The following is a 474,533-nucleotide window of genomic DNA, read 5'->3' on the forward strand; positions in this document are numbered from 1 at the left end:
ACCGCAAAGCTTGCGGTTCACCTCTTGCTTCCCTGGCTGAAAACATCATCCCTGCCAAACAACTATCAGAGGTGTAAACAAATTTTCAGGCCCAGAGCTAAAAAGAATATTATGGCCCATAGATAACTCTTCTAGCTCTTGACTCCAAATATTCAATGCTTCATTTTGCTCATGGAGTGAATTTGTTGTGAAATGAACCACACGTTTACATCTCTACATTCTGACTGAGATCTTATTGGTAGCACTATGCATCAGATGTTAAATACAATATCTACAATGGCATAAAAAGAGAATCCATTGTATGTATTGAGGTTCATGAATCCTTAATTTCGGTCCTACATAGGACCGAAAGACCGAAAGGTCTAAAACGAAACCTAAAGTAATGCCAAAAAGTTAAAGGGAATACCAGAATGTGTTTGGATACCTAAGATCAGGAGTGTCTTATGTCTTAGAAGTGTCTTATGTAAACGGTCCCTTGGAAGAAATTCTGAGAATTTGGAGAAGAATCACAATTTCTTAATAGCTTATTGGTGACTTAGTAGCTTTTCTTGGCAGTACAAGTCATGGATGCAAACCAAATTCCTCAGTGACTAATGTCTTTTAGGTCTCATTTAAAATTATCAAGTGGTTATTACATGATTGCCTGTTGGAAGAACATTATGGGTGAAGTTTTGACCCTTTTACTTTCCTTAGGTTCTTTTTCCTATCAAGAGTTTGTATAAACATTGGGCAGGTTGTTTACTTTTGTATAAACTTTTACTTTGGTATAAACTAGTGGAGCATGGCTCTTGATATTTTAACTTTTAAACAAGTCTTGTTGTAAAGCTGGTGCTTTAGTTGCTCTTTAGAAGCTCTCACTTCAGCTTTTTTTTTGATGTGTATTCCAATATATGTGTGTGTATATATACACTTACCTCTCACCATTATAACAGATAAATGAAAAGCCAACTGTGACTTGGCTGTTTAGAATTTAGTTTTAGTTGTGTAAGACAAAGTGGAAAGCAGAGATAATTGCCATTCTGTGGGTTGTTTTCCCTGACGTGATCTATGTCAGTGAGAAAAGGAACCAGCTGTTTGTTCTGCCCTGTACCCTCCTCACTGTCACGCCAGCAAAGTGTCTGTGCAGCCATACAGTGAAGCAAATCCAGCAGCTGAGCACAACTACAGCTAATCCACAAACAACAGAAGTTAGTTTTAACCTTGATCAATTCCCCATCCCAGGTCCTGGCACGGCTGATGAACACAAGCCGCTACTCAGTAGTAGAGGTCAGCCAGGAAAGATAAAAAAAACCTGTCAGAGCTTATTAGTAGAAGATAAATTTCTGGGTAGAGAATCTTTCTTCAGTGACATTATATATTATAGCATTATTTTAACTTCTGTTTCCCAAAGTGTACAACACCTTTCGTTCTTTAAAAAAAAAAAAAAGCATCTAGTTAGATTTGTATAGTGGGTGTTTTTATTGTTTTGGTTTTTTTTTTGTAAAAGGTTTTTTTTTCCCCATCTCTTAGAGTATTTACAATAAAGAGCAACGAAGTTGCAGTCTTCGTAAAAACTGTAATAGAAACAGGAATAGTCAAAGCTAGATGTCCTACCTTGCTAACACCAATTTCATTTAATCAAATGTCGACCTACAGGAAGCTCTGGTGTGGTGTTTCACTGGAGATTGTCGTGTTGCTGTCATGGTACATTTGTCCAATGTAGATGAGGCTTGAGACAAAGCGTAGCTGCTGATTCACACAGTCCAATATCAGTAAGAATTTTAAAGTAAAATTTTGTGTGAAAGTAGAAACAAAACCATTAGAATTTAAATTCTGACAATGTTTTCAGCTTGTTCCTACTCTATAAGCAGCCTGCTGTTGGAAGGAAGTTTGCTGAGATTCTTAAGCTGAATATGGGATGTTTTGCTATGCAGCTTGGGTAAATGTATTTGAGGTAGGTAAAGATAGCTAGCCTGGATCCTGCTGGCTGTGAAGCCATGGTCTGCGCAGTAAAACCTGATCAAGGAGCTAGGTGAGAGCTTCAGTGTTTTGCTGTGCTGAACTCTATGCTACTGTAGCTGTCAATACTGAGTTAGCTACATCAAGGCTAACTTGGAGATGTCTGCTGGAGTCCTTGCGGTTCAGGTAAACACGCTCGTTGTGTACTTGCAGCAAATATGGGAGAAATGATAATGCAAAGTACTCATTAGAATATAAACAATTATTCAGGTTGTAGCGTCAGCAAAACTTAATGGAATTCATGGGGGTTAGAGAAAGCATTGCAATTTGAGATGACAGTGTGCTAGCCAAAGTAGAGACTGTGGGCGGGAAGTTGTGCTTGGCTCTTTCCCTTGATTATGTCCAAGGGGAAAAATAGAAACAAAGATCTAATAAGCCCAAAAAGCAAGGTAGTCAGGGCTTGATTTTACTTCATCCATACCAATGCAAAACACTTGAGAGTGACATTCAGACACTATAGATCTCACGGACGAACTTGAATTTCTGCCCTTGATTTGCTGTGCAAAGATGTTGTCCTGACTGCTTAGGAGGGGAAGACTGAAGTTTTTGTGAAAAAAGGTCCACTTTTCTTTGTTTTCTTAAAAGGGAAAAACTTCCTGGGATACCTGGAAAATCAATGCCCTTTCACTTTACAGTCTTCAGCTATATCTTGAGCAAACTTGTCAGGCTGCTACAGAAAACAGACATATGTTTTATTAATATCTGTCATTACATATTTATGTATTCTGTATATGGGGCCTTGCAGGAGAAAAATGTTCTGTACCAACAATATCTGCATCTTGTTTTATATAATCCCTGTAATATTAATGGGATAATATTAGAGATGTCTTTAAAAATAAGTGATATATCATTTCATGTTTGTGTTCATTGCTTTCAAGCTCTGTATTTAGAAACAAGCATGTAAACCTCTTCTGCTTGGGCCAGCAGAGATGAAAACACAAGAAAATTATAAATGTAGGGTTGCATGTGTCCTGGTTTCCCATGCAGACCTGAAATAATGCCAATTATAGAGCCAGCTCTGGTTATAGGTGTTGACAAACAGGTAGGGAGTTTCCTCTGTCTCTAATGACAATTCTTTCCGTTCCTTGTTCCTGAGAGCAGGAACCTGTTGGCATAAACTCATTAGCAATAATAGAGTTGTTATCGTCAGTATTTTATTTTCCTCCCCAGGAATCTAAATGTATTTTATTCATCAAAGAAAAGATCATGAATGAGAGCGACTGCTTTCTAAAACAAGACATTATAGAAGGAAAGGAATCGTATTTGAATGCCTAAGCTTTCTGCAGGCAAGCCCAATTAGCAATAAAGGAGCTTTGACTTTATGGGAAAACTATGATGGTAACTCTATTAGAATGAAAAAAAGACAGACTATTTTCAGTCTTTATCCCTTTAAAAATCTTATGGCCATTTGCATTTTTTTACTATTGAATTTCTAACCTATTCATCAAGAGACAGGCACTTTACACATTAAATTATGCTTTTGTGTGTGTATATTCAATAGGTCTTTTCACTCCTGTAAATCCACTATTAGTCCTATTACAATGTTTGCTTACATCTGCTTTGTGTCAGGAAGCTTCTTTCTTTTCAACTCTGCGTGAAGTAACAACATTTCCTAATTTCATAGAGCCCTAGTATATCAGAGCAACCCACTGAGCAGTTGTTCAGCTGGTGAATTAGCTGTATGAATTTGCTGGTCCTTCGCCCATTGTACGTGCGTGGGCATTTAGTGTGGGAGAAGTCCCAACTTTCCCATCACAGCAATCCTGTTAGGTGCCCCCCTCCCCCTTCGGCTCAGCAAACAGGCACATACTTAAAATATCTTTGGTGATGATGAAGACTCCCTGTCTTAATTTTAAACCACCCGGTGTAGTGGTGTAATTCAGGCTTTGTCTATCACACATCCCATGTTCTGGGAAACAGGAGGGCAAAACTTTTAAACAGAGTTGAGTTCTTCTTCTCCCTTCTCCTTCACCATCCCAGCAAGTAAGTGCCATTTACTCAGAAATCATTTATGTATGTGTGGGTTTTTTTTTTTTTTTTTTTTTTTACAGTTAAGCTATGGCCACCAAGAACTTGGAAATGCATACATTTAAATATATTTAAATAATTGAATAATTGACATAACATATACAAAGTCTCTTGAGAGGTACTGAGTGAGGTTCCCTCTCTGAGAGAGACTGCAGTTTAATAAAAGCACTAGGCCTCCATAATAGATTTTATGTCTAAAATGTGAGGTTTCAAACTTACTGTGCATCCCCTGAGCAACCTTATATCATCATTAAAACTAGGCAGATAGTGAGAAATTATTTGTAAACATGAACTTAATTGGATGCACACTACTGAGCCATTATTTTCTTTTAAAGTTTTGGTGAGAAGCAGGCAGCAAAGAGGAGACTGAATGAGCTTCAAAACCTTAATTCTGTCAGCCAGGCTTTCTCAAATGGAGAGAAAAGAATGAACAGTCTGTGCCTTTGCAAACTGGAAACATGGCATCGTAATTCCTTCAATTAAAATCCTCCACTCTGATATTCACCTTATATATAGAAGGGGAGTCTGGCCAAAGTTAGAATCCCTTGTCCTGCTGTCAGCAGCAGCATTTTGTGTTGTATCGGATAAAGTTAGTTCAACATAACTCTTTGCCGGCCTTGGAGCTCAGGCAGCAGTTGGAATGCTCGAACAGCTTTTAGGGGCAGTGGAAAGTTTACAGACCACTCTAAAAGTGCAGCCTTGAGTCCTGTGCAGTTTGGAAGGCTGATGTGAGGCATAGTATATGAATCACAAAGACCTCTAAACCCTTTTGCAGGAGGATGAAGCTTTTGAGAGATGTTTTAGACAGCAGGGAGGAAATACTGGCCTGAATTTAAATTTTGTCAAAATAATTTTCAATAGGTCTAGAAGGGCAGCATGCTTTAGTAGGATATTGGAACCATTATAACAACAATGCATTTTTAGAGACAGCTATAATAGAGTCTGTAGAGTAAATAAGGATAGGAGATACCATAGCAATCTGAGATTTGATGCTGCAGCTCACTCCAGGGGAACAAAATTTGCTTATGTTCCGAAAGCTTCAGAACCAGGCACAATCGAATGTAGAGAGCATTAAGAAAGAATAAACACCAAATTCTGTTACTGATTTCTTTATTTTGCTAGCCAGTGCTTTTGACTTATGGCTAAAACATTAGTATTCCAGGAACAGAAGAGGAGGCCTTTTCTGGACAGGTGTTTCCATAGCTTCTGCCTCAGTGTATCCTCTTTTGATAGTAAATGGAGAAGGCTTTTGAAAGTGTGATAATTGCCACACTAGCTTAAACATGACAAAATAATAATAATGAATTTATTTTCAGGCAATTGGATAATTAAAGCAGTACTATGTGATTGTCAGGTATCAGGTTTCACAATGTGAAAAGGACCAACTACATTATAATGAAAACAGACAAAATTGCTGTATCAGCTCCTGGAAAGCAAAATCACACTGAGGTTGTCACCTCAATGTTACAACTCTGACTCGTGTTCTGCTTGATCAGTGTGCACTAATAAGCAAATATCTGTTTTATTTTGTCACTTTGATCCATCAGGCAGCAGAGAAGCAAAGGTTTCTTTTCTCACATGGCTAGCATATAGTGGAAAAAGATGAGTGTACATAATAAAGTGTGTTAGTAATATTACTCTTACAATTCTCTTCCTCATTCTTTTGCAATGAGGTTTAGCCTGTGGTCACCGTAGGGTGATATTTTGTTGTGACAAAGCCATTGGAAACAGAATGTGAGGAAGGTGCCATAATTACTAGGCTGTGCTGCAGAAAATCAAGTTCAACTCTGATATCAACATTACAACTTTAAATTATAATATTAATTACATTCACCTGACAAGTGTTTTAAACAAATATAGTGGACTTTGGGTCCATTATGTAAAATTGATTACTCTATTATTAAGTAGCACTTAGCATTTTTGTACGTTCTTAGTGTTTTGTATCTATCAATTAGTCAATACAAAATCCTTATGAGGCAGATGGGCAGACTGTAGTACTCTTTTTCAGCAGATAAAATGAGTCAAAAGGCCTCGCAATGAGAGAGTTGCAGAATTGGAATCAAAGCTGTGAGGAATTGATGAGAATGCTGCTTTGTGGTGGCACTTGTTCTACAAAGATGGCCAATAAGCTAAGAGGAATGCAAAGTTCCCTGTTGATAGAGAGATGAACTGCAGATTTTTCTAAAGAGCAAAATATCTTCAGTGGAACTCTAAATGCTTTATTTAAATATTTTCTAAAAGCCACTCTCTAGACTGCATTACTTTGCCAGCTCAATGTAAAACAAAACAGATATAGAAGGAACAGCATCTAGGTCATGAACCAAAGTAGACAGGTTAGTAAAAAATTCATTCATGGAGCTCCCAGTTGACTGGAGGTTAGCAAATGTGATGCTCATCTACAAGAAGGGCCAGAAGGGGGATCCGGGGAACTACAGGCCTATCAGTCTGACCTCGCTGCTGAGGAAGGTTACGGAGCAGATCATCTGGAGTGCTATCATATGGCACATACAGGACAGCCAGGTAATCAGGCCCAATCAGCATGGGTTTGTGAAAGGCAAGTCCTGCTTGACTAACCTTATCTCCTTCTATGACAAGATAATCCACATAGTGGATGAGGGAAAAGTTGTGGATGTTGTCTACCTAGACTTTAGTAAAGCCTTTGACATAATTTCCAACGGCATTGTCCTGGAGAAGCTGGCTGCTTATGGCTTGGATGGGCGTACTCTTCACTGGGTAAAAAACTGGCTGGATGGCCAGGCCCAAAGAGTTACGGTGAATCGATTTAAATCCAGTTGGTGGCCAGTCACAAGTGGTGTTCCCCAGGGCTCAGTATTGGGGTCAGTTCTGCTTACTATCTTTCTTGACGATCTGGACAAGGGGATCGAGTGCACTCTCAATAAGTTTGCAGATGACACCAAGTTGGCCAGGAGTGCTGATCTGCTTGAGGGTAGGAAGACTCTACAGAGGGATTTGGACAGGCTGAGATCAATTGTATAAGGTTCCACAAGGCCACATGCTGGGTCCTGCACTTGGGTCACAACAATCCCATGCAACACTACAGGCTTGGGGAAGAGTGGCTGGAAAGCTGCCTGGCAGAAAAGGACCTGGGGATGTTGGTCAACAGCCAGCTGCATATGAGCCAGCAATGTGCCCAGGTGGCCAAGAGGGCCAATAGCATCCTGGCTTTTATCAGAAATAGTGTGGCCAGCAGGGCTAGGGAAGTGATCGTGCCCCTGTACTTGGCACTGGTGAGGCCACACCTCAAATACTGTGTTCAGTTTTTGACCCCTCACTACAAGAAAGACATGGAGGTGCTGGATTGTGTCCAAAGAAAAGCAATGAAGCTGGTGAAGGGCCTAGAGCACAAGTCTTATGAGGAGCGGCTGAGGGAACTAGGGTTGCAGAGAAGTAGTTGAGTCACCATCCTTGGAGGTCTTTAAAAGATGTGTAGATGTGGTGCTTAGGGACATGGTTTAGTGGTGGACTTGGCAGTGCTGGGTTAATGATTGGACTTGATGATCTTTTCCAACCTAAATTAGTCTATGATTCTGTGATTCTATTCTATGAATTGTTGCAAAACTGACTTAGGTAAGTTGGACATGAGGCTCTGTTTTCTGAAAGAGAGAAGGGAATAAAGTTCATTTTACTTCAGTTTAGGACTTGATTCAGGTGCTTACACACAGCTCACATGCCCTGAGGTTTCCCACCTGGCCTCCAGCTGCCAGTGCAGTGGGGCATGAGTCTCTCTTAGATCCTCTGTCTTATCTACAGCCCTAAATAAATAAACTGTGCCTTAGGAATCAGCCATGCGGATGTCAGCTTCAGCTGAGTTGATCACCATGAGGCTCTCTTTATAGTTAATGCAAGGAGCAGAGTTGTAGGGTGAGATTTGTCTGCCTGTTTTAAATGTCTACCTTAGGATGAGAAGAATTGCACCCTGGAGCCTACTGAGCATTAACTTGTTCTCCATTGACTGAGGCAGGCTGGGAAGGCCAGCTCTGGTGTGTTTACACTGGAGATGTGTCGTTAATCATATGGATCTCATCGAGTGTGACTGAGCACAGAGCAGCCTGGAGCAGTTTGGGGCAGCTGATCTATCACTGTGTTGTTGGTTTCTTGGGACAGCACTTTGCATTATGTCTAAATTAAGCTGCAGAATCCCTTCTGTGGCCAAGCTGGTGTGCAAGGAGGAGAGTTGCCACAAGATTCCCCAGGTACAGTATATTCAGCTGCTCTGTAGGAAATTTTGATTCCTTTTCTGGCCATTGTAGAACCAGAGGAATTTTTAAGTGTAAAATTCAAAATTGAGGTAGTTCTCCTGCATAAAGTTGGCAAGAACTTATAATCAGTTTAGCTGCTGTTTTCAGTCAGAATTTATCCATCCATACCACTGATTGAGATTGGTGCTGACTTAACTGATATTAACAGGCCTTGCTGAAGAGATATTACATTAGAAGTGATTAAAGATATATTCCAAGAAGCAATGATTCTCAGAACCGTACCTGTTATTGAAATGTTGACAATATTGATATCAGGATTTTAATATCCTGCTTGATAATTAAACTTCTGCCTGGCAAAGATTTCCTCTGGGTCTGCTGTATGGGAACCAGATGTTACTTCTGAGTTACTGAAGAGAATTATGTTCATGTACCGGTCAGCGAAAGATTGCCACTAGTGCTTTTGTCTTGGTAATGTTTCACAAAAATGAGCCTAAAGTTACAAAGAGCAGCTGTCAACTGAGGAGAAAAATTTAGGCTCTCTAGTCTTTGAATCTTCCAGCTTGTCTTCAGTTTCAGGCGAACATGCTTTAGGGTGCTCTGTGCTGTCAGATTTTCATTTGACATGGCGGGGGTGGTTAGGCTAAGGAAAAGAGAGAAGCTTTATAAAAGAAAACAACATCAAAGAATGATGAGCTCCTTGCAGATGTCGGTGTTGTATGGCATGTTTTACATGAATTATTGGTGGTGTCGACTCTTCTGCTGGAGTGCAGAGAAGGATGGGCTCTGCTTCAGTTCACTGCTCAATTCTTGATTTCCCTTAAAATAAATGAGACAATAGACAGCTTATTAAGGAGGAGGTGTTGTTTGGAGGCTGCCATAGAATGATAACAGCTATTTTCCTGTTTTTCAAATGGATTTATTACTTTTTCAGACTTTTTAATTAAAATATCTTTAGTGTGACTTCCTAAGGGAAGAAGGTTTGTAGTAACACGCTGCATGTCTTTGCATAGCTTTCCAAATCCTCTTCTGGATAAGTCTGTTGACTAATATCAATCCAATGTAACAAAAAGGGGAAGTGCTCTGAATAATCATAATTTCCTATATGCTTTAAGAAAACATACAGCCAGATTGAAAAGACAGGCTCTGCTGTATCCTTATTGAAAGAAAGATTGCAGAGAGAATTCAGACACCAGATAATCCACATGCAACAGAGAAAGGAGTGTTTTCTGAAAACACGTAATTTGTTGCTCACACTTTGTTAGATAGCGGAGGTAAAATTCATATAAGCTAACATTAAACATCTACAGTGTGGACAGCTACACCTGAGCTGTTCACTCTGGAGTTCCTTTACAGTCAATGGAGACAAATACGCAAATTGTGGCTTGTTTTGCACGGCTTTTTTTAGGATAAGAAGAGTGATTTTTAATAAGGTCTCATCAAGAGTTTCTAGGAAGCTGATGCCTCCAGCAGTCGGACTGAAAGGACACAGTTACGTTGCAGGCATTGTCATATCTGCCAGGGATATCTCATATATTCTAGGGCACACCACATGGGACTAAATTCCTAGGCTTGAGCATCCTAAGTCGAGCCCTTAGGCTCAACTAAGGACTGTCGACTGTTAAGTCCTAAACTGTTTGTACTTCCTGGGATTGTTTATATCCTCTTATATCAGTTTCCCAATGCTATGACTGGGTTCAAAATGCTTCCCCTAAACCATTGTTTTACTTCATGTGCTTCTGGGTGCTACCCAGACTCTCTTGGCTGAGCATTTCTCCAGCCTCCCATGCCACAGTACAGCCCTTCTCTTGGCAGCAGCACAAGCCAAACTCAGTTATAGGCCAAACTGTTGTGATAGAACAAGGGGTAATGGTTTTAAAATAGAGGGAGGTAGATTCAGACTGGATATAAGGAAGAAATTTTTTACACTGAGAGTGGTGGAACACTGGAACAGGTTGCCCAGAGAAGTGGTGGATGCCCCATCCCTGGAAACAGTCAAGGCCAGGTCGGACAGGGCTTGAGATACCTGATCTAGTTGAAGATGTCCCGGATTCTTGCAGGGGGGTTGAACTAGATGACCTTTAAAGTCCCTTTCAACCCAAACTATTCTATGATTCTATGATCTAAAACTTTTAAACCCTACCAACTCAAGTCATATCCAGAATCCTTTTGAAGCACAATGAGCAAGGTATTGAATTACTGTCTCTAACAGAACTTTGTTGGAGAAGAGAGAAAAGGAAAATAAGATCAACTATAATGATGGGAATCTGAATGGTCCATGACAGATAAGTTTACCAGAGTCTTTTTCCTTTTCCCTCACGGTGCTGGACAGCCGTGCTGTTTGTTGTCCTCAGTGCTAACTGGGTTCACCCTTACTTGTGCCACCTAATGCTCCTCACCAGCTTCTTCTGCCTGAGTTCGCTGTTATCTGCACTGCAGATAGTGGAGCACTGACAAGCCTATGGCATGTCAGCAGTGGAAGAAAGGAGCAACTCGCTGAACGGAATCATTCTCTTCCGTTATAGACCCTCCTATCTATATACTGTCCTATCCCAGTGTCATTCACCTGGAGGCCAAGCTGTACCTTCCACCGTACAAGGGCACACTAACACTGGTTAGGTGGGTATTCTTTCCCTAACTTTATTGTAACTACTATATATACATGTGCATGTGTGTGTATTTATACATATTAGAGCCAGCAAAATCTGTCAGCGTAGCTCTTCTGCCACCAGGCAAGACAAAAAAAAAGTCGTTTTCTGTCTCCTTACTGAAACTTGCACAGGATATGAATGTTCTATTCTTTCTCAAAAATCAGTTCACACCCAGAAATGAGACTAGATACCTAGTTCCCATTGATTTTCAATTGGTTTCAGTGCAAGTTGGACACCTGGACAGAAATTAGATTCTCAGATACCTTCATTAATGTGGATCTCACTTTCTGTTTTCGCAAGACCAAGTTGAGGGGAATGGAAAATGAAAACGAATAATAAGTTAAGATTTTATTTTTGTAACATCAACTTATTTCCTTAGCTGTTTTTCAGATTATTTTGAAATTTATTTTGAGGCATTTCAGTCTGGGCATACAGAAGATGTCATTCTAAAAGTGACTACTGTGAATTGTATTATTCTAGTCACAGATGGGAAAGGCAGTACACAAAAAACTCTGCCATTATTTAAATCTTAATGTCAGGTTTCTAGGGATTTATGAGTGGCTGGGTTTAATCTTGAAATGGGAAAATCTAATGTTCTGTACGTAGATGTTACAGGTAATTTATAAAGATATATTTTCTTAATGGCTTGACAGATTGGAGCTTTATAGAACAGTTTTGCCATTATTGTTCAGAGTAATATTGCACAATTATATAATTTTGAATTCAGAAGGACAAAGTCTTATTTTTCCTTTGATAATAGCTTATTTAACAGGTGTATTGCAGACTATTAATTCTTCCACAAAAATGCCTTATAGCTTGATCCAGTAGTTTTTATGTTAAGCTAAAAATGAATGGATAAAACTTGAAAGGAGTAAAGGACAATGATCACAATTACGCAAATACAACTTTGCCATGAAAGGAGAAGTCTTTGCTCTCTAGTGGGGTCTGGCAAGATTTTATGTAGCAGAGGTTTGGAAGATTGTGTAGATAAATGGTAATGATCTCCACACTTCAGTGTTTAAATCTGCAGCTCATCCATTTTAACAGGATTCTTTGGACAGAGGACTCTTTTAAATCTTTTGTTTAGAGTTCAGAAAGTTGAACATCTGACTGACCCAAGGTGTCCCACTGAGCTACAGAAAGGCCAGTATTCTGCAGCTGACAGCACACAGAAACCAGTATGGCTATCACCACATCCAACTGCTTTTGATGCCTGAAGTCTATTAACTTTGTATTATTCATAGCTTCAAAGAGCAGGAGTTTGCTTCATCATGAGTCTGAAAGGAGGCCTGAACTCTTGCCTCTTGTTCTGTAATAAAAATAATTGTTTTGTCACAATATCTTCTTGCTCTGGGGTTAGTGTGTAAGTATATGTGTGTTATGCGTAAATAAAATTATCAATGTACGCATTTATGATTTTATGTATCCCAGTCTTGCTTGAATTGACCATGCATCATGATGTAGGCAGCCTGGAAGGTTTTATGTTTACTATGTTATCATAAAATTAAAAATGATTGTTGTCAATGAGGGCAGATTTTAATTTTTCAGTTGTTGATATATATGAATGTAAGTTATTGCAAGAAGTTCAATGGCAGAGAGGACACATTCAATGTTTTGAGGGAGACTGACAGAAATTATGTCTCTAGGGAAGAGTTAGTGAACTCAGCTTAATGCGGTCAGTGTTTAAGATCCTCCCAGTGGACTTTATTAAATATTTTGACAGGATTCAAAATTGGGGTTAGCACTTCCACTTTTTGCAAAAAGAATGCAGAGGATCAGATTCCTTGGGCTGTTCTAGCAGCTTTGCACTGTGTCAGCAACACAAAGCCATAATAAAGCCGGTTTAACTGGCTTGTTAAACCTGGTTTACAGCTTCTTTGCATCATTGGCATGGTACAAAGCAGCCGGCAACCACCGGTGAGGCTGGCTTTACATGTTTAGTAGTCTGCTGCTGGTGCGGGTAACGGCAAGATGGTTGTGAATGACCCCAGAGTGAACTGCGTGAGTGATGCTTGGTAATGTAAGGGTTGGACTGCTGGCAAGGAAAAGTTGCTAAATTTTATTCTCTAACGAGTTCATGGCTAAGAGCCCTTTCTGAATGGCTGTTTCTCATTTGTTTCCCTTTGAAGCAAAGAAAGGTATCAAAAGGCAGAGAAAAGCTTTTCTGGGGCTAGGGCTGAACTAACTTGCAGTGAAACTTAAGGTCACCTTCTCTCCTAATATTTCTTATGTCCTGCCCAGCGTTTCTCTCCTTCACAGAGCTCTTTGCTGGGAATCGCTTTGCACCAAGTTTCTCTTAAGATTTTTCAACTGAAGGGGAAAGCCTCTGTCTCTAGTGCCTCTGCCTTCTTTTCATGGCTTCTCTAGTCTGAAATAGCTGACACAGCACTACTGTGTTCATCAACTCTTACCAAAGGGCTGTTTTGTTCTCCCGTGGCATTTCCATGACCTGAAATCACAGGCACCCTGAAGCTGTGCGTGACTTGGGGGAAAACCCCTGGGTTTGACTTGTGACAAGGACAGGTTGCCTTGTATGCCTTCCCTGGAGATTTTTTCCTGGAAATATTTGCTTCCTAATACAAAATGATGTGGTCTGTGTTTGTGAATTCTTCTGCGGTGAACATGTCCTCCTTATAGGCAGGGTTGTAGGTGAAACCTTTAAGGTCATGATGCTAAACTTCTCTCCTGCCCTTGTTAAATTGCTGCTTTGTGAGCTGAGGAGGCAATATTAACTAGTGGCTTCAATAGGCTTCCTCTGAGTGGATGCTGATGGCTGGAGGCCATGCCCCAGGCTGGAAGCTGGTAACACCTCCTTTGTGCCTCCTTTGTGCATTGATTTGTTTAGAGATTAGATGAAATGCAATGAACTTAACATCCAGAAATGCTGTCAACATTCAGCTCTTTGTCTATCCACTAATGAGGCAGCTAAAAAGTCACTTCGGCTCTAAGAAATCATCTTTTGGGTGAGCAGTGACCACTTTAACTAAACTGAACTAAAAGGGAGAGAGAAGGCACGGGAAAACTATGTTGGACCTGGTTTCTCTTCCTCTGAAGGTCATTGTGCGCATCAAAGTGCACAATATCTTGCTGGCCTTCTCGCTAAACTAGAGTAACTGGGAAACATCAGTGTTTAAAATTGCCTTTTCTCACCACCAACTTCTGAAGAAACAGCCCTTCTTTTCAAGCCAAGAGCTATCCACAGCAAATACTGAATGAGCACATTTGTCACAGCGAGCCATTTGTCAGGTCCAATTGGGGTGACTGCGTAATGCTCTTCCTGCTGGTACACAATATGGCTCAGGCTACCACACACTTCAGTTCCCATAGTGACTGCTGGACTCGTGGTGACTGTTCCGTGTCCTGGTTCACTCTTCAGAGCTATCAGTGCAGCAAACCTCGCTTATTTTAAGGGCTCTTTTCCAGTTTGAGTCTTTAACTGCTATAGGAGATGAAGAAATAAGGACAAAGTTTGTAAGTACCTGGATAAAAGTTTTCTCATTTGAAAAATAAAATAGCTATGAAACTAAATTTTAGAGTAGAATAGATGAATCAGTGTCCTACTGTTTTCTAGAGGTGGCTGCATACTCTTCCTCTCTCTAACATAGTGAGAATTATGCTCTCAACCTATCAGTGAAACAAGAGAGGAAAGCAAAAAAAAAAAAAAAAGAACCAAACCAACACAGAAAACCTCATACAATGATATTCTTAACAGCATTTCGACAATGGAAATGGAAAAAGTGTTGCATACTGCACAAAGTCAGTTGTTTTTTTTTTTTCTGTCTAGGTTACCTAGATGTAGATAAAGAGTGTGAAATAATTAGACATGGTGGTGACAGGCAGAAGTACAACACAATGGGTTAATAATTCTGGTACCTCTTTTGTAACTGTGTTGTAATGCTCTCTCCTGCCTGTTAGGTGGGATGTTTGTGGGGGTGTATACATGTGTAAGAAAGAGAGAGAAACAGAGTAGTGAGGGACCAAATCTCTCATGTTAAAACAAGTTTGCTGACAAGGCAAAGAAATGTATGAAAAGCCCCGCAGCAAACAGTCAGTGTACTCCGGTTTACACCAGAGGACAGCTGCTACACAGATGGTCTAGGATCAGAGGAGTACAAAGCTGCTTTAAGCCACACGTGCTTTCCCTCATCCGTCGTCGCTGTATGCACATCATAGCTGTAAGCAAAGTTTTCTTCTGCCAGCCCACAGGGGTAGAACAAGGCAGACCATGAGGAAGAGGTTGCGTTGTTGCCTAATGGTTGTCTTGACCCTCTTGGTTAATTATATTGGGTTTTGGAATACGATATTGTCTTGGAAAGCTGGCTTAGGCTATCAGCATTTTGGAAGCGCTTTGTCTTCTGCACGCAGTGTTTTTGAAGTAGGTTGGAATGCAAATATTTTTGTGTACTATATTTTTTTCCTAAAAATCAAAAATAGAAATGAATACTTCAGATGAAGAGTCCTAGCTGAATAAAGCTGGCACCAGTCTGAGTCTTCAAAAAGAAAAGGACTGTGCTGATTTTCCTTGTCTGTAAGTGTTGCACAGGAGACTTTGTGTATTGAAATTCTCAGTAGAGACCACTAATCCTGAGAGACTGCAACGAGAAGGAGCAGATTTCCACATCCTATTTATGTACCAAGGATGGATAATGCAAAATAGTTCTCTCTATGTCTTAGGTTTTCCTGCAGGGACTTAATTACTTGTCACGTAGTAAAATTTGTAGGGCAGTGTGTCCTGTTCAGTTCTAACCTTACCTGAGAATAAATGGCCTGCCTGATTCTTTGTGCTTTCTTGATATCATCTTTGCACATTTAGGGAATTTCTCTTCTTTTAATGGTTAGAGGCAGTGGAGAGTGGGAGGATGGACTGTCAATAGTCAAAAAGGTGCTCGGAGCAGGGGTCATTGGCTCAGTGTGGTAACAGGCTCTCACACCTAGGTGTTAAAAGGCTCATGAGTTTTGCAGAGGAAAGATAGTAATGGCCAATGATGCAATCCAGATTCCCATCATAAAATGCCAAACTCTGTGTTTCTGATTTTGCATCATCTGTTGCTTTCTACTGGCCTCTCTATTCCAAGAAATATGTACAGGCAATCCTGGCTCTAAATACAAAAGAGATGAAGTGTCGTTTTCCACATACTTAAAAAATATGAATGCAATGCCACTTGCAGTGGATAACTGCTGATTTTTATCAAATAATCTTATATTATTGAACAGCATGTTAGAGACATACAAGGAACTCTGAAAAAACCCAAACCTTAATCTGAAATTCATCTTTTGTTGCAAAACAGGTACAGCTACTGCTGTGGAAAACAGATTATCTAGGATATGTTTCACAGGCTAATTATCCAAGCCACAAAAGAACAGTTTTTCACGTTGTTGGTTTTTCATTTGTTTCTTTTTTATTTTTTCCTGATGATTTGTAATTTGTGTTTGCTAAGCAAAAAAGTCTCTCTGATCTTAATTACGTTTGTTTATAGAGAGTCAGACACCACCCCGGAAAGTCACAATTATTCCAACAGAAAATTTGTGGAGAGTGCATATCAGTTGTGAATGCATCTCTCTAAATTAATGAAAACAATAATATTCTCATATTTGTGCTTCTGTCTTTCATTTTAAAGAATTCAATAATTTTGCTCTTATTATTCCTAGCAGCCAAAGTGTACTGGAGTGACAATTCACTTTACAGGTGTCTCTTAGTGAGTGTACTGGAGCAGACTTTGGAGTGATTAATATCAACTGCTTTGTATTTTGGAACAGCCTTTTTGGTTCATATGTCTATACGGTATCTCTGAGGTCATAAACCACTTGATATTTAGACAGCTAAGTACATATTTGCATGCAGTTTAATGACAATTATGTGTGAAATTACAGTAAATATATTTGCCTTTGTAGGCAGAAGTAGTATGTCTTAAGAACAGAGGCCTAGTCATACCTGAAGTAATGTATCTGTGTAATATTATTTTGAATAACATATCTCTACCACATGTTTGTTTTTTACAGTGTATAGTACAGTATAGTACAACAGGAGACTCTTGGCTGGTTAGAGTAATTGTGGTGATTGAAACATAAAGAAATGAAAATGGAGCAGCTATTCTTACCTTGAAAAAATTTAACCAACCCAAAATAATCTATCAGACTGCAGATAGAGAAGATGTGGCTATAAATTATGAAAATCATAACAAGCTTTGTTTCCCTGCTGCCTGGGATGAACTTGTAAATGGAAGTAGTTTACATCTTCATTTTGTGCCCCATGAATTTTAAAAGAATCTGCAGTCTTTAATTTATAGTTCACCTTCCCTAACTGAAGACAGAAGCCTTTCTCTTACTTTTGTTCTCTGCTTCTAAAGCTATAAAAATCATCTATGGATACGAGATACTAGAAATGTTCCCATCACTAATTAATTCAGTCACTTTTTCTCTGCCAGAATTTTGCAAATAAAAAGAGGAGTGGGGGTATGAGGTTACTTTAAAGTAACATTGGAGAAACGGAAGTGTTAAACTTGAATTGCAGTAAGTGTTTGAATGTTTGGAGTGGACTTGCTCTCCCCTAAGTTTAGATGGCTAGTAGAGATGTATGTCTGTGCTAGTGGTCAATGGAGAGTAATGAGCATTTCTGGAATGCGTTTCAACTGATCTGTTTTAGCTTTCTTAGGTCTTAGATCTTCAGGTGTGATTAATTTCAATCTAAATGTCGTTCCTCATTGACGTGAAAAGGTGTCTGACCTGCATGTTTGGAAGTGAACGCCAAACATTTGCATTGAACACATTTATTTTTGGGGGCATGAGTCCCACTGTGCTCCACTTATTTTCCTTCCATTCTGAATTCCCATCCTGTTGCATACTTCTGTGTTATATTGTGCTAACTATGACTTTTATCTTTAATCCAGATAGGTACTGGGAATACTTCTCATGTTTTAGGTAAGGCTGAACATGAAGCTAAAATACCAGGGTTGATTGTCCAGAGTGGTGTACAGCCTTTCAAAAAACACTGTCATGGAAAAGATATTTCCTCAACGGGATTTCTTCAGAAATACAGCTGCAAGTGTAAAATTGGCATTTAAACATTTGGGAAGCAAAATGTAAAGCTGTGGTTGTTTATACCCATGGGCTATTAACCTTTGAATCAATAACACTGATTTCTCACGGGGTCTGCAAAACAAACTCACTGCAGCAGTTTCCAAAGAAGTGTGCATTAAAAAAAAGCCTTAGCCTGTAGGCTGCAATATAATAACTGACTTCCAGAGAGTGGTAATCAGATACGGACATTTTAATGTAGAATATTCCTTTCACTGTGACATCGCTTGAGATGTTCGCATTAGCTTCATTAAACCCAGCAGACACTGTTGGCTGCAACGGCTTAATGAGCCAATGAGTATTTAATTGTGGTCTACTGTCAAAGCATGTCTGATGAAGTCCACACAAATTAATGGCCATATACAGTCTCTGAATCAGTGCAATAGAAAATATCTGTGATAAGCAGAATATTAAAGATTAATACAAAAGCTTTGGTAAGGGCAAATATGGCAAAACCTGACTTCATTTTAGATGGGTCTGAAAGTGAAATTCCTTATGTGTTCCCTCCCTCATAAACAACACATGCTTTTAATTTCTCTGCCACATTTCAAAATCAAATGCTCAGAAAAAAGTTACCTAGATGCACCACTAATATCTTTCATTTCTGACAACACTGAATCCTATGGAAGCAATTCCTACATTGTTGTAACATGTCTGGTATGTAAAAGAACTCAGCTGTCTTTTGTCAAGAAGGAACATAGTATTCTTGCAAAATAATCCTTAAAGTTTTGCTTTCTCGAGAAAATGACAAAAGTTATGTTCAACAAATTAGAAGGGCTGTTTACTTTTTTATACTTTCCTACTTGTAGAGGATAAATGCTCCTTCAGCAGAAAAAGGAGGGATGTGCTGCTTAAGTAAGACAAATGAAGTGCACATGGAATAGAAAGCAGAAAGTTAGAAATAATTCAAAATGTTAAACAATCTATCTAGAAAACAAAGGAACAAAATAAACGTAAGAAAATGAGTAACAAACATGAGCAAACTGGAAAAAAAATTATTTAGTGAAAAATTACATGACATAAAAATTTGTTGACCAAGCTACAGAAGGCTGAGCTGACATGAGAAACAAGTTCATAAGTGGCTGAGCCACAGGTTTACAACATTAACCAGCCTATAGATTTCTTGTTCATGTTCTTAAACGTGAAACTGATGTCCAAGTTAATGTTAAGTTATTCCAAGTTGTTTCATTAATTGAACTCTGATAATGCTTATATCATTATAACTTCAACTTGAATGTACAGATTCCCCAGGAATGGTAATTTATTTGATTGAAATGCAAATCCTACCAGAAAAAAAGACTACTAAGCAACTATGTATTAAATGATAGCTTGAGCTGAGAAGAATAAATGTGATTGTGCATGCTTTTTTTAAACCTGAGTCTCTGTTTTTGACTGTCACTAATGAATCCTGGTTTTGAAAGAGAGGTGCTGCCTTTAATATGGGGCAATAAATAATAAATGGTAATTTCTCTTGTAAGGAGTATCGACTTTACTTTCTTCTTGATTTTAATTCAGTGATAATATTTAATCGATAGAAGAATTTGGATTAATGTAAAAAAGTTCAGGTATAAAAATGCAGAATATGGATGATGACAAAGTAGTGGATTTCTGCAAGACATTTATGGGGTCTAAATGTAACCAAGTCTAATTGACCCTTTCTTTTCAATGCCTGTATAGAAAATACCATAGAGTAACAGAGCAATTTGGGTTGGAAGAATCCTCTCAAGGTGGTGAAGCTCAATCATCTCTCAAAGCAGGGCTAACTTTAAATCTAGATCAGGATGCTCAGGACCCAATCCAGTAGAGGCTTGAAGATCTCCAGGAATGGTGGTTCCACAGTCTTTCTGAGCATCCTGTTCCAGTGGATTAGCCACTCACATGGTGTCCTGGTTTCGGCAGGGATGGAGTTAATTTTCCTCTCAGTAGCCAGTGTGTTTTGGATTTCGTGTGTGAAGAATGTTGATAAAAACACTCTGATGATACGAGTTGTTGTTAATGAGACCAAGGACACTGTCTGGCTTTTCAAGTCTTGTTAAAGTTTCGTTAACGTGCAGATGCAGGAAGCTGGGGAAAAGACAGACAGAATAATTGATCCAAACTGGCCAAAGAGAGTATTCCATGTTATAAACGTCATGCTCAGTATATAAGTGGGGGTGGCCCATGGGAAGGGGCATCCATTCCATTCTGGCATTCCATTTGGGCATCCCTTCTGGCATGAACCCTTCGCATCCTTTTCTTCTCTCTTGCTTGCTGGCATCATTCCCTCTACCTTGCTAGCTTGCTCTCCCCCCTTTGCTTGCTGCTTAGTGTCATTTCCATGATTGCTGCTTGGGATGGGCTGCGTCGGTCATTCGGACATTGGGTGGTGAGAAATCGTACATTGTTCATTTTGTATATTTTGTATATATTAATATCCTTACATTCTATTCTTTTTGTAGTTTTTAGTATTTTAGTAAACTGTTTTTATCTCAACTCATGAGTTTTCCTTTCTTCCCAATTTCTCTCCCCCGTCCCGCTGGGTAGGGGGAGGGTGAGTGAGAAACTATGTGGTGATCCGAACTAAGCCACCACACATGGTAAATAATATTTTCCTATGTATAATTAGAATTTCCCTTATTGCAGCTTGTAACAATTGCCTCTTGTCCTTTGGCTGTGCACCAGGTAGAAGTCTAGATGTCTTCTCTCTAACACTTTTTCACGTTGTATGTAACAGCAACTGGATTCCTTTTTTTTAGCCTTCTTTTCACAAGGCTTAACAAAATCTGATTTTATAGAGGATTTCCAGTAATTTTGCTAATATTTACATACAAAACCAGGATCCAATACAGGACATTAAACGGAATTCAGTTTAAAATAAAGTACCTTCAGAAAAATATGAGCAGTGACCACCTGAGCCCGTGGGAGTGTAGTTTTGCAGCAGATGTCCTCGTTTGGCCCCAGACCTGTGCCTATTTGCCCCATGGCACAGGTTGTACCCAGCTGTCTCATCCTGGGAATCAGGTCATTCACTGAGTGCTCTTGTGAAGGAGGATTTCTGTGGGGGTAATGCAGTATCTTTGACTGAAGAGGCTGATATAAGACTTCAATCCACTGAATAATCTCTAAGCACACGTAGCACTCATTTATAAGTCAGTAACTCCGAGAAAATGTAGCTGTGTCATAGTATCACAGAGTAATCTAGTTTGGAAGGGTCCTCTGTGGTTGTCTAGTCCAGTGCCCTGCATAATGCAGGCCACACTATCCTGTTAAAACTAGGCCTGATGAAGGCACGTTGGCTTTGCTTGACAGCCTTGGGATTAGGGCATTCTGGAGACTGGAGAGTTCAGATCTGTCCCCTCCTGCATCCCCAGGGGGCTCAGGCCCACAAACCTCCTCCCTGTGGACAGGTTTGTGATGGCCAGGCTACAGGATAAAGAGGCATAGGGGCACCCTCTCGTGTGGAAACTATGCTGCTGGCAAAGAGGGATCCAGATCCATGTTCTGTACAAGAGGATTAAACAGCTCCAGGGAATGCTGCCAGGTGTTGGAAAATCAGTGTTTACTCTTAAATCGTCTAAAATGGCAACTGTGTGGCTTTGGCCTCCTATTTTCCCAAACAGTTCTCCTACCAAGTTTGGGAGCTAGGGCAGGCCAGGGACCTTTCCCAGCTAGCAGTTTGCATGTGGCCATCTTGTTTTGGCAATTAAGAAAGAAAGTTTGAAGGCATGGATGTGAGTTGTTCCATGCCACCTGACTACAGGGCCAGGCGATGGTCATGAATACATCTAGTCTACCGACAGAGACATCACTACTGGCTTAGAGAAAGATGGTGTGCGTGAGAAGAAGTGTGAATTCAGTCCTGCGGCTCACAGATGAGATAATCCTGGATTCTCATCCCTCTTTCCTGAATGGTTTCTGCACTTTTGCATTAAACAGTTTGTAGTTAAACTATAGCAGTAGAAACCATGACCACAAATAAAGATATGCCAGTCCTGAATAAATGACAAACTCTAGGTTACGAAGTCAAACCCTTACTTGCCATTGCTGCTTCTTTCTCTGATCCTGTAAATTTTCATTTTCAGCTGCACATACCCAATAGGATCTGCATTCTCATTCATAAATGTTTAGAGCTGACAGTTTAGGTGGTTTCCTGGAGGAGTGGTGATTGCCCGTATAGCATGAAATGTGGGTTCTTACCTCTTTAGGCAGAGAAGCTTATTGAACTCTTGCTTCCCACTGCCAAGACGAGCACAGGAGCAAGTAAGAGCTTATATGAAAGCAACAAGTGGCATATCCTACTCTATGGCATTTTAAAGGAAAGTAGAGGACCTATTGCAGTTTTGTGATACCGATTTATTTTTGTGTGGAGGGAGTGTGCTCTGAAAATATCTGTTAGATCACTTAGCAAAGGAACTTAAATAGGGAGATGACTGTTGTCTGAATCAAACCAGGTTTAGGTAATCAAGGTACCTGTTGAGCTCTACAGGTTTGCTGGTCTACACAAAGTTACAAGTCCAGCCTAGATGGCAGGGGGTCTATTTTGTCATCTGAATGCAGTTTTTAGGATGACAGTTTGGGCACAGACACTTATGCCACTCATGTCTCTGTCTTTCTGTTATCTTACTTTCCCAACCCACTCCTGCCAAAGAAAGAGCAGTAGCCCACATGTGTACCTTCTACGACCAAGATGGCATGGTCTCTGTTTTGCACATGACACAGCCTGCAGTGTCTAATGTCATGGCTGGAAGACTGTATGGTAATGCTGTAAGCCATGAAGCTAGCCAGGATTTCAAATATCAGGATCTTAAAAAGATCCATATCCATATCGAGTAATCAACACAATCAGTTAGATTTTAAAGCATCTTCTTAGGCCCTTGCATATGGAAATGGTTGCTTAACTCTTTTTAGAATTTTACCTTTCAAAATCTTGGCTGGAGTCCCAAATGCATGTGAAAGAACAAACTGAGCCTTCTAAACGTGGCAATCAGCCATTACCAGTTGCTGAAAGCCCATGCAGCAAAAATGGTGCCAAGGAGCAGAGCTGTGAAACAGTTCAGCTCAGTAGCAGTCATCACCTGCAGCTGCTTATCAACTTGTTGATTCTAATGTGATAATGAGAAGTGCATTGGTCTTGACATTAAATACTTGTGGAGGCATCCAGACAGAGGATGTTTAGGGATCAGAAAACAGAGATGAGGGATGGAAGGTTGTGTTCTTTCTGCTCACAGCAAACTTCAATGAAATGTAAGGAACTGACAAGGTAATGACTGAGTAACAAATGATAATGAGTCCGTTTGGTATTACTGAGCTGTATGGTCTAACAAATGTAACATTTTCTTTTGGGAGGGATGTAGCTTCTAAAGACTGTTGAAAAGTATCACTCTTTGACATGCAGACCGAGTTGTGTTGTTGAGATGGAAGTTTTTATAATCCAGATCTAGCATACTGTCCCTAGAAAAATGTGAAGCACAAGGGAACCCGTTTAAGTCCTTTTGATTTAAATCACTACTTGATCAACTAAGATGAAATAATAGAACAACGTGGACACAAGGTACCCAATGCAAATTTTGCCTCCAACAGAACATTTTTCTGAATTTTGCATTTCTTTAAGTCACACCACTATATAGTTAAGTTTTCTTTGTGAATTAATAAAATAGTTGAAATAAATTCTGTCAAGGTAGGGTGATCACCATGAAAATGAATGAACATGATACTTATGGTCAGAAGGCTCAGATTTGTTATAGGACAATTAAAGTGTAGCATCAAATCTTCAGCTATAAATGCACTTTTAATACTTCTGGGTTTAGTTTAAAAGGATTTGGAAAATATAACAATTTTTCAAGTTTAATTTTTAATGTTATTACGGTCAGGAAAAACCAGCTGGTACTGCACTATTTATTCTCTTCAGGATGGTGAAAATCTTTCAAAATTTTTATTGTAAGATTTCCAAAGATAACGCCACAAAGACCAAGAAATCTTATAAGAATTATGAAAGAGATTTCAAGAACAGATATTATGGGCTGAATTCACTCTCACACAAATAGAAAATTGCACACGTGGCTAGAATTAACACACACTTATCTCTGAACTCACACCTATGCAGCTGATGCCTACTTCTGGTAAAATTCCTGGTAAGAAGACTGACATCTACATTCCAAAACTTTTAAAAATACTGTATCTCTAGACACTCATATACACATGTTTTTAGTCTTTATTGAGCACCAAATAGCTTTTTTTTTTTTTTTTAAATCTTCAAGCCATTTCTTCTCCAAAAGCTACAGCTGTAGCTTGTTAACAGCATCTTGAAAGGACATGGTTAATAAACACTATTTACTCTGTCTAGTCTATCCTAATTGTATTGAATTTAATTGCTTTGGGTTTATACTATGTAATTAAGCAAGAATTAAAATGATTAAAAATTTTGTGCATTTTATGGATGTTCTATGAATTTGGAAAACTATTAATAGATACTGCATATAGTGTAGATACTAGGTTTTAGATGTTTTATAGCTGGATTATTAGTAACAATGATTATAAAAAAACATAATTATTACTATATAGTTTCTGGAGGTGTTCACAATATGCTGGTAGTTTGCAAGCAGAGTAAGAAATGCAGCAGTTTCAGCTACTGCCCTTGAAAATCTCTTGGGCTCAGGATGTTGCTAACAAGCTACAATCCTGGCTGGCAGAAGAAAAAAAGCATGCTTGGTATTTCGTGTGAGAGAGAGAATCCAAAGCTAACAGAAAATTTATTGACTTCTGTTCACATAGGTTCATACTCCAGCATTTCTGAATGCGCTTGGGATTTAAACAAATCTCCACATGCAAAGTAAAATTCCATTGGATCCATAGAGTTGTTTTTTTTAAATGTGTTTTCAGGTCCTTGAAGCTTTTGATCTGCATTCATGTGAAATTTGAGCCAACTTTGACATGTGGCTTCCAAACTCTTGGGTGAACCTGAGCTTACATTCTGGAAATTGATAGTAGAGCTGCAGCACTACGAAAACTGGCTTAGGACTATTCACAGCATGTAAAGTTAAGCATGGCTTGAAGCCAAGGTATGCTGGGCTTGATTTCATAAACAAATGGTTCTACTTCTTTTTTTTTGTTTGTTTGTTTTGTTTTTTTTGTTTTAAATTCTGTTTAGACACAGGAGAACAGCAAAACTTTGGGCTAAATGAGGTGTCTTAAAATAACCAAACTGGTCAGTTGTCTGAAACAGGAGTCAAATAGTCAGTGTTTGATCTGCACCAGGTTGGGACTGGGTAATGTTTTTGTTCATATGCACTGATTGCTACAAATAGACAAGAAATATAAAAAAAAATTACATTACAAGAAACTAAAAGGGAGATTTAAATGTAAGAAAGTGTGAAGGAAAGCAGTTTCTTAGTTGCACTGTAGATATTCAGTCTACCTCTAACCTCTGTTAATTCACCCTAAATCTAGCACTAAACATATGGTATGTGCAGATGGCTCATGCAGCTGCTCATGCCTAGAATCCAGGTGGGTGTTTCTCTGCAGCTTTATCATGTTTTTTTTCAAAATTGTGTTCCAATTTTTAATGCAGAAGCTTGTGAGAATGCAGTAATAAAAAACATCTTGGGTTAAGAATGCTGGGCAATAGACAGTATCCTCATTTGGGGCTAACTTACATCATTATTAGCTGTCAGGCCCTTGATCTGAAATAAGGATTCTTAGGGCATTTTTCTCAATAGGTATTTCAACATATCATTCAGGCTCTTACACATTTGCTTACTTTACCCATCCTGTACACAGGTGCTGAGACTCCTGTACCAGCTCCCCACCATATATACTGTGTAAAGATACCTACATGAGGAGCAATACCAGATATATTTTCTCAGAAGATACCAGTGATGAAGTACTCCCAACAGGACAGGTGGCCAGTGGGAGTTCTTTGAATTAGAGAAAGTTATTTAGAGATTTTGTAAATGCTAAGTGTTTGTCCCAAGACTAACAGTGATGCCTCTGAACAGCGTATTTTTTCCCTTTGCAGAGCAAAAGACTGAATCAAGCAGTCTTAAGAAACACCTGGTCATACAGGGTCATTTGTCCTTCTTCTGTTTATAAGTCTGTTCTGTTCTCAGCCAGTAAATTACTCAATGTAAATCACGGCTGTTAGACTTCAGTACTGATGCTTCCTGCATCATCACTCTAACTTGATTCCTGTCTTTTCTGCAGCTCTCTTTCCTATTTAGAAGTGTAACGGAAGAGGGTCTGTAATTGTTCTCTCTCTAGATACTTGTATCTTGTTCACTATGTTGGTATTGTCTCTTTTATTATGTGGGTTACCTGAAAAAGTCATTAGTGCCATGCTGCCTTAAAAATCAAAGTCTCACAGAGCTGGAACCAAGCTGCCCTGCTTACGGTGGGCTGCAATGGATCTGCCCGGAGGGATGCTGCATCCCAGTTCCCTGAAGCACTGTGGTCTTAGAGTGGTGGCTGGCTAGAGGCCTCAAAAACACAATTAGATTAAATACAATGTCTGATATTATTGTCATGGAAATAAAGTTGTAATTTTTACCATCAGACTATGTCTTGCTCAGATACTGCTCTTAAGATTAAAAAAATTGAAGTCCAAAATTGCAGTCCTCAGGATCTTGCCGAGCAGCTCCCTAATCCTAGAGCTATCTAAAGTTTGGGGTTTGAATAAAATACATGGTGAAATTCACTAGTCAAAATGCGTAACAGGACTAGCCAAACACCCATTTTCACCTCACTCTGTGGACTTGAGAGTTCAGGGCTTTGAATCGTGATCAATGGAAAGTTTCTTCGTGAAGTTCAGAAAAAGATGAGCCAAGCAGTGTTGATCTAATCATTTGGGTCTGTGAAAGGGGTCATCCTGCTTCCTGTCCCCTCTCCTCTCTGTTTGCACACTCCCAACCTGTACCTTGCACTGGTTCTGGAGGTCGTCAGAGCATTGACCCATTTCGCTGAATTTGACAGAAAACTAACAAAGCAGTAAACTGAGTATTTTACTGAATTCAGCTGATCATTGGGGGACCAGGTAATTGTAAAAACTGGAAAAAGGGAGAAGAGGAAGGGGAGGAGGGGCAGGACTCTCATTCATGGGAGCAGTTGGCAATTAAATCTGAAGTCGGCTCAGCTGTCTCACTAAAGATCATCTTATGCAAATAATTCCTCAGAGATGGTTGGGACTGAGGACCTGTGCCTTAGTTTAATGTTGCTATGTTAGCTAACTTGGATTACTTTATGCTTTGGTTTTGAAAATTTGATTCTGAGGTGCTTTTCTCCTTCTACTTGTTGATTGTGTATAGGAAGTCTATCATGTAAGTCAGTGTTACGCAATGTGTTGCTGATCACTGCAGTCCCTAATGCCATCCCAGATCCGTGCCTACCTTCTCTGTGGGGTGGACGTTGAAATCTTCTTTGCTTTTTTCTAGGCAAAATTCATGTAGACTAAAATTCAATTCATGTTTTTACTGGATCTGCAGGGGATTAGTAGAAAGAGGACAAAGAAAACAGAGAGGAGATTGCTTGGTATAAATAAAAAAACATTAGCTAAAAGCAATGGAGTTATCCACCAGCTGAGGATCTTGTCTTTTATATTTCATCTTTGGCTCAGACCATTCAGATTGTGATTTTGTTTACCTGTGTTTAAATAGGCTCATCTCCTCTGCAATTTTAAACATTTGTTTGATTGAAAACTAAAGAAGGACCTCAAGATCTGGGCTTTTGTTAATTTAATATAAGTCCTTTTAGATTAAATTGATTCAAGATATGGTTCCTTTCTGCTCTTCACTATAATTTAATTAAGTGGCTCAATTTAAAATATTGGATGTATTTCTTTTGGAATAAACATTTTGTTTATCCCCTTCAAAATAAAACAGTTTTCTAAGGAAAAGATTAAAAGATTACTTTCTACTGATCCTGTTACAGTGTAATAATAATAATAGAGGTGGTTCCTGCATTCTTTGTAAGGCATGGCATTTTTCTGCCTGGAAGATTTCATGTAAATCCATTATCATTGCCTGTAAAAGAAAGCCTCCCCGGTCGAACCTAGTTCAGTTCCGTCAGGAGCCAGGGGAATACGCGTTACAGGAAATCTTCCAAACCTTCCAAATCTTCTTGTTAGTTATGAAGGAAGTGAAAAGTAAAGAGAAGCACTTAGGTTAAATGTTTTGCTGCAGAATAATAGAATCCGGGCTCCGTTGAGAATATAAGACTACAGATCATAAACAGTCTTTTTAAATTAGAAAATAGCAGGTTTGTTGATTATTTTAAAGTAATGTAGTAATGTGCCTTGGTGCAATATTAATCACTAAATTTTATCTCAAATAAATATTGTCATTATTGGTTTACTTCTATTCACATAATGTTTTTTCTTAAGTTGAACTGTTTTTCAGGAATTTGGCTATAAAAATGTGATCCAGGCTAGGAATCTGCAGTGTGTAGGAGGCATTAGGGGCATGTAGGGTAGGTACTAAGCATTTTGTGTATCCATGGTAAGATGAAAGGATACTAAAGTTATTTAGAATGTTATAGCTCAATAATTATTTTTTATTCTTGCTTGCTCAACTTGTAATTCACATTTTAGGATTATTAAAGAGGTAACTTTCACTACAAGCTTTATATATAGATATACTTCAGTGTCTAACATGGCATCTGAAATACATTTGGATTTTTCATCAACTCTGTACAGATTTGAGGAGAAAAAAAACGTAAGAGTGTTATGTCAAAGGATCATAAATATATCCATGTGATAGTGCTTTAAGTGTGTGTTGACGAAGCACCTGTGCATACTGAGTTTCAGGACAAAATATCTCAAAACATACCAATACTGAACAAGAAATTAAAGCCTTCATCTAGAAAATAAGTTCAATTATTTTTGAGTTTTTGAGAGAGCTTGTCTGACTTCTCCTCGTTACATTTGCCTTTCTGTGTATCTGCTCTTGGGCTATTTACAATCAACTGGAAGCATAAAATACAAGAATACCTTGTTTCCTGAGATTTTCAGCCTAAATTTACGCACTTTAGAGCACAACAGGGCTGTGACTTGATTTTTAAGATGAATAATAATTTAGATGAGCAAATATTTTTGTGTGCCTGTACAAACTGAATTTCAGCTTATTTTAGGACTCTAAACACATTTATTCATATAGAGTATGGACAGAATATAAAGTGGTGATTGTACAAAAGCCTCAGGAATCAGTGATTCTAGGCATACCAGCTTTTTAGTCTCTCTGCTCTGATTTAAAAATGAAATGCAAAGAAACAATTGTATATTAGTTTTTAATTTTCTCTATGCTACCTAATTATGTTCTTTCAGTTAATGGTGGCTTAAAAACAGTGTGCAAACCTGTAGACCTTTTGGATTTACTCCCCAGAAATCTTCAGTTTCTTCAGTGGCAATGAATGGCTCAGCATTTTATTTTTTACGGTCAGTGAATGAAGTCTGATGAAACTTTGCAAATAGGAGTACACGACAAGAGGGTGCAAAGGGACTATGAGCATTGGTGCCAAAGCTTGAATGCTGTCATATGCTTGCCTAAAAGGAATTCTTGTAAGTGCTGCTGTTGGCTGCAGAGGAATTTCTAATCCCATCTGAAGTTCATTCTACAATCTTACAGTTGAATAGCAAAGTAACTTTCTAGCAAAAGAGCTAATCACCTTTGGGAGGACAAAATGTAAACAAAGAAATGCTCTTAAAAATTATGATTGAAGCCTGTAACGTTTTAACGACTTGGCAGCTAGCACAGCATTGCTTTACAAACAAACAGAAACCAATACCAATGTGTCTCTTGGGCTTGGAAGTAAATGTATAATTACTCCGATTAAGCCCTTTGCTTTTAATACAAATCTCAAGGCTGCATAAAAAGGTATACTTAGGCTCAAGCTGCAGTGGGAACTGGTGGAGCAATTTGTTGGGTCACTTTGACATGGAATTAATGAGCAGAGAGGATGTCCTCCATGCAGAAAAACCGTTGTGTTCTCTATCTCACTAGCTGCTTCAGATCCTTTGATGGCTGAAAAAGTATTAGGAAACGAGTAGAGACATATTAAACAGGGGCATACACTGGAGTGAAAGATAATACTGTTGAATTCCTTATTCCTATCATGAGAGAGATATAGATTGGGTGATTCTACAAAATTTGAGGTTGCTTCCTATAAAATACACATGAGCAAATAAGAATACCTTTTGATGGAGTAGACTATCAAGTCTGATTGCTTCATGTACATGTCTGTTGATTTCCTCAGTGGAGTTAATTTTAGATCCTGTGACTGGATGATGAGGGAAGAGAGAAAGAATTCCAGCTGAGTGCAGAGGGAAGGGTTTATGCCTGGCATCAAATGCCAAATCCCTCATCCTGGGTTTGAATCAGACATGCCTTGCACCAAGGCAGGAGCTGTAGTGTGGTAGATTTCTAAGGACAAGAGGGCTCAGGAAAGGGCATTGGGGTAAGACGGAAGGGAAAACACAGAAAAGCTAGGTTAGTGTGTGTATTAAAAGAGAAGAAAATAATTCCCTGGGGATATGTCCTCTGGCAAATTTGTTTGGCATTGAAGATGAATGAGCCAATAGTGTTTTCCAGGCATCTAATAGAGACCTTAAGGAATTACACAAAATAATTAACTGAATGATTTCTCTCTTCTACAGACTTTCAAGCCTTTCATAGAATTCATTAGCAGTGACATCAGACCAAGATCTATCAAGTTAATGTGGTTAAGGTGTGCTTATTTCCGAATAATGTGTTAAAGAATGATACAGGATGATGTCTGGCCACCTTTGATTCCCTAGCTAAGCAAGGCAGTGCACCCTTAATAGCTTGCTTGCTTGGAGGCAGCCCTCAGCAGGATTTCAGAGCAGGGCTTAGACATGTGCTGCAGGTTCTTAGTGAGACCTTTTGACCATCCTACTGCACCAATTACCTGATTTTTGAACACATAAATATAGAAAAATACATAGAAATACATGGATTCCAAAGATGCATGCATGTATGCACATATAATCATACCATGCACATATACACAGAGTTAATCCTTTCCTCCAAAATTCTAGAGGATGTCTCTGTAAAAGGGCAGCTATTTCAACCTGGCTGTCACAGTGGGTTTCAGAAAGCAGCAAAACAAATGGAGGATGTACTGCATACAGGGTAATCTGGACCTCTGCTGCATGGAAACACTAAGCATAACATGAGCAATTAGTTATTATTAAACTCCTGTCCAGTCTAATGATCAGGTTTAGAACAGAATAATACATGGCAGGGACCTGCTGCATTTGGGAGGGAAACAGGCAATAGAGCAGCAGACAGCCTTCATTTTTCAGAACGCTGTAGAGAGCAATGCTAAAACAATGTTCTGTATAAGTGACTTTGGAAAAATTGCTTTTAAAGTCAAGTCATAAACATTTTTAATGCATGAAATAAGATGGGAGTTTGTGACCTGTTTCCTGAAGTGACTTAAATGTAATTTATACTAAGGAAATACAAGTTACATGCAGAATTGTAGCATTTTTGGTTTGCATCATTAAGTGGCTAAAATTCCTTAGGGAGATGCTTGCATCATTAGGAAGGTATGAGTGTGACCACTTTCATATGAGCATAGCTGCATTTCTGAGTGGGAGGTGTTGGCATTGCTAGGGTAATTATGGTAATGTAGATAAAGGAGAACAAAGTTTTAAGGTAGGCATGAGGACCTACTTTCACCCGACAGATGTAATAACACTCAAAAAGTTGAACTGTGATAACTTGTTTTCAAAGGGTAATTTAGCTCTTAGATGAGGCAAATCATCCTGAGAGTTCCCATGATGTCCAGATGCGCTATACATCTAACAGAGGCACTACAGGTAAATGCCTAAACCAAGATACTTTCTATCCAGACTTTCTTCACAGTAAGGTCCAGCCCTAGCATTTCTCTGTAGGCTGGATAACTTTTTGGTTAACATTCCTCCATAAACAGCTCCAGCTTATCATGGACCACTCTACCAGGCTACAGAAAGACAGAGATATTGTATAAATATTTCACACAGAAGGTAAATGACCCATGGAGCATGCAAAAGTTTGAGTTCTATTACACTTATCTTGCTATAACTGACACAAGCTGCCTGTTCCTTGTATCCCCAGTGATTCTTTTCTATCATGTTGGACTTTCAAGGATTGCTACAAAAGATTAATTTTTAGAAATTGACTTCTATTAAAAGGAAATCTAGACTTTATACATTTGCCACATCCCCAGTGGTTATACATTGTGGAACTCAAATCCCAACTCTGCCCATCTCGGCTTGCTTGCACATCCAGCACTTAGAAACGTGGCATTATGTGGGACAAAACCTCCATAGTTAGAGCTGAGGAAGCCATTTGTTTCATTTTATTTGAGCTGATGATCTCATAAAAGTTCTTAAAAGCTTTTCCACTTGAGGAAACTGACTGATAGACTAGTAGTTTTTAATAAAGCTATTGTTTAATAAAATCAGTTTAAACTGGAATCATATCCACATGGAGTAGGTAAACTGGGATAGTTAAGGGAAGGAAGGAGAATACATTATTCTGTTAAATTACGCTGTCATTATGCCAATCAATTTCCCTAAGTAAGTATACTCTAATGGCCTGATTCTATGAGACTGGAAACATATCCTGCAAATCTTATTTGCAGCCGTTCATATGGCTTTTTGTTATTTTTGTAATTGCTTTTCTAATTATTTATTTCGTTGCCTGCCAAATGATAGACATTCCTGGACATGGATAGTAATGTTCTGTGTCTGCACCTCTAATTCCTGTGTTCTACTCTGAAAAGCAAGTTGTCCAGATAATAAAATACCATACAAAAATTACTCTATCTGGACCTACATTTTTTAAGCTGAATGCAGCTTAGTTAAGTTATAAACCTTTCTATATATGCCACGATAATGGAAATGAAAGCATAGTCTTAAATTAGAAAGAACTTTGATGACAGGTGTGATGGCAGTGAATTATGGATCCCTTTAGAAAGGCATGAAAAATCTTCATTTTCCTGTTATGATTAGCTAAGTGTGTGTTCCTTTGTTCTGATTGTTGCTGGATTTTTTCCCGTTAAGAAGGAAAAGGAACATCTGCCTCAGTTCTTTATGAGCCACAAGTCCAGAGGATATGTTAGTGCAGAGGCAGCCACGTCCTCAATTATTTGACCTGGTACTTCCCTCTCCGTACCCCTTGTGTTAGCTACAGGAGATCAGAGGCACTGAGGGATGCTGGTGTTTGAAGCCACCGTTGTTCTGGCTCGGAAAGCTGATGTCAAATTACCTGGGAGGTGTAGTCTCCTTGTCCCAGATAGTTGGGACTCACTGTCTTCTGTCAAGTGCAGCTGGAATTGCCCAACATTTCAAAAGCTGTGAGAGGAAGATGAGGAGGATAGGGTCTGACAGATGGGCAGAGTGACCGACAGGTGCCCACACACAGCCTTTGTGCTCCCTTCTCACCAGAAAGCAGGATAATGAATGTTTCCCCCCACCAATTGGGAGTGGGGAGGAGGCACTTGGTGGGGTTACAGCAGCTCTATATACTGTTTAAAAGAAAATCTTCAAAAGGAATAATGGTTTCTTTCTTGTAGGCTTGATGTCAGTCACTGAACCACAGTGCTGCCTCAGACCTGTGGTACATACCCCCTCCTCTCCCGGAACCGGCAGTGGTCGGTTCAAGGTGCTTCGGGCCCTGAGGGAAGGCAAATATTAAATGCTAAGCTTTATGGAGACTTCTATCAATATCTGACACAAAAATTTTTCTTTCCCCTACAGTTTTCCATAAAATTAATTACTGGCACTGCGAATGTGCCCTTTATTCACATCCATGTCCTGCCTATCTCTGGATCTTGGCTAATAAACTGCTGGCTTCTCAGCAAAAGTCTTCTCAAACCTCTCTCCAAGATGGATTTTCACACTGTTTCTTGTCTCTAGAGTATCTGCTCAGCCTCCATGAAAAAATAATTATAGTGAAGTTAATTGCGTTACTATAGATTTATACACTCATGTAGAAAATACAGTCACCTTTTGTTTCCCAGGTTTCACTTTTTATATTCCGGTGGGGGATTATCTTGAATTTTAGTCACTAATCCAAAGCACATTCATTCTGTCTCTGGCTTTGCTTTTCTTAGGTGATTTTCCTTAAAAGAAATATTTTGCTATCCAAACAGAGACAATTTAAAAAATTGTGGGAATGAGATATGAAAAAAGTCACAATCAGTAGAAAAGATGTGTGCTGTAAGTGGCATTGGAGTCACTAGGAGAAGTTTTGTTTGTTACTGTATTTGTAAAACATCTCTGTAAGTGGCTGTGATCCCCTAGCTCCTGGTAATGGGGTAGCGTGCAGAAAAGAGCAGTTTGGGATTATAAAGAGAATATGCTTGTTCAGGGTTTTGTTGGGGTTTTTTACCCCTTTTGTATTAGCCAACTTTATTGGGCCCCATTCTATGTGCAAGAATTTGAAGTTCTTTTGCCAGAACTCCTGAGTCTGTGATGTCCTGAGTTGGAACATCCTCAGGTTCTAAAGAGTCTGATGGGAACTGGAGGTCTCTTCAGGCCAGCAACTATACCATGGGTTTATATCCTGTATTTCCATTTTTCTCTCCCAACAGCAGTGAAGAAACCATCTGAAGCAGCTGCAGATTTGCTGTTGCAGGCAATACGATGTCTCTAGAAGCTTCTGAAAGCACAAGAGTAAACATGATAGCTTCTGGGTATATTCCAAGACTGAAAAACAAACCCTTCTGCATCTCCTCAATCTCCTTCTGTTTGGAGACATGAACACTGTCAACAGCACTTGTTTCACTCAGGGGAGCATATGCATTGCAATATGGCCTTTAATTACTCAGTTGTAAACTAGTCCTCAAGTAATACGGAATTGTATCTGTAATACTTTGCAACCTCAGAATACCGTTTGCTGCTCTGCATGTGTCAGGTAAACACAGGCCTGGAGGCCCTTGTGAGAGAAGTACGCAGAATTACGTAGTAACATGTAATAAAATATTTGCACATTTTTGAACGCTGTCTGCAGACCACGTTAATTTTCAGCTGAAGGGTCACTGTTGCAAGGCTTCTGTTTGCAGTGTATTTTTCTGCCTACCAGCCCAGTACAGCTTTGGTGTGCGTGGTTGGAGGACAGATCCTCCCTGAGCTCTCAAGAGCTGCAGCAGGTACTGTGTGATCTGACAAAGGTTTTGGGGAGCAGTAGCGAATATGAATGCATTTCTCAATTGTGATGAACGTATACCTCGTTGTGGGTTTACGTTAAGAAATTGAAAATGTTAGCTTGTGGTTGACTCCTTCTGGAATTCCTAACGACTGAAGTTTCTATTGGACTGTTGATTTTAGTGATATTATTGAAACACAGGCCTTAATTCTTCCATCTAGACATGCTTGCACAGACCTACTTAGGCCAGGTTGGACGGGGCTCTGAGCAACCTGATCTAGTTGAAGAAGTCCCTGCTCCTTGCAGGGGGGTTGGACTAGATGACCTTTGAAGGTCCCTTCCAGCCCTAACCATTCTATGATTCTGTGATTCTATGTGGAATTCTACAGGGCTCAATTGTTACACTGGAATAGGCTGGGTTTTTTTTGGTTTTTTTTTTTTTTTTTTTTTTTTGACGACCCTGTACGTTAAGAGCAGACACATTTAAAATATTTGAGAATCGAATTCATGACCTAAGATGTCTTGTGCAGAGTGTAAAGCCATTGCAGCATGTAATTTTAGGGATGAAAATGGGTAGTGGTAAAAGGAAATGCTGATGTATCCAAAACTCTGCAGTCCCAAAGGATCCTGCTGTAATGTAATTTGCTAGAGATTAAAGCAAGAGGGGAAGGGTCTCTACTGCCTGTCATACTGCACTAACAACAAACACTACATTTAAAAATGATTAATGATGAGAGGATATAAAAATATTAATTTTAACAGATGTTAATAAGCAGTATTTAATAGGATGAAGGCTGTGAAAAGTGTCTGATATTTATTTATGTCTACTCAGCGGTACAAAAAGAGAAGAGTATAAATTATTCCTGACATCTCAATTCTCAATAGAATTCTGTTGCACGTAGAAAAGCTATGCAATGTCTTTAGTTTATTATAAGCTATGTGACCTGTGCGTGTGGTTATGAAATAAAGTGTTGACAAATGCTTTCCTCTAAGCAGAAAACAGTGCTATCAGCCTGGAAATGTGGAATTGCTGTGCTTCAGCTAGCACTAAGTCTTAGTGACTGGCTCTGTTCAGTCATTTTGAGGTGATGGCTGTAATGCAAAAAATGCAGGCTTAAAGAGAAGTGTTTTTATCAAACTTGGGAGTAGGGTACTGGAAGCTGTGTGCATGGCTGAGGATAAACAAATAGGGTAAGAAAGGCAGGAAGGGGGTGGTGATGATTTTGTCTTCCCTTCAGAACCTTTTTGCTTGTATGGAAAAGGTTTAGAAGTGATGTCCCAAGATAAAAGACAGTTAAATATAAAACCTAAAAGCATGCAGAGTCTGTTATACATGGACAAAGGAGGAAAGCTGCAAATGAATTGTGGTGTGGGAAAGGAGGAGAAAACAGATCCTTAGTGGTATAAGTCAACACAGCACCATGTGAATCAATGAAAATTTAGGGAGGAAGGTGCCAGGTTGCTCAGCACGCACCCAGAATCATAGGACAGGGAAGATACTGCATGTGCAGAGGGTGCGGGCGCAAGTGTGGAAAGATGGGAAAGAACCAAACAAAAGCAGTTAACATTATGAAATACCCCCTGTCCCTTGCCCTGTGTGTACAAAACACTCACTGCCAGGCATTGGGAGCAGATCTGACTGGTGTCCAGCCTGTTGACTGCACAGAGCCAGGTACCACTCAGCAGCAATCTGGCACCAAATAGTTTAATTTTAGATTCACTAAAATTGATAGATAGATTCATTCTCACCATCCTCCATGGTTGCTATAGAAGGAAGCTTTGTTTTTCTTAGCTTGCGTGTCTCCTGCCAATTGACTTCTTTGTGTATTGAATCTATTTGCAATAAATGTCCCACTTGCAATAAATATGCAATCCTTGTCTAACAACTGCCGTGCTCTGTGTAAAGACATGGTGCTAATATTAATGAAACGAAGAGAATAGTATGTTCAGTTGTATTATTAACACCAGAAATTGCTGTGAGCAGTAATATATTTTAAGTAGCAAAAGCAGGAAGAAATTGAGATAGGAACCAAAGGAATCCTGGGGAGAAGTCCTATCTAAAACCAGAAGGGCTAGTGGAAGTGTATTTCCCTAGTACAAAAGTTGTTCCTGGGAATAAGCACCTAAGGATGAAGATGCTTTATGTTATTTCCCACTCTTTGATTACAAAACCTTCAGCATTTCCTAGTGTAGACAGAGCCCCAAGTTGTCATCCTTGCTGTCTCAAAGATCAAGTCTAGTTTTCACTAGTCTCACCACCACAACTCTTACACAAGATCCTCTCAAACTTGCTACTCTCTTAAATCCAGAACTACCCTCTTTTCCTCAATTATCTCAGAGCACCTTGTTTCCTCCTGATTCTTCCCAGTTCTCTACGGTGCTCCCATTCCCCCCAGACATCCTCCTACTGAAGCCCTTTTATCCTTCTTCCCTCACAGTCACAGCCTTCTCATCTCAGGCACTCTGTCACTGCCCATTCTGTTATTTGAATCCATTTTGGTGGCTGCCACCTCCTGCTGCCATACCTCTAGCTGATTTTGTGCTTGTTTTTGGGGAAAAGGAAGAAGGAAGGACTTAAATTCACCTTCTCCTTCCAACCTAGAAGCAGCCAGAAATTATTAAAAAAAAAAAGAAATCCATGTAGAAGAGACCTTGGAGATACATCTAGGGAGGAGTAGACATATGGCAATCCCAGCTGCAGCTGTGATGCAAAGCATATTGAAGCCCCAGAGCAAAACAGCTGTTGGAATGAGAGGGGTGAGAGCAGGAAGGTAACTGATGTGGGACCACCTTCTTACCCATCTCACTCATCTCTCACTGTTAGTAATTGAGCTTGCTAGAGTGAATCATAGTCCAAATTCTTAAGAGTGTAAACCTTGGCTTGCTTATTTTTAACTGCATTTGTCAGGAAACAGAAATCTTAGACTCTCTGAAGTCCAGCACTCATTCAAAGGAACACCACAGAACACTTGATTTGGCTTGCTCATGCAGTCTTACAAAGTTCATTTAAGTTCCAGAAGAAGCCTTTTATTTATTTATTTATTTTTTTTTTTTTTTTTTTTTTTTTGCCTTGCCTTCTCCTCCCTCACAGAGCCAAGCCCTGGGAGCATATACAATGCAGCTGACCTATTGCATGACACAGTCAATCTCAGTTGTCCCTCAGTTGTCCCTGGGAAGGAAAACAGTTGGGACCAGACTGCAACTGCCCAAAGTAGGTAGCAGGTCAGCTTGTTCTGGTAGGCTGGAAGTCAACCTCAGGCTAGATAGACAAGAAATTGATCAATATTTACACTTAGGTTTTATTTCCTGTGGTATAGGCTTTCAGTCCTTGGTGTTGGCTCAGCCACTTCAGCTTACAGCCTGGCTGGGTTTGTGCTGTTGCAGCACTAAGAGGGCCTGGAGAGCATGACTGTGGTGTTTGCAGATCCAGGCTGATACATTTATGCAGCCTGATGCTCTGCTATACATACTTCCCAAAGCATTTTTTTTTTTTTATGCAGGTTTGGAGACCTCTGTGCCAAGTTCGCTGATACGAGTGCTCCTGAGGAATAATAGAAACACTCTGAGAACAGCAAGAAACAGGCAATCACTACTAGCCTGGGGTCAGAAAGAAACTTCCTCTCAAGGGCATGTCATTATATGTTTGTCTTGTATTTTCTTCTGAAGCAGGTGGCGCTACCATTGTTAGAGTGGGATGTCAGATTTGACAGCCCCAGGGCAAAGCATGATGCTTTGTTCCCCTTCTTTCTGCCTCTGAGGCAGCTGGAGGTGGAATACCTGATTTCTGTTCTCTCCTAGAGTCCAGGAAAGGCCTGTCATATGTAGAGTATTACTTTTCAGTGTAGAAGAGTTCCTTATTTCTGTTGCACACTGATCTTGAATTCAGTTGTCGAAAACATTGGATGGGATTGTAGTGTAAGGTGACCACCTAAACAGGGAGATTTTAAAGCTGTGGGACATTTCTTTTCTCAATGCCCTTGCATTGCAGAATGCAGGGAAGAGCGGCCGTGCACAGGAAAGTGGTTGAGATGCAGAACATTTGGGATAGAGGGAAAGTGTTTTAATAGGAAGAGGAAAGGCACAGTGGTCTCCTAGGTGGGAAGGGCAGGCAGCAGGGAGGAAGGGACTGTGCTTCTGCACAAAGTTTGACTTAAAGGCTTTCATCTTCATGCATGTCTGAACATGTGGATGGTCTTCCAACTGAATACATGAACCTCCCATCTGCCAGAACTTGTGTGGCCATCCTCAGAGAGGCCAGGGCTGGGGCTCTGCATGCCATGTCACTGGGGTCCTGTACAGAACAAGCCCATCAGACCTGAGGCCACACACAAGTTTTGTCCAGAATTCCCTATGGAGTGCAAACTTGCATTACTGAGCCTTAATTCTATTTTCACTTATCATCCCCAGCTGTTTCAGCCTGCAGTACTAGCTCTTTTATTAGTAACAGCTGCACCAAATTTCAAAGGCAATGCTCTTGTTAATTTTGCCTGAAGCAGATTCTGAATGGCTTGAAATGTTGCTAATGTATTTATGTGCATTTAATATTTGTGTTACTGTTCAACAGCAAAAGTGAAGACCAGAATCATAGTGAAATACAGAAAAAGAAGAAAATATTATTAAGTAAGTGAGCTACCTTTAGCTTTTGTCTTTCTGCTACTGTATTTGTTTTGGGGCTTATGAACATAATAAATTTCAGGGACTAAGTGGAGTCTATTCAGTCTATTAAGGTTCATTTTCTTTTAATACTCTAATCCCCTCAGGATGCCATTTGCAGTAATTGTTTCTTGAATGATCCTCCAGTGTTTAAGCTTCAGCCTCTGACTCATAACCTATTCTGCATACACTTGTGGCTCTGTGCAAAGAAAAATGGGACACGACATCTGTCTCAAATTTGTTTTTCTTTACTTTGCAATTATGCCCCTTGTCCTCATATCTGTCTCCCAACAAAAAAATAGTAAGTGCCTTTGGCATTAACTATACTGTTTTAGATTTTATATGCCAAAATTAAATCTCCTCAGACTGTGGTTTTATAGTCTATAAATTCAGATTTTATGGTCTCTTCTCATACTTTTTTTTGTCCTTGGATCAATAGTACTGCCCTTCTTTTGAACTTTACAAACATTACAAACATTAGGCAGGCCGATGAAGTTGTGTTGGCCAGAACGATAGACTGCATTGAAGGGAGAGTGCAACCAGACTGCATTTTTTCCGTTCACAACTGCTTTTGATTTGTGGCTTAAATTCTACATATACTTTCACACTCAGTTCTTTTAAAATTCCTTTGCATTGTTCAGATTAATCTAGTTCATAAGAAAGTATTATTTTTAACTGTTACGTATTTTTAGACTAATATCTGTTATTCTCAACACTACAATTTTATTTCCTTGGAAGTCTTACTGAAAAGTTACAAAAGATCTTTTTAAAAAATCCAGTCTGTGTTACTGATAAAGCACCTTATTTCTCTGCATTTTCTGTATTTTGTCAAGCCTGACTTGAAAAGTCTCCAAGTTTCTCCGTATTTCTTTGGAAACTATTTTGGTCTTACAGAACTTACTATCAGGAAGAATACTTGTCTAACATTCGGTCTGAATTTCACTTTCTTAAATTCATGTCATTGCTGATCTCTGTATTTTCACGTATCGTACTAAAGGATGCCTCACAACTCTTAGCAAAACCCTCTCCCCTTGCCCTTTAACAGTATCCTTAGCCAAGCTACACATACTCAGCTCTTTTAATTTCCTCATAATTCAGTCCCGCTGCGCCCAGAACATTCTTGTTTCTGCTTTCTGTGGCTCCCCCAGTCTCCCCTGGAGGTGACAAGGCAGCCCAGCTGAGTGGAGTATGGCCTTGCAATAGCAACAGAGCCTGTCCTGCAGCTGTGCCAGCTGTCAGCTGTGAAAAAGGCGATGGAGCCATCATGTTTTACACCAGCTACAGATTTGCTCCCATGCAACTCACGCATCCCAACTATTGTACTGCAATATGATGCCTTCATTTAGGCACTCTAAAACTGCTCAAGTGTTTTCTGTAGTTGCATCTCCTTGCAAGTATGTCTACCACTCAAACTTCTGTTACTTCTCACTTATATTGGCTATTTAATGTATAAGATTAAGTTCTACTTGTGGGATTTTTCTAATGCATTTTTATAATTTCCAGATCTGTTCTGTGGTTTTTCTTTACCACAACCAGTTTTTGCTGCACTTTCCAAGATGCTATATGCAAATGTTATACTATACAATTCTGTGCTGTACTACATATGTTAAATATGTATCATATTTATACTTTACATTTATATATAATACTATGTCTCAACCTTTGCATTTCCTTAACTTACATTTCTTTCCTTTTCTAGATGATTGATAGAAAATGAAATAATCTATATGTGCAGAATTTTATCGAAAGAGTATTTCACCTGGTTAGGAATTGTTGTTGTTATCGCTAGTTTGCATTTTTTTTTGGCAAAAATCTTAGCTTACAGTAGTGCTTTTATTCAAGCTGTTGATTTTAATCAAGGCGGATAAGCCTTAGTGAGACATAGTATTTACAGAGGGCAAATACAGAATGGAAACTTTAAAAAGTAATTCACATGAGGCCATTTTTCTTAAGCAACTTTTTAACAAGAACTTTTCTACAATGATATGAAAATTCCTATGGTGTGATTTTATACTCATGTTTTTTTCCACTGAAAGAAAGGAAGAGAGACAGAAAAGCATTAAGTGGTGAGTACTGGAGAAAACAGTCTTTCTGTCATCAATTTATGTTTTCTTACTCAGGAAAGGTAGAAAAATGTGAAAAATAGAGACAATTTAGAAAATGTGTATCTCTTCTCTTATTTCATCTTCTCCTCACTCTTGAGAAAAGTGAGGAGAATATTAGAACAGTTTACTTTTTTTAAAAAAAAAGTGCTTCCAATTTTTCATATTAAAATAGGAGAATTTTAAAATGGAGTTTGTTCTTACTGATGGTGTTTTGAGGACAGTGTGAAAACTACTCATGAATTTTCAATAGGTCTTACTGAAGTCATATGGCAAATGCTATTTAAGATCTGGGGGTATTTCTGTGAAGTGTATCTGTATGGCTGAGGTGTCCCTTTCTCAGGCTCTTCTCTACTCCCCACTCTCCTGTTTTCCTAAAATGTTAGTGTGACTGTTGATGCCCGTAATCCTTCATTGACATAGCTACCGATGAATGAAAGGGAGCTGTGCCTGCTTGCACAGTGAGGGCTCGTCAAATGCAGTTTATTGGACTGCGAGCGGTGCAACAGTTGTGGATGTATCATTAATGAAACACGCAGCAGAGAGGAAAATATGGTGATAGGGGCATTGCTTTTGCAGCCACACACCTTAGTCTTGAATTGTTCAGTTTACTTGAGTCTGTGGGGAGGTTTCCAGCTTCTGGACATGTACTTTTCTCCTTGCTGCTTTCAGTTGACAAATTTCTCTGGTGGTAGGTGTATGAAACCTGATAGACTGGTTGGCCTTAATGGGGATGCTCTGCTGCCTGGAGACTGCTCCTGGGCTTTCCAGCAACTGCAGCTGCATGCTTCGACTGAGCACTGTACTTGGCTGTCTGTACTTCACTCGTCCAAAGTGCAGGATTCAACCAAAGCTTATGTCTCAGCATCCCTGAGCCTTTTTCTTTATTACGCTAGAGAAAATCGATTGTTGCAGCATAAAAATGTGGGTCATGAATGTATGTCCTCTTTCCTTCTCCTTGAAATGACAAATTTAGATGATTAATATTTCCAGCTTTGGCTTTGAAGCAGAGAATGTCAGAGAAAGTGGTATATATATTCTTTAAACAAAGTGGCATGAGGCAGCAGCCGGAAAAATAAACGTCTTCCACATTTAGAGCTCTAAGTAACAACTACAGTATTACAATGAGAGGTATGTGAGCTCACATGGATTAAACTGTAGTGAGTAAATACACATCAGCTGCTGGGAAAGCTTTGTGGATAATGGGAAGAGCTTGCCTAGCTGGCTCTACAAAATGAACAGCAACCCTTTGGGGAGTGTGTGATACCTTTGTTACGGAGGGCTGTGGGTGAACACAGGTAGAGAAAATAAGAGTACACCTAAGTGACAGGGAAAGGTGGTTTGCAAGCACTATGCTGAAGGCAAACTTGTGAAAGAAGACCAGAGAGCTGAAAAAAACCTTTTTGTCATCAAAAGGCAGTGCTCAATGAAGGAAAACAGCTGGTAAGGGAAAGGGAGAGCAATATCACTGGTGATCAATTGTCTCTACAAAAGAGAGGTCAGCCATCACATAGTGGGGTGTTTAGTATATGAGGGGAGGACAGCTGGTGGGTGAAAACACCTCATATGTATCTGGCATTTTATCCCAGCTGCTGTACAGCTTAAAAAAAACCCCTCTGACTGTTCAGTTATGCAGGGAACTTGAAACTCAAGTCCACTCAGGAATCTTCAGAATACTCCTTTGAAACTCAATGAGAGCATAAAAGTTTCTTTTCAGAAGCAGCTTTTCCAAGACACTAATGGGATTAAATGCTCAGCTCCTATTGACTTTTAATGTGAGTTAGGCATCTAACATTCCCTTTACGCCTTTGAAAAACTCCTTGTTAATCTTCACAGTTTACAATTTTCCCTCTGAGATTTCTGTCCCTTAAAATAAGTAAACTCTGATCCTCCTGAGAGTTTGAAGGGCTGCACATCTTGCAAAATCCTCCTAGGAATGCAGTATATGCGGTATGGGAGAATTCTTGTTCACTGTCGTCGTAGTTCAGCCCCGACGGGGACCAGACTACGCAGTCTCTCTCTCACTCCCCCCACTCTCTGACAGAATAGGAGGAGATTTGGCAAACAAAAGAAAACCAGAAGAAAAAAGAACCAAACACGTGGGTTAAGATTGAACAAAAAGTAAATTTAACAGTAATGACAGAAGAAAACAAAACAGTGATGGAACACAAATACAGTATAATAGCTCACAACAGATCTCCACATCCAGTCTCTTCCAAATAGCAGGGGGGCCTCCCTTCAGCACCCTCCTCACTTATATACTGAGCATGATGTCAGATGGGATGGAATAGCCCTTTGGCTAATTTGGGTAAATTAACCCCAGCTGTTAGCTAATTAGTTAACTATCCCAGCCATAGGGGCTACCAGCTTCAGTTCTCCACCCAGCTGAGGTAAATATTAACTCTATCCTGGCCAGAACCAGGACAACTGTTTTGCTCAGGGTCTCTTACGCAGTTTCATGCGTGAATCAGAGAGCCTGAAGATCCATCAGTTCAACTAATAACTGAAAATAAAGGTGCAGAGCAAAGTATCTCAGTCTTGTTGTCCACTGTGGGAAGAGCAAAGCTAAATACCACTATGGTGGTATTTGACACATCATTAATAGTCTGATGTTATTTAATGGTACTACCCAGATAGAAAATCTCCGCCAAGTCCCACACACTGAACACCTGCTTGTAACTCTTGCTTAAAGAGAAGCTAAGCAGAGAGATGCCCTTGCCCAAAGGTCCCATATTATGAACATCCACTTCTATTGCCTCTTTCCAGACTTTTAAAGCCACAAAGGCCTCTATAGTTTCAAAATAAGCTGCATTGCTTGAGCTAAAGCCCTGAGGGTCTCATCTGCAAACATCTTTGCTGCTTCAATAACTCACGTTATTTTATGTTCTCCAAGGTATATTACTCATAACTTGATTAGTGGCCATATCACACACTGAACTACAATCATCCTTCACTAAACCATTAACAGATGTGTGCTCCACACCCACTTAATAGAGATTTCTCTGCTCATGTAACAGATAAGAGCAAGAGCAGGTTAGAGAGGCAGCTTATGGAAGCAGAACAAAGAACAGAAAAGCACCAAGGGAGGAAAAGATCCCGTAAAGTAAATGTATATTCCCTGTGTCAATCAAATACCAGCAGAACCAAAGGTAATTCAAACTGCTAAACTTAATGATCTCCAAAGCCAGTAAAGCAAGCTTGCATACATAACCTCCATGAAGTATGAGTGGTAACAAAAATCAGTAAAGCTGCAAACATTCCAAATTCAGTGAAAGAGAGTCAACTTGATTGTCTTCAGATATGCCAAACCTGACACAGCCAGACCAACTCTGAGATGAGATTAAGGGTGCCATTTTACAAAACATAGAGAAACCAGTAACTGAACAGAAAGAGCAGGTGCACCTTGGAGCAAAAGAGCAATGCCTTTTCCCACAGACAGCAGACAATTAGATTCTCAGCAAGAAATGAATTCAAGTCCTCACATTTTATTAAAAAAATTAAACATTTACATTTCTATCTTTCTGAATTTAGAAACAGAAAATATTTTACAGATACTGCCATTGTATCAGTCACTTAGACTTATGCAGGCTTTGTGTGGGAAGGTAACTTAAGAGACAGTCCTCTTGCTGGGCGGCGAGAAATGTCAGCCTCTCATGGCCTGGAGTTTTTGTTGGCACCTGAGAAGTGAGTGATTCGATGGAAGCCAAATTTAGATTTGTAAGTTGCTTTGATTTCCATAGAAATCTGGACTAAACTGATTTTGCACAATTTGCATAAATATTTAGCAAGATTCCTTAACTCTGATTATTATTCTGGATGTCATATCAAGGAAAATAACTTCACAAACAGTGATCAATTTACGTCATAATTTCTGTTTCTGATTAGTTTGTCCATAACAAAGGCGAGGTTCTCTTTGCATACTTCTGAAGTTATGAATCTGTCTGAGCAGTCAGTGCTGTTTTGTTTTCAAGCGTGAGGCTGAGCCCCTGGGGTGATGGTTTCTGTCTTGTATGTCTCCCAGCTTACCAACAAAAGCAGTTGTCCTCAGAAGAAGAAGAAACTCTGCATGTGACATTTAGCTATATTTAGCACAATTATAGCATTTTTATGCCTTTTCATTACTTGTTAAATAACCATTCCTATGTCACCACTCATACTTTAAAGGCTGTTTTTGGCAAACTAGATTAAAAGCATATAGCAATATGCAGAATAGTTTAGAAGCACTGCAATAAAAAAAAAGCATAGCTAATTTTACAAGTAGTGAAGATTCTCACTTGAAATGTATGTACATCTGCTAATTTTTTTTTCATGCTAAACCAGAATAAAAAATCAGAGCAATAATTATACCTTTGCACTGATGGCAGAAAATGCTGGTAAGTCCCATTCCAGGACACCTGAGAAATCAAGTAAGTACCTTATTAGACTTCTTTGGAATTAATAGATTAAAACATTGAGTAGATGTTTAACATTGCTGATTTGTAGTTTTCCTTTTTTTTTCTGTATAACTGACTGTACATATATGCAGCACAGTGCCAAGATACTTGAGTTTGCTCTGAACTTGTTACTGCAAGTTGTGTAGGTACTTCAGAACTCTGCTTTGCATGGGTTTTTTGGTAAATCTACCTAGGTATGCTCACACCTATGCGGCTTTTGGCAGCACAGTAGCTCTGTGTATACTGGGTGGATAAGTATCCTTCTACTCCTGCACAGCTCGAGTTGGTGAGCTAAGTTTACTTACCCTTTTAAAACAGCACTGGTATGGCAATATTTCTGACATGGATGTTGTATTCTCAGTGGTAGCTGGTTGCCACTGCTGAGGCTACAATTGCTCTGCATGAGATTTCGAAAATATACAAGGATAATGGGTCCTTTCTACAGTGGTTGCTGTTGAAAAATCATCATCTATTAGCAACTACCAAAGAGGAAGAAGAATAGGGTGCCTGACTTGCTGGGCTATAGCAATAGTGACTGTAATAGTGAATGTGATCTCAAGCACTGAATACATCTGAATAGCTGTAAAGTTGTAGCAACTTTGCAAAAGTGAAGAAGTAGAGGAGAGTAAAGAAATATTTTGCTGCAGTGGCATACAAAAGGACAATATATGTCAGTGGAACATCTTTCCAGTAATTATTCTTACCTTTGCTGGTTAATTTTAGCCCTTCAAGAAAACTGTTACTGATGCATTTATTTTTGCTTTAAAGGTTACTAGGAAGTGTTAGGCTGGCTGCTCAGAGTGCCTACAGCTGCAGTTAGAGCTGAGATTGAAAATCCTTTCAGTGAGAGGAGGGAAGGATCTTTCTTTTGCTTTCTGAGATATATGCTGAGTGTATGGTTACTAGCTTTCTGCAGTTTGGGTTTCATATAACAGCTGGAACCAGATATTGTACACTCTGCCAATAGCTGTTTTCATACAGGGTGGGGTTCAGATCACCACAGAGGCTTTATTGTACCTTTAAATTTGCACACTTACAACCTCATTTTACTCCTTAGCAAGGAAGACTTTATTTTGGATTAGGGTCCCTGGTAATGTCTCAGAATAGTGTTTAAGGATGATTGATTCCTTATATTTATCTTCTCCTGAAAATAAGTTTCAGCTTAGAATTATTTTGCACCCCTCTTGCACCTGCATTGCAGCCTCCAAGCTTGGGGTTCTGGGTTACACAAAGAACAAAAAATAATGCTGATGGGGAGTGGGAATGTAGTGAAATTATCAAACATCCATTACTACCCAGTTTACATAAAATATATTTTACCAAATGAAATACTTTCATTGTTAAAACAATTCTCCTGAAATGGGGCGTATCTTTTATGGCTCTCTTGCAAACTTTTAAGAAAATGCATGTGTGCTATCGGCCTCAGTCTAGGTGCTTTGTTAACTTTTGTATTTCATTGTGTACTAATAGAACCAATGAGGGCCATTGTATCTGTGTTTAAGGACAAGCAGAGTAAAAGGATGAACTAAATTTTTATCGGAGGACATGTTATAATCTGTTTTACAAAATACTGTACGCAACCAGAAAATACTAGAAAACACAGTGTTGAGTGGAGTACCATAACTGCCCTGACTGTAAGTAGTTTCCTGCAATATTTTTTGTGGAAAATCAATCTGATGGTGTATAAAGCTCCAGAATTTTCTGTAAATTGATTGTAGCAGGGCTGGTGCCAAAAAATATGACTCTTAAAAGAAAGATTGCCTAATGTAACTCAGAATTCAGCCTTAATGGCTCTTCCATGAACTGCAAGTAACATAGCACTTTCCATTATAATTTCAGTTTCAAGGCTGGTAGTCCAGAGATAGATGTTTCCCTATACTAAATACAAACTATTTCCTCCACTGGTGGGCACTTACAGAGAACAATGGGGCTGAAATTCTCATTGTTCCCCTCACCCAATCTACACTTCTGTCTAAAACTTTCATATTTTTTTTCAGATTTGCTTCAGAAAGAAGCAAAGATTTCCTTCTGTCAGAAGGAAAAGAGCAACAAATGGTGTCACATGCTCTGACAGTAAATACGTGACAATGGGGTAATTCAGGAGGAAATACTATCACAAGCTGATAAGGCACTGCTGTACCTACTGATTTCAACAAGACTGGCTCATAGAAAAATATACAACCCTAAGACAGAACTACTGCAAATCTTCAATCTAGATAATATTTCCACTTCAAGATATGGATGTGAAAGTTGAAAATACCAAAGGGATAAACACATCTGAATGGTTTGAAAGTGAAAGTCTCAGGGAAGAACTAAGTAGTAAATTGAAAGAATCTAAAACAAATGCTCAGATTTATTAGAAATTTCAGCAATCCTTTAACACTGTCCAGAAAGGAAAATGGAAATATTTAGAATATATTAAGGGTGAAGCCAATGGCAATCTACCATCAGGCATCTGGGAAATGGGGAGGATCCAATGCAAAGAATCTGCTAAAAATCTTCAGGAAAGAAAAACTTTCAGGAAGATCAGGAGAGAGCAGCAGAGAGTACACAGAGATGGGACAATACAAATTTGTACAATGTGAGATTTGGTGATGGGAAAAGGACTTGCTCAGAAATCTGAGTAACAGCGGTCCTGCTTACCACTGCCTATTTGTGTGTTTGAGTGCTTTAGAAATCTAAAGTAAGCAAGCAAAACTATTTGTCTGGATAATGACTGTATGAAAATGAAACTTCAAAAGTGAATACGCTTGACTGCTGTCTTTTAGCTGCCTGTTTGTCCTGTTCCTCAGTACAGTCCTGCTTCCAGTTCTTTTTTTTTTTTTTTGAAGAATACATAGAAAAATTATCCTCACAGCATCTTTGTAGATGACTTAGAATCAAATATGTGAGTGTAAATATTTTTTTCTCTCAACTAAATAGAGTGAATCAAGGGAAAACATCTCATATTATCATTCGCATATAAGAGTGGAGAAAAACTTTCTGAGTTTAATAGTCTGAGAGATCTTGTTTCGTAGTTTAAAAATCACCCCACAGAGATGTTGTATGCATGTCCTGGAAGGATCTCCCTAGGCAGTGAACGGCAATTTCAGGTTTTATACACTTGAAATATCTTATCTGAATTATTGAGGTGTGCATTTTTGATGGTTTGGCTAAGCTTTGGATCAGGTGCTCTGTCTTTGGCCAGTCAATCCCATTTTCAGGGAATAAGTCATATTCTTTTGCAATGTGAGCATGTGGAGTCATCATCATTACTTCCGACCTCAGAGGTCTGCAGTGTACTTATCTATATGCAAGCAGCTCTCCTAAGGATCCATTTATACCTGATGAAGGGAAATAGGCACTTTTTGGATACAATTCTTCTTATCTATTCTATGTATGTACTTCGCATAAGATGAATCATGTCTCTGCTACACTGACTAGACAGATTTCCATTGACTGTAGAGAAAGCCTTGGTGATTAGCTTGTATGGATGTCTGCATTAGGCAGATGAATGCCACCTCTTAGTCTTCAAAGCTGACCCTGATAATTTCAAACAAGCTGCAAAGTACAATAGATAATCATTACTGATACAGGATTAAATTCAAATAGTTACCTAAAGGCTTGAAGATAACTTGATAACTTTCAGTAACTTGAATCTGTCAGTATTCCTAATTGTTTGTTTTGGTAGGTACATCAGAATCTTTCATGCTAATCACATTACTCTACTTTAAACATCTTTAAAATATTCTTAATTCTTCTCTGGAGCACTGTCCTATTTAATGACAAGTGGCTCTTCCTGTATATAAAAATTTATTGCTGACACTCTGTGTTTTATTACGTAATTTCTTTTTCCTTTTCTCGACCCTGAGCTGCTGACTGACTTCCTGGCTTGACTTGGGACCCACCTCAGAGCTGGGGACGTGCCTGGCGAACACTGGGTTGTGTCTGACCTGGTCATGCGTGCTGGTCCAGCTCTGTTCGCCCCACTTGCGTACTAGGGGACCTTGCCGGTGAGGCCCCTGCCTGGCTGGTATCCACCTCCCATCCCTGTGGGACAGGCTCCGCTTGCTGCTCCTTGACACTCAGGATAGAGAAGAAAAAAATATTCTTTACAAGAAAGTTTCTTTACTTGCTTCTCTACAAGTGCAGGTAAAGTGTCTGAAGAAAAACCTGCTGTCTCAGAAACACTGTGTATGTGTCTCAACCCTCAACAAGAATAACACTAAAGATTTCTTAGGTAAGTAAAGGGGTGCATGCTTTGTTGCACTCATGCAGTATGTGTGCTTTCATTTCTCAGCTGACACTGTCCTCACATCCCATTTCAGAACCTGTCTGCAGTCCTGTCCTCACCAAGAGCTATGCGTATACCTTGATTTTCACAGTTACTATACTGTAAGTATTTTCTCATCACTGAGGCCTGTCTCCCTTCAAAGCACAGGTGGCACATATACCCTGTGCTGGAAGAAGGTGTCTGAAGAGTGAATATCTGTTTCCAAACCTATGCACAAACTGTATGTTGAAAACGTGCCTAAAATTAATGCATAAATTAATCTTTCTTTAGGCAGACTTAATTTATATGCTGGCACCTTATAAGAAATTGCTTCCCCTTTACAGTTAGTATGTTTTGCATGTTCACTTGGGAAACATCTCCTATCTCACTGACTCTGATTTGGCTGTGCTTTGTTCCTTCCTGGGTTTAGTTGTTACAAGTTGCCAATGAGTTTGTTTCTGAGGAAGAAGGCTTAATGAAGTTCCAGCCTTTATAGTATGTTTGTGACGTCTTGTTTGTGACTGAAAAAGAGGTGAGGTGGGAGAAAACCTCCACTTTGGCAGACCTTACACTAGCTCTTCAAGGTTTCAAGCAGCCAAATACGTGTTGCTTATGCAAGGATCATACAAATGGGACGTCTATGTTGACCTCTTATAAAGCAAGTGTGTTTGTATGAATAGTTTGGTAGTTGACAGGAACTCAATGAATAAACTACTTGAAGAACATCTATTTCTTGACCTCTTCTTTGAATACCTTACATCAACATCCTGTTTTACTTCTGGTAAAGCTTCGATTTCTGAGAGGATATTTGTCAAAGCTTCATTTTTATATCAATGATAAACTTATTGCTCGGTGTGGCTGTGTCTGGCAGTCTGAGGCACCTTTGAAGAAGAAGGGATAATAGCAATTTTGGTGAAACTGCATCCCTAGAAGCAGAAGCGAGAGATTTTTGAGGAATAGTTTTTTTTTTTCCTCCCTAACTGTGACTATGCACACACTGTGAAAGTAAGCCATAAGCTTTGTTTTCTGTTTCGTTCTCAAATTCACTTCCCCCCCCCCCCCCGCCCCCCTTTGTCAGCAGGAGTTTGAAATCTCCCTGGACTGGGGGACTTGAGTTATAGATCATATTTTTTCTACTGAATTGCCATGTCAACCTGAAGAAATATCATGAACTGCTGCCACATGAGTACCGATTTTCTACTAATCTTTTCGTGTATCATGTTCCGTATATTTTGAGACTTTAATTGGAAAAAAAATTACATTTTGTTATTGTTGTTACAGTAACCACGACTTCTCCCTCCCACAGATCAGTGTGAGATGCAGTTCCTCCCCCATGGTTGCCTCAGCAAGCCTTAGTTCCTTCTGTGTGCTTTTGTCCCTCGCAGCAGTGGGAGCGGTAACCAAAGCCCAGGGATCAGCATGGGGTAAACTAGAAGGAAGATATTCCAGCTCAGCGGTAGCCGGTCTCTGAAGCTGTCCTACACCTGAGCTCAGCAGGCTTTGGAAGTCACTCCAGCTCTATGGCAATACCCACAATCAGGAAATTAGTCTAGATTATTTTGGATAAGGAATGAACTTCTGAAATTAGTCTCCTGCTGAGCCCTCTGAGGCTCCCATGGAAACAGCTTCCTGTAGGCTGTGAGACTGTGCAGCTGCAAGTGCATGGGCCCAATGTGTCCTGAGAGGGTTGAAGGCTGGATGATCAGGCGATGCATGGAGGCAAGATTTTGTCCCCTTCTGGGTGTTGTGGCTTCTGTAAACTCAGAATTGTCACAGGAGAACTCACACTAGGCTCCAGGAAACATTTCTAATAGAGTCTTTATTCCTCTAAAGCTGATCTGTGTATGTCTTAAAGCAAACGACTGAGCAAACAGACTTTAAAAAAATGAAAAAAAGTAAAAGCGTAATATTCTTATCTATGTCTTTGCACTTCAAGTGCTACCAGTGACACATAGCCTTTTTAAAGCAAAGTATTGTTTATTTAGAACAAAAGACTGGCTGAGAAATCGTATCATAGGCCACTAAACTATCTATATGATTTTTGCCTCCTTCCAAGTCTTGCTTTTTTTTTAGTTCAGAGAAAGACTGATCCTCACTGTTCTTGTCACTCCTGTCAGCACTCATTTTGTTTTATTTCACCATCCCTATCTTTTGAGCACCATTTTAAGTATTTTTAAAGTCTCTTTCTTACCAGGATAGTCTCTAGAGATTAGGAATGGGATAGGATGCTTATAGACAAGAGCTTTAGCTATCATCTTTCAGATTTGATCATGATTATTTGTATTGCATTACCTTTTTTTTTTTTTGGTTATTTCTATAGCTGTTGTTGAAGTAAACAATACTAAGGCATATAGCAAACAGTGCACTATAAATAATACCTAATCAGAATTCTTAATTTATTGAATAGTAGGTAGTCCTATCTGGTACAGCATTATCCTATGAAATATTGATTAAACATTTGAAAAAGGAAAAATAACAGATGTATAATGTTTAGCTATGCTATTCCATTTTTAGCTTCTTTGTTTAAAGATGTTGGATTTTTATTCCACAGACAATTTGAAATGTGGATTTAATCAGTCATTTTATAGTAATTGTAGATTGATAGTAATGGAACTTTTGTTGAATTTGCTGCAGCACAAAGCAAAGACACTGTATAGAAAAGAGGATGCACAGTGTTCTCTTATTAGGATCCATCATTTGTTATTCTTAACTGTATTTCCTGAGTTAACTGCACATAGTCTGTGTAGCATAAGGCATTATTTGTCTTGATATTCCTTGTTTTTTTTTATTGAAAATTTTGGTATTTAGGGATACTTTGAGGCCAAGGCTCTGTGGACATGACGCTGGAGGTGAGGCACCTGTTTTCTTATATTACGTTCCCAGAACAGGCGCATCTCGCACAAGTGTCATGTGGTGGTTATAGAGACTTGAGTCATTCCCAGGACCATGTAGCAGACAGAGACTTCCTCTTCTCCAAGATTTTTATTGAAACCACATTTAGGAAAATGCCAACAATGCAATAAGGATGCATCCCAGTGAGATGACATCCTGTAGGTAAGATAATTCAGAAAAATTTGTAAGTACTCCCAGGATATCCAAATTTTATCTATCCTAAGTCTGCTTTCTGTAACCTAAACCTGTTGAGATATATTTAAGCAATGTATGAAAATCTTGAAATCCGTGCTGTGTAGCATGTTTTACTTATCTGTTTGTATGCAAAGCCCTGGTGTTTTAACATTGTCTTGAAATCTGGAGGTCTCAATTCAGTTGCAGAAACACAGGTGTCTCTAGTGTGTCCTTGAGATGTGCCAGGAATCTGAAATCTCTGTTTGTGATAAGGATGTACTGTGACTTTGGATGACTTTCAGTGCCTGTATTTGGGCAATAGGATTGAGATCAGAGTGTGTCTTGCTAAGTTACCTGGTCTCAAAGTGTAGCACTTGTGGAGTCTTCTCAAAACAGCGCAAACAAGCCTAGGTGGAACTACTTAGGAATTCTGAATTTTATGTCATCAAACTACGATAAAAGAATTATTACTTCCAAAAAACTTATCTCCTCAAATTCTTAATCTTAGTACAGGAGAAGGCCAGAAGTAGAGTCAATGACATAAGGATAATGAACATCTATTGCCCATTTAAATTCTTGCATCAACATTATGCTTTTAACTTTCTCTTTCATGTAAGGAGATGTATCTCAGCAGCTCAGCTAGAATAGTCTGGCTCTATTCATATCACAAATAGCTGACAGAAAAAGACACATAATAAGGAACTTTACAGCTCTGTAGATTCCAGGATATAATTACATGTATTGATAAATTAAACAGTAGCAGGCAGTGCTCTGAGGCACCAGGAATCTATTGTCTATACTAGTAAGCTGTTAGCATGGTCTTATGTATGGTTGTGGTGAATCCCAAAGGTGATTTGGATGAGAATGCTCTTCTATAGGAGACTTTACCTACGTCTCTAAAGCCATTCTGTTTTGGCTGGCCTTGGTGCCAGAGAGTAATTCTGGCGCTGTCTAATTTACTGATACAGACATAGCTGAAGAGTTGGCAAAACACCAAGTTCCAGCCCATTTTCTTGATATTATCCATACAGCAAAAGAGATGATCCCATGTTAAGTGGTAAAAATTCTTCACAGAAACCTTAAAAACATCAACAAAAACCTCTCTTTCATCCAGGAAAAAAAATCTAGTAGAGTTTCACTCTGGAAATTCTTTGTTAAATCCCCAGTTTTTTACAATGGTTGGTTTTGTTAGGTTTGTTCCACAAAAATTTATTGCATGAAGTTGTATTTTTATTATGGAGAAAAACAAGAAGAGAGATGATCTTTATTGTTAACATGAAACTCAGTTGCAAAAAAAATCAATCTTTTTCAGCAGTCTTGGAGTGTTGGAAATTAAATGAACGACAGGCCTTGTGGAAATCTTGTAGAAAAGAGCTGAAGTTTGTTTTTAATATCATTTTCACTTCAAATCAACTTAATTGTAGAGTCGTCAATATGGTTGATTAAATATCTATAATACTCCTGACCCAACGTATGAAATATTTCATTGGATATCTTCATTTGTGAAACATGACATTATAAATTAAATTACAGCATCATCTATACTTAACCTTGTGTATGCACACACGCACAAACATGCACACATTTTTTCAACTAAAATAGTTTGTCTCATGAAATATCTTTTATAATTATGAAAATGATTTTTATTTCTAGTTAGTAAAAAGATTTGATTTTACCAAATTGATGCATCACAACAACGTTAAATTCTAATTTATTAAAAAAGACCCATGCTTGATGTCAATACTAAATTATGTTTCCCTCTATTCATTATCGGCTTATGGTTCGTTAGGCCATTATATTTTTAAACCCCAGTCCTTCCCTTGCTAGTTTGAACAAAGCTACTGAATTTAAATCTTTACATATTGCCACAGCTCTCCCCTTTGTGATTAGTAATATAATTATGAATCGTCATTACCTGGTTATTTCCATTACCTGCTTGATTTCCATTACATAAAATCTTTGCATTTCATTAGTGGTCTAAGCTGTAAATTTAGCAATAAGTTTGTTTTTAAAATTCAAGGGTAATTGCTTCAAGCAAAGCTTAGTAGTTAGGATAGCCTGTAACAATTTTTAAACTCAGAAAAAGGGAAAATGTTTACATGACAGCTTTACAGGAAATAAAATAAAAAGAAAGTGGCCTAATTCCAGCCATGGTAAAATGTTACAATTCTAGTACTGACATGGTAGTGAACGTTTCTGCTGGCTATAACCTTGCTGTTGGGATCTATTGAGCTGTGTTGTGACCTTCACTGCACGTGTTACATGAGAAGGCAACCAGGATTGTGGTTGATGTCTCTGCAAAAACTTATGTATGTTTTTGCTGAGCTTAGACATGTGGGTACAGTATTTGGTACCTTTAGCTCAAGCATCTTAGCAGTCTTACAGAAAGCAAGTATTGATGGAAAGTCTTCAACGTTTTAGGTCAAAGGTTTTATTCTTCAAAAATTATTAAGTCGCTTCCTGTCAGGCAAGAGACTTTCCCAGGTTTTAGCTAAATTATAATCTCAAGAAAAACAGCTTTTGTAGTGGAAGTGCTGACGAAAGCTTAACATTATTATGCAGCCATGCATAGCTAATAAATGACACCACCTTTCCTAGTAGCTTTTTTTTTGTTTGCATGTAGTAGGTAATTATTAAAGCTGTCTGATCTTATTCCAATCAGAAATTCCTTAATGCCTTGAGCTCTGTTTTCTTGTTGTGTCAAAGGAGCACTGAATGATTTGCTGTGGTCTCAGGAGGTATACCGTATCCCAGGCTGATGAAATTCTGTCTGGGATTTTATAAAGGAGCCAAAGATGAAGCAGGTAACCAGCTCCTTGGTTTGCCACCCATAGGCACTACAGAATATCCCAGACACTGGAGATTGCCTGCCAGTGTGCTCAGATTAGTGAGTAGACTTCAGCGAGAATTTTGGCATGGTCACAAATCCAGTTCAGAGAAGTGGCAAAAACAATGGTTTACTGTGTATTATAAAAACGACCTAAAATACTATTGTGACAAAACATGAAAGGTGAATTTCTTTAGCTAGGGATGAATAGTATTGGCCTACCTGCTAAGTATAAATGGACCAGTCATAAAAATCTTTGGGATTCCTGGCAAAAGACAGAAGTACATTTTGGCATGATGCTTGTACAATACTCCTTCTAATCTTTCCTGTGAAAAGGACATCTCTGCTTACATTGTACTTCATATCTAGCTTTAGAACTCGTATTTTTAAGCAAAATAAAAAGGATGAGCACAATGAGAAAGGGAATAAATATCACATTTGTTTTTAATCCAAGGTCATACTTGTTTTATTCTGTGCCCTCTTTCATTCTTTTATTTAGTTCAAACATTAGCAGGATTATGGCTCTAGTTCTCATTTTCATTATAGATACTTTTGAGGCACTGTCTCATCCCAGCCCAGAGCTTTGACCACCTGTACGCACAAATACGCCAGGCTTGGCCAGCTACCTGGAGTACAGCATTTGATTTTGTTCTGCTCTCTTTCTGTTTTCCCCCTGCATTACCATGCAGGACAAGACAACAGATAGTAGGCACAGGTTGATCAGGTGGTACAGGGAGACCTGGGATGTACAGACTGGCATTTCTTAAACAGGAGAGCATTTGGGCTCCATGTCACAGAGGCAGCACGTGCTCCAAAGGACACCAGGGAACATAGGGGGATGGTGTACTCAAGTCTCATTCTAAAAGGCAGAGAGAATATGGCAGGACATGTGGCGAGAACAAGGATATAAATATGGTGCAGTTCAGACACAACTCATATTTTTTATATACTCACATGATATCGCCACTGCTAAAGAGCAATTGCTGCACAGGTTAACCGGTTCTTCTGCTGTAGACTCTTAGATAGAGAAGAGTATCAAGTGGGCTATACCCACAGCTGGAGAAGAATATATGATGTTTGTGGAAATAGCTTCCCATGAGGCAGTGAATAAATAGTGCAGAGAAGCAGGATTATTTGCAATAGGGAGAATCAGTGCAATTTTAAGACCTTGTCCCACTGAACTTGAATCCTGGTGTTTCAGGTAGAACAGGCCTCTCAAAATATATTAGACAGTGCATGCACAAGGATGCAATGCCAGATGGCCCAGATTTATCTGTCTATCCAGTTTATGTTACCTGAAGGAGTTTTATGCCTCACATGGTGCATCCTGTTTCCTTGATCATGCAGTGTAAAATCATTCTGTTTTGGTGATCAAGTCTAACATTTTTACTTGATGCATAGGCCTAGGCAAAAACTGTCCAGTGTGCCTAAAACAGAAGACCAAAAGACTGGACAATCTACCTCCACCAAGCTCCTGGGACACCTGGGAGTGTAATTCCCTGCAGCCACTGAGAATGCTGGATCCTGGATCAAGGGGTAGAGCTCCAAAATGTGTGCTGCCTTTGCAGAGGAGAGGTGGACAGCTGTTTTTCCAGACAAACTAGGAGACAGAGGGTAACCAGAGGAGTGAAAGAGTAGTTCTGAAGTGTACTATCATCTTGTGCTGTCCTTACCCCTTCCTCATTATAATGTAATCTGTGAGGAAAGTTAGGCCCAGGCAGTTGTGGGTTTTTTTTTTTTTTTTGTAGTAACTAAACTATAAGTAACTTGAAAAAAGTGTGAGCCTGTCTTTTGTACATTAGAAAACAGTAAGAAACTTCGTGACAAGGTCATGCAAAACAAATTGCTTAAGAAAGTGAAGAAGTGGTGAAAGACTAGTTGTTACTAAAAAAGAATAAAAATAGCAACAGTGGAAAGGACACATGAAAGCATGGAAGATTTTCAATTTAGTGAGAATGGTAAGAATATGAAACACAAGTTCAGGATGTGCAGTAATATTTTTATACACGTGTTTTCAGAGACAGTAGTAAGGGCAAATCTTTGCCTGAATTCTAGTGGGAAAAGTGAAATTTATATTACGAAGAGATTTACATTTTCTACAGACACTGGGTGAATTTCACTCTGAAGATTTAGCAAAAGTCTTATAGGTGAAAGACTGGTTTTATTTAAAGATAAAGCTGAGAGAAAAATGAGACTTTCTAGCCATCTTTAACAAATCCCAAGATATCCTTTCCCTGTTGAACTGGTTTCTCTGCAAAAAGTGAGAAAATGTTTTGCTTTATGATACAAGAGAGCCTGAGAGGAGAGAGCTAGTCAACCAAGGAACAAGTTACAGTATTTGATTTGAAAAAAGCCCACCCTTCACATTTTGAAAAAGTTTCCTTCACCTTTCAGTATATAGGAAGAAAGACTATCTGTAAGTAAAGAAGAGATAATAATTAATAAATTATGAAAGGTAAATATTTCCGTTATTTAGGGACTTTGTGTTTACATGCTGTTCAATAAGCTTCAGTCCAAAAATGATAACAAGAGGGTCTGTTGACTGTAGTAATGCTGAGAAAAAAATACTACTTTAAACATGGAGATTAGACGACTTATTTAACTTTAAGGGAACCTTTCTCCATCTAAGACAAACATGACAGGTGAACAGATTGTACCTTTTATTTAAAGACTGTCTCTTAAATTGGCACATTATACTTTCTTCTCATCATCATATTAAGCAGCAAAGGAGATTCTTTACTACGGTTACATGAATTTTAATGTAAGACAGATATGCATGTTAAGATGCTGGTTGAGTTAGAGGCAATACTTAGTACTTTGGAAACAAACAAAAAAATCCTATAATTTTTTTTTAGCAGAATACTGACCATAGTAAATTGGCTGTATTTACAGAGATATCTTGACCATAATTGAATGAATTATTTAGGAGCCATCAGACACGTTAGAGCCTGTTCCTCCTCACCTGTAACTGAATTGTATCCTGAAAAGTGTAAGCAACAGCCTAATTGGGTTGGGGTAGCCAAACACAATTCACAAGATTAGTACTTCAGCTGCTGAGGTGAGCTGAGACATTGCCTTTTGCTGCTTATGGGTTACTTGAAGAGATTATTTCAGATAAAGGTCGTCAGCCTGTTCCTGAAGAGTTTCAAATACTCCTAAGGAGAAATTCAGTAAAGCACACTCCATCTATTGCTTATCAGCTAACAGTCTCAGATAGGTTAGCAGAATGCTTTTGCAGACACTTTCAAAGGGTCCTAGGGAAAAAAAAAAAATCAATAGTCTGCTATACAGAAAATTCCAGCAAAGTTATTCCTCAAATGTCAGATATGAATTAGGTTTGATTTATTGGATTGTGTTTTAGCAAAACAACTAAGAAAACAGTAGAGTAGATGTATTTTTAAAACCTGAGCACACATGCCTTGACTAAGGAGTAAGTTCAGGGAAGGATATTTTGGGGCAGGGGGCGAGGTGTGGTGCAGTCTGTGTTTTCTGTAGCAGGATTAAAATGACACAGAAGGAAGAAATGTGACGGCCATTTGCTCCAATGTAAAAACTTCCAGAAAGGGAACAGATTTGCCAGTACTGAGGATGTTTTTAGAAAGGGAAGAATGAGATGCATATGTTGCCACAGATACATGAAGGCACATATTCAGATTTTGATCTAAGGGACAGCAAAGATACTTCTGGACTAGGCATTTATGGCCATAATGAAATATAATGCTTTACAAGTACAATTATACAAAGATTTAAAAAATTAGTTGTATATAGCTACTTCAGTGCTATTCCACTGTGACTATACACAGTATAAGTAATTCGTATCTGCATAGTGGGTAAATACAATATACAGAAAACATACAACTGCAGTTGTTTTAGTTTTCACACATCACCTGCGTCTTTATATGACATTCTGTAAGGACACTCTGTTACAGTGAGCATCAGAGGAGAAACACCCTGCTGCCTCCAAGGGCCTGACATTTGTTCTTTCTCACCTGGCTATTTTGCTTAATCTAGAGTGAATGTTATTATGCCTTGTGGTGTATGACATTCCCTCTGTATATGAACTGCAGCCACTCCCATTACCAATCTGATACGTTAACTAGCCATTGCTTTACTCCTGAGAATTTTCTGAACCTATAAACCCATTTTGCTTTGTGAAATAGCTGAGTTTTTATTTTTCTTTAAAAGACAGTCACAAAGGAAACTGGAGGCATCAGTATGTCACCTCCAGTTTTAAAAAGTGCTGAGCAGACAACATTTGATATTTATTAACCTTAGATTAAAAAAAAGCAGTATCTTAAACTGGAAGCCTTAAATGTCATCCTTTTGGTTTTTACCTTGAAGTGGTAGGAATTATAGCTTCCAAATAATAACTAGCAGTTTGCAGCAGGCAAATGAGTGAGGTAGACTGCAAGGAGTCTTTTGTCATCGTTATTAATAGCACCTTACATTTTCTGTAACATCTTTTATCAGTCTCCAAGACTGATCTGTGCTATTTACCAGACATGGTTTATTTTTTTTTAAATTCTGTTTTTGTGAAGCTTGCTGGAATATTAAGCCATGACAAACATAAATTACATTTAATAATTATGCTAAACATGCATTCAAATCTGTCACACAACAAGCAGAAGTGTCTAAGAAGCATTTTAAAACACTACATTAATTTATTCTAAAACGTGATAATGTCTTACATTACATTAAAAATGCTTTGTTGAGTGACCCTGAAAGGCTTGCTGAACAAAGGCAGAAAGGTTTTTAAAATTATGAGAGTTTGAAATAAAAGTAAATTATAGCTTTGCGCACCAGATTGTTGTGTATGACATCCTTTGTAACAGAGAGGTATGAACACCAAATCATTTGATGCACCTAGCTGAAGGAATGAGCAGTGTGTTCAAATTAAAGTCTGGAAAAATAAATATGAATATTTATGAGAGATCTGGAAGTAGGAAATAGCCTTGTGATGAAAAATATCATTACTTCCTAGCTTGGTGGAGTAGGTTTTGTAGGTTGCTGTCACTTTGGTAGGTATCTACTTCTCTGTTGAGTTGTCTGGACAGGACAGATCCTCCCTGGCACAAGAACAGGAGGATCTGATGTCTTTGCAGAGATGTTTGTCACAGATGAATTCTGCAAAACCCACATTGACATGTGTGGTGGTTTAGCCCGGATCACCACACAGTTTTCTTATTCACCCTCCCCCTACCCAGTGGGACGGGGGAGAGAAATTGGGAAGAAAGGAAAACTCATGGGTTGAGATAAAAACAGTTTACTAAAAATACTAAAAACTACAAAGCTAACAGGATATAAGGATATTAATATCTACAAAATATACAAAATGAACAATGTACAATTTCTCACCACCCGATGTCCGAATGACCGACGCAGCCCGTCCCGAGCAGTGATCACAGGAACAACACCGAGCAGCAAGCAAAGGGGGGAGAGCAAGCTAGCAAGGTAGAGGGAACGATGCCAGCAAGCAAGAGAGAAGAAAAGAATGCCAAGGGTGCCCGAACGGATACCCGACAAGAAAAGGAATAACTGAAAATGATGCCCCCTCCTATGGGCAACCCCCACTTATATACTGAGCATGACGTTTATGGCATGGAATACTCTCTTTGGCCAGTTTGGATAAATTATTCTGTCTGTCTTTTGCCCAGCTTCCTGCATCTACACATTAACAAGACTTAGAAAGCCAGACAGTGTCCTTGGTCTCATTAACAACAACTCGTATCATCAGAATGTTTTTATCAACATTCTTCACACATGAAATCCAAAACACACCAGCTACTAAGAAGAAAATTAACTCCATCCCTGCTGAAACCAGGACAACATGCTTTATGGCCACAGCAATAAGAAGCAGCGAAAATTTACAGGACAACACAAGAAGGGACTGGGGAGTAGAAAGAAATGCGTTCTCTCTCATATGACACCATCAAGACTGTGTCAGAAAGTAAGTAAAAATAATACATAAAGAATTATTTCTAGAAATAGTTAATCCTTGACAAGGGTAACTACAGCCTGGGAGTTTTTTGTCTTTCTAACATCATAGAAATCGCTGTTGTAGAACTGGAGTCCTGCCTGCAAATATTCCTCTCTGTGACAGATCTCAGGTTTGTTGTTCTCTGGGATAGCATTTCTCTAACCGCCACTGCAGAGAATAGTGTGTCTTGAAAGGCTCTTGGAAGAGTATATTTTACCAAAATTTTGATGTGTCCAATCTCCCTTTTCACCTTTCACACAAGAGGCACTCCCTGGCACAGCAGAGGTCTGACATGGGGGCATTAAGACTGTTGAGAAGCAAGCAGGGGACAGATTTTTTCAATATTTAGGTATATTATTTTGGTATTAATAGACATTACAACTGTTTCCATTTTAGTCTATCAGTGTATTAAACCAGGGTCTCAGTCGTCAAAAATGTTGATCACTAGTACTGAAAATTAAATATTTAAAAAATACTTTGAATTTGGGAAACAAGTCTTGAGCAGTGAGATACTCCAAAAAGCAATGTTTACACTGGAAGTCTTGGATCTGCGATTTCCCCTCAAAGTTTGCAAGGACTCATTGGAACTTTATGTAAGGTATTTGCTTTAGAAATCTGCTGTGGGATACTTGATACTGTGGCCTGAAGCTGATAGTTTAGAGTGGATAAGTGAAGAGCTCTATAGTTTTGACTGTGCTTATAATTTACTCATAGCCTCATCTCAGGCCTTCTTCACAAGCCATTATAGCATTGCCCCACAGCAGTGACCCATTACTCTCCTGGAGGTGATAAAAATTTCCAAAATTTCCATGTATTTGTGTGATCTATGGCTTTACAAAGGATAATCTGATCCCTACTGTAACAATAATAAAATTTCCTCACTGACAAATTTTGCCTATCATGCCATTTAAGTTTCATTTTTATAGCTGGGAGTTCAAGTGAATACCACAAAGCAAGACACTGAAGTAGAACATTGTTTAAATTTCCTCTGCCTGTTTAGATATGTAGGTACGAGCAAGGAGTAATCGCATTTTGTTTGCAATACGGACAGAAAACTTAAGAGGATAATACGGAATTTCTAGATTAACAAATTGTGGCAGCAGGTTTAATGCTTCACTGACAAAACTATTCATAGTGCCACTTCATGGATAGGTTCATTGTAGGAATCCACATGGTTAGTCATAAAGTTGAGCTTAGTGTTAAGAAACTCCACTCCAGACCAGACTTTATTGCCGTCTGCACTGCCGTGTTAAATTAGGGTTCCAGTTTGCACTTGCATCCACACATCTGACTGCCTACACCGCCTGCTTATTGATTTATACTGCGACTAATGTCTGGAGCAAACCAGACAATTTACCAGGTGGAGAAAACATAGGCACAGAAAATTGAATCCTGCCTTTTTAGGCTGGGGCAGCTCCAGTCTCTCAAATCACAGTGTGTAAAACTTGGATTATTCTTTGTCATAATTAGCTACTTAGTATAGATTAGAACAGCATAGCAAATCCCTCCTCAAATCCTCACCAAGTGAGTCTGGTATTGTGATTTCTCCTGGGGCTGTATCTGAACAATATGCATTTTTCTTTTCATTCTTTCTCTCGGCACACCAGTGCTTCTGATTTTTACCAAGACAGCAAAGAGTGAAAGAACAGAAAAGAAATAAGGCTGAAACATTGCCTTATTTTACTGCTTTAGAGTGTTCAGGATTACGCAGGAAGAGAAAAAACAACCCTCAAGAACACTCAAACCAGTGTTGATTTCTTTCCAGATGTTTCTAACATCATAGCATTTCACTCTGGACAGAGTCTGAGGTCAGCCGTGTTTTTTTTCATTTCAGCTAATTTCCTGTATTTCAGTAAATTTGCTTCTGATTCCAGTTAATGGCCGAAAATACATTTATGCAATTTGAAACATGAATTTTGTTTTCTAACCCAACAATACAGTTTATCAGTCAAGCTCATGAATGTTTGTCAGACAGGTCGATAGGCCACCCAGACGATTTTGTCCATCTCTCACTGAAAATTTTCCCTTCTTTTTTTTTTGTTTGTCGCTTTACTGCCTGCTACTGACAAAATATTTCTCAAAAAAAAATAGGTAATTTCTATGTAATCAGCCATCTAGCCATCAGAACTTGCATCTCCAAAGTAATCAATGCCTTTTATTCCAGATTGCCACGGAATTATTGAATTTCTGGTGCACATCCTCCTATTAAACTCATTATACCTTCACTTTTGCAAAAACCTGGGGATTATGAACTGCTGGAAGTGCAGTCCCATTTCCAAACAATTGCTTGGTTGGCGATGTTGTTAGCAATGCAGGGTGGCAAATTGCTCAGACTACCCAGATTACGTATCATTCATACTCCGAAACAGCTAAGGATTGAGATGACTTCCACTTGCATAGTTACTAAAAAAGTTTTCTACAAAGATATTTGTAAGAAATTCTCTGTATGCCAACAATAAAAATATTTTCAGGCATTATGCTTTATTTTTTTGTGTATATCCTCTGTAATAAGGGACTGATTATGTCCCTGGATGTATGTAAAATGAAACAAGCTCTGTGCATGTGTAAGGTGTGATTAGAGATTTCTGGTTTTTAATTTAAAGTCTGTTCTCCCTGACCTTTCAACAGAAATGAGTTACTCATAATGCCTATGTGGCTCCAGAGTCTAAAAATACACCTGCAATATAGATCTGAGTTGCAGAATATATGGTGTCAAATGAATATTATTGTCCCCTTAAGACTTCATTCTGTGAATAAAAACAGGGTAATAGCTCTTTAACATGCTTGCTAGAAATCTCTGTCCTGATCAAAACTTTTTTTTTTTCCTATGAATAAGGGTTTCACAATGGAAAAGGGGGAGTATGATTCAGTGTTCTTTAAAAAAAATCACTACTTCTAAATATTTAAAAAGTGAAATTCAGAAAAATCCTGATGCATTCCTGCATTTATGGAAATCTTTGGCCTGAGAGTGAGAGTATTATCTGTTTAGACCTTCTCATCTCCTGAGAAAATGAGGAAGAGAGAAAGTAACTTCCATTTCTTAAAATTATACCTTTCACAAAGTAAGTTTCTCTTTAATTAGGAGAAAGCTACATGTATATTTCCTATCTGAAAAATATCTAGATAATGGAAAAATAAACATGGGGAATTTAATCTGAATTCTTTCTCCCTTCCTACTACTGGAACTCAGATTTTTTTTTGAAAATTAGATGAGAAAACACCAAAAATTGTCAAAATGCTTGAATTTTTTGCAATGATGTTATAATTTATTAGGACTAAAAAGATTTAGGGAATATTTCTATATGTAAAATTGCCAATTTCCATTCAATTTTTAAATGTGTATTTTTACATTATGACTTTAGAACTATTTTAGAAGTCACTGAACTCTGAAAAAAATATTCTTTCAAAATGACCAGATTCAGATGGGTTAAGTTCAACCAGATTTCCTCTTTTCAATGTCTCTTCTCCTTTGAAAAGCAGCTGAAGGTTAGTGTCAGGCAGTAGCAAGCACCAGGAATAACATACTTGTGTTGATATAAATTAGCTGCTGTGGATTCAAAAGTCTTCTTAGGATAATGGAGGAGGTGGTAATGATCTGGGCAAAATCTCTCTTGGATCTGATTGGGAGACTGAGCTTATCAAGGAAGAGAGGTTTTTATCTCATCAGGTAAAAAAACTGGTATTTATTATTATTTTTTAAAAAGGGTCATATTAAGATCACATGTGAAATTTTAAAAAATATTTTTATAACTTGAAAAGTTTGGTTTTCTGAGGCTCTATCTTATTTTGAAAATTGCATGTTTTCAAGTTTTTACAAGTACTGAAAAGATTTATGAAGTGTTTAACAAAAACTGTGTCAGTTTGTGTTCCAGACTCTGAAGTTGTGTGAATATTTAATCTTTCTATGGATGATGTATTCCAATGTTCTAAGTTTCATTTAAACAACAGTCTTTCATGCAAATGGTCTCCTTTTGTCATCATACCCAAAAATAAAGTGCAGCAAGTGACTCTTGACTTCTTGCCAGTTGGTCCATTATGACTAATATACTTTATATTCCAGATCTATTGAGCTGTTCTTGTCTGTGAGTATGGTAAGTTACCCTAAAATTGTGCTTCTGTTTGTGGATATTGATTTATTTAAATGTATTTAGCCAGAAGCATCCAAAAAGATAAACTGCCTCATTTTGTTATTATTTTTAAAACTGGAGTTGAAAGTGCGTCATATAGCAAACACATGGTGACCAGGAGGCAAGCGAGAGGAGATTGATTCTGTAGTCTGAGCTGTGGTCCTTGTACCAAAGGTTTTTATGGCTGTTACAGTTTGCTTTTTTTTTCCCCTGGCTGTCTAGTCTCAACGCTTAGGTGAGATGAAATACATAAATGGTGTTTCCTGTAGAAGCAACACAGTCTCCTGAGCCAGCCCTGAGTGGGGTTTCTGAGCTCTGAAGAGGAGTCAGAGCTCAGATAAGTGCTGGTGGCTAGTGAACTGGGTTTTGGTTATCCCTCACATGGCATCTACTTTTCTCTGGGAATCTATAGAAACCTCATCTTGTGGCTTTGGGTTTTGGCTTCTCACCCATAAACCCAGGTATAAAAAAAAAAAAAAACACATGAAAAAAAAGAATTACACTGCCTAAAGGCCAGATTGAGAGCTCAACAAACTCCTGGACTTTGAATTCAGGATGTCTTGAATCTATATTCAAACTACCCAGACTGTTGACATGGAATAGCTAAGCTGTTAAAGGGTTACACGGCAAATATAACTTTACTGTGAGCTACTATGGGTATAAATCACAATGACAGAAACAGTTTAAAAAAAAATGAAAGGGATAAAAGAAAACTTCAGAAAGAGTTGGTGATTGGATTAATATTGGATTAATATCTTTAGGGGGAATGGGGAGAATCCCTGCCACATCAGCACTGGAGAAGTCTACCAAGACACCTTGATTAATAGGAAATATACCCAAATGTGTAAGCGCAGAGATAATTTTTATAATTTGTAAATTTGTAAATAAATAAAAATTATTATAATTTTAATTAATTATAATTATATTTTTTATAATTCTGAAGTTTTAGAAAATATCTGCTGAAATCATAGAATAGTTTGGGTTTTGGTCATCTAGTCCAACTCCCTACAAGGAGCGGGGACATCCCCGACTAGATCAGGTTGCTCAGAGCACCATTCAACCTGGCCTGGAATGTTTCCAGGGATGGGGCATCCGCCACCGATCTGGGCAACCTGTTCCAGTGTTCCACCACCCTCAGTGTAAAAAATTTCTTCCTTATATCCAGTTTGAATCTACCTCCTTCTGTTTTAAAACCATTACCCCTTGTCCTATCAGAACAGACAACAGGCCCTGCTGAAGAGTTTCTCCCCATCTTTCCCATAAGCTTCCTTTAGGTACTGGAAGACCCCTGTAAGGGGTTCCTGGAGCCTTGTCTTCTCCAGACTGACACAGAAGACTAGGAAGATATGGTATTAGTTTATTTTAAAAATTCTGTACAAGGAAGATTCACAGTAAGTCAGTTCAATTCTGAGTAACAGTAAAAATACGAGACAGTCATATGATATTAGATTTGGGAAATATAAAGTTTTTGAACATTCATACAACATCTTAAACATTATGTAAGTTTGTATGTAATTCAACAGGACTTACTTATAAATTACCTTGTTTGATCAAATATATCTTCTGTGACTATGATAAATTATTATGTTTGACTCATTACTTCCTGCTTAGAGAGACCATATTAAATAGCAAAAAATATAGAACGCATAGCCTATCAAGAACTTTTCGCATGCATTTAAATGGCAAAACCTTTCTACTGGATTTTGTGGCATATCTGGCTTTGTTTGTTAAAGAATAAAAAGTAATTTTCATTAGCTAAGCTTATAAGATTGTGGGGCTCATCTGAATTTACTTCTTTGAACAATTGTTCAAGTTGGAAATGAAATAATTCATGGTGTTTCAAGGTGGATAATTTCTGTTCTCGGCATAAAAAGTTTTACAACAGAACAATTAATTTTGCTTATAGTTAAATAAAGAAAATATAGTTACTTAGAAGCTAACTACTTTAAGTATCACCATATTCCTAAAGCTGTGCAATATCAGTCTATGATCAGATAATGAAGCATGACATGATGCTGAGTACTTAGCTCCCACATCTGTTCACTGGTACCACGGACTGCACGCCACCTGCATATTTAGTGATTTCCAGCTCCTAAACATAGCTTCAGTATGAGATGAGGCACAAATAGACACATGTGCACTGTCAGTAGCAACAGAGACAGATGGAAAAGCTGCACATCAAATGCTGTAAAGTGCATGTATAAGTTGGTGTGCGTGTAATATTTTGGGGGAAAATAAACAAATTTATTAACTCTCTTGAGAAGCTCATCAATAAGCTGGTCAATGCACCTGGAGAAGACTAATTGGCTAGCACCCGCTCCTTCTGCTGGTTATCTGAAATGAGTCTGTTTATAGGAATCCTAAACCTGTTAAAACGTTACCTGTCATGGATCTGGCTTGACTCTTATAGCTGTTGCTACAGATCTTGCTTTCCTGTCCCACAGCCATTAAGGCTACTCCAGGTGTGAACCTGCTGTGACCAGAGGTTGCCTTTCTTGGTATACTTCATGGTATAACTATAATCCTGCTGTGGCCTGGCATTTAGCACCAACACCCTGCCCCTGTCCCCCAGCTAGGCACATGTAGTCTGTGCTTGAAAGGCTCTGCACAGATACTGCTGCGATAGTACAAGCTCTTGAGGAATACCAATAAATATTCAAATTTGAGTTTAGAAATTTAAGTTGTATGCACCAAAATGAACTGGCTGGATAATTTATGATGTACGCTGCATAGCCAATACTTTTATTTACTTAGCAGTCTGTATTTGTCTAGATTGTTTTGGCACAAGATGGACTGTCAGGTTTAATAACCTAGAAAATTTCAGGAAGAAATTTTCAAGAATTCAAGAATTTTAGGGTAATATGTACAAAAAATTAGTGTCTTAAGCGGAAGGAATTTTTTTTAGGCTTGCATACTGTGTCTAAAAATGGGTGGTTGGAGTTAAATTTGTAGGATGCTTTGTTCAACAGTCCAAATCTCCAAGTCCAAAGCAGTCATAATTACTTGCAAGAAGGATATGAATATAAAAAACCCCTCTGTTTATGCTAATTTCACCTCCCTAAATTGCTTTCATCTGCTGCGTGGCACCTGGGGTAGATTTTTTTCTACCATGGCCCTACTTGCTTTTGACATAGCTATGAAAGGCATGACAGATATTTCAGAAGTATGGTGTATTTTTTTTATATAACTGAAAGCATTTTTATGTACCTCTGATTTTGGGTGGAGAGGGCATATGGTAGAGGGGTTAGCAGTGGTAAACAGCCTGAGAATGCAGTCTATGAGCGAAGTTCAGATTTAAGCCAACAAGAGGTCCCCAGTGAAGAAAAGCACAACTGGAAAGCAAGTGAGGAACGCAAAACGGTTGCAACCTCTTGCTCTTTTGGGAGATGTGTGTGTGTGTCTAAACCCACAGTTTGGTCTGCTGTTTGAAAAGGTTGCTCGGGGTTAAATTCTGCCATAAGATTTTGGCATCTGGCTCTGATTGGAGTCCATGGGAGTCCTCTGAGTGCATCTGAGGGCACAGTATGACCCTCCCTGCTTGTTTTCACTCACTATATTTTTTAAGCTATGGCACCCCTGAGCAGGGACAATCTTAACTACTTTAAATTTGCTTTAAAAGCCATCTGTAAGGAAAACTATTCTTGTGTTTCCTTTCATTCTCTGAGCAGTCCTTAGCCTTCTTTCATGACTTCCTTTCTTGTTGATTTATTAAGCTACTAATGCTCAGATCACAGTCTATAAAAATTAAAACTCCAATCTGAAAGAAGGAATAACCAAGTAGATAACATAAGCACAATATAATACCACAAGCAGCTACAGACAGACATAGCATATTTTATTTTCAGCCCTTTTCTCAAAAATAAAGAACAGTTCAATCAAATTCAAAATGTAGAGACATTTTCTTTCAAGCCACATTGAGTAATCAAGTCTAAAAAACTAGCCATAGTGTGCTCCTGAAGCAGATAATAGTATCAGCAATGAGGTATTACTATTAGAAGTAAATGGCTCCTGTAAAATAATAAACTGTTTTAATGGGCCAAATGATGATAAGGTACTTTCCATGGATGTGCCAGAGGCAGAAATTATTTTGTCAGTATTAGAGTCCTCACTTAACATTCCTACTGCAAAACTCCTGAAGGCTTGAGGCTCATGGCAGTCTTGTGATTACCATGATGGAAACTGAAGTGGGACTCTGAAAGCTGAATGCTCCACAGCCTGTTTAATTATTCTTCAGGGTGGGCAATGCTTAAAGTTCGTACTGGCTCACAGCAAAACTGTGATTTAGTGCAATGTCTTCTGTTAAATGTGTTCAGTGCTTACGAATTAAAGCAGGAGAATGAGCATCCTTGCGAGGAAGGCTGCTTTTTGTCTAGGCTGTAAATTGGATACTGTTTCACTTCTTTTGGTCTTTGGGGGTTTGACTGCCCTGGGCAGAGTTTCAAATTTTCTAAAACTTATGAGAGTTGATGAAGTTTGCAGTTTTTGTAGATTGTCTGGACTCTTGCAGCACTTAATCCTGGAGATGTATTCTGTACAACAAAAAGGGGCAATGTCTTAGTTAGGAGCTTCCCTTAGGACATTAAAGTTGCATGTTACGTGTAAGCAGATCCCTTCTTGTAATCTGTTCACTGTCTAATATGGACCTTATTTTAGTATCATGAAATATGTATTTCAAAAAATATAACGCTTCCTCTACTTCCATAGAAATGTTTCTTCTTTTAATCACTGATTTTAAGTTTACTGTTCTTTGAGTACAATCTTCCCTGTTACTTCAGATTTTGAACCAGCTACACCAATCCAATCTTTGCTCCTTTCCAAAACTTCTTTTTTTTTTTTCTTTAATGCTTCATGCTTACCTTAACGTATAATACTGTAACTTTTGCAAACTAAAATCAATGCTATTGCCTGAAATTGACACATCTCTCTGCATTTTCTCATTCCCTTGATCTCTTGGAAACAGTGTTGAGACCATTTCTCTTCTAACATTCAACTTAAAGTAATTTTTTGGTAGAATTTGTTTTAAGCCTTCAATCTCTTGAACTGGTATCTTGCTTTTGTTTGGAGTTCATGACCTTTTTCCTGGAGATAAACAGAGCATAAGACCTTTTCTCCCTTCCTTCCCATAGAGCCAATTACCTTCTCTGGAGCCTGATTTGAAGGTGCCTCCATCTGATATCTTTGCTGAAGCTCTAGTTTTCTGTCCTGTTGCCTGAATTTGTTAACGTATGCTTAAACTACCTTATCTTGTTTTAAAGCTTTCTGAAGGGTCCTCAGCTTCAGGAGTCATAGCTACTCAGAAATTAAATTACAGAACACTCTGTAATATTACTGGTATATTTAAATGTGCTGTAGCACGATCCTAGTATGATACCAGGATTTGTTGCAAAAGAGAGGAAGAACTAGGCACCTCGAAAAAATTATATCTATAGGCAACATGTTGCTGTCTGCAAGTAGCAGACTAGGAGACAGGGGGCTATCTGCTCTGAAGAATTCCCCATGTTTTCTCCAAAATCCTGTGATTTCTCCTCAATTGTACTGCTTGCAGTCTGGAAACTGGCCTACAGCCCTTCTCTCCAAAGAGCAAGCGTCACATCAAAGTGAGACACACAGTGCTCTTTTATCAGGATATTACCAAAGGATTTGTTGTGTCAATGCTTGCACTACAGATGTCTGGATGGTGATCCCCGACTCTGCATCATGGAGTGGCAAGGCAGAGCAACTGCAGGATTTTCTTATCATTCTGCCCAAGTGGAAAATGCTCTGAATTATCTGACTTTTAACACTTTGATGACCTGCTGAACAGGGACACAGGAAGAAGACTTTGTAGAGGGAAGAGCTGAGCAACCTGGTCTGACTTCGTAGCAGATCCTGTTTTGAACAGGAGGTTAGACAACAGACCTCTTGGGGGTCCATTCCAACTTCAACTTTCTGGTGATCCTACAGACTCCAAATGACTCATCCAAAAAGCTCATCTAAATGAGCATTCAGGCAGTTTCCAGGAAAATTCAGTTTGTGAATGTTTAGACACTTGATTTTTCTAAAGAGAGCTCAGACTTAGGTTTTGTGTTGTTTTTGTTTCTCTCTTTTTTTTTTTTTTTGGTTTCCCAGTTGTGGCGAGATTTTAAAACAGTTGCTAGAGCCTTGATGAATATAAGGAAAGAAAAATGAACATGTTTCTTTGGAGGAAATGCAAATATTGTAGTTGCAAAATGTTTAGTTTATGCAGAGATGTCACCAAGTTCAACTGTAATTAAAACAAAATGTTTTAATGTACTAGGAAGTGGGAATCAAAGATTTTTCTGAAACTTTTTTTTTTAAATGGCCTCCTATATCTTTCTTACTATAAAAGTAATGAATTTAGGGATGAATAGAAACAGGTGAAAAAATACTGTGGAAGGAGTTTGGAGGGTTCCAAATAGATATGATGGATAAACCTGTCCTCCATGTATTGGTAAGACAAAGAGAAGAACAAACTGATTTACTCACAGTTTTCAAAACATGAGACCCAAAGCATAAAACCACAGAGAACCCAAGGAAGTATCATCTCATCTTTTAACCTTGAGCTTGGTTTTATCAGAATGGCATTTTGTCACTAAAAAATTGCTCATGAGATCGATAAAAAGTGGTTTCTGACACTTATTCTAACAACTTATTATCTCATGGGGGATGCACTATATATTTGCTATGAAGTTGTCTTCCTCAGCTCCTCATATATATTTTTTTTTGTTTAGGTATATATATGTGAACAGCTTTCCTCGGTTTTCTGTTTTATATATTAAAAAGTGTTTTGACATTTCTGGCTTTTTGTTTAGGGAAACGTGTCACAGGGATACATATGCTCCCACAAGGATAGTAAAAGTGCTGGCTGAAAAAGCTTCATTATCAATAACATTCAGGAAGTATTATGTAATCTAAGAATACATGATGAGCGGCTTTTTTGGGTTCACTTTTCTGGTCTGTTTCCATCAAAATTTCCTGAATGTTTTATGAAGGTTTGTGGATTTTCTGTGACACTGGCCATGCACAATCTATTTTCCTTGTGAATCAGCTTCAAAAATCTTATCACCGCTTAGCACTTTTGTGATGGGCTCAATTATGTCTTGCTGGCAGTGTTAAGTGTGTGTATAACATAATGTTATATTTTATCAGTAAACGCTATCTCTTTAGGTAAAGGTGCTAGGGAACCTTCAGGAACCATATTCTGACAAACAAGTATCAGTCTAAATGGCTTATATCCCAGCAGCTGTTTGGAGTATTATATGGAGGGCTAAGGCCCCCCCTAAGGAGGAGGATACAGCCTCTGCTCGGTTAATCATTGCTTGGAGGAAGAGAGACTTACTCTTTAGAGAATGCAGTGTCTGAAGGTTATGTTAATTGTTTAACCTGTTTTGACAAAAATATGACTAAGTAATGGAACAAGAAAGAAAATGTACATTTGGGGAATTGTTATTAAACTGAGTATAGATTTCGCTGGATCTCTAGTCTGGTAGAAACACTCCATCTGCTTTTCTCTGCATAATTGGAATACTTGATCAGTGATTGGGCTGAACTTTTAGATCAGTAGAAAGATAGCACGTCCCCTTGGTGCAGAGAAACACACTCTACCTTTAAGTCTGATACTTCAGAAGAATCCTTGGATTCAGCATGTTCACATGTGGTTGGTGGTGATTTTTCTCCCTATACATCATATGTCTGAGGTCTTCTGGGGAACTGATGAAGATAGATGATCTGTTATGTGCTTTCATCAAATAGTTTTTTTTTAATTTCTATAAAGGATTTCCTTGCCTAGACTACCTGAAAAGAAAAAAAAAATAATCCTAATAATGTTTTCTCTAGACGCATTGCCCCAACAGCAAGTATATATTTTAGTGCTGTCAGTGCTTTTCCATTGATCAGTACATCTGACAGCATAACAATGTAACTTTCTTTACATGCTTGCATTTTTTTTCTTGTTCTGTTAGCACTGATAATAGTTATCTGTGCATAGATTGATGGAATTCCATACCCCTAATTAGTATGTAATTCATACAAATGGTATATACATTTATAACTTAACATTATGTGAAGAAAAAAATACATTTATCATTCAAAGATCTACTTAAACATCTTTCTATGATAATTTTCCCCATTGTTTAATCTCTACTATATATTTTGAATAATACAACTTGAAAGCTTCTACTTGGAAGGCATAACTGTATTGTGATATTTGTAGCAAACTGCTACCACTCATAAACTAATATAAAGGAAATTTTTAGATATTTTTAGATACCAGTGCAATGCAGTTAATCTTGATTCTTGACACAATTGGTGGGTTTCTTTTATTACCCCTGCCCCCAGTAATTCTACAGGTAGAAAAGCATTCAATTACTTCATTGTTTAAGAGATTTGAAAAGGATCCATCTGACTTTTCTGAACTCTAGCTCTTCAGTCTTAGCAGTGATATCATCTATTTGTTGATCTTAATAAGAAAGGATGCAGTCTTGTACAGAAGAGTTTCATCCCAGCACGTTGAAGTTAAAGGGAACTCATTCGTGAACAGAAATGGGAGCAGCAGCAAGGTTGCACAACACTGCATACAAATTACCTGACTTTGAAAAAAGAAGAGGACAGGAAATAATCAAAATCAGAAATGGCAGTAAGGAATAACATTTTTATTATTAATGAAAGTTACTTCCAGGTTCCTTTCTTGGATTTGGAGACAAAGAAAAAAGTTTCCTTGCATTCTGCTGTGTTTATGGCAGAGATGGAAGTCCTGATCTACCTGACATTGTACAATTCTCTTTTATGAGACAATTAACAAATACTTAGAAATTCTGCCAAAACATTACTCATTTAGGTTGATATATTCCATGTCAGATGTCTGCCTAAGCAAAAACACCTCTGTGTCAAGAAGCAGGGCTGAGGAAGTACATTGTTTTGCCACATTGTCCTTGAAGTGCTCTAGCTCCATATCCAAAACAGAACAGGAATCTAAATTCACTCTTTGTCATTATCCCCATACCTTTGTATGGGAAGTAAGAAGGAGAATATGTTTCTACTATAGATCATCCAAAGAAAGTCGATACTTTTTTCCCCTGACTTACTGCAGTGTAGCTTGATTATGATTTTGCTTTTATTGATATAAATAGTGGATTTTCTGTGCTTCAGCCAATAACCTGGTAGTATATGTTCTGGTTCCAGCTAGGATAGAGTTTATTTTCACCTGGGCTATAAGAGAACAGGAGCTGGTGGCACCTGTGGCTGGGGGACAGAGCTGGGATAGTTTACTCATTAGCCAACAGCTGGGATAGTTTACCCAAATTAGCCAAAAGGCTATTCCATCCCATGTGACTTTATGCTCAGTATATAAGTGAGGATGGTGCTGAAGGGAGGCTCCTGTTACTTGAGAGGAAGTGGGGTTTCAGGGTCTGCTGTGAGCTATTGTATTGTAAATTATGTGCTTCAGTATTTTCTATTACTGGTGGGTACTTACCTGTTGACGTGATCTGCACTTGAAAGGTAGAGACTGGAGAATTTCAGCTTGTGATTATCTTTGGGCAATCTCACAGGAAGAGATCCTTTTTGCTTTGGGGAATACTTAATTATACACCTTCATATTGCCTTCAGGCTCTTTCCTGATTTGTTCAAAAGTAAATTAAAGAAAGAGTTAATCTTGCAGAGATCCCTAAAAATGGGAGAGTTGTCAAGACACACAACTGTAACTATTGATTTCTTTTTTTTTTTTTTAGGTGTATTTTTTCTTTTGATTTCAAAGAAGTACACTGATATGAGAGCAGAATGTATCAGACTTGTCATGATGATCCAGAGTTGAGTTTGCAGAAATGTCCTGTGTTTTTGAAATAATTTGTAGTTCTTTTCTGAAAAGAAACATTTTAAAAGAATTTTAATCCCATTTAATCCTGTAAGTGTATGTAATTTCTTAAATATGCTCTTTTGTTCCCCAGCTTGTGTCTTTGTTGCACTTTGGAAGCCCTGTTGACATGCCAATGGTTTTAATTTTTTCTCTTCCAATGGCTGAAAAAATTGCAACTCTTGTCACTGAGTTAATGCCATGAGACTGGCTGTGTAGGGAAGTTTTGTCTCTGAGGCCCACCAGATGAAGAAGGGGCAGGATGTCAGGGTCCTCATTTTCAGAGTTCAAGGGCTTTGGCTCAGTATGTTGTCAGAGAGTTAAGTTGGTGGGATGGTAGGGAACTGGAAGTTTCAAAACATTATTAAAAAAATCTATCCAAACTGATTTCCCTCCCTGCTCCCCCCCCCCCCCCCCCCCTTAATTTCCCTCCCTTTTGTTTTCAACAAAAGAGCAAATTCTAAAGGAAAATGTTTTGGTGGATTCCTCCTCCCTCCCCCATGAGCTCTACAATGTGAAATTACATTGTGAAAATCAGATTCAAGATGATTCAATAATGAAGTGGCCTTATTTATGTTTTAGAGGAAAGAATTAAGCCTTAAATAATGGAAATTATTTAAGACATTATTGGCAATCTTCTGGTATGCAGATCCCAGTTAGCATTGCCCAGAAAGTTAACTACTTGTTCAGCATCTGTAGATCCACAGACATGAATGAATTGGTGTCATGGTTGCTCAACGGGTTTTACAAAATTAATATGTAATACATTCAGCATGATTGATGCTGTGGCACAAAGAAGGATGAGGAATGTATGGAGTAATTTGCTCTCATTTGAAGAAAAATAGAGCTGCATTGAAAATCTATGAGGAGAAAATTAAAGAAAGTCTGAAATAAGCAGCCACATTAGACGTCCTCAGTAGCAGTGCTGAAACTGAAAAAGTAATGGCTTTGAAAATTTGAAATGCTGATGAATAATGAGAAAGAATAGCCAGTTTAATTTAATTTTGATACTGTATATAAAATGATGTCCTATCTTAATAGAATAGACCATGTGACACAGTTTCTCTTTTCATTTGTATAGCAAGATTGCTTCCTTCTATTTTACAAGAGAGTGCTGTTTTGTTACACCTTAGCAACTATCCTTACTGAGATGCAAGCATTGATCTCTATCCCACTTCATATATATTTTAGAGAATATCAGAGATTTTGCATTCAGGTCTTAATTACATTCACATGAAATATTCTACATGCAAGAAGGGGGGAAATCTGAATCTATTGGCTCAGTGATTTTACTGCATAGATCTGCTACCATAGAAGATCTAAATAGGTTGCATTTTTAATTTGCCATGAAGCAAAGATGGAAACTAAGTATGAAAATACTTAGCCTAAAAAATAGAGGCTTTCATTTCTCATTAAAAGGCAGTGATGGCTGTTTTCAATATGAAAATGAATAGCAAATTGTTCTTCATCAGTTTAATTACTTTTATTTAAAATTATATAAATTAACAGGCTTTATCAAGCACATGGCAGTCTGCCTATTTCCTCCCTAAAGAAAATGTGTATTTAAATATGAGAGCACACTGCTGAATTTCTGACGAACAGGGACCAGATCGAGTAAACTGCTTGAACTGGATGTGCAGAGATGGGAGTGTAACAAGGCTGAGGCTGCTTAACCTGCTGTTTAGGCACCAGCTCTGGAAGAGAACTGCATTTTGTTCCCAGGCTCCCTTTTTCAACAGTCAGAAGAACATGTGGCCTCAGAAGAAAATGCAAACCCATCACCCTGTTGGATGAGAAGGTGCTGAAATGTGTGCAAAGTGCTTCAAGCCAGCCAAATGGAAACACTAAGCACAGAGGTGTTTCTGCAATGTCGTCCCCTTCAATGATGTGGATGCCTCTGGTGGCTTTGAATCCAAAAGCCAGACATCCACTTGAAGATTAATATCTGTGATCTTTCTTCCAAAGGAGTGAGTTCTCTCCTTACAGGAAGGAAAGTTAGTTATTTCTACAGCTGCATATTTCTTCTAGCCTAGCCTCCTAGTTAGAGCAGTTACTCTGAAAGTGCTTCAGCTTATCGAGATTTGAACCCACAGCCCTTGCTTCTAGACTCTTTTGGCAGGTGAAGACAGTTCAAGACGCCTTAGAAGAAGGAAAATGAGGAGAAAATAAATATAGACCTGTAAAGTAGTGGTGATCACACTCATCTCAAAGAACAGTGTCTCGATTTTTAAACTGTTACCTGACATTAATCACTCATGGTAAGGAAAAGCCCTGGGCTTAAGTGCCGTTAAGTGTTAGGATACTTGCAGAAGAGAAATATATTTGGATCTCCATAGGCAAAACAAAGAACCATCTAGTTCGTCCATGAGTGCCACAATGATTAATTAGCTGCGTAAAAGAGAACAACTACAAGCTGTAGAGAGCCAGCCCTAATAGTTTATCTTCTGTGTGTCTTTTCACAACATCTAGAGGTCAAGCCTCCTGAAAGACACAGGTGGAGGAGCATCTAGTCTACGCAGACATTGGACATGCCTCATTCCAGTTCTGAAAACAAAATCTTAAGACTGAGTTTGTATTTTTCATGCTTTTTCCATTCCGGGAGAACCTGTAAGATTTTATACTGGGACACGGGGAATTTGGTACAAATTCTAGGTAATGCAATAGCTAGTTTATAAATAAAATGTGTATTATACAAAATGTAGTAGCAAAGAAGGATTAGATTAGGCCAAAACCTGGACATGTATAGAGTTTGTGTCATGGCCTCTTTATGCAGTATTTATTTATTCCTATACATATCCATATAGCCACACAAGCTAGCCCACTTGATTCATTTTATATATAGTCTTATAATTATTGTAACACATTAATTCTTTTAGAAGTTTCTGGATGTACTGACAGTATGAAATGTAAAGAAAGTAGTAGAAACTGTACAAAAGTGTCTTTCAAAGCAAGTTTGCTATAAGCAAGACTGCAGTTCTGATCTCTGCTGCTTCTTATTACAAAGTAGTTGCTAATCCTGCAAATCATTATCCTTGGAATTAAATTTGCATGAATGTGTTGTCCCATTGACATTAATGAGACAGCTTATGCACATAAAACCAAGCCCAGGTATGAGTATGTGCAGAATCAGTGCTCTATATAATTGCCTTTGGTCACTTGATAATAGTGATGAAGATTATAAATTCACATACAAGAGAGTTGGGTACAGCACAGCAGTGAAACTGCAGAACAGGTCTTTATTTCATGGGTGTTGTGGCATTTACCTAAGGTGTGTCTTTATTAATTGTAAATTTACAAGTGGTATGGATTGTGCTTTAATTGATAGTGATGGATTTCCTTTTTCCTGCGTTTGCTTTTTTTTTTTCCTTTTTGCTGTGTATGAACTGAACACCTTATGCTTTCAGCATGTCCCTTAGCGGTACAGCAGATATTTTGGAAAAAGCAGGGAAAAACTTGTAGAAAAAAGTTCAAGTTCAATAATAGAACTCTTGTTAAAAGAAATTCTTGTCCCCTGGCCATCAGATTAAGGTATTTGCATAAAACAGATCGGCCTTTGCAACAAAACTTACTGGGAATGCGCTCTTTCTTCTAATTACCTTATAGGCAGTGACTCTTAGCTCATTGTTGTTCATTTCTACTGTTTAACACAAAAAGTTAACTTCTCAGTTGTTGAAGTTGCTGATCTCGACCTGTAGTGCCAACTAGCAAAAACCTTAACTGTACCGATTTGGAAATAGACAAAAAAGAAGCGGTCCTACCTCTTGTAGGAGACTTGAAAAACTTTCTCAAAGATGTCGTGCCAGGAAGAAACTCAGGAGTGTCTTCAACTCAAGGCCTCCAGTGGAGAGGTGAGAGACTGCTTTCAAGGCTTCTTGTATTCATGTTATTTTGGGAGTTTGGGAGCAGTAATTTGTTTATGAGAGCCAGGGAAATTTCAGTAATAGGCATACCAAAGACTTATGTGAATCAAATGAAGTTTGGACAACCATCCAAATGACAGAGACGATTTGGTCCCAAAGGCTAACTGATATGGCACAGCTTACATCCATAGAGATGAATTATTTTACCCTTAACTCACCTATTTTTGTATTACCTTGGAGTTCATGTCTGGGAGTTTTTTTGAAAGAGTACTAATTGGTAGGAGCTAAAAGGACTACGCTAAAATTAAATGGTGAGGATGATGATAGGATGGTGGCTGCAAGTTTGCTTTGACAATTTTTTTTTGCTGTAGAGCACAAAAGGTATTGAATAGAAACTTAAAGCTTCAGTTGAACACTACACCATGGGCAAGTTTCTTTGTTCCCTTATCTCTCTCCTAACCTGATCCATGGTATATGACAGAATAGTAGGTAGACAGATTGTATGGGTCAGGCTGATTTATAGCATTATTAACCACTCATTCTCTGCTTAGAAGAAAGTTTCTATCTAACTTGTGCAGTGAATTCTCTTGTATTTGAGCAGAACCTGTGCAATTCTGCTTGACTGACATTTAATAGTTTGGAGGACTGTGTCCTAAACTCTGAAATCCTGAAATAATTGTTCTTTAATGCCTAGAGCTCTAAACTTTCACCCTCACTCAAGAGCAAACCCCAAAGTTACCCTTGATCATTTCCAGTCTTACCCTCCAAGAAGCATGAAACATTTACCACTGCAAACACTGTCAGTCCTATTAACTCACCACATCTTGCAGATTTTAGCAATAAACTGAATTCCACAGCAACTTCCATCTGTAGCATTACCCTAATCCTAGCCATTTCTTTTCCCTAATTAGTATTCATGTCACAGTGTTAAGTTTCCCAGTCCAAATCAGTTAATCAGCCTGCCTGATAGCTCATTATGAAGCCCTGTAGACCCTACTATCTGAAGTAGTAGTATAAAGACATTTCTATCCAGATTCAAGAAGCATGTTCTGCCAGAGGTGAAACTTGTATATTAAGTCAGGCATGGGTCACAGTGCTGGTGTAATGCTTAATCTTAGAGTTAGCTTAATCTTAGGGTGTGGGGAAGAGTAACTACAGTTTGGCTTACTGATGTGTTCTTTAATGATTGTTTAATCTAGGAAGACTGGTGATCAGTCAGAATAGCTGGGTATAAAATGAGAGGCAGAGCGGGTGTTTGGAGGAGAAGGACTGTAGAACATTGTTAATCCTGAAGTTCTTAAAATCTGTTGATATCAGGAAAAGGGTTGTTGCTGCCAGAATCTTAAGATCTCCTTGTACTGATGGGATTGGAAAGTCTTACGTAACGAGAATGCGATGCTGACAGAAATTCATGAACAGAAATCTTCTGTTTAACTTCAGATAATGATGCTTTTGTAATGATTAAGACCAGTTTTAGGATTGGCAAGAGAGTTAGGATTCAGAAAAACAGCGTCTGAGCAATTGGCTCATTGCTGTTTTCTGCAAAGTTCACCATGTTGAGGTAAGTGTGGTAGGGGCACATGTTGTCATGAACAAGGTGGTGTACTGGGATCACTGGGTCATGCTTAAATTGCAGGTTGATCAGGAAAATATGAGCATAGGGACTTTTTTTTTCTTTCCAGTTCAAGGACTCTAGCCTTTGTGAAGTTGTCTGGCTCTGTCCTGAATGCATTTTAGCAGAAGAGATATGCCACTTGGAAGTCCTCTGCAGGCTGCTGTTCTTTGTAAACTCTCCCAAGAGGGAATATTCCCATGCAAAAGTTTGCTGTTTAAAAGTTGGCCGTGGCTTAACAGGCATTGCTTTATCAGAAAATTTACTCCTAAGGTGGAAAGAGGCAAATAACTAGTGAAAATTGTCCTGTTGCAGGATTATTTTCCATTTCAGTGGGAACTGGAGGCACTTAATGTCTTGCAGGATTGGTAGTTTAATATCTGTAAATGGGTCAGATAGTGAGCCAGGTAAAGTGTATCCTGTTAGTCAGGGGAATTTCAGCGACATTAAGCACTGCTAGGCTAAGAACTGTGTTTTTCTAGGGGAATGAAGTCAGTCCCATCACTGAGACATTTTACACAAGGCTGGGCAAGACCTTCCTGAGAGCAAGAATCTTGCAATGTAGGAAATGGAAAAACATTTATTAACTTTTGTCCTGCCTCCCGTGGAGTGAAATACTATCTACAGGGTAAATGGCATTTCTGGGGTATTAGCATATGAAATCTGTAAAGAAAACAAGTACAAAAATGAAAATTGGCAAAGTTCTTCAGCCTGATCCTGCTGTTTGTGTACAAGAAAGATTCCCAGAGTAGTATGAGTGCATGTCTTTCGACTGAAAACTCCACAGACGCATAAATTTTTCTGCACAGATTTAATAGTATCTGCTTATTTAAGTGGTTTTATTTGTAAGTCAAAAGTTGATAATACATTCATAAAGAGATTAGTAATTTCATTTTTAATAAATTATTTGGGATGTTTTATTTTGGAACAAATGTGTTTCACATGAGGTCCAGAAAGTATCAAATGGGAGCTACACTATCACTAGGTTTGCACTCTTCCAAGCTGTGTAATTCTGAAGTGTGAAGAGGTTAATCTGATATGCATTCTAGTTATTTTTAATGCATAAGTCTCTTGATATTGGAGCATTACAAATCTCTCAGAGGGAAGCCATTATCCAATATTTATGCAAAGCTACGTGAATACTCTGTTATCCCTCTGCAAGCTTTGCTTCCTCTGGTTGGACATTGTGCAGTGACAATAACCAGGCAGCACCCACTTGTGGAATTTACAGAGAGATTATGTATTCCCTGAATTGAGTGGATCACAGGCAGGGCTACGATGCTGCTAGGGAAGTAAAGACAAAGAGTGCTTTCTCTTTTGTTCTCTCACTAGTTGTTTAATATAAAATGCATTACTTTTGGTATTTAAATAAATTAACTGGCAGCTGTAAGAGGTCAGTTTTGTAACATTCAGCAAGATGTTTGATATTTGCAAACATAAAGGTCTTACTAGAATATCCAGTAAAAACCTGAAAAAATGAATGTGATACTTCACAATCCAGGTTAAGCAAGGTTTGTGGAAAGAGCTAAAACCTTTTACTTGATCAGCTGATATAATTAGAAAAGACAGATAGGTTTAAAGGCATGAAAACCTTTCTACACTTTTGAAATATAAGGCATCAACCTTCAAAGCTAAGTGCTAGTGGAGAATAATTGCTCAGAATTTAACTTGCTTGTGTTCAATTCAAGACTCGGAGAAAAAAAGCTGGTTAGCATTAATAGAGCAAGGTGCTCCAAGGGAATATCTTAGCAAGGGAAGAGCCTGGGTGGTGCTGAGAGAGGAAGAAAAGGGAATTATTTTGTGATGGATACTCAATGGTTAGTTTGAAGTTGAATGGGGAAAAAAGAAAATCACAGCCTGCCACAAAAGCAGAATATTTTTTTGTCTTTGATTTTTAATGTTCAGGGTGGCTATGAATTTGAGCTTCTGTACAGTACAACCACACTATAATACAGGTTACCTTTTCTTTGGAACAATATATATAGTGTTTGTACATAGCTAAAGAGGTATTTTTAAACAGAAAAAGCTGTCATCTTTGATAGAGTTAAAAAAACAAGCTAAGTACATGTCACATTATGTTCTCCCAGAGGCTATGCCCTTTTAGCATAGACATTTCTACAGGCTAGAAGAATCAATGATATAGAGGATCACAGGGTTAAGAAAATAATTGTCCATCAATTTTATTAAAGAGCTGAGCACTGGATGCATGCCAGATAAAATGTAGCTTTCCCTAGAGCCACTGAAGAAGAGTTTTTGCAAACTGTGGGTGCTATCTAAAAATTTTAGAGACTTTGGAAGGATATTTTTTTTTTGGGGGGGTAGTAACTCATTAATGAACCATTACATCAGGGTTTCTATGTGAGAAATATAATAATCCTCTAAACAGAAAACACTTTTGGTTTTATAATTTCCACCCAAAACAATTTTACCTGAACTGAACTTTGAACAGTTTTGTGTGACACCAGGTAAAGAACCAACAGCTCAGACAGAACACTAGGTCAAAAAGATCAGACTAGATGTGGTTTGTTGTTTATTTTGTGTATTTACAGTTATGTAGACCAACAAAAGACAGTTTTACTGCCCACTCCCTCCCTAGCATATTTTTCCCGAGTCTTACAAGTTAAACAAAAGTTAGCTCATGGGTATATATTATTGCCTGTTGTAGTATCACAAAGCTGTTTGGTATCTGTGTGTGCATGCAAGAAAAGTGAGATATTATTTCATGTGGGAGTGGAAGAGGGTTCAGCAGAAAACTGTGTATTTAAAGGAAGAAAGGATCCATCCTGAGAGACTGGCTCGGGGAGGAAGGATTTAAGCCTTAATCATGCCCAAGCTCGCCTCCTACAGAACTAATCTTTTTTTCTGATATATTGGAGTTAGCGTTTTCAGGAGAAAGGAGCAATAGCTAAGAACTGTTTGAATTTTCAGCTCAGCCTGAAAAATTCTCTCCAAGTGTCTAGGGAATGAATGCTAAGCACAGATGGAGTGGTGATGTAGTGGGCTGGGGGAGCTGCTCAGACTGTTTGTTGTTCTGAGTATTTGATTTTGTGAATAGCAATAAAGTCTTTTTCATTGACCTCTGAAGGATTAATTTATTAATTTAGCACTCACTGGCAAAGAAGCCTGTAGGAAAAAAAAATTAGTTCTATATATAATGAATTGCAGTGTTTATAGTTTGTATAAAGCATGGACCTCATAATCTGCTGATTAGAGTTGAATTTGAAAAGCGCTAATTCATGAGCTTTGACAGTCCAATTATTTTGTTATTAATATGTTCTGCATCCACCTGTACTGCTGTCTTAGCATCATTTTAATAGCCCTGCTAAACAACACTAAAAACAGACAATGGGAAATCCCATATCACTGTGCATTTTTCTAAAGGAGAGTGCGGGAAATTTAATGAGACTTTTATTTGATTTAAGGTGCTGCTTTTCAAAGCAGAAATACAAGGTGTTGTTAAATTCTGCTGACAAAGGAAGGTAGACAGTGAACCAAAACTCAATTCCATTGAAATTTTAGACTTGTACAACCAATAATTTTTCTGCTTGGCATATTTATTCGTGGCCTGCTGCAAATAGCTTAATATTTCTTAAAAGTGTTGCATTTATTTTTAGTTATAAATTTTCCTTTTTCTTTCTGCTAGATGGATTGAGCCACAAAGATAATTATTCAAGCTATGTTGCCCTATAATTAAAGCATGTAAGAAGGGAACCAAATATAAAGGAATACAGACGATTATCTGAAAGTGCTTTTCAAGGAGTAAGTTTTTCCTGGTTAGAGTGAAATTATTACAGAAATAAAACTGTGATATGACTTTAACGTTGTGATGTGCAGATTGTGTAATGTGATAATTCCAGACCACCTTTCTTTGAGTGACTGAAAAAGCCAATGCATTTAAAACCAAACTGGTGTTAAGACCACACAACTGCATATAGTGGGGCTATAGAGAAAGAGAATACCTAAACTCTCTTATGCGAAACTGGTGATGCGATTCAGACAACCCGCCTGTTATGTTGGAGACCTGATGCTCCCAGGCCCTGGGATGCCACTTCAGGGTATTGCAGTGTACCAGGAGCAGAGCTGCAACACATGACCCTCTTCTAATAGGCCTACAATCCCCTTGTGCAGGATTTATTTCAATTCTGAATATGATTTCATTAAATCTAAGTTTTGTTTTCTCTGCTAGACAAACCTAGGAAGAAGGAAGATGGTTTTTAAACCACCTCTATCTTGCCCTGTTTCGCTGTATGGCACATGAAAAAAGAAATGGGAAACCAACATGATAGATCTTAATGGCAACACTGGAGCCCCTGGAGATCCAACTTTTCCTCTCTGACCAAAAGCTGTTTTGACAACAAAGGATATAATTTTTTTTTTAGTGCTGTTGATAATTCCCCTTGGTGGCATTAAAGATGCACTCTTTGTGGAAATTTCTATTCTATTCAGAGTACATTTCTTCAAGGTAAATACACTAACTAGCCAAGTGATAATAAGCTAGAGCATGTGTTTTTATTTTCTTCGTAATCATTCAAAGCAATTTAGTGGCACTTTTTTGGGTTGTTATAAGTAAGGAAACAGGATGCCTACTTTATCATAGAATCATAGAATTGTTTGGGTTGGAAGGGACCTTTAAAGATCATCTAGTCCAACCCCCCTGCAAGAAGAAGGGACACCTCCAACCAGATCAGGTTGCTCAGAGGCCTGTCCAACCTGGCTTTGAATATTTTCAGGGATGGAACATCTACCACTTCTCTGGTAGATGCACTTCTCTTCCCTGTTCCAGTGTTCCACTACCCTCAGTGTAAATATTTTTTCCTTATATCCAGTCTGAATTTACTTCCCTCTGTTTTAAAGCCATTACCCCTTGTCCTATCACAACAGGCCTTGCTAAAGGCTTTCTCCCCATCTTTCTTATAAGCCCTCTTTAAGTATGGAAAGGTGCAGTAAGGTCTCCCAGGAGCTATGGGGCCCTGCAAGGCAGCAACAAGGCTACGAGCGGGGCTGCACGTACACAGGAAGGGTGGTCCGCAACGATTCTTGCGCTTGCTGATGCGATGCCTCATGCTAGGCGCAGATAGGCACATGGGTGGAGGGGGCGGGTGCGTTCGCGTGCGTAGCGGGTGTACGGGCTTGCATAGCGGCATACGGGTATATATTGCAATGTGACGCAGCAGTAAATTGAGAGCTGACTGTGTCTGTGTCTCTCTCCCCGGGATGGGATCCCAGTAGGGTAGGTCAGTCAGGGTGGGTCAGTCCGTTGTCGTGCGGCAACAAGGCTGAACAACCCCAACTCTCTCCTCTGTCTTCACAGAAGAGATGTTCCATCCCTCTGATCATCTTCATGGCCCTCTTCTGGACTCGCTCCAACAGGTTCATTGTCTTTCTTGTGCTGAGGGCTCCAGATCTGGATGCAGTACTCCAGGTGAGGTCTGACCAGAGCAGAGTAGAGGGGCAGAATCACCTCCCTCAACCTGCTGATCGTACTTCTTTTGAAGAAGCTCAGGATGCAGTTGGCCTTCTGGGCTGTGAGCGTGCACTGTCGGCTTGTGTCCAGCTTTTCATCCACCAGTACCTCCAAGCCCTTGTTGGCAGGGCTGCCCTCAATCCCTTCATCCCCTAGCCTGTATTGATACTGGGAGTTGCCCTGACCCATGTGCATGACCTTGCATTTGGCCTTGTTGAACATCATGAGGTTCTCATGGGCCCACTTCTCAAGCTTGCCCAGGTCCCTCTGGATGGTATCTCATCCCTCAGGTGTATCAGCTGCACCACTCAGCTTGGTATCGTCTGCAAACTTGCTGGGAGTGTACTCGATCCCACTGTCTATGTCACTGATGAAGACACTAAACAGTATTTGTACCAATACAGACCCCTGAGGGTCTTTTTCTTAGTGCATGCAATGGTTACACAGTCTTTCTGGAGCTACTTCTCAAGAAAGTTATTTGTCTTTTCTTCCATGGTCAAGGCATACATAAAGATAATTTCTTTCTAGTGATGAAGAAATGTTCATATGGACAAATATTTTAATTAACAGGGGCTAAAAAGGACTTTTAAAAGTAAATAATGACACAGAAAGCTTCAACAATTTTTTTGTTTATTTTTTCCACAAACAAACAAACTTCTTTTAGAGACCTTCACAGTTTTTAGTGCATAGATAAGTGTCTCACTTTAGTGGAAGGAAATAACTTTTTGTCTCTGGACATAATAACGCAGTAGGATTTGAATCATTAATATCAACATTCATGCATCTGTTACCAACATATCCTGCCAGTGTGTGAGTGACTGTAAAAACCTCTTCTCTGACATTTATGTGAATATTACATCAGAACCACATTTTGGAATTCATTTGACTTCTTCAAGAACTGGAGGTGGGGAAAGCAATTTTCACAGCTCTCTGAAAACCATCCTTTGTCTGCAACTGCTGAGCTTGGGAATACTTCTCAAGTTAACTACAGTTTTAGCCCTAGTCTGAAAAAAAATCAAAGTCTTACAACTAGCCAGAAATAATGCCTAATATAAAATGTGTTGGGAAAATGTCATTTACAGACATTTTCTAGTCACAAAAAAAAAAAATAAAATTCCTGAAATAGGTTTAATTATGAGTTGTGAGCTTCTGTGACATTTTAAAATAAATAGAATTATTAATATTTCCTGACTATAGGGAAATTATGTATTATTAAATACAAGGGATTAACAATTGTCTGCTCTCAATATTAATTATTATCAAGTTGTACTACTTTTCATAAGCACCACCCAAAATGAAAAAAATAATGGAACCACTCATGCCCTGAAGAGCTTACAATCAATAGCAGAGGATAAGTTGATACAAATGATGAAAAATCAATAGTAAAGAGATGTTTGTGTATTGATGATACGCTTTAGAAAATTATTAACCATCTTGTGGTTTAGCCAGCTGAGTTACACTGCACTCTGTGTTAGCCAGCTTAAGTACTCCATGCTCTCTATCAACTGCAAAGCACTCAGCAGGAGCACGTTTTACTGCACAGCCCAGGCACACCACACTGCACTGGGGTCTGATGCAATCACAGTTGCGGAAGCAGAATTGTGAATTGGTACCACTTGTTCCCCAACATGTGAAACTGAAGTCACTTGACATTGACCATTATTTCTTGGGTGAGAATGTAGCATCATCCCTGCTCCTCTGTTTCCATTCCCCAGCACTTGAGGAAAAAGTGAGCCCTTCCTAAGAAGGTGGAGTTTCTTTCAGATTTCCAGAGGACTGCATCTTAAGTTTAGCACATTTTTGACATAGTAAAGTTAGGAATGTGACAATTTAAAAATCTTGCTGTAGTCAATGATGAGAAATAGATATACCTGTGATAGCAGTTTTCACCTTTGGGGGCTGAATTGTCTTCTCCCCTGAATAGAAGAGCTTCACTTTAGAAACACTAGGAGAAATGGGAACTGAAGGGTTTAGTTGTGTTTTATTCTGACTTTCCAGAATGATACATGAGTTTAGCGTTCAAGGCATAGAGAATTATTATTCACACAGATGGATATCAGTCTTTGTTGTTGTCTCTTTTACTTTATGGCAGAATTGCACAAGCTAACTAGTTAGGGAAGTTTTTAAGCTCTCTTAATAGATATGCCTTTAGCTAGGCCTGAAAACAGACTTATGTACCTATGAGGACAGAGGTGTGTCTGATTTCTATTGTATGGCTATGTCTATGTGGAAACACATTTGTCAGTTTATACTTTGTCTTAGGATGGTAATAAGAGTTTTGATGTGAAAGCAAAATGCATGTTCCTGTCTTGATCCACAGAGTTCGGAACGCTGCTGGGCATGGGGTGGCCTCCTCTCTTCACATGGGAAGGACTGCTGGTCCCCACTCATCCTGGGTGCTCAGGGGAAGTCTGACAATGCTGCCGTTTATGGAAAAAGGAAAAGATCAGGGATTTGTGTGCAGTGATCATGAAGAGGATTTATCCCTTGTAAATTTGAGCAGCACTTGAAGCCAAAAGTGTGAAATGAAGGAACAGAGCAGCACAATGAAATGACTGGTGATAAACCTGGAATATTTTTGATGCTATCACACATAGCTTTTTCAGCCATTTCAAATCCACAGAGGAAGCTAGATCTGATTCTCATATTGGCAGAGTAAATCTATGTGCTCTAGACTATGGCTCTGAGACCACGCTGCCCACAGGGAACAGTTCCAGCTTTGTGACAGAAAATCAGTAAAAGATCAACCAGACATTACTGTCCATTCTGGACCTGACTATAAACTCTCAAAATAATTCAAAAGCTTAAGCATTTCTCAACTGGCTGTAAGGAGCTTTAAGTTACTCTGCATGTAGAACCAGAAGTGATAAAGAAGTAGCCTGGAGTACTGAGAAAGTAGAGAAGATGATATGTGTTTCATGAATGGGAATAATAATAATCATAAGAAAAGACTCCAAAAACATAACTGCAAAAGGTTTTTTTTTTGGAAGAGAAGTTAAACACTTTCTTACACATGGCAGAGAAGATGAGTTTAAAATCTCCACTTAGAGGTGGAGCTGAGGCTAAGGCTGGAGGAAAAATGCTTTAACTGAGGAGTAATTAAGAAAAACTTTTAATTAATTTTGTTAGTTCTCAGGCATGTTAAATACAGCTTAGAGGACGAAATAAAATGTTAGCTGTTAATGTTAAAATGAAAACATGAAGTCTGTTAAAAGAAAGACTTAGAATTAAAAATCATAGTAGAAAAGATAATATGGTTTTGTAAATTTAAAAAGATAACTTGAAAAATGTTGTCCGTATTCCAATCAACCTAATCCTTAGATAGAACAAGATGTGTATGTATCTTTTTATTCTAAAAATTAAGAATGCATTTTTATGGAAATGAAATAATTTTAGGAAAACTAATATATCTTTGAATCAAATCAGTTTCCTCTGTGGATTATGCTGTTAATTATGAATACGAATCTCAAAGCAGATAGATATAAAAATGCCTTTGCAAGCTGTGGATTTACTATACACTTGGTAAACGGCAGGCCTACAATCATCAAAAGGAAAAGAGATTTTTTCTGGGAAAATTTTGCATTTGTTCGGTAGATAAGGACATACAGCCTTAAGACCTTGAGCTTGGCTGATGTTCAATGGATCCCAGTTCTTCAAAGAGATTTGCCCTGTAGGAAATTCCCCTGATGTCTGCAAGTCTCCTCACGTGGTAAAAGCTGTACTTCAGCCTAGAGATACTCAGGATAAAGTCCTAGTTTTCTGAAAGTCAATGGTAAAGTTTCTATTGGCTATCATGTGACTTGGATTTCACCCAAGTCTCATTAATAAATCCAATTTTCTTCAGAAAGCTTCACCACCAAATATGTATGAAGAATGGGAATTTTAGCAGAAAACAAAGAATGAGAAGTTGTTGTGTCTCCAGGAGAATGAAAGATAAAGTCACCTACAACTTTAATATCGTTGGACAGAAGGACAGACCGTGTTTCAAGCCATAGTAAGACTGAGGTTTTTTTTTCTGTATTTTGTTCTTGAGGGAGGACAATTTGATTTTTACTTCTGATTTAATGGAATCAAGATCTTCTGCATGTTCATATGTATTCTTCTCTCTACTAGAGTACCAATTAGAGGCCCGTGAGATTCATGTTGAGCTACACACAGTAGAAACACAACCTCCTTGTTTGTTAACTTATTGAAAAAGGAGGTATCTAGTATGTAAAGGATGGGCAGAAAAAAACCCTAGAAGCATAAAGAAATGAAGAGACCACACATAACACAGCAGTTGTCCCTTGTCCACTGAACTGGTAGGTTTCTGGGCAATCAGTTGCAGTTCTTTTCAAACAGGACTTTTTCCTTTTGGAAGTGTAGTCCAGAGATGGCTACTGTGAATATACAGATAAGAATCAGAGCTTGAGGTACTGATTTTTTCTGTGACTTGAGATCTATTTGGAGAAAACTCTTGCACAAAAAGCCCTTTGTTTGGTGCCATGCTATCTTTTACTGAGACTCACAAACGGAGATAAATAAGGAAACAGAGATTGACAGTGTTTGCTACCAGCAGACTTGAGCCAACTCCCAGTGTCTGGAAAAGAAAATCAATCTGAGGATCTGGAAGAGAAAATGAAGAAATTAACAGGTAAATTGATTCCAACTGATCTACTTAGAAAAGGGACTATCTCTTCTCAAGACCTGGGAAGAGCTTGTTATTGCCCAAAATATATGTTGCCTGATGCCATCTATTTACTGTATTTACAGGTAATGAAAGTGTATAAATCTGATATGAAAGAAGCAGAAAGTAATTCTGATTTATTTTTGTTATTTCTTGTGGGTTTTTTTCTTAAATGATAGTTTATTTTCTTCCACCTATCAGTGGTGCAAAAGTGTCTATGCATTTCCTTTAAAAAGAGACTTACTGTATTTGTATTCTGCACTGATATCAAAACTCACAGAAATAGCATATGATCAGCTCGATAAGGAACAACTCAGTCGGACCCCCTTTTCCAACTATTTTTTTTTAAAGACATATTTTTGACAATTTGGGATCTAATCTCAAATTCATTTAGTATTGGTGCCCCTCTGATAGCAGGGGTTTATTTTCTGTGCTGAACTGTTGTTTCACTAAAAAAAATAAACAAGCCTGATTATTTCCTGCAACTCCACTTACATGGAGTTTAAAGTACTTTTATGTAAACGTACTATGAGTCTGAACTGCAAATTCCTCAGAAAAAAAAATGAATTTCTTGCCAGCTTATCTTCGTTTGTGAATGCTAGTCTTGAGATCCAAATCAGTTTCAAACTCTTTGGAATCCATAATTAAAATAAAACATAGCCTGATTATGCTTCAATAGTGCTAGATTAGCCCCCCATAGCTCATATGAGTTATGGTACCATTGAATCTACGTGTTCACAACAAAGATCCTACTTCATCTGCATGAAAAAATGAACAAGAAAGCTTTATAGTTGAAAGCAAATTCATTAATCTTGCCTGCCATATATGAAAATCTGCTGAATTAAGCAGTGGTAGATTTAGAAGTGAAAGTATAGAAATTATGGCTGTAATAATCATATATTTCATATCATGGTTAGTTATGAGTCTGCAATGAGGGAAAGGAATATCTTCACTGAGCCTGTCAAACATGTTCCAAAGTGTGATGTTTTGTTTTTTGTGTTTTTGTTTTTTTTTTTTAGAATTTGTGATACAGAAGGTCATTGTCTTCACATCTTCAAGGCTGTAAGAAGGCCCTCTATGTATTCTGATAGCAGATCTGCAGTAAGGGCTAGACCCACTGACAAAGGCTGTCATGTTTGCTTGTGTACTCTTCCATGTATTTATTTACTTATTTTATTTTCCCCCGGAGCAGAATCATAGTTGTGGTCATTCCACCTGGTGCTGTCCTTGTTAATGTAGGACTACACGCACCATGAGGGTGTAGGCTTACTGGTCTCACTGATCCTGTGACATTATGGGTTGAGTCTGGTGCAGATGAGAAGTGATGTAAATTACAGGAATGACCTATTATGAGAAGGAAAAAGCCTGTCATGCCCATGAGTGTCCTGTTGATGTGCTAAACAGATGTACATCGTTGGCTGTGCAACATCCTAAGCACCTGCAGTGTGGATGTAGATGGTGCTCCAGACTGGATGCCCACACTGGAATGACCTAAGCAAGCAATGAAGAGGCATGTAACCCTTTGAGTAAAGGCCCTAGATGAAAATAAAAGGAAGTGGGACCTGAACCTGACACAGCCCTGGAGAAAGAAGAAGTCACACTGTATACACTGAAGATATATCTGGTGAGAAAATTGTTCTTTGGTGAAGGGCTGCCCTTTTATGAGCCTTTTCAAGGCTGCAAAAGTAGAAATGGGAGTAACTTGTAAGAGATATTTTTTTTTTCTGTGGATTATTTTTAACCAAGATCATTTAGTGAGCGTCTTTACTGTGTGACCACTGCTAACTGCTCTGTTTGTCCATCTGCAAGGATGTGATAAATGTCAACAGAGGAGGAAAAATGTTAGGGGAATGGGAAGGCAAAAATCCCTTAAGCGCTCCCTAAGCCAGATTTGCTATAAAGTCAGTACATCACAAAATTAGTCTTATATTGTTGTAAATTTCAGTAAGTTAAAAATGAAAAGAATTTTGAAAATGTATAAATTCCATTTATAAACTGGACCTGATTGATAAGCTGAATTATTTTCTTCTGTTGTTGATAGGTCCAGAATATGGTGTCCTTGTCTGAAGTGAGTCAAGTACTGGGAATGAAAGTTTATTGTACACAGACATGCATGGCATCATCCAAATTTGCAAGGTGCTGAGAGACTGCCATTGGAAGCTGTTTTGATGACTTTTCTGATTTGTATTCCCATGTTGCCTTTCATCCAGCAAGAGGGATCTTTTCTACTTTCAAACAGCTGATGGAGTGTGCAGGGTTGGAGTGTCTAAACTTAGTCGACATGCTTTTCACCTGGTTTAGGGAATATCTAAGGCTGCTAGTTGTCTGCCTGAAGTTCAAAGAGTAAGGAAGATATTTTCATGAGGGAAGAGACATCCATACTTAATTTTGAAAGGTTAACAACTCTGGTGGAGCAAGAAAATGACCTGGCACTACATATGGTGAAGATTACCCTTTTCAAAACCCATCTGTGAGAATAAACCAAGTGTGACATGCTGAACTCAATCCTATCTGCCTCAGGGATTAAGGTGGGAAGAAGTGAAATACACCCATACACTTGTCTTGCTTGTGGGTGCACAGTGAGTTTATGTGTCTGGCTCACACCAGTCCTGTTCCACACACACTGCATAGGGTGATGACCAGGGTGGTGATGACCTTTGCTTTAGCACGTGCATAGTAAGTCTGAGACATTGCACAATGACTAACTCACTGTCTAGCCATTGTTTTTGCACATATATTTCAGTCTTGGAAATCCCAGACAGAAATATGAACCCCCGAGGCTGTAAATCAGCATTTTCTCACTGAACTCTGAGGCTGATGAAGCTTGGGTGGGCTTCAAGCCTGTACATGAACAATGGAGATATTTGGGCTGCAGAAAGTCTGTAGGTCTTAAACAAATTTCTGAAGTCTTCGAACTGTGGAGATTTCAGGTGAAGAGGACATGAACAAAGAGACCTGAACTGATGATAGATTTTAATTTTTAAAATATTTTTGGTATTAATTTTTCCTGAATCTAGTACCAATTGCCAGATCTCGGTGTAGAGATTAAATTCTGAACTGCTAGTATTGCTAGGTAGTCAATCCCTTTCCCATCTCATTTTATCTTGGTAAATTGGGAGACTTTTTTTATTTCATCTTTTTTATTTCCAAATCACAAGTATCATGGTTTAGTCCTAGTCACCAGACAGTTGCTCACTCTACCTCCCCCTCCGCAGCGGGATGGGGGACAGAATTGGGAAGAAAGGAAAACTCATGGGTTGAGATTAGGTAGTTTACTAGAATAGCAAAGGAAAACTACAATAATAACAAAATATAAGAATGCTAAAATATACAAAATGAATGATGCACAATTTTTCACCACCTGGCATCCCAATGACCAATACAGCCCATCCTGAGCAGCAATCATGGAAATGAAACCGAGCAGCAAGCAAAGGAGCGAGAGAGAGCGAGCTGCCTGCAGACCGACCCCCACATATATACTGAGCATCACATTTATGGAATAGAATTCTCTGTTTGGTCAGTTTGGGTCAACTGTACTGGCTATATCCCTCCTAGCTTCTTGCACTTGCACATTAGCGAGACCTGGAAAGCTGGACAGTGTCCTTGGTCTCATTAGCAACAACTCGTAATGTCAGTGTGTTTATCAACTTTCTTCACATCCGAAATCCAAAACACAGCAAATACTGATGAGAAAAAAAAACTCTATCCCTGCCAAAACCAGGGCAAATCTTCTTGATTAAGTGTTTTTTCAAGCAGACAAATTCCCATATCCACATTTTTGTGTTTCCAAATGTAGTGCCTTTCAGTCCACAAAAAAGAATAAGCTAACAATTCCTTTCCACCTCAGAGCACTTTACCTTCATTCAAAGTGCTTACTGCATACTTATACTGACAAAAGATGGATGAAGAGTGTTTAGGTTGGTCTGTTTTGTTTGCTGCAGAACAGTTGTACTGTCAACAACTTATTTTTCTAATATATTTTTTTTCCCCTGTGAATGTGTATTTTTCATTTTAGGGAAATAATTTTTGCTCACTATTCAGAAGCATTGGGACTGAATACAAAACTGTAGGTTTACGTCCAAGATTGGCATGAAAATATATGCTGTGTTAAATTTTATTTTATCTTTCATGCTTCTCAGAGAAACAGTTCATACTATTTGAAGGGAATCAAAGAAAACAGCCATAAGTGGAATTTCACTAGAACTTTTGTTCCATGAACAAAAGCCAGGTGGGGAAAAAACACAATCAAGTTCAATACCCAGGATGCTCTCCCTTCCACCGCAGCATCACTCACCACCTCTGCCTGTGTATGGTGCTTCCCTAATGTTTATTAATATTACATGAGCTCTTCAAAACTACTCTGCATGAACTAGAGCTGAGTGCTTTCATGGGAGGGAATGATACTGGGAAAAGTATTCATAATCTACAAAGTTATGGATCCAAAAAGAGTGCTTCAGTGCTGTATTTTGCTCTACCCAAGTAGCCACCCCTGCCCCACAGCTGAGGAAATCTGCATAGGAGTCCTCTGGACCAGAAAACATCATTAGAAGAAGGTAAGAAAAAGCGGTAAGTGAAGTTCTTCATCTCAGCACATTTGAATGCGTTTCCTGTGATCATTGTATTCAGCTACCACAGCTCTTTGACTTCTGTCCATTAAGAGCTTTAGGAGCATACCTGAAACATCTTAGCAGTTGCAAATCAAAAATGAGATTTTCTTGCAATACTTTTCTTTTCAGATTAAAGTTGCCATGTGTACTCTTGAAGAAGAGATTTTTCCTGGTGCTGAGGAGACAGATACACAGGCTGATGCAAGTCAGCTATACACTAACCACTCATGCTCAGGACTCGGATGCCTTCCTGCAGAACAGAGACCGTCAGGATGGGACACATACAAAGGGAAGAGGAGCCCAAGCCATCCGACAGGCAGAGCAAAGACTGCGCTGCCCCACACTCATAAAACCAGCTGGCTGTGATTTCCAGCCTTAATCAAGCCGTGAGACTTTGGTTTTATTATGTATAATGGGCTGGCAGAACAATTTGCTTAGTAATTTAAACGAGACCTCTAACTAAGGCTTAAAGCTATAAGGCAAGAGAATTGGCCTTTCTGTTGTTTGTTAAATGTCACAATCATCCATAGCTTTAAAAGAAAAATATTTATTTTTGTTCCTCTTGTTTGGCTCTAGCCATTGTGCCTTCTACAGATTGTGTGACACTCTCCAGAGTTACTTGTTCTGCCTCTAGTTAAGATTCACAATGCCACTTGCCATTGTAAGATTCAGTTTTTGGTTTCAGTTATGCGTCTGTAAGTCTACACTCAGGGATATATCACACAGTCAGGTTTTCCTTACAGTGTGAAAGATTAATCAAAACCAATCCAACCATTTTAGAAAAAAAAAAAAGTTGGAAAATACTGTTTGCTTATATTAAAAGTGTTTTAATGAGAAGCATTTATTATCTGCATCCTCTGAGGGAGAAGCTGGAAGAGCGGTTCATGATTGTTTCTCTGCCAGGTGAAACTGCTGAAATATGCAAAATCCGGGTATTTAAATTTAAAATTTCTAGTAGAAATATTTGCCACATATGAGACAAAAAGATCAATATTTCTCAAGTCATGGTCTGTACCACAAAGATAGTCATTAAACAACTGTAACTGTTCTTTTACAATATGTACACATCCACTCATAGAAGAGAGGAAATAAACAAAATGTAAACAATGTCCCATGTTAGTTAGCTTCTTTTGTTTTGTTGTTGGTGGTTTTTTTTTTGTTTGTTTGTTTGTTTTTCCTTCCCCCCTCAGAAACAATGGATCAGACTTGGTTTTGTTTCACAATGATTGTGAAGTTCTGATTTAAGAAGAGAAAAAAAGAAAGAAAGCAAGCTTGGAAAACACTGCTACCGACAATGGTTGTATTCACGGCATTTATTCCTAGGATGCTTCTCCTGTGCACAGAACAAGACAGATATCCCTCAGAAGAGCATGGAAGCTTGTATTTAAAGGCAAGATTGTATCTGAGGACTGAATCCCAGCATGTAAGCACAAATGTGCTGTGAAAAGCTGTGTGTTTCAATACTTGATTTCTTCATTATAAGAAACTTGAAGAGATAGTAAAACCAAGTATGCTTCTATATATTGTCCATCATTCTACTTGGTATTCACTTTTGGAGTACATGCTAAATTCTTCTAGAAAACATAGAGAAAGTCATAGTGTCATTCACTCAGCTCATATTAAATATACAATTTCCCATTAATATTGCATACACAGATGATTCTGCTCCACTCCTGCTTCTTTTTTTCTTTTTTGTTCAGCTTGAAATCAGTGTAACTTTAAATATTCTACCTGTCAAATGAGATGTATTATATTATTCATAAGACACAGTAAAGCAGTTAAGCTTTTTTTATTGTTCCATAAAAATATCCCAGCATAACAATGAATTTAATAACATTAGGTTTGGGCAGGAAGGATTAAATAACATGAAATCATTTGTATTTCATAGCCCCAAGTATCAAGCAAATAATATGTCGTACTCAATTTCCCTATTGCCAATATGACTTTTTTAGGAATAACAAATTAGAACATTAAAAATATCCTCTTCTCTCATTTTAATATATTTTACTGACATGAAATTTAATCACATTGGATCAGTCTTCAGGAATGGAAAAAGAAAGATAAAAAGCGATAGCTTGGAGACAAGCAGGAAGAGCAAGTAGGCTATTTAGTGTAGCAATACTTTGTCTAATGGTTTTCTGCTGATCGTACAACTTCATCTGGAGAACATTAATGAAACAGCAGTGTGAAATATATGTCTGGTGAGACTAAGGCAATGTAATAAGCAACTTTGTAGGTAGCGTTTTGTGACTTTTAAAGAGTGGGTTTTTTTGTTTATTATTGCCTTAAGCTTGTTCAATATGCTCAATTTACATTTGACTTTTTTCTCAGATGTGCCTTCTGTGATGTGGGTTCTTTCAAACAGAAAATAGCAAAGATGCCAACCCTTATAATAAAGGGTGGTTTAGAAACAAAGTTTTAATCTGAGGCAGATAGATTAAGGTAATGACTTTTTCCAGCACTGAATACCAAATGGTTCCTGCTGATTTAAAGGTTTAACAATAACAGTAAATTGTTCCTCTGCCATGGGGTAGTTACAGTTTTGTGCTATACCTGACCTGGCTGTCTGTACCTGGGAGGACAGCTGGACTGCAAGCGCTGGCAGTCTGCTGACTTGGAGGGTGGTGTCACTACAACAGGACAAGAGAACTCGCCAGTACTAAACACAAGCTTTACTTTTGAATGCATTTATTTTTGCTGCTACTCCTTAAAACCAGGTCTCTCCACTATATTCCTATTGATTCTCAGTCCTTCTCCTGCCGTACCCCGCAAGCTGAGGCAGGGTTCAGGTATGCAGGGCTGGTGCCTGCCATGTCTTCATCACCTGGCTCGGCACCGGCCTCCTGCCTTGCTCTGTGGGGGGGCAGAGAGGGTGAAAAAGAGGGGACAAGTTCCTTGCTGCACTCACTCCCAGCAAGACCACTCAAGATCCTCACGCGTAGTTTCTAATGTGGGGGAAGGAGTATTCTCATTCATAAAACTTTCCTCAGCTTTTTTTTCCAGGAAACATCATACAGCACAGTGCTGGATGGAGCTCATTTTAGCAGCCTGTTGTATATCTGCACTTAAACATCTTGCCCACGCCCTTACAGCTCTATTCCACTAAGCACATTTCCTCTAGCGGGAAGACCTGTGGAATTTTGTTTGCACTTTGTCAGTGGGGAAATTGCATGAGAGTCAAACATTCCTCACTTCTGGGCTTGAATTACACTGTTATCCTGCTGGCTGCTGTGAAGAGCTTTTAAGTGGAGTGTTTGCCATTAGAGCCTCTCCATGTGAATTATTTACTATTGACAGTGGTAGCTAGTAGGGAACATTTCTATGGGATATGGATTTATAATTACACTGTTAGTTTAAGGATTAAAGCTTTTTTTGGTGGCTCAGAGAGAGGGATTTTTTTTTGGTTTTGAAACCATAGGAGATGTATGAGAAATCTGACCCATCATGTTGTCTCTGGCTCAGGAGAGAGAATATGGAATGAATAAGAATAATAATAAAAATAAGGCAAAGAATTATTTTCTCTAAAAGCACTTTAATCTGATTCCATGGACAGATGGCCAAAGCAGAAACTGTTGTGTTATTCTGAAAGGTTTGTGCGGCTGCCTGGAAGCTATTGTCCCTGCAGCAGGGCAAGCAGAATGAGCTGAGCAAATTCTCCTGGTGAGCTTCTGTGAGAAGGCAGCCAGATTTAATCGGGAGCCAAAGAACAATAACTCAAAAGTGCAGTGAAAATTACGTCAGCGTATATGTTTACAGGCCACCTTGGATTTACTGTGTATGTAGCGATGGTACGTTTGCACATACTCTGGACCAGGAGCAGAAGGACGGCTGCCATGTGAAAGGCCCGACTGTGCAGGGTTTGCGTGTAGTGTGTCTGTCGGAGCTGGGCCAGCACAAAGGACGCTGCTGGTGCAGAGGTTTGGCTGCTGGGCTGTGGAGCGCTGCTGCTGAGATGCTGTGCCCAGCTGCTTCACCAGAAAAGCTTTGCGTTCAGCTGCCTCAGGATATGGTCAGAGAAGCGTTTGCGTAAAGTGCATGTCATTGTAGATACATCCACATTAAACTTTTATGAAGAGCTTTGACTCTAAACTTGGGTGTTAGTATCCAAATGAAGACTATGACTAGGGAGGGTCTTATTTAGTGACTGTAGAGGGAAGATTTAAAAAACACAACTCCATTAGGTCCTCCTAACTTTATTCCCTCTGTAAAGTGTAATGCTTTTAAAGTGTAGGGTTTTTTTTAAATTCATTTGATAAATTATAACAATTCAAAATAACCTTAGAAAGACAGCCTAAGAATACCATCCATCACAAGGTGGATATGCTTCTCTAAACAACCAGTCTGAAAGTGATTGGCTTCTCATAGTGAAAAAAAATTGGCTACTCTCTCAATCAAAGTACAAATCTTAATGAAATTCTAGTTTACTTCCTAACTGAAATAGCAAAGGGTAATGAGCACAAATGTAGTTTTCCAATAAGACAATTACAATTGTCCTTGGTTTTGGAAGACAGTGCAATTGTCATAAAACAAATTTCAGAAAACCATAGTCCAGAAAACGTAAAATTGCCTCAGGAGGAGGGCAGTGTGCCAGAAATGCATTACATTGACTTACAAACAAGTTGCTAGTGATTTTAATGGAAACCATTGACTGTCCCTAGCCACGTTACAGATGGGTGTGATGCAGCCGCTGCTGATGCACCCTGGCAGTGATGGTGTGCCGGAGTGAGTGAGGCACTGCTCAAGGCTCAGGTGAAGCACCTGCTGGAACAGCTGCCACATGACGATTGATAAATTATAGCTAAAACAGCTGTTAACTTTTCCAATCTATAGTATTTTTCCCAGTTAAAGTAAAACAGTTCTGAAAAATGCCAGATTGATATATCAGAAAAATTCTATTTTTCTGCAAGTTTTAATCTTCAAAGTGACATAAAATAATGGAGTTCCTCTGTCTTTGTATAAATGACTAAAGCATGTGTCATCAAACTGTTGAGTAGATTTTAAGTACATCCGTTTTTAATATTGTATTTATTTTACAGTGGCTTTCACAGTGAGCTGACTGGCAAAACCATATGAAATGTGTGGTTTTGTTTAAATATTCAGATAAATCAAAAAGCCATTTTCCTAGGATGTTGTCTCAGGGCAGAAAGAAATGTGGCGACTGAATTATAAACCCTTGACAGTCATTTACAGTAAAAATGCTAATACAGAAGGAACTTAATGCTGTGATCAATATTTCTATAATACAAATATTCTACTTGCCTTTTTTGTTTTGTTTTTTCTCTTCAACATCTTGTTGTGAGCTTTAACTAATGCATTTGAAAAAAGCCACAAGCATCTCTTGCTCTTCCTCTTCCTGAAGGAGAATTTCACACACACAATGAAACCTTACTAACTAAAATAAAGTTGCAAACTGAGAAAATAATATAAAGATTTTCACAAACACTGCTTAACTCTGTTCTGCCAAGGTTATGGCTGATTTTAAACTTGAGCCTTCATTGGGTCTAAACCTTGTTTCATTGAGACCTTCACAGTCTAAAAGCCTGATTTTTTTCAGCATGTATTAGTAATAACTATATCAATACATAAAATTACATAAAATCTATAAGTGATATGACTTCATCGAATTAAAATACAATGTTCAGAATAGTTATAGTTACATGATAGTGAGAATCTGTGTCCGGAAGAAAAAACTCATAGAAGAGAGGACCAGATTTGGTTATTCCTAATTTACCACAGTTGTTTTTGCTTTGAGAAGGCCCCAAGGCACACTGGATGTTCTAGAAATATGGCTGAAAGGGACATGGGACCTCTGCTTTTGTTGGGCTCTGGGGGTGCACATGTGAGAGGCAGGCCATAGGCAGAAGGAATAAGCATAAGGAATCCAACAACTGAGTCTTAATATGTGAGATCTGAAAGTGGGCTGCAGAGATGTTATATCACTTAATTCTGGCCAAAGTAATACCTCTGCTTTCATCTCTGTATATTAGAAAGATGGAGTAGTTGTTTGTCATCCTAAAATAAATTAGTGCAGTTACAGAAACAAGTCTTCCAGTTTCCAGATTACACAAAAATGTGATCTTGAATGTGTTCTCACAAGAAATGTACTTGTTAGACAAATGAGGCTGAAGTCACAACATGAACAAGAAGTCACACAAAACCAGTAAGTTTGGCTGTTTTAGAGGCCCATGTGGCCTTTCATCTGGATTTACTGGGTATTCACAGCATGTTGTAGACATATGAGGAGTCTACTTATAAAAAGATACCGGAGAAAACAGGCTGATGAGCAAGTTTGTGTTTATAATATGCCATGAACAAGAAAGGCAGAGTGGATGCTGTTTGCAGGGTGGTAATCCGTAATGAGGATTACAATATCTACATAGCATATTGACAACATCACACTAGAGCAGTGCCAGGATCCTGGGTTGCCTTTTGCATGTAGCTAGATTTACCAATGGACTGAGTAGGTTTTCTACAGTTCAGGGGAAATTCTTGTTTGAACTGGTTATAGGTGATCAAGGTCGCTGACACTGCCTTGCCAGCAAATATACAGAGAAATAATTCTGTAGGGTCTTTATGCTAATATGGCACCCAGCTACCATTATGTACAGCGCCCTTTCCTGTTGCAAATGCTACAATATGGAAAATGCTAGAACGGACAACTGCCTCTTGTGGAAAAAACCTCAGAATGTCTTGATGAACAAAGTCCTTGAAGTTCCTGCAGCTTGTCTCAAAAAACCTATAATCTGATACTCCAGGCTGGAAATCACTGTCTGCAGGATCGACAGCATGTTCTCAGAGGATGAGATACTGCAGATACCGGGATAAAACAATGGAGAAAATTGTGGCTGTGCTGATGAAACTTGGAATACTACAGTTCATCCAAACTGCCTCTGCAGAGACCTAGGGACTGTTAACGAGGATCTGCTGAGCCACTCACCAGGATGCTGGACAGCCCACCTATTCTACAGCTACTGGGGAAGAGAGTAGAAAGTGCCGAGGGCTCCGTGAATGGAGCATTAATCAGTGAAAAAGGGATGCAGGGAAACTTCATCTTTGTATATAATTAGCCGGCATGCAAGTTACTGTCTCTCTGGGATTAGTTTCTGACTCCATTGATGCAGCTGAGCCGGGCATGTTAATTCAGCACAGTTGCATCTGCAGATAGTAGCTCTTAGATGCTGGCTTGAGTCCAGAAATCCGTACCACAGTGTTGGCTATAAATAATACAGCAGGGAATATGCAGGCATTGCTGTTTTCAATACTTATGTTAATCTATTACAAGTTTGCTTTGGTATCTCTCCCTGACACAACGTTATGCTGCTTAGAGTCACCCTTCATGTGCAAGCAGTGAAGCTCCCTGGTTTTCCTGAGCTTAGGCAATGTGTAGCTCTGCAGGCACAGCTGTACTCTGAGAGGGGGAAGAACAGATGGGCTGAAAGTGAGCGTGCCATCTTCAAAATGTCTGTTAAAGGAAAATTTTATGCTTCTTGTTGAGAGATAAAAATCCAAAGGAGGCAAATCCTCTATTTATATTGATTCAGATGATCCTGTAAAAATGAAGACTGGGGCATGATTTCACTGAAAGACCATGAAAGGAGAATGCTAGCAATGGACAGCAGAGAGGCACAGAGAACTTTGAAGTACTGCAAAAACATTTTGTCCTGATGATATTGGAGAAAGAATGGCCAGTCTTCAGGTTACAGGCACATTGTGTTCATTCAGACATCTGCCCGTGGACTGGAGGAGCCTTGTCTGTGCTTGGAGACACAAGCCCCGCAGGCAACAGTTTTCTACCTCCAATGGCGGGTGAGATGTGAATGACCGAACAGGGCTAGCAAACATCTACACTGTGCCCCTTATAATTACTACAATAAAAAAACCTTGCTACTGCTATCGGTTTTCTGATAAACTACAAACAAGAAGATCACAGTGATGCCAACACAGAATGTTTCTAAATATCTTTATTTTATTGTCTGTTTTATATTATGTTGTGTCTGATTTGTAGAACTCAAAGTGAGGTGAGTTACAGGTAAGTACATGCATACCTGTGTGCCCACATATATTGAAGTTGTTCCTTACAGTTTGTCAAAAAAATCCTCTGTTTACTATAAAAGGTACTGTGATAAAATGTAACAATATAAAAAAAGACAATGTCTTGGCCTAATTTTGTATGCAGTGCAAGAAGAGATAAAGGTGACAACACTAATGTATGAGGAAGGATGAAACTTGAAAGAATAAGATTGTTATACAAATTAGTTTGAACAGGCATATGTATTTCACTAGAATTTTCAAATTAATTTTTTCCCTTCTCAGCCATGTGCTCAAAATAACTTATTCCTCCTCAGAAGCCTCTTTGCAGTCAATAACATCTTATAGGAATCGGTGTACTGTCAGGGAAGTTTGACTTTTGAAGAAAAGGGATGGCACAAGTAGACAGGTCTGCGGGTTTCCAGGTTGCTTATCAGCTTTGCTGGGAGCAGAGGGAATGCTCCACAGCTTGGAGGAAATCACAGCGTTGTGTCCTAAGGCTATAGGGTCAGTAACTCTGTGTAGGCTTCTTTCTTAATCCATCTGCATAATAAGCTTTTCCTTTTTCATATGAATGTTTTTGAAAGTGTTTCTGATCTATATATGCATAGGGATGCCAGATGATGATGTGCTAAGTCCTCAAGCTGAACTGAACATAAAAACATGCTCAAATGAAGCAGGGAAATATTGCTGTGTCAAAGTCATGGATAATATTCCAGATGCAAAATTTACCCAGCAAGTTGCTGGAAAAGACCTGTCTCTTGAGTCTTGCAGCAATAGAATTAGCATTTAACTAAACAGCAACATTTTTCATTTACAAGGCGTATATAAGAAAGTAATAGGCTAGATCTTTAAAAGGACCTAAAACATATCTAGCACCGGAAATCAGATATGCAATGGATTTTGACTAAAACCAAGTTATGTTTGTAATCTAATAAGTCCATTTAGAAAAAAAAATGCTTGAGCATGTAATTCACATTGCTTCTCAAGTCACCTGAGACTTAAAAATTAGGAGTATGCTATGCATACCTTCTGATGATAATGTAGTACGTGTGATGTGCCACATTTGACTCTGCTCTTTCTGGCCATGATTGAAGAGCTTTTTCTAAGGTGTGTTTTATCACTTCCAGAACACAGCATGCACTTAGGACAGATGTAAAAACATGAGATATCCCAGAAGAACATACATCAGGCACATCTAGATAGGTATGTTCTTGAAAAGCAAAACATTACAACAGCACCTTCTTCAAATACTACTTTAATTGAAACTTCATGTGAAGAAGGCCTTTGGCATTGACATTTGATTATTCAAATGAGTGTTGAAACAAAGTGCATTAAAAGTTGCAGGTAAGTCCAGAGCCTTAGGTTTTGCTCATATTTTCTTCATACATCACCCAGTTTTCTTCCCCTTGGAAAGACCTCAGGAATCACCGCCTGATCTCCTTGGAGCGGCATTAGGCATCACTGGACAGAATAACGCTTTGAAATGAACCTGGAAGAAGATTTATTGATCATCTGTACAAATGTGATGTCACTCCTAGAGTTTATTCTGGAGTGAGCCTACCAGTCAGCTTCCTCCAGAGCAATGTTCAGGATGGTTGCAAGGACCCTTTTTTCTAGGCAGGATGAGTGACATCATGCCAATCTGGGGTCAAAGGTACCCTGCACAGCTGCCCAGTGCTAACACAGCTAACTTTCCCCCTTTGCATACGTGTCTTCATGCTACACAATCTGTCAGGACCCAAAAAAGTCTTTAATATTTTACTATAGAACGATCAATTCCTCCTTTGCAACATCACCCAGTAAATGCTAGTGACTGTATCTTACCACTAAAGGCAACTTCTCCCTGGTCTGAAAAAAACAGGACATTAGTCTCCATATACACGGAAATGCTCCAAAGATAGAAATGTTTTGCCTCTGTCTGGACCAGATGCCATCCAGTGCTTCTGAGCTGATAGAGAGCTGACCGTGAATGCCCACCCATCTGCCTTGTAGTCTTTAAAAATACTACGTCTCTATGGGATAGGCAAAAGAACATGCAAACTTTTCTTTTATTCCCTCCTCTGTCCCCAGTTTTTCAGCCAGTCTTTATGACAGAAAGGATATAAAGCAGAATGGTTTTCTTTTTTCTTTGAATTCTGTGTTGGCGGTGCTGGTCTTAAAGCACTACGAATTTAACCTTGCCTGGATATCTTTTTAAAATTAAGTTTCTTATAACACACTGGAATGTTCCAGTTGTTTCAGTGTTTCTGTACATGTATCTCACAAAAACTTTTGAGTTATAGAGGACTGCAGAGACATCCAGAGGCTTCAATTTAGAAGAGCATTTAATGCATGCAGGAAGTCAACAGAGGAAGTGTTTTAGTTCCACTGAAGCTAAGGCACTTGATGTATATCCTTAAATAAACTCTAGCTTTTAAAATAAAGAATACTTCAAATTACAGATGAGAGCTGCTAAATTGTCTTGATAAATCTTTAGTCTCAGAATTATTCAATGTTCTTCAGGAAAAACAGTCTCAAATTGAGCAGTGCTTTAATGTAGTGTATGTGCAAGATTTTAGGGTGATAGTATTTTTTTGCTAGAAGAATTAGCCTAGTTCAGAGCTTGATAGCCCCAAAACATAGCTGTTTTCTCCAACTTTATCAGCCGGGCTGAAAAAAAGACACCATTTGTTCCTCGAAGCACTGCTTGTTTCAGCATAGTCATTTTTGGGTAGGAAATCATAGTTTTTGCAACTTTCTCCTTTGCCATTTAGACAAGACACTCTCTGATATTACAGCAGAAATATACACAGAGAGAGACCTTGGCATTTACAGAACCAGGAAAATCCCCAGATGGAGAGAACATGAAGATCATCCAAGTGTTCCCTGGCTCTCTTAAATCCCCTGATAAGAAGAGATGGAGCACCACAGAACAATTACACAAAAGACTGGAGAAAAAAACTAATAAATTATCTAACTGTATGGAAACGTGTTTGTTAGATAAGCACCTCTAGTTTCCTGACCATCAGAGCCTACTTTTCCCTGACGTCTCAATTCCTTATTCCTGGGTGTGTTCTCTCACAGAGGCAGTCTCTTTGGGCTGTATTTTAAGTATGACAGTGAATGGTGCCTTCATATTAGCAGGGAGAGATATTTAAGACCAGAAGTTACCCGAGCTGTCACCTAGATAAAGTAATCTTTAAAGTATATGGGCATATGTTTTCATTGGTGGGAAGAGGGTGTAATGCAGAAATGGTAGAATAATATAGCACAGAGAATAGATACTGTGTTTATGCTGTTATCAGAAGACTGTTAAGTGAAAAGTCAGAAAATATGTACAAATTTTCTTGGCCTTGCTGCTCTGAGGATCATGAGATATATGATGGAAAAAGAAATATGAACTAAATGGAAAAATAGTTTTCCAACAATTTATGCAGTCAGAATACTATGTTAATTGTGTATTATTGTTTATTTACCGTTTAAATTTCTAAATATCAGATATTGTGCTGCCTTCTTTTATGATATGGAGATACTGTATCTAGACTGTATCTAGACAACACATAAATTGGGAAGATTATAACTTTAGTTAGGAACAAAAGAGCTCTGTTATTCTTCCTCTGCCTTCAGACAGCAATTGTATAAGGAAATACAGCTTACATGAAAGAAATGGAAAGTAGTGTTTGAGGCAGGTTAATGACTGGTTAAAAAGCAGTTAAAGAAATTGCAGTGAGGTGCCTGTGAACTGGAGTGCTTAGTTTTCCAAATTTGCAAAAGACATTTTAAGTGTCTTCCAATAACTTTTCAAAAATGCACCTCTTTCTTACTACTTTAAATTTAAGTGAGAAAACAGAAATTCTGTCTATTGGAATGACTCAGAACAAACTCTTGTGTTTCCAATTGGGGGAACTGATCGGAATAATAATGTTAGCCTTCGTGCCACTTTCTCTTCAGAAGGAAGGAAAAGAAACATTTTACTAGTGGGTTATACTGAATTTTAGTTGTAAGAAGAGGGATGAGCCCCAGAAATTTTGAATCCAGTGGCAGGCTCTGAAGGAAAGTATGCTGCTACCACCTGACTCCTTCTCCTGTTTCTGCCTTGCTCTTCCAAATGATCTCTTAGCCTGTTTTTCCACTCTACTTTTTTTTTTTATCAACATAGTTTTGATGTTTTTTCATCTCTCTTTTTCTTCCTTGTACTACAAAACTCTTTCTTTTCATCTCCTCTTCTTTTCCTACAGTCTTTTAAGTCTCATCTTGATCTTTTTCCTTCATACTACTTGCACTGGACCTAGAACTACAGTGCCTGGGAGGGTAGGAGGAGGAATGAGGGAAGTGTGGGTAGGGAAAAGAGGCAGGAAAGGCATCAGGGGCTGACTGAAGGAGGCAAGGCAGGGTTGGAGAGTGAGGATAAAAATCCTGGAGATCAACTCTTGCTTCTAGCAGGGCAGAGGGATGGGGATGGAAGGGGAAAAAATGTGCAAAGGTAGGCTGAGAATCTGCAGTTTGAGAGATGTTTGCTGCTGTAACAGGTGAGACCTCTCTTCTTCTGCTTAAGCGAAGGGCCTGCAGCCCTAGCAGCCAGCCTGTGACCCCAGGCAGGCTTTTCTTTTTCTAAAGCTGTTTGTGCCACTCTTGGTCACATTTTATTTCACAGGAACTTCTGCTTCTCATTTTCCGCCAAACCTGGGTGCTGGCCAAAGGATCACTTAGCTACTACAGCTGGGAGTCTCTGCCATTGCTCGCTGCTCAACACCTGGGTGTTGAAGGGTTGTGACCACAGAGCTAGAGATGTTCTGTCAGAGTGTGAATGTTCAGTGGTGGTGTGATCTCCAGACAATTTAGTGGGTAGCTAATATCTCCTTTTTGATTTACCATACATGTATTTTTAGAGAAGTTTGATTACACAGTGGTTAAGTCATGTCCCTGAGATGAGGATAACCAAACTCCTTGACCTAAATCTCTGATCAAGAGCATTTAAATGATTCTACAAAGTCCTCAAAATATAGTCAAACATCAGTGTTTTTCAGTCTATAGTAGTTTCTTCTTTTCCAATTCCATAGGAAATAATGTATCACTGTCAATTTTGTATCACCTTTTTATCTGTCTGAAAAAGGAATCCACAGCCTATTTCTTTGTTCTTGTTCATTGATGAACTACCTCCACTACTTCAGTTTTTCCAGGATGCCTGAAATATTTTACATTTTTTTCCTTTCCTATGAATTTTGTTTGTTGTCTAGATTTTTGTTCATGTGTAGTGTTTAAAAATAGAGGCGTTCCTCTGTGTGTGTAGTAGACATACAGTTCCAGATATAGTAAATTGACTAAGTTATAAAAGCACATTTAGTACATGCTAGGAAGAGATTTGCCTTTTGTGAAGCAGCATTGTCATTTACAGTATACTTCTAATCCTTTCCTAAAGTTGTTCTTAATCTTTTATTCCATATTTTGCTTTTATGTGTTCAATCTTTTCCCTTCTCATGTGGTGTATCTCATACATAGCACATCGTATATCAACTCCTTTCCTTCAGATGATCTCTCAAAGTTAAGATCATTTAAAATTTTAAGTCTTTTATCAAGAGAGCTTTCTATTTGGTGTCATCTGTTAATTTTGCCAATATATTATCTATATAATTTTTCACCTTAATGAAAATCCTGAAGAATTTAAGATGTAGGACGTATCTCTGTGATAATCTATTTAATCTCATTTCAATCGAAAACAGACTTTAAACTATTATTTATTCAACCTTCTGTATAACAGTTTTATCTAGAATATATTTCTCTAATTTGATCATGAGGGTGGCATGTTGGTCTGTATCAAAAGCCATACTAAAGACAAGATATGTCACATTTCATGCTTCCTACTCATCCACTCAGCCAATTATTTTGTCAAAGAAGGAAATTGTATTTCATGAGCACAATTTGTTTTTGACAAATACATGTTAAATTGCTCTTATTACCCTCTTGGTGTTCTGAAGTAAGATTAAATAGCCACAAATTCCTTAGATACATCTTTTTCCTCTTTAAGAAGTATTTTCTTTTTGCCCTTCTCCAGTCCTTTGGGCTCTCACTGTCTTCTAAGCATCCTCAGAAATCGGTGCTAATAGTTCTGAGACTGCTCTGGCTACTGCTGTGAGTACTCAGGGGACGCTTTGTCAGGCCCTGCCGACTTCATTATCCTTAATACCTAAATAATCTTCCATGCTTCTAGTTTATCTCCCTCTCCCTTGTTACTAATTACACAATAATTTTGGTATGATTTACTAAGTGCTTGCACTAGTAGGTACTTTGCTTTGAAATAGCTGCTATTCATTGAGTGATTCCCCATAAAGCCTAAGTGCTCACGAGGGAGCCACATCCTACTCTGCTGTCCTGGGAAGAGACATGTCAAGCTTTCCTCTGACGTCCACAGTTATCTGAGGCTTTGGCAGCACTGAGCTGAGCACAAGGCCTGATCTACAGCTGTTCTCACTTACATGCAGTAGCAGTTGTCCTTATGCTTCCACCCAGCTCTTGAATAACAGGCATGTGGCTAAAACATTCACCGAGAGAAGGTTCAGTTCTTTCCTGTGGTTCAAATCCTGTCTTATCTCTCAGGAGAATCATGGAGGTTTTAGTTTTCCTTTAAACCAAAATTAATCTAACAGCTGGCACCCAGAGGTGAAGTCCCAGTGTCCATGGTCTCCCTGGCCCTGTGGCCCCTGTCGTGCCCTTACGAGAGCCAGTGCCATGCCAAGGATGTACTGGGAGTGCATGGGAAGGAGGCAGAAAGGAAGGGCCAGAGCAAGAAGGAGAAAGCCCCATGCTGTTCTACCGGTTTGTACAATGAGCTAGGAAGAGAAGAGGTTTAGCTGTGATCTTTGCTCCAATGCTTATTCCTGCTTCCTTTGAATATAGGTCTGTTAAAGTTTAGAAAAATTCTTTGTGGTAGAAAACATTAGCAAATTTAATGACAAATTCATTTTGCAAAGAAGATGTGTTACATTGTAAAATAATGTTTTAAATAAAATTACTTGGCTATCCTATAGCAAGTACTCATTGTGTCATATTTGTCATGCCTTCTGGCATTACAAATTTAGCATTTACTGCAAAACACATTGGCTGCTGTCATGGGAGGTAACAAAATTGATTTAAAAAAGAGACAGCATATGGAAAAAATATAACTTTGGTAAAGTACATCATGGTACATTAATTAATAAAAGAAGAAAATAGTCTTCTTGTATAGAAAAAATCTAATACATTTAAAGTACATCCCTGGAGCAGTTTGCTGTGCTTCCAAGCCTAGGTGAATTCTCCTAGATGCAGTAAAACTTACAGGGTAATTTACTGTATCAAGACTATGCCAAGCAGAACACATAGAATAAATAGCATAGAATATGTAATAAGCTAGAAACTTCCCCTCCCTCTGAAATCCAACATTTTGACTCAATGAACTTTTATATAAAAGACTTTCGTCGTCGAAAAAGAAAGCAGTATATATACTTGAGCTGAACTGTCAGACTTCTTCCTTGCTGCTGCATCATAGTGAAATATTTTTTTTTTTAATTTCAAGACTGAACTGAATCTAATGGCATGTGTTGACTTATCTGAATTCTGTCCTGCCTAGAAGTAGAGCTGAAGTGGGGATGTCACTGAAATATTACTGCTCTTTGATCAGGGAAGGGGAAAAAACCCCAATGTGTGTTGATTCAATAAAAAAGCAACTAAAATGTCTGCTCTAGAAGGCCGCGTGGCTGTTGCAAGTCCACTTAGATGGTTATTCCAAAAGTTATAGTATATGAAAGCACAAAACAAAGACTCCTAAAGACATGCATATCTCTTATTTTTCCAGAAGTTGAGGAGAGGTTAATTCAGTTCTAGAAAAGAAAGAAGTTGATCTACTAGGTCCTTGCAATTGTTCTTAAAGACTTTTACATTATAGAGAACAAGGAAAGTGGGATAGGCTAGGAGCAGATATTTCACTTTGTAAGGGTTTGGCATATTGCAAACAAGTGAAGCTGGAGCTGTTTGCTGGCAGGCAAGGAGTATTTCTCAGGTAGTAAACAGAGTTTGTTAGAGTGGCTCAAATACTGTAATCTGAGCTGATTTCCAAGGACAAGCTGCAGTGAGTCTTTCAGAAACCTTTAGGTTTGTGCAAGGTCATGCCATGCACACCACGTCAGCTGCAGGTGCACAGAACAAAATGCACCTACAAAGTCATACAGCCTGAGGAGCATAGAAAAGGTCATCCACAAAAGCTATGAAAGTCACCTGTAGTGCCTCAGCTTCACACCAGAGATCTCTCTTGAGATTGTTCATAGGGCAGGGAAAGGAAAGGTGATTAAAAAAAAAAACAAACTCAAACCAAAAAGCAACTAAAAGTCCCTTCTGAGAAGTTAGTAACATGGTAAACTTTTTTAAAAAGGAACACACTATCTAAGGGATGTGATGTTTTACTGATATGGTCAGACTACCTGCGGATTTTCTCCTAAAAAACCTGTAGAAATGAGGGGCACAGAACTGGTGGCAACTTACATCTTCCTGATGCAGATCTCCTCTTAGTTTTCCAAGCACCCAGTTTTTCAACAATTTCTCTAAAATTCTGATAAGATTTTTAAGAAGAGATTGGGGGAGTGGAGAATGAATGGTAACTGTATGAAAATGTATTTTCTTCCTGCTGCATAGAAAATAGTATAAAGCAAGGTAAGATAATTCTTGTTTATTAGACTGTAATAATAAGAATCTAGTCTCTCAGTTTATTGTTAATCATGTTCTGGCCAGCCTGATAAATAGACTTACAATGTCTGAACTTTATGCATAGTACTCAGCTGAATGAAAATTTAATTTATTTTCCTTTATAACATTCATATGAAATACTATTTTTTTGAGATTTGAAAACCTGCTAGAATTGTAAAGTGGTTTTATTTATAGTGTTGTTTTGCTTGTTTCCTACTTTGTAATAACAGAAAGAATAGTGACTTCATCCTCCAACAATATTTCTTTTATCTTAGTCCTTTTTAGGAACAAAGATCTCGCAAAACTTCTTGCAATAACAAATAAGCCATCAGGAGTTCAGGAGAACCTACTTGTTTCTAGCAGCTCAGTAGTACACCTTCAGAGCAAAACCCACAGAGACAGCCCTGTTCTGCATAGCAAACACTCAGTCTAGCAGGAAGAACCACTAACAAATATGTAAGAGCACAAAGAAGGACCCAGTATAATGGGAGTGAAGGCATTTTCATACGTGTCTGCTAAAACATCCATATTGCTTTGTACCAATCATATCTCATTGGCACCTGAAAGCACAAACTGGCAATAGAGAATGGAATCAAGTTTGTAAAGACTTGGTAGTTACATTTTGTTGCCTTTCAAGAGGGAGATGCAACATAGAGCTGGGCATGAACAAAAGAATGACTGGCCTCTTTTGTATATATTCTCCTTAAATGTCTCCTACAGGAATAAGACAAATCTGGGTGATCTCTCACCAGAACGAAGACACCAAATCACTATCAGGGAGCCTTAATAATGACATATTTTTCTCATAATTAATAATTATTTTTTTTTTTTCCTCAGACTCAAAAGATCAGAATGAGAGACCACAGGTGCTCTTTAAAGCATCTCTCAGAGGACCATTTCCACACTGGTCAGTTGATGCAGTCTGTTCAAGGGTGCTGTACCTAGAGACATGACAGTGTTACAGCTCAAAGTTGCTCCCTAACTTCCCACTGCTACAAACTGCCAGAGCATCCAGGGCAAGGAGAAGATTGCTGAGGGGTTACCGGGGCCATGTAGGAACATAGCTGAACAGAAAGAGTGAGAAAGACCTTTGGTTTGATCCACAAACATTGCTCTCTTAGTAGGTATGCAATTTGAGGGAGGCGGGGGAGGAGGACGGACAGTAAATAATGCAAAAGTGTATTTCATAGAGGAACTAATCCACGTAGCCACAGCTAACTTTCAAGCTTGAAGACAACGGAGAAGCACACACTGTTAGGAAGGCGTGGAAATAATGCATTTATGTTCGTTCCTTTGGCAGAGAGTTCAGATTCATTTTTTGTATCTGGGTTTGGATGGAGTGTTCCTGCCATTTGTGCAGCCCAGCGATAACTGCAAAGCATTCTGAATATTTGGCTATGTACAGCAATATTTTGTGTCATAAATCATGGATCATATTAGCCAGGCCATCCATAAACTCAGTAAGTAATGACAAATGAAAAGCCAGATTTGGCTGGTGTAAATCTATAGCAGCTTTGAAATCTACAGAACACTCAGTTTTAGAATAAACTCTTTATTTTCAATATTCCCAGAAGACCTGAAAATTAAAGGGCCACTTTGAAAGCACTATGAACAGCACATCATTTAAGATAAAAGTTTAAGAAATCCAGAGATTTTGTGAAAAAGAAATCTGTTTTCTAAATTTACATGTTCCAAAAATTGCAGTCATAATTAAACAAATGGTGGCAAACATTCTGATTAGCAAATCTTAAATCTGAAGAGGCCACAGAAGGCAATAAACTGAAGCAGCATAGGAATTACATTGTTTTGGACACATTCTGAGATCAGTTTACGTGGATGTCCTCATTCCTCTGCTCAGTGCTGGCAGGAAGGCTCTGGTTCATTTTTTAGCTGTGTTGTATCCTGTGAGTAAAAAAAAGTCTTCCTGACCTCAGCTTGGAGGATGCTGTAGCTGATGCTCCAAAATCTACCTGGAGACCCAGTTCTTGGTAAGTGTTTCTCCTTGCTTTCCTATAGCAATAGGTCTGGTTATTGCTCTTCGGTTAATGGAGACCTGATTGTTATGCTTCTAATTGGCAGTTGCAGATGGTGGGAAGACTAAGGATAACTAAAATGAGATGGAGAAGAAGGTGGTATAATTCTGTGTAAACAGGAAAGAAAACAAGGCCAAGATGTCATTCATCTCTTGGCCCTGGGATGTCCAATTTATGGCAGTTTTTGCCATTGTGCCCTGTGAGCAGGGCAGGGGACAAGAACTCTGTCCGGTATTTCTCCAGGCACAGGTCTAAGCTGACAGGATCTGGGGTTTTAAGAATGACGTCTTAGGCTATATCTCCATTGACAGATGTTTCCTTGTGAGGGTCTGTACACATGGGTCTTGGAGGACTTTGTGCATGGAAATGCATATGCTCAGAGGAATAATTTGAAGTGTCCCCTCATTGCGATGCACCAGAAGCACAGCTGGTAAACCACCAGTGGGAGAGAAAAGGAGTAGCTGTCGGATGACGAATGTATCAGATGTTACTTTGATGTAAAACAAGTTTGTGCAGAGATATGTATGAAGAGTTTGTAGAGCTTTTGGGATGAACGCAGAATATGAATGTCTAAACTCCCTTTAAATGTGGGTTAGTGTCGCTGCTGCCTAATTCATGGGGGACTGGCAGCATCAAGCTGCAGGTGCCTATAACTAGCTCTTGGCTAAGAGTTCTAACAAGGTCTGCTCTAATGCTGAGCAGTTTTGAGTGAAGAGGAGACATTGGATTATCCTGATTTAACACATCTTCTAAGCTCATGCACACGCTTCCTTTGGTGTATGAATAGCTATGAGAGGCAGTGCCTCTATATTGCTGTGTGCAGTAAGTAGGGATGAAGTTGTTAAAATCCAGGTGTAAGCAGCGAAGCTGAAGACCTGCAGTGAAGCAGGTCTGCTTCAGGGATACTTGGCTCCGGAGCAGAGCAGAAGTGGAGAGGTATTTGAGTTATGCCTACTGCTAATCTGTATTAACAAAGAAGCATTGCAAGCTATTTTCATTATCCCTTGCTTGCTTTTTGCTAATCCTTTGCTAGTCAGAAAAAAAGCAGCAATATTTTGAAGGCTTAAATTTATTCACATCTGTTCTGCAGATTCGCAAGTAGTGAGGAGCACATACTTAGAATATTATCAGTCCAAGTGTTGAGTACATTCATCTAATTGAAGACCACCTTATTGCCTGAATGCGTTCCTATTAACTAGAGTTGGCTGAACTCTTACCTCTGTTCGTTTGCTCTCCTGCCACTAGATTATATGGAAAAAGAACAATTTTTCAGATAGTCAGTCAGCCAGAACTTTTTATATTGGAATTCAGCAGCAATGCAGCCTTTCCCTTGTTGCCAAATTCCATGTGTGAACTGGTAGCAATAATTTAAAAAAAGATACTTAACATTTGTTCTTCTTAACACTTGCCCTCTACAGAGCCCAAACCAACTATCACCTCCGGTTTGCTCAGCTGAAATGAAAGGTAATCATTTGCTCAAGACAACATGAATAATCACATAGTTTTGGTCCCTGAATTTTCAGCATTACAATTAATCATCTGAAATATTGCCTTTTTTAGAAGATACCAAAAGTCTATTCAATTTTATTCTAGCATGGTGTTAAAAGGTAATATTTGGCTAAAATTTTCAAGTTCAAAGCAAAAGTGGCAAACTTTCAGACATATCTACATTGTGTATCCTGACTGTAAATAACAGGAACATCAGAGATGTTTTTGATAATGTGCGGGGAGCAAGCTGAGCAGGCACATTCAAGAGAAAAACTGAAAGACTTCACAAAACTGAAAGAGTACGTGAAATTTAGAAAACATGTATCAGATACCTACATTTGAACAAAATGTTTTGATCCTGCAGAATTTGAACTCCGCTGGCAGTACTCTCAGAGCCTTATAAAAAACCATACTGTCATATCAGAAATGTATCTGACCTGAATAGCTGAATTTATAGGTGTTTATTAAATCAGAACCAGAGAAACATTCTTACTGAACCACATGGTGACAGTTATTTGCAGCAGAAAAGGAAAATGAGTTGAAATACACAGAAAAAAAGAAAGCTGAGCCAGAAAGAGAAATAGAGAAATGAAATAGTAGAACAATAATGGCTGACTGTGACACAGATGGGTTATGAGCTCAGCTCTGACTGATCTTACAAGGTCCAAAAAATGTCCTTTCCTCCAGCTTTCTCCTGTTCAAGCAGATTCATCACACTATTTCTATTTTTCTGGTCTCAGATAAATTTCATCTAAAGACTGCTTCAAAACATTTGGAGGAATCCCCTCAGGTGAGGTCTTGAAACACTTATTTATTTTTTTCCTGGAAAAGGCTATTCTGCCCCGCTGACAGGCCTGCCTTCTTTCCTCAGGCTCTGTTTCTATAGAACAAGAACCTTTTTTGCTAGAAATTATCAAGTTTCTGCAATGGCTAAGATGGCCTGCTTTTACCTGCCAAGAAAGCCTTTTTACTCCATGGGCTAATGTGGGTCCATTCCAAAAGGGTAGGCAATACATTATCATAGAATCATAGAATCACATGGTTGGATGGGACCTATAAGATCATCTAGTCCAACCGTTTTCCCACTACCATTGCTGCCACAGGTACTAAACCATATCTTGTAGCTTCTCATCAAGCCGCCTCTTGAACACTGCCAGGGACGGCGACTCCACCACCTCCCTGGGCAGGCCTTTCCAGTGCCTGACCACTCTTTGGGAGAAAAAGTTTTTCCTCACATCCAATCTAAACCTCCTCTGGTACAACTTGTGGCCATTACAACATCCCTGTGTTGTGTACGTTCTCTAGGAGCATGAAACCCACATGTGAGTTTGTTTTAGTGTAACACATTTTCAATCTTTTTAATTAATTGAATCCTTCCTACCGTTATTTATCTAAATACATATTTTCCTAGCTTCTCACATATGTGTCTGAATTGAGGGTACTAGTTTGTAAAGCTTGTTAGCTGATGATAGGCGATTCTGTTCTTTTTCCTGATGCTTTGTTGTTAGGTAGTTTTCTCCATCTTCTTTGAACTTCCTCTTCTGTGATCTGCACTTCACTTTGATTAATCACATCACTCCACTCACGTGTTCTTTTTTCAATCTACTTTGCCAAAGGGTTATATGATGCCTCCCATTCCCATTGTTCTTTCCAGAAATCAGTCATGCTTAGTTCATTTGTCGCTGTATTCTTCTCATCTTTCTGCCTGACAGTTTGAATGATTTCCTCTGGTCATCTCCACTTCACTGGTAATGGTGTCGTTTGTGTGTCTATTCCTTTAGTTCTTTTGTCTGTATCAATAAGTTCTTCAACTCCACTTCAACTTCTGCAATGTTATGATATGAGATGAAGATTTTTTTCCCTGTGATTGTATTAGTATTGATCTACTTTTCAATTTCTCCTTATTCATGTCACTCCAAGTAAAGCTGCTGTCATTACAATGTTCCTGTAGGCACAGTGGTGTACGTACAAGGTGGACATGAAATGGAGCTATGACTATAAATCATCAAGTCTAATTTTATACATGGAAAAGGTTTGAAAATGTAAACTGTGCAGCATCATGCCTATTTAGACTTGCTTCTTATTATGACTATATCTTTTGAAGTAACACTGTACCATAGGAATCTTTCATGATTCTTTACCAATTCCCTCAGGAATTGTCATCCCCCCACCAGGTGAAATGCTTATTGCATAAATGCATGTATAATGCTATATTTCACAATAAAAGTGAGCAGTTAAGACACAAAATTACACAGTATATTCTGTTTCTCTCTCTGACTCTCCCCTGCTATCCTAATGGATGAAATAGGAAAGAAACACGACAGAATTTCTACAACTTTCCATTCACAACTTCCATATCAACTGGAAGTTGATGTTTCTTAGAGTGAACATTATCATTTTGTCTAGAGAAAAGTTTTAGAATGTGAAGAATAAATGACGTAGTGTTTGGTTTTCCCCTCTTCCAGACATCAGAAGATTTTTTTTTTTTTTTTTAGTTTGGAAAAAACATTATTTTCATTGTATTTTGTTTCTGAACTAGGTAAAAAAATTTAGAACCTGTTATAGTGAGAGACTGATCAAGTGGTTTAGGTCAAGATTGCCAAAGTTATGGTCTATCACATGTCAGGGAACAAGTTATACTAAACATATTCATTTCTGGTGAATCAGTCAGAGAGAGAACTGTGGGTGGTTTTTTTTTATCACTGTGAGTTTCTGTGCTTTTTGATGTTATCTCTATCTGCACGATGGTAAAGAACCCATTTTACTTTTAAGTGGTCAGTCACAACTCTTTGTAAGTAAAATGTATTTTCTGAGACCTGTGCCTTGATAGAAAGCATGAGAGTCTGTTCTTCCTGTGAAAAAAAGTACAGGGCTTGCATACAACATAGAGATACTGATTTAAATTTTAAATCTGCTTACTGGAGAGAGGAATGCGTTTCACAGCTACAGTTTCATAATTTGGAACTAGCTAGAGCATCTGTTCTGTTGCAGATAAAGGGCAAGTGTAGTCTGATTCAAATTACATCAACCATTATTTTATCTCTGTGTTGTTGGTATCCTTGCGCTTATCCTCATCACTTCTGTCCAAACTTTTGAATTTTGGAAGTGACTATTGTGAAACATAATTAAATAGAAATTATTCTACAAAGTGTGACTTCTACTAAGTATCAATACTTCAGAAGAAAATCCTGTTAACACGTTTATTTTCCCTCCTTCTACACTGCTTCCTTCCTTTCTGCATTACCTCTGTATGTGGAGGTGTTCAAAGCCATAGCAATTACTGTGTTTAAAAATGTCTACCTTATGCAAACTAAGAAGCACTGCATAAGAAAATGGCATATCCACATCACAGTAATTCTTTGATCTTGTATGGTCAGTAGAAGCCTCTCCTATGAATTCTTGTCTGTTACAATTAAGGAATGCCAAAATCTTTTTCTCTTGTGATCTCTAAACACCCTTTCTCTTATGTTAGGAATCTGTGCTGCATAAATATAGTTTGGTTAGTGATGTCTAGACTAGCTTTAATGCTGCGCAGCTGCCAGCAGTGAAAGAAAACTTTGGCAACACCCTTGCCAGCTCCCTTGGTAAGTTCTCAGGATTTTTAATTTTTTTCATTGTCCTTAGTGTTGTGAAGAGGCTTGTAAAGCTCTTAAATATTTAACACCCATGAATAAAAGTGGGAATTGTATGACTCAGAGATAATCTTCTGAAAATGTAGGCATCTAGGATCTCCCGATAATTAAGAGAGAGTGAAAGCCTCAGTTTTAACTGCCTAGAACACCTACAAGCAGATGTAATGACTCACTGCTCTGAAGGTGCATGTCTCCTTGGGGATGACAGAGGTTACCAGGTTAAACTACAATTCTGACTTCTAGAGGCTATGTTTCTTTGAGGTTCATATTCTAAATGGAAATCTCTATTATGACTGTAAACAGAAAATACTGTTTTTTACCTTAGAACTAACCTGATGTCACCAGAGATGGTAATATACCAGGAAACAACCTTATCAGAAACTTCTAAATGCATAGATCTTCTTAACTTGGAGAAAAAAAAAAATCTTTAGAAACTGAAGTTAAAGGAGGAGAAAATAACTGAATGAAGTTCATTTTTCCTTCTGTTCTTGGTATTTCTGTGCTCACATGCTTTCTGTGATGTGATAGCTTTCCAGAGAAATTTTGCCAAGTATTTTATTATTGACAATATTTTAATTCAGCATAGTGAAATGTCTAAGTATCCTGCCAAATCTAGAAAAGCACCAAAGTCTGTTCTCTGCAATATTTTACTGTCTTTCCCCACTGAAGATTGAGGATCCTAAAGGGTTTCCAGCTACAAAAATTCCCAACAGATCTGCAGCAGCCATGGTCAGCAATTACTGGTGATATCTGCAGGACAAAAATGCTCAGATGGAGAAGCTTGAAGCATAAAAGAAACTCCTATCCAGATTGGATGTTGACTTCTCTTTAGTACCTGAGACACTTGTTAGCTTCAGTCTGCATTGTGTTTTATTACCTGATTCTACTGATACATAATCACAACTGGTAATTCCACTGGTACAATAATTACAACTACCTGAAAGGAGGTTGCAGGGAGGAGGGTGTTGGTCTCCTCTCCCAAATAACTTGTGATAGGACAAGAGGAAATAGTCTCAAGTTGCGGCAGGGGAGGTTTAGATTGGATATTAGGAAACACTTCTTTACTGGAAGAGTTATCAGGCACTGAAACAGGCTGCCAGGGAAGTGGTGGAGCCACCATCCTTGCAGGTGTTCAAAGAACATGTGGCACTCCGGGATGTGGTTTAGTAGGCATGGTAGTGTTAGGGTGATGGTTGGACTTCATGATGTTGGAGGTCTCTTCCAACCTTAAAGATTCTATGATTCTATGATGATTCTACACAGAATCAATAGGAAATCCTCACTGCGGCACTTGTGAGTGAGGTAGCCGTTACTGAGTAGCTGTGAATGTAAAATAAATATCAGTCACATTATACCACTTTAAATACCTACCTCTATTTCAACAGAGAATATGGAGAAGCTGTGGCTCCACGTCAGATTACTGCTCGAATCTTCAAGCATGTATTTATTCAGCAAAAGCATGGTTAAAATTTTGCAACCCAAATGTAGCATGTAAACACACCTCTTCCACTGGGATTAGGGCAAATCCAGTGCATTACTAAGCAAGCATCAACTCTTTGCTTCTTTACATGTTACTCTGGACAGCTAAGAGCTGTTATGCAAGTGGTTAGGGTCATATTTTGAAAAAGATGTGCAAGAACAGAGCTTTGCTTTTTTCAAAATCTTGAGTTGGTGCTCAGCATAGTCTCTGAACATGCTTGGAAATCTGAATAAAATGCATGAACAATAAGTAATGAGAAAGAAAAAGGCTATGTGACTAACTTAAATGATGCCAAGTTGTGTCTGCAATTTGGCACTATTTGCCAATTTAAATAATGATAGCTTTATCACTTAAAACTGAACGTATAAAGAAAGGTACTTGGTTCAGTCGTACGTATTCTAAGATTTTGCTATGAAATAATAGAAAAAATATTCTGCCTGCTCCCTGCACTGGATAAATGACAGGATCTGAGGATCTATTCATTATAGGAAAAAGCATTGTATGAAAGAACAGAGTGGCAACAATCCCTTTCAAAACAGCCGTGCTGCAACGCAGCATTCATTTTTGAACACCTTGTTTCTATGCAAATTATTGGTGGGAGATGTGAGGAAATAAATTACAACAATGAGAGTGCCAAAGAGACTGACTTCCTGGAGAAGATGATGAGCCACATGTACATAAGGTAGCTTGGACAAGTGACTAACGGCTACCGGAAATATGGCAGAGGTCTTCCAATATTTAAAGGGCATAAACAGAGAAGTGACAGAACTTTTTACCACAATGAAAGTGAAGAAAAGTGTAAATCTTTTGGGATAGGAGACTGTTGTGTAGGGCACACTCTATTAGCTCCGTTGAAATAATCATTGTCATGTATAGCATTGTCCTAGTTCTGGACTGTAATTCTTGCATGACTGCTAGAAATTTGCTTTAATAACAATAAGGAGAAATGTAGTCCAAGTAATGAGGAAACAAAACACCATTTTGAGAGGAAAATCTTCCTGACTGGCAACTTTGATGAGCTCTAGAACTTTCTGAAATGTAGCAAAGCCTTGTCTCTTGGGATCTTAAGTAGGGAATAGGTAAGCAAATGTGTAATAGCAAGCACTTTTAGATTGACAAAGAGCAGAACTAAATTTGATGAGGTTTATTCAATTTAAATTGCAACAAGAATCAAAGTCTTTAACTTTCTAAAAACATATTTCCCTGTGGTGCATCTGTAATTCAGAATACACTAGAAAAGTCAAATCAAAGGAATAAGAAAAAGATCCTACCTTGTTGCGGCACCCCTCCTTCTCTTCTTTTTCTGAGAACTGTGCTCCAGAAGAAGCAATGGAGTGAATACAATTTAAGTTCTTTCTGCCATATATATATATAAGCATCTTTAGCAGGACTGGCATGCACTTGCCTTGCCTTACCTACCAGCACAGAATGACAACATCTTTGTTGGCGACATGGACAGTGGGATAGAGTGCACCCTCAGCAAGTTTGCCAATGACACCAAGCTGTGTGGTACCGTCGACACGCTGGAAGGGAGGGATGCTATCCAGAGGGACCTTGACAGGCTGGAGAGGTGGGCCTGTGCCAACCTCATGAAGTTCAACCAGGCCAAGTGCAAGGTCCTGCACCTGGGTCGTGGCAATTCAAGGCACAAATACAGGCTGGGTGGAGAATGGATTGAGAGAAACCCTAAGGAGAAGGACTGGGGAGTGCTGGTGGACGAGAAGCTCAACATGAGCTGGCAATGCGCCCTTGCGGCCCAGAAGGCCAACTGCATCCTGGGCTGCATCAAGAGGAGTGTGGCCAGCAGGTTGAGGGAGGTGATTCTCCCCCTCTACTCTGCCCTGGTGAGACCTCATCTGGAGTACTGTGTCCAGTTCTGGAGCCCCCAACATAAGAAGGACATGGACCAGTTGGAGAAGGTCCAGAGGAAGTCCACGAAGATGATCAGAGGGCTGGAGCACCTTTCCTATGAGGACAAGCTGAGAGAGTTGGGGCTGTTCAGCCTGCAGAAGAGAATGCTCCGGGGAGACCTTATAGCGGTCTTCCAGCATCTCAAGGGGGCCTACAAAAAGATGGGGAGAGGCTGTTCAGTAGGGCCTATTGTGATAGGACGAGGGGTAATGGTTTTAAAATAGAGGGAGGTAGATTTAGATTGGATATTAGGAAAAATTTTTTTGCAATGAGGGTTGTAGAGCACTGGAACAGGTTGCCCAGAGAGGTGGTGGATGCCCCATCCCTGGAAACGTTCAAGGCCAGGCTGGATGAGGCTCTGAGCAACCTGATCTAGTCGGGGATGTCCCTGCTTGTTGCAGGGGGTTTGGACTAGATGAACTTTGAAGGTCCCTTCCAACTCAAACCGTTCTATGATTCTATGATTCTACGATTCTATGACAAACAGCAATTCTTATCATCCCCTTAAAAATTGCTGCATGACTGCAACCAGCAAGACATACATTGCAGCATCTCAGAAGCTCACTCCTAGAAAGTGTGGGGCAGTTGCTGTTGCTGCCAGGCCTGGGATGGGCACCCACAGGATCATGCCAGGGTGCTTAGGTCATCCATATTGGTATTGTCCTGTTTGTCTGAGGAAGAAATTCTCTGACTGCAGAGACATGTTCAACTCTTCAGAATAATGGGTTTGATTTATTTTCCTGCTCTTGCTGTGGTGATCAAGTACAGGGCTGCTTGACAGATACTTCTGGACAGCACTGGCTGTGTAATTTGCACACCTGATTACCCAATTTTTTTGTTCCTTCCTTTTTTTTCACTCTTTCACTTACATTTCTCTGCCCCAGTCTACTTCCAGATAAACAATGAATCTCTAACTGCTTTTTCCCATTTGTGCCAGTTTTGGGACATTCATACCCATATTTGATATTTCTGTTACCATTGTTTAAGTATGGTACTACTGATATGGTCACCCAGGCGCTGTTGACCTTGCAAGACTTGACTACCCTGGAAGTCCCCAGTGCTCCTCTCTAGTTGTCTGTGAGTTTAGCTGCTCCACACATTGCTTCCCTTTAACCACCTGTGAAATTCAGACCTCTCCTACTACGCTCTCTGTAACTTTTAATAGCGTCTCACACTGTTATCTGTCACAGCCAAGGATTCCTCAGGTTGAGTTCATCCAGTGGGTTTTCATGCCCTGTACAGCTCAGCCTCACCAGGGCTTGGTCCAATAGCCCTGCAACCTGCCTACAGCCCACTTGGTCTGTGCTCTTTCTGTCTTTCTCTTATTTTACTCCACTTGACGTATTTTAACTGTTTCTGAGGTTTGTTTCCTTCCGTACTTTTCAGCTTCCTTCCACTCTGAAAAAAAAAGATTTCCATAAATAACTATAAATAAAACTTTAAAAGACCAATGTGTTGTGGTATTAACCTATATCTGGCTATAACCTCTGGAACAAAGAGTGAGTCAGAGCCTGGAGTGCCCTGAATGAGCATTGACGTCATGCATGATTTCATATTACAGTACAATAAAGGAAATTGGGTCACAGCTTAAATTTCCTTGACTTAATGAAGACATCTATGACCCCTTGAACTACTACATTGTATTCTAACTCATCCAGCTAGAAGGGTCCCAGCTGTAAAAGATGAAACATAGAACCGGATCCCTGATGTATGTAAGTAGAGAAAGATTGAGGGTTTGGGATCTTTGGATGAATAAAACTGCTAATAAGAATATACCTTAGATCAATGTGTTTAATACCTTACCAGTGTCCTTATTTTCTCTCACTTCTTTTCTTGCTGCTTGGTTTTGTTTCCATGATTACTGCTCAGGACAGGCTGCATCGGTCATCGGGAGGTCGAGTGGTGAGAAATCATGCATTGTTCATTTTGTATATTTTAGTATCCTTATATTTTCCCTATTATTGCAATTTTCCTTTGCTGTTTCAGTAAACTGTCTTCATCTCAACCCATGAGTTTTCCTTTCTTCCCAATTCTCTTCTGCCCTGCACTGGAGTGGGGGAGGGAGGGTGACCAACTGTGCAGTGACTAGGGCTAAACCATGACACCCCAAATAATAGTTTCTAGCACTTTTAAAATCTTGGCCCAGTGCTTGAGTTCTTGGCCCTGAAAAACTGGGTCTGTGGTCAGTCATAATTTATTTTTTCATAGAGCATCACATACAATAAAAAGCAGCTTCATTTTTGTCAGAAGAATCTCTAAGCCTTTTTATGTTCGTAAGAAATAAATAGGCAGAGATTTAAGTGCTTGTGCGTATCACTCCTTTCCCCCTTGCTAGAGAAAAGGAATGTTACAGTTGATGGGAGTTAATGCTTGCAAAATTGTGCTATTTCATATAATTTCTTTCAATGTTGCCAAAAATATTTTAAATTTTAAAGATTTCTTGTATAAAATAACATATTCTTACCACCATCCCTCCTTGCTTTCTCCTACTAAAATAAAAAAAAATTAACTAGTGTATATGCATGTGTGTGTATGAGCGCGTGTCCTCTTCTATTCAACAACAAAAACCTGCTGTCATGACAATGTACCCATCTACTGAGCAGACGTAAGGTGTATTGTACCCTTAATACTAAGATACCACTTGCCAGTTGGGTGTATTTAACACACGCTATGAGTTGAGGATAAATTTGGCGCTTTCTTTTGGCCTTAACTGCAAAAAGACTTTCTGCAATAGAGCTGATTTCCAATTTATACAGTACTGATGTATCTTGTATAAAATTATCTTGTATAAAAGTATCCTTGTGATAAAATCCCAGTGTACTAGAAATGACTGGTATTCCATTTCTACTTTTCATCCCATGTATTTTATCCAATTCTTATCACTGCTGATTGTTGTCATTCAATATTTTTTGTACTTTCAATGTGATAAGCATCTCTGACTTTCTTTACTATTGCCACATCTGGTCCTGTCACCTAAATTTCATCTCCATTAACAGTAATGTTCAAAAAATTTGATAATGCTTTTTCTTTTCTTATTTTCTGCATCTTTCTGTCTTAAGAAGATAACACTCCTTTCTTACTTGCTGCACCTTACAGCCAGCTTTCTAATGTAGTAATTTATACTCATCTCCAGACAGTTGATTTACAGTTAATGAGGACAAGTCACACATTTAATTGTCTGAATTCACATTTTCCCTGTCATCTGTCTTCTGTCTTTGCATTAACATATTTTATGCAAATGACTTATTTTGAGTAGCTATAGTTAAAACTTCAGGCTATTCTGTCCTTCCTCCTTTGTCAGGTCACTTGTAATTTTCCATTTTATTCAATGAACTTTCATAAAAGATACTCCACGTGTTTTGGTTTTTTTTTCATGTATGTCTGCCTGGGTGTCTCTTCCTGTTGTCTAATGCCTTATTGTTAGAAACAGTATCTTCCCCAGATAGTTTTGGTTTTGATCCAGTAAGTCCATCTCTCAGTTTTCTGTCATTACTCATTGTATTCGCCGACATCCTTCACTGATCTCATCTTTTCTTCTGTACACTTCATGCCAACATAAAGTCACTTCAGGTCAGAGTTCATGCAGTGCTAACTTCCTCCTTCTGCTCCTGTCAGATTCCCTTAAATCTACTTTTCATCAAGTCACTAATCCCAGGCATATGATCTAATTGGGTGGTATGTTGCAGCTCCTTAAGTAAGCCTAAGCATTACTCAATTCCCCTTAAAAATACTATTTTCTTTTTTTTTCATTTCCTTATCGTAATTCACTTCTCGAACTCCTATGCAAAGCTGTCTACATCTGCACTGCTGGACTGCCCATACTGTACATTTCTGCAATTCCTTTCAGTATCCTAAATACTGAATTTAGTCAAACCTAAACACTAGCTCTTGAATCTCAGAAAGTTTTCACTGATGAGTTAACGTCAAGGAAAACCTGCGTATTTCCAAGCCCTGTAAAAGATATGGAAATTGGTTTTTTTTCTTTTAGTTTTCCAGCAATATTTCCTATACATTTCAATATTTGCAACTTAAAAAAAACCCAAGGAGATAAGCAAGAGCAAACTAGGCCTTTCCTAAACTCTTTTCTTCCTGTTGTATCAATCAATTATTTTCTCCATGCAGGCTATTTTATATTCAAATAACAGATATCCTCAAAAGACTCGAAAACACTCTTGCAAACTTCTGTCAGTGTGATACTGTTGTATACTGCAATGTAATTTGCCCAACTAAATTGCAGGCTTGCAGTTTGACGAAGTGTTCCTATCTATATCATCTTTGTCTGCTATCTGATAGCTCTTTACAACCTGAAACCTCAGCATCCTTCTTGTCCTTGAGAAATCCTACTATTACTTTCAACAGGCTTGAATTTTTTTTTGCTGTTAATACAGTTAATGCAGTTCAGTTACACCCAAATCTTGGGAAAACAGGATATAGATTTTAATTTTTAGCTGGAATACTTTATAACAATGTTTTTCACCAACAAAATCTTTCTTGACACTATTCAGTTAAGTCTTTTCCTGATTGTACAAATTTTCTAAGCAGAAGTTTTATGTTTGCAAAACTGTTAACTGATGTTTTTACATTCTCTTCATTCCCGGTTGCTTTCCAGTTAGGTAATTCTCTCTCCACATCCTCATTTGTGATCTGTACTTTATTTTGATTAACTACACCGCATTATTCACTCTTTGTTTGTTCTATCCACTTCTCAAAGAAGTCCTTGTTTCCCTTCAATCAAGAAACCAAGCATACTTTTTCTTCATTAATTGTTGTATTCTTCTTATCTTTGTTTCAATCATCGGCCCAATTTCCTTTTTTTTTTTAATTTACAAATAACTTTTTTTTGGTGAATTCATTATAAACAATGTTAATAGCAGTCCAGAAGATTGTCCCTGCAATAAATATAATATTACTGACTTTGAGCATGCCTTTCTTCAAAGTAAGTTCCATTTTTTACATTTGATTTTGAGATGAAAGCTCTGTGGTAAGAAAAACTTATACCAATTTTTAACTGGGAATGATAAGGACTTCCCAAATCAGTTACCAAGTAACTATTTATTCAAGTTGATATGGAAAATGCCTTCTGCCACTGCTTATGAACACAGTAAATGTACATCAAAGGTGATCTTTTATATTGGCGCTATTTAAAAGAACAAAATTCAAGGATTTCTTTCTTTAAGTAAAGGGATATGAGAGTCTTTGAGGCTCTGAATGCTAGAAAGATTTGGTCCACTGCCAGTCTCACAACTGCCAAAGAAAAGGACAGGTCGCCGTCGTACTGTGTTAGTACACAAAAAGCCTACAAGACCTACTAGCATGCCTGACTGCCTTTGCTTACTGAAGAAAGTAATCTGGCAAGAAGCCCTAGATAAAGTTACCATCTGCTGGGCCTTTGCATTTTCTCAGCAAGTCTCCTGCCCTCCATAGCCAAGTCTATATTGAGAAATCAGCATTGGACAATGCCATGCTTTGGCTGTCCATGTTGATGTCACAAAATGAGACCACCGATGACAAGGAAAGGAATTGGGATTTTGGCAACTACATAGGAGCACATGATGATTGGCACCAGAGGATGTGATGAGGAGCACATAATTCAACACAAAACCTCTTAGTAATGTAATAACTGGCCCAGAATTTGCTGACTGCTTGTTAATTATTGAACAATCCCAAACTGTCTGACCAAAAACCTACCCTATGTCTCCTCAGCTGCGTGTCCAGATGACTAATAGCAACTGTTTCTGAAAGGGGTCCAGAAATGTCTTTGTAGTGCCTTTACTTTTCCACAGCTCTAGCCAAGCGTCTATGTACCAAGAACCCTTAAACTCCGAGCCAAAACCTCTCCCTCCTGGTACTTCTTCCATAAACAAGTTCTCTTTTAGATTTCAAATACAGCTGACACTGAAAAATGCCAAAAAAATAAGCTTGAACAGAAGGATTCTTTGATTAGAAATTCTCTTAACATCTTAAAAAAAATATGGCTTCTTTGTTGTTACCATTAGTGCATGTAACATAGGGAGGAAGGGAAATAACACAAAACATTAACTCCTTAGATGAGCAACAAGAGGTAAAACTCTCTAAATTCAGCTGTGAATAACAAAAAAAAAAGGGCATTTTGTACACAAGGTGTCTGTTCTGTACCTCTCTAAGTTTCCAGAGTGATCTGGGGAACAGACGCTAGATTATCTTCTGATGTGAATTTTTAGAGGTGACACCTCTAAACATTTCTTTTTCAAGTGCTTTTATTTAGGAACTTGTACTTACTTTTGAGAAATAAAAAAAAAAAGGTGTTTAGTTTTACAAAATCAGCTACAACTAAAAGAGAAGTCACAGCAAAGGTTCATTTTCTGAACTGCTATCTTATTTCTGTCATACTTTGCAAATGCTAATGTTGTGAGGTTTATAAAGGCAAGCAGGATTATTCCTTGGTCAACAATGCCCTGATCCACTACTGTCTGCAGAACTTGTCAAATAAGATCCAGGACTAGTTTAATCAGAGTTTTATTCCTCAAATATTGTTCGAGCTTTACTCATATTCTTAGTTTTAACAGTACCATGTGCTAACCCTCCCAAGACAATTCAGAGACTCTGTTCTCTTTAAGAAAAGCTTTCCTTTCTTCCTTCTGTGATATGGTCACATCTACTACTCAAGCCAAAGGAAGAATACATACCTAAAATCCTCTCCTTCAGCACAACATAAATTAATGTATCTTGACCATTTCCTGTCCCTAAAGTCCCAGAAAGTGTCCATAGAAGTGACTGAAAAGCCATGTGATAGTCCTTATTGATATGTCTTACATGCTTATGTGTCTTTCAGGCTGGTAATGCAATTTTATTTTCTTTGCCTGTCTCTGTCTATGAAAATGTTGCCATTTCCTCTTTAACTGTTGATTTACTCTTTGGTTGGGAATTTGATCTGTAAGTAGCTTAAACTTTTAGCAAGCACTTTGCAGAATGGTCTTAAATCTGCAATTGCCCTAATTTGATGACTATGAACACAGACAAGAACCACTCAGACAAAAAAGTTTCCATCTTTGGTGTGCTTTGGTAGTAGGATGAAGGGAGAAACATGTCCAAACCAGCTTTGGCTTTGGTTTTGCAAAATTAAACCTCTCATGATGAGGTTTTGAAAGACCAAAACCAAAATCTAATTAATTTGTCTTGGCAGAATTAACTTCACTAAGGTGTTTGAGTAAAGTTCAACATACTAGGATTTTAGCTAATTGGCTGCCTTAATACCTTTCTTCATCTCTTCTCTCTCTCTTCAGTATGTCAGTTCCCTCTGTGGTCTCAGATTCCCTTCCAGTTGTCACCTGCAAGTCTGACCTCCTTCTTCATCTTCTTCCCCTACAACACTTATTTCACACAAACCTGCTGACCATGCTATTGAAATAATATTCCCCATAAGAGATACTCCAAAATACACTCTTCACCGGGCCAGAGAATACACTGTGTGGCTATCTCTCTCTGGTATTTCATCTATGTTTTGTCTTTGTGCAGGAAGACGTGGTTACAGTCCCTTCCCCAGGTTTTGCCCTCGGAGCCTACAACATGTCCATGCTTGTGTCTACTCTGAAAGTGATTGTAATCCAGTGCTGGCTGCCAGTGGTTGTCAGACCTCAGGACCAGGAACAGATCTTTGTGCTTGGGCTCCATGACAATATTTCTAATTAATAATATTAGTTAGAGAACTAATAGTTCTGTAACTTATTTTTTTTGCTCTATGATTTGATCTAGTAAGACCAGCTGTGCTGATTTTAGAGATTTAAGTGCTAAGACTTGCATCATTGTTTATTAAAAATGAGCTAAAAAACTATGACAAGTTAAAAAAAAAAATCCAGACATCTATACTGCCTTTTCTTTTTGTGGGCATCCAGACTCTCGTCTCAATAATTTCTCTGTTTTTATCTCACCACATATAAACTAGTGGTTGAAAGTCTGATAATGTTCAGTGACTAAAAGCTGCGCAGTTACCATGCAAATTGAATCTGCAAAATGAACCTGAACTTTTCCAAATGTAACTCCGTTAAGACTAGACTATTGATTAGAGGCTCTGCTTTGTGCTAGCTAGCCACATCTTGTCTGCTTCTCAAAGTGGATGAAAATCTGCCATGCTGCTGTACCTGCATGAGGTATGACTGTCACATCGGGGGCTGGCAAGATGGGCACTAACAGTATGAGTTTAACCCACGCAGGAGACTTGACAGACCAGAGTGAAGTGCCAGATGGGACTATTTTGCGGTGCATTGAACAAGTTAGGCATCACATACTTAGCAGTTTCATAATGACCAGAAGCAGTTTTTCTTTTGTTCAGTATAGGTAACACTGTCTCTACTTAATAAGACATTATTATGTGCCTTTTTTTCTTTTATATCCTGTATCATTCAGTCAATAAAAACATGTTGAATTGGTACATTTTAGATGTATTTCTAGTTTCCACCAGAACATAGAGTGGCACAAATCCCAGTTAAGAAAAATACCTTTGGCATGCCAGTAAGTAATGCAGCATATGTTGTTTTTGAACAAAATGGAAAAAAAAATGCAAAAATTAAGAAGCTGGCTATTTTGAATTAGGATGAATCACCCTTTGGAAGTGCATGTCTTGTACAACTAGCTAGAGTAAACTTAACTTAAATTAGGTGCTGAGTTTCTAGATGTCTGAAGTTAAGTTACATGAATCCTGCCTTCTCTGGATGGTCTATAACTGGAAATGAAACAAAACCAAATTTCCTTTAATAACTGACCAACGAACAGGGATTCACTGTTTTGGGGGAAATAATATACAAACACAGAGCATGTCAAAAATATATATTTTTTTTTTAAAAAAAAAACTTCCTTACTAGGTTTTAAATCTCTTGGCCTTAAAACATTTCAGTACAATGGTAACAAATGATCAAAATAATAACTTCCCAAGCTACTGGAAAGAGATTAAATGGAGCAAACACTATGTGGTTGCTCCATTGGTTTGAATTAAAGTGTCAAAGGCATGAACTACATGATTGTGTTCCAACAAGAACTTGAAGTATCTATTTTGGGAAGAAAATATTTTCAAAAATTATCTGTGATTAAGTACCAGTGAAATTTGGGATCAGGTACAAGAATTCTGTGCAACACACAAACTTTCTGGGTACACTAAGTCACTGCTCATTTTCAGTCTTGCATTGATTTCATTCAATATTATGATTCAAAATGTTTTTCAACCACATTTCTTCATGTAACACTTAGAAACAAGCAGATATTGAGATACTTTCTCTTTTTGTTTCACTACAGCCAGTACAAATGGGAGAGGTGTGATGGTTGAGGCCGGTTATCTGTGATTTATTACCTGTAGGTGCCAGAAACTGGGGCAGCTCAGAAAACAGCCCACGTTTTTAGACATTTATTTGAACTCTCTAAATAAGCTAATGACTTTGTGAGGTTTGTGTGTTGTTACGCATCTTAATGAGCAAGTAGTATAAACAATATTTCAGTTCCTGTCATTGTGGATATATTTCAGAAATTGAGTAATGCTGATCTTATGATGTCCAGACCTAAAAATGAAGAGAACTGAGAGAGTTTCTACTAAAGGAGGAAGATGGTTAACATACTCTGGTAAAAGGAAGTAAATATACACGAAAAAAAGTAAGAGTTTAGCCATGTGTGCCATGGAAGTACAGATTAAGTGTCCAAACAGAAGCTTATATAAAAAATGGCAATAAGAATTATTTCACAGACTCTAGATGGATTTGGCACACTGAATCAATTTGTAAGCTCTAAGGACCCACTGGTAAAAAAGGATGCTTCAAAATGCATAAAAGCAGTGAACTGAGTATTAATGCTTATGAAACTACATGCAGATATGACTAAGTAGATTGCAGATTGGAATGTATTTGGTCCAGCTTATACGTATATAAATTATAGTTGTCATTTTTTCTTGGGCAGAAGTTTTCTGTGATGTCACTTTCTCTACCATTTACCTAATTCTTTCTTTTAGTGAAGAGCATGCCTCTCGTGATAAAGTATATGTTGCTTCTTTAGGGTGTTTCAGTTAAGCACACAAGACACATTAAATATTAATCAGTGTCATCTAATTATGACATAGGTAAAGCAATGTTAGAAATTAAAGATTTCAAGTGCACACCTAGCTGTACACTTTACCCTGCTATTTTTTCCAGTATTCAGTGGGTTGAAAAGAAACTCTATAGGTTTGATACTTCTTTCAAGATAACTGAGAAAGAAATGAATGAAAGAAATACAAGGGGCGTTGACCTTCCGTCTCTTTCTTTTTGGATCATTCCATAAATCTGCTCACATACGTTCTTTTGGTTCTGACGTTTTAGTGTTGACTGCAGTAAAACTGAACACCTCATAGGTGGGCAATGCATCACTTTAGTTTTTAGGTTGAGACTGACTCTCTCAAAATAGCTGCTAATGTGCAATCTGAACAGCACAGGTTCTGAAAGCATCACTCTTGCTTGGTTGTACCTCACTTTACAAACAAGCCTTCGAAAGAGGGAGGCCACTCCTGGGGTAAGGATCAATTCTGCAGCAATGAGCTTACAATCATTTACTTACATCACAGGCTTTAGAGGCTGCTTTATATGTTTCTAGTAATGCTATTTTCAATCCCACAGAACAGAAGAAAAAATACAGCCTCTGCCAATGTTTGCATTTTTTTCCTTAAACAAACCTTTAATACTTCCTGGCTTCAAGAAGATGCATGTTATCAGACTTTGACGTCTGGGTTTTTTTTTTGCCAGAAAAGAAGGGAATGTTTTGCAGAACCTTTGTCACAGAGCAAAAAGCAAGTTATCCCTATTCTTCCATTTTAATGTTCTTTTCTTCTTTGCCACATCCAGTACTGTCCCAGAAGCACATCCTTAGCATACTTTCAAAGTAATGTGGCAGTTTCTGAATCCTCATTTGTAATATCACTACTGACTCTAATAGAAGGAATTGTGTATAACTTTCATGTCAAATAGTTGGTTTTGTCTTTCATGTCAACAGAAACACGACAACAATAATAAATGCGACGCAATCTAGATTAACCAAATTATTTAAAAAGTCATATGTTGTCTACACAATATCAAAACATACACTTTCTGCCTCATTACAATCAGAACACTGCACATATAAAGAGGATTTGTAGCTCCTGTCTGTTATTCAGTAGGTGCTAAGCTCTCAGATCCAAACTCAGCAGTACACCAGTGATAAAACAGTACACAGACTGAAGGAATACATTTGTATGTTGTAGCCATTTAAATATATATTATCCCAAAGTTAATGTTATTCATAAGAGTACAATTTTTTTTTGCAAATATCCTTATTTTCTCAAATAAATTGTTGACTATGTTTATTTTCCTCTGTAAACCCATGACTCCTTCAGGTAGACTGGATTACCTTTTCACCATAAGCATAATGGCATCTGGTGTGCTGGAGAGAGTGTATCTGCTCAATCATTTTTCTTATTAAAGTATTCAGCTACAGTCTGATAAAGATGATGTCTGAACAGAAACAGACATGCAAGTTTCAAAAAACACCAAAAGTCTGAAACTAGGAGCTCATTCTAAGCAAAAAAAAAAATCAGTATCAGAAGTTACTATGATACTTAACCTGTGACTATCACAAATTGCAAGAGGGAAATGGGAAAGCTTTGCTTGCTGTTAGATTTATTTTTAGTGAATCACATCTTTCTGTGAAAATGAAACCTTATATGTCAATGCCCAGTCGATCATGAGCAAAAGAAATTTAAATTCTGAAATATTATCTCAAACTTAGAATAGCCTGTAGTAGCCTTTATGTTTATTTCAGAGCACGGAACAATGTAATTGAAAGAACATAACATTTTAGACTTTAAAAATCTGCAATTTTTCTGTCCAATTGATAAGTTTCAAGCTATTTGTACATGAACTCCTGTGTCTAAAGGAAGCTCCATTTAGCTCCAACAGCATGTTTGTGTCATCTTCTCAAATAATAATATGCTATATGATAGAATGATACATTTGTCCTTGATAATAGAAATAGTCTTAAATTCGGTCATGTAACTATTTGTACAGTTAATTCAGGACACTCAATGGTCCCAGCAGGACTGCAGGCTGGCTTAAAACCACTCATTTTAAGCAAACAATTGTGTTCCTCCTAATATCTCCTGCTGCCTTGGTTGAAGAACATGTCACATCTCTCGTCAGTAAACAAAAGCGATGAAGTTTGGAAAAGCCCATCTTCTTCCCTTGTGTACATTTTATAGGTGACTTCTTCTGGACATGAGGTTTTGGAAGTAACAAAACTCTCTCTCCTGCAGCCTTTCAGTGGGATCTGTAGATACTCAGGACCCAGGTGTATCAGTGTCCATAGCCACCCTCAGTTTATGCCTCTGTGTAAGACAAAACCATCATCTACGACAGGTTATTACAGTTGTCCCAGTGATCTTTAGTAACTGGTTTTAGACAACAGACTCTGTTGGAACAGAGAACCAAGAGTAAGAAACAAGAGCAGTTTAAAACCATACTTTTATTACATCATTTCCTTGATTTGTCTCTTGAGTTGTTTTTGTTCTCTTCCTAAACTTTGTATCCCGGAATGATGAGCTAGATGTCCAAGACACATAGCCATTGCACTGACACCTCCTGGGGAGCAGATCAGCAGGGTTCATTCCTCAGCCAGCCCCAGCGTGGCTCCTGACTGCTATCCACAGAGCTCCATCTGCAAGCTGAGGGCAGAGTAATGCCTAGGGCAAAGCAATGCCTTAGTAGCTGATTTTAGGCTATAGTTAAGCTTTCAGATCTAAAATACAGCTTTGCAGTGAAATAAGGAAAAACAGAAGGGAACGAGTGGTGAAGAAAGAGTCTGATAGACATGTCAGTCCAATGGAGATCTTGACCGTCGTGGTTACTTTTGCTTAAACTTGGAGGATGAGATCCTGGTGTGAATCAACAGAATCACCTAGGTAAAAGGATAATACTGACTTCTCCAGCTGAAAACTTGATCTGCAATATTTCCCATCTACTCCCTCTCAAGTTTATTGAGCTAAGCTCACTTAGAGGAGAACTAGAGAAAAAAAAAAAGTAGAAACTTCTCCACCTCCATCTCTAATTTAACAGAACAAATCTAGGAGTTTTCTTCTTTATGGTGTTATGGTCTGAGAAGTGTCCTGCTGGGAGTCTATCCTACAGCTTTATCATACAAAGTTAGGATGACTCCTTTGTAAAACCAGCTGGTGCATCTGGCCTTGCAGCTGACCTGTGTGTTTGAAGCATGTGTGTGTTATCTGAGGCTAAACTTTTGTTTGCAGTGAATTAGCACAGCTCAGAGAGAAATCTCATGCTGTTTTACTGACCCTGGACTCCATACTGATGAGACAGAAGTTTCACCTTTTTCTGAAAGTCTTTCAGCTTATTACTATCTTCATTTGTACTGTTATTCTTGCAAAACAATCGATTTTTGCTTTCTTTTGTAGGATATTTTACAGAGACTTATAAGCTCAATTACATCATATTTCGATTTATAACACATTTTATTTAAATACCTTTTGGTTCATGACATTTGTTCATGTTAACTACATAATTGGGAGTATTGCTTGTGCTCGTGAATAACTTTGTCACTTTCATCCATACGGCTGATGTCAGGCTAACTCTGCCTTAAATAGAACAGGCTGTAACACTAGATCAAGAAAGTAACAGTGCAAGAGAGGAAAGATGCAAAATGTGCTTGTCCTTCTCTCCAGCAACACAATGAAATGAATGACTAGAGTCAAAACTGCATCATGGACAGTGGACCTAAGAACATTGTTTATTTAGCCTCGAGTGACATCTCTCTTTACTATCTTCCTTTGTTGGAGAAAATGTTTTGCTGACAGAAAGTGACAGCTTATGGTTTACCTTGGTGGGGGGTATCCTCTGCTGACATACAGTTGCTATTTCATGCATCCCTAGTTCCTAGAAAACCCACCTCTCCAGGGCTTGGCTAGGACCAGAAAATCACCTCTACTCCCCAGCAGTGTCTATGTAGTTAAGATGTGCAGTAGAGCAACAGATCTGCTTTTGGTGCACCCTGATAATGCATTAGGAGCCATGGACCTGGTCATGAGTAATTCGGACCTGCTTCATCAGTGAGAGCCTGTAAATCAAGTTACCAGTCCACAGCCTCTGCCAAGACTGACAGCCAGTTGACAGCTAATGCCTGTTGTGATGTCTTTGCCCAGTGACACCTGTACATCGAAAAAAGCCAGCAATCACATCACCTAATTGCTCTCATCATCAGTTACAATCCCCCAGTCACCTAGTCTTTTAAAGAACACATATGAACTATGAAAGAATACATCTTCTGGACAAGCAGTTTTGGGAAAATAGCATTTTGCAGTAGGTATTAATAATTTTATTTGAGAAATACAGTGTAGCAATGATAAAGGTAGTTCTGTTAATAACTCTTTCAAACAAACTGATGGTTTAGATCACTTTTATAGCATTAAGTTTGGTAAATACTGAAATTACAGAAGTAATTTGGCAAGTCAGTCTAAGGTTTCCTTTATTTACAGTGATTTACAGTAAAAACATTTGCTGCTACTGTTATAGTTCTTTATACGTTCCCTTCTGTGCAGTGTGTTTTTTCGGCTATGTGCTGAATCACAGCCCATGCAGAAGACCATAAAACAACAACTTAATTGCTGTGTTGATGCTTTCTTGGATCCCATTGACTTTCTTGGGCAGACTATGAGCCCAATCAGAATGTAGAAATTTGGCATACCATAGGTGTGTGAAATGTTTGGGGACAGGAGAAGGACAGGAGAAACATGTGGAGCTACTGAAATGGAGAAGAATCAGTTCACCAGCTTGAAGTCAATGTTAATGTTGTTAGTTTAACTGACTACAGTTAATGTGCTTTGTAAATAATTTTAACTAATTCAAACAACAGACAAATAAACAAACAAACCTTAGTATTGATAAATGCTGAAGGAGGAATATTTTTTTTTTGTAGAAAGGAATGGGTAAATGTACCAAGAGAAGGAGAGAGGCAGGGGAGGGGTGACCTCCATCTCTCCACTCTTGCTTTGGATTCTTGGCTGATTCTGTTCTACAGACACTAGATAGTATCTCAGCCAAGAGAAAACAGGAAGTTAATTTCTATTGTAATAGTAAGAAATTCAAGACTGAGCTTGCAGAGAGATTACTGCTTTTCACAGGTGGTTGAAGCTGCTTGGCTTGCAGCCGTCATGCCTTACACCACCATCCAGGAAGCCAGTCTTATGGCTTCATTATAGCTTGGGTTTGCTAGCTACTTCTTTTTTTTTTTTTTTAATTATTTTAAAAATTTATTTAGTATTCACTTCATTTGGAACGATGGATAATGAGAAGTAGGATATCAATGTGTTAACTCTGTTTGCTAAATTACTACAAATATTTTTTAAACTCTGCACTATTTACCAGTATTCCTTAGATTATATTTACAGATAACGATATGGGCAATGTAGTTTATTCTCTTTTAGAGTTGTTTTTTTTTTTTCAAAACTAGAAGGATTAGAAAGCTGCTTGGAATTACATTTGTTTGATTAATGTAGGGTTAGTGCATTTTCAAATTCACTGCCTTAATGTAGTGCTAACTAAAGAAAACTAAAGGTGTACTCTCAGTAAATTGTTAGTATTGCACTTCCAAGCTGTTTTTCCAAGCACTGGTTTTGCTTGAGAATATCAAAATTGTCAAATGTTAAAACATCCTGATAGCAAAGGACCCTAAGGGAGCTAAAATTCTGAAGAATTTCATTTAGAGAAAAGAATTCAAAGCTTGTGCTGACCTTGTCACAAATGCTTTGCTGTACAGGACTTTCATATCTAAATGGATGTTTTTCTTCTTGGAAAATACATTTAGGTTAATAAAATCCTAGTCATATAAGCACAATTAAAGAAAGGAAAATATATGTTTTAATTTGGAATTAATAGCTCAAGGGTTTGTTTGATGTGAAAGCTTTTGAAAATTTACAAGAATAAATTCGTAATTTATTAGGAATATATATATGAAATTAGGCAGAGTTTTTACAATTATTCACCATAATTCTAATCCTACACATAGTCAAGACAGCAAGGTTGCTGCTATTCCATCCAAAGGCACAGATGTGTTTCCGTATCCTGAGATGAATTGTTTCACATTACAGCATTAATTTAGGCATATGTGCTCCTGAAGAACCTCCATCAAAGGATATAATATATATTGCTGGTGGTGTTTGTCAATTATCTTTCCCCATGGACTATACAAGGATTTTTTTTTAAGGGAAATAGCTCTCCTAGGAACAATAAAAACTTTCATTGTCTATAAATGATATGGTGAAAATATTATCTTTTTAGCATCTTGGCCTTTGAACAGCAACCTAGGTACTTGAGTGACTTATGGGCTGAGATAAGAAAATACAAAACCACTGCACATCTCCGAAAGGTAAGTGTCTTCTGTCCATCAGGTAACCTATGTACTTCTCTGATTTCTATGTCCAAAGAGGGCACAGGAGTTTACAAGTTGAGTGGTGAGACTGATGCAGTCACTGAAGCTGACTTCAAAGTGCAGTTAGCATCCTTGGGGTCACAAGTTAAGCACCCAATGAATTTTCAACAGCTGCAACATTAAATATCAGCTTAAGATAGTTAGATATTTTTATGATTGGGAATGAAGAAATTTCAACTTTGAACAGTTACTTAAAAGCTCACTTATGTAAGCACCTGATTTATTTTTAGGAGATACTCCGTGGTGAGTATCTAGAGGCTTTGGCTCTCCTTTGAAAAAGGAGAACTCTCAGGCAGAACTGAAGGGATTGATGTTGATGATTCCATCCTCAGCTGCTCTCAGACTTAACTGTCTGAGACCTGAGCATAGAATTATTTTGGCCATTACATGTAATATTTTGATAGTGAAAATAAAACAGTTCAAATGACATAAAATTTTATAGGGCAAGTGCACTGCAGCCTCTGTAATCCGTAGTGTTTGAGCAGAAGCCTGTGATTCACCATGCTGTATACAACATGTACCCCTTGCAATCAAATTATAAGACCATATAAAATGTCTCAATAAACCCAGAAATTCCTGTCTCACCATTATAAGCAAACACACTGTGATGTATTAGGAACACATTGCCCCCTCAGTGGGATGAGGAGGAGAAATAGGAAATAAAAGAAGACAAAAGTTGTGGGTTGAGAAAAAGCAGTTAAAGAGAATAACAGAGAAAAAAGAAAACAGAGATGGGAAACAAAACCTGTAACAGATTATACTTAAGCACCTAATTTACAGTACAATGGCTCACAGCAGATCCTGATGCCCAGCTTCCTCCCCCATAGCAGCAAGGCTCCCCTCTGTACCCTCCTCACTTACACACTGAGCATGATGTTCCATGGGATGGAATAGCCCTTGGGTTAATTTGGGTAAACCATCCCAACTATTGGCTAATAAGTAAACTGTCCCAGCTGTGTCCCCCAGCCACAGGTGCCACCTGCTCCAGTTCCTCTCCCAGTTCAGGTGAAAATTAACTCTATCCTACCTGGATCCATGACACCATTTATGGTGAATCTATTGGGATACTTCAGCATACATCCAGTTCCATTGTCTTTGAATATCTTTCAGAGTTTTGGGTCTGTTTTTCTTGGAAGAGGACTACCTTTGTATATTCCATTACAGCTGTTGAGCAGCCTACTGCTGAGTAGAGGAAGAGCAGTGTGGACTGCCAGCCTGTCCTATGGAGGCAGCTGACTTGCAAAAATAATCCTGGGGATTCAGAGCACAAAAATCCCACAAGGACCAAATGGGCTAGGAAAGGTAATAATGAAATCTGCTTGGCAGTACTTCAGCCCTCTATTGCACCTCTCACACATGCCCTGAGGTGAAGGGCAGTTGAGCCATCCAACACACATGGAGAATATCTGAAACCGTCCAAGGACTGGCACTTCTAGACATCCCTTTTCTGCCCACCTCTGTGCTTTTTCAGTTCTATATTCTAGTCCTCCCCATCCCACAATGGCAACTTTGGAGCAAAACATTATCCTGAGAGAAAGAAACTTCTCACTTTTGCAATGATTGCATTCCTAGATGTTGATCATGAAAAATACACCCCCCCCAAAATTACCAACTCTTTCAAATCAAATATATTTTGATATTAAAACCCTCAGGAAGTGTTAGTACACATTAAATCCTAATACAGCAGTTCTTTCATTGTTCTTTCAAGAAAAAAATATCAGATTCCGGATAAGGTAAGCGTTATCTTTGATAACATTATCCATTCTTCCTAATTTTCTTGAAAATTAGCAATATTTAACTCCATACTGTCTAAATACTGTTTGAAAACTTTCCCTGAAAAAGGACTAGAGGTGCACATTTGACTTAAAGATTTCCATGTTCACAAAAGCCACTGAAAACAATTTTCAACATTTGTAGGAATCAGAAGCAATATCTTCAAGAGGGAGTGTAAAAATGCACGCATTGGTTCGTCAGACTAAAATATAAAGTGTAATATCCAATACTGTTCTTCTGTGATACCCTCAGAAAAAAAAAAAAAAATAAATCAACTGAGGGCCCCGAGTTTTCTGAGGGAAATATTTCAGACTTCATGTACAGACCAAAACTTAATCACAACTTCCATTAGAAAGAAAACACTTTACTATGCAAAAGATAGATGTTACCAGGCATGTTTGGGGTTTTTTTTTGGTTGTTTTTTTTTTGTTTGTTTGTTTTTTTTTTATTTTAAGGAGAGTGTGAAATTTTTTTTCCTCCACATTGCGTGTCCTTAGGACAGCAAGATTATCCAGACAAACTGGGTAGTATTCATCCCACTTAAATAGAAGAAGATGGACTTCTAAGTAGACTGATAACTTCAGGTCCCCCTAGAGTAAGTGGTGAGATATAGAGGCTTCCAGAGTTTATTTCAGTTTCTTCTAAAGTAGATGGAGAAAATCTGTCTCTGGAAGTGACAATTTCTGTTCACGAGCTGTACTTTGACCCTGCATAGCTAACACAAAGAGATACTCCTATACTTTCAGACAGAAAAAAAATGGCATGAGGTAAATCCTGCTTTTAGGCATGTGTACGGTCATTCACTCACAGATGAGCTTTTTCTTTTGTTTTAAGATCATCTGAAGTGGCAACTGAGTCCTAATCCTTCTCCACTAACAGACAAAGGAATTAGATTGAGGCACCTTTGTGTTTTTGCAATATTGTAAAATATTAAATTCAGTTTTCAGTAGTTTGAAAAATCAAGCAAAAGGATTAAGCTTGTAGTAAGACCTTTTATATGATCACATCTGCTGCACCAGGAGGAATAGTACCTTATCTCACTGAAGCAGATGATCTCCAGGACCTCTTTCACTTCTGAGCTCACTGCTGAGACCTGTGTGTTATAGAATCATAGAATAGTTTGAGTTGGAAGGGACCTTTAAAGGTCATCTAGTCCAACCCACCCTGCAATAAGCAGGGACATCTCCAACCAGATCAGGTTGCTCAGAGCCCGGTCCAACCTGCCTGAAATGTTTCCAGGGATGGGGCTTCTACTACCTCTCTGGGAAACCTGTTCCAGTATTTCACCACCCTCAGTGTAAAAAATTGTTTCCTTATATCTGGCCTGAATATACCTCCTTCTATTTTAAAGGCATTATCCCTTGTCCTACCACAACAGGCCTTGTTTAAAATTTTTGCTGCTTGTAAAAATCCTGGGGAGGAACATTTCTTTTCCCTTGCTGTCAAACTGTTAACTTATCTATTCGTCCACTTCAAATTAATTATAAACATGCAGAATTCAAATGAGTTGGAGAAAACATGCAGCCCACAATTTTAGTGATGTTTAGTGCTGTTAACAAGTGCTCCGTTTAGAGAGATTTATCTTCATAAGCTACCCTCTCTTTATCTCTACAGTTTCAGTCCCTATATTGCCAATAGAAGGCAAATCATAATAGTAAAACAAAAGCAGCGTCTGTCAGGACTATTAGATTTATTTTATGCTAAATTGCATACTGGAGTATTTTTATTTACTAAGAACACACTGTGATCGTATAACAAGTCCATGATTTTTTGATCTGTCTATGAAAATACATTTTCAAGAGAGTTGCACTAGGGTTTTTGCCAGCATGGTGATTTTCACCCAGGGGTACATGTTTTGAAATCAGCAGAGGAGAGAGTGTCTGAATCCCACTAAAAGCAAGAAAATAATGGTTAATCATTAGTTAGGTTTTATTACACAACCAAAAATTAACCTCTTTTCTGAATATTGCAGAATTTTTTTCAGAGTTGACAACAGTGACCCTTAAATGCAGTTTCTGGGCTCATTCCAGCTAAGCTTCACACAGTCAGCTGTACCATCCACCAGCAAGGCTTAGGTGGGGGTCCCACACTTCCTCTACAACTTTAAAAGAAATTGAATATCTTTTACCTGTGTGGCAAGTCTGGGATCTTATCCACATTCTGTCTGAAAGGAATCATAATTGATACTAATAACTAATGAAGTAATGCTAATGTACAAGTGTGTCCCCATGTGAGCCAGCTAGCCAGTGAACAGTGGAGCTGTGAAGCCTCTCTTCGGACTTTCTTCAAAGATGCCAAGGTTCCTGCAGCCCAGAGAACAAAGTGAGGACCTACTATTTCTAATCTGAAAGGGAGATAAAGCATAAAAAAAAAGAGTCAAATTACTTTGAAAAATAAATTATTTTTTAATTATTATTTTATTATTATTTTTTCTTTATATGTGACAAATAAGCATTAAAGAAGGGAAAATGGATCTCCTGCTTTGCAGATTACCCTTAAGACTTCCAGCCCTTAAGGAGAATTTTGGCTTAAGAAATCACAAATCTACTGCTTTTTAATGGCTGGTTTTCAAAGGAGTTTTTGGTTTTGATCCCAATTGGAATGTGTTGGCAGAGTTGTTACTGGACAAAGACAGCAAGCAGAAACAGTATCTGGTAAAGTTATGTGCTGAAGGAAGATACTCAAAGGGTGGTTTGAGTCCCATCAGTGAAGGTAAGAGTGTTTAAATCTCAAAGAGACTTTTTCCCATCAGGTATCTGCTCTGAGCTGTATTATGCGTACTCCCAAAATAGGATGTTTCAGACATGCTTCTCTCCTCAACTTCCCGAGTGGGAAGGTGAAGCCTTTGTTCCACTGTACCTGTTAGGGATCAAGGTGCTGGGCCCCAGCACATACACAAGTAAGGCACTGTGGACAAGCTGGGATATTTCACAGGGTCTGGTGAACACCCTTTCCTAAAGCAAGCTCCTAGTTAAGGTGTTGTTGTCATCACAGTATGGCAAGGACAGCATTTCTTTGTCCTAGAACCCCCTTGGGAGTCAGGGGTATGCTGGATCACAGAGGGCCCAGGATCACGAAGGAGGAAGCAGGTGGGTAATCAGGGAATTGCATAGAAATCTCCCAGATCTGTGGTGGCCACTAAATGTACCTCTTGTCATCTGACTATTTTTATCAGCCTTATGTGACTCTCCAGGGTAGAAACCACCGTGTTAATCATGTTATCAGCACTAACAAAAGTGAAGGGTAACTTTCCAGACAATTCCTGTTCTTTTTAAAACAAAGACAACTCCCTGTTTGCCTTGTGCAAAAGCTGATAAACACGTCTTTTTCTCCTCTTTTACTCCGCTTATTCAGAAACATGCAGGCACTGAACTGATGCCTATCTGCAGTGTTTTAATATAACTGTTGAGCATAAGGAGTAAAAAAGAACAAGGACAAAAAAACGTTTCCTTCACAACAGTGCTGATGGCAAACTTTAATAGCAAAAGGAACACTGCTGCTGCCTATTGAAGCAGAAATAACATATTGCTGAAGAAATAAAAAGAAATCAATGTAAATTATTTTAAATGTCCTCCATTGTATTACTCTAAGTCAGACAAAACAGATGAAAGCAATGCTGTATGTGATGGAAAAAGGATGTGGCTAAATACAGAAAGGCATGAATTATTTAAAGCCTAATGGGTGACAGAAACAATTCAACACAGATGCAGATGACTTATGATCTGAGAATTTGCCTTACAAGCTTATATAAGATAAAGAAGAGCAGCAGTCAGCAATTAATGCAGCAAGGTGATGTGAAATGATAATGAATGGGAAGGAAAAGAAAAGCGAGTGAGAAACCAGCATATGTACACTGTCTGTGCCTCTAGCAAGCCACCTTTTTGCCACAACATTTTGAACAGGAGGCACTGGTAGGTCCCAAAATATGGCCCTCTGGCCATACTACCTGAGCAATAGATCACATTGGGCTATGTGGTCAAGGGATGCCTACTTGATAGTAGGCTTTTAAACTGCAGTGTTGAGCTGGGCTTTCCCCATCCTGTGTGGCCAGCAGTCCTTCCCCATCGCCTCTCTGGCCATGTGAGATCCCATGGTCAAGTGGACAAAAGTGGAGACATCTTTGTAATTAGATATAGCTTTATTCCTCCTCATGAAGGAGTTGGAGCTGCTTCACTCCATAACACACAGAAATGTTATTGCTGTTGAATGACTTGGCAGCCTTAAGGTACCTGGGGCTGTTTCCGTCAGGATGTTGCAGTCAGCACATCCAGCAGGTTGAATAAACTGAAATAATTGCTGCCATAATAAGGTACCCATAAGGCTGCTGCAAAATCACTGACATAGCACTTTTTGGAGATAGGGAGCTCTGCCTTGCTAGGAGGTATGGGAGCTTCCCCATTGCCCCCAAAACATACCTTCAAAACTCAAAGCCTTTCAGAGGGTTGTGGGACATTGGAAACCTGTTGAACATTAAAAAAAAATAAAATTCCTTATGTTTACCAATTTACAACTGACAACATGGAGTCTAAATAGTGATGCTGGCTTTATTACATCTTAGTGTGCAAACAATAAATTAGTCTTGAATAAATGGAAGTTTAAACAGTCATGTGTAAGCTAGCATGAGCAGTGTTACAGCACAGCAATTTTAAAACAATCAGAATGCAGATAAACTAAAACAAATACCATCAGACAGATCAGTGAAGATTAATTAGAAAGGAGTACCTGGGTCATATGCCTAACTAATGAAAGAAACAGAAAATAAAAAATGCAAAAAAGATGGTAAAATGGCTCAAGGTTGCCTTACCCAGCAAGCCCATCACCTGTACAAGGACTGTAAATAAGAATGAAACTTGCCTAGTAATATGCATTTGCATGCATGTGTGTTTGATTTTGGATGGGTCTATTTGTCAAGTGAAATAGCCTGAGGAAAGCAGCTGTAAAAAGTACACAAAGCAAGGCAATGACAATATGTATTTGTAATGGTAAAAACTAGTTTGAGTGCCAGTAGTACTCTAGACTTTAAAAGAGTAGCAGCAGGAGAAATATTCAGCTACGGTCTGATTTTTCTAATAAAAGTAAAAACCAGCCTCTTCTGGATACCCTGTTATCAATAACATTTTCATATGCAGTAATGCCAACCTTGCCATATCAAAGCTATATTTATTTCCAAGATGGCTTTCCATTAGTGAAATTTGTTCTTTTTTTTTTTTCCTGTACTAAGTAATGATCTTCATGTCGGAAGATTTAATGTGAGATTTTGCCATGTAGTAAATTGCTGTTCAATCTGGTATATTTAGCCTAGTTTAGGGTAATCACAGCCATCTGTGTTGTCCATTCTGTCTCCTAAGACTATGTTTTCTTCTTTGGTCTGTTTTCTTGGTAGCCGTTTGATGAAACTGTAAAGAGAAATGTCTCTCTTTTATGTTTTTTTTCCTCTTCTGTTGATATTTTCAAATATTTTATTTTTTTAACTTTTTGCTTTTTTTTTCCTGATAAATAAGATCTGTGTGCAATACAACATTGGGTTTTACTTAGCGTGCAGGCAGCGCAGGAATCATTCTTTTGCCATTTAAGTATGGCCAGCTATTAAAAAATAAAACAAGAACGCATAGTACTGAAGCTTATTGATGTTTGAAGAGATTAACCAATGAATTGTGTAATTTCACTGTTACCTGAAGTCTTCAGGTCAGTATTGAAGACTTGCTGAAAGGTAAGGTCTAACTCAACCTGAAATCTTGCTTAAGATATAGTAATCACTTGGTAAGCTACTTCCTTACTTGCTAGTCAGCAGATCAGACCAGATTATCATAATAGCTTCTTGGTCAGAAGTCTATGAGCCTATAAAAGGTTCCAAACTCCTTCACAACTGCTTCCAAAATAGTGTAAGTTATGAAAAAAGAATTGAAGCTGAAGAATGTACAGGCTGTGCCTAATTGGCTAGTCTAGAGTTTAATTCTTGGCACAGTTGAAGTTTTTACTTGGAAAATTTATTGGTGATCTTTAAACTCTTAAGACAACATCTCAGGTTTGTTGTACAATGTTTGCAGTTGGATATATCTCTGATCACAAGTGGTAAATATTGGTGTTCGACATATGTGAACTCTGTGCTAAGAAACCAAAATTTTCTGAGGAATGAATACTTGAGAGAACAAAAAGTTTACATGCATTTCCTCCATGTTGATGGAAAATGGTACAAAAGGGAGAGGAACTAAAAATAAGCTTCCACTGCTCTGTGCTCACAGTGTCACAGTTTCTGAACAAGTTCCCTACCCGCTAGACAGCTCTTGAAAAACCATATAATCAGGTCGCTTTTCCCTAATGGAAAAACTGGGCATAGAAATCGAAAATTAGTGTATTTTTACTGAATAAAAAGGAGAATTAACACAAGACAGATGAGTTAGAGGACAAAAGGAAAAGTGTGCATACAGACACATGGCATACCCATTCATAAGAAGAGTGGCATCTGAACTGTGATGAAACATCAGAACTCGCTGAAATTAAAAAAAAAAAAAAAGTAGCTGAAAAACAATAGAAGGGGCCAAACTACAATTTTCATAAACTACTGAAAGACTTGAGAAAGCAGCAGGGCTGCCAAAACAATGGAGTTTTATTATTGGACTATCTACTGAAATTTGAGAGCTCACTGTAGTTCATATTTTTAAACAGATAAATATCTGAGCTAATTCTCACTACGTACAGTATTGACTCAGTCTCCAGAATTTATTGTTATCCTATGAGATAGATGGAGGTAAATGGAAAATAAAACAGCTTTTTGACAGAATAAATGAATGCCTGACAATTTATGACTTAACCTTAGACACAATGATATGATTTATAATTTTTAAAAAATTACATGTTCTTTATTTTGTTCTTAATTTTCAAAGATGAACACATCAGACCAAATTCATTGCCAGTTCAATCTACAGGCTTCCTCTGGCTTACACTAGAGATGAATTAGCTTGGAGTCAGCTTAAAGTCTTGCAGTTTTGCAGGCTAAAGAAAAAATCCTGTCTCAAGAATGAGTGATTTTCTTGTATTCCCATCCTTAGAATGGAAAATTCAATTTTGCAGTGGAAGTGGCATACAGGAGTTAGGGATGGTGAGCTGTGAAAGGTTAGTAGGAATTCTGGTAGGATGAGAAGGAGATGGGAAGGGTGAATATGGCCTTCTGGGTTTGAGGGTAAGAGTTCAAGGTCAACTGGTGTTTTGGGTGGTTAGGGCAAGGAAGTATATTTCTTTCTTTTCCACAGCTAGCCTACTCTTTGGACATGTGAGAAACTGTACATATCTACTCCTCCTGCTTCTCCCCTTCTTGGCCCCGATTGGGATCCCCACCTAAAGTCCACTTTCAGCCTGCAACTTAATGCCTCCACTCCTTTATCAGTCTCCCTCCAGCCTCTTTGTGGAAGCAGACTCCACCTGTGTCTGCATCATAGTTTGTTGTTGCACAGATCGGCTTGAGAAAGGCAGTGGGAAATGGGTTGGGATGGAAACATGACTGGGGCTGGTTTGAGCCATGGCTGCTTCAGGAAGGAGAAGGTAGAAAAGGGAGAGGCAGGGCTGTAGGGCTGGATACTTCTTTGGATGCCACGGCTTCTGCAACTGGAGAAAGTCTACTTTCAGAAACAGCAGCCGCTCCACTCGTCATAGCTACCCCTTGTGTGATAGCAACCCTGATATCTCATTAGGCCAAGGTTCTTGCTGTCCCAGCAGTCTGCTGTGCTGCCTTTTAGAAGATTTAAGGATAATATGGTTTTACAGAAACACAGCATCTGTTAGGTTGCAAGGGCCCTCTTGAGACTATCTAGTCCAACCTCCATGCTTAGGGTCAGCTACAGTAGGTTCTCCAGGATTGAGTCAGGTCTAGTTTTGAATATTTCCACTGATGAAGACAGATTTAATTATGAAAGGAAATTTCTGAAATTGACTTCATAATTATAGGAAAGAATATGTCTGAATTCCAGAGGAGATGGGACTCTGGAGAGCTGGTCAAAGTTTAATCCTCCCACAGACCTTCTATTTCATTTTGGGTTTAATTTTCTTATGCATTTGTTTCCTAGTCATGAACAAAATGGGAGATTACTTTTATTAACAAAAGTTTTTAAGTTGGTGGGGAAGGCAAGAGAGAAGTGAAAAATTTCATTTGTAGCTATCATCGGAGGCAAATTTATATTCTTTAAATTAGCAGTAAAATCTTAGTTTCAACTATATGAGCTTGTCACTAGCACATACAGAACCTTTGCCAACTGTTTTCCTATAGTTTCTTATACATCAGAGTAATTCTTTACTATTGGAAGGAACTACTCACACCATAATTAAGTGCCTGATAAAAATCTATAAATAGCAATTGAAATCCTGAGATACAAATTGCATTCGTACAAAAAACCTCATTCAGTATTCTTGAAAATGTTAAACTCACAAACACAAAAGAATAATGGCACTTCAGGGAAAACTGATATCTCGCCTGCCTTGATATGTTTTCTTCTAAGTCAGTTTACTGAAAGTACAAAACTGACAGCTATGGATAATGAATTCCCCTATTTCATCCAGACAGCCAGGCTAAGCACAGGCTAAACAAGTTCTACCTGGTGAGATAACACAGCTCAAATGACCACTTCAAATGACAAAATGCACTTTGGTCTTTAGGAAGTAAGATGTGTAGGTCCTACCTATAACGTCTCATAAGCAAAATGTAACATACAGCATTAGAAATCTAGACCATCTTGAAGGTCTCAGTTTCAGGTTTTCTCTCTTGGCACCTGGAACCTTGGCAAGCTCCCACCTTCAATTGCAGGAATATTTTGACTGCTGTGAAATACAGAATCAGGAGCAAAGAAAAGTATACTGTCTGGTGATGCTGCAAGAGATTGAAGAAATATATTTCCCCTCTTTCTGCACAGCCTGTAAGGGAGGATGTTCTGGTGGTTATTGCTCTGATTTTTAAATTCATTTTAGTCAAGAAGGTGAATTTTCAAATGCATAAGTAATGTGGCCAAGCAGTCCACTTCGTTACCTTCCTCTGCCTATTAGATTCGGTCTTTCAGAAAACTATGGCAGATGGGTCTTCAGTCATCTACTGGCTTTCACAGACCAAACACTGACACTGCTTGTTGCCAGTGCAATTTGAAGTCAGCATCTCCCTCTCAACTTGAACATTGCTGAACAGCGTGGCTCTAAGATTTTACTCTGAGTGGCTTTGTGCAATGGTTGACATTTAACTTATAAGTCTCCCAATCTTGTGTTTTGCAAGTAAACAGCTTGAGCAAGGAAATCCTTAACTAAGGCTTCGATCTAGAAGGCATGGACCATTAAAACTGATCATCATTAAAATCCAGAGCCATATGCCCATTGCATCTAGTACAGAAGGAAAAGGATCTTTTATGTAAGATGAGACTCAGAAGTTGTATTCAGGCTTCTAGGGGAGAACTTCCTTTAACTATCTTTGGTTTTGGTTAATAGATACTTCCGATTTCCCTTTAAAGTAGGTACCAAGCATAAATAATCAGCTATAAACAGGTGTCAGTTTTTCTCTACCATCATGCATAATGCATCCATTAAAGAAATATTATTTATTCCAATAAGAAAGCCTGTTGCCACTATGGGAAGGTAAAAAAAAAGTACTCTGTGTAATATGTTCCTTTGGCTGCAATCAATGTTAAAATGAATTACGTATTTAAGAGTAATAAAGGTTGAGTAGTTGAATAAAATATTTTGTTTTAAATCTAAAGGCTTTCCAGGGATTTTAAGTGCTGTTAATGCAATTTCATTGTGGGAGGAGGGAAGAAGAAAAGGCTCTCCTACAATTTTTTTATTTGGCAAAACTGGAAGGCAGGTTTTTGAATAGCAAAGAATCCTGTATGGGAGAATGCTGGAAATTACTAGATAGAAGTGGTAAGTTTTATGTGTAATAGAAGATATTGAAGTGTCACCTTGTTTTTTAATGCAGGCTCAAAGTCACTAAATCTACAGAAAATGCGAGCTCTCACTAGCACTAGACAAGATGCTGCTATTGGAAAGGTTTCCATTGCCTGTTTAAAAAAGTTTGTTGCTACAACTGTTTCAAAACGGAGTACTCAGTACCACTCAGATCACACATGTGCAAATCAATTGAGGTCATGCTATTTCTTGCAATCGTTTTCTTCAAGCTGCATTCAAGCCCATTTTGGTTTTTAGTGAGAGTACAAAAACTGTAGTTAAGGCAATGTAAGTTTTTAGTTTGCCCCCAAGTGTGTCTAAAATTGGAAATATTTGGTTTATTTGTGTCTAAAGCAGTGGCCTTAATCAGAGATCATAGGTGCTATGTAATGTATTGCTCAATGAGGTTTGCCACCATGACTCAGCTGCAGGAAGTTGCCCTTGTTATAGATAGTTTTGATAGGGAGAATGTGAGATGATGTTACACACATCTGTCTGTCCACTCTAGACTGTTGCCGAGGGGCTACTAAGGGTGAGAGATGCCTAGCTTGAACATTACACTGATTTACTTTGTGCTGTTTTCTTCTTCTGAGATGTACACAGTTCTTAATTTCATGCTAAATCATCAAGCATTTAGCTGTAACAGATATTTATACCAGGCTATACCTCTGCTATCAGCAATCACATTAATTGTAATCTAATAGCAGCGAATAATCTGGACAGATGATAAACAAGGCTTCGTGAGATAGGAGTGTGCACATTTCAAATCATTAACCACACACTCTGGTTTTGCTTTCTGCACAAGAAGTGACTGACTGCACTTCCTGGACTTTTCTGGAAACTTGGCATACATCAGGGTGTATGACTGTGTGGAGCACCAGAGGGAGAAGAAAGGAACACCACTGTAGTGTAAAAAAAAATCCCCTGACATTCTGGAAGGGTTATAAATATGTGTGTGAAGGACATTTGGAAATAAAATAACCTTGGCTACCATTTTCACACTCATGTAGGTATTTCCAGAAGAAGAATAGCGATGAGTATGGGAACAATGATGAGCTGGAATGACAAAGTGTCAATAAAGCCCTCAAATTTGGCTCTTTAAAGGTCAGAAACTTTTTAACATTAGAACATTGAAGTACTGGAAAATAGTATAGCACACACTATAAATCTTCTACCAGATGCCTGCAGCAAACTATAAAAAAATCAGTGTTACAACATACATATGACTGAATTTCAATGAATCATCATTTTACAGTGACCATGACATGAAATCTCCATCTTCCTCTGAAAGTGAAGGTTAAGAACGAGACACTATTTTACATTGCCCTGATGTTTATACAGAATTCTGAAAACAGCATAAAAGAAAGCAGAAAAATAAAGAAGATTTACTAAAAACTATGTAAAATAACAGGGCAACCATTATTCTGTTATATATACATAGTTAACTAGAAAAAAACCCCACCTTAATTAGTACTATTCTTCATTTCATTAGTGTAACAATCAAGACTACCTTGTTGTGGCAGCTGTAACTTTCTGTATAACATACCTAAAGAACATATCCAAAGTTTTTAGAGCTAGAAGTAATTTTTATTTCATTTTTTAAGTGACTAGCTCGAGCTTTAATTTCATCCTGCAATTGATTGGTTCACAATATGGCACCAAGACTTTAAACACGATTCTGGTAAACTCCAAAAAACTGTAATGAAAACTCTTACAGCTTTATGAGCTTTAACTTCTTTGGTTGGAGGTATAACTGGTCACCTAGCAACAGTGTTAAGCTTTTGTACATCAGGAAGTTTCATGTGCCAGTTGATTTTTATTTTTCCTGTGCTAAGTTAATAGTCATACATATTGCAATTAATAATATTCCCATGGAGTTGGTAACTGGCTATTCACAAAATAATGGAGGCTGATCCTACTGGAAAGAACAATATTTACATGTGGTGCATGAGATATGTAATATGCATTATAGGCCTAATTTAGGAAGTGACTTTTCCTATTTTTTTTCAACCAAATAAAAAATAATTTGCACCATCCTATTTGGCTATAAGAAAAGTAGGTGTGAAATGCCTCCAAAGTGCACTGTATCCTTCAATTATCAAAAAGGAAATTTTGTGTTAAGAAGGTATACCTAAGAGAAAATATGGTTTGTGGTAGCCATTACAGATTTTGGACAGACTAACATAACTGGGTTCACTTGAGGGGTAAGTGCTTGTTGTACATTGGCCACAGATATGTAGGAAGTACACCAGATACTTTAGCGGCCATTTGTGGTTTCAGACTTGATGTGATGGTGAGAACAAACAGGAATAGCATAAATTGCTGACGTAAGTATTTGCATGATAATTCTTTGGTTTTGTTGTGTGTGAAGTTGAGTCAAAACTGGAAGCTCTAAGATTGTTTTTTCTTCACTCTCAAGATTTAGCAAGAGCTTTTGAAAATTGTTCCATAAAACAATAGGAATGAAGGGCATTTCTGTCATAGCAATTACAAATTTTATCTTTTCTGGCCAAGCTGATATTTTGATTTTTTTTGGGGGAGAAGCTGGAATGAGTGAAGGCCTATGGTAGGAAGAATAACTAAAAATCACCAATATATCTGCAATAGCTCAATCACTTTAATAATGAAATAAATAAATAAATAGATAAAAGCCAAATCTTCTGAGATGAACAAAAAGCTCTGATACACCCCCAAGCTTAATCACAGCTAGTGGTAATAGCGAGAAGGACTGAAAGTGTTTTTGTCCTCTAACGACTGTGGCTGGAAAAACGCATCACAGTAGAGCTAAAAGGCGTGCATGAGGACAAATGTCATGTAACATATTTACATTGTGATTGTGTCCCTCTCATGCTTTTTTGTATCAGAAGATCAGATGACAATTTTTGTTTTATACTGAGGACAAATTCCACATTGATACATATGTTTTATTTGTTACCTACCAGTGAACCCAATGCTGTAACGAGCTTAGCACCTATTGGGCAGTACGTGTGAGAATCTGGGGTACTCAGCTCTTTGCATCTGCTGGGCCTCATGTCGTTCAACTAAGTAATAGGCCTTTTATTGCAGGCTAGTTATAGCAAAACTGGCATTTTTAAAAGACATGAGACTAAAAGCCCCATGACTTTAGCCACCTGAGAATTGTAATATATAATCGTCATGAAATGCTCAGCCTGAAATGTCTTCTTGTAATAAAAATGAACAGATAAAAAAGGAAAAGTTATAGTTCCACACATTTATTAGATTTTATAGATGCAAGCACTAAATTTCATGAATCAGATCATCAGGACATTCCAGCTACTTCTGCTTGTCTGAAAACCTTATGAACAGTGTATAACGCTTTTCCTGTCACTTTTATTGTTTTAAGTAAGGCTGGATCATGATAAGGTCTTGTGTAAGAATGACCCCATCTTATTCAATAGATTTGGTTGCCTGTTTGGCTAATCTGTGTATTAATATACATGGCTGAGTAAGATGAGTTTGTAATAATCCATTTGCTCCAGGCAGCACAATTTGCCGAGGCAGTAAAAGTGAGAGAGCTGGATTGTACCCCTGCTCACACCTCATCAGCAGATCGTTTCCTGCAGCCTGGTTCCTGGATGAGTGCTAGATGTGAGCAAATCCACCGAGGGCAATCAAAATGCACAGGTATTACTCGAGGCAGAGAAGGAAAACAATCTGCCTGCCCAGACCTCTGACATCAGCGTTTAGCCTTATGTGATCTCTATTACTGGAGCTGATGTATGGGGTGGCAAACAGTCACACTGACCTTCAAAGCCCAGCAATGATTTTTTTGCCAGGCTAATATTTAGTCAAGGAAATGATTAAGTTCATATCCTACAAAACAAAATAAGTATGTTTGGAATTACCAGGGACAAAAGATATGGATACTCACAATGACACTTTTACCAGAGACTTTGTATTATATCTCTACATTAGTTCAGGATGATAATTTCTAAACCGAATTTTATTGATTTTTTTTTTCTTGTCAAGTTCCTCAGCTGTGTGGATCACCACATCTCATTTGAAGTTGGCAACATAATTGATGCACATAGTGACCCATGGTGTGAACTTACTATGAATATGAATTTGGCCTGGTATGCCACTAGACTTTTTTGGGGAAATATTTTAACATACACCTCCAAGTTTTCCATCAGTAAACCAAATAACGCCAGACTGGGAGTCCACAAAGTTGTATTTTGGTGCTTTCTTTCTGCAAATAACCAGCTAGTAAATGACAAAGAAATGGAGTTTTATGTATCATATATTTGTGTAATATAGCATTTAAAAAAAAAAAGGAGACTGGTCACGAGTGGCGTCCCTCGGGGTCCATGTTGGGCCTGGCCCTGTTCAACATCCTTGTTGGTGACATGGACAGTGGGATAGAGTGCACCCTCAGCAAGTTTGCTGATGACACCAAGCTGCCTGGTGCCATTGTCACGCTGGAAGGGAGGGATGCCATCCAGAGGGACCTTGACAGGCTGGAGAGGTGGGCCTGTGCCAACCTCATGAAGTTCAACCAGGCCAAGTGCAAGGTCCTGCACCTGGGTCGTGGCAATCCCAGGCACAAATACAGGCTGGGTGGAGAATGGATCGAGAGAAACCCTAAGGAGAAGGACTGGGGAGTGCTGGTGGACGAGAAGCTCAAAATGAGCAGGCAATGTGCTCTTGTGGCCCAGAAGGCCAACTGCATCCTGGGCTGCATCAAGAGGAGTGTGGCCAGCAGGTTGAGGGAGGTGATTCTCCCCCTCTACTCTGCCCTGGTGAGACACCACGTGGAGTACTGTGTCCAGTTCTGAAGCCCCCAACACAAGAAGGACATGGACCAGTTGGAGAAGGTCCAGAGGAGGGCCACAAAGATGATCAGAGGGCTGGAGCACTTTTCCTATGAGGACAGGCTGAGAGAGTTGGGGCTGTTCAGCCTGAAGAAGAGGAGGCTCCTTGGAGACCTTATAGCGGTCTTCCAGTACCTCAAGGGGGCCTACAAGAAAGATGGGGAGAGGTTGTTCAGTAGGGCCTGTTGTGATAGGACGAGGGGTAATGGTTTTAAAATAGAGGGAGGTAGATTTAGATTGGATATTAGGAAAAAATTTTTTACAATATGAGTTGTAGAACACTGGAACAGGTTGCCCAGAGAGGTGGTGGATGCCCCATCCCTGGAAACGTTCAAGGCCAGGCTGGATGAGGCTCTGAGCAACCTGATCTAGTCGGGGATGTCCCTGCTCCTTGCAGGAGGGTTGGACTAGATGACCTTTGAAGGTCCCTTCCAACCCTAACCATTCTATGATTCTAATTCATAACACTTTTGGTAGCGTTGGGGGAAAAAAGGGAAATAAAAAGAAAAAAAATAAATTAAATGGACATAAGAATATAAATGCAACACTGCTTTATGTTTATGCCAAGGAAAAAAAAAGACTTTTTGTGTGATGGCTGGCCTCTCCGTCAAAAAGTGAAAGGATTTGATTCTAATATGTAGCAAAGGAGGTATAATATTTATTAATGTATTTTAAATTAGCAGACTTAAAAGTTCATTTTACTTTTTCATTCTTTTAACAGAAGATTTTACAAAATTCAAGAACTAACACCAAATTTCTCCCAGATAAATTTCTTCCCTTGTGTTCCGTTTAACTAGAGTGAAAGATCCTGTTTTATGGTAAACTAAGTGATTTAGAAATTTACTTAACTATCTGCAAGCCCATAAATGAATCCAGCATTTTCTTTACCCTTTTTCTTATTATCTATATACCAGATGCATTATCTCGCTTCCAGTTCCATTGACATGAGAAAGAGGATTACTTTTTTTTTAATTCCCGTTTGTCATCAGTGCAGCAGTCCTGGAGTGTTACAAGTCCACCTCGCCATTTAGTTTTTGTACTCTGATTATTGCCCAAGGTTTGGAAACAAATTCTGCAAGACCCAAGGCTGCAAGATGGATCCCCAATCAAGTATTAACTAGCCTGTCTTGGACCTAATTAGCATTTTTGACAAAATTAAATTGGCAATGTTGAGTTTTGAGTTTCACTTGGGAGTGGTGGAAATAAAGTGACATTTGCTGGTTATTATATTCCCAATACTAGGAAAAACTTACGAGGAAAGACTAGTTATCTTTTTTTTTTTTTTTGTGTCAAGATAAAAGACTAGCCTGTGGATTACAATATTTGGAAACAAAGTTGCTTGAGTTATTAACAATAAAATACATTCCCAATGGGTCTTGAAAGCCTGGCTCTGTTTGCATGCTTTACTTCAGGATTTCTCCCAGGGTTGTTGTCCTGAACAGAGATCTCATTGCTTTCTGGCACATGGCAGGGATGGAAATGGAGAATGCTCAGATTTGTGGCTGCTGTTCAAATTACACTGGGGTTTTTGAATCTGATATTGAATCAGATGCTGCTTTCTTCTGGTGTTTCCACCCGTATTTCTCCTGTGTGTATTTACCTGACCATACTCCCACTTTGACTTGCCCACCTCCTGCAAGGAAAATAAAACTTCTAAATCCTGGGAGCTCTTGTTAGTGCTCCAGAAATGAGGGTGTATTTTGCAGTTTGTAGTGTTGTCCCCATAAAAGCGGAGAAGAGATGATAAATTTGAGCACTGGAAAGCTCAGGCTTTGCAGTAGAAATCTCACACCTTGAAAGGACTTGGTTACAGCTGCTCCATGGTAATAGGTGAGCAGACGGGAGTTCCCTTGCCCGTGTTTCAGTTCAGATAGACATGAGCTGGCTGGGCACATGAGGCAGAGGTATCTGTGATATTACTGGCCTGAGACTGTGCTGACTTCATTTTAGGAGGTCGTTTGTATAATATCTGTGTAATGACAGAGAGTTTGACCTCTCCTTCAGAGGAGTTACAGGCCTCCCATTACAATTCCAGTTTAGGCATAAGGATTTTTAAAATAACTGTCTGTGTTTTCTTTTATGTATGCACTTTAAATTGTTTTCTGGAGGTTTTGAAGTACTTCAGGTACAGAAACAAGTTGTAATTTTGGCTTCACTTTTGTTATTGTCCACTCAGTCCTACTAAGAAGGCTAAGGGTATGTGCACTTCCACATTGAGAATTTTATAAAATTGAACATTTCTGTGCTAGTTATCACTGAAAGGAGAGTCAGAGAAAACAAACTGTGAGTAGACAGGAAATTCACGTCCTCCTCTTTCTACTCGAAAAGACACATTTTGGTGTGCTTCCTTTGTGCATGGTTGCTCTGCACAAAGAAATTTTGCCCTGCTTCCCATTGCTGTCTTTTTCCACTGCTATGCCAATAAGGTTGATACTGGAAACACACTTCAGGGAGCCAAGTCTTGCCAAGGTCAATCCTGACTGTTAGCAACAGGAACTGGAGTCTGCATGGCCATTTATCACTGGGTTTCTGAGGCTGGTGATGAAGTGGGGACTGCTTCATTTCCACTGCTAAAACCACCACCACCACTAGAAATGACCATGTGTGAAGAGCACATTTCAAACCTTCTGGGTCTCTGTCTCTGTTGTGGCAAGAGCAGAGGTGGCTGATGGCCTCAGGGGTGCTGTACCCTGAAGGCAGGTGAGCTGGTGGCAGGCATCCCCTCCTCCCGAAGTCCAGCCTCTTGCCTTTGCCCACGATGACCAGCTATCAGCTGCTTCCCCTGCCGGGCTCCCAGCGAACACTTCCCCAACTGGCTGCTGTTGTGATGATGCACTCATTTCCACAGCAACCTGCTCCCCCTTCGATGACTGTGCGGGCAGGCATCGGACCAGAAAATTCCCGGTGTGAGCTGAGTTTCTGTTTTCCCTTTTGATGCAAACACACGGGTTTCTATGGAGGGATCTTTATTGGTTGCTGGCAATGTTTTCCTGTAAGGGATTTTGTCTCTGCCAAAGTCATATATGAGCATGACACAAATTATCACCCTGAGTAAAGTTGCGTATTGTGTTACATAACCCCTTAAAAGAAAAAAAAGAAGCACAACACCTAAAGCAGCACTTATGTTTATGAGTGGTATTTCATGGCATTAGTTCCATTTAAGCTGTAATGCTTCTCTGACACAGATGCTTAATCTATTCTTTATTTTCAAGAATGCCATGCTAATGTCCAGTAATTCTCATTTCAAATCTACCAGCACACCCTTCCCAGCCCTTTGGCTAATCACTGTGTTAGAGATTTTTTCATAAACCTTTCCTTTCAAGCACTTTAATGAATTAGCTGAGCTTTTTTTTTTTTTTTTTTTTTTGTTGTTATGTTTTGGTTTTGCCACAACAGGACTGGCTGCTGTTAGAGGCAGAGGGGAAGCCATCCTGCAGGTTTCAGTAGCCTTGTGCTCTAAAGGAAGAAAGCAGGGGACAGCACAGTGTCCAAGCTGATTTGGGTATTCATAAGTTTCAATATGGTGGCTGGGCATACCATTAATTTTTCCTCTTTCTCTCCAGGTATGCATCCCTTTGCCTCCCTAGGAGGTGTCAGTCAGCTGAAGCACCCTATTTTTGGGCATTTCAGTAACCAATGACTCTTAATGGTTTCCATATTCCAATTTAATGTCAGCAGTAGGCAATTAAAGCTTTGCCATAGAAATAGCAATTTTAGGATGTAGCTTTTCCAGGATGCTCTTCATTTGGTTACTGAGGTCAGTGGGATGGTTAATGAAGAAAGATCCTTCTCAGTGTACATAAATATCATTCCCTTTTTCCCCCCTCCACACTTAAGAGGGTTTTTGAGTAAAATGTGTACAAAGACATCTGTATCTTGGATCTTTACCTATAAGTTTTCATTAGTATTTACACACCCCTGCTAAATGTTTGCTTATACTCCTTTCAATGTTTGAAATAATTGCAGTGGTTTTAGTGCTGATGCCAAAGATGAAATTAATTAAATATAGAAGATTAATTTAAAAAGATCTGAAACACTTTTACTGATAATACACAGCACAACAGGCTCACATGCTACGTGTAATCAGCAAAGAAAAAAACACTCATGCTGTCAAGCCAGGCAGGCATTCATATTTTCAAACTTAATGAAAAAGGTTTGCTTTTTATTTATATTTTGGGCTGCTGATTATAACTTAATGGAAAATGAAAGATGTCTTCTCCTTTATTCAGATCAAACACATTGCTGCCTATTTAACACTGTGAGAGACTCTGTCGAATATTTGTCTCAACATTGTTGAAACATCAAACCACCACCCGAACAATGACTTCCCGTTTTCTTGCAAGGCAACTCCTGTTGTCTTGCAAACCTGAATGCAGAGCTGGTTCCGAGAAATCTAGCCCTACCCCCCCAGAATGCGCCCAGAGATACGTATCACCCAGTAATGGATCACCCGGTAATGGGCATGCATATCACCGCCAGTTGAGGGGTGCGGCTAGGAAAACCAGCTCTTGAAATACAATGAAAACAACCAACATAAAAAGGGGAACATTTTTCCATGGAACACTTCTTCACTTCATTCATTCAACGGAACACTTCTTCACTTCTTCTTCACTTTATTCATTCAACGGAATACACATTCGCCGGAATACACATCCACGGAACCGACAGCGAGACGACCAACGCTGGAAGGATCGTCTTCCCTCATCGAGTGAGCTGAACTGCCGGGATGCCGTAGCTCCGTGGTGGTAGCTATTACAACTGAAACTCTTTTCCCTCTTTCCTTTCTCTCCTTTCTCTTCCATTTACAAAATTCTTGTCGTGTTAATAAAGTTACCTGGCACTTGACTCCGTTTTGAGTCTTAATTCTGTTCCCGAGAATACAAGCAAAACCACGCTCCGGTGTGTGAGAGGTTGGTCCAGCCGGCCCTAGCCTCCCAGACTCGTCTGAGGTCGGCTAGAATGCAAGGGGGCCTTCCTCTCAACCGAAATCGGAACATGACAAACACTCAGAATTATTCCACAGCATTTTTAATGACAATATCTGAGTGTTAGTGGATATGGTGAGGAGTATTGTTTGGGTGTGGTTTTACTCATTCTTTTCCCATTACCATGTCTAGCAACTGACATTCATTTGTAGTACTTTAGCTGGGCTCTCTACATGCTGTACAACCGTTAATATCCACTGCAGGGAGAAAGAAGGACCAAACCCACAGGGCTCAGAGTCTTTCTCAAAACCAAAGTATCATTGCTTATTCAATACAGGGAGAGCTGATAGAACTTTTACTAAAACAACTGTGTCTATAAACCTCAGTTTTGTGTATACAGTATCTTAGAAGCGGAAAAGCTGACATATTTCCAATATGTAATAGGCAGTGGCTGGAGGGGAGACACAGACCAGACAAATAAAAGCTCCATACATCATTTAGTTGCCAAAGTACAAGGTGACTGTTCTAAACCATTAGAATAGACAGCGGCTTGCCAAACCTCCACACAGCACTTCATCGACTCTGCAGTGAAGGGTTCATCTGATTTCATTAGTGTCTTGCTCAGGATTTCCTGTTCTGCAGCAGAGAGCAGTTTGGCTTTTCTGTGTGTGTGTGTGTGTCTGTGTTCTTTATTCCTAGTGATGCTTATCACTAACATCTCAGCATCCTGCAGAAATGCTTTATATGTCTTCGCTCCTAAGGCACCTAGCAAGTAAGGGAACAGTGCACAGTGATGCAAAGCATTTCAGCATCAGGTCCAGGAATTAAATTCCCAAGGAAGTGTTCCCAAGCAAATGTATACCTAAATCTATATATTGCAGGACTGGATTCCTGATGATGAAGCTAGCGAAAAATGGAATGACATAGAATGCAACAGTGTTTTATGCCTAGGCTGCTGCTAGTAAAATAGCAGCATGTTTGAAAATCCATATCTTATCTTATCTGGGAGTTCAGCATCCCTGATTTAAAGCACATAGTTGAGTCAGAGCCACAACTTGAAACTGCTTCCTACAAGTTCAAATGCCACCTCTAGAGCAGAACCCAGGACCCAGCACATCCCTCATTCGTTGGCACAGATAATTTACAGTTGGGCACTGACTAATCCCATCCCATGCTCACTTGCTCTTTTGAGGCCAAAGAATCTTGCACTTTTTCTGTGCCGGGGTAGGGGGGCAGCTTCTGTAGAAAGGGGCTGGTGATGTTTAATGCGCATACCATTGACTGCGGTGCTTTCCTGGATGAGGAGACTTCACTGAGAGCTGCATCGATCACCTCATGGTCAAGTGATCTAATTGCTAGGCTTAGTCTCTGAGACGGGTCAGACATCACCATGAGCTCCGAGTACAGGTGGAGATGGCTGCCAAGCTTGCCACTGCAATCATTTCTCTCAGCAAGTGTTAAAGATATGCCATGCACTCCTTGTTGCTCTGGCCCTTGAGTTCATCACTGTGTAGCATAACTCAGCCAACACTGGTCATATGTGTCAAACAACTTTACATACCAAAGTCACTTCACTAAAGAAAATTTACATCCTTAGCTAAAATTTTAGATGTTAGCTTTTTTTTTCTGAAAGATTGTCAGCTCCCACCTGACTCTTTGTCATGGCTGGTTCCCTCTAGGTAGTAGCCCACAGGCCGAGCCAAGCCCCGAGCACTCATCACCTTTCACTGACATGCTCACCGGCACCTCAGGTGAGAAGGAAAAAGTACCGCGAGATCTGTCAGCTCCTCACAGCAGGATGCACATTGGTGCTGTGGGAGATACAGCATGAAATAGAGTGAAATGATTTTGTATCATCTTTTATGGAAACAGAGTGCTCTTGGTTTTGTATTATTCACATTGTTCACTACCCTAGGCCCTGAGCTGAGGAAGCACTTGAAACCCAAGACGCATCACTGACAGCATCTGGAAGAAGTGGGTGAGTGTGAGGGGGTGCAAGTGTGCCTGTGCACAGCTGCAGGGCACCGTCCTGCACAGAAACAAGGCTGTGCTCACGCTTCCCGTCTCCTATCCTGCCATGCTCTCCTCGTGAGAGGACCCTTTGCTCACCCTCAGTGTTGACAAGGCAGGGGGTGCACGAGGTTGCCCTCATTTTTCTGGAGAGTGGAAATCTCAGTGAGGTGCCCGCTGTCTCTTTGCTCTCCAGGCAGGAACGGCACCGGCAGTCCTCCAAACATCTCCTGCTCTGCCTTCTCCCCAGGCCACAGCCCACGTTGGAGGTTGGTGAGCACTGGAGGTAATTTCATCCAGTGACACTGCAGCTGCACATGGTTTATGTTTTACAGAGTGAGCTATTTTCAGTCACACTCCGTTTGTAACCTAGACTGTCAGACTCATCTCTCTAGGAACAGGGTTCCTCCTGGAAACAGGCCATGGTGAAAATACCCACATGTCTATGAAAGACACACCATTCACTTCCTTTGGAAAGCTGCATTTTGTCACTAAAAGAGGGAGGGTGGTGTGATCCTGACATCCTTGCAGGCAAAGCAGAGCTGAAAAAAAAAAAGCTTAGATAAAGAGACACTGTTGCTGATGTGTGACAATCACATCGCAGTATCATTTGCTATTTCCCAAAACAAAATGTAATGACTCTTATTGAAACCGAAAAAAAGAATGACCTAGTAATAAAAACAGCAGTCTAAAGCTAGACAGGCACAAGTGATGTTTGTTACTAACAACTTCTAGGTGTCTGAGGAAATATTGTGCCACCCAAGCAATCAATAAACTAAGCCTCTTTCAAACTAACATTAGCAATTAATAAAACAGCCTTTTTATTTTTCGAATAAGAGCTACTCCAAAGGAAATAATGCAAACTGCATGGGAAGAGTTTAATTAATATCCCTAAACACTATCTTCCCAGAGAGACAACAGGGAAGCAGGCATCTATACTAATTAATTGGGCAAAAAGTATCTGCTTAGTTAAATGGATGTAATTAAAAGTAATGTCTTGAGGCCTGCTTTTAAAGTCCTTCTGCTGCTTTAAAAAAATTATCTGGGACAAGTTTTCCACTGAAGAAACCAGTAGTTTGTTTGACCAAAACATCTGAACAAAAAGTTTCCAAGAGATTCAGAATTTAGCTTGCTAACTCCTATGGACAGAACTCAGTCAGTAACAGGAAAATCTACCTTCAGATACTTGCATTAACCAGAATCCACATATAGAAGAAGAATCAAGTGGAGCTTTCTTTAGATTGAGGGTCATTTTGAGTGATACTGAAAGTGGTCATTTCAGCATGTAATCCAGGGCTTAGAGGAGTGCAAGAAAGCAAAGGAGTGAGAAAGCAGAGTTAGATCAGAGGTGGAGAAAAAAACACAGATAAGCACAAAAAAATAAGGCAGGAGATAAGTATTGAAAAATCTTGCAAGAGACAGAGGATTGCATTGAAAAGCATGAAACATGTCCTGAGAAACACCCTGGAGGCGGCACGAGATCTGTTGAAATAAGCTGTGCCCAGGGGAGCACCTACTCTGGTTGGGAAATAACTATGTCAAGAGATGAGACTCTCTTCCTATCAGAAAGATACTCTGTTCCACTTGGGATCCACTGTTGTCATCTCCATAAAAAATTAAAAAGTCAAGAAACTCTCCTAAGATTTCACAATAAGCTGATAGTTAAAGGCCAGCTTTAGGAGTATGATATTGTCTAAATCAAGTCAAATCAGTCCACAGACTTGAATATTTTATCAGTAGTCCAGCCATAAAAATATTGGTTGCTCTGGGTAAAATTAATCACATTTGTCCCTTTCTGTTTTATGCAAGCTGCATCCTGCTTCGTCACATTTGGCTTCTGGTAAAGCACTATTGGCACACTGTTCCACCTCAAAATGCTGCCCACAGTTCAAGGTTGTTTTTTTTTTTTTTTCCCTAAGGAGTGACATAAATCCTCCATCAGGTGAAATATGGACTCCTGCAGGTTTAGACAGAAGCTAGTGGTTCTGGTAACATTTCTGATTTTCAAACGATGGAGCTGGACATGAATGAAGACCTCATGTCTTCTCACTCCGTGCCACTGGCAGAGGGTACTGATGCTCCCAGGGATGTATATAAGGTTTCTTGCCCTGCCTCTAGAATATCTTGAATACTGACACCTTTCCCTCCTCTCCTGTAGTTTTCCCTTCCCCTCCTCCTACTCCAAATAAGAAAAAAACAAAACCAAAACCCAACCCCCCCAAAACAACACACAAACCCAACTTACCATTACATCCATAAAGAAAAGCAGTAGCAGGTATCAGTTCCTGAAGTATGTCCAAAACTTGAGAATTCAGGTGAATGCTACATTATCGCTCAGGAGCTTTTCATTCTTGAGTTTTTAGGTTTCAAGCTTCTCTGCAAGAAGGTGCACACATATAAGGATTCTAACGATCTTACTCTGGACAACAGTGCTTGCTGCTATTCATTCTCTTTACTTGAAGCAATAAATTGCCTGAGAGCAAAATTATTGATCTGAGCTGAATTTGTGCTCTATTCTAGTTCTTCTCCTAATAGTCAATACTCTGGCTGTAGGTACTACGATTTTGTGCAGCTGAGATGCCTTCTGGTGGATGCCAAATCTTGTCTTCTCACAAATCTTCATTGCTGGTGTCAGAAAATAACAACATAGTCATTTCTTTAGCCACTGTATGCACTCAAAGTGAAATTTTCCTTTGATGGTCTGTGAGCTGGAACATGAAGCAACACAGGGTACTCTGCATGCCCTAGTCACCCACCTACTATGTGCAATCCTGCCAGCTCATGACACCTGCTTGCAGAGTCTTCTTTAGAGATTCTCTACAAATAAAAAAGATGGATGTTGTAATTTACAGCTTCTTTCGTTTATCCAAAAGATGCTGTAATAGAATATAGAAATATTCTCATGCTTTTCTTTGGAAGCCTTATTACTCTTCTGTAAAGAAAATCTCTTCCCTGCTCTCTGGCAGACTGGCTCACCGCATCCTTTTCCATTGCCGTTGACATTTGGATGGCAAACTAGTGATGCAGCTATTCAGTTGGCTCAGATACTTGTGTAGTGACTTTTATGGCTTGAAATCTGTTGACTTAAGAAAAATGGTGAAGTTTGCAAAGTTAAATATTCTGTTAAGCTTGTGAAAATGTACTATGTTTTTCCCCAGAACTCCACCACACGTGTTATTTGTAGAAAATGAACTTCATCTGAAGCTAAATTATAACAGTACAACAAAGGAGGTTGGTACTTCTATGTCACTTGCAGTAGAAGCTCTTGAGAACAAAGAAAGCAATTATAAGAAAAGGAAGAACAGTTTCACATTCGTCTTCTCTGGAAAATTGTTTCACTTCACAGGAATGCTCAGAACACAAATTAATCAAATTGTATGTATCCCTCAAGTGATGGGTAAGGAAGAAAAGTCCATGAAAAAAAATAATTTGTCTTCTGAGCAGGATTTGGACAGTATGCCCAACAAAGAATGAAACTAAATAAGATCTGCATAATTATATGTATGCACATGGGAGTGAGATTACAATTCCACTTCTTCCACAGTTCCAGAATTTCTTAATGTCTGAATACAATTTTGCAAATTCAGGGATCTTTTTTTCAACAATCTCTGTGTGTGATACATGTATCTGATTTATTGTTTCATCTTACTGAGATTTAACGAGTAACGTGCTTTGAATCCTTGTAGTTCAAATTTTCCTTTTTTTTCTGGTTAAACAGGGTGAGCTGAAGCATAGCACTGAGAGTGTTAGGTGTTATGGAATGTTTAACACTAAAATGGAAAATAATAAAAAAATAAAATTTTGGGAGATCTTGCAGTCATTACATGCATTAGATACACAAAGTTACAGGCAAGGTTTAAAAGTTAAAATAACTGTTAGAATAAGTGACTGTGTAAGTAAGCATTTAAACATACGAAATATCCTGAAGTACTTTCAAATGAAGGACTAGTGGGAATGCAAGTGAAGCCACTGTTTCAGAGACCTGGATGGAAATTTTGTTATGAATTGCTGAATAATATTTCAGCTGGATCTCTGAGAGAGCTTTACATGACAATTTTTCAGTCTGGATCAATTCACCTGGTGCGTTAAAAAATTGTAAGAATATGATTCTCAGTTAACTTCAAAATTTCATCACACCTATAGATTAATATTTGTATATTTTTAATGTTGCAATTTTAATTATTAAAAAATTAGAAAACCAAATGGAATTACAAACCAGCAACAGATTACTTAATTAACTTTTGCCTACTGGGATAAATAGAACATACCATAGAATATATCAAAGCAGACACCAGTGAGACACTATACATCCATTAGTATGCAGGAGGCTTTCTCTTCAGATATCCGTTCTTATCAGACACAAGCATATGTCTATCAATCTTATTAAATAAACCCAGCAACTCATCGTGTTATAATCCATAGCATATAACATCATGGCAAAAATCAAAAGAAGTATACTGTGATGCTCCCCATAGACCAGAGAAATCAGCCACCAAATGATGAGAGGTGGACAAAGAGTGAAAAAAATAATTGCTATTATTTTATGAAGGAATATGAAATTTAAGTTAGTTTGCAAACACTAATAAACATCCTTCAGTTGTGCAAGAGGGTCTTAAAACAAAAGTGATCAAAATACCAGATTTTAAACTTGTTGTGTTTGTCTAATCACGTTACAATCACTCTGTCAGCTCCACTGCATTACATGTATTACATACATGGGTTTGTAATACATGAAAAACATGAGTGAATCAGCCAAAGTGCTGACCCGTAAACCCATAATAATATAAATCTTCTTTACTTACATGAAAAATCCCTTGAACCTACTGCAGTACTGTGTAGATTTTTGTAAGTTGCTTAGTACAATTTGCCAAGATGTGCTCTAAAATAAACAGGATTCCAGTATGCTTCAAATGGAAGCTTTACAATTGCTTCATTTGGCCAATGAACCCTAGCTGATGACTTCCAAGATTCCTAGAAAAACTAATGATAAGTATTGCACACCAAATGCGTGTCTAAATGATGTGGACTGATACTTTTTTATTTAATGAAAATGAGTGTCACCAGATATATATGTGCATACATTTGGTTATTGCTATCAGAATTAACAGCCTGCAATTTAATCTCAGCCTATCAGAAACAGGGCTCAGCAGACCCACACAAATTGAAATGAATACTTGCCACAGGCTTTTCACCAGGCTTCAAGACAATGTGTTTGTTAGTACCTTCAGATTAATACCAGTTAGTTTTGAACAGTTTCAATCTGATGCTAGATGATTTAAAACAGATGAAAATATATGTGTTACACAAAATAAAATACAGAAAATACAGTATTGTATTATTTACTGAACAAAAGAAGTAAAAATCATGTTTGTTTTTTTTTTTTTGAACAGCATTAAGTAATCAAATTTAGACCATACAAGCATCAACAAGAAATGTAAATAACTGTATTAAGGTAGTATCTACAACTTTTTTTAACTGCTTGAGATCCAAAAATGCAAACGTATACTTCACTTTAAAATGATTCAAATGCATTGTACAGTATGTAAAAAAATTGATAGTCAGTGACTACAATGAAATGTACATACAATACCTGAATTTAATAGCTCAGGCCCAGATCATCAAAGTATTTAGGTGTCCATTCCTCATGGAAGATCTGGGTCAGTGTATATTAACCCCTTCCATGAAATGAGTAACTGGTTTTGACGGTGTGAATTTATAGTCTTGTCTTTCCCTATACAGGGAGGGAAAGGGTCGCTATTAAAGAAAGAGTGGTTCCAATCGGCAGAAAGGTTATGGCACTGAACTATGTGAACCACCTTCCCTATACAACATAAAAATATTCTAATATTAAGGATTATTTTACAACTCAGTGGAAATATGCAGTAATGCAATCCATTTCCTTTGTCTGGATGACAAAAATGCAATCTTAACAGTCACAAGAGCCCGCCTTGTGTTAGCTATAAAAAAAAATATATTTATATATATATTTATGCAACTACTATGTGCATTAAACAAAATCACTGTATGAATCAGCAGGGTTCAATAACACTTGTATCTGAATCTCTGGGAGGGGTGCATTGAAGTCTGTGGTGCTTCTCAGTAAGGACTTACAATGAACTGGCAAAGGATAGAAACCCATTTGTTTAAAATCTTATTTTTCTTCACATTGCCTAGGAAACGGTCCATAAGATCTCTGGCAGCTAAAAGGATGTTTCATTTACTTCAGCCTACTGCTCAGAAATGAAAGATATCCCTTGAAACAAACCTGATAATTTTATTGAACATCAAAACTGAAAATTAGCCCAATTTCATTGTGAACTCCCATAACATAAAATAGTTTCACCTTTGTGAAAACTGTCTGTTGTCTTAATTTCTTACCAGTTTGCATATCATGAGTTTTTTTAGGACAGTAATCAGCAATGTACAAGAAACACTGTACTATTTCTGGAAAGTGTATACATTGTGGCTCGCTCAGTTAGGTGGGTGAATTTAGAGTTGAAAAGTGAGTGTATTTCACATCCTCTTGTACAAGTATTGGAAAAATCCTTTTTTTTTCTCCTTTACCTGCATTGAGATACTTCTCTCAATCATCTGTGAACACTGATCAGTGCTCTTTGCACTGAAAGAGTATAGGTTTGTTACTTAGTCTTTGAGATACCAGAGAAGAACACTTGAACCAAAAGGTAACACCCTTGTGCACCAAAGCTTTATTATATTTTTGATTACTGTGCATCCCCATACCTAAAGCCAATAACATGGTGCTTGTGCCATAGTTCTGATACTGTAGGTGTCCACTGACAAGTGTTCTGCATGAACCATTGTGTCTCAGTCCACTAACAAAAACTACTGTGCAGTGGTAATCTGGTATCTTAGATAGTTTTTCTTCTTGGACAAAGCTTATCCAAAATCTTCCTTCTATCAGGCTACAGCAGCTTAGGGCTCCTTTTCTTTAAAGAGAGGCAAAGTAAATGTCTTACACCTGTAGGCCAGTACTGGTGTTTGGTCCTAGAAATTTTAGCACTGCTCTGATACAATGAACCCTTCTTTTTCCCCAACTGGTTCCACTTCAGCATAGGCAGGATGTCCAGATCCTCTTCTGAATTTCATCGCTGGCCACCTGCTTGGACGTCGCTGCAACAGTAACAAGAAGAAAATAAACTTTCAGAATATGAAGGGTACAACAATAAATTACTAGTGAAAAACTTTTTAAATCCCCTGTAATTTTGGTCTCTCTCATACCGAAACCCACTCCGTGTAGGTGTTACATGAATGGAGAAGCACAGTTTAGCAGGAGCAAAAGTCAGAGGAATTAACCCTTTCTAAATTTGTGGGTGATGATTGTCTCCACGACCTAAATAATTACCACGAGTCCTAGAAATGAAAGGGATGAAATAGCTCCTGTCTAAAACTGTCGATCAGTGGATATGTGAATTTTGTCATATAAAGACCTACTGATCCAACGCCCCACAAAGGATCTGTCCACTCCTCTTCCTTCCTAGTTCTGCATAGGAATTTGCTAACATACTCCACTCCATGGGAGAAAGTGTAACAGAGTCGACAGAAACAGTACTTTTAAAAATTATTTAGGACAAAATTCTGGCATGTTTATGCAGGACTGCCAAAATAATGACTTTCTATTTCAAGTGCCATAATTTCTACTTGAGTAGTTTAGCTTGATGGTTCAAATAGAAGCAACCTTTTTGTTTAAACTCTTACAACCTTTGGCAACAAGAGTCTTAAGAAGTCGTAAGCAATTTTCATTAGGATCTTTGGTGCCTGCTTTAAAGACAGCTAATAAACAGAGAAAATAAATAGATCTTTGCTAGGGCAGATAAAACAATTCCTGTATGACTGTGATGCTTCTGGGAAGGAAAAGTGCTTTAAAAATCCTGTATTTTCAAACTAACTAATGTCTGAGAAGGTTCAGACTTTGGGTAATCAAGCTGAGATTCTGTCAAAAGGAATACTTTTCAGGAAAGTAGGAAAACTCTTTCTTAAAGTCAGTTAGCAGAAAAAGCACTCCTTAAATGATTATTCCCTAATGAAAATTTTATCTGCCAAATATGCTGATGCATATTTCCTTTTCTTTTCTGACAACAGTTACAATCTGCTTGGAAGGAGAGCTGGAAGATATAGGAACCTATATAGAAATATTGCAGGAAAATAAGAGGAAAAACAGTGAAAGTAAGTTATAGACTGTATTTTCATTGAAAGTTCAAAATCTAAACAACTTTACTTTTTGATTTTTCTTCTGAAAACAAACATTGTATTTCATTTTGTGTCCCCACAATACCACATTTTGGTCATCTTCTGACTACTAACAGTATTTCATGCTGCTGAGGGGGAGCACTGGGCACCACCAGAACAGCCATAGCCCCAGTATGCTGGGGCTTATGGTGCTGTTGGGCAGCAGCCACTAAACAAATCTCGGGGGACCACTGAATCTTGTTTCCAAGAAAGCCTTCAGGTATAGAACAAAGTCTTCCTCAGAGATCACTGTTAAGAAGATACAATATAAAAGCAACCAGTTCCTTTTTCCCCCATCGTAGGATCAAGTTACTTTTGAGACATTCAGAGTTAAATTCTGTTTGGCAGGTAATTTAAAATCCCAGGTCTTTCATTGCAACATCTTGCTACAAAGTAGGAAGGCAAAACACTGTCTTCTTTAATGGATGTCTTTTTCTAATAAGAAAACCTAGTCTATTCAAACTTTGGAGACTTTTTTTCTACCTATGTTTGATTCAGCATGGTTTCAAAATTAAGAAGGATAATTTGGTTCCTGCTGAGGAAAAAAAGGTCTTATTCTCCTCTCAGACTCACTGAAGTAAATCAAGAATAATTCAATTACATGTAAAGGACTTATGCCAGCTTTACACTGGTATATCTGAGAAAATAATCTGACTGAGAGGTCTCTGATGAAAAGAGAAAATTAAAAACCAACAGAAAACCAGTAGGAAAAAATAATTAGAAACGTTCTCAAATGGCACTATATAAGGATGAGCTGAGTTTTAATCTATTAAGCTGCTCCCTAATTTCACTGTAAGATGTGCCTGTGATTAGTTACTACTTCCTTGCTATGTTGCTGTTAGAAACTACAGCTACCATTCTGGGCCACTCTTTTTAATTGGCCTTTCCAGATGATGAGATATGGAACAGATGTGTATCAGTTCTAATGATATAATGCCATACAACATAAACATCAGCTGCTGTTCCAGAAATAAACCAAAATATTCAAAGGTCATCTCCAAATATTACAGTTGCAGCTTTCTATGGTTTCTCTTCATGCCTGAGGTGAGATTTTCCATTCCTAGTGACAGTCTTTTTAATTTCAACTTCTTTGTGTGCATGTGGGTATTGCAAAAGGTTGCCAGTCTTAAAAAAGAGCACTGACAAGCTATCAATTCACTGACTTGTGTATTGACCCCCAAAAAGCTATAGAGACATTACAGTTTTAATTGACAAAACCAAAAGTAACTTAATTGATATCAGGAGATACAAAGCTCCTTGAATTACTGAAGCAGCTTGGGAATGCCGAATGCATTCTTCCCCTTTATTCTCTGCAAAGCAGAGTAATAAGAAGATACAAAACTCCGTAATGCTGCCACCCCAAAAACTCTCCAAACCCCAAAAACAAACAAACAAACAAACAAAACAGGGAGAAAGCAAGCTGAGTATTTTAACTAATTCCTTAGTTTTGTCATCCAATTTAACAGGAAAAAGTGTGCATTTTTCTCTGGAACTAGAACTCTTAGAGGAAATACTCTGAGCTGTGGCTGGAGAGTTGTAACTCCTGCTTCCTTCCAGTGTATTATAAAGCAGGAAAGCAGGACTAGAATTTTTCTCATAGGACTGAAGCTTCCTTGGGTTCACTATTTTAAGTAAATAAGGATGAGGGAAAAGCACTTGTGACCTTACATGACCAGGATGCAGAAAATACATGTCAGGATGCAGAAGAATAACTTATGATACACATTAAAAAAAAAGTTAGTTACTATTGAAGATGAATAAGATAAAATGAAAGAAACTAGCAGTTGGATAATGCATGGACAGTGAGATTTGCCTTTTATGTTTCTCATGCCTGTCTACGCTATTGTTTGTGCTTGTGCAGTATATTTGACTTCCTACGGCAATACTAAGGCTAGAGTAAGTGTTTTTATATAAATTTTGGAACAGAAGCAGAATGGATACTGTGTGTCTTACTTCTGAGTAAAAAAGGGAGGAGATTCCACCTGTGAACACAACAGGGTGGAGACTGGAGTATCTTCTCACTGTTGTTGCATGGAAAGGTCTCCAAGTACATTCTTGTGGTTGACCAGTTTCTTCTTTTGACATCTTTCAACCTGAGGGAATTTTGAGCCTTACAGGGCCTCTTTTATCCATTAAAATAATATGATCTCATTAAGATATATTTTTTTTTTTTAAAAAAGGTTTGTTACATATCTGAGTGCACTTTATTGAATATTAAATCAATTGGTACAAACAAATACCAATTGAACAAGACTCAGTTGGTATGATCTCAACACGGTTTGCAGTGCTACAGTCTATGATTTTTTTGAGGTTGTTAGCTTTAGAACCATCTTATTTCCTGCTGAACAGTAACTTTTTTAAGTAAAAGAGAAAAAAGTGTCTCAAGTTGAAAACTACAGAAGAGTTTCAGATAGATCAGTGCTTTCTGTATGTGTTTGATTGTATTGGTGGAATTTTACACAGAAATTTCTAGTAAACTTGCTCATATTGAAATGGAGGAAAGGGAAAAGGACCCATCAGTTTTATGTTATGGACCTCTATTAACTGTCCAGAGATAATTTAAAGTGAAGCCATTTATTTTCTACTGTCAGCAAGGCTCCTACGTATTATGAGCCACCAGATCACCAGTGGTGCAACTATAAAGTAAGAATGGAACAGTCTGCTACAATTTAGTAAAGAGGTGAAATTCAGTAAAAATTACGTATTTCTACACTTACAGACTAGAAACCAATCAGTGTCTTAAATTAATATTATCTTGAAAACAAGGGAAGCAATCATTTCAGACTTCCAGTGAAGAAGCTGGTACAAAATCAAGATTCTTTAATGGATTTTAAAAATATTTGAAAATAATAAAGTGAGTACACATAAACATGAAATGAAATCTACTTTGTATATGCCATAGGAAAATAAACTGTAAGGGACAGGCAATATACAAGATCAATTACAGGAGGACAGATGGTTGTAAAAAGTTGTATTGAAATACCAGTTTTTGAAGACTAATGCCCTGCCCCTGAGAGATTCTGGTGCTGACATTATGCGCTATCTCTAAAATTTATGCCAGTTAACACTTTTCACCTGAGATGGTATTTCATTAAAGACACACAGAGATTCTCTCTCCAAACTGAGTCTACATGAGTATAAATACTTGAATTAGCTTGAGAAGGTAAATCTTTCAAAGTCCTGAAAGATTCTCCAGTGCTCCCTAGCAAACTTGATTTCCTTCTAAACTACACAAAATCTGAAGTTACTGAATAATTTTGAGGCTGAATGCTCTGATACAACTTTGTCTTCTCTATTGATTATTTTCCTGTATTTCAAATATTTCAAACTTTCAGAGTACTGTTTCTACTGAAGGTTGCATCTTACATTTTGATTGATGTCAGTTCTTTGTCTAACTCAAGGGCATAAAGACATTTAAATCTACTTAAAAGCTGTATTCTTTAACCACACATTCCCAACAAGGCCTATTTTACTCTCTTAACTGGAAATATGTAAATACAGAGCTATCTAAAATCTGGATCAATTGTCAAAACTCCAGAAAAATGGTAATGACTTACTCAAATGGATTAAGAAAAGGGGAAATAACTCTAGTAAGGTCTTTTACTAAATGACCTGATACCATCGATACCCATTAGTCCAAGTATACTTGTCCACTCTTAATCTATCTGAGTATCCAGGCCTTCTGCTTTCTTATGGCAAGGAAAGATCTTTCTGTTACCAATTACCTTGCCCATAACACGTGTTTGTGTGCTTAACATTATCTGAAATATTTTTTAGGAAGTTATAAATTGTGCATCAGTCGTTAATCTTTCCTAGAAACATCCAATTTTTTTTTTTGGCAAAGTACAGTCAGAAATGGATAACACTTCAAATATCTGAAACTGTACTTCTGATATGTATTTCCAGGAATAAGAAAAGATCAATTGCCTGACACCATGTTAATTTAGTATTTTGAAGAAACTGTTCTGAAAGAAAGATTGCTTCAGACTTAGAATTCAGTAGGATCATTTACTGCCTTCATTTATTTTTCTTCTTGATAGAAGTGCTTGTTTAGAGTAACTCTTTGTCATTTAAACCACTTCTTGTTATAAGAGTGTTTCTGCAGTCTTAGGTTCATCTAAGTAGCTGGCTGCTGACGGACAAGAAACAGAATGCTTCCTTCCTCCCCACCTTTGGCTTTTATTGTCAGTGTTGATTATTTATTTTAGTGCTTCTCCCCTTGTGGCCGATACAGGCTTCCCTTGCTTGAGCTGCTGGTTCCTGCTGAACTGGATAAGCTTTGGAAAAAATAACTTTACTACCAGTACAAGGCAATGACAGTGAGATCAATGACAATACCCCAAATGCCAGGACACTGCAGGACTTTGAAAGAAGAGAAAAATGATACGTGTTCTATTCTTTCCAATCATCATCTTCATGAAACACAATTCAGCTCAAACTTCTGGACAAAAACAGATTGATGATCATGTCAAGCCCTTTTCAAACTAAAAGCATAATCTCCTGTAAAATGTATATATAATAAAAACAACGGGCCATAATTCCAAAAGAAATCAGCAGAGCTGTGTGAGCTTCATCACCTATCTAAGCCAGCTGAGGATCTGACTATTTTTAAAAGAATTCCTTCTTTCTTTTTTACTGTCTCCTGTTTACTTCTCATTTGTTTGAAGACATACACTGCATCTGTGACATTAGTGCAGAAACCTGGAAATGGTGTATGGAGAACAGGGCTGGCTGTTAAATGACTGCTTTTATTTGTGTTGTGCTGCTATGAGTAGAGACGTATACCAGTGAGCCAGAAATGCCCATTAATTCCCTGAGCTCTGAAACACCAGGACCTGTTTCTGGCTTTTTTTTGACTATTTTCTCCTATTTCCCTCCTCTAAGCAGACAACTGATGAGAAGGAGGTCAAAATCTGAAGAAAATCTACTGCTAGATCTGCATGCCAGTGAATGTTTCCAAATACTGCAACACAATCCACTATACAGCTCAACTCTTAGAAAAAATACCCAACAATGAGTGCTTTCTCAGACCACCCCAGCTAGGGCTCAGGATTTGGGAACCATCCTCGGTTCATACTAACAGTCTGTATGCGGTCACCTTACTGTGAGGCTGACAGAGTTAAACGACAAGAATGGAGACCCTCTGATGCTGGTTGGTCTCTATGCTAAAAAACAGTCCCAGGCTTATTTAACTTACTAGAAAAGACATAATTCAAGTTAAATCAGGAAAAGCTGAGGTGCATTCCCCAGGCTCTGATCACAGACTATTATTTTATTTGCTGAAGATCTGCAGCTGCTCATTCCTTCCTCCCTCTCTTTCTCCCCAAGGTCACCTCCTGCCTCCGTAACATGAGTTCAACTCTCTGTGTGGCCATTCGAAAAAACAGCTTTGTGAAATTATCCAGCTTAAACACCCAAAAATGAAATAAAACAAACAACTGAAAAAGATATAGGTATGTGCATATGTGTGTGTGAGTGTACATGCATGTTTCTAAGCAGCTGAATCAGGGACGATAAGCCTCTGGAAAATCTCCAGGGAGGGTGGGAACATGAAGGCAAAGGCTATGACCTTTAAAATGGGATCTTAACTCAAAAGAATGATAACTTGTGACCACAAACACCCACACTTCTCTTCAGTGTGTGACATTTTAACTACTATTAAGACATACACAATTGTTATTAAGAAATACACAGGCTCTGAATGCACTCATATCCCTACAGCTTCACAGTCCATATGTGTTAATAAGTTGGATTTGGTTTTGTCCCTATAAGCAGAATACCAGATAAAGAAAGGCTCTTTGCCTGAGGTTAAGACAGTCCCAACTTGCAATATTAGTTCAGACTCCTTAAAATCCCCTACCCACAGAGAACTGCCACAGAAAAATATCATTCTGCTGTTGTTGAGCCTTACATAAGCACATCTGGCAACAGTATCTCTGAGCCCAGCTGGGAAAACACGTCACAATGTCTGACTCCCTGCCTTCATATTGGCCAGTGATTCCTCTGCTGCCTTCTCAGCTGTGGCCCGACCACATTGCCTTTGTTCCCCAAAGGTAGAGCACTGGGATAACAGCTGAGCTAAGTTTCAAAGATTAAAAGGACTTTGGACCAACATATAACAAAGGTAAAAAAAAACACACACAAAAAAAAGCATGCACATGAAAACTTCTTGTGTCATGTACAGCCCTTCTGTCCACAGATAACTGGGTGCAAACAGGCAGAAGACATTTGAGTTAAAGACAGTCTGCCTTATGCTTTGCTTTTTGATTTCCTAAGTGTTCCCTGGACATCAATTGCTTTCAGTGCCAAAGTTCACATACAAATCAACAAAAGTTAAAAATATAAGAAAAAAAAAACATTAAGTAAAGGGAAAAAGTAAAATCTAACATACTACTAAAGTTGATATTTGGCTCACGATTCGATGAAATTTGAGCAAATCCATCTGACTCAGTTGGGAATTTATGCTCGTTTACATTCAGCTCCAGATATCTGTATCACAGGCATGCAATTCACTACAATTGGGGCACCATAGTTGGCTGCTTGGCCACCAAACCTCGAATACTGAATGCAAGTGTGCTACATAGGTTAGTGAATAAATTAATTACTTTTTAATTGTGGTACAGCTAGTGTGTAGCTCTATGTGGTACAGATAGATTTCTGACATAAGCTTCTGCTTTGTTGAAAAATACATGAAGAGCACTATTTGACATGTATGCTACTTTCAAAAAAATGAGTGCAAATAAGTTCAAAGTATATTCAAGAGATACAAGATTCCTCAAGGTAAGAATAGGTATGCAACTTGATTCAAAAGGGGGAAATTATTTGCAACAAAATCAAATTCAAGTGAGAGAAAATACCACAGGGATAACCATAAATAAAAAAAAAGATCAAAGCATACAACATCTCTTCTGTCACTCTGCAAGGTAATCTTTAGTTAACATCTAGTCTCAGCTTTTTGAAAGAGCCTGCATTCATTGGAATTTTGACTGGAACTCCCTTAACTTTAAAAGTTGGTAATTCACTCTGTCTTTAGGTCACTAGAGAAGTGTCCAACTTAAACAATGAAACACATGTTGAATAGCATGGAGGCTGGAAGAAACAGGAAAATACCACATTTTTATTTGAATCTTCTACACACTTAACAAAAAGGGGAACTTTTTTTTTGAAAAAGTATTAAACTATTTGGATGGCATTCTTTTAAAATGATACACCATCACCAGCCATTTGAATAGCACCGGTATTCAAGACTTTTCAAGCTGTAAGTTCAAAACAGCTATTTTTGTTCCAGGTGGGGCTGCACATACACATTGTACTGAATAGCTATGAACAAAAGCACTGGAGGAAATGTTTTCTTCAGACTCTAGGGGTAAAAAGATCATAGAATAATGTTACTCTGGTTCTAAAACAATAGTTGCTTTTGGAATAAATGGCATTATTCTTGGCTTTTGTGTATCACTTTTTTAAACCAACTAATGCACTCAGGATATCATTTAACGGTACTCAGAGGTCTCACAAGGGATTACATTTATCAGTGCAAAGTTAAACAGTGCAGTGAAAGTGAGGGTGTATTTATTTTTATCTGGGGGAGCTCACTGAGAAAAAGGACTACGTGACAAACATGAGGGGTATCATGAGTGGGACTCAAGATAAGCTACATGAAAAACTGAGTCAGATGGTTAGTTAATATTGGGTGATATCTGCAGAGAACACAAGGGAGAAAGAGACTCAAAGCCTCAGATATGGGATCAGTTTGTAATACTTTTCTTTATTTAGTAACCAGTTATGACTATAAACCGAATAAACCCAAAATTTCTTACAGGGCTCTTAACCTAAAAAATCCAACAAAATTTGACTGAAAATGATGCTTAACCTACAAAATCAGGACAGCATCCTAGAATCTTAGATGTAAAAAGAAGTTTCTCTGTTAGTCGTGTTACACTTTTGAATGGATGCTACGTTTAATGTCAATATGATGCTTCTATAAAGTAGCTTCTTCCAAAGTAAAAAGAAATGGGGCAGGTTGCTGTTCTTTATTTTGCCCAGCCTTGGATTTATATGAATTATTGATAATAGATAAATCAAGGCAGACCATGATTTGGCCAGAAAACCTGACAGCAGACTACAGTGTGGTAGTAATTTTTTAGACAACTGCATGAGGGAGCTGTCTGTCCATCTGTCACATCTTATTTTAACTGTGCAACTTGCTTTATTAATCAAGAAATTAATACAAAATAATATTATTTTCTGCAATATTTGTGTGCTTGTTCTCATTTCATGACTGAGCCCATGGCAATCCTCTTGAGCTCTCTCCCCAGAATGGTAACATCAGATTCACATTTAATTCGTTTCCCATAAATAATGCAGCTTGTCTGCTGTGGTATTGGGGTACCATGTTATCTGTAACAGCTTACTCAGAAATATTCTCCACTTGCACAACTACAATAAGGAATGATTTTTTTTGTAACAATGACCTATTTATACCAGTTATGCCTCATTATCTTTTTGTGCTTCAGTTTCAAAATACAATTCTGAGAAGATACATTCTCCTCTGTATTGGAAATGTACATCCTGTAGATCAGATGAATATAACAATAATATATTATACTCTTTATTTCTTGAATTGGCCAAACTATTTTTTTTCCTTTAGAAATGAAAAGCAATTTCCAGAATGGATGACCTTATTCTGGTCTTCTATGCTTATGATACCAACAATGGCTTTAAAGTTTTGGAATTTGTGGAAATGTTCTGAAATAGAGTAACCCCTTTGTCCACCTGTTGAGGTTTTACCATTGCATCAGTGGTTTTACAACACTCAGGGAAAGGCTATGGCTAGAACTTTTAATAACTCTTGCTAAATGTCTGATTCTTCACAAGTATCACAATTTTCCTAGTAAACAAAAGAGGATGTAGTTTATACTACACTTTGCATAAATTTGATTTTGACTGATTTACTTCCTCCTGCCCTTATTCAATTATTTCACCTTTATTTTAAACAGAAAGAATCAGTTTTTCAATATTTTTCTAAAAGCCTACATTGCTTGCTAAAAGACATTTTAGCTTTGACTGCATATATTGATTAATGCCACCTAAAGATTAAAATCAGTGGAATGGACTTAACAAAACTGATTAAAGCACCACTGTTTGCATGAGTATGATATCAATGAATGAAATAAATTAACATGCCATTACTACACTGAGAACAAAAATAAATAAAGGAGTGTTTCAATCTGGTATTCTTCTCTCCTTCTTAAAAAATGGTGTTACCATTTACTTAGCCTTTTCAGTCACACCGTAACAGATAAGAAACTCGTTTCCATTAGAATGAAAGAACAGCAATTCAATCTGTGTGTGAAAAAAAAGAAATGGACAAATCCTTCTCTTTTGTACAAGGACTTCAGTGGAGTTTTGTTTGTCTACATCAATAGAGAACTGGCTTGAAATGTTGCACAGACATGAAAGAAAGCTATTGATTTTATTAGGTGGATGCTGTTCCCTGATGGTTAACACAGTTACATCTTTTGAGCCTGGAATACTGATAAAGAATTCATTTTGATTTCTGTCACTAGTATTGCATCTAAGCAGTATCTTTATTATAATACAATTTTAAAGATTAATCGTTCTGTTCATGTTCATGTCTCACTTCAGTTCACATTGCTGTCACTAAGAAAGAATGTCTCCATCTTCCTGGTCCAAGCTTTTACCTAAGCAATCCCTAGGTATGTCCCTAGTGACACTTCCAGTGGTTCTGCATCTTCACTATTTCCCGTTAGAAAGTGTTCAGGCTCTTAAAAATAAGGGAGTACCACAGGTGGGGATTATGAACAATAAGCAACTCTATACTATATCCTATACTTTAGCTACTCTAAAAGGCAGAGGAACATTTCTGAGTTTAAAAAAAAACACAAGTAAGTAGGTATTCACAGGTTTTTTTTGTAGCATCCAACACCTATGGAAAATATTCCCTTCTCATAGTGTCATGTACAGTTGAGTTGAGCTGACTAAATGTCAGCATCTGCAATGTAGATATCAGCACCTGAGGTAGCTACCTATATTTGAGGGAGAAAAATGGTAATTTATCTAATCCTAAAGGAGATGTCTCAAATAGGTCAGATGAATCATGGTCTAAAAGAGTTTGTTTCTCTCCACACTAATAAAAAGAGCAAAGGGAGATAATATTACATTTAGATCTTAAAATTAGATGAAAAGAATCTTTCTCATGCTCTGGGACCAAATGTTAACAGATTTCTACAAGTGAACATGTGGAACAGCTACCACATGTTTCCAGCTAAAAACTTATTTTAAGTCAGCTTTTCTGGAGAATTAATGAATGTAAACATTTTATTTTTCCACAGGAAAATAATTGAAAAAAATACATGTCCCAAAATAAAATCCCAGTGCACATGACAGCTAATGGAAAATGCTATGGTGAGGACAATGAAGGATAGGAAAGAGAGACAGTGTAGTATCTGAGATCTATCTTTTAGACATATGTCTGGTGTAAAACAAACAAACATAAGTAATAGCAACAGTAGCTAAAAAAGCAGCTGAGTGACAAACATGCTAAGAACAAAACACCATTATCTGCTAGGTGAGGTAGGTCCTTTTCTTCAAAGCTTACACTATGAACACAAGAATACTTTCTATATTTAGTTAAGAAAGTTCTACTCTGGAGACCCCAATTATACTAGCCGAGTGACAAGAGCTACAACATGTTACTTTTGTCTTACCTCTATGAAGAAGAGACTAGCTGCTGACGTTGGATGATGATACATATAGACGGTCACGAGGATGGCTGCAGCCACAATGAGGACCAGGATTAGAATGCCAACAATTAAGCCAGCGTGAAGCGTCCCACCTTTCTTCTCTGCTGCACTGTCATCTGTGGAAGCTGCACAAATGGCACACTTATTAGCACAGTAACCTATGTCTTACCCATTCCATTTAACAGCTGGGAATTGAGCATTTGCTTTTTCTGGGTTACACGTTCCTCATTTTCCACAGCCCAAGTTGGAAAAAGATGTCAGATATCTCTTTCCCACAACCAAACAGAATCATAGAATCATAGAATGATTTGGGACCTTTAAAGGCCATCTAGTCCAACCCCCCTGCAAGAAGCAGGGGCCTCTCCAACTAGATCAGGTTGTTCAGAGCCCCATCCAACCTGGAATGTTTCCAGGGATGGGGCATCCACCACCTCTCTGGGCAAACTGTTCCAGTGTTCCACCACTCTCATTGTAAAAATTTTTTTCCTTATATGGAAGTCTGAATCTACCTCCATAATCTTAATGAATAGACATTTAAAAATGTTTTCCTAATTCTAACTCAATAAACAAAATTAATATCCTTTCTTTTGAATGCAATCTGGACACTCTGAAGTTCCTAATTACCTTCATAATGAATTTTGCTTTGATTTTCTCATAAAACTATCACAGTTGCCCTACAGACAAAAAGTACTACCTGAATACATTTTGAATGTTGGGTTTGGTTTTTTTAAGCTTTAAATTGAAACATGCCACAAACCCTTGCGAGGTCTAGCTAACAAACACATTCTGAAAGCCTGATTCAGTAGCTTGGAGAGGGGTTTTGAACCAATCTGTGCAACTGAACCAAAGGGCCAAAACTGTAACAGATGGATGCTAAATGACCCTGCAATATTCTGATCTTTGTCTGAATGAAACACTCATCATACCAAAGTATTACAGACGACCATCCATTTACTAAACCTGATATTGAGAGGTCACTCATGCTATGGTGCCGTCAGGAGAAAAGAGGGCTTGCTCAGCCACACAAGCAACTTGTCAGCAGTGCTTCCAAATAAGTGCCTGAAAGTCTTTTAACAACACTGTAGCCTTTGTAGAAAAAGGCTTTCAATAAATACGCCAACATTTGTAGAATTGCTTGTGCTTGGGTGATACTTCTACTTTGGACAATCTGGAATTTCACAGCAAGTACAAACATGGTGATAAGCAATGATTCTTTAGCATCCTCTTGCATAAATGGATAAGTGCTGTTCTACTCTCTACTGCAGGCAAAAGAGCCATTCAGAAGCCCTGGGTTTAAGAAACATAGAAGAGCACTGGCCATTTGCCTTCACAAACTTACATAATTGTCCTAATATTCCCACTGCTTTCTGCCTTTCTAGCAATCCTTCAAATCACCTCCATGCCTTAACTCCATACAACACCTGTCTCTGGTTTTGCTTATGAGAACCTTTGTTTCAATTCCACTTCTACATTTCCTCTCACCACGCTTGTTTGCCAAGCTGACTGTAATGAAAATTGTTGATTTCTGCAGTCATCCTTTTTGTTGTGCCACACCCTTGAACTATGTGTTAGATTGTCTTAGAGTGTCATGGTCTGTGACGTCACGCACTGTCCATTTTATTTGTTTCTTGGAAAACAGCTATTAAGTTATGGGTACCACTTCAAACAAGTTACTGTTATTGCTCTTAATAGTAACAACAACAATAACACTGTCCATGGTCTTTTACCATTTATCAGATCCTAATATTAAAAAAGAGAATTGGCAGAAAGGTCTACTGATCTAGGTCATGTTAAAATGCCTTGTATGTGGGGCAATAAAAGACAACAGGAATGGTTAATCTCAGTGTAACAGCTCATGCATCCACATACGGCAGCACTTTTCTCACCAGATCAAGGAAAGCCCGCATGGCTCGTCACTCAGCAGACTGAATGGCACCATTGCAACAGTAGGGAGAGAAAGAAAATAAAGACGCTTTATCTTAGCCAAGAGATACTTCTAGCTATAACACGGAAGTGAATCTATGGGGGAAGTGAAGGGATTAATGTACATTTTCCCTGCTTTTGTCCATATTTCCTCAACCCTGAGTCAGGATAGATGAAACCCTACAGTGTTGCTCTGCTCTTTCCCATGAAGTCAGTGAGACAGCTTGTGGAGTAAGGAGCTGAGTAACAGAATTGGAACATAAAGAAAAAGAACCCAATAATTTGAGAGGCTAAACTAGGATGTGGGATGCATTAATGAATCTAATAAAAAACTACACACATGCACCTCCACTTGGGTACTGCCTAATGCTGAAGGCATCTTTCTTTTTACTGGAAAGTTCATGAGTATCTGTTCACACGGGAACTTCAGTTTTAATTGTGCTGTGAACATCAAGTTTGAGCTTAGGCATGAACAGGATCCAGGAACCAGGCCTCTCCCTGCCTAAATCCTACAAAGGGATTCACTTGGCTTTCTTAAAGTTTTGTTCACATATATATACATATATATGAGCTTTTAAAAAAGAAAATAAGTGTCAGCCTTATTTGATTTTTCTTTTTTTTTTCTTTTTTTCTTTTTTTTTTTTAACACAGTACTTACAGTGAAAATTTCCAGGCCATCCTTTACATTGCAGTGAAAGAAAGGAGATATTGCTTAGGATGTGGAAGATCTATTTTCAGATGTATTCCCACCCAAATGGCACCTAAAACACTTCCCGGTAGTTGTAGCACTATGTAGCAAAGAATGCAAGATTCATGGAGAAGACAGGAAAGAAAGGTGACCCTAAAATAGGTCCCTCTTAACTTTCAGGCAGCAGACTTTACTTGACATAGCCATTAATAATTTATTAAATAGCTATTAACTTTCAGCTGAGAATAGATGAATGTATACAAGCTCCAGTCTTCATTTCTGTGCATGCATTTGTAGCAATATTTAGTACTCACACATGTATTTCAAACCATCAAACAAATACAAATTAAGCAATTGAAAGGCTATCAGGAAAGGCCTGCTTTATTGTATATGCTCTGGGTTGAGCTATTAATTCCCAGTGAGGAGCAGTTAGTTGTCTGAATCACCCTACTGAGAAGTAACTGCTCCCCAGAAAGAGCAGACCATTCATAGTTTGTCTGTCTCATAATTGTCTTTTTGTCAGCTTCATACTCTTCGACTCTTCCCTTCAATGCCACATCGGTGCATCATGAACTACTTTTCACTTGTACCCATTTTCAGGCCCATTTGCACTAAATGAGTAATTTATATTGTTACTATGTTATGGTTGAGGGTAGAACATCATATTCTGCATACAAAAAAAATGCTAGACTTCAGCAAAGGTCCTAACCACTCTGTAAAGGCCATCAAATGAATCCCCTTTGATATGATATTTTCTCAATGTTTAGTATCCAGCTTTGCAAACGAGAACGCTGTCTCTTCCAAATAGCACAGGTGACAACTGTCTGCCTAGACTTCTACTAGTCTAGGGCAGAGCACTGGATGGACATCAGTGCAGTGATCAGAATGCCAAATCGAAAAAATAATGAAATACAAGAACTGCTGTTCTTAAACCACAACAAGTGTAACCAACTTGTAATTTTCATAATCAAAATTCAGTTCATTGACCCCACGGCTCAAATACTCCTGAGAAATTGTTTTCACTCTCTTTGCACAGAGACAATAAACAGCGTTGTCAACTCTGAAAATACTCTCTGCTGCAAAATCAACTGACAGCTCTTTTAAAAAGCCACTAAGGGAAACAGATGAAAAAAAAAGGACTGGGAAACTTTTCAGGTGCAGAAATCTTATTAAGATTATCACAGCACATCTGCTATTCCAGGTAAAGCTAAAGTAAGGAGAGGATATTTGTCTTATGACCAATCCTTTCCCAAAAGGAGCACTCTCAGTGGAACTTTCCCCACATTTTCCTTTTCCTGTGCTCAAAAAAGTAATTGTTACATACAATATGCTCTATATTTATAACTTCTCCCAAAATTCTTACATGCATAAAGCTTTTAAGCAGAAGGATCATGTTAACATCTCCAAGGTTAGTCTGCTTCTCATTAGGTGCTGAACGACAGGACAGAAACAGCAAGTTACTTTTTTTCCCAAATAGAAAGGCACACAATACAAACATGAAATAACTGTTCTCATGCTGGAATGCTGATTTAAAAATGAAAGTGAAAAATACAATTAAAATGTTCTCATTATTTGCATGATAAACACACAAAGACTATATAATTTTTTATTTTATATTACTATATTATGTCTCTAGTTACAGTTGGGTTAGCTTCTTTTGGTGTATGAAAACCAAATAAACTCAAAGAACTATCATGAATAAAAATCTTGCCCTGCGATGCTGACTTTAAAAGGAACAAAAGTGTGTACAAACTGGGACAGCTCTTTAGAATGTTTGTAAACACACTGTGGATACTTTATCAACACTTTTTCTCACTATTGCACATTAAATATTGAGGTCTGCAAAATAATGAAATACATTGTTTTCTATTATGTAAATTTAAGGTTTACATAAAATTTCTATTGTTATAGTTCCAGATATAAAAAAAACAAAATAGTGACACAAACATGTACACCTCTCATGATATGACATGGAAAAGAGTTTATTTACCAGAGATTAATATATCTGTCTTTGAGAGCAGAGATACAAAAAAAGTTTTATGGTAAAATGGAGGAAAAATAGGTGAACTTCAGGTACTTCCTGGCTAGAAACTTTCCTTTATATGAAGTGACATGGAATCAAGGGCAAATGACAACCAAAAAAGTAAAATTTCATTGTGTGGACTTGGAAAATAAAGCTTTGCTTTTTCCCTCCAAAAGCCATGTAATTTCTTTTTACCCTTGCATTTGATCAGATGGTAAAAAGCTCCAATTCAAACTCATTTCTTATACGCACATGCATCTTCCAGGGATAAAATGCAATACCCTATTTAACCCTCCTGACAGACACAGCGATACTAGCAAAGCTGGGGATATAGATGACCTAAATAGCAGCAATCAGCCTAAAGATGATATCTCAGTACTGAGCTTTGTTCTTTTCTCCCCTCTTTTTACCAGAAGAACGAATTTTCATGGCGAACCCCTGAATTTTTCACAAAGAGACGGAAAATGAATCCTGCAATTTCTTCTCATATAGGAATGCTCTGTGATATAATAAGCACTTGCCATTAGGTCACGGGGCAGGAACTGGAGGAATTCTTAATGTTCATCAAAACCTGAGACTTTTTTTTACCTGGTTGGTCAGATGACTATGAAAATACCACATGGGTATGAGAGTATCTATGCAGCCGTATTGGTACAGAAATGCTGGTTTACTAAGTTGATAGTGTTTCTGGCATGGTCTCCGTTTTATGGCAAAATGGGTCTGGATACAAGCGCATGAAAGCAGCTCCTACAGATGAAGCAGACTGGAAAAACATACAGGTTCAGGTAGAACCATGTCTACAGAAAAGACTTACGTAGTCTTTTAGTCTTATTATTTATGGGTATGCACTACACAGATTAATCATTACAGAAACAGAATGTGTGATAGTCTTTTCAGAGCCTCCATGCAAACATGCAATTTTTGGATAGTTTAGTTGTTAACCGCAGAACTTCCCTTGCATGCCGCCCCAATATAAGTTAGGTAATGATGATTTTGGTATTGGCCACAATTTTAAGCTGTAGCACATCTAGCTTTATAAAAAAGACATTTATTGATTAAAGTAGATTGTGCCATACTATTAATACTCATGCAAGACGAGTATCTTATTGTTCTTACATAAAACTCACTTCAAATACTAGGCATCTCAGGTATGCTTATATATTATTATTATTATTATTACTATTATGCTATTACTGTAAAATTATTACAGAATCACAGAAATGTCATGATCCTTAAAGGATGTAGCATTTAGGTAACTTAAAACTTGCTGTGACAACACAATACAACTTTTTTTATATTGTTCACAGGGATGTCATCAGAGACTGCAAGTTTTGTAATTCACTCTGTAAAAAATATCTCAGACTGAAGTCCTGAGCTGTGGGAGAAAGTGAGATATACTGAAAGCTGATTTCTTAGCCTCCCATTTCTACTTCTTGGATGGGTGCTGGGTACTACTTTTGCTAGTTATATAAATTTGATATATAAACAAATACATGTACTGCTTAGGATAGATGCTATTTGATTATTCAGAAATCTATGCCTATATATACCTGTCTTTTTAAAAGCCATCTAAGCAAAGAATCAAGCAATTTTCATCCCTTTCCAAGGTTTATTTCAGGCTAATAAAACTGACTGCCAGCAACAGTGCTGCAACATTCTGTCTTGGAGCAAACCAGCTGAATCTGGCACGTCAAACCCATCTCTCCTCACTACTATCCCTGTTATCTGTCCAATACGTTACTGCACCTATGTTAATCTCATTCAACCAACCTTGCACCCACAACTGTTCCTCTTCCATAGCCATCCTTGGACCATTATTGATCTGGTTCCTCTCATCCAGGAGCTTCAGGGTGTCTGATAGCTTTCCACATGAGAGATCTCTACAAGCCATTTGGCAACACCTCCTCTCCACGTGTTTGCTGTCCTCTTTGGGCAGCCAAAGAGCAGAAATCCTCTCTTGCTGCATGGTCTAGGGCTAACCTGCACCTACAGATACAAGTTCACTCCATCAGCCCTCCACCCTATTATGTGTGTTATTTCTAGCTTGCAAGCTGTGTCACCCTATTTGCGTGACTGTGGGTTTGAGTTAATATGCAAAGAGGGAGGACATAATGTTTAGGACAGATGAGCATGCAGGGTTACAGCCTACAGGGAACTCAGTAGAGAGAAAGGATTTTTCCCCTCTTTTGGGCCTCCATTTACATCTGGAATGTGAGTCTACCAGGAGATTTCTTGTTTTATGGGGCAGGTATGTAGTTCTCCAAACCTAAGCCTTTTTCCTGTACATAATGCAGATTCCTGAACAGATGATTAATGACCTATACATAGTGACTGTGGGAAGGAATAAGGGAATGTACAGGCAGAAGGAATCTCCGTAAATATATTCTCTCTACGTCTTTTAGGAACAGCATACTCTGGATTTCTCAGCTTCTTCACAGTAACGGAGTGTGATTTTCTTGATTTGCGGGTTCATCCCCTTAGCATTTGTTAACATTTTGAGGTTAAGCCATTGCTACACTTTACTTGGTTTCATGATAACTTATAAAGTTATGGATCAGCTAATGCTTTAAAAGTTGTTTTCCCATTGCATGTAAGGAATGAAAGGTGGTCTTTGAGTGAGAATATTATGAACTATAACCCACAAATTCTGAATTCAGTATCTGGCTTTGCTGTAAATTTTCTGTAGGACTCAGGGCAACTCAGTAAGTCTCTCCAAAACTGATCAACTGCTTAGTGCAGTAAATGGATGAGAGTGCACTAAAATCAAATCAAATCCCTCTGTTGATAGGATGACAACAGTCTGTTAGCTAAGGAGTTTAATTCTTCTGCTTTAAAATATCACCTAACGCTACAACAGTTGTCACCAGTACTAATTTTAGTATGAGTCGCTTTAGGCCATCTAAGCCATTACAATACTTAGTAGCATTAAGCAGTGGCCATCACAATGCTCAATATTGTACCATATTGTCCCACACCATTTGGCCTGGCAAGGCAGCTGACTTGCTAAATCCAGAAGAGCAAAAAGTTACCAAATTACAAGAATTTCAATTCAGTCAGCCCATTGACTCCTCTTAACCCTACTGAAAGCAAACACAAGACCATCAGGTCAAGCAGGCTATTCCTCTCTAAAGCTGTGTCTAATGCTTGCAGTGTTACTTACCCCCACACCTTCTCCCACCTTTTGGAGACAGAATAACTTCAGCTAAAACAGGTAGTTAAAAAGACATAAGATCATAAGAGCTTTGTGTGCCCTAGCTGTCACACTGCCACAGCACTGTGACAGCAACAAGAGCAGATGATAAGATAAAATACTAAGTAATGCAGCCTTGTCTTAAAAGTTTGTCCAGTCTATTACATTTAACCTTCCATAAAATCTCCATTTAGATCTACATGAGGTTTTCACATTAACCATTTGAGCTGGTACAAAGTCCACAAATGGTACATGTGTAACAAAATCAGTTAAATGCGTGCCTTTACAGCAAAGTCATTACAATTTTAAGAGTAGATAATGTGTATCATTTTATGTCTTGCTTAGAAAACCAAAGAGAAACTAGATTATTTTAAGTTAGACAGGGCCTGTCTAATAAGGGGTAATGGTTTTAAAACAGAGGGAGGTAGATTTAGACTAGATATAAGGAAGAAATTTTTTACAATTAGGGTGGTGGAACATTGGAACAGGTTGCCCAGAGAGGTGGTAGATGCCCCATCCCTGGAAACTTTCAAGGCCAGGTTGGACAGGGCTCTGAGCAACCTGATCTGGTTGGAGATGTCCCTGCTCCTGGCAGGCGGGTTGGACTACATGGCCTTTAAAGGTCCTTTCCAACACAAACTATTCTACGATGATATGATTCTATAAAGTGTCTACGGATAGTTGTTCTGGTTTAGCTAAACTGTTTTAACATCATGCTTCTTTAACCTAATGTGGTATATAATCATAGAATCATAATGCTTAATATGATGTAAAAATGCCCATTGGTGATAGAGGCAGAAAGTGACATTTGCTTTCTAGGGGATACATTCCAGTGCCACTACTTTGGAAAACCTCTGCCATTATTTGGTTGACTTTCTGCAGATTGGATTTTTTTTTTTTACATATTTTGTGATGACAGCTGTAATAAAATGATGACAGCAAAACTGGGATGCAGTAGAGATGCAAGAAATTCTGGAAAAGACACAAATGTATTGTTCTAAGTAACATTTAAGCATAATCCAAAGTACCATAAAACAAAAAGAAAATAACACTATTTATTAATGCTATCAATTTAAATATCCTAAGAATAAAGATTACTAATCTATGATTCTATTTTTTACCCAGAATGGATGAGTTCAGCACTTTCCATTTGTATTTACTTTAAAAATCATGCCTGTAGCCCACTGGCCACTTCGTATAGCACAAAGAATACTTTTTATTCCTGTGTCTGTATGCACAAGGATGGGAATATTTATGTCAGAGGTTGCTGCTTTTCTGAACTTATGTTCTTGGCTTTGGAAGGCTCCATTTCTATAAGACATCTGCCAGTAGGCACTGATGTAGTATCATATTGAACACCAGCAAAGCTGTATAGTCTTTCCCTAAGTCACAAGATTTCCTGTGAAGGAAGAACTTGTATTACACTGGGCACATCATTCCATGTTTCTTAGAGCAACTATATTATGATAGATGCCACACTTTTCCCCAATAATAATGCTTTCCTATTCTAAGTGCTACAGCTGGACTTGCAGAAAGCAGTGAGCACCATTTAGCAAATTGTTTGGGGTCTAAATTTCAACTTTGATCATGCTTTGATCATACTGAAGAAAACAAGAGAGATCTCTAATACACCTTAAGACTTGTCTCTAACTAGTGCTGAGACTGCTGAGAAATAATAGAGGAGGAGCAGCTTGGAAATGTTCAGGGAGAAACAGAAGAAAATATGCAGAAGTATCAGCATTTCTTAGCCTGTAATCTACAGTGTAAAATACAATACATGGGGAAGACTTGCTGGCTTATTTGAGTTATATTTTATCTGTTCTCTTTGGAATTTTCCCCCTACCTAAATATAAGAAAAAGGGTAAAAAAATCTGATAAACTCTGTTTACAAGGCTCTTTCTGATTTATTTCTTAATCAAGGTGGCTAATTGTTCTCGAATCTACCTTTCTCCATTTTTTTATCCTATTAACACATTTCTATCTATCACCACCTATTTTGCTCATCTCTGTGCTCTGATACTCTTCTCTTTTTTCTTCTTCTATTTCTGTCACTACTGAAACCGTTCCAGAGCTGCTTCTTGATAAGAATTTTTTTTATACAAGTACAGCACACAGTACAGCATAGACAAAGTAAACTTTATGACAAGTTGTCTCCAAGGAAATTCTTGCCTGCCTAAAATTGTATGAACTCTGTGATCTTAGGGGAACATCAGCAGTTTCCAGTGAGTGGAATGTACAGAAGTAAACATACAATTACGTAATCCATAACCTAATCTCAACAGGATTTTTGCAACAATGGTAAAAACCTTAAATCCTCCTTTTTCATGAAAGAAGTGGAAGAAGAGGTGTGCATCTTGGCCTGCCAGGTTTCTGGACAGGAATGGAAATAGCACATTAGTTAGGACACCCTGAAGTGAATTAATGTAATGAAATCTTGGGTACCTATAAGTAAGATGCCTACTCTTAGCACGTCATTGAGGTTTTTCTGTGTAGCTGACAGAGATAGGCACCCCTATATAGTAACTTACCCTGCTTTGAGCACTTCTTTTAGGATGACACTAATGACTTCCTCTTGCCTATTGCTTGACATTGACTTTGAGAAAGGTCCAAAAGAAGAGCTTGTAGCTACCTGGCTAACACCAGATGAGATGAAGCCTCTGGAAGGCCATTATCTGTGGCTAGGCCAAGATCTGATGATAAAACAAAGACATATCCTGTGGTTCTTATCCTATACAAGGTCCACTTTAAAACATTTTTAAGCCATCACAAAAGTTAGGTTTAGCATTGTTTAATGTGTTTTGCTTTAAATTTGGAGAGGACTAAGCTAATCTGTAGTGACTTGTTAACCTGAGTTAGCTGTTTTAGACTGTGTGGTCATAACAACTTTTGTTACGTCAAAAATATTTGTTTTTTCTAAAAGGCTGGCTTGTCTCTTTTTTGAACTAGGTCTCATTTTCTGGATCATTCAGAAACTTAAAATATTAGAAAAAAGTAAGTTAGTTATTAGCAGGCATGAACTAGTTGCAGCCGGAGTGCAGGAAACACAAGAAAAACGGGACTGAGTCTTCTCCATAATCTGTCAAGAATTCCTATGGTATGAAAAGCTCAGACTGCAACTTTTAAGGGAAATTAAGAAGATAGACAACTAATGGTAGTTAGTTTCCAGGCATAGGGGACTATTAAAAAAAAAATAGCCTTAGGTAAATGTATCACTGTATATAAGGTATATAAAAGTATACTTTTTTTCCCAAGACTTAGGTCTGCATTTTGGTAATTTCTTACTGGGTTTCCTAATACTTCAAGCTCAAATTAAGCTCTGTACAGCACTAATGTTAATCCTGTCACTAATGTTCGTATGTAGACCATCTTTGAAAAAGTCTGCCACAGAGTGAAAGCAGCAGGAAACAGACATTTCCTAGCACTATATATGCTAGGATGGACTTGTTCACAATTGAAAAAAAAACCAGTTTTCTCCCTCAGATAGATTTTTTTTTTTTGCATAGTTTTCCTTTTTTTTTTTGCAACAGTAATATCTGTACATCTTGATGAATGAAAAGTGTATAGTAGTTTCTCTGACACTTACTGTCCAACACACATGCACTTTTCTTTGGACTTATAAAGCTGAAGGACTGAGAGGGACTCATAGCAATCAAATGATCACAAAAAAGTATCTAAAAAGGTCAAATAAAATGTCTAGATGTGCTGGACAATCATCTAAATCATCCAGCAAAGAGTTCTCAACAAGAAAGTACTGCATTACTGTATAGCCACAGTCAATTGCTCTCAATTTTTATGAAAAATTAGGCTTTTAAATGTTTTAGTCAGCTGTGTTGTGTTATAAGAAAAATGAAAAAAAACCAGAATCTGCAATTAATAACAAAAATACACTTTTTGGTGTATTTTTTTTAATCTTAGAACTCATAAAATGTTTGTAATTTTAAAGAGAATTTAGATTTAACAAAAATCATGACAGCATGCCAGTTGTATTTTAAACTGGTTTAGGCATGTATGTATCAGGCATCTGTTGTGTCTGTGAAGAAAGAGGGAAGATAGAAGAAAGAGAAAAAAGCAAATCTGAAATGTATGTTAAAACACTCAACAAAAGACTGTGGGTGAATTACAGCACTAGCTTGCAAGTGATTTTCTCATTAAAAGGTCAAAGCAGTTTGACCTGAACCCAAAATTTAATTTAAATTTAGTTGGTGCTTTATAACATTTGGCTTCAAAAGTTCCAGGCAGAGATGAGATGCAGAATTTTTATGAAATCTTTTTGTTGTACCTAAACAGATATTGACTGCTATCATCCAAGGACACATCAAGCTATGGGCCATCATTGATACAATATAGCTTTGGTTTTCCATTATAAAAGGTTCCCTTTCATTAGAGTTTTAAAGGATCTAGTGTGAGAAAGTAAAGACCCTGTATTCGTGACCTGAAATAATCTACTCTTTATGAAAGGCTGACAAATCACAGAGAATCAAAGAACGTGCCTGCGGCTGCAGAGGTTTTATCTGAGCCTAATCTAGGGGTCACTGGAAAATTCAATGCATAATTGAAGATTCATCAAAAAGAACTTCTCAGATTAAAAGCTACGTTTACTGTGTGAATGAGAAATCCTGGTGTGTTGCTTTGCTTCAATGTTGTTTGAAGTCAGTTTCCTTTTTTTTTTAAATTTCAGAATAAAAGAAACAGCTCAAGGAAAATTAATAATCACACCAGGTGCTGGTTTGTCCTTCTAAAATGCATTAGCTTTCTGCGCAGAAATGGACAAACTCTACCATCTCACCCTACCAAGTAGGCCACAGCCATCCCTCACTTGCTCTAGTATTCATCATTTTGTTTGCTTTCACAGGGTTTTTCTTTTCAGATCTGGAGCAAAGAGTAGACAAGTGAAAAAATAATCCTGTTGCAATTCCCAAACCAAAAAAACCTAGAATATGTTTTCTAAAGCCCACTTTTTAAATTATTTGTTATATAAGAGCATACTGTTCTGAGCTGTCCATGAGATGCTCAAGATGGAGAGCTTCCTGGTCCCAGACCAGCCACGTGCCACGGAGTGATGGCTCGCAGGGCAGAGCTTGGTTGCAGCTCAGCTGGGAACGTGCCTCATGTACAGAGCAGACATGAAATGGGAGAGGGAAGTGCTGACTGCTTCACCTTGTCTATTGACCTTTAAGAGCACTGAAGCACTTCTCACAACAAAATAAAAAGCAATCTGATTTCAAGAAGAATAAGAGAAAGAAAGGTTCAGGGACATTGCTGTAGACAAAATGCCTAAAAGTACCACCCTGAGTTTACAGATGACCTTATTCCAAGGGACCACTTATGTGTCAAAGCCATGTCAAACAACACCATCAACAAATGGACAAGTCAATGCCCAGTACCGCGTGTGACCAGCTATGCCGTGGTTAGTGACCGCAAAATGACAGATGAGTGACTGGCGAGGAAGGGGATGGCAACAACCTCCTGTGGAGTGAGCAGATCTCTAATTTGAGGGATGGAGAAAATAACAGCTGAATATTACTGAAAAACAAATAACAAGAAAATAGATCAAAATGCTAAGTGGCATCTGCATGCTGTGTTTTTTCAAAACTCGAACAATTCTCTGCAAGAGTCCTGAGAGGCCACTATGCTTCAGCTGTCCTGACCTGTCCTGTCCCTGCACCTGGGACCTCTGCCCATGGGGTTGAGTCTCCATGTAAGCTCAAACCCAAGCCTAAGCTATGCTACAGGTGAACCAGTAGACAGCTCCTTGCCCAGAAAAAAGGCAGAGCCAATAATATGCCCCTTTATATCAATGGAAATATAGTTTATTTCAATTTGCTCAGCAAATCATCCTCTACTTTGACACACCACTCCAAAGCCTGCAAAAATCAACCTAAATCTTTCCTTTCTCCTCAGCAAGCTCTACATCAGCAGAGAATACAGACACAGTCTGCACCTAATGACCCAGTCTTAGTCTAACTAATAGTAAAATTCCCATCAGCTTCAAAGGGAGAAGGAACAAACCTTAGGTCTCAGTCCTTGAACCTACAAAGAAGATGACAAAAGCTGACCCCTGCAGAGCCTCATTGAACAGAGGCCCTTATCAGTATGACAAGGTGATCTTATTAACTTGCACAGGGAATATGCATGGAGAAACAGAGGATTTCTTCTAGTACAGAGACGCAGATATAAAATGGATATGTTTATTAACAAAATGCCATGTAATAATTCACTACTATGAATGAGTTTATAACACAATATTATTATTTTAAACTAGCATCATATCCTCTGTTAATACAGTTAAATGACACTGTAGTATTACAATACATTTAATAACTGTATTAATACAGTTAAGTATTTACTTAATTTGTCCCTATTTGGAAGTTAATTAAACCTGTTGTTTTATTAAAGAGTTATAAAGACAGTTGTAAATGTTTAATTTACTAAGCAGTTGCTAAGCTTATTTGCTCTGGAAGACTGAAGTCCTCTGAGAGCAAGGTAAAAGCTATTTCTGCAATTTGATTTTGATTAATGAAGTTCAGTGGAGCATAATTTGAAAAACTACTGACATTATTTACAGACAAAAAAAATAATCTCTTACCTCCATTGTCTTTTAAATGCAGTGCTATCTTGGTGTCATCTATAAAGGAAATTCAAGGTTAGTTGTAGAAAAACTAATGCCAAAGAAATTTCACAATTAGAAAATTATTTAGTACTCAGTTCAATGAGAATTACATTGGTGTTCTTACTTACACTGAGTACACTTTACTTCCTTACTAGTAAAAACATTTATGGGAGTGTTACAGCATAAAGGAAGATTCAAGATACTGGTGAACAAGGGTGTGACACTTACAAATATTTAATTTATGCTACGTGTTCATGCAGAGCTTGAGCATTCTATCTTATTAAGGATGATATGAACCAATATATGACAATAAAATGAAACAATTACTTAGTTCCTCTTCTAAGAATCACAAAAAGGTCTATTAGTTTTAAATTCCATTTATTTCCATATTCCTCTTCTTGTTGCGAGCTTTAATGAAAAAATTGCCAGGGAATAATGCTGCTAATGGAGTGCAAATCCTGCATCAACAGTTTCTAAACTTCCCTTGCTGCAAGTAAAACCAATCTTTCTTATCAGCAGATTCTTCAGTTCATTTTCCTGTCTCACACCACTTTAAAAATCTGTCTGTACCTGGTACCTTTTCTCGTGTTAACATACAATTCCAACAGGAAACTCCCCCCTCATCCGCCTTTTATAGATGCTAAGATACTATTTGATTAATCTGTGTTAGCTTTTCTACCCAGCTGAATTTTCCCCAGAAGCAGGAAAGCAGGATATCTCAGCCACAGAAAGGCAAGATCTAAGCAGCCAGTGGAACAAGGGTGAGAACTGACACACCATCACTTACCCAGTTAATTCGGTTCAGAAGCCTATAGAAAGTATTTCACAACAATGAGCACTACATGAAAAGAACAGTGCCAACTGACTGAAAAAAAGTAAACAGGCAAATTTCAAAGAGGTTTTTAATTTAGGTTATCTTTGATTTTCACCCAAAGGGATTCAAAATTCCTTATGTTTGTGATGAGAGTTTCTTCATTAACTTTAGCAGGGCCCTCTCCATCTACTATTTCAACAGGCTTTGGACTATGGGCTGATGGTTAAAGGAACACAAACAATTCATTGTAACTACAAGTTCTCCAGAAATCTGCCTGGCTTGTCGGTGCACCACCAGCATTGCCCCTTCCTCCAGCGCTCATCCCCTTTGCACTTTACCGTTGCGAGAGGAAGTTGCAATTCAAAAGTAGTAGGAGATATTGCCTTGACTGCAATTCCCCACTCCTTTCACTGCCCCAAAGAGAAAAGGTCAACTTGAACACATACTTAGAGAAAATTTCTTTTAGCCTTGTAAATGATGTGTTTGCACTATAGAATAACGCAGTGTATACACTTTACCTTCTGTAGGCAGGCTAGTTGGCAGGTGGGAAGTGGTGGATCCTCTGGTAGTTGTTAAAACTCTGAACCTTGTGGTGGTTGGCAGAAGGGTGGTGGTGGAGTATAGAGGTGTTTCAGTTGTGTCTATATTCTTCTCACAAATCTTATCTTTTGACTGTTGGGAAACAACAAAAATAAAGAAGAGAAAATTAATTCTCAGTATAGACTGTCACTGAATGAAGCATTTAAGCATGGACAAGCTGTCAGGATAAAAAGAATGAAAATGGAAACACTAAATCAAAGAATTTCAAGAGCTTTTCTTTTTTTTTTTTTTTCTGTGAAGTGCTCTACACAGCATTCAGCAACATATATTTTTCAGCTAGCTGCAAAACTTACAACAGTCAATTGTTAATGGGAAGGCTTCAGAGTCATCCCTGAATGTCTAACATGTTATTTCCCTCAATCAGATTTTAACATCTAAGATTATCATTCAAATTTTCACTTTTCTATTGTGAATGCTTACTGCCACTGGTCTGGGTGCCATAACACATATTAAAAAAGATACGTAGGAATTAAATTGTACTCTTCATAGTGAGTATTGTGTAGTTAACTGGAGAATTAATTAGGCTTTATATGCGGTTATCACAGAAGAATATGCATATATGTGTGAAATGTGTGCATGTATTCAGCCTATAGAATATATATCACACTACAGAGCAACACATTCAATATATGCCTATTAATTCTATAGAATATTAAAATTTCACATATTACATGTGCATATAACAATTATTAGATAAAATAGAAATATTATAAAATACAAACTATAATAATCATACAAAATGCTATATTGTATTAGCACACCATAATTAATATTCACCATCATATAATAATTTAACTTTTGTTTTCATGGGCAAATATCTCTATGCAAATCTCCAGTCTTTTTTTTTTTTTTTAATTTCTGGATACTTTTAAAATTCTTCAGGTGTAATGAGCATTTTCTTTTATGTATCACACAGTTTGGCAGGAAAACACATCCAATTAACTATCAGCAAATATGAGAACTGTTTGTAACTCCTGCTGTCCCATTCATTTTAATGAGAAATGGAATCCCGCAAAGCCTATTCATTTTATTGAGATCTGGCTGTCAAAACTCAGTGGGTGTGGTCTTTCTTCTAATATGTGTGGGTATTTTACTGTCCTTTGTTTTACAAGAAAAAATATACTACATTTAAAAAGGTATCAATACCTGCAGTACAACTATTCTTTAGATTTATTTCTTCATGTTTTAGCTTGAAAACCACTGTTAATGTCACTGATGCAATTTAATCAAAATTTACCTCAAATCTATATTACAAAGAAGGAAACATTACTACGAGAAGCCTCATTATTCATTATCTTGAATGAGGGCATCTAAAATTAACCTCTGTGTGCTAATCATTGATCCTTCATTGAACTCCAGCAGCCAGCTCGGGCATCATTCTGGAAGATGCTAAGTAAGCTCCTTGTTCTGCTCCAGAGAGTCTGAAAGCTGGACTGCGAGCAGCAGTCAAGTAGCCTGAAACTGTGCTAATCAAACTGTTTCTCAGACACACATAGCGTATCAATAACTTCCTCTCAGATAATTTACTAAGCCTTGGAGCACTATCTGTGTTGAAACAAGAAGGGAGAAGCTGAATGGGATGCTACTGTCATGCAGAGAGCGGTTTTTGGATAACTTCATCTACAGGCACAACTGAGTCCTAGATAATTATAATTCAGATTAAAGCAATACAAAGGTCGTGCACTATAACAACAATTACTCTCAGTAATTTTTATTTCAAGTTCTTGAAAAGATTTTCCTCCACAGACAAAAAAAAAAAAAAATCTCATAGGAATTCCATTCTTAAATCATCAGTTTACAAACTGCAAAGCTGAAGCTTCAGGCCAGTGTAACAAGGCAGTATGCAGGATGCACTTATTTTGCAATTACAGTTATAAGAAAAAAAGAATCTTCCATCAGACTGGATTTATATCATTACTTCTCTTTGCTTCTACTAAGAATAAAATAGAATGTGCTTTTCTAACTAGGCACTAGGGGCTACATGTTGCCCTCAGTTTCACCTAACATTACACTTCAGAAGGGCAATGTTCCTGAAACTCATGACAGAATGCAGCCTTTTCAGGCCAAATGGAAAAGTAACTGCTTTTTTTTATTATGGCCATCAGGAGACTAAAATAGTCATAAATTAATTTGTTCCTGTTACCACACTCCCCAAATGAAAAAAACAACAACAAAAAAGCCCTCAAACCAAAAAGTCTTCTAAAGGGAGAACACTGGGAAAGAACCAGCAGTAAGATATTTATATTTGTGTCTTGAACATGAACTCTGCTGGTCCAGGAGTATCCCAAGTACTTCTTCTAGAGGAGGCCCATAGCTCCTGTTTGATATTCCACCACTACCACAGTCAGATAGCTTGTTCTCTCACTGCCTCTTCAGGAAAGGACATTCAAATGCCTTGTAGGTTTTTTTGGTGTTGTTTTTTTTTTTTTTCCTTAAATATCTTTGAATTAATCTATGTAATTTCTTCTGTACTAAATGATTTGGCCAGATTTCATAACTCAATGCAAGACATGCAATGCCTGTTTTTCACTTGAGACTTCTCTAGCAGAGGGTTTTCTGAGATGAGGAACATCACAATTTCTTCCCCTTTTCTGGCAAGAGTCAGAGATCTAAGAGAAAAACAGTGCAGGGACGTTGTTTTGGGGCAGGTTTTCTGGTATTTTTATTTTTTATTTAAAGTGTTTTCTCAGACATAAAATTTTTATTTCGTGTCCATTTTATTCCCTGAAACAGGGAGTGAAATTGCTCAGTTTATTTTTCTTTATTACGCCTTACAGCATTTCTGCTGAATGATAAAGATAAATACATAGCATGTGTTTGGCCCTGAAAACATGCTTCATAACATAATCAAAAGCATCATAAGTATATAAATGGCCTCTGATGGGCTGAGGATGTAAACTACTCACATACCTCTTCAGGGCAGCCACTGTCTACCCAGTCTTGCCGGTGACGGTCAAATCCACTGGAGCATCTTTAAATGATGAAATAGAAGTTGTCCAGATGGAAACAGGAGGAACACAAGAACAAGAAAGGAAGGGAGAGGAAGAGAAGAGAATGACAGAGAGAACAAGTAAATGATGTGATTTATTTTAAAATCCATATGATTTATGTAGTATTACTTTTATTCAAGAGGCTGTTGCTTGCAGTATGAGTCAATCATTTAATCCACTTCAGTGAAAGGCATTTCAATGAATGAGTTATTATTCTAGGTGGGGTTTTATTATTTATAGTTTTTAAATAGGAGTGTCTCCCTTCCACTGGATAATTATTCTTAAGATTGCACTGAGCCAAAGCATTTTTGAGTTTGACGTCAGCCATATGGATATAAATTGCTTTAATTATTTCTGTCCAGACTTAGCCAGAAAAATTTAATCCCACAAAGGATGTAGTGAACCAGTCACTGCTTTCATCAGGCAAGGTGATCTGAGACATCAAGATATGCATATAACGATGCAATCAATGTTCACAGATTTAGATAACAGCTCCTCTGAACAGCCTTCATGACAATTAAAGAATACTATACAGCTGCTTCTACCTCCTCACTAGCTGCTGAAAACTTAAGTTGCATGCATATTTCTCATCAAATTAGGTGAGGTTAATAGCCTCCTTGCAATATCCTTTCTTATTTGCAATATGTAGCGAAGAAATTTTAAAGCAACTTGTAACACTTCAATATAATGATTCCCCTGGCAATCCCCATCTCACAAGAGCATTATCAGTGTTTATACAGTAACTTAGGGTTTCCTAGACAACAGGTAGCATTACGAACAGAAAGCACTGTTTAAATGGCAAAATAACTAAACCATAATGTCTGACTTTGAAAGACATTCTCCCCAGTCTCAAACTCTCCTACTTTTCTCTAAAGTTTGAAGAGCTTCATTAGCAACTTCTTGAAGGAGAACTGGACTAATTTTCAGATGTACTGAATACTCACAAATATATCACACTTCAGTCACACTGCTCTAGTTAAAATATAATGGGTTTGAGGATATTCTGTACATCTGAAAATCAAGCCCAATGTTTAGATGTGACATCAAGCCACTCCATAAATTCCTACAATAGAGGCAATTACTGCAGCTACATATCTCTGCTAATTCCAACCCAACTGTTCTTAGCCCTACTAGGGATTAATGACCTTTTGTCTCAGATCTTACCTTGTATCTAAATGGTATCAAGCTTAAGGCTCCAAAGATTAAATGAATAAAAAACTTATCCCACACACACTCTTTTACAGTTCTTAAGTCTTTTCTGACAAACTACTGAAACAGGGTGGGAAGTAACATTGCAGGGGTTGATTTTTCTTCCAGGAATTAACAAACCACCAAAAGTTGAATGAAACATGCAAGAACTTGGAATGGCTCTTTCAAACATTTGAGATACTCTTCAGATTACCCTACCTTAAAGAACAATACATTAAAGCTTTAACAATTTCTCTTGATGCAATAGTGAGTCCAAACAATATTATCAGAAAGCGGCTTTATCAGGAACTAGACAGGCTCCAGATAAACCTGTTTGTGATCTTCCTTTGAGGCATGTGTCAATGAGATGCCAGTTGTAGCAGATGCTAGCATTGCTCTGTCCTGGAGTTGGAATTCTGTGAACTGTCAATCCAGGGCATCACCCACTCTACCAACTGCAATTTTAGACCTTCATCTAGTAGTATGGTGATAATTCCCTGTTGCCATTAAAACATTGGAGCAGATTTGATTAGCTATGCCATTTAAGCCATCTGTCAACATGGCCATTTTATAACAACTTCATTTTCAAGTAATGACCGAAATAATCTCCTAGCAAAGCAATAACAAAGATGTTATAGGAAATGAGAATAGGGCCATTCATGAAATGCAAAGAATTCCAGGATTTGTGTGGAACTTGGGAGTACTAGTTTAGGGAGCAAACGGAGTATTAAAGTCTGTGCATGTAGAGCAATTATAATTGGGTATAACTAATGCAGCTGAATCTGGGTAACAAGAAAGATGTCAGAATCCTTTCAGTGAACTGTATGTAGACAGAAAAGAGATGGAGATGTAATCAGATCTACCAGATGCCATTTACCTCTATTTGGCAGAGAATATTTAAATGACAAGAAGTGTCCATTCAATGCATGAGCTGAAATGCTTTGCTTCTCTTTTAAAATAGTTCAATGAGGATTAATAATAATAAAAAAAAATCAGATACTCTGTATATATAAAATTCATCACGGTTTAACCTGTAAAAGCCAAAAACATAATGGAAAATTATTGGGAAGGAAAGGGACAAAGTCTGGACGGAAGAATCTTTTCACCAGGTTGAGCTGGTATAAAACAATCAAGAGCATTAAAATGCACAACACATGTTCTTTAAACCAACTATTCCCTACAGGGTGTTTTTTGCCTCGATATTCTGTAACAGCATATGAAGAATGGATTTCTGGAAACTGAAGGACATTCTAGAAATCTGAAATGATTTCTTAAACACCATGTAATTACTCAGTTCAGTTAAAATGTTTATTAACTCCTCTAAATAAAAGGTTAACCTGGAAAATTAAATAGAAAATTGAACAGACAGAACTCTCATTTGCCTTTAAGCACTAGAGAAGACCCATCACATTAGGAAAAGATTAAGACACTTTCTAGGTTGTCTGAAATACTAAAAAAAGAATTAGCACATTTTAAAGTGGAATTTCTTTTCAAGCTAAGGGAGATAGGAAGTAAAATATATAAATATTTATATAAAATTTGTTTTAAAAACTTAAAAATACTAGAAGCTTTGAACTTTGTGTCTACCCAACTGAAAAAAGCCCTAATCATACAGTAATTTTTGGAGGATAAAAAGCACCATCTTTGTGCTTGGTCTGGCTTTGCCCCCTTTACCACCGAACAGGCTTCATTTTTGTTACTCCATCCTTTGAATATGACTTTCTTGTCCCACTGTGCTGTCTGGGAAAAGACTATTTTCCTCCCTTTGTTATTTTCCACTTTCCCTTGTCACAAATGAACTTTATCACAGCTCAAAGTGCTTATGAAGTTCATGTGAAGTGTTACGGTGAGTGACTGTGGTATGAATTTGTAAGGTATTTGAATGGTATTTGTGCTTAGCATCTAGCTCAATACACCCAACCATATACCTGAATTCAGGCATAAATATGTTGTCTGTATTTATCCTTTACTTAAACATATTGCTTAATTAAACTGTAATTTAGAATAGGATCACAATTTGAATTGTTATAAGAGGATGTGCTCCCACCTTGCTGTTATAAGGTAAGAATAGCTAAGACCATTTGCTTAATACAAGGATTTTAAACATACAGCACTACAAACAGCCTGCAGTATTTTAATGTTTATGAAAAAGTCAAATGTAATTACTAAGCCATAGTCAATTCTTGATGCAGCATATCTGTGTCTGCAGCACTGAATTCCATCATTGTCTTAACATTGCGTGCCTCTCAAAATTTCCAGTGTTCAAGTGATGAGAAGGAGGATCAGAGAGTGGCCCAAATTTCAGCAGGCAATCTTCAACCTGATGATGGTTCCACAATTTTATGGGACAGAAAATTTGGAAAAATATAGCTACATGTTCTGTAGAGTACTCCCGCAATATCACGTAACAGAGAAGTGAAAAGATCTTTAAAAAGCACTGTTATTGACAATAAAAGAGACTGAACATGAGTAAGGCTTGATATTTGTAAATTTGACACGATATGTGAATAGGCAGTAGGAAATAAGGGCTCCCACGGGGAATTCTTGCTGTTGGAAGAGCATAAGGATAAAAGTGGGCTAAAAGAACTAAGTTTTATTTCCAATTCAACTAGAAAGAAAGGAAAAAATCCTAGTTAAAGTGTGACTTGGCAGAGTTCTGATTAAAGAAGAACAGGAGGATATTTTCTGTAATCTTAATGTCAGTTACAACAACAAAGGAAAACTGCTGAAAAGCAGATAAAGAATAAAAAAGAAGCTTTTGCTAAAGGCCCTGCTTTGAATACCTAGAAGAAAAAAGAAAGTGTAAGAGGAGGGCCCTAAATTTACGAGATTAGGGTATCAGAACTTCCAACAGAATCAGTAGAAAATAATAACAATCAAATGTGTTCTCTAGGAAGAAGCCACACTGACATTAGTCCCTGATACCAGATTACATTCTCCACCGCCTTTGACTTTGCACATTTATACCTGCACACAGTGGGTATAAAGAACTAAAAGCAACAGAAGTTAGCAGAGAATTCTGTTCTGTTGTCATTGCTACCTCTTTTGCACACAAGAAATTACTCAGGGTTCAAGGCAAAGAGCTCTGAAGTGGACTTCATACTCTTGTTGATAATCCTAATTAGCACAATTAACCCCTCTTTCTCACCTTTACATGACTGTCTGAACTATTTTCTATCTCTAAGTATTAAAAATAATCTCTTCAATTTTAGGGTGGATGCTCCCATGTTCTTACACTTTTCCCCCCAATATTACATGTTACATTTCCTTCTGGTTAAATAAAAAAAAAGTGAGTGGCCAGTTGTATTTTGAAAGCTGCTTTAAAATTCTTTATTCTGACAACCTCAGAAGTACAGTTAGCCTCATATACTCATTGCTTTGTCTCTTCTTTTTACAATAAAAATATGAAAGTCACCTTTGGAGAAAATATTTCCTTTTCCACTTTAGGGATGAGGAAATAGGGCATAGGAAATACGAAATGATCCAGCTGAGATAACACAGAATTCCGTAACAGAAGCAAGAGTTAAACCCAGGTTTTCTGAAAACCAGATGAGCGTACACTGATTCACAGCTCCTACGCTTCCCATAATACTCCCAGACATATGAATTGTAGATCTGGGTATGATATTGAAAAACATCAAGTCTCAAGTGGTATGCACCATGCACACAGATCTCATTCACACATTGTCCAAGATCCCCTTTTTATTCATATACTTTTACTGAATTTTGCTCCTTTATAAGAAACCACTGATAACATTAACAAGTAGTAGAGTCCTTGGGACAGGATGAAAGCGGACTGGTGCCTAGAAATAGTATGAAATAGGGCTGTTCACATGTCTGTTATCACATATGAACCCCCAGCAATCATGCAATATATAACATGGCTGTTTCAGTACTAGTAGGCATCAGCATCTGAGCTGCTAAAAAGAGAAGTGCAGAGATGTTTTGGTTAGGCTAGGTTACTGCTCCTGTTATATCTCATTCACAAATTTGAAGAGTAAGAAGTCAAAGGAAGCAGAAGCTATATCAGGAGAAGGAGGCTGAATGTGCTGAACTGACTCTACACAAGCCAACACTTATATGCTTACTGAAGTATGCCAACACAACAGGAGAGCACTCTGCACAAAGAAGACACACAGTTTTGAAATTACATATTCATACTGCTGTATTTGTGGAAAGTATGGATGAACTAGGGTTAAGAAAAAATTCTGCTGGAAAGGCTCAGTGAATTCTTCAGCTAGAGAGCAAAAGAAAGAAAGGAGATGAATCATCCTGTAAGTGCTTGTGTTCAAAGGAACTTAAAGTTCAGAAAGTTATTTGTTTCCCAAATTAGTATTCTACTTGCATCTCATTTTTTTTTTCTGTAAAAGTGAGTAAAATTCTCAAGTCAACATTCAGCAAGAACAGTTTGCAAAGTAGATTACCAAAGAGTTACAGAACAGTCAGAGCTCATCAATTTCTTCATTAGTTTTTCATATTAATATTCGTTGTGATAACTAGTGGGAAGCAAGTGGTTTCATTAATGCTCTATGATAATGCAGACATTGGAAGAGTAAACAGACCTGAATAGAAGGGGAACTAAAGGTGCACTAAAGGTGCAAAAAAGTAGTATTGATATTTAGGAAGAACACTGAGAAAATTTTGTTTATTTCCCTGAAATTGGGTATATCTCCTATGGGGCAATGTTACAGAGTCCCCATTGTTTAGGTGACTGGAAAGACTACAAAAATATACATAAAGAATCAGTAGACTATGTTGAGAAAATGAATGGTTTGCCTTAGCAGGTCTTAATCTCAGATTATCCAAATTTTATGAAGAGACATGCAGATTTCAGATTTGTCTAAATAAAAATTTCTAGCAACAGTAGGTAGGTGTATGTGTATAGCAATATGTAAAATTTAAAATACTATGCTAACAAAAGGATCATATATGACCCTTCCTTAAAAGGTAATATTTAGGAGGCTATGAGACAAATATGATTTCAGTGATGCTCAAGCTGTATTGAGGAGTGCAACCATAAGAGGTTAGCACTTCTGGAAAGCAGTTAAGACTATTGTAATCATTCTAGCTGTTTCTATACTAGTAAAATAAACATGCCTAGAAATGTTCCTTGGCACTGAAGACCGCTGGCACAGAATGGCGTACGCCTGAACAAGCAAACTCTATCAACCTTGAAAAGAAGGAAGCTGTACATAAACTGCCAACTGGTAATAATCCCTTGAACAGTCCAACTCCTGCACTGTGTCTGGGAACTGTACTGGACAGTGCTCCTGGGCATGGACTGAAATCATGTCAGGGAACATCATAACTATTTAATGGCACAGACAATCATTTTCCAATACCCAGGAAGCTTCTCAGGCTTTGTTTAATTTGCAAGTAATTCTATGTCAAAGAATATGTGGTATGGGAAGATGAACTACAGCTGTACAAGTGACTGTTTTGTATGACTGCTGATCTGACCATTAAACTGATCTGACTGGGACCACAATTCTGCATTATATTTCAGTGAAACAGAAAAAGTAAAGAAAAATAAAATTTGATATTAAAATTCTTGATTTATTCCATTAACAAATACTTGATTTATTTAATTTCTTATTTATTTCTTTCCCTTGTAATAAGAGCAGAGGAAATGAAGAGTAAGAGTCACAAAACTGGTGGAAGACAGATATCATATCATGCAGTGGATTGGGTGCTTATATGAAGGGAAGAAAACTAATGCTTCCACAAAAGTACATTAACATTTGTTCTATCAAGTGTCCTAGAGTCAGGTGTGATAACCTGGGCTGCCTCCACAGACATGTCCTGAATTTCTGTCCTGAACTTGGAAGTCTTCTGAAAAGCTTTGTTCTTGGTTTCTGTTCTTTCACTTTTTATAAGTTGACTAAGGAAAAAAAAAGGGGTAGTTGAGAAAATTATTATCTAGCCCAACAATAGGATACACTAGGGAGGTGGTATGTGGGTTCTGTAATACAGTCTTATGATACACAGCAACTCATTTCTCAGAATATAGCAGATTTCAACTGTCAAGGAAGGAGTCATCCTTAAATTAATCTTGGACATGAAAGGGAAGAAATCTGATAGTTTGTTCCTCATTAAATTAATGTTCTGCTAAGAGTGCCTATTGGACAAAATGCACCTACTGCAAAATCATTCTATTTGCTAATCCATTAAGGAAGCTCTTTCTGTAACTGAATGTATCTGACAAATTGTCCTGAAGTCATAAAGCCTGGGTTGGTCAAATTTGTGTATTTTCTAACACACCACTGTTTGAAAATAAAAAAAATGCCAAGTCATTCAGCTGTTGTAAGCAGTAAACTTGATTTATTTCATTGCATTGGAAGAGAAGGTAAGATAAACTGCAAAATATCAGTAGCACTGCTCTATGTGCATCAATGCATAAAAACATTACAAAATGAGGAACTGCAGATAACCATACTAACTTGTTTCAATACTATCCTACCATTTAGGACTACGAAAACTATTTAATTTCAGTGGAAGTACCTTGCTTATGTACTTGGCTCATAAAGTGGGAGAACTGCTGTTGTAGGGCCCAATTGCTTTCTTTAGAAACTAAGCACCTACTAACATTTTCTTTCTTTTTTCCCCTTGGCTTTCATATTAGAACTTTGAAGGGTTTTTCTCTCCAAAGATGGAACTTTTTATATCCTGCCATACTTTGCTTTTACAAGTACTGACCATGAACTATTTAAAAATTCACTATTTTCATTAGAGGAACAGGCCAGTCAACTTACTTCTAACTCTTCTAGCAGAACAGGAATAGTAGTTAGCATAAAATAATATAAAAAAAATCTATATAAGATCGTCAACAGAGAGAGAAGTGGATAAAAATATCAGTAGTTTAGCAAATAAAGTTAACTCTTCCAGACAAATTAGCATTAGTTAGGATAAGGAAAAATTAGCAAATTTCAGAGTTGGGTTAGGACTTTACACACACAAGAAACGGAAGAAACAGCCTGAGTGCCAAGAAGACAATGTAAGCAGGGTAATAATTATGCTGTAGACAAGATGATATGTTGATATCTGATTATTTTAGGCTAAGATCAAAATAAGAATCAAAAGAAGCATCAAAAGAAGCTGCATTAAAACAAGTGTTTTCAGCAGGTCAAGGGAGGTGATTCTGCCCCTCTACTCCGCTCTTGTGAGACCCCACCTCGAGTACTGTGTCCAGCTCTGGAGCCTCCAACATAAGAAAGACATAGACTTGTTGGAGCAAGTCCAGAGGAAGGCCATGAAGATGATCAGTGGCTGGAGAACCTCTCCTATGAGGACAGGCTGAAAGAGTTGGGGCTTTTCAGCCTGGAGAAGAGAAGGTTCCGGGGAGACCTTACAGTGGTCTTCCAGCACTTAAATGTGGCTTATAAGAAAGATGAGGACAAACTTTTTAGCACGGTCTGTTGCAATAGGACAAGGGGTAATGATTTTAATCTAAAAGAGGGTAGATTTAGACTAGATAGAAGAAATAAATTTTTTACAATGAAGGTGGTGGAACACTGGAACAGGTTGCCCAGAGAGGTGGTGGATGCCCCATCCCTGGAAACATTCAAGGCCAGGTTGGACAGGACTCTGAGCAACCCGATCTGCTTGGAGATGTCCCTGCTCCTGGCAGGGGGGTTGGACTAGATGGCCTTTAAAGGTCCTTTCCAACCTAAACTATTCTGATTCTACGAGAATATATTACAGTGAGAAAACCAAAGGAGAGTTTAGGATCCTGACTACATTCCTCTGTCTATGAACCAGTGCTCATACAGAGGAGGTTCCTGTCTGCAGATGTAAAAATCTTCTTGAAGTTCTGTCTCTGAATTCAGGTAAAGTAGGCAAAAATTTCTGTCTTACTTGGTAACTTCTCTCTCAATGTTTTTTAAGTAATCTTTACTCTTGTGTTTAAGCAACTATCTTATTTTTGTATTTGTTCCCATTTCTGTTCTGTATTCACCTAATTATCTTCCATTTATATTTCACATTACTGTACCATGCAAATTAACATCCTAACTGTTTAACATTATACGTTATTTACCTTGTGTAATGAATGAGCATGTTGTTAAGTATAAATATTTTAACTTGATATCAGGAAAGTCTGTTTTCTTTGAGATATGTTCCTTACACTCTTCTGATTATACAATTAAAGTCGAACTGTTACATTAGACCACTATTTGAGACATATATTTGGGAATCAGTCAGGCTATAATGTCTGGTACAGAAATTCAGTTCTGAGAAAGTTCATCATACAATGATGACCAGAGAACTGAGTCAAGTTTTTAAAAATGTTTAGGACACGTATAAATTGCATTCTGAAGCATCCATCTGTGGAACTCTTTCACAGGTAAGTGTCATCTTCACTAGTGAAACAGGGATGTGTTTGAATCCAAACTTTTTGGTAGTAGCTATCAATGTAAGAAATTAACAGAAAAAAATGAAGCAAAACAGAAATAAATCTGAGGTTGCTGTGTAACTGAATGTGGTGCAGTTCTGCCAGCAAATGACTGTGTAATCTGAGTAAATGCCTGTTTAACAGAGCAGGGTAACACCCACTATTACAGCTATAGCACTTGGGACAAACAACATGGAAGTAAGTCTAAACTCAACTCTGTTGGGATTTGAAGGATTTATGGCTGGCACATAAGTTGCAGTTCTAGATATAAATAGTTCATTAAAGACTGAATGGGGTTTTACTTTATTGCTCTAATACAATAAATGAAGAATAAATTGTTACTAGTGTGTAACAGAATTGCAAAATAAGTTTCTGCAGAAAACAGCTGTGTTACCTACCTATTTAGTTAGTGTTTAACCACTATAGTATCTTAGGTACATCTGTGAAACTAAACATGGAAGTTAAACACAGATTTTATGATCTTTCTTCCAAATTAACCAGTAAAAGTAAGTATTCTCCAAGGTATAAATAACAGATGAATGTCTAACTTTCCCTCCTGTAAACATGATTTAAGTGCGTAACTGTCCTCTGTATCTTTGATAACTACTTCCTGCATTTATAATAAAAAGTCTCAGGATTGTGATACATTTGATAGACCTACATGAGACAGACTTTGCATTAATGTCTTAAAACAATCCAGGCAGTGGTCCTTTTTGTATTGGCTGTGATATCTACGTCTTGGCCAAGCTGTGTTACAAAGTTGGATACAACGGAAACCTGTAGAGTGGATAAAGAACAGAGTTTCTAAGCCCCAGGAGACACAGCAAGATCTCTGGCAAGAGAATCAACAGCTAGTGAAACCAATCTCAAATTTGGAAAGGCAAATGATATGGTAAGAAACACAAATATACAATATGAGTAGTATGAGTGATGTGGCTTAAATAAATCACTCTGTTTATATCTAGATCAAGAAATCTAGAGCTTCAAAATGCTTCCCAGTCTTCAGGTCCAGGATTTCATAGAAAATATTCCAACACAAAGATTAGGATTTCAGAGTAATGAGAATTGTAGCAATCTTCTGCCCATTTTCTAGAAATAATTCAAAGTTTTGTAATCCAGCCTTGCATTTCTTAAAAGTCTGCCTCAGTTATGAGCATAACTGTTGTCCTTATGTTGTTCTGAGTTATTTAGGAAAAAAAGCAAGGCATACATATGTAAAAGTGTGACTAATGCTGCAGCTGTATGAAAATGGCTAGTTTACGTATGAAAGCAGGATTCAAATTCAATTGGGTAGATATCAAACCTATTAATGGTAGGATATGGATAGTTTTATTTTCTAGCTTGGGGCTGCTGAGAACATTAGGGAGCAGAAAGGATGGCACTGCAGAAGAATGTGCAGAGAAAGGAAACTTGAGGAATGAAGTTCACAAGACAAATTTGTGCGGTATTGCAGGAGAAAGCTCTGCCCTGAAAATGTATTCCACATAGGTCTCAGGTGGTGTGTGCCCATTTTAAAATATCAGCTTGTAACCAGGCAAAGGGATAATTCTACTCCAGAGAGTCCTACACCCTATCTAGTGAATTGGCTGGTCTTTCTCTGACATGTCCTAGGCTTCTGAGAGTGACTGCACCTTTGCTAGATTTCTGTTCAGGGACTGAACTTTTTTAGGTTTATTTGTATTAATCATAGGACAATCTGTGCTGAAGGGGAATTACAGAAATTCCACAATAATTCCATGGAATCCAGCTACTAACAAATTCCACAAACTTATCAAAAAATGTAGAAAGGCTATTTATCTGCTATTTATCCATGTATCAATCTCAGTGAAAAGTTAGTTCATCTGGCTGCAGGCTAACTTTCAATAAAAGCATGTTAAGAGCTCAGGATTGCCTATCTTCCATAACACTACTTTAAAATGTACTGTTATGCACATTTTACTGATATGTACATCTTTATTGTTATGTATTTTTAAATGTACCCTCAGGCTCACTGAAGCTTACACTGTCTACCAAACAGAATCGCCATCCCACTTGAGAAGATCTATTGCTATGATCTTGTGAGGCTTCTTTCATCAAACAGTACCATCAACTGGGCTCACTCTGGTTTCAGACAATGCTTTGTTCATTAAGCACTTCTGTGCCACTTTCTTTTCTTGCTTTACTCCCATCAGGCTTGTCATGCATACAAAATTCTCAATTATTGAATGCTAATTTCGTAACAGTTTCTTGCAGTTCCTGTGTTCAAATTAGCTTGTCAAATTAAGAGCGAACAGCTTGCAAAGGATTTCAAGAAGTTGGGTGTCGAGCAATTTTCTGCTCAATAAAGTATAGATCTAGTTATCGTATTGTTCTTATCAGTAATGTATCAGGGCTGACAAATTTACACATTCGTTCTTGATACATTTGTTGCACTTGATTAAAAATCCAATTGCTGTTTCAACACAACTTTTAAAACAGAAGAAAAATATGTTGCATTTGAATCAGAGCAAACTCTGACAAAGGGCTAGAATTTCTGCTTCCCACACTTCCGACATGATTGTTCCATAATTGGAGTGAAACAATATACAAGTTAGAAAAATAGTACTGACATTACTTTTCATTTATCACAGGGTATCTTTGACCTAATTCAACAATCTGCTTGTTAAGACTCAGGTGTTAGGACTCTGCCATGTTTTAACAGAAAATCTCTCCAGCATAAAGAACTGCTGTAGTGGAATACAAATTCTAGAGACGGGCAGAATCTGGGCACATTTCTTTCACTTTGCCTGAAGGAGGAGTATGATCAGCAAATTCATGAAGTTATACACATTGATAGAACGGAATATATTTTATAGAATGCACTGTATTTTAAACCTCTAGCTCTTCTAAAGCATTTAAAATGAGATTTTCCTTGTCAATTGTATATGAATCTATTACACTGATTGGATTATATATGCTCCCTCTGGTGGTTTATTTAATCCATACAAATGCCTCATTTTTTAAATTTTAGAATTCCATGGCTAAGATACTCTTGCCAATTTTGTAGTAACAGCACACTACTGTCAGTCAAATAGTGCTGGGATATAAACAGCCTGAATATAAATCAGCAAGTCTTCCTCCTATCTTTTAATTTGGAATAGAAATATGCAATATCCCTAAAGCAAAGAATAAGGAAAATTAAAATAGTTAAAATCAGGAAGTATGTAAAAGTGAACACTTGAATAAAAATTGAGCTCTACAAATAGTTGTTTATGAAAGTAGAGACAGGAGTAAAAATATTTCCAGCTCAGGAGGTAAAATCCCCTTCCTTGCACTGTACTAATTGTTTTGCTATCTTGCACTGCAATGCCCGAGCTTTTTACCTCACCCATCAAACCAACAGTAACTTCAGTTCTATGCCTTCATTGTAATTTCTTTGCATAAGAAGAACTTCCAGAGCTTTTGAGGAGTATATTTATAACATCTGAGTTAAAACCTTCTAGATTTCAAGTTTTTGGGGTTTTTTTTTTTTTCAAGAACTTCACATTATTGGTAAAATAATCTGAAGGCCTTAGACAAAAGCATGTCACAACAGGAGATGTTCACTGTATGTTCACTGCACAATTAAGCTAATGTATCTGCACTATTAGCTAATGAGTATTTTTGGTCCAGATCTTATTCATTACCTTTCCCTGCTCCACAATGGAATCCACAACTTTTGTTATGGCCATCAAACTTAAGTATCTAACGCTTAAGTATTAGCTATCAAATAAAAGATGAGAGAAATGTTGATGCCAAACAGTAAGCTGTGTGTGGAGAAAGACACCGTGTTTCTTATTTGGATTTAATGATTTTCTTTTGTAAATCAGGGGTTTTATGTAGTCAGATTGTATAATGCTTATTTTTGTGATTTTTTTTTTGTAATTCTTTATGTGTGGTGCTTTGCTCAGCCAGTAAGTATTTTAGATCCCATAAGACTTATTTATACTACAATATTCAATTCAATATAGTTTGTATGAAAATAGGTCTTGTCAGGTGAGACATACAGAACAACAACCAAATAAAAATCCTAATCTTTTTCCTCTTCCTGATATTCAAAATTTCCAGACATAAACTCAGATTTCAAAGTTAACTAAACATGTTTCCAATTTCTTTCTAAAAGAAGAATAAACAAGAAATTTAAAGCTTGTCCAGAAGTTCAGAAGACAAATAATAGGCAACCATTTTTTATCTCAGTTACCATAAGGGCACCACGGAAAACTGTCACTTCATATTTCAACTGTAAAATATTTTCTTAAGAACTACAAGTGCCTAAAGATTTTCCCTTCCCTTCTTTCCAGCTAATCGGCAAGGAATGCAAAACAACTTGTTTCTTTACTACCTGCTTAGATGGGAACAGTGATTATCATAATAAAAGATTAGAAGTATTGAGACTTAAATCCCACTATTGCTACTATTCCCAGAAACATTTCTTATTTTTCACTTTGCTCAGAACAGATTCCATAAAAAACAGCCTTAGCCTTTTGGTTTGCACCACTAGTGCTGTTGCTGGCATATGGGATTAAGCATTGAAGTGAAATGTATCACAAATGAGATTCTTTCATCTTTTTAGCTCATGATTGTTTTTAAGAGTACAAGCTTTGGGAGCTGTGCACGCACACATGGGCAGAATAACTCTGCCTACAGTGCATGGAGTGTCTTGGCTCATCACTGCACACAGAAAGTCCGACACAGTAATTTGTGCAGCACGTTCCAGTGCACTTTTCAAACTGGGGGTTTGCACTCCATGGGTCAATACCATAAACTGGTATGATTTCAAACCTGGTTATTCAATGCATAGTCTGGAAAATAGAGACTCTTAAGTTTAAAAGTGCATTTAAGCACTTAACATCAGCAAGATCTTTTTGTGAAGCAGGACTCCCAAAGCTGAATCTCTCTTTCCCCACAGACCTTGGAAAGCCCCTAGCAGAGCTGCCTGGACAGCAGTGGCAGAAGCTGACCCTGAGTCTCCAGGCAGACACTACCTGAGGGTCACGAAGCTGCTCTGAGCTGGAGCCACGCAAGGGGGTACAAGTTTCACTGCTCTGGCTTAAGCAACTGGTCATCTAATGGGCCACCCTTCAGAGGTGACTTGGGTTCAGGGGACTCATGTTCTCTTCTTGTCCTCACGAGATTCTCTGATCACTGTGAGACCCTTGTGTAAAGGGCAGTGTCATGCACAATGAGTAGAGGAGCTTCATAGGGCTCAAGGACTTCACTGCTGAGCCCTCTTTAAGACTCAGGCAGCTGTAGGTATTTCCACAGATGAAGTGTTTGAGCCGTAGAGACCTTTTCGGTCTTAGACACTTAAGTCCAGGGTTTGGTGAAAAGGTACTTTCAGTACTGCTCTTATGCATAGCTTGCCTTGAAAATGTGAGTGAGTCAGCCAGCAAAACACCATTGCGGATCTAGCCACCAGGCTTTTCTGTGCCCTTGGCATAAGGCAGCCAGATTTGAGGATTTAAAATTTGAATATAGGTACCAACAGTGACAGCTGAATAAAACTGTCATCTAAACTCTTCACAGCTCTTGCCCTTAGTCCTTCAGTACTCCAGTTCCCTCTCTCCAGTGTTGGGACAACAGTGCCACACTAAATCTGAGGGATGTTGCAAAGATTGGGAGATACTTTTATCCTGTGTTAATGAAGTGAAGCAAAAGACACATTCAAAACTTGAGCCTCCAGCATGCACAGATTGCAAGAGTGTGCTTTCTGTCTGCTTATTTCTGAATTCACTGAAATATCATTATCACTTCACTGCCAAAGATCTGAGACTTTGCTGAAGTTCATCAAAACAAAACCATCAATATATACAGAATCTGAACATAAATCTTTTCAAAACTTTGTATAAACTTTGTAAAAATTCCTTGATAATTTAAGCATCGCATTTCCATCTCATTTCAGTGCCAATTCTTTTAAAGTTAATAAGCATAACTTATTACTTGGGCAATAAACTTCAAATATTTCCAAAGGAACTCACTATTTCAGTAACGTGAGCAAGCTGTACAAGTTGAACCTACAACATAATGGCAAAGTTGCCTTAAAGCTTCCAAAAACTTTCCTAGAAAATGACATTTCTAACATGCAGGCTATAACAAGTGTCTAGAGTATATAAACATTTTCAGAAGCATGAAAAGATGATACAACAGATCTAACATTAATGAATTCTCCCAGTTTTTACATGCTGGGAAGTCAGAGAAAATGAAGAGCAAATAATCCAAGCTTCAGCCATAGGTGAGTACTATGAGACATGCTAAGTGTTTCTGGCATTTTGTAGACATAGATCCTTGTGTAGGAGAAAGCTATGATCGTCTTTTAGCTTATGTATTTATAGTTAGTCTCTTTTACTCATGGAATAGCTATAAAACATACAGCTAAAAAAAAATAAGCTCCTAGGAGGATCTTTCATCTGCTGAAGTCAGAAGAATATGATGTGCATTTATTTTAGTAACGATAAAACTGTATGATATACATCATATTGGATTTCAGAGTGGATAGTTTGATGAACCCTTATGAAAAGGGAAACTGTGATTTTAAGCTTGTAGAGTGTGACAAGAATAGAGGATTTTGCTCTGAGTCACCTACAAGAAGAACCTGCCTCTCTGAAGACTGCAGAGTTTGCAGAGCAGCTGGGCTGAAGTTAATAGGAAGGAAACAACCCACTGTTATAGAATAAAGTTATTTTAATTCCAACACAGATTGCCCACATGGGGGAGTACAGTTATTCCGCAATAGTTCTCCTGGTCAATTTTCCTTGTGCAGTTACAGGTTTTATATAAACTTTCTGTTTTTCCAACAACTGTACTTTGTTTTGTGAACGTTTCAATATATGGTTTAAATTTTATGAAAGAAAAAAAAAAAGTATACAAGATGCTGTTCTTGGTAGTAATGTTGCTCTGGCTAAATGGAGTCGTAACTTGTTGAGAAAAAAGGGTTGTAGAATTGGTATAGAGTTTTGTTTCCTGCTGGATACATGTCTGCTTATTACCTACATGAAAGTCTGTCTGCACTGGGAGATCTTACTTTAGAGTATCAAAGTGCTCCTGTGGCTCCACAGGAGGAACATCACTGTCTGTTACACCCATATCAACCCTCATTGCTCCCTAACAGTCTCCTCATTAGGAAACAGGCATTTCCCCCCCTGCAGAAATCAGAGCACTAGATTAGCTGGTACACACTGGAAACCTGTCACTATCAAGTTCAAAGCTGCCTTCAGGCTTTTGCACCAAAGGCTAATTGCCTTCCCCACCTTGGGCTTTGCCTACAGCCAAGAGAGATAGTTTTGGTTTCTCATCTCCAGGACCCGTGTGTTCAGTCAGCTTTGCAACCCAGAAGCACTACTCAGGCATTACTCCTAAGCATCTGCTTTTGTTTATTTCAAAAACCCCTATGAGCACTCATTTGAAAGTGGACTGTAAATATTAATTTTTTTTTGTACTCTAGGCACTTCTGAAATGTCTAAGTTAATACTTCATGTAATGCTTTGCCCTTGTTTTTCCAAGCAGATTTTATTCTGCTGCAGCAAAGCAATGTATATCACAACAGAAGATAAAAGTCTAGGTTGATTTACAAGGTTGGTGACTGAAAAGCAGTGACACACAGGAAAAGCTGGAGCACTGAGATGAAAGAACTCAGTTTTCCATCCTTTATGATTTTTAACCATGACAGTCAGGTTTTCTTGTTGAGCATGTGTTTCTTTATCACACGCAAAAAGAACATTTTAACACAGAGAATTTTTGAGGGAAGCAAACCCACAAATTGGTACTCAGGTACCGAGTACTGTCTTGTGATCTAGACATCTCCACTGAGAATAGAATAAGGTTTTTTTTTTTTTTTTAAAAAAAAATCTCCCTAAAATGAATAAATATGCTGAGGAATAGAAAGGTAAAAGAAGAGAGGCACTGGACTAGAAGGCAGAAGAGAGTATCCAGAACTAGTAGGGAGCAGAAAATTGTCAAAGCTGAGACAGGAATGAGTCCTGATCACAATGGTCCTGCAGTGTAACGTACCCTAAATAAAAAAACGCTCAGTCTTCACATGTTGGAAAGCAAGTTGCCTTTATCACAAAATATGTATCCACTTATTATTTCAGATCTATTTCTCTGTAGAACTGAATTAGTTGAAGCAAGCTGCTCATTTCAGAAGCTGGAGGAGAGTGGCCAAGAAAGGGGCCTGAAGCGGACATAATCACTAAAGCCATGTTTCCAGAGAAAATATCAATTTAAAAAATAAAGTGTAAAATCTCATATAAAATTAAGTTGTTCAGAGGACTGGACCACAGCCTCAGATGTTTTAAAGACCCAGCTGAAGAAAGCAATGAACAAACTCATCTGATTTCACAGCTGGCCCTGCTTTGAGAAAGAAGTTAGACTAGGTGACTTCTAGCGTTCCTTCCATTCTGAACTATTTTATGATTCTATACACAATTCTCTATTTGCTTAAACCTGTCTGAATATCACTCATCTTTACTGATGTAAATCGGATGGTTTTACACTACTGTTTTACACTACTGAAATTCCCACATGGAGACATAGCCTTAGTTTGCTTTTCTGAAGACATCCTTTTTTTAAGGAATCAACTCCAGTTCCTGCTTTTGCTGCTAGTCAAACAACATCCAAGCATAGCCTGCATGAAATGACAGTCTCGCTATTGTCAGTAATGTACTAATTAACTGCAATAAAACTGTGCAGTTTATCTGCTGCAGCTTGTCAAAGGCACAACTGTGCTGCAGCACGGAGCCAGCTGTTTCCGGTAAACAGTGCAGGACTGCCTCACAGTAGGATCATCTTTGATTGCAGTGTGATCTTCAGAGGCAAAATGAAAAGTAAGATTTTTTCATGCAAACTTTAATTGAATAGAAATAGGTGTGTTGAGACTGTATATTTTTCAGCAGTAAATTACACCTTGCCTGTTGTGTAGGGGCAGCCACAAATTCACCTAAATACGTGGAAGGGAACACAGTCTAACTACATGCCTGGTGTTGCTGCCTGCTAAAGGTGAAGGATAAAACCCTTTTAGTTCTCCACAGTGAATTTGTGCCTCAGTGATCAAAACAGATTTTCCAGCAGCTCCAGAATTCAGGAAAATCAGTTCTTCAGAAACTACAGAGAAAACAAAGGATCTGAAGGTCTGCCTGTCCTTCATAAGAGGTCTGAATTTACCATCTCTTCAAATCTTACCTACTAGAATTGAGTTTATCCAAAAAGAAAAAGAACACTGTCCACAAAGCATCAGACCTTGCTCAAACCAAAGCCAAGAGATTTTCAATGCTACAACATTTATTAATGGAAGTAGAATCAAGCAATGCTGGAAAGCAACAAATTGGCTAAAGGAAGCAAGATTTCCTCATGCTTGCTTAGAACAGTTTTCTACAAGTATCCTTACTCTTGAAGTTGTTTGATATGTTTTCTGTGAAATTATTTCATTTAGCTCTAATTCCACTCAAGCGTTTTTTGCAAGACAAACTGACAACAGAGTGACTACTCAAATGACTTACTAAGGGAGTAGAAGCTTAAGAAAACAATAAAAGTGACCTGAGGTTCCTAATTCTGTACCATGTTCATCAGCTATTTATCAGTTCTTCAGCATGGTATTAAATTATTACACTGTTTTAGACTACTACTAGCATCCTTTCATTATGCATCCATTTTATACATGATGTTTCTAAATCCAATCACTAGGGCTGAAAAACACAACAATAATAAATATCCACTATAATACTGCATTTTGTGTTAGAGAACTGGTGTTAAAGAAATTCTTGCTACATAGGTAAATGAAAGTCACTAACTGAAAAATTGAAAAACTTTTTGGAAAAGCTATAGCTGCAGAGTTTCCATTTTGCTGTCTGTGCTCCAGCTGCTCCACAGAGTGTAAATTGCTCCTGCTGCTGACTTGACTGTCCTTGTCAATGTGGCAGTGAGAGGCTGAGGAGACCCAACACACCCACCAAGTATAATGAGAGGTTAAAAGACAAAAGACTCTGAGTCTTTGGATGTGTTTCTCTACCTACTGTTATGAGAACGAGTATGTCTTTATACTTACATTACCACCCCATATCTCTATGTGGTTAAATTATTTTTTATGAAGCCAGGGATACAGGCAGAAAAAATGAATTTTATTATGATTTCTACTTCTTGTTCTCTTTCAAAAGGATTTTAGAGTAGAGTTAAGCATATAGGAACAAAAGCTTAAGTTCCAAAAGAACTGTTTTGACCATTCTTGCCTTATTTCTTTGCTGGGGTGAAATGAGACAATGATGTGTTTCTAGTGATCGCAACTGAGGTGTACGTTTATGTGAATGCATGTATATAAGACCTAAATATAACAATCCTCTGGGCTGAACAACCTATAGGAAACGTTTTTGGATATCCCTTGAGCACAGTTGCATATCCACACAAAAAAGAAAAATCCTTTTCTTTACCTTTGGAGTTTACTGCACCAGCTGCAGTTGAAACCAATCTGAGCAGTGACACAGGGACCACAGCTGGTAAACTGGAGACAAGCTGGGACATAGACAAACAAAAATTATTACATTAGTCTCACAAAAAATTCTCATTAAAAAAAAAACACAAAAGAAGGATAGATCATCTGATAATATATACTTAGGGACTCAACAGGTTCACACGTCCAAAATAAGACACTAAATCCAGCCTATTACAATGCATTGCACAGCTGTATGGACAGAGGTACCTTTTATCTGTAGGATTCCATTTGTAAATGTAATCCACTTTGACAGCTGTTCATTCAGCTTCATTGCTAAATTTTATCTTTTTGCTTAATATTAAGTATTTCCTTAAATCTCTTTCTTCCCTAGCTCCAGTGTTCCTTGGGTGTTGCTAATATTCAGACATAGGTATACAGTAAGACTGATAGGAAAGTATGCAAGAACTATAATTGGATTAGGAAAAAGAGAAACAGCTGTTTCTGGTTTTGCCCCCCCCCCCCCCAGTACAGCTGGCACTTTAAACACAGAGATTTCTAAACGACATAATTTTACCTTAGACAAAAGAGGCAGATGAACTGCAAAAAGTGGTTGGGGATATTCCTTTGCAATGTGATGCACAATACACAGACGAATTTGTGTTTGCGTGGAAGCATGAAAACATCTTTGTTTTTCTTGAGGAAACAAATTTAAAGGCAAGATAATCATTCTTCTGAAAAAAATGATTTGGCACAAATTTCATTCAAAACCTACTGGGAGCTATATGCCTATAAACTAACTTGAGATACATAAGGATGCACTGCATAATGCATCATCCATCTGGGAACAAATCTGAGAGAGGATAAATTAATCTGTCCATGATTCCAAGCCCACAGATAAAACAAAATATTTTAAATTGTATGTGTGTTGCTGGGAGGGGGAGGGGAGTCCTTCCCAGATGTGGCTCCTGCCCATGTTATGCTTTACTTACTTGGAAGAGGTATCATTTCAACAGCTGAGAGATTGGTAATCTTTGACATCTGCAGCTCCACCCTGTGGTACTCATAAATTGTTCTTCTACGGACATCTACCAGGAAAGGAAAATAAAAATATTTTTACACTTTAATATTTTGCAGTCTGTAGATTGTGAAAAATAGTAGATGCAATGATTGCTCATGGTTCCTTAGGTGCACACATGATGCCAGTTTTCCTCAAGAATATATCATTTTTAGACACCATGAAGGAACATGTAAAAGGTATAGACAGATAATTTTTTAGTTGAGAAACCATCAGAGCTCACAGAATAGGTACCTATTCCCAGTAGGGATTATGAAAACACTGGGTGTGCTCTCAAGCATCTTAGACATTCATTTAGGCAGAAATTCTAGAGAGTATACTGTCAGACATTTTAGGGTATATTTCAGATGCTTGCTTTCCTAAGACATTTCTCAGTTTACAGACTTGAGAGAAATGCTTTACATGCTCACTTTGTCAGTTGTTGTCAAGATGTGCAAACAAAACTGATTTCACTGCTTAATCAAATTTGTTACCTACAAGCTACCTCACATCTAAACGCACTAGAACATTTTTTTCATATTATAACACTAAAAAGGACAAGTCTTTCTAAACAGCCAATATTATGCATAATCTTTACACAAGCTGACTGCACTTAAGTTTCTCAAAGCAGAAATTCAATACAGTCAATGCACTGTTGTTATGGGCTTTGAATACACAGGCGACTGAAAGACTCAAGCACAAGGTAAGTGTGAAAAAATCACATAAGTGTTAGTTTCCAGATCAATATCCTATCACATATTCTGAATATTTCACATTTTAAGTGCACAGCTGCAATGCAGAATGGCAAGCTTGTACATTTGCAAATTAAAAGTACAGCCTATACCACCAATCTGACACAATAATGATGATTTCCTGGTGCGCTGGATTTAAATTTATGTCCTTTCTGAAAGCCTGCTAAACTAATTGAAATCAATGGTAAATACAATCACTGACACTGTGGAGTCTTGCCAGAGAGCAACAAAGGGTTACATGCAAAGGATTAACAGGTTAATCTGGTCAATGACTGGTCTAAGTTTATGTGCAACAGAAGAAAAGAAATTGCAGACAGCCACAGACTCAATCTTAGGCAGTCTTCTGTGTTGCCAGCCCTGTATGGATTAGGGCACACCTTGTTGCTTGCTATAAAGGCTGCATTTCTGCAGCTTGAAGTAGACTCACGTGGGCTCCCCAGCTGTTAAGCAATCACATAGTTCACCAAATCTGAAGTGTTTTTCACAATCTCTTGTTAGGAGGGATGTTGTAGGCAATTTTCAGACAGAAAATGGAACCTCAACCAAAATCAATCAAGAAATGAATACTAATTTTTAAGGGAAGAGAGAAAGTGCATTAAGGTGTCCTGTGGCTGAGATGCCTCTTGGCTCAAGTGGATGAGGCTTTCTAAGAAAAGAGGCATGGCCAACCTCTAAAAGTGCAAGTGTGGGAATCTCCTTCAGATCACACAGAAAACAACCATCAAGCTCTTGGTGTCAGCTGGAACAAACAGGGGAATCTCTGAGGAGGGAGGGGAAACAGAAGCAGAGCTGGGGTGGGATAACTCTCCTGCATCCTGGGGTCACTGCAGGCAAAGCAGCCTCTCTGCCCTCTCTCACTGCATAAGCTCTCAGGCACAGGGAAGCAGTGTCTGGCTTTCAGACAATAATATTTCTATTTAGCTCCAAATCAGCACCTTTGCCAAGCAGCTGCCATTTACTTGAAGCTGACTTTGCTATGGCTTCACCCCTCCTGACAGAGGATTTATCTTTCAGTATAAAATGCACCTACCATTGAGCTAGTTTTATGTTTTGCCTACAAAGTCATTCTGACTACTTAGAAGACAGACATGGGGATGTGTCAAACATTTACCCCAATAAATGCCTTAGCCATGTCTTTCAAACCCACTGGACAGAAAAGGTTTTCAAGACAAAGCTAATCTTGTGCTGGGGTGGGGAAAGTCTCTTGCCAGCAGTGAGAGGTTCATGCTTCCAGGATGGTAAGTCCCATAAAAGCACCTGCCAAATCAGAGTGATTGCGAAATGTGTTTGAAATGAACTCCTGCCAATGCTGAAGGCTGTAATTTGTTTCCACAGAAATCTTTGTCCTTCTATCCAAAAAAAAAAATGCAAATGAATACATAAATTAAAATGGTAGGTGCTGGCATTTTAATTGAACTCCATTTCATCTCACCAGTAGTGCTACAGACTGGCATGCTATAACCCTGTTCACTCTGAACCTTTCCTAACAGACTCCTCACAAGGCTCACAAGAAATAAGAAGCTTCTGGTTTTCCACAAATCCAGTAAAAAACAGTGACTCAGGTCACAGGCACTTTTGTCTCACCCAGTGCATAAAATTTCTAAAACCCACTGATTTTAAGATAATTAAGTTTATAAAAAAAATTTCTAATCACACATATTTCAGCATGACTGTTGATCCCATTAAATCCCACTGCCTCATACACTGAGATTTGATCTTTCCCTTCTTTAGGAAGACGACTGTGCCAAACAGTGAGTTTGCATACAAGGGATCTATCTACAGTAAGAAACTTAAGTACAGAGAGGTATTTGTATAGTCACCTTCTTTGCACATACTTGCAGGTAGGTAGGTTGGAAACACAAGTGTTCATATTTATCTGCCTGGCCAGGGTGTAAAAAAATGCAGATGTAGAGTCTTTTGAAAGTCTGACTTGAAACACGCCATGCTTCGCTCCTCAAAATGCACTTTTTCCTCCCTGTTTAGAATTCTGAACCTGTACGCCCATAACAAAACAGGGTAGAAAAGCTAAATTCAACAGGATAAACAGAAAAATGAATATTCTCCCCTGACACTTTTCCCCTCAACCTCTCCACGCACACTCCTGCTTCAACACAAGACACGCACTGCCTTTCACTCAGGTGGAAATTGTTCTTTGCCTTATGCTGCCTATTTAGCTCTTTCACAAACAAGTACAAGTGCAGCATCACAAAGAAGGAAAAGAGCTAATGTATTTCAGTATGTACCTTAAACTTGACAAGGACTACTGAAATCATTGGATGTAGTAATAGACAAAAATTTAAGCATTATGTGCAGGTATTTTTCTGAAAAGAGGTATTACATCAGGTCTAACAGGGAAGGGAGGAAAGAAAAAGGACTTTTTGCATGCATATACACTTTTGAAGTACCATTTCTGGTTCTGAATTTCAGAAAATATGTAAATATTCTTGTCATGAAAATATCTTACTTTTATGTAGGTCCTTCAGAGTACCTCAAACATCCTTTTAAAGTGAATGATATAACTTATAATTTTTTTTTTTCAATAACAGAGTCTATTTTTTTTTTGCAATTTGGTTTAATTTACAGCATGGTCCAAATTGTTCTTTGGTTTGCTTCTGTTGCATGTACATGTGCTATCTTTGAATCCAAGGCCAAAGGTACAGTCCTAGCAGAAAAAGCTGAAGAAAATACCAGCTACTTGAGGTAAGTTCACTCCTCAGTGACCTAGAGAGATAATGTGGGGGGTCACAAGGCCCACTGAATGAATCCCTTCAAGGGATTTGAAGGGATCAAGCAATGGGTCGGTAAATTACAGATGTGCAAGATTCTAGTGCAACAAAACATTTCTATGGATTTTTATCACAGTAGTTCAAAACTAAATAATGGCATATAAATATTCTATGAAACAGAACTGCCAGAACTAACTAAATGTACTAAATAGAGAGAGTGCTCTGGAGACAGAGCAGTGCCAGAAGAGCACCAACGACTTCCTAACATACCTGAAGGGTCAGTAGCTAGCAATAAACCATTCTAAATACGTGTCCAACAGACGCACAATCTCTGGTACTTTTCCATCACATAATCACTTTTCCTCATACAGCATTCCTCAGCTAAAACCTGCAATCCAGTGAAATGTAAAAATATTGGAGGTCAGTTAGATTTTTTAAATTATATGTTCACACAAATAAAAATCTTTGTCAGTGAAAGATTTCTAGGGAATTGAGATGGGCTATATACCCAGCAAAAACTGCTCAACAAGGCCATATGTATTCATACAGCTGCACTTTCATTTTTAAGCTTAGCTGACAGAGAAAACACAAATAGTAAGAGGGTGCATTTGATTACACAGAAGTCAATTTGAAGCAAATAATTTATGAAACATATCCAGCTTACACCGCAAGCAATTTGTGAGAAATGTAAGGGATACAGAAGGGTGGGGCACAGCTGCTGTACTGTACAGCCACTGGCTTTGCTTGATAGGGACTTTGTTTAGCACCACTGGCTGAACAAAATCTTCAAGTGAATATACGTTTTGCCAACCTGGTATGTCTGTTTGCCAACACTACAAAAGGTAAGGGAACCAGAATGTTAAAGCAATCTTTGTTCTTTGTTTTTAACAGCTTCCTACTGCTAAACTTATCAACATTAATTACTTCTTGAGGTACTGACACTAGAACCAAACATGCCTGTAATCAAACCACCACCACCATTGCTCTTGGTCATGGATTACTACACACATGTCTGAATCTAGATCAAAACTCAGATTCCCTAATTGTATTAATTTTATCACTCTCATAAAAGTTACAAAAAAAATAATTTAAAACCTGGAAGCTGCACCTCAAAGATGCATAATCTGCGAATAAGCCAACCAGGGAAGCAGGCTCTGAAAATACCTGCTTTATGAATAATGTAGAAAAACTGTTCTGCACCAATGCTCTGTTCCTACCACACATCACTTACTCTGAAACTCTTCATGTTCTTTCAGATTTAGCCCAATTCCTGATACCACATGAGTTGTTCTTAGTACAGGATCTAGGTTTGAAAAATATGCTTTCTCCCCTTAAGCCACCATGCACTGAACTGCCTAATTCTGAAACTGATCAATGGTCAGTTAAGGCTTTGGTTAAAATAAGAACACTGAAAACTTTGATCATCTCATACCAGTCCCTGAAGTGCTGTTATGCCACCAAATATTGGCAGCATGTCCATCTCTTTCCTGTGCTGCTCCTGAATCAGACACGTGGCATCAAGGAACTCAGCTGCCTGGCCAAACTCTTTTGGGCCAGCAGACGAACACACAGGGCTGGAGGAGCTGGCACTCTGTGGAGTTACATTAGTGGAGAGCAAGAATAAATACTGTGAATTTATAGCTATAACTTTGGGCCTCACTTTGTACAGAAGTAAATGAAATTACCACTAAGGCAGCAGCAGATTAGACTTTGTGATTTCCCAGATGGTGCTTCACCTTTATACAATAAATTAAAAAAAAAACAAACTACTAGTCTTCCTTTACCCTTTAGGAAGGTAATCCTAAGGTTCTTTCAGGGGCCTTACTGCTGTAAACAAACTGGCGAGAAATCTTCAGCAAATGGTTATAACACGCAGACTTGTCACTTAATTATATGCTTGAGTTACACTACATATTGAGTGGCACTAATTGCATCGAAACTGAAGCATTACTAACACATAACTTAGCTACAATTTTGATTGTGTAAACAGTGTTGTTGAGTAATTTCAGTGCCATTAAATGTTGGGTTGTCAAAGCACGTATTTCCTAAAAGAGCTGTACCTAATACAGCAGAGGCCAAGTATGTCTCATCTTGGAGAAAAACCTAGCCATTATCTGTAAGTGCAAGATGAGTAACTCAACTGTGCAGACCCCCTGAATCTGACACTCTCTCATTTTACAAGTGTATTTCATGCTCCTGTGGAAAATAAAGTATAATCTGGGCAAGCTCACTGGTGAGCTTTTTCATTGCTAAAATAAAATAGTGGGTTGCAGGAAATGCTTTTAAATTTCTTCTTCATGCACAACAAAAAGCAAATTGACAGACAAAAGGGAGAGAGCACGGAAACAAAGGAGCGAAATGTAGTAACCTTGAAGAAAAGGAAAGATGTAGGGAAAGAAAGATGGTCATGAAATGGAGAATGATCTTGGGAGTTTGCAGAAGAGGGAGCAAAGGACACCACACGTGACTGAAAGAAGGACCAAGAACAGAATGCCAAGGATGGCTGAGAAAAAACAAGAAATAAGAGGGAAAAGGGGAGAGAAGGTGGTTGCAATGGGACAGGGACAAGGTTCCTGATGCAGTGAAGATGCTCAAGAAATGGGAGGATAGAAGACTTGCTGGAGTGTCGTAGTTTAGCCTCAGTTGCGGCCAGACTGCGCAGTCTCTCTCTCACTCCCCCCACCCTTCCCTCTTCCCAAGCTTAACATTATCTCTACCACCTTCCCCCTCCCGAGCAGCACAGCGGGGAAGAGGGAATGGGGGTTGCAGTCAGTTCATCACGCATTGTTTTACACTGCTGCTTTGTCGTCGAGGGAAGAACTCCTCGCATTCCTCCCCTCCTCCATTGTGGGGTCCCTCCCATGGGCCACAGTCCTTCGCGAAACTGCTCTGGCATGGGTCATCTCTTCCACAGGGTGCAGTCTCTCCAGAATGGCTGCCCCAGCAGGCCCTCCACAGGCCACAGCCGCCTTCAGGCATCCACCTCCCCCGGTGTGGGGTCCTTCATGGGCTCCAGGTGGATCTCTGCTCCTCCATGGACCTCCATGGGCTGCAAGGGGACAACCTGCTCCACCATGGTCATCACCACAGGCTGCAGGGGAATCTTGGCCAGGAGCCGCATTACTCCTCCCCCTCCTTCTTCACTGACCTTGGCGTCTGCACCTGTTCCTCTCACAAGAAAAATTATTCACAACAGGCTGGCAGACGCCTCTCAGGATCTTTTTACATCTCATTCACATCTCATCTCTTCTACACTTCCTGCAGCCAGGCCGGGCTGAGTTGGGCGCAGCCAGCCACCTGGTGGGAGGCCAGAGCCTGAGGCCTGCAAGGCCCACAAGGCTCATGCCTCCCCCTCCTGCCCCTGCTCAGCTCCTTCGCATCTTCTCTTCTTTTTTTTTTTTCCTTCTGTTTTCCCCTTCTTAAATACATTATTGCGGAGGCGTTACCATGAAACATTCTGCTACCAATTGGCTCAGCCTTGGCTAGCAGCGGGTCCGCCCTAGGCCCAGCCGAGCCCACTGAACAAAGAAGAGCAATTACTAGCAGCTTCCTACAGAAGCTACTACCTTAGGCCCCCCCTCACTAAACAAAACCAGAACATGAAGGAACATGTAACTATCTCCTAGCTTTGTCTTCAGCAGTCATGTGTTGTCTAACTGGAAGATATCCATTAAACATTCTTAGTGTCTTTGTTACAAAAGGAAAAATAGTTAATGTACAAGTGTACAGGCTGTGTGAAGAAGAAGAAATCAGGGTGGACTCTAACTTATCAAACAAATCAGAAGCAAAGGTCCAGAGCCTGGCTCACTTCACTTGAATCACCTGGAAGAAGGAGAAACTTTTCCTCTGAAATTAATTGACGAACGTAATTTGCCATTTTGCTGTCACATAAATCTCAGAATTTACACCTTTTCTTGTTAACCTTGGAGTCAAGCAAAAATTCGCTTTCCCCTCACACATTACTGTTCATTTCAAAGCACCTCTAGAGTATACACAGGCATATGTATCTATACATATATATATTTTAAAAAAAATAAAGTAGTGATCAATTTGCATCAATGTAATAGTACCACGTACAGGCTCGAAAACAAAGACATTGTCTATATATAAGCAGTAGTAGCAGATCAAGGAAAAAAAAAATCAAACATTCACCTGCCAAAAATCTCCCACCTCCATGCTCTAACTCTCAAAGGATAAGGTAAAAAAATTTAGGTACCTGTATTCTTTTGAGGACAGATAAAAGGGGTATTACTGCAAAGCCTTTATATGTGGGAGTATATTAACAAATATAGGTGTGAAATGCTCAAGGTCCTCCATTTCAAAAAATTCAGAAAATCCTTTCTTTTTGCTCTTGGCTCTTCAAGATGATCCTTTTCAGTACTTACTAAAATGCACTTTTGAAATGAAATGGCTCATCAAAAAACACATTTTTCTCTCCTCAGAATGAAATAGGTTTGCCTGCTTTTAGAACTCACCTTTCAGAGGTATTAAAAAAGTTATTACTAATGTTTTGGACAATATGTCTGAAAAAAACTGATAGTTCTAAATCTTCAAAATTTACTTCAATAAAACCAGGACTATTATACCTAAATTTCAGAACACTGAGCATAGAGAATGCACCAAAGACATTCAGTATTTTTTAAATTGGAGGGGATTTTTTTTTAAAATAGGTTTGTGTTGCACTTATTGTCTCTTTCCTTTTCAAATGCAAGATGTATACATAAATAACTGACAAAACTCAAACATAACGCAGTAGAGTTAAGGTTTTTTGTTTGTTTGATTTGGGTTTGGTGTGGTTTTTTTTTGGAACTAGCCATGAAGATACAGGGAAACTGGGTTCTCTTGATGGAAAAGTCTTTCCATCAGTGGTAAGCAAGAACTAATAGCTTTACTATCTTTGCTTTTTTTTTGGGACAAACAAACAGCAATTTATATTCTTCCATTGTCCTAAGGAGCTAACAAATAAAGTGAAACAACAATTCTGTCATATCACTTTTTCAGTAACTGACTAAAGCCATGGTTGATTTAACACCTCTGAAACATAAGAATGCAAGAACATGCACATTTTAAGAGCATCTGATACTGGCTCTCTATGGGCCAACGCTATTTACCACTTCTGTCAGGGTGCTATTATGTTGCCTGTACATACTAATACAAGCCTGTTTCACTGAAAGCACAACTTCGCTTCAGGAAAACGTACTGCTAACTGATGGTTCCCTTGATTAATATTAACTCTTAGTGTAAGCTGCAAACTAACAAAACCAATAATGAATTACCACCACTCAGAGAACCAGTTGTTAAGGAGAAAAGCAGCGCGTTACACTCAGCGATATAGAAATAATGCTATCAAAACAGTTGCTGCAGTGGCACATTTTAGACTCTTTACCCACACTCTCTTCTTCTTATCTGCCATTCCTTAATGTAACTTAATAAACAGAGTAAGTTTAAGATGAAACACTAGACAGATTTTCTAGTAATTTAGTCACTTCACTTAGCAGAAAGTGTCATGTGACAAAAGGGTTTACAGAAATACTAAAACTAGAAGCTTAGTAAGTAACTGTGTATTCATTAAAACCAATATTATGTAGCAGTAGTAAAATAAGGTGCATGTCTGAAATATTTCTAGAGAAAGAAACATTCAAACTAGAATAAAGACTCAAATATACTATATATTTGACATAGAAAATATGTAAATTTAAAATAAGTCCTTTAGTCTTGTTTGATGACGGAGGCCTGATGCCAAAAGACCTGCACACTCCCTGCATCTCTTACACTGAATTTCTGTGTGACTACTCTCACAAACATTTGCACAAGTCAGGCAACCTAATACCCACCTGAATCCATTAGGAGCTCTTACAAGCTGGACTCACAGAAATATTCAGATCATTCACTTACAAACATCACTCAAATTGCTCAAATTAGTTGCCTAGAATCATTCATTCTTAAGCCCTCAAAAGCAATCCACGTGACCACAGGCACATCACAGCTATGTATCATACTTCAGAAACAAATTTTTTCCAAGACCTGATCTCTTAAAGGAAATCTAGGCATGCCAACCTCCTTCACACTACTCTGAGTTCACAACAAGCAACAGAAACTTTTCATCTTCCCCATGGCAGGACACATAAGATGCAAGATTTATGCTCCCTCGCATCAAAGATTGTTTAAATGTGATGAGGGGATAGGATGAACTGAGAGGCAATGGTACGTATAACTTCAGTGTCAGCCCTATCTGCAGACTGCCTTAAAGATGGGCTGGATCAAGTCAGTCCTTATGAGCTTTATCTGTGTCATGCCTCTGCCAGGGCTCACTTTAGAAGAATATGCCTGGACTCAGTCCTAGGAGGCTGCTTCAAGTGCAGCTCCTTCCATCTACACCCTGCTCTTAGAGGATCTTAAAAAATTAAACTTAGTAAATTTGCTCTAATTGTGTAAACAAAACCAGTACACTTGGCAAGTGAGCATACTCTCTAATGGCTAAAGAACCTCAAAGGATTCTGTATACAGTATGTTAAAACAAAGCAGCAAGGAAATCACACCTGAATTCCTACTATTCGCTTTCAGTCAAGCCACACAAAGTATAATTAATGCCAGAGAAAATTAAATGTCACATGCATGACTGTTGCCATGACTATGTGAGCCCAAGATGTCATTTAATAACTACATCTCCTCTTCTTCTCTCTCACAAAAATGTATAAATGAATGCGAAGTTCAGAATATAAAGTATTAAGAACTTCCAGCCTGGATATTTTTCTCTTTTTCGATACAGATGATTTTTCTGAACAGGTTGCTTCTTCATGGATATGGAGACATATTCCAGATAAAGTATCTTAGAATCATAGAATCATAGAATGGTTAGGGTTGGATGACCTTCAAAGGTCATCTAGTCCAACCCCCCTGCAAGGAGCAGGGACATCCCTGACTAGATCAGGTTGCTCAGAGCCTCATCCAGCCTGGCCTTGAACGTTTCCAGGGATGGGGCCTCCACCACCTTTCTATCTTATGGAATACCAAACTGTGCTGGTTGACAGTTTAATTTTACATTATTTTGCTGGACATTTAGTTTTATTTACTTAATTTATCAGCTCAAAGGAAACAAAGGCAGAGAAAGCCACATTGGGAATTATCAAGCAAATAAAATTATACTTCAATTAACAAGCAGAAATTAGCTAAGTGATTTGTTGTGCAGCTAATAATCCTTGATGAAATCAGCTTATACTCATTTCTCAGCCTCCAGACCATTAGCACCATTACAATACTACATACTGGGAATTTGCTGGATCCTGTGCACGACCACAAATGCATCTGAGAGTCCCACTTTCACTGGGTGGTTGGTCGAACTTATCTGTGTCACAGCAACAGGAATCTGGAAGACAAAACAGGAAGGTATATATGAGATATTGCCAGCTGAGGTACAGCCCGTGTTAAACAATTAGGCATACGGATAGAAATACAGTCAAAGTAGAAGAGAATCCATGACCCAGGAAAACTCTTTTTTTTTTTTACAGAACTGAATACTTCAGTCACTTGGTGATGAGTGCACTGGGTGCCATTTTATAGGTGAAATCTTTTGAATGAGATGTCAAGATCAAATGGGCTTTTACCACATGATGGACTATTAGGAACTATGTCCTTTTGACAGAAGGCTTGTAGTAAATTGTTAAACGGTTTATTGAAAATTGCAGTGACACATAAGTAGCAAGCAGGTAGCTACCGTTCTGAATTCCTCAACTGAATGACAAGACATGTCATGACAGGTTGACACGTTAAACAGTTGAACAGTAACCTAGGAATGTGCAAGTGGTTGCTAATGGGTGGCAAGGGTTTTATGGCATTATGCTCAGAGGATGGATTTTAACCAGAATAATTCCAAAAATGTATGTTAGCTCTACCATAGACAATATGAACTCTTGTGTTGTACAAGTCACCAGTATATGAATAAACTTCCCAAATGCACACAAGTGCTGGGGACCATTGTCATCCATACCTTGGATTATATACTTCAAGAATAGGGAGAAAGATATTTAGAATTCATGCTGAATTCTATTAATCATTGGGAACAGTAGTCTAGACAGTGTCTTCCATCAGAGAGTTCTGAAATTTTATTCCTTTTAACTTTCTCTGGAACACACCATAGTCTCATCTTTCAAAAAAGAATAAAATAATGGCCTCTGACCTTGTTCTGAAGAAGATGGGAAGCAGGGTGCAATTACTACCCTGTTTCAAAACTGAGTCAAATATAAGAGCCAAAATAAGCTGCAAAATAATAATTAGGAACACAATAGTACTTACATAGGGGTTTTATTGCCAGTTTCCTAAATATGTATTAATTACTCTATAGGCCAAACTGCATGAAACTTAATCATGAATTTTAAGTTGCATAAAAATCAAAGATTCTGTTTCCATGTTAATATTTTTATAATAATAACAGAGGCAAATAAATGCAGGAATGTATAACATAGGCAGAATATCCATGAAGGCTGTGCAATTTTTGTAATTTTTTTTTTTTTAAGTTTTCAGGAAACAATCACAAGGTTTGGAGTCTTGTTACTGAAAACAGAATATTTTCCATCATACATAGCAGGAGCATCAATTTTATCTAACTGCTAGTACTTAATCAGTTCTATTCATTTCTGCCTTCTTTCACAGTAGGAAGAAATTCTACTACAAGTCACTTTTAGAATTCTTTTCCAACCTCATATATTGGGCAATTTGAACAAGTATTTCAACTTTAATAATGGTTTCTGGATGACTACATAAATAGAGAATCATTACTATTTAAATGAACAAAGAAAGCCTTCAAGCCAATTAAATTAAGAAAAATATCCTAAACGATTAACAAAGCCTTTGGTACCTTTGCCTAATTTGTGCTGTATTAATCATGGACAGAAAAAGAAACCAAATGCTACACTAAGGAACATTAGCTAGGAGCACTAATGGGAAAAGACTATATAGAATAGTTGTTTTGTTCAAAAAGAAGTAAAGCTATTGAGAAACAAGTATTCACTACTAATACATTAAAAAGTATGCCTTTGCAGAAAGTTTTCTTTATTACTATGTTCTTCTATGTTTGCATTGTAATGTGTTTCATATGTAGTAGAGGTGCACCAGTAAAATTTTCCTGCCAGGTGATATTTCCTGGCACACCGACCATTTGCCAGAACACTAACAGTTGGTGTAAAGAAAATTATATTTAAAATGGAAGGTGTATGCATTGTAAACAAACTACATTGGTAATGAAATAAATATTTGACTAGCTATAGGATCTTGCTATATCTCAAATCATTTTTACAATTTGAAAACTTGGCTATGCAGCTCCTTCTCCTACCCATTAACTCTCTGAAAGATACTCTGATGTCTCCAGATTTCACTATCCTGGTGGCTCAGCTCCTTTTCTAAATTTTTATTTTTTCAGAAACTATTCTGGATTGTGGATAACAATTGTGCAATTCAGATTGCTTCCTACTAGGTAAACAACAGAATGCAGAAGATTAGGCAGAACAGCTCCTTTGATATTCAGCAAACTCCAGCCAAGATCCTGCCTTGGTGGTCAACACCACATTTATGAGTTAGCAGACCTGATGTGGGAACAGGAAGGATATGAAAAAAGAGATCTCAAATGATTTGAATAAATAGGAAATAAAAGGTAAAGTTTATCCGAATTGCTTTCAACATAAAAGTCTCTATTTGTATCTCCTTCAAAAGTATAATCAAAGCTATTTAAAAAGTGGATTCTTCAAGAAAAATTTCTGGTGCCACTAATACAGAGCCCCTGTGGGATGCTTTATAAAGTTATTCACAACCTGCCTCCTGCATGTCTTATATAGTGTTACAGACTGGAGACTTTCAATGACAATGCAATGAAGACCTAGCAGATTTGCCATACATCACTGTCATCTTTGATGAACTGTGACGCTAAAATGAAATGGCACCAAAAAGATGGTAGAAATCCTCTCATGCAACTTTTACTCATGCTAGGGAGCACTTACACAAGTAATCTTAGTGGAGTTAATAGGGCTCCTGACAACATGACTCACTAGCAAGAGAAATGGTCCCAGAAGGAAGCACTGCCTCAGAAAGCAATGGATTCAGCACTGGAAAGTCAATCAATTCCCAGCCAGGCTTATAAGCACTAGAGTCAATTTTAAATTTACAAGTGTCTCAGTTCTTCTTTTCAGATAACTTGTGTCTGATCAGTGATTGGAAATTTTATTAAATTTTGTCTTTTAGGTGAAAAGCTGAGGTAGTTCTAATGGAGTAAGACAAGGTGCAAATAAAGAGTGTAGTCTTCTGGAAATCTCAGCTTCCAAATCTATTCCCCAAGCAATTACCAATGGAATACACTAGTTGTAACATTCTAAGATTTAACAAAAATCTTTTGTCAAAAGGTTTACAGATCAGTAGTATATTACTATTATAACTTTTTAAAGTCTCTTTCCTTAACTATGTACAATAGTTCTGAAGTGATGTTTAGTAATTCCATTTAGGACAAGAATAACTCATGTGAGGGGATTTCAAAGATTCAGCAGTGGAAAAAATGCAAATTATCCCATTTGTAAATTCTAGTTCTTTCTGTCTCAGGATAAATGAAAAAAAGGTCAATAACTCCTCCCCACAAAAGCACCATGGCTCTGGAGGAAGCTTCCAGTAGTGCAGTGAGAGGAAGCAGCCTAGCCATTGTAGCACAGAACTTTTTATCCACAGATTAAATGACATAGTTGCATGCCATTCTAGAGAACCACGTATGATTAATGAGGTGGCCCATTTCTCCTATCTTCCTAAATGAATAAAGTTTTCCACTGCCTGGAACTCTGCATCATCATTTACATTTACACAAAATGAACGCAAGATACTATCAATTTAGAGCAATAGCTTCTATCACCCATATTAGATTCATTTTGCACAGGGCTGGACAGTAACATACAGGGCAGAGCATCTCATAACCAAGAATAGCAGGCTCCTGAAAATGATACCATTTTGATATTAGAATGCAGATATTGTTCTTGTCACATTTATCTTAAAATTACAAAATGAAGTAGTGTCCCTCCCCACTTCTCTGAGCAGGAAGACAGGAACTTTTCCACAGTCCTTAAAAAGATTGTTTTTTCTTTAACAAAGTTTCAACAAGAGGAGATATAGAAAACTTTGGCGCATACTCCTTTGATCAAGCACAGGCTCTGTTGTGCTCACCAGAGCAAAGCTTTCATGAAGCTGGAGTCAAAACGCAAATAAACCACATTTTCACAGATTAAGACTACTAACCTGCACATAACATTCAGAAACAGAGCCAAAGCAGCTCTTTCATCAGCATATCTTTTATAAGATATAAGAAAGAAAGCCAGGTATGTGGGCATACCGGAAGTTTACTGTGTCTACAAGACTAATCCAGTGAGAGTATCCTTCAGCAATCCTGTTTGCTAGGTGCAAAGACATCTATCTTAGGTGAAGATATGACTGCTGCTAGTAGAATAACCCACATCCTCACCAGCTTTCTAATGAAGGGGAGAGGAGTACTATTATTTCTGCTTCATTGAGGTGCATGGCTTCAACACAGGCATGAAAAAATGAGCCTGAAGGCTCACAGCTTGTCTGTAGCAGAGAGAGAAGAGAACTCAGATTTCTCCAAGTCTGGACTATCAGTCATATCACTGATTACATTTTCTTAATGTAAACAGGATAACAGAGATGTACATCTTGAAGAGAAAGTCACACTTTGCATGCCAAACTGAGGCAAAAAAAAAAAAAAAAGAAAGAAATTGTTATTTGTCCATAGACACTTGAGAATATCTACCTTCTGATTCTCACTTGCATGAAATTCAACTGGAGGTATAGCCTCTAGGCTATAGCCTCCAGGACTCTAGCAACAATAGCAAGAAAAAAAAACCAAACAACTTAACAACTGAAATTCTGAAACACTTGGAGAATGCAGAAGAGGCCAATTGAGACAATAACATATTGGTGCTATGAAGACAAACCAAAGGCTCTCAATCTAACCAGTGGTATCACCTAATAGAAGGAAAACTTCATAGAGCTGGAGACAGAAACCAGTTATTTCTCACTTGAAATATATAAACTTTGAAATATCTCAGTTGCCAAGAAATTATAGCTGCAGGAAAAAGGTGACCTTTTAATACTAACCATTGATTCTACAGTATTTTCAAACAGGCCCAAATTAGGTAAACTAATTGAACAAATTAGACTCTACCTTTCAAAATCCAACAGGAATTTACTAAAAAAAAAAAAAAAATCAAGAATTTACTAAACACTCAACACTTACAAACACCCAAAAAAGGCCAGCTGAAATCCAGGAGTAGCACATTTGAGCCACATTGATGGTTTTCGAGTCTATCACATGAACATCACTTTTACAATAAAATGTAATTTTCAGCGAAATAGTGATGCTATAAGCAATATAATGAAATAATCTCATATAGCTTTACTTTCAGATGTGTCCCCCCCCCAAAAAAAAAAAAAGTAGGGAAATTCCTAGCAGGTAGAAAGTAATTTGTCTACTTAAATGACAATTTTCAGACCCAACTTACTTCTTTGTAGCCGAAAATGATACGCCCATCATTGAGAAGGGTGGCCTGAAAAGTGAAACTGCCCAGGTTGTAATTATCCTGCAGGTGTACATGGTCCCACTGGACAACTAGTGCTGTGCCTGTGAAACCCAGAGTGGGGGTAGAGAGGCAAAGGGAAGAAAAAAATGTGAGAAAAATATTAACTGACTGTAGGAAAATCACTTAACTGCAGTTCCTTGAAATAAGAACAGTGATTTGTCACTTTTTAGAAAATTTCAGCCCAGCACCTTGAAATGCCAAAGATATCACAACACAAGTTGCAACTGAAGTCCTCTTATAGGTAGACACCACAGTGCCACAAATAACTACCTCAACTACTCACACAAAAGTCTGCTAAAGCAAGAGCGATCAAATAACTTGTTTGGAATTGCACAAGGAGTCAACAATCACTAGTGATGGGATCCACCACTCATAGTTCAGATGTGCTGCACAACCACTGCTCCGTAGCGGCTTATTTTAATACTCTCTCTCTCTATATATATATCCTGATGACTTTGAAATGTGAAGTGCTAATAGCATTGCCTGTTTAGTAAAAGTTACTATTTGAGGAATTCAGATTCTTCCATTAACTATGCATTAATATAAACAGCATTATTTTTTTTTCTGCTTAGGGCAAGCCCTTGCTGAGTTTCTGCAAGTTGAAAAATAGTAGATGTTGGCAATAAATAAAGGTAGTTTAAATTAAAACCACTAAGAATTCATAGATGGGGTAAATATCGAGTCTGGTGTACAGAGATGTAGTTGCAAGAGGCTCGTTAATATTCATGGGAGTTCTCTGGCTGAATATCCACTTATTGCACTAAAAATGTACCCTAAGCGACTTGCATACCCTGTGACCATGTTTTACAGATGTTGAGGGTTATAGACACATTCAAGCAGCTTGGCTGAAAGACACTTATCACCAAAACTGTGTTTACTAAAAATGATTTTTTCATCTTTATACACCTTTCTCAGCATACTTCTCCCTTTGGAACTAATGGGAGTTATGTACTTTGATTCACAACACTTTAATTTCATTTCTTCCTGGAGTGTTCAAGGTGAGTCAGTATGCATCTAGCTCAATGCATGTTTGATATATTGTCAAAACATCTTTTGTCACAAATCTTCTATGCTATAACTTTCATTAACACAATGTGGCAAGGGATGTCAGGAAACTATGAACATGCAAATTTTTGGTGCATACACCACTAAGTCCATCACATTACTGTACCATGTGTCTTTCATAAATATAGTACATGCACATGAATTGTGCATATTGTGCATTTTTCCCCTCTGTGACCACATTCATTAACTGCTTTGTGAATATTTATTTGACTTTATTAAATTTCATTTTAAAGGAACTTTCAAAACTATTGGAGCAAAATAGTCTTTGAGTACCTCAAATCTATGTGCATCTCAGAATCACAAGCTAAAGTGGAAGTCAGCTGCCTCCAAAACAGTCTTCTCATTCCTAGGGCCTTTATGTAGATTCGTGTGTACATTAAGTTCCTTGCAGTTAACTCCATGAGTGAAACTTTGATGGGCCACCATACTCTGTGTTTGCTCACTACAGACGCTGCTCTAAAGCAGCACACTTACTCACAGGGATAAAACATGGATAAATAAGGAATAAGGAGCTGAAGATACAATTTGCTCAGTTCCTTTTTATTTGGGCTAAGATGGCAAATTCTTTGTCCTAAAACACATGGGGTCCAAAAGATCATCATGCTTGACAAATGAAGAGGGATCCAAAATGTCAAAGAAATATTCAACCTTATTATGAAAGCAATTTGTTACAGCCTGATACACCTGGTATGAAGACTGGAAGTCAGAAATACAATAATAATTGGCAATGTTTTCCACAGAATCTTCTGATTCCTTCAGTAAAGGTGACAAATGTCAGGCGATAATGTAAAATGATTTATGAAATGAAAATAATATTTTTTTTTTCTGTTTGTGAATTCTCCATGCAAGGAGTAGGATTTTCTCACGTAAGTCTATTTTATTGGATTTTAAACAAATAAATTACTAGATTGAAAGGAAAGGTTGCGATCAGGTGCAAACGCTATGAATGCATTTTGATCCCTGATCTAAAGAATAAAAAAATTAACACACTTGGTTGGAAATGTGGCATGTTTTTTTGACATATTCATAATTTGTGCTTAAATTCACTATTAATAAGCATACATAGAAAGGCATAGGCTTATCCAGGAAGATTTAAAACAATCACAGATCTCATGATATTAACTCATGATACTAAACTATCTAAGTTTTAAATTCAGAATAGACAGCCATTGCCATTGTATTTGATCACTAAAGGTCTGAGCTAAGGCACTAGATGCCTTTTAATCACACAGGTTATGTTTTCAAAATATTGATTATAACTGACTTCATGAGACAAATATCCCCACATTCTAGGCCTTTGAAATATCTCACTTCAAATATAACACTGCAGTTTGCCTTTTACCTTTTCAATCTTTTGTACAAGGGACTGTTGAGAACTTGTGGTGCAGATGAGTGTATTGGATTCCAGTCCTGGGACTCCATGCACACTTAGTCATTGACAGGTTTATTAACCTTATACCTGCCCTGCTTCTGTTATTCTTGCTATTGCACTCCACAAATGTTATTTTCATTTTAGCTAGAGGGTGGATGGTATTTACTATATTTATTTTGCAGTAACAGGAACTTGCACTTTTATACAAGACAGATTTTTTTTTCTTTTAAAACTGATAAAATACATTGCTAGTTTGAGTTCATGTACTTTAACATCCAGAAGATATCTGTCCAATTACAAAAAAAAGCATTCATGACTCTTTAAGCATGTTCTAAATTAGGAACTGTTTATGGATATCTAGCCACATACTTTACACAGCCTGGGAGTTAAAAAAGAATCTTCAATTTTTCCTTCAAAAATAGTTATTTAGGAAAATATGAAGAGCCAAGGGACACAGACACACTCATTTATGAAGGACTACTACATACCATTATCAAAGTATCTGACTGTTGAATTTCTTGACACACTGGGGTCAAAATTTGCCATTAAGGGTGCAATATATTGTGTAGCTGTTAGCATTCGATGGACAACTTCTCCAGTATATATGAAACCTACAATAAAAAAAAATATTGAGACCATTTCAGTAACTTCTGAAAAGATTTAACAGAATGGCAGGTTGAACTAGGCATTGCCAGAGGATTAAAGGGTCATCTGAGAGAAATTAATCCCACCACTAATTTTATAGGGAATTAAGTAGGAGCTAAAATTTCAGGAAAATGTCTGTGATGGCTGCCAGAAGAACAAAATCCAAGATGAACAAAGGAACAGTTAGTTCAAGAAGTAAGTTTTCATACAGAAATAAAAACAGAGCAAACTCAAGGAAGAATAACTCCAGTTATAGACAAATGCAGATATGTGGCATTATCAAAATGAACCATATTCCATAGTGCTTTCCATCCCTTCCAAAAATCTGCCATTTGTTTTGCTTTTGCAAATTGTTACATCTTCAAAAGTTAATTCTACCCTTTTTCATATGTCTAGAGACATAGAGTAAGAGACTATTTCAGACAAGAAGAGGTGACAAACTTTAAAAAAAGCAAAAGTCAGACAAAGAGTGGAATAGGTAGGATTTTTTTCATTATTATAAGCCAAGCAGCATTTCTAGTACATTCTCTGCAGTGTCAGATCTCACTGGTTTATCTTATTCATCCTTGAATCCACAGTATTCCTCAGATCAATAGTGGGCTGCTTCCATGAGAAGTGCTCACCCAAAACCTCTTACTGGTCTGGAACTGGAGTTCTTCATTCAAGGAAGAACAGTCACCTATGGAGAATACAGTAATGCTGCAGTTTTCTTCAAAGCAAAACTTCGTGTATTTTAATGACAGGAAACCCCTGTCATTTTAACCAATGATGGTCTACAAACAAACCTGTATTGTTTAGATTTTCCAACTCCACTTCAACTGATTAATGGGACTACTTTAGACACCCCAGTCTAAAGCCTGACTTAAAAACTGCTATCTTCCTAGAATGACTCTTTTATATTTTAGCCTTTGCCTTGCTGGTCAAAACTGACAAACTTTAAGTTCATTTGAGCTACCGCTAGATCTTCAAAACTAAGGTTTGCATATTACCTCTCCTCTTAAAGTGTTTACCATATGGTGTCTTATGCTGAAGTATTTGCTTTTTTTCCTTCTATTGATTTTAACAAAGTATATTCCAACAGCAAACATTCCAGTCAAGAAGAATATTAGAATTGGATGAAAATTTTCTAACAGAAAATATTCTACTAGGAAGATGTCAGAAATTAAATTCTTTATTGGCAAATTATAGTATCTACTGCAACAGTATTTATGCTGGTTTGTGTTTTCTTTTCCTTCTTCAGTCATATTGAGAGTCTTTCTTCCTCTACAACTCCTTTTACTGTCAAGCCCAAGAGGTCCTTTCTTCTCACATTTAAAATCATCACAATACAATACATGATGAAGGAGCATATAAATCTGTCCCTAAAACGTGGTTGTGAAATTCCAACTAAACACAAATCTGAACAACTGGAATTATCCTCAAGGCAGAAATACCATTTTCCAACCAACTTCAGTTAATATATGATATTAAAAAAGTGTTAGTGTGCAATCCCACTTTCTTAACAACAGTATTTCCATCCTAACCACTGTGAGACGAGACAAGTTTGTTAAAAGGCTTGTTTGATATGATATAGGAAATTTCAGAGAGTATGAAAAAGATAACAAATTTCTGGAGTGCTTTAGGCATCCTTCTTTTCCTGTGCTCTCCTGAAACATGTTGGTAAATGCTTGCTAATTGTTCATGGAACTAGTTCTAGAAGTCATAACATACTATAAACAAACAAAAAAGGTGGTTCTTTGGAATCATTTTTTTGCATGGCTGCTAGCAGTTAAGAACAAGTACCATAAAGTCAACTCAAGTGGAGGTGACAGGAGACCTAAGAAAAAGCCAGGTGTGGAGAAAATACAACAAAAGATTCAGTTGGAGACACTTGCATTGACAAAGGCGGCTAAGGTAGGCACCTAGCTGCCTTTGCTTCATTTAAAACACACCTGTGTATTCAAACTGTACAGTACTTTAATATCTGGACATCTCCTAACTACTGAATTAATTCTTAGGACTAAACTACAACTGTATTTTTTTTTTTTGGGGGGGGGGTGGAGGGTGGGGAGATTCTTTCAGTTAAATATTTAAATATCACTTCTCCCTTTTTCTAATTGATAGGGAGAGATAAACGCCAATTAAAAAAAAAAATCTGTCCACACCTATTTACAAGTCATGTATAAATCTGAACTTTCAGAATACACAATCGTGGCTGTAATTTCACTCTATTACTCATCATTTAGCACAGCCAACAGTCCTACCAAAGTATAGTCCCTGAAATGCATTTTCATTATTTCCTATTTATTGCTGTCTGATTTTAAAATGTCAGTCCCTTGAGAGGTGTTCCCTCATGCTTATTGAGACATTTTAAATACATATCATTTCATAGAATATTTGTGCTGCTTATTATCCCTATGGTCATGTGCATATATATTTTAACACAATCCTGGGTAGGACTATAACCTTGAAATAATTCCTCAAAAATATTTTGAAGACAATATAAACAGAACCTTTGAATTCATATTCACAAATTACAATTAGCCTTAATACTTCAGTACTTATTCATCCCTTGCACAATGGTCCTATCTTTACACATAGTTTCCCTTTCATGCGTTCATCCCATTTACAGTATAAATGTCACCATTGTAACTAATAATGAGGCAAAAACAATAGGAAAAGAAAGGACTTAATTGTGCTGGACCACATAACTAAGTAAATCAGCCCAGTTAATTAGTAACCACAGAGCGTATTTCCAAGTGTTTGCTGGATGCAGCTTTACTTTAGACAAAAATGGAAAGCAGGAGGTGGATGATAGCTGGGAAGCAGGCAGGACTTGCATGAAAATCATTCTGTGAACTCCAGTCATGCATTGGAACAACTTGAAAAGAAACACAAAGTAATTTCAAATCATCCCAGAGATTCAAAGGCCGAAGCCACTGTTGAGCACGGACATTTTATCATCGCCACTACAACTTAAAGAAAGCAGCAAATGTAAAATTAACTTATTCCCGAATGCAGTTTGGCAGAAAATTGGCTTATACTATCTGTGACCTAATTTTCTGACAGAGGAAATGCCCATGGTTGATTCATTTAGTCAAGCAAGAATTTTTCAGACCTGCGATTTCCTGAACCACTTAATCTCTCCTTTGTGGGAGGAGTTGGTAGAGCTCTTTTCCAAAACTCTCCACAGGAACTATACCTGGAAGCATTATATGCTCCTAAATACTCAAATGAAGACAAACAGGAAAGAGTGCTCAGCATTTTGTATGTTGTATATGTATACAGAAATCTAACTAAAACTAGGGATTAATTAATACTAAAGCCACTTGTAAATCAAGGAGGGTATACTCCTTGTCCTCATGGTGTACAAATGCTGAGGGGAAAAAAGAAAAAAAAAATCCACTGAAATATGAAAGCAGATTTCCTCTTGATGCAGGACCCTGACTTGATTTAAAAATGCATTTTACATCTGAATGTATCCATTCCAAAATATGCTCCATATCTTTTGCATTTTAAGATATTAGACATACATGTAAGATTTAACATACAAGATTACAACAATCTGCACATAAGCTTTCTGTGGTTTCTTTTTTCTACTCCTAGCTGTGCACAAACTCAGTACCACTTTGAAAGTTTTTACACAATGTTTGCCAAGTGTGCAGAATAACAGAATGCAAGTTCAAAGCAGCACAGGCAATGAGTCCTTTGAAGTTGCTGTTGTGCATCTAGAAAGATATGACAGGATACGGGCTATGCATGCAACATAAAAATGAAACATCCAGGTTGATAACTGTCTTCTCCCTTCTAAGATCCTACATGAACAAGTCACATAAACCTAAGTCTGATTTTATATATGTGACATTATGATAAATTGTTTTTGCACTTTAGCATTTAGCTGAATTAGAACAAAAACCACTTTAGATTATAATTTCATGTGTGATTTATTTTTAAATATCTGGAACAACTGATCATATCTTAAAAGCATCATACTGAATACAGAGTATAAAGGAATAATACTTCTATGTGCCTGTGATAAGTAGGCTCCATTTTGAGAATTTATATTTTAGATGCTCAGTACTTCTTCAAAGCTGTTCTGACAGTTGTCTTTACCTATGTGGTGGGTTGTCCTTTGCCAGCTGCCACACACCCACTCAACTGCTCTCTTACTCCCTTTCCTCAAACGGGAGAGGGGGACAAAATAAGTGGAAAAAACTTGTGGGTCCAGATATAAACAGGGATAACACTTGCCAATTACTGTCACAGGCAAAAGAAAATTAATTTAATTCATTGCTAGATAAAATACATTTGGATAGTAAGAAACAAAGACAAATCAAAACAACTCGTTCCCCCACTCCTCCTTTTTTTTTTTGCCCAGGCTCAATGTCAGGCTCAATTCCCAGGCTCCTATTGAGCAGGAGAGGAGGATGGGGAATGTAGTTTGCAGTCAGTTCATAACACTTCATATCTGTTGTGCCCTCCTCCTCGCATTTTTCCCTGCCAGAGTGTAGGTCCTTCCCATAGGAAGGTCCTTCCCATAGGCTGCAGTCCTTTAGGATAAACCTGCTCCAGCATGGGTCCTCCATGGGCCACCGTTCCTTCAGGACATTTCCACAGGCTGCAGGGAAATACCTGCTCCAACCTAGTCTTGTCCACAGATGCTTTGGTGCCTGGATGACTTCCTTTGTCTCCTTCTCTCACCCTGATGTTCACAGGGTTGTTTCTCACACTTTCCCTCCCTCATTCTTGACACTGCTGTGCAACATTTTTTACCCTTTCTTAATATGTTTTCCCAAAGGTGCTATCAGCTTGGCTGCTTGCAGTGGGTCCACTGAAGCTGTCTGGATCCATCTCTGTCTTGACACAGTGCAGCCCCTCACCTCCTTCTATAGAGGCAGCCACCTCAGTACCAAAACCTTGCCACAGACCCCTAATAACAAGCTAAGACTTTACCTAATATTTCACTTGTTTAATCTATTTCCTATTTCCTATTTTATTTTACATATCAACTATTTTATCTACTATGCAAGAATAACATTATCTACCTGAATGACTGGATTTTCTAGTACCTTGTTAAGAGGTTTTTTTTTATTTTTAGATTATTGATTTTCTAGTAGAAGATAGATGGAAAGTCGCAGCTGAGACAGAGCACTTACTGTACCAGTCTTCCCTCAGCAATTGCTAGCTCTTGCCCAGGTCAGGTCACTCCCACTGTAAAATATCTTTTGTCTTCTAAAAAGTGAAAAATGTTCTGGCAAAAAAAAAAAAAAATATCTAGAGAAAAAACATCATTGTGTCTGCCGAAAAATAAAAAAAAATAATGGTGCTAAATAACAGCAATGAAATAAGTGGAATTACTCCTTCAAATAGTCATGATGTTGCTTTCATAAAAAGCATGTAAATTTTGCTTATTCTCAAAAAAAAAAATCTTTATTGGAAATAAACATCTGAAACAATACTTCTTTCAACCTGAAATACCACACAACACATTTGACAAAAATGCTCAAAACCACTTTGCACAGTTGCCAATAAGCAGTTTGACACAGGCCTCAAAAACCCCTGTAATTATCTTTTCCTTCTTTTCATAGTTCTGAAGAATTTGAGAGCTTGACTGAATGGCAGGTAAATTCCACCAAAGCTCCATAAACTAGCTCTACTTATCAGGTGGCTTTGCCATCGTGGTACAAGTTAGCTCATGTACCTTTTGTACAGCAGGATTCATGTTTCAGGTACAGACATCAATATTGCTTTTATGATCTACAAAGCATGATGTGTTTTAAAGGTAACTAACTGCTCCCCTTCCCCATCAGCTGACCTTATTCCAAAGTGTGTCAAGGCTTTTCCTCCCTACAATGTGCCTGAAGATGTTGACTCATAGGGAAGAAAAGGACACCTGATGTACATTTCACTTGAGATAGCTTACTTAATTCCAGATCAGAGAAGTGAAAAGAAGATACTTGGAATTTAAGACCAAATGAAAAAGTATGTATTTAAAAAACCCCAAACAAATGGAGTGGTACAAAAACCTGGAACTCAAAACAAAGAACAAACCTAACCACCTTATACAAAATATTAAATGTAGAAAGAAATAAGACTGCTTTGGAAAAAAAAAATTCTTATCGGGCAGCTAATGTTAAGTAAAACCATATGTTGAAACCCTTGGTAATATAACAAGCTGTGGTTACTTAGCTGGAAAAGCAACTGCCTGCCAGCAGCGGCTGAACAATGAAAGGTTTTGCATGAGAGAGCTTGTCACTGGGTGAAAGCAGAGCTGCCATTCGAGCGCACAGTTCAGTGCGGGTTTACTCGAGTGCCCTTGCAGCATATAAACTAGAGGGGAAATAGCAGAGCAGCTTCTGAAAAATGGAACCAGAGGAAAGTGGTTTCCCTGAGAGGATAGAGTCCAACCCAGATCACCCAAGGGAAAGCCTTAATTTCAGCTTGTGTATTCACATATGCAACAAGCTTTGTAGACATGTAACAACACACTCTCACCCCTCGTCCCAACCCCTGAGATGTCTTCTTAATCATCCCTTTCATTTCTCCTTGTTCATTTTCTTACTTGAACAGGGTAAGAGTACATGACAACCGCTGCTTATTTTCCTCTAAAACACTCTGAAATCTGTTTGTCCAGCCAAGACAGAAAACTGCAGAGGAACTGGCAGGAGCTTCCCAGCTCTCTGGATGCTTCTCTTTTGGTCTCAGCATAATTAAAGCCTTCTGAGAGGATCTGCCCTGGGGCATTTGGTAGTACCTCATATGACTCCAAAGCTACCTCAACTTCTACTCCGTCTTTACCATTTTAGACCCAGCACTGCCCATTTTTGATGGAAACCAGAGTCAGTACAAGTACAGTACTGTACAGATTAAGATTTATGACAATTTTCACAAATTCACCCCCAACCTAGCCATCATATATTGTTGAAAGACTGACATAAACCAGGATATGTTATCTACTTCATCTGAGGATCTACTTCCCCATTCTTGGTGAAGAAGATAGCAGGAGAAAAATGATAAAAGCCTTACCTTGGGCTTGTTTAAAAACCCACCATAACCAGCTGTGGGGCCAAAGAAGTGTTTAATGTCTGGTTTCTGTCAAGCAGAGCTGGGCATCACTGAACAAGACAAAGATAAGCTGCTTATAACTTAATGGGGGGTAAAAGAACCTCACATCCTAAAACTGATTCACATGCCATCTTGATGTCTCCAGCTGCCAGAGATATTGTCTTGCCAAAGAAAAATATTGGAAAGTGGATCATAATTTCTTCCTCTGAGTTCTCCAGTTCACTGTCTATGACCATTGCTAACGCAAAAAGGTGTTTTCATTTGCCTTGTTAAATCACAATTTGTCAGGACAGTAGGAAAAATAGACTAGAGATAGAGACTGAGAAGTAGGACATGAGAGTTTATACAAACATTCTGTAAGACTCAGGTTCTAATAGTAATTTCAAAAATTAAAATAATTCTCAGACTTAGCAGATTCTGTGACAAGTACTATTGTATTTAATTCTACCCAATGACATCTCAGTGTATCTGCATGAGATTAGCCTTAAAGATCATTCCAGCAATTTCTGAATATTCCCATTTGTAAATAGAAAGCTGCAAATAAACTAAATAGGGAAATTAGGGTATAGTTTTTTTGCTGTTTGTAGCTAAGAAGTCTACACTTAGATAGTGAAATATGAGCTAGTGAAACATGTCTCATCCTCTGTAAAGATTACTGGAGTACAGCAACAGCTTTGCCAAAGGCAGGAAGGGAACCACAGCCTCTGCCCTCAGGGTCACCCCATGCTGTGTGCTTGCTGTCTCGTATGCTCCCTTGGCTCAAATCACTCCAGTACCTTGGTCTAGACCTATTAGTGAGCCCAGCTCAGTGTGCCCAGCTCACAGACATCCCATCTAAGACTTCTTTTAGTTGCCAGCCACATGCTAACGCCTACCTGCAAAAAGAAACCCCCAAATCAAAAATTAAACCATTAAAATATTTCACTATGTGAACTGATACTCCTTAGCACACTTTTACTGTAGTAAGATGCTGAAGAACACAGCTATCATTTGGGAAAGCTCCGGCCTCATCTGCCTCCGGCACAACCAACCAAGCTTTCCCCAGTAGGAAGGCCAGAAAATTTTAGGAGTATTGTTACTTGAGCACATCTAACCATCAGCTGAGATCAATTTAAGATAGAGGACACAAGCATAACTCAAGAAGAAATACATTTGTGTTTCCAAAGTGACAAAGAATTCCCAATTGTTCTACCACTGGAAAAAGCCATCTTTTAAGCAACTGGTATTCATGCAGTCATTCACTTCTAAAAGATTTTTGTAAGCAAAGATTTATTAAAAATTATCACCTAATGAAATCATGACATCCTTTTATTTGTTAGCCATTCAAGAAAACTCATTTCAATTGCAGCACACAACTCATTTGTAAAAACCTCTGCTCTGTTCAAACAAGAGAATAAATTATGTTTTATACCACATGTAAATGAAACTATAGAAAATAGACTCCTCCTATAAAAGACACTTCCACACACACTAACACATCTTCCTGCTCTTCTCTTTCTTTTTAATAAATATAACTGTTTTCAGTGGTAGGGAAAGATCCAGCCCTTTTGTTGCAGCTACTCTTCTCCAGGTTGATAAAATACTACTACTTCAGATGCAACTTCTCATTAGATTAGAAAACATTTGTTTGGACAGACACTCTATAAATACGTTCTTGAAATAGTTATTACATCAGTATAATTCCATTCTTTTATTTAATTTACCTTCGTACAATCATAATGAACATCATAGAAATGAATTGACAATAAGCAAATAAGCTCCCTAACCAGTAAAAAAAGTCTTTGAGCTTTATTGAGTGGTAAAATTCTCTCCCTGTCTGCAAAGCATATTTTTGAAATATTTTTCATCAATTTATGATCATATCTGATACCTCAATTAGGAAGGTCAGAGCTGCAAGTTTTCAGCTTAAAGCCCAGTAGGATGCTATTTTTTTTTTGTAATTATTTTAATCGGAGCTGCTGAGAACAGCTTCAAAATTCTGACCTGCATTTCATTTTCAGGAAGTTTCTTGTTCTCCATCTTGCTATTTCTGGCATATTGCTTATTTTCATCTTAAGTTCTTTTTTTTCTTCTCAACAGCAACAGTAAAAACCTGATGAATCTATTCTCGTTTCTGGAATTAAACTACAGAAGGACTCAAAAGACACTGCTGCATTCAATGGAAAAATGGCAAGATGTGTCATGAGGGAAATAAAACGTATCAGGAATAGTGTTGCTCACATATTTTTTTGGTGAAGCTGACAAATATTGCATAGGTGTATAAAGCATAGCCCACAAAACTCTGCACTATATTTTTCAGCTATGCTAAAATGTGTTTTCCCTCTGCTCTTCCTCATATTTCTCCACCAACTATTTCATGATTAAGCAAATTCAAGAATACGTTATGCTATTAAACACTTAAAATATATTGGAATGCTGAATTGTAGAAACAGGTAATGACATTTACTTTCACATCTTGCCCTATATAGCCATATTAATATTTCTTTGATACTTCACTGAAGTAAGCTTCAAGTAATGTCATTTATCCCCAGATGCCTAATTTATTGTTATGTCCGTGGAAGAATGTTATCAGCCCTGTAACTGCATAAAGATTACAGTGTAATTAAACAAAAGGATGACAGCAACTCCAGATTCCTCAGACAATCCATGAAAGTTAAATACCTTAATCAAGGTATTTACAAGCAGTGTAAAAATGAACCAATCTCTTATACTATTTTAATCATTTTTTTCAGCCTTCTGGGGAAAATGAATTAGAGACAGATTATACATATTTTTTGGCTTTGCTTTTGCTTGACTAGATTGAATGCACCAACTCATTTCTTCTTTCAGCCTGGAAATCGGGCTATCTAAAAGCTAAGCCCCAGAAGGCATAAGTATAAGACTGTTTCTTAATTGAATAACCTTACAAGGACTTCTTGTGTGTCTGTGCATGAGAGAAAAAAGAAAAGCTAGCCAGAATCCTCATACTCTTGGCTGTACTTCTGTGTTATCTTATGTAGATATTTCAAGGCCAGAAGATTAGTTTTTCACCATTATTTTTCCCACTGCTTCGTTAATACTGAAAGCATTATCTGGAAAAATTGAGAACCTGCAATGTATGCCATTGAATTTCCCAATGCCAGTAAATTTCTCAGCTTGCTGCAGTTTCCCCACTACTCATGGAGGTTGTGAAAACTCTATGATCTGGTGGAATGTAACCAATTCTGATGAATATCCTATTCAATTCAGCAAAGGGATTTAGAGGATTATGTATAATGAAACTATTCCAGTAGAAGTTTTTCTTCGGGCACGCCACAAGGCATCCCTTGTCAGGAAGTTGTTAGCTATCACTAGGAAGAGTACAGGAGCAAAAGAAGCACTTTTAAGTAAGGACACTGTGATGGACTGCAAAGAACTAGCAAATTTAATTGTAACTGATGTATCTGGTTGCATAATTTTAATGACTCTAAATTGCGAATACTCTCAAGTTCAGGAGGAGCAAACCCAAAGGTTATTTAGAGTCTAATGACTTGTATCAGTTCCTGTCTGATCAAGTGCATACTTCCCCAGAGAAAATTCTTGGACAGAGGCATGAAATACAGTATCTACTCAGTGAGATACTGCCACGCGATAGCTCCCAAGCGCCTCTGAGCTCTGGCCAAACAAAGACCAGCACGGTTCCTAGACAGGTCGGAACCAGAGAAAAGAGGTTGGCAGGAGGATTATCTTGTTTCGGCCGAATATCTTAGCAGCTGTGTCATTGCAGTAACCTTGGCGCTGCTAAATCCTAGGACGAAGCTTGAACAGAGCTGTTGCGGGGAAATGTAATTTTGCAGTCTATTTCTGACACGTGGCTCTTCCACTAGTTGGGTAAAACATCCTCATGCCTGAACAGCTCTTGCTATCAATAAAAAAAAGTTTGGGACTGAGAAAATTGGTCTTTTAATATTTGAAAACATTAAATAAAAATGTTTCATTTTTGAATCAAATTGTTCTAGTATCAATATATTTTTTTTTTTTGGTACTGTATCTCTCTCCCTCCTACATTGTCACACAGTTTAAAAAAAAAAAAGCTGTCATAAAGGTTTTCTACTTGCCCTGTTTATTCTCCACTTCCTTCTAACTTTTAAAGCTAGTTCTTACCTGGATAAATCACATGAAATGTGAATCACATGGATCATGTGAATTTCATGAAAAATTAAAGACTTTCAGGTTATGATTAAATCATTATTCTCCAAAGTTTAAAAATTCAGTAAGGAAAAGAATAATAGAGTTAGCAAATGCTGAATACTATAAAACTGAGTTATCATTCATTTTCTAGAAGTTTGCAACAAAAATAAAACCATGTTGCAGAAGAGAAAAAGATTATTTTTTTATTTTAGAAAGTATGCTTAAAATTCATGTATAACAGAAAAATTTTGCTGAGTGTCTGGTTTCTACTGTAGTAAATCAATGTTATTAGAAATATAACTTTGGGATTATAAGGTATTAGATCAATTCCACACCCATTATATAATGCTATTATGCTACTTCTAGTAACCCTTCCAAAACTACTAAAGCCAATCCTATGTATACAAAATTCACATACTTCTATCCCTGTAAAACAACATCCAAGAACATGTCAGGGAAGACTGCAAAGGCTAGCATGCAAGTTTCAGACAGGCCATTAAATTACATTTCACTTATATACATAAAAACTAACACTGAAATAGCATGGCACAAAGAAGCTTTTATGGAAGTTTTTCGGAAGGTAATTTAGCTCTGTGTTCTTCTGCTGCTAACATCCTGCCATAGCTGTGTGCTTTCCAGTTCCTTGTTTGCCCACAGGATTTGTTTGTGCTGGCCACAGAGATGGGAGGCAGTATGGGTTTGCCCCAAGTAGGACTAGTCAGCAGTGAACATACAGCTCAAAACAACAAGGGAGAAGCTTGCAGATCTTCATGTGCAACTTGGTCTTCAGGGGAGCAAGGTCATGCAGAAAGAGGTTTTTATTCACACTCAATTAAAGGCTGGGCATACATAAGCACATTCCCCTGGTCTCCAGTTCAACTCCACATCCCCCCTCAGAGGACGCCTCTAAAGCGGCTATTGCAAGGGAAAAGCTGACAGCTCTGCTCTGCCCCTTTCCATGACTTCACCTTGATAATCAGAACTTGATACACCACTCATCAGACCTCACTGGACAATTTATTTTTCCCCTTTGTGAACTACTGAGAGGTAATACTTTGGATGAGGAATCTCTGCCCTGGGTCAAAACCAAATAAAACTCAACCCAACCCAACTCACATTTTTGACCAAGATAAATTTTCTGATCTAACTCTTACTGCACTAGACAAAGGTTGTGTGGCAGAGGGAGCGGGAGGTGGCGGGTGAGCTGAACAGGAACAGACAGCAAGCAAGGAAACCAATACGCATCCAGAATTCTAACAGATACACCACAACCTGAAGTTGAAACCACCAATTTTGGCCTCATCCTTTCTTTGTCTCCCTTCTCCACTCATCACCTCTCTATCACTTCGGGCCACCCTCTTCAGTTGTAGAGCAGATCTATGAAAAGATCCGGCTTAGAGCAACATAAGCAGAAGGAAACAGAAAACAGGTAAAAATATAAGTGGGGAAAAATTAGAATATATTAGTCTCAGCATTTAGAGTTTGGGAATGAAGTCACATTAGCTCTGGTATCATCAGTAATTCCCTTGTGTTTTTCCTCTTTTGCTGCATTAGTTTACATTAAAGCAAATTACATTACATGAAAGCGCTGTATTCATCTGTACTTCAAAGCACACAAACAAAACTTCTGCAGACAGGTGGGGAAATGGACTTATTTCCCTTCAATAAAGGCAAATATTGCCTGAATAAAGGGTTTCTTTATTATTTTTAAGTTTTTACAGAATTTCAATACTGACCTTCATGAGAAATACAGATATTCATACACAACTTAGTAACACATTATGGGGGTGGGAAGAGCTTAAAATGTCTTTCTCGCTGTCAGTTAATACAAGCAAGATATTCACTCAGATCCAGAAAGATGACATTTTCTTTCTAAGAAGGTAACATAACAAACGTCTGATAAAGGTGTCAGAAAAATCTGTAGTGTCAAACTGGGTAATTACGCTCTCTCTTCAGATTAATTCTTTTAATCAGAGAAAAAACCCAAAACTTTCCCATATCTTCCTGTTAGGAGAGGATCTGTGCAGTATCACAGCTCCAAGTTCAAGGTTTTAATAATTTAACCAAAAAAAAAAAAAAATTCAATACCAGTTTGAACCAGTCAATGACAAATTTCTGCCCTGGGAAGCATACTAGCTTCAACTTTGAACACAAAGTAACAGCAAAAACAGTAACAAAAAAGAACAGTAAAAGTAAGAGCAGTATGGTTCCAGCTTTAAAAATAGTGTTTGTGTGTGTGAATAAGGGCTCTAAAGGGAAGAGTGAAATGATTTCTCTTACTGTCACAAGAAGAATAAAATAAAAAATTTTTGGTTCCAGTTCAAGTCATGTTTTAAAAATGTGGGCTGTCCCTTAAAGAAAAAGGACCATGGCAGGGGTGAGCCTGTGTTGGAGTTGTGCATGCAGAGGTTTAGGAGCATAAGGGAATTAATCCTTCCCTCTGAAGACCTCAGACCTGCAATAATCCATCTGTTCCATATAGTCAGTGTGGCAACAGGCCATGGCTGGGCAGTTGGTGGCATGTAGCTGCGCTGTTCAGAATTCACTTGTAATAGGCATAAAAAGCCAACAGTAGGAAGCTGATTTGCCTGCAGTCACTGCAAATCCCTTCAGTAAATACACTTCTGCCAAGTCTCATGGCTCTTTCTGTTAATATGTTTTTAACAGGTTGAAGTGTAGAGGCACCAGTGTGATGTACATGCTGTGATGTGTAGCCTGGACACTTTACCGTATATTAGCATTAGCCCTCCTAGGCAGATGCCTTTAATAAGAAAATTCTACCCCAATGCCTTGAAACACCAGGAAGCATGTACTAATACCAGCATGAAACTGGTTCTGTGTTTCTATGCTTCACTAAAATATGTATGAAAACACATGTGGTTCATGTCTTTCAGACATTTACAAATGACTGGAAGGGTCACCTTTCATAAATTCAGTATGCAACGCTACATGATCTGAAAGAAACTCTGAATGAATGACTCAGACTGCAAATGTTTTGTGTAAATTTTCCATCACCTGATGAGCTTAAATATGACTACTGGAGAAAGCGTCATCAGAAGTAAACAGAAGATGCCTTTAAGCTAGACCAAAATTAATTTTTAAAAGGCTGAGATTTTAAGTTACGATATTGTTCTACTTTGGGGAAGATATATCAAGCAACATGCACTTCACTCCGATGATAAATGTTGGTCATTTAATCATATGGTAAGTTACAAGCAGCAGTAGGATATCTGTGGTAAACACCATGTAATTACAGGGTACATAAACAGTGATCCCTGCCTCCTAAACCAAAGTGCAGGTTACACCATAATTATGTTTAGACTTAATAAAAGTAATCATCACATGCGGCTGGATGGTATTTGCCAAGAAAAAGCCATTTAGATTCTGCCCAAAGAAAACATTCATTCCTTTCAACATTAGGAGCTGGTGAAGCATAACTGTAGCCCCATGACTCATCACCCATCCAAAAGACAAAAGTTATGGCAGGAAAGCTAGAAGACTACTCTTAATGTATGAAGCCTTAGACAGACATTAGCTGAAATGAGGATAAGGCTGTTTCATCATGCTGCAGCGGAAAATGTCTGTATGCTGCATAAGACACAACAGGCTGCTCTTCCCATCAGATGACAGCTACAGAACAGTGGTGACAGTTTCTTCATGAGCATTTTACTTCCTTTTGAATGAAAAACAAAATGGAGAGTATGGATTAAACAATCAAGATGCAATAAGAAAATCTTGCCTCATGAAATCTCAGAAGGCAAAAATAGTCTTGTTCACATTCTGGTTTTTTTTTTTTTTTAAGAAATGAAGCTCCTGAAAGATTAAATTCAGGAAGCATGCACAGGCAGATGCAGGAACAAAACTGCTTTCAGCTACCACCTGCATTCACAGTTTTCATTGTTGGAGGTCATGAATGGCAGCAGAATTAAAATGGAGAACCTATGAAATTTTTTACTTCATTCAGCTTGTAAAAAAAAAAAAACAACAAAAACATGTTCTATTTATTTCCCTTGAAAGTATATAGACATATGGTTTGGCATCCTTCTGGCTGTTGTCAATGAAGCCATGGCTTCATTAGGGAACTCATTATTACTTTTACTCTTGTCCAAATTTTGTACTCCAAAAGCTCCTACTTCCGCAAGTTGCCATCAGTATCACAACTCATTCATGGCAAAATGAATTATCTTTCCCGCATGCCACACAAAGTCAGGAACAAGACAATAAAAAAAAAAATAAGCCAGTGTTTCTGTCAGTTGGAGACCAAGCAAGAGGGACTGGATTTAAAAGACTGCAGGCCAGGCAAGAAGGCAGACATGTTCTTGAGCAAACTATCTCTTGATTTCACAATATCAGTTTCTGAAAAGAATTTTTCCTACACAACCCATACTACTGGGTTTCGCCATTGCACTCTCAGAAGGACATTTTAAAGGCTTATTTGTAATAGTTATTTGTCCTGTGAACAGCAATATTGGAATAAGTTTTATATATACCCATTTACAGCCACTGCTGTTCTCATGGTAATGAGAACTGGCTTATTGCATAAATCAGAGAATATTTAAAAAATTACTTTTGTCAAATCATATACAGAAATCAAAGCCATATTTACCAATCTGTCAGATTTCAGTGATCAAACAAAAATAGTGAATCAAGTGATAGAAAAAGTTAATTGAGTACATTCTAAAACATTCCTTCTTTGGGGTACATAATTACTTGTTCAGAGTACGTGATCTCATTTGGTAAGGTGCATATATCATTATTTCTTAATAGAGGAAAAGAAATAATGTATTTTTCCACCACAAGATTTGATGATCTTTGTCAAGAAATTAAGAACAAGGTAGCAGAAAAAGATTTCAAATGTCCACCCTGAGTATACAGATTGGGGCACTTTGAAAATTTTCTTTGTTGTCTAAATCGAACATCAGTACTATTTAGTCTTTGAAAAATTGGTCACACAACCAACTGACCATCCTCTTTGGTTTGGGGACTCAGTTGCAATGGTCAGTCCTCACCATTAATACAAAACCATGCTCTCCAGCAACCTCTGGACTACCTGATTTTAAAAGCTGCAGACCGCTCCCCTTCAAAGTCATTGCAGAGCATTCAGCAATTCTCTCTTGAATATTTTTGGTCAGATGGACTGCAGTGATTTCATTAGCATGGGTAACTAATATATGATAATCACATACAAATGTAGACAGAAGCACCTAGAAATGTTCTTACTTTGTGCTTGAATGTGATGGGAACGGAACAAGAAGGGAGGTGTGGTTTGGGTATACATAACTAGCTTTTTCAGGGAAAACTAAAACCAAAATTTTAGCCTTTGGCTACAACTTTGAGGAGGAGTTTAACGCTTAAGTGGTTTGTAAAGTTGCATCCTTGTAAACACTGCTTGCTGGGATAGATTAAAACATCCATACAGATTTCACTTTATCTGCTCTCTGCCTCTGTGCGTAGCAGTTGCAGGGTGTATTCAGTCGCTTCTTATTTGGAATTTTAATCACTTTCAGAGCATGGACACTTTGTGGTAATTTCTGAGAGAAGGTAGTTTGGATCTTATCGTAGGCTTGATAAACAAGACATGCACTGAAGACAATAATAAGATCGGGAAAGGCAGACATGGCTGCAGGGGAGAGCCAAGGTCTTTATACAGACAAGCAAGTTGAGGAGCACACTGAAGCTATGAGTGGCTGTATCAATCAACCTAAAAGACACAGAGGAACAAAGGTTTTTCTGCCTCTTGACAAATAAGCCAGAGCTGTAAGAGTTGTGGGAAGTCTGGATATTATCAGGAGACACACTGAAGCAAAAATTCTGCAGACAAATTTTATCTGATTCCAGACCTCCAGATAATGTTCTTACATCCTGGGGAAAAATATGGAAGAAGCCCTGGTACATCAGGCAAAACTTCAGAGCAAGTGCTTGAGAGCAGCTTAAAGAGGATTGAGGGGATGATGACTAACATGGGAAAGGAGTCACTAGGCAGAAGGGAGGTGTTAACCAAGTACACAGGGCCTCTTCCACACTTGGCTGTTCTGCAAAATCCCAGGTATCAGTGGGCCATCATTGGACCAGGAGATTCTCCCCTCCAATGGGAGGCACACTGAGCCTTAGCTCCCTTGCCCCATCATGGACCAAAGAGTTTGTGCCTCTGCAGCTGTCATGCTATAAGGGCTTTTGTGAGAACTGCAGTGCATAACATGACCCAGCTCTTTTCCCAGCCTGGAAACCCACTCATCTGGACATAGTTATTTTACATCTTCCCTGGATACTCTCTCTGGCTTATCAGGCCAACACTTGATGGTTACAACTTTTAAAAATTCACCATGTTCATACAAATACATACAAACAGTCATCGTTTGTTCTGACCAGAACTACATTTGGCAAAATGAAGCAAGGAGGAACCAGCTTGTACCCCCTGATACTAATTATACCACACATATACATAGCAAGTCATAGCTAGCAGTAACTAGGATTTTGTAGCTGAGTCTATGTAAAGGCCTCCTGGATATTGGATTAATCTGGAAATGTAAAGAAGCGATAGCTAGGACAAAGGGTAGTGCAATCCTGTGTTTGGCTATTGCCTTCCCACCCTGGTACTATCTGTTCCCTTTTAATCACGCAAATATTGTATAAGACACTTCAGAAAAACAGGATCCTGATAAGGGGGCAGACCCAGCTTCATCTGTACTCTGCTGACATAGGTCAATCACTACAGTAGTGACTAGTGAAGTTGTAGTGATTCCTAATGTTGCCAGAGCACAGCTTTCTGAGCTCAGTGATGCTGATGAGGAAGGCAAAACCACAAAGGATCAAGAACAGCACAGTGACTTTGTTAATCTTAACAAACATAGCGTCACGTGCATCCTGACTTTCTCGTACAGTATCAGTCAGGAAGGAGTTGTGGAAGATAAGGATGCTGAAACCAGGACACCATGCAACTTCCTACATCAATCAAAGTGACAGAAGGAAAACTCTGAGTGTGATTTACACTGGCATACAACGTCATAGAATAATATTTTTTCTTGGCAGAGAATATAATGGTTGGGATATATCCGATCAACAGGACCAACACACTGAGAAAGCAATCAAGTCAAACCCACTATGATCACCTCAGTATCTATTATTCAGGATAATACTGGGTTAGAAGATGGAGGCATATAATCTCTTGAACTACACTGGTACTGGTTGCCTCTTTTGCACTAAGCTATCTGGCTCAGGGAAAGGCAGTTTCCAAATGGTCACATCAACTCTCTTCTCCTGTCACCTGAAACACTGCATAAGAGGCAAGTTCAACAGGGATTTTTCAAGAGCATTCACTTTTTTTTGTCCCTAAATTCTCTTTTCCCTCCCATCTTCCTCTATTTGCAGATGGACTTTAATTACAGCTTGTTACTCCTCACATAAACTCCAGTATTATTCAGAATGGGCAACACTTCAAAAAAAAAAAAATCACTGCTGAGGATTTCTACCAATGTGACTGGTATGACTTACACGGATTCTATCCATATCTGCTCAAGTAAATAATGTAAGATGCCAATTAAGACTAGCAAAGTTCTCAACACATACCACAGTATGAGTGCAACTAGGTACAGATGCATCCTTTTGCTGCTCCTCTTCCTTCTGCAGATGCCCAAGGGAAAGACCGAAACAGAACTGCTCTGGCAGTGTCTAAACTCAGATAGCAGTCACTAGAGCACCACAGCTGTTGCTTCTCTAATACTGTTTGCTGAAATGATGGTTGGTATCAAAAGTGAAAGCCTTTGTCTTCCTATCTTCTTGGGGAAACTGCTTTGAAATGCCCATTACAGAACAAGGTTGCCTTCCCTTTGCATGCAGTACAGATGGCGGGCACCAGACCCTTGGCTCACACCAAAATAAATGCCAACTATGTGTTTATAACCTTGAAAGAGGTTGTCACTGACCTGGCACTAATGATCTTCATGTCATAGCCTTTTTGCCTCCAAGACTAGACTCATGTCTCCCAATTGAAATTCAGCTTCTCAGTTCATTAGGTTAAGTTTAATGAACACACAAATGCGATGTAAACCCACATGCTTATCCGACATACTGTCCCCACCTTCCCATCCCTCCTACCAAGGGACTGAAAACTAAACCAGCAAAAATACCAGAAGAAAAGCTTTATTACTTCATTTCACTGTACTGCAGCACAAGCACTTCTGCTATCATAAGGACAGTGCCCTAAAGGTAGCAGGTATGGGCAGTGGCAAGCGAAACTGCCTTTTTTTTTTGGCTGTGCAGACTTATGCCAATTCAAAGTCTTTATGAACTTCCAGCCTTAGACAAGTCAGTATGATTAATGTTACTTTGAAAATCTCTTGAACTTTCAATTTCCACTTGAAACTAAACTACTCCCTCTCAGACTTCTAAAATGTTTGGTCTAAATTGCATCTAACAAAAATTTTTACTTCTGCAACTGTCAAGAAAGTATAAATCTGCTAGTTAGGCTTGCTCTTTTTCATCATTTGGATGACAGAATGACCTTCCTGAACTGAAATCACATGCCTGAAGGTCTGGGACAGTTGAAAAAATCCCTTTCTCAACAGTGACTGAAAGATGCTTCTGACAGTAGAAGACGCCCTAAAGATAGATTTTCTTCTCATTTGCAAATACACAGATTCAGTGGTGAGGCATGAGGGAATAGTCACATGGTATGAAAGTTCTGGACCTAAAAGTTTAACATTAGATCAGCCACAAAAAAAAAGTCAGTGAAAAAAAAAGGAATATTATGATTCTAACAAGATACTTAAAAACACTTAACCAGAAAACTTAGAAAGGATAAGTCTGTCTTTCATTAGATATGTTTTTCTATGGCAGAAAACACATTGGTTCTTAACAAATCACAGCCCTACAATTTATTTCAGAAAAACTCATTAAACCCCACCATGTTGAAACCAATGAATTATAAATTTGATTTAAATGAATGCCAAGCCATTTCTCAACAGAAAAAAAAAATGCAGGCATGCCTCTCTATTTCTAGTCACTTACATAAACTATAGAAACAGTAGAAGGACCAAGCTCCATTAAAAATACCCATTGAAGTAAGACTGATGAAGCCACAAGATGGAATCACAAAAAGAGGGAACTCAACTATTCAATTTATGTTAAGTATCAAAACTAATTTTAATGCAGTTTTTAATATACTCATGAAAATCCTGTTTCATAAAATAAATACACATTATTTACAGTGAAGTCTGTTAGCAATCCATGCATTTTACAACTAAATGTGATGCTTCAGTTATTCAGCAAAGGCTGATAACACAATCAAATTAAAAGCCCTAAAGAGCTGAATATTCTACCATTTGCAGAGATAGCTTTTCACACTTAGTAAATTATAGAAGTATTTAAGGGCTTGAGCCTGCAAAGACTTGAAGGACCATCAATACCTATTGAATTCAGGCAGTATTTAGGGTGCTCACAGTGTACAAAAGGGCTAATGGTTTTGACAGCAACTCTGGTTTTCCACCTATATATTTTTTTTTCTAACAAAGGATAATGCCTATCTCTACAGCTTCTGCCAATATAACTATAGCAAGTCTACCGCTACCACTTAGCCACCCATGGCATACAGCATTCAAAACTAGACTTAATCTTCTACACACTTCAGTTACTACCTTAAAGGTCTGTGTAGATATCTGGGAGCACTGATTTAGGGTTGCCCTTCAGCCCTGACCTTCACATGCAATCCTCTTGGCAGCCAAATACCTACTGCAGCAGAAGTGGCTGAATGCCATGGACAGTGTTTCCTATTCTGTTGGACAGCTTTGTAGAAAAGAAGAATTCAGCATGTCCAGGGACTTTTCTGCCTAAGGCTGCTTCCAGGCCTTCCATCCAACCGTAAGAAGAAAATTGTATTTACACCTCTGGCAGATGGAAACTATATATTCACCTAAGCACGAGGGAGGAAATCCTTGCACAATTGGCACTGGCTGCTCTCACAGCACCTTTCCAGATTGCAGAGGGAAAAAGGGTCTGCTCTGAGGACAGAATCCTATTGCAGATGTTAAGAGGTATGTATCTAAGAAGGCTAAATTAGGTGCCTCTTTCATTCCATTGACTACGTAAGTAAAGACGTCTTAACTGAAAGAGTGATCCATCTCTCCTGCTGTGTCTCCTGTTCCATCTTTCCTTCTACCTTCAGAGAGAGAAGGAAAGATTTTATTGTGCAAATGTTATTGCTTCTTTAAAAATCACAATAACAAAAATAATCTTTTGTCTACTATATTTAATTGAAGATCCATAAAGCTCAGAGCATGTATCTACATTTTAGGTATAAAAGACGTCTTGTAAAATCTTCTTATTCCATCATGTCTACACTACTGCTAGCTAGACAACAACTCTATAATGCCACTGATATATTCTTTCTTCCTCTCTAAGTATTTATTGAAATGAGCAAGCAGAGAGCATATTTAAAAGAAACAGTACAGAAAAGCCAATAAAGGTGGCAGGCTAATTTGGGCAGAGGGATGGTACTACCTCTCTTTTTAGAATTAAAGATGACAAATGGTTTTCCTTATTTCATCTCATTTTCTAAAGTTCGCTATTTTTCATATAGACTGCACCAGTCTGTCTGTACGTGGGTGTTACAGGTTTATACATTTGCTTCTATTACTACTGCTTTGGTTTCTACTTCTATTTCTCCCTTGTTAATTGTTTTTAAACATGGGTGCTTTTTGGTAAAGATCAGGACACCAGAAATCCACATGGACAGTAAACAGTGGAGGACCATTTCTACTGAAACATCACTTATTTCCACATTTTCTCTTCAGTATGACATACATCACTTTCAAACTAGATTAGAAGCATGCAGTCAAAAACATTTCTGCAGTGACAATTTCTTTTCAGTCACATAACCTTTTATTTGGGAATGTGTCATTTGCTTGGATTTTCACACTTCATCCTCTTACATGATATGCAAGTTGTGCCCTTTCACTTGACCTGCAACTTAATAAGCTATGCAAGCTAGTACATTGTAGAACAAGTACCAATATCAGCTAGTAGGAGCTCTTCTTGGGTGAAGCCCAAACGAAACTGCTGTGTGATCCTTTTCTTTTCTTTTTTTTTTTTTTTAAGTGCAGAGGACAAACTATAACTACTACATAATGCAAACCAGCCAAACTCAGCAAACAACATTAGGCCTGATGGATATGTCCCTTAGAGAAGTATCCATTTTGACAGAGCACACGCAACTCACACTCTGATACCGCTTGTTCCTAAGACAGTATGGCTGAGCTCCCATTGAGTTAGTAACATGAAACACAGTGCACAAGTTCTCCTATCACATGTTACCAAGAAAGTTTTAACAAAATCTATTTTAATCAGTGAAAACTGGCTTCCTGGATATCTCGGGCACAGTTTTGTCTCTAACAAAAAAACCCCTGGCATCTCACTGGCACTTACCATTGGGAAATGTGATTTTTTGGTCTAAACTAGCCCAATATATCAGTGCTTCATTGCCACAAGACTGCAGAGGAAAAGTGTCCTGTTTCCATAATTCTGTCTAAATGTCATATGTAAAACCAACTTGTTCATAGGGATTCTTTGGGTAAATCTCCATAAGCACATACAATATTTCTTACTCACAGCAGATAGTATCCACTTTCAGCAAAACTGACTGCACAGAAAGAACACAAGGCAAAAGCAATATTTGACTTACGTAATTCATGCAGTTCTTGGGTGCAACACCTCACTGGATCTACACCTTTTGATCTTATGCATAGTCAGCCAAATGTTTTCTGAATGAGGTGCCAGAAAAGAAGTACTCAGCTGATCTTTTGTTACCTTAATAAAAGTTGGCAGGATTCACCAAAGTACATCCTGCTTTTCCTTCCTTTTAATGCTGATGAAGAAAGGAATTTAAGATACCAGTGTTGCAGACTGAGCCCTTTGCAGGGTACTGCTCACTACTCATTGCATATATTGAATATATGCAATTGATGCGAGTTATAGAACACTGGAACAGGTTGCCCAGAAAGGTGGTGGAGGCCCCATCTCTGGAAGAGTTCAAGGCCAGGCTGGATGAGGCTCTGAGCAACCTGACCTAGTCAGGGATGTCCCTGCTCCTTGCATGGGGGTTGGACTAGATGACCTTTGAAGGTCCCTTCCAACCCTAACCATTCTATGATTCTATGATTTTATGAATATTTCATCTTGACTTTTCACCGCTACTGATCCGTTTGTGCTTAGAAAGAAATTTTCCCTTTACTGTCAGTTCTCAACATACCACGATTCAAAGACTTCTGCTTTGCCATCCTCCTTAATCTGAGCAGGTCTTTCCTGAGGCACTTGCACTGGTCTTTTAAATACTCGAACTCCTCTCTTCTTTCTCAAGGCCGCATATTTTCAATACTTTGAGTCTTTCCCCATGAAACAGGCTTTCTGATCTCCAGGTTAGACTTGTACCCTTTTCTGTAACTGACTTTCTGCAAGAATTTTAATACTTTTTCTGAAATTCAGTGCTTAATTTTAAAAACATATTTCTAACTGAGGGATTTTTGGAAAAAAAGAAAAAAAAAAAAAGAGTAGAGCAAGGGATTCTGTACCTAACAGAGTAACTCTTTTGATTTTAACTAATTATCTGTATTACGCAGCCTGGCATACTTCACAAATTTTTTGGTAGTATTGTAACACTCTGGGTTTTAAAATTTAATTGTTTTCTACAACATTTAATCCCTACTTCTCCCTTGTAGCAAGCATGCTACTAAAGGTAGCTAGAACAGCAAAGGACTAGCAGCTCACGTAAGCTGCTTTCAGCTGCTGTCCCAAACAGACATCCAATTACTATGCATTTTCCTATCCTGCTAAGTCTCCTGCGGATGACATCTTCCATTTCATGTATTTTGACACCGCGCTTCAACAAAGGACTGCTTATTTTATTTATTGGCACATTTACAGTCTTTGCTACCAGAGATCTGAGAACCTTACAGGGCTGAGATAAATCATTTACCTTCAGCAAGTGTAACTCACTCTCTTACCCCATTTCTCGGACTGAAGATCTGCTGGTAATGTATTCCTTTAGCTCATCAGGTATGACCTGCTCTTGGTTTCTCATCAACAGCCTCTTAATGGGAGTGAATTCCTATACTAGGAGTAAAGTGAAAATGTGCTGTAGTGCTACAACGCTCTGCTATGAAGATTTACTTCAGGCAGTGACTGTGACTTCTGAAAGAGCAGATAAATGGGAAGAAAAATCATGTCCTGGTTGGTAAGATATTTGTTATCAAGCTGCATAAGAAACCTCCCTGCCATGCTATCATTTGACTTCCCAGGGAAGGGAGTTGATGGGACATTACAAATTCATACCTCACATTCAGGCACTACCTTATGTTTACTCTGTTATGAAGAGTCTCACAGAAAGCTCTCCTGGGTCTACATACTGCTTTTTGCTGTGTCAAGCTTTTCTTTCATTACATGGCTAAGGAGAATCAGTTTTAAGTAACCTAGTCGTGGAGCTTTAGTTTGTTTGGAAATGATCTTTGCTTAGCGTGACATACTATATCTTCATTTGAGACCAAATATTAATCAGTTAAGTGCCTGCTAGCTCTGTACTCCACCTTTTTTTTTTTTCATTAGTGCTGCATAACAAAGCGTCTACTATATACAGTAGTGCAAATGACACCTCTGTCCCAGCAGCAGGACCTCAGATGAGGAATATCTTTTCAAATGCAATCAAACTGAATGAAACCGGATTGTGTTGAGATATATATAAAAAAAGCTTAGCTTTATAATATTTAATAAGGGTATCCTCAGTCAACACCATTTGAAAAAATTAAGAAAACCTCACCAACAAAAATCTTTTACAAGCAGAAAGCAAAAGGTTTTTCTTTCTTGAAGAAAAAAAAGGCCATCCTTCTGAACTTTTAGGACTTTTTAACTCAACAGATTGTAATTTTTAGTCTTTCTAATTCTGGTATCATAAGCGTATGCACTACATACAGAAAATCAGTGGAATGTGACCCACTGAAGTATATAGCTAGATATATGATAATATTCTACTGCTAGTTGTTATTTGTTCTTTGTCTGTTTTCAGAAAGTCAGATGAACGTACTACCTTTGCGGACAGCAAGAAAGCTATCAATCAACAGCTGAAGGAAAGCTTTGTGAGATCCCTCCTGTCACAGCTGGATACAGTCAGGTGTCTTCACATTCTAAAACAAGAGTCTGCAGCTAGATATATAGCATGTTGTTTACATTGAGATTTGATCTTAAACATAAATTTTAATTGCTAGTCCAAAGTCACAGTTGGTATAACTCAAGTGGAATAATTGATTTTGTCCATTTTAACTCAAAAGTAGAAGACCATGACATTAAATTAATACAGTTTGGCAAGCTATCACTGTAAGCTCTGCTGACACCAACATAGAGACACATAACTCCACCATTTATGAGATACTTAGTAATCTGAATATTGGTTGGAGCTCTGACAGGTTTTTGTGTATATATTTTTATATATAGATAGATAGATATATGTATATACTAGGGGATATTTGGCAGGAAAGGAGCTTTGCAGAAAAAACAAGAGCTGTGGGTTCTGCTGGACACCAAGTTGAACATGAGCCAGTAATGGTGGGACACATCCAGAGTGCTGTATTCAGCTCTGAGCTCCCCAGCACAACAGAGATATAGAGCTACTGGTGACAGTCCAGTGAAGGACTCTCCAGCAAAGATGATTAAGGAACTGATTACCTAGAGAACACAAGGCTCAGGGTGGATTTCATCAAGGTATATAAATATACCTGAAGGGAGGGTGCAAAGCAGATGGAGCCAGGCTCTTCTCAGTGGTGCCCAGTGACAGGACAAGAGGCAACAAGCACAAACTGAAACACAGGAGGTTCTCTCTTGTCATGGTTTAACCCCAGCCAGTATCACACAGCCACTTGCTCATCCTCCTCCCTCCCAGATGGGATGGGCAAGAGAATTGGAAAGAAAGGAGAACTCGTGGGTTGAGATAAAGACACTGTACTAGGACAGCAAAGAAAAGATGATGATGATGATGATGATAATAATAATAATACAATATATAAAATGAATGATGGGCAATTTCTCACCACCCAATGACCCGATGACTGATTTAGCCCATCCTAAGCAGCCATCATGGAACCAAACCAAGAGCAATCTCAGAACAATCCCAAGCAGTGATCTCAGAACAGTAATTTTTCCAAGCAGCAATCTCAAAACTGCAACTTCCCAAGAGAGAGAGAGTTGCCCACTGGCCAACCCCCACTTACACACTGAGCATGATGTCTATGGTATGGAATATTTCCTTTGGCCAGTTTGGGTCAACTGTACTGGCTATACCCCTCCCAGCTTCTTCCACATGCATTACCAAAATGAGGAACCTGGATCAGCAACCTGGGAAGCTGGAAAAAGTCCTTGATTTCTTAGCAACAGCTAATAACGAGTGGATTATCAATCTTCTTCGCATACCAAATTCCATACTAAATCCAAAACACAGCAGCTACTGGGAAGAAAATTATCTCCATCCCAGCCAAAAACAGGACACCTCTGAACATCAGAAAGCATTTTTTTACTATGAGAGTGAGTCTGCACTAACACAAGTTGCCCAGACAGGTTGTGGGGCCTCCATCCCTGGAGATACTCAAAAGCTGTCTGGACACTGTCCTGTGGCTCTAGGTGGCTTGAGTAGCCAGTTAGACCCAATAACCTCTAGAGCTCCCTTCCAGCTTCAACTCTTCTGTGATTCTGTGATTTTTATGTTTAAAAATTACCTTCTGTATAGCTGACTAGAGGCAGATGCATGCAAGGCTATTATATGTATATTGTGACATATCCAGTAATTTTCAAACTACTAAGAAATTCTGCTTGAAAAAGCATCATTCTGTAAACAAGCATTTCATGAATTATCTTTCCAACTTGAGCAGTTTAATGAGATCAAGCTGATATACTAGAAAACCGAATATTTAATAGAGATCAAAGTCATTAAAACACTAGCAGACCTGCTAAGCTAATCCAGTCATGGTCCTTTGTATGTACTGCCTGACTATTGAAGTTGTTATCACCCATCCCATGGGGCACAACAATTTCATTTTTAAATTGTACTGTTGGGGAGACTAGATTTACAGAGTAGGGCAGTCTTACAGGATGAAGTTAGAGTCATCCATGAATAAAATTAAGTGGCCAGCTGAATTACACAAACTGTCTGCAGTTTGCTGATAACTATACTGTTTTTGTACTGCTTCAAACTTTACACCTGGAGGTGAGGCACTGTTTAGATCACACAACTCTTTTATCGATTTTCTGCTATGTTACCATGGAAACTTTACCGCAAAAAAATGCACATCGCATTACAAATTCATACATATACCATGTTCATTTAGCTGATGGGTTAGAGGAGGGGCCAAATCAAATTGCTCCTTCATTTTAATCATCCAGTTAACTGATAACCATGCACTGAGTCCTATTAAGTAATTTTTCTAATGGCTATTTATTTTCTCAACCTCGTAGAAGGTTGAGAAGGTTTCCATGGATATCAATCAGCTCATTATAATGAGATTCTTCTACTCAACGTCTCCTTAAAGTTTCTCCACTCACTCATTACAGAGGCAACCTTTTATTTGTTTCTTCCTCAGGTTTATTAGTGTGAAACCAATGGGCTAGAACCTGCTTATAGATGTTGTGACACAAAATAGGGTTTTAGGCCGGTGCTTTTAAATCACTAATTTTCTTGAGCGGGTGAAAGGAAAAATGCTTCATACAGTTACGTTTGCTTTCATGAAGTCAATCAGGGAAGCAGTCAGGCTTTAATATTTTCCATGGTAGGGACCAGTCAATATATGCTCAGAATAAGTGGAATAAATAACAGTAGTTAATTTTGTTTCTTTTTAGAAAAATCAAAACAAATCACCTGAAAATTCCTGTTTATGAGAACAGCTTCACACAGCTGTCTTCAGCTCTGTAATTTTATCCACAGATCATGTAACATCTGATTAAGATGAAAATAGTAAATTAGGCTAATAACATGAAGATAACTTTAACAGTTAAAGAAGATCCTGCAATCCTACAGAAATTAAGTGGAACAAACAGTAACAGAAATGTAATGGGTCCTTGTCTCTCATGACCGTGATCTGCCTTGCTTCACTGAGTCTACAAGGGCTTTTACCCTCTGACTACAGCTGAACCAGAAGGTCAGATGAATATTTATGAAGCAGGGATGCCTACAGGCAGCCCACAGTTTGCTCATTTCATGTTGCAAAATTCTTTTTTTTTCCATATCAGTGTATTACTGAGTTTTCCCTGGTCCCTGTTTTAAGCACATTCTGTCATTCTACCTCCCTAATATTACTGAAAATGCTTGAAGTAAAGTTTAAGTACCTATTTCCAAATTTTATTGCAACTGTAATATTGATTTAAAGTTAAATATCTACCTCCCTGGTTTGTATATTTTAAATACATCGAAGGAATAAATATTTCTGGCAAGACTAATTTATTATCTCCTTGCTTGGAGCACAGGATTGGATGCAGTGATCTCTGAAGGCCCTTCTCAATCTGAAGCGTTCAATATTTCTATGACAATTTATATGGCTGTCCCACACAGATCCCACATTCAGAGAGTCCATCTTTCTTTTTTTTGTCAACGCTTAGCATAAGCATGCCATAAACAGAATTGCTCTGCTATCCAACATCTTCCAGTCTCAGTTGATGATGAGACACGACAGGTGGATGAGGCTAAACTGCACCTCAGATTGATTCCCACTCTTGCCAAAGTCAATAACAAATCTCCTAAGCATTTTGAGGAGATAATGCTGAGGTTTCAGCCAAAAGGTTCTGTTTCAACCATTGTTTCAGAGCTTGAGAATATGCTGAAATATATGTAGAAATGGGCTTCAGAATGGGAGCATTGTTTAATAAAAACAATATACAGAAGAAGCCAAAATAACAGCAAAATGACAATGAAGTGACTAGAGACAGAAAGAGAAGAGACAAATTAGGTTGAAGCTCTGAGACTGTCAACAGGACAAGAAAACTTGATATAACAAGAGAGAAATAAAATAGGATTAAGAATGTAGTCAATGATTCATCTGTCCAAAACGGAAATCTAACATTGTATATTGCAAAGAAACTAATGGAGAAAAAGCAAATACAAGCCTGAGATACCCGTGTCATTAAATTCAACACAGGAAAAAAAAAAAAAGTATTTTTTAAAAATCTGATGACTTGAACAATGCCCTTTTCTCCTATTCCCAGACAGCAAAAAACATTAAACATCCGTGATCATGTAGAAGAAAATATCCATGATTGATCATCGAAGAACACAAGTAGAATTACAGGTGCAACTAAAATTCAGTATTATTTCTGGAAATGGAATAGAAAAAAAAAATATCTTTCAACAGAAAACTCAAAGTTTTCTTTGTAGTTTTATGACATGCAGCAATCTAGTAATAGGACCCATTTTTCTGTCTAGTCATAAATCAACAATTGTAATGCTCTTAAAGATGTACTTATACAGCTGGCTACCATGACTTTATAGCAATTTAAACAAGTAATTCACATTTTTCATAATCCTGATGTCATATAAACAAACATATATAAGGATAGGCATGATTAGATGCATTTTCCACATTCCCAGAAACGGTTGTGTTGGTTTGTTTGTTTTTTTCTTTTTCTTTCCCTCTGGCAAAAAATTACCCAAATCAATGATTTTTTTTTTTTTTTTGTGAAGTTATAATCTTACTGCAGCCCCATAAGGACACATTTCAATACTGCGCTTAGTACAGAAATTCCCTTAAGCCTGTGAACAGACATAGCTATCTGCCTGAATCAGCTATTGCCTCTTTCCCCACTAAAGATGGCCATTAGGCCATATTAAGACCAAGCAGACTTTTCAGGACACACTGAATACACCTAGTTCTTCACTTTCAGGAACTGTGAAGGGACTTCTATTTTCTTGTTACCAATTCACAAGAGATGCTAGCTGTGCTGGTTGGGGCTTTTGTGCTAGCTTGCCTGTAGGGACGGGGTTCCACCCAGTTGTGCAGTTATGCGACTTTCTGTCATACAAGGACTCATCTCATTACTCCAAAATAGGAGATAGAAGAATGCATGGCAATACTTACATGCACAAAAACATGTGAGGACAAAATATGTCTTTTGACTGACCTTTTGATCTATGGCTCAAAGTCATAATATTAAGCACGCAGTTCCAGCTGTGTGGAAGCTAGGGACATTAGCTTAAAGAAAGACAATCACCAAAAAAACAAACAGACTGCTACACATACTAAAGGAATGATGTTAGATTATTTGAAGTCAAAATATTGATAAGCATGCTAGTGTGCCACAGAAAATAATGATGAGATGACAAGATCTCTGTAAATCTATTCAAAATAAGCTCTCCTTTCTGCTACTCCTTACATTTCCTTTTGATTGAAGCTTCTCCTGGTACATTGTTATCTTTGGAGATCACCTGTTTCACATTGTTGCCCAATAAATATACTTTCAGTTCTTGCCAGCTTAAAAGACAAGTTGACTGCTTGCTAAACATAATCTTTTTTCACAGTCCCAATTCTACATTAACGTTCTGAGGTGACAAAGTTATTTGTCACATTATCAAAATGCATAGCTTAATTGTTGCAACACAAGCATCGTTGTCCTGCAGAATTGCAGTTCAGTTGCAATACAATTAATGGGCATATCAGACAGCTATGCATTAGTGATAACTACTGGTAAGCTGCCTGCCAACCCTGTTCTGGTGTTTGCTTTTGCAGCAGGCAAATTTCTGATGCATCCAGGGAAAGCAACTGACTGCTGAGGGCAACGCTAAAGCAATGTTGAAGAATAGACAAAAAGAAGTCAGTATGCCCTCAACAAAAAGCCACACATAGTACCCTCTGACCATCCAACTAGCTGTCATAAAGGGGGTATCACCAACAGGCAGAGAACTCACTTCAGAAGTTTCTCAAAGTTGAACCATGCCTTGTTAGTGCCAAGCCTCTAGTAGCAGAGGACAGTAACCCTACATTTTGGAGCTGGAGGATTGGAGTCCTCAGCTCTTCTTTATGCATCTTAAGAATTTGTTGTGGCTTAGTCCCACTCAGCAGCTAAAAGACCACACAGTCACTCACCCACTCCCCCTCAGCAGGATGGGTAGGAGAATCAGGACAGAAAAGACGGTGAAACTGGGTTGAGATATAAACAGTTTGAGAAAGCAACAGAGGAGGAGGAAAAAAAAAACAAAAAACAAAAAAAACCCCAAAAAACCAAACAAAAAAAAAAAAAAACAACCCAGAGATGGAAAACAGAAAATACTTAGACATGTAATTCACAGTACAATAGCTAACAGAGGATCCTGATGCCTGGCTCCTTTCTGAGTAGCAGGAAGCTCCTTCTCAGCCCCATCCCCACTTTATACACTAAGCATGATGTCCCATGGGATGGAATAACCCTTTGGCTAATTTGGGTAAACTATCCCAGCTGCTGGCTAATCCCCCAGCCACAGATGCCACCAGCTCCAGTGCCTCTCCCAGCTCAGGTGAAAATTAACTCTATTCTAGCCAGAACCAGGACAGAACTACACTGTTTTTTTTTTTTTTTCTATAAGGAATATTTTTTATCTAAGGAAAAGAGGAAGAACAATTTTACTATGGCTCATAGTCATCTATGATTATTGGATTTGCAAGACCAAACAGTGTCTCTATTAGATAGGCAACTTCATGCAGACCATGTCAACAAGACCAAACCTCCCAAGCCGCTATGGAAGGGACAAAGACTACCACACATCCTCATTTTCAGTGACTGCTCATCTAAAGGAGCAAGGCTGAAAAGGCCTCTCCCAGGGAACAGTTTTGTACAAGCAGCACAACGGCAAACACAGCAGAATCTGAGTGATCCAAGAGGAGCAGCAAGTTAATAATGGTGCTTACATTTCATTTCGCTTCACAAGACATCATCCAGAAGCAAAACCAGGAAAAACATACCCGAGTGTGGCATCCTGAAAACATGACTACAATGTAAAAACCCCAAACTGTAAATATATTAGAAAAAAACAGACATCTAAATGGGAAATACTGAATAAAAATGCATGCCTTTATTAGTTTTCAAATATTTGATAAGTTTAAACTGCTTTTGTGAGCGAAGCTGACCTTTAATATCTACACCGACTGCCAAAATTACTAAATTTAAAAGAAAACAAAATGCCAACACTGCTATACTTAAAAACAACTACATTTCAACCTCAGAAATATTTGAGAATCTTCTTGACTGCCTAGCCAGTACCACATTTTTCCCTGAAATATAAGTACTTTCAACTTGTGAAAGGAAAACATGTCCTATAAGATTCTTGAAAATTCTGATCCTTACCATCTCCCCAGTCTTAACAAGAATATGTGATAGAAATAGGTTAGGTTTCTGTCAATAAAACATATATACGAAACTCTGTCTCCAAACTAGAAACCATCACATGGATTTAAATTCTTTTTTCTACTTTTTTATTTCACAGTAAAACACACAATTTACTACAGAAAATCCACACTTTACCATTGTTTTCTAGTCTGCATAAAATGCAATTAAACCTATTGTAACAACTGATAATTATACTGCTATAATGTGCTGGTGTTTATATTTCAAGATGTACATTTATGGACAGGTATTACTTGTGCTCCATTTGAGTTTACAGCAAAATTGTGTTTTCTCAATAAACAACAGTGATGATGGAATAAACCCCACATAGTGAAAACAGCATGTCTCAAACAATGAAATGATTCCAACTACTCCTTTCAAATGTCCATAGTGCTTGATAAGAAACACTTGAGTTACTCTTCATGTAGGGTGAAACCAGCTGTATGTCTCATAAACATCTATCCCATTCCCTCCCCCTGCAATGGAAATAGATTAAAATTATTTACGAAAATCGTAATAAATACATTTTTTTCAGTTGGAGTCCTAGGGCTAGATTTTAAAGCACACTGAGTTCTGAGAAGTACCAGAGTATGCAAGGTGCTCCACCAAACTCTTTTGTCATTTGCTGAGTGAATACATATGAAGTAAAGCCAAATATTATTTCTTGGACATTTTCACAGCTGAATGCACAGCTTTCTCATCTCAGTGTTATCAGAGCCCACGTTCATACCTGAAGTTGGAATTAACAACTACAGCAGTCCTAAAAGCTATAACTGCAGAAACATGAAAAAAAGTACTTGTAAAAACTCAGAAATTCTCCTTAAAGAGAAATTTTTATGTATCTAATCAAGTTGCTGGCTAGTTGTTAATTGGGAGTGTAAGCATGTGTCCTTCAAAGTAAAAAAAAAAAAAAAAAAGAAGGGTTTCTCTTTCACATTACAATCTAAAAGAAGCCAATAATGTAGTATGATGGCTAAGAACAAAAGTCTTCTCAAAGAAGGCCTGAAGGCTTTTTTTTTCCTGCAAATGTGGACATAGGTCATATAACTATGGAGAGTAACATCATTGCTGCCTTAACCCAGCTCTGACCCTTGAAACAAGGTACAGCTCAGAGCTGTTAAGATGGAAGAGACAAAGCAGTAGTCACTGCAGGTAGGAGTGTCTGATGTGGACAGGAAAGCAGGTGTGCAGTTCATACAATAATTGTTCTGATCATTAAGAAGGCCCAAAAGTCTCCGAGTCTAATGGCTTACAGAATAGCTCCCAGGGAATAAATGCGGGCCATAGGTTAACAAACACAATTTTCCCCTTAAAATACTGTTTGTAATGCATTTTGTGAGAGGTAGAAATTAGGGGAAAGGAATCTGCAAGTAAAATGTGTTAATACGTGTAATGCCTCCTAATCACACTTCATAGAAATCTACTCGAAAGAAGGAAAATCTGCATTTTAGTGTATAGGATTGAGAGAGATGGAATCTCAGAATCTTTGTAACAATCCACAGATATTTTTATTCCTTTATATTTCATGCCTCCCCCACAAAAGGCAAGGAATGAAAGCAGAACGTAAGCTGCAGTAAAAAGAATGGGCCTATAGAAATGGACTTTTATTGCACTATTAAGCCATTGCCAAATAACACCTTCTTTTATTTGGCTTCACTATAACTAACCAGTGAGACATATGAAATCACACATCTAATGCTATTCAGCTGAGGATATAACAATTATGCAGCTAGCTCACTATAATTAATAAACTCTTAAATTAATAATCAGTTCTTTATTTGAAGAAATGATAGTGTAATACCACACTCATTTTTAGCAGGCCAGTTAAGTCCTTTGATTCTTAAAACAGCCACCATTTAAGCTCTCTTCAACAGCCTTTAGAGTCTCTCTGCTCTCAGATGTGCACGCACATACAAGTCTGCCACGTGCAGCAGCTTGAAATCAGAAGTCACTATTTCTACTTGAGCAAACAGCTACAAAAGGACTTTTCAAGGTAAGTGGCCCCAGGCATCAAGGGTCATGATAGAGTTTTACAAGGCCTGGCTTTCTTTTTTCAGGTTGGTTAAAAGCAGAGTTACAGGCTATACTCCAGCCTGAACAGATTTTGTAGTACTGTAATGGGTGAAGTGAAAACACTTCTAACAGGAACTGCAGGGCAGACCCTGCCTGCTAAGTTATACCAACGTTGTCTCTGGAAATACAAGGCAACTTTGAACCCACTAACACTTGAAGGAGAAGCAGCATTTGCACTGATGGCCCTATCCCCTTTCTCTTCACCCCCTGCTTTTTAACAGCTGAGATTAGGACCGGCCGCTAAGGCAGAGTAAGAACTGCACGCTGCTGATTCTGGTTACCTTACCATTTCCTGGGGACACACTAGAAAGACATGACAAACAACTGCTTTTCCAGACGGAAGTAGGAGCCTATTTGAATGTCACTATCAAAATGACACACAGGACATGTGAAATTATTACTACATTATGGGATAGTGGTAGTAGTTCTAAAATAAAAGCCCTGTCTAGAATAGTCACTGCAATGTGCTGAAAGAGGAAGAAGCTGTTCAAAATAAATGGAAGTAAAACACATAAAACCAAATATCTAGTTTTGAGGTGAACTTTTCATGAAAACAACAAATACTATTTTCTATTTGTTCAGTATTTCATTATATGTTCTTATCATTAAATCAAAGATTTGCCACTAAATTATCAGTTCAAGAGGTAGGAAGGAAAAAAAAAAACCCTTCTAATTAATTTATATGAGAAGCAAACTCCTATCTAGTCCTAAATACTTTTTTCCCCACCACTCACACCTGGAACCGTCTCCTCAGGAGCAAGCATATGCATGAAAAAGCTTGAAGGTTGGGGCTGTCAAAGCCAAATGACAACAATGACAGAAGGAAGGGGGAAAGGATGTGAATGGAGCCAAGGCCAAGATCATAAGGAGGAACGGGAAGTGGGTGAAGAAATTTAGGTCCCAATCCCTGCAGAAGAGGAGGCTCCGGGGAGACCTGATAGCGGTCTTCCAGTACCTCAAGGGGGCCTACAAGAAAGATGGGGAAAGGCTGTTTAGTAGGGCCTGTTGCGATAGGACGAGAGGTAATGGTTTTAAAATAGAGGGGGGTAGATTTAGATTAGAAATTAGGAAAAATTTTTTTACGATGCGAGTTATAGAACACTGGAACAGGTTGCCCAGAAAGGTGGTGGAGGCCCCATCTCTGGAAACGTTCAAGGCCAGGCTGGATGAGGCTCTGAGCAACCTGACCTAGTCAGGGATGTCCCTGCTCCTTGCAGGGGGGTTGGACTAGATGACCTTTGAAGGTCCCTTCCAACCCTAACCATTCTATGATTCTATGATTCTATGAATTCAAAACTGACAAAGATCCATGGGAACCTGTTTATTTCAGTGGCCTTGGTTTCAGAAAAAAGGCTGATATCAATCTAAACAATTTGCAAGGGTAATGAATTTAGCAAGGACTGGCTTGAGACAAGGTTGTTGCCAAGGAAGGAATGATGCTATAATGAAGAAGCTGGCAACAGACAAGTGATTTTTCGTAATGTGACTCAGACAACAGTAGCATGCATTCTGTTTCCAACTGTTGAGTATGCAAACCACGTAGCATCATTTTGTTTTCTTAAGACTCTCCAAAAGTCAGAGAGGGACAGTCATCATACCCACATTGCAGCACAGTCAAGATATTAAGAAAATCTGTATTCCCTATACTGTCTGTTAGAGATGCTAACGAAATTCCAGATGCAGACATTTCCTCTGACATTGACAGATCCCAAATAGGGACATCAGAATCCTTTATCGGAAGTAACAAACATAAAAAGGCTTACATGGCTTGATTCATGTGCTTTTCATGCTCTCTTAGCAGTCTTCCTTCAGACACACAGATAGGAAATGGAAATTATGGATGATCAGTAGCTTTGGATACAACAAAGTAGATAATAGCAAGAAGAAAGAGGAATTATATTTAATTTTTAATAATGCTACTGGGAACATGTAAAACTAAGTGACTAAATAGCCTCCTCTTAATGTGAAGCTGTGCTGTCAGTAGGACGATTCCAGTCCTTTTTGCTGCTGCCTTCTTTCAGGTCCTACAGAATATTTCCTGCTTCTTCATCAGTGAGGACTGGCACTGGGTCACTCTAGGCTGATCTGGAACCTTTTTAGACCACAATTTACTTTGTTAATTACATTTCTCCAGCAGTAATTTCAACGTTCACTTTTAAATCCTTCATTGATTTTAATTAAGCCTGTGTAAGCTTCCAAACTTTTGTTTCAGAAAACAAAAAGCTGCTTACTGCACAACAACCAAAACCTCCATGCTCTCTAATGCAGCTGGAAACCAAATCTACTGTCACTTGCTGAAATTGCTTTGGACATATTGCCAGTAGCCCAACAAATCAGTAAGCATTAAGTGAAATAAAAGGGGAAAAAACAAGCTCTTCCAAGATATTATGAGCTGCAAACTAAGACATTGTTTCAAGGCTTTAAATTTATCTTTTTCTTATAATTTGTTTTCCTTATTGATTAATTCTTTGGATTATGGCTCTTCAGGTTACTTATTTATTTATTTTTTAATCAGGCCTTTATAAGCACATCTATACCATGTATTGCTGCATCATGCTAGAGATACAAAAGCTAATGTAATGCAACACAAAGGTAATAGATTAAGTTACAAAGGTAATACAGCACAAATGCTTAACTGCTGTACTAACATTGTACTAGCTTAAACACCTTGCTATACATCCTCATACGAGCTGTTGAGATACCTTTTAAGGTACTAAACTGGACAGCATAAAAGTGGAGAAAGACCCATTCATTTCTAGAACAAAAAAAAATTATTAATTGGCTAGGGCTGCTACCTAATCACAGCTCTAAAAACACCATTTAGTTGAACCGACATAACAGTTTATGAATTCTTCCAAACAGAATATTTCTGATATCCTTTCCTGACAGAATTAAAGTCACTTAATCTATACACATGCAAAACCCTTGCCCATATTATTGTCTTCTTGTAATTAATACTACCCAATGAAAATGTCTTGTGGAAAGAAAACCCACAGGCTTTGACACTTTACCCTTTGACTGTTGCTGTGCTACAACTTGTAAATATACTCAGGTATTTCAGAAGAGGAGCAAGGGAGGGTATGGGTGCTGCCTTCCATGGTAGAACACAGCTTTACAAAGCAGCTACCTTGAATTAGAGAGTTGCCCTGATATTACATATAAGTAATTATGGAAACATCCTGTCAGAACATGAGGAGCTATTTTAAAAGTAATTTCTGAGTGAAGCTGAATGATCAGTCAATGCAGGAATCTCTACAATTCAACAGAAACATGAGGAACAATATGAATTTCATAAGTATTTTAAGAATAAACCCATAAATTTATGACATTTACAGATACGGATAATGACATGTGAAGGAGATTAAGCCCGCAGTTGCCCTGGCTGTTACGAGCAATCAGCAATGGTACATGGTGCTATGGTATCAGACAGCAATAGTATCGCATGATGTACAGGGTTTCACATTCAGAATTTTAATACTGCATTTACAGCGGCCTGATTTGAGACCTAAAACAAGATCCCCTGAAAGACGAAAGGAAAAAGCCTTAACTAAGATGCACACAGGTCCAGCTGACTGAAAAACTTTGAACAGTCCTTTACATTTAAAAGGATATCATTAGGAATTCAACACTCAGAAAAAGAAACAAAAAACTTGCTTAAGAGGACAAGGAATAGAGCTTTTGCCAAAGTTAGACATCAACTTCTGGGAAAAGGACAACTCAATTATATTTGGGCAGAACTCAAACTAATAAAACTCCACCTCCTATTAGAAATACTGCAATTTATAGTAATCCTTGTGTGTAATAATTAATACTGACTCTGAGATGAATTTTCAACATTTACCAGCCTGATCAGTTTCTAAATGCTCTATGCTTTGAAACAATCCATTTAAAAAAAAAAAACTTTGCAACCAACTGCCAGTGTGTTTTTTATTTTGACTTTATGAAAGAGTACTATTTTACAAATCTTAGAAGCTTTATGGACTGAGCACATTTCATTAGGCTCAGAACTTCCACACTAATACATAATTTTTATCAAATACCGCCTTATAGCAACAAAAGGCCTACTTCCCCCTCTTAATCAATAATTTCCTCTTTTAAATTAGAAACTAAATATTATTGTATATTGTTCTCATAATCTTCCAGCTGCATGGTTTTGGTTTGAAAATGATTTTTTTTTTCTCTGTCGGTAAACGACTTTTCAGCTGGGGTTTGCAGAGTCCAATTATTCAATCTTTACATTGATAATAGGAGCTAAAACTGTGTTATAAGGAATAAAGACAAAATAAAACTACATAAAATTTTATGAGACTGAACATACATAGCAGCTTTTACAAGTCAATTGGTAAAAAAGCAGAAATGGATTGAAGTTTATTTTTTAACTTACAAGCATACAACAAAACCAAAAAATCATATTTTGTAGGAGAGGCAGAAAATAAAGGCTCGTCATGCATTAAAAATCTTTACTATGGTGTGAAAGCACAATATTATTGAAACTTTGCAATGCCACTATAAAGGCTGAATGTAAGATATATTCCTACTATTAAATTCTACAATAAAAAGTCATGGATCTAAGCCATAACTGATACCTAACAACCTCCCAGTGCTCAGTGAAGCAGTTGTTGGTTATCCTGGAGGCTTTCTGCCTTAACGTTAATTTATTTAATTTATTATTAAGCATCTGATCTGCAAAATTATTTAAGCACTTATTTGGCATTACATGTGGGCAAGTGCTTTGGCTAGTTATCTGTTATTCTATGAAACAGAACCTTACAGACAAACACAACTGTGGTCATTTTAAGTCTTGTTACCACTTCAGTGCAATTACTGCCCATAAGCCCCACAGTCAAAGTCAAATGCCTTCCTATATGAATATCAGAGTGATGTCAAGGCACATGGAATTATTTTTTTTTTCCTAAAGTTTGCAATTACCTTTTCCCTAAATATTTCTGATACAGTTTGTAAAGACAAGGGCAGGAACAGAAGGAATTGTAAGAGTTCACTAACAGAAATTAAGACAAAACAGAGTTTTAGGGGAAAGCTTATAAAAGAGCTACCCCCTTACAGAAATAGGAGAGGCAGTTCTGGAACGGACACCTGACACACAAATGACAGAGAAAGAAGCTTTACAGGAACTTTTTTTTTTTTAAACAGCTGTATGGAAATACAAGACATCAGAAACAGACAAGATGTGAGGAGATAAATAGAATGCAATTGTGTGAGCTGGTATTTGCCAATCATTTGCCTCTACAGTTCTTACAGATTGAGCTGCCCACTGGTGATGACAAGCGTAATCCCCTGTAACAGACATAGGGTAGTCCGAGTCACCCAATTTTGGCTAGAAGCACTGTGTTTCACTCTGCTTTATATCACCTTTGCCATTTAACAGGTGTTGTCCATAGGATAATTTTTGTTATCAAAGAGCTCTTCATTAAATGATGAACACATCTGCTGGCTCCTGTGCTGAAGGGGCCAGAGCAGCAGGAACAACCAGAAAAGCCTGACCAAGATTTCTGGCAGGCTCCAACAAGATGCTCCACTCTGTACACACTGATACTCCAGAGAACCAGGCAAACGTCACTCCAGCTATCCACTGGTTTTGAAAGTTCAAGAAAGTAAATTTGTAAGAGATGTAGGGGAAAATGCATGTGAGTATAATTTTCCTCTGAGGACTGGAAATATCCAGATAATGTTTCAGTAGCATTGGCTTACACCAGGCTGTAAATTTATAACCATCCTCACACCCTTAACAATCTCAGATCCTATCTTGGGTTAACATTGGGTAAAACAGTTGCAGTTTTGATAATAAACTGTGTTTATCTTATATGCACAAAAGCCTTTCTCTTTAATAAGTAAAAATATTTTTACACACACAACCTGACCTTAGGAAGTAACATAATTATACAAAGAGTTCTTGATTTTGGTTTAGTAGATCACCCACTTTAATTTGGTCAGAGTGGGATTAATTTTGTGGTGCCTTTTTATTTCTTTGTTTGGTACTTCTTCCGCTATTAACAATGGTAGAAACACTCAGGCAGCATCTCTACCATAAGGACTATTTCAAATAATTCCTCCATCTGCTGCTCAGGAATGTTCCTTTACTGAAGGAAGATTTGTCAAATATTATCTCATTAGATTTTAATACAGTTTTTACAAATTGCTTGCTCCAGCTTCAGTGGGGCTATACGTGACTGAATCCCCATCCTCAGATAAACGCGAGAAACTCACTACAGGATGACTGGGAGTCATTGCCTCAAATGTCTCAGGCTGAAATAGCCTACTGCTCTGCTGATATGCGTCAGTGCTTTGGGTCCCTTGCTTGCTGTGGAGTTATCTGACGGATTTAGCATTTGTCAGCTTTTTAACAGCAGTTCCTTGTTGTAGTTCTTATATAAGACGTCTACCTATGCAGAACATTTTCTATTCATGTTTTTTTTTTTTCCTGCAACAACTCTGAATTCCTTTTTTTTTTTTTTTCCCGGATTTGTATTTGTGCATTTTCTACTGCATAGAGTATGTGGACATTTCTGGAGACTTCTTAGTGTTAGCTGATAAAATGTCTCAACAGTCAACTCACCCAGCTTTGTAAATCTAAAAATGTAAACATTTATATCTGAGCTGATCAACCCAGGCTCTCTTTGTAGCAACATATATATATTGACATATAGAGAGTATTAGACACAGGATGCAATCCATCTAACCTACTTTAAACATCTGCCTTCAGTGTTCATAGACTCTGCTGACTATATTGATTACATCTCTACTGACTATATATGAGTTTAGGCTGACAAACATGGACATAGATGTTGGCACAGCTAGATGAATTGTACCATTTGTATATAATCTATTTGTTTTACTTGTAAATTTGCCTGCAGGCTATGCCCATGCCTGTAGTCCTTAGCAGAGTTATTTCAAACTCTGTGCACTTTCACTGCACAGTATCCCTTCCAGCACTACCATCAACCCATCGTGAACCAGCTAAGCTTTCGCAAAGCAATAACCATGGCACTCGGTCTTCTTTTGCTTTCCTTCACCAAATACTAATACTCTTATTTCTCTGTTACCTTTTACTTCTTACTTCTTGGTAGCATACATTTTATAAGTTATGCTTGTAAAGACACATCCTTTGAATTGAATTTTTCATGCGATGTCCAAGCAGTTACTGACATGTTCAGAGGCTGCTGGAGTAAATAGTGAACTTTGCCTATTAGAGGTCATCAGTTGTTGCTCTTACCTTGTTCAATTTATAATCTATCCCTCTACAATTCTGTGGCTTTCCTAGTGTAGCTTGCCTACTGCTAAGCATGCTGATTTTAATGTTTTTCCACATGGAAGTCTGACACAATTATTTGCTTTGTATTCTTCTGTAATTTCCACAGTATTCTTATTTCCAGTTTCACATACTTGTAGAAACATGTTCATTTCCAACATAATAACCTGCATGATATGGTACAGACAGCACCAAAGAAGTGTAACATTGAAGTTTCATCTTTTCATTTACATCTGTTTTTCTCTCTTGTGCCACTCATCTGTGCTTCTCAACACCAGTACAACAGCTTCCCCACTGGGAGATACTGCTGAAATTGCTGATCTATTAAATGGCTATTACTTATCTTAATAGTAGTGACCCCCAGCTTAATTTCTCCCTCTTTCCATTTCTCCCACAGTTGTTCTTCCCTCTAGCTTTTCCAGGATAATACCATCTTGCTACAATTGAGCGCTCCCTGTCAATTGATACTACGTTCAGCTACAGTCCACCTTTTCAGTGTAAAAACTTCTTTCAGCTCATTCATCTCATGAGGCTCCAATGGTTTTAAACTAAAAGAGGGTAGATTTAGATTAGATATAAGGATGAAATTCTTTCCTATGATGGTGTTGAGACACTGGAATAGGTTTCCCAGAAAAATTGTGGATGTTCCATCATTGGAAGCATTCAAGGTCAGGTTGGATGGGCTTTGAGCGACCTGATCTAGTGAAAGACATCCCTGCCCATGGTAGCGGGGGTGGAACTAGATGATACCTTCCAATCCAAACCATTCTATGAAGTTCTCAGTTTCAATAATCTACTAGCCTTGATTTCTGTATCTGCTATGTGTTGCAAAAATCCCCAGACTTTACCAAAAAAATAAAAAAAAAGAAACCAAGAGAGAGAGACTTGAAGATACCTTCAAGAATTCCCTAATAAAATACCAGCAATGTACCCATACTAAGTTGTCTGCACTTCTCAATAAAATCTGACAGACCTAATGTATTATTTTGTAAACAGCTACTTAACTATTTCCTTGATAGCATAATTCTAGAGAAAAGTTCCATGACCAAAATACTGTTTTCCCAGTATATAATAATACAGAGGTATTTTATTTAATTTTATTTGCTGTTTTCCTTGCTGCTACTAAATATCTATAGTTAAATGTGAAAGTCAAATATCTTTTATGTTCCTAAGCAGTTTGGTTCTATTACACGTTCTTGATTTACAGGTTACATACAATAATATTCAGTTATTTCATGGAAAGAACAGAGACTGAGACTAGTTTAAGACCCCTCATTACCTCTGATCATTCAAACCATCAGTAGAAATTCCAAAAAGGTAAAATTAAAGCCTTTATTAATCTCAGCAACAAAGTTTAATGAAAATTTGTAATAATCTGGGTTAGCTACCACTGTTCTCTGCAACGCTGCTACAGGCATAGCAATACCATAGAGAAATGTTCTGTCAATGAGAGAGGCCATAAAAGGAAAAAAAAAAAAATCTTAAATAATTCACAATACCTGATACAAGGCTGCACTAGAGAACATTGACTGATAAACAAAAAAATAAGCCACAGAGAGTAAACAAGAGGGACTTGAGCAGGGAAAATTAATACAACCAAGTATGAAGCGTTGCTCCATGTTGATTAGGATGTGGGGCCACAGAGCTTCAAGGACTCCCATGAGAAGGGCTGTGTTACTGCCTGGAGAACTGTAGCACAGAAAGGGTCTTCCCACCTCCACAGCGACCAAGCTTTGTTAGGGGTATCAGTGATAGGCAACGAAACAGGCTTCATGAACTTAGCTCCCTGACATTCGCAACATGACTCACTAACTCACGAGTGGTTTATTACAGAAATAACAACACCTGTGTCCTGTAGAGCACAAACTTTAGAAAGTTTCACAAAAAACAAAACTCAACTTTTTTTGTGCTATCTACTGTTATTAAAGCTTTGAGAGCTCTCCTGAGGTTGCTTTGAAAATGCTCTCTACAGGAATGTGGGGAGACAGATGCCCAGATCCCAAAGAATGACAAATTACTAATTATGTCTTACCTCCTAGTTATGAATTAAATAGCCTTATCAAATACAAGCTAAGGACAACAGTGAATTAAGCCCTCGAACTAGTTATTTCCACTCCTTGTTCTTCCTTTCTTTAGTCAAACACAATCTGTGCAGCAAAACCATTCAGAAGAGGAAAAAAATATTAGTTAAAACAAAGAAAAAGTTGAGTTTTACACCTCCGCAACTTCAAAGTCATCTTAACTCATCTAGAAACCCTACTATGCCATAACGCACTCTCCATGAAGAATGGCAGAAACCATTTGGGTAGACATTTTTATTGTGCCATTGTCCTCCACTTTCCTTCTAACAAGGTTATTTAATTTATAATTTGGAAGTAAAACCAGTTTGTAGTCTTGTCATTAGCATAATTAATCATATCCCGTTCTCCAGGAAGTGGACATCTGTCATGTGGGACTCCTGCACACATTAACTTTGTCATTCTTTTTATCGCAGAATAACCTCTGGAGGTGTTCCAGATCTCTAATAATAGAAATGCCATTGTAAAATCTTGGTTACTAAGAAACAGTAGACCATATGGTACAAAAAGCACTTTGAACTTGTCTTTAGCAGTTGTTAGGCTGTAAGCCACACTGCACCACCAATGACTTACAGTAACAAAATTTGCAAATGTAGCCAAAGCAAAACATTTATCAGAGAGTTAGGACAGAAACAAATCTTTTCCTGCTAAATGGATTTAGGAGTCTTAAAGTTGTAGAAAAGGTTGGATTCTGTCCTGGATTGACAGGATGACTTACAGATGCTGGGCTTTATATCAAGATAATATTTTTTAAGCTATTATTGACTAGATCTTACTTTTTCATGCTTAATTTTGAAGTTGAAAATGATGGAAGTGTCACATGACAGACAGAAGTATCTCTGTGCTCATGTCAGTGGCCTATAGTAAATGAACTGATGTCAATGTCCTCTTTAACTTGACAATAATCCGTAGATCTATTCACAGCAATATTATTTTATTTAGTAATGTGGAGCAAAAACAAGAGTAGAATTATCATAAAGTATTCCTTTAACAGCAAGAGAAAAGAGTGCTGCAGAGCTGCAGCTATTCTTATATGCTTACATGCTTTATTTAAAAAAAAAAAAAAACACAAAAAAAACAACCCCAAAAAACCAAACAAACCGAAACACCAGAATTACCCGAATGCTCTACACCAAAAGGAAAAAATGTTTCCCTCACAAATTACTATTACACAGCTCTCCTTAACTATATTCCCAAGTCTTTGGGGGCAGATGAAGAAGACTGATGACTGTAGCATAATAGTGACAATAGTGGTAAGAATTCAGGGCTTCCATTAAAAGTGAAGGCCGAGCAGAGTGACTACACAAGAAAAATTACTTGGAGAAAGATTGAACTTTGTGAAATTTTAAGGAACCAAGTTCAGCAGTATGAATAAGGGAACTTTTACAGAATGAACACTGTCCCCACTGCTGCTGTTTTAGCTGTGCAGGATCCATCCCACTCCTTTCTTTCATGCCACACAGCTCATGCACTTGATTTTGGCACCTCATCAAATGCAACTCCTCTAATAAGAGAATACAGAACTAGGCAGAATGGAAATCAGACAAGTCTCAAAATCTCAATCAGTAGTTCATGGTTCATCTGATCCAGATCAGCATCAAAATGTCACTGCTGATCAAGAAGAAAAACCCTGGTACTGAAGTCACTGCATAATTCTGCATCCTTTTTAACATTCAGAAACCCCTGTTCCAGCTCCTACTCTTGTTGAGACACTGGCTGCAATTCTTCCCTAATCTTTTAGTCATACCCTCCCCATTCAGAGCTCCAGTGGGACATGGGCACCCCTGATCCTGGCCAGCTGACCACTTATAGCATGAGAAGAAGAAACCTTGACCAGTGACAGGGTAGGACTGGTCTTGGTGATGGTTGCCCCTATTTCTGTTTGCTTGTTCTGTCCCACCTCTAGGCTGAGCACCACCAGTCAGGGTCCATAAACTTGCTGGACACATTCAGGGACCAGAGGATGATGTGGGTGCGCTCTCTGTGATACTGCCCTCTGCGTTTTTGTTTTTTTTTTTTTACCATTACTCATTTTCTCATTTGTTGTCTTCCACGTCATCTCACTTTCCTCTGGTCTCCTCTTTGTCTTTCATGGAGGTGGAACGAGAGGGGAGCAGAAGAGGTTGGGGGCTGTTCCTAATCCAGGAGATGGGTGTAAGCAGCAGCTAGCAGTGTTGGGAGGGAGAGCCCCAACCATGAGCTATCAGTGGTGCCCAGAGCTGCAAGACTAGGAGCTCAAAGTGTGCCATATCTCCCATCTTACCCCACAGAAGGAGGAGAGGAACACCATTGTACTGTTCCAGACACTGTACCACATCAAGAGAACACATCACAATGGGTTTGCCTCACAGGTGACAAGTTACATACTTCTAGCAGCACTTATCTTTGGATAGTAAATCCTTTGCTTCCACACAGGCAAAGCCTAAGTTTCCCTCCCTGTTTTGGCTCCAGCACTATCTCCACAAGTGCAACTGCTCCAGACACACACACACACAAAAGATTTCTGGGGGAAATACCTAAATAGAAAATGATTAATGCTATAAAGTCTTACACTGAGAGGGTTTTACAACAGTTCAACTTGAGCAGCTGGAGGATTTTCATCATATCGATATTTTGTAATTTTCTTTTGGTGGAAAGCAAAATTTCCTAAATAAATGCTGCAGTTTATCTCTTGACATATATAAGGGGAAAAAGAGTATTCTAAATAGCTGCAAGAAACTCTTCTCATATTACTCAAAGTAAATGGTTAGAAAGCCACTTACCCCCAGTTGCCACAGTAATTTCACGTAGAAAATGGCCATAAAATGGAAAATCGAAGGACAGATTCACTCTCTGAAAGGAACAACACCAGAAAATAAAGCAAATATTGTGCAGAAAAGTAAGAGAAAACAAAATGAACAGTCTTCCACTTCAAACATCTGTTTCATTTCTTTTTATTTTTCACTGGAGCCTTGCTATTCTTGGTTTGGAATTGCCAATAGCTAACTGGAAACAATTCTGTGTAGCACTTAGACACCTGGAAGCAGTAGGTCTTCATAACTGAAGACTTCAGAAAACAAAATATATCAGCAGACATTGTAACCCTCTCATAAGAATGAACTTAATAAAGATTTATAGAGTTTTTCCTTAAAAAAATGTTGCTTTAACCTCTTTCTTAAGAGAAGCCATCAATATTTAAGGCCTTAGTAATACCTAAGTTTTACAGGATGCTCACTCCCTTGGCTGCAGGTGGTTTGCTCCTCTGCAAAATGCTCCTTCAGATTCAAGCACTCTCCCTGACGTCCTACTGCTACCTGGGTGCTTATCTGATGAAGGCTGGTCACTGGAAGGCAAATCCTCCATCAAACCCACATGACACCAGTTGCCAAATCTCTCTGTACTGTTAACTAGGAGCTGAAACAATTTATAAAGAAACACTAAATGGAAGTATTAACAATCTCTACTTAAAGTACTTATTGAAAAATAGAAGAGGAAGGAAAATATTTTTTCTCCAGTCAGCCTACAGGTGACTATTCTCTATCAGCTGAATTCATGGCTGAGAACTGTGATTTGGAGAACAGCTCCTCACCCAAGCTCTCCATAAAGTACCATTCAAATCCAAACTCATTTCCCCTCTCTGACGATGGTTCTCTCATTTCCCATCTATTCTACTCCTTTCCCAAAGCTCACTGATTATTGTGGCCACCCATAATTATCACTTGGTGTGCTACATGGTTAAAATCTGAATGGATTGGTAGTCATGACAGAAAGGAGTGTTGAAATTCCAGTAAGGTCTTTTCAGTGTTTAAATGTAATATCCCATAAAACTCACATAACTTCCACACTGGCCTGAAGTCCAAATAGGAAATGGGTATGCAGCCCATTATCATCTGTTCTTTAGAAGGAGTTACTACAGTAAAAATTGGTGTGAAGAGGGGTTGTTAATTACTTTCTCTCAACTATAACCTTTGATGTATGTCTCCACTTAAGAAAGGGCAACAATCCATATATTGAAAAAAAAATTAAAAAAAAAAAAAACCCAAAACATTTTGTCTTTATTTTCCCTACCATTATTTCTATCCTGGGTTTACTATTTTCAGATTATATTCGAATATTTCTTCTGTTGGGAAGAATTATATTTACATCCAACAAAAATGTTTAAAGAATTATTTAGGATGAAATTAACAGCTGAAGATTTACAGTGACTTTAAATTAGATTTTCTTTGCACTTATGTGGAAGACAGAATTTTGACAGGATTTATTAGCACTTTTTTGTTTGTTTTTAATTAGAATGAAAAATCCATTTGCATTGTTTTAATTGGACCGAGTAGGTTCTAATGACCTTTTCTGTACATACATAAATATAGACACATGACTGAACATTTCTAATCAAAATGACACATGCAAAAGACATCTCATGAATTAACTTAAACAAATTATTTTTTCCATGTTCTAAAGTTTTCACTACTGAGGTGTATGTTTTGTTCATGCATGCACTCCATTTAAATTATGTCCTTGCTCTACCAAACACTGTTAAAACCCAATTTTCTGACTGACCTTTCCGTCTTTCCTTTATACAGTATTGTCCGTTTCACCTATTAGCATTAACTTTCTGAATAACACAATAACGATTAAACAAGTGTGCCCCCTTAACAGTCTTCTAAATTGCTGTAATATAAATATTAATACAAAGATATTTGCAATAAAGACTTGATCCTATGCCCACTCAAGCCAGATAGAGATATCCCATTGACTTCAATCAAAAAGTGATGCCTTATATCCTGACAGTGTAAAAATGTTTAATATAGACAATTGTTTAATGTAATACTGTAATAAAGAGCCAAGGGGATTTAAGGAATGTTTTAAAGTGTAATAATGCAACAGCCACTAGAAATAAATGTGTTTTTATTTTTGCTGCTAGGAAGCACACTTCCTTTTTCAGAAAGAATATCAGAATTTTCAACCCACTGGAGTAAAAATGTTTTTTCCATTCATAAATAATAGAATGGACTGACAGGAATGGGAACTGCATTTCCAAGTATGAGGTGATCCTGTATCTATTTCAGTGTTTGAGTAATCAACTATTAAACATCTAATCTAAACACTGTGCTGGTTTTGGCTGTGATAGAGTTAATTTTCTTCATAGTAGCTAGTATGAGGCTACATTTTGGATTTGTGCTGAAAACAGTGTTGATAACACAGGGATGTTTAGTCACTGCTGAGCAGTGATTACACAGAGTCAAGGACTTTTCTGCCTCTCACCCCACACCATCAGCAAATAGGCTGGACATGCACGAGAAGGTGGGAGGGGACACAGTTGAGAAAGCTGACCCCAACTGACCAAAGCGATATCCCGTATCATATGATGTCATGCTCAGCATATAAAGCTGGGGTAAGAAGAAAGAGGTGGGGGATGTTCAGAGTTACAGCTTTTTTCTTCCCAAGTAACCGTTAAGCGTGATGGACCCCGGTTTCCAGGAGATGGCTGAACACCTGTCTGCTGATGGAAAGCACTGAATGAATTCCTTGCATCTGTGGCTTTTGCTGTACCTATTAAACCATCTTTATCTCAATCCATAAGTCTTCTCACTTTTACTTTTCCTATTCTCTCCCCTGTTCTGCTGAGGGGGGAGTGAGTGAGCGGCTGTGTCATGCTTAGTTGCTGGCTGCAGGTAAAACATGACAAACATCTGGAGCATCCAAGCCACAGCTGAAGTTTTATTTTACAGTTAAGAAGGTTGTGGTAATATATTAAAAAAAGAAAAAAAAAAAAAAGCACTGTCATATAAATCCTGTAGTGCTAGGTATGTTTTAATTGTTCCATTAATATTTGTGTGTTTCTTTCCCCAAACAATGACTATGCTGTTTATAGAGACACACCATCTCACGGATTCTGTCTTTATTACTTCTTCCTATAGAACCAAAACCAACTGGCAGCTTCTGGGAACTCTTAGGATTGCATCCAAATGAAGGAAAACAAACAAATTTAGCATAAAATTTTTAGCATTCAAAAAATCTCTCATATTATTAGGAAAAAAATATTAAAAGTTAGATATAGTAATTAATTGGAGAATAATATTTAGAAATTGTCTGCATATAAATCACCAAGTCACAGAAGGATGTGCAAAATGCCCTTTTAAAAACAGGAAAGACAAAGTTTATCTCTGTAGAAGAGAAGGGAAGAGATTGCTGCTCTGTGATGTATGATCTGTTCAGAATATATGACTCCACAGTTGTTATACAGTTATAGAGAACAATTTTTTTTAAAAAAAAACTTAGTTGTGTACTACACGAGTGTTGTTTTCTCGGACACACAGAAGTAGTAAATTATAATTATATAATTGATTATTATATAACTATATAGAATATATTTTTATATAAATTATATTTTGTGTATTTTTGTTATATAAAATAATATTAAATATATAATTATTATATAAACAATTATACTCATAAATAAATTGTAAAGCCTTACAGGATGACTCATTGGTAATTCTTCATCCTTCCAGAGGGACATAAAACAAATCTTTGAAAAAGAGGTCTTTAAACCAGCATGTAGACATGGTTGCAGCCACTCAAGTTCACAGGCCAAGATCACAGAATCACAGAATAGTGTGGGTTGGAAGGGACCTTTAAAGGTCATCTAGTCCAACCCCCCTGCAAGAAGCAGGGACATCTCCAACGAGATCAGGTTGCTCAGAGCCCCCTGCAACCTGGCCTTGAATGTTTCCAGCGACGGGGCACCTACAACCTCTCTGTTCCAGTGTTTCACCACCCTCATTGTAAAAAATTTCTTCCTTAAATCTAGTCTGTCTCTACCCACTTTCAGTTTAAAATCATTACTGCTTGTCCTATTTCAGCAGGCCCTGCTAAAGAGTTTGTCCCATCTTTCTTATAAGCCTCCTTTAAGTACTGAAAGGCCACAATAAGGTCTCCCTGAAGCCTTCTCTTATCCAGGCTGGACAACCCCAACTCTCTCAGCCTTTCCTCTTAGGACAGGCGTCCCATCCCTCTGATCGTTTTTGTGGCCCTCCTCTGGATCTGCTCCAACCAGTCCATGTCTTTCCTGTACTGAGGGCTCCAGACCTGGATGCAGTACTACAGATGGGGTCTCACCAGAGTAGAGTAGAGGGGCAGAATCACCTCCCTCAACTTGATGGCCACGCTTCTTTTGATACAGCTGGCTTTCTGGCCTGCGAGTGCACGTTGCCAGTCCACATCTAGCTTTTAATCAACAGGTAGCCTCAAGTCCTTCTCGGCAGGGCTGCTCTCCTTTAACGCCTGGCCTTTGTTGATATCGGGGGTTGCCCTGACCCAGGCGCAGGACCTTGCACTTGGCCTTGTTGAACCTCATGATGTTCACATGGGCCCACCTCTCAAGTGTGTCCAAGTATACTTAGGTAAGTATGAATAGACATTTTTAGGCGTATAATCTCAGGGATCCAACTGGAAGCAAAAGTGCTTAGAACAAAATCATTAATCAACAGGTTAAAATTTCTCAAAGGAATTTCAATAATGTTTCGGTCCCAGGCCTCAGAAATTACTTTTATTAGCGAAACATGTATTACCTTATATAGGTATTTTTAATTCCTGTATTACTTTTTTTTTGCATGTTTTCATTTGCACCCTTAACACAAAGAGGTTCCCAGATGAAGAAGGCATGGCAGACACTTTTAGGTACCCTTGAGGTTTTCTTCTCATTAGAACAAATTGTCTTATGAAAACACCTGACACAGTGTTTTATGAAATCTACACCAAAGATATATAACTGCCTGAACTCTCTGCATTTACATTATCCCTGGCTCCTTACAGTCTTTTTGACTACAAGGAATTTTTTTTTTTTTTGTATTGGACTCTCTGTTAGTCACATGGAGTGGATTTATCACCTCATTCTGCTTTTTGTATTTTGAGCTAAATACCACAGCACTTCTTGCTGCCTCTTACATTCCTCTGAGCTCATCACCTGGCTGATGCCAGGGAGATAACAGATAAACTAACAGAAAAGATGAATTAAACTTGGCTTTTCTCTCAGCTTCAAACTGTTAAACACACCTGCATCTTTAAAAACAGTACAACTTTTAAATAAGGCATTAACTAGCTTTTGGTTTTAAACTGGCAAAACCCAAGGACTTTTTGTTCAAGCTAAGCTGGTGAATGGATGAAACAAGAACATCATGAAACACAATTTGGAGTTGTAATTTTCTGTATACGCTAATATTGGCTCTTCTATGTTTGCAGTTTCCAGCCAATAAGATGTGAGAATATAACTTGTAAATCGTGCAGCATTCAATTTCCCATGTAAGCATGTTAAGCCCATTATTTTCATGCTCATTTTACCAGGCAGCATGATTACAATAAGTTAAACAAGATTGTTATTTAAATTCTTTGTAAGATTTATTTGTTGATAACCTGAAATTATAATCACAGCTATCACTTCTGTTACTATACAACATTCTCATGAGTTTTATCAGTTCTCCCAAAAGAAAAATAGCATGATACCTTGTACAAAATGGAAGTGCAAACACAGATATACTCCATGGGAGATTTAAACTTCAGCAACTTAATCCTGAACCCTGTTGCTTGCTATTGAAGTAAATGGTAAAACTCCCTCCAACTTCAGCAACATAACCAGTTTGATAGTTTGTGATCCTTAAAAACAGAGGTGAATTTTAAATATATCTGTAAAGGTATATCTGAAGAACTATTATAGCAGATGCAAAAATGCAACCTGAAATCACTTGCTAGCAGCACTGTGCAGATTTTCATAGATTAACTAAAATTCAGAGTTGAAGCTCCGTGAACAGCAGTCACAATATTTAGTAATACTTCTGTGTTGGTCACTGGTGAAAAACGTCTATGTCTGCCAAAAAAAGAAAAAGGTATAACAACTTACCGCTGCTTGCCGATGGGTATTGGAAAGGATCCCATGAATCTTTACTTTGTCTTTCTCCATTTGGTCTATATTGACCCACAAATCCCGGCTGGTAGAATCATACGGGCCATATGTCCTTGAAGTATAATAATTATGATGTGTATCCTCCTAAAAGGGGGAAAAAGATCCACAGCAAAGATACATCTTAGTTTCACATAAAACTCACCCTCAAAATACTGAGTTCTGTTGCTCCTGGGAGCAGCAGCAAAGACTGCACTGCAAGTCAACAATGAAGAAAAAAGAACAAATTGCAGATATGTTGCAGAAGACAGTTCTGCTCCTAACCACAAGCAGTCAGTAAGGCAAACAGTTACCAGCAACCATCTTATATTATGATTATAATGCTCACCATCCCCAAATCCTGATCATAGAGTTCCTGGACCTACATCAGTGAAATCTACAGCAAAATGTGTGATGGCTTTCCAGGCACGATGGTCAGTAAGTTCCTGTAACAACTGCCATGCTCTAACAAAGTGATGAGTGGTACTCACAGCTAACACCTTAAAAAGAATTGTGTATTTTAACTTTTCCAAATATAGTTTAATAGAATACTCATTATGAGAACATCCAGAAAATGCCTAACAGCTATCTCCTTGAAAACCTCCAAAAGACTGTTTTACTGTACATTTGCCACTCAGAGAGAGACAAATATGTATATATTTGTGGAAGAAAGCTTCCTAGTTCTTGCAGTCTTTAAAATGACAGTAGTTGCAGTCATGCTCACATGCGACAGCAAATTCAAAGGTAAAATACAGGTAACCTATATGTGCCACAGGAGATTGTGCTAGTGGTCCATCAAATTCTGCAGCTTGCAGATATCAAATTCCACACTCAATGGTTCAGAAGATAGTCAGTCTTGAAAACGTCTGCGTATTTCAGTGACAAAGCTGAGACACTAACACTCAAAATACTCTATGTGCCACTCAACCTCTCTGCAATCAGTTTAAACTTACAATCATATACATTTAGCACAGTAAAAAAAAAAAAAAAAGAAGAATTACATTTTGTTATGCAAAATTAGTAAATATTTAAAAATCTAACTGTAGGAAATTTCAACATCTCTATCAAGGTCAGTAGCTATGATGGTCTGTATCTTCCTATTTAAGACAGTAAAAGAAAAAAAATAAAAATAGTGTGAGGTGACAGATGAAACACATCCCAGATTCCCAGTCTTCCTTAACTTGTCCCAAGTTGTTATAACCATAAAATATTTAAATCAATAACAGTGCCAGCTTTCTGTTGAAAGGCTACAAGTAATACTGTAAAAGAAGTACATGCTGATGTTTCTTAGTTCCTTCCTCTCTTCTCCTCTCTGCCAAAACAAAATAAACAAAGCCTCAAAGATAGTGTTTTAAAATCAGAATAAACTTAGAAAATAAATAGTGGCATAGAAAATGGAAGAGGTGGACTTAGAATTTAGAATTGCCCCCTGTGCTGGAGAAGTTCCTTTCCTGCAGCACCTCCTATACTCAGCGAGCAGCGTGGGACTACCCTCACATGGTGCCACGCAGACCTGATACCCCTGTACCATGCCACACTCCCCAGAACATACACAATCCATTCCTGCTGACATGGTCCTGAGCTGAAGATCCACTTGGCAAGGGCTTATATTCTAGATGAAACGGTTCATATTCTAAGGGAAATACATCGATAGGAAATCTTGTTTCAGCTGGAATTCATCCTACATTAACACCATTACTGATGCATTTTACTTAAACTGTTGCAGATATAATCATCTAATTTTCTCCTTGAGGTTATCTACATCTTCTACTGTACTTTATATGCTAGGATGTATTTCACTTTTGAAGGAACTTCTAACAAGCTCAGCAGCTCCAGGTTAGTCAGAAGTAAACATAATTAAAACTATACTGTCAGGAAAAATGACAAAAGCCAGCCACCTTACCAAATTCTTTTCTTCTTTAATGGTCAACAGAAACAGTTATTACTGTCATACATACAAAGGAGGTACTGTAAATTAAAAGATTTTGACAACAAAGTTATGTTTTCCCAGTCTAACTTATCATTCTGACAGAAAGCTCCGAGAGACAAAGAAGAAGAAATAATTACCAAAATAGCTTATTTCAGATAAACATGGAATATTTAAACTATAGTTAAAACTGTGCAGAGTTTTTGCATTTCCAGTTTTTCATAACTAATAAAGCTATTCCAGTTCTTTACCAGTAGCTAAGCTACTACTTCCACAGCTAGAAGGCTCTAGCACTGAGCCTAGTTGGTTGATCTGTAAGAATATTTTAAATGGTATCTTAATCCATGCTTAAAACATATTCATCATACAGCTTGTACATCAAACACTTAAATTAGAATCTTCAGCTCAATAATTTTGTCAATATGTGAGGAATTACTCACGTATAAACAACTACCAAATTTTGTGTTAAGAAAAACCTCATTTATGGTTTTAATTCACGTTAAATAACCCTAGACACCTCTGGAAGGAAACAAATTCACTTTTACTTGGATGAGAGAAAGAAAACAGAATTAATCATAATCTTGGAAAAGTTCCATAACCTTCATGCAGATGTATTTTATGAATGTACCATTAAATATTTCTTTCTCACATCCTATTTTTTTTCTTTATCCTACCTGTAAATTTAAAATATGACCACAAAAAGCACAAACAGCTAGCTACTAAAGTTGGGCTGAGCAGCTTGGGAGCTCTGAGTAAGGTTAGCATCCATGCTGGTATTACAAGTCACTGCCTTCATAGTTTTTAACATGCATTACCATGGAAATGAAACTCTTGGGAGTCTTCCATAAGTTTCCCAGCTGTAGAGAAACATTTTATGGTGTTAATAGATACCTATGTGTTTTCATTCTGACAGACCTGTTCATGGGCTTTGGTTGACTGCATCTGCTTCATAATATATTCCATCCCCTACAGGTACTGTATGCATAAGAAGATGGAAAAATGCATCACAAAATATGCTGAATTTGCATATAAACTACTGAATTAAGAAAACAATTTTAACAGTTATATGACACATAGACATAGAGTTCTGCAGATAGGTAGATTAATATGCAACTACAAGCATGAAGAGAAACAAACCTTGCAGTATCTTTTAACCACGTAGAAGCATGTCAGCAAACGAAAGAACATGCAGAGAAATCAGAGACCATAGCCACTACTACGTCACAAAATTCTTTCATTTTTCTTTATTTTCCAGGTATTTGGGGGATAGGAAAGCTATTTCCCATTGCTCCTCTAGTACTGTCCAAACACTGCATATATATGAAGTAGAAAGCACCTCTCTTCTATTGACAACTACAGCTTTTAAGCAAATGATTTTTCCAGAGCCTTTTTTTTTGCACCAGCTATGAGGATTACTGTTGGCAACCTTTGTGAGTATAAAGGGAAAATTTATCATAACCTTTCTCATAACTCTTCCCTTTTGGGGAAATAAGTTATTTTTCACCCGAGGCAATCCTCGATGCTGAATTGCCATCTTATTGTAGACTGTAAAGAAAATTAATTTCTTACAGTTTTCACAAGAGATAGTGTCTGATGACACCTTGAATATATTCCCATACCTCTCCAACTACAACTGAATTGTCTCAGGAGAGCTAAATGCATGCTCTATTCATGAAAGCTCAGCACAACTGAAGATTAAGCCTTCTTTAAATTCTTGGTGTTCAGTATTTGTCAAATTCAACGACTGCACATCCATCCCATGCATTACATATACAGATACTCCCAAACCCAGTCCAAACATCACATACCCATTTCCTCAATAGCTGCTGTCCCTTAACAGATTAAGGCTTCAAATGTGTCAGGTGAGCTGTTGCGATCAAGATAGTATGATGTAACTATGTGTGATTTTTAAAAGTGACAAATACATTATGCCCCTGAAAAGCTTTCAGATTACAAACTGGGATTCTGGACAAAGATGTACATGAAAATAGTACCAAAACAGACATGAAACAAAGATCCCTCTCAACAAAATAAGACATCACGATTCAATGATGATGCAATCACATATGTCAGCATGAAACTTTAGAGGTTTAATTCTCTTACTGTCACATTTTTTCTTTAATAGAAATTGAAAGGTACCGTGAATCTCTAGGAGACAAAGGGTATCATCAAACATGATTTAGGTTAAGAATAAGAGCCTCTGTTGAATCCAACTCCATTAAAATTTTACTTTCAAATATTGGATCCAAACCACAGATGTTATTGAACAACAAGGTTTGCCATATATTTATATCTAAGGTTATAACTGAAAAAACCCAGTAACTTCAACTAGAGAAAAAGCAGTTGGCATCCATGAATGAGCTCTGCTGCCACACAATAGTATGCTGTAGAGAAACTCTTAAGTTTCTCTGCACCTGAAGGAAGAAAGACAGACATTCATAAAGCAAATCACTGTAGATCAGCCAGCCAGATGGCAGTTACATTTTGGTAGCTTAAGTTTTAGTTGCCTTCTCCCAGTTCCGGGAGACTGTCTGTGACATGACCAATTAAAAATAAATAAGTAAATAGCCCAAGGCTCCTTATCTTCAAATCTCTGTGATTAAGTGTCATGAATTATTGCCAGCTGCAACAGAAGACAATTAGACTGCACTTAATTTTATAACTGTTATCCTTTTACATATTCTATTTATTGAAATTGCATTTTCGGACTTCCGTTGAGACAACACCACAACAAAGAAAGTCTGAAACCATCAAGGACATGGAGTTAGGCTTTACAGAGGCCTAATTTTATCACTGTAAAATGAAGGCCTGGTACCCAATTTTTAATAAAACACATTACCAAATTGCCTAAATAGTGCTAAAAATCACAGACTAGGCATACTTTTAAATTAACTTAAAGTGCTGCTGGTATTTGCCCCAAAAATTAGTGCTTAGGAAATTCATCACCAAATCCTAAGTTCAGAAAGTCATCTTTAACTCTGAATATAATAGGAGCATTTACAGACAATTATGCTTTCTAAAAGCTGCATTTGTAGAATAAAATGGAAACACTGTAAGGAGAAAGCAGGCAATTACGTATTTAAAAATAGACTACTTTTCAGAGAGAAAGCAAAGATAATAATAAAATACTTCTTGGGAAATTTAGAGGAAGGAAATGAGCCAGCAAGTAAAAGTATTTCCCTAATGAAGAAAAGCAGTTCCGGTAATTAATTTTGCAGAATAAAAAAAAGAACACTCAGAATAAGACAGCAACAAAATGGTCCTGCACAGATACAACAAAACCAGCTTCCACAAAACTATTTGCACTCTTACCCAATCTCACTTAAAGCTTGTTACTCTCTTACTGTATCTCTGCCTATCCTGCCAGCAAAATACAGCTAAAATTGACTTCCGAACTATTTCAGATTTTTGTTAGAAAACCAGTCTTAGATTTCTGAACACTATTAGTACCCACCAGCTGAAAACAGCACAAGGGGGAGAACAGAGATGATAACTCACATAGGACTTGAGCTGAACTCTGCACTGCAACTGACGGAAAGCCTCTTCAGTCAGCACGTGTTTGAGCACTGAGAAGGGGCGAGAGAGATGTACAGGTGCTGATGTACTCGGTGTTACCGGGGCAGAGGAAGCATGTGCGTATGGTGTTGCAATTGAATTTCCTTGTTTATTTACCTTCTTTAGGCAGGCACTGAATGAGACAAGGGTGAGTGGCAAGGATACACCGAGAATATTCCCAGTCTAACAGCCATTAGCAAAGGAGATGAGAGAGTGTCTATCCTGAGATGGGGTCCTAATGGGAATATTAAGGCCAGAGAAAATGGGGAGACACTTTATATCCTGCTGCCGTGCAACTGCATTTTAACACAGATTATGGTAGTTATAACATAGCAACGTTATGATGCAGTTTTACAGGATCTGATAACCACAGAATCCTGAGGAATGCTTAATTTCAACTGGCATCTCAAAATGTGAAAGCTCTAATTTCAGTAGATAAGCTACATGTGAACTACCACATGAAAGTCTTGCAGAGAATATATATATAGTGGCTGCTACTTAGGAAGCATCAATCGTTATGAGTAGTTCTCTGATGCTCAGAAGTACCAATTTAATTTCATAAGCGCTTGGCATCAAGGACAAACTCTCTGCTGTTCAATTTCTTAACAAAAGCATTTGTTCTGTACAAATCTCTATCGAGGAAACATACAATTTACAAAACTGCCTCGTTGCTTTCACAATGACAAAGCTACAATCTGTTCTTTTGGGTGTTTGTTTTTTTACTATCTGTTGTGGGAAGAATTTAGGAAATACATATATATATATATATACGGACATACCATACATATTCCACATCAACAGTCAGCAGAAACCTGAATACAGCTTGCAAACATCACTGTTGATTACACAAGCCTTAGCAAAATCCATTTTTAACAGCTAACATCATGTCTAAAGAATGAGGGGAACCTAATCTAACAAAGGAAGAAATAATTCATCTGCATGCACTGGGATTAAGAACTTGATGTCGCGTTATATTCTCCAAGAAGAGGCTACATGAGTAGCTCTGCAGAATCCTGAAAGCCTGGTGTGTGTATGCAGGGGTCCTCAAAATCATGATTTCACTAGGGCCAGTACAGAAGTCACTTTGCCCAGAATCTCACAGATTTACATCTGGAGGTTGTTATTGTAAACAGTAAGATGTAATCAGCTGGGATGAAACAAAAGCACTTAGCTCACAGCTCTCATCCCTATGGACACAAAAGGTCTTAGAGATCTTAAACGCCCAGGTTTTTAAACCACACTTTTCTGAGTGCCTGACAGCGCCTGTAATGGAGAGTCACACATGCTGACAGACAGTCTGGCAGAGAAGGATGCCATAAACCTGTTATTAATCCAAAAAGCTGTTCAGTCTTTCCAGCTTTGTGAAAAGTCAACGTGGAGTCACTGCCTTTTTCATGATATTCAGCTGCTTTTGAAAGGAAGCTTCCCTCTTGGGGACTGCTATAAAACTGTCAGCCTATTTAGAGGTCATTACAGCGGTCTTATAAAGCCCCTTGGACTGTCTTGTCATAGGAGACAAGCTTCAAAAGAGCAAAAGTCTGCGCAATGCCTTACTTAAGAGAGGAAAAAAAAAGCCAAATCACCAAGTCACTCAAAAACCAATTACAGTAGGAAAGTATTTATTATGCAGTTTTGTTCCTGATTTGCTGGGGCAGGAGTTTGAGAAATGACATTCTCAAAATAAGCCTTTATTAACTGCTCTGTAGCATCTTCTCCACTAAAAGAAAATAATGGGAACGACTGCAATAAAGTGACCATGAAAACACCTAGCAGCAATTTGATTTTGGTGTACTTATGGAACATGTTGCAGAGTTTATTTTCTAATTTTTAAGTATGTATAAATGACTAAAGTGTTCATAAAACTGAAACTCTAAAAATGGCTGTCTGTAAACACAAAAAGCCTAAGTGCCAGGCCTAAACTGGTTATGACCACTGTCACCAGTTCCATTTTTGGGGGCTCATGACTCCAGATAATGCCATAAATAATTAATTTTTTGTCAAGTTAGCTTTTAAAAATTTAATATTATAGCCCTTTAAAGAGTCACTTTTTTTGTGAAATATAACCAATAACGTAGTTCTGAGTGTACATACTTTTACATACTTACAGCCACACTTGTGCAATTCTTTTGCTTCCACTCCTCCTCTCCCCAAGATACATCATAAGTTCAGTTTAGTATTATTCATTTTTTTTTTTTCCAAATCCAGTTATTAGAGTAACTCTAAACTCTCTGCAGCCTATTTCTTCCTCTGGTGCATATTCAGAAGCTGGGATGGGCAATTCATCCTTGTTTCCTATTCTTTGTCCCTTTATTGGAAGAGACAAGAAGAAAACAGAGCAACAAGACCCAGCAGCCCAGAGGCCTCACATGAGGAGGCAAGATGGCAAATCCAAATTGGGAGGAATAGCATTACGGATCTGGAAGATAGCAGGTGTAGTTTCTAGTTGATCGGGGCTTTATGTAGGATAGCACAGGAAGCTGCCTCCACACTCACTGGTGTGTGCAGCAATTCCTGAGCCGTTAATACCATGTCTTAGGGATCTATCAGGGCTCACAGATGAAATCATAGGGCAATCAGTTGTAAGAACACATACAACTGATATTAAGTTGATACAGGCAGGAACATGAGTTTACTAATGTGGTAGCTTTTTACCTGTAGGGATAAAGCCTAATTTGAAGCTTTTAAAGGTGTCCTATGTTCACCTCATTCATCACCAGTCTTTGCCAAAGCTAAGCTGTTCAACATACAGCCAGACAGCAACATGCTCATCACAGAGCCTGGGCATTAAAGGAGAAACTGCATCGGCATGGTCTCTCTGAAGAACAGTTGGTTTAAACAGATTTCAACCCAAACTGGTAGTCTATTTAACTAGAGTACTTTCTAGTTGAATCTTTAGTTACTAAAACATAGGGCTGTCTGAAATCCACAATCAATATGCAAAATTTCAAAACTACCATTGATGTCTTACAGGGATAAATAAGCTAGTGATGATTAAAGTGCTTAAGCTGTAGCAATTTCTACTGCTCTTTGGAAAGCTTGCTCTTCACTTTGGAAAAAGTAGGCATTTTGCTTTGTTCACATGTGGTTTGCTACATACATATGTAATAGCAGTTCAGTCACGATATTCTATAAAAGAATACTGAAAAGAATGCTATGTACAATTTTAAGAAACTGTTCTCACCAGCCACAATTCTTAAGGACTTGTCACAGAAGTGCTTCTTTACTTGATCTTACAGTCATGGTCAAAAGAAAAAAATCCTTTGAAAGGTCTCTAATGTAAGTGCGACAACTGTAGGAGACCATATTTAATTGAGATGCTTGATGAAGTACATGTTGGCTAGACAGGCGCTTCCAAGTCACTCCCTTTGCATAACATCAGGCTTCAAACAAGCTCTCTGCAGGATCTGCACTCTTGCTCTTTTCAGAAGGGATACTCTGAGCACTTTGCAATTACTCAGACAAGATCAAGATGCTAAATAATGTCCTTCCTCTGCCGTTTCTGAAAGCACTATGGCCTTCAAGTGGCCAGTTGATCCAATATTCTCAAATATTTCAAAATTATACTAACACATTATTTTCTTTTTGATAGATGTTATTTTTTTCTTGTGTGTCATTTCCAACTCTATGTTGCTCTTTAAGAGTAGAGTGATTCAAAGTGGAAAAGTTTCATAAACTTGTATTTCTGCTTTTGGCTAAACACAGTATACTAGAAGATAAAATACAAGGCACTACAGAATTACTTTTTACTTGAAGGGTATCTTTTCACAATTTCAAGAAAAAAAAAAAAAGTGATGGCAAACACTTACATATCCTCCTAACCACTGAGAAAGAGAAAAAGATGAAGATACGAGATTTTACTTGCATTCCAAATAAATCTTTTTTTTTTTTTTGTGTGTGGGGTTGGGGGGAGTGAGGAAGAAGCTCAACATTTTGACCCTGACAAGAAACAGGCCATTTTTATTTTGCTTGATACAAATTCATGTTGGTATATCTGTTAAAAAACCAAACACGCAAACAAAAAAACCCCAACAAAACAAACAAATCACAACCAGATCTTGGCCTTTTCACTTCAGACTTACATAAACAACTAGGTAGCTGACAAGGGTGGTATTCAGTTTGCAGCTTAGACACTTCAGTACAGATGTCTGCATAAGAGCTTGGTTTCTACGCTCTCATTATCAGAACCACAGACGTAGTAAATGCTGTCAATTTAGGTTTCTCAGCTCAGCTCAGTAAGCTTTCAGGTCCACTTTCGAGCAAACTGAATAGCCACCTTGACTGCACTGCCTGTAGTGGCCATGGATGAGAAACAGTTGCCTAAGCACAGGAGGAACACAGGGCCATTTGAGGCTTGCAGATATGACCCCGGACCTACAGCAGATCCCTATCCCACAGGAGGAGCAACAGACATTGAGTATAACCACAGTGCCTAAAATGATACCAGAAATCTACAGCTAGGCAATTCAATTTCACTTTAAACTTCCACCATCTATGATAGGACAGTTTACCTCACATGCAAGAACTTGCACATAATTCATCTACTTAGGTATCCAAACTCACAGTAGCTTAGTATTTTATATGAATTCATATATATTATTAGAGCAGTATACAGGTGTGTACCACCCTTAATTGAGTGTTTATGTAAGAAACTTCTGCACTGTATTTAAGAAATTACTTTGATTTCCAAGGTGGGAAGTAAAATGCCCGACATGTACCATGAAGATAATACTAATATAAGGAAATCAACATTTATACACTGTTAATGACTATAATAGCATCAAATGTTCTACTTCCAGTTTTACTGAAAAAAAAAACCCAAAACTTAAATCCTTTTCTCACTTACATTAATATAACTGTAGTCTAGCTGTATAGCACACTGATTACTTTTCCGACAGAACGAAAATTCTCAGAAGTTGCTATTTCATTCAACTATATAGTCATAAATTGTACAACTGTAAGAATTAGGATTTTGTTTTCTAAACGAACAGGGACATCTCGGGCACTTGCTTATAACTATGGAAGGAAGATATCACAAACATCCTCACCAAACTTGCTATAAACTACTGTACCAGCCAGTCAGTTCTATCTCCCAAACGACAATCCACCAGGCTGCTGACGTGTGGAAGCCACATTGCTGGCCCACTCCTGGATATGGCTAAACTCAGTGGTGGCACTTTTGAGCCAGATTATGCCTGTTCTTAGCACTGGAAGGCACTTTTCCTCTCATACACCAGGAAAGAGGCATCCACACTTTGCCTGAGGCAGGAAGAACCTGACAAAGTTATTTATTTTGCTAGCAGTACTGGAGTAAAAGGGGAATACTTTCAAGAGATCATGGCATTTTATCCCTCACAGCATTTTACTGCTCCACCTGTATATCAGACAGATAGGAAAGGGGAGAAATGTAGATGGAAATCCTACTGCTTTTGTTGCTAAGGCTACAAAAATAATACTTTAAGAGAACGATGCTTTAATTTACTTAAAAATTTTAATAGGAACTCTTGAAAAGTCATGCAGCTTGATACAAATCCATGAAGTTTACCTCCAGTAACCCTGTCACATCTCTTTACTTCTGTTAAATGTTGTACCGCTAAAAAGTCTGGTGAATATGTCAAAGTTTGCAGTTCTTTTTAGTTTTTTTTTTTTCCCCTGATATTCACATTGCAATTTGTTGCAGACCCTCCAAAAATCTCCGTTGCCAATTATGTGTTCTAAAAATAAATTTACTGTTTTCTTACTGACAGTCTGTGAAAAGCTGGACATGAATGCATACCAGTGTTACAGAAGAAATAAACCAAAAAAAAAACCCTGTTATTTTCATTACTGACTAATTTCTATTCTGTGTATGAAATACTACAGCTACTAAAAGTATTTAATCAGCATTTTCTTCGGCAGTTGATAGCATTTAGCTGGCATTTCTAGAAGGACAAAGGCACATTTTATAAATGGAACTTTCTTAACTCTGATCCCCCTCTTGATAGGAATTTTGAGCTTTGGCTCCATTTATTATTCTGTTTGAAAAGTCTGTATAACACACAATCACACTGAAGACAGGCCACTGACTTCCCGATAGATGCTGAAAGCTTTCAAGTTATAATTACTAAATTTATACACAGTCAAAGGAAGTGTCTAACCAAATCTGAAAATGATGTACCCATCAGCTTATGTGCCAAGTTGTAACTGGTTTGGGATAACAGATAATTGACTCTCCCATATTACAAAAACATGAAAGATTTTCAGAGTGGCACAGAGTAATCCATCAATGTCAGCAGGATTCCTATAGCTTTGAAAATCTATCCCCAAGGATTGTTGTTATCCAAACTGGAATTATGTGGCTTAGTGTAACAACTTTTTACTCACCTACCCAAATTACCCTGCACTAACAACTCAGTAATGTATTCACACTCACTCCCTGCTCCAAACCAGCTATGCATAATTTGCTGCGTGCTGTTAAATTAGTTAGGGCTGTTTGTTTTGCATGAGTTTAAATGAGCATCGTCCTCTGCTTTTTGCATGACTGGATAGATACAAGTCTCCCTCATGAGAACACTCCAGGACGAATATGGTGAAGAGGATCAGAAAGAAAGTGGCTGGAAGGACCTTCGTAGTCTTCAGGGCCACAGTAATATTGAACTTTCACCAGCTGAATCTATTTTCAGACAACTGCTGCAAGCAAAGGCTGAGGCATGTATGACTGAAATAATTCAGAAAGAAAGTACAAGGTCTGTTGTTCATACCGCTTGCAGCTCTCTTCAGTCATAAGTTCAGAGATTCTGGAATAACTGTAATGTGCTTTAGGAACTCAGAGATGAAGAGGGATATGGAAATGTAAAGTATTGTCATCAAGAAAATTCAAAGGCGGATTCCATTAAATTCTGAATCCTCTGCCTCCCTCCTTGCTATATCCTTGCTATTATCCTCAGCATGTTAAATTAAATGCCTTTTGTGCCAACATAGCTAAGCATGTTGAAGTTAACTCAGGACTGCCATGGAGAACTGTGAATTCTCTTACTCAGGAGTGGGAAAACTTTTTTATGTTCCCTCACCACGTTTAAAAGACATTGAGATTGAATCTCAACACCAGTCTCTGCCTTTTGCTTTTTCAGTTATGTCCGAGTTATTAGTTGAACCATCATCCCTTCAGTTTAGATTGAGAATAATGGAAATGTTGACAGGTTCATTGCTACAACACTTCTTGCAGAGCTGGTAATGAATTCAGTCCAGCTGAAGACTGTAGCAAGACCGAGTGCAAATGTCAAGATTACCTTGATTTAAGTAAGCAATTAATAAATTCAATACAAAAAGATATATGAGGCTTTTGTCTAGCTTACCATTTGGCAACTGAAAGCCTGAAAGAAAACAAGACAGTGATATATTGGTCTGCTGGCCAGCCAGAAAGTGTGACATCACTGGTGGGAAACTCAGCCGGACAAGTGTAAAACAAGCGAGCAAGTTAACAATTGTCCAAGATTCTAATTCTATTTGCAGGTGACATACTGTTTGGTGTGTTTTAGTAAGAGTAAAGGACTAGGATGTTTTATGTGTGACCTGTGCTGCTTCCAGATCAATTAACTTTCTGGCTTTTCTTTATAGCTATTAAAAATAACCAGTTAAATACTGAGTTTAGCAATAATTTACAGAAATTTTAATTTTACTTTGGATGTCACCTGAAGCAGATTGTTTTCGGAGAAAGTTCAAATACTTTCTCTAAAATCACATGAAGAAGTAAGGAACATTTTTTTACCTTGATTCACTTTGAATAAAGGAGACTTGATTTTCCTGAAAATAAATCACATTCCTCATCTCTTGCTTGCAGTCCAGAAAGCCAGTTGCATCCTGAGCTGCATCAAAAGAAGTGTGGTCAGCAGATCGAGGGAGGTGATTCTGCCCCTCTATTCCGCTCTTGTGAGACCCCACCTGGAGTATCGCATCCAGCTCTGGCGCCTCCAACATAAGAAGGACATGGACATAAGAAGGAGATCCAGAGGAAGCCCATGAGCCAGCAATGCGCCCTTGCGGCCCAGAAGGCCAACCACATCCTGGGCTGCATCAAGAGAAGCGTGGCCAGCAGGTTGAGGGAGGTGATTCTCCCCCTCTACTCTGCCCTGGTGAGACCCCACCTGGAGTACTGTGTCCAGTTCTGGAGCCCCCAACATAAGGACATGGACCAGTTGGAGAAGGTCCAGAGGAGGGCCACGAAGATGATAAAAGGCTGAGAGAGTTGGGGCTGTTCAGCCTGGAGAAGAGGAGGCTCCGGGGAGACCTGATAGCGGTCTTCCAGTACCTAAAGGGGGCCTACAGGAAAGATGGGGAGAGGCTGTTCAGTAGGGCCTGTTGCAATAGGACGAGAGGTAATGGTTTTAAAATAGAGGGGGGTAGATTTAGATTGGATATTAGGAAAAAAATTTTTACAATGAGAGTGGTGGAACACTGGAACAGGTTGCCCAGAGAGGTGGTGGAAGCCCCATCCCTGGAAACGTTCAAGGCCAGGTTGGATGAGGCTCTGAGCAACCTGATCTAGTTGGGGATGTCCCTGCTCCTTGCAGGGGGGTTGGACTAGATGACCTTTGAAGGTCTCTTCCAACTCTAACCATTCTATGATTCTGTCATTTCCATCATCTCCAAAGTAACAAGGTAATTTTCTAAAATAAACTCTTGAAAAGTGTGAATAAAACCACTTTAAAATAGCAATAACAACCTTTCAGAAAAGACTGTAATAAAAGTTTTTCAGAAACACTGCAAGAAAATCCTACACAGCAAATTGAAGCTCTCTTATAACAAAAATATCACATCTGAATATTCTACTACATAAAAAAGCAAAAGATATATACACAATAATTTCAGTGCAAGTCCAGCATATCCCAAGACTGTTCCTCCAATACATCCCAAATCTCTTCTGTAAGTGTCAAGTTTCTAACTCTGAAAACAATAATATGACATTTAACTTAATTTAGTGAGTGCATACCAATAAGAGCACAGGAACAGCTGTACTCTCTTAGGCCAAACATCCTTTTAGTCCAGTCCCCAGAACTGACTGGGAACAATGCCTAGGAAGAGTAAAGGACCCAAGGCAAACAGTGGTAATTCCCCATTTTTCCTAGGTTCCAGTGATCTGCTCTTCAGGAACTCCCTTTGTGTTTAGTAATCCCTGAGAAATTTCTATTCCATTAATTTCTCTAATTTTGTAAATTTTGGCATCCACAACATTCAGTGTCAATGAGCTCCAGAGCTTTCACAGTTTAACGACATGCAGTACAGAGGAATCGTATGGGATGCTTGTTTAATCCTCCGGAACATTACGGAAATATCAGAGCCGTGAACAGCACACATCCAAACAGAGACTTCTGGGCTTATGTTACACTGGCTTAAAATCAGCAAGACAACTGTGTTTTAAATACAGTTGAACAGGAAACGGTCTAAGGCGACATAAGATAGTGTCTGAAATGGCAGAGAACCTGATGGAACCACTTCCAAGTGTAAAACCACATTTTTTAGTCACAGTATGTTTAGTCTTGGAAATGCCAGTAAGCTTCATGCATGCGAGATGACCAAAGCTTAATCAAAGACTGAGAAAAATATTTGCAAGCCTACAGGAGAAGCCCACATTTTCCCTCCCTCTCTTGAATGAATCCTTTACATATACCAAAAATCACATGGTGTAGTAATTATTAACTGTGAACAAGAAACAACTGTACTTCCTTAAAATTAAAAATAAGAATGAATGCAACTTTTTATGACAAAGATTTTGCAAGTAGACTGGGTAAAATGCAGCCATGTAATTAAATCAGTTAATTTCTTCATTTAGAAATTAAAATGATCTTAAAACAAAATTTGCCATTCCCCTTGCTTTAAACAAGGGCTCAATATTATTCGAGCCCAATAACACAGTCTATGACCTGTCCCCAAAATGAAGCCATGCTAGAAAGCAGGTATCAAAGATAAAACTGATTGTCTCTTCAGGTTTTAAGTTTTTTTTTCACATGACTTTTTGCAAATACAGACTTCAGAAGTACTGCTCTTTTGCTCTTTAAAGAATCAGCAAACTCCAGTGACAAATCTGTGTTCTGCAAAGCTTCAATCCTCCCCACTTATATATCAAATGTTTTAATTCAAATAAAAATTAAAAGCCTAAAATCTGGTTAAAGCTTTGTACTGAATATGCACTACTTTGATACTTTATCATTCACATTAAAATGTGACTAAGTGCTAAAAAATAACTCAGTCTTGATGCAGAGATCAACAGCATCTCGGATTTTACTACGCTGATGAGTACATCAAAATGTTGTCGATGGAATTCACTCTTGCATTGCTGACGATCATCAAAAGGGAATGGAAGATACAAACATTATTTAAGCAAAATATTTGAACTATAAATTCAAGAGCTAAACAAGCTGGCAACACTACACAGATAATTAAAGGCTCTAAGAGATGGCAAGTCAGAAAATAGAGTTTAGAAGTAAAATGTGTCTCTCATAGCACGGGATGAGGAAAGAAAACAGAAATACTCATTAAACTTATATGATAACAAGGATTTTTTCTTAAATGCAGAACATTCTTCTCAGTAGCCTGGAGGCACTGTGGTTTCAGAATACAGTGTTAGTAACGCTGCTCTTTATTTCTAAGTCCTTCAGATGCAACTGGAATTAAAGCACTGGAATGGAGAAAAAAAGAAAAAAAAAAGGAAAAAAGGAATGAACCGGAGGCAGGCTTTGCCAAACTGACAGCTCACTATGCAACTATGATATTGTTTAGTGTTGAGGCTTCAATTATGCATGGACAAGTTTTTCTACTTCCAATACAGTGCATTAGAGCAGTAATCACAGAACTGCCTTATCATTTGTCCAGCAGAATGAAATTTAATCTTAACCATTATTTTTTTTCCTTGCTCAGAGTTGCAGTAAAAACACAGCAGCAGGCATGCTGACACTGCTGTCAGTAGCTGAGAGTAATTGCTCTCAAATCCCAAGGGCTGTAAAACTCAGTCCCTTCTGTTGTTTTTGCCAGTCAGAATCAGACATCTTCACTTCCATGAGTGACTGAGACTGATAAGGGAAAAGCCTTCTTCTGGGCAGAAACTCTGGGAGAAAATGCAAAATTCAGCAAAAGATTTTTGCCAGAAGGAAATCCACTGGTGGTGTTCTGATAGGGGTGAGATGCTTTCTGGGTTTAAACTACAGGAATTGCTAAAATTTACATTTCAAACAGCATCTAGAGAAACTAAAGAAAGGAGAGAAAAAGAAAGAAGGGTGTCTTCAGTTAGCAACAACTCCATTTTGGTTAAAAACAATACACAGCAGGAGATATCAGTGACATCCAGAGGAATAAATAAATCACTGTACAACTAAAAAAAAAATTGTTTTGCTCTGAAATAGCCACAATTTTCTATGCTTACCAGTATCGGGAGGGGTGGAGAAAGTAAGATACAGTCAAGTTTGATTTAACTTAGCATGCTCAGCATGCTGGTTCTGGCTTTGAGAGGAATCTTTTTCTGTCACAGAGTTGTAATCATTCATTCTGTTCTAAGCCTTTATATGAAAAATTACATTTCTCTCACTCTTTTCATGCTGCAAAGCAATAAAATCTTACTGTTAGCATGACTGCACTCAGCTCAGTCCTGACTATGATTTAATCTATGATTTTTTTTGCTGGATTTCTTTTGATATTTGAAGTTTTTGAAAGACTTCTTGTCAAAGAAGTTGGTGAAAGTTGTTTTGATGTAGTATCTCTACACAGTGGCAACAAATTTGCAAGGAATTCACATGTTGCAAAGTTATTTTGTAAAAGTTTGTCATCTTCTGCTAATGTAAATGCAAGCTATATATTACAGACTACTTCATTTCAATTTCTCTGTATTTTACTTCGTAGTGTTTACAGTGTTGTACTACGCTTTGGGGGTTAAGCAGTCACAAGGATCACGGACAGAGAATGGTGAAGCAGAGGATCAAGGAAGTTCTCTAGAAATCTTCTATAAAGCCTGCAGCTGGAACTGCTTTACAGAACATCTGGGATAAAGAGAAAAGTAAGTACAGAAGGAGAATCATATCTACATGGAGCTCCATATAGCCATAATCACAAGATATCACTTGAAAAATTATGCATGTTTTAAACTATGGAAAAATTACTATGCAACATTTGTGCAATGCACAATTACATATTGATGCATTATTAAGCCTTTTCCAGTGCTCAGTGGTCATGCCTACATTAGCACGTACTGTGGCAAAACAGGAACACATTTGTGGATACATTAGTGGTGGATACTCAGGACTGAACATCCGTACTGGATCTATTTCAGGGATCAGTTCCTTTTCCGGTAAATGCAAAAGGGCAACAGGTAACAAGAACCTCTACTATACGCCTTCATTTCCTTTATGGCTACAGTGCTTGAGGGATCAACAGAAGGGTTACTCATACCATGACCATGAATCTGAGTTTATTTTAACAATATTAATATATGTAAAGTAATTTACTTAATAACACTGAGTTATTACAGAGTATACATTTCTTTTATGAGAGTATGTGAAGAAAGGTAGTATATTTATCTTATTTTTCTCTTTACTTGAAAGAAGACATACCAAGCTGAACATATTCATTAAGACATATTTTCACTCTCATTGCTTTTTCAAGGACTCGCAGTGTTTGCAGCAACAAATTTCACCCTACAGATTGCATTTTCTAGGCTCCATTTATTCTAAATAAAAGGCACTTGTGAATGTCCTGAGCACAATAAGCAAAAGCAGATTATTCAACAAACAAAAAACCAAAACCCAACCCTGACCCACAAGGCTGGAATGAAGAGTCTCAAGAAAGATGAGGGGCAGGGGAGGAAAAGATAAAAAAAGGAAAGATAGCATTGAAATTACAAGACTGTGAAATCTTAGAAATTTAAGAAACAAACACTCTAGAAAAAAGAACTGCTGATATAAGTGGCACCTCAATTTTTCATGTCCCCCCTGTTTCTAAGGTATGTCCCACAATAATCCCAGCCAATCTGGTTGCACTGCATCACTACTGTCTTTTCGGGGTTGACCTTGTAGTTAATTTGAACTGCTGACAACCTATTTCTCCACCTGTCTCAAGGCTATCTGCTTTAGGGATTTCTCTAGGACTGTAACATTTCTGCCCATCTGTACAAGATAGGATCTCACCCTTTTTATACCTGTCCCTCTTCAGAGCTTTCTCACTCTCTCTGGTTATGTTACATAGTGGGAATGAAACCTTAATAAACCACTTATGGAGTATGGCCCCAGAGACTTACATGTTCTCCCTCCTCTGTATTTGGGCTCTAAAGTACCAATTGCAGATAAAGCAAACGAGACCAACTTCCATTTTAGTCTCTAACTGGCCTATTATAATAACCCTACTAAACCAGGAGAGAAGAATATTTTGAAGATTGTCATACTGTTTTACTGTATTTATCATAAGCATTTGCTACACATTGATTTTACCCTATAATCTCCAGCTTGCTATCGGCTCTCCAGAAACACCACAAATGCTATATGTATAGAAAAACTGGCTTGCAGCAGAGATCTGTTCTTCCTGCCATTTACCTTTTGCTTGGCATCTCCAGTTTTGTGGGTTTGTGCAATTCAACTTCCAGAGAGTCCAGTTCAAGAGAACACCTTTATTCAAAAAAAGGACCTGAATACGTCCATCATTTTGCATGAGTTCTGTTCTGAATCACAGTACCAAATAAAGAAAGGAGGCAAAACAGCTGTGAAAAGAGACAGCTAGAGACAGTCTTGGAGTCTCTAGCTCCTAGACCAGAGACGGCATCTTTAAAGAGTATCTGGCCATTATAATCTTTCCTATGCGTAGGAGCAGGTCCACTCCGGCTACTGCAGAGACGTAATAAACTGATTTACAATGCACTTTCTATAGCTGTCCATGAAGGCCTGAACTTCATGTTCCACTCAAGCTGACCTTAAAACAGCCTATGGATTAGGGCTGACGTGAGACCCAGGATGGTGCTGCTGTGAAGTTACAGAACAACTCAAAGCAACTCCAATGGAGAAACATGAATGAAAAGCCTTACTACCTTAAAACACCAAGAAAAGCCAGTGGAACTAAGCTATGCTCCACACAGGTTGATTTTATTATTTTCCACATTATGACTATATAGATTTGATAACATAGGAAACATTTAGAGTTATTTTTAAACAGTGTGCAGAAATTTCTGCATACTGCCTTCCCTTTTGTCCTTGGTTGTTGTTGTTTGGTTGGGGGGGAGGGGGGGATGGGAGATGACGAGGGAGTGTAGGGTGTTTGTTTTGTTTTGTTTTTTTTTTAAGCTGGATAGAAAGTAAACTCACTATTAAAAAGAAGAGTGGAAAACAATATCAAGTGAAAATTAAAGATATGTTAATCACTGTTAGCCTTCCAGTAAAAGAAGTCTTCCATATTTGCATGGTAAGCCCAAGCAAATACTTTAAAGAGAAACAGTATCTGTGATGGAAGGATGCTGTAATTCTGTACTGTCATTAAATATGAGTGCCAGATAGTACTCATTCCTCAGATTTTCTTCAGTGAGAACTGCAACACAAACAGAAGAAGGGTTTCAAAAATCAATATGCTCTCCAGCACTACCAATAAGCTCCCAAGCTGCAGAAGACTTTGCGACATACGGATTCTTCCACTGTGAATATCTGTTGTACTCTTTACCTCCTCTACAAATCTGGGCATCGAAGTTTTTTTTTTTTTTTGTAAAATGCCTGTGTGTTGCAGTAGGGATTTACAACAGAATCCGATAATGTGTAAAACCACAACTTGGTTATCTTATTGTGCTGGGAAGACTTTAGAAAAAGAGAGGGCTGTGACAGAACACAAAACCTGAATTCAATAAACTCAGTAAGTACTGATGTACTTTTGAGGTTAAGACACTATAATGCCAATAATCTGTCAGGAAAGATGACTCCGGAAAAATACTGTTCTACATCTGTTGATTTGCAAGCATTCATTTTTTTCATGAATGTTGCCGTATTTAAGTGTTAGAGGGGGAGATCTGACCTACTTTGCTTCATAAGAGCTTGGAACTCAACTGAATGGAGACACAGCATGGGGATCTACTGGTAAGCCATGAAAAGATCAGCTACATGAACTTTCCTGTATTTGAGACATCTTCCACTTCACCTGCTAAAATAATTAGAAGGAGGACTGATTTGCATCATGTTCGAGTGAATTGCTGCAAGTATGGCCAGATGGGGATTACAGGGGGCAAAAACCAAATGATAAAATCAACATGCAATTTAAAAATACAATTTACCAACTAGTGACTTCCATTTTTTATGCAAGAGAAAACCTAATTGCTACTGTGCAAACTGGGAAGCTTAAAAAACAAACACAAAACACACTTCTCAGAAAGCGTTATTATTTTTTGACTCATGCTGTAGAGACACCACTGTCTCTACAGATAGGTTTTATATTGTTTTGCTTTTGTTATTGTGTAAGATAACAACCCAAAGTCTGAAAGCTGTTTTATTTCTCTGAGAGTGTGCTCCTCAGAACAGAAAACTAAATAGCACTGTTGCTTTGGAAGCAGAATATAAAGACTGAAAATGTTAAGCATAGTTTATTTTAAGCTGTATTTTATTGAAAAATAGGATGTAGATTTCATTAATAAAAAAACCCCAAACCTAATACTTAAAAAAAACGCTTGCTATCTGCATATAAAGACAAAATCAATTCAGCCAGTGTGTTTATATAGAACCACTATGAGAAAATAGCAGAATTCCCACAAATCATCATAGGCAGAAGTATTTTGCACCAATCAATCACAACAAAACATTACTGTTAACTTCTGCTCTCCCTACCCTACTCAAAACCAAGAGCAGTTTTAAACACAGAATTGGTGCTCATTTGAATTTGCATTATGTCTATATAAGGGCAATCTGGCAGTTGAAGTTTTTTCAACAAGCAATCAGAGGTTGAATGAAATCATAAAACAGAGGGAGAGTGTCCCAAGATGTCATTTAGATGGATTTGTTGTCCCAAGATTTAATTTAGATGGATTTGATCCATGCTATTCTTCTTTGTAAGATTACTAATCAAATACTTTTAATAACCAACCTGAAATTTGTTCAAATTTCTCATTTCTCTAGGGCTTTTTGCCCTTCACGTTTGGATATCACTCTCCATAATACCAGGAAAAATAAAAATCACAAATAGAGGTGTTTACCCAAACTTTTAAGAACTTCTCTTTTTTTTTTTTTTTTTTTACTACTACTTCATTTTCCAGTTCTCCAGCAAAGACTCCTACAACATGAGACATCCCATAACTGCTTTCCAGCAGAGAGACAGACATCCTCAAGAGACTGTCTTCAAAAGTCAGACAGGACAGGCTCCAGCCCCAGGACATGAGAAAAAGCTGGCTTCCACGTGCTGACAGGGTCACAAATACAAAGACAATGAGATTCTCTTCCCCTATCAATGCTTGAGTACACTGAAGGAAGTGTCTTCATTTTTTACTTACCCCCAGTCAAAGATAAATTGAATAAAAAAATAGACGGAATTAATTTCTACCTCAATCTGGGTGGTGTTGTCATGTCCCTCTTCAAGCAGCAGGTCTGTGAAACCCCCTGGCTCAGAGGAATCCTGCCCCATACTAGCTCTGTTGGTATCCACTGATTTGAGAGACTCTGAGTGCCTTCTCCACCTGTGGCTGCTTACATGTGAATACACTCGCACATTTTCCTCCACTCGAGGGAAGCTCTGAATAACTTCATAAAACACACCTGTTTGACAAAAAAAAAACACAAAACAAAAACAAGACAATAAGTGAGTGGAACTTTGGTTTACTAATCATAACTGAAAACCTAAGAATAGTAACCTTTTAATAAATGTTTTGAAACACTCTATAGCATAGCCAATTATATCTCTGACAAAGCTTCTACAACAGCATGAGTTTAAAAGAAGAAATAGTATATTATACTGCTACAAAATTCAAGAATTTGGACTAAGTTTTGTAGACTCCTCTAAATATCCCAAATGTTTTATCTTCCTGCTTATTTTATGACTGAGAAAAGTTTTCCCTGTAACTTTTGTATCTTTGATACTTGCCTACCCATAGGTGTCACTTTTCAAGATAACACAAATCTAAGAAAAAATAACAGTTATTCATCTAACAAAACAAAATTAGAAGAGGCAGAGAAACACTGGTAAAGACTTAGATTTTGCTAACGATTTTACGTAGAAAGAGCTTGGAAGCCATAGTGAAAGGCAGCCAAATAAACATTATGACAGGTGTGAAATTCCCATAAACATCTGTTCCAGTGCAAAAATAAAGCTGCCCCATTGTATAAGTGATAGATGCAAATGATATGTGAAGTCTGCAGACATCCGCTATGTCCTCTGCAAAGAGTCAGCAGTTCGGTAGTGTGTTTTGCATATTCCTTTTGGATTGTGTTCATACACATTCACAACTTTTTAATGCTAGTAAAAACTATCACCAAGACAAAACCGTAAACTCTTCAGTATTTTCCAATTTGCCCAGTCCAAAAGCCAATCAAAGTATTTTTTGTTAATTTATTTCAGTTAACACCATCAAGAGGAGGTAGACTAATTTTGCATAATTTGCACTAAAAATCAGGTATGCTTTTCATACAGTCTTTGGGTCTAAAAGGAGAAGTAGAGGGATGCTCTGTGCTTTCCATGTACAAGGATAAGAGGATCTTGTTCAAAAAACAGAACTGTGAGGTTCCAGATGAACTCTCAAGAGAAGTGGCAAAGTAAAAGAAAAATACTGAAAGGACAGACTGGTGAATAAATTATTTGTAGAAACATTTCCATTGCTTTGTTTGACAGAAGCCTCTGAGGAAAGGAAGGCACCACTTCCAAGGTCCTTACTAAGCATCGTATATGTTGTCTGGGTACAGAAGAGACAGAAAAATAGTAAATTACCTATCAAAGGTTTAACTAAGAAGTAAGATTTTACTGCATCATAGCAGGAACAGGTATAGGAGTCATTGATATGGGAGAAACTGCCCAACCATTGTTCTTGACAGACTGGAAAGAGTTACACTACAGAAACAGTCTCTAATACGATTTAGGCTTTATGAGATTCCATTTTTTTCTATCAAATTCCCCCAAATCTACTAAACTTACTTCCTAAGCTGTTTGATCACTCTGAGCCACACTGAAATTAATGTGAGCTGAAGGTGCTTTGTCACCTAGAGAAATCAGAATTTAACAGACATGCAAAATAAGCAATCTCGGGCTACAACTTTCCTCAGACTCCAAGTAATCAGACTTTTTATTTTTTTAATTGGTGGCTTTTTTAAACCTGTTTCCTCGCATTTCTTAAAAGCCTTAGAACACTTGTCTTCAACAAATTGCCACCGCGCTCCCTGTTTTATCAGGTAATCAGCTGCCAGATGCAGAGGGACAGCTCAGCAGATGAACTGACTTATTCCTTCAGCGTCCTTATCAAAATCCGTTCAAAGCTGCCCTCTCTGCTTCAGCTCGGAGGCACTCACTATGGTGTTATGTGGATAAGGGCATCAGAAAGCTGACAGTCACAGCAAACTTCTCAGATGCAATCGCAGATAGGCACTTTTCAGCCCGTGATGCGAAATGCCTGATGCTGGATTCGTGGAGACAACGTTTGCCCTCCTGCCCAGCTGGGTCTGCAGCACAAGACCCCCTGGCATCCACTGCACGGCACAGGAAGCATTAGACACCTACAAACGGGGGTCACTATGCAACAGTGACGTGTCTGCTGGATGCCTCTCCCTTCTTCTCAAGCACCTTCCCTGGCTGCCCTCGGTGGCTCAAAACCCACATTCAGAGAGGCAAAAAGCATATTTACCCTCATTTTGCACTCCCACTGCAGCCTACTCTTTTTATGGTCAACAATCAACATGTTGAGGCAATATTAGCAAATCGAAAATGTGAGAGAGGGGAGGGTCTTAAATCCTGTCCACCTCAGACTGAGCTTCATCTGTAAAGGAAAACAATTATACTTTGTTCTCCTGCATCCTGAATAGAAATTAATGTGGTTTTGAAGATTTAAGGTGTTGTAACATAAAGTGCTTTTAAAAATAATAATAATAATACAGGACTGGAGAGAATAAAGAGATAAGCACATTCAGGTATTTCCACTGGCTTGGAAATTCTACACATTTTTCTCCATAATTTCATTTTACAGTATAATTGCACCATGGCATCTGCAAAATGTAGCATGAGCCACTCCCCATTGTGCTGGTTTTGTGTAGTGTGGGGGCTTTACAGTGGCAGCTTCTGTGAGAAGCTGCCAGAAGTTTCCCCTTTGTCCAGGGGATCTGGACAGGTCTAGGGCAGACCTGCTGCAGGCCAGGGCTGAGCCAACTGGTGACAGTGATAATGACCCTGTGATAATGTATTTAAGAAGGGGAAAATTAAAAAAAAAAAAAAAAAGAGGTAAAGAAGTGGAAGTGGAGGCAGAGAGGGGGAGGTGTGAGCCTTGCGGGCCTTGCGGCCCTCTTCCCCTGGCCTCCCTCTGGGTGGCCGACTGGGGCCAACTTGGCCCGGCCCGACTGCAAGAATTGAGGAGAGGACATGTGAAGAGAACCTGAGAGGCGTCTGCCTGAGCTGATTGTGAAGAATTTCTGATGAGAGGAATGGCTGCAGACACCGAGGTCAGTGAAGAAGGAGGGGGAGGAGTAATGCTGTGCCTGGCCAGAATTCCCCTGCAGCCTGTGGTGACGACCATGGTGGAGCAGGTTGTCCCCCTGCAGCCCATGGAGTCCCATGGAAGAGCAGAGATCCACCTGCAGCCCATGGTGGACCCCACACTGAAGAAGGCTGTGGCCCGTGGAGGGCCCGTGCTGGGGCAGCTGATTCCTGAGGGACTGCACTTCGTGGAAAAACTACTTGGGCTGGAGCAGTTCATGAAGGACTGTAACCCGTGGGAAAAATAACCATGCTGGAGCAGCAGAGAATGTGAGCGTTCTTCCCTGGAGGACGAAGGAGCGGTGAAAGTGACATGTTATGAACTGTCTGTAACCCCCATTCCGTATTCCCCTCTGTGCTGCCTGGGGACGGGGAAGAAGGTAGAGATAATTGAAATGAAGTTAAGCCTGGAAGAGGGAGAGATGGGGGGAAGTTGGTTTTGTTCTCTTCCTCATTATCCTGCTTTGGTTTTATTAATAATAATAAACAAATAGGTTTCCCCAAGTTGAGCCTGTTTTGCCGATAACGGTAACTTCAATGATCTCTCCCTGTCCTTATCTCCAACCTGAAGCCTTTTTGTTATATTATTTCTCCCCTACTCCCTTGAAGGGTGGGGGGAGTGTGTGAGAGACTGTGTAGCTTGGTCCCAAGCATGGCTAAACTACGACACCCATGAAAGAAATCTTTGATGTTGTCAGTGCACAACTTTATCTGTTTCAACTGTTTTAATTATGTGATTTTTCTGCTGAAACACAGAAAATGTTCTAAACCATATTATTACTGCCTTTAACATTGAAAAATATTATTTCGCAGGTACAAGCTACACTGACATAAGGAAACTTTATGATGATCTAAATGTATTCAGAATGTATTATATCCTTCTAAATTTAATAGTATCAAGAATTAAAAGTTGTATTCAGTTTAAAAGCAGTCTTAGTTTTTTTTTTTTTTTTCACTATTATCTGTGAAAGCTTCTACCAGTCTTACAACTAGACTAGTTAACTGTCCTGGACTGGCAGAGTGGGGATACTGAAGCTACAATGTGAAATAAAGTCTAGATGTGTTTTCACAAATAAGGAAAGATAAAGAACAAAATTTACTGTAGGCTTACTCCTTCCTTAAATCTTTTCCTTAAGCTACTGGGGATGGAGAGAGAGAGACAATGGGCTTGGCCAGACCAGCTCTGATCCAGTGTGATGACTCTGGTTTATCCTGACAGATCTCTAATGTTGAGAAAGTGACAGACAAGACTTTTTTTTTTTTCTTTTAAATGAGATAAACAGGATATTTTCCTTTTATGTAAGTATAACTGAAATATAAAAATTCTCAGATAATGGATAGATAAATTAATTTTCAATTCCAAATGCAGGCAGCTCATGAAGAAAAAGCATTCGGAGACCTAAAGTTCCCATTCTTTCCAAATTAGAACTATTTCATGTTTCTGGTTGAACTATCTGTGTAGCTAATAAATCACATAAAAGGCATTTTAGAGGAAATGTATTAAAGTACTACACTCTTGTCTTTCAAATCTTGGAGCTCGCACCTAATTAACACTGAAGGGAAATATGTCATTCAAATCAATTGGAAAGCAGCCAAATTCTATAATATCTGATTAATAATAAAATCATAATATTGGCAAACATAGAGGAGGAGTAACTTGTCCAACGTGTATGAACAGAGACTCAGAACTACAAGCAGCCTTGAAACCAATTAAAATTGGACCCACAGCTTCCAACTGATATTTTTATGTGCAAACCACAAGACTGTTATATATAGTTCTATCACTGGCACATAAATACCTCAGTGTGAAGGTCTGTAGGGTGATATCGTACTGTAGTATTTTGAAAGCAATGAATATAGACTACAGGACTTTCCAATGAATATGTAATTAAGCTGGTATTTTCAGCTCTTGTCCTTGAAGTTTCCATAAAATTAGCAATTAAAATAATTATGTCTGCAGCTACTTTACCCGTTGGGTTAAGCTAAAATTTAAGATTCCAATTCTGTGTTAAATAAAGGTAGAAAGACAGTGAATTAGGGGTGAGGGAAACAAATCTATAAAAATCTTTCACTGCTCTGAGATGATTTAGAGTTAATGACTGAATGTCAAGTTCAGAAACTCTTGTCACGGTTGGCCAGTTCAGCCTCCAGTCAACGTGATTGATCAGAATTACCATCAAAGGCTTTCAGAGAATAGGGGCATCATTCACAGAAACTGGAAGGATCTATGAGAATATTTACAGAGGAAACTGGGGATGCGGAATGAGTGAAAATTACAGACAAACTCACTTTTGCTCACATCTAAGACAGGTGCTTCAAATTTCCTCCTGTACAGGTTTACATGCTCACAGGAAAAAGACTTAAAAGATTCTGGCATCTATTGCCTAAACCACCATGTACCCAGATAATAGCTTTCTGACTACCTTAGCTTGCATTTTAGCAATTACTAAACAAGCTTTTAAACTGTATTAAGCTAACTTGATGGAGGACACATGACTGAAATCTGTATCTTCTTGTGTATCAGGACCTGACTTTTGGGGTGGCTCTGCTAGTCTGAGGTTTTTGGCAGGAAGATGCATGTCCTGTTACTACAAAAATACACAGAACTGCTAAACACTTATATAATTAACATAAATCAGTGATGAAAGTGGAAAACAGCTGAATATGTAGAGAAGTTTGTCTACTTCAATACTGTGAATTATGCAAGCAGGTCTTACAGACTGAAGTGCAGATTGGGCTATACAGGAAAGATTTGCAGAAAAGGAAGAAGCTGCCTGACTATAGCAAGTGCACAGATTCTCTGTTTTGCCAAGTCTGCCCTTAAACAAAAAGGGAAAAATTCTAAGTAAATAAAACCAAAATGAAACAGCAGAGCTTGACAAGTAAGACAGCTCTGATTTAGTAGCGAAGTCTGGTCTACATAAAGCTTTATTTAGAATGAAGATCTAGCTCTCACTTTACAAGAAAAAGAAACATTCAAAATTTTATGGACAGCAACCTAATTAAAGAGGAAAGAAACCCTATTCTGAAACAAAAATGCCAAATAGGTAAATAATCTACCACTCATTTAACTGTTTTTGCCTTTTTTCCCCCTTTTCCATGAGGTCAAACAGAGGTTTGTGGAATATTTCAGCACATCAGGATTTCAAAATTGCATTTCTGAAAAACATGTGTTAATTACATTGCATGATTGCACATATTTAGGCCAGCTCTGCAATTTGACTAATTTCATAAATGCACCATAATCAAGAAGACTTTTTTTTTGAAAGCCTACAAATACTCACACATTGAAACCTCTATTCAACAGATTGCTTGTGAGATACAGTATAATCTTTCTAAATTTGCCACAGCCCAAATGCCAGCAAAATCAAATGTATTCATCATGGAAGAGAAAACGCTATCATTCTCCTTCAACTTAAGTAACTTTCTATAGCCTGTCTCATGAATCTTTATTTCTACCATGACCATTTTATTAGTAAGGATGAGAAACCAAAAAATGTCAGTGGAAGGTATGAATATTGGACCGACGAAATGATAAGACTCTTCAAAACATATATGTTCCTTTAAAAGATTCTCCAAGTAGAGTGCTCATCTACTGAATGCCCAATATCACAGCAAAATCAATCATACTTCTCATAAGAAGAATATTTTCCAGTTTAAATTATCTCTACCTATGAACAGCTCAACACTATAGAGAATTCTTGTTCTGCTGTACCTGATCCACGGGACTAGGACCAATTCCATCTTTCCAATTCCTTTTCTTTTCCATCTTAATTTAGGACAGAAATAACAAATGCTTGCCTTTCAGTATGTCCATGATAATAATAGAATAAATTTTGTAACAAACTCATAAATAACATGATTTGTAAAAACTACCTCACAGTGACAATTAGCATACAAACATCTGTGTCAATTTGGTTCATGGTTTTAAAAATAACCAAAAAACCACATCCTGATACTTTCCTTCTAAAGCTTGGCTGAGACTGCTAAAAGAATTTAAATATTATGTGTGAAAATTATTCTGAGGATGATCCTATTTTCACCAACAGGGATGAGAATTTGTGTGGCCTGCAAAGGGAGTCAGAAGTTAACAATAATAAAATACTGAATGATGGCAGATTATGATCACAGTACTGAAAATACTGCTGGTGAATTGTATGTTCAGAACAACAAATAATGTCTGAAATAATAGCACCATCTTGATGCATGTTTTTCTTGCAATTATACAATAAATAGCTACTAAGCCTTGGGTCTAATACAGAGTTAGTATCAATAATAATAGGTACTATGGCAGAGAAATAACATAATTGGTAATTTCCTTACATATGCATTTCATTAATGATAGGAATTTAGACCTTTCCCTTCGCAACCTCTTTCTATTCAATAATTATTTTGCACCCCCTACAACTGGCCCCAGAGAGTATATTACCACACTTCTAGAACTTTATCTTCATCATAACTATTACTGCTGCAGGTTTGGTTTTTGTTTTTTTTTTTTTAATTGTCTGGCTTATTTTAATTTTGCAGTTATTCATGTAATCATACTGGTAAATTAAAATGCTATTGGTAAAATCAGAAGTCTGAGTCCATTGATGACAATACTGTAACATCGACAGTGTATATCAACACTGAGGAAATACTGTCTAATTCCAACTTCACTCATACTCTCCAGCTACATAAACACAATAATTTAACATGCACGTTGAATTTATAAGCAATTTGATTATAGCTTTATAATGTATTATGGATTTGTTTTGCTACTCTTCCTGTCAATTCCCTTAGGGACCAGGACCTAAGTTTATTGCTAACTGGACAGACGCAGAACAACAACAAACAAAGACAACTCATGCCTCAAAGAAAGCTTGCAGTCATGAAGATGCTGGGTGTTAAGAGAAGGGAGAGAGAGTTTCGGTCAGTAAACAGTGATATCAGTCATCATGAAAAACTTAACCACTATCAAGATTTTTAAGCCATTATAGTAAGAAGAAAAGGATGTGTTATCATTTGATGTGCTTTAATTTTTTTTTATACACACAATCTAGATGGATTTAAGTGGCTTTCACAACTGAGGTTTAAACAGTGACAAGAGTCTAGGGAACACTGATGGTAACAGAAGTGGAAGGCACATAACACTTCACACCTACTAGGCTCTTACATGTCCCATGCACATCTGCATCTCACAGATGCAGAACTCTTGGAACAGTACAAACACAATTATGTTTATGCTAACAATGCAGAGTATAATCCTTTATCACAACCCTCCACTTTCTGAGGCAGAGACAAAAACACTTTGAAAGGAAACCACAGAAAATTAAGATGGAATTTATTCTGGTTTAGCCTTTCCTTACAGAAGAAGCAGCTCTAATAGGCTTAGATACCCAGCCATGGCAAATTTAATCTGAGTACTACTCTGCATCCCTATTAACAAAAACCAGAAAAGGCAGAATTGTGCAATTTAAAACCCTAGAGATGTACTGTTACTGATGTGGTATTTTCCAGAGCTTTCAGGTGGATAAGGTCAGAGAGCTGGACCTCATGGAATGCATGAAAAAATTCAAAACCATGCTATTAGTGCCTATCTAAACAGAGTATACACTGCACAACTGAAATAGTTTCTCCAGCTGAAAAATAGGAGAGTAAAGAGTTTTCTTTCTCCTTAAGTATTGCTTGTCTCAGCCGCTGTAACTTTAGTATAGCTTCTCTTCACATAGCCTTAGCCTTTGCAATACATAAAACTATTTACTAACACTGGCCTTCAACCTTTTAGGAGATCCATAAAAATTTCCTAGTAGAGTTGTAAATTTAAGCGTACTCTAAGGCATACTTCCCGGTTCTTGTTTTCCTCTCCTTTCCAGCACATAATTTTGCATTTTAGAAGGGAAGCCTGACTCTCCTAATCTCACCTGACTAGTGGAAAAGAGGTGCTTCTTGATAGACAGAACAGTGCTGGGATTCTCCCTCGGCCTTTTACTTTCAGCTACCCATATGCAGTATGATTAACATCACTTAATTTTTGCACACCATACAAACAGGTTTCAGATCCACATTCCCGGCAGGACTTCCAATAATTATTAGCAATGCAGATACCCAAGTGTACCTAGGTGAATATTTATCACCTACTAAGTTTCCACATAAACCAAAATGAAGAATATCTACAATGATCCTATGTTCCTGGCACACAACTCAAAATACTAATAATTTTATTTTCTTGTGGATTATCAAACTACAGCATAGGAAATCAGGAAGTTAACATGTTTTAAATCATCTGAGGTTTTTAGATTAACCATTGTAGCAATACTGTCAAAATGTTCATTCATGTGTAATTTATGCATCTTCTGCCCATACTTCACTACAACACAAACCATTGCTAAGCCACAAAATTTTTTGTGTAAAAAGCAGCAAAAAAAAAAAAAATATTCAAGAAAAAATTGTTCTGCTAAGAGAAATGGAGATCTCTCTATAACATTCTATTTATATGCAAATTCTTGCTTCTCCAACATGGATTCAAAGGTTTCCAGTGAATACTAATACCAACTGTACCTTATTTAAATGCATTGGATGAGAGTTTATAAAGGCTTTTTTCTAGGCAATAACTGGATTACAGTACGATTGTCAGCACTGGACGCTAGCACGTCTCATGTGTCCACCTCACAGTTTCACTGTGAAAGCATCTTCGGTTTTCCTGAAGGATCCGGCAAACCTGTGCCTTAGAACAACCCAAGGATCCCAGCCCCACAGTGGGTCAGCTTTGCCTTTAGATTCAGGCCTAACTAGAACGAGCAAGCAACCCATTCAGCTAGAAGACATGCACCATTGTGCACAGATACGTAGATGATAAAAACTGAGTTAAAAAGTTAGATGGACAATTTTGCAGTCACATTGTTAGGACTAACTTCTGCTTCTGGGCACCAGAGAAAAGCATACAAAAATGAAATAGTCATTCATAATTTGAACTGCAGCAAATATTTGGAATTCCTTTTGCACGACTTGTCGAAGGAGAAGAGATTAAATATCTAGGATGTGCCAAATTGTGTTAGCTCAGCTAATTTATGCCCTTGCTAGCAGTCAATGGTAAATGCAACTTTGGTAGAAGGGTCATCTTCATTTTCATCCCAAGAAAAAGCCAGGGGCTATGAGAGATGCAAGCTCATTCTTTGAAAAATAGATTAGCACAGACAGCGCTAGAGTTTTCGTAGTCTGCAGAGGCAAAGAGCAGAAATTCCAGACACCACTCTGGCCAAGAAAGGATTGGTTAGCTCTCCACAGGCCTATCACTCACTGCTGCTGGAGCGGCACCAGAGGGTAATTGGCTTCCTGGGTAGCCCTGTCAAGCTGACTTCAAGTCAGCCACAGGGATCAATGTCAGCATTCACATCAAAGACAACCATGCTGGATTTGGTGGCTCAAGCAAAGAGATATAGACAGGAAAACAAAGCTCACGTGTTGAGACAGTGGAGCTACCTATACATATGTGTATATGCAACATCACCTTGCAAGCACAGATTAAAATCTGAGCAGCCCGGCACAGTGGAAATACAAGAAGAAAGGTGGCATAACACCTCATCAGGTACAACAGGCACCGACTGACACACAGTTTTCATCTCCTCCCTTGTCAGGAGTGCCCAACAGACTGTCATCACCTTGTTAGCAAGTATGTCTGCAAACAGGGACAAACTCCTAGAGCCCCTTACTTGCTCCTAACTCATTTCTTACTGAGTCTGTGCCACCACTGAGAACTCAAACCAACCCAAACACCTTCAAACAAGGCAGATCACACAATGCAGTCCTGGTGCAACTGGAACAGGAGACATTTTCCCTGCAGTGTCCTCAGTTCCCTCTGCCCCCCTCACAGAAGCAGAAAGGAAGTGGTTTGTGGTATTAGACATTTCACAGAGCTCAGGATTTGGAAAACTGGAAAACGAACAAGCAATTGCCATTGCCCAGAAATGTGTATGCAATAGTATACGACATTATAAAAGCTGAAGGAAAAAGCTGCATGACTTTTCTTCTGCTGTGCTGGGAAAGGAAAGTTTTCAAAGATGGGAAGGTTAAAATTTACACCTGTTTGAGGAGACATAACCTGGGCTTTCCTTCAGCTTAATGCTAAAATGCATAGAGTGATTTCAGATAGAACTTAAAATTTAAACCCCTTCATTTTCATTGTGTATTAAATAAGGAAATTTTATGTCTTCTTTCATTTCCTATACATCAAGCTTTCCTAGACCAACAGTGATCCAGGATTTAGAAACCTTATGCCAACTCCAAGTAAATAGATTGATCATTCGTGGAAGTAATTAATTCCTTTAAAAAAATGGAGAGGCTTAGTGCCAGAACTCAGCACAATGTGGTGTCAAGACAGGGTTTTCATAAAACATCCTGTAAAAAGTAAAAGTAGTAAATCAGCTCATTCGAACATGGAGTTGCTCCAAAGGTCAGGAAAAATAAAGATGGTCTCACTGGGCTTATGTGGTGGGGTTACATGTTTAGGTCAGCAATGATTGAGAAATACATTAAATGTTAGTGCTTTAAAATTCTCAAAATGTTTTGACCTCATTTTCTTGGCTTTACAGATAAACTGAATTATGCTTACTGTTTTATTCTTGAGGCTTTTTCTGTAGAGATGAGATGGTCAAGAAATGACAATTTTTTTAAAAGAAGAGCTTGACACTTGTTTCAATATTTCTTAACTCTCAACCTACAATTGCTGTTCAACTTAGATTTCTCTATACATTTACCCAGTTCCCCCACTTCTGTATCTTTTGTTCCAGAAGAATAGTACAAAACTTTAAAAAAGAAGATCTATAGCCTTCCATTTTCTTCCACGTGCATTAAGTAGGTATTTCCAGGACTTTTGAAAACACAATAGTGATTTTAAAAAATAAGGGCTCCAATCTGGCCTGATGCAGTCAGTACTGTAGACATGGCCCTCTCTAAGACCAGCCACTGGAGAAGTCAGAATCTTTCAACTTTCCAGGAAGCAGAAGAGAAAACTAAGTAACTATAGTAATTATATATGGTATAGAGATGGATTCTATAAAAGGATGCAAAAATGTACTGTGAAAGCCTGAGTTACTTTATTTTTTTATAGTATTTTTGCACAATACCTGAATGAATGCTTCACTTTTGCTATCTGTAAGATGCAGATAATGATACTGGCTTTGTTTGCTAAATATATTCTGTGTTACTGATGACAAGTGCTAGAAAATAGCTATGTACTATTTTATTACTCAAATGCCATTGTTTATTTCTTCCAGACTCTCTGTTACTGTGCGGGGGCAAACTATTTTCTGTCTTATCAAACGAAGATTAAATTTGTCACTGAAATTAAAATGAGTCTAAATGCCTTCAGCTTCTTTTCAAGAAAAATTATCATTTTAGCTACATCAGGAGATCTGCCGGAGAAAAACATTGTGTTTCTAGCACATTAATGGGAGGAAATTAGAGCAGAGACTGTTCTTAAGCTCTGGCACAAAATCTGCATTGCTAGACTTGATGCAGGAACAAAAAAATAAATTGTACATTGTCGTAGTTCAGCCCCAATCTGGACCAGACTACGCAGTCTCTCTCTTGCTCCCCCCACCCTCCAAGAGAACAGGGGGAGATAATATAAGAAAAAATGGCTCGAGGTTTGAGATAAGGACAGGGAGAAAATCCTTAAAGTTATCGTTACGGGCAAAACGGACTCGACTTGGGGAAAACTATTCATTTATTACTAAAACTAGCAGGATAATGAGACAGAGAATGAGATAACCTCCCTCCACCCCTCCCTCTTCCCAAGCTTAACATTATCTCTACTACCTTCCCCCCCCGAGCGGCACAGGGGGGAAGAGGGAATGGGGGTTGCAGTCAGTTCATCACGCGTTGTTTTACGCCGCTGCTTCATGGTTGGGGGAAGAACTCCTCACATTCCTCCCCTGCTCCATCGTGGAGTCCATCCCACAGGCCACAGTCCTTTGCGAAACTGCTCCGGAGTGGGTCATCTCTTCCACAGGGTGCGGTCTCTCCAGAACAGCTGTCCCAGCAGGCCCTCCACAGGCCACAGCCTCCTTCAGGCATCCACCTGCCCCAGTGTGGGGTCCTTCACAGGCTCCAGGTGGATCTCTGCTCCTCTGTGGACCTCCATGGGCTGCAGGGGGACAACCTGCTCCACCATGGTTGTCACCACAGGCTGCAGGGGAATCTTGGCAGGAGCCGCATTACTCCTCCCCCTCCTTCACTGACCTTAGAGTCTGCAGCTGTTCCTCTCACAAGAAAAGTACTTCACAACAGGCTGGCAGACGCCTCTCCAAATCTCTTCACATCATCCATCTCATCTCCTCTCCACCTCTTGCAGCCAGGCTGGGCCGAGTTGGGCCCAGTTGGCCGCCTGGCAAGAGGCCAGAGGGTGAGGCCTGCAAGGCCCACGAGGCCTGCGCCTCCCCCTCTGCGCCTCTGCCCCCGCTCAGCTTCTTCACATAGTCTCCTCTTTTTTTTTTTTTCTGTTTTCCCCTTCTTAAATACGTTATCGCAGAGGCGTTATCACGGAACATTCTGCTACCAATCAGCTCGGCCTTGGCCAGCAGCGGATCCACCCTAGGCCCAGCGGAGTCCCCTGAACAAAGGGGAGCGAGTTCTAGCAGTTTCCTACAGAAGCTACCACCTTAGGCCCCCCCTCACTAAACAAAACCACAACATACATCAAGGAGGAATTATTGTAGATATGGGTTTAGAGTCAAAGAACAGCTGCATTAAACCTATCAAGAAGCAGAGACATAAAAATAAGAATTAAGCCAGTTAGATATATGAATGATAGAAAGACATTCTTTGGCAGAAAAGAAATAATCCATTTGAAAACTAGCAGACATACTGGGGAAACAGAAGAGAAAATATTGCATCAATCTTGAAACCTGTCAAAGCAATGAAATTATCTAGCAAATGTTTAATTGGACTGCCTGATATATGGAGTTTTGAATACTGCCTTTCTCTTCTCCTGAGAGGCAAACTAGTACCGTGGACTGTGCTGATACAGGGAGCAAAGTGCAGGAAGGGCATGTTTTCACAGTTTTTAAGTAGCCCACAGGACTGGAAGGACTCAACTCCTAAAACGAGTTTTAGAATTTACAAATAAAGTATATTTATATATATATTACATTTGGCACTGTTTACATGCTCTTCCATCATGCCTGAATAAAATGAGGGACCTGCATTGCTGGCATCCACTTTTAATACATGGAACTTACATGGAACTTAGTTACTTGGATAGACATGTTCTGGGAAAAAATTGAATAAATGTGGGTTTTTTCTTTATTATACACCTTCCAACTTTACCACAACATTCCCAAGAAAAAACATTGACAGCTTTGCAGCACTCCCACTGGGATGGCTTTGCTAGCATGCTGTATATGAACATTTCATCTGTGCATTTTCTTAATGAGGCAGAGATGGATACTGCTGCACTGCAAAGCACATGGTGTTTTGGAAGCTATGCAGGGACGAGCCAGCTCAAATGACATCACTCAACACTTATGAAAGGACAGATTTACAACTCTCTCTGCTGTGCCTTGTGCCTTTCTAAGTGGGAGACAGGACATTAAGTAATGTGCGAAGATCATTACACATTGATCATCACATGAAAAGTACGTTATTTTACTTTTCAGAGGGTAAAAAAGAATAGTGGCAACACACAGAACAAGACAGGTCAGTACATTTCTTTAAAAAACCACAATCATGCTTAATGGCTTTGGAGGGGCTTATTTTGTAAATGGAGCTGAGTTTATAGGGGCTCAGACTTGGTAGACTCTGTGATTTAGATGCATGCAAACACCACCGAGTGCATGAAGAGGGCTGAAGGGATGGCCCTATGAGGAAGAGACCTTCTTAACAAGAAGGTTTGTTTTCTTGTTGGGTAACCACTGTGGTGCAGAGCATTTACGCTTCTATTCAACCACTTGCTCAAGGTGTTGCTCAGGTGCTTTGTTACCACTGGTTAGAAGGCAAATTCAAAGAAGAAAGAGGGACAGTAAAAGTGAATATAATTGGTTTCAAAAGTCTTTGGACACAATGACATTTGAATGTTTACCTTCTCCTGGCTTATTAATCAAAGACAGGAATACTCCATGCACAGAATTATTTGGGAAAATAAGTCTGTTGAAAAGTGGCCTATTTTGTTAGACAGAGACTGATATATCCGTAAAATACACTTGAAAAATCACCCGTATTTCTACCCCCTACAGATTTTATTCCTAACAAGCAGATATTAACACTGTCTCTACATACTATTTTTTTCCCCTTTCCAAACGAAGCACAGTGCCAGCAGTCAGCTATAATGCCCCATACTCTGGCCTTAAGACTCAGTGAGAGTAAAGCACTAGCAAGTTGCACAAAAAGAGAACTTTTATATCAGTCTTATATTTCTATGTTACAGCATCTTGCTGCCAAGGTTTTAAGCCACAGACTGGCTGACAGCCCATCCAGAGCCACAGCAGCCACAGTAAGGTTTGGAAACCACATCTTTACATCTTGCAACAGGGCACTGATTCGATGACAGCTAGACTTCATTCAGTGTTGTAAGAGTACAAGGCAAAGATTTACCTGATTCCTGGACAGAATATGACCCTAGAAATCATACTTAAATTTCTCAATAATGTATTTGTAATCATTTTGGTTTTGTTCCTAATTATCTCAATGCAGAGAAGTAGCAGGGCACAAACTCTGTCTCCATACCACATATATGCACACTGTCAAACCACTTATATTTCATGTAAGTCTCAACCTGGTGAACTTAAATGAGACTTTAAGAGTCCCTAGAACTGCTCATTTTCCACAAGGCTGTCAGTTTCACTTCACTGAGGAGTTAATCTCAAATTAATCTGTCTTCTTACTGAATGCTGACTGCCTTCCTCAACACGTACATCTCATTTACTCATGCAGAGAAATAGCTCAGTCACTACAGATACATCATTCTATGTCTGAATTATAGAGGGATAAATTACAAATTCCTGGATATCTACATGTTCTGGACAAGCGACTGTGAAGCTTGCATAGGTTCGCTGTCCTTGTGCAGGATGTCCCACAGACACATCACTTCCAAACCCATCACAGTTAACACCACAGGCCTGGTCTATGGTATTTTTGCTTCAGATAAATGTAAAGACTGGGCTATCTAACAGTAAAGGATGCAGTCAGGCTCAGTCAGTAAAAGACTCTGGCAGATGACATGTCTCCACCTCACTAAGAGCTGGCTTGGCCCCTTTTCTTCCCTGCCTGGGCAGCTCACTTGCTGCTGCTTTACAGTTTTGGAAAGCATGTGCTCACTGTAACAGAACCGTCTCTCAAAACTCAGAGTAAACTCTTTTCTTCTTAAATCTAGTGACAGTCCCTCTGGATTTTACAAACTGTCTGCCCTGCCCCCTCTTTTTTGTTCTAATTAGTCTTCAATATTTTCTGGAACAACTTCAAAAGCAGGACACCTTACTAGAAGATGGAAGACCTCCTCCTGTGTATAGAGAGCCTTGAACTTTCTGTGGCACTTCCCTGGAGAGTACATAATCACTAGGATACTATGCAAATATGAGACACCAGTACTCGGGCTTAGAAGACAAACTGAGAGCTTTTCTTATTTCTTGCAAAGACCAACTGCCACTCTCAGAAGTGCTGGACGTGCTGGATCCTAAGGCAATTAGGGTTCTTCTTGTACCCCTTAACGGAGCAGCTAATCCCCAGAAAGCAGCAGGATTTCAGAACACAATGGGCATTGCTTGTTTTTTGTTTCTCATTTTCAGGTAACTCCCAGATGCACAAAAGGGTGTCTGGGACTGCAATTTAAGTATTAACAGTAAATGACTAACACAAGGCTTTAATTCCACTTGGGAATTAGAAAGTTTAAAAATTATCATGAAAACATTGAGCACCTACAGGTGCTCAAGTCCTTTACCATATCTGTAACCTTAAACAAATTTGGGAGGAAGAGCTTGTTAAACACTAATTCGTGTTGACAGCAAATGCCCACTTGCTTCAAAGACTAAATCTGCTTGTGCAGTCCATGTATCACATTTGAGTGTTCTGGTTTCATGTCACTCGTGGAGGTTTCTCATAGTTTGGTACATTTGGGCACATTGTTTGGCTCTAAATGAGCCCCCAAAACCACTGACACTTCCATGAACCAGGGCCTTTCAAAGGCCTGTTATTTAACTGAACTCTTAACATACTTGCAAAACTCCTAGTGGCCATTTTCCCTCTTTTCCATTAACGGTAAACCAAAACCTCACAACTTCTTGTGCCCCAAATTAATCTCCACTTCTGCCTGGTTATGCCAAAAGTGGCAGAATTTCCTCATAATGTATGGTTCCCTTCACATAATTTAGCTAAGCTGTTTCTAAACATGTCTGGTATCATTTGATTGTAAAAAAGGATGAAGCATATATCACTTTTTATCTACTCCTGGAGGAGAAAAGTAATAAAAGACACCACATTCAGCCTCCTCCTCTCATATAAATGCAGTAAGAAGGGAAAAAGCAGCAACTTACTTTATTACTCCCATAAGTTTTGCTGAAGTAAAGAGACTGGGAGAACTGGGAGAAAACTTTCAGTATCATTAATAAACTTTCAGTATCATTAATACAGGTTCTCCACAGGAAACGTGGACTCATCACTAGATTGTTTTCAGCTTAAGCTTTAAGTACGAGTGATTTCACAAGCACCAGCTCAAACAATTTCTTTTAGGTCTATAATGTGCTGGTACACAAATATTTGCAAATTAAATCTCCCTTCTCCTTTTCCTGTGTGTGTTTTCCTCCACCTACATGTGTTGGTGCCCCTGCCCCTCACTGTCTGCTGTGCCCCAGATATCTCCTCCCTCTCCCCTGCAGGGCACAAGAATCCAGGCTGACTATTCCCTCCAGTGTCCTAGGGCTCCAAAGCACATCTCTCCCCATCTAACCTAACCTTCCTACATCCTGAATGCCGGCTTTTATTTGTGGCTCCACCACCCGGAGCCCTGACAGATCCATCACACCAGCTACAGACCTATATAGGGAAATCCTCCCTTTAGGTGTCTCCTCAGGTTTTCTTCTGCCCCCAATTCAGTAAATCAACACTTTGCAGTCCTACTTCCTCCCTTGTCCCCAGCTGCCTGGTATCTCTAGATCAGCCTGTGCTCTCCTAGGAAAAGGCACGATGTTGCATCCCTTTTGTTTAGCCTGGCTGCCAGGGAGGAGGAGGAGGAGCAGAGTGGAGAGGAAAAGATGATGTTGCATGCAAGGACTGTCTCGTCGCCTCAGCCACAGGCTTTGGCCCCATTTGCCTACTACTTCTTCCAACCTTATTGTCTGAAATTAGATGTCATCCTCTTCAGTGACCTGTCAGAGAAAGATAAAACAGCAGAGGAGAGAGTAAGACTGCATGGAGCTCTGCACAGAGTCAGAAAATCACTGCTCTGATAAGCAACACGACAAGCCTGAACTCTATTTTGTTATCATATATTTTCTCAGTATCACAAAAGGAATCTTATTCCTGGTTTTAAAATTTTAAAATTATGACCTTTCATATCTGAAGTGTGTTTCATTATGACTGCATAGAAACAGTACTGGGCTTATTTCACACTCTTCAAACCTGTCGACAATGAACTTACATGTTTTAATTTACAGAATAGTCTATACGCATATTATAATTTGTTACTTACAGTTCCATGAATAAAAGTTCACTAAGAAAATCACTTAGTCAAGGCAGTGGCAAAAAACAGCAGTGGTTTGCATGCACATAGGGACTGGAATGAAATGGCTGTGCACATTGAGTCCAATGCGATGTTTAGATTCCAGGAAAAAGAGAAAAGTAATTTACTGATGATATCTAACATACAGCAACACCATCAAACTGCTAGTCATGGAGTGGGCTCGTCTTGCCTCTCTTAGAAGACTCAGATGATAGAAAACTCGGAAAAAGACAGAATTCTAGTATTCTAGTATTATTCCACTGCACCATATATCCAAGAAATGGACATCTTTAAATTTCACAAAGTGATCTGGAAGCCATACATTGCACATTAAGGTGATCAGGAGTACTTGCTCATGGTCTGCAGAGAGCTGATTAGTCACAGCATGCTGCTTCCTCTGTATTCTGCTATTTAACAACATTTAAGAAGTTAAACTCATGTTAAATATTTATCTGGTATTTATTGTTCCATGTAAGCAATTGCTGCAATTGCCACAGGAATATTATTCTCTTGCCAGAAAGAGGATAACGATCTGTGCAATGGCAAACAGGCTGGGAAGTAGGCCCACGAGGCAACATCTCTGTTGAAACATGAATTTGTGAATATTTTGTATTACCAAACCCTTTGGCCAGCATTGCTCGACATGACTGAGCACTTCACATTTTGCAGGTGCCTGACTGAAGCATCTTAAAGAGGTGCAACTTTTGCAGGGTGACCCATTAGCACTTTTTGAACGTCATTCCATCCAGAAACATGTCCTCACAGACATCCACCACCCAACTTGATCTTCTGGTTCTTCTCATTAGTAAGCTCAGTTTCTTCCTTTTATTAGCACTATCCCCACACAGTTCAAGGCTCAGAATTATAATAACTTCTGGGATAGGTAAATGCAAATGTGCAACCTCCTGAAGACCTAAGGATTTCAATGGAGTTGTGGATGCTCAAGAGGCCCTTAGATGTCAAGCTGCTTCTAGTATAGCATGTGTCTGACTGGAGACAGTAGCCTCTCTGACACATCCAGCTGCAGAAAACTGAGTAGAACTCAGCTGTAATAGACTCTCAGATTTCTGGAAACAGGTATCGCTACCTTCTCACAAATGTGTATACCTCATACAACATCAGGTGGAGGAGATATCTCCCCAACTTTTAAATCTCCTTGAATACTGCAATTCTGAAGGTTGCTCTGGCTGAAGTGTTACTGAATTAGTTTTCCCCCATGGGTCAAACCTTTGTTGTCCTGACTAATTTGAAATCCTTTAAACCTGGAATATTCTAGGTGATCAACACCAAGGGTTTTTCCCTTTGTATACTGAAGACGTTTCAGGTAGGCTGGCTGCCTATACAATAATAACTTCTGTTTACATGTTTTGATAGTGTTCTAAACTTCAATTTGGTATACAGGTAACCTAATTTTTCTCAAACTAGCACCAACTAATACATTGCCTGCTCTGAAATTCCCTATCATTGCTAGGAAAGTCACCACTGAGTCACTGTCAGGCATCTGCATTTTCACTTAGGTAACTACTATTTGTGGGGAGAAGGAACTCTTGCCAGAAAGGACAAAGTTCAAAAACACAACATTCTCCATTAGCATAGCTCAATTCTAGTTAAAATAGCTTTTTTATTTCCTTATTTGAAATTAAATCCCTCCAAATCGACGCCAGATGTCCTGTGTTTATTTATTTATTTGCATTTTTTAGAAGCAGAAAGTCGTGTAGGAATGGTGAGAAATAGTTTGAAAGCTCTGAGAAAAAGTCTTGATCCCAGAAGCACCGCTAAAACTGTTGTAAAACATGTTTTTTTTTCTCAACCAAAATACTAGGGGGAAGAAAAAAAAGAAAACAAAAAAAAAAACCCTAGTGAACAGTATATACTTAACTGAAAAAAAATAAATTAAGTGCCTCTAAACACTTTCTGTGTATTTCTACTCTGTATTGTGATTCTAACCAAATGCAGCTGCTTTCTCCTTTACTTACTGAAAATGAAATCAGCAATGAAGTTAATTTGTGTCTGACCAAGGCTCTTACAGTAACTGATTACTTACAGATGCCAAGTCTCCAAGTGAAATTTTTGCCACCTGTTTTCAATTTCAGGATTGGCAGTTTTGTATTTCCACGGCTTACTGACCTCGTGTGGGGCTATACCATCTGTTGCTGTATTCTCCATGCTCAATCACCAGTTTCCACAGGACATCAACAACATCAGAATAGCTTTATCAGGAGCTTTCCTCCTTTACACAAGGAGGCATACTAAATACTACAGCCTGGAAATATCAAAACTGTAACATCAAAAAGAAGCTTCAGATGAAACACTGATTACTTTTCTTTAGCAAGTGGTTTCACTCAGGGTGTGAATATGGTTTATTTATATGTCAAATTAACCATATCAAGATTTTTCCATGTGTTGTGCAGGCCAGCCTTCACTACATTTTGATTTGGATATCTATTACCTAGCATGAACATTTTGTATGGCCTGAAGTTCTTTAGGAGAGCCCATTCAATTAATGGAAACAGTGCTGTCAACATTAAATCTGTGTACTAGAAAATATAACTGTTTAATCCATTTTAAAAGGGTAATAAAAACAGTTGGGAAATAAACAGAATTTAGTGGTGATAAAGCAATGAACAAACATACAGAATAGTTCAATTTTTCCACCAATCTGTAAAGGATATGTTGGTAAATAAGTTTTGTAAAACACTTTTATATTTCAGAATGAGACTAATTTTCAAAAATATATCACCAATGTTGTTTAAGCCATGACTCATCTTACAAACTAATTCCAACATGTATTCTTACTATAATGATTACTAGATGGTATCCCTAAGAGAAGCCAGTTATGGAAAAGGACCGTTCAATTATCCAGTCTGTAAGTTGCAGAGCAAACCTCTAGGGGATGCTGTGTATATTAAATTAATACCACATTTTCACTTTTAGACTTTTCCCATTATGGAAGTCCCAGCTGATACTAACCCACATGGCCTACGTTTGGTTGTCATTATTTTTTGCTTGTATGATGATAATGGCTAAGTTCTGTCGCTGTTGACAAGACACAGGATGGTAGATGTCCTCCAAACGCAGAAGAAAATAACTGTCCCATCCTTCCTGTGGCTGCACAGAGAGTTAATCAGAGGCTAAAGGCTGTGCTCCACGATAAGCTGTAGAGGATGACTGATTCCTTATAACATTTTCATCAGATTTAACCGCAACCAGCACAAGACTGAAGGCATTTTGCCTGCAAACGCATTATTTTCTCAGCTGCTGAGCCTCATCCCTCTCCTCAGGTGGCCCAGCGGCAGAGGAGGCAGCAGGGCTCTGGGAGAGGGGGAGGTCTGAGATGGGTGCTTGTTCCACAGCTTTGGAGCGGGATATCAGGGGTGGAAGGGGCAGCAGCAGGCATGGATCGCAGACCAGGCATGGATCGCAGACCATGGAAAATTCACTTGAGATGGGAAAAAGGGAGACTGGGCTGAGAAATATAGAGCTAAGGCTGGGAATAAGGTGAAGGAGGAAAACTTTTTTCTAAGACACCAAAGCCCTTAACATGATTGTCTCCCCATTTCAACACCAACCTCAGAGATTCCAATACAGTCTTTCTGCTGCAGGGCATGACAGGTGCTACCACCCCATCCCTCAGTTCATGAGGCAACTGGAGCTCTTTCCTCCTTTCCAAAAGAAGCTTCTGAGCCATTCCCCTCAGGACCAATATTTGTTAGAGGCAAGAGACAGCACAAGACCGAAAGGCATGCTCCAGCCAGCCACTGCTCTTCCAAGCCTGTCAGACTGCGGTTACGGCTCTCGTGCTGATGCTGAGAGACACAGAACCCTTTATTCTTCATTACAATCTGATTAACCTTCTGCCATATCATTTGCTCTCGCTTCATCTCTAGGAGAGTGAGCGTGACTTTGGCATCAGTCTGAAGCCACTAGAGTTTTTATGTCTTTTGCTTAAAGAACTCTGCCAGGCAAAAATTAGACAGGACTGCGACGTCCTCTGACCTCAGTTAACACTGACATAAAACTAGAAGTATGCTGTTGACTGGAGCGCAGCTATTCCCATTGTATGGGAGTGCATCTGAGGTCAGAATCTGACTCAAACTGCTTGCCAAAGACTGCAAAATATTATGAAAGAATGGCTAACAGAAGCTACCCACACCCACTGAGCCAGGGATGTTCAGCTGAGAAGCAGATGTTTTAAGGGTCAGTACTTCTGTAATAAGTAAACACATTTATTGTAATGTAGAACACTGAGCTAATAACATAAATACCAAGTAGGACACTTGAAATACCATGCAAACAACAACATACATCTGAAAAATAACTACAACAAATGCTTGTTTTCACCAAAAAGATCACAGGATCAGCAGCTGTTTACTGCTTCAGCACAGCAATTACGACGTAAGCTTAGCTGATGTTTCCAGTAAAGCCTGCTCCCATCCATCCCATTTCTAATAATCTGTGACATTTTTTCCTGGGTCTGATATTCAGAGAGCTTGCTGTCCAAAATGCTAGCTGAGTTATTCTCAGAGCAAGGCCAAAAAACCACGTGCTCTGCTTTTCAGATGCAGTTAGCTAAAACTAATTCACTTCGTTCTTTGCAAAGACCCCCTGTTTCTTACTCAGCAGTATAACTGCAGAACACAAACAGGGAAGTTTCTGAAGACTAAACATTTTAATTAGAAACAAGAAAAGCCTTGCCAAAAAAAAAAAAAAAAAAGGAAATCTTTGCATTTACTTTTGTTTCTGTGATTTTGCTAAATAAAATATACTGGTATGATAGCAGCCAAGCTTTCAGCCAAGAAGACAACACCCACACAGATTCAAGAACAGACCCAATATTTGGACTTCTGCTGGCTTTGGTGGGCTCTGGGCCAGTCCTCAATAAGGAAAATAAAGTCTCACTTTTACAGGGCTCCTGTTTATCTGGATCCCCGAGCAAATCCTCTGTAAGCTCCCACCCTTTCAGAGGGAAGCCACAGTCTTGCTTGGCCCACCAGCAGAAGCCTGAGCTGTGAGCCTGGAGCACCAAACAGGGGCAAGGAGAGGCTGCTGCTCACAGGCGGCTGCGTGTGCCCGTTTCCACCCCTGCCATGGGGATGCCTTGCTCCAGCTGCCCCACCTGCCCACTTCAGACCTGCCCAGCGGCCCCATCTAGTGTACTGGCTATGCTGGAGGGTTAGAAATGGGTACAGAGCCCAGCATGACAATCACAGCAAGAGATTCTTGCATTTGCTCCCCTATCTTTTCAGATACCTTCAAAACAAATACATAAACATGCTCAAATGTGGGAGCAACATTCTCACCAGACCCATCTAACTACTGCATCCACATGGACATTTTGTATTGTTCTACAGGCCAACTAGTTTGTGTTTATTTTTCTTTTTAATCAACTTGTTAAAGCAAAAGCATCATACACATCCACTCTTTTTTTTTTTTTCAGGAGAGAAAAAGGCTGAAAATCACAATGAAAATGCAGATATGCACACATGTTTTTGCTAGCATATCTGAAATTTTGAAAACAAGTCTCCTCCCTCCTACTTTCTTTTCTAGAAGAAAATTTGGTATGTCCTTTATTGTTCAAAATATTAAAACAAAAGCCCTATCTCCTATTCCACAGAACTCCCTTTTACGAGTTAGGGTTTCCACACCAAGCAGTGAAGCTACTGCAGGAGAAGCAAGCAAACTAAGCAGCCCACTCACAGCCCAGTAAAAAACTCCTCATAATCCATTCCACTGTGCTTAAAACCCTCTTTTGACCTACAGTTTTGCATGTACCAGCCTGGGTGAAGGAAACTAGTTTGCTAGCTCCATTAACCAGGCAAAACTTTGGAGCAACTAAGGAAGAACTTGCATGTGGAGCATCATCTAGAATTGTACTGGCTTATTTTCTTCTTTGAACATAGTTTCCACCTATTCATTTATTTATTTTTAAATCAAGAACATACTCTTCTGCTTGGATGAAAATAATTTCCGTCTTAAGCTTCTGTAGTCCATAAAGGTACACACGTGTTTCTGATAAATTGGAGGTTCTTCCTCTGTCCCTGAAGTAAGAAATGTGAGTACAAATGTCGATACAGATAAGCATGGGTCAAGATTAGGAAACTCAGGAGCTTGACTGAGCCATCAAATTTAGAAAGTGAATTGCGTAATGTTAGATGCCAGGATGAAAGAAGAAGTTTCTCATCGATGACAGCATCAGCTAGCACCCTCTGGTAAATGGCACGCAGGAGGGAAAGAGGTCAGGTAAATATCCCATCACTAGCTCTCTATATGGATTTAAAATCAGTTCTAAGTCATAAAACTGCTTGCAGAGTTTCACATTACTGACCTTCTCCACAGATTTACTCATGACAAATTCTAGCTCTTCATGTGGTTTTATCCAGAGTTCCCCCTTTCGTCTAGTGGTTGGGCAAGTTTTCTCATAGTTCAGAAACCACACTATGGGTTTCAAAAATGCTGGGGTTTTCAGTTCAAGCTGTTATCATTTATACAGTTTTGCACCTCCACATTGTAGCTCTGGGTTAGAAAAACACAGATAATGAAAAAGGCTCTAACAGACACATGGATGACTTGCTTATTTTCATTGGCCAAGTAGTGTCAAATGGAAAAAACAAGTCAGTTTTAAAAAACAAGTTAAGATTTAAAACACAGCTGGACAGAGACAGACACATAGTTTAAAAGCACAAATTATCTAACTGTGAGTGCTAATGCTCTCTATCAGAATGTGGGACAGAAAGGTGACCACACTGAAACCCGTATAGTCTGGTCTAACATGGAAGATTTAATTAATTAATATAGTAACTAATTTTAGTTCTATCTCCCTAATTCTGAGTGAGATTTATGCGATTTGCACAACAGAGGCCTGCAGGACAAGACCAATGACTGCGACAGAGGGTCTTCACAAAACAGCTTTGTTCGTGTTCTGCTTCAAAAAAAGCAAAGGTACACACAGAGCTGGAGGGCTAAGTCTTTTCATATACAAAGCATCCCTGCAAAAATTATACAATGTAATAACCTTGTAATATTCCTTTACACTTTAGAGTTCAGTGAATAAATAACTTAAAATAGTACACATAAACCAAGCAGCTAAATTCATCTTCTTGAGGAGACCTGGATATAAAGATATAGTGATGTACAGATCATCTCTAAATGGAAAGCTTGTGACTGGACAGAATAACAAATAAAGAATTTAAGTATTTTAGGATTTTGGTTCAATATAAGGAAATTACAAACATATTAGAGTTATTTAATAGGGCAACATAAATCCAGCTTTTTGTAAGTCCCCCCTTCATTATATTTAACTGTTTTTTTATGTAATTGTGAAAGGCAGAGGTTTGGTTGCCTTTTAAAAATATATTGAGAATATGGAATCTAGTAATTCATGTCTGTTAGCTGAATTATTATTAAGTAACATTTTGTCTATTTAAAAATATTTTCTTCCTACTGTGGTAAAGCAATTAATCTAGATTAGTGTAAATTACCTGTTAAATTAGCTCAAGAATGCATGGGAAAATCTTTCAGGTTAATATCTAGTGGCTCAGCTGTGTTTTAGAAAATGTTTCAAACAATATTCTCCAGGATGCAAAACCTCTTCAGCAAGCTAAGCAAGTTTTACGAGCAATTATGTTATTAATCTTCAGTGTGGCTTCAGTGATTTTGTGAATTCTACGAGTGTCAAAAAGTATAATTACATTTATACATTAGCCTCTTTAATGTTGTAAAATACCAAAGTAGAAACAAAGATCTGGCACAGCAGAGAGAAAACTCAGTGCATGTGAAGTATCAACATAAGATTTACTCTCTAGATTTCCAGAGGTAGAAGAGGAGATTTAACACAACAACTGCCATTGCAGTCTTAAAGCTCGAATATATTCAAAAGGCAGTCAGGCCATGAGGAGTAATACAGCAAAAAGAGTGACAAATTAATACTGAGATGTTGATACTTTAGAAGCAAAGACAGTGGAACTCCATGAACTCCACCAAGCACTTTGTTAACATTCCCAATTTTCAAGGAAATTGTTCTTCTAATAGACAGCTGTATATAATCCTAAAAGTACTCTAAACTAATTTTCTATCTGTTCTCAGTCATTTACTCTGCAGAGACAGACAAGTTACCATGTGTTTTCCTTGTCTAATTTTGAGATGGAAAGCAGTGCCCTGATATGGATTTGTGCCTCGTGGCACAAGAAGCCAAGAGGCTTCACAAAGAAGCTGTTAGGAGGCATTTTATGCCCTGAAGAGTAAAGGTGAAGGATATGGAAAGTATCCAAACTCAAGATATTTCCATTTTCTTCCACACAGCGTGAATTTGAACCAGCCCTAGTACCTGTACAAGTGGACTGTAACGAAGGTGAGGCTTCTTGGACATGCATTGAGACAAATAGCTTCTGCCATAAACATTAATTAATTCTCACATTAGTGGGGAAAAGGAAAAGCAAAATTATTTCAGATAATATAGGGGAAGCATTTTATCTACATCTTGTCATTTTTTAGCTTTCAGAATAGGCTTGTGTTTCAGGATATGAAGAACAGCTAGGCAAAGCATCAAGAGCATAACCTTCACCCTCCCATGATATATCCACAAGTCTAAATAATGAAAACACATAGCAAATCTCTGGAAATTTATCAGCTCTGCATGTGCTCACATGCGCTGTATTCTACTCAGCTTCAAAAAGAATGCAAAGTATCAAGGTACAGGGCCAAACTTGCCCGAGGGCAGAATCTCAACTGACTGGACACTCCTCACCTCCAAAAAATGGACAACAAGCTACAAAAAAAAATGCAATCTGAAGGCAAAGTTCTCAGGAAATGTCCTTAACACTCCAGGGAACAGGTGGATAAGCTCATACTTCCCCCCAAAATATTTGTGGAGACTACAGGTGCAAAAATAAACAAACACACAAAAAAAATTCAGTGGTCATATAAAATATTTTCCAGGTTTTATCGCTCAGTTTTTATTTTTTTTTTTCAGGATATAAGTGCTGCATTTTTCTTCCCAATTTTACCTGGATATAGTATTTTTTTTTAAGATGTGTCAGACTGTGAAGCTCAGTCCTACAGGTAAGCTGGCAGCACTGCCAAGAGCTATACAAAACGCTCTGCAAAGCACTGTAAATCTTAATTTCTAAATGCAACTGACTGAAGAGTAAATATACATTGTGAGCTCCAAGACAGTGATTTGTTGTTAATATACTAGTTATCAGTGAGGGTTTCATAGCACCAATATTTTCTAAAGCCTCTTAGTTCCTCTGATTGCTGAAATAATGGTGTCTTTATGCACGAGATTCCAAGTCAACTAAATCCCTGGTGTGACTCAGATGTAAGGCTACAGATTACAGACATTTCCCTGTCTCTTCAAAATATCTTTACAAGGGAAAATTAAATAAATTTCTCACTCTGAAAGAAACTGTGCTGTGCTCTCAAAACAAGAATGCAGCCTTGCAAGTAGACTGTTGTCTTTCATTCATGCCCAAAGGATACATTAAGAACATGGGAAGACTCTGCTGAGTCACACTGCCAGCATTAATTGCTGTTTCATCAAGAAACATCAAAGAAGAAACTAGGGACCAATGGAGAGAGTGATTCACTGACAATTTCTTGCCAGGAAAAGTACTTCAAAGAAAGCCAGTGGAATATTATTAGCTGGGACAGAAAGGGGAAAAACATACACCACCTCAACGAATGCAGTGCATTCCCCATGGGCAGACTGACCACTGATGTAAAACAATTCTAGTTTCAAATATCTGGAGATCTTTACGTTAATAATGCCCAGATTTGCCTGTAAAATTTTTCTCATAATAGTAATAATCTAAAATGTAAAATGGAAATTATACAAATGTCTCTGTTTGTAAAATCAGGGAAGTTTCCTGTCATGCCATTTGATTTATGATTAATTTTAATGCATTTCTAAAGATAAGCAATATTTTTCTAAGTTCACCTAGAAAATATCTTCAAAATAACACAACCTTCTGGCCCTATTGTTAACATTTTATTTTTCGTTTGGCTGTCTTACTTGCATTTCTGTATCTTCGAAAGCAATTTTTTCCTGTCATTTCCTACCTGCAAATGAGTCAAACTTGACCATAACCATTTTCTCCTCTTGGAACAGACTGTATTGTTGCTTAACCTAAAGGCATCTTTTAATAAATAAACTTTCAAGTAACCTATTTTAGCTTTATACATTAAAAAGCAGTACATGGAATATAATAATACCAGCCATTCAAGAAATTAAAAGAAAATAATTATCCTAATTCAAAAGTAATGGAACCCTTTGAAAACAAATGTAGTCTATTACTAACTGTGAGGGCCTATAATATTGGTTCATTAAATAGCAACTTGGCTCACAGCAACTTCTAGATTAGGCAGAAATAATAATCTACAGTAGCCACAGAAATTTTACACATTTACTAAAACTATCTCTAAGAATGTTTGCAATTCTGTAATCCAGAAATTTTGCAGTCTGTGAGATGACGCTTTTAATGTACCCCTCCAGTTGAGGTGAGAAGCTCTTCTGCTGCCTTTTGCCCTGCCTTTCTGCCAGTTCTGCATGCAAGCAGAGAAGGGATTAGCACTATCCAGGACTATTCAGACACGCACAAAAGACAGCATATTTTCCTTTCCCTCCAGTATCAGCCCTAGAGCATTGCCAGAATCAATACCGATATCAGGCAGTAAGACCACTGAGGCACTCTTCTGTCCAGAATACTCTTGGCCCTAAAGATCCTGTGTCCAGCTGCTGGGAGAGAAAAGGGGTGTGGGTTGCACAGACATCTGTAATGCTGGTATGCTGCAGCATTTTATTTTAACATCCTGTTTATCCTGGCCTTAACTTTATCTCATTGCTGGGTAATGATGCAAGAGATCATCTGATGAAGCAGGAACTCTGAACACGCAACCAAATTTCCAGGCAAAGCAGGTTTTCTATTTTCTCCTTGCAAGTCAAGAGCCCCTTCTGCTTTAACGTGGTACTTACACACCACAAGATGAAGAAGATTACCGCACATACAGATGACCTTCTACTGCAGTCTTTCCTTCAGGATTTCCCAGCAAGTTCCTATTTTCTGTTGCCAACCCAACCACAAATAATACAGGACCTTGACTTCTTCAGGCCATACATCAAAGTACCTAATATTGCACCTTTGTTGTATTGTTTTTTTCTTTAATGTAAATCACATAGTACATTTTTACTGACTAAAAAGTTGAGCAGAAAGAGGAGCAGAGCTGGAGAAAGTTAGGACATTCATGACAAAAGGGTTAAAAACTCACAGTTTCCTTTTGAGCAAGTCAGAGAGAAGACATTTCTCTCCTGCTTCCTCTTTTCTCATATCAAAAAATAATGTATTTGCAGGGTGCAAGTATCTCTTCTCTTAGCATAAAACAAAGGTGGTTTGAGGAGTTGAATGACTTTTTGCAGGTAAAAAGTACCAGAGGCCGCAACACATTCTTAACACAGGAAAGAAAATAACAGACTCCCTGAGCTGGATGGGGTGATGAAGGAGCAGAACTGCCATTGGCATTGTAAATTCTGCAGACAGCTGTTAGCACGCAATGGCCAGGAGGCAGTGGGACACAGCACTGCAGATGCTTCTCCTGGTCAAGACCCAGCCTGTTAGGTTGGCTTCCATCGCTGCTAGCAGCCCTTGCAGCCCTGGGACAATTCAGGGAGAGGCAGCTGGGGCAATCCCCTCAGCCCCGTTCTGCCACAGTCTGTACGTAACCGCAGTGCCGGTGCAAGGTCAAGTACAAGGGCATTGCACTACAGGCTTTATGTTCCCTGAGCTGCCTGTTATTTTGACTTTTAATAAAGTATTTTCCTGTTCAGTCTCTCAGAGGAGAAGTGTTTGAGAGAGAATAAAGAAATTTCAAAACAAAAGGTTTAATAAAGTTTCAAAATAAGAACATATAAACTTGCTTGTCTCAAATGCAAACTTATACAGCACACCAGAGCTCTGCTCCGTACCCACGGTCACAACCACATTCTCAATACAGGTTTCTTCACATTAAAGATACAGGGATGCAACCCATTTTCAGATCTTCTGAACCATGCCTGAGTAACCAAATGTGCACTTTCTGGTTAAGTGTTTTATTTTCCTGCTTAAGTGTGTTATTTTCCTGCTTTTGCCCTTTATCATCTCAGCATCCCAGAAATGGCAAGGTAATTGCTGGTGTCTGATAGGTTTTTTGGCTTCCAGACATGTTTAGGATTCTGCCATCATACTGTAACTTGTACATGTATGATTACAACTTTTCAAAGAGCAACTCATAGTATTAGTAAGAGGCAGAAAATAATAGGCACTGTTTCCCAAAATAGCAGTCGACACCGATACTCACTTTACTGGTGGGAAGACAGGCTGCAGACAGAAATCTAGAGTGTTACAGACTGAAGGAAATGGCTTGACTGCACTAACGGGTTAACCTCACATCTGCTAGAGTATAGAAAGAGTAAAATGTCTCTTCATTTCATATTAGGATGTAATTAAATCAAAGGCATACAGTTGAATGCAGCTCTGATAATCATGGGATAATTCCCTTACACACCTCACTGTTTCACAGGAGAGAATGCAATGCCCGTTTGAGCAAAGCAGCTCTAGCACAACTTTTTATACCGGAATATGATATCTAGGCTAGTATAACCCAGGAACTAATTGGCCATATTAACTCTGCTGTGAACAGCTTCTACTCCGTTTAAGTATATTTCAAGTGCATCTAACTGAAACCAAAGGGACAGAGAATGATTTCTTCTTTCATCTCAATAAAGAAATTCTGCTTCTAAAACAGGCTCTCATAAAATGCTAATAACAACAGCAGGCTCTAGCACTGGTCATATAACTTTCTCTCCAAGTGCCATTATTTCTGCCAAGTCTAATGAAACAGAAGACAAACACTGCAGCGTCTATTTCCCGGGACTGTGCACTACATTGCACATGAAGGCAAAGAACTTGGAAGCACATGTGTAACTGCACCATGCAGTGACATCTGCCTTAACACTTATCTGTTGTCAATTATATAACATAATAAAACAGAGATAAAACAACATCTGTGACTGCTACAACAGGAATCCACCACTTGGGAAGTCTTAAGGACTTTGTTTTACTGTCTATGAGGTCAGCAGTAATTTTTTTATTGACATTAGCGGACATACAACTGAGGACAAAAGCTTATTTCAAGCCTCAAAATAGCTGCTGACACTGACTAAGATAGAAGAAAGATGAATTGTTTGAAGAGACCTTTCCTGTAATGATGCGGCATTTTCTTGGGGTGATTAACTGAGTATAATAGGCATAAAGGCAGTAAGTTAACACAGCTTGTAAAATGACTACATACACAGATGATTTAGTTTAGTGTGAAGTATTTTAGCGACACGATGTTGCTTTTCAAGATCAGAACATAAGGGGCTCTGCTGCTTCTTCAGTTAACCAGAACATTTCCTGACTGGTACAGTGGGCTACCCAAGACCAGTGTCCTTCCAGAGTTCGAATGCTATAGTAGATATATCTATCCCCTTGGATTTTACAGGGATTCTTTAAATTTCAAAATAGATTTGAATCTGTGTGCAATCTACTGACACAAATTTGCATCTGCAATTGCTGCTCCATTGATACCTTACTGTGAAGTACCATACACTGGTTTAGTTGAAGTTAATGAGAATTTTCAATTAATTTTGTAAGACCTGCGTTTGTCTTCCATGTGTTGTTCTACACTAAGGAAGCAAATATATTAACTACCTTACTGTCCCAAGACATCACCTACTAAATGTGTTTGGAAAGATGAGGATGGACAGACATTTTGGGGACTTTGTACCACTTTGGGAAAACTGTAATTCCTCTTGCTTCAAAGATGTTCTACTGAGCTGAGTGGAAAATACGGGGTTTGGTAGGGGTTTTTTTTAATTTTTTTTTTTAAAGGAAAAAAAGAATACTTTCACTTACTTCATATTTTGAGTCAGGTTTGTAATGCTGCTTAAACACCATCTGCAGAGCAACCAAATTTTCAATTATCACTTTTTTTTTTTCGCTGAGCTGACTTATATTTGCACACAATTCCTAAGCCTTGCCCAAACATCACTTTATCCAGCAGATGCACAGAATTTCACATCAAAGGAAACGTGATAACCTGTCTGATTTTACTTTATTCTACTTTTTAAAAACACGAACCAGAAAACAGACTGAGGGGAAACCTCACCTCACATCTAGCAGATTTTCGTCTCTTGACACTTTTGACTTTTTTTGACCACTTTGAATTATTTTCTCCAAATTCCAGTGGAAGGGGCATTTCTAGTTTGACAACAATAGAAATTGAAGTGCCCTTTATTTAAGGGAGGAGCACCAGAGAAGCAAGTTTACCTACCAAAATATCTTGACTTATCACAGATTTAGAAGTAGAAGAGAATGTAATTTACATCCATCTGATCTTTGGCAACTTAACAGAGTGAGATAAAAAAGGGTGACAATTAGTATCAGTATAAGTTTTGCCAAGCCCAGTCAAAACAATTGCAGTTATATCTACCATACACTGAATATAAAACCAATTAACAGACAGTTAATGAAACACTAGCACTTCAGCTTGTGCTGTCATTGGTCAGATTTAGACAGAATGATTCATATTTTAGGAAGAGAGTAAGCATTTTTTTTTCCACTCTGCTCCTCGGTTAATTTCATTCAATAATTATTATATCTCCCTAGCGCTATCCAAATTACTGTTTTAAGTACCAGCACTTACTGTCTCTCTGAGTCTAACCCTGCATACTCCCATAAGATACGCTGATGCCACTGCAGTTAGACATGCAGATGTCTTTGAGCTCAGGACGAAGCTGCTGCCAGCTGTACTAGTTGACTCTGAACATGACAGAGGAGTTGGCATCCTCCATGAAGCCTTGTACATTATCAAATCTTTACCATAATGGTGATTATTGCAGTTAACTAGTACCTGGATTTTCCTACCACTACATCAGTTTGTTTCAACCTGCCTTTTAGAAAACCAGTTCTAAGGCTGCTGTCCTAAACTACACATGCCTATGGAATATATGCCCAAAATGTACAGAAAGTAGGAATGACAGTTTCAGTTGTGGTAGTCTGAAACAGCGTCGTCACAATCAGCTTGCTCTTCTGGTGTTTGTTTTTAAGTACTGTCGCTATTCTTTAAAAGCTGGTTGAATCAGTGTGGAATTTAAGCATATACCTGACTCTTATGTGCCACATTTTTCTGTGTTGCCTTCTGGAAGCTACACATCCTACCACTAATGCTGCCTAGGAGACTGTTCTCCATCTTGACAAATAATCTTTTGAACTTAGCAATACATGCATTTAGTATTTCTGCTTCACACAGCACTGCAACCCACAGAAACATGAAACTACATACTCTCAAGAGGTCACAGCTGTTACAAATGCAAACATTGCATTTTCTCCACAACATGGGTTGCTGCAAGCACCTTCCTTTAGACTACAGTTACACCAACAGGCAACATTAATCTAAGCTATATGTAAACATATAATTTTTAAAAACCTAACCATTCAGAAGTTTACAAGCATTAACCCTTTCATGATGCTGATTCCTTATAAAATATCATGTCAGACTAATTTTATTCTTTAAGGATCTCAGAGAGAAATTTGCCAAGTTAAGTATTTATTAAATGAGGTGGATCACTGGCTCAATTTTCAGTGCTTAATTCCGGCTGATTGAAATGAAAGGCTTACAAAAAAGGCCCAGTATGCCTGCTTGTATCCTCTGACACTTCTGCCTTTGAAAACATGACCCTTAATGATTGCTGGAGTATCTAAAACGTCTCCTGAGGCACTGGTTTGAGGAACGCAGTCAGGATGCTCCACACTCCTGTCTCCTGTAACTTTGACCAGAACACAGACCTCAATACAAGAACATGGGATGAAAGTCTGCTTAATCTCAGCACCTCACCCACATGTGCTATAAGAAAGTCCATTTTTTCAGCATGCCTTCCCACATATTTTTCTATGCCTCTGTGTGTGTCTCACAGCTCTTTTTCCTGGAGACTATGAGAAAGAAAGAGAAAGAATCACTTGTATGGCACATTATAATCATATTAGTCAATGTGTTTCTGAAAGGCACTTGGATACCCTAAGAGAAGGCATGGAATAAGAACAGAAGGGTGGCTTTAAAGTCTATGACAGACTCATAGCATTAATAAAATAGTTTAGTCCTCAAGTGAAGTAAACTTGTGGCAATTTTGATGGAACAGCAAGCCCTCATAGAAAACATCTCAAGCCTAATATATCCAGTTGAGTGCATACTAAAAATAAAGATGGCCCAAAGGTAAGATTCTGTCTCTCTATCTTGTTCACTAATGTGGAAAACTTAATACCGCTATGATTCAGAATCCTCTTAATAAATTGATCATATTGATAGTTAATCAGAAGCTTAGTCTTACTAACCTAGCAGAAACCTATCAAAAAAGTCTTATGTATTTCTCCTAAAGTCTAACTTACATGTATTCATAAGTAGTATATAAGTATTTATTCTTGTGCCAATACTATTCTTTAGCTTTAATAGGTCTTCTCCTTTATGTTATTTAGCCTATGCATGAAGATCAATCAGTTCAGCCTTCATTTTAGAAGGCTAAATAAGCCAAGGCCTCTTAGTCTTCTCTCTTTCAACAGATCTCTATTTAGTTTTGCTTTTCCTTCAGTGCCTATTCCAGTTTTGGTTAATCCCTCCACAAGATGGAAGACCAAAGCTCTGTGCAGCACTATAGAAAAAAAAAAAGTCGTCTTCAAAAAGTTCTCTGCACAATATAATTAGTTTCCATTTACCAAAAGTGCCTCAAATACCACACTTTATGATCACATCACCATTGGAGGAAACTTATTTCTGTGACCCTTCTGAAATTTCCTTCATGAACCGTGGCAGATTAACTGAAGCCAAAACCTAACATATTGCATTGGGTTTCTGTTCTGAGCTGTCTGGTTTACTCACAAACCAAACTGGGCTTTGTATCCCAGTGAGATGGCATTGCCATGTTCTCAAGTCATCAAATTAAGTCAAAAAAAGTCAAACAAGCAGGGTAAGACACAAAATAGATTTTTCCAAGGAAGTCATATGCCAGGCTCTGAAAGCTCTGATAATCTGGCACTTACTACCTTTTTGCTCAGAATAGATAGGGAAAATTACATCTTTGTTTAAATGCCATAACACACTGTGGTAAACATCTGTTTTATAATGGCTCTGAACACAAAGTACCATCATTTCTCAGACTGTCCATTACATTTGCTTAAGACTTTCTTAATTTTTCAGATATTTAAATAACCAATGATATATAACCTCAACTTCAGATCACAAGAAATTAAAAGCTTGAACACCACCTAGCAGGCCTTAGTCCTTTGAGCAATCCATCTGACTAATTAGAAATAAATTTGCTTTTAATTTACCTGTACTAGAATGAGACAGGACATATCAGAATGTATTACAATCCTCAGTACTATCAGCCAGCATTGTTCAGTCCCAGAAGAACTGAAGGCTGTAAGATGGGAGGATTATTCAAAGAGATTATACAGTATATTCCTACATGTTGAATAATTCATCAGAATTAATTCTACATATATTAACAGCTTCTTTCTGCTCTGCACAAGTTCCAAAGATCAGTTTATAAGAATATGAAATGATTCAGATGTCTTTACTGTATTTTTCAGGTGTTTTGGTTTTTTTTTTTCAACACCACCTTCAGAATGGCCGTAAAAAAGGGACAATGTATGACAAAACAAAAAACCAAACAGTGGTAAGGGTTAATAGCAGCCTACTTGAGCAAGTGAAAGGGCCTCATGTTGGACAAAACCTGACTCCTTGCATGTCCAAAGTCCATCTTTTCAAAAAAAAGGACACAAATCATTTTTATTGCTGCCTTCTCCTGCAAGAAAACAAGCCGTCAACATAATTCACTCCGTAAGAATAGTTTAATACACTTAAAAGAGCAAAGCACTACATTTCTCAGATAGTTGGAAATAAGCCAAAGCAAAGAAAACACAAATTGTGTTTCCAGTGTTCAAAAGCACTATTGGATTAGCAAGCCTGATACAGGAAACTAGCCGTGCCGACAGGTTTGTCTTATCTAATGTTTCCTGAACAAAATGCAGTGGTCTTATTCTTTGATGATTCCTGAAGAGTGCGCTTAAGCTATTAAATGAAGCTAAAACCATTTGGAACAAAGAAGATCTTTAATATTTATGAACAGGCTTGTTCAACACATTGCATTTTGAACAGCCGAAATCAAGAGAGCTCAAGTGATGGGTTCTTCTAATAAGTGCTGCCTTACTTTGTCCTGTCTCTCTCAAGACATGATCTCTCTCCAGAGATACTGTCCCTCTCTTTCTAGCGATCAGCATGGCCCTTCTGCAGTTTACTCATATGTAAGTCACAACACACTTTGTGCACTATGTCACAACTTTATTTTAGATCCCTTCACTCTCTCCCTATCACGTATCGCAACTGGGAGGCCTGGACTGCTCCACCTCGTTCCGAGGTAAGATCCCTTACGATCAGACTCCTCTTGGCCTCAATCAGGAAAAACTCCTGTTCACTAATCCTGAAAATAAGACAGGTCCCGCAGATACTGTTCTTGAAAAAGCCCTTCTCTCTGCAACCCAAAGGTTTATAAAGATCTGAAAATGTTTCACCAAAATAATATATTAGCTGTTTGCTCAATGAGCATTAAAACAGTAAGTGGCCTATGCAGCTTGGTCCAGAACCTCAGAAATATGTAGAAGATTCAATGTTTAGCATCCCTAACTCCCATCGAAATGAGCAATGTCTTTAACGATTCAGGTTGTAAGTTCTTATTTAAACATTTACCTTTTATTACAAGTGTAGCTGAGATAAAGTCAGAGTCAAAGAATCATAAACCTACTGCAACAGTTTTTCAGCAATTTGTCAGAAACACATTTTCAGAAGTTTTGGCTGGTTCTCTTTTCTCCTGGGTTAAGACGCGCTTTAAAGCTTCCTCTCTCTTTCAGTCCTAAGCCTTATGATCTTGTTAGCCCACCTGGATGGAGGTGGATATTTCCCCATTATTAGCACTCCCACTACATTCACAGGGCCTCCTGTTTCCCTTGGTGACATCTCATCTTTGTGACTGTTCTGTGTCTTTCCTATTTTCTTCCTAACAGCTTTGTCTGCAATGCTGACTGATCCTGCTGAATAATATCAAGCAGGTGAGGTAGTACTGAATAGCAGCGATACCACAACAGTAACAAAAAGATACATTTTTTATCCAATACACATTGCTTAAAAAGCAAAGGTGAATGCTGTCTCCTTAAGTTCTGAGAGTGCAGCTGAGTTAGATGGCAGTATATCAAATGTAAGAAAAGAAGAATGTGTTAAAAGTAGAGCTCCCAATTTTGATATAAAATTAAGAGAGAAACACTTATCTCAAACTCTTGGCAGAGTTGATCTCACTGTCCTTCTATCACTTCATTCACTGAAAGTCCATGTGTCTATGCCGATTATTCCATTGATGACTTGCTACATACAAATGTAACACATTTCTGAATTTTTCTTTTTGGTAAATTGAATTAATTTTAATAAAAAGCATCATTAAAAATAATCATTCTTTGTTACTAACATCAAAATGTAGATACAGGACATACATGCATATGATTGATTCATGGAAGCATAGCTGTGGGTAAAAGAGGTCACCCTTTCCTCTTTCAGAGGAGGACTCAGTTTAGCTGTGGTCTGAATTCAGTAATCCTCACATGTAAACAGCCCAGCCAGCCTCATCCTCCAGTGAAGTCTCTGACCATGGCAGACTGATAGATGGCTGCCCCTGCCTGCCATTTATATAGCACAATTCCTGCCATGTTTTCTTTTCATCCATCCTCCTCTCTCTTTTGCAGCCTATTCTTTATGTTCTGTTTCTTCTCTTTCCCTCCTTCTCACTTATTTCGCCTTCTCACTGTTTTTTTTTTCCTAGTGTTTGTATGCCTCTGGTTCATTTTCCCCACTAAGGAACAAAAATGCTTCTTGGCATGGGGTCCTCCTGATGACTTCAACAAGCCACACTGCAAACTTTTTTGGAACTTAAAACTGAGTGTTCCTGGTGGAAAAAGAAGCTCAAAAAAGGAAGTAAGTGCAGGTCTTGCTTCTTCGCTTACTTCTTCACAAAAAGAAGCAGCTCTTTTTGTGTCCAGCTAGAATGAAAAACCACTGCTTAAGGACAATACAGGTGTAGCTCATTACAATTCTTGAGGCAACTACCACAAAATAAAGAAATGGATTAATGTGAAAAAAGACCGCATAGGATTAAGCAACTTAATCTCCAAGCTTTTATGCACTCTGAAGCAGTTCATACCTTAAGAGAGGCAAGTAATCTACTTAAAAGAAAAGATCTATCATAATTTCAAGCACTTGTTCTCATTTTAGGAAAGATCATTCTGATTTATTTCTCAGATATTAGATATACTGCAAACATGCTCACGTGCACACACACACACAGAGAAATACCTCAGGCTGTGGAGAGGTGATGAACACTCCCACTCTCAATCACACTTTGTCTTCACCTAAGAAACTATGAAGTGCTCTGCATAAACCTTAGGTGAAACTTTAATTTAGCTTGTCAAACGCCATCAAACAAGCTTTTATTAGCTGTAAAGTATGTACAATCAAATAAAGACTATGTAGAAAAATATTGTAAAAAAGAAATAAGATTAATTCTTGGTGCAGGTTCTGGAAACATGCCTTGACCATTTCCTCTACACCCCCAACAGTGAAAGAAATGTGAAAAAAAAAACAAACCACACAGGAAACCATTTACTGCCAGCAAAGACTACTCCATGACCAAAGATTAAAGCTGTGCTCATCATTATGCCCTTAAAACCAATTCTTTTTTCTCCTGATAAGACTTAAAAATGTATGACAGTGAATGAATGTTGAATATTCTCAAAAATTCAAGCATGTTTTCTTTGTGCTGAAAAATGCAGACCAGTGATGTTAAAAGCTTTGCAATATATGGTTGATAAAATATTTATACAGTCCATAGTCAGAACAGAAGTAGTAAGTGTCCCAATCTCATTTTACAAGGACTATAAACCATGACACAGATCTGATTAAATGCTATGCTAATGTATGCTAATCAAATACAGGTAAGCACCACATTCTGATTTTGCAATGTGTTGCTGATCCATACCATGTAATACTTCTAAAAACATTTGGTGAATATGTTTAAACAACCTCTTTGCTTAGAGGAGTAAGCAACAAGTCAGCAAGCTTTTCTGAACTGAGAAAGAGAGGCTAACTTTATCACAATTTGTTGCTGACGGCTACTCACCACTGTTAAATTAGCTACTAAGGATCCCAACATACACCTAAATGGCATCTGCCACCAAGAATTCAGGCTTCTTCTCAAATGTAAACGTGGCCCTAGAATTTGCTGAACTTATTAAATGTCTTTGTTCATGGTGTAGCCTTGGTGTAAACCTTCGGAACATGATCATTATAGAGATAATATTAAGCTTGGCTGGTGACAGAGCATCACAAAAAAACCCCAGTGAATCTTGCTGTCAACCACAGACAGCTTCAGCAGTACAGTATAATACATAAATATCATAACATTCCTAATCATCAGGTTATTTAAGTAGGGACACATAACAAGCCTTTCTTTAAGGGAAAAAGCTTTTTTTTTCCCCTGCCATCATGAACTAAATACTTGGTTAAAATGAGTAACCGTAAAATAATCAACAAAAAAGATCAACAAGAAAAGTAAACAGTTAAAAATACTTCTGTATTTTCTGAAGTGTTTAGAAAAATGTGTGTTTCTTTTTAGACAAGTCAGATGTAAAAAGTATGTTATATAACAGAATTTTTCACAATTCAGCCATATATAAGGGGAGAAAAAGAGAAAGAGAGGAGGGGAAGGAGAGAAGAGGAAGGGGGTGAAGAGACAGGGAGAGGGAATCTTTGCATCTAGATCAGCTCCAACAGTAAAATGTTTTCGTTCTGATTTTTGAAATAGGAGGAGTTTGACAGGGAATGGAAGCATCCTTTCCTTGAAATTTCCAGGAGAAACTAATTAGCTAGACGTAGGAAATTGGGAAACATAAAGTATATGTCCCACTGGCACAAAGGTTTCTTGTTACTACATTAGAGAATGTGAAAATAGGATCTCTGTAATGCTACCATGTTTAACAAGACTCACAGATCTCTGTGATTAAATGCCAGTCACATAAAATAACACCTGTAATGCTGCCAACTTCAGTGAAGCTCAAGCGTAATAGTGATTGAATGCTAGTCACATTAAAAAAAAACCTCTGGATTCTAAAAAACACAGAGTAAATTTGCATTTCAAGTGCACACATATAAATACATCTATTCAGATTATAACTCCTGGAGATTAACTAGCAGGAAATTCTTTTCTGTGACAAGACTTAGAAGGCTGCAAAGCAGGCATAAATGTGAACAGAAATGTCTCACAAAATCAGGACCTTTACTTACACGTAGGAGCGGTGTGGTTGCTCCTCACGTGCAGAAGGAAGCTCTGTAGTTCCTCCCACAGCACTGGCAATTAAAGATACTCTCACACTTCAAAAGCACATGCTCTTTAAGCGTCATGCTACTTTTATTGAACATCTTTGGGATTTATAAGAGAATAAATAAGAGGACCATTTCCCTCTCTTCTTTCTTTCAATCACTTGAAGTGCTGTCAGTAAGTAACAAGCAGGGCAGAGCACTGCTGCATGACCTGAGCTTCTGAGGGATGGCAAAGCAGGGGAATAACTCTTTCCTGCTGCACACACAAAGCAGAGTTGGGTGCCAGAAATATAGCTACTCACATCAGCTGCTGCTGCCTTTTGAACCAAGAACTGAGAAAGCCCCATTCATTCACGTGGGCAGGCTAAGAATGAAACATTATCACCTTGCGTTAGAGCTGTTTTCAGAATGGTCACTCATGGTGTATCATTAAAAAATGACAGTTTCAGGAATACAATAACATAAAATAAGTAAAATGAAATAAAATGAAATCTCCATTACATTTCTTGCATTTTAAAAAATATTCTGCTTCAAAGTCCTGACAGCTGAAGCTACCATGCAGAAGGCAAGGTGCCCCACCAAGATATCAGCAAGTTTGTCTATAATGAAAACATCCCTTTTGTATCAGTTGAAGAGCTAAAGGCGCTTTTTCTTTTTCCTGATAAAGTCATGCTGACATACTGAATACAAACATCCCGCAGTCTTTCTCACCCAATAATGGAAGCCTGTCTAGCTGAACCTTACCTGATGCTTTTCAATTACTTTTTACACATACACTAAACCACGGATGTCTTTTCTTCTGGATTCTTATTCCTCCTTTCCTGACCTACTTTTTAAACATGAAGTTTTGGGAATACTATTACATAGTTGCCTACAGGATGTCTGGACTTCTGCTAAAGTGATCTGTTCATTCCTACTCTTGCTTTAGTGCCTGTTTTCAGAGGAATAATAAGCTAGCATGTCAGATTATTCACTGCCAACATGAAAAGGCTAACTTTAAATATTCCAGGACAATGCTACAAGTGAGAATGCATTAGTTGAAGGTTTCTTAAAAGAGTTGACATTTTCAGAATATGAATTTTGACTTACAAGTTGAGCGGGTTTGCTAGCTGTACTAGCAAGCATATTAACAAAACATACAAGTCTGTCAGCTGTCATCAATGTAGTCATTTGACCATTGAAATTCAGTGGGAAATCCAGCAAAATACAGTATATTACTGAATTTATTTGAATCAGAAATGCAATACAAATAAACTGGCAATTAATCTGGCTTCCAGTCCTAGTCTGAACTTGAATTTCCACAGCCATTTGGTATTGGTACTTTGGGTACCAAAATGAAACATGTTAAAAACAAACAAACAAACAAACAACAAAAAAACCACCTTCTCTTTCCCTGTTAACAGGCTTAGAAGTCAAATACGTGGCTTTACAAAAGCACAGATATTCTGCTTCTTTACTCTCATCTTTCCTTAAGTTCTTTCTAGTTCACAGAGCAGCTGTTGAAGGAACTGAGCAAAATCTTCTTCTGACTCATTTCAGTCACTTAAAGTCTTCAACAATCCCATTTCTGAAGGTATAACTTGTAGATGAAACGGTTAACATATGTATCATCTCTTTAAAGAAAATACGAAACTATAAATTAACACAAAAAACAAGGCTAGCTAAGAATTAAAACAGAAACCTTATGCTCCAAGGACTATTCCTGCAAAGACTTGGCCAGGTGCTTTGCCTTGCACATACAATCATAGAATCATAGAATGGCTAGAGTTGGAAGGGACCTTCAAAGGTCATCTAGTCCAACCCCCCTGCAAGGAGCAGGGACATCTCCAACAAGATCAGGTTGCTCAGAGCCTCATCTAGCCTGGCCTTGAACGTTTCCAGAGATGGGGCATCCACCATCTCTCTGGGCAACCTGTTCCAGTGTTCTACAACTCGCATTGTAAAAAATTTTTTCCTAATATCCAATCTAAATCTACCTCCATCTATTTTAAAACCATTACCCCTCGTCCTATCACAACAGGCCCTACTGAACAGTCCCTTGAGGTACTGGAAGACCGCTACAAGGTCTCCCTGGAGCCTCCTCTTCTCCAGGCTGAACAGCCCCAACTCTCTCAGCCTGCCCTCATAGGAAAGGTGCTCCAGCCCTCTTATCATCTTCGTAGCCCTCCTCTGGACCTTCTCCAACTGGTCCATGTCCTTCTTATGTTGGGGACTCCAGAACTGGACACAGTACTCCAGGTGGGGTCTCACCAGGGCAGAGTAGAGGGGGAGAATCACCCCCCTCGACCTGCTGGCCACGCTCCTCTTGATGCAGCCCAGGATGTGGTTGGCCTTCTGGGCCGCAAAGGCGCATTGCCGGCTCATGTTGAGCTTCTCATCCACCAGCACTCCCAAGTCCTTCTCCTCAGGGCTGCTCTCAATCCATTCCCCGCCCAGCCTGTATTTATGCCTGGGATTGCCACAACCCATATGCTGGACCTTGCACTTGGCCTGGTTGAACTTCATGAGGTTGGCACAGGCCCACCTCTCCAGCCTGTCAAGGTCCCTCTGGATGGCATCCCTCCCTTCCAGCGTGTCGACACCACCACACCTTGGTGTCATCTGCGAACTTGCTGAGGGGGCACTCTATCCCACTGTCCATGTCACTGACAAAGATGTTGAACAGGGCTGGGCCCAACACGGACCCCTGTGGGACACCACCCATGACTGGTCTCCACTTGGACATCAAGCCGTTGACCACCACTCTCTGAGTTCGGCCATCCAGCCAACTCCTTATCCACCGAGTGGTCTGTCCATCAAACCCATGCCTCTCTAGTTTAGAGAGAAGGATGTCGTGCGGGACAGTGTCAAATGCTTTGCACAAGTCCAGGTAGATGATAACTGTTGCTTGTCCCTTGTCCACCGATGCTGTTACCCCGTCATAAAGGCCACCAAATTGGTCAAGCACGATCTGCCCTTGGTGAAGCCATGTTGGCTGTCACCAACCACCTCCTTGCTCTCCATGTGCCTTATCATGGTTTCCAGGAGAATCTGCTCCATGACCTTGCCAGGCACAGAGGTGAGGCTGACCGACCTGTAGTTGCCTGGGTCCTCCTTGTTCCCCTTTTAAAAAACTGGGGTTATGTTCCCTCTCTTACAGTCATCGGGGACATCACCAGACTGCCAAAACTTCTCAAATACAATGGCCAGTGGCTTGGCAACTTCATTTGCCAGTTCCCTCAGGACCCGTGAATGGATCTCATCAGGTCCCATGGACTTGTGCACCTCCGAGTTCCTCAGATGTTCCTGAACCTGCTCTTCGAGTACAGTGGGCGGTTCTTCATCCTCGCAGTCCCTGCTTGTGCCTTCCACAGCTTGGGTGGTGAGACAAGAGCCCTTATCGGTGAAGACTGAGGCAAAAAAGTCATTGAGTACCTCAGCCTTCTCTATGTCCCGGGTAACCAGGACACCGGTTTCCTTCCGCAGGGGGCCTACATTCTCCTTGGACTTTTTTTTGTCCCCTACATACCTATAGAGCTTTTCTTGTTGCATTTTATATCCCTGGCCAGATTCAATTCCATCAGGGCTTTAGCCTTCCTCACCCGATCCCTGGCCACTCGCACAGCCTCTTTGTAGTCCTCCCAGGCTACCTGTCTCCGCTTCCACCCTCTATAGGCTTTCCTCTTCACTTTCAGTTGGTCCAGGAGCTCCTTGCTCATCCAGACAGGCCTCCTGGCCTTTTTGCCCGACTTGTCCTTCATCGGGATGCACCTCTGCTGAGCTTGGAGGAGGTGCTCCTTGAATGTGGACCAACTTTCCTGGGCCCCTCTTCCCTCCAGGGCCGCCTTCCATGGCACTTGGCCCATCAGGTCCCTGAAGAGGCCGAAGTCTGCCTTCTTGAAGTCTAGGGCTGAGAGCTTGCTGTGTAGTTTCCTCGCTGCCCCATGGATCTTGAACTCCACCGTGTCGTGGTCGCTGCAGCCAAGGCTGTCCTTTGGTTTCACATCCCCCACCAGTCCCTCACACCACCCTGCTGGTGAGCACAAGGTCGAGCATGGCACCCCTCCTTGTTGGCTCCTCTATTGCCTGCAGGAGAAAGTTATCATCCACACATTCCAGGAACCTCCTGGACTGCCTGTGCCCTGCCATGTTGCTTCTCCAACAGATGTCAGGGTGGTTCAAGTCCTCCATGAGGACCAGGACTTGTGACCGTGAGGCTGCTCCTATCTGCCTATAGAGCGCCTCATCTGCTCTGTCCTCCTGGCCAGGCGGCCTGTAACAGCCCCCCACTGTAACGTCCTCTATCTGTCCCCATCCTCTAATCTTGACCCATAAGCTCTCTGTCAGCTCCTCCTCCATCCCCAGGCAAAGCTCCACGCACTCCAGCCGGTTGCTGACGTAGAGAGCGACACCCCCTCCTTGTCTCCCCTTCCTGTCCTTTCTAAAAAGCCTATACCCCTCCATGTTGACGCTCCAGTCGTACGAGTTGTCCCACCATGTCTCCATGCCAACAAGGTCATAGCCCTGTTCATGTGCATGCATCTCCAGCTCTTCCTGTTTTTTTCCCATGCTGCATGCATTGGTATAGAGACACTTAAGCTGGGCCCCCGACAAAGCCGACTTGCTGGCTGGAGCAACAGGAGTTCTTTTGGACCGCAGTTTAAGTTCATTTGCACATACCTGAGATCCTTCCTCACCTTCTGGACCCTCGGTGCTGGCACTGGCACAATGCTGACAGCAGTGGGCTGAACTGTGCTCCCCCTCCCCCAGCAACACTAGTTTAAAGCCCTCCGGATGAGCCTGGCAAGTCTTCGTCCAAACACGCTCTTCCCCTTCTCAGTTAGGTGCACGCCATCTGCCCTTAGCAGCCTGGGCTTCTCAAAGCACGCTCCGTGGTCTAGATACCCAAAGCCTTGGCTGTAGCACCACTCCCTGAGCCACGAGTTAACCTGCCAGATATGTCTGGCCCTTTCAGGTCCCTGCTCTTTGACCGGGAGGATTGACGAGAATACCACCTGCACCCCAGAGTCTTTGACTGTTGAACCCAGGGCCTTAAAATCCCTTTTGATGTTTCTCAGGCTGCTGCCGGCTGTGTCGCTGGCACCCACATGAAACACCAGTAGTGGATAATAGTCTGTGGGCCGTACGAGGCTTGGTATTCTCTAGGCGACATCCTTGATACGAGCCCCCGGGAGACAGCACACCTCCCGAGAGAGCGCATCAGGTTGGCTGATGGGTGCCTCCGTACCTCTCAGGAGGGAGTCACCCACTACTACCATGCGTCTCTCTTTCTTGGTAGTTATCATGCGAGCTGGTCGGGCTACCTTGCACATGAAATAGACTCATTAAAATGACTGGAAAAATTCACTGTATGTCAGAGTGTACAGATTTAAATCGAAGTGATTGGAATCATCAAATTTAATCAGGAATTAAATCAGTAGGCAGAAGAACTTGACTTAAATCTTCAAGTTTAATCTTTTTTTTTTTTAATATGTAGGTTTTTTCTTTAAAGAAAAGTTGAGTCTTTTTGCCTGGTTTAATTTTTTGTCTCTTCTTGCAACCAAGGAACATTAGACATAATACACTTAGAAACAGTGAGCAATACAATTGTGTTCCTTAGTATAACTTTATGCAAATTCTTAATTTTTACTATTTATTAAGTATGAAAATAGTGAATGGAGTATTTCTTATTAACTAGATAATGGTTACATTTTATTATTTATTTGGATCCATGCATACAGATGGAAAATTGTATCTCAGTTTAAGCTAAACAGAAAATAAAATATTAAACTAATTTAGTCAGGGTGTAATCTCACTTAATTTCATCCATCTAAAAGTTAAGCATCTAGTCTCAGCCAGCAACCCAGGCTCTATTTGCAGTCAGTGGAGATAAGAGGCTGCTTGGGTAAGTGATTCCTCTTTCTGATGATGAGATGATGTGCCATTTGTAATGGCTATTTTATCCCACAGACTAAAAAGGGAAGACAAACTTTTTTTTTCTCAGAATTGAACAGCTAATGCTAGGAATGCTAGGTAGAATGATTCTCACTCATTTAATCTAAACACTTAAGTGCACTAGAGACATTAAAAAAATCTACTGAAACTTACACTATTAAATAAAATAATTTCAAATGCAAAGGATGTACTATCTATACTTTGCAATTTAAATAGATCAATTTGGGTTAGCCCAGTCTTTAAAATTTTAGAACTAGTAAGCAGTACCCTCTCTCACACTGTATTTTAACCATAGACTGAAAATTAAAAATAAGACCAACTTTCAGGCTTTTCTAATCACAAATTGTTTCTTAAGTTTTAAGGAACAAATCACTGAATAGAACTCACTGAATAAACTAAAATAAAATACTTCCCATGAATATCAGGATATTTCTGTTAGAAGCTGATTTTGCACTTCAGCAAACTTATGTTTTAGGTGACTGATCAATGATTTCCAGTGGTTCACTCAGATTTCCTTCTAAATAGTGCCTACCTCTAACACAGTATGCTTAAATATGGTTTTGCTGTTGTTGTTTTTCTTCTTCCTTTTTTTTTTTTTTTTTTTGTGCTAGGAATTGGCTCTAGGCAAAACAAATGTTCAGAAAGTACTCATGCATAAGACCGTATCAGCTCATTATAATTTTATGGTTTGTCATTATAAGAATGTACGCCAGAGTTAAAGTAAGCATTTTGCAACCTTCACTATACAACGTTTCATCTGGAGAACACGTATTTCTTCAACTCTGTACGTTTCTTGAGGACGGAAGTATTAGAGATAAACAAAAACAACAACAAAAAATTAGTTGATTTCTTGTAGATTATACAAAGAAAAAAAAACTAAAGCATGTCTTTCACCTCTATTTCAGAACTTTAAAACAAACACTTAAAGCAGTGTTTGTTAGTAATTGCTTATTACATTTCCTACGCCTGATGAAAACACTATAGGAGAAAAAAAAAAACAACTTAAAAAGAGATTGAGAATTCTGCCTGCTGGTGCTTCTATTAAGTAGAAAATCACATCTCTCCTGCCCCTGAGGTGTTCTGCTAACAATGTGCTGCTACAGACAATAAAGTGCTGTTTGGATTTTTGCTTTTTTTTCACAGCAAATTTACAGCTAAAAGGAAAACCAGACTTATTAAAAGCACACACCACCACCACCAGCACTACCCGCCCCAGATCCCTCTGTCTATAACAGAGTTGTACAAACACAGATATTTAAAAGCTCCTAATCTCAGAGGAAACCCTTTTTGTAAGCCCGATTAATAAAATGAAGCTTTATGGTTGAAATATGCAAGGTTCTTAGAGACCCTCTGATCATAGATAAAAATAAAAAGAGGAATGTATCTTTCTTTATGACAAAGATGAAAAGAAACATCCTACTTGAGCAGGATAGGGCTGCAATAACATGTTTAGGATAAAGCAAAATTAATGAACGGTACCTGAAATTGCAAATACTTCAGTTGAGAAGCTACTGCAGAAGTTATTTATTGTCAGCTCTACCTAGACAATACATGAAGAAGGATTCCGATCACAAAATTAATGTGTCACAACACATTAGAAAATAACCTCTTTCTTGGCTTTGAGGTGGTTCATTTTGATCTATTATTCTGTTGTAGACACTGTGATAACACTAGAAAATGAAAATATAATGACAAGCATAACAACCTTGGATTATCCTTGGTGCCCTTCTCTGAAAATTTCCAGTTCTACCCCACCTCTTCTGGGACAGGGAGACCAGGATAGCACACAGTGTTCAACATACAAGTGCCTTGTGTAATGTTACAATCACACAGTGATGCTGTAATGTTTAGTTTTCAACAGATTCTCCACCATGTCCTCCACAAAGAAATCCGCAAGATTTCGTTCTTCTCCAATCACAAGATATTCATCGTGAAAATCTCTACAGCTCCTCTTTTACAGTGAACAGCAACATAAAGATCTCATTTAGTTTTTCTGTTATGGTTTTATCTTTACCTCTTCCTCTATTCTAATTCTACTGGATCTGCAAGCACTCTTGCAGAGTTGCTGCTTTTAGTGTGCTTGAGGAAAGCTTCGCTGTAATTTAGATTTCCTTTACTAATTGCTCCCCCAAAATTACAGGAAACACTGTCTACCAGAAACTAATGCACCAATGTTTTCAAAAAGTCCCACTCAAAAAGCCTGTGAATGATTTACAAGAGTATGAATAGGACTCATTTGACCTCACCAGAAACATGTCAGTGTTAAAATTCTAAGCATAAATTAGTCATCTAGGCTTCTGCTAAAATCACTGCGTGGGGCAAGGGAAACTCCACAAAGTTTATCCCAGCTGTTTTAGAATGGGGTATATTGCTTCTGGAGGTACCTCGATCACTCTGTTTATTATGGAAGATGGGAAACCATATTTTACACACAAAGCTGTGTAAAATTACCTACATATATAGTCTCACATCTAGAATATAAGAATTACTAATAAGCTAAAAGGAACACTTAATTGCTCCCAGACAACATGAATTCACTACATAGTTGAAGGTCACTGTTGGAGATATGGTCAGTAAATTAAAATTTTAGAGCAGAATATGTTTGAGCAAAACGGAAGCTTACATTTAGACAGCCTTATAATTAGTGCCCATATTTACCACAGGAGAATCCTTGGACCTATATTCTTAAATTACGTGAAACTTGATTTCCAAAGTGATGCTCAAATGCTCCTCCATTGCAGTAGCTTATGAATCTTAAGATTTATTCTAGCAGTACTGTCAGGTTTATGTACATATGTGAACACTGTGAAGTCCAGCCACAGCAGATCTTCAGTTAGAGCTGTTAGCTTTTCAAATGTCAAAATCCTTTTTAACGCTGAGGTAACAAAGAGACATATCACTATGTGTGCTATACAACTGCACTTGAGAGTAGTTGCTGCAGTTACTCAGAGGATTTTAAGTACATTATTTAATTTCAAGGAGAATTCTCCATCTAATGCCCATGCAGCAGTGTACAACCAACAACACTTGAATTAACAGAATACCATTAAATTGATCACAGTCATAATGGCTTCAACTGTGAAACCATTTAAGCATAAGAGTTGAACAGTCAATGAGTAACTTCACAAATGGAAATCGGTAGACATGGATGTTATGGCCACTGTGTCTCTTCTAATTATCTGCAAATGACAGTTTCAGGAATCTTTCTAAACGAAGATAAAATAAAGCCCTTTGTGCAGAATGAAAACTGGATGGCATCAGATGCAAAACATTTCATGTAAAAGGCAGGGCTAACCCAGCAGTTCCTAGAAAATCACTAGGAGGAACTTCTTTGTTCCCTAATCCCCTTTAAGCAATCTCTGCGAACTCTGAACTGCCTTTCTGTGTGCTGCAGACTGCTCTGAGAAAATGCAGTGCTCCCTCTGTAAATCAGAGAAGTAGGGCAGTGCTACAGAAAAAGGAAGAGGGGCAACTCCATAGCTAGAGTTTCTTACCTTCATTCCTACCTTCCTTGATGTATCAATGACATAGATGCTTCTTAAAAACAATGTTTCCCCTTTCACTTCCAGACAGGAACTGCTGCAGCAGAGCAGGGAGTCATTTTCTCTAGTAAGGAAGTGACTAAAAAACTGCCTAAAAATACCAGCAACTTCTTTATCATGCAAATCTAAAGCCCTCTCGACTGCTGTTACAGAGCCATGCCTATTCCCTTCCTTTTCTCTTTTTTTTTTTTCCCCCCCTAAAGAATTTATTATTTGGAGGAAGTAAATAGAAAACTGTTTGTCCTTCACAGGGACTGCCACCTTTGTCAATTCAACCAGATTAGAGGATGTGACACACTGGAGGGGAGGGATGCCATCCAGAGGGACCTTGTCAGGCTGGAGAGGTGGGCCCGTGCCAACCTCATGAAGTTCAACCAGGCCAAGTGCAAGGTCCAGCATATGGGTTGTGGCAATCCCAGGCATAAATACAGGCTGGACGGAGAATAGATTGAGAGCAGCCCTGAGGAGAAGGACTTGGGTGTGCTGGTAGATGAGAAGCTCAACACGAGCTGGCAATGTGTGTTTGAGGCACAGAATGCCAACCACATCCTGGGCTGCATCAAGAGAAGTGTGGCCAGCAGGTCAAGGGAGGTGATTCTGCCCCTCTACTCTGCTCCCATGAGAATACACCTGGAGTACTGCAACCACCTCTGGAGTCCCCAAAATAAGAAGGATGGGGACCTGTTGGAGCAGGTACAAAGGATGGGCATGAAGATGATTACAGGGCTGGAGCACGTCTCCTATGAGGACAGGCTGAGAGAGTTGGGGCTGTTCAGTGTGGAGAGGAGAAAGCTCTGGTGAGATCTTATTGTGGCCTTTCAGTACTTAAAGGGAGGTTATAAGAAGGATGGGGAGAGGCTTTTTAGCAGGGCCTGTTGTGACAGGACAAGGGGCCTGCCAAGGAGGCAGATTTAGAATAGACACAAGGAAGAAATTTTTTACAATGAAGGTGGTGAAACACCGGAACAGGTTGCCCAGAGAGGTGGTTGATGAAAACATTCAAGGACAGGTTGGATGGGGCTCTGAGCAACCTGATCTAGTCGGAGATGTCCCTGCTTCTTGCAGGGGGGTTGGACAAGCTGACCTTTAAAGGTCCCTTCCAGCCCTTACGATTCTATGATTCTATAATTCGGATGTGGTTTCAGGCACTGAAGATGACACTTTCATTAGGAAAGCAAGACTGGAAGCTTCAGGCTGGGTTCACCAAGTACCAGGTACCTGGTGACTCATCCCATCCTGATGCAAGTGTCTGAAGTAAGGGCTGGCTTGCTCTCTCCCCATTAGCTTAAGATAGAGCCTCCTCCATTAGTATAAACTTAAGCTGTGGTCAAATAAACACAGTAACCACTTTGCATTTTACCATAATTATTTTGAGAAAGAGTCTCCACCAACAGAAGTAACAGAGATTTAAAAAAAAAAAATTAATCCAAAAGATGAATGTATGTTTGAAATTATTCAAGATAATAAGAACATTCAAAATGCAACTTAAAAAAAATAGCAGAAGGAGAAACAGATTTACACAATAATTATAAACATGAGAACACTTGGGCATAAAAAGAAAAAAACAAAACCAAACCACATGGAGGAAAATAATGCATTTTCAGGTTTTCTAATTATCAACAATAATTAATCCCTATTCAGAGACAGAAAACCAAGACCGGCCCTGGTGACGGGAACTGGAAATGCTATTACCTGGCATCTGCAGTAAACCCAATCCTGAGTCAAACAGGCTAACTCCAGGGCTGACATGACCGCCTGCTTGGTCTCAAGTTCTCCAGTTTAAGACTTCACCACACTCTGAGCAAACAATCCAGCCAAAGTGCCCAAGAGACATTTGTTCTCTTTTCAGGAAAAAAACCAACGTTTACAATGTGCAACTTGGAGTTCCCTTGGCAACAGCTCTGAGACCTTCACAACATTCCCTGGCATCCAGCCACTGCACGCTGCTTCTAGCAACAGCAAGGCTGTTAAGTCATCTCATTCTATTTTCTTTACAGTGGAATTGTATTTTCCACTTACAGTAAAAGAACTAACTACAAATATACATTTTATTAAAATGCTCACATTTTAAAGAATAAAAGTGAAGGTAAATAGTTTCTAAGCCATTAATATTGCAGATTTATGGGCATCAAAGTGAAAGAAACATGTTAGGTAACTACATTTAATTAACTAAAATTACGTAAGATGATGAACATTGCCAGGCCTCTTCCAAGATTACTACTTGTAGTCACCTGGACCCTGCACTATGGACATCTAAGGGTCTGATCTTCATGGCATACGCAGGACCCAAGCATCAAAAACTAGAGTATCCATTTCCCTATCTTGGAGTCACAAATTCTACAGTTTGAAACACAAATGCAACAGTAAAACTTCTGTGCTTGATACTAATAAATAGATAAATAAATAAACAAACAGTGTAACACAAGAGAGGGTTTCTGAGCTGTTAATCTATACCATTTAAGCACTCCTGTGTGCTGCCAAGGTTAACATCTGAAGGGACTGTCTGCCACATACAGCTCAGAATGGATACAGTATTTTTATAATACAAAGGTGATGTTAATGTAAATGTGCCTCTCTCATTCTTTTTCTCCCAGGCTCTGATTTTTTTTCAGTTTGAGTACTGCAATCCAAACTGTAAAAAAAAAAATAAAATACCTATTTTCAGGAATATTACTTTGAGTTTTATCAAGTAAAGCATGGCTCAGGGTATTTTTAAAAATGCAAAAATATAATTGCCTTTATTAAGAAGGTTCTAAAACCAGTCACATTTTTAAGCTCCAAATCTTATTAAACTTGAATTTAAAATCTAGACTCACCATTTTGATGCCTGGAGGTAAGCTCTTATTTCACTTACACATTAGTTTAGAAGTATTTTGTTCAAGATTCTATGTTATCTTCTTAATTTCTAGGTCTATCCTCAAAAAAGATAGAAATTGTGTTTCTGGCACTGATTTGAATACTTTCACAATGCTATATACAATTGCATGAAGGATGAAAACCTATTCAGTGTCCAAAATGCTTGTGAGCTAGGTGTATTAAATTAATTATAAAGATTGTTTAATAATAACAGGAAAATATTAGCCTCTGAATTACTTTTCCTATGTATGGATTAAGGGTGAGTGTGAGCTCACCCGGGTAAAATGTCTACCCAGAAAACAAATCCTGAGCATGAAGATTTTTGTCTACAGTTGTGGAACATGATACTGTTAATCTAGCCAGCCTTGTTACCAAAGATGAGGTAGCTACAGAGGTGTGCTTGGGATCGACGCATTTTTGGATCAGAAAGCATTTGCTGCACTTGCACTTCTACTGGCATGGGAGCTAGTTAGATTAAATTAAAGTTGTGCATGCCCATGCATAGGGCAGTCATCTTCATCTTCTGCGTGGACATATTCAAGGCCTAATGCAGGGGGTTTAGGTGATGCATAATGTTAAGCGATTCATTTTAGCCACATGTCAACAACATAGCAGGAAAGATTCAAACATAAAAAGCTAAGTACAAGGTACTTAACCTAAAGTATGTTAGAAAAATGTTGTGGAACTTACCATTTCCAAACAATGCAAAATACTCAGAGGAAATATTTATAGATGTTCGAGGTTATTAATCATTGCATACTTCACTTCCTCAGGGAACAGAGTACATATTAACAAAATTCTTTTATTATTAAATCAGAAGACAGATTTTGAACAGAACGTGCGCATCATGAGAGACTCTGTGTTGACAATGTGCTAAAGAACAATGGCCAGCAGGTCAGGCTCTTAGCCTCTTCTGCCACGATGCAAAGCGTCATCTATCAAAATACTTAGCAAGGTTGCAGCTTTATGAAGAATATATTTTTGCTTACAATGCAAAGTAAGTGGTAGCAAAAACTATAGCATATTGCAAACAACAAATACACCATATAGAAGAGTTAAAAATATAGCTACCTTGTGCTCTCCAACACTGCCACAAACCCACAGATTTTATAAAAATCACATTTATTTTAAAAATAAATTAATAAAAAGAAAGAGACCCATTCAATAAATTATTTTTTCTGATAAATGAATACAATGCTTGCATTCAGACTTTATCATCTGAAGCACTAAGCTTTCATCAGGAAAGTAAATAATGTTCATATGACATCTCCACCTCAGGATGAGATTGCAGACATCCAAGGGTAGCGATGAGACAAGAAATTATTCCCCCCCCCCCCCCGCAAGACTGGAAAGTTTCAGGAAAGTTGTTCTGAGCAGACTGTAAAATCCATAACTCTGGCATTTCCCCTTTTGAATAGGCTTCTCATCAGGCTGAGCAAATAGAACAGCTTGAATCAGCAGTTCACCTTCCTTTTAACAAGCATCTACATGCAAGATAATGTAGTTTCAACTATCTCATGCTAATGAACAGTTCTGACATGAGAACAGCAGTGTCTATCACTAGATACTCCTCTGCCTCCAGCACTGCAGCTGGGAAAAGGCAAGCAACAGATTTGGTTTCACAACCAATCATTCTAGAAAAGTCAAACCATAAGAGCTCTACCTGAGTAAAGATGCTTTAAATCAGGTAAAATTTTGTAAATCTTGTATTTTATTCTGTGTTGTGAATGGAACACAGAGAGGCTTTTCTACCAACCTAACATTCACCTACAAGAACCTTATGAACAAGAACCTTATAAACATTTAAGCAGTATTTAGAAAGTACAGAAAAAAAAATGTAGTTACACTAATTTCATCTTCCAAACCCTTCTCCTCTACTTTGCTTTTCTTCCCTAAATTAATTTTGCCAAGCGTCTTTGCTGTCTTCATAATTTTTTTAAATGCTACCTGGATCTTCCACATTATTCACCTGTTATGACACAAAGTAGATCTGATGCTGAAGTAGAACTATACTGTACTAATTTATTTTTAGTGTCTTGCATTATTGCTTCCAACAGAGGATTAAGCATAGTATAGTAGAGTACTTTCTAAATCATGTATCTTCCCTTGGAAGTAAAGAGTGTCCAGAGATAAAGAAATATAAATCAATAAATCAGTAAATCAGTACAGTGTGATTTCAGTGTCCAAAAATGCTTCTCTAGATAGCAAATTGCCAGTAGAAATATCTGCTCTTTAACTCTTCAGTGTCATTCCATTGAAATTAACAACAAAACTCTTGGCTAATACTGGAGTGCCAAACTAACCTAAAAATCTGTTTCATAAAACACACAAATACGGCAGTATTTTAATTCCCTAATTCAGAAAATATTGCTTATACTGACAGAAGTAATATCTTCCTTCAAATTAAGAGGCAAAACCAATGAGAGGTTAAAACAGATTTCCTCCACATTGTTGCTTGGGAATAATCATGACTAAATTTCATGTAATCACAAGAAATTTGTGTATCCATTCACCTTGTCCTTGAATCCCAAGCTTTTGAGGGAGGAACCCCAATATCAGGCGAGAAACTAGGAAAGCAGGAAAGAACAGACCAGCCATCTCATCATCTTCAAGAGCCCCACCTGGGCAACCTTTTCCTTGTGAGGAAAAGGAATTTTTTTTTTAAGTGTAAAACAGCTAAAGAAATAAATGAAAAAAAAAATTAAAACCATTTTGATGAGCCTCATGTTAAGTCACACCTGAGTACCACAGGCCAGTGAAATGTAGCTGCTGTCAATCTGCAGGCTTAGAGCTACATTTAGGTCCAAGGTTGCAGGTTCTTTACTCTTGGTCAGGACTGAACGGGAGATGAACATGAAAGCACAAACCAAGGATGTGAAAGACCTATGCTAATTTCCCCACAGCAGGTTATCTGGTATTAAACCTCATTTCTGATCTTTCCAACTTGATAAAAACAAGTGTAACAAGTGTAACACCAGGGCTCCTGACAATTAAAAAAACCCCACACTTGGAAGCATCCATTTTCATTCCACTTTAAAATAAAACAAAATAAAATAAACCAAAACAAATCATTTTTGAATTAGCCACCTTCTCTGATGGATTCATTGTCTAGCTTGCAAGCTCTTCAAGGTAAATACTACATTTCACATGTTTGCACATTGGCTGAAGTAGGAAGATTGTCAGCTCATTTGAAGCCTCTGTATGTATTAACTTATATATTAAAATAACAGAAATGCACAATATCTCTTGTTACTGTAAGAGTTAGGAGAATAAGAATGTAAATTTTAATGTTTTATAACTGTTCTCTTTCAAATATTTATCTGCTCTTCTATAACATATCCCATTTTTTGTTCTCATTTTTCTCTGCTTCCATTTCTTATTTCTCTCTGGTATCATTGCTTATCTGTTCTCACAGGTGCTTTTAGAAATGGATCCTAGAGAAAACTCCTGCTGAAAGATAACAGCTCTGTTTGCAGATTAAATAGTCCATGAGGAGATTTAGCACATGCAGGCGAGCCAATTCTGCTCGGTGCTAAGCACCATCAGTCACACTCTGAGCATCAACAGTCACAGCTAGCTTCCACTGGCTTGAAAGTGGCAGTTTACTGAATTTATCCCTCTCACTCAAAGCAGAGAGAAATAAAAGCAAAAAAAAAAGCTCTACATATACAATACATACTGAAACCCTCACTCTTGTACAGCTGACCTATTCTGCCGGTCTCTAGAACAGCATAAAAATCTGAAGACAGTTTAGGAGGGTTCCCGAAACTTAAGATAAATATATGTCATAATACAGTGACAGGCAGTCATTAAGAAAATGACATACAGCCTGAGGCACTAATCTAGCATTTCCCTACGGGATATCCTACTTAGAATCACCTATGACAAAAAACAAAAAACAAAACAAAACAAAAAAAAAAATCACAAAAAACAAACAAATGAGAATGGTTTTCTAATTACATTTTGGAAAATTAGGCCTACTGAATTACATGCACTAAGTCTGGTTAAAGCTGAACTAGCCCCAAGAAATCATATTGTCCCCACCTTCTTATCACTCTGAGATATTTGTTCATCTCTAAAGCTAAGACATACAGGTGCTCAGACTTTATAGTAGTGGGAAAGCCAAAAATAGTAGTAAGTCTCAGTCACTGATATAAGCACTTCACAGTTTCTAGTTTTTATCTTCACAGTATCCATCTAGTGCCCTTACCATAGAGCAGAACAAAAACAACTGGAGATTCATGTCACTTAACTTCAGCAATTCAAAGTTACTAGTTAGATTGTTAGATTTAGTCTGAATTAGATGGTTCAGCTCCTGCAACGTTGAAAGGCCGCACACCAGCACATCCAGAAGTTCACTTGTCCCAGCATTTCACGCAGCTGTCTTGGATGGGGCTTGTTCAAACCCGGCGGTATTTCCCACTGGCTACAAGGGGATCCTAGATAATTTACCAAGTAGACTCAGGCTAAGCCAGCTCCATAGGCAGCTAGAGTTCATGAAACTATTTCCAAAAAGTAAGTCAGACTCATACCTAGCAATAAATTTATGCACCCAGATTATACAGATTTGCTGATCTTCACAAGAGTAATCTGGTAAATACAGGGAAAAAGCAATATAGCAGATCTCACAGTTATGCCAAGTCCTTGTTTAGTGTTTTACTCAGTGGATCATCCTGCTTCTTGGAGTCACACACATTTTAAAATGAGGCATATGAGAATGTCTTTTTTTTTCCCACAGGACTACAAGGCATTTACACAGTAGGAGCGCAGCTTACATGACTACCCAAGTGGAACTGTTGGGTTTCACATTAGTGAAATAACAAATTGGCCCTGCTCAGGAAGATTCACCTCACTTTTTTTTTTTTCTTAGTATTTTTAAAACCACTTCTAATACCTGAAATCAGGTTCCGTTTTGTTTATGTAGTCAAAATGGGACATATACCTATAGCCAACATAAAAGTAAATACAGGATTGGAACATACTTTGGAGGTACACAGAGACGTTTGGAAAGCGAGGTTTAATTATTATTATCAACCCTCTTAACCTGCATGTCACATAAATTAAGGTTCTGTAAACTCACTTAGCACAAGATCCAGTGTAACTTTTATTGAACTTGTACAAAAAGATGACTTGCTAGGGATCCATCACAGCACCGAGACAGCCAGGTGTGCATCCTGATATGCAGTACCGATGATGCTCAATGGCAACCCTTCTTCTTCCTGCCTGCCTGCCTCTCCCCTCCACCTCTTCTTACTCAGCAAAACAGTTCAGAGACAGTTCATGAACTCCACAGGCTTATACTTGGTTTTAAAATCACTGACGTACTACTGTGCTGACTTAGAAAAATCCAGCAGCCTTGGATTCAACAATATAGAAAAAAGAAGCAGGACAGATGACTAAGAACACCTGAAGTGTCCCTGGGTTTGACTTTCAGGAGGCAGATGTGCCTGCGTATTTAAACCACTCATGCACTTAAAGCTATATCAAATTTTTAAATGAAGACACGTTTCTGAATGCTGTGGGATAGCTGGTGATCTCAGATACATTAATTAGGGGAGTATCACACTGAATACATCTTCTACTTAAAATGCTGCTATAAATATCATACGTGCAAATGGATACAGTCTATCTGTCAGTGGTGTTTTTCACTGTGTTTCCGGGCAAAGCACAGGCAGTCAAACAATACCAAGAGAAGTGCAAGTTCTGGTTTTCAGTCTGCAGTGCCTTCTAAGGAAGACTAAGAGCCTCATCATTCCTACTGTGCACATGCTGCAGGACGGAGGCAAAATTCCTGTCATCAGATTTACAGGGAAATAAGAAAAGGTGGTGGGGGTAGAAGGAAGGAAAAAACCCAGAAGTTACTCTAAAGAAGTCATTTCATTGTGCACAGTGTGTCTGACTGTTGATGAATAAAACAAAGACAATTTGTTTAATTAAATGGAGATTGTCACTTTGTAAACATAGACTGCAGGCTATTGATTTAACTGAGCAAATTCGATTTATACTGGAATATTGTAGGCAGGCACCAAGCTTTTTATATGATTCCAAGCAAACTAGCATATTTCTCTGTGTTGTACTTTTAAGTCCCCTTAACAAGTGTTTATTTAATTTAATAGCACTTGTAGTGGGAGTACTGAACGTGTGCAAATTCTTGTAACCTCTATTAATAGGCTTCTAGCTCAGGGATATAAGACTCAGTTCCAATAAATAAAAAAGATGGTCAGATGCCTTTAGCAAGGAGCAAGCCTGACAATGCTCATCTTCATGTTTTGCTGTGGTGAGACTATAATTGGAAACAATTTCTCAAAGCTAGGCCAGACCCCTGATCTATCATAACATTCAGTGGACTTGAGAACTGCAAGATATTGGTTACTAGAGCCTAAAATTAAAATGTCATGGTGTCCCAGCTTGGAACTAGCAGAAATTCAGTGCCTGAAACTGCATTTTAGATAATCATTTCCCCATAGAAGAGAGGAAAGCCTGTAAGCAGAACAATGCCAACTCCTTTTCAGTTCCATCTAAATTAAGTATGAAATTTGGAAGAGCTCCCCTATTGCAGTCTTACAAATAGAGCAAAAGGGAACAAGCCAGGAGGAAAGAGAGGATTCATTTAGTCCAGCTATTATCATTTTGCAGACCGATTCATACAAAGTCATTCTCTATTGAGTGCCTCACTTTCCTTGGCAAAGTGTGTATTTCCATGGAGCTGCTTGCCTGCTTTTCATCACATTCCCAGAGACTGTTCAGCACTGTAGTGTGCTCTAGGAAGGTACACCTTACTTCTTGTTCCACAGAAGTTGTCATTCATCATCTCTTATTAAGTCTCAAGGTAAAAAAACTCATCTGTTTACTTCGATGTTGAAACAAAGCAATCCATCACAGTCCATTCATTCTGCATGAATTACCAGCATCAGGCATAACAGATTTACTGTGGTCCCTGCCCTACAGATCAAAAGGTAAAATCTCAAACAAATGTAAAAATTACTGAAAAATTCTGATGTAGAAATGTTTTACTGTAAATTCTATTTTGCTTGCTAAATGTAAACTGACTTTTCCTGGTATTAGACTTTCTTTTTGGTTCTTTCTCTTTTTTTTCTTTTCCTTCTTCTTCCTTTTTTTTTTTTCCCCAGGGGCTTGAATGCAATTGTAATGAACCACTATGGAAAAAAAAATTAAACGATGGTTAAAATCAATGCTTCTTATAGCACAGAAAAAAAATAAATCTCACTATAATGTGCCAGGAGAATTAGAAAAATTACACGAATTTTGATATGGTAGAAGAGAATTTTGAGGCTTCCCTAAAGATTTGCTTATGAAGAATGAATAGAAAACTACAAATCATACAGACACAAATATTCTCATTTTTAGGAAACTGGGAGTGATACTCATGCAAATAACGATCTCCTAAGGACCTATAACACCATGAAGGCAATGGACAATGGAATGGACCATGTTTAGGCATATCCCATGATTTGGGATAAATGAAAAAAAACCCACATATATTGGTGCTTTGTTTTCTTCCCAAACAATGATCCGACTTTGTTTCTAGCCAGCTGGTCTACAACAGAGCAATTTGAGCAATCAACTGGCAAGAAGCTAAGCCAAACATGATAGTGGTCTTTGCTTCTACAGTGACAAACTTTAAAATGCCATCTCAACTTCCATGTGCTATTTCTTACAGCCAAGAAAGCTAATGATCTCCTCCCATAACCAGACTACTATAGCTACAGACAACTGAATAAAGCTCAGCTGTGCAGAAGACAATTTTCAGACTAGAACAAGCTTCTGTGGGAGCTACAAACCTCACCATCTTGTTTTTTTCCAAGTACAATAGGCTCTCCTTTGATTTTTATAACACGGTATTTTATAGCATATATATGGTGTACACATAATTTACAAAACCCCTTTAAAAGTAAAGCAATGTTGTATAAACAATCTCCCACCTGGAGAAAGAAGGAGAAAAAGAATAAACCAAATATGACAAACATTAGTCAAGCTGCTTAACATATTTCTGAAAGGCAGTGAGAAACTCCCTGATAATGGGAGTAAGAACATAAACAGAGCAGATGGGGAGCAAGCAGACAAGGGGATAAAGAGGATAAATTATTTAAAAGGAAATGCAGCAAACACTCCTAACTTTATAAAGGACTAATAGTGCTCATTACATAAGTACTTGCAAATAGTTTGTATAGAAAGTGATAAATATATACTACAGAACTGACAAACAGCATTTACAGTCATTTCTGAAAGGAAATAAGGTAATGTAGGGTATTAAAATTCAAATGAAAGATTTACAAAAACCTAAGACATCAGCTTTTGGTGTCAGGTAAATGAAAGTAGCCCCAGCAGTCACGGGAAGGTCAGCCCCATTCAGACAAGATGAAAACTGCGCTGCTGCAGTCAGTTGATTTAGACTCACTAAGAGAGCACTTGCCAGCTCATCAAAGTGCAGTCTCATTGCTGTTAAGCTCTTTCTCATCCAACATCTTTCCTCTTGATTATTAATGTCTTTATTCAGGTACAAATGCACTGCTGCTAAACCTACTGCAAGTCACCAGCTATAAATCCATTTGGAAGTTTGATGGTGTGGTCAGGGGACTCTGACAGAGTGTTTATGCATTAAACATACACATCACACTGATATATAAATTTATTTTGCCTCTGGATCTCCCCCTTCATTTTATCCTTCTATGTCTCTCTGGACTATGGTTCTCTGAAACCAGAACCAACTTGGTGTTTGTTTCTGGCATGGTGTCAGAGTTTAAGAAATAAGAATTAGTAACAATATTCCGGGGGGTGTTGTGCAGCGCCAGAGGAAAGCTGTCGTGAGGTCACACACCAGCCATATCTGCTCGCTGCCAGCGGGCTTGAAAGGGTTTCGAGGAGAACCCCTGTGGAATACTGAGCAGGAGAACCCCTGCAGAGTCATTCATCCAAACTCTGCATCCCGCCACCAGAAATAACATCCTGGGGAATCAGGTTAGGGAAAGCAAGTAAGGCACAGAAAAATAAAATAAGCAATAAACTAGACACATATGTACAGCTGAACTGCTTGGAAGTGAAAACTCGGCAGGGAGGTAAATGTTGCTACATAACTCCGAGACCACATAGGACACAGACAGTCTTAAGATCCTCCAATTTCCATGCACTTTAATTGTGAGTTCTTTCCTCCTTCAGGAATTACATCAGTGAGAACCATATAACTTAAAGTGGCTTGTTGTGGTCTCTATCTCCCGCAATCAGCGCCTAGTTTTGTTTTCCTCATGAATGCTGCCTCTGTTGTTGCAAGTGTTATTTCTCTCCTCCTGTATAAACAGATTGCAGAAAAAGGTGTAGGGGAATTTTTAGACAGAAAAAGTCTGTCGAATTTGAATGAGATAGCTCCACTCTCTCATTTCAAATCATGCCAAAGGGTAGATACAGAGGTTGTAAATGACATGCAACTAAGGGCTCGACAAGGCATCCATAAAAAAGATTGAAATGCACACTGAGTGGTCCAAATAAAAAAGGCTGAGCCTTGCCTTTTATTTTTTAATTAAAAATCCATTGCATGAATGCCTTATAATAAGTTAAAAGGGGTAAATGAATGATCGTGACAATATTTGCAGAACAAAGCTGAACACTACATTTTTCTGTGACTCAAAGGGACGTGGTAAAAGTAAATCAGAACCAAGATGCAGCTTTCTTTCCTCTTATTATACATTTATTAATTCAATTACTGAATTCTTTGAGACTCTCCTCCCCCTCTGTTTCCACTCTGCCTCCAGAATGAAAAGTTTCGTCTTCACCCTACCTCTTAAACAAAAACATTTCTGCAGTCATGGCTGGTATGGAATTTGCAGCCACAGAGAACGGCATTCACTCCCAGTTCATTATACAGAAAGATGATGGACAGCAGGAAATTGCTTTGCAGAGGTCCTCACAGTCCAGGTATGAAGATGATAATTTTAACGCCAATTTGGATGTGAGAGCCAATGAGCATGCTGGCTGTGATTTACACATTCAAATAATAGTTACAGTACTTCGTTTTTCAGTGGCAACTATCTAGGACCATTGCAGTTGCTACCAACTCCGGTGAAGCCTAAGATCAAACTGTATTGGGTTAACTTCCCATTTCATTTGTACTCAGCACTTCTTGGTATTTTCAGTGCTTGGTAATATCTATGTGCAGTTACCTCACCAGACCTTTTATTGTCACAGGAAAAAAATTATACAATTCAAAATGAATTGCTGTTACTTAAAAAAAGTTCTAGACCAGAGTAATTTTTGACATCATTTCTGGTGATTCCAGAAGGGTGAATGTTTCCTGCACTAAGTGCTAGCAAGGTACAAGGAAACACTGTACCAAAGGAAGAGAAAGCAGCTCCTATTAAGACAGCTATTCACCTTAAGAGTTGCATCCACAGTGTGCTTCCAAGCCACATGTACACATTTCCAGCTTTCTTCCCTCCACAGCCAGCCCTCCTTCCATGTTTCATGCAATTTTCTACAGCAATGTTTACAATCAACTGCCATGCACACACACAACAGCAAAACATCCTTTATGAATGAAGATGAAAACGGCATTTGATGCTGCCTTGAACAGAATGCAATTAAAATGAAAACAGCACTGTGCTTCATTCATTCATTCACTGATATTCTCTGTCAATTAGTACTCATAATCTTTTACAACTGATAGTAAAGGGAATAAAAAGTGCTAGAAATCATCTTCTCAGGGCAAGATGCAGCTGTGATGTGGATGGGCAAAAGAACAAAAAGGAAAGGAGCGGGTTGCGTAAGCAAATACCTGCTCATGTGTTGTGTAAGCGGGGAGCTCCTGCCTTGGACTCTACTCACCTGCGACGGCATCTCCTGTCCAGCCCTGGGACAGGCAACTGCACAGCCCTGCTGATGCACCACGTGAAACACGACTGTGCATCCTGCTGTCTGGTTTTAAGGGGAGCTAACATGCTCTGAGTGCTCCCCACAGGCAAGCTGAATCACTTGTTCTGGAAGACTGCGACGAACAGGTGAGAACTACTTTCTCCACACATCACCTCTCAGGTATCACTCACTGTGCAGGTGCTCTCTTTCCATTTTTGCTGGCTGAAGATAACCTGCTCAGATTCACACTTAAAGAGATCCAGAAGTGCTCACTCAAGTTCAAGAGCTGCTCTCAACCACTTCCCAGTGGGTAGCTTGTGCCTCTCACCACGTTTCAGTATGGTTTGCCATCTCCCTGTCCTCACATCACAGAACTTTACCTGGGAGGCCTTGATTTTCCCTGACTCTAAATTCTCCATAAGATTTCAAGCTACAAAAGGTGCCCAGATCCAGCGATGGATGTTCTGGATGCTGGGAGAGACTGGCAGAGGCTCTTGTTTAACTCAGTGTGCAGACACACATCTCTATCTCTGGATCAACAAGACCGTAACCTCCTGTTAGCTACAATATAGCTTTCAGAAAGACATGCAAAAAACTGTTTAAAAATTTTGTGTGAAGGAGAATCTGCCGAATACCTGTGCAAGCTGTTCTCAGGGTTAACCATTCTAACCATTTTAAAATTATGTCTCTTTTCAAGTATTAATACAATAGATTGAAATCTTCAGTCATTATAACACTTAATGCCTTCTGTTAAATTAGATGTCTCTCTACTAGAATAAATGTTTTCACCAGGATTTCTCTGGAGCATGAAATGTCACCCTTTTGCTCTCTCGTTGATAAGCTAAACTGATCAAGTTTTTCACTCAGAGAAACGCCGATTTTGTCAATCTTTTCAAGATGATCAGTATTATTTCTTGAAGGGACAGGGTGAAGGCCTTAATGATGCATATAATTTCTAGTCCCTTTTAGCTGGTTCATGCATCTGCAGATGGTGGTTGGTCTCCAAGTCCCCTCACCACACTGGAAATTGTATTCACTGATCACCACCAACTCTCTTAAACCAACCTAGAGTGACTGCTTTTGAGAATAGCTTATTTTCTAGAAAGGTTACTTTTGTGTAACCCTGTTTTTAGTGGTATTGGCTGGGGTGCTTTTAAAAAAAAAGTTTATGTATTTCAGATTGAAATCCATCATAAAGTCATGTTTTTCTTGTATGTATTCCGTGCTGAAGTTGAAGGGACTAAGGAGAAAGAAGTCTGTGTATGGGAGGAAAAAAAAAGGAAAAAAAAAGCTCTATTTGCAAATGGGACGTGTTGGTTTTGGCTAGGATAGAGTTAATTTTCTTCACAGCAGCCAGCATGCGGCTATGTTTTGGATTTGTGCTAGAAACTGTTGATAATACAGGGATGTTTAGATACTGCTGAGCAGTGCTTGCAGAGAGTCAAGGCGTTTTCTGCCTCTCACCCCACCGCACCAGCGAATAGGCTGGGGGTGCACAAGAAGCTGGGAGGGGACACAGCTGGGACAGCTGAACCCAACTGACCAAAGGGATATTCCATACCATATGACGTCATGCTCAGCATATAAACTAGGAGAAAGAAGGAGGAAATTCAGAATTATGGCATTTGTCTTCACAAGTAACCATTACGCGTGATGAAGCCCTACTTTCCTGGGGATGGCTGAATAGCTGCCTGCCAATGAGAAGTAGTGAATGAATTCCTTGTTTTGCTTTGCTTGCATCTGTGGCTTTTGCTTTACCTATTAAACTGTCTTTATCTCAACCCATAAGTTTTCTCACTTTTAGTCTTCTGATTCTCTCCCCCATCACACCAGGGGAGAGTGAGCGAGTGGCTGGGTGGTGCTTAGCTGCTAGCTGGGCTTAAACCACAACATGGGCAAAAATACCTTTCTGAATTGCCAAGAAATACCATTATAGTTTGCCCATACGTACCAGTATGTATTAGAACATTATCCCTCAGCTGAAATAATATAATGGAGTCTGTTACTTCAGTCATGTAATCACTTTTTTTCCAAACACTACAAATATTCCCGTTTGCTTTCAGTATAAACATGATGTGAAATTTCTGACTGAGCTATCTCTGTAAAAAACTTCAGAAGAATGACGATTAAGCTGAAGCTCACTTTCATTATATATCGCCAGTCATGGCAGGGAATTGATCCTTTGAAAAAACATTTCCTACTTCAGACAGAAAAGAATTAATAACATGTTAAAAATAATCAGAAAAGGGCTGACTATGGATGTCACAATGCACAATCCTGGTGCAATGGAAGAGTACAATTTAAAATGTAATAACTTGTAGCATTACATTCATTTCTGAGGTACTGCAACCAATTTACAAATAACAGGGACACCATCTGTTCTCTAAAGAACCATGGGAAAAAAATTCCTGCTAACAATTAAGAGGTTGTACATGAAACAATTTCTGCAGATTTCACTTTTTATTTTTTTTTCCTATTTTGTTTTGTTTGCTTGGTCTGGAAACTATGTCATCACAAATACCAGTGGATGGTCTTAGCAGTGGTATTTTTCCTGTTCTAGCCTACTTAGCTTACAGATGTACTTTTTTAATCAGTGTATTTGGTATTCATGACTAATGGGAATTTGTAGAGAGGAGATCTGAGAGAATTATGTGGATTTAGGTTTAGAGCTTTTCCCATTCTGGCAGACTGACATTAGCTGAACATTTATTCTGCTCTGGCTAATGTATTTCTCTCTCTCTGGCCTCTCAATTATTCTTAGTTTTCCCTTTCTCTTTTTAATAGTTACAGTACATTATTGTAAGTACTGCTTCTTTCGGGTTATTCTATAACTGAGCTTTGCTAACACGTGGACAGCACTGCTGTCACAATTGATTTTACTATTACGGATTTCCAAAGTTCCAGGGGGTTTAAATTTAAAAGAGACTATAGATTTGTTAATGCATTTTGCAATTTGATTGTGTTAATGCATTCAGTAATGTGGTCAGATCTTCGAAACAAGTCTGTGGCCTTTGAATTGTATTTGACAGCAATTCCTATGTACACAGTACCATTCTGGCACATGATATAATTGCTATCCAAATAAGTCAATAAAGACATGGTGAAATGCAAAACAAAGTCATACAGGAGAAGTAAATTATACAGGCTGCAATATTACTTGCTGTCATATATGTTCTCTTTGGCCAAAAAAAAAAGCTTTCTCTTAAAAAAAAAAGTGGTTTCAGTTCACTACTACTATAATGCCTTGAATAGTTAGTAGAGTTCTGGCAGCAGAGCTGCAGCAATTATTTTGGTTTCTGTTTGCAAACTGGCTGCATTAGGTCTAAACACCACCGGATCCTTTCTTTTAATGTGTCCCCACCTTTGAAAGAGCCCATAATTCTCCCATAGACAGAACAGCATAAGGATTAGGATGAGTAGGAATTCAGCTGTAATTTTAAGATTCATGAACACCTGAGCTCCTGCAAAAAATCTATCCTTGTTCCAAAAAAACCTTCCACAGACACTGTGCTAAATCAATCCTCTGTCCTAGCCTCGCCTCAAAAGCCTATATAAGTGTGACTAGTAAAATATGATTGCATTTGTCAGTCACACCAAAAACAGGATTATGGCTTTTCATAGTAAAGAAGGTCAGGACCAGTCCCTTAGGACAGAAGATAAACCAGACCAGCGTCTTCAAAACCTCTACACACAACAATCCTGACAGGCGAGACACAGAGGAAGCCAAGGGGCAACTTGGCCACACTGGCATTAAGAAATAGAAACTTGCAATATCATTAGTTCCTCTTAGCTGTTAAGAGATGTGTTTCCAGATTGACAAAAACCGAGCGTGTGTAAATGTAAAACTACACAGAGAACATATAAAGAGACTTCACATTCATTTACTGAATGATTTTAGCAGCAGAGAACTTAATGCCAGCACTTAAACACAGAGCATTTTACAGCTGCCAATAAAATTGCCCCAACACAACACAACTGAGAACAGCCTTGGATTTCCTGGAATTGAATGTTAATTTTGAAGGAATCCTGCTCTTGCTGATGCCTGGTAACAGCCAGCAGTACACTGCAGTAGGCAGAACTGGACTTTGATCAATGAGAAAAATTCAGTGGTAAGCAGCAATTAAGTGGATCTGAGATTAATGCAATAGATACATTTTCAGCATTTTCAGCACAGAGAAAACCAGCCACACCGGTTACACTAATGGGAGTTATGCTTTTCAATTTGATTTGTACTGTATGCTGGAAATCCTGTTCTGTTCCACTGAGTTATGTGATCACTATACCTAAAAATGGAAATTAAGAACAATTATCTTGTTTCACTTTCTGCTAATGTGAGTGCCTGACAATTTGAATACAAATGGCAAGTCCTAACATATCACAAAAGGTAATACTTTATATAAAGAGGAATGTCTGCTTGTAGAAAATGGAGGGGAGTGGGCTGGCACATCTCTGAAATGAACCTCAGAGCACATCAGGGGGAAGGGAAAGCAGGAGCCTGGGCACTCCCAATGCCACAGGGACGTGAGACGGTGGCAAGGACCAGTGGTGCCCATCTCCCTCAGCAGCAGGCAGGCAGTGTGCATGAAGCAGAGGGACAGGCTCGGACTCTCTCTGAGCAGGTGTCTTCTGCTATGGGTATGAGCAGAGATGTACAGAGGCAGAGATGTAAGCCTGCTGCTCCCTCTGGGCTTTAGAAGTGTGTTTCAAATGTTGTTAGCTAACAGGGCTTTCAGAGGCACCCACAGGCCAGAAATCATAGTATTTTTATTTACATTTAAGAAACAATTCGTGGCCTGTTTGTGAAAATGTGCATGTAGACATATGGTATAAGAAAGCTCAAACATGTCTGGTTATTCTGTTGCTTCACTTGTTCAGAAAAGGCTCAATGAGTAAAACTACTCCTTGTTTGTGTTTGTGGAATTGAGCCTTAGTAATTACTTCAGAGCAGAAATCATCTAAGAGAAAAAACATAACTCTCACTAATACTTTTCTTTGGGGTGCTTTATGGCAATGGGCTATTCACATTGCTGTAGCTAGAGTAAGATTATATAGGCTAGGAAATCTAAGGCTGGCCACACTGGCTGTATTAGGGTGGAGGGTGTGTATGTATCTGTCCATGATCAAATATTTCTCTGTTCCACTTGTCTGTCTGGTTTATGTCAAAAGACATGGTGCTGAAATGCACAAAAATCTTATTTTTCAAAATAATATGTATGGCAGGACTACTGCTTATTTCAGTACTCTACCTACCCACAAGATCAGAAGGGCAGAACACCTCTTTTCACGTGGCTACAAATGACGAATACCCTCAAAACACCACTCTGCTGCTGCTTGGTCTTCCATTCAGCAGAAGAGTCCATTTAATGAAGTTCACCGAATTTTGTCTTATCCCTCCTTCACTGCTCCCACCATAATTACACTCTTAAGAAAGGAGAAGTGTGTATTTTTTCTATGAAATAAATTAACTGCCATCTGTGAGTAATTCCTGTAAGATGGTATTGTTCTCACTTCCATTTAACTCTCCAGTTTCAGAAGTTTGTATATTTTTCAAAGTGAAAAAGTTGTTCATTTTGGCACTCGACAATTTGGCCTGGGAGAAAAATAGCGACAGCACTGAAAAATCGTCCTTGCAGTGATCAAGCTTCAAAAATAAAGAGATGTCTAGGTAAGGCAGAAAATATCTTTTCACAAATTGGTCTTTCTAACAGCAACTCATTTCTACCACCAATTTCAGTTTGGTAATACAGGCAAAGATTCTCATTTGCACCTGTGGTATCAACTTAAACCTCCGTTTTCTATCTCTCCATTTAATAACCCATACCCTGCTACCTATGGGAATAAAATAAAGATGCAAGCACCAGACTTAGTATTACAAGTCTGCAGGTCAGACACTGACACGGCAAAGATGAGGCATCTCTACTGTAAGGGTAAATGTGGTTTCTAGGCGAGAAACCTTCTCAGAGCCTGGTCAAAGGCAGCACGAATTACAATCACAACCCTCATCGCTACCTGCTGCATGCACAGGGAGCATTTCTGTGGCTGTGTCATTTTTCCACATAGGGCAGCTCACTGCAGACACATGGATGCTTTTCACTAGGAAGCTGATGAGGGGACAAAGATGTACAAAACCATATTCTATTTCATATGGCCTGAGAGCAATGGGATAAGAGTTGATGGACTACAGAAAAGCTGTCATCCAAGTCCAAATATGGATGTAAACAGGAACCATTCTAACACTTACCCATTACCTGAAGCACAGCAGTGGCAGGTTCCTCCTGTGTCTAGACCCAGCTTCAGCCTCCAACCCTGCCCCACCTACTGCTCTGTTCTTCAGGCTCCAACCCTCTCCCCTTTTCTTTGGGACCTCAGCAGAGTCCCAAGCTGCAGGCTACTGCTCTGGAGGACTAAGTAGCCAATGCAGACAGCACAATTTAGTGATGTGTACAGGCATTAAGCAGTTCCCAGTGAACAGCAAGGAACACGGTCTGCTCTGGAGCCAGCTCCATTGCAATCAACTATCCATCACCTCTGCAAAAAACTCAGGAAGGGAATTTGGCATTTGCTACAGGTTCCAGACTGATCCAGTAGAAATCAAATATGGTTTTACTATTGATTTGCTTGAAATACTTTACCTTCCGTGTCTGCTTTCAACAAGATTGTTGTCCTTTATGCTCCCTTCCTCCCTTGATGAGGGCACTCCTGATGGACTAATGAGGAAGAAAGAAGCAGCCACTCCTTCCACAGCTAACGAGTCTTGTTTCTTTCTGAAGTGTATCATCCAAAGCAGCTGGTGACACTTTTAATGAATGTCTATCAAATATTTATCACTCTGACTACAGCCAAGCTTTAATTTGAACTCTACCAATGATGATCTCAAGCAAAGCACTTAAAAAATCATTACAACCCAGAAAAAGAGAAATCTGCTTGTAACTCTCATTTGTAATATGCCATGCAGCCATCATGATTTATCAAAGTATAGCAAAAACTGGTAAGTTTATTAACATACTACAGAAGTATTTCCCCACCACTCATGTAGCTGTTTTTAAATCATGGGTTCACTACAAACCAAAGCATGCACATTTCAAAACAAGCTATGTAGCTTTTGTATTCTGTTTCATGAAAAAGGAAGAGAGGGAAAAGGAAAGGTAGGAAAGGAAAGAGGAAACAAAGGAAAAGAAAAAGGAAAAAGGAACAAAGTAAAAAGTGGTAGGAACTGAATTACTGATTTACAGTTTAATTAATGGTCAAATAATTTGTTGAACATCAACGAGGTTTTAACACTGCCCTGAAGGACTATCTGGAAGTCCAATATTGTGTTAAGACTATAGCATGCTTCAGTGATCACAGCAGATCAATAGTCAACAAATCACGGATCCGTATTTGAAAAATGGGAATCTGGTGGTTTTTGCTAAATGCTGGATTAATCATATCATCAACCAATATTTTTGCCATTTTCAATACCAAAAAATAGTAGCCCATTACTCACTTATTATTCCTTCCCTTTTTTACTTGCAAAGCTGTTAACCCCCTCAAAGATGCTAGTCAGCTGAGAAAACCAGGAAGGAACAAGAGCAAATGGCACAAAAGATCATTTCATCTGCTTGACTAGGCACATTAATGAATTCCACTTAGACTGGAAAAAAGCAGTGAGCACCACAGAATCATACATTGCTTTAGCTTGAGTGATTCAGAGTCCGTGCCATTAAAATGTACAGTAAACTGTAATTAAGCAATTAAACATGAAAGAGCATAGGCTGGGCTGAAATAATGTGAGACCCCAAATGCCTTTTTTGTCTTATGCCTTTAGCAGCTTCAGCTTTAACTCTATTTCAAAATGACATATGCCCTGGCAGAGCTGTCTAACTGTGGTTATAAAAAGCCACCTCTTCTTCTTTTCTAACACAAACCAATTCTTTAATTATTTTGTTCTTACACTTTTGTGTAAGCCCTTTCAATTCCTGTTAACCCTTTTGCTGCTCAGAGCAGCTGCCTTCCTGACAGGAAGGAAATGAGGCAGGAAATGAAGAGCAAAGATAGGCAAGCTTTCCTTAACATTAATAGAAACAATCATTTAGTCTACAGTATGGTTTTAGAATAACCTAAAAAGGGTGCCAACATGAAAAATTATTTTAATTAGGATTATAGGTAATTGTAAAACCTTACTGAAGAGCAGATTCTCTGAACCTCTCAGAGCAGAATGCGAAATATATAAATAAGAAACTCAGATGAAGAACATAAAGACAGACAAGATAAGGTGATCTACCCTGTAGGGGACAGTTATGACTATTTCTCATTTGTACTGTTTTTCCAATAGTTTTGGTATGTAAAAAAAATTCAGGTCTCACAAAGATTCATTGTTGACATCTACTCCATATGCAGCAGTAAAGTGAATAAGGGAATACATTTTAGTAAAAGAAAGTAGAGATCCATACAGAAATATGACAACATAAGACTTCATAGATGGTAGCAGCGTTTGAAATAATCTAGGACACAATGATATGACATATCCATCTTTTAAACATATGTATCTGTGATCTCAGATGAAGCCTTAAAAATGAACTTGTTCCATGCCAGCATGTCAATGTTTTTGTATCGGCACTTGTAAATATTCATTCTGACCACTGGATGACCTCATTCTGATTCCCATAATGCAGAGACGACAGTTGCTGAAAGCGATATGAAAATATTAGGAAAAATAACTATAATTATAAAGCAAATGTTTTACTAAGGACAGCTTAAAAGCAATCCCAAAAAATCCTACAGAGTTTAGGTCCCTATCATAGTGGGACCTTTAAGCTTGAGGTTTCACACTTTCACATGTATATTAACTTATTTTTAGGATGTTATATTGTATCCTAAAGCATATTTCTTTTGGTAGAAACAGGAAGGTAAAAATTGTAAGAGCAACTAGCCAGCTAGGTATGATTCCAGTTTGCTTTCCAAGAGAACAAAGCCATATACTAGATCTATAGGGTTTGTTTTCTCCCTCTTCCATTTTTTTTTCCAAACAGATAATAAGCATTTGTGCTGCAAATACAAGAGACACTAAAATGAAATATTAAAAGTAAACATTAAAAACTTGTAAGTAACTTGTGAGAGGTGTTATAAGGGAAAAATAAACAAACCCCACCAACTTTCAAGATTAGAAAAAAAAAGTCTGCAAGGTGCGTTATAATGGTTTTCACATCTTCATCTGAAGCAGCTGGTACTGAACATCAAAGGGATCAATCTAGCGAGATGGAACACTGGCGTAATTCTGTGCTACAAATTTTACTCTATGAGGCCTTCTCCCTGTTTTCAGCGCTGACTCTTGATCCCAGGCAGCGTAAGACTTTTCTCCACCCTCAGACAACACAGGGAGCTCATGTTCAGCGAAAGCAAACAGTGTTTGTGAGGCATCAAAACTCTCCCTCCTCTCTGCGTAGCAGGAAAAACATCTGTGCAGGGTCCAAAGCAGAACTTGGCTCCCAACAGAGGAACTGTCATGAAAAACACATGAATCTCAGAAAGACTCTGTAGCTTTTTGCTAACACACACATACACTTATTTTGTTAGTCTACAGGGAGTCTTCCACAGCACTCCTAACCTCTGTGCAGTCGTCTTCAAAAGAACGACAGTGAAGAAATTAGAGATATTTGTGAGATCATGCCATGTTTTGGAGACAGTGAACCTTTTTTTTTCCTACTCCAGTGACTGTCTAGTTATGTTCCTGCCAAAAATTTGTTTTTCCTTTTCCATGTTTTCTGTTCTTCCTTTTAGAATTAAGATCACATTTGAGTCAAAGATTTAAAACAGCTGAGTTTTCAGGTTTCAATTGAGAACAGTCATTTACCCATCTGAAGTCTCAAAATCAATTTTACTTATTTCCTCCAAAACTTTTGTTAATATTTTTTCCACATATTTTTTTGAACTGAGCCATATTGCAACTATATAATTAAGCAGACTGTGAACATATATGTATTTTAAAGGCAGTATTGAATACTTTAGATTCTGATTTTGGCATATATAAGTCTGTCAGCAACAACACAAACTTAATTTTCCTGACGTCTTTCCAAAATAAATACATGAAAATAAATTAATTTAAAGGTTGCAAAAGGCCTTGGCTCAGCAGACTTGCAGACTCATGTCCTCTGTTTTTCAGAAGAGGAGGAATGTGGACATTGGCCAGGACATCTGTCAGACAGACTCCATCAACAGCCATAACTCAATGAGCCAGACGTGTGCAATCTAATAATCCTGGCAAATCAGTATTACGTAACATTGAAGTTGGTGGACTTACAGTAGAGAAGAATTTATCTGTGACTAATTATCATGATCAATTTAGACTGTGAGAAGACACAATTACAGGATTGGTACTGCAGGCCAAACCAAGATTTTTTTAAAAATTTTTTTCTTTTTTTTTTTTTTAAAGACAAATACCAATCACTAAAACTAGCAGAAGGTCTAAAAGACTAAAAAGACTGAAGGCTTAAAAGCAAACAAAAAGGAGCCAGTGTGATTTATCAGAGAGATACAACGTGTCACCAGTACATGACATAACATACCCCAAACCCCCTAGAATTATTACTCAGAGATTAATTACCTCTGGGGGCCATGTGGTCCAATCCCCTACTGAAAGAGTGACTGATATTGTGATTTTTTTTTCCATAAAATTTAACTAGATTTCTTTTGTTGCAACTTGCTTCCATTGCTAGTTCTCCTACAACCTCCCATTTTCAGTTGCAGACAGCAGTGAGGTCCCCTCTCACCCTTTTTTTTTCTTAGGGCTGAACGATTCTAGGCCCCTCAGCCTCACCTTTTCCTTTTTCTCCTTTTTCTTCCAAAATATGCTCTGTGCCAGTAAACCTTCACAAAGAGCAGTTCTTTGAAGTTAGGAAAAGCCAATGCAAACTTGCTTAATCCCTGTGCATGCTTTATGGTAGCATTTCTGAATACACAATTACACTATTTTTTTCACAAATCTTCCAAGTCATTCACAACTCAACTTGTCTTCAGTGAGCACATACAGCTGGTAAATTATTCAATATAGGAGCTCTCCTCTGTTGCTTCCAGAGCTGGGTAACAAGATCGGCTGACAGAACAGATACTTCTGTGGCCCAGAGCCTGACCAGACCACTGAGCAGAGCTGTCAGGTCATTGTCACCAGACAGAATGACCCTTCTCTCTCTCCTCCTGGTGCCATGGTCCTGCCCCATCACCCTTGTGCTGACTTTGGCTTTAGCCTGGCCACTCCATCAGCCAGATCACTCCACCAAGCAGCAAAGCATTTTTGCGTGTTTTGGGTTTTTTGTTTTTGTGTTTTTCTGATTGAAAGAGTCAAATCAGCTGAGAAAAGCCAATGCACAAGAGGGACCGTTGCCAGGCAGCCAAACTTGGGGGCAAGCAGTGGGGAGGTGGGAAGCAGGAAAGCACCATCCTTTTGGTGTGCCACTGCGCCAGCTCCCCCCCGTTCACCCAGCCCTGTGCTTAAACAAATAACAGGTACTCAGGAGAGTACTTTGACCTTCCCTCAGGCGTATATTCCCCATATCGATGCTGAATGGTATTGTGTAACAGAAATGTTCCTGAATGGAAGATTTTCGTTTCTGACTACACAATCACTGACATTCATGTCCCCATTTTTAGAAGCCCTAAATCTTCCTATATTCCCATGCAAAATCCTGGCTGGGCTGGTCTGTGCTTTACACTAGAGCAAAACACGTGAGAGCTTGCTCAGGATGGGCAGCAAGTGGAGCCATAAAATTTCATACTGTGACCAATCACACACTGTACATTCTTAATTATATTTTGAAGGTCTGGAGTTGCTAGATTCTTGAATTATATGATCTCCCACAGGCTGTAACATATCACTGAATGGGTAGTATTCGGATAGCCCAAATACATCTGTTTGAGATATATGAACTATCCCAACTCCTAAATGAGTTGTCGTATAATTATAAAAGCCACAACTAAGACTATCGATCATCCCATTTATTTACTGATGAACTGTGAGTGACACAATTCCACAGAGAGCAACACTGAAAGAAGAAGCTGAGCAGCCAGCAGGCCAGACATGAGTGCAAACCAGAAACTTTCAATTTGCATCTGGACTTGTTATTGTCCACAGATTACACTCATTCAAAACTTCGATCCAGCCAAGGCAATCGGTGAATTAACAGGAAGCAGAAAAGATGCAGTAACATGACTTCTGCATGATGCTGGAGAAAGCCAAAGGCCAGTTTTGCTTTTCCTCATTGATTAATATCTCAAAGCAATCCTTTCAATTTAGGGAAGGCTTCTACTAATGTTTGTTAAGATTAAACATCACTTTAGAAAACTCTAAAAGGGTAAAATGGGTAAATCAAGTCATAAAAGCCAGAACGTTGCCTCGCCCACTTGCAACGGAGGCGTTTTGCAGCGATGCTGAGGGCAAATGTCCGCATAACTTCATGCGGAACACGCTGTGCATTGTTAACACTTGGCAATTGCAGTACTGATTAAGAGCTCTACACTACAAATGCTTATTCACAGAAATAATTGCTATTCAGATAAGAAAGTCTACTGAAAACAATGGATCTACTAAGATGCTCACAACGACTGAAGTCAGGGTAAGACTGTTCTACAAAGAACAGAAGTTAAAAACAATCTAAAGCAGCCTGGCTTATGCTCTGTCTTCAAGAAGAGCCACGCACATTCTTGAAGCAAGAAAGCAAGGCCTTTGTTCTAGGTCAGGTGTTTCCTTGGTTAATCTTATTCTATGCTGTGTTGTGCAAGAAATACTCATGATTAACTAAGCTGTGGGTGGACAACGGTCCCCAACAGATTTAGCAATCTCTACCAAACACTCTAGCTAATTATCCAATAATAAAATTAATTATTTCTACCTCCTTTTCACATTGAAATTACTCTAATTGCAAAATGTGACAGTAACCTTTAAAAAATACTTTCTTTCATTTTATACAACACAATAACAAGAAATGAGATACAAAAATAAGGTACGCCATGGGATTATAATGCTACTGTTCTCTTGCGTTTTGCAATACTGGAAATAAGAATTCATACTGCAATGCTTCAGTCCTGTTACTCACTGTTATTTCAACAAGTGCTTTAACAGAGTACACAGCAAAGATGGTTCATTTGTGGCTTCCAAACCAAACCTTTCTCTGTGCTGATCAAGAAGCTGGTACCTTCCTCGTACATGGCTGGCATTAGAAGCAATCTGGCACAAAAGCAACTGCGAATATGGAGAGGGAGTCGCTCAGACCAGGCTTGCTGGGTTACGCAAAGCACAGCTGCACGCCCAAACCAGCCTAGTCCCCAGCACACAGCGATGCAGTATTAGCCCTCCCATGTAACTGCTTCTTGCCTTTGAGTTACATACATACTTTCCCCTCCTCTTGCCTTTCTGAGTTACCTGCTGTGCGACCTGTGGCCACATAAAGGTTCCCTTGTGTACTGTAAGACCAGAAGCAATCTGAAGTGTATCTAACATTGGGATCGAGAAATGATACTTTTGTAGATCTCTTTTACCATTAAAATTCCATTCATGGACACCTATGCCTTGGTCTGCAACTAAAGATGGGTGATGAGCGTTAACTTTAAAACAAGTTTTCAAAAAGATAATCGGTTGCATAATTTATCGAGTAAAGGTCTGGCATAGCTTTCCCCACATCCACAGGCATACTTTCTACTAACATTAATGGGAACAAAGTATCCATAGAATGGTAAATGCAAAAAGCAATCATTTATTGTATTATTCTGAATATGTTAATGTAGATTTCACACAGCAGACATGTATTTTCGTTTTCATAGTCTATGCCATGTTGATATCCATATTTTTCTGCCTCTAGGTGTAGCACCTGGCTGTAAGCCATTAGATAAACCATGCAGTACAAAGGAAAGCAAAACAAAGGCATGCTCAAACATAGTCTCTACAATCAGCAGTGCAGACTTTGACAGATGGAGCAGATGATGTGGTCAATGAAGGTGCAGAAGGTGAAAGATTTAATCTAAGGGAATTAACAGGATGTCTGACACCAGACTGCTCCCCAAAATCTCTTCTGTCAGCTTTAGCTGTCTGTGCAGAGTCAAGTGCACATGGTGGACGTGCACTAATTGTGTGTTCCCTCCCTGCTGTTACTGAATTTATTGATTTTTTTTTTTTTTTTTACTGTGCTCATCTCATTTCTTTTCCATTATTTGGCCAAGAAGTCTCCACTCCAAACACTTTGAATTGTAAATTACAGCTACTAAAAAAAAATTAACCTCTAACAATGTTTCTCATGCATTTTCCATGTTGTTGCAAAAGGTATAAAAAAAAAATGCCCTTTTTGAGAACTTCTACCACCGTCTTCCCATCTGCAGCATAGTATGTCTCCACAGTGCATCTACAGTTATTTCTGGGGTTTCCATGCTTATAACTATCTAGTATTCCCCACAGAATATTGTGGCTGTATCTTTTAATATTCTTTCAAGATCCATATTTTTTCAATTCAGCCTACTTAGCACACTGAAGATGCAAAGGAAGAAGTACTTAGTCTTGGATGACAACAGTTTTTTTTCAATATAGACTTCAATAGCTCCTGAAACATTTTATTTTCAAGATGGAGGATAACTATTTACTTAGAAACTTTGGAAGAATTGGATTTAAAGGTCTACTTCCTATAGCAAGGGCTCATTTTTAGGTGCCTTGTACCACAGTCTCAGATTTTTTCTGCATAAAGTACAGAACAAATAAAGTAAGTATCTGTGTAAAAAACCACAGAGGTAATAATGTCAAAATGATGAAAGTTAACTTCTATTCCCACAAGAAGTGTTTGCGAGCATGTGCATAGAGGGAAAAGGAAAGGCTTGTAACCATTTTGCTATTTAGAAGGTTCATACTTGCTCCTTGCAGTTTCCTTTACTTGTTTTGAATTCTGCTCCAAGTCCTTCCTCTTAAAACTGCTCTGAGTCCCTTAGAGAGTCTGTGACCACTGTGCAGAAGGGCACAGGTCAGAAAGTCCAAGCAGCTCCCTGTCGGGGCATGCATGCAACTGCAAGCAATATTACTACATCAGGGTGACAGAATCATAGAATAGTTAAGGTTGAAGGGGCTTTTAAAGGTTATCTAGTCCAACCCCTCTCCAAAAAGCAGGGACATCTCCAACCAGATCACGTTGCTCAGAGCCCCATCCAACCTGGCCTTAAATGTTTCCAGGGATGGGGCATCCACCACCTCTCTGGGCAACCTGTTCCAGTGTTCCGCCACCCTCATTGTAAAAAAAGTTTTCTGTATATCTAGTCTGAATCTACCTCCCTCTATTCTAAAACCATTACCCCTTGTCCTATCACAACAGGCCCTGCTGAAGAATTTATCCTCATTTTTCTTGTAGGCCCCCTTGAGGTACTATAAGACCCCTATAGGGTCTCCCCGGAGCCTTCTCTTCTCAAAGGTGAACAGCCCCAACTCTCTCAGCCTGTCCTCATAGGAGAGGTTTTTCAGCCCTCTAATTGTCTTTGTGGCCCTCCCCTGGACTCTCTCCAACTGGTCCACGTCCTTCTTATGCTGGCAGCTCCAGAGCTGGACACAGTACCCCAGGTGGGGTCTCACCAGAGCAGAGTAAAGGGCAGAATCACCTCCCTTGACCTGCTGGCCATGCTTCCTTTGATGCAGCCCAGGGTACAGTTGGTTTTCTGGGCTGCAAAGGCACATTGCTGGCTCATGTTGAGCTTCTCATCCACCAGCACTCCCAAGTCCATCTCCTCAGGGCTGCTCTCAATCCATTCTCTGTCCAGCCTGTATTTGTGCTTGGGATTGACATGACCCAGGTGCAGGACCTTGCACTTGGCCTGGTTGAACTTCAGGAGGTTTGCACCAGCCCACTTCTCCAATCTGTCAAGGTCCGTCTGGATGGCATCTTCTCCTTCCAGCCTGTCAACCGCACCACACAGCTTGGTGTTGTCGGCTAACTTGCTGAGGGTGCACTCTATCCCACTGTCCATGTTGCTGACAAAGATGTTGAACAGGGCTGGTCCTAATACCGACCCTTGAAAAACATCACTCATCACCAGTCTCCACTTGGATATTGAGCCGTTGTCCACAACAATTTGAGTGAGGCCATCTAGCCAATTCTTTATCCACTAAGTGGTCCGTCCGACAAATCCATGTCTCTCCTGTGACAAGTATGTCACAGCTGACCTAATAAGGGCCATCTCTGAACTACCGGCTCAGGCTCCAAACACTGCTCTCAGTGTAACTCTCTGCAGGGAGAGGTTAACACTTATTAGCTGGTTTAACAATGCACTGCCATTATACCAGAAGCACCTGTGTGTACTGCTGCACTGTGTAACCTAAAAGGCCTGAAGGGAACCAGCACAGCTTTCCATGGAACAGGACAGCCTCTTCAGACACCACATCCTTCAGGACTCTCCCACACTCGCAACTTGTTCACCCGGTTGCTCCCAGAAGCACATTTCCAGGAATTTACCCTTCTTCTCCATCTCTCTTCAAACTGGCCATGATGTAATCCAAGCTAAAAAAACTAGGAATGAAATTCTAGTCAGAATTACCCTTCAAAGGACAAGCACAACATAGTACTCCTCCTTTCTCAAACCGTCTGCAATAGAAAATCATTAATCTTTTCTTCCAAACATCCCAACAGTCCCATAAATGTGGCAGGATATATAGTATGAAGACTTATCAGACGAATTGAGTTTTTCTAGGTTTTTATCTAACTATTGGTGAGGTGAGTTCAGTGAAAATGGAACTTTAAAAAATGGAGATATTGGGAATCTATCTGATTCAATATTTGACACTTTTATCCCTCTCCACAGCATCTAGAGATTATTTGTACATTTAATCTTGTGCTAAGACCTGTGCCTCACTGCCAGGAAGAAGCCTATGAGCAAAATATATCCTTTAAATTTTAATTTTACCTTGCTGTCACATGGTGGCAACAGTTGATTAAGAAGTCAATGACAGCAACAAATTTTGCAACACTTACCATACCACATATGGAAGTGGCAAATGCATATACAAAAAAAAAATATAAAGAAATTATCTTTTGCCTCATCTTCCCCTTTGTAGATTTGTTGGCCTGCTGAATAACCAGACTTTGCAGAAATGCTGACTAATACACCTGTATTTACAGTTCCTGGTTTCTTAACTAGCTTTAAGTTCAAAAGTAGCAATAACAATTACTTGTTGCCTTGGAAACGTATGAACTATATGTTCATGCCTTTCTCAGTGTGTATGCTTTTTTATATAATGCTGTAACAGAGATCTACCAAAGCCTGCAATTTGTCAGCTGGAATAAACATTACCTTCTACAACTCAATTATTTATGTACTGCTGATGGCCAAATTTTACTTAAACAAGGTGCGGATGACATTTGCCAAATTCATCTCTGACCAGTGTCACTAGAATGATTACCAAATAACATCCTTTTTTTTTTTTTTCCCCCAGCAAAAATAGAAGATTACATTTGAAGAAGATAACATTTGACCTTTATTACAAAAGAAGAAGTTTGCTAGCAGTTATTATTTATCCTTTTCATATGCAGAGTTTCTTTGGCTTGGCAAACTAAACCAACTGCTGGCTTTTAAAGATAGCATGTTGGACGATATTCCTAAACCACGTCTTTATACTTATTTCCATATACATTAAAAATCTTTGCGTGCCCTAGTGTGTATTTGGGAGTCTATTAGTAAAAATAAGCAAAACTTCTTTTACATTACTTCCACATTAATCATATCACAGTAACTGTAAATAAATATCAATCAAAATCATTGGTGTCACAACAGCCAAACCTCACAAGCATCTCATGTTATCAAAATACCTTTACTGTCCAGTCTAAATACCTTCCTACCCACCAAATTAGCACAGGGATTTATTTGCCTTATTAGCTAATTAATAATGAACAACTGTCTGCTGTCTGAGTTAAAGGCAAATGATTAAAAATACCAATCAAGTATAACTTCTATTATACTAACCAACAATGCTCCAAATAAACACGGGTTCTGAGCAGTCTACATTTAGTTTTGCGTTTCACTTACTCTACTACAATAGCTAAAAACAGAAACGTAGCCAACACCATTTCCAAATGCCATTTTCAAAGGTGTGCTTACACACCATTTTCTAAAAGGCAGACACCAAAATCGCAGACAGGCAAGCCCTGCTCCACTGAGAGCTTGGGGAGAGATGCCAGTGGGAGCCAGGCAGCCCTGGGGCACCCGCTGCTGCTGGAACCTGTGCAAAGAGAATCGTACAAAACAGGGTAGAAAATTCCCTGCAAAGTACTTTGTGGAAATTGGGCTAAGATTTCAATAATACCTGGACCTCCCAGCAGGTGTTATATTGCTTAAAAATGTGAAGAACCAAAGTCTTAATTAGATTTGTGACATTCTATTCAGGTTTCCCAGGTACAAGCCAGGAAGTTTATAACTAACCTTGAAAAGCAATAGACCGCCATTTCACTACTGCTCCATGGCTGATTTCTCAGAACACAGTATTTTACTAAGAGCAGCAATATCTAAAGTTTCAAAAAATCTTTTCTTTGTAATCGCAATGTTTTTCATTAATGGTATTTATTACTGTAGGTGAAACATACGATCAAATAAAGACCTTGAAGAGTATGAAGGCTATGACTGAGATGTACAAATAGACCTAGCATTCAGGCCTCAAGTTCACATGCTAAGGAAAAGACCCAATATACTTACAATTTTATCAAGATGGAAAAAGGCTTGATATACGCATAATGTAAAATCCTCGCTTTTCTTCCCTGCCCTTTATTCATCTAGATTTCCAAAGGTACTTTATGTGAAATTATTCTAAACAGCAGGTGGTTCTGTACCCTATACTGAGAAAGAAGAAGAAAGCAATTTCCCAACAGTCTCCAGCCATCAATCCTCTTGAAAAATAAGCTTGACCGTAAGCTTAAGGTACCACCAGCCTGACTGGAAAATCCCCAAAGGGCATTCCAAGCTATGCTGGAACAACTGACATTTCTTATGTGAAATGTGACTTCTAAAAACTTTTTAGCTAAAAAAATTTTTTAGTAAGGCAAGATTTCCTGAATGTGTACACAGTGAAAAGCAAAAAAAAAACCAACCCAACCTTGCATTTTCATTAGCTAATGCTTCACAGACTTTAATTAGAATGAAATTTCTCATTAGTTTCCTTGTTTTCAGGAACAATTCTCACTCCTCTAAATGAGATCAATCTATTTTTTTTTCTCTGCACTAGGAGTTTTTTGATGATCAGTTATGATGATCATTTATGTTGCTTGGTGAAGAACTTGACAACACAGCAAAAAGATAAAACATTGACCTTCCAGAGATTACTATTGTACTGTGCTATATACTTTCTGATGCATATTGATGACCTCCTTGCCTACTTCAATAGGAAAAGATAATTAAATCGAAGTTGAGCAATGTACTAGCCATTCTTCACAGCTTGGGATTCTCTGCAGCAAACAGTGCCCACAGTTGACATCAACATTATTAATATAAAAAGAAATAATCAGCAACAGAAGCCAAGCACCGAAGGCCATCCTTCAGTTTGATTCTGTCTTTCTTTCTGGACAAAACCTGCTGCTAACTTCAGAGAATTCAAGAAAAAGTTAATGCTTAAGACTGCAAAACAGATTGGCACTTTGAATGTGCCAATCTGCCACAGCCAGATAAATGTGTCTGTGAGCTGGATGTACAGAGGTACCATATTCTAGATAAAATAGTCTCAGGATTTTTGCACAAATGTACAATGCATTATTATAGGCACTCCAGATAACTCAGAAGCCTCTGCTTTTATCCAGACTACATGACTGATCAGATAAATCTTGCCAGGGCATTTTGGGAGAACCCCAAAGACCTACCACTAAGAAAACAGACAATAAAAATTCTACCTGTCTCTTTGTGGTGGATTACACAAACTGAGGAAGACTGACAGATTATTCATAAAGAAAAAGGGATCCTGGCCACGACTTGAGAAATTAAAGAAAAATGTCCAGGTCTTTAAGAGTAAAAATAATACCCACACCTTGTCTTTCAGAGTTTTTGCTTAACCACTAAGAGTTGCTGAATTTATATTCTCCAGCTTTCGCCAAGTCAGTAAAGCCTCTCAAAAAAATCCTTACCTGCTTGTAATTATCTAGCTCGCTTCCTCCTATAATTTCTACTGCCCTCATTACTAACTATTTTCTTCTAATGAAAATCAAGGGACACTTCCAAGAAGAATTATTTCCTTTACCTGTCAGTTCCTTTTTCCCTTCCCTTCCATTAGCCCTCACTAATGCCTGCTGCTCCAACACTCCTTCCAGCACAAGTATCTCAGAGCTCCTAGCTGACATTTCTGAAAAATGAAGTGTTTACCATCCTTACATTTTTCTGACCCATTTAAAAACTCTACATCTTACAGTTTTTTATATAGCACCAAAATCTGAATTACAATGTCTGCTAAAACCTGCTTTTCAGTAACTTCGAGGGAACATATTTGCAAATAATGGAAAATAAATAAAACAAAGAAATAAATGGAAAACCTCTTGCATTCCTTTGTGATTAGACAGCACCTATAGTAGCACAGTTTGATAATACACAAATCTGTTATTGCAAGAAAACAGATGATCAAATATTTGATGAATAACACTTGTCGTGGTTTTGTTAGTGAGGGGGGGCCGAAGGTGGTAGCTTCTGTAGGAAACTGCTGGAAGTCGCTCCCCTTTGTTCAGTGGACTTGGCCAGGCCTAGGGCGGACCTGCTGCTGGCCAAGGCCGAGCCGATTGGTAGCAGAATGTTCCGTGATAACACCTCTGCGATAACGTATTTAAGAAGGGGAAAACAGAAAAAAAAAAAGAGAGGAGAGAAGATGTGAAGAAGCTGAGCGGGGGCAGAGGCGCAGAGGGGGAGGCGCAGGCCTCATGGGCCTTGCAGGCCTCACCCTCTGGCCTCTCGCCAGGCAGCCGACTGGGCCCGACTTGGTCTGGCCCAGCTGCAAGAAGTGGAAAGGAGATGAGAAGTGAATAAGATGTAAAAAAGATCCCGAGAGACATCTACCAGCCTGTTGTGAGGAATGGCTGCAGACATCAAGGTCAGTTCAGAAGTGAGGGGGAGGAGTAATGCGGCTCCTGGCCAAGATTCCCCTGCAGCCTGTGGTGACGACCATGGTGGAGCAGGTTGTCCCCCTGCAGCCCATGGAGGTCCACGGAGGAGCAGAGATCCACTTGGAGCCCATGAAGGACCCCGTACCCGGGGGAGGTGGATGCCTGAAGGCGGCTGTGGCCTGTGGAGGGCCCGCTGGGACAGCTGTTCTGAAGGGACTGAACTCCGTGGAAGAGATGACCCATGCCGGAGCAGTTCCACGAAGGACTGTGGCGTAGGAGTGGGACCCCAAAATAGAGCAGGGGAGGAATGTGAGTTCTTCCCCCGACCATGAAGCAGCGGCGTGAAACAACGTGTGATGAACTGACTGCAACCCCCATTCCCGCTTCCCCCCTGTGCCACTCAGGGAGGGGAAGGTAGTAGAGATAATGTTAAGCTTGGGAAGAGGGAGGGGTGGAGGGAGGTTATCTTGTTCTCTGTCTCATTATCCTGCTGTTTGTAGTAATAAATGAATAGTTTTTCCCAAGTCGAGTCTGTTTTCCCCGTGACGGTAACTTTAAGGATTTCTCCCTGTCCTTATCTCAAACCTCGAGCCGTTTTTTCCTTATATTTTCTCTCCCTGTTCTCTCGGAAGGTGGGGGGAGTGAGAGAGAGACTGCGTAGTCTGGTCCTGGTCAGGGCTGAACTACGACACACTACAGACCAAGTCCTTAATATGTTAAACTAGACATTCCTGTAACATCTCATCCCTCTGGTTTGTCAATGGATTGTAGTGCACTGTCTTGGGGAATGCAGCTCTACCTTTACCGTTTCTGCGGCAGAGCCTGAAAATGCCACAGGAGACAGGTAACATTGCTGCTGTTCAAAGCAACACAAAATATTGTTGTCTACCATGATCTCTGCAGAGCATTTTCTGGATATGGAGAGGTGAAGATATGAATAGTGTACAGTGGGAACAGAGGTCTTCCTTGCAAAGCTAGGCTGATGTTTTTATGTGTGTGGGTGTGCAGACATGTGTGAGTGTGTGTGAAGGAGAGGTAAAAGTGTACTGACAAGCTTCATCCAGAAGCTTTACCTCAAACTCCAAAGTACAACACAACATCTTAAGATTGCCTGTTTATGGGAATGAATGTCACAATTCTAGTCCAGTACAGGTAGAGTAATACATCTTAGAATATTGGTGTTCAATAATATTACACTAGTATTTTCCCCAAGAAAGTCAAGATGATAGAGTCTTGATGAGCAACGTGATCAAACTGAAGATGTCTCTACTCATTGCAAGGGAAGTTGGAGTAGATGACCTTTAAAGGTCCCTTCCAAATCAAACCATTCTGTGATTCTATACCGTTTATCCTCTGTAGCTTTTCTTCAGCTGTATTAGATTAATAGCTGTCCAGCAGCATAGGCACAGACAGTATATACTTGCAACATACTTATACTTCACTAGCTCATTTTCTAAAGAAAATGACAGCATGATTTCATTTTGCTTCAGTTGTTAAATACCTTCTTATAATTGAGACAAAGAAAATACTTTGCTGACAACTAGTTAACACTAGTATGTTCCTTATTTTAGACGACTGGCATAAAGCTTTCATTTGCTTTTAAATTTAAATAGATATTAGGAACATTTCTTTACCACAAGGGTGGTCAAACATGGGAACAGGCTTCCTAGAGAGGTGGTCGATGTCCCAAGCCTGTCAGTGTTTAAGAAGCATTTGGACAATACCCTTAATAACATGCTTTGACTTTTGGTCAGTCCTGAAGCATTCAGGAAGTTGGACTAGATTATCATTGTAGGTTCCTTCCAACTGGAACTATTCTATTGTATTCTATTCTATTCTAAATAAAATGTAAAATAAACAAGCAAATACATAAACAGAGGAATAAATAAATAAATGACAGAAAAAGTCATAAACTGCCACTCCCAGGAAAGCGCAAGGTGCGTCGCAATGCACATCAGGGATGCTGCATTCATTGTGGGTAGATGGAAGGTGAGCATCAAAGCATTGGCTCATGTCTCTTATCAGCCTAAGGAGTTTCAAGCACAGCAAGTCTCTGTTGATTCTGCATTTGGAGAAAGACTGCTTGACCCATATAAATTAATGCCACAGTATTTTTCCTCTAGGTAATAAGTAACTCTCTCTCTCCCCTCTGAAGCACTGTTGTCACTTTACTGCCAAGGGTCCTTCCAGCCTCTACATTACATCACCCATGTGGCAGTACAGTTGTCAGAGCACTGACACCGAAAAGAGGGAAGGGGCAGCTCTGAGAAGGGTCTGAAGTGACTAAAATGTAATCTTGAATGGATCTCAAATGATATTGTCCTCCAATACTCTTGCTGTGTCAAAAGATGGCCATGGTCAGCATTTTGTTGGTCATTACCTTGCTTTAAAATAACCAACAAACAAAAAAAACTTAATTCAGTGAAGTAAGACCACTGTGAATGCTCTAATTTAGAGATCTATACATTTCATTATCAAACATTATGAGATAAAGCCCTGGTTTTGGCAGTGCACATTTTTGAAAGATAATTACCTAGTTTTCAAGCCCATGCCCTGTAAAACACATATATATCCTATAGCTATCTCTCACATTGTCTTGACATCGTCAAATTCAGACATGCAATATGATCTGTAAAAGCCAAAAAACCAAACCCAAAACATGATATGCATTTAGATGCTTAACTATGCATTTAAGAGACAGATCTTTTACCCTATCTTGAATGCATGGACAAATAAAAATAATCTTGACAGAATGAGACATGCTTTATCATTGTTTCATTAAAAGTGCATCTGAAGAACTAATTTTTATTTTACAATGTCATTCATGACAAAGACATACATAACCCATAAATACATTACTATCTAACAGCTGTATATCTCCTCTTATCATCCTGAGCTTTGAAAACTGAACAGAAACATACTGGCTTGTTTTCCTTTAAAAGGCACTGATGGACACTCTCTCTCTCTTTCTTCCTGTTTCATCTGTCAAGCATTAATCACTGCCTTCGCTGCAAATGAAACTTTTATTGGGCAACTATCAACTAGGTCTATATAAAATCCTTGCCTTTCACTGTGTGTATTAGGTAAAAATGCCATTGCCTGAGGAATACAGCAATAATACATTATAAAATATGAAATCTAATAAAACAGGTGCTATGTTTCTTGTACCATCAAATTCCTGGATTTAACTAGTGTATAAAGCAGAAATGCCTGTTGTGTCTCCCCGACAACTCCCACTATTACATCAGTGAAAACAGAATGTTCTCCTGGCATTGCAATACATGCACAAAACCCAAACATAGTGTTTATTAATCTTTTTCAGATGAGAGGGGGAGGGGGAAAAAAAAATCTCCTCCCCTCTTTCTCTACCCACAAAACCTATGGCTCCTCTGGTATCCCCTTACATACTCTTCAAAATTGAGAGCAAGGAGTAACAAAGCATTTATGAAAATAAAATGTTATTACTTTTTAAAATTGTAATTTTACCCGTATAGTTGAAAGTGAAAAAAAAAAAATCAGTGATTAGTATGCTTCTGACTATGCCAGGTGATAGACTTTGACAAGACAAAATCTACACTAACATTAGACAATTATTGTATTACTTCTATTCTCCCCCATTGTTTGCTCATATGCACAGGGATGTTATGATGCTTCGATGCTTCTTTAAAATTTTTACAGATTCATGATTTTTTGGATGAGGAATGATCACAGTGAGTAAGAAAAACCATGCTAAATAATTTATGAGGAGTCAGTAACACCCAGGTTGTCTAGAATATCTGGCCCAATCTTTCATTATTTACTATGTGAAATGCAATTTCTGGCTAACTCCGCTGTCTATACACAACAGGCAGAAAGGGAAAAATGTTCGGTGTATGCCAGCCTCTCCAGCATCGCAGTAACAGGATGTCAACTGGCAGCTGTTTCTGTAACAATTCCCTCAACTAGGTATTCTTTTGAACTAGGATTTATGCAGATGTTTTCGTCAATACAGCCTTACCTCAAACATCTAATAAGGGATGAAGCAAGAACTCTCAAAGTAAATAATTTAAAGTAGCCCCTGGGAAAGCCAAGGGGAAAAAAAAAAAAACAAAACAACCCAAACCAGCAATTCCTTTAACAATTAAACTTCTGTATTTCTTTCCATTTTTTTCCTCAGAAGCTATTAAAAAACTAAATGTAGCATGGATATAGAGCTTCTCATCAGCATAAGCAATTTTAGCCACAGCTTTTCCTGCTAACCTTTACAAAAGGAAGAATCTCCCGCAACCCAAAATATTGTCTCCATGCCTGAAACATGTAGCAGATTAGAATCTTTTCACAAGTTCAAATAAACAAAAAGAAAGCAGCAATACAGGTTAAGCAGGAAGCATTTGCAGTTGGTACAGGTATCAGTTATTCAACCAGTTCTAAACTTCTTTAATATCCAAAGTCCAAATGTGAAAAAAAGCATTGTTTAAACAAAATCCAAAAGAAATGGCAGAAAGATTTTCAACGAAAACATAAGATGTTTTGACTATATTCTTTTATGTTATTCTCTACAATCTCACTGCCATGAGCTTTATTTTTTTTTTCTCTGCATAAAGATTGCTTTCAAACAATGAAACTGAAATAGTATCAAGTTTGGCATATAATGAAGTTAGGATTAATACTAGCAAAATCCTTCAGATGTTGAGATGCATCATTTTCTTCATAGCATATTCATATTGAAAATGCTAAATTGGTTCTCTCTTTTTTGATCTTTTTTTTATCTTATGATGGGTTTGCCACTTGCAAATTCAAGTGTTATGATAATGACCCAGATAAGTGCGGGCTCATGCAATTCTCCTATCTTTTTTTTAAAACCTATTTTATTTTTAATACACTGATTGACCAGTGGAGCTTTCTTAGAAGCAGACTTCCAGAGCAGAAGATACAGAAAACTTATCCACAAGTAGCAGCTTTGAACGGAGCACGTAAAGGGCACAGCAGGGTGCCAGTATGTGAAAGTTTAACCTTATGTGATCCTCATTCTTGTCTTCACTCAGACAAATCCAAAAAAAGAGAAATTCTATGCCAGAACAAATGTAAGACAGATGACCAATTTAGTATAAGAAAAGTATTTACTAAGTAGTAAATCAATACTGAGGGAAGGCAAAATTACAAGTAAGAAAATGAATTTTTCCTTTTTCTTGTATTATATCCACTGTTGTGGACAGAAGTAATAATTCATGGGAAGTAGCAAAGAATGACCATCATCCATCAACTGCACAGAAACGGTAATGAAAGAGTAAAAAAACCCTGCCCCCACAGGACTCCAAAACTCTAAAAAGTATGGGAATTGAGAAAAAACTGCAACAAAACCTTTGATCAAGTCAGTAGATCTTTCAGAAGAATACTTAGTATTAGCTGGAGATATTTTTTTTTTTTATTAATGAGGTAAAGACCATTCAATTATTTTAGAACACAAGATTTCTGCATCTATCCAGAACAGAGGAAAGAGAGGACAGCAGTTCCTGCTGCAGAGTAGCAATGGTCTCCAAATCCTAAGCACAGGCTACAGTCTTTTTTTTTTGGCATATTTTCAAGATCTTTCACTAACTCAAATTGGCAAAAGACATTCTTTTCTGTATGCGTAAAACACTATATCTTCTCCAACTGATAGCATTTAATTTCTGAGTAAACATTAATATTCTAGGAAGACAGAGATACACAAAGAGGGGAATTTTAGACATCAGCTTTTCACACAGACAGACTTCCCTTTTCATGCACAAAGTAGACAAAATGTGTATGTGTCCATAGCTTGGTTTCTATTAGTAGTATGAATCTTCTTCCAAAGATATTTCTGAGCAGACTGGATGATTTTCTATGTAAATGATATATATAAACACAGTTCTGGATGAAAACTGATGTTTCTCCATCCAGAAGTATCACACCTCCTCATAATCATATCTCTGGCAAAACTGACACCTGAAAGGATGTTCCCAGATTGCCAGCTTTCCTGCCTGAAAAAAATGGAGCAATCTGACTTGGCAAATTAGGTCACAGAATTATACAGCTTTTTCTTGAAACTGCCATACACCACAGGAGATACAAGTAGGCTTCTTCCACAGGTCAGAATGGTTCAGACACACACTATTGACGTGATTATTCCCAAAAAGACAGAATGCATTTCAAAGTTTTTGAAAAAAAAAATAATAATTCCACCAGAATGGTAGAAAAAAAAGGGTAAAAGATTTGGATGCTTTAGGTTGAAATCACTCATCTGGTGGAAAGGTCTAAGCATCTACATGCAGGGTTTTTCAAATAACAAACCAGTAATACTGGTTAGTAAGTATGAAAAAGACCTCTGCTAGTACAACACACCTCAGCCCAGGCTCCTTGTCTGGTCTGAAGAAATTATTTTAAGGAACAGCATAATGAGAAGGGGAAGATACTGCATCATGAGGATGAAGCACAGCTAGACATGCTGGGGCTGGGTTCATTAATTCAGGCTTTCAGAAGCCATGTCCTGTTCAAGCATTCTAATGCTCCCCTTCGAAAAAAAAAGTCTACTCCAAGTTCTCTCACAACAGCAATTCATGTCCTAATATCTTCACTATGTGTCTTGCTAACTACGAGGCAAGACACTCCCTGGATGCTACAGATGCTATGCATTAAGCTGCCAGACATAACCACAGTGCAGAGATTTTGCTATATTCCTTACTCCTGCTGGGTTGAATAGTGGTAGAGAAAAAAATCTGCCTAGATTTTAGTTTTGCTTGAGAAGCATTCAGATTCTGATTCATTTTCTAAAGATGAACACACTGACATAATTAGACACCAGTCTCTGAAGGAGGGAAAATGGTTGGATTTTTTTGTATTTGATTTGGTTTCTTTGATCTTGAGAAGGCCTCAATAAACTACAGAAAACAAAAAGAGTTCAAAGAATGATTAAAGATGAAAAACAAAATAATACATTTAGAAAAGACTTGGAAAAGTTTTAATTGAAGACTGTTTAATACCACCAAAGCGCAAACAAGAAAACCTGCACTATAACTATTTGTTTGTGGAAGAAATAGTAACTAAGCAAATAAGCAAACATATCCACAAAGAAATATGTTTGCTTCATCTCTCTCAGCTTTGGGATAGACCTTCCAAATGCTGAATCAGCCAGCCCCCTCAAAATAAACAGATTCTAAATCTACTAATGCATGGGAGATTAGTGTTTTCTTAAATTGAGTAATCAAATATTACTGGAGCTAGAAGACACACATGTAGTGATCTGCAGCTGCTCTGCCCTGTTCCTTAGTCCCTGCAAACACTGGCTTTCTGAAGGAGGATGTGTGCTAGGTAAAGGCTGGGAGCCAGGGCAGCTGTCTAGATCCAGAGCCAGAGGTGATGCTGAATAATACAGCACAGAATGTAAGTCCAACCAAAAACATTTTGGATTATACAAGGCAGCACACTCACTAAATAAAATATGAATTAAATTGTTTTATTTGTTATTTAAAGTGCTTAATATTTCAGGACTGGCCAAGCAACAAAAGCAACGAAATTCTTGTTCAACAAGACAACAATTATCCCAGAGGAGTAATTACAATATGTGTTTTAATTCTCAAGCTTCAAACTCAGGGTGATTACACAACCTGGAATTCAGAGCATCTGAAGGACACTCACAAACATATCCATTATTTACTGTTCTGAGGAAAAGGCATGAGCATGTCTGTCAACTTTGAACATTTGAGTTCCAGTGTCAGATCGTATCACAAATGAGCATGAGGCATTTGCCACTAGTCCAGCCAGCTCTCAGAAGCCCATTCATATACAGTGCTCCAGTTCTGATTTATTTCTTTTTACTTTAAGAAAAATTCCCATGAGTCGCAAGTTTCATAAAGTCCCTTGACTTCCATCTACTGTTCTGAAGGCAAGAATACAAATGAAGAAAGTTCCCACTGTTACATGAGGAGAAAGAAAAAGACTGGAGACAAAGTCTTGACCTCATGCAAGGCACTGGCAAAGTTCCTTGACTCAGGGGAACCCAAACTTTACACTAAGGCCCTTCTGTCAGCATATATGGACACAGACAGTCACAGCTGACATTTCAAAATGGAAGGAAAGACAAACACAGCAACAACCGAAGGGTAATAGCAATGAATCTCTGCAAGTTTTCCTAAACCATTGCTGTGCTAATTTCTTCTGGAAGGAAATACTGTTACGCGTTCTTCTGGTTGTGGTAATTGTAATTCTGTCATTCAGTATTGATAGAATGATGAACATCTTGTCAACATTTTAGTATGTTATTCTTAGAAAGCCTGTCCATAATAAACCAGTAATAAAACTTCCCCAAGATGTTTTTCTAAAACAGATAAAAACTGTTGCTCAGTTTTGTCTCAAAAGATTCTACCAGTGAAAGCCCATACTTCACTCCTAGCTGTTGGGATATTAACTCAAATACAACTTTTCCAACTAATCTTTGCTCTGAGTCCGAGATGATTTCCAGGGTGAATACATGGATTCCCCTGCCTCAGTCACAGGGTTCATCTAAGCAACAACAGTCAGATTTGCAACAGATTTGGCCAGCAGCAGTAGTTATTCAGCGCTAGAATCAACCAAAATGCCTCAGACTAAAATTATTTGGGAAACATAAATGACTCTCTGGAGAAAGACAAAGTGAGTATCTTTTTATGTATTTCACAGGAAGCACAGAAAATTGAGCAAGAAGAAATCTATCGCATCCCTCTGCATGGAAGCACACTCAATTATACCTTGGCTATTTCTGCCAGACATTTGTCTAATACATTCTCAAGTATCTCTACCAGTGGATATTTTCTATGTCATTAGGCAATTTACTGTAGAGCTTAACTGCTCATATGGTCACAAGGGTTTTCGTAACCCCCTATTCTCATTTACCTTGCTGCTATCTAAGCCCAGAACTGCTTATGTTATCCACAATGGACACGCAGAGCAAACTACTGCCATTCCCTTTGCAACTTCTTAAGCACCTGAAAAAGATTTTTGTGTTCCACTTCAGTCTGCTGCCTGTTTTACTAACCAAGCCCCTTTAACGTTCCTCTACACTTTCTAGACACATAGGTCATATTTGCTAGATCTTCTTTGTTCTCTCCTTCGGTCTAGTTAGCTGGTTTGTATCCTTCCCAAACTGCAAAGTGCAAGCCTGGATGCAGCATTTTTGTTGATGCCATATGAGCTCAGAAGAGAATAGACAGCCTTATGTTTTTCTTCTTCATATCCATTTTAGCCTTTAAAACTTCTAATATGAATCCTCTGTCTCACTCGTTTTTTTTAAGTCCTATAATGGTGCAGAGACTGTTCTGAGTAACAGACTCTTGCATATTTTCACATAGAATTGGCTTCTATTTCTTTCAGAATGTTGCTCTCATTTGTCATGATCATCCTGAATCCAACCCTCCAACGTACTTTTAATCCTCTCACCTTTGCTTCATCTGCAAATTTAGTAAGTATTTCTCAGTTGATTTTTCAAAACTGACAACCTATTAGTAAATGTGTCTAGCATGTGCAATAGCATCCAAGGTCTCAGATGAGAGCACAGAATTCCTCATTTCTTTAGTTTCTTTTCAATGTTATAGAATCCATAGCTACAGAACAAAATATACCTATTTCCTTTCCATTATATCCTGAACTCTTTTTCTTTTTTTTTCCACCCAGGTATACTGTCACCCAAGTAATTTTCCTGTTCTTTATAACTGTTTTATACAACCTATACTAAGCCTCTCATTGCTGAAGGAATGTTAGGACAGTGTTTGTCCCTACTACCTTTGCTATTGTGCAACTTAGTATAATATTTACTTTTAAAAGCCTAAAATGTTTCTTACATTGTATAAGCATGTCATTTCAGCCATTTCTCTTTGCAGATAATCTGCTTGATATCAATGCAGCTGTTCATATGAGTTATACAATGGATTAAAAAAAAAAAGCCCATTATTTGTTTGGTTTTAAAGCTAACATATGTATAGTACAAAACTGTTCATGACACACTTTTTGGGCAAAGCGATGCATATTTCTTGGACAAAGTCCCCAGTCTATTAGGCTGCACTGCCTAGTATCATGCTATGCACAGTACCCAGCTCTCCATTTTCCATGTGCCTGTGGTGAAGTCATGTCACGTTGAAGCCCACTGAATTTCAGTCTTAACCTTCATGCAAACAAAACTCATTGCTTTAACTGATCTTTCTTGTGGCAAGGGCCTGGAGGATGGGCTCTGGTCAATAGTCACTAATTTAATGAACAGATCCTACTCGGGTGTGAATACTCTTAACTGAAGTGTGGAGGGAGCCTAAAAACATTTTAGATAGGAGGTTCTGTGAAATAAGGGATGTAATTGGGGAATGTTTCCGGATGACGGAAGGAGTGTTTTCCATAAACACCAACTCTGTTATTTGAGGCCATCCACTGATCTTTGCAGAAAGGAGTTTCTGAATAACATGAACATGGAACACAGCTATATTATTACTGCCACTGTCATCTAGGTGAGAAACAAAAACTATCCCTCCATCAGTTAGAAAATCACAGCTCTGGCTAACAAAACCTCTACTTTTGATCTCTAGTCTTTACTACAGAATTCTTTAAAACTATTAGCAGCATCTTCTGTTTTCTCAGAATGAAAGCTGATAAATGTGCAACAGAGAGAAGAGCTCCTAAGCTAGACAGTTCACTTGGAGTCTTTATATAAATGGCCTTTCTGAAATGTGTCCAAGACTTAAATTATTCTGATTAGTTGACGTATGTGGAGCTGGCAACAAGCCTTTTCACTGTTGCTCTCATGGCAATTACTATTCTTGTTTCACTGCATATTTTACTAGCATTTCTCAAGTGTCTCGTTATAAATCTCTTAAAAGTCTGAGGACAGTTGAATCAGTAGAGATGAAACAAGAACAGATCCAAGCTGATATGATCCTTGCCTTTCCTGTACAACTATTTTTGAAGTTGAAAACAAGTGTCTCCCTACATCCAACCTGTAATTGATCAGAATGCACTTCAAAAAGGAATGTGAGTGGTCTTATGCCTATCCATTATACTTATATATCACAAAAGGATATATAACTCAGAACAACAAAGTTACTGCATACAGTTTGCTTCTTTTTGTTCAACTAACTTTTATTGGAAAAGGAAGCTAACTGCAAAACCAGGATTTCTAATAATCATCTCCACAACACATTTTTCCTTGTAGATAACAGCTCTCTTCAGATTCAAGAAAGCTCTAAAAGATCTCATTTATCTGATCTACCAGAACCAATTAATTTTACCAGAAAAAATATTCCTCTCATATCCTCAAACATCAGACCTTTAGTGTTCCCATAATTCATCTCCCCAAACTACTATCAACTCTGTAATTAGAGTTTGGGTCTTTGTTCCCACAGTCCTTTCAAACACCACTTCAAATCCCATCACTTCTCATTAAATAGTAACTTCTGCAACTGTCTTTGATAGAAGAGTCAAATATTCCAAGTCAAAACTTTGTACATTAGCATTCATTATTCCATATTTCACCCTGCTCTGTATTATCTGCTGCTGAATCCAGAATAGAAATTGCTGTCTCCGTTCCTAACATGTTAAATAACTTTAGAAAACTGCTCTTTCATTGCCCTCTATACAGATCATTCCTTTGACCCCTGTACTGCCTCAGAGCGATACAATCCACAAGGTATTTCTTCAGCAATATAGTGTGACATACCATTGAAAATCAGCTGTGAAGTATTCTCTGACAGATGCGGTAAGAAATTTTCCATGCTGTATGATGAAAGCAGATGCAAGTAACCTTTTAGTTACTTACACCGTATTTCAGCTTGCTTTCCTTCTTGGTCTCCCAAAGGTAAAGGGTTTAATTCTGGTGTTTTTGAAATAAATAGCTAAAGTAATCTTAAATGAAATGTATCTTTGCACTCAAGTTAAAAAAAAAAAAAAGATTAAATATGCATCAGTTACAGAAGCTGAGTTTCTATTTCAGTGGCTTTGATATGGAAATACAAGGCTGGCAATTGCCAATAATGCCAACCATCATTTTTGGCAAAGAGGGCTCCAAAAAGCCTTCTTATTCCACCAACACCATTTTTTCTATTCAACAGTACAGAACAAAATGGCCAGACAATAACTATTTCCATGCATATGAATGCCACGAATGCCACCAAAAAGGCAAAGAGATAGGAAGAAAATTCTTAATTACGAAGAAGTTAGGTTACCAACTGAAAAATTTTCTACATGAACTACAAGATGATGGTGAAGGAAAAAACGGTTAGTGGGCTTGGGCCCTCAGGAAGCAAAGCTGAGAGCTGTCAGTACAGACAGACTTTCCCTGGACAGAAGATGATAAATGTGCAGAGGAACTGTTTGTAAACTGAAAATTCATCCAGCTGATTAGGCAGAAACAATTTTTCGTTAGCATCTTAGCAGGGTTTTTTTTTGGTTTTTCATCTGACAGTACTTTCAATTATTGAGACAGAATGACAAAAGAGCATATGTGCTCAATGATCAGAGGACCTGCACCATCAAACCGGGCATCTGCTACTCATTTCTGAAGGATGCTGCAAGTGAGACTCAAGTGAAAAACAGAATACTGGATAGTGCTGAGCCAGACCAGCTGGAGCAAGACCAAGAAATGGGGCTATTTGCAGAGGAATTTAACACAAATGGTCTGTAGAAGATAATGTGTACCTGGGAACACACCCTGTAATGTTTTGTTGTATTTGATAAGCTACTTTACAAAGGAATGACTTAGACATACGGCCAACAATAGACCAAAGAGAGGTGCAAAGACTATTCCATTTCAATAAAATATCCTTGGCTTTGTTCCTGAAGAGAGTCAAAGTGCGCTGCCATGACCCAGCCATTAATTCATGAAAATGTAACTGGATCTGGAGGTACTGTATCCTTGAACAGGGTGCATCACAGAAATAATCACCTGATTTATGAAGCTGAAGAGTCTCCTCTGACTTGATTTCACTGTAACCTGGCTTGCACCTGCCCCATGCTATCCGGAATTGCTTACTCATTTTTGAAAATGTTATGGCTACCTACCGCATTCACCAGCTGTAACAGCAGCTGTTATTTCTGTCGCCCTTTTTTTCCACCAAAAAAAAAGGTCTTTTTTCCTTCCATCTTTCCCTGTAAACTGACAGCCTGGTAAAACACATTTAGCAAACAAAATTCTGAAACATTTCAGAAATAGGGAGTCCAATCAATGTGTTGAATAATAGTTGCTCAGTGACAGAATCCTTTCTACTAACTGCACAGCATTTACAGGAAAGATGGTTTTACTTCAATTCATTTTTATTTCAATAAGTCTCACAAAGATTTTTTTCTTCTTCTTGCATTGCTTCAGATAAATCCCTGAATAACCTTCTTAATAATTCAGGAAGGGCATAGTTTCTCAGATTTTATGGAGATAGGAACTGTTTATTAATGTATGTTCTATGACACAACTTCTACTAGAAACCTTTGTAATCTCACCACATTGTGGGAAAGCGGAGAGGGAGAGAACTCCTTTTCATTGAAAGCACAGTTAGCAGTGAGTTTCTTCAGGATGGCAAATGGAACCACAGAATCACAGAATAAATGAGGTTGGAAGTGACTTCCAGGATTGTTTAGTCCAACTCCTGACCAAAGCAAGTCTCTTTAGATTAGGCTGCTCAAGCCCATGTACAAGTAAGCCTTTAGCACCTTCAAGGACAGAGACATCACAACCTCTCTGTGTGTCCTACTTCACTATTTGATCGTGCTCATGGTAAAAAGAAACATCCTAATATCTAATCAGAATATCTCACATTAATATCATTTTTATTACCCAAACTTTTAAAATATATGACTAATTTAAAGTCACACCTCTGTATTCATAGCTTTTTGCCCCCCTACCTCACTAATGCAAAGTTTGATTTGAATTTATTTTGTCTTTCCATTCAATATCTGAGTGGTAAATGACAATATGTAAATAAAATCTGTACAAGAATTCAGTAGAGATATAGGGGAAAAAAGGATCCAGAACAGAGAATGAATGTGGCAGTATATCATCCCACAGCCACAGCAAGCCTGACAGTTAGTTGTCCAATAAACCATTATAACAAAAGTCTTTACCTAGTCCCCTACTACTCCAATACACAGAGCTAAAAATGTAAACAATGAGTGATTTGCAATTCCTTGGGCAGACACCACAACTTCCATGTGTTTTATTATAATATAAGCCCTTTTCAAAGTGGTAGCAAATGGAGAATAGATCAAACTCTTTAAAACTTTGAAGTTGTTTAACAGTTAATGCTCCCTTGCAGAATATCAGGAAAGAAGGGATATTCGTAGCTTCTGAGGAAAATTAAGTTCCTGTGAAACAACAGCATTTAAGAATCTTATATATCACAGCCCTAAGAATGCTACATACCTCTGAAGCACATTTTCATTGCCTATGTTGGGGAGGTTCACATTATCCTTGCAAGGGACTTAGTCTCTTCAAAATTCAGCAGAGCTCTCAGACTCCATAATTTTTGGCAGAGAGTTCTTAAAGGTTAAACATGAGTCACACGAAAAACAAAACAAGACCAAAAAAAATCACACCCTCTTGTTTTCTTCAGCTTTTTTATTTTCTCCTTTCAGTGTTACTGGATATGCCTTTCCAATAGTATGAGGAGATGAAAGCAGAGCATTTGGTCTGCATGCTCCTTCCGTGTTAGTTTTTTCATCTTTCCTCAGTTGTGCCTTTCAGAACTAAGGAGTCCAAGACAAAGAGATACCGTCCATTTGGGCAGGTCTCTTAACTCCTAATATTTTCTAGCTCATTTCTGAGCCTCCCTGTCTTTTGATTTCACATAGGATGACCTTAAATGAATTCAGCATTCAAGGAAAGGATAGTCACTGATGTATCTTTAGAGAACAGCAGAAAAAAAGCACAGGGAATGTTATACCCAGAACACATACAGTGACAAAAGCCAGGTGGCTTAACCTGGGTTAAACAAAGACTAGAATGATGTTTTCCAAAAACAGATAATATGCAACCTCAAAGACACTAAAAATGCAACAACATTGAAATACACCTGTACAGAAAGCCCTAGAATAGCACACAATTAAATCCCATGTTATCCCATTCTGGTCATCAGGATGACTGGGATTAACATAGAAGGAAGAAATCAAATAGTCTATCTGCTTGCACCTCGAGGTACTCATGTGGTTTTCATAACTACTGCAGCTAGGGCTTTAGGAGGCCTGGTAAAGATTTCCAATCTTGTGTACTGCTAATTCAGTCATACCTAAGAATTACAATGGCTGAAATGAGTATCCATAGCCATAAACAAAGATTGCTGAAGAGTTCACTGGGTCCTTTCCCTAAAAAAGGTCTTGCATACATGAGACTAAATGGAGCTATGATGGTAAGCACAGACGGCAAAATTATTTCTTAAGTCATGCTAAGTCACAGTTTTGCTCTTTCTGTTTTCCATACTTTAAACTAAATGACCAATGGTGGTAAAATTTGCCTTTTGCAGCAATAGGAACAGATTTTGCTGCTGCCCCGGGCTACTGCCAGGAGCCTTGAGTTTCAATTGGGAAATTATAGAGGCAAAAGCCTATACCACCCCCTCAATAATTTTATTTTATGTCTTGGCTTTTGTAAGGTGCTTCAGCTGTAGAGTCCCAGACTAAAGTGATTTATTAGTTTGTATTTTCAGAGGATACAGTAACTCTGAATGGAGTTACTCTACTGACAAGGTAAATCATAGAATCATTTGCTTGGAAAAGACCTTTAAGGTCATCAAGTCCAATCATTAACCTAGTGCTACCAACTCTACCACTAAACCATGTTCCTAAGCACATTTACATGTCTTTTAAATACCACCAGGGATGGTTACTTGACCACTATTTTGTTGTCAGGCATTGGAAGAAATTTTTCCTAACATCCAATCTAAACTGCCTCTGGCACAACTCAAGGTCATTTCCTTTCATCCTATTACTTTTTACTTGGGAAAAGAGACCAACACCCACCTTGCTACAACCTCCTTTCACATAGTTGTAGAGAGCAATAAGGTCTCCTCTCAGCCTCCTTTTCTCCAGGCTAAACAATCCCAGTTCCCTCAGCCACTCCTTTTAAGGCTTGTGCTTTAGACCCTCCACTGGCTTTGTTGCTCTTTTTGGGACATGATCCAGCACCTAAATGTCTTTCTTGTAGTGAGGGGCCCAAAACTGAACACAGTATTCAAGGTGTGGCCTTGAGTGCTGAGTACAGGGGGATGATTACCGCCCTAGACCTGCTGGCCACACTATTTCTGATACAAGCCAGGATGCTATTGGCCCTCTTGGCTGCCTGGGCACACTGCCGGCTCATATTTAGCAGGCTGTTGACCAGCACCTCGTCATGGTTTTGTTTAGTGAGGGGGGGCCTAAGGCGGTAGCTTCTGTAGGAAACTGCTGGAAGTCGCTCCCCTTTGTTTAGTGGACTCGGTTAGGCCTAGGGCAGACCTGCTGCTGGCCAAGGCCGAGCCGATTGGTAGCAGAATGTCTCATGATAACGCCTCTGCGATAACGTATTTAAGAAGGGGAAAACAGAAAAAAAAAAAAGAGAGGAGAAGATGTGAAGAAGCTGAGCGGGGGCAGAGGCACAGAGGGGGAGGTGCAGGCCTCATGGGCCTTGCAGGCCTCACCCTCTGGCCTCTTGCCAGGCAGCCGACTGGGCCCGAATCGGTCTGACCTGGCTGTAAGAAGTGGAGAGGAGATGAAAAGTGAATAAGATGTAAAAAGGATCCTGAGAGACATCTGCCAGCCTGTTGTGAGGAACGGCTACAGACGCCAAGGTCAGTTCAGAAGGAGGGGGAGGAGTAATGCGGCTCCTGGCCAAGATTCCCCTGCAGCCTGTGGTGACGACCATGGTGGAGCAGGTTGTCCCCCTGCAGCCCATGGAGGTCCACGGAGGAGCAGAGATCCACTTGGAGCCTGTGAAGGACCCCGTACCCGGGGAGGTGGATGCCTGAAGGAGGCTGTGGCCCATGGAGGGCCCGCTGGGACAGCCGTTTTGGAGAGACTGCACCCCGTGGAAGAGATGACCCATGCCGGAGCAGTTTCAGGAAGGACTGTGGCATATGGGTGGGACCCCAAAACAGAGCAGGGGAGGAATGTGAGGAGTTCTTCCCCCAACCATGAAGCAGCAGCGTAAAACAACGTGTCATGGACTGACCACAACCCCCATTCCCGCTTCCCCCCTGTGCCACTCAGGGAGGGGAAGGTGGTAGAGATAATGTTAAGCTTGGGAAGAGGGAGGGGTGGAGGGAGGTTATCTTGTTCTCTGTCTCATTATCCTGCTGTTTGTAGTAATAAATGAATAGTTTTCCCCAAGTCGAGTCTGTTTTCCCCGTGACGGTAACTTTAAGGATTTCTCCCTGTCCTTATCTCAAACCTTGAGCTGTTTTTCCTTATATTTTCTCTCCCTATTCTCTCGGAGGGTGGGGGGAGAAAGAGAGAGAGACGGCATAGTCTGGTCCCGATCAGGGCTGAACTACGACACACCTCCAGGTCCTTTTTCTGCCAGGCAAATTTACAGGCCTGTAGCATTGCACGGGGTTCTTGTAATCCAAGTGCGGGACCCAGCACATAGCCTTGTTGAATCTCATACAGTTGGCCTTGGCCCATTAATCCAGCCTGTCCAGATCCCTCTCTCTGTAAAGCCTTTCTACCCTCAGGCAGATCAGCACTCCCGCCCAACTTGGTGTTGTCTGCAGACTTTCTGACGGTGCACTCAATTCCCTCGTCCAGATTGTTGATATAGATATTAAACAGAACTAGCCCTGGGGAACTAGGGCCAAACACCATTTGTGATTGGCCGCCAACTGGATTTAACTCTATTCACCACAGCTCTTTGGGCCTGGCCATCCAGCCAGTTTTTTACCCAGCAAAGAGTACACTCATCCAAGCCATGAGCAGCCAGTTTCTCCAGGACAATGCTGTTGGAAATGGTGCAAAAGGCTTTAATCAAGTGGAGGTAGACAATATCCACAGACTTTCCCTCACCCACTAAGCAAGTCACCTTGTCATAGAAGGAGATCAGGTTAGTCAAGCAGCACCTGCCTTTCATAAACACATGCTGACTGGGCCTGATCACCTAGTTGTCCTGTATGTGGCATGTGATAGCACTCAAGATGATCTGCTCCATAACCTTCCCCGCCACTGAGGTCAGACTGAGAGGCCTGTAGTTCCCTGGATCCTCCTTCTGGCCTTTCTTGTAGATGGGCATCACATTTGCTAACCTCCAGTCAACTGGGACCTCAACGGTTAGCCAGGACTGCTGGTAAATGATGGAAAGTGGCTTGGTGAGCACTTCCACCAGCTCCCTCAGTACCCCTGGGTAGATCTCATCCAGCACCATAGACTTCTGCATGTCTAAGTGGCATAGCAGCTTGCTAATCATTTCCCCTTGGATTACGGGCTCTTCATTCTGCTCCCTGTCCCCATCTTCCAGCTCAGGGGGCTCGGTACCCCAAAAACAACTGGTGTTACTATTAAAGACTGAGACAAAGAAGGCATTAAGTACCTCAGATTTTTCCTCATCCTTTGTCACTATGTTTCCCCTTGCATCCAATGAAGGATATGAGAACATGCTTCCATATTACCCTGGGAGACTTCTCCTTAAATACAGAAGACAAGTTCTGTCCTCAACTAGAGGAGTCTGAACATAGGCGAGTTTGTAAAATGTTACGTGCGTTATCTGGATCTATTTCAACATCCACTTGCACTTTGAAAGATGGAATAGTCAGGTGGCTGATTTGTGAGGGTATAAATCATCCCTTAACAAAAACTCTTAGGAATTCCTTTATATGTCTCTTGGTGGCAGCACAACAACTTCAGTCTTTCGTGCTGGCTTCACTGCCTTATGTTCGCTGATAATTTAAAGCTAATTGTACAGCAGGTCACATTCAAGTCATTGGAAAAAAGCCCAATTATTTTTACGGTGCATGACCAAGCCCTAAAAGAAAATAATAAAACCATTAATTAAACCCATTTAAAAGGAAAAACAACTAGCAAACATAACATAGAAGCAATTATTTAGAATTATGTGTAATTTTTCTAACCAGTTACTTTGCCAGGTAAGCACAGGGGCCATTGCTTTGTTAAGCTTTATAAAACCAAATCATAGAGCACCTCGTGTTGTCATACACTGACACATCTGGCATGGCCTTTGTAATCACAATATTTCGACTGTGCAGACATCTACTGGCACTTTCAGCTTATTATCTTCTCTTATCCATCTCTTCTTTTCCCCAACAGCATGGAAGACAACTATGCAACATCAGACCTGAGAGCTGAAGCAATGCTTCCTCTGGGTGCCTTGCTAGAAGTCCATTGTAATCAGAAAGCAAATATGTTGGTTTTTTTCCATAAAACGGTGAATTCAGAACATTAAATAATTATCACGTCTGAGAATGAGAGTGCACTCAAGCCAAAAATACTGGCTGCAGAATGTAGCATCTTCGTTTCACATCTATCATAATGTGGAGACTCGAAACATTCCCTCCTTTACTTATGTATGTGCAATGACAATAAAGACCCATTTCCAGGCAGCAGCAGGCATACCAAAAAATAGAGTTCAGTCTCCACTGCTATTCTGTGACTGAAGATTGAGAGGAGAGAAATCCCAGCAGCATGGCACAAGATAATTAAAACATAATAAACTATAGCTCAGCTTTACAAGTGAACCAATCTGAACAAGAGTGACAAGATGCCAAAGCTTTGGCACCTACAACACGTAAACAGACAACATACCATGTCCAGACTGGGCAGAGCACGATATCTGCTGTTCACTAGGCTATGTGAAATGCTTACTGAGACATTGGATTAAGTATACCTAGTGCATTCCTTCTGTTCATCCACGGTCAGGCTCAGTAAAGTGAATAGGCTGTGAAATCAATAGCTTCCCATTCATTCATTTTTAGGAGAGGCACAACGCTGTTTTATATTAAAAAAACTGCCAACATTTCAATGAATCTGAAAGGACTTACTAGTCACTGACCCAAAAAGATAATCAGCACACACCACTGAGTGTTCAATGCTTCTCCACTAGAGAGACAGTTTAGTAATGGTGACATAACCTTTAACTTCTGGGTCATCAGATATAAAATATCATCACTGTCCAGTAACTACTCAGTGACCCAAAGGACACAGCAAGAGCTGGCAATCACAGTCCTTTTTTTGCACTTATGATGAGCAATTCCTGGCTAGACAAGTAGTTCTGTACAGTGCCAGGCTAAAGGATGCCAAGTCCATTCTGTTCCAGCCAAGGACTCACACAGGTATTTCAATGGGATTACTCAAGGGCTTGACAACTGAGTACAAGTTTGAAGGTTATGCTGGACTGGGACCAAAGTGCTCAGCACTAAGTCTCTCTTGACGAACTTCTCTGTATGCACACCTATTGCAAAAAAAAACCAAGAAAGAACTAGATCCTGAAAAGTATTTACATGCCAAAATCCCACTGTTGTAACATGCTTAAATATCTCTGAAGATATGAGCCAAAACTACCTTCTGCACTCCCAATTACTCTGTTTGTTGGGAGCCTTAGCGGAGAGGCCAGTGACAGAACAAGCATATAGACAGGCAAATCCTACATGTCAGCCCAAGATGCTAGAGAGAGTCATCACAGTTCACTGTACCATAGCTCAGACTCTTTCATAACCATACAAGTTTCTGCGTTTCTCATTTCACTGTCATCCGTCAGCACTAATGACTCTTCAAAACAAAAAATAAAATGCTTACAATTCTACAACAGTCCTACACAAAAGTAGCCCTGGTTTAATTACAGTTACAAAACAGCCAATACATTACACAGTCATACAGACCCATTTCCCTAATCTGTATCAGGGAAATATCTACTTTATTTTTAGAGACTCATTTCAACAGGTTAACTAGAACTCTGTTACAGCAGAATGCTAAAGGAAATAAGCCATTCTGGTCCTTAAATGGATAGTCACGTAGGACACTCAGCTGTGGTGTGTGTTTTCCCTGTAATTTCCCTTCTCTGAGTGTGCAGTCTTCGAGATGCAGAAGAATGGACAGCACTTGTCAAACTATGATTACTCCAGAAATTGAAACACATAAAATAATAATTGATGCAATCAAATGCACATCCAACTATCATCTGCTTGGAACATAGACAAGCAGATAGCAAATGATTCAATTTGTAATTCTTTCACAGAAAGAATAAGGAGTTAAAAAAAAAAAACCCCAATATAAATACATTCTTTGGGACTTAGCAGAAAATAATGACTGAACAAGCATCTTAAAAGGAAAATTAATGAATGACAACAGGAGCAGCACATGTGTAATGTGGAGATAGACAGCAAGAAAATTAAACAGGTTGCTTATAGGAAAATAGCCACCTTCTCCATATTTTACTCAGAAAAAAAACCACATGGTTCCTAATTGAATTCAAGGCTATTACTCAATCAGAAGCTTCTCATGAAGCCAGAAACTGTGAAAGTACACTTCAGAAAGCAGAGCCCCAGAAGATAATTGAAGCCTTTAGAATCACAGTGGCAATCTTCTTGAACACTCATCCTGAGGTTACCTAAAATAAAATCCATCAGACAAGAAGATACAATGCCACAACATGAAGTTTACAGTGAGTGAGATGTAAATAAAATGGAAGAAAATAAAACGTATAAACAATCTTTTGAGAAAACTATGCATGAGTACTTGCACATACATGCATGCAAATTCAACTTTACTATATAAAACATATACCTGAAAAAAACTCATCCTTTAACAAATCCTAATTCCCCTTTGAAGGGGCTGTCCAGAATCTTCACATACCTTAACAGTGTTTCAAGAGCCTTGCAATATCTGCAGTTTTCAGAACTTAACCACAGTTTTCAAGATCACCCTCAAGGAGGTTTTCTAAAGGAAACACTGGATAAAAAGGGTCATGACGTTAATAAATGCCCCAGATGTCATAGCAGTGTCATACCAGTAGCCACAACCTCTGGCTTTAAACTGATGGAGACTTAAACAGAAGCCAGACTCACAAAGCAGATCACAGTCTGACAATTCACACATTACAACTGCCTCACTAAGAGGAAGAAATATTTTTATGGAAGTTGTAGGGAGGGAAAAAAAGGTCTTGAATTAAAAATTCAGTTCATAAATCCTATGATGCCATAGGATTGGAGAAAGAAGAAAACAAAACAACTTTTTTCTTCCCAGGGTCAGTACTGAAATTAAATCTGTGATCTTCTCAGCCATGCAGCCAGCTCTCAAGGACATCCAGTGCTAAATTAAAATATTAGAAGAGCCTCATATTCCTCATACGAGGAGCAGACCCCACTCTGTGTTCCTATTCCAGATGTTAGCAGACAATGCCATGCTAACCCTACTGTTTGCCTTCAAAGCTACCTCACCAGCAAATCAACTTTGTCACTGCTGCTCTGAAGTTTGGGTCAGAAAAGTGTGAAAATGCCATCATCCAAGTCCTGCAGCCAGGGAGGCTGATGCAGTTTTTGCCTAAATGAGAGAATTTAGACATTCTTCAGTCCCAAACTAGACCAAATGCACACCATACATTATACAGGGATGCAAAACCATCTCTCTTTGTAGCAAGATGCCGCACCAGTGAGGAAGACTTAGAGAAAGGATTAGCAGCCTAAGGTATGGCAATGCAAGCTGGCACAGTCTAATTTATGGGCTAAGAAGTGTGCCGGGAGACCTTGAAATAGAGAAGTGACATAAACTACTCAGAGTGTCTAAAACCCAGTGGGCAAAGGTGGCTAAATAATGGCAAGAAATTAAATAGGCTTAATATACTACTGGGCTCTCACAGTTAAGTGTGCCATTAGCTCATACATACTTAATTTTCTAAAAGATCAATTACAAAATTCCTGACACTGAATAAAGATTGTGGCTTTTACACTGTGACTTCCAGCTAAAAAAAAAATTAGTCTGTAAAACTCAGAAAGTATACAAGAAACAAACAAAAAATGCCAGTATTATAATTTCTTAACAAATCACATGATTTCTTGAGACTCGTGGCATTTAATTTTGGAGCCAGTTGCACGGTAAAGCTTTATTCATTAAGGCAGGGGTACAAGCCTCTTATCACTAGCAGTGAAAAAGTCTGAACATTGTACCAGTGTGAATTTATTGCTTGTTCAGTCTATACACTGGAGTAGGAAATATATGTTCCAACATCACCAAAGAAAATCTAAAATTTCACATTCCTATTTTCTCTTTTTTACACTGATAAAAATAAGTTCAAAGAATATAGTAAACTAGTATCAGGCAAAACACTGCAGCACTTGCTCCTCATAAATAGGAGGTTTCCAGATACAGAAAAATTTGTCTGCTACGTTCATGTCCTTATTACTATAATGTTTTTCTGACATCTGCTTGGATGCTAATAATGACATGGGTTATGATACTGTACATCTCATCAGTGCTTCTGCAAACCAAAGAAGATGACCAAGTCAGAAGCAAAAGAAAGAATTCAATATCAAACTAACACGGAATAGAACTCAGAGTTCTCAGGTGTTCCCACTACTTGGTACATTTTGTGATATACAGTAAAAAAAATTTATTTATATTAAATGAGGCACTAACAAATCACAACTATATTTCAAACAATTGCTGCATCATATGCCTTTTCTGGGAGTCCTGAGGGCAGAGGTGCTTCTAGAACTCCTAGAGCTTCTCTTCACATGATGCAGAAATGTGTGCAATAGGTGTTAATGGGGTACAGTACAAAGCTCCCTTAGCCATCCTTCCCTTTCTTGCTAAAGTATTTGGAAATAGGTCTTTATTTGTGTGTGGAGAAGCACACGCAACATAAATACCAGCTTGCTTGATATTCCTGACATGCCTGTATCCATTCAGGGGAATGCCTGAAGGGCACACAGTGCTATGATGCTTCATTTTCAATCCTCCACTACGCAGGGGCCACAGTGGTTTTACAAACCAATGACCTGCCATCCTCTCAATATTTAAAACTATGCTGCAAGGTTTGGATGGACTGCAAAGGAGTACAGCAGCATCATGTAAATACCTATCATGGTATCATTATAGAAAAACCTAGAGTGAAATCCACAGTTCAACAGCCATGCCATAAAGGCTGCGCAGAAGCTAGCAGGTTAGACACACAACCGTGATGCTAAGAATCCGCTCTCGTTGGAAGAGCTGGAGCAGAAAGAGCAAAGTTAGGATATAACCCATGCCCACAGACAGCACTGCTGGTGACACTGCAAGCCAAGGCTCCTGGACAAAGACCCACTGGCATGCTCTCCAGGCAGCAGAAGCTGTGGCATTCATTTTAGAGTCCAGCACACATTATTTAAGTGCCCTTTTGAATCATGGCAGAAAGAGAATTGCAAGGCCAGAACATGCCTGTGAACACATCTACTTCTCTTACATCTCCAGCCACAGACTTTCAGCAACACTCTTCTCTTGCACTACTCCTGCAGGTGTTAAACTGTGGAAAAATACACTGAGCAGTGTTGGAAGGCTCATTCATCACTTCCTGAGATGGACAAAACACTTTTTTTCCACAGTATTACACAACAGGACCTGAAAGGAGCAGTTTAAGCTATGTATCAGTTATACTGGAGTTAGGACTCCAGCATCCTACAGCCACATGCATCCACTATATAACGTTTCATAAAATTTTGGTACACAGTCTTAAGAGAGCTCTTTGAAAGGGAAGCACATTCAGAACTTCACTGCTTTATCGGTTACTGATCTTTGTATTTACAGCATAAATTTATTCATGACCGATATATAACTGTTTGTTCTCTGCATCAAGTATCTCCTCTTCTCTGTTTTTTCTCCCTAAATATATTTACAGAAAGCTGTTACATCTTCTTCCAGACTTTATTTTGTGACACTAAAGAAATTTATCCTACCTCGCAGAGGATAAATTGTCCCTTTTCATCCCAAACAGGCTTCATCTGCACCTGTTGCAATTTGAATGAATTTTTATTGCAAATGAATGATCAGAACTCTATGCAATATTTTACGCTCAGTTATACCAATGTACTTCCTTCTCTCTGCTGAAAAAAGCTGGTTCCCATACCTTTTAGGAGCACATTTGTTTTTACTGCACCTGTCACACATTTTAAGGTCCCATCTTTCTGCAGTAAAGAGGTAGATGATAAGGTTTTGTTGGGTTTTTTTTTCAACTTAGAAGCAGAAATTTTGGCTATCAATCACCAAATGTGTGAATTTTAATTTTGTATTATTTCATACCTTTTTCATACACTACCATCTCCTAATTATTTTTTAAAAGTCCATTACAATTCTTCTGTTAATAGCCATTTTCCCTAGCTGAACTAACAACTTCCATGTGATACCACACCAAATGCCTTTGGGAAGAAAAGTAAGATGAGACCTACCACAAACCCCTTTCACTAAAGAGTAAAATAATAATCTTTTATTTCTCAAGAATTACATCACTCAAAAAAAAAAATGGTAAATCATTATGTCAGTATATAGTTCAAATTTTTTAACTACTGTTTCAAAATACATCCTAAAGCCTATAATTACCTACATCACTGTTTTCCTCATTCTAAAAAATGAGATACATGACAAAATGTCACGTATCACCAAAATAAATTATTTTTTCCTAGGGAAACACTGAAAATCAAAAGGTGAATAAATGAATAGTTGAAAGCTGCTTTTTTTTTTCTTGAATAAATTTTCCCGATTTAGTCAAGTCTAAAAAAAAAAAAAAGGATGAAAAAACATGTTTCTTACCAACCCATCTGCAAAACAAACAATCTCCTCCCGTATTAGAATACAGATTGAGCCTGGACTGACATGCAGTTCAGAAAGTTTTTGATGTGCATTATCACTACAGGGTGAAGAGGGCAGGGAATTTCTTTGCTAAAAATGTTGGATAAACTTATGAGAGATCTTTTTGAGTATCTAAGTTTAAAAAGGCTCCTCTTTCAAAGCACTTTGTATAATTTGCTTTAACATCTGTGGGCCTGCTGAGTTCCTTCTTTATTCCCGTTTCACTAGACCTATAATTAAACCCTCTTCAAAAATGCATCACTTCAGGTGTCCTAATGAAGAATCCTGAGGAAGCTGGTAATAGTTTGCTGAGGGAGAGCAACAAAGCTGCTTCACTACTTACAACTATTTCTTGTAAGATTCATTCTCTTCAGCAGATGGAGGGCTGCAGTAAAAGACAGAGACACAGGGCTGAAGAGGTCATAAAACTCTCAAGAGCAGGAAATTACACAGGCATATCTGCCAATGTGGTCTATTTATGAAAAGTCATTAGGCGTTCCCAGTCTCTTCAGTTCCTGCTTCCCCAAATAGAATAACAGTATTTTAAGAGCAGTAAACTCAAATCAGCTTGTTTTAATTTAAGCTTATTCCTGCTATTTGCTTTTATGTGCTAAGTGTATAACTCATGCCAAATACAAAAAGTATCCACCTGCTACAGAGGAACCAATTAGATGTATAAGTAGGGAGGGGATTTTCTCCCTTGAAACTTGATCCTGCAGCCCATGGAGAGTTTTGAAGCAGTAAATACTTACTGTAGCATTGATATCACATGATTTGGCTTTCGTTTCAACATGAGCTTTAGCTCCCAACACTAACAGCCTTTGAAGGCCCTGCGTTATTATCCCACAGCCATAAGACATAGGGAGAAGAAGTCACCAGTCTCCCAAGTGCTGCGTCACATGTCGGTTGACTGGACTGCACCGTGGACCCTTCTTCCTCCTTGGCTGGAGAACTCCGTGGGCCTCACGCTTCTTCTTCCTCTCAGGCTCCAGACAGTCTCTGTGAGCAGCTGGACCTGGGCTGCTCCATCAGGGACAGCTATAAACCTTAACAGGAAAATCATTACTGGAGCCACTGGGATTTTTGCGAGAGTAAGGAAAGCAAATTTAGACTAACATCTGGAAGTACAGAAGTGCTCAATGGTCATCAACATGCAAAGTTGCTTGCATAAAGACTAAAAAAAAAGTGATCAGAAGAACTCTGATATCCTCATGCAGTCATCTTATTTGAATGCACTATGAGGTACTATTAGAAGCAGTATGAGGCACTAATAGAAATGAGAAGTTGGAAAGTAAAAGTAAACTTCAAGAAAAGATAATGACTAGATGCTGTTTGCAGTCATCTATTGATTTATCACTTTGATTTGTACTGAGTATAAAAAAAGATGATAAAATACTGACAACAGTAATTAAGTTAGGATAAACAGGGTTGTGCTTTCCTGAATACACCACATTGTATCAATAAATGTAAGAAAAACTTGGAGAGGAATACATTCTTAGAACTGTAAAAGAAATGGTACCTCTGGAAAGTAAATATACCAACTGTTCAAAACAACATCCTTATTACAGAAACCATGAAAACCAATGAATAAATAGGCAATTAAAGAATTAAGACAGAGAAAATTTACTGTATAATTGATATGGGGCCTTGTCTTGTGTCTGTATCTACACACAAGCATATATATACGTACCTACACACACCCCTTCTATCTGTACATTTATATGAGGTTACTTACTCATAACAAAACGACTTCTAACCGGGCACCAGTCAAAATGGGTTCATAAATATTATCAATATATAAATTCACAATGTCCCACAGCTCCTTCTAAATATTTCTAATTTATTTTGCATCCTTCCAACAGAGTTGCGACATTTTACATTTCCCTAAATAATATTTAACAGCAGGAAACAAAGACAACCAGGACCGTAAGACCTGGCAGCCCCTTGTACATACAGCTTAGTGGTTCTTAGACCAGCAGATTCCACCAGGCTCTTCAGGAATTGATGGGAAATGTTCTTCAAAAAACACATATTCAAACACCCTGTGAGCACATGGGACTACTGATCAAAAGTCATCGTGCTCCAGGACTCACTGTTGTCTATCTGTTCTGATTTCAAGGACTAAATGGCTGGAATTCAGTTTGCTCCGAAGTGAAAGGCTGACTAAGCTGTAAAACCTTCACATTAGCTGGTATTATGAAAACTGAATAGAAAATAAATTCGCCCAAACTAAATGCAAAATATAACCTTGTGTATTGCACATCTAAGAAGTGCTTAAGGAGATTTTGGGCATTTAGCTCCCACTGACGTCACTGCTAAATGCCCAAGATGAACTACTTAGGAAACTGCCCAGTAACAGTCACAGAACTGCATCGTATAACTGTAAGTTAAATTCATCTTATTAACTAAATTCTCATGTTTTCAGTTTTACCGAGAGGGCTCCAAATGTGTTGTGGTCATTGGAAAGCCAGACATTCCAAGCTAAATGGAGCACATGTTTCATGGAAGTTATTAAGCAAAGGATTAGAAAACTTTTAATACCTTTTCCCCATAAATCTGCTGTAAATATTCAGACAATTGTATATCTTTCAGAATTGAGACAATAATTTTACCTGATGACTTGATTAAATTCCCAAACCAGATAATTGTTCTTTAAAGAAAAGAACAACATCCAGCTGATGTATTTAATTTATAGCAGACCTTAAAATAAATTGTACAGGTCATTAATTTTATATTGCAAAAGGCCCATAAATTAGATTAAATGCTCAGTTGCATATATTGCACAAGAAAATTAACAGTTCGCATTTGGCTGCCTTCTCTTGGTCATCATTTCTTTGTGAAAACTCTTCAGTAACTTGGAATATCTTTCTCAAGGTAAACTGAGCCGATGAATGATTTATATATTTATTTCTAGGCTATGCACTATGCAATCTTCAGATCAAGGAAAGAATCTGAAAAGGTGGTGTGCTGGGCTCCACATCCTAATGAATATGGGGTTCTTCTAGCACTACAGCTTAAATTTTGGAGTACCTCTGCTGCTTGTAGGTCCCAAAGCCAAGCTTAGTCACAAGATAAAGTCAGGTTTTTGCTACCTGTGAATATGTAGTGCAACTTAGTGAAAGACCAGGTATATTTTATGTGTAGGCCAGAAGAAATGTTAGGGAATCACATAGTTTTTCTTTTGTTCTTGCATATTGAGACATAAAAACTCTTGCCCTTAGCGAAATGCATCTGAAGAGAGCATCTGGAATACCGTCTTCGTAATCTATCCTTGGGCTATGGCACTTCTCCAGATTTGTCCTCTTCTAGGGCCTTCATTATCTCCTTCACATAGACATAAGAAATGCTGACCATAAGCCTTAACCCTTCTAGGCCTCCACTTCTGTTGACAAGTCTTTGCTCCAGGGCAGTGCAGACCTTTGTCTGCTCCTTTGGCCTCATATAAAACTTCCACTTCTACTTCTTCTTCATATCACTGAAGGAAAAATTAAAAACTAGAGAGATGAGAACAGAATTGTAGGAAGGTTTTAAAAAATCTAGAATGGCAAAAAAATACAATCCATAACTAAATTAATAACTTCACACAGAGGTGGGGGGAGTTTTGTTTGTTTTTGAGAGGATTTGGGTTTTCTGTGGGGTTTTTTGGGGATGTTGGGGTTTTTGTTGTTGTTGTTTGGGTTTTTTTTTTTGTAAAGTATATATTAGAGCTCCCATGGAAGCAAAGTAGATTCCCTAATTACTCTCAGAGACTGCAGCTCTACTCAGCAGTAAGCTTGAATGGCATCTTGCAGCAACAGAGAGGAAAAACTCAGTTTTAGATTGCCAAATATTTAAATGGAAGTTAAAGAGCTGTTGGCAGGATGGTGGTGTTCTGACAGAGGCTATCAGCTTGTGTTTTAGTGAGTAGTTCTTGTATATTCAATTTTAAGTCTGTAGTTCCATCACTATGAAGTATATAGAGTGTCTGCTCTGAAGGTTAAATATGAAAATACAAATTAGAACAGTGAGATTTTTTTCTTGTGCCTACACCAAATTTGCTGTATGTGATCCTGGCAAGTCATTCAATGCTCCAGTGCTCCATTGGTAAAATGAAAATAAATATTAGCAGTTACTAGACATGGCAGTTTTGTGACTAAATCCATCAGTCTTTACAAAGTAATTTAATATATGATGATGATGAAACTTATAGAAAAGCGTGTAAATAGTTATTTCAAAATTCAAAGCCATCCATTCTAAATCCACAAATGCTAAGTAAAATATATTACAACATAAATATCAAGAGGGATGGGAGGGAGAAAAAGCACATGACATGACTTTAAATCATGAAATGCACATGAGATTTCTCAGTGTGTTTGTAGAACGATGGCTACTATTCTTCAAATGCCATTTGGCTGGATATATATGAACAGCAGGAATACCTACAGTTCAATTAATTTCTACTAATACTGTGGCAGGTGGGTATCAAAATCTCTAAGTGAGTAAGAGCAGGGATGCCTTGTTACTGATAAAAAGAGTAAGTTGGAGGGGGGTGGGGTGGGTGTCTCTGAACCAGAAACATGTTTTAGGATTCCCGGGAAAGATGAAGACTGGAGCAATTTGCCTTGGCAAACGAAGAGAAATGATCTACCATGCCAGTTAACAAGTTAAGGAAATACAGCCCACAATTGCAGAGGGATGCACAGTGAGAGCAGAACACATTCACGTTCAGCATCCCATTTATAATGAAGCCATTATTTTGGGTTATATCTTAGTGCTTTCAGCTGTGATTTGCAGTACCGCAATGATGGTCAGAGGATAGTCAGTCAAGCTACAAGTTAAACCACTATTGCCACAGTACAGCTGTAAATATATAGAAAATTACCACAGGGTCAGACAAACTCAGCCTGTACTTATCTTTATAATCATTATTCATTTTTTCCCTCTTTCCTCTTCAGAAAAGCATGTTTATAGGAGTGTATGAACAACTGGAACTCTGAAGACATGCTACAGACCGGAAGGGCCCCATTCTGCCTTCCTGGCCTGTCCTCCCCCCATCCTGCCATGCCTTGCTAAAGCAGGTGTTCAGGAACGAAAAAGGAAGCATTACTCGTGAATGCCCAGAAGCATAGCCCAGCACAGACCTGGACAAAAAGTCTTTTCATTCCTCAGATATTTTTTACAAGGCAGCCATTGATACGAGCAGTCACCTGGCAGGGAGATACAGGTTGGGAACCTTCCTTTTCCACTTTACCTGTCCTATATAATTAAGAAGTTTCTGGCATTCCTTAAACTGTGCAACAGACAATTCCTCCTTTCTGTGATTTTCAGGAGTTCAAAATCAGAGAAAGTATCTTTTTTTTTTTGTTTTTACTTCTTTTTAAAGACTGAAAAAGAAACTGAATTAAAATAGAAAATACAATATTTTCCCCTAAAAGGAAACTGCTTCCCTACAGAGCTTCTGAATACATCCTTTCCTATCTCCGCTTTCTGGCTCCCTACAGATTTAAATTAAAGGAGAAGAATATTAGAATACTTATCCTCAAAGTAACCTATTTTTTTAAATGAACATGGATGTTTTGATCTATTTTCTCCAGAATTCCAGGCTAAATAGCCCCACAGAATTAATATGGCTCCTGAAATGTATAGAGTGAGCTGCATCAGGCCTTTAATTCCTGCCAGCGAATGTTCTGATAGCTCTCACAGTCAACCCATGGACTCTGTGCCACTTGCTCCTTCCTTTCCCATTTCAAGAGCCTTAAAGCACTCTGAAAGCCAATACACTACATCTCTACCCTTCCAATTAAGCAAATTACATTACCATAAATTCTAGGCAGACAATAAAAATATAAACATCAGCAACAGACAATCAGAACCTTCCAGCCTCCAAACCCCAAACACCTTCAAAGACTACAATAAACAACTTTGGGAAATGCTGCAAGATTTCAGTACCAAGGTAAAAATCACTCCCATTCACTCTCTTCCTAGGAGCGTACAAGCCATGCCTACTGCCCATGGGAAAACAGTGTCTAGCTGCGCTGTGACCAAAGATCCCACACTGCAATATTTCACATACATTAAGGGTTGTTGAGCACAGGACAGAATTAGAGGGAAGGCTTTGTGGGCTACAGACTCTTTTCAAATTGGCCCAAGCTGCTCTTAAAGGAGTAAACTGTGGCTATGATGAAATATGTGAGAGCACAATTTAACCTCTTTTTTCCTAAATTAAATTCTAGACATAAAAGTCCCTACCAACATTTTAACACCACCTACCAGCATATTCTAGCACAAGTCAGTTCAGTGAAGACTTTACACACGCACTTTTCTTCAAGCACACACTTCTGTTGCATTTTTAAGTGCTGTACCAAATTGAGACTTGCAAGGCTAGCAACTATTTTTCCATTTATAATGAATGTACGTATTTCCTCTCTTTGCCTTCTCCTACTTTATGGAAAACCTCAAAATGGATTTGAATTCTTCTTAAAAGTCAAAAAAACTTTCCCTAGATCTCCAAACAATAGATTACTGGGAAAAGAGGCCCAACTGGTTGGCTCTGCAACTGCACCAGCATCAACCTCAAAGACTCTCAGATAATTAGAGAGATGAAGTTAAAACTGGAGAGGATTTGTGATGATCAATGAAAGATGACTGTGTTAGTGCATGACATAACCAAACACTGGACAATTTCCCTGGCCACAGAGATTTTAAATTTCAGTAGGAATGCTGGCTTAGTATGCACCCCCACTAAGCAGTCCCGTAAAACAGCAGACTAGAGATAAAATAATGAAATTCAAATATAGACATGGGAAGGTCAAGGCTAAACTAAAATAAATGTTTTTATTTTACAGCCTACACTAACTGCAGCAAACTTCTGGAGATAAAGCTGGACATAACTTCCCATCCTGAAGACCTCGCCTTCAGATTATTATCTATGCCTGCCGGGGAGAGGGGGGAGGCGGGGGGGGGAATTTGATTCATTAACATCTCTGGGTCATCCCTTGAAGCTAACAGCAATTTTGTTTGTGTAAAGAGTGGAACAATAAACCATAAATTTGCATTCAAGAAGCAGCATTTAATAAGTGTTTACACTTAAATTTGATGTAAGCTGTGTGTACTTATTGCTTCTCAAGCTCAGGCCACATTTCAGACCCTTGGAGACAGATCATAAAATCTAAGTGAATATTTAGTTCGTGCATCTCCTAAATGTGTCACGTATATCATTAAAAAAAAAAACCAAACAACAATGCCCAGCTCTTAAAGAGGAATGCAACATGTGTGCATCAGCAGATAATTAGTCTCTTTAGTCCTCTGCTGTTACACACTACAACAACATGGGGAGGTAGCAGTCAGTCTTTTCTGCGGGCTAAAAGATCCTTCTCTCCAGAAAATTTTCAGGATCTGCGACAATGCTGCAAAACTTACTGCCACTGTTGTCAATGGTCTGGGACTTTGGGGCCAACTAAATTCTAAGCTCCAAGATCAGAGAGAAATCTTAAACATCTACGTCTTTTTCATTCCACTCATCTGTAGGACACCACTTGCATCAATATTTACTTAACAGTAGCAATGCAAGTGCAGTACTAAATACGGAAAGTTTTCTCTAACTGGAGCCTAGGGATGCAAGCTCAAATATTCCAAAGCATAAAATCTGGTTTTGTTTTCTATTGTTGGTGATGGTTTGTTACGTTGTTCTGGGTTGGGTATTTTTTCCTCTCAGGGACGGCCTTATTAGTCTGGAAGATAATTTAAATTCCTTTTCAAACTAAGAGGAGGGGAACTCATATACTTTGCAAGCTAAGAATAACAGCTTTTTAAAATCTAGTATTTTTTTTTTAAACCTATCAATATTTCTGCAGAACAAACAAAAAACACCATCGGTGATAAAACAGCAGACACTGAAAAGCACTGATTGCATTAGAAGATCTATCAGGTCTGTTTTCAGCCAGATACTTACTCTACAGGAAACTTCAACATGATTTATAGCACCAGAGGCACAGCATTGTATGTGGACTCTGTATAAATACGTGTGTTCTACAGCATTTGTCCATAATCCTCCTGCTTAAAAGTTCATTCAGATACACTCCCAGTAAAAGCTCCTATCATATTTGTGCAGTAAAATAATAGTATTCTACCTCTTAAAATGCTCATTTTCTGAGGAGAATAAACTATTTAAACAGTCAGAGAATTCAAGTCAGCAGTGCTGCAAACTGGTCGCTTTGGAAATCTTTCTTCTAACTAGTAATCACTGAATCTGGATTGTTATTCTTGAAGTTTAATTACAGGAAAAATAATTTTACAGTTTGCGAAACACCATCGCTCTCTTCTCTCCAAGAGCTCAATGGCAAAACCAAAAAGATTGGGACATAATTCTTCCAAATTGTGAAAGTGCCAACCAGCAGAAATCTGACCCAGTATTTGTCTATCCTTCAGATACACTTGTGTTTAGGAAAGAAACTTATTACATTAGACTATAAAATGTAGTGGTTTGGGATCTGCTGGATAAACAGCTGAGAGACACAACCCTCTCCTGGCACAAGCCAGAGTGAGGAGAGGAACATCAGATATGTCAAAATCTACAGCAATCCCAAACTAACCCTTGCTGTCTCTGCAGTAATTAGAGCCCTTAGCAACTCTAATCTGGATTTTTTTTTTTCTTCCAAACAGACACACATTATTGTTCAGAGGTCTGACTGGTATTTAAAAACTCAGATCAGGAAATTCACAGAAGAAGAGAGAAATTAAAGCCCTGAATTTGGTGAAGCAAGGGGAAACTGGAGAGATAACTGGGCTATTGCACAAAAAACAAAGCAACTCTAAGACAGGAAAGGCACATTTTTAACTTTTGCAAGGTAGTCACTTTTTCAAAACTATTTATAAAATTAGGCTATTCACTTACCTCTAGCAGGTCTTCCAAGAATAAGAACATAATAAAGCACATAGCTATGATGATTGTGGGAATAATTGAGAAAGATGCAAGACAAGCATAACCTGCAAACAGCAATGGAGAAGTAGAGCACAGAAATTGCCTGCTGACAAGTGACAGGAACCAAAAGTCTGGGGCTGAACCCCAGACAGTACCTAAACCAAGTTAAGAACATAAGAGGGATTCAAGCTTGCATTAAGACACAACATTAAAGGATTAAAACTAGTCCAAGGAGCTGAAATAACACAAATTCATATCCAGAAAAAAAAACCAACAATCAACCAAACAAAAAAAAAATACCCAACCCCACAATTAAGTACAAATTTGACCTTGGTATGGCAGAACTGCCAATCCTCAGGCATCTCAGCTGAGGCAGAGTATAAACCTGCCTCCTTCCAAACTACAGGACATGTAGGTGGCTGGCTCAAGAGGATGAGAAGAGACAATGGTAGTTCCTTCTCTCCATGCAAACTGACAAGTTTACTACAGGAAGAGGCATTTTGCAGGTTATTTATGGTATTCTAGAAAAATGGCTCTGAATTGAAACAAAACCAGTATTATCAATCCTGTCTATGTGCATGAAACAAAACAGAGGCTGGAAAAGCCAAGTATATTAGGTGAAAAAAGAAACAGATAAAGAGGCTAAGCAAAAACAGGTAAAGAAAGACAAACTTTCAAACAAAGCATACTAAAATTAAAAATTATTTGCTATTGTAAACTTAAACTGTTGTCAACGCCCTTATTATCTTCTGTGGCACATTATACTTGTGGCTGCTGCTATTCTACTCCGTGTCTGAAGATTGTTACGGGGAAGAGCATTACTGATGGCCTGCAGTGCATGGTGGCATGTGGCACAGACATCCATGACACAAACGGTTCCTCATCCCAGGGAAAGTCTTGGTGAGCTAGCTGGTCCCTCCTAGCTATGTGAGTTAATAAATTGTTAGGACAACTTATATGATTTTATTTGTGTATTGGAAAGACGGAAATGCCTCCAACAGCTTGCAGTATTAAAAGTGAAATGAGAAGGTCTGGAAAGGTTAAATACATTAAAATTAGCAAAATTGGAAGTAATTATGTTTTTGCTTAGCTTGATGGTTAATAAGAGAGAGACTCCTTCGATTTTCTGTGGTTGAATCCAAACATGAAAAGCTGTGTACTTCCACAGTTTACAGCTATACATTTAAATGATGTATTATGCAAATTACGCAATACTTAACTAAAGAGCATTGCATTACCTATACTTTATTCATAAAAACTGTTTTTAAAGAAAATGAATAACAGATGTAATAAAAAGTAAATGGAAACTAAAACTGATGATAATCTATAATGGTGATTCACCCTACCTGTTTTCTCCATTTTGAGACTACAACTTTGACCAGTATATATATGTTTAAATAGGAATCAGTAACAAATTGTGTTGATATTGAGATCAGGTTTCTGCAATACACCAAATGCTAAGCTTCTAGTCCATAAATGCCTTCACTGAAAATAAACTGTAAATCTATTATCTTTACAGCAGCTGCAATCTGGAAAATGTGCTCTCTTTTAATTTAGTTGCCTCATGAATATCATACTAACCAAGAAGCAACCTGAATGAAAAATATGGTATAATGTAAAAAAAAAAAAAAAAATCTAACTAGATTATCAAGATGACTTTTTCCTTTTCAGCCATTCCCCGCTATACTGTCATCAAATAAAAGGTTTCTATTTGATAAAATGATCTGGTCTTATAAGGCTTACAGTATGTAGCCAAATTCTCAACAATGGTCTCAATTAGAGATGACTAGAAAGTTAATTTCCCAAGCTAAGTCAAGATTTTGATCTTGTTCAGGTTATAAGTAGATAGTCAATGTTTGCTATAGGATATAAAATGAAATACATACACACACACACACACACACACAAACTCCAAAACAAAGTGCTTCTCAGTTATGCTTAGACATCCTAGTATAATAATTTTAATCTAAAAGTCAAAATGAAAAATTTAAAATGAGACAATTTATCATCATCAAAATAAGACATTCAAAATTACTTGTTTTGACACTTCCCAGTTGAAATATTTGACAAGAGCATGTCAACTTTGACATAATTTTACAATCTCAACTAGTTGTTTCTTTGAACATTTTTTGACTAAGCCTATATAACACCTAGTAGTATTACAGAGAAGTCAGATATTCTACTTTTCCAGAGTTTTTATGTTGCTCTAAGAGGATTTATAGTGCTCAGAGGTCTAAAAATACTGCATTCATTCTCACAATTTTCTTTTCACCTCCCCTACCTTTTCCAAAAATTTAATATTTTCTGTCTCTTTCTCTCTTTTTTAAATCTCACTTGACTAACAAGAGCAGGCCTGATCCATCTGACCTCCAGCATGGGCACATGAGCTACTGAAACAGCGGAAGTGAGGAAGAAGCAACCTCCAAAGCAGGCAGGATGGGTAACGAGGAGATGAACGACAGGAGAGAAGAGCCTTGAAACTCTGAAACCTCTTCTGCTGTGAAAGGATTCCTAACAGAGTGCCTTGGGTTTATATCTCAGGGTGACTGAGGCTGGATTGCAAATACATACTGTCTGGCTTGCAAATTCAAAAGGAGAGTCACATGGACCCACGCAAGAAAGCAGAAACATGCAGCTGGAGAATATAATGGAGCAACTATAGTAATAAAGACTCATGTTGGTTCCCAGTTCTCTATGGAGACCAAGATAGCATTTTCCCATGGATTTTTAGTTGAGTTGCTGACTCATCAAAATAAGAACCTGTGTAGTGATGAATTCTCCTCTCTTTAACACTTCATCCTTCAGAAAACACTGAAGTTACAAGGGATGATGCTTGCCTTTTACAATCAGCCTACTAACAACTCTTGTGAAGAGGAAAGCTGTAATTATTCAGCCCAGATGCAGTATTGCCCATTTACTATTTGCAGGATTCACATTATGATCAAAGGAGTGTGGGGGGGAAGATAATGTTTGAATAGAAGAAAAAATGAAATATGACTCAAAGTGCTTATTACTGGATAACCACTGCATCCTATTCTGCTACTAAATGTAGATTAAACTTCCAACAGAACCTGCTCTACTAACTACAGCAGTAGTTAAAGAAAGCTGTAGTAAAAACTACAAATGGCACTGCATCCCTGTAACATAAGCAGCCCCTTGACACAGTTCTGTTACATCAGGCCTCCTAATGTCAACTGTGAAACAACATATATGTGAAATATTACCAGAAATAGGTTAAATGGAAAGGTTTGTATGTTCCATTTGTGGAACTCTCCCTATTCAAGCCAAGGATTTTTCACTTAATAAAACAACACGGGATAAATGATGTCTGCGTAAAGTCCAAAAAGTCACTATGAGACTATCTCAAAAGAAAAAAAAATTCTGCTTATAATGGAACCTAGGTAGTGTTCATGTTAAAAGATAAATGTTCTAAACCAAGTAAGAAGAAAATCTGATTTTAAAAGCGTTATTTTGTGACATAAGAACTCTAACTAAAGCATAACTTTAAATGTCTTTACCTTGTCTGAAGCCACAGAGAGTGTATGTTAAAATCACATTAAAGCCATATATATCATTGACAAATGAGAGACAGAGGCCTCGAGCTAAGAGAGTACTTGAATTCATGCTAGTATTTTTATCTAGCGGTGGAGTTCAAGGTGAAGCCTTGTGTACTTAAAACTACCCACACAGAATGATTCAAAATAGCTGGGTGAGACCTTGAAAGGTCACACAGTCCGGCCATTTGCTCCAAGGCAGGAACAGCTGCCTTTCTGGATGGAATGACATTTCAGACATATGTTTATCTAACCTGTTTCAGTGATGAAGATTACTCAGAGATAATCTACCCCCCTATCCTTAACATTCAGAAGTCTGCCTTGCTGCAATTCAAGTCATTACTTGTTGTTGAGGACAAGTTATTCCCTTCCTCTCCCTGGAAGCTTTTTATGCAGTTGAAGACTGTTACCACGTCACCCCTTAGTTTTAGTCTCTCTAGCAACGTTGCTTCCTTTTTTTCTTCATATAACACTCTTCAGTTAGTTCACAGATTTCTTAAAGTGCAGTGCTTTAAACTGAAGAGAATCTTACCACTGTCGAGTAGAGCAGATCCATCATTCCTGTGGTGTCTTGTATCTATCTTCCTATTAATTTTCCCTTGATGTAACAACCATCAAGATGTCTGCTACTTTTGAAACTGTGTGTTCAATTCAAGCGCCAAGCCTGACCCCGGGTCTGGCCTAAGAACCTGCTTCAGTTGCCCGTTTCAGAAGAGGAAAAGGTTGGGCCAAGTCCAACTTGAAAACACGCTCCTACGCACTGCCCTTTGGTCCAGGGAGATGAAAATGTTACACAAGCTCTTTCAAACACAGAATTTACAAGGACACTTAGCACAACTGCTTGCTCAGTGTTGACAGCAAGGAGTGCTAATTGAAGCTATGTTTATTAGTTGGATGAGGAAAAACAAAAGAGGAAGAAGCAGAGGAAGTGTTCCATGATGAGACACAGCATCCAGTTCTCACAAACATTACCTCAGGGCAATGTTTTATGCTCATTTGTCAGAAGCCATGAAGAAAAACAAAACCCACGTGCACTTAGCATGGCGCCTCTACATACTTTTCCACCAAAAGTAATCTCCGGGGCTCTTCCAGTTCCTGCTGCGATTATGCAGTTCTCCAGTTTAGCAAATACGACATCTGCCAATAGCACCGCATTAACACTCCCAGTTCAGCCCCCATCAAACCTAATAGTTGGATATAATTTCACACTGCTGGCAAGCTTGCAATGTTGCCTTGTACTGGATGAAAAATGCTCTCCTCAAATTACCTTTTGTTCACTCTGTAGAGAGCCCCCAACACATGCTTACCTTAACTATTGCCTTCTTAAATTGCTTTGGTATTCATTTTCCTTAGGAGGCACGAACCACACCAGTTACCCCAGCTGTGTTCTCCATCTAAGAGATGGTGGCCTCAATAAGTTTTGAAACTGGGGCTGCTAGACAGCTTTCTTTTTGCCAGTGCTTTCAAGGTTACCAGCAGCAGAACTGCTCAGTATTTCAGACAGTCCAATGGAACCATGGTGTCTTTTAGCAAAAATAGAGTCAAATGATGCTTTTATTTGTATCTCTTTTAATAAGAAATTTTTATCTCCTTTGTGGAGAAAAACAGTGGGATTCAACTGAGCATGTTTCTTGTGTGATACCTGTCTTCAGCACAATTCAAAGCAAAGCAACTTTCCAGGCATCACTGCAGGGTAGTCCTGCAGAAAACACAAGCTACAGATACAGACCTCCATCTCCTGAGGTCTGCGCAGGTGCACGGACCTGCAGCACTGTTCCACCAAAAATGTGCCAAAAAGTCCTCAATGAAAATGCTAACTCACCATAGGTCTGCAACTGTTTTCCTCCGTGGGTCTCTCTCATTGCCTGACATGAGGAATTTCCTCATCTACCTCCCTCACGGTGTCAGGAGTCTCTTCCCCTAAAGGAAACAGCCTTATGGAACTGCAAATTTTTTTTAGAGGAATCTCGTATTTAGGCTATACTGCCTCAGCAAGGCAGTACATGTTGTGCCAGCATTTTGCTTTAAACGGCCTGTATGCGTTGCTAATAAATTGTTGCCCAGAACAAAAGAACTTTTCAAACTCTAAGATCTTTTCCGCATTTTCTACATTTGTTTATGGTGTAGAGAGGCTAGTTTCCTTGTTATTTATCATCAAGTCCAAGTTAAGTGTCAGACAAAACCTAGCATCTGAGTCAAGTGTTTGCTGGGTTTTAAGTGCCTGTGTGAGGATGTAAACTCTGAAGAGGAATCCTTATGGCCAAACAAAACCACTATTTTCCCCAAGGGATTTTTAAACCTTCAATGAACTATGAGTATTGCTCTAAATGTGTGGAAATTAGTTTCTGTGAAACTGAATTTAATACCTAAATCAACCTTACCTTATTCTTAATTTACCCACTATTTACTAGCAATATTTCAAATCACCCTTTCAGAGGAAATTACAATAACAAAAATAGAAGGAAGAACCAAGATGAAAGCTAAAAAAAGATGACTTCTTTAGAGGGAATACTTAGTAAAATACATATGATCTGTAAATAGGATTTACTCTCAAATGTCACTGGGATTCTCTAACTCGACTGTCCCCATTTACATATCATGTACAGAAAAAAAAAATCTCATTTTGAATGAAAAGAAAAAAAAAACCTGACAGGTATGTTATCTAATATTGTATTTCTTTTGATACTTCTAAGATAAAAGCTGAAGGTCCTAACGGGTAGTGACCTAAGTTTGGTTTCAGCTGTTTGTTTTTTTTTTAAACAGAGTAAAGCTCGGGGAATACAGAAAATGTGACTATTTCAGCAGTAGATAAATGCTAGATAAACACTTTTTAATAGTCGTTTATCCCATAAAAATAATTCTACCCCTCTCTGAGTGCTGATGCCTGGAGACAGCAGCAACCCAATGAATGTAAATTACACCAGAATTCTGGAATATGCTTTGACAAAAGAAAAATTACAATAACGGTCTCCTAATTCTGACTGATGGCATTTGCAAAAAGAATGCAACATTTGCAAGGCTTGCAAGCAGCAAGCCCTCAGTTACAACAACCGGGAGCGTGAGTTCTTGCACGAGCTTTCAGACCATTTGCGTTCCATCCGTGTCCCGTTCAGTTTGGTGACTGTAAAGCACACATGCACACAAATCGCATGTTTAAGAGCCTTCACCCTTGACGTACGGCATTTCTGTCACCGCAACGCGCGCCGGCAGAGGGGAGGACGGACAGGCGCAGGGAACGCGCGCTCCCGCGGAGGAGCCGCCCCCGCGCGGCCTCCGGTGCGCCCCCTAGCGGCGAGCGCCCCGCTCCTCCCAGCGCAGCCTCCTGCGCTCGCACCTCGCTCACAGAACCCCTGCATCTTAAAAGCACCCAGAGGCAGCCAGGCAAGTTTCCTCGTGCCTAGAAAAATGATCTGACTTCTATTGATCCGACCTGATTCTACCCAGCAAAGTAATTCCGAGGAGCTGGCAAAAAACCGCCTGTGCGTTTCTGTGTTGGAATCATGGCATGTCCCTTTGGAAGCATCCTCAGACACCCTCTCCCGGCTCCAGCTCTGCCAGGGCGTAGCAAATCTTTGCATTTCTCAATAGTGCTATTTCATTAAGTTTCAGTAAGGTGTTTGCTACTAAGTATTCGAAAAATAGGTCAAAACAGCCTCCCTTTAAGAATTTGCAGTGACTTCAAAGACTTATTTTCTGCTTCTAATTTTTCAAAGGTTTTATCTGAGCTATCTGAGGTATACAGCAGATACTAAATAGAGTAAAACTTTGACATAGTGCTTTTTATTTTGACTCACAGATCCTGAAGTTGAATTTCCCTGGCTTTACATAACAATTATCCTCTTCTTACTGATTAGACACAGTCCCTGACTGCATTTTTTTTTTACAAAGAAAAGCAGTATTAAAAACAAACAAAAAAAGGAATGATGAAAACATGTTAACTACAACTCTGATTATGTTATGACATTTAATTATTGCTGTCTTAATACAGACTTTTTAACCAAGAGGGAAGGAAAAGACGCCAAGGTTATAAACATCTAGCTGTCAAAACTGACATCAGATTCTTCATCTTACGAGTTGAAGAACACAAGCACTTGGTACACTTTCTTCAGAATGTATTAAATATCAAAATAATATTTGCCTGATTGTAAACTCCTTGGTACTTCATATCACATTCAGGAAGACACAAGACATTAATCAATGATTTACAGATAAGCAACCTGTTGGTATGCCTTCTATTTAGCACCTCCTGATGCAGACTATTACAACTAAACAGCCTAAATCAGTGATGTGCAGTGATTATTTGTCCACTGATAAATTATATTTAATTTAGTCAGCACCGATATTTTATTTTCCAGATACAATGGCTGGAAGATTAATAAACTTTGTGAGCTCAGTCCACTGCCACACAACACAGTAATTTTAATTTTCTAATCTCACTGCCACACTTTATTTTTCCTTGTAACTAACACTAACAAATACCAACATTTGTTGCTTAAAGCCGTGAGAGCAGCAGCAGCGTGAATTTTGCAGCAATACACGAAAAGTCTCCTCTTGGTTTTTCCCTTTGGCCCCAAGTGACACGTGAGCCCCAGCAACCTGCTGAGCTACCTTGTCATGTAGCAATTCCCAAACCCAGTGGTAGGCCCCTGCCTGGGAAAATCCCCGCTCTTGTCTGGCACATTATCTCACCAGACGTTTCAAATAACTCCCCAGTCTCTCGTGTTCGGGTCAGTCACGCTGTGACCGCAAAACTCGTCATATTTGTATCAAACCTTTTAGAAAAGGAAGAAGGGACACTTCTGCTGCACCATAAAGGCCAGTGGACGTGTTTCATCTGATAATAACCTGGCTGGTATTTCGAATATAAAGGCACAGCTTTTGAAAATATCTAGAAGCTGCTGCAGCAAGGTCCCCTGACACCCAAAAAACATTACTTCCCTCACTTGTTCCTTAAACATCCATCCGCAAACACACCGAGCTTTTTCCTTAGCAGCTTTCCCCTCCGCAGCACAGGAATGCGGGGATGCAGAAGGCTCTGGTGATCAAAAGGGAACCCCGCGCTGTGGGAAACAGCAGCCCGGGAGAGAACAGCACAGGTGCTGCACGTCCTGCACTGACAGGTGTCTCCGAGAAGGGCTGACAAGGGGACCCCGATACTGTCACCAGCAAACTTCGCCAACAGAGCGAGCCCCACGCTGCCAACCAACAGGTCCCACAGCTCCGTGGGGCTTCTCCCGTGCTCTCCCTCCTTCTGCCCACGGGTAGACTGCAAGCTGCTGCGGGGGAGGAGAGGAGAGTGCCCGCTAGCTCTTCCACGCAGGATCTGCAGGGAAACTTTGCCTGCCCTTCCACGGCTGGCTGCCGGGAGAACAGCGGGGCCCCACGGCCGGCGTGAGGCGGGGGGGGGGTGGGGGGGGGTGGGGGGGGTTGCCGGGGCTCCCAGGGGAGCCGGTGCCTCCCTCTCTCCCTCCCTTCCCGGCGCTTGAGGGGAGCCCGGCGGGGAGGGGAGGCTCCGAGGACCCCGCGAAGGGGCTGGGGCGGGGAACAGCAGCCGCTCCCGGTTGATCGTGGGGCAGATTTATGAAGGGAGGAAAGTCTCGAATTCTTACTGAAATTAAAAAAAAAAAAAACAACAAAACCAAAACCAAAACAAAACAAAAAAAAAAACCCAACCCATGAAGTAATGGAGAGCTCTTTCCGGAGAAGCGAGAGGAGGGACGGGTGAGAAGCCGGGACCGCGGCCGCTCCGAGCCTCCCTCGGGAGCAGGGGGAGCCCACCCCCAAACGGCGTTCGGGCTCTCCAGTTGCGCGGCTCGCGGAGCTGCCGGCGGAGGCCACATTGCGCCGGTGCTCCGGCAAAGCGGCGCAGCTCCCTCCTCCAACCCCGGTCCCAGGCCCGGCCCCGGTCCCAGCCCCAGCCCTCCATCCCTTGGCCCGGCCGCGCTGCCCCGGGCTCCGCGGCTCTGCCCGGGCCGGCCCCGCCCGGCAGGTACCGGCCTCGCTTACCGCGGCTCTGCCTCGGCGTCTCCCCGCCGGCGAGCTGGCAGCGCTCGCTCAGGCACTGGAAAAGTAATAGAAATCCAGCGGCTAGTTTGCTCCTCCGCAGCCTCGCCATAGCACGGAGCCTGCCGAGACAACTCTCCGGGGTGCTGGCCGCTCCTCGTCGGGGGTGGGAAAGTCCGGGGGGCGGCGGAGAGCAGCCCCAGCAGGCACCGAGTCGCCCTCCCCTCGGGCCAGCTCTCGTTTAGCGGGGCGGCAGGGACCAGCCGCCGGGGCTGAAGGCGCTGGAGCGGGTCTGCGGGGCGGCGAAGCGCGGGGGGGGCGAGAGGGGGGCTCCGTCCCCCCAACTCGCACGGCCGCGCCGCTCTCAGTCCAGCGGCATCACCACCGAGGAAAACAAGCCCAGCCTCGCCTGCGAAGTGCCAAACTCTTCCCTCCTCGCAGCCTGCTGATAGATTTTTAGGAGAGCGGCTGAGATCCTCCCTTCCTGGCTTGCCCCCACCCAGCTCCCTTCCCCCGCAGGGTGAGGCAGGGTGCCTTGGGGAGGGACCCTCCCGGACCCTCCCCTCGGTGCACCGCCACCGACAAAACCCCTCCGAGGGAAACGAGCCGGGAAATCTTCCAGCCGGAGCCGACGGGCCAGCCCCGAGCCCCGTGGGGAGCAGGACCTGGAGGGCGGGTGGATGCGCCGCGGGAGAGGATGTGCGGGCGGCGGGGAGGCAGCAGGAGAGGAGCAAGTTCTCCTCTTTCAGGGCGGTTTCTGTGACCGGCCGTGCTGGCGCGGGGTCGAGGGCAGCCGCGGGAGGCGGGCGCTCCCCCGGCCCACACCGCGCCCCCTGCCGCCTTGCGCGCCCGCGCTGTTGTCGCCGCCCGCTGCGCAAGGGCGAGGCGGGGGGGGGCTTGCCTGGCGCCGAGTACCCCCCGCCCCTCTCCGCAGGAGCGCAATGGGAAGTAGGCGCCCGGGCTGCACCGTCTCTCCTGCCGCTGACGGCAGTGGAGCGGTTACGCAGCCGCGCTCCGCGGGCGGCCGCGCAAGGGGATCCCGGGATGCGCGACCTCTCCGCGCACCCGGCTACAGCGCGGAACGGCTTGCTGGCCCAGGGTGCCGGGAAGTGACAGTGCGCGGCGGGAGGCTGGGGCCGATGCTTGCCCTCTGCGCGGCCGCGGAGCGGCACGGGACGGGGGGCTGCGGAGGAGGAAGAGGTGGCGGTCAGCTCCAAGGGACGGAGAGAGCCCAGCCCGCTGTCGCCCAGTTATTCGAAAGTTGCTGTGTAAAGATGCGTCCATTCCCCGTAGTGGAAGCAACCCCCGAATCCCCCTTCCCGCCCCTCCCCACCAGTTTTCCCATGTTTTCGGGAAAACCAGTCTCTTTTCACTCTCCACCCCCCCCCCCCACACACACACACTGGGTTTTTTTATTATTTTTCTCTTCGCAAGTCGCAGAGTTGCTTATGTCCTCTCATCGTTTCAAAAGTGCAAGGAGTGGGGGCTCTCTCCTGAAAAGAAAAAAAAATCTATATGCTTAATTTAGCGCACCGTGAATAATCCCATCCCCTACATTAATCTGTGATCAACGGCGCGGAGGCAGAAACCAGCCGAGGGCACATCAGTCAAGCCCAGACAAGCGAGCGGGGCACCGGGACCGGGCGGCGGCTTATTACCGGTTCAGCGAACTGTGGTGCTGGTCATCAGCTGAGCTCCACGTCGGGAACCAGGAATTCACCAGCTTCTCAACCCTTGCTATGAAATAATTAAATTAATTAGGGTGACAAATTAATCAAATAAATAGGGCTACAGAATGTCGAACATAGTGGATAACTAATACCTAATCACAAAAGAACAACCACTAACGCGATGGGTTTTCCCTTAATTTACCACTGTTTCTGAGATTAAGAATTCATCAGCTCCATTGTAATTGTCTTGCTCTTTAATCTTTGATGTGCTTATGTGTAAATCAAAGCAGAACGCTTGTGGTTTTAAGAAGTATATTTGAAGTATAAGCAGAAATTTGCAAAATCTTTTCAGCATATATTCAAATAGGATACTGGAAAATAATTCCAGCAAGGTTCATAGATTTGAGCTTACAGTGGAGCTTTTCAGTTCAACCTCATCCCTTTAGGAAAAATACATATCTTCTTCAATCAGTCCAAGTACTGCTAAAAAATAACTGTGGAAATTCTTTCCTAAGAGAAGATGATGCTGAAGATCTTGTGTTAAGTAACAGCAGGAATGAAATCCTGGCCTCGCTGAGATCTGTGGGAATTTGGGAGTGTGATCACCCTGTGTAGCAGATTATCTGGATTATGCCACAGACTTGATCAAGTTATTATTAAAGCTATTGTTGTTTCCTGAACAAAATGGGAGAGGGAGGTTTCTTCATGCTGTTTGAATACCAGTTGTTTTTTTTTCTTGACAATTGGTTGAATTGCCCGATTTTTCCCAAGTTTTGCTGGAATTGCTGAAAGGGCTGTTGAGCTTTTGGCCTTTACTGGAAGGGGTAGGGAGGTACTCTTAAAGAAGGACTGCCTCTCTCTCAGCTGTTCATCAGCGGTATTGTTAGATGAGAATAAGAATAGTAAGGTCTGGAGAACTTTCAAAGTCTATTTTTATCTGCTTTTGTACTTTTTAACATAAGTTAGTATATTATGAAGTTATCATAAATCTTAAAATAAGAAAGACTTGAATGATTTGGGGGAAAAAAAAAGGTTTACGTGTTGCTACAATAAAAAATAATAAATCCTCCAAGCCCACTAGGTAGAAGAGAGCAATTTAAATTTTCTTCCATTTGCTGTCTTTTTTTTCTGGAATAGAATATAGGGGTATTCTTTTCCTGCTAAAAAGGAAATAAACTGCTTTTCAGTCTTACAGAGGTTTATAGTTTCGGATTTACATTCTTCATAGATGGACTACAAAAACTGTGTGCTGAAAAAAGAAAAGGGTTAGCAACAATCAGCTGAAGCACGCAGTTGTCGATAAAAGTATCAGCAACATACTAGGTCCCATAGTCCTAATTTGCAATGCTCGCTGCAGTTGTGTGACAGTTTTGCAGTGTGCATGCTGGGAGGTTAGCGTACAGTCACTGCATGCAGTACCTCTTGTGCTCCACGGTGAAAATCAAACCATGCCCTCCAAGGAAGGCTGTATGCATTGTCCCTCTTGTATTAAAAAAAAAAGATAACTGTGACACAGCTACATCTGGGTATAGTTGTGTATAAGAGCACAGGCAAAATGCTTTATTGCACTGAAAAAAAACCCTCAGATAAAAGCTAATAATGAATCCTGTAATGATTAATGACAACATGTCATTGCTGGAGAGGCATTCATAACAGGGAAGCATATGTGTTCATTGTTATTTATAAAGCACAAGTGAAACTCAAAGAACAACTTCTTGAAGGCTTCCTGAGGTTATGAGCTATGCTTACTGGAACACAGTGCCTGTGATAAGTTTTAATTTCTCTTATGTGCTTTTATCTTCACCATCCTTGCACAGTATCTCACCTCTCTTAGGGATTTATCTTGCAGTGACATAAACAGCAGTGGTTCCATAGAAATCCATGTGAATGCTTTCATTTTCACCAGTCAAGAATACGGCCTTATATTTTTCTCTTCTTGTGTAGCTCCAGCATCCCTAATTATAACATCAATCATTCAGGAAAGAAGAGTGGGAAGAGTCTCCCTGTTCATTGTATTTCACTGTCATACTGCTTGCAAGTGCTCACTCATATTCACACATTCATTTAAGCATTTGCTTTTTTGCTGTTTTCTTTTTTTTTTCTTTTCATATTAATGTAGTGTTTTCAACTTACACGTCTTCTGGGTTTATTGCATCTGATTATGAAAAGCAGAGTTTTTAACATTTCTTTTTTTCTGTCTTCTTTTAACATGTTGTTATCTATCCTGCTCTGGCAGGTACAGGTGAGGCACTCCTCAACTGCATTGCCGTAAGCATTCAGTGCTAGCCTGGAAGGATACCTGCTGCTGAATTTGAAAAGTCAGGGTACAATCTCTGCTTCATTTTAGAAAAATAAACTGGTAGGTAATTGCAGCATCCATGAGAGCGATGAGAATACCCCTGTATTTTCTTCCAGGAAAAAAAAAACAAAGTGAGTTTTCCTGTTTAGTGAATTTGCACTCACTGTTCTGCAGAGGATTGTGCCTGCCTATTAATAAACAGACTATAACCAGCAATACTTTCTTCTGTAACTGAGCAGTGTCTAACAAATTGCTTACTTTCACAGCTGCAGAGAGAAAAAAATCTAGATAATTGTAGAGCCCTGACTAATACTTGATCTGCCAGGATTAGTCCCCAGAGGGACAAAATTGAATATGTAACTCTTACGGGGCAAGTAGTCCGCAGCTTGATGTTACGATCACAGATTGAAGCTGCACATAGACTTTAATGTCCTGGCACGAATTTGCCACTGAGATTCCCCTCCCTCCCTTTGGAGCTCTGCTGATAGCTGATTAGGGTTCAAGAAGGTGAATAGAGTTGTTATGGGGAATTTGACTGGGGAATATTAGGTTTTGTATTGCCAATGCAAGGTGTTAGAGCTGTGAATTTAGAGTGCTGCCCAGCTGGCAGTTGCCTTTGACTCTGCCAGTACAAAGGAGAAGCAGTGTTTTAGTTGAATCACTAAAGGGCCATGCAAAAATCAGATGTGAAGTATGAAGTGAACAGGTAGCTTCCTTATTAAGTAGGGAAATACAGTAACTTTCCAGAGAAGCGGCACTGCACTCTTAAGCCAGCCTTTGTTTCTTGCCCTGCTCCCCCAGCCTCCAGTCTCGCCACTCGGCTTGATTTCCTGGGACATGCGTCGAGGCTCCTGTCCCGGCTGAGTCACACCCGGTCAGCATCTGCCAAATTCCCCGTAACTCTGTGCGCAGTACTATATGCAAATACGTGAGTTTACGTAATTGTGATTAATTAGAATATGCCCATACTCTGGCCCTAAGAGCTGTGTGGTCAATGCTAGTGCAGCTTTGTTCAGTGGAGCTTTCTGCTTATCTCTAGGACAGCAGTATGACAAACCTCCCATGTGTACTCCTTGATGCTTGCATCTCAGTCTCTGGTTGGGGAGAGGTTCTGTGGGGGTAAAGAGATAGTTCAGATTCATGGTGTGGTGGATACTTTGTGATCTGGAAACTGGAACTCGGTCTCATTATCTCATGTAGTGACAAAGCGGTTCACTGGCAATTTGAAGGGGGGGAAATTAAAGAGAAACATTTCAGCAAGCAAAAGTTTGAGGTTAAACAAGAAGTTTAATCCAAACCAGTTTTGATTCCTATTTGAGCTCTGAAATGATTTTAAAAGAATGCAATATTTTTTTAAATGGAACATCCTTTCAAAATGAAAAACCAAAAAGTTTCAGCTAAAGTTCAAGTATTTGAACTAAAGATACTGAAAACATATTCTTTCAATGAATCTGCCTTTGCAACAACATTGACACAGGCACCAGCAACCCTGCGCCAAACAATGCCTTTGCCTGCTTGTGATCAGAAGTTCCAGGAGTGTTACTCAACTTTGAAAACCACAAGGCAGCAAAGCCCAAAACAGGGCCTGAGAGTTCCAAGTCCCACATCCCATCCTTGCAACTCCAGCAAAGGCTGTGGTTGTGACCCTTATTCGACATATCGATAGCTATGGGACACAGGAATGGAAGAAGGACCAGAAGGCTCCCCGAATGCTTGTGATAGGGCCAAGTTTAACAGAGAAGTTCATATTTCAGCATAGCACTGGTCAGCAGGCTAAGTTAAAGCCATAGGAGAACTGAAAGAGGTTAAAGGGTCATGCAGAAGAGAAAGCAAGCATGGAAATAAAAATGAGAGAAGAAAAAAGCAGTTTTGCCAGTGCCATTTCCTTCTTGCTGTGATAAAAATCTAAATATCCATGGATGCAAACATTTGTGTGATGAACCATATGTGCACAGCACCCAAGCCTTTTATCATGGATAAAAGGGAAGGTGAGATGGACTAAGGAGAAGGAATGGGGCCCAGAGCAATCCATTAGGTCTCATTCAGCCAGGGCAGTGGGCCTCAGGATAGGATGACAGTCAGAACGGATACATTTCTCGGTGGGTATGTTGGTGCTAGTAGTCACTGAAGTAGTCGGTTTAAAGAAAGCTGAGGGAAGTTTTTAAATAGAGCAAAAATTTTCAGCTGAAATTAAAACCAAACACGTTTTAAACATATCTTCTCAGTGGCCACTTTTTCCAAGAAAGCAACCTTTTTTAGATCCACAAAAGTATACCAAGCAATTCCACACTAAGGCCTTTCTTACTCATGATCCAAAGCTGGTAGAAGGGCCTAAGTAATTACTATGGCCCATACAGTTGTGAGCAGAATTAACTGTTTTTAATCAGTCCCGACCAAAGAACAAAATCTGCTGCTGGGCACAGCAGGGGAAGCCAGACAAGGGTTAGGACTGGTGTTACAAAAAGTAATTGGGTTGGGATTAGGTTTCAGGTCAGCAAGCCTGGGCAAACTTTAATGCTAGAATGATCTTAACAAATGCTTAGCTGAGGCAACTGACATAGGAGTAGCTGTGACACAGACTTTCTGCAGAGGGTCAATGCCTGGTGTTAATGATGGTTGTGCAGGTGGGGAAGTGGGGCAGCCGCAACTAGTAGCAAAAATTTGGGAGTTAATTCTTGAAAAGAACTAGCACATTTTTGTACAGTCGCCACAGCAGCACAACAATCAGCTGCAGATTCATCAGCTCATTGCCAATTTGCCTTTTCCCAAGTTGCTTGCAGATGAAGGCACACCACAGGCTGCTCTTGCAGTTTGTGGCCAGGAAGAGCTCAGACGGTTGGATTGTCACAGCTTGGTCCGTTATGGGCAACAAGACTGCGTGACATATTTAGGGTGCAGCTCATATACAGTGCTTTTTTTCTTCAATTTGACACCTGGAAGGAATAATACTGCTGAACAACTGGCTCCCTTTCAATACGGGGACTATGCAGTATGGAACTTTGGCTTCTTTCCTACCATATGGACTGAGGTCTCTAGGTGCAGCTGTCATATCCGATGAACCTAAAACCAGTGATCGTGATGCACTGGGTCGTGCAACAGGGAAGAGACATCTTTGTCCTTCAGCTCAGGTTGTCCCCTCCTCACATGTGTCCAATCCTTTTTCCCTTCAGCTCCATTCTCCATCTTCCTGATCCTCTCTGGACTTGAGCTACATATCTGAAATCCAAGATCCTCTGCTGAACTCCATATTCTCATCCCCTTTAACACCAGTTCAATTGAACTTAACTAAATAATCTTAATTACAGAGCTGATCTGGCTGCAAAGAAAGGAGAAATAAAGTTACTTAGGAGCAGTGTTATCTTGGATATCTTCTTAGCATATTTCCCCTGTGCCGTGATGGAGCATCTTAAAATGCATGATAAACACTCCATGTGTAGGAATGCACAGCGGATTTGCAAAATGACACTGTGACTTGTGCTGATATCAGGTTTAAGGAAGGGATATGTTTTCAAAGAAGAATATAACCTAGCAAGTTTTATTCCTTCCAGTCACTGTGGCAATACTTCCTTTGCTAGAGAAGTCTTCGAGAAGGGGAAAACTCTCCAAGAGCAGTTGAAGGCTAAAGCAGATGAATGTCATCATTTATCTTGTTTTGAAGTGGTCCCTGCTTGGATATTGCAGATTGAAAAGGTTTCTGTACTGGTTCCTATCTCTCAGAAACACATGAATTATTTCTCCAAAGGTAGATGTACCCATCTGCCAGGCAATGGGCTTGCCCCAGTGAATAAGTCCTGCTCTAACAGCTTCCATTCCTCTCTGCAGTAAGGTTTCCTTGTTATTTACCCCTGCACCTTGATTAAATGTACTCTTGAACACTTTAGCCCCTATATAAACATCCAGATACGATTCTTTCTGGCTTCCACATACACCACGGAGCCTGGCTGTGTGCCTAGTAAGAGAAATGGTAAGCAAGAGTCTAGTGAAGGGTAGCACTTACTTGATGATTTTTCATGTCAGAAATCTGCCCCAGCTAAATATTTATCGTGAGACTTTGATCTCAAAGATTTAGCTCTCCCTGTGGAGCAAAAACAGATGCTTGGTAAGCTGTAGCTGTAGTCCTGACAACCCTTTCAAATGTCTAGACAGTGGAAAGAGATGATTACATCCTCTTTTAAAGTCAACTGCAACAACTCAACACGCTTAACATATTTACCTCAGGATGACCCTATTTACACTGCTTTGTTTCATAGTACTGCAAACATCTAATAGTATTGAAAGATGGAGGACAATAAGGTGGTTCCAGATAAAAAGCCACTTTTATTAACAGTAATAAATCTGACAGATGTGCTAGGTCACATATGGTCCCTATGTAGACTTTAGCGTGGACTTAGAAATTAAAGAGTTTGATAATGTGCATTTAAAGCTAGAATTTCTCATTTAAGAGTCTTGAAACACTTGCAGAAAGGCTATTTAATTAATGCTAATTGAAGAACACATTAAATTCCAGAGATAAGTCCAGGAAATGTCCAACAATACTGCACTTACCTCATGCAATGTATTGAACAGGGGAATAGAAAAGTAAGTTATCATAGTCATGACTAGTGAAGAGCTATCTTATTGTAGTCTTACAAAGTAATAAACTTAGGAAAAGAGATCTGAAAGGGAAGGAGTTTCCAGCTTAAGCAGCATCCTCAAAATAGAAATAAATTCTCAAGGTTCTCCAAGGCAAGCCGGCCATGAAAACAGGAGATGCTAACATGCCAGGTCTGCCTTATGTCAGCCAAGTCACTGGAGGAGGTATAGAAGATGTTTACAGGTAACATGATTCAGGACTACCTTAGCTGCTTTCCAGTTTTGTAATTAAGAACCTAAATAATTTTCTTTTGGTAGAATAAAGCTTCTGATTTTCCTGTTAATCTGTTATGGTGTTTAAAATGAGCTCAAGAACTTCTGATAAATCAGAAGTTTTTCTTCCTCTGGGAACCCAAACAAACTGGTGTTGCTGGCAAACCATTGGATGCCTGATAACTCAGACAAGTTTGGGAATCTCAGAAAATGAATCTAGTTCCATGCCAGATTGTGTCTGGATATTACCTCCAAGAGCCAGATTTTAAAACAAGGTTCTGAGTAAGGATGAACTATTCTTACCTCTGGCAAAGACATGCAGCTGACACTTCAGGAAAACCCATATTATGGTATGCTTCTTTATTCTTGTTACATTGTCAATTGTCCAGGTCAAAATACCAGCTTATGCAAAAAAAACCCTGAGGTTATTGTTGTCAAAGTGTGGTCTTCAGCTTGATTCAGAAATGTGTTGTGGGCTTCTTTGTCAACTTCTTTTTCTCCTAACATTAATTTTGAACAATCTTATTTCATGTGATCATTAAAAGCAATTTTACAGATGTTTTTGTATGATGCCACAAAGTGAAGTCTCATTAAATCAATGCAAGTTCTTGTTTTTTGGGGTTGAAGTACAAAACTTCTGGATGTACTTTTATGCTTGGTTACAATTTCAGTTTGTTGCATCTATTTCATTCACATAATGCTGAAGAAATAAGTCTTCAAAGAGGTTACCAGTATGATCGTGTCACCAATTCATATTGTATTTCCAAAATAAATGGGTAGTAAAAACATACAAGTGATATATATACAGTTAGTAAATATAAGAATTTTCTGAGATTGTGACCTCTCAGTTTTATGCTTTACCATGAAGTCTGACCTGAGTTGCCCGGCTCCAACCATCAAAGTTTCTCCACTAACATCAAGAAGAATTAGGTCCTTTTATTTGTAGCGTACAATGAACATTGCATAGAGAAGACAGACCATACATGTGCAGATTGTAAAACAAAAGTAAAAATAAAAATAACGTCTGTCGTAGTTCAGCCCCAATCGGGACCAGACTACGCAGTCTCTCTCTCACTTCCCTTACCCTCCAGTGGGACAGAAGGGAGAATTGGTAAACAAAAAAAAAAAAAAACCCAGCAAAAACATGCGGGTTGAGATTGAACAAAAAGTAAATTTAACAGCAATAACAGAAGAAAACAAAACAGTGGTAGAATACAAATACAGTATAATGGCTTACAACAAATCTCCACACCTAGTTTCTTCCAAGTACCAGGAGGGTCCCCTTAGCACCCTCCTCACTTATATACAGAGCATGATGTCAGATGGGACAGAATAGCCCTTTGGCTAATTTGGGTAAATTAACCCCAGCTGTTAGCTAATTAGTTAATTATCCCAGCTGGGTGCCCCAGCCATAGGGGCTACCAGCTCCAGTTCTCCACCCAGCTCAGGTGAATATTAACTCTATCCTAGCCAGAACCAGGACAGCATCTTAAACTGGCAGTGCTTGAATCCCACAAAAAAAAAAGGGAAAAGAGGCTGAATTTTATGAAGTTTGGAAGCACTTAGTGAATTTTTAGGACAGATGACACATGAAAATTTTAACTGAAGTCTGTTTAACTCATGAAGTCATAACTCAGTTTCTCCTCAGCCCACGCTGTTGTGTTGGCAACAAGTAGTTATTTAATAATATCCAGGAAGAAAATGATGCCAAAGAAACAATTATTTTATGTTCCTTTCAGCAATAAAATAAGAAGTCTATACAGCTCATACCTTTGCACAGAGTCTGAGGATTTTATCTTAAGTAATTCTTATTTGGTATTTTGGCCACTATAAATTTCCACATGTTATGGAATGTATCGCAAAGATGTGGGTCAATCAGTGTCACAAGTCAAACTCTATTCTGAAGAAGAAACTTCTCTGCTTTGTAATCCATCATCCATTTCTTTCCTCTTTTTTTTTTCCTTTGCATCTTCCCTTATCTGTTTGTTTTTGTTTTTGTTTTTTTTGCTCATGGAGAATGATACTTTGAAGCAAGAAATGTATAAACTGTAGACTGTGCAAATAAGTCTACATCAAACATACTTAAATGATAGATTGTAAATCTTTGAAATGAATTGGTTTTTAGAGGTTTGACAGTAGAGTAGTTCTGCCCAAATGTATTTCAAAGCACACTAACATTTTTTTTATTTTTTTTTTTTAAGTTTTGGATACATCTGCTTTTTTTTTTTTTTCTTGGGAAAGAAAAGAGCATATTTTTCTAAATTCAGTGTTTTGTTCAACACTAACTTTTACTCATGCCAATTCATATAGCTAATACTGTTTCTTTTAGTTGTTGAAACACAAACAGGAAGAAGTCCTACATTCATTTATCTGCATTCCTTGTAAGGTCAGTTCCATTCATCTGAATAAGAATTAAATGTGCAAGACCGTACGGAGAGGTTCTTGGTTAGCATCATTGACATAGCACTGCGGTTTCAACACTGCTAAGGTAATTTAGCCAAGTTAGACAGCTGAGCCAGTGTGCATAAAATAAAAGCCAGTTGTGGTCTGGGGAGGAAAAATAAAATCATATGCAACTGACTTGGACATCCTGATATTTTTTTTTGTCTGTGCTATTTTACCACAGCACTTGTGGAATACTTACCTTTCTTCTAGGGCTGAACAAAACTCCTCCTGGAAATCAATGTCAGAGGTCCAGCCTGATACCAGGCAAAAAGTATTACCTGGTTAAGATAAGAGAGCAAGGTCATCAGCTGATATGAACTGAAATACTTGGACATCCAAGAGAGTTACGTCAGTTCAGCCTATTTGAGGATCTGTAATATTGTGGAAGTACACGGCTGGACTTCACAGCCTTTTTCCAGAACATCCCCTTGATTGAGTTACAGACTTGCCTGCAGTCTTTCAGCAGGTGAAGGCTGGGTATGCAGGTAACAATTAGAAAAAAGCCATTTCCTTAGTGCTATCCAGCATTTAAAAACATGTCATTTATGTTTTAATTAAAAAAAAAAAATGAGCTAAGTTTAGCATGCCTCTGCTTTTCTGCTTTTGCTGGGTAACAATCAGAGAAAACGTAATTGTCAGATAGCACAACTACAACTTGGAGATTTTGAGAAAAATTATTTGGGAGGGAAAAGGTGGGGTGGGGAGGTGTGAAGGACGTGTGTATGTACATACACCTCTGCCTAATGAAAAATGGGAGACCATGCTTCTCTGGTAGCAAGAGAATTGTGAGTTAATTCTTTCTGACTTGAACTTGGGGCAAGTTTTATTTAGGATCTGAGTATGTGATACTCCAAAGGGTCATTACATTATCACAGTTCCTTTTTTGAGGTTTGTTTTTTTTATGTTATTAGGTAGCCACTATCAACTCTTGGCTAGAGCTTAAAGACAGGTTCTTCTCTTGGTTATGTGAAAATACAGCACTGCATGCTTATAACCTTTTGTCTTTCTCTCTTTCTTTTTCTTTCTTTATGTTGTCTTTCATAAATTTTCTCCATTTTGATAACTATCGTCAAGGTTTCCCAAATGATGATTTGTGTCTGGTTTACTTCTCCAGCTTCTCCAATTACTGACCCTCTTGAGCGGAGTTCACTGTTGTCTGGACAAACTTATTTAAATTCAACTCTTGTTTCAGGAGTCACATGATAGCAGGTAAGAAAATTAAAAGCAGTCTGTAGAAATGACACAAGATAACATAAATGTGATGTTTGTAAGACCCTTTCCTGGTTTTTGACAACTGTGGTTTGTGGACAGGTACTGATTTTCAGAGAGGAAGCTATTCTACCATGCTGCCTTTCCTTCTTTTCCCGTCTGCTAAACTGTATGTTCAAGACATTAAATCTGCTTGAATCTTTCAAATTACAACAAAATAAGGAAAATTTGTTGAAATTGTATTTTTCTTTCTAAAATGGCAGCTATTTTCTAGCTTAAAGTCTGATTTTAAGAAATTTTAGTGTATATATAGTCTTATTTTCCAGTTCAGTATGTAAGTTTCCTTTGTCTTACTTTTTACCTGAAACTCTAGAAAAAATGTTTTCCCATACAAACATTCACAGTTTTTCCAGTGCCTGCAAAATGTGATGCAATTGTAACTGAAAGACAGCATAGCTCATACATAGGAAGATAAGGGTAGCTATGTTCCCTAAGAGTAGTGGAAAGACATATAGTTACAAGTGGTCTTGTTAGCCCAATTTATCAAGATTCTCAAGTGGATGTGACTTCTAAGTAGGAGAGGAAAAACATAGACCCAGAAGTTACAGCACGAGCTGGGCTCTGCTCCTGCTTATCGCTGGCTTTTTGCAAGCCACCAGCAAAGGAGCTCCGCTGTCCTAAATGAAGAAAATACCCTATCCTTACCTTAGAAAGCTGTTGTGAGGGCCAGGCAGGAGAGGCTGTGAGATCTGGCACGGCGTTGGTAAGGGTGGCTGTGCAATAGATGGTGCTGTTCCCACGCTTCAGAACTTGGGGGACCTGGTGTCTGTCAAACTGCAGGTCATGCAGTGGGATGTCTTGATTCTCCCCCCCCCGCCCCCTAGGATGTTCACACAAAGAATAGTATTATTAAACATTTCCTCCACTTTCCTTAAGTAGTATTCAGCTTCTCTGCTTTGGGGTTTTTTTTATTTGTTACCATAATATTATCTCTCCCTACAGCAGTTTTATGCTACTAAATCAGGTAAATTATTCATCTCACTCTCCACACATTGCCCTCTCTCCCTAGAGCAAGCAGAAGAGGCTCATTCATTCCATTCAAGCATGGAAACAACATTTTCAAAATGCTAGTCCTAACTGCTATGTCTTGGAATCAGGTTTATAATTTGAATCAAATCCTTTGTTCAGAAGACAAAAGAACAAGCAAAGAGGATAATGGATTATCCACTGTCATGTCTCATCTGGAAGTTATCTAAAGGCTGCTTTGATAAGTAGAATGAGAATTGGTGGTGTGACTAATGTAACATCATTATATTGCTATAACCTGTAAAACACAGAGATATTAGGCTCATAAGAAATATTGTTACAGAGCTTCCAAACTGGATAACAGTAGTGAGAGAAAGTCTGGCATCTCATCCATTATATATATTGCAAAGATATAAAAAATGATTTTGCTAGTAGGAGTGAGGTATTAGGAGTTTTTACACAGAACAGCTGCTTGTTGGTGAGGAGAAAGTTAGATGTTTTTAACATGGCGTAAGAGACTAGTTAGGTGAATACAGACATACACATATTCAGATAGAAATCTTGTTACTTGGTTGTCTCGTGGTAAATATAATAATATGTACACCTGCCCCAAAAAAACTGGATACTGCCCTTTGTGAACAGAAATAAGCAGGGTAATGTGCTGTCCTCAGCTCTGCTGATAGCTGCCTGTAAGGACGCAACTCCACTGGCAAATCGTTTCCTGAATGGTTACAACAGAAATCCTGGTTTGCCTTTAATGCTACTCTCCAATCCACTTGCAACACTTTAAGTACCTCTTAAAGACCTTCCTGTAATTAAAAAAAGTTTCATATTTCCAGTAATTTGTCAGACAAAGTGTTTGCCAAAAGCTTAACAAGGATTTTTGCACCATCCTTGTTTTCCTCCTCCTGGTTGAAGAAGTTGTGATGAACAATAGCAGGTATTTAACTCAGAATTGCCCCAAATGACAGAATAATATTTATTAGTGTGTCCCATTTGCACTATGCACTGCGTATTTTCTTTCCCCATTGTATGTTACTCCATCTGAAACATCTACGTCTCTCATGCCCCTCAAAATCCTTGCAGTACAAAGAGAAGAACATGGGTATGCATGAGAAACATCTCATGGATTTTGTGTTCCTGCATGTGGTAAATTGTTTTTGCCCTAAAATCAATCATAGTTCTTAAAGGCTCTGATAGTGTTTACTTAAGAACAAGAAATGCAAGTTTGTGCATAAAAATCCAGGAAATAGATTGCAGTAATAGACTCCAGGAAATATTCATGGGCGAGAGGGTCAACAGAAGTTAAGCAGTGACCCTGAAGTAATAGTACATTATGGTTTTCAACTCCAATATACTGAATACAAAGAAACAAATTGATTTTTTTTAAAGCTTTGAAAATTAAACCAACCACAGTAAAAGTAAAAGCTATTCAAGTAAAAACAAATGTAACCACAGACATAGAAGGCAAGGTGATGCTCTTCTTAATTCAGGTGATGCCTCCCTAGAGGTGTCGTTCCCTAATGGTTTCATTGCTACAACAACGGCAGAATTTGGCCTAGGCCTGGGGACCAGTGCAGTGTAACAGTACAGAATTGGCTTTCTCTTGGAAAAGGAGTTGAATAGTTCTGAGTTGAAATAGATGGAAAAAAAAAAAGAAAATCAAACAATTTCCTCTTCTTCTTAAAAAAAAGCCCTATTTCAATCTAATAACACTTTTTTTTTTGTCTTAGGATAGGGTGCCAAAAGCCAACAGCTATGTCCAAGGCATACCCCATAGTGCCTGCACAGCCATCCCTCACTGCTCTGCATACAGTATACCCACCTCTGAGTAACATAAAATTGAGGCTAGATTCATTCTACATTATCAGTCCTTTAGTATGAGAGCCATCACTTCCCCTTATGCAAGGAAATCCAGACTCAAGTTCTCTTGCAGGCTGCAATTGTATTATCCTACTGATACCTCCTGCAAAGCCTCTCACCCCCAGGATGCCAGAGCCTCTCCAGAGGCACCTGCAGTATCTTCATCTATCACCTCCACACAAACTGATTTGCAGTCTTTTATAGCAGCTGCCCCTCATTAGCTGTTTGGTGGGGGAGTAAGGGGGAGGGTAGCAGATTGAGGTGTTATTAACTCTTCCTGGGTCTCTGCTGTGGCGTGAAGTGTATATTCTTCATCATGGTCTTTGGTAGTTCCAGCTGGTGTGACTAGGGGGAGAAGTTTATAGTTGTCAGATAAGAGCAGGCTGAAAGTTATATCATTCTATTATAATCTACATAAAGCCCTATCTGTGGATGAAATTATTAAAGTAGCAGGAATAGAGATGTTAAACTGATATTATGTGATTGACCTGCGTCGGTACTGGTCTATGTAGTCATTTCTTTAAATCAGATGTGACTATCTTGCTACATTTGCAGCTCACAAAGAAACGTATTTGCCTTTCAGGGAGAATGGTGTGGTAGAGATATTTGTTGAAGAAAATCTCAAATATAACTTTTTTTTGACCATTGCTCAGAAATATCTATGCTAAAAGATCTCATTCTAATTTTTGATTGATTGCTGCGATTATGAAAACAAAGCCATTTCCCCAGATCTTGGCTCTGAATTGATCGTGTATTAAAAAAGCTGCCAGGAAAGTAATTGCATTTTAAAATGTATAAAGCGTGTGCAAATTTGTGTTTATCTGTGTCAGTTCTTATGCGTGTGTATTCTAAGTTTAGAAACAGAACAAGAAGAAAATACTTGTCAATGAGACAAATCATCTTTATTCCGGGTACATGGAGACATATTTTAGTTTTGTTAAGGACGCAAAATGTACCATTTGAGGGGAACTATATAATAGAAAACTTATGCTGAACATTGTTCCTTATATAGTAACATGTAATTAGGTTCCAATCCCCTCCTTCCCCTTTGTTAAATAACGTACAGCACAAGAATAAAAAAATAATAAAATGTCTGGATGCTCAGGACGGAAAGTGAATAAAGGTATCTTTTAGATACTGTAATAAAATCTTCTATTAGAAATATTGCTAGCACACTATCTCAAGTTGTATTTTTAAAATATATATCCTGATGCCAAATATAGTCTTGTCAACTCTGAGGACAGGCAGATCTTTAATCTCTGCAGACACAAATAAGCATTCCAGAATTTGGTGGATTTTATACAATAGGTTGAGTTAACCCTGCATAGTAAGGCACTCTGCACATCCAGACTGCTCACAGGAAAAGCACAGACAAGTATACATTGTTGTCTGGATTCTCATTTCCAGATGGCAGCATCCTTGCACAGGCTACTTATTATTCATTCTAGGAACAAAGACACTCACACCTTTATGTTTCAAGGTTTAGGGGAAAAATATTTTTTTGTCTTTTATTATTAGTAAGCTAAATCTTTGTTCATCGGTATCTGTTGATGATGTTAGCCGAGGACAGCAGTTTTATAAATGATGAGAACCAAAGGGAATTAGTCTCTTACTGGTCTGTGGTTTTCAGCAGGTGCTGGGCTCAAAGGAGCTGCTTAACTTCTGTTGACACTGTGGTCACTTCTTCACCATGCAGCATGTACAGCCCTAGTGCATGGTCAGCTCCATCGGGAGTCTGGAAGATGGGGTGCCCTGGATTCTACTCCTTATCCCAGTGTGCTGCTTCTGTGGGCTTGGGCAAACCGCTGTGGTGCTGGCTCACAAGCGGTGTCCCAGTGGAGCAGGGTGTGCAATAAGTGAGGCACTGCTCTAGGGAAGGTGTGGGAAAAGTCAACAACTAAATTCGCCTATAAAATAAACAAAGTAAGCTAAGTGCAGAGGATGATGCTTCCCACCAGGCAGCACAGTCAGGAGAAGCAATCAAGCCAACTGCTGAGAAGTCCTGGGCAGAAAGAGGCATCTCCCTTCCCAGAGCCCTCCAGCACTTTGCCACATACTTACCTGCAAACCCAAATGGTAAAATTGGGGTTCATAGCATGAAAGCCCCTTCCTAGAGATAATTTTTTTATAACAAGCTTATTCCCCTGAAATCTGTGATGGGGACTGGGTCTTGGAGTCTGATCCTGGCTCCTGAGAAGACATGCGTCTTCTTTCAAGGGATCAATAATGAAAAACCATGAATGCTAAGAACCAGAAATCAAGCCCCTTATGTGGGGATCTGCAGCTTCTGGTTCTGTGGCAGTGAATCTTGCATTCACTGTAAAAATGTATGTTTGCAAGAGAATTTGTGGTGACTGTATATAGCTTGCCCTTGCCTGTGTAGTTTTCTGAAAAAGTGTAGATGTGATTTTAACAGCTGTTTTATTTTCCCTCTCACTCCTTCTCACTAGGAGAAGAATGTTGTCTAGGAATCCATATCTCACTATTTGAGATAAGCACACTAAACACCAGGCAATTGTTTTGCCCATATTTGTGAACATAAGTGTTGGTGCATGTTTGACTCCTGTACAAGAGGACATCTAGCATGCTCTGGTTACCAGTCTGGTGCAGGGAGACTTTGTGAATTAAGCAGGAGACTAATGTTGTCACAGGTCTCATGCAGGAAGAATATTTGGAGCTTGCTTGCTTGGATAAAGTTATCTGAATCCTTATGTTGCACCGAAATCCTTGCAGCTGGGGAGGGGAGGGAGATCCAGACCTTGGACTCTGCCTCAGGTCCCACATTTAAACTCAACCTCAGCTACTGGCTGTGTACCAGACAGTTTCATTAGGGATGGACAATCTAATAAGGATCAAGCTTTTCTATATTCTGGTGATAGGGGCCATGTAAGTTCTTTAAACAGTTCTGACGTGTTTAAAAGTGGACATGGAATATCTGATTTTTTTCACCAAACTCCCTGACTGAGAGCCTGTAGCAGAGTGCAAGAATTGAAGTACATTACTCAGGGAACATATCTGTATGGTCAGGTCCAGTAATTATTAATTCTAATTTCCATCTGTAAAACTAGAAAGGCAAATGTAATTTACAAATGTAATATTGTTTTCAATCTGAAGAAGATTTACCTTCTTTCGTAGCTGAGCATTTCTCTTCTTTGCTGGTTAAACAGTGCGACATCTGCTTTTAGTGAGTGGGGTGGGACACCACCATGGGTCATCTCATGACTGTAGCTGTTTGAGACCTGCTCTCATTTCATTTCCCTTGCTTTGTTTCCTCTCCACACTGGGGTTGGGCTGAGGAGCAGCCCCACATAAGTACCCTGCTCCTTCCTCCTATGGGAGCAGACACCCAAGGATTCCATGGATGCAGCTCTCGGGCTGTGTTAAGGGAACAGATCTCTGTGCACAAGGGTAAGGGATGGTTATGGGGAAGGAAAAGAGTTGGAAGGACATTTGTGAGGCCAGTGAAGGTGCAAGAGGAGTCCTTTAGAGAAGGTGAGGAGCAGCATTTGTGTTAGGTTGCACGAGACATGCTAGGACAAAACAATACAGGTAGTTCATGCTGACTCCCACGTGCCAGGTGCAGACAAGGTGCTTACCAAGTGATAGGCAGCTGCTGGCTGAAATGAAGAGCTTTAAGTGTGTGAGATGTATGAAGGTGAAGGTAATTATTATAGAAAAGGGGAAAAAAAAAAACTACTCAGTCTCAAAGAATTTAAGAACTGCTGCTTTACCTGCTCAGACTTTCGGTGCTTAAGGCAGTTAAGAAGTAAATCGCAGCAACGAAGTTTAAGGATGAATTCCAGTAAAGCTTAGGCAAGTACTGTCAGCAAATGCTTAAAAGTTAAATGTGTGCTTAAAAACTTCACTGAGTTTTCCCCTTGAACCAAACTGTTCTGAATTGTGTCATTTGCTGTAGTTACATCTTTCACTTCATAACTAAAACTTAACTTGTGCTTACCACCATTTTATGGATATTAAAGAGAAATTGATAGGCACTCCCACTTTTAGGGGGTTTAGTTAGGCTAGCCAATGTTTGTCTATTACTACTCAGAAAAAACTAGTTACTATAAGAACAGTTCAGAACTTTGTGTTTCTGAGGATGTATATAATAATTTGGCACTCACATAACATCTTTCAGTAAAAAAATTAGTCCCACCTAAGAACATCCATTATTACCCATATAATATCATCAACCAATAGGATATGATGTATTTGCTAAACAGCATTTTTGACAGCTCATGGTGACCCTAACCACATAAAAAACTGTGGCCACGCTTGTCTTAAAACATTTATATAATCTTGATTTTGATAAGACTGCTCTGGAGTTACCCATGTGTTTAAAATTAAGTGCAAACTACATACTTTGTTGGAATGTGATTGAAGGAAGGCTTGGTAAGGCAGTTCATTGACATCTTCATGTTAGCTTTAGAACCTTTTTTGACTGATTCTTTTACAATCAATCACAAATATGTTTTGCAGAAGTACACTACAAACTGAGCCATTGAACATGTAGTTACACATCGCACATAACTTCAGCATCTGTTTCAATTGTTTTATAAGGGCTGCCATTAGTGTTTAACAGCAACAATGTGCAGCATTACTTTCCACTGAAAAATGATACAGAAATGTTATGTTAGAACAAAAAAAAAATCTAGAAAATAACTTTAAATAAATATTAGTCTGTCATAGTTGAGCCCTGCTCAGGACCAAGCTACGCAATCTCTCACTCACTCCCCTCACCCTCCAGTGGAACAGGGAGAAGAATTAGTAAAGAAAAGAAGGCAAAACTCGTGGGTTGAGATTAAAAAAAGTTTAAGACACTAACAGAATAAAACAAAGCAGAGATGGAAAATAAAAAAAACCCAAACCAAAACCCAATAACAGGAAATACTGAAGCACATAGTTTACAATACAATAGCTCACAGTGAATCCTGATGTCTACCTCCATCCCAAGTAGCAAGAGGTTCCACTCAGCACCCTCCTCACTTATATACTGAGCATGATGTCACATGGGATGGAATGGCCCTTTGGCCAATTTGGGTAAACTATCCCAGCTGTTGGCTAGTGAGTAAACTGTCCCAGCTGTGTCCCCCAGCCACAGGTGCCACCAGCTCCAGTTCCTCTCCCAGCTCAGGTGAAAATGAACTCTAGACTAGCTGGAACCAGGACATAGTCAAATTGAATATTTATTTTTATTAGGCTACTCCTTAAAATTACATTTAACACACTCCTAAATAGGATGGAAAATACTTATTTTGTAAATTTTTTATGTATATTATGTAAAATGTATACATATAAACAAGAACAGAAGACAGTTATGTATTATGCATATATGAAAATTAAAATCAGCTCCTTTACAATTTAGATCCTGAAGACATTGCTGAAGGAAAGAATTTCACAGGGAGCTGTTAAACATATACAGATAGAATATATCCTATAAAGCATCAATGCCTACATTTTGCTACTGGACAATGTATCTTTAGCAATACTGGGATTTTTTTTTCCTCCTTTTTGAATTTAATTATGATTGTTAAGGTTAAAGTTAAAAGTTGCCAATGTGCAATACACTGTCCATAAAAATAGCTCAGATCAATTTTTGGGGGGCATTTCCTTTGGGCAGTTTGCTATTGTTCTGTTGGGTTGGAAGTTACAGCAATTTGACTGGTATGTCTATTAATCTGTTTTTTTCCCTTAGCTATTGAAAGCAAGTACTGTTGTGTCTGTACTGCAGCTGAAGTGGTTTTGCAACTGAAATGTTGCATGTTTGCTTTCTCCTTACACAATTATCTGTTTTGATACAGAGTTTTGTTGACTGCTGCATAAAGTAGCAAGTGCCATCACCAAATAAAGTACAGCTTTTCAAGAATAGCAATACTTCTTTGTTAAATAGAAAAGACTATTTGTGTGACTTATAGTGCTGGCAGTGTATTAAATGTGTCACATGGGTGTCAGAGAAGGACAAAATATCTCCTTCTCATATAGAGGCTCCTCCTGTAAGTCTGTTCTTGGGTCCTACGTAACATATTTATGATTTTAACGTACTGTAAATGAAAACGTGGTGTGATGTACTTTTGTGTGCAGTGCAGTTCTGTAGTTAATAATTTCATAATATAAAATAGACATACCAGTATGTACTCGCTATTCACATATAGTTAAGGTCAGAATATGTCATGATACTTGAAGCCAAGTAGAGAAAAAAGGTTAAATGAAAAATAATTTCTTGTAGGTAAGTGGACTGTTTCTTCTCTTTTCTCAAATGTTTCTTGAGGAATTTGAATTTACTTCTTAAAACAATCATTAAACTAGTCTTTATGTGTATATTGTTGTAGAGCTCTGGAACACTGCTGGCCCTTTGGACATACTTTCACATAGATTAGCTCATTTTAAAAGATTAAAGCCAAACCCAAAACAATCTATCCCCATTCCTGTCTCTGCAAACCACGTCTCTACCAATAGTAAGCAAGCAACCAACCAGTCTTTTATTTAGTTGGCTGCATTTCTCCACAAATTCACCCGAGACTCTCCAATGGCAACCCCACTTGAGATATACATATATATGTGTCTGTATGTATCTACTCCCAAAAGAGGGTGAATTTGGACATTCCTGATATTCAGGATTAGTAAATTACACAATGCAGAGATGCTTGTCATTTTCGTCCATGTGAACTAAGACCTTTTTGTTCAGGGAAGAAGAGTAATTTTTCAACATTGTTGAAACATCAAACCACCACCCGAACAATGGAACTTCAGTTACTAGAGTCTTCCTGTTATCTTGCAAGCCAATTCCCGTTATCTTGCAAGCCAGCTCCTGTTGTCCTGCGAACCTGAATGCAGATCTGATTCTGAGAAATCTAGCCCTACCCCCCGGCATGAGCCCAAACCTGAGGCCAGAAGAAAAAAACAGAGGGGCCCAGAGATGGTAATGGGCATGCATATCACTGCCAGGTGAGGGGTGTGGCTAGGCAAACCAGCTCTTGGAATACAATGAATATGCAACGTAACCAATATGAAAAAGAGGAACAAATATCAAGGAAACAGCACATCAACGGAAATCAACATCGACGGAATCAACATTGGATGGAATGTTCCCCCACTGAGTGAACTGGACTGTCAGGACGCTGCAGCTCTGTGGTGGTAGCTATTGCAACTGAAACTCTTTTCTTTTCTCTCTCTTTCCTTTCTTTCTCTCTTTCCTTTTGCATTCTCAAACTTTTTCTCGGGTAAATAAAGTTACCTGGCGCTTGACTCCATTTTGAGTTTTAATTCTGTTCCCGAGAATACGAGCAAAACCACGCTCCGGTGTGTGAGGTTGGTCCAGCCGCCCCTAGCCTCCCAGACTTGTCTGAGGTTGGCTAGAATGCAAGGGGGCCTTCCTCTCATCCGAAATCGGAGCGTGACAGATGTGTATTCCTTTATCCTTTTGATTTACTTTATGTCAGTAGCAATTTTGCATATAACCTCAGGGCAACACATAACCCTGAGACTCCTACTTACCTTCTTGAGTTAATTTATTACATAATTAATCATGTTGTTATAATGAATACAGCACCTTTTTACAAAAAAAAAAAAGCAAATCATTATAAATTCCCTGACAACACTTTACATGAATCATATTGAATAATTTAACTACTAAGGTAGCTGTAATATACAGTTTCGCTGGAGATCAGTTGTAATGTAGTGCTTATTGATGTCCACTTCTTGCTAACATATCCATGTGAATGCTGAATAGATTACTAATGTTAATGCTGTTGATGTAAAGTGTTCTCACATAACTATACCTTACTGCTCAGTCATTGTATTCTAAACCTTAGATACCAAAACCGTAATAATATTGTCTAAATTTTTGCAAGTTCACATACCGTATGTATCGTAAAATATCTGTCACAGAGTCATACTATTCTATGACCTGCATTAAGTGGTTGAAAAAAAAGAGTGACTTGAAAAAGTAGGACTCAAAATTAATGATTAAGACAAAGAAAAAAATAAAAACAGCTTTCTTTTGAGAAAAATAAAGGATTTCTTATAACTACCTTTAAATTATTTAGGCTTAGCATCCCAAACTTTCAAAATATGCAGAAAATATTAAAGCACTAGATTATCAGGGTTTGGTTTTTTTTTTTTTTCCTTCATAGCTGTATGCTAATCATTGTGCTGAGTGCAAACTGACTTTTCCCTCCCATTATGGTAAATCAAAGTCTTTGTTCTGGGAATGATCACATAATTACACAGAAGATTAAAGAATTCCCATGAATAATTTGTGTTCATTTCTCCCTGTTAAACCCATTTAACCCAGTTGATCATGCCTGCTGACTTGCCTCAGAGACTCACATTTTCATTGGAAAGGTAGAATACCCGCCCTCCCCTCCGACTGATAACATTTTTTGGCTTCATCCTGTTGCCTAAACATTTCGCTGAACTTGACCAGCTCCTCCCCAAAGGAGGACACTTTTCATAAATAAAAGGACAAATTAACTGCTTTTATAAAGAAATGGTTAGAAGGAGAGGTACACATTTAAAAATTAATTGAACTATCAGAATGGAAAATTCTTTCTAGTAGTTAGAACCAATGTTGTGAGACATATTTTAGCTTGTGATCTATGAAAGGCTAGAGGACTGCAAGAAATTCATCGTCACATCACGAGCTACTCTAGTTTACCTACTGCACCCCATTCTCACCTCTTGAACACTCAGGTCAACCTTTATGTTCTTTTATCCTCTTCTAGATTATGTTGCTCTTTGGTCATATTAAGACGGGGGCAAAAAATACGTGGATTTATAATAGAACAGTAAATATGCTGTAAATTCCTGGTGTGATTAAGGTTATATTTTTATCTATTCCCTTCCCCCCACCTTTGAGATTCATCTTGAGTATCCTCATAAAAGTAAAACGCAAACCCACCAAGACTAATGTGCTCTACAGTTTACAATATCTTAGTTGTCACATATTAAATTTAGAGTGGATATAAAGAATATTATTTTTACAATGAGGGTAGTGAAACACTGGAACAAGTTGCCCAGAGAGGTTGTGGATGCCCCATCTCTGGAAACATTAAAGGCCAGGTTGGATGGGGCTCTGAGCAACCTGATCTGGTTGGAGATGTCCCTGGTCCTTGCAGAGGGGTTGGACTAGATGACCTTTAAAGGTCCCTTCCAACCCTAACCATTCTATAATTCTGATTCTAAATGTCCGGTAGAAAATCATACCTATTTTTTTTTTTTTTGAGTGTGGAATATGTCTCTAGGAATGATTATAGCTGCAGAAGGTGAATTAAAATGCAAATATGACTATTAACTTGCTTGGCATTTTTGAAGATCTATGGTTGGCTGCTGTAGGAATATGCACATTATGGCCACCCTTCTGGTCAGCTGCATACCTGCTTTCAAATAAAAAGGGGCAACAATATAAGAGCTACAGGCAATGCAGTGGTAACAGTGTAGGAACAGTTTGGAATTATGTTACTGTACGAGATCTCCGTACTGTCTTTCCTTCCTTTGCTGCATTTTTTACTTCTTCATTTCAACAATTTCCTATTCACAAATCATAGTAACTGACTGGTACCTTGGAAAACAAATTATTGTTTCTAAGTAGTTAGCAGAGAAGAATCCTGTGGCACATAAGGTGTCTGACTTCTCATGTGCTGTAATCTACATGAAGCAATACAACCCTCAGTAGATTTTTCTACTTAGGTGTTTATGAACTTCCATCTTTGTTAACCTATACATGAATTCTCCCCACCTACTTCTCCCTCTCTTCCTCTACACAAACTGAAAGTGAAAGACAGAAGATCTCAAGTTTTGACAGATGCATTACTGCATGTTATAGGTACACTCTAAGCTCTTTTTGTCTGATTTGTACAAAGTCTGGAAAATGTCTGTATATAAGAGAGCATTTGTATGTATGCTTGTAGGGAGGGTTATTCAGTGAGAATCTCCATATCACATACATATATTAATGAAATTTTGAGTTAATTTAGACATTATGAATGGTATTAATATTCTTAAAACTGGACATCTCCATTTCAGACATCCTGTCTAGACTGTCTTTACAATCAACAGAAATAATTAGGAACTGCTGGAATTCCATTTACCCCTCTAAGGTGGGCATCTACCTGAGGACAAGATTAATTGAAACCTTGCCAACTTGATGGGTACTAAGAGTGAGCATTTTTTTAGGTGGCTCTAGTGTTCATATATGGCAACAAGCCCAATTAAGATGTAGCAGATTAGATCAAAGCTCTAACTAATCCAAGAGCTCATCTCCAGCTGTGTCATACAGAAACAGGTTGTGAAAAAAGTCAAAAGCCGTGCCTGAGGCCTCAGCCAAAGCTGAGTGAATAATGAAGAAACTGTAAGAGGGAGTTGAGGATACTGTTGGCTTCAGAATATCCCAGCAAACATATGCCTGTATGGCACAAGCTAGAGAGAGAACTGAATGAGGACAATATTATCAAGGAGGAACTGGGTGCCACCAACACCATGGAATCATAGAACTACAAGAACATTTAGGTTAGAAAGGACTTCTGGATGTCATCTAACTCATCTTCCAGCTAAAAGCCAGAATAACTTCAAAATTAGATCATGTGGTTGATCAATTTTATCATCTTCATGCTGATCAGGCTGTTGCTCGTGAAACAGGGCAAGGATGAGAAAGTTACCCTCAGCAATCACCTGAACTGCATCCATGGAGATCTCAATTGCAGTGGCCAGCAGATAAAGGAATATATGGAGAAATGGAGCAGCAGTACAAAGCACTGGCACAGCTGCAATAGTGCAACCAATGAGCCCAAAGGGAAGTTCTGAGCAAGGCCTGAGCCCCTCAGTATTGGCAAGGAGGAGGGTATGCAGGCACAATTTTTTTAAACAGAAGATAAGATCCTTCTCCCCTTCCCCACCTCTTCCAAAATTGCAGAGTAGTGGCCAACGACAAATATTGAGGCAAGTTATGGAACAAGCTGCAAATACAATGACCCTTTCTAATGTAAGGATCTGGCTATCTGTGCTTGAAACATCGTTGTTTATAGGTGTCATAACTATGTCTTGTTTTGAAATGCAGATTAGCCAAAAGCAAGAGACTTGCTTGCATTCTTTATGATTGTAAGCTTTTCAGAGCTGAAACAACTCTGAGAAGAGCATATTTACCACACTGTAGGTGGTATTAGATTTTGTTAAAAGTTTTGTCTTGTTCTTTATTTCTGCTGTTACCTTGGATCATTAATGTACAAACATGTTTAAACTAGACTAAGTACAGTATTCATGTTCTGTGTAGAGTATCCATCTTCTAATTTATTCCCAGAAAACAAGCCACTTGGAAACAATTAATTTCTACTACTTAGAATTTATGACAATAACAGTGTGAGCTTACAGAGGGTATTTAGTCAAGGGCTACTATCAATTGGGAAAAGTATTGCTTCAGAGATAATCTGGAAGAGTCACAGTTCTCTCAGGAAATAGCTACAGAGGAGAAATAAGATATTCTAAGAGTTCTTTTACAAGAATTCTTTATAATCATATGCTTCTATTTAGCACATTAAAATTTGAGTATCATTAGTAATAAAATAAATATATTTTGTTTCATAAGGGAGAATGTGATAAAATTCTACCATTATTAATTTTATACTTGTCATTATTGTCATTTTTTACAGATACAGATAGTGTGACACAATGAGCAGAGATTTAAGAACTGTAGCATAACCAGCATTTTAGTGTTTAATGAAATTCTGAAAGTAGTGCTAGTCTATTGCAGAATAAATGAGACTTTGACTACATGAGCTTGACCTTGTAGGAATGTTCAATGCCTGTTTATAATGTGGAGATCAATCATCTCACAGAGATTTATAAAAATACCAGGGTTCAGGAGCTGGAGGCCCTTGGCACTTTACTGGATCAAGTGTATTCTCTGTGTTGCAACTTAACAAGTACAAGTATACTAAGAAAATTCTACATTTCTGTCTTACTAATCTTGTTTCAGAAAGAAACGAGCATGTGTGATCCTCTTGTCACAGTTCCTTATTTAAAACCTCCATGAATAACATTTGGTAACTTCCAACCAGACTCGGCATTAAGGCAGGTGTGCGTACGAAAGACGTGAAGCTCTGGACAGCTTCATTAAAGTAGCAGTGGGGCAGGAGACAGCAGTACAAATTCAGGGCACAGAGGAGGAGAAGTTGCAGTGTGAATTTGTTACCTGTGCTGCCAACTGGCCAACCAGCCAAACGTACAGCAGCTAATCAGCATGTGTGTAGCTCTGAGTCAGAGAGCGACTACTGCTTCTTTTTCGATTTGTATTTGGGGCATGTCAGGGAAACAGGCTCAAGAGGCAAAGTTTTTAGGTGGGCTGTGGAGCTTGGAGAAGAACTGAGGATACTATACGGGATTACAGAAGAGAGACATTTGTGATCGTCTTGCTGGGAAAGTACAGAGAGAATGATGGACAAACATCTATGGGAATTATTAGTTATTCTGCTACCAATGAAACAATGCCAGTCAGATAACAAAACTTAGGTCAAAAAGTAGTTCTGTGGCCCTAGGTATAGAGCTATGAACTAATGTTACGTTATTAAGAAAAAATGAAAGACAAACAAAGCAAAACAAACCAAAACTCAAAAAAAGCAGCCCCATGCATGATGGAATGAATCCAGGCTTCAATGTACTTTTCTGTCTGGAGTCTTAATCTAATAAATGTCAAGCATTTCAGCTTTCTCTGAATGAAAGTATTAACAGG

At 38.7% G+C, this 474,533-nt stretch overlaps 1 protein-coding gene across 1 annotated transcript; it reads right to left on the bottom strand.

The window, feature by feature from the left end:
* Positions 1 to 168,777: 168,777 nt before the first annotated feature.
* Positions 168,778 to 447,094, bottom strand: PLXDC2 (plexin domain containing 2). The gene is made up of 14 exons (XM_086742185.1): positions 446,459 to 447,094; positions 316,725 to 316,936; positions 294,689 to 294,835; positions 288,579 to 288,648; positions 241,680 to 241,802; positions 238,677 to 238,795; positions 233,401 to 233,500; positions 222,592 to 222,687; positions 221,601 to 221,682; positions 201,529 to 201,589; positions 198,537 to 198,690; positions 197,181 to 197,219; positions 182,735 to 182,895; positions 168,778 to 170,891 (listed from the first exon to the last, which is right to left on the bottom strand). Exons 1-14 carry the CDS (start codon positions 446,565 to 446,567, stop codon positions 170,775 to 170,777), a joined length of 1,590 nt encoding a protein of 529 aa, XP_086598311.1. The 5' UTR covers positions 446,568 to 447,094; the 3' UTR covers positions 168,778 to 170,774.
* Between the last annotated feature and the right edge of the window lie 27,439 nt (positions 447,095 to 474,533).

This window comes from Chlamydotis macqueenii, chromosome 2 (genome assembly GCF_036417535.1).
Source record: "Chlamydotis macqueenii isolate bChlMac1 chromosome 2, bChlMac1.mat, whole genome shotgun sequence".
NCBI lineage: Eukaryota > Metazoa > Chordata > Aves > Otidiformes > Otididae > Chlamydotis > Chlamydotis macqueenii.

Excerpts from the sequence above, each read along its gene's own strand:
- PLXDC2 (XM_086742185.1), bottom strand. The coding sequence starts at position 446,567 with ATGGCGAGGCTGCGGAGGAGCAAACTAGCCGCTGGATTTCTATTACTT. Across the intron at positions 294,836-316,724 it reads ACAACACCACCCAGATTGAG|GAGGATACACATCATAATTA; the intron begins GTAGAAATTAAT and ends TCCCCCTTTTAG. Across the intron at positions 197,220-198,536 it reads AACTAGCCTGCCTACAGAAG|ATGACACCAAGATAGCACTG; the intron begins GTAAAGTGTATA and ends TTTCCTTTATAG.